General features: G+C 39.2%; 10 protein-coding genes, 6 long non-coding RNA genes, 1 other non-coding gene and 3 pseudogenes across 34 annotated transcripts; 12 read left to right on the forward strand and 8 right to left on the reverse strand.

Annotated features, from left to right (window-relative positions):
• Positions 1-6114: 6114 nt before the first annotated feature.
• On the forward strand, positions 6115-45159 carry LOC144377829 (uncharacterized). Its single transcript, XR_013439009.1, has 2 exons — positions 6115-25244; positions 25540-45159. It is a non-coding gene; the product is annotated as an uncharacterized LOC144377829 (long non-coding RNA).
• An 8425-nt stretch (positions 45160-53584) lies between these two features.
• Positions 53585-60290, forward strand: LOC144377830 (uncharacterized). Its single transcript, XR_013439010.1, has 2 exons — positions 53585-55696; positions 57407-60290. It is a non-coding gene; the product is annotated as an uncharacterized LOC144377830 (long non-coding RNA).
• A 7291-nt stretch (positions 60291-67581) lies between these two features.
• LOC144377831 (uncharacterized) lies at positions 67582-107612 on the reverse strand. The gene is made up of 2 exons (XR_013439011.1): positions 107323-107612; positions 67582-73776 (listed from the first exon to the last, which is right to left on the reverse strand). It is a non-coding gene; the product is annotated as an uncharacterized LOC144377831 (long non-coding RNA).
• Positions 104733-110394, forward strand: LOC120886861 (uncharacterized). Its single transcript, XR_005729990.2, has 3 exons — positions 104733-104881; positions 107353-107443; positions 108960-110394. It is a non-coding gene; the product is annotated as an uncharacterized LOC120886861 (long non-coding RNA).
• A 29155-nt stretch (positions 110395-139549) lies between these two features.
• Positions 139550-139622, forward strand: Trnaa-agc (transfer RNA alanine (anticodon AGC)). The gene has a single exon. It is a non-coding gene; the product is annotated as a tRNA-Ala (tRNA).
• A 33725-nt stretch (positions 139623-173347) lies between these two features.
• Positions 173348-177348, reverse strand: Arf6 (ARF GTPase 6). The gene is made up of 2 exons (XM_005331731.5): positions 177190-177348; positions 173348-177089 (listed from the first exon to the last, which is right to left on the reverse strand). The coding sequence occupies exon 2, from the start codon at positions 176602-176604 to the stop codon at positions 176077-176079; it is 528 nt and encodes a 175-aa protein (XP_005331788.1). The 5' UTR covers positions 176605-177089; positions 177190-177348; the 3' UTR covers positions 173348-176076.
• Positions 177349-193416: 16068 nt separating this feature from the next.
• LOC120886773 (uncharacterized) lies at positions 193417-195999 on the reverse strand. 2 transcript variants are annotated; one of them, XR_013439013.1, is made up of 3 exons: positions 195367-195524; positions 193866-194145; positions 193417-193674 (listed from the first exon to the last, which is right to left on the reverse strand). It is a non-coding gene; the product is annotated as an uncharacterized LOC120886773 (long non-coding RNA). The 2 variants fall into 2 exon arrangements; XR_005729874.2 differs by lacking the exon at positions 193417-193674 and having other exon boundaries at positions 193824-194145; positions 195367-195999.
• Positions 196000-201572: 5573 nt separating this feature from the next.
• On the forward strand, positions 201573-254265 carry Nemf (nuclear export mediator factor). Its single transcript, XM_005331734.4, has 33 exons — positions 201573-201732; positions 202511-202579; positions 202716-202818; positions 206262-206387; positions 210948-211096; positions 211988-212055; positions 212921-213007; positions 214616-214689; positions 215308-215378; positions 215459-215534; positions 216012-216074; positions 218500-218577; positions 218670-218878; positions 219103-219294; positions 219631-219694; positions 222508-222596; positions 227896-227999; positions 228958-229020; positions 233434-233546; positions 234876-234933; positions 235313-235371; positions 235454-235574; positions 237265-237547; positions 238172-238214; positions 238345-238394; positions 240785-240932; positions 242200-242277; positions 242636-242833; positions 244586-244618; positions 246206-246306; positions 246405-246448; positions 246522-246601; positions 246837-254265. The coding sequence occupies exons 1-33, from the start codon at positions 201674-201676 to the stop codon at positions 246912-246914; spliced, it is 3231 nt and encodes a 1076-aa protein (XP_005331791.1). The 5' UTR covers positions 201573-201673; the 3' UTR covers positions 246915-254265.
• On the reverse strand, positions 248177-260759 carry Klhdc2 (kelch domain containing 2). 4 transcript variants are annotated; one of them, XM_005331733.5, is made up of 14 exons: positions 260604-260745; positions 259931-260120; positions 256697-256776; positions 254267-254384; positions 252539-252654; positions 251788-251869; positions 251540-251623; positions 251001-251081; positions 250868-250926; positions 250381-250490; positions 249935-250007; positions 248832-248919; positions 248692-248744; positions 248177-248485 (listed from the first exon to the last, which is right to left on the reverse strand). In XM_005331733.5, the coding sequence occupies exons 2-14, from the start codon at positions 260081-260083 to the stop codon at positions 248362-248364; spliced, it is 1221 nt and encodes a 406-aa protein (XP_005331790.1). In that variant the 5' UTR covers positions 260084-260120; positions 260604-260745; the 3' UTR covers positions 248177-248361. The 4 variants fall into 4 exon arrangements, with proteins under 4 accessions (XP_005331790.1, XP_013216787.1, XP_077906298.1 ...); XM_013361333.4 differs by lacking the exon at positions 260604-260745 and adding an exon at positions 258489-258579 and having other exon boundaries at positions 259931-260070; XM_078050172.1 differs by lacking the exon at positions 259931-260120 and having other exon boundaries at positions 260604-260759.
• Positions 260760-260913: 154 nt separating this feature from the next.
• On the forward strand, positions 260914-263505 carry LOC120886707 (uncharacterized). The gene is made up of 2 exons (XR_005729789.2): positions 260914-262767; positions 263239-263505. It is a non-coding gene; the product is annotated as an uncharacterized LOC120886707 (long non-coding RNA).
• Positions 263506-274425: 10920 nt separating this feature from the next.
• Klhdc1 (kelch domain containing 1) lies at positions 274426-324266 on the reverse strand. 4 transcript variants are annotated; one of them, XM_078050168.1, is made up of 14 exons: positions 323776-324254; positions 313139-313166; positions 312453-312523; positions 311881-311998; positions 308978-309096; positions 300010-300088; positions 297487-297570; positions 294378-294461; positions 293658-293716; positions 291203-291315; positions 289398-289470; positions 284716-284800; positions 283043-283095; positions 274426-278824 (listed from the first exon to the last, which is right to left on the reverse strand). In XM_078050168.1, the coding sequence occupies exons 1-14, from the start codon at positions 324168-324170 to the stop codon at positions 278638-278640; spliced, it is 1548 nt and encodes a 515-aa protein (XP_077906294.1). In that variant the 5' UTR covers positions 324171-324254; the 3' UTR covers positions 274426-278637. The 4 variants fall into 4 exon arrangements, with proteins under 4 accessions (XP_077906294.1, XP_077906295.1, XP_077906296.1 ...); XM_078050169.1 differs by lacking the exon at positions 294378-294461 and having other exon boundaries at positions 323776-324266; XM_078050170.1 differs by lacking the exon at positions 313139-313166 and having other exon boundaries at positions 323776-323910.
• Positions 323209-367848, forward strand: Pole2 (DNA polymerase epsilon 2, accessory subunit). 8 transcript variants are annotated; one of them, XM_040276249.2, is made up of 20 exons: positions 323867-324001; positions 331654-331730; positions 338978-339078; positions 340821-340896; positions 342638-342715; positions 342846-342939; positions 345733-345807; positions 348753-348836; positions 349474-349530; positions 350615-350663; positions 351601-351673; positions 353872-354044; positions 355083-355172; positions 355565-355619; positions 356191-356250; positions 356341-356418; positions 358390-358498; positions 359377-359553; positions 362066-362133; positions 366781-367848. In XM_040276249.2, the coding sequence occupies exons 4-20, from the start codon at positions 340832-340834 to the stop codon at positions 366797-366799; spliced, it is 1404 nt and encodes a 467-aa protein (XP_040132183.1). In that variant the 5' UTR covers positions 323867-324001; positions 331654-331730; positions 338978-339078; positions 340821-340831; the 3' UTR covers positions 366800-367848. The 8 variants fall into 8 exon arrangements, with proteins under 8 accessions (XP_021586356.1, XP_077906291.1, XP_077906293.1 ...); XM_021730681.3 differs by lacking the exons at positions 323867-324001; positions 331654-331730 and adding an exon at positions 323209-323468; XM_078050165.1 differs by lacking the exon at positions 331654-331730 and having other exon boundaries at positions 323864-324001; positions 342627-342715.
• A 2106-nt stretch (positions 367849-369954) lies between these two features.
• Positions 369955-377593, forward strand: Dnaaf2 (dynein axonemal assembly factor 2). The gene is made up of 3 exons (XM_005331736.5): positions 369955-371924; positions 375194-375337; positions 376744-377593. The coding sequence occupies exons 1-3, from the start codon at positions 370074-370076 to the stop codon at positions 377236-377238; spliced, it is 2490 nt and encodes an 829-aa protein (XP_005331793.3). The 5' UTR covers positions 369955-370073; the 3' UTR covers positions 377239-377593.
• A 2050-nt stretch (positions 377594-379643) lies between these two features.
• On the reverse strand, positions 379644-382879 carry Mgat2 (alpha-1,6-mannosyl-glycoprotein 2-beta-N-acetylglucosaminyltransferase). The gene has a single exon (XM_005331738.5). It carries the CDS (start codon positions 382356-382358, stop codon positions 381015-381017), a length of 1344 nt encoding a protein of 447 aa, XP_005331795.2. The 5' UTR covers positions 382359-382879; the 3' UTR covers positions 379644-381014.
• Positions 382880-382881: 2 nt separating this feature from the next.
• On the forward strand, positions 382882-384309 carry Rpl36al (ribosomal protein L36a like). Of its 2 annotated transcripts, none has more exons than XM_005331739.5 (2): positions 382882-383040; positions 383856-384309. In XM_005331739.5, the coding sequence occupies exon 2, from the start codon at positions 383887-383889 to the stop codon at positions 384205-384207; it is 321 nt and encodes a 106-aa protein (XP_005331796.1). In that variant the 5' UTR covers positions 382882-383040; positions 383856-383886; the 3' UTR covers positions 384208-384309. The 2 variants fall into 2 exon arrangements, with proteins under 2 accessions (XP_005331796.1, XP_005331797.1); XM_005331740.5 differs by having other exon boundaries at positions 382991-383148.
• A 3379-nt stretch (positions 384310-387688) lies between these two features.
• Positions 387689-398964, reverse strand: Lrr1 (leucine rich repeat protein 1). 3 transcript variants are annotated; one of them, XM_040275191.2, is made up of 4 exons: positions 398509-398964; positions 395354-395455; positions 392747-393468; positions 387689-390270 (listed from the first exon to the last, which is right to left on the reverse strand). In XM_040275191.2, exons 1-4 carry the CDS (start codon positions 398719-398721, stop codon positions 390030-390032), a joined length of 1278 nt encoding a protein of 425 aa, XP_040131125.1. In that variant the 5' UTR covers positions 398722-398964; the 3' UTR covers positions 387689-390029. The 3 variants fall into 3 exon arrangements, with proteins under 3 accessions (XP_040131125.1, XP_005331798.1, XP_005331799.1); XM_005331741.4 differs by having other exon boundaries at positions 395354-395452; positions 398509-398962; XM_005331742.4 differs by lacking the exon at positions 392747-393468 and having other exon boundaries at positions 395354-395452.
• Positions 398965-408977: 10013 nt separating this feature from the next.
• Rps29 (ribosomal protein S29) lies at positions 408978-410536 on the forward strand. Its single transcript, XM_005331743.5, has 3 exons — positions 408978-409125; positions 409361-409460; positions 410428-410536. Exons 1-3 carry the CDS (start codon positions 409064-409066, stop codon positions 410434-410436), a joined length of 171 nt encoding a protein of 56 aa, XP_005331800.1. The 5' UTR covers positions 408978-409063; the 3' UTR covers positions 410437-410536.
• A 4060-nt stretch (positions 410537-414596) lies between these two features.
• On the forward strand, positions 414597-414992 carry LOC101977759 (small ribosomal subunit protein eS27-like pseudogene; annotated as a pseudogene).
• A 29876-nt stretch (positions 414993-444868) lies between these two features.
• On the reverse strand, positions 444869-445604 carry LOC101959541 (transcription initiation factor IIB pseudogene; annotated as a pseudogene).
• Positions 445605-452894: 7290 nt separating this feature from the next.
• On the forward strand, positions 452895-455190 carry LOC101959836 (cytochrome c oxidase subunit 7C, mitochondrial pseudogene; annotated as a pseudogene).
• The last annotated feature ends 121526 nt before the right edge of the window (positions 455191-576716 follow it).

A 576716-nucleotide genomic window follows, 5' to 3' on the forward strand; every position in this document is an offset into this window, starting at 1 on the left:
GATAAATTGAAACTCATGGAACAACCTGTGAAATGTTATAGACAAGTAGTGCAAGCATATCAAACTTGGTTTCTGTGTGGTTAGATCATTGTGGAGGAAGTAACTCATAGGTAGGCATGAGGGCAGGGGAAGAATATGGAACACCTATATGTCATATGTAGAAGTGTAAATTGAATTCTGTAAGCAATAAGAAAGTATTTAAATACTTCAGCAGAGAAGTCACCTGGTCAAATTATTGTAGAAAAATCATTCTGACAATAGTAGGAAGGGTGGACTAGATAGGATTAGATATGTCATAAAAAGATCAGGAAGGAAGCATTAACCATGGCCAGACAAGAGATAGGGAAAGTGGAGTCTGCACTCAGGCAGTAGCAGTAGGAATTGAGGGGAAGGGATGGTTTCAGGAACTATCATAGAGCTAGACTAAGATGTTGCAAGTCAGATAGGTGTCCATAGAGCATCCTGATGGAGTCAAGGCTCTTCAGTCCACATAGCACCTTGGTACACATCACAAAGAGACCCTTTTCCTTAAAACTTCATGTTGTAATGTGGTAAGTTTATGAGAACTACAGATTTTATTGCCTTCTGCCAGAAAATTGTTATGTACACAATCATACAACTTTGGAGTCAACAGTTATAACTTGAATTTTTTTGCTTTAACTTCAAAACAATAACAATGTCTCCTGTGTGAATGATATCCCCTCTCAATGGTGCTCTTTGCAGTACCCAGCCTGAGCAACCACACACTGCTAACCTGATTAGATATGTGTAATAGTCATATAATAACTAGGTTTGAGGGAGTAATGGGTAGATATTGAAAGATGAAGTCTTATAAATCACCCCAAATGTACAGATGGATTGAACATCCATGATAAGGCCCAGGGAAATACCAGAATTTCAGGAATAATTGAAAAAAAACAGAGAATGAATAAAGGTGAAATATTGAAATGTTTTCTGCTTTGGCCTTAGAAACAGCAATTCTTAATATGTGGATGGTCATACAGCTTCATTTGTATTTCATACATTGATATTTCCAACCTGCCTTTCATATGCCAAGTTCATATTTGGTATGTCTGTCTCCAAGTGGGTTATATGCAGTAGTGCCATCTTTGTGCAACTGAATACCTGTCCCTTATTCTATAAAAATGAGAGAAGACCTCCTCCCAAATGTGTTGTTACTAATGATAAGAAGCTCTGGTCTCAAATTAATACAACCTAGATCAGGATGGAAGTCCCTGGTTTTCAGAAAGCAGTAAATCTTTAACATTAATGATGGTACATTAGACTTAGTTTCTAAATTCACTTGTAAGAAGGAATGCGGAGAGTATGAGGAATACAGAATCAACACTCACTGGAAATATTAGTGTTGAACATGGGGACTCTCGTTCTTTATTTCCTTTTGGGGGCTGGAATGCCCCTCCTGGTGACTTAAGGAGATTTGGGTTTTCCCCTCTGCCCAGCCATCTGTTTTTCCTTTCTCAGTTGTCATCATCTTTAATTCATCTTTTTTTCTCTGTTGCCATATCTCACAATCCCTGTCCTATGACCACTCACCTCTACACACTCTCCTTCATAGATCTTCAGTTTTCTTGATTTTAACTACAAGCTTATTATAGACACACCCTGTGTAGACCTCTGACTCAGACTCCTTTCTCAAGCTCTGGCCTCTTCTCCTCAGCTCCCTGTCTGGCACCTTCTTCAGTTTAGTCAACCAGTAGTACGTCCATTTCTGAGCACGATTTCTCCAAAATTTAACTCTTCTGCTTCACATCCTTATTTTAATAATGGCATCACCATCCTCTATCTTTAGTCCTTTTGCTTTTACAGGAAATCGGTGTATCAGACAGACCCCTGGCAGGCTCTCTCACAGTCTTCCTGCTAATTCCATGTTTACTACCATTGCCTCCAATTTATGCTCCTTTAAGAATCTCACCATTTTCCTTATCTCCCCACCCTCACCTGTGCAAACTGTGGTGGTGCAATGCTCTCTTCACCTGGAGTTTTAGACTTTACATCAGCCAACTTGAAAGTCTCTCCACGCCCAGTATTCAGTGTATCTCTTTTTGTGTCCCTCTTGCTCTGGTCTCAAACAGGACTCCTCTCAACATCCAGCATGCTTTGCTGCCTCTCTCTTTTCTTTGGATCTTTTCATGTAGTATAAAACTGTAACTCTGATTTCTGCCCTGTGTCAGGTCCTCTCCCATGCTCTGATAAAGTCCTCTCTTCCTCTTGAAGAACCCACTTCACTGACACCTCTGCCTGCCCCACAACTAAGCCCAGCCAAACAGAACATCTCTTCAATTAGAGTGGATGTTGCAGGTCCCAAGCTAACCCCATAGAGCCTTCCTAGATAAGAGATAACTCCTCTTTGGACTCGGACACTGAGTTGAAAGTACACTTTGAGCTACCCAAGAATGAATGTGAAAGTCTGTTCCAGAAGCACAGAGAAATTAGGACACTGTCCTAATTTTTGGCCTCTGAAGCTGGCTCCTCTTCTTACTCTTCAGACCCACTCAAGATCCTTTCTAAGCTGGATGCGGTGGTACACACCTGTAATCCTAGCAGCTCAGGAGGCTGGATAGGAGGACTGTGAGTTCAAGGCCAGCCTAAGCAACTTAGCAAAGTCCTAAGCAACTTAGAGAAACTGTCTTTAAATAAAATATTAAAAGAGCATTCCACTGCTGTCATGTATTTTTAAAAAATAGAATATAAAGAGGGTTGGGGATGTGGCTTAGTGGCTGAATGCCCCTGGGTTTAATCCGTGACACACATACCCTCCCCCACCCCCCCTCCCAAAAAAAAAAAAAAATCCGTCGCAAACACTACTTTTCCCAGGAAATAATCTGCTTTTTAAAAACTTTTTATTTTTTATGTATTTATTTTGGTATTAGGGATTTAACCCAGGGGGAAATTTGCCATTGGATCCCATCCCCAGCCCTTTTTATTTTTTTTATTTTGAGACAGGTTCTCACTAAGTTGCTTAGGGCCTTGTGAAGTTACTGAGGCTGGCCTTGAACTTACATTCCTCCTACCTCAGCCTCCCAAGTTGCTGGGATTACAGGTGTGTGCCATGCCACTGCACCTGGCAGTAATAAGCTTTTTCAAGTTTACATTTTCCTCATAATACCAACCAAATCATCTTAGTTGATTAGAAACATCCTAGAACACTTGTCTGTTGTTCATTATACTGTGAAATCTTACCCTATTCAAACTACTAAAGTAAACATTGTAGAACTAGTCAGCAAACGTGAAAAAAATAAAAATTGTTGTTGGAATGGTTTTTATAAGTGTTAACAAAAGAGCAAATCTACCTGCTTCCTCCCAGAAAATGTACAGACTCCACCTCTCCATCCCTGCCATAGGATCATTGTTTGAAGAGAATAACTGATGAGCCTATAGAGAAGTGTTGTTTAGGAGAGGAGTAAACTCCAGGGCTGAATAACTCCAGTGGCAGGTGGGTAGCTGAAGAGTGGAGGGAGAGGTAAATGCATATTAGCATAGGTTGCTTGGCAGTGAGGTCTGAGAAAAGAGAGAGTAAGCTCAGAAATTGAAGGTGCTTCCTTGCTGCTTTTCTCTTACATTATGGGGGAAAGCCCCATTCAGTATGGAGTTTTAGTTTTTTTCCTCTTCTATCATAATTGCAGCTTTCAGGAAAATCTGACACTCTGGGCACAGCCTACAGGTGGTGGCAGAAAATGAAGGGAGAAGATAGTAGGAAATATACTGGCTCCCTGTTCACCCTTTGTGGAGCCCAAGAGAAGGAAGCAGCATCCTCTAGGTAGGGATGGTCTGGAAGCAGAGCACATGGTGGACAGGATAGAGCTGGAAGAGGCAGGGAGGGAATCCACACTAGGTAGGCCACTGAGGAGAGAATAGAGCTGAAACCTCCTCTCCCCCAGTACATACCAGGAGGGGGACACTGGAATGAAGGCAGAGCTGCCCCTGCTGGTACAGATGTTACAGATACACATTTTATTGGACTTCAAATGTAATACTCCAAAGCAGTAGGAGTTTGAAAAGATGAAGTGAGCTTAGTTTTTTCTAATATTGCCCAATTTAAAACTGTAAATACAATCAATTTATATCATATTGTGTTATTTCAAATACTTTGGTATGGTAGTTTTAAAAATTCATTGTCATTATATTGTATGGGATGCTTGAGGTCTTTATGCCATGACTATACACATTCTGAAACCAAATTAAGGAAAGAAAAAAAACTAAAACAAGACTATGAATTTCGAAACTTTCTCTTTTTTAAAAATATTTTTAGTTGTTGATAGACCTGTTATTATTTATTTATTTATAAGTGGTACTGAGAATCGAACCCTGCGCCTAACACATGCTAGGCAAGTGTTCTACCACTGAGCTACAACCCCAGCCCTGAAACTTCCCATAATGACCCTTGACTCTCATAGGAGCTAACTTTTCAAAGACATAAAGATAACCATTCACTTATTTTTCCTGTATTAGAGTCCTAAGTTGATCTTAAATGCAGCATTAATGATTGACAGATGTTTCACTGCAATTGTAGGAGAATTAAATTATGAAACAATAGGAAACCAGATTATATGAATGGACTTGATACTGTCAATGCTGATATAAATGCTGTTTAATGTCATCAGAGCTAACCTAAGACACACAACTAATATTTCCACTTAGCATTTCAGAGCTTTGCCTTGCATATGGATAAAAAAAGGCCTCTGTTCAGACTTAAAAATGTGAGCAAAGTAGGGTATGTGAGTGAATGAGTGAAAGAGAGAAAGGGAAAGGAAGAGAAGGCTATAGGAGAATGTTCATAATTAATTACTAAAAAGACTATAGAGGAATCTGTGGCTTTCTTAGCAGTGTTTTCAAAGCATTGTCATAGTTTTCCAGATAGACTTGAAAAATGCCAACATTTTGTGGCTGGGGGTTGAGGAACACTCATACTTCCATGAGATTTCTGGCAAGGACAGTAGGATTCTGTTCACCCTGCCCTCCACAGGGGCTTGAGAATCCTCCTTGCCCCTAAAACTCTTCTCCAACTATAGGAGACTTCCCTCAACTCTGATTACCTTTGAGTCCCTGGGGTACTTTCTAAACCAAGTATTAACTATGATTGGGAGAGTGGCTATGCAGACACCTTCAAGACATCCTGACACTGTCCTCTTTTTTAACAATTTGCCTTAGCTCCATTCAGTAGAAACTTCTGGATGAGATAGAAGCCAAAGCATGAAGGCTGAGTTCCTCCCTCTGCTGGCAATTAGCTGTGAGCTCTTAGGCTAGTCACTTGCTTGATCTGAGTTTCTTCATCTATAAGATGGGGATGGGGTGGTGGGGATAGAAATGGTGACATTTGTTCTGTCCATCCACAGAGTCTGGAGGTTGCTCAAGCAGGAAAATGGGTATGAGTCAAGGGTTAACTTGAAAGCTGGATAGAAATGTGAGTTCCTATGGTTGGTGCTCATGGTTGAGAGAAGTTTTGATTTCTTCCTATTTCTGAGCCAACAAGCTCAATTTGATAATAAACTGCCACCTGTGTGAGTATCCATCTCTCTGAGTATGAAGGCTTCTCAGCTGAAGCTCCACAGAAGGCAGTGGAAATATATTATGAATTGGCTCTCCCTGGCTTCTCAGCCTTTCTTCCTTTTAGACTCTTGTTGATCCTGGACAAAATCTGATTGATCTTGCCCCCCTCGCCCTCTTGTCACAGAAGGTGACCAGAGACAATAAGTCACCATCTTTCTTCATTTGCACTCAGTGGGACAGGACTGTGCTTTGAGACACTGGGCAGGTTGCTCGCTGGCAGGTAAAGATGCCGATTCCTGAAAGGATTCTTTCAGGACAGAGCTTGGGACATGACAGGTATTTCATAAATACTTTAGAGCATCAAGAAATGACCTGGGCCAGGCATGATGACAACACACTTGTAATCCCAGCAGATTAGGAGGCTAAAACAGAAGGATCACAATTTCAAAGCCAGCCACAGCAATTTAGTGAAGCCCCAAGCAACTCAGTGAGACCCTATCTCAAAATAAAATTCAAAAAAGTACTGGGAATGTGGTTCTGTGGTTAATTGCTCCTGAGTTCAATCCCCAGTGCCAAAAAAAAAAAAAAAAAGAGAGAGAGAGAGAGAGAGAGAGAGAAGAAAATAAAAGAAATGACCTGGTTTTCCAAATACATTTCCTTTGATTCCTCAGCTCAATACCATATCTTATTTTACTGTTCCCCAAAGAAGTTAGTGTTGCAGGTCTTTGCAGGCAGGCTGTAAATGCTGCTTTGGTTTGTGGGAGCTCTGGGCCCTAATTAACTATCCCAGCTCATGGGAAGCCTTACTGTGGAGCCTTAAACAGGCATTGGACCCTGGACTTCCAGGGTGCCAAGGCTCCCCAGCACGTGGCCTATGGGACAGGCTCCTCTCCAGGCCTGAATCTCAGGAGAGGGCTTAGCTGCAGAAATGCACAGGTGTTCCTTCTCAGATGCTAAGGTTGCTGAGAGACAGGAAGTTCTGTGGCTGCCTGGAAGGGCTCAATCTTGAAGGTTATGAAAGACAAGGGGCGGTGAATGTGGAAAATCACCCTGAAATTGTTATACATATTCATGTCTTTAGAGCATCACCCCTCAGTTGACAGCTGAAGAACCTGGAGTTGATAGCCAGGGAGAGCCAAGACCATGTTCCAACTGTAGTCATACACACACTCAGAAGTCTCATGTGTCTCACAACAATTCTGTTATTTTACATGGTGCACTGTAGCAATCTCGGTGATTTTTTATACTCACTGCCCTTATCTTCTGTAACCTTCAAGACTGAGCCCTTCCAGATACGAGGATTCTGAGAGCCCCCTGCCCCCAGAGGAGTACTACATTACTGGCCTTCCCCAGGTTCTGGCTCCCTTCAGAATGTCATTGCTGGCTGACCTCAAGCTAGTGGCTATTGCTGTTGGTGTCTGAGCAGGTTTTTGGGGTGCCTTTCTCTTTCAGACTGTGATATTCTTGGAGTGGGAGAGCAGCTGTTAGATTTTGGTTCACATAGGTTTTTCAATAGCTTCTGGATCAATTTGTTTTATTGTGAATGCTCAGAGAGATAATTCAGCAAAGTATCAATTCACTGATTTGCCAAGTTTACCAAAACAAGCAGTTTTCAAAGGCTTGTTTCAAAGAGTACACTCTGTGTGGACATCCTCATGCACATATTTTTCTCAGTCATATTCAGTATATAAATACATTTTTCATGTATAGTCAGTGATTCTAAAGATGTTCAATATTCAGGAATATGTTTTTATTATGAATGTAGTTGACAAGTATGTATTTATAAAGTATACATATATATTTATTCTAGGCTTATATCTATCCCCTACCTCAGAATGTGACTGTATTAGGATGTAGGGCCTTTAACAGGGTAATTAAGGTTAAACTAGGTCATTAGGGTGGGCCCTAGTCCAATACTACTGGTATCCTTACACGAAGGGATAGGACACCAATATCTGCAGGGGAAGATCATGTGAAGACACAGGTTAAGATGCCACTTACAAGCATAGGAGAGAGTCCACTCTGCCCACACCTTAATCTTGGACCTATAGTCTCTAGGACAGTGTGGAAGTAAATTTCTTTAATTAAGCTTTTGGTCTGTGATACTTTGTTATAGCAGCCCTAGCAAATATATCATAGTTTTATAGCTAGGTTTCTTAGGTACATTTTATCAGCATATTGAGGAATCTTTGATTTATCAAAAATCAAGTTATAGAATAGCTTAGATTTTTCATTATATATTCTTTGTTTTTTGTCTGGTTCTAGGGATTGAACCAAAGAGTTGTATCCTTAGTTCTTTATTATTTTTAGACAGAGTCCCTCTAAATTGCTGAGGGGCTCACTAAATTACCGAGGCTTGCCTCGAACTTGCAATCCTCTTGCCTCAGCATCCCAAGTCACTGAAAGTATGCCACCAGTCTGGCTAAGTATAAAATTTCTTAAGATTTTGATAAATATGGCAGATTAGCCATTGATTTCCAGCAAATAAGGTGGCTTCCCCTGTTAGCATATAATTGATTGGATTGTGCAAAGGGTCTGGTGATTTGGGACATGAGCTATTGTCTTAGCCTGAACTACTGTAACAAATATACCCAGACTAGGTAATTTATGCACTAGACATTTGTATCTCACAGTTTGGAGGCTGGGACATCCAAGGTCAAGGTGCCAGCAGATCTGGTGGCTGGTGAGGGCCCTCTTCCAATATGCAGATGATTCTCTTCTTGTTGTGTCCTCATATGGCAAAGAGCAAAGAAAGAAAGCTCTTGTGCATTTTGACAAGGGCACTAATCCCATTCATGAGGGCTCTACCCTCATGACCTAATCACCTCCCCAAGGCTCACCTCATAATGCCATCACATTGGAGGGTATTATTTCAACATATAGATTTTGGGAGGAGGCAATCCATACAGGTGCCTGTAATAGAAATTCTTATCACATTCAGAGCACACACCAGTCACTGTGCTAGATTCTGCCCCAAATGTCATTCCTGAATTCTCACGATAGGCCTAGGAGGTAGATGGGTATCCCATGGTACATACAAGAATATCAGCATTTAAAGCAGTTACATAACTCCCCATGGTCACAGAGCTAATCATTTCTTTGTTCTGATAGACTCAGGTGTAGAGCCTGGCTCTGCTACATCCTAGCCACATGACCTAAGCCAATGGTTAACTTTTCTATGCTCCAGTTCCTTCATTTGTATAATAAGGACATACTACTCACCTAATGGGGGTAGTTGAATAGATGTTAGCTCTTATTTCGTATGTGTGTGGTACTTAGTATTGAACCCAGGGGCAATCTATTACTGAACTATATCCTCAGCCATTTTTTATTATTTTTTAATTTTGAGACAAGACCTTCCTAAATTGCTGAGGCTGGCCTTGAACTTGTGATCCTCCTGCCTCAGGCTCCCAAGTCCCTGGAATTACAGGGAGATGCCACCACACCCACTTTAGCTATTACTGTTAACTTAGGAAATACAGTAAGTAAAATAATACCAAACATTACACAGTAGTATTTTTAAAGTGCTTTCAGTTTTTCAGATGAGAAAAGTTCAGTGGCTCATTCCACATCTCCCAGCCTGTACTTGGTAGGAAGGGAACTCAGCCCAGCCTTTTGGCTCCTGGTAGGGCAGAACCGCAAACTTCTCCTTACAGCCACTTCACCAGCCAGTGTACTTAAAATAATTAAGGATCCTGTCTGAGCCTAAAAGTTGTATGTCTATATGAGTTTACATCCTCCCAGAAACATCCAAAATAATGTTTGACATATATGTAGGCACTTGGGTTCAACACCACCATGTTTTTTGCTCAGCTTCATCAAGAATTTGTTGCAAGATCTTATGCAAGGTGCTGACCCTACCCACTAATCCCTAAGTGCCCTGGAAAGATGAAAAGAGCTGTGGGATGAAGCTGAATCTTTGAACACAGCTCTTTCATCCTTTCTTCTTCAGAAGGAAAATGCTGGTATCCAAACAATTTGTTTCATTTTCAGTCTATTCACTTGTTGATATCAGACTACTAAGGTTGTAGGTGAACATTTTTGTCTTTTGTCGTTTCTTTTGACATGGTTTTAATGTTTTAGTTATATATTAATTGCAAGTTGCATTCAACTTAGCAAATCAGGAAAAATGTGTTTATAATCTTCTCTTTAATTGTACTTGTCTAAGGTTAGGTTAAGTACTACTAATTTTTTTAAAAAATCAATGTTATTGAGGTGAAACTGCTGATTTCAAAAACAGATTTTAGAAACACATCAAACCTAGCAATGATATATCTAGAAATGATATAAAATCAAAAAGTAAGTTCTCTATAAGAGGAAATATTACCACCTTTAATGTTCGGGAAAGGCACACCTTAGAATCTAGTCTGTGACACATCACCACCAATTAAGAACTAGGGCAAAAATCAACCTCTTAGGTGTTGAAACTACAAAACAGAGAGTGTGAGGCAACAGCATGTGTAAGTATTGATATTATTATAATTATTGGATAAGTTTTCTAAGATCAATGAGTAGAAATTCTCATCTAGTAACCAATGCAAATAAAAAATACTTTAAGTGCTCAGCTGGCCAGATATCTGAAGCACATCAAAGGTAGGATTCTAATAAACTAACCACCTCATATTTATATAGCATGCTAAGATTTTAAAAGGTCTTTTATTTATATTAATCCTATCTGATTTGATCTTTAAAACCACCACCCCTATGCCATAGGATAGCCAGATAACATTCTCCCTATTGAGACACAAAGAGGTCCAGAATCACTTATCTGTGCAGGGAACAGAAGAGACAGAGCCAGCTCATCATTCCTTTGCATCACAATCAGTCGTGTGTCTTTGAAGGGTGCCTCAGACTCACAGCCAGGGCAGAGGGGTGAATGGAGGAGGCAGAAGGACCAAAGCAGATTACAGCCCTTCTTGATAATTGACCTACCTCAAAGAAAAGCAGTCAGTTCAAAACAATATTGTCTGTTTTGAATATGACTTTGGGTTTATATAACTGGGCAGGCTTGACCAGAATTGGTAAAGCTGGAAGAAAAAAGAAAGAGGGGATGAACACTTTTAACAATTTATAGATCACTGCCTTTTTTACCCAACAGAATGCCTCCTAAACATTGAAGAATGGGAGTGGAAGAGAGTTAGGGAAGGAGCACTGCTAGGGAGGTTCAGTTCTTTCTGATAGAGGAGAGAGTCATACCATCAGAACTGTGAAAAATGAATCATGTCTTTCTCATCAGAACTTTGCACAGATTTCCTGTAAAACTTGTCACCGAGGATACAATAAAGATGATTGTCCTTTTCGGGGAGCTGAGCATTTTCTAGGGAACAACGTAGATCCCGTTTGGGGTTGCAAATTAAAATGAACATTAAGGGGCTAGGATGTATCTCAGTGGTAAGGTGCTTGCTTAGCAATAACAAGTTACTTCCCCAATATGAGCCTACATGTGTGTGCATGGGTGCATGCGCGTGCACACACACACACACACACAAACAGATTAGAATAAAGCTGAAAATTGTTGCAACTGTTGTCACATTGTAGCATAATATATTATTCAAGTGTTTGTGGTATTGCTAATGTAAACAAACTGCCTATCACAAAAAAGAGGCCTAGGTTCAATCCCCCACACCACCACAACAAAAAAATAAGTGAAGGAAAGAAGATGAGGGGGGACACAAGGAAAGAAGGAAGGAAATTAGATATGTGTCATATGGCTTCTGTGGGCTATGTTCACTTTTCCAGGAAGTCATCGGAATCTGCCTACTTAAAACATTGAAAGAGCAAATGTCAGACTTGGTTGTGAAAGTACAAAGCCAGTGATGTTTTTGGTTCCACCTTTCATTCCAGGAGTGACACTTCTTGGTTTATAAGGCATTTCCATATGCATCATTACATTTAAGTTTCACTACAGCAGATTTATGGTCCCTATTTTCTAAATGAGATGATAGCTAAAGTCACATATTGGTTAGATTCCAGCTCAAAGCTCATGCCCTCTTCACTGCATCACAAAGTGGATCCACTCAGTTTCCAGGTAGGAGCATAATAGCTAATGTTATCTCTTTTATTCTTTTCTTTTCTTTTATTTATTAATTTTTTGCAGCAGCAGCAGTGTTGATTGAAGCTAGGGTCTCATGCACACTAAGCAGATGTTTTACCCTGACATGATCTCTTCTTGACTCCTTCTTATGAAGATGACCAAACACCTAATTGGTCACCCTACTTATATATTTCTAATATTTCATGGAAGATTCTCCAAAGACCACGTTGAATAATTAGATATTTTTAGGAGAACAGAGCTATATATGCATGGGATTTGCATATAATTTTCTTATATTCAAACAATATATGTGAACATTTTTAACATTTAGCTATTCTACTAAGATTGTCATTTTGAGTTGTTTTTCTTCTTTATTTCTTTTTAGTTTCCATTTTTATTGCTTCAGATCACCAAAAGGGTAGATCAGGAGGAGGGATGAAAGCAGGAAAAAATAAGTGAAGAAAGACTTTTAAGTCTAATTTTCAAAATGTGGTCTTGGTTGCGATGTGTTGAGGACTGATCTGTAATAATAATTCTCAAAAGAAAGTGAAGAGGTAGGCAGTCTCTACAATGGCCTTTTATGAGTTTTGTCTCTCTGTATTATTCTTACTTTTATAATTCTCTTCCCTCCTTTCTTGGGTGGATTTGTGTTGATGGTTCACTTTTATGAACTTGGTCCTACTTCCCCACCCTATTCCCCCTCATTCCTAACTCTGGGAAAGCCAGATGCCATCCCTATAGAGAGGCTCCTGTGGCAAGAAACAGATGTTTCCAGCCATAACTAGCAAGTACCTGGGGCCTGTCAGGGTCCATAGGAGTGAGCTTGGAAGCAAATTCTCTAGCTCCAGTGAAGTCTTGAGATGACTGCGGCCTAAACTAACACCTTGATTGCAGCATCATGGAAGTGCATGAGTCAGAATCATAAAGCTAAATCAGTAAATTTCTCACCCATGGTGGTTTTTAGCTTCAATTTTTAGGGTAATTTGTCCAGAAGCATAGATAATTAATAGAAATATGTATTTAAATCACTTATATGACAACTTGAGAAAATGCGTACTGGGGCCCCACCCCAGAGGCATTATTCAGCAGATATAGCCTAAGGTCTTTGCCTTTTCACCAAAAACCACAGGAGAATCAGAACTAAGCAAATTTCTGCTTAAGAGTGAGTAGCTTGAATAAACTTTCACCTGGGACCAGGCTTAGCCAGAGGGAAGGCTACAGGGGGGACAGAACTGCTGATGAAATAAAAGATGCCCAAATATATTTAAATTTAGGATAAATCCAAATGTTTTAATACAAGTGTGCTCTCCAGTATTTAGGTCAAATGTATACTGAAACAGTACCATTTGCTTATCCAAAGTTCAAATTTAAGTGGATGTTTCATATTCCTATTTGCCAAGTACTATCCAGAGAACCCACCAGAAGTGAAAGTCTGACCAGAAGTAAGATGACTTCCATTTCCAGGTGACAAGAAATAGTACCTCCTTACTGGCCCACAGGCCAAGGTTCATGCTTCCTGTTGGGAGGCCTTATTGTCCTTCTGCCTCAGGGGCAGGGGAGCCCACTCCTTGTTGTCCAGGTCAGATCCTGCCCCTGCCCACCTGAAGACGGGCCAGCAGACCCACCTGCCCCAGATGCCCGTGAAGTCCCCACACTCTCCTGCCTGACAGGGGCACGAGGTCACCAGTTGCCTGATGGGGTAAGAGGGCCTGTAGCCCAGAGCCAGGGGAGGTGGGAGGGGTGGATGCTACTGCCTGGCTAGCTCCTTTTGGCACTGACCGCATAGCCTTTTCCATAACAGTGAATGAAGCCAGTGCTCTCCTATATCCCTCCAGGAGCTCAGACACATGCAGCTGCTCCTAATAAATGTTTGTGTTTCTCATTCTGAGAATGTCTGAGTCTCTGATGAGTTCTATTTATTGCAGCCCTCAGTCCTTAGAGTAGCATGGTTTCATAGACGCCTCTCAGTTCTTGGCTGAAGACTCAAAAATCAGGCTTTTACTTCTTTTGTATGTACTTTCTTGTCTCATGCCTTCGTTTTGACGTGTTTATTCTGAACTGTGAAATGTCTTTGAAGAATGACAGAATATGAGTGAGTGTGTGTGAGAGAGAAACAAAGAGAGATGGATTGGCTCTGTAGACTGAAATGCTTATGGCAGGGAAGGAAGATGGACTCAGAAAATATGTACCTGTGGTAGAATCATAAGCATGCTTTGAAACCAGACCCAAAAAGTGAAGTCACATCACGGCACTGATGCAAACTGAAAACCCACAGGAGGGGAACTCCATTCAGTCCTCTCCCTAGAGGAACTGTGGAGGAATCTGGATTCTTGAGAAGGAGGTCTGGAATCAAGTGTTTGCCCTGGAGGATCTCAAGGACTCTAGAACTTCTTGGATTCTGTTTCATAAAATCAGTATGGCTGATACAAAACAAAGTAAAAAAAGAAACCAGGAATGATCCTGTTTTCACACCTTCTCCAGGAATCCCACAGTTCTGGACCCCAACCTCGGACTGGCTGACTGAATACAATGGATCTTCACTTATAGAATGGCTTTAGTAATTTAGTCCATTTTCCCCTTTTACAAAGAAGAAGCCAGGCTTTCAGGGTGTAATCCCAGAGGCTAGGGAAGCTAAGGCAGGAGAATTGGGAGTTCAAAGCCAGCCTCAGCAATTGCGAGGCACTCAGCAACTCAGTGAGACCCTGTCTCCAAATAAAATACAAAATGGTGTTGGAGATGTGGCTCAGTGGCCAAGTGCCCCTGAGTTCAATCCCTGGTACCAAAACAAAACAAAAAAAGAAGCCAGGTTCTATTTTGTCCTCCAACTTGAACTCTCTGGGCATCTGAAAAGTTAATAGCTACTTCACAGATTTATTTTGAGGATTAAGTGCAATGATGTATATAAAACATTCAGCACTTAGCACTCAGTAAATGGGAGCTGTTATTTCACCCCCTTTGTGTGCTTCAGTGGGTGGTAGTAAGACTGGGTTGAGGAAACTGTCTCAGTTTCAAAAACCCTAGCTTCTTGAGTCAGAGTTCACATCCATTAAGATTTTTTTTTGATAGAAAAGAACAAAAAAGAGCCTTCAATTTAATCTCTTTGTTTTAGAGCTAATGAAACAGGTCCAGACAAGTGAAGGCTTGCTCAGGATCCCACAGCAACCTCTTTTCTGGAATCCCACATCCTCCTTACACAGTAGGAAACTGCCACACTTTTAATAGAGGCTTCACTGAGATAGTGTCTCATTCTGCAGATTGGAGTTCCTAATACACCAGAACCAATGGTCAGTTGTATCTTCCTGGATACCACTGTCATCTCTGTCACCATCATCATGGTGGATACTTAAACTTTTCATAAATTAATAAAAGCTCTACATTCTCAACTCTTGAGAAAACTAATAATTAACTACAAAGACAAGTCTGAGTTTGAAATTAATGACTGTGGGATTCAGAAATGATTTCATGATAAAATAAGGAGTTTATTTGCATTGCAGTAGACAGCATTGCTTAGGAAAAAATGTTCTATAGAACTTTAAGAGACAAAGATCTTGTCTGTTATTTTAATTAATGGCCTGGGGCAGGGGGACTTGGCTAGAGGAAGAACAGTGAGGGGTTGGAAGCTTTTAATGCTTGCTCAGCAGAAATATGACTGTTTCTCTTTCTGAAATAGATTTAAGTGTGTAGCAATGTCCTGCATGGATTAAGTACTTGTTATATATTTTACTTATATTTATTTGTTTAATCTTTATGACAACCTTAGGAAACAGGTGCTAGAGTTAACTCCATTTTATAGATGAGAAAAACAAGGCCAGAGAGTAGCTTATTCAAGGTCAAATAGCTAGTGAATAGCAGCCTGAGAATCTCATCCTGGTTCTGGCTTCAGAGCTATCTTCTTCTTCTTTTTTTTTTTTAAAGAGAGAGTGAAAGAGGAGAGAGAGAGAGAGAGAGAGAGAGAGAGAGAGAGAGAATTTTTTAATATTTATTATTTTTTAGTTCTCGGCGGACACAACATTTTTGTTGGTATGTGGTGCTGAGGATCGAACCCGGGCCGCACGCATGCCAGGCGAGCGCGCTACCGCTTGAGCCATATCCCCAGCCCAGAGCTATCTTCTTAACCTGCTGTGTTCTTCTACCTTGGGAGAGTCAAGGGATCAAACCAATTATACCAGGAAATATTGAGACATTCCTCATAAATGTATGCTTTCCATCCTAACAATCACTGTCCCAAGATTAGGTACTTGGAGCTGAAACATCATGGTCCCCACTATTCTAGTCTGCCTATCAGTGTTGGATTAGAAATTCCCTGGAAACATGAGTGAGATCTTGTATTTTATAATCATCCCTTACTTTATGTAGCTGAAAGAAAATGAGGACCCAGTTCTGCTCTTCAGACCAGAAATGGCATAAGAGCCAGCATTATTCAACATTATAGATTTTTTTTAAAAAGACACCTACCTCCAACAACATACCAGTACAACCCTAATGAAAGCAGTATATTTCAGTGAGAAGAATCATAAAGGGATGCCATGGTAGCAACTCTATTTCTATGTTTTTCTTACATTATGACATCTATTTTTTAATCCCTTTCTCTTTCTCATTTTAATTCAGAAGTGATATCACTCTTGCTTCTTAGAATAACTTAAATTATATAATGAGAATGAGTCTTCTGAGATCTATAATAAACTCAATAGTAAATAAATGTGTGGAGAAGGGGCACTTATCTGTACTTTGATTTTAATAAATAAATGCTTCTGTATCCCTTTTACACCCAAGAAAGAATACTGCACAATACGTATTCTTACACTCTTAAACCCACTCCTCTGGGCTTTTATGTTTTGTAGAACATACCATATTCAGTATTATCACATAAAGAATTACCTCATTTAGGGCTGGGGTTATGGCTCAGTGGTAGAGCGCTCACCTAAGCACGTGCAAGGCCTCCTCAGCACCACATAAAAATAAATAAAAGTGTTGTGTCCAACTATAACTAAAAAATAAAGTATCAAAAAGAACCTAACTTAAAAAAAGTAATTACCTCTTTTTTCTCATGATTTCATCATGAATTTAATTGGATATATCATAATTTAATTATTATCATTAAAGAATACTTTAATTGGATCTAGCCTTATGCTCTTAAAAATAATGCTGAAATAAATATTTATCTACACATGTAAGTATATTTGTTCTGTCTTTATTATTGTTGTTGCTATTTATTTAAAAAAAACCTAGAAGTGGAACTGTTAGGTCTAAGAATATTTGTATTTTAAATTTTAATCACTTGCAAATGACTCTACAAAGACATTACACCAATTTGTTCTCAATGAGAAGGAACTTTAAATGCTGAGTCTAGCTATCCTTCTTATCTGACTAGATTTTCATATACAGCTTTGCTGTATATTGTGATTGAGAAATCAGCTATGTAACAAATATATTGAACAAATGGGCATATTGATCAAAATATTTTAAACTGCATAGTGGGAGGGAGTGTGGGAGCTGGTGGACCCCTGGCAGTGATACTGTCTTGTCAGAAGAGAAGAATCAGGTGTGATTTTCATATCTGTTGCTTAGAAAATGGTCAGTTGTTCAAGATATTTACCATATTTTATTGGGAACCTGCTAACACTATATTCTTTTGATCTAAACGCAGGTTGGTAAAGGAAATATCTGTGATATGAACTTGTACACTTCCCTATATGATAAGATAAGCATATAGAACTCCACTCTATAAAATCCACCTTCCCCCTAAAAGCTACATCTTGAGGTTTCGTTCCACCATCAGGCTAAGCTAAAGATATTTACTTTTCTTCATCCAAGCCTCCTGAGAATGCAGTAATTCCTTTACTTGTGGCTTTTACAAACTCCCATCTAGGCTAAAGGATTTAGTGTGTAAGGTAATTAGTGCCTGGGACTTATTTATCTATCTCCATCTGAAGCTGTACAGAGGTAGAGAAAAACAGTTGGCTGCAGACTTATCAGGGGAGAAGATTAATGTTATCATCTATGATAAGCTTTGTAGATTAGCTATGATCTCCCCATGTTAAGTCCTGTCCTCATTCTCCATTAGCAAGGTTAATAACAAAGCCAGCTATGTTATTAGCCTAGTCTATATCTATTATGATTTTGCTACTTCTCATCCTTTCAAGGCACAGACCAGCAGGTAAGACCTAGTCTAATCAAAAATCATATTTAGATGCTTGAAAAATAAATTTCCTATTGAGTCTGGCCCAGATCACTCTATTGACTAAATATCCTGAATCCCTGCCCAAGCCTGGCACTGGACCAGATCAACGGGGGACATAAAGTAAATAGAAAGCAGTCAGACATGGGCAAATTAGAGCAGAAAAGAGTAGACAGGGAATAGCTGGCAAGCAATTGTAGCCATTGAGGGAGAAGGTGGTGAAGGCCTGACCTGGGGTGGTGGTAGAAAAAAAGAAGTAGCAAAGTTGGAAGCCATGAAAGAACATTTAGCCATGAAAGGTTAAATGGTCTAGTGTAGTGCACAGAGCACAGGCTGGATTCCCACCTCATATCTGCGTGACCTGAAGGCCCTGAATTGTTGTGAGCCTCCATCTTGCACCTATAGTTAGAAGAGTGACACTGAGCCTACCTCGCAGGATTACTGAGATCAATGAGTTAACATGCAGCACATGTCTGACTCTTTAGGATGAGCACTAAAAAATGTGTATTCCCTTCCTGGTCTCTCCATCTCTGTTCCTGCCTCCTGTCTCTTGGTAAGAAATTGAACATAAAGAACAGAGGAGAGAAGAGGGAACAAGGATGTTTGTTTTGGGGATGGAACCATTAAGCAGATGGAAAAATGTTAGAAAGGGGAACAATTCAGAAGAGGAAAATAGGATTGTCTTTGAAATTTGGAGTCTGAGATGATGGTGGGTTAGTCATGCTGATGGCTGTAAAACCAAGGGCCAGAGTTTCTGAGAGAGAGCAATAGAGGACAGAGAGGCAGGAGTTTTCAGCTGGTTGTGTCTGAATTCCTAGGGCACATAGTGTCATGAAGAGAGTAAACAGGAGACCTGGGCTATTGCTCTTTGTTGGGGGTTGTATGATGTCAAATTCACTTGTCCCTAAGTGACAGGTGTTTTCATGGGTGCTGCACAAACACATTTGCAGTTGCCTTCAAGCGCTAGTTTTCCCTCCAAAGATGCTTGAAATTCACACTCATCTTCCTTGTGTATAGAGAAGAGGTAGCTACCAGGAAGATCTCAAACCCAGAAAGCTCAGGCAAGAAAGACCCAGAATGAAGGCAGCCGCAGTCACGTCAGAAATGAACAAGCAAAGCTGGGGCCTTTGGGCTCAGCGATGAAGACCTAGAAATGAAGCATGCATCACATCACTAAACAGACCACACAGAACCCACAGAGAGTCAGGCACCCACCTGCAGTAACCGTAGAAATGCCAGTCTTTTTAAGTTGACAAGAACACAGACACTCTGAGGACCTACTATCATGACTCCTAACAGCAGCTGACCCAAAAGAAGGGGTAAGAAATTAGAGTGGGAGGGCTGAGTTCAGTCCAAGTTTTACCCCCTTGCTTCTGTGAGCTTGAGTTCCTGAGCCTCAGTCCCCCCCTTTATGCAACAGCACAGAAACCTCCCAACACTTTGGCTGGACTTAAATGATCACAAAAAGCACTTTATATAACACGGATTTCTGTGAAGACAGTCATTATACTATACTCCAAGCCCATCCACGTTTGCCCTGAAAGAATCAAAGTTACTTTCAGTAATTCCGTTGCTCAGAATTAACATTAAGACAGGCAGTTGAAGAAAATGAAATTTATTCCCCATCTGAAGTAAAAAAGGTAACATCCAAGTTTTAACCCCCAGTTAGGACCTGTGAATGTGATCTTATTTGGAAATAGGATCTTGGCAGATGTTATTACAATCTCAAAATAACACCATCCTGAATTTAGGCTGGACACTAAACCCAATGATTACTGTCCTTCTAAAAGAAAAGACAAGGAACTTTTTTTTCCTTATTTTTTTTCCATTGGTGCATTATAGTTGTACAAAATGGTGGGATCTCTTATTACATATTCACACATGCACACAATATAAGAATAGAATTTGGCCAGTATCATTCCCCAGGACTTCCCCTTTCTCTCCCCTCTTTCCTCCCTCTGGTCCTTTTGCTCTACTCTACTGACTCCATGAAGAAGGCCATGTGAAGATGGAGGCAGAGATTGGAGTGATATCCCTATAAGCCCAGGGAAGCTGGGAGAGAGGTGGGGAGCTCAGACCCTTCAGAAGAAGCAGCCCTGCATCTACCTTGATTTCAGACTTTGATCTTCTAAGCCGTGAGAGAATGGATGGCCGGATGGCAGAGAGTCCAAAGAGACCAATACACCATCCAAGGTGAGAAACCTTGACTAAAGAGATTGCTGAGTCCCCTCAGCTGTTCACTCTGCCTTCCTGTCCTCAAGGACCATGTTCTCCCTTGGCCAGCAAGACTTTCTGAAGCAGCTCCTGGCACACAGCCGCTGAGTTGTATCATCATAGTTTTATAAGGCCGCTCCCCTTCTCAGGTGCTGCAGTGAATTCCATTTGATCCCAAATTATAATTAAACACTTTCTCATGGGCCTAAATATTTAATTCTTAGGGGACACACTTGGACAGTCTCATCCCCTGGGTCCATCAAATTTACCTTTGTAATCAACATCACAGTATATGACCGTTGACAAATCAAACCATGACAGATGATAATCTCTTTAGTTTTTTGTTTAGAGCAGAGATTCTCAAACTGTAGGATGCAGCAGAATCACGTAAGAAATGCTGGCTCCCTTCTCTTCACCCCCACCTCCAAGTTGCTGATTCAGTAGGTCTTGGGTGGGGCAAGAGATTCCTCATTTCCAACAATGTGATGTCATTGGTACCACCCAACAACACTCAGAAACAGCAAGAATGGTGATTCTCAAACTCTGCTGTGCGTTAGGGTCACTCCCATGCCAAGGCTGCACCACATACTAGTTAAAGGAGAATTTCTGAGAAAGAGAAGACCTGGAATCAAATGAAAATCCAGTGGCTTATAGGCACTCTCTCTCTTTTCTCCTCTCTCTCCAGCTGGCTGTATAAACTGGCAGGCAAGAAGAGTCCCTGGCTTGGGGCCCATCTCTTAGACCCAGGCCTGAGGGCTTCATCTAAAAGTGGTGTAAAGACACAAAAACTAGGATCCTATGGAGGCACTTGAACCTCCCACTGCCTAAGAGGTCAATCTGGGAGCCCAGCAAGACAATGATATAGAGCTGGGGTCCTGTGATGCTAGGCCAGGGTGCAAAGCCCTGTCTGGCACTTAACAACAGTCTTTCCTTATCTTTGATGTCACACTCCATGGTCTCAGTTACCTATAGTCAAATTGTAGTTTGAAAATAATAAATGGGAAATTCCATAAATAAACAATGCATAAGTTTTAAATTGTGTGCCTCTGAGTGACATGATGAAATATTATGTGGTTCCACTCAGGTCATGAATCTTCCCTTTGTCCAGTGATATATATGTTATATATTCTTCCCTCTTGTCCTTGTATCAAGGTGCTTATGTTCAAGTAAACTTGTCTTGCTTAATAAGGACCCCAAAGCCATGAATGCTTCCTTTAAGTGAAAAGGTAAAAGATCTCCATTTAATAATGAAATTACAGGATGATATGCCAAACTTGCTAAAATCTACAGGAAGAAAGAACCATCCATTTGTGAAAAAAATGTAAAAAAAATTCATGCATTTTGCTGCTATGCCTCAAAATGCAAGTGTGCAAAAAATATGCTTATTTAAGATGGCAAGTCATTAAACCACAAGGTTTGATACAACCTGAGTTTTCAGGCATCCAATGGGGGACTTGGAACATAACCCCCATAGATAAATGTCCCCTGCTGTACTAGCTTTATGAATTTGATCAAGTTTGCTTACCTTCTTCTTGTTTTTGTTTATCTATAAAATAGAGATCATAAAAATACCTACCTCAAGGCAAAGCTATAAAAGATTAAAGGAGAAAAAAATGCATCTAAAGTACCTAGCTGCATGATTTAAATGGCAGGTGCTCAGTAAATCTTAATGCCCCTTCCCCATCTTCCCCAACCATCTGTCTTCTCCTTTTTTCCTTTCTGCACTGGGCAGGAGAAAGTGGGCTGGAGAAGTAGAGTCAGTCCCTTTGTTTCTAGTTTCACTGCCAGAGTTTGGGACCTGACATCTTAGTCACTCTACTTTTACCAAAAAGAGATGTCATAGGAGCACCTCTTTTTGGTTTGTTTATTCTTCAAGATTTCTTTTAAACCAACGGTAGTGGCACATGCCTATAATCCCAGTGAATTAGAAGGCAGAAGCAGGAGGATCATAAGTTCAAGGCCAGCCTCACCAACTTAGTGAAGCCCTAAGCAACTTAGCAAGGCCCTGTCTCAAAAAATAAAAATGGCTAGGGATGTGGCTCGGTGGTTAAGCACCCCTGGGTTGAATCCCTGATACCAAAAAAAAAAAAAAAAAAAGATAATTTTCTTTTAAATATACATACATATCCCGCTTCTTAAACAGCAAGGTGCTTTGTGTCTTTGCCTCTACTTTGCTTTTTGCCCCTAATTAAATGTCTGGAGATCACCTCATAGCAGCACAAGAAAATAGTCTTCTATTCTTTTAGAGAGCTCTCGGGCAGTCCACTGTGTGTGTGGACATACCACAGTGTGTTTAACCAGTTCACCATTGATGGACAGTTAGATTGTTGTGGTTTTTTGCTGTGAGAGCAGTGTATAGTGAACATGCCTGCATGTATTTTTTTGTATTTTTGCTGGCCTACATATATTTTGTGGGGAGGATTCCTGGGAACTCCACTGATGATGCTCCCTTCACTATAACTGCTCTTCAAGACCCTCATCCTGCTTGTGAGACCAGAATGCTAACTCCAGCCTCCACAGCCTCCTCCCCACACTACTGACCAGCCTTGGCAGCAGACATAGCAACAGGAAGACGGCGTCTGCTTCATGCTTGTCCTCCAAGTTTCATGCCAGTGTGTCTTATTAGGGGATTTAATTCATAACAAGAATTCTAGCTGCAAATGGATCTAGAAAACATAGTTTTTAAGCTTTCTTCCTCTATCATACAGGGAAGCTCACAGGAGGCTGGAGTGCCAATTAGGAAATTAAACTCACCAACTAAATTCCTTTGGTTTACAAATGAGAAAAGTGAGGCTTGGGAGGGTTATGTCATTTCTTCAAGATCACAGTAACTGACTCATAGTTGGCAGCCCTGCCTTTGCCACCTTACAGTCCAGGTGGTTGGTCATCAGGAGATTTTGTGAGTTGGACTTTCAACTACTCAGAAAAGCCCTAGCACTTCATACACTTTGAAATTTTAATTTTCTCTGTACAATGAAATAACCCCACCCCCCACAAACATTCCTTTCAGATGTATTATGCTCATTCAGTGCGCATTAAGGGTTGAACTCTGTCCCACCTCTCCAAATACATATGCTGAAGTCATAGCGCCCAATACTTCAGAATGTGACTGTATTTGGAGACAGGTTCTTCATAGAGCTCGGAGTGGGCTCTAATCCATTCTGTCTGGTGTCCTTATAAGGAGAGGAAATAAGGACACAGACATGTACAGAGAGAAAACCATGTGAAAACACGGGGGTAAGATGACCATTTATAGGCCAAAGAGAGATGCCTGGGACACATTCTTCACAGCCCTCAGAAGAAACTAACCCTGCGACACCTGGTCTCACACTATAGGCCTCCAAAACTAAGAAATAAATCTCCACTGTTTAAGCCAGCCAGTCTGCAGCCCCTTGTTATGGCAGTCCTGACCATGCATAAAGTAGCGAAGAACTGTGAAGAAAGAAGCAGCACATATTCAGAAGGGGAGTCGTTTAGCCTCTTTAAGTTTCTTTCCATATACTTTTCTCCAGTTGCCTTACCTCTTGCTGTTTCTGGCAAGCCAGACTCCTTCTGGAATCTTCCCCTGTGAGGGGCATTTCTCTCAGAAAATACTTTCTGCCTCTCCCACAGTTCAGAAGTCTCCAAAGTGGTGGATTGGCTGCAGGTTTGAACCGTGATAGTGCCACCAGCCCTCACACAGGCAATCTGACCACCTTGGAGCTTTTGCCTCACTGGGTACCCAATGAGGAGTGTCGCTCCCTTTTCCTAACCCATCCTCTTGGGGGGCTGTGGCAGTCTTGCCCTAAATGCACTTTTCTTCATTTTCAGAGTAGGCAAATGTGGCGTACTAAATGCATTTTTAATGACTGAGATCTGCATTGAAACGTACTTTCCATCTTTGCTGGGTCATTAAGTCTTCAAACCCTTCAATATTTTAATGAATTTTATAGTCTGGTGATATGTAGGCTTGTTCATTTTATTATTCCCTTGGTGTTGCCCATGAGATGCTCCAGCAAGCGCTCACCAAAGGGGCATTTAACACATGGCAACTGTTCTGAATGGGTCCTTTCCTGGCAGCACAAGCCAGACTAATCCAGTCTAAAACAAGAGGAAGGAAGGTTTCCTTATGGAAAAGCTAAATGAATGACTAGAAAGTAAAGAGAGTGGAAGCAAAATCCATGAGATTTGATTTTTATGGTTTTGTTAAAATTTTTATAGTTGTCTAACCCTAATGCTAACCCTGACCCTGACCCTGACCCTAACCCTAGCAACCCTTGTCTTGTTAAAATTCTTTGTGCTTTTAGGAATTCAGGAGAGCTGAACATCTTCGTGGAATTAATTGAGGCAAAAGTTGCTGGTCCTAGTACATTCAAGTTACTATAACAAGACACCATAGACTGGGTAGTTTAAAACAACAGAATTTTATTTCTCACAGTTTTGGGGAAGATTGGATGTCTGGTGAGGACCTGCTTCCAGTCATGGTGGCACCTTCTTACTGCATCCTCATGTAGTAGACAGGGCGAGGCCTCTCTCAAGGGCCTTTTTTTAAAAAGGGCACCAACCCCATTCAGGAGTTCTCTACCTTGTGACCCCATCACCTCCCACTGGCCTCCTTTTTAACACCATCACTCTGCAGGGTTGGGATTTCAACATGTGAATTTGGGGGGTGGGCTACCGACACAAACATTCATTCTCTAGCATTGCTGAATACTCAGAAAAAGGCCTGTTCGGCCAGAATGGACTCTCTCTTTTTGTCTCAGCTCAAGTCTGTCTCCTTCAGCTCTTCTGGCTATTGGAACTCATGTGCACATTAGCTAATGAGCTAGTTTCCTGCGGGGAGAAAGAGAAGCCTTGGAGTCTTGTGCACAGATCACAGGGAGGTGTTGTTGCTTCTGACTTTCAGGGGCATCTTCAAAAAGTCAAACCAGTAGAACATTAAGTACTGTTCTCTCCATGGTCTGTTTTAGGTAGTTCTTTCTAAGTCAAACTGGGATCCAAGGCACATATTTTGGTATGTGCCTTAGGTATACTAGCTACAAAGATAGCAACATAGCAGACTATCCCAACAAAACCTTAACTGATGGTTTAACCCATAGAGAACCTGTGGGGTTTTTTTTGTGTGTGTATGTTTGTGTGTGTGTGTGTGTGTGTGTGTGTCACTGGGGATTGAATTCAGGGGCTCATGCATGCTAGACAAGTGCTCTACCACTGAGCTACATCCCAGACCCTTTTATTTTTTACTTTTAGACGGGGTCTTGCTAAATTGCCCAGGCTGACCTTAAACTTGCAATCCCCCTGCTTCAGACTGCTGAGTAGCTGAGATTACAGGTGAGCACTACTGCATCTGGCTAGAATTTGTTTATTGAATACTCTCTTTATGTATAGATAGGTGCTGCCTAGGAGCACTTTGATCAATGTCATACCAATATATGACAGCAATTACATAAGATAATTAATAAGAGCTGAAAAATTCATTAGTTTGGAGTGTAGTCTTTGTACTTATATTTTTTAAAATTACTGTAAAATAAAGTGCCCTGTTACACCAACAGTACCCTCATAAACTTGGTATTTACTGTGTTTGGTTTTGTTTTTCTTTTAAAATGGTGCTGGGAATTAAACCCAGGGTCCTGTGCATGCTAGGGAAGTGCTTTACTGCTGAGCTGCATCCCCACTTTTACTGTGTTTCTGGATTGGAGTGTATCAAGAGGCCACATCAAGCGATGGACCCTTACCAATCAGGTTTGTGTAAGTACACTCCATGTGTTCATACAATGGCAAAGCTGCCTAAGGATGCATTTATCAGAAGACATCCCTGCCATTAAGTGACACATGCTTGAATATACACAGTTCACGGCTGGGTTGCTGAGCCTTCTGTTCTGTCCCACTGGTCTATTAGACTGTAACTAAGCCAGTGCCACACTGTTGCTATTGTGGTTTTGTAATATATTTGACTGGGGAATTCATTCCTTTACTCTTCTTTTTAAAAGTTTATTTATTTATTTAGTCCCTCAAAAAGAAATCCAACTGGAATTTTGATTGGCATTGTAATGAGTTTAAAGGTTAATTGTTAATATAATTAGGTCTTTATAAAGCTATCCAATATGTCATCTTCTAAGAGGTTGCCCAATCCAAAAGCATGGAATGTGCTCTATTTATTCAGATCATTTTCTGTTTCCTTATTAGAGCTTAAAAAAAAAATGTGTTCAGAAGTTTTGTGTATTCTGGGTTAACGCCTACATATTTTGTAATTCTTGTTGCTATTGTGAATGATATCTTTGTAGTAATAATTTCTAGCACTACTGTGGGTGGAGAGAGATGCTGTTGATTTTTGCAGGTCGGTCTTGTGTCTGGAAAGCTTGCAGAATCTAACTGGCTCTAATATGCTTGAATCTTTGTTATCTCTGAGTTGGTGGACATTTTGTTTTTCTGCTGCTACAGTAAGAAGCAACCCCTGCCTCTTTAGTCTCTGCAACCGGTGGGTGGTGGGGATGAGGGAAGTGATTCCCTGGGAAGGAGTGGAAATGCCTGGGCCCCTGAGATGCTAATGTCTGGGCTCCCATAGCTTCAGGGATTTGCTCTCTGGCCACTAGATGGAGAAAAGGTAGCCTAAAGTTCTGTTAAGGGGGAGGGGGTACAAAAAGAGGGGAAGGGATATAGAAAGGAAGAAGAAGACAGAGAAAAGAAAAAGGAATAGGAGCTGAAGGGGCTTTTGCCCAAGTCAGTGGTCAGTATGGGACCAAGAAGAATCAGGGACAGGGCTGGGGATGTGGCTCATGTGGTAGTGCACTCGCCTGTCATGCGTGCGGCCCAGGTTCCATCCTCAGCACCACATACAAACAAAGATGTTGTATCTGCCGAAAACTAAAAAATAAATATTAAAAATTCTCTCTCTCTCTCTCTCTCTCAAAAAAAAAAAACTCTCAAAAAAACCTGATTTGCTTGTTTCCCATTTAAAAAAAAAAAAGAAGAAGAAGAAGAAGAATCAGGGACAGAAAAAGGGCCTTAGGTTCCAGAAGAGTGGCTGGACTGAAAGACCCATAGAAGACCTGGACCTTTGGCCTCCTAATATGGGACAGGAGGGAGGAGCTGTAGCCCTGGAGACAGACTTGAGCACTGAGGATCCCCTGCCCATGCTGACCAGTTAATGGACTCTCAGCCCATCAGGAGTCATGGATGGCACTGCTATGACCATGACACCCAAAGCTGCGAGAGCCCAAGAACTTCTCAGGGTCCCAACCTCCCACATTCCAGAGCTCCTGGAAGTCAAAGCTGAACTCACAGGGCACACAGAGCTGGGTCCCTGAGCATGGTCCCAAAGAAGTTTGTTGAGGCATGTCAGTAGCACTGGGAATGTATTACTCAGCAGCCAGATTGTTTAATGAAAAGCTATAGCTAAGTAGTTTGGAAACTTCCCTGCACTGCTGAGAGATGAACTGGGCTGCCCTCTGCCCGGCACACTCTGGGGGCACTGGAGGCAGGATGTGGTTTAACAGCCCTGATTGGTGAACCTGATTTCAGTGGCTGGCTGAGTGGCTGTAAAATCAGGAAGTGAGGAGGGTTTTGTGTTGCCTCCCAGTCCCTCCTTCAAGAGCTTGCTCTGGATAAAATGCCAAACACACCGGTTGTGGTTGTGCTTTGCTGCCTTCTGCTCCCCTTTTGCCCCTTAACTGCCTGTAATACTGTCCCAGAATTTCCAGGAGAATTTGCTTTTTTGTGGAGACTGGGATGAGCAGAGACATCCAGACAGATCTGTTTTTGCAAGGAAACAGATGCCCTTCATCCCACTAGGTGCCTGGCCCCCTAGGTCTCCCACAGAGACAGGCCTGTCACCGCCTGCATGAAGAGGCCAGACTCTCCTTGTCAATGTACAGGAGGGAGAAAGAGAGGGGGGTGGGAGAGAAGGGGAGAGAATGAGAGTGAGGGATAGGGGAGAAGGAGAGAGGGAGACAGAGAAACTATTTTGGAAGCAAAGAAGACAGAAAAAGGACCAATGAGGGATGAAATAAATTAACCTGGTCCAGTAACCCAACCCAAGGGCTTGTCGAGGGCTTCCAGGGGCCTTGCAGCCATGCCCAGGCCAGACCCAGGCATTCCCCAAAGCCTGTGGGTTAGACTGTGTCTCTGTGTGCACTCCTCATTTCCTGCTAGGGCCTGTCTCCATGCACCAAACAACAGTGACTCAGCTTTATAAATAGGACATTTACAGTGAAAATTACAGGAAATTCCCAGAGTCTCCTGCCTGGGCTTATTTTAGGTGTGCAACTTCTCCTGTGAAGCCCCAGCTCCCTCCCCCAGCCTCTGCTTCTTGCAGCATCCTTGGATATCAGTGGAGGCAGCTCTGCTCTGTGCCTGGAAACTGCCCCAGGAGGTTTGAGAGGTACAGCACTGGAAGCATCAACCTCAGCTCTGCTCAGACACCCCTGGGTAACAGCAGGTCCCATGTGGCTGGCACTTCCATGTGCCCAGCCCTGCACTCTGTTACTTTACTGACTCTCAGGAAGAAGGAACATTTATGTTGAACACTTTGTGGATGAGGAAATTAGAATTCAAACTCACGTCTGACTTACTCCAGATCTCCAGTAGCCCAGTTATCTTCCCGTTCCTTCTTTCCCCTATGACACACTTCTTGGCAGGAGGTCTTTTCAGGAAAGCCAGAGTTGACAGCTGACAGCTGCCTACACAGGGTTGACGGCTCTGCAGCTGAGGGGCTCAGTTCATGGCAGTCTTTTAGGAACTCAATGCTCTTCAAATATTTGCTCAACAACTCCCAGTGTGCTCTGGAATGAGCAGTAGGAGCTGCCCTTGCTGAGTCACTGAAGGCTGAGGCATCCACCCAAAAATGTCTTCCTTGGGACTCCTAGCTTCTACTCCCTCATAGTTAGCCAGGGTCTTTCTTGCCAACGGGCCTGGGTGACAAGGGAGGGCTCTGCTGCCAGGCCACAGGACCTGGTGGCATCCTACCACATTCTGCGGAGGAAGCTAGTACTCTCACATCTTGGTCCACCAGTTGGTACTACCAATACTTCTGAGCTACAGAATTGTATTTCCAACAATCTGTGTCATTTCTCTCCCTTGATGCCCCTAAGTTTCTAAGTTAATCAAGTTCAAAACAGCATCCAAACTGTTTTGTCTTCTTATGTTCTCTTTCAGTTAATGGCTTCACCATGTACATTATAGTCACTCTAGTTGGAAACCTTGGAATCACCCTTAAATCCTCTACTTCTCTCCTCCTCGTATTCCTGTGTGTGATTCTCCCTCCTTGTATCTTTTCTTTCTTTTTTGATACCAGGGTTTCTTAACCACTAAGCTACATCCTCAACCTTTTTTAATGTTTTATGTTGAGACCAGGTCTCACTAAGTCCTTAGGGCCTCTCTAAGTTGCTGAAGCTGGCTTTGAACTTGCAATAGACTTGCCTCAGCCTCCTGAGTCACTGGGATTACAGGTATGCACCACCACACCTGGCCCCTCCTTGTATCTTTAGTTTCATGCGATCAAATCACTCCTTACCTCCTGAGGCCCATGCTGTTTCTTTTTGTTTGTTTATTTCAATGCTGTGCGTAAGCACACCTCTTCTCTCTCTGCCCTTTTCTTACTCAAGAGTGGACACATGATCCCAGCTGAGCTATTTGGAGCCATTATTTTTCAAAAGGAAGCAGAGGTTAGACACCTCTTTCCTTCCCCACCCTCTTTTCTTACAGGAGATTGAACCCAAGGGTGCTTTGCCACTGAGCCATATCCCTAGCCCTTTTTATTTATTTTTCATTTTGAGACAGGGTCTCTCCAAGTTGCTGAAGGCCTCACTAAGTGGCTGAGGCTGGCCTCAGACATGCAATTCTCCTGCCTCAGCTTTCCCCAGTCACTTGAATTGCAAGCCAATGCCAACAGCTGGGTTGACACATCTTTCCTCTCTAGATGCCAGCTGGAATGCTGGGGGTCCCAAGAAGCTAGTCCCTGTGCCAGGCTGCCCGGGGAAGCCCAACTACAGTGGGGACAGAGGAGGTGCTGTTGCAGGGAGTAACTGTGGTGAGTGATGCAGAAGGTGATCAGGAGACAGAGACCCTAACCCAGTGGTCCAAAGCAGGCTCCATCTTCTCTCCAATCCATCCTCCACAGGGTCCCAGAATTTCCTTCCATTTTCCCTAATTTTTTGTTTTTAAAAAGGTGAAATTATAGAGAAGTGCTAACTTTGATCACTTTGTTAAGGTGGATATCTGCCAGCTCTCTCCATTCTAAGGGTCCCATTTTTCCCTGGTCATCTGAGAATATTTAAATAAACATATATTCCCATGCCCTCTTCTTTAGCAACAATCCCCACAGGTCACTGCAAAGAAGGCCAGGTGACACTTGCCCACACAGGGGTCACACTGGAGAGAGCCCTGAGCTTGGGAAATTAGATTCCTAATGGGCGGTAAGTCTCCTGAGCTGTTCTGCGGGAGACACCATCTTTATGACACTGGACACTAAGCTGCCTGCACTTTGCTCCAGAGGGAGACATTACCTCTGTTTTCTAAGACTATTTGCTATACAAACATTCTTAGAAAGATAGTCCAGGCAGCAAGTACCTCAGTTTGCAAGACATCCACAAATGTGAGAGGCAAAAGAGAGCTGTATTCTGACAGATCCTGAAAAATTATCTTTCTTTCCACCTCACAATCCAATCACAGATCATGTCTGTTGCTCTGCAGTAGTTCTCTCCATCCCCAGTGGTAGATTCTTCCCAATGTAACTGTGTTTCCCATCTTCTCTCTAGCAAGAGGCTTTCAGTGTAAGCGGTATGTGCATCTTCTGGCAAGTGCCCCTTGAGGATGGGCACCATGCCTTTCTCTTTCTTTCTTCCTGCAACATAAATTTTCAGCTTCCCTAGGACACTTTCTAATCCTGTAATCTACTTTATTCTTTTCCATACCAGAAAACAGCTCTCGACACATTCTTTATTTTATTTTGTATGTTATCTGTCTCTTATTAAAATGTGAACTCCATGAACAGTGTTGATACATCACAGTAGATTAGTGTCAATGGTTAAAATATTGAAATATTTCTGTACCAGTTTTGGTGACTAGCCACTGCCCCAAAGCCCCATATACCTCCCACGGCACTTTCCAGGTTCTAACTGCCTTAGTCTGTTTGTGATGCCATAAAAAATTACCATAGTCCAGGTGGTTCTGGAGGTTGGGAAGTGTTCCAATTCCCTAAGCTTTCCATCCAGTTCTGGAAGCTAGGGAGTCTAAGGTCAAGATGCCAACTGATTTTGTCCTGGTAAAATTTCTCTTTCTGGCTGTTTTTCTCCAAGTCCTCTCATGATAGATGAAAGAGAAACAGAGAGAGTGCCCACAAGTGCACACTGGTGTCTCTTCTTATAAAAGCACTAATGTCATCAGATCAGATCCCACCCTCATAACCTCATCTAAACCTAAACACCTCCCAAAGCCTTCATTGGAAGTTAGGGATTCAACATTCAAATTTTGAGAGAACGTGATTTAGTCCATTGCACCAACTACATAGTCATGGATTTTCACAGCAGGGAGCTCCCAGGACCCCACCTCTCTATTAAGACCAGTGATGTTCTGATTAATCCGAGTTCTGATTAACCTGACATGCCTGGAACATGCTCCTTAAATACTTATTGAGTTAGTGCATGATAGACTCTAGGGTGGCTCCAAGCCTTCCCGTTGTCCATTTCAACAACAGGAGCTAGAATCAGATTTTTCAGTAAATAAAGATCAAAGCTGGAAGTGATGCATGGGTGCCTATAGTCCTAGCTATTCAGGAGACTGAGGCAGAAGGATCATAACTTTCGAGGCCAATCTGGGAAACTTTGCAAGACTCTGTCTCAAAATAAAAAATTTAAAGGACTAGGGGCATAGCTTAGGGGTATATCACCCCTGAGTTCAATCCCCAGAAAATAATAATAATAATAATAAATAAATAAATAAAAATCAAAGATGGTGGAATGAGATGGACATCATTATCCTAGATACATATATAATTGCATGAATGGTGTAACTCTACTTCATACACACCAGAGAAGTGAAAAACTCTTTATATTGTACGATGAATCAAAGAGCTTTCTACTATCATGTATAACTGATTAGAATAAATAAATAAATATAAAGAAAACTCCAAGCAGTAGTTCTTTGCTATTTTTTTATTCTTAGTTGTTCAAAACATTACAAAGCTCTTGACATATCATATTTCATACATTTGATTCAAGTGGGTTATGAACTCCCATTTTTACCCCATATACAGATTGCAGAATCATATCGGTTACACATCCACGTTTTTATATACTGCCGTACTAGGGTCTGTTGTATTCTGCTGCCCTTCCTATCTTCTACTATCTCCCCTCCCCTCCCATCTTCTCTTTCTACCCCATCTACTGTAATTCATTTCTCTCTCTTGTTTTTTTTCCCTTTCCCCTCACAACCTCTTATATGTAATTTTGTATAACAATGAGGATCTCCTTCCATTTCCATGCAATTTCCCTTCTCTCTCCCTTTCCCTCCCACCTCTTGTGCCTGTTTAATGGTGATCTTCTTCTCATGCTCTTCCTCCCTGCTCTGTTCTTAGTTGCCCTCCTTATATCAAAGAAGACATTTGGCATTTGTTTTTTAGGGATTGGCTAGCTTCACTCAGCATAATCTGCTCTAATGCCATCCATTTCCCTGCAAATGCCATGATTTTGTCATTTTTTAGTGCTGAGTAATACTTCATCGTGTATAAATGCCACATTTTTTTTTATCCATTCATCTATTGAAGGGCATCTAGGTTGGTTCCACAGTCTAGCTATTGTGAATTGTGCTGCTATGAACATCGATGTAGCTGTATCCCTATAGTACGCTCTTTTTAGGTCTTTAGGGAATAGTCCGAGAAGGGGAATAGCTGGGTCAAATGGTGGTTCCATTCCCAGCTTTCTGAGGAATCTCCATACTGTTTTCCAAATTGGCTGCACCAATTAGCAGTCCCACCAGCAATGTATAAGTGTACCCTTTTCCCCACATCCTCGCCAGCACTTATTGTTGTTTGACTTCATAATGGCTGCCAATCTTACTGGAGTGAGATGGTATCTTAGGGTGGTTTTGATTTGCATTTCTCTGACTGCTAGAGATGGTGAGCATTTTTTCATGTACTTGTTGATTGATTGTATGTCCTCCTCTGAGAAGTGTCTGTTCAGGTCCTTGGCCCATTTGTTGATTGGGTTGTTTTCTTGTTGTTTAATTTTTTGAGTTCTTTGTATACTCTGGATATTTTTTTTAGATATATTTATTTTTTTAGTTGTAGTTGGACACAATACCTTTGTTTCACTTATTTATTTATTCTTTTTAATGTGGTGCTGAGGATCGAACCCAGGATCCTGCACATTCGAGGTGAGCGCTCTACCGCTAAGCCACAACCCAAGCCCCTTTGCTATTTTTTTTTAAAGAGAGAGAGAGAGAGAATTTTAATATTTATTTTTTAATTTTCAGCAGACACAACATCTTTGTTTGTATGTGGTGCTGAAGATCGAACCCTGGCCACATGCATGCCAGGCGAGTGCTCTACCGCTTGAGCCACATCCCCAGCCCCCTTTGCTATTTTTAAACAAATAATTTCTTATACTTGTGTGTGTGTGTGTGTGTGTGTGTGTGTGTGTGTGTGTGTATGTGTGTATGCCAGGAGTGCTTAACCACTGAACAACATTCCCAGCCCATTTAATTTTTATTTTGAGACAGGGTCTCGCTAAGTTGCTCAAGGCCTTCATTAAGTTGGTGGGGCTGGCCTCAAACTTGTGATCCTCCTGCCTCAACCTTCCAGGTAGCTGGAATTATAAGTGTACACCACCACTCTCAGCTCTTACACCTTTTTCAAGTCCTTCCTGATCCAATTCCATCCTACTCCCATGAAGAAGAGAAAGTTACTGAGTAGAAACATAGAAGGGAAAAACATTTGAGATGAGTCATTGCTAGAACCTTCAATATATTAACCAAGGGAAATGAGAAGGCCAAAGAAGCAACACAGCAACAGTGACATCCATCAACTCAGATCCACACACACCTTGCTGACCTTGCCTTTCAGGGGTTCCAAGGAGATGCAATGGTTCAAAAGCATATATCTATTCTATTTTTTAAAATGTGCAAACCCAGCCAGTCATGGCGTCACACACTTGTAATCCCAGCGGCTTGGGGGGCTGAAGCAGGAGGATTACGAGTTCAAAGCCAGTCTCAGCAACTTAGTGAGTCCCTGAGCAACTTAGTGAGAACCTGTCTCTAAATAAGATATTTTAAAAAGAGCTGGGATGTGGCTCAGTGGTTAAGCACCCCTGGGTTCCATTACCAGTACCCCTCCCACCCACATCCACTCCCCAAAAAACACTATGCAAACTGTGCAAACCAAGCAATTATTTGTTCTGGAATCTACCTTTGAGAAATTCTTACACTTATGCATGGGGAGGCATTGCTTGCAGCAGCAAAAGATTAAATAACGTAGTTGTTCAACAGTAGGAAACAACTCAAATGTGTTGCTACAGCACACTGTGGAAAACCATTTAACAATTAAAAATGATGAATTGATCTATTAGACCAATATGAAAAGATCCTTGCAGATTTGTTTTGGAGAGAAAAAGAGCAACTTAAAAAATAATATTTGCAGAATTTTTTTTTTCTAGTACTGGAGTTGAACCCAGTGGTGCTTTACTACTGAGCTACATCCATAGCCCTTTTTTGTATTTTTTTTTTTTTGAGATAGGGTCTTGCTAAGTTGTCAGACTGGCTTTGAACTTGTGATTCTCCTGCCTCAGCCTCTTAAATTACTGAGATTATAGGCATGTGCCATTGTATCCGGCTAGAGGATTTGTATTATTATTTGTGTATAATTGTCCCCAATATTTTCTTTTAAAAAATCTTCCATAAAATGTTATTAATTTAAGCATACAGGATGTGTTTGTTATTTATTCTCCATTCAGTATTTGAAATAAATTTATTTATTAATTCAACAAATATTTGTTGAGCATATACTACATGAAAAACACTGTACTGAAGACTGATAAGTGACATGGGTCTAACTGAACAAGACAGATAGCAACCTGCCCTCCTGGAGCTTAATATTTGTGGAGAATACAATACAAGCAACAAAACAAATGCATTATTACAAATTATGATGCACAATATGAAGAAAACAAACAGAAACAGGTTGGGGCTGCCTTGGATAGGAGCAGGAGGGTAGGACCATCTGAGGAGGCGGGCTGTGCATGGCCCTAAAGATGGGAAAGACAGCCAGGGGAAGAGCATCTGGACGGAGGCCCCAAAACTGTTAGCACAAGGACTGGCTGTAAATTTTGATAAGTCCATTTAATAAACAAATGAAAATGTGACCCTGGCTGGGGTGGGAGAATCAGTTTCCACCCCAGGGGCTCATTATCCCTACCCACGGCAGATGGGAAACCCCACAAGATTATGACCTCTGTCCTGGGACGTGCTTAATATCTGCATTGGGCCAGACAGGATGAGAGACCCTGCCAAAGGCACCATGGGCTCCCTAGTAGGCAGAGAAGACTCTGCTGTGCCTATACAGAGATGCCACCCCAACACGCCTGACTCCAGCCCTCCTTATCACCCAACCTAAGCCCCTTTCAGGGGTAAAGGACAATGGCAGAATGTGGGCTTCCCTCTGCCACTGTACCTGGCCAGGGAGGAAGGGGATGGCAGGAGGTGGGAATACAGATTTGGTGAGGCTCCCAGTCCAGTACAGATGGCATGTCCCATTATCCCATCTAACTTCACTTAAAGAACACAGATTCAAGACGGTGACAACAGTGCATTACACCCAGGCACATGGCTCCTTCTGGGAGCTGGGTCCCAGGTGACTGCACTGTCTCAGGCTCCTTGGGCCAGCCCTGCTCAGAACTGACAGGAAGCAAGCCTCTTACAGTGAGCAGAGACAGGGTCTGAGATGGGGCAGGGGCCAGAAAATAGGTCACTGAAAAGACTTTGGGTGTTGCTTTTAGTTCAGGGAAACCACCAAAGAGAAGGAGAGACATGACTACTGATGGCAGGGGGAAAAATAGTGACTCAAACTCTGGCAGAGGCAACAGAAGAGAGACAGATAGATGTGAGACATTGTTTTGGAAATAAGGAGGAAGAAGTGGGAGGTGAGGAGGTCAGGAGGTATGAATCCTGAGAGAGGGAGGGTTGAACTAGGCAGGTGTTGAAGTCACAGGGAAGGAAGACACACACTGTGGGCTGGAGGAAGTGAGGGAAGCTCCAGAAGCCCATCTCAGAGCTGCCTCTCAGCTGGTGTCCTGCCATCCATTCTGCAAACTGTCCTTCTTGGTCACATTGTTTTTGTGTCCGGTGAAGCAGGCAGAGGGAGCTGAGCGTCTCTCTGTTGCCCTAGCAAGTCATATCTCACAAGCCCAATCTTACCCAGCAGATAGTAGCCCAGAGGTCAAGTTGCAGCCTGCGAAGGTTGCACAAATCCACCAGCCCTTCCTCCCATGGCCCTATAGAGATAAAACTGCGTCAGAGTGGGACAGAGGTGAGCCCACAGAAGAGAGTGAGGACCAAGGACGGACAGGAGGGGGAGCAAGTGGGTATGGATGAGAAATCAACCTGCACCTTGGTTACCTTGAGGGCTAAGCCTGTCCTTCCTGTTGCCCCAACCCCTCCCCCTTCTTAGTTCTGAGGACTAAAGGAAGAGAGCACACAGGCTGTTCTAAGTAAAGAGCTACAGGGTGTTTCCATCTGCATTCAAATACCAATTGAGCAGAACTTCAAGGCCTTCTTTCTGTAAACCATTAAACCAATAAGAAATTTCTAACCAGGGTAGAGTCACAGAGAAGTAAGAGGGTAGGGAGACGGGAGGATGAAGGACGAGGGGGCGGTTGGTGGTAGAGTTCTGGTAAGAGCTGCTGCCAGCTGTCCAGGCTCCTGGCAGGCTCCTGGCTGGGATCAGTGGCCATGGAGAAGCATTCTTACAGGCTTCGCTAATGCACACACAGAAGGGGAGGAAGTGAAGTCCTGATTTGACCTAACCATGGGGCCCTCTCTAATCACTATTAAAAGCAGTCATTTCCACCCTCCCTGGTGGCACTGGAGTGCTGGAAAAGATTAACGGGAAGAAATTCAACTAAAACCAATTCTTCAACCTATTCATTTAGAATAGCCAAAGAGAAAAAAGCCTGCAAAAGAACAAAAACTCTTGCCTTCATTTTTCTTCAAATCATCAAATCATTCTCTTTGTTCCCAGTGTTTTCTAAGAGTAATGTCTGACTCTGGGCCTACGATAAAAAATTCTCTAGACATTTGATGGAGGACAATCAGCCTGATGGGACCCAGCTTTTCTCACAGTGCCTGTGGGAAGTTGATAAGAACTCCAAGAAAAAATAAGTGTGGGAAGCACTGGGTTAGAAGGAATAAAACAGGTTTCTTTACTATAAAGCTTTAAACATTTTCATGTGCAATGGGACTCTTCAGAAGGGTGTGGAAGCTTGGGTTGGTTTCCTACTTGACAACATTCTTCAGTGCACTTCTTTGCCCAAAGAAGAAACAAACTCAGAAGAGCTGTTCCTTCTGTGATTTCCTCTTATGGCATCCTGAAACAAAGAAGGGTATGATTCATTGGACGGTCCCCAATTCACTGGGCCATAGCAGATCCTCTGGAATAAGTTTCCATGGTATGCTTCTGGAAGGCCTACAGGGGAAGGGGTGTGGAGGTGGCAATCAGAAGTGCCAGGTTCTACTTCAGGTTCTAAAAGCTGCATGAGCTTCTGGGTCTCATTTTCAAACTCTGAAAAAGACATGTTCACCAGGACAACATAAGTCAAGTTTCTAGGGGCTGGAATATAGCTCAGTAGTAGAGCAGTCACCCAGCAAGCAGGAGGCCCTGAGTTTAATCTTTAGAAATGCTTTAAAAAAAAAAAGTCAATCATCTAATACTATTGCATAGCACATGTGATACATGGCCCCTATATGTCATAAATAGTCATATTTTTTAAATGAGGGAGGGAAATATTCCACTATCAAAATCTAGATTATGACAAAGAGTTCTCACCTCATACCCAATAATAGAACCCTCTTGCCTCCATTCAGCCTGAAAAAAAGATAAATATACCATAAATGTCCTAGGTGAGCACAGTCACGCCAGGGCCCACAGCCTCGGTTCCTCACTCTTCTGCTAAAGCAACCCAGGACTCAGCTGGGAGCTCCTTGGATGGTCAGTGTCCCCCTGAAGGAGTTAATGGCTCCAGGGAACACTTCAATGAGAACTTCCACATGTGCCAGACACCCAGCCTGCCCCAGACTGGTGATCTCCAGTCTCCATGCTTAGGTAGATGCCAAGAGCATTGAGCTCCTTCTTGCCGAGAGCCCTGGCTGAGACTCAGAGCAGCTGGTAGACAGCTGACCTAGGGCTTCTCTCTCTTATCCACTGAGGCATTTTTTTTTTTATGCCCTACATCTTAGAAAAGGAATCCAGAACTTTCCCTGGAAGTATTTCTACCAAGACAGGGAGGGGCTCAGAACCCACTGAGACTATCAGGTGCTGCTGATCTCACTCCTCCTGTCAGCAGAAAGAGACTAGGCCATTCTGGCTGTTTTCTCAGAAGAAAGGCTGAGAGGGCTGAAAGAGAACCAGAGTAGGCAGGGGGACCCAGCTAGATGACACACCTCCTGTGGGCTGAGCACCAGGAGAGAGTGGGTAGGAGACAGGCATGGGACCACAGGAAGGAGAGAGGATATTTTGTTGACTTAGGAGCTGCCTAGGGATAAAATATCCCTTGGGCCACACTTTAAACCTGACGGTTCTCTGGAACTGAACTATGAAAGTCCTAACTTTTGAGATGTTACAACTACAGTGGTCACAATTCCTGGTGTTGGTTGGGAAGAATGATTACTTGATGAGTGTGTCTGGGACGGCTTCCTGGAGGAGTGGCTCTTGAACCACGTTGTAGGTCTGTGCTTCTTATTTGCTGATGTGCACAGGAAGCACTGAGGGCCTGCTTCAGCGGCGCTGGGGAAGGGCCTGTGATTCTGCATTTGAAACAAGCTCCCAGGTAATGCTGATACCTTGTATTAGCTATAAAGGATATAACTAAGAGAGGCCCCATGGACAGGGGGTCAATCAGGAGGACATTCCTGACACCAGGGGAAAAAAGAGCAAAGGGGGAAAATGAGATGTACCTTAGAGAGCAAGGTGTGTGGGGAAAGAGTAGGGGAAGCAGGGAAGATGGGGAGGACCTTGCCTGAGAGGGGACAAGGGACACATGAGAAGGGCAGGGAGAGTGAACCACCACGTTTAACTTTATCCTGTGGATCACAGCTATTCTCCGGGTGCATGTCCAGGCTCTATCAGAATCCTTGGGCACCGATTAAAGGCATGCTTCTGTTGGCCCCACCCAGCAGAATATCAGATTTATTGGGTACGGAAAGGGGTTCAGAAATCTGCATTTTTTAAAACTTAATATTTTTCTTTTTAAAAGACAGGTTCTTACTGTGTTACTCAGGCTGGCCTCAAACTCCTGGGCTCAAGCAATCCTCCTGCCTCAGCCTTCCGAGTAGCTGGGACTAGAGGCATGTGATACCAAAACCAGCAGAATCTGCATTTAAAAAACAATAATCTCTATTGATTTTATTTTTTTTTATTCTAGAATTGGGCAACACTTTTCATTTATTCCATGAAAAAGAATAAAGTACAAGAAATCTGAACTTTTAAGAAGCTCTCTACGTGATTCGCATGCAGTTTGGTAACCAGTGGTGGGAATTAACATATTTCAGACAGGGGAAAGGCCAAGGTTAGATTAGCATATTGACAGATCCCCTGGAAAGCAGAGGAGGGTAGAAGGTTGGTGGAGGGGAGCAGTGTGGCTATGTAGACCAGAGAAACCAAGGACTTGGACCAGAAATCTGGCAATAGGAATGAAGAGGAGAGTGACCCAAAAAATATCCACCAATGATGGATATTTGCTCACTGGTGGACTGCCAGTCAGGGGTATGTGAGGGCAAGAGAGGTGATGAGTGCAATTTTAGATCTGCCAAGTTTGGTGGACATCCAGGTAGGGAAGACCATTGGGCAAATGGCTATGAGAGTCTGAAGATCAGAGGCAATGACCAGCTCTGGCTCTGGATTTTAGAGCCTGTGACCTGAAGTATCACATTAAACTTTGTGTTGGCAGCAGTAAGCATTTCAGATTTTCCCAGAGACCATTCCTAGGGGAAAATGGCGATTAGAGTCCTCCTTCTGCCAGGAGTCAATACTGTTACCAGCAGTGATGTTGATTGTCCCAAGTACAGAGGGCAGATGCTTCCTGGAGAAGCTTGAGCAATGGGGAACTTACGTAAGTTCTCCCCTGGAGACTTGCAGGCCTCTAAGGTGGTGAGGGTAGCCTCCCAGTATCAGCTGAAAAGATCAGAGGACCTCATAACAGCATCCACAAATATCTCTTTCTGCTATGATTTGATCTTGTAATGTACATTTTCAGGGCTTTTGTTTGTTTTAATTCCTGATACTGGGGATTGAACACAAGAACCTTCTACCTTTGAGGCATATCTCTAGTCCTTTTTATGTTTATTTATTTGTTTGTTTTTGGCACTGGAGATCAAACCCAGAGGCACTTAACCACTGAGCCACATCCCCAGCCCTTCTTTGTATTCTATTTAGAGACAGAGTCTCACTGAGTTGCTAAGTGTCTCACTAAGTTGCTGGGGCTGGCTTTGAACTCATGATCCTCTTGCCTCAACCACCTGAGTAGCTAGGATTATAGGCATGCACCACTGTGTCAGGCCTCCAACCCTTTTTATTTCTGAGACAGGGCCTCACTAAGTTTCTGAAGGTCTTACTAAATGGTCCAGGTTACCCTTGAATTTTCAACCACCCTGCCTCAGCATCCTGAGTCTCTGAAATTATAGGTATGTGCCATTGTACCTGGCCTGTAATGTACATTTTCAGACTCCAAGAGCAAACTATGGCAAACATGCTAGTGTCAGCTTATGGAACACTCCACCAGGTTGCAGTGACTGTCCCTACCCTTAAGGAACCCAGTTAACTGGAAAAGACAGACAAGGACCTGGACATCTATGCTGCCGTGTTGCATAACCATCTAAATAAACAAGGCTTAGTGGAAGAGCTGACACTGTTATATTTTAAAGGAGTAATAGAAGTTGGGTATGTGAAATAATGGAATGAGGGAGAAGAAGGATTCTAGGTGGAAGAAACAGCCCACGCCAGGCACAGGCTGATGTGATCAGGGAACAGAAGAATTAGGCATGGCTGGAGCAAAGGGCAGATGGGGGACAAGGACAGGAAATGGATCTAACACAGGGGAAAGCAGAGCCTGTCATGAAGGGCTCCCTGATATGCAAAGACAATGAATTTAAAATTATCTTGAAAACTCTAAAATGCCAGTTTAAAGAGGGGCACTAGCTCTGAGGTCTCAGTTTGGGTGAGGAATGTGCAGGAGTTTTGATCATCCAGGCATGAAGGAGACTGAACCAAGACAAAACAGGCTCAATCCTCAGTACTGCCTGCTGGTCCATTTCTCAAATTTATCTCTGTTTTTCCTCCTCCTGGCAGCCAGCACCCAGAGCAAGCCACCATGTCCTCTGTCCTGGGCTCCCGCTGCCGCCCCCTGACAGGTCTTGCTATTTCCATACTTTTCTTCACAGCCTGTTGTCTATGAGGCAGCCAGAGGGACCTTTTAATAATGTAAGTTGTACTGTGTCCCTTGTCTGCTTGAAACCCTTCAGTGGCTTTCATGAGCTGGGCTGGGAGTACGGTCCAATCTTCTTCCCCTAGTTCACTTGATATGGCCCCTCCTGCCTGTCTACCCTCTTCCTAACCCTCCTGCTCTGTCTTTGCCTAAACCCCTAACACACACTCCTTTCTAGTTCTTAAACATGCTCAGCTCATCCCCCTTTTAGAACTTTTACTAGATCTTCCTCCTGCCTAGACCTTACACAGCTGGACATTTCTTGCCTTTTAGGATATTTAAATATCATTTTCTCAGAGAGATTTTCCCTGACAACTCCCTCAATCTATAGGTCATTTTCTGTCAAGTCATCCTGTTTCAATTCTCCGAGCAGCTCTTTATTACCTAGTATTTTCCTGTTTTTGTATATTTAATGTCTCTCTCCTCTGTAGGAGATAATCTTCAAAATGGCCACCATTACTTTCTCCTCTCACTGTACATTTACGTTACTCCACTTGTCAAGAAGTGAGGCTTATTTCTTCTTCCACTGAATCTGGACTGGACTTACTATTTCTTATTACTTGCTCTGAATGACAGAATGAGGCAGAAAAGATGCTGGGTCTAACTTTTACCTGGCCTGTTCACTTTCGATGTTACTCTTGGAAACTAGCTACCATGTAACGAGTCTGACTACCTTAAGATCGCCATGTTGTAAGGAATTGCAGACTTTCCATGGAGTCAGAGAGGACATGTTTAGGAGCATATAAAAGAGACATGAGTGATGGACCCATCAGCCCACACCAGCTATCCACTGCCTGTAGATGAGTGAATGACCCCAGATGATGCCAATGACACAGTTCAGCAGAAGAGTTGCCTAACCTGGTCCTGACCCAATTCTGGAAGAGAATTTTGAGGCTTAATAAATCCTTATTATTTAAAGACACTAAGTTTTGGAGAGGTTCGTTACACAGCAATAGGTCGCTGCAACCTCCTCCCAATACAGTGAAGGTTTATGTGCGGTGCCAGGCACTGCCGGGCACATGTGTGGAGTCAATAGATATTTGCTGAATATGGTTTTGTTGTTGTTGTTTTTGTTTTTTTGGTTTGTCTTGGGAATGAAATCCAGGGCCTCACACATGCTAGGCAAGTGCTCTGTCACTAAGCTACACTCCCGGCTCTGAATGTGTGAATTCAGGGAAAATGGATTTGTCCATTGTCCATGAGTCTTTATAAACAAAAATGCTAAATGTCTTACAGTATTAATGCTGGAAACCAAGGAACTGAAGGGAACTGAAGTTAGGAAATGGGATTTGAGGCCAGGCACAATGGCACACACCTACAATCCCAGAGACTCAGGAGACTGAGGCAGGATGATCACGAGTTCAAGGGTAGTCTCAGAAATTTAGCAAAACCCTGCCTAGAAAAAATAAATAAATAAAAGGAGCTAGGGATATAACTCAGTGGTATAAATGCCCTGGGTTGAATTCCCTATACTAAAAAAAAAAAAAAGAAGGAAAGAAAAGAAAAGGAGAGGGTGGGGTTTGGAGCTTAACATTTCAGTTCTGAGTTTTGAGAACGCATATGACATCGTCACAGCTGAAGTGGTGGAGAGACGGAGGTCACTAAAGTTGAGGAGGTAAACAAATTTGAGGTTAGGATACTGGCTGAGACAAATAAATATTCAGCTTATCCAGGAAGATGGCAGGACTGGTGCTGGGGAGAGGTACTGGAAGGTTCTACCTGAGAGCCATGAGAGGGCATAGGACAGGTGGAATCCATGGAATTATCAAGCTTCAAAAAGGCAAAAAGGATTCAGTGAAGGATCTGTGGGAGCAGACAGAACAGGAGACTCAGGGGGAAAGAGGACAACCCAGCACCACCCTCAGCAATGGCTATCAGGTCACCTTCAGGGGCAGATGAATGAGGTAGGGCTTTCATAGCACTGCAGCCCAGCACAGATTAGGCTTCATTCTGGGCAGATGAGAAGCATACTCAGATGAGATCACCAGGAAGATTAACTGGCCTCTGATTTTGGCTGGCCCCGAAGGTTAAAACAATACAAAACAAAAAACAATGGTTTCCTTGCCAGCATACCCAGAAGATAGATAATGTTTGCTGTTGGCAGTGGAATCAGCAAACTGAGACCTTGGCTCAAAAGTCCAAATGAAACTATGGTGAAAGGATGCAGGCAGGGCTGTGGGTAGGCCCAACTCAGTAAGCCCCCAACTGGCCTGCAGACGGTAGACGCTGAGCAGAGAGGGAGGAGCAGCAGGCTGAGTCCTGGGGTGAGAAAGAATGGGGCTCACTTGGACTGCTGTGTACCCCCAAACTTGTCCTCACAGGAAGGGTTGGCATGGCTGGTCAGAGTTAGCTATATGGAACCAGTGCTCGGTCTGGAAAGGCAAGATGGTCTGAGTTGATTCTCTTCAAATCCTATGAAAAAATAAACTTAATAATGATCCTTCCATATTATAAAAAGTAGACACATTTAATGTTAAAAACTCTGTTTTCAAATCCCCAAAGCAGAAAGGCCTTCCACTTCTGTCTCCCTCTACACACATAAAAAATGAGCATGGATAAGAAATAATCCTTAACATACTATTAAATTCTCATTTTAATAACCCAGTCACAGCCTTTGGGCTATTCTGTTTCCTGCCTTGATATTCCAGTCCAAAGAAACCAAGCAGAGAACGGTGACAGAACTAGAACTAAACAATGGACTCCTTCAAGTCCTTGCAGTATATCATTCAAACTGAAAGGCATTTATTAAGCTCCAACCCATTAGTCAGGTCTCTCTCAATTTCAAGTGAGTGAAACCAACATAAGCTGGTTTAGGCCAAGTAGGAAATTTATTGGTTCGTATTTTAAAAGAACAAGAAGAGGAATGAAAGAAAGAACAGAAACAAATAGAAGATCAGCTCAATCAGATGTTGGCAGGAATCTCATCTCATCATTTCAGCCCTGCTTTTTCAATATCAGTTTTTTCTCAGGCAGGGTTTCCCATCTGGTGACCAAGTTAACAGCACAATGAAAAATCACCTCCTTTCTGAAGCAAAATTCTGAGGCATGTTCTCATTGGTTATATTTGAGTCACATGCCCATCCTTGAACCAATCATGGCCAGGAGGATGCAGTTCTCTCATTGGCCAGGCCAGATCACACAACCACACCTGGAATAGTGTAGTGATGTTAGTCCCATTCAAGCTACATACATAGTTGGGTCCTCAAATAAAAGTTGCAGTTACCAGATGGAAGGGCATGGCATGCAGGGTAATTGCAAATAGGTGGCTAGACAGAGCAGACTTCATGGACCTGCAACCAAGGACCATGGGCCAGACTCATGGCCTGGCTCTTAGAAAGGATTAATGCAGCTCTGTTTTGAAATTCTTAATACTTCTTAATAATTTAAAAAATTAAAAAAAATTTTTTTAGTTGTAGGTGGACACAATACCTTTATTTTTTATTTTTATATGTAGTGCTAAGGATCAAATCCAGTGCCTCACACACACTAGGTGTGTGCTGTACCGCTGAGCCACAACCCCAGTCCCAATAATTTAATAATTAATAAAGTTTGTGAATTTTAAAGAATTTTTAAGCTTCAAAATTATTAGAATAATAATTAGAAGTAGGAGCCTTGTGTTTTCATTTTTCAGTGGGCCCTATAAATTAGGTAGCTGATCTTGTGGTTACACTACTGTGTGCCTGGGAAGGATTCAAGAAACCCATAAAACAGTCCCCTCAGGGAGAAGAAACAAAGGACACTTTTGGGGAAAAGAACAAGTGATCTGTGCTGATTTAGGCCTGTAAGGAAAGAAAATGTACTCATTCATTCATTCTTTCTTTCATTTATTCATTTAAAACTTTGTTAAGGGGCTGGGAACTACTATTGCCAGGGTATAGAGGAAAAAAATGACTGTCACAATCCTAAGGAAGCCCCTGCTCTGCTGGAGTGGGGGAAGGATCACAAGCACAGCAGAGTAAGGGTTGGGATGTAAAGAAACACCCAAAGCTGTGGAGTGCAGGGCAGATACTGCGAGCAATCCAGCCTGGAGATGGGATCCAGCCTGGAGGTGGGTATATGCTGTTGTCCTAAGAGTCAGGCATGTGATTGATTGGTCAATAGAAGCCAATAGTTGCAAAGCCTGGTAAGCTTCTCCACCAGTAGAGATAGTTTCACAGTGCAGAAAAAATCATGCCAGGTACTTCAGGCAGAAGCTTGTGTCTGAGCCATGATATGGACTGAATGAAACTTCTCAGGGTGTCAGCCCTAGCCACAAACTTAACCACTTAGACATGAATATTCCTGCAATACAGTGCCCTATCTAAGTGTCAAGAAAGGTGAAGTATCCCAGTGGCTCAGGAGGCTGAGGCAGAAGGATCACAAGTTCAAAACCAGTCTCAGCAACTTAGCGAGGCCCTAATCATCTTAGTAAGACCCTATCTCTAAATAGAATATAAAAAAAATAACATGAAGAGAGAGTCTACAGAATGGGAGAAAATCTTTACTACATGCACCCAAGATAGAGCATTAATCTCCAGGATATGTAAAGAACTCAAAAAACTTAATACCAATAATAATAATAATAATAATACAAATAACCCAATCAATAAATGGGCTAAGAACTGAACAGACACTTCACAGAAGAAGAAATACAATTGATCAACAAATACATGGAAAAATGTTCAACCTCTTTAGCAGTTAGAGAAATGAAAATCAAAACGGAAAGCAGTATGGAGATTCCTCAAAAAACTTGGAATGGAATCACCATTTGACCCAGCTATCCCACCTCTCAGTTTATACTCAAAGGACTTAAAATCAGCATATTACAGTGATGCAGCATATTACAGTGATGTTTATCGAAGTTCAAGTCACAATAGCTAAACTATGGAACCAACCTAGGTGCTCTTCAACAGATGAATGGACAAAAAAAAAAAAAGTGGTATATACAATGGAATATTACTCAGCCTTAAAGAAGAATGAAATTCTGGTATTTTCTGGTAAATGGATGGAGCTGGAGAATATCATGCTCAGTGAAATAAGCCAATCCCAAAAAAACAAAGGCTGAATGTTTTCTCTGATATACGGATGCTAATTCACAATGGGGCAGGGAGCTAGGGAAGAATAGAATTACTTTATATTAGGTAGAGAGGAATGAAGGGAGGGGAGGGGGTATAGGGGTAGGAAAGATAACAGAATGAATCAGTAAACATTATTACTCTCTCTATATAACTATATAACCAGTGGGATTCTACAAATAAAAAAAATATTAGTAAAAAAAAAAAAAAGAGGCCAAGGATGTGGCACAGTGGTTAACTCCTGGGTTCAATCCTTGTAACAAAAAAAAAAAAAAAAACAAAACAAAAACAAGAAAGGGGAAGTAGTATCAAATCAATTGGGAGAAATTTACTTCTGATCCCTGGACTTTTCATTTATATGAACCATTTTCATGTTGTTTTCACAGTAGAATCATTTGTCCCCACACACTTTGTTTGTTTATAATGGGAGTTTGGGCAACAATTAACTCACACCCAGCGGTGTGGTTTTTTCCCCTAGCATAATTGCAATTATTTTTTCCTTCATAGTTTCATCATGGGCTTAGCTTTTCATAAACTCAAATGGTTGCAATTAACTATAATCACTGCTTTCTTTCTTTTTTAGTTGTACATGGACACAGTACAATTATTTATTTATTTTTATGTGGTGCTGAAGATGGAACCCAGGGCCTCACCCGTGCCAGGTGAGCGCTCTACCACTGAGCCCCAACCCCAACTCTCTGCTTTCTTTTTGATACTCAAAAAAGCTAAGATAGGTCACTGCCCTCAAGAAACTTAAATTCTTTTTGGATAAACAAGATCTAACATACATGAGAAACACAGTGAGCAGAGCGATGCAGAACGTGTAACAGGCTGTTCTGATCCCTGTAGCCATGGATGACAGGTAGTGCTCTCTTCCTCCCACATGATTCTTTGTATGCACTGATTTTCATGGGAGATAGGAAATCTCTGGAGTGAAAGCTTGAATCCAATCTACAGTTGGACTCGGATACTACAAGCATGTCTGAAGCGGAAGGGCACAATTCACTGTGCAAAGCTGGGGAGGAAGAGTCAGCACGGATAGTCTCCAGTTGCTAGAGTTGAACAGTAAGTAAAGACGGGGATCCTTCAAAACCAAAAGGGGCTGGGGATGTGGTCCAGTGGCCACATGAGACCCCCTACAACAATTACATAAAGATTCCAGATATCCGTTACTGAATAACAAACTACTAGAGAACCTATTCAGGGTTAGTTGGCACAAAACTCTCATCATTTTATTCTTATGGCTCTGGTTCTGGGGTTGACTGGGACCATCTGGGTGGTTGTGAATCAAGGCTTCCAATGTCTAATTTCTGTGTTTACAGTCTGGTGGTGGCTGCAAAAAGAGTCATGTCAAAAGCTCCTGGCTTTTGTGCTGTTTTCTTGAACTTCAGGTGGACTTCTAGCTAAAATATGTCTCTTCATGAGCCTGGTTTTCTCACTGTGGTGCCTGGGTTCCAAGAGGCGGGGCAGGACATGGAAACTGCATTTAGTGATTATAGTTAATTGGGTTGTGTAGTAAGCCACTGATGTGGGTCTCCTATCTAAATTCTACTGGCCAAGCAGATTCAGAGACCAGACCCAAGGAGAGGGGACATAGAATACCACTTCTACATGGGGCTGGGAATGGGGGAGCCAAATTTGGGAACTCCTTTTAAGTTTTTTGAGTGTGAAGTGTATTGCATGAATTTTCTTATTCAGTTCTCACTTTGACTATTAAAACCATTTTACAAATAAGGAACCAGGTTCAGAGGAACTGAAACAGAGAACGCAAGAGACTTGCTGAAGACCACGTGGACTTCATTTCCTATTCGTTTTAGCTATTATTCTCTGTTGCGTTCCAAATACCTGAGGGAAGAGGAATCTTCAAAGGGATGACATCCTGAGGAGGCAGGGACGCTAAGCAATCCTAGCTGAGCTCTAACATGAATCTGGAATGTGTTCACTCACGGGGGCCCACAGCGCTTGGGTTATGTAGCAAGCCACGCCCTTTTCTGAGGTTTCAGTTTCAGTGGTTTCAGCTACTGAGGTCAACCACAATCCAAAAATATTAAATGGAAAATTCCAGAAGGAAATAATTCATAAGTTTTTAATTGCATACCACTGTTCTGCATAGTGTGATGAAATCTCCTGCCATTCCACTTCATCTAGCCTGGGACACGAATTACCCATTTGTCCAGTGTATTCATGCTGCATACATTGCCCACCTGTTAGTCACTTAGCAGCCATCTTGGTTAAAGACTATTGTGGCAGCATCTATATGTTGTTATAATTATTCCATTTTAGTATTAGTTAATATTACTACTCTTATTGTATCTAATTCATAAATCAAACTTTATCATAGGTGTATATTTATAGAAAAAGACATAGTATATATTGGGTTTGGTATATCCTCAGTTTCAGGCATCCAATGGGAGTCTTGGAATGTATCCCCTGCGTATAAGGGGGGACTACAGTGTATTTAAATGATAAATCATGATACATACTCTTCACTAAAAAGTAACTTAGAGATTGGACAGACAAGGTGTGGGTAGACTGGTCCCCAGAAAACTTTATGTGTATTTTTTTTGGCTGGGTCTGAAGGGCAGGTAGGACCTGAGTCATGGAGAGGAATGGAGAAAGAATAACAAAGTTTTTCTTGTAGGCTCTCTCCAGAGTCCTGGGGCAAGGCCAGGCTTGGTTTTTCATTTGTTCCAGAGAAGCCTCTTGGCAAAAGAGGTCGACCACATGCAGGACCTTGTGTTAAAAACAAGTTCTTCCTTCCCTGCATTTCTGCATTTTTATTTGCTGAAAAGACAGCAAGTTAAATTAAAATGGCACCATCACACTATACACAAAATTTATACGTGACCGGGCACAGTGGCGCATGCCTTTAATCCCTCTGGAGGCTGAGGCAGGAGGATAACAGTTTTGAAGCCAAGCCTCAGCAATTTAGCTAGACTGTCTCAAAATAAAAAGAGCTGGGGATGTAGTTCAGTAGTAGAGCACTCCTGGGTCCAATCCCAGTACTACAACAACAACAACAACAACAACAACACACACACACACACACACACAAACTTATACATAGTTGGTGTTAATATATGGTCTTCTCACAGAACACAAAAGAACTTTCCTCAAAATGTAACCTCAGTGGCTTGTTTCCCCCACACACACATGAGGGTGTGCTGAGGAGAGCAGGGAGTGGATTTGGCAGGGAAAAAATGGAGTTTCAACTTAATTTTGGCATGACCATGTATTTGGAAGGTCAAAATAACTGGCAACGCTACATTTGTTAAAAGTCCACTTGGAGAGATGCCACGCGAAGCTTTGATCTTGTGGGTCAGAGCACTGAGGTTCCAGGGCTCTCGAGTTTGTGGTGAGGTTGCTGGATTTCTGAATAAAAACCTACAGTTAGAATGTAATTTCCTGCCCTGACTCTGCGGTACAGCCGTGGTCTGCGTCACTCAGCTGTTGCAGAGTGGGAGGGGTCTTGTGGCACAGTTTTCCAAAATCATCCAAATTAAGACCCCAAGAGAAGAGACTCGTTAAGCCCAGCAACTCTCTGAGAAAATTCTGAAAAACACTACAGTGAAAAGCACTTCCTTTCTTAAAGCCAGAGCGCTTGTCCCTGGTGCTGAGTTTTCGGCTGTGTGAAGGGCTGGAGAGCTACTCTTAGTGGTGAGAATTTAACCTTATGGTGGTGGAATTGGAGCCCAGAAGACCAGCAAGGGACCTGGGATTCCACTTAACACTCAGGAAGAGAAAGTCCAGCCTTCAAGTTCAAAGAAGACCCATCCCTTTGCAGCAGGCTACTTAAAAAACCATTTTTAACTGAAGAAATACATGCTCATTATAGAAAACATGTAAAACTGACAGACAGATGGGGTACATGTCTTTAATCCCAGCTACTCAGGAGGCTGAGGCAGGAGGATCACAAGTTTGAGACCAGTCTGAACAATTTAGCCAGACATTGTCAAGGAAGGAAGAAAGGGAGGGAGGGAGGGAGGGAGGGAAGGAAGGACAGACTCATCAGAATGTAGCTCAGTTGGAGAGTACTTGCCTAGCATGTGCAAGGTTCCTGGGTTCAATCCCCATCAATGCAAAAAGAAAGAAAGAAAAAGCATAAAACTGCAGAATAGAAATACTTTTTTACAAAGCCACCTGTAATCCTATTAATAGAAATAATCCCTGTTTCTGGTGTAGATTGAGACTTTTTCTATTCATACATTGAAATACATAAATAAATATAGGTTCATACTCTCTAAGCTGTTTTGATACTTGCCCTTTTTCAAGTAATATTATAGTTATGACATGTCAATAAATACATTTCAGTGATATTAAGTGTCTGAATAATATTCCTGTACAGGGCTGTATTATTTATTTAATTAATCTTCTATGATTGGAAATTCATGTTGTTGGATATTTATTTATTTATTTATTTTACTGTTATAATCAATACAGTAGTGAGTACCCTTAATTATTTTCTTAGAGTATGTTTCAAAGAATGTTTATTGTGGGCTGGGGATGTGGCTCAAGCGGTAGCACGCTCGCCTGGCATGCACGTGGCCCGGATTCAATCCTCAGCACCACATACAAACGAAGATGTTGTGTCCACCGAATACTAAAAAATAAATATCAAAAATTCTCTCTGTCTCTCTCTCTCTTTAAAAAAAATGTTTATTGCTAGGGCAAAACTTATGACATTTTTAAGAATTGTGATACTACACCATTCAGGATAGTCTAAATGTTATAATAAAAACCTCCAGACCTCAGTGGTTTAACATAATAAAGGCTTATTTCTCTATTATAGCTCAAATGAAGGTCACCTGGTTGGGATGGGAGAGTGCTCTGCACATCTGTCTGGAACCAGGGATTGGTCATAGAATGGCTTCCCATTTGCCAAAGCCCTGGAATGCTCCCCTGGATCGTCTGATTTCAGCTGTTATGTAAAGGGAGAAAGAGTGTGAAGATTCTAAGCTGGTTTTAAGGCCAGGCCTGGAAGTGACTCACATCACTTCTCTGCCCACCTTCCAACTGTCTGGAACTCAGTAACCTGACCACTGCTAACCTCAAGGGAGGCTGGGAAATGTAGTCTTTTGGGGGTATGCACAAGAAGGGTTTGGTGAACACAGAGCCAGCATTGTCCATTGTCTGCTTCAAACATAAGCAAGTCCCAACCAGCAAAGTGTTTCCAATTTACATTCCTACCAGCAGGGTATGAGAACTCCTATTTCCCTACACTCTCAATAGTTAAGAGGATAAGACAAGTGTGTGTGTGTGTGTGTGTGTGTGTGTGTGTGCGTGCTTTCCACAGATTTGCACACGACATTGTTACTTCAAGTAGACTCAGCATCTGCTTCTGTCTGTAGGTAATCTTACTGGAAAGTCGGGTTCTAATTCCTGATTGGTTTTAGTACAGCCACACCTTTCAACTGTCTCCCAGCCTAGCCTGAGTTTCTACACCTTTCTCTGCCTATTCTTTCTTCTCTCTTCCTTTCTCACTTATCCCCCAACCCCACCAAAAAAAAAAAAAAAAAAAAAAAGTGTTTTATATAGGTGTCTGCAAAATGGGCCAGGGTTACAGGGATCTTACCCAATCCCACTGCCCCAAACCCATCCCTGAATGCAAGGCTTACTTAGAGGCCCAAGGAGATTAGAGCTCTGCATTTTTTTATGCCATCTCAGGTATGTCCTGACATTTACGTAAAACAAAAGTTCAAGAACAGAATTTGGAGGCAAGAATTGCTGCCAGATGCTGCCTTGGCATATCAGCTTTGACCAAATCATCCAGTGGCTTTGTCTTTACTACTCGGTGTTCCACCAGAATAACCTTTCCCTCCCTGGGTGGTAGAGTCAGGAAGAGTAAACTGCTTAGAAATCAAAAGGGGAAGACCATAGAATTGTGTAAAGTCTCTTCTTGCTTGTCTTCATGGGAACTCAGGTTGCTGAACACTGGCTCACATTTGAGCTGTGGTTTCCTCCTTGTTTTGAAATGCAATTACTAGAAGATAATGCTTTCGAATGGCTTCTTGTCTTTATCTTCCGTGGGATAGCTAGTTGTTGTCTGATGATTAGCTAGAAGGCCTGGCTCCTTGGCAAAGCAAGGTTTCCAGTGAGATCTGCAAAAAAGTCTTCAAAAAGTAGACTTGTCCCAGGCCTCCTGGGACCCGAGGGCTTGGCATAAGCAGAGCAGAGAAATGCAAATCAGGTGAGTCAAGATTTCCTAGGCAGGCATTGGTGCCTAGCATGCAACAGTCCTAAAAGCCTAGGACTGTTTTCTTAGGACTGAACCACTGCCTTGGCCTTCCAAGTCCCATCCTCCAACCTTGTTCTCTGGGCCTCCTGAGTGAGTGACTCACACCAAGTGAGACTTATGACCTAGAAAAGGAAACAGGAAGTGGCTTAGAGATGTAAAGAGCACAGCCCAGGGAAGGGCTGTGGTTGAATTTGAACACGGTAGACTTACCGTGTACAGTGAGCAAAGGTGTGACGTGGCATCCTCCCACTCCCTCCATCACTAGGATGCTCTCTGGCAGGGCTGGACCATCTCAATAGGAGTGGGATGACTTTCTGGGGCGGTGTAAAGGGGTGGCAGAAGCAGCTCTGTGGCTGGTTCAATGGCCTCTCTCCAGAGTGAGCCCCTGGGTGAGGTGACAGGCTGCTCTTCACCCATCTTTGCAAATGGGCTTGGGTTTGAGGGGAGGAATTTTTACAGGCTTTATAAATGGGAGACCTCAAAAAGTGCTTCCATTGCCTTTTCCAACAAGAAATACTGACCTCTGACACCTGCCAGATATTCCAGGAGAATGTCCAAAGCCCATTGGGGAAGAGTTCCCTTCATTTGTACAGAGAAACACAAGTCCACTGTCATCCCTATAATCCCAGAGGGAGGCTGCCCCTGCCCTCACATGGCCCCAGAGTGATTTGGCTGCAGGAAGGGTGGCTGATCCAGGGGGAAAGCAGAGCAGAGGGCTGGCCTCCCTGTGGATGGAGGCCACTACCCAGGGTTTCCCTGCTTCCTTTCCTAGCTCTCCCAGGGATGGGCAGATGTTAGCCCCCGGCTGGTGGAGGCTGAGCCCTGGGGCTGGTCCTGCAATGGCATCCCATCTGTTCTTCTTGGAGCCTCTGCCTACTCTTCCAGACACCACCCCTGCACCTCCTCAGTCATGGAGAGGAACATATCATGCTTTTGTGTTTTCAGGCTGTTCCATAATATCTGGCCCAATGCTGGGCCTATGGACCCCAAAGACCCACCTCTGTGGCAGGTCAGGGCCTGAGCACTGGAGGACCCCACTCAGTGCTCAATTCCACCATCTATAAATTAGCTCTTTAGTTTTTTTAGAGTTTAATCCTCAAGCTGGCACCGGAAGAATTATGAGGTGGGAGTGTAAGCTATTACAAAGACTTGTTCTTGGTTACAAAGACTTAGACCTCCAGAATCTAATTTTCTTAGGGAAGATCCTGGCAATCTGTACATCTAGAAGTACTTCTTTCCCAGATTGGCCGCTGCAGTCAAATTTAAGAACCTTTCTCCATACAAATCCTGGTCTCGTTTATTCTCCTTCCTATGAAAATAACTTTCTTCCTTTTCAAACTTTTGTGGCTACTGAATATGATATCTGAAGCAGAGGGATCCACTCACAGGAGTGGCCAGAGGGATTGTCATTTTTAACAGGGAGGGATTTGAAGACGCCAACCCTGGATTACCAGGCTGCCTGTCTCTACTGTTTTCACTGGCCTGCAATCATTACCAGCACCTCTACAGCTTTTTCTTCTCTTTTACTCGGGGAGTCAAGCCTGATGCTTTAGGAGGTTGTGCTCTTGGAGTCTTTCAGCACAGGGGCCAGGAAATTCAACTTCACATTCACTGAAGGAACAGGAGTGGGATCCGTTGGTGTTTCTCTCCAATGAGAGAAAACATAACCCCAGGGAAACATGAAGAGCTGAGGAAGATGATGCCATGAAGATATCAGGAAAGTACCAAACACCCTTTGCTCTGCTCACCCTGTGATCTTTTCCAGCCCCCTCAGACCTCCCCCTGGTAACCCAGCATGTCCTGGTAAAGCAGCTGACTGGAAAAAATCATCCAACCCGATATGTAGCCCTGGCCAGTTCCCACAGTGAAAATACTCCCATCATGGCAGATTTTAAGTTTCTAGTGGTTCAACAACTGGTCTACAAAAGTCTTGGGTCCTTAGCAATAGTCTCTTGCAAACCAGGAAGAGACAATATCAACACGAATTATTGCAGCCCTGCCCTTCAGAATCCCCACATCTCTCCCAGAGTGAATATCATGTTTGATCTCTCTGTTAGGAGAAGTGTGCCCAGACTGTAATGACTAAATTTTATCATAACAGAATAAAGAGGGTATTTTTTTTTTTTTGTCTACTAAATTGAGTTCTTATTTCTCAGTCTTGATGTGGAGACACCAAGACTTTCCAGGGCTGGGGAAATTAGGGGGAGCCCTGTGGAGCTTCTCGTGAGCAGAGGTGGCAGTGCTGACACACAAGGCCTCACAGATCCCTAACTGGACCAGTTTAAAGTGGTGGGTTGGTCAGCCGTCTGGATTCTGGGTCCTACCTGTTGTCTTAAATGGTGCTAAAAATGGATTCTTTCTTTAAAAGCTGTGCTTGGGAAGAGTCTATCCAAAAACAAAAGGCTGAACAGCCCAGACTGATCTTTTCTGATTTTGAGAGAGTTTTGTGAACAAGGGAAGTGGAGAATGGGGCAGGTAGTTCTCATAATGTTGAGCATGACCACATTTACCCACAAGGGTGACAGTAAAGATCACACAACTCTTCCTTCCCCTTCAGGGCCTGGGGATGACGCTGGACTGACCTACTTTTCCTCCCCAAACGCTGGGCAGTCATTGCCCTTTCAGATCTAAACCACCCACGTGGCTGCAGTTTCTGTTCTGCTGCCCTCCTGGGCGTGCTTTTGGCTACAGCCTGTTCTCTAAAGCGAAGCTTAGGAAGCTTACGGTGGGTGTGGGAGTCCTCCCCAGCGGCTCATCTGACAGCTCCTACCCGTGTCTCTCCCATGGGCTTTTGGACTGCTCAAATCCTGGCAGGTATGCAGCACAGGAGAATCTGGGTTTTACACTGGTCTCAGCTGGGGAAGTCAATTAAAGACAGGAAAATTCTCATTGGAAATGGTATTGAATCTAGGATCTTTCTAGTATTCTAGTCACTGAAAGTCAGACACTTAACAAATATTTATTGAAAACTCAACTAGGAGTCACACAATGGGAGGCAAGGGTGTGCAGAGTCCCTGCCCACATGGAGCTTACAGTTTTGTTTTCAGATAAGTTTTCAGATAAGTTTCAGATAAGTTGATAACCAGGATGAAATATGCTTTGAGGGAGAAGCAGAAGGTGCAATTAAAGCACCAAACAGAGAAACCTAGTGCAGACTGAGAGATCCAGGGAGGTTTCCTTAAGGAAAGGAGGTTGAAGCTGAGACAGGAGGGGTGAATCACAGGCACTGGAAGAGAAGATTCTCCAGTTCGCAAAGAATGCTTCAGAAACATTCTCTTCTTGAGGATAGGTTTGAGAATTTAGATAGCGACTATTTTCTCTTCATGCATATGTGGTGGGGACCACTGTAGGCCTGCCCCACAACATTCCCTCTTTTCTTAATAACAAATCCTCAGTTTTTGCAGGATACATAGCTACTCAGAGAAAAGATTATTTGGTGACCTTACTAAATTCTGACCAGTAAGATAAAAGAAGTAATATGTGGGTTTCCTGAGAAGCCAATCTTCTGCTACCTTCTCTGGATGTGGTGGCTGGAGGCTGAGCATCCATCAGGGACCCTGAGGAGAGTTGCTAAGTTTGGAGGAACAGTATTTTAGGTACAATCTGTTTCCCCTGATGACCCCAAGGCTGCCACACCAGCCCTGGATCACCTATCTACAGACTTAAATAAGGGAGAAATAGAGGCTTTTAAAAGCCTCTATTGTTTTGACTATTTTCTGTAATACACAGCCAAATGTAATTCTCACTATTATACACAAACCCTGCACTGAATCATTTTTCCCCACTACACGCAAATTACTTAGAAAAGCTTGTGATACCAATAGTACCTATTTTCTCAGGGCCCTTCTTGCCCTCCCTGGTCCCTTCTTTCCCCTTAGCGTTCGTGCTTCTCCTCCAGGAGTAACCTAAGCTCTCAGCTCAGCAACCTCTGAACTCCTGTTGGCTTTCCTCAGTGGTTACCCTGGCAAGAGTCCTGCATTGGGTGTTTTCAGCTGTGCTGGCTTGAATGGTCCTGTTTTCCCAGCCTTTGACCACTGGAGTTCCCAAGGTCAAGATTCAAGGGTAGAAGGTCATCAGGTCTCACCCTTTGAGGGACAAAATATATTATATTTTGTGCATGTACAAATTTTAAACAGCGGGTCCAACCATTCACCATTATACATAGCTATAAAGCATCAATTTTAAAAAAAAATATGGAAAAAATGTTGAAGTCTTAAGCCCTGGTACTTCAGAACATAAACTTATTGGGAAATAGGATCTTTATATCGATAATAAAGTTAAAATGTGTCATTAGGATCAGCCCTAATCTGACATGACTCATGTTCTTATGGAAAGGGGAAAGTTAGAGACAGACACTCATCCAGGGAGAGGACCATGTGGTGATGGAGGGAGAGGCCGAGCAGTGCTTCCACACGCCGGAGAACACCAAAGATAGCCTTGATCTTGGACTTCAAGCCTCTAGGACTGCGAGACAATGCATTTCTCTTCTTTAAGTGACCCCATCTGTGATATTTTGTTATGCAGCCCTAGCAAACTAATACAAGGTCCCTGAAGTACCAGCCAACAGAGGGATGTGGTAACAGCCACTGTTTACAGTTTTCCCTGCTGTCTCGCATGGTGGTGTGAAGGTGTGGAGAACAGCTGGCCTCCCCTGTTTTCTCTGGCTGATGGAAAATCCAGGAGGAGCACAAAGCACCTCATGAAGGCTACATTGCTCTGAGAATCAGGTGTGTGTCTCCCAGGGAGGTACCAGTAACCACTATGTAGATGGTACTCACTCTGTGTCGGAAGTTGTGCCCAAAGCTTTAATATTCTAACTCCTTTTGTGAATATAACAGATGAGTAAATTGAGGTGCAGAGAGGTTAACTTACTCAAGGTTAGCAGCTCAATGTACAGAAGGTAGGATTTGCATTCAGGCAGGCTAGCCCTAGAGTCCATGGGCACTTTCAAGTTCATGAGTTGGAAGTTGAGCTCAGTCCAACCATATGATAGTTCCTAGTTGATGCTTCCTGGTGTGCTGAGTGAAACTTTGTTCCCGCACCATGTTGATTGCCACAGAGTGGAGTGTGTGTGTGTGTGTGTGTGTGTGTGTGTGTGTGTGTACCTCTTTGTGTTTATCACTAGTGGCTATCCCAGACAGGGTTATATTAAAACACAGCCAAAACTCCAAAGTAGCAGACTCCCATCTCTTCCTCTGTTCATCCTGGAACTTTTATCCATCCATGCCAGGCCGGGAATCTTCACAAAGGACCTAGAGTCCTCTCTTCATCTATTGGCAACCAGTGGATCCTAAGAGAGATCAAATCCTTCAGAAGGGTTTTCCTTCTGCCTACCTCCTGGGAGTCACATTTTAAACAGGGTTCTTCTGGAGAAGCAAGGTGATGTTGATGGACAAAGCCTATCTGTGACCATCTGTTATCATTTCAATATCATCTTTTTGTCCTTTTCATATCAGAAAATTGATATCCAGGTGGGTAGGAATCCTTCAAATTGTACAGCCTTGAAGATCCTTTCTAAAGCTTTTTTCTGTTGAACAATTCTTGTATGTGCACACACACACACTCACGAAAAAACTCCATGTGAGATCTCTCCTGCTTGGACCCCTACCTTTCCAAACAACTTTGGTTTGGCTTGGGGGATTGGAAGGCAGCTGGAATAGGAGGAAGAAAGCCAAAGGACACTCAAAGGCTCTGCAGAAGCAGGCCACCGAGCCAAGCTACCACCAGCTGGCTGCTCCCATCTGCTCACTTTGCCCATCTCACACCATGACAGTCTAAGCTGAGGCTGCCTTGGGCACATAGGCATTTGTTAAGCAGAAGTGAGGTCACAGTTGCTGCAAGCATCATGCTACAGAACACTTTCTGTTCTGCAAATAGTTTTTCATTTTTACTATTTTCTCCTCACCATAACCAGATGTTAACTTGTTTTAAGAGGTTGAATCCAAAGCCCAGCAATTTACTCTGGGGAACCCGAATAAGAGGCTTGGAGCCCAGGCTATAGCAATTCTGAAAGTTCACTCGGTGCCCATGATTGACACCATAGCAATTAAGAAGGTCCTAGAAGTTTGTGCCAAGTGGGCATAGGGACTATTTCCTGTGTAAGGATATTGGTATTTTCTCTCTCATTTGTTCAATAATAATGCTTCAGGTTGATTTTCTAGACTTGACTACAAAGAGGAGGAGGAAGATGATAATGAAACAAACCTATGTGAATTTGGCAGTAAGCCATCTGCAGGTTGTTTATTGTGGCTCCCACCATGCTAGGTTCATGGAGAAGACAAACAGGAGCTTTGCGTTCTAGGAGACTAAAGTCTAAATGGAAAGGTCAAACTAAACTCAAGAAGCAGGTAGGCAACTGATTTGCCTCTAAACAGAGTGGTTTTATTCAGGATTTGCTGATTATATAGACAGAGAGATCTCTCAAATTATCTAGGAAAGAATGGATTTATTCTAAGAGTCCACGTGGCTGGTCCTGGAATTGAGACTGCTCTGGAGCCTGGTGAGTCCTCTCCATCTCTCTTCTGGAAGTCCTAGCTCCTCCCTCATGGTGTCTCTGCCCTCTCTCTCTTTGTGCACCTGTTTCCTGCTCTTCTTACTAATGATGCTTCCTCTGCTCACTCAACTTCTGTTCTTTCCTAACCCCAACTTGCATGTGACTTCCACCTGCTAAGATTCTGAGTCCACATTTAGGCATCCTCTCAACCTCAACTACCACCCCAAGATGTAAGTTCTTTCTGTATTTGGTAGTTGTTACTTCCAGGAGAGCTTCTGATTGACCCAGCTCCTATGCCTCTGTGAACCTATATTGGCTGACCTTAGGTCACTTGCCCATCCCAGTAGTCTAGTCGGGTGTGGCCAAGAGTAGTTGATCACAAGTCACGTAAAGGACTACAAGCCAGTAGACCCCTTTACGATTCCTGTGTAAGGTTATTTAATTATAGTCAACCAACGGTCACAAGAAAAGAGAAATCCCTCTGAACTGGAGAAAGTGGACTTCATAATCATAAGATGATTGGGGTTTTATCATATGGTGTTTAAGTCACAGCAGAGAAGAGGAAGCTGAAATCCTGGAATCAGTATGATGGTAGATTGTTTTAGTGTTCACAATGATTTGCTTCCCTTTCCTGTGGACAGATTCTAGACATCGATGCCCAGACGACATCAGAGGATGAAGCTTTTGTCAATGAAATGTAAGAGGAACATATGTCAATTTTAGGCAAACACTTTGATAACCTTTGCATAGTTCAACAAGTACTCATTTCTCTCTGCCATGAGAACATCAGTGTCCCAAATAGGGACCATTTCATCAGCTTGGGTCCCAGAATGAAAACAACCTGGAGCAGAGCCAGAGCCTGTCCATGAAGGATATGTCATGAAAATAAGTAAACTTTCCCTGTGCATTAAGCCACTAAGGTTTAGGGGTCATTTGTTACTGTTGCATAACTTACCTTATCCTAACTGATAAAAAGATCAAGTTATATTTTTTTGAGAATATCAGATAAATTGGAGACAAGGATGGAAGTTAAGAAGTAATGAACAAATAGTAATGAATATAGATGTCAGGGAGGAAGGACTGGAAGCAGGGCAGCAAGACAAGATATGGAAAGAATGAGACTTCAAGAGTCATTTTGAAGAAAGCTATACCAGGTTTTGGTAACAGGTTGTGATTTTTTTTTTTTTAGACTGTTTCAACAGAATACTATAGACTGAGTCCCTTAAACATGATGACACTTATTTCCTGACAGTTCTAGAGACTAAAAGTCCAAAATCAAGGTACCAGCAGAGCTGGTTTCTTTTGAGTCTTCTCTTCTGGCTTGTATATAGTCACCTTCTCTGTGTCTCATCAGGGTCAGTTCTCTGATGTTGCTTCCTCTTTTTATAAGGTTACCAGTATTACATATTAGGGCTCCACCCATATGACCTCACTTAGCCTAATTACTCATTTAAGGCCCTATCTCCAAATACAACTGTCAAAGGGGGCATTAGGATTTCAACATAAGAATTCTAGGGCAGAGGATACAATTTAGTCCATAGCAAACTGGAATAAGAAATGAAAGATAAAGCATAACAAATGTTCCTTATTTAATAGCTTGTCATCATTGGGAGTTGGAATCATTTTGAGGGAAAGATTTACTTCTCCACAAATTGAACCTAAGGTGCCGCAGCTAGTGATTTCCTAAAGGCCCTTGGAACTGGGCGCACGCAGGGCCAGGGAAGGAGATGTGAGAGTCATCAGCAGGGGGCCAGGGGTTGGGTCAGTGACTTTATGAAAACTGTCTTTTGGTTTGTTTTAAAACACAAACAAATTGGTTGTGACAAATGGAATACAGAAACTACATTTGAGGAGAGGAGGCCAGGGAGAGGACCAGCAGGCAGCACTGATGGATGAAAAGAAGAGGAAGGAATAAAACAAAGAGCTCCCGGTAGCATTGCTTCACTGTGTGGGACAAGTTTGTCTGCCCACCTGAGCTTTGGGCTTCTCTGATGGAGCAGGCACAGCAGGCAGCCACCCTGGGTTTCCCAAGGTATGAGACTCATGGCAAGTCCCCTTCAGCTGATCTTGGATGTTTGGGTTATTAAAGTAGCAGATCAGGCATTATAAAATGCAATTGAGAGGTTATTTTTCAGGATTCAAACCTTATTCACACACATCCTTCCATTAAAATTTGACAAAAACAAAACAACCCTCCCCCCATGAGATAGGTGTTATCTCCCTTGTAAAGGGGTTGAAACAACTGCTCAGAGATCCTAAGGAAGTTTCTGGAGGTGGACAGCTGGTAAGCCTCTGAGGCAGGACTCAGCCCTCATTAACATACCTTGTCACTCTGTAGTTCCACCTGCACCCTCCCTTTGAAGACTCAGCAGGGTATGGCTCCAGCACACTTCAGGGCAAGAGCAAGAAGACACGTTAGTGACCATTTCCTGGCTCTGTGAGTCTCTTTCTTTCCTGTGACTTTGGTAACAGTTTAGCCTCTGTCCTTGGAAACCTTCCAGAAACAAGACCAGGACTATCTTTAATTAATATTAAGGGAAAAGCATGGCTTTTGCATTAAGAAAGATTTGCATTGGTTTTGAGAAAGCTCTGAAATCACCTACAGTATTTGCTTTTTCTCTTGCTTGGAGAGGTCCCCTGACACTCCCTGACATTTCCATAAAAATCTCTCTTTTTCTGAAACGGTCTTCCCAGAACCCTCAGATTCCGAAAGAACACATTCGGAAGTTCCCATGGTGAGGTCCTCATGGTAGTAAGAGCGTGTGCATAATTTTATTGAATGCTCCTTAAGAGCAGTTGCTGCTGTGTGAGAAACACAATTGCACCCATTGTTACTGTTGGTGGAAATTGACTTCTGGCTCCATTTTCTTCTGCAGCTTAGTCTCCTTTAGGAGACAAAAAAAAAAAACAGCTGGAGAGATGAGGTGGTTGGCTCACACACAATAGGCCCTGAAAGTGCCTCTAGTCCTTCTCCAGCTGTACCAAATTAACTTGGCATCCATCCGTACAGTGGGACTCTGTGGCATTACAGAGCATCCTCAACCCGCTGTTGGTCTCAGCTTGACCTGAGACACCCCATCAGTCCCACCTCTCTGTTTGTCTGTCCCCAGTGTGTTCAACTGAAATCCTTCTGGAAAGGAAGGCTGTATTCTTGTTGGATCTTTAACATAAGAAGCCAGGAAGTTTCCCAGAAGCTCTGAATCTATACTTCAAGTCAAGAGGGGAGAAAAAAAAAGTATTAACGTAATTTAGCTGTATTTTAGGACACAAATACTGGGACCCTAAAAGCCCAAATTATGCTTCTGGCTATGGGTTTTCTGGAGAAAACAAAACAGCTCAACCTGGGCACATGTGCAAGAAGGGCACAGGCTGTTCCTTACGAACCCTGTAGCTCTAGACCCTTCAATGAGCAAGTCTGTCAGAAAAAGCACACGTGACCATATTCTGTGAGACGTATACATTTGTAGGATGCTTTTGGCTCAGGAACTTTGCAAAGAGTTTTCTGTCTTGGAGGTATTGGGATGGAAGACAGGGCAGGACCAAAGGTGTGGGGAGAGGGGACCATTGAGTGCAGACCCTGCCTTTCTCCAGTCTCCAAAACACCTCATGTGGAAACACCATCCCCTACTTCAAAGCCAGAGTTATGGAAAGCCACTCCACAGTCACTCACAATGGACTCCATTTCTAAAGCATTATAAGGCTTATATATTATGCATTTCATTTGATTAACATTGGTACTGGACACAGGCTCACAACTTCTGTAAAGGAAGCTGGAATATTTTACCAGTATACCAACTGGAATTCTTTCCCACAGGCCCAGGAAAATATCTTAGTCCTCTGCAAATGAGCATCTCTCCAGGCCTAGAGAAAGCCTGCTCTGTTCTTATTGGCCACAGTTTTATCCCTTATAGTGGGGTACAGGACAAAGTCTTTCTGGCTGGCTATGGTGGAAACAGGGACTTTCTTTCTTTTTCTATAAAAAATAAAAAGCCAAGGGGGAAAAACACTATTTTTTTTTCTCTGTTGCTATATAACAAATTACTCTTTTTTAAAAAAATTTTTCTCTTTTTTAGGTAACATAGATTGAACCCAGGGGCACTTAACCACTGAGCCACATCCCCAGTCCTTCCCAAGTGTCTCTGCTGTCTTCAGAACATGGCAGTGAGATTCCTCCAGAGTGATCTGGGAGCAAGAAGAGACAGCCCAAGACAGAAGACACACATAGTCTTCTGAATCCTAATCTCAGGATTGCATTCTATCACTCTGCTGTGTGCTATTGGTCACACAAACAAACCCTAGTGAAATGAGGGAGGGGACTATGCAAAGGTGTGAATACAGAGAGGCAGGAATTTGGGGGGGCCACCTTGGAGGCTGGCTACCATACCCCATTTTGAAAAGGATAGAAGAGAGAGAAGGTCATGTGCTCAAGAGAATAATGCTTTTAAAAGCTGGTTCATGAATAGCTCTTTTGTTGTCCTTCAGAAATCATTTCCGGGCTTCATCTCTGAGCGTGGCCTGTACCATCAGGTATTCAGACTAGCATGGTCTCAAAGTTCTTGATGGTCCACAGTATTGCCATTAGAAGTTGGTGAGGAAAGGAGAGTAGAAAGCATGGAGTAGGGAGAGGAAAGAACCTGGGCCTCATGAAGCAGCCCCAAAGCCTGAGCCTGTAACCCCGAGTTTGCTCTCGAGGCCCCAGACACAGTACGTTGTATAGCCCTGGGATCAGGCTGGATATAAATCCTGCCATTTGCTGAAATCGGAAATGGGAATGGGAAGCTTTGATTTAATAGCTATTGCCCTATTTTCCTGAGCCTGAGACAGGGCTTCCTTGTGTATGGAGCTGGTACCAGTCTGTGTATAAATTGATGATGGTTCCTTACTATCTAAATGTTTTCAGAGTGCAGTACAGCTGAGACCAGAGATGATACTCGTGTTGACAATAAGGACCTGGGTCCCTGTTCCCGTGGTGTGAAAGACCGAACACCTGAGAAACTCCAAGGCAAAACCAAAAACTTTGATTTAAATGATAGAATATGGCAGGATGGGGGTGGGGTGGCGGGAGGGTGTGGGGTGTTGGGGGGGTGTCGGGGGTGGGGGGTGTCAGGGATGGGGGGGACAGGACTCCTCTCAGAAGAAGGGGTCCAAAACTGGTGCCTAAGGGAGTGGAGATGTCCTGCCTCTTTTATAGATTTCAGATTTCCTTTGTTCTCATGACCCCTCTCCCATCCTGCCCACAAGTCCAAAAGATGGAGAGATTCAAGGACTGAACAAGTCATCCAGGGGTTCAGGCAGGAAGAGAGCCACTCAGGGGATACTCATTAACAACTCCTCTTTGGGAGGAAAAATTCCTTGGAGGCAGGTGACCTTGGCCACAGGTTGGAGGAGGGGGAAGTGCTCTGGAGGTATTAGCATTTTATTTCCTTTTGAACCAGCCCCCCTTCCTGACCCAATCATTCATCACCTACACTGACTATCCTTTTGCCCCATCCCCTCACAACTATGCACCTGCCTCCAGGGAGCAGTCTTGAGACTGTCATTGCTTCTTATCTCACACTCTCTCCAGACCATTCAGACCCTCTACCCACCTGTGGCCTGTGGCCCAGATCCACTGGACCCCATGGATCACATTTTTCAATGGGCCCAGAGAAATCCCAGTGTTAAAGTGCCTTTGGAAAACCTTTGATGGGGCTCTCTTGGTCCATTTTCTAATGCTATAACAGAATTCTGTGGAATCAGTTATTTATAAAGAAAAGAAATTTATTTCTCGCAGTTCTGGAGGCTATTAAACCCAAGAGCCTGATGCCAGCATCTGTGAGGGCCTCTATGCCCTCATAATGAGGAGGGAGGGTCAGCATGTGAGCTTGGCTCTCTTCTTCTTTTTATAAAGCCACTAATCCTATTTTGGGGCCCCACCTGCATGACCTTCCCAAAGCCCTACCTCCAAATTCCAAATGTATGAGTATGGGGGATTAAGTTTTCAATGCATGAACTTTTGGGGACCATATTTAAACCACAGCAGGCTGATCCCAATGCCATAGAAAAGCAGGGAGCGGAAACTCCAAACCTCGGTTCTTGTGTTCTGGAAAAGAAAATTTAAAGTCAAACACCAAAAGCCATGCAAGAGAACTTTATTATTACAGGTGAAAGTAAAATGAAAGCAAAGTGAGGCTTCAGCAGAGGGTACTCTTAAGAAAGAGAGTGGGCCATCTCCGAGCAGAGAATGACAAAGGAGACAATGCTGTCGCCAAGTTTATTGCTGTTTGATGTTTACCAGGAAAACTGGGACCACCTTCTGTACTCTTCACTAATCAGGTGTTCGATTCCTCCTTCACATCAGGCGGTGGAGTTTTTGACCTTAGTTGATCCTCTCTGGAACTGTCACGGTGGCCATCCTATTCAGGGGGGGCTTCATCTACAAGTCAATCTCATGTCAATGTGGGCACTGGGGTCAATAGCTGGTCAGAAGTTACCTTAGTGTACCTGTGCTAATAAAGGAATCTTCCTTCCCAGACAATTGGAGACACTTACAGCCATAATTCCTAGCTTTACATCAACATCAATAGAGCCTGTCAAGAGTTAGTCCCTTCATCCTTTTGTCTTGACATGATTTCTAACTAGCTCCCTTGCTGCTGCTGCTGCTGCTTATTATTATTATTATTATTATTACACAAATTAACTACTACTCTTTGCTTTCTCATCTACTTTGGGAGTAGTTTAAAGACCCTAAAGTAATGTAAAGAACACTTGTGACCTCACCTGCATCTTGCTGCCCATTGCTAGCTACTACTAACACCAGTTGTGAAAGCTGACTGATGAAATTACAGAACCAAGCTTCCAGGAACCAACCTGACTGCCCTCAGAACCTGAGAAAATGCCAGATCCTTAGAATTAAAGGTGCATGGGCTTCCACAATTTTCGAGGTGAACAACTTTATTCTGAGTTATCTACTTCAGTGACCATTCTGAGCATTTCCTAAAGGCTCCAAGACCCTCTGATTCCTCCCTATAAATCTTTGGCTGGGCCAGGGGGCCTGAGCCATTCCAGGAAACATCCTGGTGTTGATTCCCAAAAGTTTTGAGATGCTCCTTCAGGAAAGCTTCCAGTTTTGTGGTTCTCATTATAAAACAATAACCTTCAACTGCTTCAGGATGCCTCCAAGGATTGGGGGAATGTGTCCAAGATCTGCGTCAAGCAGATCACTGAATACCACTGCAGAGCTGCAGAGACACAGTCAGCAAGAGAGAGAGGAGAATTGGATTCTGGTTGAGCCAAAGAGACTACATGCTAAACCCCTAGCAAATTTGCCTTCGGGGAAAAATAAAAGAAGCCCACTTGGAAAGAAAGAGGATTGTCTAAAAGCCAGCTAAGATCAATGGTTGCATTCTGCTACACTGAGAACATCTAAACATTTCAGACACTAGAGCTGGAGTCATCTGCTGTCATTTGAACTGACTTGGGATAAAATAAAAGTTGTCCTTTCATATCAAATATTCTGGTTGTGTGATTGGACTCATCTGACCAAGCTCAGACCAGAATTTAACACTCACCCTTCCTTCTTACTCTCCTTTCTCTTTCCCCTTGCCTGCTTTGATTTCAAAAGGACGTTAAATGATTCCAGATTTGGGAGTTCAGAACATTCTTACAACCAGAATTTAAGAGATAATTGGGACCTTACAGGCTGTCTAGTTCAATCTCTCCCCCAGTTCAGAAATCTGCAAAGGCTTGGCCTCTGACAGACACTTTTATGATTAAAAAGAACACTGGCACCAAGCAATATATTCTCTTTGGATGACTCTATTATCATAGAACCTATTTCCATACTAAATTTCTTATGGTGAAATCTGCGTCTCTGAAACTTGCATTGACTCTTATTTTGCATTTTAGGGTAACCTACAATACAGCTACTCCTTCTGTAGACCACCCTTTCAGGGATTTGAGGAAAATTGCTATGAGGTAGGGTGATACTATAGCCAAAGCATGCACTTTGGGTCTTGGCTGAGTCCCAGATCTGCCACTATTGGTCATGTGTGGTTTTGAGAAAGGCCCATGATCTCATCTGCAAGTAGAGAGATAATACCCACTGGATACAGTGCTGTGCTGGGGCCAGGTGTTGACTGCATCTCCTCCACCTCTGCACCCAGTGACCTCATGATGATGGCTTGATGTGGACTACAGGACCATTTACACCATGGAAATTGGCAAATGCAACAAATCAGGAGCTGTTTTTATTTTACCAGCACAGCATGAACCACAACTCAGTTTAGTTGGAAGGATCAAATAAGTTAGTGCAAGTCCTTTGTGAATTTGCACAGTGTCCTTTGTGAACTTGCACAATGTCTTTTGTGAACTGTAAAGGCTATAAATATCGATTATAAAATAATATACATTGGTTATTTTGATAGACTGCAACAAACCAGTCCTCCATCAATCGTCCTCCTGAATTCACACATGTGGACAATCACTTTCCATATTGTAATTGAATTGGCCTTACGACTTGCATGATCCCATTGAAGGTGCCAGGAATTCTGTCCCAGGGCACTAGAAAGGAGTCCTATAGCAGCACCTTTCACTGTCCTGCTTTCCTAAAATCATGAAGCCTGGGCTACCCTCTTACTGAAGAAGCAGCCATGTGGAAGAAGATGACAGAACATGAGGAAAGTGGTACAGGTGGTCCCCAGGCATTTTGGCCACCCCAGCTAAAGCAGCAGACTTGAAGGAAGCCACCGCAGATCCTCTAGCCATAGTCAACCTACCAGTTAGTCCTACATGGATCAGTGAGTCCAGCCCACACCACTCTATCACATGGAACAGAGAAAAGTCCCCAGGCCAGATTGCAGAATTGTGAGCAAATGAAGGATTATTGTTAGTTTAAGACACTAAGTTTAAGGTGTGGTTTTTATACAATAGTAGATGACTATTATAGTTATTATCAAGCCTATCCAAGTCTTCTCTTGTCCAAGTGAAACTTTCCCAGATCTCTGACTGGCAACCCATCTTCTTGAGGATGCATCCTGTTCACCATCTGGGGATGGACATGGCATGGCTGCTAGTGCTTGGACTGTGCAGAGCTGAGGGATGCCTGTCCAGGTTTAGATCCTGGCTGATCATTGCCATCATAGGCCAAGTGAGAGCTTGGTAGCCCCTGACCCGAACACATTCCTGGCACTCAGGGCTCCCTCTCTGAGCTCATCCTTAGCCCTTATAGTCAACTCAAACCCCCAGGCTGTGAAACTCAGCACTCCTGTTCTCACATCTTTTTAAAAATCTAACTACAAGGTTTTTAGTCAACACCATTGTCTTTTCACCTTCAGCTTATTATTTCAGTCTTTCAAAATCTGTATTCCAGTTTGATTTAAGATTTTGTTAACAACTGTCGCATTTCTGCTATGATTTGAATGTGTCCCCCAAAGTCTATGTGTTAGAAATTAACCCCCAACCCAACAGTATGAAGAATTGGGATCTTTAAGAGGTGATCAGGTTATGAGGACTGTGTCCCCATGAATGGAGTAACGTCATTAAAACAAGAGTGGGTTTGTATAAAACCAGGGTTTGGCACCTCTCCCTCTCTTTCTTTCTCTTTCTTTCTTCTTTCTTCCCTTCATCCCCTCCCTCTCTCCCATGTGGTACCTCCCATCATGTTATGACACAGCAAGGATGCCCTCATGTTCTTGGACTCTTTAGCTTCCAAAACCATAAGCCATATAAATATCTGCCCATTATAAGTTAGCTGATCTGTGGTACTCTATAGCAGCACAAAATGAACTAAGACAATATGCTTTTGTATACACAGTAGCCCCTGACCCAAACACATTCATCCATGCTGGTGCATAACCAGATACACATGAGCACAAATGCATATAACACAATATAAAAGCTCATTTAAGTCTGCCTGACAGCTATGGTGTCTTCCTCAGAGTCCTGGCCCTTTTGTGTTCAGACTTCTGCCTTCTTTCTCAACCTTATCTCTTCAGCAATCCCTGTTTTGGTAGCAGAAACCACAGCTCTGTGACTTAACCAATCAAGGTTAATTTTTCTCAGGCTTTGAAAAGCCCAGACTAGAACAGAGTCCCCATGATGCCATCAGAGATCAAACTTCCTCTGTCTGAACACTCCTTGGCCATTTTTCATATCATCCTCATGATTTCAAGATGGCTGCTCCACCCTAAGAGTGGCATAGTGACTCAAGCAGGAATGAGACGGGAAGGAAAGGGGAAGACAGAGGCAAGTCTGATCCACTGAGACTGATCCCTTTTATTCAGAAAACAGAAATTTTCCTGAAGGCCCTGTTGTGGATACTTCCAGTTACATTTATTGGCCAGAAATGGGTCACCTGGTGACCCCAGGGGTCAGGGAATCTGAGGAAGTGAATACTTATAGTTGGGCACCTTGCCATCCTGAAAAAGATAAGGGTGGTTCTATTAATCAAAAAGAAATAGAGAATGAATTATGAGTAGGGAACTAGCAGTGTTTGCCACATTTTCCCACACCTACTACACTTTGTCATATCTATATGCCCCAACACATGCCAAATTTATTGAAAAAGGGTTATAGAAAATGAGGAGAGGGGGCTGGGGTTGTAGCTCAGTGGTAGAGAGCTCGCCTGGCACATGTGAGGCCCTGGGTTCCATCCTAAGCACCACATTAAAAAAACAACAACAACAACAACAAATAAAATAAAGGTGCTATATCCAACTATAACTAAAAAATAAGAAAGAAAGAAAGAAAGAAAGAAAGAAAGAAAGAAAGAAAGAAAAGAAAAGAAAATGAGGAGAAATGGTAGGTTGCAAAAAAACAGCCATACATTTCTCTCATTCATGTATGAACAACTCTTTTCCATGTGACTTTGATATTCCACCAAGGGTCTATTTATTCACCCCTTAAATCTGAGTTGCTTTGGCCAGGAGAATGTGGAAAAAGTGATGTTGGGTGGCTTCCCACCTCACACCTGAAGAGGACTTTCACCTTCCAGTCCTGTCCTCGTAGAATTCAGTGCCACCTGTGAAGAATTCCAGAATAGCCAACTTGAGGAAAGGGACCAAGTATATAGAGAGACATCAGCACAAACTACCAGATGTGAGAGTGGAGCCAGTTTAGCTAATCCAGCCCCATTCCTGTCTCTAGCAACCCCGGGGAAAACCACCCTTCTGAGCCCAGCCCACAGAATCATAAACAAATAAAATGGCTATTGTTTTAAAACACTTCATTTTGAGGTGGACAATGCAATAGATCATTCATTTGAGGAGTGCAGCAGAGTGTGCTATAGTCATGGAGCCTGGATTGACCCAGATCTAGTTTTCAAACTTTGTTCTTAGGAGCCCTATGTGGAGGGCAACAGGAAAGCCAAACTAACAGCTTCCCAGCCCCTGACCTTGCTCTGTGCCTTTATTTATTTGTAGTATTTTGTTTCTACCTATGATTTCATTTTTTTAAAAAAAGGCTGATCTCTAGGCTTTAATGACCAGTCAGAACTTTACCAAGTTTGTTTCTCCCCATCTCTCTTTTTCTTCCCTTTCCTCTCTGCATTTCATCTCATTCACCACCATTGCAACTTGTCATGAGCACTTGGTATTCTTCAAACGACTTGCACCTCCAACAACCTACCCACCTACATACTCAGCACCTAGCCCTGTCTCCTCCCTTTGCAACCTTCCTTAATGGGGCAGGGGTCTTAGGTTTTACCCTGAAAAACCAAAGCAAAGCTAGGAGAGCAGGTGGGGGGTGGGATGCTGTGTAACTCTCAGAAGGATAGACTAGACCAGATACAGTCCGAAGCGAGAGCAGGGGGCTGTGAGTGACCCTTGCCCAATGAGAGCCAGGGTGAATGTTAAGTCTTAAATGGCTGACATATTCTAGAGCTCTCCATCTGTCATAAGCCATGCTAGCTGGTTACTGATCTCACTAAATCCTGAAAACCTCAGGAGATAAGCCTTGTCCTCTTGCTTCACAGAATAGAAAGATTCAGAAAAGAGACTCTGAGCCAGAACATCCTTCCCAGAGGCCCTTTCAGATCTCAGAGGTCTATGAGGGGACATAAAGATGGGCAGATGCTATAAGCCATGGCTGATGCTTCTGAGATGGTCAGACATTATTGCTGTCTGCTTGGGTTTCTTTCTCTGGGAATTCACTCTTTTTCAAGTAGATGCATACAGGTGGGGCTGTCAGTCATGGTTCCCACTCCCCCCCCACCACAAATGCTACCAAAAATAATCCATCATCAGCATCACCTCTCATTCACCCTAACAATGATTTGCCTAAGGGGTAAGCACCTGAGGGTTCTTCTCTGTGGAAGTCCTGTAGTTGCTTCCCTAGAGTTTTCAGTACAACCCTTACAACCATACCATAGGGATACAAGCATGGGCTCTGGAGACAGACTCTCTGGGTTCAATTTCCAACTCCATCAGTTAATAGCTATATGGCCTTGAGAAATCCTCTTAACTTCTTTAATAACTTAAATAAGTTAGTATTTGTGACCTGCTTAAATAGTGATCAGCTATACAAGTTTGTGGTTTGAAAAGAAAATAGCCTGCAGCTGTAAGGTTTAGGACCCAAGCAGGGTCAGCATCCTTTCCTGAGATTGATTTTCAGAAGTAGAGAAAGCGAATGCCTTTATCCTACTGGGATTTCTAAATTAGGGTTTGGGTTGGCCATGATCCTTAGCATGTGGCAAAGGCGTCTCTGCTGAGAGAATGAGGCCAGCATGCAAAGATAGGCAGAGATGAGCAGCAAGGAGAACTGGAGGGAAACCTGGCAGGGTTGAGTGGCCATTTTCTGTGATTCCTGAAGTCCTTCCTCCAATCCTGTCACCCCCACCCCAGGGGTTCCTCCCAGCTGCATGAGCCAGTCAGCCACTCTTTTTATTTTTGTTGACATTAGGTGGGGTTTTCAGTCCTGTGCAGCGGAACCAATCCTGGCTAGTCCAGGTGCTTTGAAAGGGGTTATAAATTCTAAAGTCCATAGGAGTCATGGGGGCCAAGTGTGGAAAATCACTTTTGATGGCAATGATATGGAAAAATCTTTCTCTGCTATAAGAAAAACAGCTGTGCAAGTGGAAGGTCTGTAGCACCTAACCCTCAGTGTAAGAGCTGTCACAGGGAATGGCAGAGAGAATGGAGAACCATCAGATGCACACGCTCTGTCTAAATGGCACATCCATTTGGCCATGAAAGCCCAATTTAGCACTATCTTCTAATTTTGTTCCACTCAAAGAAGCCATAAATCTGGAATTCTCCCAACTTATAAATGTTGGATCAAAATTTTCTGTGATATTGTTCAACACATCTACAGATCAAATCTGCCCTCAGGTTGCCAGTCATCACCATAGTCAAGCTAGGTATCTGTGTTAGTCAGTTTTCTGTCACTGTGATAAACACCTGAGACAAACAACATAATGAGAAGCTGAGCACTGTGGGGCATGCCTATAATCCTGACTGCTAGGGAGGCTGAGGCAGGAGAATTGCAAGTTCAAAGCCAGCCTAGGCAACTTGACAAGACCCTGTCTCAAAATTTTAAAAATAAAGTAAAATAAAAAGGACTAGGGAGGTAGCTCGGTGGTAGAGTGTCCCTGGGTTCAAAAAAAATCAGGAAATGTTTATTTTGGTTCATGGTTTCAGTCCATGGTTAGTTGACTCTATTGCTCTGGGCCTGTGCTGAAGCAGTACATCAGAGCAGGAGCCCATGGCCAAGAAAGCTACCCATCTCGTGGCAGCCAGGAAGCAAAAACAGAGAGAGGAAGGAGTTGGGGTTCCTATTCCCCTTCAAGGGCACACCCCCAGACCTAACTTCCTCCCACTAGGCCTCACCTCTTAAAGGTTCCACCACTTACCAATAGAACCACAGGCTGATGACCAAGCTGTCAACACAGGGGTCTCTCCAGAGGACTCTCCAGATCTAAACTATATCAGGGTTTCAAGAAAATTATAGTCCTGCTCTCTGGTTCTTAGATTCAGGTTCTGGAGAGGACTTGTGGTTTCCTAGCTTGACCTCCCACATCAAAGCTGGTCCCTATGTAAAGAGATTTCCCCACTGCATGGTGGACCAGTACCCTCCTCACCAGTGCTCTAAGTTCCTATTTGACTTTTTAATCCACAAGATGTATTTTTCCATATGTGTGTTGTGTGCGTGTATGCACACGTGTGCGATTATGATAGATGAGGCCTGCCAGCCAAAATTGAACCCACAGCAATTTGATGTTCCAGTTCTGCTTGGGTTTTTATAGCTCATATAGCAGCAACCTGGGCACCCAGGCCCCACAGCAGAAATGTTAATGGCCATTCAGGCAAGGAAAGAGAGAGAGAGGCTCTCCAGGAAGTCTCTGAGGGCAGATCCAGGTGGCAGCCATCCAAGACCTTTCCTTCTGTCTTGCTGAATCTTCAGTCCTGCTCTACTGAAGCATCACAGCCTGAAACAGAACAAAGGAAGGAGGATCATCAACTTTCATAGGAGAGCAGCAAGGAGGGATGTGAGGCTCACTTTGTCGGCTCTTTTCCTGCCTCTTTTGGAAATTAGAAGGAACACTTGTGCTGCTCTAGCGCTTGTTAAAGTAGAAAGAGTCAAGACATAATTTTCTGAGAAACACACCTCAGGTTTTGGAGGCAGCAGTTGTTTCCATGTGAAAATGAAAAGAGATCCTCAGATTCCCTTCAGAACAAAATGAAATGGGAGATGGAATGCAGGGAGGAGCAGCAGATGAGGCTCCCCCTCCACTGGAGAACAGGAGAGAAAACCAGAGGGTCTGCCCTGGAGGACCCAGAAGCAGCTCTATCTACTAAGGATTGTGCATTTCCACTTTGCTCACCTGGTAACTTGATGGTGGGTGGGGAAATCAGTGCCTTAGAGAGGCCACCAAAATTGTTGTACTCTCATTTATCAAGCTAAAGAGTTTCTAGAATTCCAAAGGAGATTTGCAAATGCTGAGCCCAGAAGAGAGAGCTTAAGGCTACATCTGGAACTCTCCACTGCCTTCTGACCTGCTAACTGCCTTTGATTTTTGAGACAATCCTCATCCTCATCCCTGGCCACTTTATTTTGGCCCTATAGCTTCATGCGCCCTTTAGACAACTCCACCAATACCGGTATGAGAACAGTTGGATCGTTGGAACTGACCCTAAATCTTACCCTCATCATAGTCTGTGCTGCTATAACAAAATACCACATAATTTAACAAGAACAGAAATTTATTGTCTCTCATTTCTGGAAGCTGGGAAGTCCTAGAATAAGGCACTGGCAGATATGGCATCTGGTGAGGTCCTGTTCCTCCTGTGGGGACTTGCGTCTTCACAGGGAGGTGAAGAAAAAGGGAGACACTTGGCAGAAGTGATGAGAGGGCAAAAGGGAGGAACAGCTCCCTAAACGCCTGTTTTATGAGGTCATTTATGAAGTCTCTTCCCGAAATCACCTCCCAAAGGCAGGGGATATATTAAGATATTACATTAGGGGTTAAGCTTCAACATATGAGTGTGGGTGGGATCTATTCAGACAGTTGCACCCCTACAACACACCAAGGAACCCCCGCCCCGGATCCTTGATTTCCAACTCCAGCTGAGTCCTCAGATATTTTTAAATGGCTACTGATTTTTGAAGTGGGACTTGGGATGGGAGAGAGGTAAACTGGCAGGCTCAGCCAGTTGCAGGAAGGTGTCAATGCCAATGTCACAGATGCGTCTGTGGAGTGAGCACTGAGGAAGGGATATTGGGATTGGGATTAACTATTAGGACCCCATTGAACCTCTGTTTCTGCAGAGTCAGCAGAAAGCAGACTGCAGCTGTCTGGATGAATGAGTGAGAGGAGGTAAACCTGTGCAAGGAGTCACCATCCGAGACATTGGCTGCTAAATAGAAGGGAGTGTTTAACAGGCTGAAGAGAGGCTAGGGTTCTAGAGGCAGATGGACCTGAAATTGAGTCCTAGTTCTACCACCTGGCAGCTGTGTGGGCTGGGAAATGTCATCAAACTCCTTTGAGCTTCATTTGGGAATGGAGAAGACATGATCTACTTTATTGGATTGATGTGAGGATTAATCAAGATAAAACCTATTAGTCACTATGCACCTGGCATGTAAAAAGTGCCCAAACTTAATTGTGTCAAAATGGATTCTACTGTTATGTATAACTCAAAAGAATAAATAAATAAATAAATAAATAAATAAATAAACAAACAAGCAAGATATATTTGCTCTGAAAAATAATGCCCAAATTATCATCTCTCTCATATTTGCAGCTTATGGGAAGGACAAATGAAATATCCTAAAGGAGGTGGTAATTATCACTGGTATGTGCTACAGAAGGGAGAAGATGAGGTTCACCTCTGGAAGGAGGAGAAACAATTCTTCCTCTGAGTCAGGCAGTCATGAAGGGATAAAAGAAGACACAGGTCAAATTTTGAGGGGAAGAGGCCAGAAGTTGTGGAAGTTCACAATCTGAGAACAATGAAACCATTCTCCAGGCTCCCTTTTCCATCTGACCAATTTGAAGAAGGTTGTCTTGTCTATAAATTATTTTTATAGGCTGGAAATCAAAAGTTTCTCACGTGGTGTGGTCTCCTGAGGATCCTTCTCTATGTTAAAGTGTCTCTTAACGTGGAAGTACATACTTCAGGTATGGCTTGGTCTGTGACAAAATCAAGGACCATCCTTCTCCCTAGACAGCTGTGACGCCATCAACATCGTCAAGGGTTGTCTAGGTTTCCATCTGCCACATCAGTCTTTTGTGCACCCTGAGCTTGCAGTCAACCAAAATCTCTGAACAGCTTCGCTTACGCCACCATCAAATGGGATTCCTTCTGCCTTCCTCGTTTTCTTCCCTCATTTAATCACTAGGTACAGAATTCTACTTCTATTCCTTTTAAATCTTATCTTTGTTTTTAACCCATCCTTCTAGCCTTTCAGGTTCCTTTTCCTGCGCCCCAGGGGAGGAAGCTACATTTCAAGCCTGTCGGTAACTCAGCCCTACCGACACAAAGAGTCTTTGTTTGCTATATCCAGGCATCTCTGATTTCCCTGGAGACAACTGGGGACTGCACAAAGTTGCTATGGTCCTTTGGAATGCCCCCGTGAGGATGTGCAGGAAGATGGATGTTAACCTGGGCCAAGGACGCTCGCTGGAGGCTTCTTTGGAGAAGTAGGTGTCTCCCTAAGGAATTGAGACACTGCTTTTAGGAAAGCTTCTGAGTAACATCTCCTTTCAAGTCTAAAACCACTTGGGGAATGAAACAAATTGTACAGAAAAGGAGATGCAAATACAAACCCTTCCTGATGGCAAACAGAGATAAGATTTCCAGGCGGTGCCTATAAACATTGAATGAATATAGAATGAGTAAATGAATGAATGAATGAAATGTGGATGGTTTTGAGGGCTCCGTATGGCTGTGGAGTGTGGAGGAGTGTGACCCTGGAGCAGGGGCAGTGGCTGCTGAAGACACCGATTGGAGGACAAGGACACCCAGAGATGAAAGAGCTGCCTTAGCGTCTGGTGGCAGAAGACAGGGCTCTGGAAATCAGCCATCTTCTCCCAGGGGATTCTGGTATCTTGTTTTACTCTCCCATGGGCATTTTATCTGCTCTCTGACCCTCACTCATCACTTCTCCTGAGAAAAGTTTATTTGAAGATGAATTCAAAACAAAATAGCCATTTTGAAAAGCCAGCTGTTTCACTCCCACATTCCCAAGAAAGATGTAAAATCGGTTCTCAGAAAGCTCCATGTGATTCACAGACATTATCACTTCTGTGGGCACAGAGTGCAAGACGGGGAGGGAGCCAGGAAGAAATGAACACAGTTGTCTCACCTTGGAGAGGGGATAACCTGAGGCAGGCTCAGCCAGGAGGCAGGAGGTGATAGGAATCAATGGGAGGCTCTGCTGCTGCTTCTGAGGACCCATTCAGCCTTGGCCCACGTGACCCGCATCACATCCTCCCCATCTCTTCCCAGAGACAGATACAGGGATTTAGAAACCACCCTCTTCAAAACACTTAGCATTGTAAACGTAAGAAGCTGGACACCCAGCTTCTTCCCTTGTTTGTGTTTTACTTTGTTTTTGGAAACAGACATTTAAAAAATGGTCTTTCAAAATAACTCGTTTTTTTTTTTTTTTTCTGTTAGATTATAAACTCCCTGTGGCAGGGACAGTGCCTTTTTCATCTCTGTGATCTTTCCACAGTACTTATAGCAGTGCTTGATACATAGTGAATATATAATATAATAAGCACTTGATGATGATGGTGGTGGTGGTGGTGGTGATAATAACGATTTTTCTCATCCAGAATGCTCAGGCCCATATCCTGAGCTGACCAACATTTTAAGCACTTTCGAAGTGTTGATCAGTGAAGCAGGAGGTTAGGTTTCTTTCCTCAGTTGTTTGTCACATGGTTGTTAATGACCTGCCAAGGTGGTGTTTGGAGAATCCAGTTACAGTTCTCCTGAGCTTCAGAAGAAGCTAAAGGGTCTTGTGTGGAAGTCCACAGTTCACTTCCTCACAAGCAGACCCTGGGTCTCAGTGAAGCATATCAAGAAACACTTCCCACTTCACTTCTCCTTGAAGAAAGCTGCTATTGTTTAATCTCAGCTGAGACAGGGTCAAGTAGGGACGTGGTTCCTTTGCCTGGCCTCTGGCTCCCTGGAAGTTTTCTGGACGGTTTCTTCAGGCCAAATACTATTGTAGGTCCAGCTGTTCTTAGAGAATCGAAATGGGATTGGAGGCCTTACCCCCGAAGGGTTCTGATCTCTGAATGGTCGGGATAGATGATGAAGTAGGTTTTCCCTGGTGGGCTCAAGCCATTCTCTTGGCATTTGTAGGATGAGGATATATTTCCTAATGTTTCTGCAAATAACTATCCCTTTCCCCGGGGGCCTTCATTGGCTACCATGCACTGGATTTGTGTGTGGCATTCAGGAACCTTTTTTGGCAGAGACTCCTAGTGTTCCCCAGTATCCATCCTACCTATTTTCCTTAACAATGGGCCCCCAACATTTATTTGGTAACAGAAGAGCTGCCTTTCCCTTGCTATTGTGTCTCTGTGCTGTGTCCAATGATGTCAGTGAAAGTGATGTGCAGGTGGGAGGAGGGGGTAGGGCAGGGAATGCCGGGATGTGTATCCCCCCCACCCCCTGAGGACGGTGGGAAAGGGCGGTAGAAAGACACTGGGTTCTTGATAACGCCAAGAAACCTAAGACCAGGCTCATTTACTTGAGAAAAAGTAGATTTCTATCTTGTTTAAACCATTTGGGGGTGGAGGGTGGGGTGATTAAAAGATTAATCTAATTTTCACTGGCACCTGGGTAGGGCATGAAGTTGCTTGTCCCATGGACGTCAACACGTACTCCATGGATGTTTCCCAAGCTGTGGGCTGGAGGTCAAGATGGTCAAACCCGGTGGCCACTGCAGGAGCAGGCAGGGCTTGGGGGAGGAGCCAGAACATGCCAGGCTGGGGGAGGTTTCAAACAAGGAGGGATCCTTGGGAGAAAACCTCACTGAAAGCTCTGCCTAGCCAGAGCAAGTCTCTTGGAGTCTCTTTTTCAAGGGAGGGTAGCTAAAAGCACAGTGGTGACAGATTATGCGGTTTGGATGGAGGGAGGGGAATGGTTTTAATAAAGAATAAGCAAATTTAGGTAGCATTTTGCAGACTCTGGATTTTTCTGCCCTTCTTGCCCCCTGACTCCTCACTCTTCCTTCCCCCCATTCTCTCTATCTTTCTCCCCCCCCCGTGCCCCTTCTTCTCTCCTTCACCTAAAAAACGCACTGCTTTTGATTGCTGAAAATGAGTTTATACTTCAGCCAGCCTGTGATCAGCTCTCTTTCAAATACAAGTGATATAAAATCCTATTCAAATAGACCTAAAGATCATCTGTCGGCTCATGTAACCAGGACTTCAGGAGCTTCAGCAGTGTCATCAGGTGGCAATCTCTCACGGTTGTTTTCCACTATATGCCTCTCCAGCCCCAAACAGCCTCCAGCAGCCTCAGGGTTCACCCGGCCAGATTAGCAAGCCCTGTGGAAAGCTAGACCCTCTTTTCCAATAATTATAGCAAAAATATGGGGACTATTATCTGTACCCTGCCTTGACCACATTGTGGATTGGCTAGGCTGAGCCAGTGTCAGTCCTGAGGCTGGGTGGCGTCAGCCTCACTAGAACCACCACGCACTGGGGAAGTGAGTAGGGGAAGAAGGGTGAAGATGCCAAGAAAAAACAGGACAATGCTGAGCAGCTGAGACAAAGGGCCTTTCCCCTAATGCAGCCAAGGGCACCTGGATTTCATAAATGCTGTGCAGGAGGCAAACCTGGTTTACTAATTCTAATGGAAGAGACAACCAGGGGGAGCGTGGATGGAGTCTTTAGGGTAGAAATTCATGTGTTTCCAAGCTGAGTGCTAGAAGGGTCTGGGTCAAGCAGTAGAGGAGGGCATGAGCCTTAGAAATCTATAGAAGAATGTCTTCTGAATCACAATATCTTATTTGAAATCATGAAGAATCTTCCTGGTCACAGGGAGATGTAAAGAGCAATTAGACCAAGCACAGGGGTACACACTTGTAATCCCAGTGACTCTGGAGGCTAAGGCTAGAAGATCACAAATTCAAAGTCAGGCTGGGCAATTTAGCAAGACCCTGTCTCAAAATAAAATAAAAAGGTCTGTAGGTATAGCTCAGTGGTAGAGTGTTTGCCTAACATGTGCAAGACCCTGGGTTCAATCCCTACCACAGGGAAGGGGAAAAAAAAGCAGTTAAGGCAGGGGAGGACGGTCCTGTACTGGATGAGTCTAAGAAGCTTAGATCCCTGCAAATCTGGTGCAGTGGATTCTCCGGCACTCAGCTGGGTGAGTAGCACGGCAGTCAGCATGAACCCCACACAACCCTGCCTTGGAGAAATGCCTGGATGCCCTGCCTGGAGGAAAACATTGGGGTCACACAGCCAGGAAGTCTTTGTGTTTGAAAGTGGCCCCAGCCTAAATGTACATTTATGAGGATCAGAAGGGTAAGTCTCTGCTCCATCCCCAAGGGAAATGATCCCTCATCCCTTAGGAAGCAGGCACTGTCCTTGTGCACACTGCAGAGAAAGGAGCTAAGACAGACCTGCAGTTCAGGGGACTTGCCCAAGGTCATAGGGACTCCCCATCACTATAACCTTCCCTCCCGCTAACCTGCCATGACATTCCACCATTGGTGCTGATCTTTGTGAGAGAAGGGAAATGGGTCAGGGCTGCTGCAGCAGGGTGTCTGTAAAGCTCTGCAACCTAGGGAACACAATTCAGTTCGCTTGCATAGTACAGTTGCCAGCCAACGATGTATACCTCAGTACAGCACTAGGTGTGGCCCCTGGGAGGAGGAAAAACTGAGCCAAACCTCAAATTCCTGTCCCTTTTCCTGCCATCCTGCGTGCCTGGACACTTAGGATTAGAAATTGGACTGGAAATTAGAAGTTTATCTGGAGTTTGGAATGACAACTGAGAATTGAGACTTTATTGCACATCCTTTTTTTTTTTTTTTTTACACCATTTCCTAAAATCAGTTAAGATGACTGTCATCACTGAGAAAAATCAAGACTGGACTCTCATTGGCCCAAACTTAGAAGAGAGAAGATACATTCTCATGAAATAAACCAAAAACAATCCTTATGTTTAAAAATCAAGTCCAGAAGTCTCTCAACATTTAGACTTTACAGACCAATAGAACCCAAGCTACAGGGTTAACTATAACAAATATCTCACAGTAACGAATATTGAAGGCATTGCAACACAAAAGCATCAGAAGGAGAACCATAAATTTTGCTGAGGCCACTGTTTAATTAATCCAAGTTGAACATATGGCTTTGGTTATGTGTGGTTCCAGGCCAGAAGCATGAAAGCCAATGTTTATGGGAAAGCTAGGAAGAAAAGCTGCCAAGACAGGCCATGGAGCCAGGGAGTGCCCTTCCCATCCCACCCTGAGCACCAGGTTCTGGCGCCCCCACCTCCAGAGGCACCTAGGTCCACCCTCCTACTTCCCTCCTGCACCAGCCCCCTTTTGCAACACTGCATTGGCAAGATTGTGAGCTTCTTCAATGTGTGATGTTGCCTCACTCATTTAGAAGAGTGTGTGTGTGCTTCTGGGGAGAATAAATGATCCATAGAAATGAATGGAGAGAGATGAAGGGAAGACAGGTCTAACCAAGGAAACATTTTCCTTAGAAAATTATTGACAACCTGGAGACAGTAGACTGAACAAAAGGAAATAATACTTTTTAAATGTCTAAAAGTTTTTTACATTGACACATAATAATTGTACTATTATGGGGGATGGTGTGATTATTTCAATATATGTATATAATGTGTGATGATTATATCAGAGTGATGGGCATATCCGTCACCTCAAACATTGATCATTTCTTTGTGTCAGGAGCATTCAAAATCCCCTCTACTAACTATTTTGAAGTATTTAATTGTTGTCAACCATAATTATCCATCTGTGATATAGAACACATTAGAAGTTTTTGCTCCTAACTGCACCCCTGTATCCATTAAGATCCTCTCTTCTTCTCTCCTCCACACCCTTCTTAGCCTCTGGTCACTACTATTCTATTCTCTACATCTATGAAATCAGCTTTTTTTTTTAGCCTCCAGATATAAGTGAGAATATGTGATATTTGTCTTTCTGGGCCTGGTTTATTGAACTTATCGTAATATCCTCCAATTCTAACCATGTTGGGGAAAATGTCAGGATTTTCTTCTTTTTATGGTTAAATAATATTCCATTGTGCATACATAATGTATTTTCCTCATCCATTCATCCATTGATGGTGAGCAGGTTGATTGTATATCTTGTGTATGGTGGTAATGCTGCAATGGGCATGACAGAGTAGATGTCTCTTCAATATACTGATTTCATTTTGTTTGGATAAATACCCAGGAATGGGATTGCTGGATCCTATGGTCATTCTATTTGCAGATTTTTGAAGAACTTCCATGCTGGATAGATTTTATTATTCTTATAATACATTGATTGTTACTTAACCTACTGAGTTATAAGAAAATGTGAGAGAACAAGTCAGGGTCTTTTGAGAGAAAGAAGCAGAGACCTATAAATTTCCCTCGAGTATTGTGGGGTTTCTTTGATGGACACACATAGATAAGACAGTAAGAGCTGTAGACCAAATAATGAGTCGGATGGCAACCCAGGATACACCACACCACTTGGCTTTGGAGAGGAATAGGAGCAGCAGAATAGTCATAGAGCCTGACAGAATCCAGGACATAGCTGGGGAACCCAGAGTCTTTCAAGATCAAACACAGCTCTAAAAAGCAAACTCGGACCTTGCCAGCTCAGCAGTAGAGTCCATGCCTCTGTGTTTCCATGCTCAGCCACCGGAGCAACTTGGGCATTCCACACCTGCTGCAGCTCTTCCTGCTAATGATTGACCTGTTGATTTGTGACTTCAAATCCCTGCTTGATTTTGGCTCTTGCACTACCAAATATTAACTCCAAGTTTCCTTGTCAAATTTGCCCAGTCAGGTATCTCATTGGGCCTGGCCTTCCTTCCCTGATTGTCCAACCAGTAGGTAGGCAGCTACATGGATCAGGTGCGTGGCCACGGTTTATTCAACTTAGCTGGGCCCTGGAGTTACGTGTATGACTGTGTGTGGGCAGAGGCTCTTAGCAGGACTGAGAGGATAGCAGGTATACTGAGGACCAGAGCCCAAGCCCCAGATCATGGATATAGATTGAACAAAATGTGAACAAAGAAGGGCAGATTACTTGGAGTAACATGTTGAGTTTGTACATTTGTTTTTAAACCTTTTTTGTTTTTTAGAGAGAGAGAGAATTTATTTATTTTTTTAGTTTTCGGCGGACACAACATCTTTGTGTGAGGATCAAACCCGGGCCGCATGCATGCCAGGCGAGCGGATACTGCTTGAGCCACAACCCCAGCCTGAGTTTGTACATTTCGACAATTCTAGCTTTGTTCTGGTGATTTATTTTACTTGCAAAGGTGGGGAGTGTATATATCTCTAGAGGTGTTTATTTTCTTGATGTCATGAGAATGCTCCAGAGAAACACTTGGGTCAGAAAATCAACGATAGTTGTTAAGTGCATTTCAAGGTGATATTAAATTGGTGGGGACTACAGAAGCAGAGGTATATGAGGCCTTGAAAAGAAGCGGTGAATATGTGTTAATCACTTTTCATTAAGGAGGGAATCTGCAGGGTGACAAACCTGGTTCAAAGAGAAAAGGAAAAAAAGGTGCATTCAGAGAATAAAAATGAATGCTAAAGATTGCAAAGTTAGATACAAAATCAGTTGATGTCCTGCAGGGCAACAAAACTAAAACCTTTGGAGTTATTTTCCTAGCTCATAGAAATAATTTGCATCTCTATTGAACAGAAAAGTCCATTTACATTTTAACAGTTTCCACACAGTATAATCTAATTTTACAGAGTTATAAATGCCTAGACTCTAATTAATAATAAATAGTAGAGTCAGTGGTGCATGCCTGTAATCCTAGCTACTTGGGAGGCTGAGATGGGAGGATCAAAAGTGCAAGGCCTGCCTGGGCAATTTAATGAGACCCTCTCTCAAAAAATAAAAAGGACTGTGGATATAGCTTCTTGGTAAAGCATTCCTGGGTTCGATCCCCAGTACTACTATGACTACTACTGATGATGATAATAATAATAATAAATAGCAAGTCAAGATCTGGGGTTGTAGCTCGGTGGTAGAGTGATCGCCTAGCATGTGTGAGGAACTGGGTTTGATCCTCAGTTTTTTAAATAAATAAATAAATAAATATATTTCTAAAAACATAGCAAGTCAAAGTTGCATTCTCCAAGAAAGCCAGATGACCCTCAGGTGGGCTTTACGGACAGTAATCTGAGAAGAGCTTTGCATTTTCCTCTAGTTGTTACAATTCTTTTAAAAAAATATATTTATTTTTTAGTTGTAGTTGAACACAATACCTTTATTTATTTTTATTTTTTTTAATGTGGTGCTGAGGATCAAACCCAGGGCCTCCTACGTGCTAGGTGAGTGCGCTACCGCAGAGCGCACTGAAATCAAATTTCTGTTGATTTTTCTTAACAGAGAAAAATCAACAGAAATTTGCTTCCACTGGCAACAAGGGAAAACAAGGGCCAATGTGGGAGGCATCTGCCCAAGGAGTGAAGACACCACTCCAGTTCTGACACCTTACCTACAGTGTGACCTGAAAACTGATATCCATGGTCAGAACCCGGGCTATTGAGCACCCTGGCCAGGACTTTGCCTTAAAGGTCATTTTCAAGAATAAAAAATAAAAAAAAAAAATCCTGCGTTCCTTTCCCCCATACAATTCCTGAGAGACAAAGAGGAAGGAGGAAACTAGCACCAAAGTAATTTATATTCAAACGTTTTGGGCTGGGAGGGGATCTTTTTTTTTTTTTTTTTTGAGGCCCCGCAGACCAACACCCAACCCGAGCCAGGGGAAGGGAACGGGCTCGGCCTGCTCGCAGCTCTGTGGTATTCGCCGGCCGCGCTCTCTTAGCTGAATGCAGGACAAGAGTCACCAAAAGGCTGATGAGTCTCTTCACCAACGTCACCCTTCTGTGTCTAAAGCCAGATTACTCATTTCTCGGCCGGCGCAGCAGCGGAGCCGATGTGGGGCGGATGGGCGTCTCCGTACCGAGTCGGTACCCGCCGAGCCGCTCCACCCTGCAGCGCGGTCCCCCACCAAAGTGCGCAGCGCGGGAAGCAGAGCCAGCCCCGCCTAGGACCCGCGCCCAGTGGGCTCCCGGCCAGGCGTGGGGCCAGACGCGAGGCCAGGATCTCCCCGGGGTGGCTGCCGCCAGGAGCCACCCACCCACCACTTGTTTTGTCAAGCACACGCGCGGCTGCTTCAGGCCTTACTCGCCAGTTGCCATGGGCGTTTTCTGTTTTGAGAGAAGCAGGGACACACGGAAACAAGTGACTTTGAGTTGCATACTGTGGTTTGTGGCTCTGCTGCTGCGTTACCTCCCTCCCTCCCTCCCAAGAAGGCGGAAAGCTTTCACTCTGCTCATTTTTCTTTCCAAAGTCACTGGGCCTCCTCTAGGCACCAGGTGTTGTCTCTTAGGTTTGAATTCTTTCTTCTGAGAGGTGGAAAGAGGTGGTCAACTTCCTCTTCATCCTCCAGGGACCACCTGAACCGCGCCCTTTCTTCATCTCCAGAATTGATGGAAACATGAATCTCTGCCCTCTTGTTGCTTTGTGAACTCCAAAGGCGACCCCACTCTCTCTCTCTCTCTCTCTCTCTCTCTCTCTCTCTCTCACACACACACACACACACACACACACCAAAAAAAAAAAAAAAAAAAACCAAAACTAAAAACAAAACAAAACCCTAAGAATGAACTTTCTCAAGTAAGGAGTTTGGGGGGTGGGGAGCAGGGGATGTTCATGCAAACAACCTAACAAGAGGCAACAAGGAGCCACAAAACTCAGAGGACAGTAAGAAGTGAGTGCTGAGCACATGTCCCACCACTGCTTCTCAGTCGGGGTGTGGAACCCAGTAGAAAATGCTATGGGCACCTGGCTCAGAACCAGGCTGCACTACAGGAAGATTATTAGCATCTTCCCTTCCCCATGCATTAAATGCCAATGGCAACCTTCCCTTCTTTATGACAACAAATGTCACCATCTATGTCCATTCACCCTCTGAAGAGTAAGATACCTCCTTAGATTGGAAACTATGTTAGATCATTTCCTAATGTATATACCAAAAGACATTTATTATGGTCAGTATCATGCTGGGTTTGAGAAATGGTGGGATCAAAGGGAGAATAAGATTTACTTACAGAACTTCTCAGACCTTTAATATATATGTGAATCACCAAGAGGGGGAATCAGGTATGCAAAATTCAATTGACTATGATTTTTTTTTCCCCCTTGGGACTTCCATTAGATGGAACACATCCACCTTGCATGACTCTTAATTACACTGTAGCCTCCGGAGCACTCCCCAGAGACTTCAGTATTCTCCACAGTGCAAAGTGTGAAAGTGAGCAGTCAAAAGTCCCTTTCGGTTTTTTTTACTGAACTGAAACACGTCCAGAATGTGTGAAGATACCAGGAAGGAGGCCAGAGCTCAGGCAACTTCTGAAAAGATGACCTCACACAGAAACCAGTATGGTGGGCTCTTGGCTTGCTGGAGGCAATCCCACGCAATGGGTCCTACTCCACAGAGGGAGCAGCCCTGCCGACGCCTTTGGCTTGCATGGTTCTGGGAAATAAAAATAGTGCAGGTGGTTGGAAGAGATGTGTGTGGATGAAATTATTCAAACGTTGACAGATTTGGAGGTTTCCTCTCCTGCTGGCCTGGCAGCCTTCATGTGGAAAGTCTTGCCTAGGAGATGGGTCACAGCAGTGAGATGCTAGAAATATAAGTCCAAACAGATATAATGGCAGTGAGTCATAATAAACCAACAGCCATCAGGTGCTCAGGAGGGAAGCTGAAGCCAGGAGACAGAGCTGAGCTGAGTGACTGAACAGGACTTTCCTGTTGTGCAAAGCACAAAGAGCAGAGTGTTCAAGTCAAAGGATCAGCTTTCTCAAGATGGAAGCCAGAACTCTGCACTCTGAACACAGCCTTGCTTCAAGGTCAGGAGTACAAAAACCTGTATATTCCCATCCAGGTAGTAACACCTCAGCACACCCATTCTCCCAGGGTCCAGGGTCCAGAGTCCACGGGTGACAGGGTTCTGATGCTTCCCAGGTAAACTGGGTGAGCCATCTCATAACTTCATGTTCCAGCACTCACACAAACCGCCTCAGGCCTGTACTCTGGACTTGGCCTACAGGCACTCTGTACTAGTGAAACTTCTCTCTGAGCAGTTTATAAACTGTTGGCGCTTAAATTTTTCCAGTTTAACCTGACTGGCCACTGCCTGAGGCTCTAGCTTCAGGATTACAGTTCCAAAAAGGAAAGAGAAAAGAAAAAAGTGGGTAATCCCCAATTTTCCAGGGCTAATGGGCTCTGGGATTCTGCCTCAGACTGCTGTACGGTCCAGAGAGGCAATAAACAGAAAAATTTGGACACTATTTTTCCTCCTCATAGGTCGCAGTCAAGCTTATTAAACTTGGGTGACAGTAAAATAGTGACTTAACAGGATAATTAAAACCACAACTCTGAAGGCCTGGGCAGTTCCCTCTTTTGGACTTTCCAGTGGCCTGTTCTATAGGCAAATGCCCCTCATTGTCCCCACTCAAGAATGCTTTGTGAATTCGAAACCCTCTGTGGTGACCTCCACCTCCCCTCAAGGTCTGTTCTCCACTTGTCCTTGGCATCATTCCCTCTCCCCACCATCCCTGTCCACTGCAAGGATGGAGGAAATCTAACCACTGGCCACAGCACAGCCCACACTCACCAGCCTGTCCTGACAGGAACAGGACAGAAGGTTTCCAAGGAAAACCAAAGCTACTCAGCAGAGCTTCCTGCCAGGCAGCCCTGGAGGGCACAGCGTGGGGCCCTCGGCTCTTTCTGTTCTATGAAATTTCTCTGCTTCAATTACTTGGAGCCTCCCAATTTCCTTGGGAGAATGAGCTGAGAACTTCAAAGTGACAAGGCTGCAGCTGAAAAACCCCTGGGTTGTTACAAAGACTGTCTCCTCCTAGCTTGAATCTTCTGGGGAATGTTTCTTCCCCCTTTCTGAAACAACATAAGCAATTGCTGAGTTTACAAAGGCCCTCAAGGCATTATGTGTTTCCACCTTTAATCTAAAGCCTCTGGGCCTCCACAGGAATGCCCCTGGCCCTACAGGCCTTGGCGATGCTCTCTGCAGTTCATACATCACAGAGATGCCTCCCCAGTCTCTCCAGCCTGATACTCTGGCTGCCCCTGCTTCCTCCCTCCTCATCAGCTGCCTTTGTTCCTCATTCAAACTGTAGCCCCTTTCCAACTGAGGGTGGAGGACAAGCTGCAATTGGGGTGGGCGTGGTGCTACAGTTTGAATGTGTCTCCCAACATTCATGTGTTGCAAACTTAATCCCCAATGCCACACACACTGTTGAAAAATGGGACCGTTAAAAGGTGATTCTATAATGAATCAGCCTGTGACTCCATGAATGGATTAATGATGTTATCCTGCGAGCTGACTTGTTATAAATTGGGTTTGCCTCCTCTCCCTTCTCTAACATGTATTCTCTCACCAGGTGATTCTTTCAGCCCATACAGTGATGCAGCAAATAGGCCCTCACTAGATGCAGCCCTTTGATCTTGGACTTCCTGGCCTCCAGAATCATGAGCCAAATAAACCTCTGTTCTTCATAAACTACCCAGTCTGTGGTATTGTGTTATAGCAGCACAAAATGGACTAAAACTGGTGGGCTATGTGATTTTTGTACACTGTTCCAGAATGTTTGCCATTATTTTAATTTTAAACAATAAAGTTCCCTCCAAATCTTTGAAGACCTTGGATTTCAAGAGATTGTGAGCTATGTTTAGGCAATGGTTCAGCGTGCCCTTGGACATGCTGCTGCTTACTCCTGGATAGAAGTTCCCTAACATGAGAAGCAAGAGTGATTTGGATTTGAACTTCAAGCAAAAATCTCTTTCCTCTTTTTGGAGTGTGGGAGTTCTCTGGTATTGAACCTTATTGTCTTACAACAATGCCTAGAAAACAGTCGGTATTCTCAGGAGATGGCATTTATTGAATTACAATCATTCCCTAGAAGAAGAAAAAAAATTGAAGTCACTTTCTGTGCTTAAGATGGTGTACGTGAAAGAGTTTCAGCCAAACGCATGCTGAGAAATAGCATACAGATGGTGTACATCTCATGTCACCAGAATCTGAGGTTAATCAGATCTCATGCTCATCTATCATCTTAAAATTTATGTTGAACAGAGAGACATAGGAGCTCAGATGAACCTTCAGGAAAACTACAGACTGATACAGGCATTTGAGACAAAGAAGTCCTGCAGAGTTCTAAACCAAAATGAAAAGTCTAAAGATGGTTGTCCTGTGATGTGGCCAAAAGCCTCAGACCTGCTTGAACTGTCAGTCTCCATGTCTAGTGCCATTGAAGATGCTTGGTGCAGAGTCTCTGTCATGGCTGTGACTTCCTGACCAGCCAGGCCCCAGGGGTGGACAAAGGTGAAAGGATGCACTGTCTGCACGTGGGGAGACTGAAGGGAGGTGGCCTAGGACAGACAAAACCGCAGGGGGGCCACCTCCTCTGCAGAAGTGGTTTTCTTGTCTCCTCTCATCCAAATGCACACGACTACTTTAAAAAAGAATCATTATGCATAATTTTGAAGGCAGACCCATACTGTATGCATGTGCCCTGCCAAAATTCTCTGCTCTTGGGGGGAAGGATAAGCTATAAACACCACATTCCTTTTCAGTGTTGAATTGCCACTGCTTGAAAGTCAAAGAGAAAAAGTTGCAGTCAAACCATCTATTAACAGATAAATTTAAGCGAGAACAGCACGAGTTCCTGCCAGTAGTTGATGACGGGTTTTCCTAAAGAAAATGACGTGCCTACCAGGCAGTTATTAAGTATGATGACAACCATTCATTTAGTGAAGGGTCAGTGGTTTGTTGGCTTACTTATTTTAAGATTGAAACCCCCCTGATCACGTACTTGAAATAATACCAAACAGTCGTATTATGGTCACAGAAAGAATTCAGCCACTTCCTGGCAAGTGATGGGTATTTCATTTGACATTTTTATTTTATTTTACTTTATTCTAGAATTTAGACATCACTTAGAATAAATCTGTAAGTTGGGTCTACCCAGAACTAAGGATGTCCCTTGAGCATGCTAATCCTAAGAATGTCTCTAGGATACCTTCTGAGCAATGAGGCTAAGCCACTGTGACCAAGTCACCTGCTGCCACTAGGACCAGATGTCATAATGAGCCATTGGGCCAATGAAGGAGCCCATGAGGGCAGGAATCTGGGATGTTCTGACATTTCCACTGACCTTTGCCAAGAAGCAGCTTTGGAATAGCCTAGTCGGGTGGTGAGAATGCACCTTCTGGGCCCAGGACACTTTCAAGAACTAGATTCACAATTCTCAACCTGAAAATTGAATTTTTTTTTTTTCATGGAGCACCATGGTGCATGCCTGTAATCCCAGCAATTTGGGAGGCTGAGGCAGGAGGACCACAAGTTCAAAGCCAGCCTCGGCAACTTAGGGAGACCCTCAGCAAAATAAAATATAAAAAGTGCTGGGGATATAGCTCAGTGATTAAGCCCCTCTGCGTTCCATCCTCAGTACCAAAACATAATAATAATAATTAAATATTTTCTTGGAGCAGAGGGGCCTACTTTGCCCCTGGGTTATTCTGAGACTTCCTTCTGCCTATTTCCCTTCTCATCTAAAACAAAGAGGTCTCGGCAGATCTTACTGCTCTTTCATGTGTCTTGACCAATCACAATGGTAGAACCAAGGCTTGGCTCCTGGAGGGTTTTTTTGTGTGTACTAGGGCTCTCCAAAGAAACAAAATCAGCAGGAGAGATAGATGGATAGATGATAGATAGACAGATAGGTATATAGATAAAATCGATCGACAGATGGACACACAATCAGACAAATGGAGATACATTCTGAGGAAAATGCTCAGGCAGCAATAAAGGTAGAAGTCCCCTAGTCTACTATCTGCAAGCTGAAGACCCAGCAAAGCTGCTGGTAGTTCATGCAATTGAGAACCAGGGGAGCTGATGATGCAGATCTCAGTCAAGGGCAAGAGAAGAGAGATGACCCAGCTCCAGCTGTGAAAGGGAAAAAGAGGACAAATCCCTCCTTTCTCTCCTTTGCCTTGTACTATCCAGGCCTTTGATGGGCTGCGCGGCACCTCACCCCCACTTACCAGAGCACATGCGCTTCTGCTTGTTGCCCGCCCCACAACGCACACGCACGCAGCCCTTGCCCTACTTCCTGCTCAGAGTGTCCTGCAGGCCTTGAGGGGCCACTGCATGGTTCCACCATGAGCCCAGCTCCCCTGTTTTCTCTGCTTCTCGCAGGGAGTCTAAACATACATTTCCTGGATCAAAGTCAGCCCAGAGGGCCTGAGTTTATTCCTGCCTCTGTCCCCTCTTCTCCACTTACTAAGGCAAAGAAATGTCGTGAATAACCCCTAATTGAGACTTTTGAAAGGCGAGTGAAAGGCAGCTTTCACCTCAGCATTCCACAGCTTCTCATTACCGCAGGAACTTTTTGTAACTCGGGAGCAGCTGGAAACATGTGACCGTGAACTCAAGAGCCCATGTGAAGGATGCTGTCCCCCAGGATGTGAGGGAAACTGGTCAGGATTTGTGTAATCTGCTCTTTGAATTTAGGATAAGTGGATCTGTTGTTCCAGACCACAGCACCACGGCCAGAAGATTCCAGACCCTCAAGACGAGTCAGGGGATAGACATGGTCCAGCCAAGTCATTCTTGGTTTCCATGCAAGTTTAAGACACAGGCTCTAAAGATAAATTGACCCAAAACTGAATGGGGCACACACAGGCAGCCTCTCACCCCAAACTAGGTGGGTGCCCTGGGATCTTTATGTATCCCCAGGATCACATGTTTCTCTCATAGAGCTTGACTATGAGGGCTGCCATCTCCTGAGGACTGAGTTGTGTGGAATGGGCTTAAAGGGGCTTTGGAGTCAGAATACATGAGAGCCCCACGAGGCACCCTTAAATAGCATTTGCTCCAGAGCTCCCAATGGCATCTGCTCTTCAGAATCATGTATAACACTTCAAAATACAGATTCCCAAGCTCCAGAGAACCCCATCAGCACACAGCATTCTCAAGAGCAGTCAAGGGTGGGAATGCCTGACATTGCCAAACTCTGGGGTTTCTCAAGAGCAGTCTTAGGTTAAATGATTTTTCCAAGGCCACAGAGCAGGTTTGGCAGGACTGGGATTACAGTGTAGGTCTCCTGACTATACTCCAGGGCTTTATCTACAACACACAACCTCCTGGCTGGGTTCAGTAAGGGGGCTATTGAATTGTCTCAAAGATTTTGGGGCATGGAGGAGCATAAGAAACATAGTCATTATGTATATCAAGTGACCCCAGATAATGGTCTCCATGTTGGCTTCTCTTGAGGTTTGTGATTGAGATGCCTCAAGTCTTCTTCAGTCTCTCTGGGCAAGTGATTCTGCCTCTAGTCCTATAATGACTGTAGCTCCCACTTGGGAGGTGAGGGAGAGTACGTGTGTGGACACTTCTTGGTGCCTCAGTCAACCTCTTTTTGAAGTGGCATTCAGTGTCTTCATGGGGTTCTGCATATCAATCGAATGACCAGATAAAGAAATCCTATGATCCACTATGGCAGGGAGAGGCAACTTCTGTACTCACACAGAGGTACACAGAGCCCTGACGTTAAGGTACACTTAAAGTCAGGGCTGATCTTGCCACACATTAATAATCCTGATGCCAAAATATCACTGTATATCTTCAGGTTACATGCTAAGTCATCCAGGATGGGCTGCCTGTCTTCTGGTTTCCAGAGGTTTGGTAAAATATTGCCCTAGAGTAATATCAAGAGGAATTCCAATTTTGCAGGACTGAATAAGATTAAAAATGTTAAATGAACAAATATAAATGAAACATTGTATGCTTCACAGATGGGGAAAAGGAGGCTCAGAAAAGTTGAAGCATTTGCCCAAGATCACTCGGCTGCTAAATAACAGAGCCAAGATTCAAACTGCACCTGGGGAGCCTCCAGGGACCACGCTCTGATGAAGGGGTGATGACGGCTCTCTGTGGTCACGAGTTTGACCTTTCATGTAGCACTTCCGTACATCCCAGTGCCCAGCTCAAGGGCAGCATGGGTGTGACAATGTGACATGCCTGCTGGGAGGTTCACTGCTCTGTGAGTTCAGGGACTACCTGACCCAGCCTGGCCAAATTAGAGCGAGTGTGACATAATTTGACATGTACATTGTTAATTGAGCCCCATGAGAAATGATTTTAAATAGAGACAAATACCATGCTGTGAACTATTTGGGTTATGAAGCTCTTACTCTCTGACTCTTGAAGGAAAAAAAATTGTGTCATGAAAAGCTGACAACCCCGGAGAAGCTGTTTTAGGGAAGGGAGAACAGAAGCTTGTTGGGTTGGGGAAAATTCTTCCTGGGACTTTCAGAGATTTCACTCTCACTTCCAAGTATCTTACCTGCCCCCACCTCCCCCAAAACCCAAAGCTCAAATTTAGGAACCACTAACTCTCCCCATCCTAGCCCAAGGGACTTTGTAACCAGAGAGGCCCTGGAAAGACTGCAAAATAGGCATTGTTTCAATCCCCCAAACCCAACCCTCATCCATTCTCCCTTCTCAAGTTAACAGAACCAATAACATACCCATGGTCCTTTCTGGGGGACAACACTGACTGCTTTCTGACCTTCATAAAGAGTGTGTCCAACATGTAAATGCTACTGAGCCTAACGGCTCACTGATGATGTGTTCATCCTCTCAGGTTAAGACCCGCAGAGTGCATGACTCACAACTAACACTCAAGAAATGTCTCCTGGTGAATTAATGAATGAAGGTTAGAGTAGCAAAGATGTTCTGGAAATCCTGTGCCTCACCCCGAACCAATGAGTCTAATGGCAGATTTCAGACTAGTGAAAGTGAAATTTGGAAGCAAAAGAACTTTACCTTTGAGAAAAAGAGAAAACATCTAAAGCCTTTGGATACCACTACCTGGTTAGGAGGGCAAGGGTGATGTAGAGCACCTAGTGCCCTCCCCGCAAGCATTCTCTTCTTTCTCCTGCATATCAGGGTCCAGTACTTCCCATCTGTGTGTTGGGGGGGGATGTTAACTGGTTACTGTTCACCAGGAGGACCTTGGTGGGTTTTTGCCAGCCAGTGGCCCCGTCATCCCAGCCTCAGAGATTGGTTTAGGGATGGCCACTCAGTTCATGACCATGCAAGGAGACTTTGCCAAGGACTTTTGGGAAAGAAGTTTTCTCTCCCTGACTGCGCGTGAATGAGCACGCCTGTGAATCAGGTTGCAGCCCTCCTGGGACCATCAGGCAAAATAGTCTAAGAATAAAGCCAGGACCTGGTAGACCAAGAAGAGACAGAAAGATACTAGATATTGTCTTGTCCAACTGCTATGTCAAGCCTTACCCAAAGCTCACCCAACTTCTAGACATCTCAATTATATGCAAGAACAAAACCACTTTATGTGTAAGCTAAATAAATATATAATACAGTAATACATAAACCCTTGATTCCTTTTTATAACTGATCTCACAGACTGTATTTTTTTAAAACATATTTTTTAGCTGTAGGTGGACACAATACTATGTGGTGCTGAGGATCTAACCCAGTGCCTCATACATTCGAGGCAAGCGCTGTGCCACTGAGCCACAATCCCAGTCCTCACAGACTGTATTTTGACATTTAAAATCACCTTTATCAGCTGGGCACAATGGTGCACACCTGTAATCTCAGCGGTTCCGGAGGCTGAGACAGGAGGATCACGGGTTCAAAGCCAGCCTCAGCAACAGCAAGGTGCTAAGCAATTCAGTGAGACCCTGGTCTCTAAATAAAATACAAAATAGGGCTGGGGATGTGGCTCAGTGATTGAGTATCCCCGAGTTCAATCCCCAGTACCCATCCCCCCACTAAGAAAAGAACTAAAATCACCTTTATCTTATAGTTTATTTAACTTAAGCAAATAAGCCCCCACCCTCCAAAAAAAAAAAAAAAAAAACAGTTTTTCACTCCTCAAATCCTCCCTAAGATCCCTAGGCTTGTGATTCCCTTGGTGAATGAGGAAGTAGCAGTGGTTTCAAAAAATTGGAAGTTTATTACTAATACAAAGGAAGGCTGGAGTCTGGCTGGTAGGGAACCTATGGTGTCCTCCATGATCCAGGCTTCTTTTCTTTTTGTTCTGCCATCCACAGCAATGGCTTTCATCTTTAAGATAACTTCATAGCCGATATGTCAGCTAGAGTTCCAGCCACCACATTGATCTTCCTGCTCCAGGAGGCCAGGGGAGGAGGGTGAAGGGGAAAGGAGTGTGTCACTAGTATATCCCCTCTTATGGAGTCTTCTCCCAACAACTTCTGCTGAATACCTCATTGGTTTAATAACTCAGGCTGCCAATGTGGCTGCCAGAGGTAGGCTTTCAGCTGGGTTCATTGCCACCCAGATTGAAATCTGGGTTGTGTTCCTAAGGGAAAAGGTGAGAGTTGGATACTGGATGGGCAACTGTCAGTTTCTGCCCCACCCTACTTAATAAACCAGTCCTTCCATGTTCAGATCTGCTGCTCAGTGTCTGTTCTGCAAGGAGACCAGGGTTCTGGAGGCAATTACTCTCTCCACAGGCACTTAGCATTAAAAGCTGGGATCTCAGCTGGGTATAGTGGTGCACGCCTGTAATCCCAGTGACTCAGAGGCTGAGGCAAGAGAAGTGCAAATTCAAAGCCAGACTCAGCAATTTAGCAAGGGCCTAAGTACCTTAGTGAGACCCTGTCTCAAAATAAAAATATAAAAAGGGCTAGGGACATGCTGCAGTGGTTAAGTACTCCTGGGTTCAATCTCTGGTACCCAAAAAAAAACGACCACAACAAAAAGCTGGGATCCTGCGCCCCTCTCCAAGGATCTTCTGTCTATCATCTTCTGACCTTTCCAGTAAGGACATTCATTGAGCACCTACTATCTTCAATTAGAACCCATTAGTCCTTCATTAGAATCTTCACTCTGAGTTAACTTAGCACACTTGAATTTCTTCTCTGACATGCTCCGTCAGGCCCCGTTCACACCTATCTTTGTTCATGAGTCTTTCCCTAGAAACGCACTCTTTCCAACACAGGCCTTCTCTTCAACGCTGGTTTCTAGCTTCCTTCTGGCGCTACTCTGGTGGATAAAGGCAGCCTGAGCAACAGAAGGGCTGTGATCCACAAGAGCTGAGTGGAATCTGGTCTTCAAACATCAGGGATGAGAGTATAATTCTGCCTTGGGACAGAGTGAGGTAAGGACAATGATTCCTTCTTCACTTCTTCCAAGGCCTCTGGCTCCTACTTGGCACATTTCAGTCTTCTTGCATAGCCTCGTGAGCCTCTGTTAGCCACGAACAGCACAGATACGGCGATGAAGAGAATTATTGTCTCACTAGAGACAAAACATCTGCTCCCCATTCACCTGCACAAAAGCCAGAAAAAAGAAAAAAAAAAATCTGTGCTATTGGCAACAAAGCATGTTACCTTGAGTCCTCACAAAAAAGACTACCTTCCCTAAGTATGTACTTCTCATTTGCTTCAATCTTCCCATTTTGATTTTAATTACAAACTGAAAGCTATTGTAACTCATAATTTTACATTCTGTTATGTCTTTTCAAAGAGAAACACCATCAGGCAGATGTGAACAATTATCCCCAAATGTGATTCCTTTCTGCTTTTTTTTTTTTGGTTCTTGAAGTTCAAGTCTTCCAAGGAACAACTAAACTGTGTTTTGAAACACTGGTTGACACTAAACCTACAAGAGAATTTTCTGACTTTTGAGTTTTTAAAGTCTTGATAAATCGATGTAGTCGCCTTTTATTAGAGGTGCCCAGAGATTTTTAAACTGAAAACCGATTGTCATAATGCATATTTTTAGGGTCAGAGGCTTTCTGATGACCAAATACTGACTGGTGAGAAGGTTGGAGGCACGATAGGTTCTGTGCTATGCGGAGAGGGCAGGTAAGGAAATTCCAGAAGATGCTGGCCTGGCTCCTCTCTGCTGTTTAATTTCCACCAATAGATGGTCACATCACCGTTCCAAACATTTCCCACGTATTGTTTGGATTAAAAGGAGCTTTATTCTCCAGGGAAAGCAGACAGCCTAAACTAGGACGAAGTGCCTTTTGCTGATAAGCCGTTATGTCCTCAAACATCACAACACTTTCAATGTGACAGGATCCTTGCAGAGAAGCAAGACTGGGACTGACTCCATTCCCCGGAAGCCCAGTCCCAGCGTCCAAGGGTGTTGCGAGGACTGGATGAACATCAGAGGAGGTGTCATCTTGGAATCCGAGAGGATATACTGAGTAGGGCAGATACCAAAACAGGATTTACACCAGAAGGGTCATTTGAAGGAGAATTTTCCCAGAAATGACATCCTCCCCTGCCTTTGGGTAGAAGACTAGGTCCCTGGCAGCCCTACAGTCTGGGCTTCTTTCCAGGACTGCAGCACCCCTGTGGGCAGTTGAATAGTGTGACCCTGGCAGTGAAGAAACCTTCCCCAAGCATGGCTCTGTGGCCAGAGGAGCCTGACCAACACCTACTGAGGAGAAATTGCACTGCCCTTGAAGACCATAGTCTTTGCCCCAAGAGCTTACATGCTTCCCCCCACCCCACTGTACCATAGGCTGATTTTTTTCTCCCTTCCCTGTTGTAGCAATTTGCTCAGAGAATCCTGAGCTACAAAACTCCTGGGACCATGTACAGAATTTTACACACGACCGTGATCCTCAAATAGCTCTGTGGTATTGGGCAAATTTATTTCAAACTGATGCTCAATTTCTTTGGGCCTCAATTGCCACAACTGGAAAATAGAGATTATAATGGTGTTTACCTCATGGGTGTCCAGTGAAATATGATTTGCAAAGCAGCAGAGAACTAATAATGTCTGGATGGTTATTGGTCAGAGCTCCATAAAGATTAGCTATGGCTACAAGTGACAGGTGAGTAATTTCTCCTGTTCTACTTTCTCCCTGAATTTCTGTCTCATTAAAACAAACTCACCCTTCCAAACAAAGAACAAAAGATGATAAAATAATCTTGGAATCCCTTAATTCTGTCAATAGTTCTTGAGATACCAAAAGATTGGCATGTGCATGACTCCTTTTAATTATACAAAGTCTATGCTGATCTAGTTAAGTTTTAATCTAATGATAAAAAAGCTAAATCACATTTGTTAACTATCAGCACTCAGGCTTCAGGAACCTGTGGATAAAATGTAACTAATGTTATCTTGGTCCAAATTCCTTTTTTGTGACCCATGGTTGTCTCAATGAACTTTTGCTGGGTTTTTGTTTGTTTGTTTTTCTTGGTTACAGCAGAGAGTAAAATAAGAGCATCCAGACTTTCTCACGTGGAGATAGACTAATGCCAAATGAGGTCTGCAGAGGCCTCATCTTGGCTTCTCTGGTCACTGTGTTGAATGTAATTTCACGCACACTGAAGATAGTCCATTAGTTCTTGGCAAGGAAAATTAAGTTTTCAAAGTTGTTCTCTCTAACAAGCCTCCCCTTTCTCATACACAAAACCTTATTGAAAGCAAGACTCTCTCCCCAGTTCATGGAGAGGAGGAGCACCTGAAATTGCCCTGCTGTAGCTCTGAGGATCATCGCCACCAGGATGCCCCTGGACTCTGATTTGATTTGGATCATTCATTAAGTTCCAGTTCACAACCCAAAGTAAAGTCTCTCTCCCTTCCAGGAGGGAAGCATTTTTATTTCAAAATCATATAGTAAGGGTTTTGAAAAGTAATTTGCAAATTTCTTTGCCTCTGGGGTAGACATGCCCATTCATGCTTCCCTAAGGCCTTACATGTTTACATTTACCAATCTTCTGAGCTCTCACCATGCAGTTAAAAAGGAAACAGAGAGATTTTGCTCCTATTCCCTACATAATAATGTGAGTTGAATCAGATTCTCCCTGAATTATATAGTCCATTGGGCGTGGTCTCTTTGACCTAAATGTTACTCTTCAAGCAAAGCTTTGTTCACGAAGAGAAGTGAACTCTGTACTGAAAGGTGTTAAGGTGCAAAGGATCAATATTTACCAGCAACCAGCATTTTGGAACTTGGTTACCATGGAAACATTGTCAGCTCCAAATGACTGTCATGAGGTGAAAAATATTCTTAAAATAAATGAAACCAGAAAAGGTATATTTATAAACCTCTTGCCAAACACCTATCTGTTCACAAAGTAGAACATGTTTTTCAAGCTCTAAATATTCAAAAGATTGGGACAAGTTTCATGACATAGGATTTTTCTTGAATTAAAAGATTTGCTATGTACCTCCCACCATAATGCCAGTCACCATGTTGTAATGACCTTCATCAAAGTTCAGTCACAGGGGGCTGCCACTTCTTGGACTCTGAGCTAAATAAACCTCAACTCTTTATAAAGACTAAAAAAAAAATATATATTGCTATTCTCCCCACCACCCCCCAAAATGGTCTGTACAAATAACTAATAAAAAATTTTTTTAAAGGGAGGGAATTCTGTGATGTTAAAATTCTGCACTAAATTATCAATCGCTTATTTGAAATTAGTAAAATGTTACTTGACCAGAACTATTAGCCTGAATTTTATTACTTCTTAGTTGCACAGATTATTTATAGAAGGATCAAATAAATAAGTGCTATGAAATATTTTTTTGCACTATGGGGAAAAGATGTTTGCCATACATTAGATTGAAAAAAAAAAACTTGAAACAGTATTTGCTTTGCTTTGTGAAGCTCTATTCTCTCTTACCATCTTACTAATAGAATCACAAATTAATTTAGGGCGCAGCAATTTACCTAAAAATACTCGACTTCATAACTTCCCTTGCAGCTAGAGGTGGCCATATAATATAGAACCTGCCAATAATACATAGAAGTCCCTGGGAAGGATAGTGTTGGGAGACAATTCTCCATGCTCATTTACATTTCTGTACAAATAGAGGCACTTTTATCTGACTGTCTTTGTAAGGATATTTATACAGGATACAGCCTTGGAAGAGAGAGACATTCTCCCTTCAGAACAAAGGGAAGCTTGCTTTGAACCTTGGAACTCAGAAATAACAATTATCCTCCAGAGTACAGGGAAGGTCTGTCTGCTGCCTGCTATATAAGAATTGGAGTCCAGAAGCTTGGGGTTCCTCTCCTATGAAGGAGCCCCTGCAGACGCAGGCATTTCTGAGGGCCTATCTATATTGCCCCTGCAGGACTTCAGGGCAAGGATAACTATCTCACTTAAGTTGCTTACTGTGTTGTGACTGATAAAGTCCAAAGTCTGTGACTCAGAAGCTCATGCCTTTGGCCAGCACCCATGAAGCTGTGGCGGGCTAACAAGAAAAAAAAAGTCTCAGCCCCTTCACAGTTCTTTATAGGACGTTCCTTCTAGAATAATTATACATACACCCTTTTGCCCTTTTCCCTTCTTTCTACCTTCATGTACAGCAACCACATTGGGACCCTGAAGGACAGAATGAGGACAAAAGCCTAGATACTTAGGATTCGGGCAGATAAAGAAACTGCTCTCGCCCAGATTGCATCATTTCCGGCCTCTTGTCATGTGAGATAAATGAGCTCCAACTTATTCAAATTGATGTTAGTTTTTTTCCAATGAGATTCATCCCTAGAGTTTGTCAAATGTAGTAACATAGTTACTATGTAATGGTAATCGTGTCAAACCTACCCAACTTAAGGCTAATATGTTGCTACCTTCTTTAGTTCTTGGTCTTGATTTTATCTTTCTGTGTGTTCACTTTGTTGAATGTATCCCTTGTAAACTAATTCAAATCCTTTTGGGGAAGATAGAGGATAAAAATCAATTCTGTAAGCACAATTTAGCCTTTGGCCAAATTTGTCCATGAACTCTTAAAAGTTATCCCTTAAACATTAGTCAAAGGGCTGGGGGAGTAGCTCAGTGGTAGAGCTCTTGCCTGCATTTGTGTGAGGCCCTGGGTGTGATCCCAGTATGGAAAATATATATATATATATGTTAGACAAACCAACAATCAGAATGGTACCCTCCCATCTCTGCAAACTTCTACCCCAGATCGTGGAATTTCTTTTAGTTACCTATATGTATCCAGCACCCAGAGCAAGGGCTGGCTCACGGAAGGCGCTCAAATATTTAGTGACCAAGTTTCCTGAAAGATACTGGTTATGCCCTAAAAAAGTTAAGATTTAACAGAGAAGATTTTAGTATACTTGGTCTGTCATTTGACTATGATAAGTATCTTGAAAAAAGACCACAGTTCAATAACTTCTTATCTTTGCTCCTAATGAGTACAAAATGCTGCATGACTTAAAAAATGAAATCAAAAGAACCATTTCAATCTCATAAGTTGGTTCAATAGGATAACAGAAGTAATGACAATTATAATTTTAAAAATCTTAAAATGCTAAAACAAAAATTATTTTTAGAACAATTGATAAACTTTGAAACTTATAACTGGAAGAAAAATTAACTAATACATAAATCGAGGATATGAGAGGGTAATTTATATCTGTATGCCAAAAATAAGAGAAAAAAATATAAGAAGACTTCCCTAAGTAAAGTTGTCTTTTGAAATTAAAACAGAAGAGGAGGGCTGGGGATGTGGCTCAAGCGGTAGCGCGCTCGCCTGGCATGCGTGCAGCCTGGGTTCGATCCTAAGCACCACATACAAACAAAGATGTTGTGAACAAACATGTTGTGTCCGCCGAAAACTAAAAAATAAATATTAAAAAATTTAAAAAATAAATAAAAATAAAACAGAAGAGGAAAAAGCTGATGAAGAAGACAAGTACACAACAAGAATTAGAAGCATCTTAGTAAATTTTCAGTACATGTTATGATTTCTAATTATGTTGCAAAATCTAACCCACATGAAATCACTTGTAAAAAATATATGTCTTTATATGATTTCTGGTTACAAATCTATCAAACCACGATGAGACAGCTTTTCACATCCATTAGGATATTTTGTTTCCTTAATGAAAAATAACAAGTATTGGCAGGAATATGAAGATACTGGGAATCCTCAGGTTTTGATGGTGGCAAGGTAAAGTAGTACAGTCATTGTCAAAAACATTTTGTGGTATAGTATATATAGTTTCAATGGAATATTATTCAGCTTTAAAGAAGAAGGAAATTATGGCATTTGGATGGAATTGGAGAATATCATGCTAAACAACAACAACAACAACAACAAAAAGCTAATCCCCCAAACCAAAGGCCAAATGTTTTCTCTAATATGCAGATGCTAATTCACAATAAGAGGGGAGTGGCACTAATGAAGAAAAGAGTTATCTTAGATTAGGTTAGGGAAATGAAGGGAGGGGAGAGGAGGGGATATGGTTTTAGGAAGTATAGTAGAACAAAACAGACATTATTGCTTTATGTATATATGTGACTGCATGACCAATGTGATTCTACAACATGTACACTCAGAAAAATGAGAAATTGTATCCCATCTATATATGATATGTCAAAGTGCATAAATGCAGTCTATTGTCATGTATAACTAATTAAAATAAATTTAAAAATTTAAAAAAAAAAACCAGTTTGTCATTCTGGAAAGTTAAACAGAATCATCGTATAAATGCACCCATTCACTCCAAGGTATATAGTGAAAAGAATTGTAAAGAAGGACTCAAAAAAAAAGTTAGTGTTCACCATGTTCATAGCAGCATTATCTTCAACAGTCATAGATAGAAACAATCCAACTGTCCATCAAAGGTTGAATGGATAAATAAAATGTGGCACATACAGACAACGGAATGACTCAGCCATTAGAATGAATGGTATTCTGATACTTGCTACTACATAGATGAACCTTGAAATCATGATGGTAAGTGAAGTGAGCCAGGTACACAAGGACAAATAGCAAGTAGTATATGATTCTATTGAGATATGTGGAATAGGCAAATTCGTGCAAACAGAAAAGTGGCATGGCAGTAACAGAGGCTATATGATGAATGAGAAGAGAGTCACTGTTTGTGTTTGAGATAATAAAAAATCCTAGAGAGAGTGATGACTGCACACATGGTCAGTGTACTTAATGCCATTGAACTTCACAATTCAAATGGTTAGAATGGCTGAGTGTGGTGGTGCCTATAATCTCAGTGGCTCAGGAGCCTGAGGCAAGAGGATCACAAGTTCAAAGGCAGCTTTAGCAACTTAGCAAGGCCCTGAACAACTTAGTGGGAACTTGTCTTAAATAAAAATTTTTTAAATAAAAAAAGGTGGGGGAGGGGCATCTGGGATGTGTCTCTGTAGTTAAGTGCCCCTAGGTTCATCCCTGATACAAAAAAAAAAAAAAAAAAAAAAGCCATTTTTATGTTATGGATATTTTTTCACATTAAGAAAATTCATGAAGCAAATATAAAAAAATCCCCCAAAGTGGGTTTTTGTTTGTTTGTGCTGGAAAGAGAAAATAGAACAGATTTTAAAATTTTGTTTGTTTCTTTCTGTCCTTGCTTTCTTGAAACCCTGCCTGCCCATGCTGTGAGGCAGAGTGACAAGGACACCCCCACGACATTCATTGCTGCGGCTTTTCCGGCTGTGAATTTGAGTGGTCATGTGCCTCAGGAGATTCTGCATCATCTGGAAAGATTTCTAGCTTGGCAATTTTATTCTAATTCTTCAGCTTTCAAGAGTATGTATCAATGGAGCTTTCCCCAGCGCCCTAAGTATATGTTAGGCCAGAATTCGCTTATGAAAATATTATTTTAGAATTCCTTCCACTTCTATCATCTGTTTGTTTTCCTTTCTGCATATTTCATAATGAAGCACAGAGATTTCTGAATCAGCAGTTACAGTAGTGTGTGCATTAGCTATCACTTCTTTATGACCTACTTTATACACAATTACAAACTCTGGTGAAAGTTCAGGTTTCAATTTGTTTTTGTTTTTTTTTTTAATTTTTTTTTTCCTGAGACTAACATACATGTCTAAGGAAAAAAAAAGGAAAAGAAAAGACGGACCAAATTTCTCCTGGTAACCAGGGTGGGCATCCTGGATCAGCCCTGAGGCTCCCCACCTCCTTTGTCTCCTGAAAAGGCTCAAGGCTCTCAAATTATACCCTCTTAGTTACTTCAATCCCACGTTTTTCCCCATCCTTCTGTCATTCATTTCCTAAGAAATACCTCTGTGCATTCAACAAACACTTCTGGCGGTTGCTCACCACCCCCGTGCCACGCTGCAGGAACACAAAGCTCAGGGAGACGAGGTCCCTGTTCTTAGGAGACACACACACCAGGGAAGTTCCCCTCCCACTTTTGTGTGCAGCAAGAGAATCTGGACCTAGGAATCCAGTTCAGTCAGTCTGCATTCCTAATGTCCCCTCTGAGGGGGACCCCCAGACCACACTGGAGAAACAGTGTGACTTGAGGACAGGCAGGGGTCTATTCCCCAGAAGGAGCCTCAGAGCACTGGGAGAGCACAGGGAAGGGGAGACAAGAATGCCTGAGAGATGAGGGAAGGCTTCATGGAAGAGGACAATGGGCAGTGGAAAGGCACAGCTGGCAATGTCGCCTCAGAATGTGATGGCAAGAATTTGGGTTCATGGGCTGGGGAGGTGGCTCAAGCGATAGCGCGCTCGCCTGGCATGTGTGCGGCCCGGGTTTGATCCTCAGCACCACATACAAACAAAGATGTTGTGTCTGCCGAGAACTAAAAAATAAATATTAAAAAATTCTCTCTCTCTCTCTCTCTCTCTCTCTCTCTTTCTCTCTTAAAAAAAAAAAAATAAGAATTTGGGTTCATGTTCCTCCCAGCCACAGCCTCTGAAGCATTTATGGGACAGGAGACTCTGGTGCAAGGGGGAAGGAACGCTCATCTCCAAGAGGATCCAGATGGATGAAGCAGACTCACCGCTAGCCTTAACCTCTGGCCTTGGGTGATGGATGGTGTTACCTGCTTTTCAGGGTTGGGGTAAGAATTAGAGTTGGAGTAAGAATAAAGTGAGCCAATGTGTGGAAAACCCTTGGTGCACAATTAACATAATGTCTACTGCTATTTTTATTATTCTAGATTTCTCTCTGGATAGATTCCTAGAAGTGGGGTTACAAGGAATCTTACATGTGTTATTAAGTGGTACAAAAAGAAGTGTGTGTGTGACCGGCTGAGGCAGGAGGATGGAAAGTTCGAAGCTAACCTGGGCAAACTTAAAAACACCCTATCTCCAAATAAAATTAAAAGGAGCTGGGGATGTTGTCGATCAGAGACAGAGTGCTTGCCTAGCATGTGTGAGGCTTAGGGTTCAGTCCCCAGTACCACAAAGAAGAAAGAAGGAGGAGGAGGGAGAGAAGGAGGGGAGGAGGTGGTGGTGGGTGTCCTGTTTATGCAATTTTCTTTTAAGTTTCACAAAAGTGGCTCAGTTTGACTACTGGAGATAAAGCTATTCATTTTTATCTATGTGCTGGGTACCTGGACATATGACAAAGTACTGGCAGTGGTCATGTCTGGATGGGAGGGACAATGGGTGTTTTCTGTGTTCTTTTTGCTGAATTGATAAATAGTAGCTATTATCTTCCTACTACTACTATTATTCTTCTCTTCCTCTTCCTCCTCTTCCTCTTCCTTTTTCTCTGCCTTATCTTTTCTTCTTCTCCCATTGGAGAGAGAGGCAGAGAGAGGGGGGAGAGAGAGAGAGAGAGAGAGAGAGAGAGAAAGTGAGCTTATTCCAAATCCTGGAAATTCCTTTAACATTTCTCCCATAGAAGACCCTGTTACAATGCAAATGTTTCCTGAGAAATGCAACTCCTGGACCTTGCTACACAACCCCCTCCCCAGTTATTGATCCAACTGTCGGGCTCTTGACACCTGGCCCACAGTAAAGACAGATGGAAGGTCTGGGGCGGAGATATCATCCCAGAAAGGCAAGCCCAGAGTCAGAGCGGTGGCAGTGGGGGCCCTGAGAGCTAGAAGGCCCATCAAGAGACACAGGAGGCTCACAAAACCCAAAGCAGTGGGCAGATTGCCAGAGGAGCCCGTGAAAGGCAACAGCTGCCCTGCTATCTGACCTGGCTTGTGTTCAATGGCAAGAGAAAGAGGAATGAGCCAGTGGCCTTCTGAGGTTTCTGTGAAAGCCCAGTTATTGGGTGGAAAGAAAGATCCTAAGGCTGCAGATTGCCTACCAGTGTATGCCAATTCTCCTTGGCATGCACTTTATACCAGAAGGTTACAGTTTATGCTGAAGAGTTCCAAAGTGCTGGTAAGTGAGTCACTCTGGAAGCAACTCTAAGATCTCGGAGTAGATGCTACAACAGTTTGGAATGTTTCATTAAAATATTTTCTATATGAAAACTTTCCTTTCTTGACTATCTTATTACATAGCTATATTACTACAGGCTTCTTTTTAGACAAAACGAAATACTCTAACATTTTCCTACCATAATTGAAATTTTTTGGAGAAATATTTTGAGAGATTTATATTTCTGAAATACAACGGTGTTGCTTTTGATTCCCCCAATTCCCTTAATTCTATTATGGGGCAGAAAAACTTTTTTTCCCAAGGGTTCAAAGAAGCCTCTGAATAACAGAGAATCTAAAAACCACATTAGAATTGTGCTCCTTTTGTGTACAAGGAATTGAAAAGCTTTCTGCTATCATTTATAACTGATTAGAACTAATAAAAATTTTTTAAAAATCCAAATTTCAAGAAACTGAGAGGTTTATGGCTCAAAGAGACAGAGTCTGGATAGAAGGGAGGATGCTCGGGTTGTCAATATGGACAAAGGCTGACAGTCTTACATTTATTATAACAAAGAAAGGGAGGTGAGGGACCAAAGAGAAGTCTACAAACCCTCCTAGATACTTCTTCTATCCTCACTGTCAACCAGAACTACTCCTGTGGGCTTCTACATGTTCCTATTATAGCAAACAAATCCAACCATGCTGGAAATAATGTTATATCCCTTCTTCAAAAGAGGAAGGGAGTAGGGCTGGGGTTGTAGCTCAGTGGTGGAGCGCTTGCCTAGTATGTGTGAGGCAATTGAACTGGATTCGATTCTCAGCATCACATATAAATAAATTTTTTAAAAATAAAGTTCTATCAATAATATATATATAGAGAGAGAGATATATAGATATAGATATATTTTTTTAAAGAGGAAGGGAGTATTGGGAGAAAGATATGAACAGAGTGCAAGCTACTCAGAGCTGCAAGGTTTCCAAAGAGCCCAGTGTTCAGAAGCCCCCATGCAAGGCACTGTGGAGATGCTACCAGAATGTGCAGGGGAAAGATAATGGGCTCAGGAAGGCCTGGGGCAAACAGAAGCATGAGTGCCCAGCAGCAGAGGAAGCATATTGAAACCCCCTTGGAGGGCTGCACCTTACCCTCATCCCTCTCCTTGTCTTTTTCCACAGAGCTTCAGAGCAGAAAGTTGTCCTCTGATCCAGGAAAGAAACCCAGCCAACACTTCAGAGCAGAGTTCCAGATCTGGCTCTGACCTTGAGGGTAAAGGCCCTGGGAGTTGATGAACATCTGTTTCCTGAGCCAGGACCTCAATCTAGATCTGGTTAGGGTGATGGAGCCTTCCTCTCTGCCCCCTTCATATTTCTGGAGAAGAAGGAAAGCAAGTCTGCAAGAAACAATTCTGAACAGCAAACAGAGCCAAATGGAAAGAGCAGGGAGACACCAAATAGGGAATGAAAGGTTTCCCTGTATCAGTTGGGGTTGCTTTCAGTTGGCTACAATAGAAACCCAACTTCACTGGTTAATAAAACGAAGGTTACTTTTTTCACATAACAAATCTGAAGTAAGGGCTTCCAAGGAGGTACAGTGGCTTTACAATGTCTGCAATATCTTAGTTTCCCTCTGTGTGGGGGGCCACCTCTGAGCTATTTGCATAGACTCTACTCCGCCTTGAAGCCAAGGAGATTTTGTTCTGGCATTGCAAGTCATTTTGTGGCTTATTACGCAAAGCACATGACCTCAGCTATAGAAGCTTCACTCAACTATAGAGAGGCTGCTCTGTAGCTCTGCAGTTGGTTATTACCCCTTGGGCTTGGACAGTCCACTTCTTGCCTAATTTGATAAAGAATATTCTATGGAAAAGCCTTTGTGTATCCCCATATAAAAATAAAAAACACAGGCTTACTCTCTTTTTCCAATGTGGAAGAAGAACCCTTAAGGTCGCAGACTTTTCCACCCTCGCATTTCAAAATTATCTCTGGGTCCTGTGATTTTTCATCGTATTTCACAACCAGCTCACTACATGCTGGGGATCACAGTTTATCTTGCCTGAGCTGGACGCAGGCGAGACCTCTGTCTTCCTACTCTATCACACTCAGAATGTGGCTTTCCTTTTTGTGGTGGCCTCAAGGCCACAGCATGGCTACTTTGCCCCTGGCCTTATACCCACATTCCTTCCAGGCAGGAAGAAGGAACAAGGAGAGATGGCATCTGTATTTGGAAAGCAACAGTTTTCCAGAAATCCCCAAAAGACTTTCAAGTCTCATTAGCCAGAACCATATCACAAGGACATTCACAGCAGAAGCAGATCCTGGGCTTTGAACTAGAGGCTGTAACTCCCTGGGGATGTCACCCCATAGGGAACAAGGAAAGAATAGATAGTAACTGGTAGTATCTGCCTCATTCTCCACCTATAAAATGGGGTTATAAACTACCTTGAAGAGTTGACAAAATTAAGAGAGAATATAGCTGGTCTTGGTGACACACTGCTATAATCCCAGTGAATTAGGAGGCGGAGGCAGGAGGATTATAAATGTGAGGTCAGCCTCAGTAGTTTATCAAGGCCCTAAATCCTAAACAATTTAGAGAGACTCTGACTCAGAATAAAAAATAAGAAGGGCTGGAGATGTGGTTCAGTGTCAAAACACCCCTGGGTTAAATCTCTAGTATGAGAGAGAGAGAGAGAGAGAGAGAGAGAGAAAATGTAAGCAAATATTGTACTCAGTACCAAAGACATGGTAAGTATTCAGTAAAAGTAATTATATTCTTGCATTTCCAGATGTGGCATTTAATTCAAACATCCAAGAGTTTTTCCTGAAGGGGCAGAAAATTCATTGGTAAAGACACTTGACCCACTCTGTCTGCAATTCTTCTGCAATGAATTGACTCCTGGATTAATGGCTCTTTTCTCAAAAGTCTATTCAATGTTAATAAATCCTAACTGGATTATCATTATGACTCTTCACTTATAATGTGTGACACAGAAAAACAAATCTTGGAGAGACACAAAAGGCAAATGAGCTGTTTTCATTGCTTCGTGGCTACAGCCCTGCATATTTCATTTCTGATTCATGGAAAAAAGTATTCAGCACATAGCAGTCAGCAAAATCATGAAACACCTCAGACCAGGGAGTGAAGTCCCAGTGTCTTAGTCACTTGGGCCTAGAAGGCTGACTTGGAAAGTGCTAAGAGCAGGAAAACTTTGACTTGCTTTGAGGATCTGCAGCCCCTCTAACCCACTACAGCCTTGTTTATTTTCACAGCATATTTTTGAAGCTTTTTGTAATGATTAGGTTTCCCCCACCCCCACCCCACCCCTCCCCTTGCAAAGGAAAAGCACAAACATAGCACAAAATGACTTATTTAAAAAGTTTTTATAGGGCTGGTGTTGTGGCTCAGTGGTAGAGCGCTTGCCTAGCATGTATGAGGCACTGGGTTGGATTCTCAGCACCACATATAAATAAATAAAGGTCCATTGACAACTAAAAATATATGTGTACTATAAAATAAAGTAATTTATTGGCTTGAGTGACTAAAATGTCCAAGAGTAGAGTTTTAGGCATGACTGGATCCAGGTGCTCAAATGAAGAATTAAGGAATCTTTCTATCCCTCTGGTTCTCCCTCTGTGGTGACAAAACAGGCCCCTCGAAATTTTGAAAAACCAGCCTCTACCTCAGAGCAAAGCCTGTCCAAGGAAGGGACATCACCTTTGTCCTTGGAAAGACCCACAGAGCACTCCTAGGCACATTCCCACCTTGCTAAGTGGTTTATCTACAAATACCAGGAGAGATCTGCTGTGCCAGGTGTCCCTGACTCAGTCAGGCTAGGTGGGGACCCATAGCAGCCCCCTAGCAGCCACCAATCAGCATGAGACAGGGAAATACCTGGGATGCCAGATGACCCTCCCAGGAGTTTATGGTGTTGGGAAACCATGTAGTTCAGCACGTACACCCCTCTTGGCTTAAACCAATCAGTTCAAATAAATCCCCCTCTTGTAGTAACCAATCACCCCCACCCAACTTGTTCCCACCAGTGAATGTGCTAATCATATTTTAGAGTTGTTATTTGATTTTCCCGCGGTGTGTGATGATTTGCTAAGAGATGCTATGATGTACGTGAAGTCCCTGCCTTCCCCAAAGAGTGTATAAAGCTGCTGCAAACCCTGGGCTCCGGGCCTCTCAGCATCACCAGTTGCTGTGTGTGCGTGCGCAATAAACACCTCTTTGCTGTTTACATCGATCTTGGTCTCTGGTGGTCTTTTGGGGGTCCCGAATTCGAGCATAACAATTTCTGAATGACAACCTACCAGCATGGGAACCCCAACAGAAAGAGAAGGACTTTTTCCCCAATAGTTTCAGCAAAAGCTCCAGGACAAGCCCAACTTGGATCACATGCCCTCTCCTGGACCCATCACTGTGCTAAAGGGAATGTGGTTCTGGGTCTCGTGTCTCCTGTGGAGCCAGGGGTGAGACCAGACTCTCTCAAACCACTTAGGTTGGGTGTGAGAGAAAGGGGGGTCCTCCAAAGGACATCTGGTTCTCCTGCCAGCTGAAGATTTGTGCCTCCAGATTACAAACGCTCCAGGACCTTATTAGATATAGATGTTATTGAACATTAGTACCATAGTAAGACTAGTGACACCCATTTCCATCTGTCAGTATAATACTCGTTTTTCAGACTCATTTCAAATGTCACCACAAACAAATCTCCCTAATGAGATTAGTTTTCCATCAGCACTTTGTCTATTTTTCTCTTGGGGCATTTATTATAACTTGTGATGCTGTAGGATGAGACACCCCCACTCCACCCCACCCCACCCCACCCCCACTCCCACCATTGGCCACCCCCACTCCCACCATTGGTCTCACTCTGATTTGGAGGGAACTTCTGGCAGAGCCAAAGCTGAGAATGCCTCCTATTTATCACCAACAGCCTGAGGATGAAGGCTGCTGGCTGCTTGTCCTGATGTGACCAAGCCTCAGAATGAAAAGAATGCAGAATGGCGAGGAGGGCAATAACATGGCTCCCTCCAGGAAGTGAACCCATCCATGGTGCAAAACTGGGCTTTAGAAGGCAGGCTGGCAGCCGGGCCCAGTGGTGCACGCCTGTAATCCTAGCAGCTTGGACGCTGAGACTGGAGGATCGCCAGGTCAAAGCCAGCCTTAGTAATAGCAAGGTGCTAAGCAACTCAGTGAGACCCCATCTCTAGTAAAATACAAAATCGGTCTGGGGATGTGGCTCAGTGGTTGAGTGCCCCTGAGTTCAATTCCTGGTACCCACCCATCCCGCCCCCCTCCGAAAAAGAAGGCAGGCTGGCTTTCTTTCTTAAATCATATCAGAACTGTTTTTAATATGTGTAGTAAACCCTGTCCTGGAGCTTAGAACAGACTCAAACCCTAAGACGGCATTGTCTTAGAAAGTTCATGTACTAAACGAATTTAAGAACATGGAAAGCTGTGAGATGCCTGTCTCCCTTCAGTAAATAAGATGCACCCCAGATGCCTTTTACACTCTCCCCGGGGCTGGTACCTTATTAATAAGTTCTGAACCTTCCTGTGCTGTTCATACTTTTTTCAAGTCATCTTTTTCCTCTCCTGACATTGGTGGCTTCATTCCAGGGCCACTCCCCTTGGGGAGAGGAAGCCAGCATACCCAGATCCTCCTAGCTTCACCCTTGCCTGCAGGCACCTTCAGATTTCGCCGGTTTCCTGTTCAACTCATCAGGTTTTAATTATGTGAACTAATATTTGCTCACTATTAAACCAAGTTTACCCTTGTAAAAGGCAAACACCTAAAGACCAGAAAAATCTAACCGTTTATTATGCAATCATGCTCATGTTTCCTGCTACCTCGAATTTCCCTCCTGCTCTATCATTCTGGGTATTCTGCTTTGCAGACACCTCCCTCCTGGTCTTCTCATCATGGAGGCCACAGTTCTTTCTTTTCCATGTCCACCTATGCCTGGCAGAGTCAGGACTAACTCTCCGCCTGCTGATCCCACCCCTCACCTTCTGTGCAGAAATGGCCTCCACTAGCTCCCTAGTAAGGACTAACGTAACAACTTTCTGGAGCTGTGGTGGTGCTTCCCTTTCTGCGGCTTCTGAGTCATATTTCTGGATCAGAAATTGAGGGCTGTCTGAGCAGAATCTGAGCTGTATTGTTTCTCAATTCTTGTCAAGCAGATCACAGTTTCTTCCTCTGCCAAGTTTCTCCCTCATGATTCTGACATGTTTGTCCCAAAACACACTCTTATCTCATAACCAAAAGAGCCTGAGGGGGAAAAACACTAGAACTCAAGTTATACAAAGATAGAAGCTTGCAGGGTGCAGTGGTGAACGCATGTAATCCCAGCAGCTTGGAAGCCTGAGGCAGGAGGATGGCAAGTTCAAAGCCAGCCTCAGCAACTCAGCGAGACGCTGTTTCTAAATAAAATATGAAAAAGGGCTGGGGATGTGGTTCAGTGGTTAAGCACCTCTGGGTTCAATCCCTGATAATAACAACAACAACAAAAACAACGGAAGCTCATTGCAGACTTTGTTCATTTGATAGTGACCCAGAAGTTCCTAGTCCATTACTTTCAGTGGTTGTTAGAGTACAATGTACTCAATTTGAAATTGAAGCCTCCCCCCCCACCCCCACCCCCACCCCCACCCCAGCAGGCTGCTCAGATTGGGAGGTACCTTAGGAAAGGCAGAAAAAAATCAAGCCACAGTCTGTCAACCAACAGGAAGTGAGCCATTTTATCCACAGGCCAGACAGAAGGAGGAGCCCAGAAGCACCCTTTCTTCTATGATAGGGTACAATTACCAGAAATCTGAACCACACCAGAAGTTCTTAGTGCAGTGGATACTTTAAGAAAAAACATACATGCTTCCTCTGCTGGAAACTCAGTCCGTGTCTGTGGCAGAATGAAAGGCTTTGGCTTTGAGTTCACATCACGCAGATATAAATAACTGCCTCTGATGACTTCAGACTTGACTTCCTCAAAGCTTTGGTCTTCACTTCCTCCAGTGCATGCATATACACCTGTTCCTCCAAAAAATGGCACCCTGGCTTCTAAGTAAATTATCCTCAGTTATTTCAGGACTCTGAGGTAGAGTCCTAAAGGAAGGCAAAATCACTCAACAGATCAGCTGCACTTTTACATAAAATTCTCCATTACACTTCTCCAAAAATAGTAAACCACAAATTCAAATATGTAATTCTTGAAATGAAAGAAAATCTGCCATACACTGTGATCTTTAATCACAGCCTCCCTGCAGGTATAAACAGTTCAGCTATACAACATGTCTATGCAGACATGCCTGTGTGCTGCGCATGCGCACATGTGGGGACATGCCACACACACACACACACACACACACACACACACACACACAAGCATGGACACTCTCAGTGTCATGTATAACAAACAGTAGAGAATATCATGCTTTCAGAACAAGTATCAGCACCCAAATTCTTAAAATGTGAAGCTAAGCATGCAAGAAACAAAATTTGTGATTTCAGGCCACTTTGATTCTATTTCTGGAGCTCAGCCAACAGAGAAATCTCCAAGAAAAGCAGTCAGACAGTTGTACAAGCTGTTTGTCAAGCTAAGGGGGACGTTTCTTCTCATCTGAGGCGCTCAAACTCTCGTCCCACAACTGGGTAACTAAAATAACAAGAAATCAGCCTTTGTCAAAAGTGTACACAGAAGGGGAGGTGTGGGAGGGATAAAACCACCCCCCACTGTGAGCAACCAGAGGGGAGCACAACCAAACAATGACAGGCTGAGCACTGCCAGTCAACAGGCGACAAGGCGTGTCCGTTTCTGACAAAGGGGGAGAATGGACTGGGTTCAAACACACTTCTTCCTTTTGTGACCCAGACACCAGTCACCCAGGCTGCCAAGAAAATCACTCTCCTCGAGTGGGCAGCCTTGCCTGAAGAAGCTGTGTCTGTAAGCAATGTGGACCCAGAAGATTTGTAAAAGTTCATACTGGACTTTTGTCTGTCCTGGAAATGGGATCAGAGCTCATAGTCCATTTCAGGGCCTTCTGCTCAGATTGGGAGCAGCTGGAGCCTTGGGAAGGAAAAAACCACTGTGGTCCACTGCAGCAAGATCCTTGTGAGTCATGCTACCCTGAGGCTCCCAGAACGGAGTCTCTTACTTGGACACATAAGTCCATGAGAACTGCAATTTAAATTCTATAAGTACAGAGTAAATAATAAGTACCATTTAGCATTTAAATGTGTAGCATTAGAGGTGGCAACTACCAACATAGAGCATTGCCTCACTTAGAATCTAGCTCAAGCTTCACTCAGGGGATAATATTCTGAAGTGAAAATAAATAAATAAACTTAAAATGTTTTGACAGTTTCTTTACTCTTTGATGTTATTGTCTATTTTAAGATATTTTTAAAATAAATATTAAAAGATCTAGGCAGTGCTGGATGCAATAGCATATGTAATTCCAGCAACTCAGGAGGCTAAAGCAAAAGATTGCAAGTTCAAGTCCAGCCTCAGCAATTTAGTGAGGCCCTAAGCAATTTGGGAAGACCCTGTCTAAAAAAAATAAAATAAAAATAAAGGCTGTGGATGTAGCTTAGTGGTAAAATGCCCTTGAGTTCAATCAGCAGTACCAAAAAAAAAAGAATCTTCCAGCAAATGGCTGAATTTTATTCATCGCCTGGCTATTAGATAATTAGCCTCTACCTTACACCCTCACAAATGAAGTCCAGACTGATTAGAATGTGAAAATCAAAATAAAATGCAACTTATAAGAAAACATAAGAGAATATTTTATAATTTGAGATAGGGAAAGACTGTCTAAGCAAGATATGAAACCCAGAAACTGTAAATAAAAAGAATTGCAGATTTAATTACATAAAAGTTTTAAGCTGCAAAATAAAAGGTACTATAAATAAAAACTAGGAGCAAATATTATAACTGATATAACACAAAATTAACATCCAGAATAAATGGAACACATGCAAATCAATAGTAAAACACAAACAACCTAATAATAAACATGCAAAGAATACTCATAGGAAATTCAGAAATACAGTTGGTCGGGCTGGGAATGTGGCTCAGGTGGTAGCGCGCTCGTCTGGCATGCGTGCAGCCCAGGTTCGATCCTCAGCACCACATACCAACAAAGATGTTGTGTCCGCCGAGAACTGAAATATTTTTTAAAAATTTTTAAAAAAAATTCTAAAAAAAAGAAATACAGTTGGTCTATTTAGGGGCTGTAGAGCACTTGCCTAGTATGCAAAAAGGCTCCTGGGTTTCATCCCCAACACCAAAACAAACAAACAAATTTGGTTAAGTTAAGCAGAGCATTGCTTCTGACCCTGAAGTTTCATTTCTAGATATGTACCCAATAGAAATGTATGTATGTGTGTGCTTAAAAAAAATGCACAAGAATGCTCATAGCAACATTATCTGTCAATTTCTAAAAGTTGTAAACAACCCAGATGTTCATCAATCAATAAATAATGGTATATTCACATAACAGGATATAATAAGTAATGTAAATGAATATATTACAGCTACACACAAGTACGTGAATGACTCATAAATATAATACCAAATGAAGGAAACCAGATGCAAAAAACTGTATGTTTATATGATTCCACTTGTATGAAGGTCAAAACCAGACATGACTAATCTATAAGAGTTAGATGTCAGAATAGTAATTACTTTAGGGGAGGTGGGAGGAGATCTGACAATATTCTATTTCTTCACTTGGCTTGTGTTTTTAAGGAGAATTTATCTAGTGTTAATTCATTGAGCAGTACCCTTAATAACTTGTATACTTTTTCTATGTTTTCTTCAAGAAAAATGCTCCAAAAGACCCAAACAATCAATATGCATATACAGTCCCACTGGTTGGCCAGAACAATACAATTTAAAATGACAGTTTTTTTCCTGTGCATGATGCTGAGCTATCTCTCTATGTATCTATCTATTCATATATCTATTTATATACATTTTATGTATATTTTAGTACCAGGGATTGAAATCAAGAGCACTTAAACACTGAGCCATATCCCTAGCCCTTTTTTAAATATTTTATTTAGAGACAGGGTCTTTCTGAGTTGCTTGGGGCCTTGCTAAGTTTCTGAGGCTGGCTTTGAACTTGCCATCCTCCTGCCTCAGGCTCCCAAGTCACTGGAATCACAGGCGTGCATTAATGCACCTGGCAAATATATATATTTTTTAAATGATAATGTCCAGTATTGGTAAGTGTAATGGTGACTATATAAATTAGGACAGAATTTTCAAAGAGAAACTAGATATTGTTATCTATTAAAAATTTAAATGTGAGCAAGGCACAGTGGTACACACCTGTAATCCCAGCTACTGTGGAGGCTGAGGTAGGAGAATCACAAATTGGAAGATAGCCTGGGTAACTTAGAGAGACTCTTTCTTAGATAGATAGATAGATAAGGATGAAACTCAGTGGTAGAGTGCCCTTGGGTTCAAGCCCCAGTACCAAAGAATTAATTAGTTAATTTAAATGTGCATGCCTTTTGATGCATAAGTTCCCCTTCTTGAAACACATACCTCAGAAACACTCAGACGTATGCACACAAATTTGTGTACAAACATGATTGCTACAGCATTGTTTGTAATGGTAAAAAATGGGAAAATACCTGTGTCCTTTGCTAGAATAGCTGGTAAAGAAACCAGGATTCATCCACACTAACTGGAAGCCTAGCTCTACAGACAAAGAGGGAGCTCCTGGGAAGTTAAGAAAATGTCAGTCTGAGAACAGAACATGTTATGTGATCTTGTTTATGTATAAATGACCTAAATGACCTGAACATGAAAACCTACCAAAAAAATTAACACAGGAAAACAAAAATAAAATCTGTCGCCGCTCATTTACCTAAAGACCTTACAAATCTGACCACAAAATAAAATTTCCTTGTCTCTTGAGACGTTACATGCACTATAGAGGAATCTCTAAAACTGACTACCAACCCTACAGGACTGCACCACATCAGGAGGGTGCTGTTTCTTGTCCTGCAGCTTCTTTTTCTGTGTCTCCTTGGAAATGCCAGCTCCCACACAGGCCAGAGAGAGAGCATCCAGAGTCTCTTCAGACCTTTGTGCTTCTGAAGCACTTTTCAATAATTAACTAATCTGCCTCAGGGTGGGACGGGCTGTGGCTCCCACAGACTGTGCACTCCCTTCTGCCAGCTGCTCTCTGGAATGTAAAGGCATCCTCTGGAGATGGCTGCTGGTCAGCTCCTGCTTTCTCTTGCAGGCCCCAAGCTCAGAGGCTGAACAGACCCAGGGCAAGAGAGCAGCTTCCCCTCTCAGGATGTTCTCCAGGAAGTTATCCTAGTCTCCACCCTTGACTGGCTTCCACCTGTCTCTTTCTCATCTCCCTCCCCCAGTCTGAGCAAGAACTGTGCAGCAGGCAGAGGGAAAACCAGATCTCCATGTCAGCTTCAATGCGCCCACTTCTTGCTTCAGGATTGTAAGAACCATAGCAAAATGGATAGGTCCTTTCCATTGTTTGTGGTACCAACAAGATAAAAAGTAGGAACAGCTTCTTTTTCAATATTTTAAAATGGCTGGTGTCTGGCACAGTGCTTCATGAACTTTTGAATTTAACAAGCCATTAAAATTTCAAGAACTTTTTGAGACCACCATAGGATTGCTTATTTTCTTTGCCAAGCACAGACATTGAAAATGCCACCTGAACTGTGATTGCCATCATAAATTGCCATTTATGATGATTTGGGTAGTATTTTCATTGTAGCCACATTTTTAAAAATACACCAAAACAATGTAATACTAACAATCTCCAATTTTGAGACAGCAATTCAAGTTTAAATACACTTAGATCTGTAAACAGTGCACATGTATTTCATGTGGCCTAGTGAACATTTCCTCACAAACAGGCACCGTCACTATGGAATGATTACCGGAGACTAAATCATAAATTTCCAAACCTGGCTAGGCCTGAGAAAAATAGGAATTTTTTTTTTTTTTAATTACAGATTCCAGGTTCCCACCCCATATTTATTGAATTAGCTTCTCAGCTTTCCTAAGGGTGGGGCCCCAGAATGAATATTTTTCTTTGAAGAATTTTACCGTAGTACAATATACATCTTAAAATTTATCACTGTAACTAGTCTTAAGTGTGTAATTCAGCAGCAGTACATATATTCCCAGTGTTTTGCATTTATTACCATTATTCCATTTCTAGAACTTTACCATCACCCCTCACAAAAACACTGTACCTATTATTCTATAACTCCCCATTCCACCTCCCCCCAGGCCTTGGTAACTTCTATTCTACTTTCTGTTTCCATGAATTAATTTGATGTACCTCATAGAAGTGAAATCATGCCCCGTTTGTCCTTTCGTATCTGACTTATTTCACCAATGGTAAGGTGAAAACACTTAGCATAGTATTTTCAACATTTATCGGATTGTGGAATACATTGGAATTTCATTTCCTCTTATGGCTGAGTAATATTCCATTGTATGTATATGCTACATTTTAAAAAACCATCTGCCCGATGGCAGGCAAGTGGGTTGCTTCTACTTTTTGACTATTGTGAAGATTGCTGCTACGAACAAGTATCTGTTTAAGTCCCTATTTTCAATTTTTTTTTCTTTTTTTATATGTACCTAGGAGTAGAATGGCTGGATTATATGGTAATTCTATGTTTAACTTTTTGAAAACATACCAGACTCTTTTTCACGGCAGCTGCATTTTTTCATTCCTACCAGCAACATACAACTTCTCAACATCCTTGCCAACCCTATTATTTTCTGTTTTTGTTTTTATAATAGCTGTTCGACTGGCTTTGTAGAGAGTTTTGAAATCATAAGTGTGAGACCTCCAACTTTATTCTTTTTCAAGATTATTTTTGCTTTATAGGGCCCGCTGAGATTCTGTCTGAATTTTGGAATGTGTTTTTCTGCTTCTGTGAAAAAAAAAAAAAAAGCCAATGGGAGTTTCATAGGGATTGTATTGAATATATAAGTTTATTTGGGTAGTATTTTCATTGTAGCAGTGTTGAATTTTCCAATCCACAAATAGAGAATGACTTCCATCTATTCCTATCTTCTTTAATTTCTTTTGGCAATATTTTGTAGTTTTCAGAATAGAAGTCTTTAGACGTCTTGGTTAAATTTATTCCCAGATATTTTATACCTTATGATGCCATTGTAAGTGGAACTATTTTCTTTATTCTCCTTTCAGATTTTTTTCATTGCAAAATGCATTTTGTGTGTCTATTTTATAACTTGCAAGTTGGCTGAATTTATTTAGCTCCAGCTATTTTTTGTGCAGAATTTTCTAGAGTTTTCTACATATAAGATCGTGTCATCTGCAAACAGAAATAATTACTTCTTATTTTTGCAATTCGAATGTCCTTTATTTCTTTTCATTGCCTATTTGTGCTACTTCAAATACTTAGGTTGAATAATAATAATGAAAGGCCCCCCCCCCTTTGCCTTATTCCTGATCATAGGAGAAAAGTCTTCCAGTTTTTTACCACTGAGTAATATTGGCTGTATTTTTTACTTTTTTATCATACTGAGAAAGCCTCTTTTTATTCCTAATTTACTGAGTGGTTTGTATCATGAAAGGGTATTGAATTTTGTAGCATGCCTTTTCTGTATCAATTAAGATGGTCACATGATTTTTTTCCTTCATCTGATTAATGTGGTATTTTACATTAATTCATCTTCATATGTTGAATCAACATGCCTTTCAGGCAACAAATCCCACTTGGTCATGGTTTATAATCCTTTTAACATGCTGCTGAGTTTGATTTGCTAGTATCATGTTGAAAAGTTTTACATCTCTATTCCCAACAGATATTGGTCTGTAGTTTGCTTTTCTTGTAGTGTCTTTTCATGGCTCCAGTAACAGGGGAAGGTTGACCTCACAGAATGTGTTAGGAAATATCCCTCTTCTTGGATTGCCGGGTTTCTGTTGGAGACTAAAAGGCTTAGGGGTCACTCCAGGTAAACTGGGCTAACTGGGCTGCACAAAATAACCACACAAAAGACACAAATACCTTTTTCTTTGGGGTCACTGTGACAGCTCCTCTGACCTTAAGGGTCCCCAGGAAGAGAGAGAGAGAGCACATGCTGACCCCTTTTATTGAGGAGAAGCTATTCAAGGCAAGGGGTCAGGTTCCAGGGGGCTGAGTATCTTCATGATGTCCACTGTCAGCAGGTTGACTGACACCTGGGTAGGCCACACCCAAGGGCACGGTAAGAGAAGGGGACACACACAAGGCACTTCCATGGAACATTCTATCCTAAACAGGGCAAGGGGTAATATTACAAAGGAACAAATGAGTGTAGCTCCACCCATGGGGCTGTAGCAAGGCACACACCCATGCACGAAGACACAGTCACTTGAACCCTAAAAGAGCGGGGCAGTCTAGCAGCATGGGTGCCTATGCCACATTGCCCAGCAGGGGAGTTAACTCAGTCACATGCAAGGTTGGTCTCCCACATTGGATTTTTTGGAAAAAGTGAAGAAGGATTGATGTTAAGTCTTCCTTAAATGTTTGTTAGAATATACTAGTGAAGCCATCTGGTCCTACTATGTGTATTTTTTTAAGCAATTCCCTACTACCTCTGTGGTTCTGATTTACAGCTGACTTTGGAAGCAACTATCCAAAATGCCTGATTTAAACACCCTTAGGTATAACTTTTGATAGTCTAGTTATATTAAGTTACTTTTTTTTTTTTTTTAAATAAGATCCGGTGAATAAATGAGAGAATCAGCAGCCTCAGGAGCAAAAGTGTTTCTCTTGTCTGTGGCCTCCACCTGTCACCTGGCTGTAGCCGCCTATTCAGCCAGCTCCCCTCACCCCCTCAGTACTTGATCTGTAGCACCTGAGTGCTGGGCGGGTCCTTAGTCTGTAGGAGGGAGAGAGCAGGAGATGTTCTGTGCAGAACATGATTCACAGGAGTTGGACAGCCTGGGTCAAAAGCTCTCTGCATTTTAATAGGCCAAGCAGACCCAACCACAGCAGGAAAGAAACTTCTTCTTGGCAGAAATAGATTAATTCAAGGTTATTCTCATTAAAATATTTTCTTGTTCTATTCATGCACAAAGGCACAAAGATCATGGAAAATGTAAATATATCAGGAAACTCATAATTGGACAGAAAAGCTCTTTCCCACAGTTTTCTCTCGAACTCTCTCTCTTCTCTCCACCCCAACTTTTCCTCAGGCACCAACGTATGTTTCTAGTAAAAACTTGTTTGGTTGCTTATGCAGAAAGAGGAATTAATTTAATATTTGAATACTCAACAGACTGGTTCTCCTTGGTAACAAGTAGCCAAGTAAATATCCAAGAGAGAACAGGAAAGGAAGAAAATGGCACCAAGCCCGAATGAAGAAGTCCTCAGTCATCCTGCAACACCCTGGATGTGCACACAGGATAATATCCTCTCTCTGGGTGAGTCACCACTGCCCACACCCAGCGGGGTGTAGAAACATTTGACTGAAACCTGAATAAAATAGTAAGAACTAGTCAAGCAGGTAAAACATTCCCCTGCTGTGGACTTGATAAAATGTTCAATCCTGCACCAAGATGGAAGGAAGACAGAAAGAGAGTTTTCAGCAATATACATAGCACTATATATAACCTGTGGAAACTAGGGATCTGCAATTAGGTCTCAAGATTCTTAGTCCCACAGATTATTTCCACCCGAGGACGTGAAATCCCATGAAACTCTGCAGTCAAGAGTTTTTATTTTGTCTTGAGAGGATGGGCATTCCTCCAGAGCTCCAGACATCGGGTAGGTGACAGTTTGGAAAAGCTGTTTCCTCTTCAAAATCAAAGATACAGATAAATACATATTTATACTATTTCAATTTTACTTCTCCCCCTTCCACCCCACACCCACAGAATGGAATAGAGGAAGTGATAGCATCCTTGCAAGTCAGAACTGGCTCATAGACCGAAGGCCTAAAAGAGATCTCACCATCAGCAAGAAAGTCTATGACTAAAAATCCCAAATTTAAAGCAACTATACATAGACCCAATGCTCAAATATTCTAAGACACTGTTACATCAGAAACATCTTTTATCAAGACTGAGAGGAGCCAGTAAAACACCTTTTGGGATTGCAGAGGTACAATAACTCTAGCTCTGATTCTGATGAACACTGGGGTTTCTCTGCCTGTTTATATAAATAGAAAATGTCTCAGGTAAACTTGCCCTAGGTCATTATTGTTGCCAATAAACACTTACTAGGCACCCGCTTGGCCTGCACTGACCTGACCAGACCTATTTCAGTTTCTCTGAAACAACATCTGGACAGTAAAGCACATTTAAAAGTATTGCTTCATCACCATTTAGAAATTATATCCTTTTACATTTTTCTATAGGTATGTGCTACTTTTGACACAAGCATTCATTGTAAGTAGGCACTAAAATAGAGGCTTATAATTAGCTCTCTGGGGAGGCAAGTGTGTGGTACAGCAGAGCTCAGCAAGACAAAAGTTGAGGCTGGTACTACGGGAACACTCTATGACGGCTGTGTGATTTGAAGGTATTTTGAAGTATGGGCCCCATCACTAAAGTAGGGAGAGAAAAGGGAGTCACTATAGACCTCCCCAGTTAAAACACCTGTAAATATTAGCATGTCATTCTGGAAATGTACTTTCAATTTATCCAACCCCATTCCATCTGTAGTGGCCTTGATACCTGATCTCAAACAGATCACCACTCCCTGAGAACAGCACTGTGTCTGCTCAGGTCCGTCCATATCTCCAGATCCCAGGTCAGCACCTGGCCTCATGGTGGGCTCTCTATTTGTGCTTTGAATCACATTTCTTTGGTTGTTACTGTCTTAATCTTTTGACATCTAAGTCTAAGACTTGAAGTCAATTTTAACCCCTCATGTCTGTAACTTTCAAAGTCCCTACTGTTGTGCTTAGATCTATCGTGGACCTAGAAAGGGCGATTATTGACTGCTGGCTGCATTCTCCTGAGTGGCTTACCTGTGTGAAGTTCTAGTGGCTTTATTTTCAAAATATCACTGTCTGCCTTGAAAACTTGGTCACACAGCACCAGCGCTCAAGTACTAGGGGCCTGCACCTGTCCACTCTTCACAATGTCTTTTCTCACTTTGTACCAATTCTTCTTGCTGTCTTCCCTCACACATTTGGAAACTTTTTTTTTTTTTGCCATTTTACTCTAATCCCAGATGACCTACTGAACTATCTTCTTTTCCCAGGTTATTAAAATTAGAAATTACAATGAACTTGAGTCTTTGTTAAATGTTAAGGTTTTTGGCCCCTCCTGCAGTCTGCTGTGGCCTGAGGGACACATGTAGGTGTGCCCCTAGAGTACTTAATGGCTGCACTAAGAAAATAATACACTCTCCAGAAGTATTCTTCTTCCTCCCAAATGCTCAAGGTTGTGTTTGTGCAAATCTAGAGTGGGGTTTTCAGGGTACAGATCTAATGGAAGAATGATGCTCAGCAAAATTATTTTCAGAGTGAAGTAAAAATTTCTAGGCAGTTCTCTTTACACCCCATTGAGAAAAATCTCAGGCAAACTTTTTTAAATTTATTTTTTAAATTTTAATTCATTGCATATGACAGCAGAATGCATTACAATTCATATTACACCTATAGAGCACAGTTTTTCACATCTCTGGTTGTACACTCAGGCAAATTTAATAGCTGCAGGTTTTCAGCAATTACACAATGTTTCATATTGCAATGTGTGTCATGTTATGATTTCTGAATTAAACTAAAAAGTGGTTTATTCCCTGGAGAACCTGGAAACATCCACAGCACTCCCAAATTTCAAGCAGGCTCTACTCTGAAAAGGTTGTTTTGTTTTGTTTTGTTTGTTTTGTTGTTGTTTTTGTAAAATGCATAAATAAACTACTAGGTATAGAATAGTCAGAAATAAAATACAAAAGAAGTTAAGCCTGTTCTGAGGATTTTAACATACAGCACACCTTTTTAAAGTGACATCCATTTTTCAATCCAGCCCAATTGTGAATTGTCCAGGGCCTAAACCAAAGGTGGTGCTAAGTAGGAGGAACCTCCCTGAAGTCACCTGAGGATTTGAGGGCTTTTGCTCAGTGGGAGAGCACTTCCTATCATACCAGAGGCCCTCACTTCAATCCTCAGCACTGAAGAAAAACAAAAACAACAAAAATGTCATCTGATACAAAAAGAAAAAAAGAAGAAGCAGAAGCAGCTTCCTAGTGCTAGGCATTTTCTTTATTTTGACTTCAAGATCCCCACCCTGAGAAGAGCTCTCAAAGGGTTTTATATAATGCACCCTGAAGCGATTCATCATTAATCCTATCTCAAAAAAAAAAAAAATGTTTCCGGTAGTTCAGTGGCAGGAAAGAAAATACTCATCCTCCCCTGTCATTCCCGGAAGGAGTGCTAGAGAAAACATAACCAGTCAGGCGTGAAGTTACTACACTGGGTACACTTACAGGTGAAGAGGATTTTGCAGCAGGGCGTGGGAGGTGACAGCACAGCTCCAGGTTTGCAGGGCACCATAAATCAGGAACTGCTGTACTTCAGAACCACCATACTGCTACCAAAGAGCTTGTCATTATGTCAACAAACATGCTGCCTTCTTTCGACAACAATGAGCTGTTCACTTACAAAACTGAAACTTCTGAGTTTTCTCCCCAAAGGCCACCTATTTCTGAAAAGTTTCAATGAAAAGAAAACACCAGGTTGAAGAAAGCATTTAATTTTCATGATTTTTAAGTTAATAGATGTTCATTCATCATATTTTTATGAGACAGATTATTCGGTTAATTATTTTTTATAAAATTAAGATAAAATATTTGAGGGATGGGCTGGGGATGTGGCTCAAGCGGTAGCACGCTCGCCTGGCATGCGTGCGACCCGGGTTCGATCCCCAGCACCACATACCAACAAAGATGTTGTGTCCGCCGAGAACTAAAAAATAAATATTAAAAATTCTCTCTCTCTCTCTCTCTCTCTCTCTCTCTCTCACACACACACACACACACTCTCGAGGGAAATCGTCATAAAGCAAAAAACTACAGATTGTGGGGAAAGTAGCTGGTTGTGATGGTAAATTTTTGCACACTAGAAAAATCTCAGTTGAGTTCATTTCAGCCAATTTTTATGGAACAAACTTATGTGGAGGTTTTGAAGAATCCAAAGGCAGTGTGATAGTGTTTGCCCTCAAGGCATTTGTACTTTAATTGGAAAGGGCAGTGATAAGTAGATACACACACACACACACACACACACACACATATATATATGTCTATATCATAGGTGTGTGTGTGTGTATATATATATATATATATATATATATAAAATAGGCATATATATTCATATATATAGATATGTCTATATCATAGGTGTGTGTATATATATATAATAGGCATATATATATATATTCATATATATAGATATGAAAATCCAACATTAGATCATGAGTATTGTAATAGGCAGGGCCTGGTGGCATACTCCTGCAGTCCATGGGGCTTGGGAAGTTGAGGCAGGAGGATCACAAATTTGAGACCAGCCTAAGAAATTTAGGAAGAGCTTTTCTCTCCAAATAAAAGGGCTGGGGATGTAGCTTAGTATTAGAGCACCCTAGGTTCAATCTCTAATACCACAAAAAAAGAAAAACAATCTGGAGCCAGATTGCCTGGGTTTGAACCTGGCTCCACCATTCAAAACCAGGATTAGAATGAAGCATCCATCTCAGACACAAAATTTAAAGAGGTAACAACAACAAAAGATTGAGTAATCAAGATAACTAATATTTTAATGCAATATTTTAAAAAAATAGATTAAATCCAAGCCAGGTATGGGATAGTGCACACCTGCCCCAGAGACTCAAGAGGCTGAGGCAGCAGGATGTCAAGTTTGAGGCCAGCCTAGGCAAGTTAGCAACACCCTGTCTCAGAATTAAAAAAAAAAAAAAAAAATAGGGCTGTAGATGTAACTCAGTGGTACAGCACCCCTGGGTTCAATCTGGAATATCTTAAAAGGAAAAAAAAAAAAAGGATGAAATCCATCATGCACAAAACAGCAAAAGTTTAAATAGACATGATGCCATGCCAAATCATATGTGAACCAGAGGGAAAGGAAAAATGTGTGTCCTGTATATGTTTTAGTGCCATTTTAATTTGTAATTATTTTATTTATTTATTTGTTTTGTGGTACTGGGAATTGAAGGGCTTTCTACCTCTGAGCTATATTTCCAGCCCTTTTGTTTTTTGAAACAGGGTCAAGTCGCTCAGGCTGACCTTAAATTTGTGATCCTCCTGCCTCAGCCTCCCAACAAGCCTAGTAGCTCAGATTATAGGCCTGTTTTTGTGTATTTTTTTAATCATTCATATTTTTCTGGATTATTATTGTTGTTGAGAAAATTTCAACACTGAAAAGTAGATCTAAAACTCATAGCACTATTTTAAACATAATTTATTTTTACACCATACAGAATTTTGTTTTGTTTTATTTGTTTTGTTTTGCTTTGGTATTGGGGGTTGAACCCAGCAGGTACTGAGCCCTATCCCTGACATTTCTTTTTATGTTTTATTTTGAGACTTGCTAAGTTGCTTAGGACCTCCCTAAATTGCTGAGACTCTCCTCGAATTTGTGATCCTCTGATGCCTGGGATAACAGGTGTGCAGCACTGTGTCTGGCTCACGATTTGTAATGATTTTACATTTCTGGCTTTAATGAAAATAAACTTACCGATTTCTAGCTATGTAACCTGAGGCGAATTTTTGATTTGGTTTGGTTTGGTTTGGTTTGGTTTTTGAGATAGAGTCTGAACTCTGAATCCTCCTGCCTCAGCCTCAGAGTAGCTGTGATTACAGACATAGGCCAGGTGCCTGGTCAAATTCTTTAACTCCTGTGGGTCTTGGTTTCCTCTTCTTTAAAAAGGTGGGGCGGGGAGTGCTACCTCACAGGGTGGTCCTAAAGATGGAGCTATTATGTTAAGCACTCAGAATATCAGCAGCCCTAGCAAATTCTCTTCAAGATAAGCTACTGTCACTGTGAATCTTTATTATATAGGCAATTAAGTTCCAGAATACCAGAGATGCAAGGAGTTGGATTCAATCCATCTGAGTTCCTCCCTAGCACTTGTTACTCACCACCTGGCATTTCACCCCTCAGGAATGTATGGTTAGTGGGAGAGAGAGAGGATGAGGCTTCTTTCTGGCCTTGTACTCTGACCTGCAATAGGTCCAGTCTCATAACAGGCATTCGGTAAATATTTGTTGGGTGAAAGGTAATCCGAAAGTGCTTCAAAGGGAAGATGGGATTTGAAGGGGCCTTGAATAAATATTAGGAACAAAGTGGGAAGGAAGAAAGGGGACTATGAGGGAGGATTTGAAGAGAGATTGAGTTATTAGCATTATATCCAGTTAGAAATAGTCATCTATCATATGGAAATGTAAGATTAGCACTTGGAGTCAGGAGAAATTATAAATTTGGACATAATTTGCATGGTTGTGATAGAAACATCACATAAACTGAGGCCCTCATGGAGAGAGCAGGTGTGTACAGAGTAGTAAAGATCAAAGGTCAAGAGATGGAGATGTATGAAGGGAGCTAAGGAAGACATTTTTGGAATCCAGGTATCTCCAAGTGATCTGACAGCTCCTGACTCCTACAACAGCTCTAAAATAAATGACAGTGATTTTTAAAAAAAATTTTTTAGTTCTAGATGGGCACAATCCCTTTACTTTTATGTGATACTGAGGATGGAACCCCTTGCCTCATGCAAGGCAAGCACTCTACCACTGAGCTACAACCCCAGCCCCAGTGATGGTGATCTTGAGGAAAAGAGACCCAACTCATTGGGGAGTTCTTCCTAAAATATTTTGTTTCTTTTGGAACTTGATGAAAGTTCAACTGAAACATTCAGCAGTTTCAATATGTTTACTTCTAATTCAATCCCAGAAAGGAGATGTTTCTAATAATACCAAAGTATTTGCTAATACTTTGGAAAGCAAAAGAAACTAGACCCCACCTACATGCCTTCCTTTTAATAAGGAACACTTTATTACTCCCAACTCACAAATTGATTATGCTTCAAAAATTTATTTTTTGAGCCAGCAGTTTGGAAACATCAGCAATGTGTCTTGGGTCTGGTGTGGTGACCCATGCCTATAATTCTAGCTACTGGAGAGGCTGAGACAGGAAGATTTCAAGTTTGAGTCTGTGCAATTTAGTAAGACTCTGTCTTAAAATAAAATTTAAAAATGGCGCTGGGGATGTAGCTCAGTGGTAGAGCACTTGCTTAGCATGTGTTAGCTCCTGAGTTCAATCCCTTCATTCAACAATGAAGTGGGTGGGGGAGTAAAGGAAATGTGGTTTTAGTTCCCAATCTTGCAAAAGCTTGTTTTCCCCAGTGTCCCTGGTCTGAATCATCCACAGTTCTCTAATCCTATACTTATATAACAGCTATCACACTGGTTTCCTCTCAGAGCTCCTTGAGGAGAGAAGCTGTGCCTTCATTTCTTTTTTTTTTTTATTGGTTGTTCAAAACATTACAAAGCTCATGATCTATCATCTTTCATACATTTGACTCAATTGGGTTATGAACTCCCATTTTTACCACAAATACAAATTACAGAATCACATCGGTTACACACTAACATTTTTACATAATGGCATATTAGTGACTGTTGTATTCTGCTACCTTTCCTATTCTCTACTATCCCCCCTCCACTCCCCACCCATCATCCCTCTCTACCTCATCTTCTGTTGTTCAATTCTCTCCCTTGTTTCCCCCCCCACCCCGTTCCCCTCACATCCTCTTCTATGTAATTTTGTGTAACATTGAGGGTCTCCTACCCCTTCATTTCTTTTGTACCCGCAGCACCCTGCCAGGTTGGCAAAGGGCAGATACTGAATGAATATCTATTGGGTGAATGAATGAATGGAATTCTAAGCTCTCTTCCAGTCTTGTCAGGAGAAGGAGTCTCTCCGCTTCTTTCCACAGCAGGCCACTGGGACATTCAGTGGGAGGTGGTGGGGATCTAATGAGGTATGGGTTGGAGAGAGAAGACAACTTGAGGCTGAGTTAGAGTGGGGATGGTGGTTGTTCAGGAACATCTAGCGTCCAAGGAATGCAGAGAAGGGCTCAAGAAGTAGGAATAGAAATGTTTAAAATACATTTACTGGCTATTTATAAACTCATGGAGGAGATAAGCTGGTACAATATACATTGCTGGTTGTCTGCCTTAATCCATCCCCTTCTTCTTTGGGAAAGCCTGGATTTGGTCTTCATCAGGCCATGCGCTCTAAGGCCACCCAAGCAAGGTCAAGCACTGAGGGAGTGGTCTCAATTCAATTCTGGTCAATGAGACATGAGAAGAAATCTGCTAGAGTGGAAGCCCAGCTCTGGGAGAAATTTCTTGCTATTCAGAGACAGCAAGAAGAAACTTCCTCTCTTCCGACTTGCAGAAATCTGCTATGATTTGATGCCTACAAATGCCTCAGCCATAAGGAATCACCTAGATGGTGGCAGAGAGGAAAGTTGAACAGGATCTGGGTCTTCTGTGATGTCACTAAGCCCCTGAGCACACAGTCTCAGAATCAGCCCTGTCAATGGGACCATGAGTCCCTCTCTTCTCCAAGCCCATTTGAATCAGGGTCTCAGAGTTAAGGGTGGTTGTGGAGTTGTGAAGACCTGACTGGCTCTCTCTTGCCCCTGCCTTATCTAGTGACATACCAACAGAACTAGGATCTATCCTTCACATGTATGAAATGAACAAGAGTTGTAAATTCCCAAAATGTGGATTCTTTGCTCTTGAGAATCAGCATTTATGATAAATTTTAAAATGTTAGCATGTGCTTATTTTAAATATGACCGCAAATTAATTATTAGGCTCCACCATCCAGCAGAGACATCTCACTTAAATGTGGCTCTGCTTTCCACAACCACAGAGAGTGCATTCTGTTCAAAGAAGCAGCTGGACCATGGGACTCATATAAGAAGCTGGATTGTGGATTATATGCTATTTCATTTATCAACACAAATATTTGTTTTCAGTTAGACTAGAAGTTCCATATTAATTAGAGAGAGAACTGCTGACAGGACTCACAGAATGTAGACAAGAAACACTCCTCATTCCTGACTCTAAAAAGTTAGGGAGAGAAAGGAGGAAGTGACATTCATACCAGAGTAGTTTAAAGATCAGATGGCATCTCTGATGAAACTTCAAGAAATCACAGAAAATGGTGACATCAAATACAAATCCAATTAACCCTTCTATTTGGCAGCCGGTAGCATTTCAGAACTTCTATTTTATTTTTCATTAATTTTAGATGTTGTTGACAAGACTTTAAAGATTTATTAATTTCAAAATTTCCCCCTCCCACCCCACATAATGACCCACCTCCCTCCTCCCATGGAGCAAGGAGCAGGCTCTGCGCTTCCTCAAAGGAGGTTGTGGCAAGTTGCCGGTGGGACATCTTCCTCCAAAGCTTAAGCCAAAGCCAGGCATGGTGGTGCACACCTGTAATCTCAGCAACTCGGGAGACTGAGGCAGGAGGATCACAAGTTCGAGGTCAGTCTCAGCAACTTAGTGAGACCCTGTCTCAAAATAAAAAGGGCTGGGGACATGGCTCAGTGGTAAAGTGCCTCTGGGTTCAATCCCCTGTACCCCAGTACCAAAAAAACCTTAAGCCATTGATTAATTTATTAGGTGGGGGTAGGGAGCACTTTAAGGGAAATATGGAGAAAGTGGAATATTTATCAGGCTAAAGGATTCCTGGAGATGGGAAGGAGGGTCAGAGGCCTATGGGTTCCTCAAGCATCAGGGGCTAGTACTCTCCCCATAGTAGGTGATCAAATCTTCAGGTCTTAGCTTTGTGGTATACACCTGGACATCTAGGACATCTAGGCAGCAGCCTTGCTAAAGCTCCCATGCTTCAGATGCTGCAGGGAGAAAACAGAGCCAGCAGATCTGAAGGGACTGCAGAGGCCACGACATTGGGTGTCTCAGCAGTCACTAAGCGCAGCTCAGTGTATGTCCCCTTGTCTTGACATCATAAGACCCTGGGCTTCCAAATGACCCTTGGGAGATGGGGCTCTGCCTGGGATACATTTCCTTCCTGCTAGGTAGGAACAGATAAAATTGAAGTTCAGTTGATTTAAATACATGAAAAACTCAACATTTCTTGCCACCTAAGCTGAAGGCTCTGGATTCATACCTACAAATGTTGACTAATTCAGAGCCTGTTCCCAATGGAATTCCTCTCTATGTTAGTTGTGTCCGCTTGAGAGCTTGTTTGGAAGTTCTAGAAGTGAATGCAGTTACTCACATGCCCTTGACCAAAGAATGATCCTCTTCAATTGGAAAAGGTCATCCTCTTCAATGCTCAGCTTCAGTTAGGACATACACGGAACAGTGTGGGAGGAACAGGACAACCCACCTAGCCAGCCAGATCAGCTGAATCAACCCTGGCAATCAATGGGGTGACAGATGCTGTAGCCAGATTGTCCTTACATCCAGTCATGTCCACTTGAAACAAGCCAGAACTCCTTGACCCTAGACTGGCCTTAAAATCTCTCAGTACAACTGCTCTCCCATGAAGAGTACACTCTGCCCGCTGCAGTCTGTGCTAAAATAGCACTCAACTAGCAGCACTAGAAACACCTCTTTAGATTTGAGGAGAGCAACATCAGGACCCCCCCAATATAATTCTTGGTTGCAAGCAACAGAAGCCAGCCCTGGCTAATTTTATCTAAGCTGAAATGTAGGATATTGAATAGTTCACAGGAAGGATGGGAGGGCTAGAGAATGAGGCTTGGGAAATGGGCAGCAAGGCCTAGGACATTCCACAGGACTTTTTCCTGCTGCCACAGGAATGACATCAATATGGCTAGTGGTCTCTGAACCATCCTTGAACCTCCTGCCTCTCTGTTATTCAACATCACAGAGAAGGGACTGATTGAGACTGGCTCCTGCCCATACTCTGGATTTCTGGGGTAGGGAGAGGAGGATCACCCTGAATATAGTGTAGAACACTGTATCACCCCAATACTATGTCCACTGAGGAATCCCCTCCAGAATGGAAGATGGCATGCTGAGCGGAGAATAACTCGAGGGCTGGGATGTAGCTCAGTGCAAGGGCACTTGCCTAGCATGTGCGAGGCCCTGGGTGCAATCCCCCAACACAAAGAAGAGTCAGGGAAGAAGAAAAGAAAAACTTAAACAAATGTCCACCACATCCTCAACCACCGAGGAAGAACAGAAGAGTGTCACAGCTTTGAAATTTACAGCTTTTATTTCACTACCTTGGAAATGTACACACCCTCTTTCCTGTAACCAAGGCCCTGTAAAAAGCTTTATGCAAGCTCATAATTTCACTCTCAGATCAATTTTGTAACCTATGACCCTGATTCCTGCCATATGCTTGGCCTTGCACATTGGCCCTGCACATTGGCCCTGCCTTGCTTCCTGTTGAGTTTACACTGCTGCAGGGATTCCCTGGCCCAGGGACTGAAAGGCTTGCCAGGCACCTAAGTTCAAACAACCTTTTGTACTTCATCCCTCACCTCCCACCTCCACCCTGATGCACATGTGTCCCGTTGGCTTCCTGGTGAAGTTAAGAGGGAGGATAAACTTAAGGACCCCAGATATAGAAAGACCTATTTTCATTTCTCTACTTATAGACGGAACTCTATTCTCAGAAAAACAGGAATATGGCCTATTTTTAAGCTCTTCAAAAGCAAGAAATACTATTCTTGATACATCCAACAGTAAATAAGATATAAACTGTTTGGAGCTGGGGTTGTAGCTCAGTGGTAGAGTGTTTGCCTAGCATGTGTGAGGCAATGGGTTCGATTCTCAGCACCACATATAAATAAATAAAATAAGGGTCCATCAACAACTAAAAAAAATTTTTTTAAGACATAAGCTGGGGCTGGGGATGTGGCTCAAGCGGTAGCGCACTCGCCTGGCATGCGTGCGGCCCGGGTTCGATCCTCAGCACCACATACCAACAAAGATGTTGTGTCTGCCGAGAACTAAAAAATAAATATTAAAAATTCTCTCTATCTCTCTCTCTCCTCTCTCACTCTCTCTTTAAAAAAAAAAAGAATTTAAAAAAAAAAAAAAAAAGACATAAGCTGTTTTGGCAATTCAATAGAAAACAAAGAACACTTGATTAAAATTAAAAAAAAAAAATGGGCCCCCGGGAAAATGTCCATAGACTTATCTTCAAATCTGTTCAACCACATAGGAGGAAGAGGTCACAGGGTCACAGTAGTGGCTGGGGATCTGTCTTCCCCTCCACTGTGCTTCTTGCTGTTTCTCCAGCATAGTGAGCAGATAGAACCTATGGCATGGGTTCAGGCAGGAAAGAGGTCCTCTGTTAGATCTGGAAGCTCCAGAGAGAAACAGCCTCAGGATCTATAATTAACAAAGAATCTCCCTTTTATAGAGGTTTATCAGGATCTGGGACATGACAGAGGAGAGGAACCCTCTGGAAAGGGTAAAACCAGAGGATGCCTAAGAGTACATCCAAACCTATCACTTGAGTGACAGTGAGTCACATGTCTTAGAAAGGACTTTGAAGTTATAAGCAGCTAATAAAAGCTTAATAAGTTCTTATTAGTTAATTTTCTTTAAAAGGAAAAAGTTGGGAAATTTCACGTAAAACCAAAATCTCTTCAGTTTTAATGTTCCCTAATTTTTTTGCTCAGTTCATTCTGTATTCAGGGTCTCATATTGTCAGTTTGGCCAAAGGAAGGGCCAAGTCCCCCTGACTGTTCTGCCCTCTACCATCCGCAACCCATGTATGTGTGACGGAGCATGCCAATTAGCAGGATTTTGAAGTCACAGCACCAGTGGCCTCAAAGTTGGCCATTGGCCGATAATAAACAAGTTCTAGCTAGTCACACCTGAGGTTTGGAAATCTGCTTTGTGCCCAACCCTGAGGTGGGATGAGGAGCCTGGACATGAACGGGCAAGCTTCCGCTGAGCTCTGTGGATGTGTGAATGAGCCTACTCTGGGCTCCCTCCAATTTATGCTCTGAAATGGAAACCTCAACAAGATATGAAGTCTCAAGGGGGAAAATAGAGCAAATTTTAAAATTCTGAGAGCTCTATGGAGAGAGAGAAGATTATATCTCACCCTTTGTCCCTCCCCCCATCACTGTTCACTCTGCCAAAGAAGTTTCTGTCTTACGTAGCAGCAGGTATGTCAAAACAGAGGAGGAAACTGAAACTACACCTGTGTCAGATTTTTCAGAGGCAAACCCAAAGTACACAGTATTTGTAAATGTTACATAAAATATAAATAAAGTACATTGTACTTAAGTTCCTCACAAAATTTGCCTGAATAGGATTGACAATGGATGAAGGACATGAGGATATTGGGTGAGTCATTTTTCTTTCTTTCCATTTCCTCGCCGTCACACTCACCCCATAATAAAAGGCTTTCTAACGTATTATTACATCAGGAACACTAACATTTCTCAAGGGAACTCCCTGCCCCAAGGAGCTTTTACTTTCTCTCGGAAGAAGACATAGCATTCTTGAAGAGCGACTTGATTTATCAGGTTAGTTAAGGCATAAATTACTCAGCCATCACTCTTTACAAGAATTAGTTCTGCATAGGTTTACTGTATCAGACCAAATTTCACATTAGAAGTTAAGCCCTCAACTGATCAGAAACTCCCAGGGTGAGGTTTTGTTCTGTTTGAATTAGCTCTCGCTAAATCACTGAGATTGGACTTGAATTTGTGATCCTCCTGCCTCAGCCTCCCAAATCCCTGGGATTATAGTTGCGCATTAGTGCGCCAGGCTCCCAGGATGAGTTCTATAAGCAGGGTTGAGACCTTAGCTCTCCCATGGCTCTCAATATTAGCTTTTGGCTCTTAAATGGATGTTTTTTGGGTTCAGAAGAAGACGAAAAATGAAATGTAATATATGAAGTCCACAAAAGAGAAAGGCACCATATATTTTAATTGATAATTCCTCCCATTCTCAGCAGATGACCCATTTCTCCTGTTTCAACAAGAAGGGAAAGAACATCAGTTCTGATAAATCCCTTTCTTCTCTCCTTTCTACTCCCTCAATTACATATTCATTTTCTTCCTTCTACCTGAAGGACTAAGAACCTTCCTCCAAGACTCACCACTGTGCTCCTGAGACTGCCCCACCCCCCTGAAATCTCAAGACAGCAGGGAGGTGGCTTGAGGCTCCACTATCTTCTTTTCTGTACTCTCTCCCTTGCTACTATGTTCCCCTCTTACTGTTCTCCCAAAGAAACATGGTCCACACTTCACCCTGGAAAACCTGTCAGTTCGACTCGCCTTCTCCCTGTCCACCCCTGTGAATAGACAGACCAGCCTCTCTTCTCACCAGTCATTCATGCCTGAACCCAGGAGTTTCTTTCTTTCAGCTGCTCCACTCCACAAACATGCTATTTGAGACCAGTGACTGTCCAGTGGCCATACTCCTATCTTGGCCTTGACTTCCAAAAACAGGACTCTTTCCCAAACCCCAGTACTAAACTTTTTAAAATCCGTGAATATTCCTTTGAATGTTTACCTCTACGCCAATGGTTTCACTTATTACTTAGAAGCTGATAATTTCTACGACCCATCTCTAGCCTTGAGCTATCTTCTGAGTTTCCAAGTGCATTTTGGCGATATATACCTGGGGGATCCCATAGGCCCTTAAATAAAAAGTCTAAAGCCAATTTATAATTAGCATTATAAAGCATAAATTGGCTTTATAATGATGCTCATTACAAAGTGTCTCATCTCTTCTCTAATCCTCCCCACTCCAAGAAAAATGCCTAGATTTTTATCAACTCAAGTGTTATCTTTGAATATCAGAAATTTCATTATCAAGAAACTACTCCAAGGGCCGGGACTGTAGCTCAGTGGCAGAGCGCTCGCCTAGTCTGCGTGAGACACTGGGTTCGATCCTCAGCACCACATAAAAATAAACAAATAAAACAAAGGTCATTCTGTCCATCTACAACTACAAAAAAAAATTTAAAAAAAAGAAAGACACGACTACAAACTGTATATAGTAGTATACATTCACAATCTCAGTGAATTGAGTGGCTGAGGCAGGAGGATTGCAAATTCAAAGCCATCCTCAGCAAGATAACAAGACCCTGTCTCAAAATAAGAAATAAAAAGGGTTGGAGATGTAACTCAGTGGTAAAGCATGTTCAGTCTTCAACACTGGAGAAAAAAGGCTGAAGGAGGAGGAGGAAGAGGAAGAGGATAAAAAAGAAAAGACTATAGTTAAAGTAAATAATCCCAAAGATTCAGAGTAATACAAGGGACATCTGTAATAGCCTTAAAAATGATAAAAAAAAAAACAACAACAACAACAACAAAAAAAAAAAAAACACTGAAGAATGGCATGAAAGATTATTGAATAGAGAAAGTCCAAAACAGTATAGAAAAGCATGTTAAAATAGTAAATTTAAATGGTGTCTTAGAGTCAATTGGTGAAGACCAGACATGTCTGGCAATTAAGAAATAAGTAACTGATGGTACTTGCTCGGACTTAATTTGCTCAGCCTACTATTTCCCATTGAAAAGATCAAAGGACATCGTTACATGGAATATGGTATTTATCACTGACTAAGTGGAATTACCTGTTGAATCTGCCCAACATGGTCAGAAAAGGTGCTTCCAGTAGAGTGTTCCTGATCCAGTTTTCCATGTTTGCTTTAGTAAGGGCCCTAGCAAGAGCAGATACCATCGTGAACCAAGAGGGAAAGCCAGGAGAAGAGGGATTTAAGAAGCATCACTTTTCTCCATGTGCTAAACAAATTACATCACAAATAATAGTCATTTTCTTCAAGTGACTCGAAGATATAAAAGAATTGGATTCTAATCAATATTCACAGCCATGTGCATATTATTCACTGGCCTTTGGCAAAAGACTGATATTTTCTGAGACCATTTCCAGATCTAAAAATGAACTGTCTCACGGTTAAAAATCACTTGACAAAATCAAGCTCAAGCTCCAGAGAGATGGCTAAGCGTTCAAAATCCCCAGCCCTGCCAACTGACTTGTGGAATGTTCCGATCTGATTTTCCAGTTGCCAAAAAAAAAAAAAAAAAAATGGAATCAAGTTAACTTACATTTCTAGGAAATGTCAGATGAAGCAATTTGGAAAATCCACCTGCTGTGCCTAAGCCGGAATCTAAAACAAGAAATGATCCATTTTTCTCTGGAATTTGAGTTCTCCTGAATTAATCTTTTTATAAGACAAAAGCTTGAAAGTAAACATGATGAGTCACGGCTCCTGGCACACCTGCTCATCCTGGTGCGAGTAGTGGCCCCTGCTTTCTCTCCAACACTGCTCTAGTAAAGAGCTGAGCCGCTGAAGCAGTGTGATCCACAGATGCTCATTCTATTCTTGGCACTTCTCTAGTTGCCGACCCCAAATTTAATTATTCACTTATCTGAAGCAGAAAAGGATTTCTGAAGCATTCTAGTAATCTGTGCTACCATGCCCCCCTGCCCCATGGGCCTGCTTACTCAGAAGTCTTTGAAGGTTGTATGTTCTAGCACAGGCTGTGTGTCTCTTCTTACTGTAGTAAACAAACCATTCTCTAAAAATGCTCATGAGAATTTTCTACTAGGGATAAAGTCCAGTTCAGTGGAGACTGGAGATTACCCATGATTCGGGGGAAGAATACTGGAAATAAAGCTACATATGTAAGTGGGTACTATCAGGTCAGCCTTTGGGCTGGGGCAACTCTCAACTCTTCTACCATCACCTCCCCCAGTTTGAGGTGATCTTGAACCAGCAGCTGGATCTAAGGAGGTCCCAGGGTTCCCCATTCATTTAGTACTGTCCATGCAATACTTTTTCCCAGTCTTCATTCTGCTGACCCTATATTCAGTGAATTCTGCCTCAGCTTCAAACCCCTTGGAACAAAGGGACTGCCTGGGCTTTATTCCTCTGGACTGCTCTACAATGGGGTTTCTAGGAACTGGTCTGATCACATGACCCTGCAGCCGCCCCAGAGGTCCTGTTGGCTCAGAGGCTGGTGTCAGGCTGAAGCAGAAGGTATGTTTACCCATGGGGGTAGGAGAGTGTTGGCAGATGGTGTGTGGGGGGCGGTCAGCAGGGCGCTCACTACCTGCTGTGGGTCTGTTCCTTGCATCAGCTGGCATCCTTCACTCTGTCTTCAGGAGCAGAACTCCTCTCTTATAGAGGGTGATGAGCCACTTCCATGTGGTTCAGTTGGCAAGCTTTTCCCAGCGCACTCCACTCCCAGCAAGGCCACCGTGACTGGGAGAAGGTCATACTTGTGACTCGGGCCAGACCCTGAAACTGACAGGGTCTTTAGAAACTCAGGTCCCTCTCTGGTCACTGGGCTGAAAGACGTGTGTCTTGCTCACAACTTGAAGATAGCCCATCTATCAGGTTGGGGGTGGGAGGGGTTCCCTTTCCACCATCTGAGCCCTGCACTCAGCCCTGCCTGGAGCCAAATTTAGTATGGATTTCATTTATCGACTGTTAGAACAGCCTTGTGTGCTGGGTATTTTTTTTTTTTTTTTTGAGAGAGAGAGAGAGAGAGAGAGAGAGGAGAGAGAATTTTAATATTTATTTTTCAGTTTTTGACGGACACAACATCGTTGTTTGTATGTGGTGCTGAGGATCCAACCCAGGCCGAACGAATGCCAGGCGAGTGCGCTACAGCTTGAGCCACATCCCCAGCCCTGTGCTGGGTATTATCTCCTATCTTATATTAGATTATTTATTTTGGAACCAGGAATCAAACCTAAAATTACTTTAGCATCAAGTATCATCCCAGGCCTTTTTTTTTTTTTTTTTTTTTTAAGACAAGTCTTGCAAAGTTTCTAAGGCCACCTTCAAACTTGCAATCCTCCTGACTCAGCCTCTTGAGTCACTGGGATTCCAGGCATGTACCACCATGCCTAACATATCTCTTGTTTTACAGATGATATATCAAGACTTTGAAAGATGAGCTAATTCACTCAAGGTCACACAGCTGGTGAAACACAGGAGCTGCACTTTCTGAGTCCTTGGGCCACTCTTATCACCTCCAGTCCTGCCCACGCGCTGGGAGCAGGCAGCTGCCTTCTTGGAATGGCCGGTGCAGCTTCCCTTACAGTTACTCTGCGCATGTAACTCAGTACTAGCAGGTCAGTGTTTTAACAAGTGAACTCACAGCTCTTCTATCATTTCTTACCCATCATGGGACTCCCTCCAGCTGGATCCCAGATGGCCTCAGTGGCTGTGTCTTATTAATACTTCTACGGCAACATTATTCACTCTATCAATTCATCAGCATCTATTTTAGACATATATAAATATGCTCCTTTATTTTGTTTCCTGGTTCAGAGCTATAATAAACAAATAAAACTTAGGAGGGAGAGCTGGGGATATCGCTCAGTGGTAGAGCACTTGCCTAGCAAGCATGAGGTCCTGGGTTCAACTCCCAGCTACCGCCAAAAAAATTTAAAATAAAAATAACTTAGGAGGGACTGGGAGGTGAGGACTAACCTTAGAAAACAGTCACAAGTGACAAATAGAACTAAAAGGAGCTTGAAAATCTGTTAAAGGAAGACATGGGAACTCGAGAGACAGCCAGAGTCTACCCATCCCAGGCCTCTTCACTGCCAGATTTACAGACAGCCCTCAGAGCAAGGAGGCCCTCCTTGGTCCCAAGGATAGCATTATCACATGAGGTATGACCTCCAAGGCATAGGGTAGGGCAGAGGGGCAGCATACAGCTCTGTATGTAGGGTTGGCAAACATGTCACCAGCAGGTTTACATAAAGATTAAGTAGGTGTTGAGAGCCACAGCTGAAGGGGCCCCAGCAAACTTACAGCTGCCAGCTAGTGATTGGCTCACAGCGGCCCCAGCAATCTTCTAGCTGCCAACTGATTGGTTCCTCTTAGGTGATGCTCATTGGGCTGTTTCCCCGCCCTTTCAGACCACAGAGCTGCTCATTGGGGGACTTTTTTTGGCTCTGCCCACATGACCCAGCCAATCTGCCTCAAGAGCAGGAGGAGTGGGGGAGGTTGAGAGGCTTGTGGGAAGCCCATCATGGCAGTTGGGCTCTGAGGGAATTCCTGAAGAGCTGTGTGGTGTGGTGTGTGTGTGTTCTAAAAATAAAGTTTGTTTCTGCTTGACAAGTGGCTTGTGAATTGTGCCCAGCCAGACTGTGGCAAGTAGGTGTTCTTTTTATGACTATTCAATCATCAAACTGTCTTTACAAATGTCTACGTTCACTTTAGCTCTTCTGTAGGCCAATAAATTTGACTAATAAATCCTATCTAATAAATCTGACTTCACAGTGTTTCACATAGTATTTGAGGCCCAAATGTCTGTATTACATAGATAATAAATTCTAGTTGTTTCTGTGATAAACCAATTGGACATTATTACTTTGAACACTGTCTAGTTTGTAAATGTTTTGTTTTGAATATCATCACAGAGGAATCTGTTTCTGAAACTAAAGTGTTCCATTCACAGAAGAGCGTCAATGAACACACAAATTCAATAAATCCTCACATATTAGAATGTGAATAAGAAGAATAGGGGAAGAATTTTTAGAAAGAGGCCCATTAGGACAACAGGTGAGAAAAATTGAAGGAGGAAGAAAAAGCTTTATCAAAAGTTGGCTTACCAAGCCTGGAGTGGTGGCACATGCTTGTAATCACAAGCTTGGGAGGCTCAAGCAGGAGGATTGTGAGTTCAAAGCCAACCTCAGCAACTTAGTGAGGCCCTAAGCAATTCAGTGAGACCTCCATCCCTAAATTAAAAAAAAGTTTATCTGGGTGGTTCTGGGGTCTTTAAAAAAAAAAATGGCTGGGGATGTGGCTCAGTGGTTGAGTGCCCCTGGGTTCAATCCTTGGTACCAAAAAAAAAAAAAAAAAGTATGCATATCAAAAGAATCAGCTAAAAGTTAAAATGATGATCTCAGAAGAGAAGAGAATCTCCCCCAAGTGTCCTTCCACACACACATATATACCTACTCTACAGGTTTGAAAGAGTGATGATTTTGCATCAAATTTTGGAGAACTGCAGCAGTCTCCAAAGTGGCCCCTTAGATGATTCTTGCCTAGTGGTTCACACTGTTGGTAGGTCACTCTCACAATGAGTAGGCCTGACTTGTGTGACCAATCAGATGCTGTGTAAATGATGGAGTGTGACTTCTGAAGCTGGGTCATAAAGCACATTGCAGCTCTACCCTTGGATGGGAAGGAAGCCAGTTGCCATGTTGTAAGGACCCAATGGAGAGGCCCACCGATGAGGAACTGGACCTCCTGCCAACATCTGACCCCAATTTGCTAGCCATGAGAGAGGGAAGTGGATACTGCAGCCCTGCCAAGCCTTCAGGTATTAGCAGTTCTGGCCAATATTTTAACTACAACCTCATGAAAGACATTGAGAGACTCCAGAACCACCCAGATAAACTTGTTCCAAACTTTGACCCACAGACTATGAGATAATAAATGCTTATCATTTTCTGAAGCCACTGAATTTTTAGGGTAACTTGTTATGCATCAATAGAAAATCAATACAAAACCATTTGACTCTATACTTATATGCTTATGTACCTTTGATTTTAAAAAACCCCCAATCTGTTTCATACTAATATTTTCACATAGTTTCTGGGATCTTTAATATCAAAGTTAAAGACTATGGAGACAGTGGGTTCCATGGTCAGTTTGTATATCTATAGCATACAAGAACCATACCTCTTCAGACCTTTTTCTGACATATAACTACTCAAGTCTCAAGAGGACTAAAATATGAGGACCTTCTCATTGAGTCCATATGCTCCATGTTCAATGATTTTAGTTTTACCTCAGCCAAGTCTTGTAAAGAGTGTGTGTGTCTGTGTGTGTGTGTGTGTGTGTGTGTGTGTGTGTGTGTGTGTACATGTGGGCATGTTCATACATTACAGATATTAGGGAAGAAATTAGGGTTTAAAATATAATAGTAATATGTTTTTAAGGAAAATTAGGATATAAGTAGGAAAAAATAAAAACATAAAAAAACAAATCATATATTGAGGAAAAAACAACAGAAGCACAGTTCATATTGTTTTTTATTTCCTTCCCATCTTTGTGCCTACCCAGGCATTCTTATTTTGCAAGCATAATGAAGAATGAAGCAATGTTCAAACCTAGCCTTGACAGTTCGAGCAAAAGCTTGGCTTCACTATATTGTTGTTGTTTTTTTAAGATTCGTTCTCGAAGATACAGAAATGACAATCGTAAAAATGTGCAACTGTATAAATATGCACTAGGAGAGCTTTAGTAAAACACTTAACAAGCATTTTCAGCACTTCCTGTGCACACCAGACCAGAGCAACTGTTTCCGGGAATCCTAAAGAAAAGAGTTTCCACCATTAGATTATACTTTATACTTCTATTCAGATAACATCAAAATGCATTTGTTTTGTCATGCGCAAGTAGCCATATTCTTCTAATCATTTGATATAATTTATTTGATATAATTGATGATTTCCTAAAAATTTAGATCCTCTAGTGTTTTATGATCCATGGAATACACATATGTGTGAATATGCATTGCTATATGCATATATGTATGTATATATGTATATACACATATGCACACATATATTCTTAATAATTTTAATTTTTACCTCACTGGAGACAGGAAATACCAACTGGATAAAATAGAACCAGGTTAGATGTATATGTTTCCGGGTAATAATGACAAAAGCTATTGTGAGTTGAAGGTCTACTTTGTACTTAGCATTTTACATAGACCACATTTGATCCTCACAACAGTCCCAAAAGGTAATGATAGCCCATTTTACAAAGGAGGAAAATGAGATATAAAGAGAATGAGCCACTTGCCTAATATCACCTAGCTCTTAAGTCCTGGAACCTGGGTTGGAAGCTTAGTCTGTAACTCCAGAGCACTTTTTCTTCTCGCAGAACCATCTTACCTATTAGATAGGGCTCTTTTTTTCCACCTGATCCCTAGACCTCCTGTTACATAAAAAAATGGCTTTACATGTTAGAGTCTGTAAACAAGTCAAGATGGCGCCTGACATTTTGCCAGAGGGAGTGGTTTGTGAAGTAACGCCAGCCAGCCATTAAGTGTGGAGATTCCTTATTGGTTGACTGCTGTATCTAGTTTATGTTAATTAAGATAAGCTGTGTGGAATGTATATATACCCCTCCTGTCCTACAATAAACGGCTCCCACTCCTGCTGTATCAAGGTACACAAGTTGTTCGTCACCCCCTGGTTATTTTGCTGCAGCCAGACTGTGGCATTTACAGGTCTCTTTCCTTCCACAAGAAGACTGCAGTATCTCCTCAGATGACAAGTTGAGGTCCATGGGAGGGGGTTGGGGGATACAGAGGGATGATCAAACATGGCCACTGACCCTCAGCATCCACAATACAGAGGTGGAAGTCAGACACCTGTTAAAAATTCACTTGCAATTTCTTCCTAGGGAAAAGTCTGATTTGCTCAAAGAGTTAAAATATTTGTAGAACACAACAGATGCAGTAACTTCATCCTATTATTTAACCTTGTTCATTTTTCTCTGAAAATTTATTTTCTAGTCCATCAATTTTTATTTGCTTACAGAGACAAGTCAATTTCTTTCTGTCAGAAACTATCCACTCTTTTGTGTGCAGTACCTCACTCTTGCTTCTCCATAGTTGGAATGAGAGTTTAAACGTGCCCACTCTGAAATGGTGTCATCAGCTATTCAGGTTCAACTGCCAGCCACATAGCACCCATGTGTCAGACTCAGAACTTAAAGATCTGGATGCACTGTCTCTTGAATGAAATTTCCCATCTGATAAATGCTAAAGCTCAATTTTGAACTCCCTTCTTCACCTGAGTTCTCCAGGCATTGACTTATTTCAACAGCACTTTCTAAACACCAACTAATGACTAGGTTAGTAATTCTCAGTGTGGTTAGTCAACAGCCACACTGCTGGTTTTGCTGTAGATCCAGGAAGTAAATGAAGAGAATAAAGCTTGTTGTGATGGTTAGTGCTCCCACAATGCTTACTTCGGAACAGGCACAGGTCAAAGTGCTCTACATATAGTAATCCATTTAATCTAGCACCAGACTCTTCCTCCTCCTTTTTTTTTTTTTTCCTTGAAATACTGGGAATTGAATCCAAGGCCTCATGCATACCAGGCAAAAGCATTTATTCTAAGATATATCTCCAGCTTTTTTTACTTTATTTTGAGGCAGGTCTTACTAAACAGTTTAGGTTTGCCTCAAACTTGCGATTCTCCTATCTCTACCTCCCAAGCTGCTGGGATTATAGATGTGCACCATTGCACTCAGCTATCTACCTTCATTTTACAGATGAAGGAACTGGATCACAGAGAGGTTAAGGAATTACCTAAAGGTCTGGGGATGTAGCTCAGTTGGTAGAGTGCCTGCCTCACATGCACAAGCCCCTGGGCTCAATCCCCAGCACCACAAAAAACAAAATAACAACAAGAAAAAATTTACCTAAGCTCACATAGCTTTCAGAGCCAACACCCAGGCAGCTGGACTCCAAAGTCCACATTCTAAAACACTGCTAAATTGCCTCTCACATGTTGAGGTTAATGGTAGCCCAGGGATGTTCAAAAAGTAGACAACTGTTTTTTCCCAAATGCCAGCCCTAGCAAAAATCATTTATGTAGTTTCATTTACCTCTTGTAATCCTGAACAAAGATATAGTTAAAATGAGCTGTTCCAAGTGTCCTCTAAGTCTGAGCATTCTGTATGTGAAGTGCATTCATTAATCAGCAGAATGTAACCACTGATTCTACAGTTTGGAAGAAACTCACTAAGGCTGAAGTGGTAGTAATTCAAAAGTGACAAATTTGGAGACTTAAAAAGTCAAACTTCTTACTAGCATTTAATGGAATCAAATATTTAGTAGACTATAGTAGAAAGAATTACAAGAATAAGTCTCAATAAATCAGCAGATTCCAGGAACTTTTGGGGGTTAAGAATTTTTAAAGTATTCTATATCAGTGATGGCTATTCTTGGAAATGAGTCCCTTAAGTTGATGGAATAGATTTAGTTTTTTTTTTTAAATGTCTATTTTTAGAAATGTCTAACTAGAGTTATTAAGTGATCTAAGCAAAAAAAAAAAAGCTCAACTATCAAAAACTTTTTTTATACTACACAGTGGTAAAGAAAGATACAACAAGATATAACACAGATTGTTATATATGGAAAAAAATAAATATCAGCTTTTTAATTAGCATAAGTTACAACATTGTGATAATAATTATAATCTGAAAATGAAGGACATACCTCACACCCATTGAGATGACATTTATCAAATAAAATGGTACAGTTGTTATGGGAAACAGTATGGAAGTTCCTCAAAAACTAAGCAGAATTACTATATGATCAGTCAATTTGAATTTGGATATACATCCAAAAAAATGAAAGTAGGTTCTCAAGAGATATTTGTACACCTATCAGGATGCATAATTTTACATGTTAAATGATGAGACTAAAGACAAATTCTAATCAGATCAACTATAGAGAAGAAACTGAGAAAGTTCTCCACTAGAAAATATGGGACGTAGACGATTTCACAGGACAGGTCTGCTAAACCAGTGGCTCTCAGTTTTGGCTGCACATCACAATTACCCTGGAACCTCTTTAAAATTCTAAGAGAACAGTTTGTGCCTCATACCAATTAAATCATCATCTCTTGGAGTTATCAGTAGTTTTAAAACTTTCCAGATGATTTCAGTATGAAACCAAGCCTGAGAACTGCAATTCCAAATTGCTAGACATTTACAATGCTGATTAAAATTCTCCCTGGCATGGATAAGTAAAGACAAATTTCCAAATTATTAATGATTTGCAAAGTAAGTTCTTACTTTGTGCTATCATCTGAATGTTTGTGATCCCTGAAAACTCATATGTTGAAAACAAATCCCCAAAGCAATAATATTAAGAGTTAAGGCCTTTAGGCATTGATTAAGTCATGAGGTGGAGCTCTCCTGAATGGGAGAAGGGTCCTTATAAAAAAAATACCTGAGATGGGGATGGGGTGGTAGCTTAATGGTAGAGCACTTGCCTAGCATGTGTGAGGCACTGGGTTTGATTCTCAGCACTGCATATAAATAAATAAAATAAAGGTCCATTGACAATTTAAAAATATCATTAAAAAAATAAAAATAAAAAAGACCTGAGATACTGACCAGTTCTTTTCACCATGCTAAAACATATAGACATCTAAGAAGAACAAAGGCTCACCAAACATCAAATGTGCCTTGATTTTGGACTTTCCAGACTTCAGAACTGTGGGTAATAGATTTTTGTTGTTTAAAAATTACCCTGCCTATACTGGGCATGGTAGTGTTACCGCTGTTGACCGGTAATGAATCCTTGCTTCCACAATGTTGAAGAATAACACCAGAGAAGCACGCCGAGGCAAGGTCAGAGTGGAAAATTAGAAGTTTATTAAAGGACAGCAGAAAAGACTTCTCCCAGAGGAAGAAGGGGACCCAAGAGGTGGAATCCGTGGAAGTGCAGTTGTCTCTCCATTTTATAGTTTTCAGTGATAGAATGTAGGTGGGAAGGCCCGAGGGGTGGGACACTGGTGGCCAAAGAAGTAATCTGGGCACTTCCAGTCAAGTTTGCTGTTCATTAATATTTCTTTGGGATGGGCTATCTTCAAATCTGTTGGGGGCTGTTTCCTGGACTTCATTAACATTTCAAGAGTTGCTCAACTTTTCCGGGAATTCATCCTCATGGCCTCCATTTTAGATTTCACTCAATATTAGACCCGATTTACCTAACTACACTGACTACCTAACTTTAAATCTGGCTTCAGTAGCCCACACCTGTAATCCCAAAGACCCAGGAGGCTGAGGTGGGAGGATTGTAAGTTCAAAGCCAACCTCAGCAATTTAGCAAGGCCCTAGTAATTTAGCAAGACTCTGTCAAAATAAAAAAGCGTCAAGGATGTGGTTGAACAGTTAAGAGACCTTGGGGTTCAATCCCCAGTACCCCCCCCCACAAAAAAAAAGAAAAAGAAAAAAATAAATTATCATCCAGGCTAGGACTGGGGAAGTAGCTCAGTGATACAGAACTTGCCTGGCATGCACAAGGCCCTGGGTTCCATCCTCGGCACTGCAAATCATCATCATCATCATCATCATCATCATCATCATCATCATCACCACCACCACTACCATCAGCACCACCACCATCCAATCTAAGCAGTAAGAATCGGGTAAGATACTTTGTAATATTACTATTAATAGTATTACTTTGTATTAATTTATAATGTTATTATTAATAGTATTACTTTGTAATATCACTGAATGTAACACTGACCCCAAAAATAACAAATAGCACAGGCACTAAAATCAAAACTGCACCTGGGTACAGTAGTGCTCCTGTATAAATCCAGCAAGCTGAAAGGCAAGAGGATTGCAAGTTCAAGTCCAGCTTCAGAAATTTAGTGAGGCCCTCAGTAACTTAATGAGACCTTGTTTCAAAATAAAAAAAAAAAAAAACTAAAAAGATTGTGGATATAGCTCAGAGCTTGTAAAGCATCCTTGGGTTCAATCCCTAGTACCAAAAAAAAAAAAAAAAAGGAAAAGGAAACTATAGACCAATATCCCTAATGGTTATCAATTCAAAAAAAGCCTAAAATAAAAGTCATCAGAATTTAACAGTACTTTAAAATAATAATATACCAGTGTGTTTCATTCTAGGATGAAAATATTAGAAAAACAAATATTAGAAAAACTTACTAGTATAAAACACCATAGTAATAGATTTAATAAGAAAAATCATGGTATGTCTATAATTACTAGAGAAGATTTGATAAAAATTTTATCAAATTGGTGATATGCACAAGTAGTCTCAGCTACTCAGGAGGTTGAAGTGAGAGGATCACTTGAGTCTATGAGATTGAGACTAGCCAGGCAACATAGCAAGACTCCTCTTAAAATAAAGAAGTAAGCAGTATCACTTTTTGATTAAAAACTCTTGTTAAAATAGTAATAGATAAGCAAAGATGGATACTTCCTTAATGTCATAGAAATGGACTCTCTCCCAATTCCAAACCTGAAATACTGCATGAGGACACATTATCCCTTCAGAGTCCTTGTATGTGAGGCCTCATTAAGCTCTTTGTTCCTAGATGTCCTCTAAACTGATTACTCAATGTTTGGTCTCAGATTACATGTCACCTTCTCTGAGAGCCTCCTGTGACCATTCAATGGAAATATCTGTCTCCAGATTCTCTGGTTTGTTCATTTCCTAGTCACTGCCTTCCCATGTCAATTCCACATAAGCATGATCTGGTCTGTTTTGGCACCACTACATTCCCAACACCTGGATCAGCACCTGGATTTATAGTAGATAATCAATAAATTGTGTGTGTGTGCACGTGTGTGTGTGTGTGTGTGTGTGTGTGTGTGTGTGTGTGTGCATGAGAGGCGGGGGAGGAAGGACAGTTTCTTACTAAATTGCCCAGGCTGAATTTGTCATCCTCCTGCCTCAGCCTCCCCAAGTAGTTGGCATTACAGGTGTGTGCCAACAGTCCCAACTGCCTGGTTTTTTATAATTTAAAATCAAACAATGCAGTGCCTGAAACTTTAATATCCCTTTATAAGCTGTATTATATCTCCACTTGAGAGTGTGCATGTGTATATGTGTGTGTGCATTTCTCTTGGCCAAGTCCACCTGCATATAATTTTCATCAGCTACTTTTCTTCTTGGAAGTAGCAATAACAATAGTTCAAATTTGATCTAGGAAAGCGTCTGTTTTACACAGTCCTCAGCTGGTTTCCCTTCCCCACCCTCCACTTCCTTCCAGACCTAGTCAGTAGGCACCTCAGCAACCCCAACTGATGCGTCTTTCTCTGTATGCAACCCCTGGTGGAAAGAGTTTATGTGCAAGACCAACCCAAAGCCTTGGACAAGGAAAAGAACAGATTGGTCCTAGATTAACTTAGCTGTTTCTGGGGGAAAAAAAGATGTCTCATAAACCACACTCTTGGTCTGTTAGGCCAAGTAGTTTGAATATCAAACTACTTGAGTGCAAAAAGAGCAAACTGAACTAGGAAATATGCATCAATGTCAGTGTTATTGACACACCAGATCTTCTGCAGCATAACCAGAACTTTCCTCAATCCTTTTACTTTGTGTGTGGGTTAGGGACTGAACACAGCTCACATGTGCTACACAAGCATTCTGCCTCTCAGCTGCATCCTCAGTCCCTGAACTATATTTTTAAAAGTAAGTTGGATTTTACTCTAGATTGACAGTGAGAGCCATCAATTTATTACATGGGAAATAGCCTAAGTTAGACATCATATAAATTCTAAAAGTGTAACACAAATTCCCCCTGAAAGGAAAAGATTGAACATATATGTGAGATATTACCAGAAAAAGGTAATTAGCCAGAACAGATGAAAAAATGTCTGACTGGAGTGGTGGCACACACCTATAATCCCATCAGCTCCCAAGGCTAAGGTAAGAAGATCTCAAGTTCAAAGCAAGCCTAAGCAATTTAGTAAGGCCCTAAGCAACTTAGCAAGACCCTGTTTCAAAATTAAAAATAAAATGGGCTGGGGACATGGCTCAATGGTTAAGTGCCCCTAGGTTCAATCCCTGGAAATGATGGATGGATGGATAGATGAAAGGGTAAAGTTTCTAAGCTGGAAAGCTTGAATGTAAAAGATTAGGTATTATTAAATTCCTCTGTTACACCCAGAACCTGAAATTCCTGAGATAGTTAAAACAACGCCCTACTGGCCATTTAGCCTAGGGCCCTGTGCAGTTTGTCACAGGGCCTGAACCAATCAGTTTGAATGTGTAACCCGCTTAGGAATGACCAATCACCCCCGCCCGACCTGTTCCCACCAATGAATGTGCTAATCTTGTCTCAGAGTTGTTGTTCAATTTTCCCACACCTCATGATGATTTGTTCTGATGTATGCAAAGCCCACCTCCCTCTCCAGAAAGTGTACTTAAGCTCTGCTTGACCTCTGCTCTGGGCTCTGGGCTGCTCTCCCTTCTTGAGTGAGCACGGAGCCCCAACGCGCTGGAATGGATCCCCAATAAATCCCCTTTTGCCAATTGCATGGAGTAAGTCTCTTGTGTGGTCTCTCTCTCCACACTCTGCTGGACCCCTTTTACATAGATAGATAGATAGATAGATAGATAGATAGATAGATAGATAATAGATAGATAGATAGATGATATGGGGATGAAGCTGAGTGGCAGAGAACCACTGGTTTAATCACCAGAAAAAAATGGATGAAAAAAAGGAAGGAAGAAAGGAAGAAAGAGAAAAAAGGAGAAGAAATATAAGGGAATTTCCCCCTTAATATCATACCGTGAAATTTTTGAAACAGGATTTGAAAGAATTTTAACACCTATGTATCCACCACCTACATTCAACCATCACCATTTCACTTTGTTTGCTATACCACTCTATCCATCCCTCTATTTTAGTTCTTGATGCAGTTCCAAGAAAATTACAGACTTCAGTATATTTTCCCCTAAATACTTTAGGGTGCATATTACTGACTAGAATTCAATATTTGCCTACCATGTTTTGTCAAATTTACATACAATGAAATACACTTTGAGTGTATATTTGCTGAGTCTTGACAAATGTACACACAGGTAACTCAAGCCCCTCTCAAAATACAGAACACAGCCATTACCCCAAAAGTTTCCTCATGCCCCTTTCCCAGTTTGTCCCCACTTCCATGCCTTTCAGTTAATACTATTGCTCTGATATTTTCGCCATAGTTTTGCTTCTTCTGAAATTTTATATAAATGAGACTGTAAACTTTACACTCTGTGTAAGGTTTCTTTCGTTCAGCATGCTTTTTGAGATTCATCCATATCATCATGTGTCAGTAGTTGTTCATTTTTATTAGTGAGTATGGTCTGCTGTGTAAAATACACCACAGTGTATTTATCTGCTCTCATATTGATAGACACAGGCTATTTCTAGTTTCAGGCTTATTATAAATAAAGCTGTTATGAACATATTGTATAAGTGTTTTTATTAACATATATTCATTTTTCAGATAAGTAACTATGTTTAATTTTACAAGAAACTGCCAGACTTTACCCAACAGAGGGACCATTTTATGGTCCTACCTACAATATTTAAAGGTTTCTATTGTTCCACATCACCACCATGGTATTTTCAGTCTATTTAGTTTTAGCCATTTTGGTGAACATGTAAGCAGTTTTATTTTTGAATTAAAATATTTTTCCTGGCTCTCTCCCCCTCTGGAGATGGCCTATATTCTCCCTTAAATGGACATTCCTTGCTTTATTCCCCACAAAGCTTCTCACTTTCAAGATGGCTGGCATTCTCCTTGAATGTGTATTTCTTACTTTACCCTTCAGACGAAATCTTTTCCCTGAGATAGCCCACATTCTCCCTTGAATATATATCTGCTTTCCAAAATAAATGTCTCAAAAAAAAAAAAAAGACTTCTTTCTTCTTGAAAAAAGTGTTTGCAGAAGACTACAAAAATTCATGTGGCATGAAAACCAAACACAAAAATCAGAGTGAAGAAAAAACAAGGAGTTTCTAAGTATGATGAACCCAGGAAGCTTTTATGGAGCAGAATAAATGCATGAGGTGTTACATAATGATTAAAGTTAATTCATTTAACTGAACTCTGAGCTTCTGAGTGGCCCAAACAAAGAGGGAAATTTGAACGACACAAGACATATGCTGTCCTTAAGGTAAAAATAGCTGTTATCATGCACTGGGACTTGAGAGATCTCCCTTGCTGGTTCTCAGGTAGCCCATTCTCTGAACAGTTCTGTGGTATTAGAACACTAAAGATCAAATTCCCTCTTCAATATAACATCCCTCAATGCAATCTAGAGCTGTGTGAGGGTTTGCCATTCCAGAATAAAAGCATGGGATAAAGTACAACAGAAAATACAAAGCTCCCCTTTCATAACGGAGGTAATCAGAATCACCTTTTTTTAGTTCTTCTGTGCCTTATAACCTCTGCCTTATCTAACTCGATCCCTTTAATTCAAACTGATTTGCATTGTTAATTTCAAATTGTTCACATTTCTGTATTGAAATTTACTATTCTCTACTTTGTTCCAAAAAAAATTATGTGTGACATTTCCTTTGCCTATGCATTTTAACAAGTGACCTTAAACTTTCTGTGTATCTAAATATTACCTCTTCGACTAGATTATAAATTCCTCCAGGGCAATGATGACTTCCATGTTTCAGCCAATAGTAAATGTTGACTAAGAAATTGCTGGTAGAAACCATGTGTGTAGACACAGGCCTATAATCCCAGCAACATGAGAGGCTGAGGCAGGAAGATTGCAATTAGTGAGACTCCCATCTCAAAATAAAAACAAACAGGACTGGGGTAAAGTGCCCCTGGATTCAATCTCCAGTTTAAAAAAGAAAAAACAAACAAACAAAGAAGAAGAAGAGAAAGAAAGAAAAAGAGAAGAAAACAAGTCATAAATTTAAGTATTTATAATGCTTATTTACATTTAACTAGGGATGGTAGAATGGCAAGATTGGAGAGAGTCCAGGTTCATGATAAAATATACCTGAGTCTCCATGCCAGCTGTGGATTCCCTATGATTGTGGCCAGCAACTAAGTTGGTCCCCAGGGATCCTCAACTGCTTTGAGTAGTCCCCTACCATAGTGAATCAGGGCTGTCCTGTGTGATTAGCAGAACAGAGCAGGAGTGAGATGTGTGTGTCTTCTGATGCTAGATTATCAAAGTCATGGCAGCTGCTGCTTTGCTCTCTTGACTGCTCCCTCTGGGGAAAGCTAGCTGCCATCCCCAGAGGACAATGTGGAAAGAGATTGAGGCTTCCTGCCAAAACCTGGTGCCTCCTTGCCAATCATGAAAGTGAGCCATCCTGGAAGTGTTGCTTCCAGTCCCTTTCAATCCTTCAAATCGACTATAACCCAGCTGACAGCAACCTTGCCAGAGATCCTAAGACAGAATCACCTAGCTGAACCGTTGTTGAATTCTTGAACTATGCAAAACACGAGAAAGAATGAATTATTATTGTTGTTTAATCCATTCCATTTTGGGGGTGATTTGTTATTCAACATTCGTTAATATATGAATTCTTATTATATAAAATAAGCTGATGCCAGTGTTACTTGGGCAATATTTTTATTTGTGGCCAGACATTTCTAACTGATAAACTACTCTTGGAAAAAAGTTTTAAAGTATAAAAATTCATGTGTCTAGCAATTTATCCTAAAAACTACCTAAACTGGTCGTATATTGTGTGTGCAGCACACACAAGACTCCAGATTCAATCCCAGCATGATCAGAGCAAAAACAACAACAACGGGGCTGGGGATGTGGCTCAAGTGGTAGCCCGCTCAACTGGCATGCATGAGGCCCAGATTCGATCCTCAGCACCACATACAAAGATGTTGTGTCTGCTGAAAACTAAAAAATATTAAAATTCCCTCTAAAAAAAAAACAACAACAACAACGAAAAAAAACAGTAGTTAATATACAAAATGAGGTTTAATATCAATACTATCTTCAGGAAAAAAAAAATGAAAAAAACGAATCACATCTCATGCAACCTAAACTCCAGCCCCACCTCTAACACTTTCTTCTTATACGGGGCAGATCAATTTGTGGGCAATCTTTTTTTTCTTTTTTTCATTTGAATGGAGAGAGAACTAGACTAGACAAATTTTATAGCTTCCTTTAACTCTGTAATTCTGACCCTATGTGCTGTAAGAGTTGTTTGGTATGTTTTTTAGGGATCTTGAAAGTCTTTAATGAGGAAACATTACCTATACAATTTAGCATAGCACTGGATTTTTTTTTTTTTAAAGAGAGAGTGAGAGAGGAGAGAGAGAGAGAGAGAGAGAGAGAGAGAGAGAGAGAGAGAGAGAGAATTTTTAATATTTATTTTTTAGTTCTCGGCGGACATCTTTGTTGGTATATGGTGCTGAGGATCGAACCGGGCTGCGTGCATGCCAGGCGAGCGCGCTACCGCTTGAGCCACATCCCCAGCCCCGCACTGGATTTTCAATACTGGAAAAATGCCAGAAGATTGGCACTCGCCACTGCAGTTGGCCACATAAATTCGTTTCATCCTCTTAGAAAGCAAATTGGTATTATATCGATTATGTCAATAGTCTTTATTTTTAAAAGCCAATATTCTAATAGAAAATAATAGCATTATAATCTTAAAGGTAAAACATATAGTAGCATTACAAATTATGTTTATGAAGCATTTATAGGGAAATAAATTTTCATGCTAAGATAAAATTGAAAAACAGTAACATCTATGACAATCATCTTTGGGTGGCAGATCTAGAGATTATTTTTCTCCCCTGTCCCATTTGTTTTTGTATCTTCCTAATTTTTCATAAAAATCTTGATTCTCGGGCTGGGGATGTGGCTCAAGCGGTAGCGTGCTCGCCTGGCATGCACGCAGCCCGGGTTCGATCCTCAGCACCATATACCAACAAAGATGTCCGCCGAGAACTAAAAAATAAATATTAAAAATTCTCTCTCTCTCTCTTAAAAAATCTTGATGCTCTTTTATAATTTTGAAGCGCTAACACAAAGTTAGAGTAGGTAAAAGTCAAAGAGGGAAATTCAAGAGAATGGAAAAAATTAAGAAAAAATATTTAAGAGGGTGACTTTGGGTAGGCTAATTAAGCCCAAGGATCTATTGTATCTTGGGGGCTGGTCAAAAGAAGATGCTGGCAGTATGATCAGTGAAAGAAGAGGCAGTTGGTGAAGCTATGACTCGGAAAATTGGATTAGGAAATCACAAATGTATATGGCACAAATCCAAGTGGGATAGAGTTTATAGAGTCCGAGGAGTCAAGGCCAATGGGAAGTTTAAAAAAATGAAATATTCAACAGAATATAGGAACAAAGTGATCACCTAAGTAATAGGTAGAATGAGAAGACTAATTGCTATTGTGTTGTGTAGCATGCATACTGAGTCAAAGTCACAAAATCACACACAGAAAGTCAATTTATATTTTCACTTGGAGTATAAGCACTAGGTTATATACAATTGGATAGTGTTATTTAGAGCATTATATTGTTAGCTTTTAGCTTTTAATTAAAATTACTATGATAATGTCACTTCTGTGGTTGGGAAGTATAAGAAGTGACTGAACACCATGTCTAGTACTTGCTTTCCCTCTCTAGAAGCTATTTATAGGCAGGAGACCAACAGTGAGCATGGAACATGAACACCCCCCACCAGGAAGTGTCCATAATTTCCACACACAATGAAGGGACCAGGTCAAATAGTAAGTGTCTAAGAGGAAATGCTCCCGGGTATTCTAGATTCAGTCATTTTTTTTCTTCTACATAGCTCATCAAATTAAAATTATTATATACTTCACTAAAAAAAAACCTATAAGAAATGTGACAGAGCCAGGCATGGAGGTGCACATCTGTAATCCCAGTGACTTGGGGAGGCTGAGACAGAAAGATTGCAAGTTTGAAGCCATCCTAGGCCACTCATGAGACCCCATGTCTCTAAATAAATACATAAATGGCTCAGTGGTAAAGCACCCCTGGGTTTAATCCCCTCACTAAAAAAGAAGAAAAGAAATGTGACAGTACTTAGAAAAATAGTTTTGAAACCACAAATGAAGGTTAACAGAGACAAGTTCTGTTTTAGATATCTGTACTGGTTATAAGTTGGAGATAAGCTAAACCAAAACAAACATATGGGGCTGGGAATGTAGCTCAGTGGTAGAGTGGTAGAGCAGCGCTTGCCTAGCATGTGTGAGGCACTGGGTTCAATCCTCAGTACCACATATAAAAATGTAAAATAAAGGCCCATGAATAAATTTTAAAAAAATTTTAAAAAACGTTTGCGTACTACCTTACACCCAGCAGAGTGTTCCATGACATGAAATGATTCTAAACTCACTGATGATCTTCTAGTTGTTGTTTCTTTGCTCCATCTAATAATAAGCATTCTTTGCCCCCACCACTTGTCCTGTCATTCTTTGGGAACAATTTACAACTTATCACTTTAATGGCAATACACCAAAAAAAAAAAAAAAAAAAACTAACATATTGAGCATGACTATGTTCTTTTTTAGTTTTGTAGTATTGTGGTACTGGAGATTGAACCCAGGGATGCTCTACCACATCCCTGGCCTCTACTCTCTGTCCCCCACTTTTTTTTAATGAGGGTTCTCACTAAGTTGTCCAGGCTAGCCTTGTACTTGTTATCCACCTACCTCAGTCTCCCAAGTAGCTGGGATTACAGGCATATGCCACCACACCCAGCCAAGTGCCAGCTATGAGCCAGGCACTGTACTAAACATAAGGGCACACCAAGAACACTCTGTCCACAATTCAAAGGAAAATACTTGAGTTACAACAATACATCATGTCAAATCCTCTACAAAAGGTTAACGTGGATTACTATGGGAACAGAAGAAAGGGAATGACCAATTGAAGAAGGCTTCACAAAAGGGGATATGGCTAAAGGAGGACCAAAATATTCAAAAGCAAAAATGATCATTTCAGACAAAAGGAATGATAGGTGCAAAGGCCTGAAATTATGACACAGCATAACCTGTCTGGAAGTTTGGGATGGAGGAAATGAGGGGATTCATATTTGAACTCTTAAATAATTCCTCTGGAGCAGTTTGGATGTTTCCCTGTTAAAAATTAAGCAGGTAAGGGCTGGTGATGTGGCTCAGTGGTCTAGTGTCCCTGAGTTCAATCCCCAGTACCCAAAAATAAATAAATAAACAAAAATTAAGCAGGTAAATGAAATTTCAATAAAATCAGTGAAACTAGTTCCTGGAGACCATTTGTCAAGTCAAGTGGGTGATAAAAGAAAGAAAAAGCCAGAGAAGAGAATTGGGAGTTCACCTCAAGACCATGAGAAGAACTGAATGGAATAGAGACAAAGAAAGGGGTAAAGACAATCAAGATCATGAGGGCAACAACATGGACCCTGCAAGAGAAAGGGACAGAGAGAGAGATGAAGACTGTGAGGATTGCTTCAGATGACCTAGGGATGTAGATGGCTGGAGAAGAGAACCAGCCACGGAATCTTTTAGTGGGAGATATCCAAGTTGCTATGATGACAGGGACGCGGTAATCAAAGTGAGCTAAGAGAAAAGTGAGATCTGAGAGATGACTGAGACTGGAGAAGATGTCCTCTCAGATCAGAATGTTCTGGGAGACATGATGATAGGAAAGATGACCAGGCAGAAGAGCAGGACTCTCCTCATGTTCCGCCCCCCAGCTCTTTCAAGAGATGGAGAAAGAGACAGATCAAGCAATGGAAGGTGAAAAAGAGAAGCCCTCATGGAGAGCTGAGCTAAGAAAGGCAGGGAATCTCTCCATGGTATTAAAATGAGACTGATGAAGATGGTGAACCACAGAATGATGATAAGTCCCTGGATAATGGATTCAAATTTGTGTTTTATTTAGATTTTTTCACATGCAAATATTTTTATACTTGTGCTTCAACCATTCTAAGTCAGATTCCTTACTGTTTCACCATAACACAAAAAAAAACTTGCATTAATCCTGTGTGATAGAGATAAATTGGTCTTGTACCATATCCACAGAAGATTGGAAAAAAACATGTGCTTTCTGGAATTTAAGGTATTGCATTATCTTATCAATTATTTGTTTACTAAAAAAGAAAAACTAAAAAATAAATATAAAAAGTGAGCCCTTCACATACTAAATAACACATGTATCTTGATATAAAACTGATTTTTTTCCTTTCAACTTTGAAATATCTGATATTAATTTGGAATGAGTTATAGTTCTGTAAAAGGAAATGCATTGGAGGACCTCTTAAACCAGTGGATTTGAATCAATTTTTACACCATTAGTAGTTGAAACATACTTCTTTAGGTATTTTATTTACTGGTAACTAAATTTAGGAAGGTTTTAGATTTACTAAAAGCACAGTAAACATTACAAATGTAGGGTACAGTGGGATTTTGTATAGTTTTGACTTAAGAAAAAGTGAATTTAAAGCAATTTGCAGTCATTATTGTAATGACAATAGTGCTCAAGTGTGAATCCAAAACAGTACAGCTTTTAAATCTTAAAGCATTTGGTAAACTATTGCTGAGCCTTTTTTCCAACATATAGCAAACTGTTTTTCCATTAAATGGAGAATTTGTGCCTCTCATGAATTTTAAATATGACAATGTTTATAAATGTGTGGTTTAGAGAAATTGTTTAAATTCTTTTTTTCTAACTTCCTTTCTCTTCAGAGTAGATTCTTTCAACAGATAATTTATAGTAATGACTGTGTTGAGTTCAGTTTTGGAGTAGTAGCTATGTTAAAGATTAACTCTTTGGAGTTGGGTGCAGTGGCACACACTTAACAATCCCAGTGACTCGGAAGGCTGAGGCAGGAGGATCACACATTTGAGGACAGCCTCAGCAACTTAGTGAGGATCTAAACAACTTAATAAGACCCTGTCTCAAAATAAAAATTTAAAAGAAGAACTGGGGGTATGGCTCAGTGGCAAAGAGTCTCTGGGTTCAATGCACAAAAAAATTAAATTAAATTAACTTGTTGAAGCCAATAGAGAACTTGCTATGTTTTTTCTTCAGGGATAAATAAAATATTTATAGAAAAAAAAAATCTAGGTGAGAAGTGTTGGGAGCCTAAACTAAGAGAGTGGCAGTGGGAGTTGGAGGATGGATTCTAGAAGCAGAATTGATCAAATCTATGAGCAAAGGAATGTAGGGGATAAGGAAATGGACTCATATAAGGCAAGAAAAAGCAAGGTACAAGGCAAGGAAAAGCAAGAAAATGCTATCTATTTTAGATATGTGGAATTAAAAGAATGCTTTGGACTGTCCGTGGGCAGATGCCCCATGAACACTTGAATACAAAACTGCAGAACTTAGAAACAAATATGGGGGCTAAAACCATCACCCAGACAGTTTGAGTACAGAAAGGAAATGCAGTCATCCAACAAATATAGGATAGAAAGCATATAATTTTATCCATAAATTCAAAATCTCTCAATATTCAATGCTCAAAAACTCTTGTTTTCTATTGTGCTCTATTTGTGTACAATGAATTGAAATGCATTCTGCTGTCATGTGTAACTAAGTAGAACAAATTTTTAAAAATGGGAAAAAAAAAAGCCAGTGGAACAACAACAACAAAAACTCTTTGTTTTCTCTTTCTTCATCTACTCACCAGTCTTCCATTTGGACATCCTACCATAAACTCAGATATGAATGAATCTAATGATATTGTAGGTCAAAATGGCTGAATGTTGGAATTATCTGTTTTAACCTTAATAATTAACATTTCAGGGCTAGGTTGTGGCTCAGTGGTAGAGTGTTCACCTAGCAGGTGTGGGGCCCTGGGTTTGATACTCAGCACCTTATAAAAATAAATAAAACAAAGGTATTATGTCCAACTTCAACTGAAAAATAAATATTAAAAAAATAATTGCTGCTGGGGACATAGCTCAGCTGGTAGAGTGATTGTCACCTATGCACAAGACCCTGGGTTCAATCCCTACCACCACCACCAAAAAAAAAAAAAAACTATCAATTTTGGGGCTGGGGATGTGGCTCAAGCGGTAGCATGCTCGCCTGGCATGCGTGCGGCCCGGGTTCGATCCTCAGCACCACATACAAAGATGTTGTGTCCGCCGAAAACTAAAAAAATAAATATTAAAATTCTCTCAATCTTTCTCTCTCTAAAAAAAAAAAATAACAATTGGCATTTCACAACTGCATTATCAAAGCCATATCCTTGTTTCCTTGCCTCCCAGTCCATCTCCTTATAACTTATATTGCCAAGTGTAATATTTCTCAAACACTTCTTATTATATTACTTTATTAAAAGCCCTTTTGAAGTGCCCTGTTAATTACTGCAACCAAGCTATGCCCCACCCCCACTTTCCTACACTTCTGAACATTATTCTGTACCTAATAGAGCTGGGCCCCTCAATGTCCAGTAAACCAAATTCCAGGGTTCATTCCTTCCTTGTTGTTCATGTTGCATCCCTTACCTAGAACTCCTCTTGGCTTGTTCAAATTCCTGTTCAAAAAAAAAAGGACAAACATTTAAAGCCATATTTCTCATGATTCTATTTGATAAAGCAAAATCAAAACCTGTCCTCAGGGGCTGGGGATGTGGCTCAAGCGGTAGCGCACTCGCCTGGCGTGCGTGCGGTCCGGGGGTTGATCCTCAGCACCACATACAAAGATGTTGTGTCCGCTGAAAACTAAAAAATAAATATTAAAAGTTCTCTCTCTCTCTCTTTGAAAAAAAAACCTGTCCTCAGCTGGTTGTGTTGGCACATGACTACAGCTACTCAGGACGCTGAGCCAGGTGGATTGCTCCAGCTCATAAGTTTGAGACCAGTCTGGGCAACATGGTGAAGCCCCATCTCAAAACAAAACAAAGTAGATCTTTAATTTTCTGCAATAATCAATTGTGCCTTCAAACAATCACTAAAACGCAGGAAAGTCATACAATATTTTCTTTAACATCTCAATGCTGTATAAATAGCTACATCCCTATGAGTAAGTGGCCCACATTTGTTTACTTCCTGGAGTTTTTCCAATTGTTTGTAACTCAATATACATTCTTAGGAAACCAATATGGTTCAGAAGAGGAAACACTGGTACCTGTCCATTATCATTCCTGAGATAATGGAAGCTGGTTCCAGTGTCAGAGTAGTTGTTTGGTTACTGTGTTTCTTCACCCAACTGCTCTCTTTCTCTGGTTGAAAATTATGTTAGCAGAAGCCATGCCACAGAAACTCCACTCTGAGTTCAAATACAAAAGTATTTGAATCTCTTCAGGATTTTTTTCAGGCTTATCTCTAGGCACTTCTTTTTCTTTGTCAAATAATCAGTAATAAAAAGCACTAACACCATTCTTGAATCAATAATGCCTGTTCTCAACTATGATCTTTTTGATTTTTTTTTATTATCATTATTTTATTTCTTTGTGGTACCAGAGATTGAATCTGGAAGCACTCCACCACTGAGCTACTTTTTTTTTTTTTTTTTTTTTGATAATGGGAGTTGAACCCAGGGGCACTTAGGATCCACATTGCCAATCCTTTTTTGTATTTTATTTAGAGATGGGTCTCAATAAATTGCTTAGGGCCTCACTAAGTTGCTGAGGCTGTCCTCAATCAAACTTGAGACCCTCCTGCCTCAGCCTCATGAGTCACTGGAATGATAGACTTGTACTACCATACCCAACTATCATCTTTTTTTAAATAAATAAGTTATAAGTCTATTGATAGTTGTATTTTATCTGCATATTCCCTTTATATCAATGTATAGATTTTTAAGTACAACAAATAGTTGATTTCTAATCATTTTGACATCTTTGTTCACTAATTTTTTTTATATATAACCTAATTTTTAAAACTTTATACAATTTTAAACATACAAATAATGAACACCCATTTACCCTTCTGCTCAGATTTAATAATAACCATCGTGGTCAATACTGTTTTATCTATAATCCACTTGCCAGCCCAATATTATTTTATTACAAATCCTATACATAAAATTTTACTCTTTAGGGCCAGGGCTGTGGCTCAGTGGTAGAGCATTTGCTTAGCATGCATAAGGCACTTGGTTCCATCCCCGGCACCACATAAAAATAAAACAAATAAAATGAAGGTATTGTGTCCATCAGAAATTTTTTTCTCTTTTTATATTTTAGTAATAACTAGCATAAACATTGAATTTTATTTCTTCTTTAACATTTTAGTATTAAACTAGAAGATAGAAAATAGAATTTTAGTTTCTATGGAATACTTAACCATGCCAAATGCTAAGCTACAAACTTTCTCATAAATTACGTCTTTTAGTGATAAACCCTGCTGAATGAACATTATCATTCCCCCCCCCTTTTTTTTTTCTTTTGGTGCTGAAGCTCACACTCAGAGCCTCACTCATCCTAAATATGTGTTCTAATACTGAGCTACACCATTAGCCCCTTACTATTCACACTTTTAGATGAGGAAACTGAAACAAAGATAACTTTCCAATGTCGTTTGGCCATTGAATGGCAGGGTTGGGATTCAAACCTAGAACTAACTCAAAATTCTGCTTTTTCCCTAATTCAGCTCAGGCAGGAAATGAAAAATTTCTGAGAAAGGGTACGAAATGTCTTATTATATGAACTATTTGAGGAAAAGAAGCCTTTTTCAATCATCATCTTCCTGTCCAGAGTGCTCTTCATAGCATCATACATAAATGTTTCCAAATCCTAATTTCTCTAGTATTTGATTCATAATCCAGTAGTAATACAGTTTAAGTCACTTTTTTTTTTTTTTTTTTTTTTTTTTTTGGTACCAGAGATTGAAGCCAGGGGCACTTAACCAATCATTGAACCACATCCCCAGCCCATTTTTTAATTTTTTGAGATGGCGTCTTGCTAAATTACTTAGGGCCTTGCTAAATTGCTGAAGCTGGCTTTGTAATCCTATAGCTTCAGCACCCCTACCCACCCCCAGACAGCCACTGGGATTACAGGCCTGTGCCACCATGATCAGCCTTAAGTCAAATTTTTGATGCTTAACAAAGTAACATGGATTCTTGAGTTTATCGATAGGAAACATACTTTAGGTTTTTAAGATAGGACATGCTGTCAGAAAAACAATATAGAAAAACAAGAGGTTTGAAAGAAGAAAAGTTAAACTGTGTGTGTGTGTATGTGAAAACAACAGCTCTGCCAACCATACTAATATGAAGATTAATTACCCAGGAGGCAATTTAAAAATCTTGTCATGCTAGTTTAAAATCCATACTCTATTCAACAAGATGCTCAACAAATAAGAGTATCTATTAGCATTTTTAAAGCATTATCTGTAAGACACCATTATCATATTGCTACACTAAGTAAAAAAAGAATAAAAAATTAATATTTCATTCTATAATTCAAATTTTTTAGGCACTGGTAACAGGAAACATTTAAGATTTTTTTCTTTTTTTTTTTTTTCCTCATTGTAATACTTGGGATTGAACCCAGGGGCATTCTACCACTGAGCTATATCACCATCCCCTTTTACTTTATTTAAATTTATTTTTTTTTAATTTATTTTGTAGCACTGGAGATTGAACTCAGGGGCTCATGCCATGCTAGGCAAGCACTGTACCACTGAACTACATCCCCAGCCCTATGTCACATTTTGAGACAGTCTAAGTTGCTGAGGTAGTCTCAAACATCCTGCTCAGGCTCCCAAGTAACTGGAATTGGAGACTGGTGTCACCACACCTGGGTCTCAAGTGTTCTTGATAAGAAAAGTAGGATTTAAGACATTTCAAGCCAGGTGTGGTAGTGCATGCCTCTAATCCCAACAACTCCAGAGACTGAGGCAAGAGGCCAATTTCTATTGTTATACTGTGTGCATGTATGAATATGTAACAAATCCCATCAATATATACAACCGTAATATACCAATAAAAAATGTGGAAAAGGGACTGGGGCTATAGCTTAATGACAGAGTACTTGTTTAACATGTGTAAGACCTTAGTTTCCATCTTTAGTATCACATAAAAATAAATAAAATAAAGGCATGCTATCCATCTACAATGACCAAAAAAAATTTGTAATGTGGAAAAATAAATTTAAAAGGATAACAAACAAACAAACAAGCAAAAACCTCAAGTAGGTTTCTAAAGGCCAGGTTCTAAAAATGAAGCATTTAGAACAGGAGAGAAACAAAAACACAAAAGCTAATCTTATAAAGAGTCAAAATAATAAAGATAAGGAATCAACCACAAAAGACTGAGAATTTTTCATATATTACCAATGTCACTTGAGATACCTATCTACCCACAGACCTGATCATTAGTTGCATTTCAAATTTTTAAAATTTAAAAATTAAGCATAATGCAATGTGCTCTTTTAGTTATGAGCTCAAGGTTCCTAAGAAATAATTCATGTCTCATGAAAAAATTCCAGTGTACCAAATAGAAATATGATGTGTCAATAGCTACCCGTGTTCCAGGTTTATCCTGTTAAGTTTATAAGTGAGTCATCATTTACTAACCTCAAAAAACTTGTTTTCAAAGCAGATTAAGAATCACTATTAGTTACCCAAAGCTAAATATATACACAAAGGTACTGATGTTATTCCTATATATTAATTATTAATACTTTTTAGTTTGAAGAATATATCTACTACTCTTGGTACCCTTGCATTTCTACTAAATATTTATTGAAAAAAATGAATGAATCCAAATACAAAAGATTTCTAAAAACAAAACAAAAATAAACTCTACTTTTATATCCCTGATAGCAAGCAAGATTTTTTTCAGTCACTCAAGGTTAAGCTCTCAAAGTCAATGTCTCAGAAAAAGGAAAGTTATGGTTCCTAGTCAATGACTCATTTCCTTATATGATTCAACCTTGTGTCCTTAACATTGACTTGTCTTCCCCTCCCCCTTCTGATTTTAATTCAGAAAGGGGGGCATTTAATATTTTAGAACTGGTTTTCCTGTACTACCATATTATAATCTTTTAAATTAATCAAGTCTTTCTACCAGTCTTTGTACACTTTTGAAACTGATTACCAACTTTCTGACCCATTGAAAGGAAACATCGCCTTTATTTCCTTCAGATAAGCCCCTGCCCCTCCAAAATGGCCATTTGTCTTCAGGAGTCCTATTACACAATTCAATTAACAGTGGATCAAACTCAGAACATGCCACACAGATCTCTCTAAAAGTGATTTTTTAAATTCAGGGACTTTTTTCCCCACCTCTTAAAAATGAATAGTCAAATTGTCACTGGCACAAACATAATTTAATGTGTATTTTTCTGCCAGCCTGCATAAACCTTTGAAAGTAAATATGTTTTTTTCATGTATCCCTTAAATATTTATATGTTTTAAATGTTGAGTTCCTTATGAAGAAGTTCATGATTTTACCTAACATAAAATCCAGTCCACTAAGAAAAATGAAGAGAATGAAATACCAACACACCGGAGGCATGTCTAGACATGCCTATGACTTCTGGCCAAATGCACAACAGAAACAATACATCTGGCTCCTCTCTAAGTAAGGCAACACAAGTTATACACAAATTGTGTACAGTGATGCTGCTGTTGAAAAAGGTACCTTGCAGAGTATTCCTCACTGAGGACATATGGAGGAATAGCTCAAAGGAGTTTGTTGCCTTATCTAACCAGGATAGAAGAAAGCAACAAAGTTTGCTCACCACCTGTGCCCCATCCCCTGACCCAAAGCCATTTTCTATAACCATGCCACCAGTGCTAATGGGTAGATATAGAAGGATGTTTGGGAGTTACTTAAAATTGCCAACTCTCTCACACCTTGGAAGGAAATACCTCCTTTATTTACTTCAAATAAGTCCCTGCCCCTCTAAAATGTCCCTTTGTCTTCAGGAGCACACATAAACCACGGTGATAAACTGGATTGACGACAGAACTATTGGATTAAATCCACCACATCATACTGGGTTCCATGTTTAAACACACACAAACACATGCACACACAGTATTTTGTTAGAATTCTGTCTCCCTTCCTTAAGTTCATTTGCTTTGAAGTCAACAGGACTTAGGTTTGAATATAGGCCTTGCCACTTCAGAGCTTCGGTGTCATGAACAAATTTACTTAATGTTTTTGTATTAAGTCTCTTATTTGTAAAATGGGAGATAATATCCCCTAGTTTGCTGGTATATTGTAAAGATTACATTTAAAACCCATAGCATACTGACAGTTAAACAATTATTATTCAGTAGCATGTATTATTTAAGTCTATATTCCATTTTTTCATCCTGCATACTTTTTCCTCTAATTCCTCAATCATTATGGAAGAAAATATTCTACAATTCGGAATTAATGCTAACAATGAAGTATTAAATCCCAGTTTGTCAGATGCACATATGCTTGTAATCCTAGCAGCTAGGGAGGCTGGAATAAGAGGATCTGGAGTTCAAAGTCAGTCTCAGCAATTCAGCAAGGCCCTAAGCAACTTAACAAGACCCTGTCTTAAAATAAAAAACAATTAAAAAAAAAAAGGGCTGGGGATGTGGCACAGTGTTTAAGGGCCCCTGGATTCAAGCCCTGTGATTAAAAAATAAAATTAAAAAATAAGAATAAATAAAGAACAGTTTACAAATCTTAAATTTCACAGTAATTTTGGTAACTTTATTTTAAGAAATTAAGTTAATCATCATGATGCCCACAAATTAGAAATTTTTTTTAAGAAATTCTTCTAAATTTCACTCCATAACTTTTTAGTGATGGATACAAGGAGATTTCAAGTTCAGTTTCTAGCATATCACTAACTGCTAGAATTAACTGGACTAGTCTCCAAGTCACCACTCCAGTAGCTTTCTACTCTGAAATGAGTATACCAGCATCTGCATTTTTAATTACAGTGGGACTAGAATCAATTAGGCATAATCATCACAAGCATTTCTAGAAGAACTTTATGCAAAATAAATAAATAAAGCTTAAGAAATTAAGCTACTTTTTTTTTTTCAAGGAGAGAATCTTTTCTTTCTTTCTTTTTTTTTTTTTTTTTTGTAGATGGACACAATACAATTCCTGTTTTTTTTTGGTTTTTTTTTTTTTTTTTTTGGTGCTGAGAATAGAACCTGGGTCCCACCCGTGCTAAGCGAGCGCTCTACCGCTGAGCCATAATCCCAGCCCAAAGATACTATTTTTTGAATGGATTCATCCTGGTGGTAGGGAGTACATGTTCTCCCACTCCACCTTGGGCCACCAAAACCTACAATACTTTTAAGAAAAATATTTTGATAAATAAATGGCCCTGTATCACACACATCTCACACACATCTCCCTCTATCACACCCTTAACTTCTATCATTGTCCCTTCACTACCAGCCTTTAGCTTCAACAGCTTCTCTGCTGCCTTCTATCTCTTTCACTGAAAACTAGTTTCAAACTTATCAAAGGAAGCTCCCAGTGACTCTAATGTCAATTGTAAAGAACTCTTTTTGAACTTCAACCTTGTCTTCATAGAAATGATATCACTGATGTTCTTCCCTTTAAATTTTCCCATTTTTTCTCAGATTTTTCTGTTAACACTCTCGTCTTCTACCCACCCTATCCCCCCTTATTTTTATTGGTACATTATAGTTTTGTATAATGATGGGATTTGTTGTTATATATTTTACATGTACACACTATAACAATATAATTTGACCAACATCATTCTGCAGTATCTTCCCTTTTCCTCCCACCCTCCCTCTCCTGTTCCATTTCCTCTTCTTTATTGATCTCCTTTAGACTTTCATGAGACCCTCACCATCCCTTCCTTTCTTTTCCTCTCTAGCTTCCACATGAGAGAAAACATATGACCCTTGACCTGACTTGGTGTATTTAGCTCAACATAATGGTCTCAACTTTCATCCATTTTCCTGCAAACAACATTTCATTTTACTTTATGGCTAAGTAAAACACTATTGTGTATATATACCACCTTTTCTTTATCCATTCATTTGTTGATGGACATCTAGAATAGTTCCATAATTTATTGTGAACTGTGCTACTATAAACTACTCACCCTTTTAACATCAGTATTCCCTCAGGCTTCCAGCTTCTGCCCTTTTGCTCTTCTCACTCCTAGGAAATCTCACTATTAACTAGTATTTCAAATTAACTCCATTTTCAAGTTAATGCCTCACCTATGTCTAGAGCCTAGATGTCTTTGGAACTCTTGACCTATGTATCAGATTACCTCCATCTAGATATCTATGCCATAGACACTTAAAATATGCTTTATTAAACACTGGCAGGTAAACCAGTCATGGTGGCACATATCCATAATCCCAGCAACTCAAGAGGCTGAGGCAAAAGGATGGCAAGTTCAATGACTGCCCAGGTTTCAAAATTAAAAGGGCTGGGGATGTAGTTCCATAGCAGAGTACTTACCTAACATGTGTGAAGCCCTGGGTTCAATCCCGAGTGCTTGTGGGGGAAAAGTTCAATGGCTCCATTACACATAAAATAATATCCAAATTACTTGGGCTGCTCTCCAAGCTTTCTAAAAATCTTATTTTTTATTTAATTATTTATTTTTTGGTGGTATTGATCACGGAACCCAGGGCTTCGTGCAATACATACCAAGAGATATGAAATAAATGATAATACTGTAATTCTCTGAGTCCAATTAAATTCCCACTGGCATTCTGTAGCCCGCTCCAGCCCACAATATAACCTCTGGTCTGTCTAGTATTTTTTCCTAACTTTTTTAGTTGTAGATGGACACAATATCTATTTTATTTATTTTTATGTGGTGCTGAGAATCAAACCCAGTTCTTCACACTTGCTAGGCAAGTGCTCTACCACTGAGCTACAACTACAGCCTCTGTTTAGTATAGCACTTAACTATTTTGAACATTTCATGTGTGTCTTACATAGACTTAAATGTCTACTTCAGATAGAAATGACTGACAAATAGGGGCTGAGGGCACAGCTCAATAGTAGAGAGCATGGAACACTGGGTTCAATGCCCCACACCACACACACACACAAATAATTTTTTTTTAATATTTATGTTTTAGTTGTAGTTGGACTCAATATCTTTATTGATTTATTTTATGTAGTGCTGGGGATCAAACCCAGAGCCTCACAGGTGCTAGGCAAGCGCTCTACTGCTGAGCCACAACCCCAGCCCACAAAGAATTCTTAAATAAGACTTTTTTAACAACAAAATTAACAATGTTTACTGTTCATGCTCCCAAGTATATGATTAAGGCAGTCTTGCTGACCCTAGACTCTGTTATAGAAGGCATGAAGACACAGTGGGTTGTTTTCTTACATAGTATTCAAGTAAATCTCAAAAAAGTGAACAGTAATGGCATCTGTAAAAAGAAATATACTTATTAAACAATATCTGAAACATTAGTCATTATTAATTTTTTGGCTACAAATGATAAAAATTGTGTACTATAAATTTTATTACAATTTTTCTTAAATGGGAGTTTATGTAAACATGCAAATAATAAGTGAAAATCAATTTTTCCTGTTTTACAATAATCTGTAAAATTTAAAATCAAGAAGTCATATTTAGCTGAGTGCAGTGGTAAACACTTGTAATCCTAGCAACTCGAGAGGCTGAGCCAGGAATATCACAAGTTCAAAGCCAATCTGGGCAACTTAATAAGACCCTGTCTGAAAAAAATTTTTTTAAAAAGGATGAGGGTATAGCTCAGTATCAGAGAGCCCCTGAGTTCAATCCCCAGTTCCTCACAAAGTAGTAATATTTGATTTTCACATCATTTTACAGAAGCCTCATATTATACAGACTCAAAATCTGCTGATGGTCTGAGGCGATAGCCCAGTGTGGTAGAGCCCTTGCTTGCATGCAGGAGGCACTGGGTTCAATCCCCAGTACTGCAAAAACAAAGCAAATAAAAACCTACTAATAAGTAAGAAAAAGATAATAAATTACTATTTGTAAGAAAACACACTATGGGCTGGGGTTGTGGCTCAGTGGTAGAGCACTTGCCTAGCATGTGTGAGGCCCTGGGTTTCATCCTCAGCACCACATAAAAATAAATAAAATAAAGGTATTTTGTCTATCTATAATTAAAAAAAAAAAAAAAAAAACTAGAACAAGGCACTGCATGCCTCTAATCCCAGTGATGGAGGAGCCTGAGGCAAGTTTGAGGTCAGTCTTACAATTTAGCATGATCCTCAGCATGTGAGATCCTGTGTCAAAATAAAAACATATAAAAAGAACTTGGGCCAAGTGTGTGGTAGCAAACACCAGTAATCCCAGTGGCTCGGGAGGCTGAGATAGGAGGATTACGAGTTCAAAGCCAGCTTCAGGAACAGTGAAGTGCTAAGCAATGCAGTGAGACCCTGTTTCTAAACAAAATATTTAAATTTAGGACTCATAGATTCAATTCCCAGTACCAAAAACAAATAAAAAACCACATACCAAAAAGAAAAAAAAAAACTTAAGTTCACCTCAATCACATTCATAATACAAATTGCTTGAATTCATATTCTGGCTTTACTAATTATGAACATGAAACTCCCTGTGCCTCAGTTTCCCCAACTACAATACTGAAGTCCCAAGGTGATTGTGAGGATTTAGAGAATTAAGCTTAGAACTATGCCTGACACATCAAACATTCAGCAAATATTATGTTATTATTATATTTCTCAATTTGATCTCTTTAGGCCCAACTGCAATGTAGGACTTTTTCATAAAACCTTTTAAAATAAAGATATGAGGAAAAAAACACTTTATAACAAACTTAAAAGATACAAATCCCCACTTCTATAACTAACAATTTTTTGTTTGTTTTTCTCTCTCTATGACCTCTCAGGCCAGACAACTCAGCTGTAATAGAAACAATTTTTATGGTCATGAATAACCAGTTTCACATAGATCTCTCTATGAATGACAAGTGTTTTCATTTCTTCCAAAGCTCATTTTGTAAATGTCCTTCATATACTACTTTCCTACTAACTTGGTTTCTCTTTTTAAATGGTTAAAATGTCCTATTAGTATAGAACACTCCAGTCAAAAAAAATTCACGTTTAGCAAATTATTTTTCCTTAGCTTATACTGGTTACAGAAATGACTCTGAAAGAACCATATATCCTGCAACATGTTAGTTTCTAAGTCAATGGAACACTTCCTCTTGCAAAGTTTCACAATATGAAATACCAGACTCTGGACTTCATTACAATAATACCAAGTAAATAAAAGCCACAATTGAATGATGTTATCTGACCTTATTCCCAACTAATCTAGGTTATCTGGAGGAAAGAGCATTAAAAAATTTTTTTTTGTAGTTATAGATGGACAGAATGCCTTTATTTTATTTGTATATGAAGCTAAGGATCGAACCCAATGCCTCATGCATGCTAGGCAAGCGCTCTGCCACTGAGCTACAGCCCTAGCCCAGAAAGATCATTTTAACAGAGTACATTTAACTTAAATCCAAATACCAGTAAAACCACTATAAAAAGGGAAACATTTTAAATGGAATTGTTTACAAAATTTTAAAGAATTACATTAAAAATTAAACTACTGATTTCACACAAACTTGTTAAGAAAAAATATTCCGGCTATTTACTAACAAGTCTAGGAGATCACTAAAGGTGAAATTGTAGTAAATTATATAAGCCACCATTTCCTAAAATATTGATTCAACTTATTTAACAATGATTTTTTCTTTTTTTTTTTTTTAGTTGAAGTTGGACACAACATCTTTATTTTAATGTGGTGCTAAGGATCCAATCCAGGGCCTCGCACGTGCTAGGTGAACACTCTACCACTGAGCCACACCCCAGCCCTAACAATGGTCTTTTGCTCTAAATTATTGGATTAATATATTTTGATGTTTTAAAAGTTTGACCTTAGTCAACAAATATTTTCCATAAAGGGCCAGATAGTAAATATCTTGCTTTTCCAGTCCACATACTACTATTGTCACATATGCAGTGTTCTTTTTCTTACAATCTTTAAAACCCTAAAAATATAAAAAACATTCTACAACTCTTATAAATAAAACAAGCCACATCCAGATTTGTCCTTGGTCAAACTGTTTTCCCAGCCTGCCTTTACACTCTATGTTATCTTTTTGTTACTATGTCAATTACACCAATCTTATTTTCTTCCTTCAAATATTTGTTCAAATGTGACCTTTTCAATGAAGGTTTCTGAGAGCATGTTCTTAACCTGTTCCCCTATATGTAACATCCTATATACAGTGTTAGCTAATACACTTTCACTTATTTTCTTTGTTCTCCCCTATCCACCATCTAAGTTCCATAAAAGCAAATATTTTTATCTGTTTTTTCCCACCTAAACAGTTTTTGCACCTAAACAGTTCCAGGCACATTAGCAGATTCTCAGTAAATCTATCCTCACACTTAAAACAAATACTATGGAGGAAATATTTAATCTATGTGAAATAATTTAACAAGTGAGATGTTCAAGAACAATTAAAGTTCAAGTAATCATAAAACATTTTAAATAAAAGGGGAAAAGAAGGCATTTTCTTACTCCTACAAAGTGAGGTTAATTCTCATAGTCTAATTCTCTTGAAGCTGACCATTACTTTAGCCAACTTAATAACAAATTTCAATTATAATTCCTAAAACCCTCTACAGACCAATTCTGCCTTCTTTGATCTCATCTAGTCCAACTAGTCCGGCAACTTAAAAGTATGCAGAGCAGGGAGAAATTTCTTTTGAGTTTTCTACGGCTCCATTTCCCAATATTCCATTTTTATAAATTTCTGAATACTGTAATTTTTCCTACTTAGTCTCTGCCATTTGATTAAATAGGCAAAATGCTAGACTCTACTGAATATTATATTCCAAATACATAATGCTTAGTGATTAGTCAGATTTGAAAGTTGTAATTGCTATTGTGGTTTTATAAATACATTTTTTACCTGAAGTAAGACTTGCCTTATTATAGAGTACTTTTGTATAAAGTATATTTAAAACTTTGGAATGTAGTATGCTCCATTACCATTCAGATTATGGCTGTTTCCAAGCCTATTAAAGCACAACAAACCATTAAAGAGGAAAATATTTTTCTATTTCTATCAATGACAAATTGATCCTAGATATCTCAAAAAAAAAAAAGTCACAGTACTGGATACATTAACAAATATTAATGTGGGGTTTAAATCAAACAAGGTATCACATTAACACCTATAAAATCAAACTACAAAAAGTTGCTTATAGAGGGGAATGCTTACTAAATGTGCATTAAAAACCCTTTTATCCAAACAAGTTATTCATCTACAATTTTACTAAGCAGTTATATTTCTGTGCCCTTATCAGACAAGCAACTTTGATCCCTTAGAGAAACTTTAAAATACAAATCTTTTGTCAAAGGTTAAGACAATTCTGAAGTCCAAGTCTTTATAAACACAATTCTATACTTTAAAAATGATTATAAATTGAAAAAACAGTAAAATAAAGACTGCTGTAGAATGTTGATTTAAAAAAAAATTATTCTCAACTGTTCTTGTGCCCTAAGTTGTCATAAAATTAGGTTAGGTGAAACTAGAACAGGGCAAACCTCCTTAAACAACCAGCATTTACAAGGACCAAACTGATGCTCTTGTTGTTATTGACTCCCAAATTAAACCACTTTTTACCACATATCCCTGGAGAACAACAATGACCCAACACACCAACACATCCCACTTATCTAGTTCCGAGTAACATAACGTGAGAAACTGCACTGTGTAATTCCTTTATTTTCTGCATATTAGTGCTTTATCAACACTACAACCATGAAGAACACAATTCCAGTACTGTACTTTTTAGTTTGGGGAGATCACAGTCTACAGACTCATTTACTTATATTAGACAAGATTAACCTCATTCAAAACTTACTGCAATTTATAAATTCACATAAATACAGAAATTGATGCAATTAAACAAAAACTTGAGGATTTTTTTTAAATCTTAAAATTCTTAGATTATAGCTTTTCTGCGGGCTATAATTACCTGCTCCATTAATAACCAATGGTTACGGTTCAATTTAACTTCATCAATTATAAACTTTTTAAATCCTCAAAGAAAATGTTAAGATTACAGTTTTTCCAAGAGGTTTATTTAGGGTTTCCCAAATTTCAAATATTTGCTTCCCCCACCCCACCTTTTTCAGACATTTCAAATAAACTAAAAATAACCACATCTCACCTGCAACATTCAATAATAGCAATCACTTGATGTATAAAATTTTAACTATGCCCCCCAGTTATTTTAAGACACAAAAAAATGGCTGTCTACCAATCTGTCACAAGTTAGAAATACTACATTTAAGAATTAACATGAGGGTTTCAAGTTTCCTCCAGTTTAGGCATTTATACTTTTGTGCTTGTTTTGTTTCAGGATGTTACTATAGCATTGATGTTTGTATAACCCATGTTAATGTACCTTAAAATGTAATCATTTAAAACACTAAGATTTACATTTATGGTGGAGCTTTGGGAATTTTAAGAAGCAACCAAATGTTCTTAGATGTGTTTTTCAGTCTCATTTTGTAGATACTTCTACTAAAGTGAAACTGAAAACCTTATACTTTAGTTGCATCTTGAATTCAAAAATCCCTCTGCACCAGCAGGAGCCTATAACATAGCACCTTTTCTCATCTGCTTTAAGTAGAATGTTTTGAGATTTACTTGATAGTTGATTTTTTAATAGCCTTATCCTTCTCATACATCTTTGGTAAAAGCTCCATTATATAATATGGCCAAAACATGAAGGACCAATACTGTCCAACTATACCATGATATCCCGCTCAATTTTTGTTTTCAGACACCCTCATAAACAAAACCCACTCCACCTTTTCCTGTATACTGCCTTTGCAGTCTACATTTCTGAAATTCCCTAAGTTTAATTCCTTGAGGATCACTAAAAATTAATCCTTAAGGCTATGTAAGAACCAGATGCTGCTTCACAATTCTGAATCAAGCATTAACACTGGTTCAAAATATCACCATAGTGGTCTCAATCTAGTTACTGGTCCTAACCAGCTAATCTTTTTATGCTCTGGATATCACCAGATAGCACACTGCTTACCCTTGAAGAAAAATAAGTTTACATTCATTGTCATCTGTAGGTTCTTTCTCTTATCCTACTTCCCCTTTAATTGTCCTCTGGCCTATACATCATTCATTCATCCATCACATTTCCTTCCTTAAAGGAGATGATGTACTACTGAACCAACAGGGTATCTATTTGCATGAGTTAATCCTACAATCAAGCAAAATTAAATACCTTTTTTAATAAATTTTTTTCCAGTGTTCTAATTAATGGAGATGTGGATCACTCATCTACAAAAAATGACTTATATTTTCAGCTTAATCAGTTGCTGTAATATGAAAACAGGAAGATGTATTTTCCCAGCTAGGTAAAAGGTGCATGTACTTTGAATTGTTAAATGATTTATTATTTAACAAAGTTAACTTTTTAGTAATTTTAAAACTACTGGTCTTAAAGAAGTTTGAAAGGTAAAAGCATATATTCCAGTTTTGCCCAAAAGTCACTTAAAATATCTACAAATATCTCATCTGTGTGTGGCATACACCATTATTGCTCCACTTTCTGGAAAGAGTCTATTTTTTAAATAAAGAGGGAAAACAGCAAAATTGCTGACTTTGCAGTGAAAAAAATTTGCATCCTTGACAGGTTACACTTTCATACTTTTTGTAGCATAAGTTAGTTATATTAAGAAGAACTTGGGTTTTATTCCTACTCATGCATGATGTATGTTTCAGAACTTAATAGCTGACATTTCAAAGAACTTCTTACATTACCTGTTTAACATACTGATGTGCAACTGGAACATATTACAATGATATTACTCATTATTTGCCACTGTGGGCTGTTTACCATACTGGTCTCAGATAAAAGGTCACATTTGAAATTACTAAGTTAAAGTTAGAACTAATGGGGGGGCTTAAATATAAAAGACAAAACGGCAGTTTGATTAAGCAATAATTTTCAGTTTACTAGATGAAAACAGACTTGCAACATAGTCTGCATGAATGCAAAATAAGCCATCTACAGCAAGTGATGAGGAATTGGGCAAAAAGGAAAAAAGCATACATTGGGGAAAAAAAAGATTCTCTAGAAATAAAAAAATCAAACCATTATTATGAAGGACTTTACCAAGAACTGCTATATTTCCCCCACCCCATTTGCTGGAAGTCAACAAGAGCATCTAGCACTGTGTTCATGTCAAATGTCGGATCAGAGCATCCTAACGCAAAGCAAAAAGAGGGGAAAAAAAAGGAAAAAAGAAAATCCCCAAACCGCCCCCCCCAACCGTAGAACAGTAACTCCAGAGTTCAAATTCAAAAGAAAAAGTGGCAATTGAAGGAGGTGAAGATGGTGGCAATAATCCTATGAATGGGTTTTTGATTTCTCTCCTTCAGGGGATGGGTGAAGAATGCTCATTAGGATTTGTAGTTAGAGGTTAACCATGTGAGCCCCTCATAGAGTCCGTCCCCTGAGGTGGCACAGGAGGGCTGCACATACCAGTTCCTGTCCCGAATCCGGGTCAGGCCCAGTTTCTCCTGGATCTCGTGGGGTTTCATGGCATCAGGCAGGTCCTGCTTGTTGGCGAAGATGAGGATTATGGCGTCCCTCATCTCCCGGTCATTGATAATGCGGTGCAGCTCCTGGCGAGCCTCGTCGATGCGGTCGCGGTCGGCGCAGTCCACTACGAAGATCAGACCCTGGGTCCCGGTGTAGTAATGCCGCCAGAGCGGCCGGATCTTGTCCTGGCCGCCCACATCCCACACGTTGAACTTGACGTTTTTGTAAGTCACGGTCTCCACGTTGAAACCCACGGTGGGAATGGTGGTCACCGACTGGCCCAGCTTCAACTTGTACAGGATTGTTGTCTTGCCCGCCGCGTCCAGGCCCAACATGAGGATCCGCATTTCCTTGTTCCCGAAGATTTTGGATAGCACCTTCCCCATCGCGTCGGAGGAGCCGGGGCCGGGGGCATTCAGGTGTCCCGGGTCCCCTCTGCCAACAACGCCGCCGCCGCCGCCGCGAAACTGAAACGAAGGCTCCCCGCCGCGAGGGCGCTCGAGCGGCCTGCGTGGAAGTAGCCTCCTAGGGGCAGGGGCCGGGCCTGCGGCTCACTCGGGCATCGCCGGCCGCACAACTTGAAACCTCCAGTCGCTGCCGCCGGGGCCCAGAGTCTGCGTTGGGAGAGCCGCCGCCCTGCTGAGGCGCGGCCCGGCCCGGAACTGCCCTTCCCCCCGCAGGCGCCGCGCGAGCGCCGCCGCGGTTCCCGCTTCTCCGCCTTCTTCTCACCCAACCGCGGGAGACTGCGGCCCCCTGGCCCGCCCGCTGGTCCGCGAGCACCGGGCTCACCACCGACCCAAGCCACCCGTGAGGGAGCGCGGTTCCGGCGCTCCGTCAGGTCATTGATCCTCACAGGAACTCGGTGCAGAGCCTGCAGAGACACAGAGAGGGAGAAATGAGTTACCGCCGGAGTTTAAGAGGGGAACAGAAGCCAAGGCGAGTCGCCTTTCCAGCTTGGCCCGGGAGGTTACCTCCAGCCGCCGCCCCAAGCGCGGGCTCCCTCCGGCCTCCACCTCCTCCTCCCAGCTCTGCCGCCGCCGCTGCCGGAAAAGGCGCCGAGAAAACCGCCTCACTTCCCCTCCCGACCACGCAGGCGCAGCAGAGGCCGACCGTTCGGACAAGAGCGACCTCTGTAAAGGGGAGTAGCCTGCGCGCCTAGCGTCAGGGGCGCCACGCGCCGGAGGGGGCGGAGCTACGGTGGCTCGAAAGGCTCGCTGGTGCGGCCCTCGTGGAACAGCGCGTGTAGGACTCAACGGCCCGGCCCGCGCCCACCTGTCGCTCGTCTAGAGTGTCCTTTCCTGACTGATTTTTCTCCGGGCTCCCCGATTCGACCCGGACCACAGTTGTAAATCCATTAGGTTGGGGGTCTACAGTGTGAGCGCGCAGCCGAGCTACTTCCAGACCTGATCCCAGACCTCTGTGCCTGCCAGAAGCTGCGCCTGTTCCCTCCTAGTCGCCCCAGACTTCGCGCGCAGTCTCCCCAGCGAAGCCCTGTTCGCTGTTTTTTCCTTTTCCCCTAACCCCTTCTTGGTTTCCTTCCCTGAGTTCTGTGTGTTTCCTGTAAGACACGTGGGAGACCAGTGTTCCGTGTGGAATCTGCGAAAGCAGCAGCGCTTTTACTGGGCTGGGGTTTGCCTTGAAGCTTCACTTCAGTGATCTTACGTAGTGTCTCGTTAGAACGAACTCACGTTTCTTAAAAATTAGGGTATTTTCAAGAGTTCCCTTGATACAGTACCTTACTGTTTTCAAATTCGAAAAAACGCGAGTACTCTTCATAAATATCACCTTCCCTTGGTGTGGTCAGTAGTAGCTTCTCACACACCGGCTCATTCTTAAGCCTTAACAGTATTGTTACAAGATTTAGAATCAGAATGACTACTTCTACAGCCTGGATCGCCTGTGTAAACTGACTTTGGTTGCTCCACTTGAGGATTAACTAATAAAATGTATGTGGAAGACTTTAGGAAAACTTTTTATATCAAGTGGTAGTGATAAAGTTAAAATAAGGTGAAAGTTAAATATCAAGAGGAGAAAAAACAGGAAATAAGGTGGTTTTTTTTAAGGAAGATTTTTTTTTAACAGCATATGATAGTGTTCTTATTTCACAATTTAAGAAAATTCAATAATAGTAGATAATGTTAAATGGTAGATAGGTTAGCCTTGTAAACTTCACCTTGAAATAAACTTATTAAATTTATTATTAATACTCTAATTACGACCTAATTTCCTTTCCATCGGCGCTTAAATGCACTGTTATCAAACTGAAAAAAAAAATGGTTGGGATTTAGAAGATTAAAATTTAGGTGTTACTCCTTTATTTTCTAAATGTGAATCCATATTTTTTCATCTTTGTACACTTCCTTTTCTTGACTGTAAAATCAGATGAAGAATATTATCACCATGAAAGTAGTCACCATTTATTTTAAGTCTTATGGCAAATACTGAACTAAATTGTTTGAAGTATTTTTAATCTTTACAGCAACCATATGAAGTAGCTTCAAGTATTAACATTTACAACATGAGAAAACTGAGGGTTAGCCAGTAATCTGAAGGTCATGGAACTGGGATTAAATCTATGACCTGTCCTCTTAACCTCAAAATTATGCTGCCTCCCATTTGCCTCACAGTTGTTTTGAGGCTCATTACCAGTATTTCCTAAAATGCTTTATAACTATAAAGTATCATTAGCAATTATTATTATATTTGGGGGAAGTTTTTTGGATAAATGACGATAATAGATAAAAGGTTAATCAACAAGTTTTTCATATGTGGCATATCTTAGTGGCTATCTAAAATGGCTCTTCACATAATATATTAACATGCTATTTTAAATACTAATCATAACACAAAACCAATTATAATGAACAGAAAATGGAGTGAAAATTTTAAAATTTGTGTATAAAATCATACCAGTAAAAGAAAAGTAAATTTTAATAAAATCAAAACATCTAAAAAAGGAACACTTAATTACTAAATAATACCACAAATGAAGCATTTTTTTTATTCCTTCTTGAAACAATGATTTTTTTTTTTTTAAAGTAAGTTTCATGACTGGAAATATAGCTTAGTTGGTAGAGTGCTTGCCTCTCATGCACAGGCCCTGGGTTCAATCCCTGGCCCCACACATATGCAAAAAAAGTAAGGGCTATGGATATGGTTCAGTGGTAGAGCAATTGCCTAACATGCAATTACCTAGCATGCCCTGGGTTTGATCCCTAGTACCATAGAAGAAAATTAAAATAAATTTCAAATTTAAAAATATTTCCATTCAATGAAATATCTTACTGATAAACTAGAATTGTGAAACAAAACTTACATTTCTCAGTTGGCACTCTATTTCACTGATTTTTTTTTAACAGGAAAGTTCTAAAAACCAACTATAGAAAAATTAGTCTTTGCTTTTTAACTAAAGCCTATAAATGAAGAAATTTCTCCAACTTGAAAACCAAGATTCCAGGCTGGGGTTGTGGCTCAGTGGTAGAGCGCTTGCCTCACACATGTGAGGCACTGGGTTCAAACCTCAGCACCACATAAAAATAAATTAAGATATAAAAAAAAAAAGAAAAGAAAACCAAGATTCCCAAGAAAACATCATTTCATAATTTCTGCTTTGTTCAGTAACCACGTATAGTATGGTTATGATATATATAGCTAAAAATAATGTAAGACAAATATTTACTTTAAAAATCATAGATTTTGTTTTTAAAATAAAATGAATGTCTTCCTTAACAGCAGTACCTACACTATTTTCCCCTACTTCTGAATTCTTATTACTATTAGCATCAATTCATTCGGTATGACCCTGTCATATATTTCTATTTATCCCACCCAGTGACAAGAACAAGCCTCACTACATGGCAAGGTGATCTGCCCACATACTTGTTGATGACGATTTTATTCCATTTATTATTTTGAGACCTGAGGCCAGACTTACCCAGAATTGAACTCTTATCTAATTCAAAAAAGGCATATCACCCCAGGAAATCTATTAGTAGTTGAAGTAAAGAATAAGTAAGAAACAAAATATAAAGCATACCTTTACAAAATGTCCTGAAACTACTACTTGAGACAGTTAGCCCTGTCTTGGAGTTTAACCTATGTGTTTATAAGGTAAGGGAAGTTTCATGTCCTTTATATTTTGAATCCTTAGTGCCTACCATAATTCCTGGTATGTATTATAATAAAGTTTCAAAAAAATTTTTAATGAGAACACATTAAAGATTGAGAGATAAAATAAAACAATGAATTATAACATATTTGTAAGCATTCTTTTTTTTTTTTTGTAAGCATTCTTGATAGCTTTAATGAATGTGATTTTTTTTTTTCTCTTTAATACTGGAGTTTCAGGGCCTTGCACATGCTAGTCAAGTCCTCTACATTCCCAGTCCTTTTTATTTTGAGTCAAGGCCTCACTAAGTTGCTCAGGCTGGCCTTGGAACTTGCAATCCTCTGCCTCAACCTCTCACATAGCTGGGATTAGAGGTATACGCCATCATGCCCAATGGACATAGATATTTTAAAATTTTGAAAGGGATATCCTATGAGGACCAAAATGTTAGCTCACTAACATCCTGACCCTGTGTCACCTTAGGAGACACTTTTTGTTCTCTTCAGCCATTAAAAAGGAGGTAGCCTCCATAATCATAAATGTGGTTTATCCAGGCTGAGGCTTATCCATTCTTTTCACTCCATATGTGTTGACCCTTGTGATTTTCCCAAATGTGGAAAACTCAACTGCATAATTTGCTATAGTAGGGGGGCTCCTCTCACTCTCAAAAAAAAAAAAAAGTTATCCTATTGAAAACCCTGATACCTTGATAATTACTTTCCTTCTGCCTGAGTATGAAGACTTTGATTTTTAGCAATTAAAATTGATGACAGAACTAAAAAAAAAAAGTTTGAATTAGAGTTGATATTTCACAAATTGTTTAATAGTTACAGCTTTAGACAGTAAACTTTGAAGGACATGGTCAAGTGAATAGAAAAAGCTAAGTTTTATCTTTCAATTAACCACCAACACTTTTTGGCTTACCAGAGTCTAACTTGGGTAAGCTATTCATGCTCATCTATTCCTACAAGGGTAAAATCTCTCTTCATTGAATTAAGGCAGTACATATTATTATATCCCTTTATATTTGAAAGAGTTGAGGCACTGAAAGGGAATCAACTTTCTTTTAAGATCAATAAATAGTACTGAGCAGATTCAAGTTTTTGATCCAAGTCTAGTGTTCTTTTCTCTACCATAATGAATTATTGTGTTTATGTGTGAACACAGAAAGCTGTATTGAATCAATAATTTTCATCCCTGGCTGCACATCAGAATTACCTGGGGAGATTTTAAGGCACAAAAAAATGTTTGGGCCACATCCTAAATCAATTAAGTCCAAAAATCTGGGGTGGAGGGCCTATCCACCAGTTTTGTTTAAATTATCTGAGTCATCCTCATGTGTAGCTAAGATTGAGAACCACTGAACTAATTGCCAAACTCCTTTCATGTTCAAAATTGTATGTATTCTGAATGCTTATTTATCCCTTATCTCCAAGATATATATCCCCCCAAAATATTGTTTTCATAGTGTGGTGCAGTAATACTTTAATCACTAGTATAAACTACCAAGACATTAGATTTTTCAGACAAAAGCATATTCTTGCAAAAAGATATTTTTAAAACAAACCATATTATAGTTAAAATTATTAAATTATTAGTAGAACTAGTTTCAAGTAGTCAGTGGCATTAAATGAAGAGAAAGTAAAAAAGAATTCTTGGCAACCATGGAATGATGGAGCTCATAAGTGCTAAATTAAAACTTGCCCATGGAGACATGTCCATTTTGGCTACCCAGAATGCAAACACTGAGCTTAATCAGACTTAATTGCAAATTAAGGAGCAGGAAAAATGAAGGCAGGGCAGTTTAGAAAACATATTCCCTTTCTTACTCCTTGATAGCTAGGATTTGGGCAAGTGAACTGTGCTTAACCAATTAAGTACCAATGTCCTCTCCAGGTTTTGAATTTTGAGTCTCAAAATTCCAGAATTGCTGGGTCAAGAATCCTGAGTGGAGCCCAGCATCATAATGGCAGATATCCAGTGACAAAAAATTCAATATCAACAAGTGTTTTAGAAGTTAGGCATATCCAAAGCAAACTTCCTGTGGCATAGTCCTAGTAGGGCCTTTTCTCTCCTGTCTATATAACCTTCCTGACAATTCTAGAGTACTCCTGATACACTTCTAATAAAATTATTTTCAGTTAAAAGTAACCAGAGTCAGTTTTATTGATTGTAACTGAGACACCTGAACAGTATACATTTTAAAGACTGCAAAAATAAAATCATTTACCACATTATACAAGTTGGATACGTGATTGTATTAATTTTCTCATTAAACAGTCATTGGAAAATAGACAAGTAGAATTCGAGAATCATCATTCCCAATTTGTTAAAATTATGTTTTCAATCCTGGTGCAGTGATGCACTCCAGTAATCCCAGCAAGTTAGGAGGCTGAGGTAGGAGGATTGGAAGATCCAGCCAACTTATCCTGGGCAATTTAGCAATGCTGCCTCAAAATATAAAGGATTGGGGATGTAACTCAGTGATAGAGCACTCCTGGATTTGGTTCCCAGTACCATTATTTTCTTCTCCTTTTAGTTTGTGAATGTATTTTTCAATAGCAACTATTTAAGTGACTAAAATTGTTAAGAGGAAAAAACATAATTTCCCACCCTAGAGTTGTCTATAACATCCCCAGTGAAGAAGCATGTAAACTCAGTAATTTGACTTATATAATATCAGAAGAGTATTTTAAGACAAATCAAGAAATATTCTGTTCCCTTAGGTCTGGAGTCCACCATTTTTTCAATCTTTTTGTAGGCTTCTGTCCTGGATCCGGAGCTCAGGTTTCTGTGCTATGCAGAATCTGAAAACAAACCACAGGGAGAATGCTGAGAACCCTGAAAGCCAGGAAATGGCCAGGGTAATGACTCCTGCGCGGGTTGGGCTCTGGCTGACACCTTGAAGATCCAGGAGGTGGAGAGCACCATGAAGATTCTACGCATAGCCTCACACAGCTGCGGGCTGGGGCTCAAGGAGAGCACACTGGCCAAGCAGGCAGCCGCAGTCAGATCTACTTTTGTTAAGTGGCAACTGTACCAAGTCCCAGCACTTACAGCATGTGACCTCATAGAAGAGTTAGTCAAAAGCAAGAAGATGGCAGTAAGAGCCATGCTATGGGCGGGACCCCTGGGAACTGGAAAGGTCCTTGTGTTCTGGTTGATTTTTGCTGCCCAAGAGGATGATCCTCACATGGAAGCCAAATAGAATTCACATCTTAAATAGTCTTTGTTTAGCGACGTGGGTCACATGTGTGTTTAAGAAAGTAATCTGACCTCAAACTCATAATTCTAGAATGAAAATCATCCTGACCAGAGGGAGGGGAAAGTCCTGAGAAGGGTCTGGTCGTTGGGATGGTCCTTGAACTCTTTCAAGTCTCCTTTGCTTGGGAAATGCATCTCTTTTTCTTTTCTTTTCTTTTCTTTTTAAACCAGTGATTGAACTTTGGGGCACTCAACCACTGAGCCACATCCCTTTCTTGTATTTTATTTAGAGCCAAGGTTTTGCTAAAGTTGCTAAGGGCCTTGCTAAATTGCTGAGGTTGGCCTCCAACTCGTGATCCTCCTGCCTCAGCCTCCTGAGTGGTAGGATTATAGGTGTGTACCACCATGCGCAGCTGAAAATCCATTTCTGTTGGTCCAGGGCCTCCTAAAAATTTGTGACAAGCCGTGGCTTGGCTCAGTGGTAGAGCACTCACCTCGAACTTATGGGACCCGGGGTTCAATCCTCAGCACCACATAAAAATAAATAAGTGAAATAAATGTATTTTGTCAACTACAACTAAAAAATAAATATTAAAAAATTAAAACAAAGATATTATGTCCATGCACAATTAAAAAGAATATTTTTTAAAAATCAAGAATGTTGTTTTATTGTTTCAGGCTAAACTGACAAGAATTTACAATACCATTGCTTTGAATTTTTTTTTAACTGAACCCAGGGGTACTTTACCCCTGAATTACATACATCCCCACCCATATTTATTTTTCACCTTGAGACATGGTCTTGCTAAGTTGCTTAGGGCCTCCCTAAATTGCTGAGGTTGGCCTTGAACTTGTAATTCTCCTGTCTCAACCTCCTGAGTTGCTGATATTACATTCCTGTGCCACCTCACCCCACTGTATTCATTTTTAAAATTTTTATTTACTCAGAGATAGTGTCTCCTTTGGCTATGTTGACCAGGTTGACTTTGAACTCTTGATCCTCCTGCCTCAGACTCAGAGTAGCTGGGATGACTCTGAGTTTTGTCTTTTGAGAACAGAGAGGCTAAATCATTTAGACTGCTTAATTGACTGAATACTCCAAACCTTGTAATTAAGTAATAAAACAGTGTGCATGTGGTGTTTGCAGTTGCAGTTGTTGGGTCTGTGCTATCTATTAGTTACTCGGTTGTGCTGTTTGTAAATAACATACTGTCTAGCTGTCTTTTGGTTCAGATGATATGCTGTTCAAAAATAATCTCAAGGGACACCAAAAATCTGAGGACTAAAATCCTTGTTCTGACTTTATAGAGATTTCAGCTTAAAATTTTCTGACTTATATGCTTTGTCTTTCTGTTTTTACTTGTTTTCCTCCGTAGATAGTCAATGAATGAAATGGCATATGAGCAAAACACTGATTTATAGTTGGTGATGGGGTCACAATGACCCTAAACAAAGAAAGTTAGTAACTTAAGTAATATTAGCTCTCTATATTACCTTTGTGTGTGTGTGTGTGTGTGTGTGTGTGTGTGTGTGCGCGCGCGCGCGCGTGCTAGCCTAGTATTTTACACTTATCTAACTTTTTGGTTAGGGTCAGCTTCTCAAAAAAAAAAAAAAATGCTTCTAATGTCTAACTTTGTGATAAAAGCAAGGAGGAAGAATTTTCCAGATTACAGAACTCAGGGAAAAGAATAATCTTCCAAATTTCAAGAAAAAGTTAGTAAACCAATAAATTCACTGTTCACAGATTAGAAACTATATAATAAAATAAATGCTATATAGTGCTCTTTCAAAAATAATAGGTAAACAAACAGAAAACAAGTAGGAAAGAGGAAGAAAAGAAGCTAAACAGCACTGAAAAGCAGAACTGGACAATGTTGTATATTGATTCATTAACTTAAACTGAAACCCAACTTTGAGTTGGAGAGGAAAAATCAAAGGTATACTCATATCAGATTTCCTGTTCTATAACCTTTTAAAACTTTGTTTTATAAATACACATAGTGTATGTATCAAGAACAAACAATGGAGCAGCTTTTATGTTGTGCAGAAACTTTGAACCATCAGTAAATAATTATACGTAGTAGCTCCTACTCTAAGATACAATTTTGAGCACAGTGACCAAGATTTATGAGTGTGGAAATGGTTGTAAAAGCCTAGTTAAATGTTACACTGTAACCAATTTAACTACAGCTTAGCTGGGCACAATTTATGGGTTTGGGTTTGTTTCCATTTCAAGTAAGAAAGATTTATATTCTAATAGGCTTAGAAAGACCTACTGGATTATGTGTCCACAAATAATAGTCAAATCACATAAACCTGCTAAGCTAAAGACTAGCTTCCAGGATATCATTATAATTTCCTAAACCAGGGTCAATACTGTTGTGACCCTCTCTGGTGAATTAGGTACGAGTTTCTGGGCTCTCTTCACTATAGGAAATAAGTTAGCTACCCTGTGTGTTGACTTTCCAAATCAACTAGATTAATGCTAGAAAAGGAAAGTCCGAGAGTCTTTGAAGTGGTTTCTAAGGTTTTACTTTATTTCCAAATGTATAAAAGTGGTCTTTTTCTGTGGATTATCTTTTTAACATTACAGGGGAAAAAATCTCATGAATTCAATATGCTTACACAGTAGTGACCTTGGTTATATGAGATTGACCTGGAACTTTATAATAATTTTGATATAAATAAATCCTTAACAGTATATCAAAGATTCTAGGAGAACAAGTTCCCCAATGTATTTGACACCTTTGGAAGTTTAGGTAACTGCCATCCCCCCATCCACAGAATACAGAAATATATTTCTGATTTTCCATGCAATCCCTCATACACATATTCATGGCCACACAAAATTGGTTGCTCAGATTCTTACTCCTGAGAATTTAGAATCAGATCTGAAGACTATGTCAGACTGTCTATTCTCAGTGTATCTACATCTCTCTAGTGTCTATGTCCCAGACTATTCTTTGAATACAGGCAGGCAATAGAAGCTAATTTTCTGAGAAAAAGAAAGAAGATGTGTGGAAAAGAGAAGAGACTATTCCCCATAATTCTAGGTCCCCCTTTGGGTCTGTCTGCATGCCAACCCTTGAGTTCATGAGACACACTTTATAGTATTAGCTTTTTTTGGCTAAAGGAAACTCTAGTAAGTTTCTGTTACATAAAAACAGAAGTTATAGCTTTACAAAATGAGTCCAGGGAAAGTAGTATGCAGACAAAACATAAATTTTAACAACCAAATAAAGTAAATGCATCAAAGTCACAGACTGATGCCTCAAGAGAATTATAATATATATGCTATAATAAGATCTAATATATATGACATAAATTACCATTACTATTTATCATAAAATCACTACTAGAAGGAATAGGAGTGGACTGACAAGTTTAATTTGGTATATAAAGAAATTAAACAAATCTGTGATCTAGCTTCCCTGAATTGCTTTGTAGCACCCTTGGAATAATTTAATAAATTTAATAAATTCCTTCATGATACAGAAGTGGGTTCTCCCCAACACCCCTGGAATTGAACCCAGGAGTGCTTTACCACTGAGATACATCCCTAGTCCTTTGTTTTATTTTTAAAACAGGGTTTTGCTAAATTGCTGATGATCTCAATAAATTGCTGGCCTCTAACTTGTATTCCCCTTACCTCAGCCTCCAGTGTCACTGAGGTTATAGGAATGTACCACTACACCCACCTCAAGCAGTTTTCTTTCTTTCTTTCTTCATCTCTTTCTTTTATCAGGGGTTAAACCAAGGGGTGCTTAAAAACTGAGCCACGTCTCCAGCCTTTTTGAATATTTTATTTTGAGACAGGGTCTCCCTAAATTATTTAGGACCTCACTAAATTGCGGAGGCTGGCTTTGAACTAGGGATCCTTCTGCCTCAGCCTCCTGAGTCACTGGGATTACGGCATGCACCACTGTGCCCAACAAGTAGTTTTCTTAATGGAGAAGAAAAAGGGACATCACAGACCCACGTGTGTGTGTGTGTGTGTGTGTGTGTGTTGCTGAAGATTGAACCCAGGGGCTGGGAATGTGGCTCAGGCGGTAGCGTGCTCGCCTGGCATGCGTGCAGCCCGGGTTCGATCCTCAGCACCACATACCAACAAAGATGTTGTGTCCGCCGAGAACTAAAAATAAATATTAAAAATTCTCTCTCTCTCCCCTCTCTCACTCTCTCTTAAAAAAAAAAGATTGAACCCAGGACAATGCAATGTACCACTGATCCATGCCCTCAGTCCTTTTTGAAATAGAGCCTCGGTAAATTGCCCAGGCAGGCCTCCAGTTTGCTATCCTCCTGCCTCAGCCTCCCCAGTTACTGGGATCACAAGTATGTGCCACCATGCCTAGCTGGAGTTTTTTTTTTTTTTTCAGTTGTAGATGGACACAATATCACTATTTTTATTTATTTAATGTGGTGCTGAGACTCAAACCCAGGGCCTCACACGTGTGAGGCAAGAGCTCTACCACTGAGCTACAACCCTAGCCCCAGCTGGAGTTTTTCATAAAAATGAATACAGTAGATATCTGCTTCCAGGAGGATGGAGTAGATATATCTATACTATAGATATAGATGTATAATGTATTTTATATATATACATATATATATATTTATATATATAAATATATATATATATTTTTTTTTTCTTCCTTCTAGAGACAACTGAAAATTAGGCATTACACACAAGACTCTGAAAGGTAAAGAGAAGGAGGTTTAACTGCTGAGGGACCTATAGATTTAAGGAATGGCAAAGTGGTAAATTCTCTGGGTTTCACTTTTTCCTTATATCTCTAAGACTTAGAGTTTAAGAAGCTGACAACCTGGAAATGCCCAAAATCAAAACCAAAACCAAAAAAAAAAAAAAAAAGAAAAGGAAAAAAGAAATGCCCCAAGAGAAGTCTGCTCTTTTGAGCCAAAGGACCAGGATAGGGACAACCTAGGAAGACAGAAAACTTCTAGAAACTAAACCACTTTACTCCAGCTAACTACTAATAAAAATCTGTGGCCACGCTCTATCCATGGCAGCAAAGGCCAGATGGGAGACTAGGCTTTCACACTTGCTGGACTCTTAATGATGTGTCCAACCTGCTGCACCCCCATCAGATGAAGCAGGGAACAGAGGCCTTCATCACTGCTAGGTGGTGATGAGCCCCACCCAAATTCTGGGTGTCAACAGAGACTAAGTGGGAACCTGGACTTGTACCACCCACTGGCAGAAAGGGCACCCCTCCCGCTCCCTGCTGGGGTGGTGTCAGATGAGGCCTAGTGAGGAGTCAGGACTTTTCCCATAAGGAGGCCAGCCACCACTTTACCTCCTGTGATATTATAAAATAATAAGAAATATATATATGAATAGATAGATATTTGTCCCTAGTTCCTGGCACAAAGCTTCCAAAACCCTTGAAATTTGCTAAGTGATAGGGGTGAGAGGAATATCTTTTGTTATTCATAAAAAGCCCCTTCTGATCACACTAGAGTTTATGCTAATGAAATGATTCTTGAAGGAGGGGGCTGGTTGCCAGAGGACTCCACCTTGTGATTAAGTTTGAAATTGTCAGCCTCATCTTCAGACCTCACAGAAAAGGGAGGGTCTGGCAATTGAGATGACCAATAATTTAATCAATCATACCTTCATAATGGAAAGCACATAAAAACCACATGGGGAACAGTAATAAGGCATAACTACCCTTTCCAGGGAGGGAGGTATCACTGGAGACTTTGGGGAGCAAGTACTTTCACTCCTTCCTAGCACTAAGGAGTCACCATCCTAAAGTGTCAGTAGAGGCCAATTGGGTAAACTGTACTTTTGTCCCCATCTAGCAGTAACAAGGTGGTATTCCCCTTTTCCTGTTGGAGAGGTGTCAGGGGAAGCCAGCTAAAATCGGGTTAAATAAGATGCAGAGGAGCTGGGATTGTGGCTCATCCATAGAGTGCTCACCTAGCATGTGCGAGGCCCTGGGTTCAAATCCTCATAAAAATAAATAAATAAAGGTATTACATCCAATTACAATTTAAAAATAAATATTAAAAAAATAAGATGCAGAGTTTCATAATGTTGGAAACAGTCAGATCTCAACAAAAATCACTCATAACAGCAAGATCTCAAACTGAATAAAAACAACAACAACAAAAAAAAACAATTAAGAAATGCCAGCCCTGGGGCTGGGATTGTGGCTCAGTGTGCAGGAGCCCTGGGTTCAATCCTCAGCACCACATAAAAATAAATAAACGAAATAGAGAGATTGTGTCCAACTACAACTAAAAAAAATGTATAAATATTTTAAAAAGGTATTAAAAATTAAAAAAAGAAATGCCAGCACCAAGATGAAAAAGATGTTAGACTGATAAAGATCTTACGGTAGCCAGCATAAAGATGCTTTAATGAGCAATTACTAACACAATTGAAATGAGTGAAAATACAAAGTCTCAGCAAATAAGTAGGAAGTCTTTAGCAGAGATATAGAAGATGTAATGAGCAGGGTACAGTGGGGCATGTCTGTAATCCTGTCATTTTGGGAGGCTGAGGCAGGAGGATCACAAGTTCTAAGTCAGCCTCAGTAATTTAACAAGACCCTAAACAACTTAATGAGACCCTGTCTCAAAATAAAAATTTAAAAGGGCTAGGGATGTGGCTCAGTTGTTAAGCACATCTGGGTTCAATCCCCAATACAACAACAACAACAACAACAACAACAACAATTTAAAAAGAAGGTATAAAGTGAAGAACCAAATGGAAACATTAAATCACTAAGTCAAAAGATATCTAAATATATAGTGAGATAACCATGCTCATGGATTAGAAGATTCAACATGGTAAAGATGCCCATTTTCTCCAGGCTTAATGCAATTTCTATCAAAAATCCCAGAAAGAGTCTTTATAGATGTTGATAAGATTACATAATTTATATGGAAAGACAAAAGAAACAGAAAAACTAAAATGATTTTCAAAAATAAAAGTAGAAGGGATCAGTCTGTCCAACTTCAAGACTATTGTAATAAAGACTGTTCGATGTTGATGAAGGGATAGATGCATAAATCAGAGGAACACAATGGATAACCGAGAAATAGACCCACAAATATTATATGTACACATATATTGAAAGTGCACAAGTGTACAAGTCAGGAACATTCATTACATTTATAATGTTATGCATCCATTATTACTATTTCTAAAACTTTTATCACCCCAAATAGAAATTCTATACAAGATAAGCAATAACTTCCCATTCCCCACTTTCCCCAACTTCTACTTCCTATCTCTATGTATTTGCATATTCTAAATATTTCACATAAATGGAATTATACAATGGCTTTTTTCTTATTTCTGGCTTTATGTTTTCAAGATTCTTCCATGTTGTAGCATGTGTCAGAACTTCATTTCCTAATATGACTGGATAATATTCTATAATACCAAATTTTGTTTACTCATTCATCTATTGGTGGACACTTGGGTTGCTTTCACCTTTTAACTTTATGAATGACTCCCCAAACATTGGTACAAATATCTGTTTGTCCCTCTCTTTTAAAAAAATTTGGGGGTCTATATCTAGTTTTGGATTTTTGTTATTGTTGTTGCTGTGGTGATTCTAGTAGGCATGAAGTTGCATCTCATTGTTGGTTTTTGTTTATTTGTTGTTGGGTTTGTTTGTTTTGATACTGGGGATTGAACTCAACAGTACTTTACCAATGAACTACATCCTTAACCTTTTTTATTTTATTTTGATACAAGGTCTCACTAAATTGCTAAGGCTGGCCTTCAACTTTCCATCCTCCTGCCTCAGCCTCCCAAGTATCTGGGATTATAGGTAGGTGCCACATGCCTGACTCATTGTGGTTTTGATTGTATTTCCCTTATAACTAATGGTATAGAGCCAATGGATGAATGAATGAATGCACAAAGGGACTCACTATTTTAATAAAATCTTAAAATCAAGATTTTCTAGTTTGTATTATTATTTTAATATGCAAGATCATTAATATTAACTTTGAAAATGAGAATAAATCAGGATTTATATTTATTTTTCTTGATTATACAAATACTCTTCTGTACTATGTAACATTGTTTATCAATATATCATGGTGACTATAGACGGTCTCCTTTAACAGTGGTTTTTCCTTTATTTCTTTTTGTACCCCAGGCTATGCTCCCCCTTGGGAAATGAGCTGTGCCACAAAATGTATTAGAGCTTTGTCATCAGGAGGGGGGTTGTCAGTTAAGTAGATACAGCAGCATGTGCTTTCAGTATTCTCTGTATAAATAGAGCTACTTTCAAGATGCATTAGCTCCCAAAGCAATCCCTGAGGAAAGTGTGAATCCCTTCAGTCATAAAATGTGATACACAGAAACCACAGTGTAACACAATACATTCTTAATTATTAACAATGCGAATTATGAAAACATAATTTATAAAGCATCCCCTAGCAAGCACCAAGCATGACATTGGATAAGTAACTTTGTCCAATATCAGGATTTATTCTGAGTTAAAAAACCTGTCACAAAAAATCAGTTTATGAATCGATTTGTGTATTAACCACATTAAAGATCCTTCCTCAGAGCAGAGTGTGGTCGGAAAACGTGTGTCAAAGTGAAGTTCTAATTAATTCATACCTCATTAAGTATAATGGAATCTGGGTCAGCCCACAAGGGCATAGCCCTGAAATGCAAATAACTTGCCCTAATGAAAATCCTGTTGGTACTAAGGTGATCCCACTGTGATAAACGGCAGAGAACAGACACTCTGTCCAGGGTGGGGAAAGGGTGGCTGTCGTAGGAGGGCGCAGACAAGAGTGTAATCGCTAAACCTAGGAACTCAGGGTAATTTTCAGCACGGATCTCGGGTTGGCCTCCGGCCCCGCCCCGCCGCCTCCGGCCCCGCCCCGCCGCCTCCGGCCCCGCCCCACCGCCTCCGGCCCCGCCCCACCGCCTCCGGCCCCGCCCCGCCGCCTCCGGCCCCGCCCCACCGCCTCCGGCCCCGCCCCGCCTAGCCCCGCCCCTTCCTGCGGCCGCGGTCCCGCCCTGCTTTTTCAGGCAGTTCCACCTTCTCTGCGCCACTCTCCGCCTCTTCACCTGGGGCTCCGCGAGTCCTGGTCCCAGGTCTTGGCTTCTGTTCTCTGCTTGGGCTCGGATGCGGCTGGCACTGGTCCCCGAGTTGCGCCTCTTTCACTTGTTTTTCTGGGACCGCTGCCCGGTCCTCTTTAGCTGCATCGGGTCGCCTCCTTGGGTGCTCTCAGGGCCCAGCAATTGGGGCCTTTGTCCAACTTCTGCCTTGCCCTGTGCTCCTCCCTTGGTAGCTGCTGAGGTTTCGAGTCCCAGGCCCTATGTGGCCACACACCATCTTTCCCGACCAGGACAGAAAGCCTTTTCTTTTCATCTGACCTCTTGCTCTTCTTCATTTAACACCCCCAAAGAGGTGATGTTTGGAGCCACAGAATTGACGGTTTACATTTTGAAAGCGCATACCCCACCTAAAGATCGACATTGCCTTGTTTTCTGCAGTGTTAAAAAGTTACAACAACTGTTGCCCCCGCTGGCGCTGTGACACCGATTTGTAGCCTCAGCCTCACGGAAGGCTACAGTAGGAGGGCGGCTTCAGTCCAGAAGTTTGGGGTTAGTCTGGGCAACATATCAAGACACTTGTCTCTTTTAAAATAAAACAACCATACAAAATAAAAATCTAAAACTCAAATTTAAAAATGTAAACAACTGATTGGAGCTCAGGCATAATTGACTTAGCACTGAATATGTCTGTCACTAATTCATAAAGCAATGGTGAAGTGGGGGTTAATGTAATTGATGGTGGTTCAACCTAAACTATCATAAAACAAAAGATTTATCGATTCATAAGACGAGATTTACTGCCACTGAAAATACAGGGACAACTGAGAAAGGAAGAAAATTTTCATTTACAAAATAATAAAATGGGTACAAATATAGAGAATGTAGGAAAATACAGGGCTTTTTTTTTTTTTTTTTAATCTTGCAGACGGTTAAAGATGATCCAGCCATTAGGATGCCCTGTAGATGCTGCAGCTCTTTTGGTTCTTGTCCTTTAGAAGTTCTAGCTATGAAGAATTTTCTTGGCTGGGGTTGTAGCTCAGTGGTATAGCACTCGCCTAGCACATGCGAGACCCTAGGTTTGATCTTCAAAACCACATAAAAATAAATTAATAAAATAAAAGGCATTATGTCTATCTACAACTAAGAATATATTTTTTAAAGTTTTCTTCTGTGAATTTATCTGAAAAAGTTATGAGTATGCTGTGAAAATAAAGAGGCCCCACCAATATATATTGATTTAAAGGAAATAGAGACTTTTTACTCTTGTAACAGACCAGAGATAGGAATGGTTCTGACTAGCAGGGTTGTTAAGCTCCATTTCATTCACGCATCCTGGTTTCTTTCCTCTGTAAGTTTTCGCATCCTCTGGGTGAGATATTTTTCCTCGTTTGCGTGGTTAAAGCTGGAGCGCTACAGCGGGTGTGCACTGGCGCCACCTAGCGCTGGAGCAGGGACAACGAATATGAAAAGGCGAAAGCAGGCAACAGCCCCAGGTTTCCCTCCTTCCAATAATTCAGATTGAGCTGGCCTCCGACACTTTTGCGGACCTCCAACCTCAAAAGAGCAGAAACGGAGGGCAACGATTTATTTTTAAGCAAGAGTTACAGATCACCTGTAACACTTCATTCTTGTTCCACTGGTGAGAACTTAACCACACTAGGTTGTAAGGTCAACTGGGAAATGTGGTCTCTAACTTCCTGTGTCCAACTATAAATTTATCAGGGTAATAAAAGGTTGAAACAGACTTTGGGGAAAACTATCATTCTGCAACATTCCCACTTAATTTCTCAAGGGAGGCTCATTAACTTCAGTTTATTTACATTGTGGTGTCCTTTTGCTTTCAATCAATGTACTTTAATATATGCCTGTAATGTACTTTAATGAATGCCTCATTACTTTGGCCCCTCCCGCTTTATTCCATTTTGAAAGAGGCAGAGTCAAAGGGGGAAATGGGAGGGTTGTTTTTTAAGGTGAAAGGACTCAGAATCTCTGAGAGAGACACACAGAGAGCTAGAGATAAGAATTCTGAACTAACTGGGTTTGAGTTAAGAAGGTACAACAGGGGGTTGTTATTCCCTGACTCGGTAAAGATAAATTTAGAGAAGGGGAGTAGCAAGGAGTTGAAAGAAGAGTTGAAAGTTTTTATCTGATGGTCTTTAAGTTACCTACCTCAAGGACGGAGGTGGAGAGGAAAGTTCAGACTCATTTTTAGGGGGAAAAAAAAAGGGGGAAAGGAAAGACTGCCCACGAGGACAAATGAAAGTTCTGCTGCAGCAGAACTACTCCGGTTGTATTTTTTTCTTTTTTCTTTCTTCCCCTCCATCCCTTAACCTAAGCTTGTTCCAAAATGCCTCCAAGCCGTCAAATCGAAATTCTTCGCCCAAATCTTACCCAGTTACTAGTTTTTTAATTCAACAACAGGGACAACGAACATGAGAAGGCGAAAGCAGGTAACAACCCCAGGTTTCCCTCCTTCCAATAATACAGATTGAGCTGGCCTCCGACCCTTTTGCGGACCTCCAACTTCAGTTACTATAGCTTATTCTCCTTTGTACAGCGCAAACATCTCCTAAATTTGCTTATTGTGGAAAATGGAAGATTTAGGTAGATGGTTTCCCTCTTAAAATAAAATTTTTTTAAAAATAAATAAAATGACATCTTCCAAAAGATGCCACACGTATTCAAGATAATGCCGGGGGACCAGGCGTTAAGCACTTCCTTTACTTTCTCACTGCGTTTCTGGATACAATTAGGATCACTTAAGGGTTTACTGACCTGACCGATTCCGGGTAAATACAAACAGTGTTTGGAACAAAACTTAGTGAGATCACGCCACAGAGGTCCGCTTTGGATTCCTCGCAGAGTGTATTATAAAGCAGAACTGTAACCCCGCCGGGGTGACGAAATATGGCCCCAGCCTCCGGACCGCCTCGCGCGAGGCGTGTTCAAGCTCTGAACCGCCCAGTTTTGCCCCTCCTCCGATGACGTCACCACACCTCAGCCTTTAGTGTCTTTCTGCCGCCGTTCCGATCGCCGGGCGCGGTGGCGCGCGCCTGTAGTCCCAGCTACTCGGGAGGCTGAGGTGGGAGGATCGCTTGAGTCCAGGAGTTCTGGGCTGTAGTGCGCTATGCCGATCGGGTGTCCGCACTAAGTTCGGCATCAATATGGTGACCTCCCGGGAGCGGGGGGCCACCAGGTTGCCTAAGGAGGGGTGAACCGGCCCAGGTCGGAAACGGAGCAGGTCAAAACTCCCGTGCTGATCAGTAGTGGGATCGCGCCTGTGAATAGCCACTGCACTCCAGCCTGGGCAACATAGCGAGACCCCGTCTCTTTTGGACCCTCCTACTACTATTATTTGGGGAACTTCACCGATGCAATGTCTTCAAAGTCAATAAAAGTTTTGCCTCGTCGAAGTTCACAAATATTCGGAAATTTACTAATATATACAGTTTGAACATATATTCCTGGACTCTTTTAAAATTAGTATTACCTCCCTCTTCCTGTTGTTCTATGTTTATCTCCAGTTTTATGTGCCTTTAGGCTTAAAAGCTCACAGGCTAATTAGGCATTCTTAGAGCCCTGGAGTTACCTCATCGCTGACCCCTACTGGAGCACCGTCAGAACTTCTCAGCAAAAATCTGTTATTATCCTCGGAGCCACCAGGGGCTGCTCGTTTACACACAGTCTGACGCAGAAAATGGCCACCTACCAAGATAGAAGAAATTCATTTAAGAATTCTTAGGAGTTGTGGGAGTTGTGGGTATGATAGTAATGAAGGGCCTTCCTAATTATGCCCGGGTTCAGGGTTCAGGCCCCAGCAACGGAAGAAAGAGAAAAACTCTTCCTTAAATGAAGAATCTTCTCCTCAGTCCCTCCTGGGTCTGCTTGCACAGCCACATAAAGTCTTGTTATGGATGTTTTGGACAATCTTTTAAGAGCTTGCAAGCCGGAGATGTAGCCCAGTAGTAGAGTGTGCCTACTTATATGTAAGGCCCTGGATTAGGTCCCTAGCACTGAAAAAAAAAAAAAAAAAGAAAAGAAAGAAAGAAAGAAAAGAAACCACACAACAAGAAACTAAACTTTAAAAATTGCTTCCAAGTGAATGTGCTTTCACTAAGTAGAAACAGTGGAGAAACTATTTAAAAATATCTTTATCCTCTCTCCATCCTCAAAATAGGAGGCAAAATAATTTTGGCGTATGTCATTGGTTTTTCATTAAATCAACTCCTGAATTCCGCCCAGACTGACAGTTATGGATATAAGGACTGCATTTAAATAGCTACCACTGTGAACCTTGAGCTTTTTACCCACCTCAACCTGTTTCAAGACCCATGGGGGAATTTCTCAGCTTTGTGTGATAGGCAGCATAATGACCACCCTCCCAAAGATGTCTGTGTACCAACACTGGAACTTGTGATGTACTAACCTTACATAATAAAAGGACTTTACAGATTTGGTTAAATTAAAGAATTTGAGATGAAAAGATTATACATATGGGACCCATTTAACCCAAGGGTTGTTATGAGAGCAAGGCTGGTGAGTCACTCAGAGAAAGGGATGTGGCCTATAAGCAGAGGTTGGAGTCAGACAGAGACACCAATTAAGGAATCAACAGCCCTTAGAAGCTGGGAAAGACCAACAGAAGGAATATAGCTCTGTTGACCCATTTGGTACTCTGTCCTCCAGAACTCTTCCTTAATCGATTTGTGTTGCTTAAGCCTCTACAGTTATTATAGCAGCAATAGGAAAGTAATTCACAGAGGGAGTCTAACTTAACCTGTACCAGACAAAACTCTGCAAGATAGGAAAGGAATCATTTTAGTAACTGTCTTCTCTAACATGCTTGTACTTAAAAAAAAATCTTTTAAAAACACATTTTTACATCAATTCCTTTATGTGTGTATATGTATATGTTGATCATGATTTTATTTTGAACTTAAAATTGTGTTTACATTGGAATATTTTTGATGGTTTTTTTGTTGGTGGTGGTGGTGATGGTGGATTTTATTTTATTTTTGTTACTAGGATTGGAACCCAGGGGCACTTAACCACTGATCCACATTCCCAGCCCATTTTATTTTTTTATTTTGAGATAGTGTCTCACTAACTTGCTCAGGGCCTCTCTAAATTGCTGAGGCTGACTTCAAACTTGCAATCCTCCTGCCTTAGTCTTCCAAGCTGCTGGGATTACAGGAGTGCATCACTATACCCAGCATTATCTTTCTTTTTAAAATTTCTTCTCTTTTCTTTCATTCTTCCTTTTCTTTTCTTTCTTTCTTTCTTTCTTTCTTTTTTTTTTTTTTGTGTGTTGCTAGGGATCAACAAATGCAGGTTGTTGTGCATACTAGTCAAGTACTCTACAATGAAACTGTATTAGGATAGAATGTTTTGGACACATACTGCAGAATGCTGCGGTTTGGGTATGCTTTGAGTGTGCTCCCCAAATGGTCATCAGCTGGAAGTTTGGTGCCTCCAGTGTGGCAATGTTGAAGTAGTAGTACTTTTAACAGGTGGTGCCTAGTAGAAGTGTTGAGGTCATTGGTCTTGGAAGGGACTAATATAGTTATTGCAGGACCCAGTTAGTTTAGTGAAAGAAAATTGTTATGAAAAGAACAAGACCTGAATCTCTGTTGTTTCCTTGCCATATGACTGCCCTCTCCCTTTCCAATGTGCTCCTGCTGAGTCTATCTACTAGGTTATGATATAGACAGAAGGCTCTCATCAACAGTCAAACAGATCTTGGACTTTCGACCTCCAAAACTTTAAGCTAAATAAACTTGCTTTCTTTATACATTATCTACCCTCAGATATTTTTTTTATAGCAATGGAAAACAAGCTAAGATATTCACCTCCTTCAAAATTTTATGTATTCAGATCTGTTAATTGATCCTTTTCCTTTTTTTTTTTTTTTTTTTGGTGTTTTGTTTTTAAAGGGTCTCACCCATGCCAAGAGCATATAAATACTCATAGGAATGTTTACGACTCATTTATCTTTTTGAGTACAGATTTCACTGATTTTTTTAAAAAAACACTGTTCAAAACCTTACTTTTTGTTTTTGTTCTTTAGTCTAAATTTGTTTACTGTTAATACTAGAATTATTAAAAGAAAACATTAGACTAATTAAATTTATCAGGGAGTAATTTAGCAAAGAATGATTCGTGAATTATGCAGCACTCGGAACTAGAAGAGGTTCAGAGAACTCTGGGATGGGGGCAGGAAGTATTCATCAGAAAAGGAAAGTGAGGTGCAGATACAGCTGTGTTTTCCTTATTTGAACATAGTCTGATGAGTTAGCAGCTGGTAACTGACTGGAGCTCAGCTACTAGGACTGGCTGAGACAGCTATTTGTTATAAAAATATATTCTTAGACTTTCAGTTTGTTCACATACTAAGTTAGGTTGCAGTTGGCTACATAGGGACTCAAAGCTCTAGGCAGCTTTCATGATGCTAATATCTGCAGTCCTTTCTGTAATGAATTGTTGCTTTTGGTTAATTCCAATATGTGTTCTCTGTTTTTTTCCCAGGGGAAAAAAATCCACCTCAATTTTATGGATCTAGATAATGGAGGCAGTTTAACAACACTGTGAATATTTCAATAGTTTCTGAATTGTACATTTTAAAATGGGTAAGATGGTGAATTATATGTTATGGAACTCACCTCAATTATGAAAACATCTGAGAATAGGCAGTGAACATTTCCCTAAGTTGAGTGAGACTAATAAATGTCTTGTTTTTTGTGAAAAAACCCCAGTGGTCTCTGTTTGATTGTCTAGAGGTTAGTGAATCTCCAAGAGCATATAAATACTCATAGTATTTATACCTGTAGGTCACAAGTTCCTTTCATCTTCACAGTTGAAAATGTACATACTCTGAGCCAAAGTTAAGGAATCAGAAACTCTGGGTATGATACCAGGAATTTTTGAATGAACACTTAAGTGTGAGAATCACAGCTCTAGGTGCCTATAACTGGTCTATTAAAAATTTCCTACAAACTTTTTGTTGGGTCAAGTAACTATTCACTTTGACAATTTGAAGATGACATGCGTATCTCCTGTTAGCTTTTCATTTACCCACAAATCCTCAAGCATCCTTGCTTCATAATTTTCTGAGAAATGAATAAAAAATAGAAACGATGCAATTCAGTACTAAATAATGAAGTTTTCTTGTGATCTTTACATTTATCTTGATCTACTCTTATAGACAGTCTTGCACATACCTTCTAATGCCAATTTTTCTTGACAGACATGGAAGCAATAAGCAATGTCCTGTGTAAATTGTCAATTGTCAATTTTCCCATGTAAAACTTAGATATCTTACATCTGTCTTACTGTCTTGGGTCCTAAGGTGAGAGTTTTGTAATAAGGTGCTTCATTTTGGGAGGGTGGGCAGCGGGGTACTGAGCTACATCCCAATCCCAGTTTTTATTTTTAAAGAAGCACATGAGTGTTGTCTCTTTTAACATGGAGTCTTTCAAGGGCGCTTTTTTTTTTTTCCCCAAAGAAAAAAGCTTTTTGTTTGGGAAGGACTTCAGGCCAACAAACTTGGTAAACTTAGTATCTTTTATGTACATTTAGTCCTCTCAATTTGGCACTTTGAACTGGGATCATCTCGGCTTCATCTTTCTTAAACCTTCCAAAGGTTTATTACAAATTGTGAGTATTCTGTTTGGTTTACTGTGCCATATGACAAAGTTATATTGTGCCATATGACAAAGTTATGTTGTGCCATATGTACTGTAGCCCCTTTTGCATCTATAATTCTTGGGTTATTCTGAATCTATACCACGCCCTTTCTTCTTAAGTGTCGCTTTCTACGGGTAGGGAGTCTAGTTGCGCAGATGTGTGGCCCTCAAACTCAGCCCAGGAGCTTTCTGCTCTATGCCTGGAGGCTAAGGCAGAGGTATCTTTTGACCCCAGGAGTTGTGCGCTATGCATGGTGACAGCCCAGAAGCTGGGGGCCCTCAGGTTGCCTAAGGAGGTGAACCATCGCAAGTCAGAAACACCTGTAACCCAGCGACTCTGGAGCAGGAGGATTGCAAGTTCAAAGCCAGCCTCAGCAACTTAGTGAGGCCCTGAACAATTTAGGAAAACCCTGTGTGGGGGGGGAGGGGAATCAAATGGGCTGGGGATGTGGTTCAGTGGTTAAGTTCAATCACCAGGAACAAAATAAACAAATAAAAACTCCCGTGCTGATCAACTGTGGGATTGCAGTGGTCAATAGCTACTGCGGCTCAACTTAGGCAACATAGTGAGACCCAGGTCTTTGGAGTTCTCAATTAAAGTGGTCTTTCTTCCCATGAATTTACCCTAAGACAACCAAAACTTGCCTATTTATATATATATATTTTTTGCATGACTATTGATTTCACACATTGTTTCATCCTCCATCCCCCACTAAGTGAGAAATCTTATTTTTAGGTTTATCTTACTTCATCATTATTCAGGGTAACGAGAATTCATGAAGCCCCAGTTGGATACCAGATTCTACACCGAGTCTCGGGGATACCGAGACCAGGGTTGGATGAGGCAAAATGCTCTTTCGGAGAGCAGTACCCATGAAAATAGTAACTTCTCTTTCAGGCTTCTCCTCGATCGTGGAAGACAATCTTAGGACGAATGAGACAGTTCGGCTTCCTTACATTTACAAATTCGACATAGTTTAGGTAATCCAGGGTCATTGCTCTTCTATACTGAGCCCTATCGTCTACCGGGGGGAATTCTCCCGATATTCCCCTTAAAAATTGTTATGACCAGCAGGAGTCACTATGGAGGCTGGATTGAGTTCCCAAACGAGGGGACAGGGTAACCAGAGTGGCCCGTAAATGTTCGAGGAAGGGATGCAGATTTATGAGAACAGTTTGTATCTATTTATTTAGAATTGTTTTGGTGTAACAAAAAGCGAGTCGATTGTAATTTAATAGTTGAATTCTTCAGACAAATACGCAAACGGGTTCCCTTCAATGAATATTGGGTCTTCAGGGCGACCGTAGGTCTCCTTCAAGTGCGCCTGCGCGGAAGAGTAGCGGCGTCGAGTCAGGCTGGCAGCGGAGAAAACTGCGGTAGCGACACTCAACGCCTCGCCATGAAGACGCGCTTTAGCACGATTGACCTCCGTGCCGTATTGGCGGAGCTGAATGCTAGGTACGGTCCTGTAGGTGGCTAGGCTCCTGCTAGAACTGCAGGAAGCAGATCAGGGGCCCCACGTTGAAAACAAGACCAGCCTGATGTGTCCCCTTATTGCCTTCCAGTCTGTTCTGTGGACCTGGTTAGGCCTGGGTGGGCTTGCGCGTGGCGTCTTTGCTGCTGCCCTCAGGACACCCGGGAGGCCCCGGGGACCGCGGACCCCTTCTCCAGCCCTCTGCGCCCTGTTTTTGTCCCGCAATTGCGGCGCTCTCGCCATGTCGACCCTGGTCTGGCAGCAAATGTTTGGAATAACCGAGACGCCAGTTGGTCCTCTGTTTTTGGTTTCCAGACTGGAGGCCTGGTTTCCTCAACAGCCCTCACGCCAGAGAAAGCTAACCTTGCTGTTTCAGCTGGCATTGGCAGATGTGGACTGAGACCTGGATTCCAGTCTTGTTTCATATTATTCATCTGAGTGACCTTTGTCATACTTCCAGGGGCCTCGTTTGTCTTTTTTCTCTTTTTGTCATAAATTAGTTACATTTTACTATACCCCCCGCCCCAAAGGAGTGAGTTATTTCAAAGACGCGAGGCATTTTATGGCGTTCCCAGGGCTGACAGACCACTTCTGTGCTTAAGTGGTTACGCTTTAAGTTTCGGACAGAATGCCTTAATGGTTTCTGGACTCCCACTTTGATAAAGCTGAAGCGTTCCTATTTTGCAGCTTTAATTAAACTGTGTGTAGTTTTATGTTTCAAACAATAGTGTGTTTTGTTACATGTTTCTTTTGTCTTTTCAGCTTGCTAGGAATGAGAGTAAACAATGTTTATGATGTGGATAATAAGACATATCTTATTCGTCTTCAAAAGTAAGAAAATTTTATAGGTTTGTTTTCTCTTTGGTAATTATGAGATATTTGATTTTCTTATCCACATTTTAAATCTGTTTTGTAGAGTAAACTTTGGCAAATTCCCTTAAAAATTTGACTTTTTTTTCTTCTATAGACCAGACTTTAAAGCAACACTTTTACTTGAATCTGGCATACGGATTCACACAACAGAATTTGAATGGCCAAAGAATATGATGCCATCTAGTTTTGCCATGAAGGTAAATTTTAAGTTATGTTGGGAGCTAAATTTTAAGGACTTGATAACTAACAATTGAGTTTTTAAACTGTTTGGGTTTTCTATGCTGTTATGAATAAAACACAGATAAAGGTAGAGGGAATAGTTAATAGGTAATGGGATGAACAAAGTAGGTGTTTATTGACTTCTCCCTGTTATCTTTTTTCTGTTTCCACAATCAAGTTCCAGTTCAGTCTTTATCCCAACCAATTGTATAGCCCCTTAACTGTACTCCTCTTCTCTCCTTCAAAACAATTCTCTTAGACAACAGTAATTTTCTTATTTTAGGAGGGTACTAAGATTGAAGTCAGGGGCACTCAACTACTGAGCCACATCCCCAGCCCTATTTTGTATTTTATTTAGAGACAGGATCTCATTCAGTTGCTTAGTGCCTTGCCTTGCTGAGGCTGGCTCTGAACTTGCCATTCTCCCGTTTCAGCCTCCTAAACTGCTGGGATTACAGGTGTGTACCGCTGTAGCATGCTACACATTTTCATTAGTTATTTCACCTGATACTATGCTCTAATTTCTGAATTCATACTCAGTATCCTGACATTGTTGGCTTTCTGTGATCAGCACCTCCCCATTTTTTTCCCCCTAGTCTTATCACCTAGAGCTCACCTTTGTGGACTGTATCCCTCTTCCTGATCTGTATTTTGCTAGAATACTTAATGATATTAATATGTTATCAAGGTGCTGAGGTTGTGGCTTAGTGGTAGAGCACTCACCTAGCACTCGCTTAGCATGTGTGAGGCACTGGGTTTGATCCCTAGCACCACATAAAAATAAATAAACAAAGGTGTCATGTCCATCTACAACTAAAAATTAAAAAAAAAGTTACCAAGTCATTAAATCTTGTTATTTTTCACTTCTCTCTTTGTTTTTGTTTTTAGTATTAAAATTGAGATTTTTACGTTTGTGGGCACGTGACCCTTTTTGTGTATGTGGGGGGAACATGCGGAGCATTATGGATTGAACCGTTACACATGCTATGCAAGCACTAAGTTACACCCTTACTCTTTATTTTATTTTGGAACAAGGTCTTGCCAAATTGCCCAGACTGACCTGAAACTTGTGATTCTCCTGCCTAAGCTTACCAAGTAGATAGGATTGATTACAGGCATACACAACCATGCCTGACGTATTACCCATGATACAACTATATATTAAAAATTCATGTGATATATAGAAGACTGACTTTTTAGTTAGATATACCTAAACTTGAATTAATTTGCCACTAAATAGTTTTTTAACCTGTAAAACTTATTTAACCTTTCAGAACTTAGTTTATTTAAGTGTAAAATGTGGTTAGTAACTCCCTCAGAGTTATTGATGAGAATTAATTGAAGTAACAGGTAAAGTATCTAACACAATGCTTGACACGTATTAGAGTTGCATATGTGTTAATTTCATTCTTCTCCCCTGTTCTTTAGAAATTTGTTATGGCATTATATTATTTCAGTAGAGACTATAGAGAAGAACTTTACCCCCAGCAACTTAGAATTTGTTTTTGATTAAAGATTAGGTGTTTCCCATTTTATAAGAGCTTTCACAAAGTTATTAAATTATTAAAGTTTATTTTATGTATTTATTTATTTATGGGGGTTACTGGGGATGGAACCCCAGTGCCAGCTACATCCTCAGTCCTTTTTTATCTTATTTTTGAGAAAGGGTTTCACTGAGTTGCTGGCCTATAACTTTTAATTTTCCTGACGCAGTCTCCCAAGTCTCTGGAATTAAAGACACGCACCAGCAGGCCCAGCTATTGACATTTAGTTTACTTAATATTAACCCAAAATGGGTGTTTGGAGCGTCCTTCTGAGCTACATCCCCAACCCTTTTTATTTCATTTTGAAATATCATCTCCCTACATTCTCAGGCTGGCCTCAAACTTGAGATCCTTCTGCCTCAGCCTTCCAAGTCCAAGGTGCTTGGATACTGGGATTATAGGCATGTGCCACCTTTGGCTGACTCTTTGAATTTATATAGTACTTTTTAACATAGATAAATATGTATTTTATTTAAGTTACTTAGCAACACAGTGGAATATAAGGAACGAATATTATCAGTATTACTGATGAGTTAACAGGACGGTTAAAGAGATGACAGTAGATCATGGGAACATTTCCAAATCAGGCCACATTCATAAGGGCCAGGCACTCTTAAAACGACCAGGAAAAAAAAACTTCCTTAGAATTCTGATTCTGGTGTGTTTGTCAATTTAAATGTGTTGAAAGATTTTCTCCAATGGAGCAGACAGTGTTTAACACTTTATAAATAAAGAGCTGTTAACTGTTTGGCATAGGCAGGGTCAGGCCTAGTATGTGGTAAATCACAATGATTGTTCCTGGTTCTTATATTTGTGGTTGCCAACTATACTTCTTTGGCAGTGAGGAGAAGATTGTTTTCACTATGCTGTTGTAGGGAAAGAAAACAAGCTTTGGAGCTGGGCATAATTGTGCCCACCTATAATTCCAGCAATTTGGGAGACTGAGACAATTTAGCAAGATCCTGTCTCGAAGAATAAAAAGGACAAGGATGTGACTCAATGGTAAATTGACTACCAAAAAAAAAAAAACCAACCAAAAAACAAGCTTTATGAATGTAATATATAACTATTTGTATTTACCATGATCAAGAATCTCTATTTCACCTTTCCATGGTGTAAACTGCTATCCTTTCTAGGATGACTTTTCATTTTAACCTTGTCTGTCTTTTTCTTCCTTTCTTTTCTTTTGACTGGATCTTGCTAATTTTATTTTAATTGTCAATAAGAAAAAGAACCTTATGGCTAGGGATAGAAGAAATGGCATTTGATAAAGAATAGGAATTAGTATGTTTGGATATGAAATAGATTAATCAAAAGGTTGAATAGAAGGTAAATGGATATAAGTAGGGGGATTAAATTTCCAGTGTACCATAAATTCATGATCCATATTTCATATTTAAAGTAGATCAGTGGGAAAAAATTGGAAAACAGTGAAGCACACAAAAAGAAATTTGGATACTTAACAGATTGGCATAGGAAAAGACTTTAAAAAGATGAAGAGGTTGGGAATCTAGCTCAGTGGTAGAGTATCTTCAGAGTGTTAGAGGCCCTGAGTTTGATATGCAGCACCAAAAAAAAAAAAGTTATGTCTTTGAGTGAAGTCATATCAAAGTATTTATTTGCCAGTGCTATAAATGAGCAAAGCATATTTTGCTATAGGTCTGTTATTTTAAAATTTTGAATATAAAATGCAATTTCAGAATTAGCAGTTAGTTGTCTTGAATTTTTTCCTTTTTCATCAACAAACTTTTGTTTTATTATGACTACACTGTTTTACTACCATTTAAATATTATTCCTGATGGTAATGAAAAGAACCAGTACCAAACAGAAATTTACTTTTACCTCATAAATGCCTTTTTTTCCTGTTTTTTGCTAGTGCCGAAAACATTTGAAGAGTCGGAGGTTAGTCAGTGCAAAACAGCTTGGTGTGGATAGAATTGTAGATTTTCAATTTGGAAGTGATGAAGCTGCTTATCATTTAATCATTGAACTCTATGATAGGGTAAGTAAAATTTGAGGGATGGGGTAAAGGAATAGAATCTATATTCATTTTGGGATCTGCCTTTTATTCGATATTTGAGGTATTCATTATGTTCTACACAATGTTATTTTCACTGATATGTTGAGTTTTGTTAGCTCCATATCTTTGCTAATACTTGGCATTCTCTTTCTCTTAATTCAACAAAACTCTTTAAATGAGCATTTTATGATGGTTATATGATGAAAAAATTAAATTATCCTTCAAAAAAATACCTATTATATAATCATCATAAATGCCCATAATAATTATATGTAAACATTTTTTCCATAGTATGCATTTGTGTAGTCATTGGTAGTGGTAGTAGTAGTAGTAGTACTAATAATAGTAATCTAAGGTAGGTTGATTAATTGATTGATTGATTGATTTTGTAGTTGTAGATGGACAGAATGCCTTTATTTTGTTTATTTTCATGTTATGCTAAGGATTAAACCCAATGCCTCACACATACTAGGCAAGTGCTCTGCCACTGCCCTAAAAGAATCTATTTATTTAAATAATTTTACTTATAGAAAAGTTGTAAACACAAAAAGTTCCTGTAGCCTTTCACCTAGCTTCTGTGAATGTTAATATCTTATAGAATATTTGTCACAACTAAGAAATTAACATTGGTACATAATATTGTTTCTTCATTCTCATAGTTTTTCTGTTCCAGGATATCCAGTTGTATTTAGGGCCTTTCCATTTGAAGGCTCTGAGCAGTAGGATGCATACTGTCTGGGTTGCAAAGGTCCAATTAGTGATGATTTTGGAATAGATATTAAGGGTTTATATATGAGAGAATGTGCTTGGGATTTTTCCATAGTCATTGTGGTATCTGTGAGAGGTATGTTGGTTGATGCTCAAGAATTGATCCTGAGAGCTGGGGTTGTAGCTCAGTGGTGGAGTGCTTTCTTGTTAACGTGTGAAGCACTTGGTTTAATCCTCAGCACCAAGTAAAATAAATAAAAGTATTGTATCCATCTACAACTTTAAAAAAAAAAAAAGGAATAGTATTTGATCTTTGAGATTGTGTGCCTGGAATTTTTCTTTTCTTTTCTTTTTTTTGGTACCAAGGATGGAACCCAGGGACACTTAACTATTGAGCTACATTCCCATCCCTTTTTATTTTCTATTTATTTATTTATTTATTTTTACCTTTTGCTTGCAGGAATCAGGGATGGCTCTCCAACTTAAGGGTCTATTAGAAAGAGAGAGAGCACGCCTGAAACCATCCTATTTATTGAGGGGAAGACACTTGAGAAAGTTCCACCCAATGGGTTTCAGGGTGGTGAGGCTCACTCCCAGAGCTGTATAATTCCTTGCCAAGTGAAGATGAGGTCCATCTGCTTTTGCGCTGTGAGCAGAAGCCAGTTCTACACCTCCATCGCTCAAGGCTAAGAGTTGTGCTCAGCTCCTGTTCATGGAGGCCCCCGACACACAATTAAAGGACTGAAGATGTAGTGTGGTGAGGGACATCACAGCCATCCCTTTTATTTTGAAACAAGGTCTTCTTAAATTGTTTAGGGCCTTGCTAAATTGCTGAAGCCAGCCTTGAACTTGTAGTCCTCCTGCCTCAGCCTCATGAGTTGCTGGTATTAGAGGTGTGTGCCACCATGCCTGGCATGCCTGAAGTTTTGATATGTGGTGCTTCTAGAGTTGGTCAGACTTTGAGGAAAGCTTATTGCTACTCACATATTTAAGAAAGTAGATTTAGGCCAGATGCAGAGGCACATGCCTTTAATCCCAGCAATTTGGGAGGCTGAAGCAGAAAGATTGCCAAGTTTAAAGCTAGCCTCAGCAACTTAGTGACAGCCTGTCTCAAAATAAAAAATAAAAAGGGCTAGAGGTGACTCAGTGGTTAAGCACCCCTGGTTCAATTCACAGTACCAAAAAGAAAAAGTAGGTTTATTAAGTTAGCAATAGGAAAGACTCTGGGAAACATAAGATTAGAAAGTGGCTTATTAAGTATTATCACAATCAAGCGCAGTATTTCCCAAACTATATTCCTTGGATACTGTATCCTGTAAGATAATAGGTGTGTCTAGAAAAATGGGTTCAATAGGCATGAAAGTTTGAGGAACCCTGAGAATAAAGTAAGATTAAATTTTTTTCACTTTAGTACTTATTAGTCCTTTTAATATGATAATGTGATGGGTACATTTCTTACAGAAGGAAGTGTTAAGTAGAATTTCCCAAACTTACTTGATCACAGAATTGTTTTTAATAGAAGATAAGGAAACCCATGTTATGAAGTACTTTTAGGAAACTTTGCATTAAGGAAAACCCTTTCAGGGACATAATCTTCCTTATTGGAATCCTTTAGATGTTCCTGATAACTGTATAATTTGATCAAAGAAATCAAATTTTGAATACCTTTTATGTTGCAGGCTCTATGCCCTTTTATTCTTTATATCATATCTTAACCAGACACTATCAGAACTTCTTTATAAGCCCTTTCCTTTTCCAGTTAACTTTTTTTTTTTTTTTTTTTTTTGGTACTGAGGATTGAACCCAGGGTGCTTAACCACTGAGCAACATCCTTATCCTTTTTTTTTTTTTTTTTTAATACCAGGGATTGAACCTAGGGATGCTTTACTACCAAGCCATATCTGCAGCCCTTTTTATTTTTATATTTTATTAGAGATAGGGTCTTGCTGAGTTGCTGAGGCTGGCTTTGAACTCGTGATCCTCCTATCTCAGCCTCCCAAATCGCTGTGATTCCAGGCATGTGCCACTATTACCAGCCCCAGCCATTTAAAAAAAATTTTTTTTTTTTTTTAGTTGTTGATGGACCTTTATTTTATTCATTTACTTATATGTGGTGCTGAGAATTGAACCCAGTGCCTCACACATGTGACGCAAGCGCTCTACCAGTGAACCACAACCCCAGCCCCCCATTTTTTATACTTTATTTAGAAACAGAGTCTTGCTGAGTTGCTTAGGGCCTTGCTGAGTTGCTGAGGCTGGCTTTGAACTTGCAATCCTCCTACCTCAGCCTCCCTAGCCACTTGGATTACAAGCATGTGCCATTACCCCCAGGCTCCAGTTAATTTTATATTCTTTAAGTTAAAATTAATGTTTAAAATTTAAATTTATTTTCACTCTAATAAGTTTGTAAGGTTGTATTTTGGGAGCAGTTTTATCTTCATTAAGTCCTCCCTTTTTTACCAAAAAGGTTATATAGTAACATTAAATTTTAATTCTAAACTTCATTAGTTTGTTTGGTTTTGTTTTTGACTGTGCTAGGTATTGAACTCAGATCCTCATGCATGCTAGGATACTAGTAGGCAAGTGCTCTACCACTGTCCCTAGCCCTAATAATTTCATGGATTTTTCAAAGGTATAGGGACTGAGGGTTGTATCCAAGGGTGCTCTACTACTGAGCCACATCTCTAGTCCTTTTTCATTTTTTATTTTGAGACAGGATCTCACTAAGTTGCTGAGGCTGGCTTTGAATTTGCCATCCTCCTGCCTTAGCTTCCCAAGCTGCTGGGATTATGCCACCATGCCCAGCTATAATTTCATTTTTTGAAATTAAGTCTTTAATTGTAAATCTTTAGTAAATAATTTCATTTTGTCTACATATACCTTCTCCTTCCACAGAATTTTTTGTGTGTTTTGCTGACTTTTTTTTTTTTCCCCCTTTCTGTGGTGCTGGGGACTGAATTCCGAACCTTGTACATATTAGGCAAGTGTCACTGTGTCACTGAACTACATATCCAGCCCATCCAGCTCATGTCTCACTACTACTTCTTTTTTTTTTTCACATTCAAATATACATTTAAATATTAAAATGTTTTTTTTTAAACATAGTCTTCATAAGGTAATAACATTTTACTATTGTTAAATTGATCTATCATAATTAGCAATTTCTGAGGCTGGGGATATAGCTCAGTTGGTACAGTGCTTGCCTTGCATGCACAAGGCCCCAAGTTTAAACCTCAGCACCAACAAAACAACACAACACAATAATTTCCCAGATTTTTACACGTAGACTATTTCTTCTTTTTTTTCCCCCTCTATTATAAATAAATTTCAGTGAACATCGTTAAGCATGTAGCTTTGGGTTTATTGAGTTAATTCATTAGGCTACATTAGACCACATAACTATTGTTATTAAAAGACGAATTGTAGATGAAAGTATAATAGCTCTTTGCTTGGCTTCTAAAATATATATTTTTCTTAATAAGTCAGTTCTTATGTCCTGGCTCATGCAAATATAAACATGAGGTCCCCTAGTAGTTGTCAAGGTGTTAATAAATGATTGTGCTTCTGCTAGTACTTCTGTAGTAGTGTCAGACAGTGAATTTGATGTTGCTCTAGATATCTTTACTGTTTCAAACTTGGGTCTTTAGAATTTGTTTATCTTGTTTCAGTCTGCTGGGCAGGTTCAAGGAGGATTGTTTAGATGTGACTTTGGTGTATTTTGTTTTATAACTTCATTTTTGTAACCTCAATAAGATTGTTAAGAGACTACATCCTTTTTAAGAAGTTTCATGACTATTTTGAAAAAGCATTAAATTATATTTTACTCTATTGCAGGGGAACATTGTTCTTACAGATTATGAGTACCTGATTTTAAATATTCTAAGGTTTCGAACTGATGAGGCAGATGATGTTAAATTTGCTGTTCGTGAACGCTATCCAGTTGATCATGCTAGAGCTGCTGAACCTTTGCTTACTTTGGAAAGGTAACATCTTTTGTTTTAAACTCATTTCATATTGTATTAAAAGATAAAAATAGTTATATTTCAGCATATGAAAAACTGTCAGATAAAAAATACTTTGTTTACTTGGATAACAACTAAATTTGGACTACTTGAACTACAAATACATGTCTTTTTAAACTAAGTTTTGGGTTACTTCAGATATTTATGATTTGTTGGTAAAGAGTGGGGACAACTCTTGTTTTGTGAGAAGGCAGATGGACATCCTGGGCAGAGTGCAAAGAGAGAGAAATTTGTTTTACTTAGGAAAAAGGGAACTAAGGTAGTATAAGGTGATTATAGTTGTACTTTTCTGGCTCGAAGGCTTTTGCTGACAAATAGTCTATGGTAGTGGTCCTCAAAGTGTAGCAAGCATCAGAATCTCCTGAAAGACTTGTTATAACATAGATTGCTCCATTTTGCTATTCCTCATGTAAAGCTCAGGAATCTGCATTTCTAACAAGTTCTCAGATAATGCTAATCTGGTGATCACACTGATCCCCAGGATCCTTAAGAGTTTTTATTAAATTAATTAGGTAAAGCCATTTTAGATATTAAGATACAGTATGATGATTTACAAAGGACATTTGACATATAAAAATGTCTCTTTCATGACACATGTGGGCAAATTGATGATAAGGAGTGTGTCTTAGTTGATTTCTCTTAGAAAAACCTCGATTCAACTCCCAGGCTGCTGATTGGGATAAACTACTTTTATGAACTCATTTCCTCACTTACAAGAGAACTAATTTCTATTAATTGCAGAGTATTATAAAGATTAGGTCAATTGATGAGGTGAAAGCAGTGTGAATGTGAACAAGGCTATAATTTTTTTTAATATAAGACAGTAAGAGTTGTGTCAATTTTGTTTCACAGATTGACTGAAGTAATAGCCAGTGCACCTAAAGGAGAACTACTGAAGAGAATTCTTAACCCATTACTTCGTGAGTAATCCTATAATAGCAATGAAATATTTGTAAGATAATGTGATTTTCAGGACTATATCTAAATTTTTTATGGTTCTGGCTTAAAATATGAACAAGGAGTTTAAAATGATATTTTTTAAAATTATCTTTTAATAATGATCTGTTTTATTTTTAAAGATTTTTTTTTTCTTTCCAATACTGGGAATTGAACCCAGGGGTGCTTTGCCACTGAGATACATTCCCAGTCTTTTCTTTTTTTTGAGACAGGGTATTGCTTAGTTGCTGAGGGTCTCACTAAGTTGCTGAGGCTGGCCTTGAACTTGCTACCTTCCTGCCCCGGCTTCCCAAGTCACTGGAATTACAGTTGTCTGCCACCAAGCCCAGCTATTGCCTGATTTTTAATTTTTTTTTAATATTTATTTTTTAGTTTTAGGTGGACACAATATCTCTATTTTACATTTATGTCGTGCTGAGGATCGAACCCAGTGCTCCATGCATCACAGGCAAGTGCTCTAGCACTGAGCCACAGTCCCAGCCCCTGTTGCCTGATTTTTAATGTGGACATTAAATCAGTTTTTAGATGCTAAACCAACCTTGCATTCCAGTGATAATCCCCCTGGTCATAGTTTGTAATCTTTTCATATGTGGCTAAATACTATTATAGTCCTATAACTTAACCTGATTTCTCTAAGTTTTTTATATTTTAAATTTTTGTGATACTTCATTGTTATTTTGGATCATACTTCAAAATAAGTACATTTACTATTATTTTCATTGGCTTCTTTTATTGAGTAGATCATTCTTATTTGAATGTAAATTTGTACTACATTTTTTATTTAATTTTATAGGAATATAGTAAAAATAGTTCTCTCTGCTTTTATAGCCTATGGGCCAGCTCTCATTGAGCACTGTCTTATAGAAAATGGATTCTCTGGCAACGTCAAAGTGGATGAAAAACTTGAAAGTAAAGGTATGTGCATGGTACAGGTTTTGAAGTTTTGTCCATTTTCATCTGTCCCCTCTTCCCCCCAGTACTGGGAATTGAATCCAGGGTCTTGCACATGCTAGGCAAGCACCTTACCACTTAGCCACACCCTCATCCCCCATTTATATCCTTTTTTAAAAACTGAAAATTGGAATTGAGAATATAGCTCAGTGGTAGAGCACTTGCATAGCATGTCAGTCCTCATCACTGCAAAAGAACAAAACAAAACAAAACAAAAAACCCCAAAAAAACCCTGAAGATTATTTCTGATAAAGTAATAAATTAAAAGGTAATTCTAGACTTAAAAAACTTTGACTTATGAGTGTCATATGCATGTGGGTATTCCTGTCCTTCTCCACTGTGTAGCTTTATCCTTGGTAATTTGTAGTTCAATCTTGCACTTTTTTGTCTTTTCTCTGGTACTGGGGATTGAGGCCAGAGGTACTTTACCAATGAGCTACTTCCCCAGCCCTTTATTTTTTATTTTGAGATGTTTCTGCTAAGTTGCCTGGGCTGCTTAAACATGATGTCCTCTTGTCTCAGTTTCCTGAGTAGCTTAGATTATAAGTTTGCACCTTACCTACTAGCCAGTTCAATCTTGAAAACTTTTCACTTTAGAATATTTTCTTTCTATCCCCTAAGATTTTGGACTGGCTCAGCTTGGGACAATTAGAGTCTCAAAGAGATGAATTCAGTAGCCTTAAAACCTAGAACATGCAATGCTTCTAGAAACAGCATTATTCATATATTTGGATTTCTGTAATTCTATGATGTGGCCATATGATTGAAGTAGGCTTTTGTAAATACCTAGGGAACCTAATTTAACTGCCAGATTAGGAAGTAAAATAGAGGAAACATTAGGAAAATATAAGATTTGGTATTTAACAAAATTCAACTTATACTTGTGTAATTTTTTTTCTTGTGCAATATTTGAAAAATCATTCTTGTTGTTTATATTATAGGTATATCATTTCTTAAGGTTTAGGAATAATTTGTGTTTAAAAATGTAAATTGAGTGTTTAAGTTTCTGAAATACACTAAATCAGTATATTCTCCCCTCCAAAATGATAATAAAGGTATTTTTATTCATTATAGAAATGCTAATAAAGAGGTATTTTTATTTTGTTTTAATAAAATGAATCTGATATTCATCTGGAACAAAAGCATGTGAAAACATGTAAGAAAGCTCTAAAATAGTGATTTGTTACTATTATTACTGTATGTATAACTATTATTACTGTATGTATAACCTTTTCACAGATTAAAATATAATAGTAAGTTACAGTGACTTAAACAGTAACTTTTTAGAGAAGGAATAGTCAGAGTCAGAATAAAGAATCTAGAAATATGCTCAAATATATATAGGAAATTAGTTTGAATAAAGTGCCTTTCAGATCATGGAGGGAAAGATGACTTATTCAGTAATAGGCTGACCAAGGTATAACCTTATTTATATAAACTGATTAAACAACAATACCTAATTTTCTTGAACACTTTACATTATTTTTTAAATACTTTTCTACATAGTTGTTAATGGTTAATTGGTTAATTGACACTTGATTGGCACTCCTTTTTCTTTTTTTATTCCATTAGATATTGAAAAAGTACTCATTTGTCTGCAGAAGGCAGAAGAATATATGAAAACAACATCCAACTTCAGTGGAAAGGTAACACCATGTACACCATGTTTCATTTATTTTGATTTTCTAGAAATTAAGTGTTCATTTAAGGATTAATATACGTATATTTTATTGTTCTAATATTTTAAAAATGATATTTGTGATATACTTATTCCAGGGTTAGATTTTTCTTCTCTTGGTTGTGGTTTATTTTGGGTGCTAAGGATTGAACAACCCAGAACCTCAAACCATGCTAAGTACATGCTATACAACTGAGCTATACTTCCAGTCCCAGGGTAGTTTTTATAATTGGTATGGATTTATAATATTTGTTCTCCTTTTATAGAAAGTACTATGTCAAGTACTCCAGAAAAGTTGAATTTGTAAATTATTGTTTTTGTTTTGTGGTGCTGAGAATTGAATCCAGGGCCTCACTCATACGAGGCAAGCACTCTACTCTTAAGTCACATCTCCAACTCCCGTAATTTGGTGATTTACATATCTGTAATATTTAAACAGTTTTAAAATTACCTCATACCTTATAAGTATTTTTCTTCTCTAATCATAGTACATATTTACTTATAAAAATTAATAAAAATGTTAGACGTGGAAAGAAAGTCTGTACTAATGATGAATAGAAATAATTTTATTATTGGATTTTTGTAGGGATATATCATTCAGAAAAGAGAAATCAAACCAAGCCTGGAAGTAGATAAACCAGTTGAAGATATACTCACGTAAGCATGTAGGCATGGATCAATTTGCTTTGGATCTTTATTAATGTTCTTGAATGTGATATAATAAATATGTTTTACAGGTATGAGGAATTTCATCCTTTCTTGTTTTCTCAACATTCACAATGTCCATATATAGAATTTGAATCATTTGACAAGGTGGGTTTTCTAGTTCTGTTTTTTGATCAGAAAAAAAAATTGAGCACTTTATATTATTTCACAAATACTTTTCTGAAAAAGTCCATATATTCCTCAGAAATACTGAAATGATATGAGGTGTTAATATCAGCTTGCTTTGATTAAGAATTTAACATATTCTTGTCACTTTGAAATACTGAAATGATATGAGGTCTTAATACCAGCCTGCTTTGATTGAGAATTGAATATATTCTTTTTGCTATGAATCTGGGCATTAAAAATCAATGCAGTCATAGATAAAGTTCCTGGAAACAATTGTTGCCACTTTATTTGAAGGGGAAGGACCAAAGAACTTGAACTTAATTTGATTCTTGATACAATTTAGCTCTTTAATACATGGAGTAGAAATGTTGTCAAGTTCTTTGAGAAATTCTGTGTACATTTAAAGTAGAGACCATACTGTTTTTATAGCTAGTGTGTATTTGTTTCTTTAATAAGGCCGTGGATGAATTTTATTCGAAGATAGAAGGTCAAAAAATTGATTTAAAAGCTTTACAACAGGTATGGTATTATTAAATTAATGACTTATTTATCTTTTTTTTTTTTTTTTTTGGTTTAGTTTGATTTGGTGTTTTGGTGCTAGGGATTGTACCCAGGGCTTCCTGCACGCTGAGCAGTCTACCACTAAGCTACAACTGTTCCCTATTTGTCATAAACTCTTTTTTTTTTTTTTTAGGACTTTAATAAAACTAGGTCTTGTGTTTTCTTCAGAATTTTTTCCTTTCGAACCAAGGTGTGCTCTATCACTAAGCTATATCCACATCCCTTTTTATTTTTTATTTCTTTTAAATTTTGAGACAGAGTCTCCATAAGTTGCCAAGGCTGCCCACAAAGTTAGGATCCTTTTGCCTTAGCTTCTGAAATAGCTGGAATTACAGGGGTGTGCCACCAAGCCCAGCTAAAGTTAGACCTTTAATTTTCGGTGTATTGAGACTCCATGAGGAGGATTTAATATGCAATATTTTTCCAACACATTTGACCATGGTTTTTTGTTTGTTTGTTTGTTTGGTTTTGGTTTTTAGTTGTAGATGGACACAATACCTTTATTTTACTTATTTATTTTTATGTGGTGCTGAATATTGAATCCAGTGCCTCACATGTGCCAGGCAAGCATTCTACCACTGAGCTATAACCCTAGCCCCATTTGACCATATTTTTAAAGTATGTGCTGGCAGAACTTTTCAAGAATTGATAATAGTCATTCTTGATTTAGAAAAGACTTGATTTTTTTAAAGAGACTTCATTTTTTAAAAATTCAAGTCTTAAAATATATGTGCAAAAATTTCAGGTTATGTACCCCCTCCTGTTTAGTTTAAAAAAAATAGTTAATAGTAAGTACAATATCAAAGCAGGTAATTAAATGGATTACATGATTGCTACATAGTACTTTGGCTAACGAACAAATGCTTAGCAGTAACATTGATACCCATGTTTTTATGTGCATCAAAAATACAGATTGAAAGAATAAAAAATTTTTTTGTTGTTGTTCTGGGAACTGAACCCAAGAGTGCTTCACCACTGAGCTACATCCACAGCCCTTTTTACTGAGTTGCTTAAGGGCTTGCTAAATTGCTGAGGTTGACCTTGAACTTGTGATCTTCCTGCCTCAGCCTCTGAGTTGCTGGATTACAGACAGGTACCACTGTGCTTGGCTTCAGATTGAAAATTAAAAATAAGGGGCTGGGATTGTGGCTCAGTGGTAGAGTGCTCGCTGGTATGAGGCACTGGGTTATATCCTCAGCACCACATAAATGTAAAATAAAGATATTGTGTCCACCTAAAACTAAAAAATAAATATTAAAAAAATTTTTTAAATAAAAACTGCAGATTGAGCATCCCTAATCTGAAAACTCGAAATGCTCTAAAATCTGAAAAATATTTTATTCGCTTATTGATTTTTATGTGGTGCTGAGGATCAAACCCAGTGCCTCACCTGTACAAGGCAAGTGCTCTGCCACTTAATACAACCCCAGCCCAAAAATCTGAAACTTTTTGATTGTCATTGGTGCTCAGGAAGATTTAGATTTGAGATTTTCGTGTTAGGGCTATACAGCTGGTAAAGTCCATGCAAATATTAAAAAATTCAGGAAACTTAAAATCTGAACTACTTCTGGTCCCAAACATTAATTTATTTTGGTAATCTTCATGGGTTCTTTTAATAGCATTCTTGTAAATCTTTTTTGGTATTTCATCTCACATTTTAATATTCACTAATTTTTGGTGTTGTTAATATTATTAGAAAATTTGTCCCCAAATCAACCTTGAAATGTAAATTCTTTTTTTTTATGTTTCATTTTTTTTTTTTTTAGTTGTAGTTGGACACACTACTTTTATTTCATTTATTTATATGTGGTGCTGAGGATCGAACCCAGAGCCTCGCACATGCTAGGCGAGTACTCTACCACCAAGTCAAAACCCCAGCCCCTTGAAATGTAAATTTGATATGATAAAATGCTATATAGAAGGTCAGATAACCACCATAAAACTTTGTATTTCTAATTTAGGAGGAAAGTGCTCTGTAAAATATTGGCAATAATATTGAGAAAATGAAATGTATCAATAAAATAAAAAGGTGTTTGGTAATTTCTGCTCTTTAAGAATTTATTCTACCAAACTTTTATGTCATAGGAAAAGAATGTTTTGAATTCTGTTTGAATAATGACAAAGGGCATATCTTACAATTTAATGTAACCTTTAATCAGAACACCTTCCTGTTTAGGGCACAGGAGGTATATGAGGAGAGGGAGAGAAGTAATTTTGGAGCATGGAACATTTTCTGGTGGAAAAATGGACTAGGGGGAACTTGAGCTAGCTAAATGACATTAAGGCAGCAGAGGTGGGACCAGAATAGTGAATTTTAGGAGTTAAGAGAAAGTGCCATAAAGTAGGAGAAATCTAATTTTTAAGTGTGTTTTGTCACCAAAAGGAAAAACAAGCACTGAAGAAATTAGATAATGTCCGAAAGGATCACGAAAACAGATTAGAAGCTCTTCAACAGGCTCAGGTATTGTGTTTAGCTTTTTCATGTTTTTTTTTTTTTTTAAATGATAACCTCAACTGTCATTATAGTATATGTATTTGGTTTATTTTTTTAAGGAAATAGACAAACTGAAAGGAGAACTCATAGAAATGAACCTACAGATAGTTGACAGAGCCATTCAGGTAGTTCGAAGTGCTTTAGCCAACCAGATAGATTGGACAGAAATTGGGGTAATCGTGAAAGAAGCCCAAGCTCAAGGAGACCCTGTTGCAAGTGCAATCAAAGAATTAAAACTACAAACAAATCATGTTACAATGCTGCTAAGGTAAGTTTGGTTCTTAGTTAAGTAGTCAGTGCTTATCTTTATTTTGTTATTTAATTGTTCACTGTATTTTAATTTTTTTCTTTCGAAATTTATTCTTAGAAAAAATTAATTTACACTAGAATAAATAATGAAACAAGCCATTTATAATTTCATTGAGGAAAAAAATGAAAATAAAAAAGTGATGTCATTGACATTAGTGAAATACTATTGAATATTTTTAATAGAAATCCATACTTATTATCAGAGGAGGAAGATGACGATGTTGATGGTGATGTCAGTGTTGAGAAAAATGAAACTGAACCACCAAAAGGAAAAAAGAAAAAGCAAAAGAACAAACAGCTGCAGAAGCCTCAGAAAAATAAGCCATTGCTCGTTGATGTTGATCTCAGCTTATCAGCATATGCCAATGCCAAGAAGTAAGTCATTTGAACACAAATTTTAGGTAACATTATCTGCAATAAGTATTAAGAATGTTAAGAGCATTGTTTTGGTGAAAATACTCCCTTTGCCCCAGTATTAATACTTTATTTTAGTGTACAGATGGAAAGCTGGAAAATATATTGTTATTGAAATTTTCTTGGTTCCCCCTCACATTATGGAAACCCTATCCCCCTCTGGAAATGCCTTTTTAAAAATTTAATTTGGTGCATTATTCAGCTTTGTTCTGTGATTAAATAATCTGTAAAATTAGAAATAAGTAGAAAACTAAAGAATAAAGATTTTACTTAAAGTTAAGAGATATATTTTTCTAGGTATTATGATCACAAGAGAAATGCTGCCAAGAAAACACAAAAGACTGTTGAAGCTGCTGAGAAGGTATTTAATATTAGAGTGAATGTTAACTGTTTTCGCCTGCTTTAATAGCCTTAACTATTTTTTCTGTTTAAATGAAATTTAAAAAAATTTTTTTGAGACTGGGGGTGGAACCCAAGTACTTAAACACTGAGCCATATACCTGTAAAATATTGGCAATAATGTTGAGAAAATGTAATGTATTAATAAGATAAAAAAGTGTTTAGTAATTTCTGCTCTTTAAGAATTTATTCTACCAAACTTTACTTTTATGCCATGGGGGGGGAAAAATGTTTTGAATTCTGTTTGAATAATGAAAAGGGATATAGGGGCATATCTTTTTTATATTTTTATTTATAGAGACAAGGTGTCTCACTGAGTTGCCTAGGGCCTTGCTAATTGCTGAGCCTGGGTTTGAACTCACAATCCTCCTGCCTCAGCCTCCTAAGCCATTGGGATTATAGGTGTGTGCCACCACACCTGCCTAAATGAGATTTTTTAATTCAGAAAGGTCTTTTGAATTTAATGGTGCTTTAAATGTATTTCCAGTATTTATTTTCTTTTTCAAACCTTTTCCTCTCCATTCTTCTGTGCTCAGATGTTGGAGAGGTTCTGAACTTTTTTGCTCATAAATCATATCCAACGTATTAGTGGATCTTTTTGGTTTTTACTTTAAAGTATTAACCAGAACCTCACACATCTCTTTTTTCATGGGTCGGCCCTTTATTTTCTGTGTTCATATGGACTATAATAGCAGTCTCTTAATTGGATTTGTGTCCTACCTTTTTCCCAAAACAGCCTGTTCTCCAATAGCAATCCTGGTGATGCTTTTAAATCACAAGGAAGTCCATTCTCTCCTCTATTTAAAATTTTTTAATTCCTTTCCATTTTTATATAACTCAAAACCCTTCTCTTGGCCTTAAGGGCCTGTGTGATCTGCTTTCCTCTGACCTCTTCACTTGAATTCTTCCTTTTAAACATTCTTTCTGGCTACATTGTGATTTTAGCTATTCCTAAAGCCATGGTAAATTGTCCTCTCAGGGCCTTTGCATTTCCTTTTCTCTACCTGGAATGCTCTTTCCTGAAATTTTCATGGTTTGATCATTCTATTCATTCACTTATCTCCTTAAATTGAGACTTTACCAGAGAAGACTTTGTTGACCACTTAATAAAATTAGTACCACCCTGCATCTCTACTTTGTTGATTTCTTCTTTAAAAAAATCTTCCCAATAGGGCTGGGGAGATAGCTCAGTTGGTAGAGTACTTGCCTTGCATGTACAAGGCCTTGGGTTCAATTCCCAGCACCACAAAAAAAAAAAAAAAAAAAAAAGAAAAATCTTGCCAACAGACATATCTGTTGGAATACTTATGTTTTTCCTCTGAAATGTAGATTGCGTAAAAGTAGGATTTTTCCTTTCAGTACTGGTATTGAATCCAGGAGTACTCTGCATTGGGTTATATATACCCCCTACCCCCTTTAAAAAAAAAAAAGGGTCTCACTAAGTTGCCCAGGTTGTCCTTGAACTTAACAGTCCTGCCTAAGCCTCCACAGTAGCTGGATTTGCAAGCCTGTGCCACCATACCCAGCAAAATGTAGGATCTTTGTCTGTTTTATTGATTGCTGCATCCTAATCCCTGGAATAGTGCCTGGAATAGAACAGTAACTTTAATGTATGTTAAATGAGTAACCTTCATGAAGTCTGCCTCTATCTACTGCTCTCTGATCTCATTTCATGATATTTTATCCTATGATCACTACTAGCTGGTCTTTTCTTTCTGTTGATAGGTCTCTTCTTCCTATTCTCAGTCTGATAACTTCATAAATCCTTTAGATTTCAGCTTCAATGCCATTTCCTCAGAGATACCTTCTTTGATCAAAATCTAGTATAAATTGGGTTCCTTTGTTATGCTTTGATAACATTCTTAGAAGCACTTACCATATGTTTATTTGAATGAGTACTTGTTTAATAGTGCCTCTTTTCATAGACTCCAGTGGGGTGTGGGAGGGGGCTTTGTTCCCATCTTGTTCACTATTGTATCCACTTAAAACCAGCAACATGATAGCACTTGGAATCTGATAAGTGAACAAGGTAGTTCTTTATTTGTATGCCTTGAGCTAATATTTGCATATGTTCAAGTTTTGACTTTTAAGTTATTTTAATATTTAAGGCAAAATCTTTTGTTCTTCATTACTTTCAAATATATATATGTTAGTGGGTAGAAAATGCTAGTTTTAAAAACTACTGTAAAAATTTTCCAATCATTGGTAAGTAAAATGTTTGAGTTACTATAATCTTATGTGCATTTTTTTGCATACTTAATAAAAATGGATGTGTTTATGAAAGACAAAACAAAAACAAAAACCCTATTTCTTACCTGGTATGGAGGCATGTCTGTAACCACAGAAACTCAGGATGCTGAGGCAGGAGGATTCTAAGTTCAAGGCTAGCCTGGGCAACTTAGGGAGACCCTGTCTCAAAAAAACAAAACAAGGGCTGGGCTATGGCTCAGTGGCAAAGTACTTGCCTAGCATGTGTGAGGCACTGGGTTCAATTCTCAGCACTACATATAAATAAAGAAAATAAAGACTTGTTGACAATTAAAATAATACTTTAAAAAATATATAAATAAATAAATAAAATAATATTAAAAAAAATAAAAACAAAACATAAAAGGGCTGGGGATATAGCTCAGTGGTAGAATACCCTTGGGCTTGGGTTCAGTCCCCAGTATCATAAAACACAAAACTATTTCTTGTCCCATTGTTTACCTGGGTGTATTTAAATACATTCTGAACAAATTATTTTAAAAGTTTATTATTTTTTCCTATAAATAGGCATTCAAATCAGCAGAAAAGAAAACAAAGCAAACATTAAAAGAAGTTCAAACAGTCACCTCTATTCAGAAAGCAAGAAAAGTATATTGGTAAGTGTTCTCCCTTTTTAAAACTTAGTTTGTTTTACCAGAAGTGTACAAGTACAGTATTTAGAAGGTCCAGTAGTTCTATAAATGTTATTACAAAACCAGTAGCCCTGTAATTCTTCACCTCATTCCCATTGCCTTCTCTTTTCTTTGCCTTTTTTTTTATAATATGCTTATATTGCTGCCTACTTTTTCCTTTTTACAGTCTTACTATTGACTTCTAACTATGGAAGATGAGAATTTCATTTCTTTCTTATTTGTGCTCTGTTGCACTCACACACTTACAGAATAATTTTGTCAAGAATGATAGTTATCAATGACAGTTTGAATATTTAAATTGCAGTTCTGGGGAATGAATCCAGAGACACTTGTATTTTTATTTTGAGACAGGATCTTACTAAGTTGCCCAGGCTGGCCTCAAACTTGTGATCCTCCTGCCTCAGACTCCCACGTCACTGGGATTATAGGTGTGTGCCACTGTGCTTGGCTTCTTGCTCAGTTTTTTATCTTGCTTAGTCAATAATTTTCTTGTTTCATTTGCTTTCTATTTCTTTTATTTTTTTTGTGATACTGGGGATTCAACCCAGGGGTGCTCTACTACTGAGCTATATCTCTAGCTGTTTTTATTTCCTGTTTTTTATTTTGAGATAGAATTTTCTTAAGTTGCCCAGGCTGGCTCAAACTTTGGATCTTCTTGCCTAGCTGGGATTACAGGCAGGGTTTGCTTTATTTTTATTTTTTAAAAATATTCGTTCGGTTGTAGATAGACACGATACCTTTATTTACTTTATTTATTTTTATGTGGTGCTGGGGATTGAACCCAGAGCTTCACACACATGTGAGGCGAGCACTCTACCACTGAGCCTCAAACCCAGCCCTTATTTTTATCGCTAATTCATCTTCAGATTCTCTTTCAAGTGAAATTCCTTTATTATTATTGCCTTGTAGAGGTCAGAGGTCTCTCTTGGAGCTTTTGACCTGCATCTTAGCATATTAAAATCTCCTTTTATTATTATCTTAGAAGATCTCTTTCCCCCTCTTTGTGTTGGATTTTCTGTCCTGGATCTCATACTTCTGTTTATTGGTTGGTATGGAGTGTGTACAGAACTTCATGAGAAAGGTTTGTACAGGAGGTAAAGTTTAGTTTAAAGTTCTCTAATGTATAAAAAATTATTTTATTCATATTTAATAGGGTTTTTGGTGTAGAAATCTAGTTTGAAATAAACATGTATATATATACATATATATATGTAATTTTTTTACATGCACACAATATTGAAACTATATTTTCCCAGCACTTAGACTTTGGAAGGCATTGCTTTGTTGTAGTAACTTTCAGAATTGATTTTGAGAAGAATACCTTCCTGATGGTATGATTTCATAAGGATTTGTGTGTGTGTGTGTGTGTGTGTGTGGAGGATGGCATCCCATTGTGTTGCTAGCTGGCTTGAACTTCTGGGCTTAGCCTCCTGAATAGCTGAAACCACATGCCATGCCCAGCTCAAGGGTTTTTTTGTTTGTGTTTGTGGTTTTTTTTTGTTTTTTGTTTTTTTTTTAGTTCTGGGGATCCACCTAGGGCCTTGTGCCTGCTAAGTAAGCACTCTGTCACTGAGCTATATCCTCAGCCCAGATGTTATTTTGACATTGATATTTTATATGCAACTTGTTTTTGCCTTCCATAAACTTGTAATTTTTCATTTTCTTTTTTTTCTCTCCTCATTTTTTCCTAAAAAATTTATAGAATTTCATGATAGTATGTTTGCTTTGTTTTAATTTATTTTTATTTTATTTGTTCTTTTTAGATATACATGACAGAGAATATATTTTGGCATACTATACATACATGGAGTATAACTTATTCTAATTGAGATCTTATTCTTGTGGTTGTACATAATGGGGAATAATCCTGATTGTGTATTCAAATATAAGACTAGGAAAGTTATGTTCAATTAATCCTGCTGCCCTTCCTGATGATTTCATAAGGATGTTTTAATCCATTATGCTGGATATTTTCTGAGCCCTATTAACCTTCGGGTTTTGTTTGTTTTGTTGTTGTTGTTTTAATTTTTTTTTAAATAGCTATAGATGGACAGCATGCCTTTGTTTAGTTTTATGTAGCACTAAGGGTCGAACCCAGTGCCTCACACTTGATAGGCAAGCACTCTGCCACTGAGCTATAGCCCCAGCCCTAACCTTCAGTTTTGAGACATTTTCTTGACATGATTCTTTCTGTTTTTGCAATGCTGGGGATCAAACCCTTGGCCTTGGGCATGCTAGGCAAGAGCTCTACCACTGAGCCATACCCCAGCATTGCAGTTCTTGAAAAACTGCCTGTTGTCTACTATGTCTTTTTTTTTTTTCTGGAAATCCAGTTTTAGTTATGGAACATCCTAGGTGGGTCCTCCAATTTTCTTTGTTTTTTAACTCTTATTTTCTTATAATACATTCTGAGAGATTTCTTCAACTTTCAGTTCTTCCATTGAATTTATTTATTCCTATCATGATTTATTTTTTTTTTAAAGAGAGAGTGAGAGAGAGAGTTTTTTGATATTTATTTTTTAGTTTTTGGCGTACACAACATCTTTGTTTGTATGTGGTGCTGAGGATCGAACCCGGGCCGCACGCATGCCAGGCAAGCGTGCTACCATTTGAGCCACATCCCCAGCCCCTCCTATCATGATTTAAAAAAAAAAAAAAATTTCCCCTGGTACTGGGGGTTGAACCTAGGAACTCAATCAAGTATGCTGGGCAGGCATTCTGTCACTGAGCTACATCCCTAACCTTATGCTTTTAATTCTAGGAACTCTCTTTTGGTTCTTCATGCCTGTTTTATGTCCTGCTCTAGTTTTATTTAGCTGAGAAGTGTTTTTGTTTTGGTGGTGGCGGTGGTGTACTGAGGATTGCAACTAGGGGCACTTTATCACTGAGCTATATCCTCAGTCCTTTTTTACTTTTTGTTTTGAGACAGGATCTCACTAACTTACTAAGGTAGGCCTCAAACTTTTGATTTGCCTACCAGAGATTGAACTCAGAGCCTCACACAAGCTCTTTACCACTGAACTTACACAATTCCAGCACACTATTCACATTTTTTTTTTTTGAGAGAGAGACAGAGAGAGAATTTTTTATTAGTTTTCGGGGGACACAACATTTTTATTTTATTTTTATGTGGTGCTGAGGATCTAACCCAGTGCCCCGCACATGCGAGTGTGCTACCCCTTGAGCCACATCCCCAGCCCCCCAACTATTCACATTTTATAGTAGAGTATTAAAATGCTGATTAGGGGACTGGGGTTTTGGCTCAGTGATAGAGTTCTTGCGTACCATGTGTGAGGCACTAGGTTTAATTCTCAGCACTGAATATAAATAAATAAAATAAAGGTTCATCAATATCTTAAAAAAAAAAACTAAAAAATGCTGATTGGAAGTGGTTGGACTTGTATGACGATCCATGTAGGCCATTTTGGATAAAATTCTTGTGGTCTTTAGCTCTTTTCTTCTTGATGTTCCAAAATGATTCTTTTATTCCCTTGCTTAAGGTGAAGACCTGGCTGTCAACATGTGGGTAGCCCAGTGGGAATAATAGTCTGGGGGGGGCTTACTATCCAGTATTTTTGACATTTACTCTTTGTTTTGTTTTATATGTATCACATATATTATATATGTTATTCCTATATCTGTTAGGATGTGGAAAGGGAGTTACAAACATATTTACAGCTAGAAAGAAAATACAGGGAACTAACTGAATAGACTTCAGCCAGTCCTCCTGTTTCTGAAGTCCCATCTTAACCCCTATCTTCCTTTACTACTTGTAATTCTGTTTTTGAGCTTTATATGAATTAGACAGTGTAAATTGAGTTGTTTCTTGGGTTTTTCCATTGTTGGCATAAGCATAAGATTCAGCTTCTTGAGTCTGATCACTTGTCTGTTTTGCATCCAACAGATTTTTTTTATTTGTCTCCTCTTTTTTTAGTATGAATTAATTTGACATCTCTTTTGATCAATAGGATAGCCTATGATTTTCATTTCTTATAATATTCTTATTAGGAATTAGTATCAAGGTCATATGGCCTCACAAAACAAGCTAAGAAGGTTCCTTTTTCATTTGCCCTTAAATGTTTGATGAAGTTCACTTGTGAAGCTCAGTATTTCTAGAGTTCTCTTTATGGAAAAGTTTTTCATTATGGACTCAAATTCTTAGTAGATATAAGGACTATTCAGATTTTCTAGTTTTGCTAAGCAGAATTTTTCTAAGACTTTGAAAAAGATTGGCAAAAAGCTTGTTCTGCTTAAGAACTTTCAAATATTGTAGATTTGTCAATGTCTTCTTTTACTTTACATACACAAGGCTATGTAATTAAGAGATACCTATCTTGAAGTATTATATCATCCTGATGAATACAGCCTGTTATCAACTTTAATGAAATGTCCTTCTAATTTTAACTTTTTTCATTCTTTGTCAGGGGTTATAACTAAATCAGCTTTCTTTTTGGTTAGTTCTTGAATGATATATCTTTTTCTGTCATCATATATAGCCTTATATTTTTAAGAAATGTGAATTTATGTGTACACACACATATATATACATGGATGTATATGTGATTAGGATGTATATATAGATATATATCCACGCTGTTGTCATTATTTTCCATTCTGATAGTCTTTGCCTTTTTTTCTGAGGCCTTTAACACATTTAGATTTTATATATTCTCTAGTATCTTTAGATTTAAATCTGCCTATTTGCTGTTTGTCCGTCTTGTCTCCCTATCCCATGCTAGTGAATGAATCCAGGGCCTCACACATGCTAGGCAATCACTCAGGCACTGAGCTGTATTCCTAGTCCCACTTGTTCTATATTCTTTTCTGTCCCTTTATTACCCTCTTCAGATAGACTATTTTTTATTGGCTTGTAACATATTTTTTATGAGGATGATTATCCCCCATTCTTTGTCCTTGTGTTCATCATTTTACAAACCCCTTACTATTGGCTTGATTTTTTTTTTTCTTAAAGAGAGAGAGAGAGAATTTTTTTTTAAAATATATTTATTTTTCAGTTTCCGTGGACACATCTTTATTGTATGTGGTGCTGAGGATCGAACCCAGCGCCCCATGCATGCCGAGCGAGTGCATTACCACTTGAGCCACATCCCCAGCCCAGCTTGATATTTTAAAAATAATTAAATCATCAAGATGTCTTAACCTACATAATCAGGATTGTTTCCTGATTTTTTTTTTTAAATGGTGTGAATATAGGCAGCCAAGAAGAAAAAAATATTAACTTTGTTTTCTTTCCATTTGGTAGGTTTGAGAAGTTTCTGTGGTTCATAAGCTCAGAAAACTATCTAATAATAGGTGGACGAGATCAGCAACAGAATGAAATAATTGTGAAAAGATACTTAACACCAGGTAGGTAAGATTAAAATTCTAAAAAATTCTCTTAATGTTTGTACCAGTTATCTCAATGTTAGGGACTGATTTTCATCTGTATTCTTGTTTGATACTTTACAGTTCATGTGTTGAAGATGTGCTTTGCCAGCTAATTCTCATTTTAAGTGGATATTCCTAAAGTAGTACTGCTGAGCTAACCTGTGGTGTTGGACTTTTTATATATATATTTATTTTTTAGTTGTAGTTGGCCACAGTATCTTTATTTCAACCCTGTGGTGTTGGACTTTTGATCTCCTACAACAATTATAAAATAGTTTTTAATCCTCCAATGGCAGTGTAGTAGTATTTTAAAATAATTTTTCAGCTGGACATGGTGGTGCACACCTGTAATCCCAGTATTTTAGGAGGCTGAGGTAGGAGGCTCACAAGTTCAAAGCTATCCTCGGTAAAAACGAGGCACTAAGCAACTCAGTGAGACAGGGGTCTCTAAATAAAATAGATAAAAAGGGCTGGGGATATGGCTCAGTGGTTGAGTGCCCCTGAGTTAAATCCCTGGTACCCATTCACCCTGAAAAAAAATTTAATTTTTTATTGTTGAAGTTTGTAACAATTTTTTACCTTTAGAAATAGGAGTTAAGGGTTAGGGTTGTGGCTTAGTGGTAGAGTGCTTGCCTCAAATGTATGAAGCACTGGGTTTGATCCTCAGCACCACATAAAAAAATAATAACAATAAATAAATAAAATAAAGTTATTAAGAAAAAAGAAGAAATAGGAGTTAAAACCAGGTGCAGTATCATATACCTATCGTTATAAGTACTTGGGAGGCTGAGGCAGGAAGATTGCTTGAGCCCAGTTATTTGAGATCAGGATTGGCAACATCGTGAGACCCTGTTTCACACACAAAAAAAAAAAAGAAGAAGAAGAAGAAAAAGAAATAGGACTTAAAGTATCATTTCTTATTTTTCTTTTTTTTAAGGTGACATCTATGTACATGCTGATCTTCATGGAGCTACTAGCTGTGTAATTAAGAATCCAACAGGTAATAATAATATATTATTCAAAATTTAATTTTTTTCCTTAATTTTTTTTTTTTTTAACTGTAAGATTTAATAAAGGATATAGTAGGGGCTGGGGCTATACCTCAGTTAGTAGAGTGCTTGCTTTTCATGCGTAAGTCCCTGGGTTCAAGCCCCAGCACCATACACACACATATACACACACACACACACACACAAGAATGTAGTGATAAAAGGTATCCTGTGAAGACAGTAAAACAATTATGAACATATATGCATCTACTAGAATTATATGAAGCAAAGCCAGACAGTATTAAAGGAAGAAATAGATCTGTAATCATATTTGGAGACTTCAAAATCCAGCTTTTAGTCAATTATTAGAATACTTAGACAATAGATTAACAAGGAACTAGGAGTCTTGAACAGCACTATCAACTAATTAAACTCAACTGACAGCTCTAGAACATTCAATCTAATAATAGAATATTTATTTTTCTATAATGAACATTCTTTGGGATAAGCCATTTTGATAGTTTTTAAAATAAATCTTAATAAATTTAAGACAGTTAAAATCATGCACAATAATTTTTCTGACTTTAATGGGATGAAATTAGAAACCAGTTGTATAAAATTTGGAAAATTCACAAATATGTGGAAATTAAACAATATAACTCATTCATAATATATCAAAATTAATGAGATTATTTAGAAGAAAATTTATAGCTATAAATTCCTATGCTTAAAAAGAGGAAAAACTCAGATCAATGACTTTATACTTTGTCAGAAAAATAACTCAGAGCTAGACAAGGAAGGAAATAATAAAGATTAAAGTAGGAATAATTGAAACAAATAAGAAAACAATAAAGAAACTCAATAAAACAATTTGGTTTTTTAAACATTGACATTTTGGAACATATATCCCCAACCCTTGTAAAGGAGGACTGTTGGTAAATGGAAGACTCCCACATGTATGGATTGGAAATCCTGACAGCATTACTACCCATAGTAATTCTTAGGCTCAGTATAATCTGTCTCAAAATTCCAGCTGCCTTTTTCTTTTTTAACAGAACTGCTCCTAAAATTCATATGGAAATGCAAGAAACCCAGTTTAGCGAAAGCATTGTTGAAAATTTGGAGGCCTTACACTTCAATAATCAGGGCAATATGATGTTGGCATAAGGGCACACACATAGATCACCAAGTAGAATTGAGTTTCCAGACATAAACCCTGTAGTTTATAATTAGTTGATTTTCATCAAGGGTGCCATGACCATTCTTTGGAAACAAAATATCGTTTGTCTCTCCTTCTAAAATTTTAATAGAATTGATTTTTAGATGAGTTTTAGGTTCCCAGCAAAATTGAGCAGCAGATACAGAGCTTTACTGTGTAACCTCTTCCCACACATGCATAGCCTGTTATTATCAGTATCCCCCACCGGAGTGGTAGTTGTTAAAATTGACAAGCCTGTATTGACACATCATTCTGACCTAGAGTCCATAGTTTATAGTAAGATTCACTTTAGTTGTACATTTTATGGGTTGGAATAAGTATAAATACATGTATCTACCATTATAATATCATATAGTCTTTTTATTGTTGTAAGTCCTCTGTGCTTCACCTGTTCATCCCTAACCCATGGCAACCACTGATTTTTTTTTTTTTTTTTTTTGGTACTGGAGATTGAACCCAGGGATGCTTTACCAATGAGCTACATCCCCAGACCTTTTTTTTTTTTCTTCCATTTTTTTAATTTTGAGAGAAGGTCTTGGTTAAGTTGCAGATGTTAGCCTTGAACTTGTGATCCTCCTCCTCAGTAGCCCCCAAATTGCTGGGATTTGATAGCTCATTTCTTTTTAGCATTGAATGATATTCCATTGCTAGAATTTATCAAAATCTATTTATTCATTTCACCTACCGAAGGGCAAGTTTTGGCAGTTATGAATAATGCTGCTATAAACATCCAGATGCAGTTTTTCATATAGATAAACATTTTCATTTGGGAAAATACCAAGAAGCAAAAGTTGCTAACTCATATGGTAAGAGTATATTTAATTTTGTGAGAAACCACCAAACTGTCTTTTCAAGTGGCTGTACCCTTTTCGATTTCCAGTGACAATGAATGAGAGTTCTTGCATTCCACATCCCTGATAGCCTTTGGTATTGTCAGTGTTCTGGATTGGGCCATTCAAATAGGTATATGGTGGTATCTCATTTTAATTCACATTTTCCTGATGACATATAATGTGAAGCATCTTTTAATATGCGTATCTGTATATTTTCTTTTGTTAAGGTCTTTGGACTTTATTTTTTTGTAGTACTGCAGAATGAACCCATGGGTGCTTTAATCACTGAGCTACATCCTCAGGTTTTCTTTTTCTTTTGAGACAGTCTAATTTGCCAGCATTGGGCTTGAGCTTGATCCTCCTACCTCAGCTAACTCAATAATGTTGGGATTACAGACATGTGTATACCACCATGCCTGACTTTTGAACTGTGTTCTTATTGTTAAGGTCTAAGAATTGTTTGTGTAACAAACTTTGGGTAACCATTTTTCATCTGATATATATCTTTTGCAAATATTTTCTCCCAGTCTGTGGTCTGTATTTTCATGTAATAATCTTTTTATCAGTGGTACTGGGTAAATTAGATATCCTCATATAAAAGAATGAAGTTGGACCCTTTCTTTACACCATTTACAAAAATTAGCTCAAAGACTATAAGACTGTTAAAAGTCAAATCTTCATAATCTTGGATCATGCAATCATTTCTTAGATGTGACACCAATATCATAAGCAATCAAAGAAAAACAGGTAAGTTGGACTTTATCAAAACTAAAAACCTTAATTCAAAGGATGCTATTAAGAAAGTCAAAGACACCCACAGAACAGCAGAAATATTTATAGATCATTTAATAAGAGACCAATATTCAAAAACACATAAAACTCAACAGTAAAAAAGGAAAATTACCCAATTAAAAAATGAGCAAAGGATGGACACAGTGGCATATGCTTGTGATCACAACAGTTTGGGAGGCCAAGAAAGGAGCATCACAAATTCATAGTTAGTCTCAGCAACTTAGCAGGGCCCTGTCTCAACATAAAAATAAAAAATGACTGGAGATGTGCCTCAGTGATTAAGCACTATTGTGTTCAATCCCTGGTACCAAAAAAAAAAAAAAAGCAAAGGATTTGAACAGACATTTGTTCAAAGATAGACAAATGACCAAGAAACACATTAAAAGATGGGGGAAATGCAAATCAAATCCACAGTGAAGTGCCAATTCATACTCACCAGATGGTTACCAGGAAAAAAATGGACAAATATTGGTTAGAATGTGGAGAAATTAGAATCCTTATACCCTGTTGGGAGGACTAGAAAATGATGCACAGTTGCTATGGAAAATGATATGGCATTTCTTCAAAAAGTTAAATATAGTTGTGACCCAGTAATTCCTAGTTTTGAATACCCAAGATAATTGAAGACATGTATCCATTCAAAACTTGTTTACAAATATTCACAGTGGCATTATTTATAATAACCAAGAAATGGAAACAAGTATGTTCATTTATTAATGAATTGATAGACCAAATGTGGTGTTATCCATATAGTGGAATAATTGGAAGTATCTGTGCGCTAACATGGATGAACTATTTTTTTGTTTTTGCTACTGGGGAATGAACCTGCATCCCCAGCCCTTTTATTTTGAGATAGATTCTTGCGATCTCCCTAAGTTGCACAGGCTGGCCTAGAAATTGTGATTCCCCTGCCTCAGCCTCCCAAGTTGCAAGGATTACAAGTGTGAGCCACTGCGCTGGGCTAGCATGGATGAACCTTGAAAACGTGCTAAATGAAAGAATACAAAAGACTATATATAATTCAGTTTATATGAAATGCTCAAAATAGGCAAATCTATAGGGGCAGAAAGTTAGTGATTGTCAGGAGCTTCATATAGGAAGGAAAATGGAAAATGGCTGCTAAAAGATGCAGATTTCTTTTTGGGAAGGATGAAAGTTTTCTGAAGTTAGATAATGATAATGGTTCCACTACTTTGTAAATATACTAAAAACCTTTGGATTGTACACTATAAAAGGTGAATTTTATGATCTATGAATTACATCCCAATTAAAGAATATTTGAAATCTAAGGGATAGTACTTCTAAAAGTCTTCAAACTTGAGATTTTTCTAAATTATACTTTATGGAATGAAGTTAAAATGATTGATATAATTGAAAGGATATTTCTTCTGTGATATTTCTTATGTACATAGGTCTTTTAAAAGCCTTTCATGTAAATATATTTCAATTAAAACAATCATTTTTTTAAATCTTGAAATAAAGCATGGTGTTAGTATTTAAGATAATTGAACTGGTTATACTATATCTTGCTTTGTAGAAAGTATGTACTTGAGTATTGAAATGTAATATTATTTTTATAGGAGAACCCATCCCTCCACGGACACTGACTGAGGCTGGCACAATGGCACTTTGCTACAGTGCTGCTTGGGATGCACGAGTTATCACTAGTGCTTGGTGGGTGTACCATCATCAGGTAATAAGGGCCGTAGTCCTTTTTTCTTTATTAAGAGCTGTACTGTGTATCAAATTTTGAGGATATAAAAGTAAATAAGGAGGGCAAACTACTTGATTTGCTACTTCCTTGATAGATCTTTCATGTAGGTGGAGAAAAATACATATCAGGTAAAAAGTACTATTAAAAAAACTTAAGGCACTTATAATGAAATAGAGAGTATTAATGGCTATCTATCACTATAAAGTATCAGGGATCTCTTTCTGGGAAGGTAAAAACAAAGATATAAGTGAAGAGTGATCCATTGCAGTTATATAGGGTATATATAATCCCATATGTAACATATAATGGGATATCAGTTATGACTATTATACTGGCCTAGAAGGTCTTTTTCCTCTTTATCTTTCTTGAAATTTTTCTTTTGCCCTTTGTAAAAAGCAGATATATCCTGTTGTGGGTTTTTTGTTGTTGTTGTTGTTTGTTTTTTGTTTTTTTAAGTTCACTTGGTTTTAGTAATTGACCTTTTTTATTGTTAATGCTGTTATTTGATGATAAACTTTGCATTACTATTGATTTCATTTTCAAGAATTATGATTGATAATGATATACTTTTACAAGGTCCTAAAGTTGTATGATAGGATAGAATTTATTTGTATTATCTTCCTATAGAATTAGTTTAATTATATTATCTATTTATATTTATTATTCTGCTATGTTGTAATATTATGTTTTTAGGAAATTAATAATACTTGAGGGATTATATCTTCTGCCATAATACTGTTATAAAAGTAGTTTGAATTCTTTTATAAGGAGATATGTTTAAGCTTTTGTTTGTTTGTTTTCCTGCTAAGAATTGAACCCATGATCCCTCTACCACTGAGCTACACACCAGCCCTTTCTACTTTTTATTTTGAGACAAGGTCTTATTAAGTTGCCCAGGCTGATCTTAAACTTGGAGATCCTCCTGCCTCAGCTTCCTGTGTAGCTAGGATTATATGTGTATGGTACCATGTCCAGCCTCAGGAAAGGATTTTACTTAATAAATATAGCTTTATTTTAATATTTTGTAATAAACTTATTAAACTATCCTTTTCTCATTATATCTCATGCTAGAAGAAAGGAGTGGATCTTTTCCAGAGCATTTGGAAACATTGATATAATAGATCCTTCTTTCTTTGTTGTTGCCATAGATGTATATCTATCGTTGAAGGGAAGTCGATATCTTTAGTGTTGAGAATTTTTGTTATTATGAATTTTATAGTGTTACTTATTTGAATATGACAACTTTCACTTCTTGAATAGAAAAAAAAACAATATTTCTTAAGAATGTAACATTATTGTGTTTGTTAGGTGTCTAAAACAGCACCAACTGGAGAATATTTGACAACTGGAAGTTTTATGATAAGAGGTAATGGCTTGACATGAAAAATGTCCCTAACTTCCCAGTGGATTATGGAGTCAGGTTTGAGTATCATCTGTGAATATTCTCAGAACAGAAATTCATAACTTTGTGTCATATATGAAGTCTTTTATGAAATAAGCAAATTTTTTCCTTGTCATCTTTTTTATAGATTATTCAGGGTCTGACCCAAAACATAAGAATAAGCATGCATATTTTTTCTTAATTATTGTTACTATACCTAATGCTAGATTCTATAAATGGGAAATGTTCCCCATGTCAGAGTAAGAGACAAAATGGGTATGATCACTGGTGTCATGTATTTTGCAGACAAAAAAAAGGAGAAAACTAATTTTTTTAAAACATCAATGTATATTATCTTTTGTAGGAAAAAAGAATTTCCTTCCTCCCTCATATCTAATGATGGGGTTTAGCTTCCTCTTTAAGGTACTCTTCAATTTCTTCCTTTTTTTTCTCCCTCATTATTCTTACCTAAAATTCTATAAATGAAAAAGAACTGTTTCTGTAGGTAGATGAGTCATGTGTTTGGAGACATCGGGGTGAACGTAAAGTCCGAGTGCAAGATGAAGACATGGAGACACTGGCAAGTTGCACAAGTGAACTCATCTCAGAAGAAATGGAACAACTAGGTAGTTCACACATTTTAGTAAATTTGCTTGTGATATTTTTTATTTTCTAGTTTTACTTCTAAATCCTTAAGTAAATGATATTTTGGGATAATTAAAATTTCAAAGAATATTCATAAAAATACCATCTATCAGTTTGGTTTTGGATATGTTAAATATAGTTATTATTTTAGTGTGTTGAAAAGTATTTAATTGTATCCATAACTTACATAATTTAGTGTATATATATATAATAAAACTTCAATGTTTAATGGGTAATGTATAAATTTGTTTGACAAAAAAGGACTCAGGTATTTATGAATTATCATTTATATTGGGGGTTTAGGAATTAGAAATGATAGTAAAGTTGGGCTGGGGTTGTGGTTCAGTGGCAGAGTGCTTCCCTTACACATGTGAGGCACTGGGTTTGATCCTCAGCACCACATAAAATAAATAAACAAAATAAAGATATTGTGTCCATGTATAACTAAAAAATATTTTAAAAAGAGAGAAAGAAATGATAACAAAGTATCTTGGCATGGTGGCAACATGTCTATAATCCTAAGTACTGGAGAGGCTGAGGCAGGAGGATCACAAATTTAAGGCCAGCCTTGGCAACTTAGCAAGATGCTGTCTCAAAATAAAAAATTACAAAGGCCAAGAGTGTAGCTTGGTGGTAGAGCACCCCCGGGTTCAATCTTTAGTACTGCAGAAAAAAGACAAGAAATAATAGAGATGAATTTATAACAAGTACAATTTCTCATGAGAATTTGAGTTGATTTTATAATATGTTTCAAGTAGAAAGCAACTATAGTTGCTAGAATACATTTATCTTAAGAGAGCTAGGGAAAGTTGTTCTCTAAACTACTTTTGCAGTTATACTTTTTCCTAGAGTTGTTCATTTATAGGAGTAATATTGTATTGTTTCATTTGTAACTTCTACTGATTGATGGTTACTATTTCTCTGGCACTGAATAAAGTGCTTTATATTTATTTAATCTTGGGGGAGGGGGGACCTGGGATTGAACCCTGGGGTGCTTAACCATTGAGCCACATCCCCAGCCTTTTTTTGTATTTTATTTAGAGGTAGGGTCTCGCTGAGTTGCCTTTTTTTTTTTTTTCCTTTTTTAAAAAATCATAATTATTAAGTTACCCAGGACCTCACTAAGTTGCTGAGGCTGGCTTTGGACTCTTCATTCTCCTGCCTCAGCCTCCTAAACTGCTGGGATTACAAGCATGTGCCACAATTCTCCGCTTATTTATTTAATTTTTATGTAATTTTCATGACCATCTATGACAGATGGGTGGTGGCATTTCATTTTACAGGTGAGGCAGATGGACCCTACTATTAGACAGCACACCTGCTATGTGCCAGTTATATAACATGCATTATTAATTCAGTTTTCATTTGCAAATAATAAAAGCTACAGAATTTATACAACTGATTTTATTGTCTTACTTCTGGGAAATACCCAAAAAGGCAGGTTACAGTTTTCATGTAGAAATGGTAGCAATGTCCATAAAATCTACTTAGTTCAACCTGTTGATTGTACAGATTATCCTTTTGTCTAAGAGTGGTCCCCTATGAGAATGATCAGTGATCATTCTGGTGATTTTCGGGTGATCTTTTGAGACAACAGGGAGTAGAATTGTTCATATGAAGTTTTCAAGAAAATCACATAGACTTGTCAGTTTCTTTACGGTTATTTTATAGATGGGGGTGACACTAGCAGTGAAGAAGATAAAGAGGAATTACATGAACCTCCTCCTGTAGAAGTAGAACTTGTGACTCAGGTTGACCAAGAGAATCTTCCTGTTCAGAGTGGTGGTGATGAACTAAATGAGGAACTAATTCAGGAAGAAAGCTCTGAAGATGAAAGAGAATCTGAAGTGCTTATAAAAGATCAGGAGCCTATCAGTGATATGAAGGATGAAAGAGAAGAGACATTAGAGTATCCTGATACTACTATTGACTTGTCCCACCTTCAGTCCCAAAGGTAATTAAAAAGAGAACATTTTAAGTTTTATTTTGTAAGTTGTGAATCATGACAAGTTAATCCTTACAAAGACAATGCCAAGATTGACTTCAATACTTTCACCCTTCATTTTTCTGTTATTCAGTGCTATTGTTCTTTTTTTTTTTTCCACATTTAATTTCTCTAAAGAAATTCCCAGGACAAGGGTAGAAAAATACATTGATATTAAAAATGACCAAAGTAGTTCAGAATAGAAACAAATGATTCTAAAGGCTAGTAATCCATCTAAAAAAGAGGGGTTCTAGTTATTAATGTCTTAATGATCACCAAGTAACAATATATAGTTTTAAAAAAGTGTTTTTATTGGGATTATAAATAATGGCTTGGGAGTCAGACAATCAAAATTGAGTCTTAGGATGTGCCTTTGGGCAAGTTACTTATGTGTAAGCTTGTTTCCTTCTTGGTGAAAAAATGTGGAGATATGAATGATTTGATTGTACTTGTAGGATTATAAGTAATTAAGAGCACAATGAATTCAACTTATGTATAGTTATAGTACTCTAGAAAATAAAATACAAAAATAAAAATCATTTAGAGTATGATATAAGAATGTTTTCAGGCTTTATACTCTTCTTGTTTTTATAGGTCTCTTCAGAAATTGGCTTCAAAAGAAGAATCTTCTAATTCAGTAAGCTATTTTAAGGTTTAATAAAAAAAAATTACATTTTTCTCAATATTTTCTTTTTAATTTTACTTTTTGAAAAATTCAATGATATTGTTGAGGAATTTTATTTTTCTTTTTGTTCTCATTTTAATAGAATGACAGTAAATTACAGGGCCGGAGACATTTATCAGCCAAGGAAAGAAGGTAAATATATTTGTATTATTTAACTGAAAGGCATTATTTATTTAGTGAGTAAGTGCAAGAGTTCAAACAAGGGCTTTGCACACACCAGGCAAGTGATGTGACCTATAGCTATAGCCTTTTTAAAATTTTTTTTCATTTTGAGACAGGGTCTTGCTAAGTTGCCCAGGCTGCCCTAAATTTTGTGATCCTGTTTCCTTAGTCTCCTTAGTAGTGGAGATTGTAGGGGTGCCCTCACTCTGCATAACTTTTTGTATTTTTTTTAAACGATAGCTCAGCTATCACAGAATACTTGACTATTTATTCTAAAGACTTACTATATTAAAATTACCAAGACAAGCACAAAACTTTATTTTTAGATATTCAACTCTTTTAATGTTTTTCAGGTTTAGGTCCCTAATTTATTATCAAGTAATAAGACTGGCCTTTTGGGCTCAGTATGTAACTCAGTGGTAGAGCACTTGCTTAGCATGTGCTAACCCTGGGTTCAATCTCCAGTACTGAGAAAGAAAAACTAAAGGACCTTTTATTATATAAACATGTATAATGATGATTATTGTGTATTAAGTAGACACGTTAGTTCTAGGATAATACTGACAGGAATAAATAAGAATACTTGAAATTAGGAAAAAATTTAAGTCTTTTTTTTTTTTTTTTTTTTTTTAATAGCAGGTCTCTGGAGGCACATAGACAGGCAGAGGAAGGGAACAACTCCTACAGGATGGGAAAAACATAAAGTACTCTAGGAGGAATGAAATAGATAATAAAGTCCTTTTGGTTTAGAAAGACAGTCATTAAAAACAATTACAGAGAACCCTCAGTACATCTCAATACATGGTGCTTTACTTATACTGAGTATACAAAGAGGTTTACATATCAAATTCATGCCTTCAAGAAATTTTTGAGTCATGTTTTCAGGAAATACTTATCAATACATCGTATTGTCAAAGTGATACAGTAGGAGTGAGAGATTGCTTTTAAGTTTAGATATTTTGGGAAATGCCATCAGAAATATACCTTGAAGATATAGTAGCCATTAAGTATATGAAGGAAGATAAAAGACTCCAAGGAAAATTAGCATTAATGAAGGGGAGAGAGATTTGGAAGTAATATATATGTTGCTTTGGGAAAATGATAGACTAAGGCAAAAGGAAGACAAAGTTCACATTAGTGAACAGATTATGGGAAGACTGAAGAGGTGAATTTGGACCAAAAGTGGAGAACTTGGAATGATAAGCTAAGTATTTGGCACTTTATCCTGAAAGTTATGAAAATAACCTTTTTAGGATTTTGAATGAGAATGTAACATAGGTAAACAATTAAAGAATATTAATATAGAAGTTTAGGTAGATTACTGGGAATTCATTAAAGAAAGTTTGGCAGTTGGTAAGGTCCTAAACTGGGAATATGAAGAAAAATATAGCAATGGAATGTTTGCTTCTTCCTATTTATTTTTTGTATCCGTTTATTTATTCAATAACTAATCAACAGATGTTCTATTGAAAATGCTTAAGATCTGCCACGGCCATTTTTGATACAAAGACTACAAATCCCAGTACCTGGCCAGCAAGGTTTTCTTTTCTTTCTTTCTTTTTTCTTTTTCTTTTTTTGGTCAATGGACATTTATTTCATTTATTTACTTATATGTGATGCTGAGAATTGAACCCAGTGCCTCACACATGATTGACAAGTACTCTACCACTGAGCCACAATCCCAGCCTCACCAACCCTGTATCTTTATGTCAGAGGACATATGGGATATTGTATTTTAATCCCTAAATTTGGAGTGTAGGATGTTTTTGGACATAAGTATTATGAAATCAGTAAGTTCTTAAGGCACATACCTATGAAATCTGGACAGAGGACTCCTTAATTTCTCATCTAAGAACAACTTCAAAATTCATTTGGAAAATTGGTATAGAAGTAAATATAATAAGCCATATTTTCCCTTCTCTCAATCCCTCTGTCCCATTTAAATATATATATTTAGTTACAATACTTTTATTTTATTTATTTATTTTTATGTGGTGCTGAGGATCAAACCCAGTGCCTCACACAGCTGCTAGGCAAGTGTTCTACCACTGAGTCACAACTGCAACCCCAAGGTTTTCAATTGAGTGAGTGTGGGTAGATGGAGGATAAGTCAAGGGTGACAGAATGTTGAGCCTGGATAACACAAAGAATGATTAATCTATTACAGCTGAAAATTTTTCAGCTCTTTTCCATGTGATTCTTTGAGCCTTTTTGTATGTATACTATTCTATAGTGATTATCAGGGTAAATAGAAATCATGATCTTTTATATATTGTGCATGTTCTCTGAATTTTTTTTAGGGCACTAAGAATTTGGAAATTCTAAGAATTTGCTTTTTTTTTTCACTTCATTTGTTTTAGGGAAATGAAGAAGAAAAAACTTCTAAGTGACTCAGGGGATTTAGAAGCAATAGAGGGAAAGGACAAAGAAAGTTCTGTACACATGGAAACTCAACAGAACACAAACAGAAATGTTGCAGTTGCACAACCAATGAAACGAGGACAAAAGGTAATAAACTTTGTAGTGATCTGTTTGGTACAGTATGGTTCGCAAATGAAGTTGTGAAATTGTGAGTTTTTTTAAAGTTTAAATGAATAGAAGATGTAGGCAAAAAAAAAAAGAGTCCTGTATGACTTCCTTTGATGACTAGCTAGGAAGACAGTCTTTAGGCAACACAGAGAACTCCAACATCTCCTCAGAAGCTCTCAGTTTATGTAGGAGTAGTACTAGGGATTCGATCCAAGGTCTCATGCATGATGGGGCAAGTGCTCAACCACTGAGTTACCTGCAGCCCCAGAGCTGATCTTTATTGAGAGAACTTAGTTTCTTTTTCAATTATCAATGTGATTTTGGGTAGAATTTTTATGTATTTTATTAAATGGAAATGATGAATAAAAAAATAATCTATATAGAATATACTTTTTAAAATGCTGTAGCAGTATTAAGAAGATTATGTGCTAATATGTTACTGTATCTTTTGAAAAATTAACTCAGGGCTTTGGGGTTTTGTAGCTCAGTGGTAGAGCATGTGCTTACCATGCTCAAAGCCCTGGGTTCAGTCCCCATTGCCTAAAAAAGTTAGTCACTGGTAAATGCCTAGGCCTGCATTAGCTGATTTCCTGTTTTTCCTTTATGTGTACCATGATTCTAACTAAATGTAATGACTGCAGTTACTACTCCTTGGTCTTTTCTTTTTTATTCTTGGTTTTCCCTTATTCCCAGATGCTATAAAATTTACTTCTTTTTTTAAAAAAAAAAAACTTTCAGATTTTGCTTCATTTACTCCCCACAGTTTTTGCTGAGACTGAAAATGCCTCCTTTTTAAAAATTATCTCAGAAAAAATTGTTTATACTTTTTCTACATTTTTAAATTTAATTTTAGTGTTTTGGCAGTGCTGGGGATTGAACCCTGGACTTTGTGCAGATGAGGGAAGCACTCCATGAACTGAGCTATATCCCCAGCCCACCTTCCTACAATGTTTTAAATGTTAATTTATTCTTATTTCTATATGTATCTTCTCTTTACCATATGGCAAATTCTTTGAGTATGACTATGGCTTTATCCTTCTTTGTATCTGTCATATTGTTTATAATGGTGCTTTGTTCAATAAGTTCTTTGTTGTGTGTGTGTTTGGTGGTACTAGAGCCTCACATGCTAGGCAGGTACCCTACCACTTAGCTACATCCTCAGCTCAATAAGCATTTTGACAGAGATTAAAGAGTCACCTTTTCCCTACAAATATTTGTTGACCATTTTACTGTTGAATTTTTGTAGAGTAAAATGAAAAAAATGAAGGAAAAATACAAAGACCAGGATGAAGAAGATCGTGAACTTATTATGAAATTGCTGGGGGTAAGTAACATTAAGAACATTCCTTTTGCTTTTCAGTGGACACCCAGCCCATGCTTAACTTGTGATAAACATTCAGTACATCTTTATTAAAAATCTTTTTTTTTTTCCCTTTTGTTGTACTGGGGTTTGAACTCAGGGGCATTCTACCACTAAGCTACATCACCAACCCTTTGAAAATTTTTATTTTGAGACAGGCTTTTGCTAAGTTGCCCAGGCTGGCCTTAAACTTGTGACCCTCCTTCCTCAGGCTCCCAAATCACTGGAATTACAGGCGTGTGCCACCACATCCTGCTGTCTTTGGGAAGATCTTGACAATAATATTGATAACATTAACTGAATTTTCCTCTATGAATTGAAGTCTGCAGGTTCAAACAAAGAAGAAAAAGGGAAAAAGGCAAAGAAAGGAAAAACAAAAGATGAACCTGTGAAGAAACAGCCCCAGAAACCTAGAGGTGGACCCAGGATTTCAGAGAGCATTAAGAAAGAAACTCCAGCCCTTGAGGTTTTAACTCATGAGTTACAAGACTTAGCTGTAGATGACTCACATGATGACAAGGTAAGGCTTCCACACATGTGGCAAGTGGCAGCCGTCTTACTAATGAAAAGGCATCTTAGAAATGCAACCTGAAAGCCTAAAATTACAGTGTCTAAGCACAAAAATGGTAAGTGTTCACTGCTAATAAAAATTTGTCATAAACCATTAGAGAATAATCAGTTTTATGAAGAGGATTTGATTCTGATAGGAACTTAATTAAAGTAAGACAAAGAATTAGGCTTCTCTTAAAGATGAATGAAAAATAAATTTTTAAAGCATTTTTTTGTATACTATATATTATCTTAATATATGTTGAAAGTGGTTACATAATTCAAGGGCCAAATCCTAAGGTGCAAAAGCTCTGAGAAGTAAACTTTTCCAGGGTTGGAGGTGTAGCTCAGTGGTAAAATGCTTGTCTGGCATGTACAAGGTCTGATGTTCCATCCCTATCATCACCCAATTCCTCCCAGAAAAAAACATTTTCCCGATAAGATAGTTGTCAATTGTTTTATCAACTGGATACAGTAAATCCAAACTTATATATCATCTTGCATGAATATATACATCTTGACATTCTGAGCATTTATTTTTATAAATTTGTGTAAAATACAGGATGAATCAAAATTTTTTACTTTCCTGATCAGGATTGTTTTTATTTAAAGCTTGAGTATAATTTGTGTTTAGGGGGCTGGAGTTGTGACTCAGTAGCAGAGCACTTGCCTAGCATGTGTGAGGCACTGGGTTTGATCCTCAGCAGCACATATAAATAAATAAATAATAAAGGTACACCAACAACTAAAAAATATTTTAAAAATTGTGTGCTTAGTATAGGTGATATAGGGATTTTATATTACAATATTTTCTTTTTTTTTCCTCTCCTAAACAATGTTGTTTAGTAATTCTAAAAACTCATTTGGGCGGTCTCATTTTTTTTACCATATTCTGCAGTTTATTCTGTAAATCCTAAATGCACATATATTCATAAGATAATAATTATTAATGTTCTTTCATGGGTAGGTGCTATGGTCTGAATGTCGGTAACCCCCCCAAATTCCTATGTTGTAAACGAAGTACCCAATTTAATAGTACTAAGAGGTGAGGACTAGAGGAATGGGATTAGTACCTTAAAAAAAAGGTTGAAGGGAACGCCCCTTCTGCCATGTGAGCCAGCAGCAATGTGCCTTTTTTGAGGCATGCCCTTACCAGACACTGAATCTGTTGGTATCCTGATCTGGGATTTCCTAAAACTGTGAAAAGTATTCTATTAAGTTTTTCAGTTTAAGGTATTTCATTCTAGCAACCTGGACAGACTCAAGTTATTTCCAAATAGATTTTTCATATCAAAGTAATAAAATTATGTATATATCTTAGTATTTGAAAAATTGTCTAAAACTATTAAACAGAAATTTAAAAATAAAAGTTCTTTTCACCAGAATTTTCCATTTTCTTTTCCCTTGACAAACATATCAAGCTTAATTGTCATTTTAAATTGTTCCTACAATTTTCATAGCTATAAGATGTACTGTATGTGAAGGATTTTTTTCTTTCCACTTCACGGAACTGTCCTTTTTCTCTTTGAATGGTATTGCTTTTTGAAATATAAGCACACACACCAATCCACTTCAGAGTATTGGTACACTAAATAATACATCCTTGGTGCCCCTACCCTGTGGGTTGGATATGACAGTCTTATTATTTCACTATTTTTTTCTCCGCATGGTTTAATGGTTTCAAATTTCATTGCTGACTTTTAATTTTCGTATATTTGAACAGGAAGAGCAGGATCTGGATCAACAGGGAACTGAGGTATGATTTTTATATTAAGATTAATATTACAACAGTTTTCTTATAGTCCTATCCCAGAATATTTGATACAAAACTTCTACCTAATTAAAACTTAAGACTACATGATCTTGAGTCAAACTTTCAGGATTTGAATTCCAAGCCTGCTGGATATAACTATGTAAACTTGGAAGTAGACTTTGTGCCTCAGCTTCCTCATTCTTTGTGCCTTATTGTTATGTTTAGTAACTGTACCTACTAGGAGACTTGTTTTGAGAATATATGTGATACATTTAGAAAGGCATATGACACAAAGCCAACACTCAGGTCACCATTTTGTCCTAAATCTAATTACTGACTCTAATACATAAGGTCAGTCTTATAGGCAGCCTACCCACCAAATGAGAATTCTAAGAAGCCCTGGGATTTCTCCTGAAGAACAGGTGAAAAGGCTATTCTAGCCTGGGTTTCTCAACTTTGGTACTGTTTACAGTTTGGAATGGATAAAACATCCCTGGCTTCTGAGGTATCACATGCCAGTAAGCACTTCCCCTTCTTTTTTCCCTCCCCTCGTTGTAAAAATCAAAACTGTGTCCTCTGGGGCACAGAAATTATTGGTCAAGAATCACTAGTCTCTGGGCTGGGGATGTAGCTTAAGCGGTAGTACGCTTGCCTAGCATGCATGCGGCCCAGGTTTGATCCTCAACACCATATACAAACAAAGATGTTGTGTCCGCCGAAAAACTAAAAAATAAATATTAAAATTTCTCTCTTGGGCTGGGGATGTGGCTCAAGTGGTAGTGCGCTTGCCTGGCATGCGTGCGACCCGGGTTCGATCCTTAGCACCACATACAAACAAAGATGTTGGGTCTGCTGAAAACTGAAAAATAAATATTTAAAAAATTCTCCTCTCTCTCTCTCTCTCTCTCTCTCTCTCTCTCTCTCTCTCTCTCTCTCTCTCTCTCTCTCTCTCTCTCTGTCTCTAAAAATAAATAAATAAATAAAATTTCTCTCTCCTCTATCTCTCTCTGATCTAGCTGAAGTCCCATTTCCCTGCAACAGATTTAAATCTATTTGTGGCCAGATGTGATGGCACACACCTGCAATCACAGCTGCTTGAGAGTCTGAAGCAGGACCTCCCAAAGCAGCTGTGATTACAGGTGTGTGCCACCACATCTGGCCACAAATAGATTTAGAGGCTAGACTGCACAAATTAGCAAGACCCTGCTTCAAAGGGACAGCGGGGTGTTGCTCAGTGGTCAGGCATCCCTGAATTCCATCCCCAGTACCAGAGAAGGGAAAAAAAAAAATCTAACTGTGGTCATTACCGTGTATCATCATAATCCACAGGATTGTTCTCCATCTCAAGTAATTTTTAGGTATTGCTGTCATTATTTAGGCTATATCAGAAAAAGTTAAATATATGTTGAAATTTCAATTGACTTAGAATTTTCCTCATTCTTTGTTTTTGTGGTGCTAGGGATGGAACCCAGGGTCTCACAAGTACTAAGCAAGTGTTCTCTACCCCTGGGCTATATCCCAGCCCCTAGTTTTCTTTTTTTAAGGCTGTTGTAAATTACTTTTATAATTGTTTTTATTTTCCCCTTTTAGGAAAATCTGTTTGATTCTTTGACAGGCCAGCCACATCCTGAAGATATCATACTATTTGCCATTCCAATATGTGCCCCTTATACCACCATGACAAACTATAAGTAAGTTACCATTAGTTTACTCAAAATAGTTGACACAGTGACTTTTATGAGCTGTTTTATAATCTCTATTTAGTAACTCATGCAATTTCTTTTTAAAGGTATAAAGTGAAACTTACTCCTGGAGTTCAGAAAAAGGGAAAAGGTAATTTTTTAAAATTATGATTTTAAGCAGTTCAGTGACTGAACAGAGCCAGATTCTTGTTTTCTGTTTACAGCTGCCAAAACAGCCTTGAATAGTTTTATGCATTCCAAAGAAGCAACAGCAAGAGAAAAAGACTTATTCCGCAGTGTGAAGGTAAAGTTTTCCTTCAAAACTCTGGAGATTGGTGGTATAGTTAAATATTTTCTCAGTTATTTTCTATTGCTTTATAGAAAATGCTGTCTTAACTTGAAACTTGAAGCAGTAAAATCATTTCCATTAAAAATTTTGGATATGCCTTTCTTTTCACAGCAGAGGATTCATAGTTGTTTAAAAGAAACATGATTTGCCATATAGAATGTGAAAATATTCAGCAATTTTCTTTTTTTAGGACACAGATTTATCAAGAAACATTCCTGGCAAAGTGAAAGTATCTGCACCCAATCTTCTGAATGTGAAAAGGAAATAGCTGAAATGAAATCCTAAAATATTTGAGAAGACTCAATTTTATAGCCTTTTGGAAGTTCAGAGATGAAAACACCATGTAACAGGACTTCCACATTTAAAAATGAACTAAACATTGCCTTGCTGTATTCGCCAAAACGACTTAATTCTTGGTTTTTTCCAGTTTTATATAGAGGAAACACTATCTGATAGGATTTCCTAAAATATCTGTGAAAAGTTAAATGCTAATAATATTCATCTGTAGTTATTCTCCAACATTATCTTGAAGTTTGGGAGGTTAATATTAAGTATTCATTTCATGATGTAAAGAAATTGAACAGTGAAGTGTGGCTCAGTTGCTTAAACTACTGACTTGGTAATCTACTGTATATAACATCTAACATATATATATATATACACCTGTATATATATATACATATGTATTTGTGTGTATATATAGAGAAACAGGCCAATCATAAGGGGTTTTTGTTGTGGGAATGGGGGCGATTAAACATTTAGTATTGTGTCTTGAAAACCTTGTCAAAAAATATAGTAGAGCAGATGTAAAAAATACTAATTCTTATGACTCAGAGCTTGAGAAATAACACCTAAAAGAAACTGGTATTGATCATTTCGATGCATTTATACATCTTCATTTTTCATCTTAATTTCTTCCTTGTAATCTCATTCAGTTCTGTACCATTTTCTTTTCCATGTCTAGTAGTTATCAATAGCATGTAATAGAATATCAACCTATAATATCAGAAGTGCACTTTAGGCTTACCACTAAAGATTCCTGACCCAGCTTTCTTCTTCTGTCTCCTATCAGAATGGAGAGTAAAGTCATACATTATTTCCATTCATTTATGAGCTATAAAATATACTTTTTTAATTGATTGGACAACATCTGTCTATCTTCAACCACTTTCTTGCCCCAGCCCCTGCACCAAAGTGTTAAGGTCAAGTATTGAATAGCTGTTGGTCCCTCTAACAATTTTTAGTCTCTATTGAGAATAGTTTTCCATTTGAAATTAATGTTTAAAAAAACCATTTTATTGTATTTATGATGCTAGTCTATAAAATTATGGACTGTTCTTGCTATTTAAAGAAAAACTAAAATTCCAATGTTTTCTTAAAAAAAACACTACCATTTTGATAATGGTAAGATTATTTAGTATGTTTCTATAGATATATATCCTGAAGTTAACAAAAGGAAATGTAATAACCATTCTTTGGGGTAAAAAGCCTAAGTGTTACTTTTTTTTTGCTTTAATAGAGGAAAGTTACTGGTGTTAAATACATTTATTGTAAACTTTGACACAAAAATAGGTTCTCTAGGCCATTCACATGCACATTAAAATCAAAAAGCTGCAAACTACAACAATGCATATAATTATACAAATGATGCCACTCTGTGATGATTACAGGATTGTTGTCCATGCAAGGAGATCTGAGGCATTATCTATGACGCCTTAAGATCCAGAAGTGTTGTTACTACCAAACCTCTGATTAACACTGTGAAGTAAGTGTTTTGGAAGGCAGTTCCACGAGTTGGCTAACATTTCTTTAAAGCAAATGACTGCTTCTAAGCTTAGCCTGAAAAGTGGACAAAAGAAAAATAATTTCACTTTGCTGTTTAAAGTACATTAACTTGAATTTAAAGTTAAATAAATAAGTAATAAACCTCTTTCTTTAGGAACTGATTACATCAATGAAGATTCATTGCTCTTAAATAATCCGTAAACCTGTGTGTTTTTTTTAAGAACACTAAAGTGTCAAGTGCCAAGGAAAAATTTACTTACCGTACAAGAGATTTTGGTTGAACTGAAAATATAAGTATTTCATTACTGTGTGCCTGAAAAATAGAGGTGAACACATTAAAAACAAAAAGGCAAGTGCATCACAGATAAGTTTCAGTAGTAATATGAAGTGGTATACTTACAGCTCTGTGATGAACCAGCAGATTGTTGGCACACCCACCAAAAACAATCACTTCTCCTTCATCACTAGCACAAGCTGTATGCCATAGCCTGAATTTTAAAAAAAACTTGGAAGTCACCCAGAAGACCAAATTGATCATTCACACTCATAACTAGTGAAATAAAGATTAGAGATCTTAAGATAGTTTTTGTGCCTAAACATGACCATGAGAAATAAAACCTTACGGAAAAGTAGTAGAACTAGAAAAATCAGTGTTGATTTTATATGGATATTATTTGTCTCTGTTTCATTTATGGAGTGAAGAGTTTGAATTCAATGATGTGTTTTGTAGGTCTTTGATAGCAATAAGTTAGCCTTACACAGAACATCTGAGGGGTGCTGAAGTTCTGCCCCAATAAGCTGAAAGTCTTAAAGCCTGATAATTCTATAGAAAAGTCATTTGAACCAAATGAAATCTTAGTGGCATGCCTGTGCTTGCATTAGAGGATTAGGGGAAAAATGCAGGTGATATATCTAAATGTGCTTTGAACTCCATTGCTGAGTAAATCATTGTCCTTAACAATTCATTTGACAATGATAATTTGATTTATCCTGTTGTACATTGCTGTTGTAAATCTAATCAGCAGTTGTTTTACCTTCACATACATTAAGATTTTTAAATTCTCCCCTTACAAATTCCTTTTGTTTTTGTTTTAATTACAAACTTAGGTGCCGTTCAACTCAGGTAAACAACTTGCTTTTAAGTTTTAACTGTGTCAATAATTTTTTGATAGCAGAAGGAAAGGGTAGCCCTATTCTTCCTACACAGATAATAACAGAAAGGCATTTGATACTCAAATTAATATTGGTTTTCCTTGGCTGGGAATATAACTCCATGGTAGAGTACTTGCCTAGCATGTGCATGGCCCCTGGGTCCAATCTCCAGTATCACAAAAGAAAAATATTGGTTCTCTTTGAGAAGTATGATGTTAAACCCTAATAGATACCAAGATTTTTAAAAATAAGAATATGGGTAAAATATAGCTAAAATATCCTCAGTTTTATTAGTCTTGCACATTTCTAGGCCTAATTCAGTATAAGAATTATCTTTTAAATAGTTCATACCTTGGTTTTTCAGTATAGGGATGATTAAACTGTATCCATTCATTTTTACTGATGCAGTAAGTCCAGGCATCACCTGATTGAAGCAAAATTTAAAAAGCTGTGATGTATGTTTATCTTTCATTATGACATTGATGTTTAAAGGGCACAACTTGTGCAAAAAAAGTAATGAAGTTTTTCCTTTTTTCCCCTCCTTTTTTTCTCTGCAGTTAACCACCTTTGCATGTTACAGCCTTTCAAGGCTTTTACATACTGCAGGTTATTTCTCTACTGGAGGAATGGATTTATGACATAATATGTACAATGTAGCATAATTTCAGTATGTATGGGATCAAAATTAATAAATCTCCAAGCCAACCCTATACTCTCTTGATACATCTAAAATAAAATGATTTTCAGCAAATCATATGTAAGTGATATATAAATATTTAAGTTTTTTAAAGACTCACTTAGTGGCTGTTTTTCAGTGGTAAATCCTCCAAAGAGAAAAAGATGATCTGAAGAAACTGGTGTTAGTGAGTGCCAGGATCGGCCGACAGGGCATACACCTTGTGGAATTCTGAAAATAAGTTACAACATCCGTTTCAAAGTAGCTACTATATTTAATGCAGAGAAATATTTAAGTTTTCTTTTAAAATTTAGATGGGATTATTAGGAAAGGAGACTTAAGGGTCTTGGTATTAACTACATGCTTTATACTGGCCACCCCCCCCCCCAAATAAGGCAAACATTAAAGCCCATGCTTGCTATGCCAGGCACATAGTTTTTGAAACTGGAAATAAGATTCCATCCTTAAGAACCCTGGTAATCATGTTTATTAAATTCATAGTTAAAGAAGATTAAAGCAAGTTTATTACATACTAATAATAAGGTATAGGGAGAAAGGGTTTTTTTAAAAAAAAACTTTTCTGAATAATTATCTAAAGTGATACTTGCAATTCATTCCACTCCCATGTATCCAGATTAAGATAGTGAAGATCATTCATTCTAGCATCCTAAAAAAGGATAATTAAGTAGTTACATTTTGAAGAATTCAAAAGTAAGCTATTGAAACTGTTTATATACTCACTCGGTATCTGCCTCCAAAAACAAAACCTTTGTTTCCAACAGTTGCACAGGCATGGGCAGCACGAGGTGAAGGTGCTTTACCCTATTAAAAAGTAATAAAAGCAATTTAATAAATAAGTGAACTATTTAGAAATGGGGAAAATCCAGTCTTGATGTAGAATAAGAATATGCAGAATACTTGAGTTTTTAAAAGCTGAAGCATAGACTTCTAGACAACAGCAATACTGAAGACTGATGCATTATTTAATATGTATCAGAGGGAAAGGAAATCTAATGTAAGTTCCCATTAGAACTAGATTATATATTACCAGTATCAGCTGCTATTATATACCATCTATTAGGTAATAAATGTTGGGTTAGTCTCTTTATACATTCATTAAACTACTCTGAGTTCTAAGTTCCTTGGAAAATAATGAAAACTATGGATTGTCTCTCCAGAAAACAAGAAACAGTAGTTTCACATCATCTCCCAACTCTGGCATATTCCCCTCTCCTCTAAATAGCCTTGCTTTAATGGTATATTATTGCTTATTAACTCACAGTAGTTAGAGGCTGGCTCCAGGTAAATGTTTCAGTGTCTAAAATATGTACATGATCATTCCATCCTCTTGGATGACTTGAATTCTACAGAAAAAAAAAGACCCTCTTTGAGTTAGTTTACAGATAATGTTTATAAAATTACACAGCCACGTTCAATTTATTAATAAGTGAACAAAACTAATAGTGTATATAAAATGTATTATGTCAGCATACTAAGTAGGCCATATGCAGACATGAAATATACTTACCCAAAAAGATGTTTCATCAAATTCAAAAGTTCCCAATACTTTATCTTCAGGTAAATAGCCATACCCTCCAAAAAATATTAGCCTGTTTGATTAAAAAAAAAAAAAAAGACACTAAAAATTCAAACATCCACAGGATAGGACCCAAGGAATTTTTCTCACTATTTTTTTGCAATATTATGGATTGAACCCAAGGCCTTGTGCATGCTATGCAAGTGCTTTATCATTGAGCTGCATACCCAGCCCTTTTTTTATCTTATTTTTAAAATTTTGAGACAGAGTCTCACTAAGTTGCCCAGGCTGGCCTCGAACTTTCAGTCCTCTTCCTCAGGCTCCTAAGTGATTTTTTTTCTTAATTTGACATATAGTACAAGTTGAAAAGTTACACTTATATATATGAATATACTTATTCAAATAATAATAGCTAACAATTATATCTTAAGTACTGTGTTAAGTGCTTTTATGTGTTAATATATTTAATATTCATATTGGTCCTATGAGTTATATTCTATACTGTTTATTGCGTAGGATATTTGAATGGTAAATTACTTTCTGCATAAAAATCCAAACCTACATTACTTTCTTTTTTTTTTTTAAAGAGAGAATTTTAATATTTATTTTTTAGTTATTGGCAGACACAACATCTTTGTTTGTATGTGGTGCTGAGGATTGAACCCGGGCCGCACGCATGTCAGGCGAGTGCGCTACCGCTTGAGCCACATCCCCAGCCTCCCTACATTACTTTCTAACTCACTTGTTTTTATATACCCAGACACCAAGTTTGTCCTTTGATGATGGAGGAATTCCTTGGCAATCAATTCTTTCCCACTGTAACACTCTATCTGTAGACCTTGAATCCAGCATGTAGAACTGTCAGAAGCAACAAATTCAGTTAGATTTCGTTATGTGGAAGAAATTCAACTTTATTTAGCAGTTAATTTTACTGTGGCTTATAATAATGAAGGTGCCATCTAATTCAGTGTTACTGAAATTGTGACTATAGACTGACTGCCAGGTGGGTCGGAGTCAAGATTACTAAGAACTTGTGACAGAATGTAAATTTCTAAATCACTAATAACAGTTATTTCAACTAATTTTTCATAGCCACCCTTTTATGATGAAGGAATCAACAATGTGTTTATTTACCATCTGGCATAAGCTCCTTATTTTGCTGTAGACAGGCACTTTGAGTCAAACTGATTTGATTTATACATATTAGGACAGTATTACCAAAAACCAAAATCAAGTTTGTCAATTTTACCTTTAAGTTCAATTTAACAAACACATCTTCAGTGCCTACCTGGGAGCTCCTAATTCTGGGAGCTAAAGATCCATCAGTACTTAAAAGGTTAAATGTTGTCTACCCATCCAGGTAACTGGATATATTGACATATCAGTCACTTCTCAAACATTCAAGCTTCCTTTTGGTCAAACTTAGAACACTGAATCCTAGCCATCTGTGACCACCCTCTAAAACTCACAGCTCTCCTTTCCAAGCTTTTTCAGATTGTGTCAAAGTTATTTTTCTCCCCCAGGGCTCTGAAAAATATATGGCCAAACTACAGCTCAAACCTCTTAGGCATAGAACCATTTCTTTAAACAAAAATCTTGAAAGCCCAATATGTAAAAACAAAAGTGGAGTTAATACTTGTTTAAATGGGGGAGGGAGGGGCAGTGTGGAGCCCACCTAACACTATACATTCATTCTTCTCATGGATACCTCAAAGAAATCCCTGGTTTCTAGAAGCACAGTTTGAAACCATCTAAACCATATATCACACCTACAAAAAAATCCCTGGCATTTCCTTGAGTAAAATATACTTGATTATGTCTCTGGCACCATTGACTACCCCTATTATTCAGTTTAAACATTACCTCTTGGTTGACCAACTCTTTGGTTTTCTACCAAACCCAATGTCAAGGACTCTTTTAGAATTAATAATATTTACTATATTATTACTTGTGTCAGGCTGTGTGCATATAATCATTTACTTATGTGTGTCCCTTCCAGATTGAACTCCTTGAGGTAGAGACTGTTATCATTCATCTTTCTCTGCAGTGTCCAACTCGGCATATAAGGTGCTTACTAAGTTGCCAAATAAATGAATTGATAGGAGTCTGCCTATATCATGTGTCCTTCTGAATCTTAGAAAATCTGTCTCTTAATGGTCTGAAGAGAACAAATGACAATTTGGAGAAAAAATATGTGAGCAAAATCTGAGCAGCAGTGTCTTAGGGTATCATATTATAGAAATGTTACTATCTGGGTTTTTTTCAGTGTCAATTTATCCTTATGACTTTCTGAGTGTTCTGTTCATCTTTACCCTTCCCTCCATGATTACATCTTGTTTCCAATTTGTATCCTAATCAAAGTACATAATATTTTTAAACTGGAACAGATATAAACATAACCTGACTTGAGTAATGTGAGGTCGTCTAAAAGAATAAACTTGCCTTGAGCCATAATTCTTAGAACACTAACCTTATTTGTATTGCCTCTTGAATGGTGTCCTCCAAACAAGTACAGGACCCTGTCTACACACACAGCACAGCTTCCTGACATAGAAGGAGGAACATCACCTTCAGTATTAATTTTTTTCCTGAGGGAAGGAAATTGAATATATATAAGTTTACCAAAAATTAAGAAAGGCAAAACTTCATTTTCTTCTCTTTATAGTTCCTCAATAAAGGGAGTAAAATAACAGGGCCAGTATATCTAGGGTCTCTTAGACCTGAAATCAATCCAAGGGATGAACCTTTCTCCTCTTTTTCTATTCTATGGACAATGAATAGAGCCCAGCTGGTCCTACATGCAGGCAAAATGAGATTCTGAAACCCTAAATGTTGTGTTACCTTTTTTTTTTTTTATTTTAAAGAGTTTTTTAGATGTTGACAGACCTTTATTTTATTCATTTATTTATATGCAGTGCTGAGAATTGAACCCAGTGCCTCATGCATGCTAGGCAAGCATTATACCACTAAGGCACAATTGCAGCCCCTTATGTTGCACTTTTTAAAAAATATTTTTAGTGTAGATGGACATTTTATGATATTTTTATGTGGTGCTGAGGATCAAATCCAGTGCCTCATACATGCTATGCAAGTGCTCTACAACTGAGCCACAATCCCAACCCCTTGTGTTATACTTTATTATTCTGGGAACCATTTTATATTTCTCAAATTGAACTATGCTATTTATTCACATGGCCATAAGCAGCTGTTTTATTTTCAAATCAAGACCACAGGAGGAAAACTTCAACATTCCCAGTCTTGATAGACTAATTCAGTGTTCTTTATTCAGTCACCTTTTAGCCATTTGAATGAATCTGATTCAGATTCTTATGTAATACTCAAACACCTAAGTGGTGGTGTTTATTTACTTTGTGCCAGGTACTTGTGAGTGCTTTGGTATGTATTGACTCATTCTGAATCTAAAAATGAATCTGAATCAAAAAATTCTAGGATTCATAATATTAATAGCACATTCAAGGTCCTCTGTTCACACAGATACATTTATCAGTTCATCTTTGCTAACCCTGAAATTTGACTTGTCTTTTTTTAAATTTATTTTTACTTATTTATTCATTTTGGTAGGCTTATTTTTAAAAAACGTTTTGAGTATATGTGTGTGCTATTGGGATGGAACCCAGGATAGATGAGCCACATTCCTAGCTTTTAATATTTTGAGTCAGGGTCTCACTGTTGCTCAGGCTGGCCTTGAATTTGTAATCCTCCTGCCCTAGCCTCCTAAACTGCAAATTAAAGGTGTATGCCACCATGTCTAGTCTTTAAAACTCTTAATTTAAAAATATGTAGAAGTCCTCTATTAGGGAATACTGTACTAGTAAAAGTTTCCAGTTCTCTAGAAAAAGATGTGCAAATAGCTCATAGTAACACTGATTTGCTATAATCCAGAAATAATCCTGACTTTTAGTTTAACTCTTAAGTGGGACTTCCCCTCCATTTTTGTCAGTGCTAGGACTTGACCCAGGGCCACATGCTTACTAAGCAAGTATTCGCATCATTGAGCTATAGCCCCAGTCCTCAAGTGGGCCTACTATTCTAATATTCCTGTTCTTAGATTTATAATAGGTAAAATATCAAAGTGCAAAGTTCTCACAAACCAAACCATTGGAAACCCTTTTATAAATCCCCAAACATGGTTCACCCAGCATTTTGAGCAACATTTTAATTTGAGCGACATGTTCTTTATTTATCACTGTTGTGCAATTGGCAAAAGAGATATTCTAGTTTTATATAAAAGAAAAGATTCATTTTGGTTTTTAAAGAGAACATTCTCTTTTTTTTCTTTTCTTTTTTTTAAGGGTGATCCAGGGTGATATAACCACTGAGCTATATCACCAGGTCAGAATATACTCTTTTTTAAGAGATTTGTGTAGAACTTATTTTTAGCAGATAAAATTCTAAGCCATCTAAAACCTAACAATTCAAACAAACTAAATCTTAAGATACCATGTAACAGAAGACATATATCTTAAGATATCATATATTTAAAAAGGGTATATGGAACTTTTATCATCTTTTCATTCCAAGGTCTGAAGCTGCTGCCTCCTGGTACTTTACAGAGCCCTGAATAGTATTTACAGTGCCCTGAATAAAAATTTATTCTAAGGTCATAAAAGTACCTAGTAATTACTGAACTGTTTCTGAAAAGATATTTTAAACAGAAACGAAACAGTTAAACTAGAACATTGTTTTCAGAGTAGCATCTTTTTTTTTTTTTTTTTGGTGGTGGTTCTGGGGATTGAACCTAGGGCCTTGGGTATTCTAGGCAAGCACTGTACCAACTGAACTATATCTCTAGCTCCTTAAAATATTTTTTTGCTTTGCAATGTAATTTGGTTTTTTTTTTTCAGTCTCCCCCCCCTCCCCCCGCATAATACCCAGTTACCATCTTCCAGTCTCCATGTTGTAGATCCATAGTTCTTCTCTAGGCAGATAAAAGTCATATAATCCTCTGACTTGATTACTCTAAGAAGAATCAAAACAATTGCAAATAACAGTAGTTGATATTTTAAGGAGGCATATTATGAAATTAAGGATGCAATTATGAAATTAGAATGAAAAAATAAATAAACCTTACACTTAGATTAAATGCACAATTCTCCTAGACTCTTACCACATACTCAGGGTAAAGCTTAATGTAAATAGTCCTTAATGCACATTTTTTTATATAGCATTGTAATGGTGCAAAGAGTTGAAAGGCCTCTGGGAACTTGCTAAGGCTGTTCTATCCTAAAGAGACCATGCATCAAATTTCAGTTGCATGACTTCAGGTGAGATTGGTTATCTGTGCTGTGACCAGCAGACTATACAAAGTGGCCAACTCATACCAACATATGTGTGGTGTTCTAACCAGGTTCTCCTTTCACTCATTTTATGACAAGAAATAGAGGGCATAACTGCAAATATGTGAATATTGAGTCTTTATGCAAAACTGTAAGTTCCTTATTTTATTCTGATTCCCTTCAGGTATTAACTCCTAAAGATAGCTTGCCATATGCCAGAACCAAATGCTGTCCACAAATCTCTTTATTTAATACTTACAACAAAAAAGTAGTTGATATTACAACAGGTTTTTTTTTGGAGAGGTTAAGTAATTTGCCCAACTTAGCAAGTTATGGTGGAAGAAGAAATTCTTCTTTCCTGAACTTTGATGACTGCCTCACATTTTCAGTCTTTGATCCTCCCTGTACACTTTGTCTTTGTTCTTTTTCTTTTTTTTTTTTTTTGCATTTCTTAAATTATTATTATTTTTTACTTTGAGATATTTATAGATTCACATGAATTTGTAAGAAATAATTCAATTCTTTTGTACTTTTTACCCACTTTTTCCCACTAGTAACATCTTACAAAGCTGGAATACTGCAATATTAATAAAATTCACCAATCTTATTTAGATTTCCCACTTAAAGTGGGAAAAATGTAGAACTAGGTACTCCTTGGCCACTTAAACAGTGTCAACACAAACCGTAAACTGAAAATGCAGTTCACTTAAAATTAGTGTAAACGTCCAATAAATTTGGATAGTAAACTACAGCAATAGATCAGTTAACCATGTAAACATTTCTTTTTCTACTCTCTTAAGTGGTAGGAAAAAAAGAATGAGAAAGCATTGAAAGTTAACCTGCTAACCTCAAGGAGACCAGCCTGGCCTGGGGAGGAAAACCCACTACTATAAAGGAAGCCAAAGTTTACTACCCTTGAAACAATTCTCAAGGGTTTCCTGTGCCTGCTGTCAAGAGTACCAGTTTAAAAAAAAAAAAAAATATATATATATATATATATATATATATATATATATATGAATGAAGGAGGGAGGGCAGGCATTTGGTAATCACGCACTTCAGTGACTGCCTCTCATGAGTTCCCCCAACCTCATAAATTACCCCCAGGACCTCATAAATTAATCAGAAATCTGCTGTGATGGTCCTCTTCCTCCCAACAACCTGAAAATCCTTTTCCTTCAATGCTGATTTTTACTGATAAGAATTATAAAGTAGTAATAGACTGAAGTGTAATTGAATGCTGTTTCCCCCTCAAAAGTATTTACATTTTAATAATGATCACTACATACTTAATCCCTCCCTCTTCACAATTCCATACCCCCAATCCTGATCTCAATGAGACCAGCCTGACATGGGGAGAAAAACACTACTATGAAGGAAGCCAAAGATTACTACCTTTCAAACAATCTCCAAGGGTTTCCTGTGCCTACTGTCTCCCTCTTCACAGTTCCATTCCCCAACCTTCTACACACCTATTCATGGGAAGCTGGGGAAAACATGGCAGGTTAATTAGGATTGGAAAAGAAAAGTACTTTTGCAGTTGAACCAAATGACAGTGTCAGGACAGCTGTCTTTGGGAGCTACCTCAAAATTGGTCAACTGTGATCAGATCAATTGTACCATGAGCTAAACTGTTACCAGAGTCACAACTCATTTAAGGCATAGGTGCAAGAAACTAGATTTCGAGTCTAGAGGGAGATCCTCCCCACCCAACCAAGGCCTCCGGAGTGCGAGGCCAGTCTACAGGTCTACCCCTGAAGCAATTCCCCCAGCCCCCGGCAAATGAAACCTCCGCGGGACATGTGATTGAACTTGGGGTCTCAGACATATTAGACAATGCTCCCTTGACCACTTACAAAACCAAAAGGAATAAAGGATTTCGTGGTCGAAATGGATCACAGTCACCCCAGCTAATAAGAGAATTCTAGAATGTAGAGTGTCACTGGAAAACGAAAACCAATAAAAGAGAGAACGAATGAGCACAGTTTTACACAGAAGACATCTGGGTAGGACTCCTCGGTGGGCGGGGCGGGGCGGGAGAAGCGGTGCAACTGGCTCTAAACTGAACTAAGCACGTTTTATGATTAGGGTAAAGAGCTGCGATCTAATAACATGTTCCTAGGGGTTACTGGTTGGTTAGTGGTGGAAATACTCCATTAATTTTCTAAATGGAGGTTTCTTCTTAAAAACTTCAACCCTTTCACGGCTGAAACCAGAGGGAAAATGGTTGTGTTCAAACAATAGTCTGGTGTAGCTGGTACTGCTTACGGCACAGGCGGGGAGGTTGAAGAAGGCGATTCCGTGGCCTTGCAGAATTCCAGGGTATTCCTACATCTGGGCCACCCCGTAAGTGGGCAAGGCTACCTATGGCCCAGCTGGCCTCAGCTTCATAGGTAAAGTTCTCCTGAGTAGTCTGGACAAAGGGTCCGGGTGACCTCAAAACGCCATCTCCTTACACACCCCCAACCCTTTTAAATAAAACCTGTTCCGTAGTCAGCCACCACCAACCCACATTAACAGTGCCCTCTCCAGAATAACGCTCCAATAGCAACAATGCGGGGGGGGGGGGCGGGCGCGGCAAGCGGGCTTTGTAAGCTAAGGTTGACGTGACAACCGCCGTGGAGCCTTGAGACGGGTTGGGGGACTCACGAGAAGACACCCCCCCACACACACACACCCAAGTAAAAGAACCAACGGGTAGAGTCGCGTGGCGAGAGATTTGGGAAGCGCCCTGGACAGCCCGCTCCTGCTGCCCGCCTGGCCACTGACCAGCTGCTCGCCTCGCCACTGACCGGCTCGCGCACCAGCCAAGCGAAGCCCGCCGGCCCCCCACTGACCTTGTAGCCGCCCCAGACGAACATGTGGCGCCCGTCGCTGACGGCTACGTGGCCGCTGCGCTCGGCTGGGCAGGCGAGCTCCATGGACTCATAGCTCTCAAAAGCTGGCCCTGGCAAGTCATCCGCCCGCAGATCCTCGTTGCCATCAGCCATCTTGAGGCTGCACTTTCGTGCACCAAGAATGTCCACACTTGTGAGCCGGGAAGAGACAAAGAAAAGGAAAGAAATGCAAAGCGGCGCGTAGCCAGGAGAAGGCAGAGGCGATGACAGGCGCGGCGTGCAGGCCTGCTGGCCGCCAGTGCGGTCTCCCGCCCTGCTCTTCCGAGCTCAGATCTCCACCGCCCCGGCGCCCTGCGTGCAGTGGGTCGGGGGCGAGGGACAGCAGTGGGGCCCAGGGCAGGAGCAGCGAGGGGAGGGCAGCCCACTCGACTGGCTAGCTCTAGCAGCCTTGCGCCCCGCCTCCAGCAGTCCAGGGCCCTTGTTTACGCCGCGGCCGGAAGCCGCCGGTTCCGCTGACGCGGCTCGTCGGGCTCCAGAATTGCGGCCGCGCTCAGCGCCCCCAGCGCCGGGTCCTCCCGCCGCCGCGGTCGCCGCAGCCCGCCCCGCCGCCCCGAGCCTGGGCCTGGACGCCTACGTGGCCCCGCGAAGTCCAGGCACGCTCCAAGTCCCCTACCTTGAGGAGCTACAAGGATATGCTAGGGTTTAGCCAGATTCGCGCATTCCATTTTCTTTTGGAGAGTTTTCCTTTCTAATTGAAGGGTGTTTTCAAAGGGATCCCAGTCTGGACAAGGCATCAAAATTTCCCAACAGGAAGTTTCCAATCTTGGCTTCTCAGATACGGAGTAAATGCCCGCTCTCCTGCGAATAGGAGGGTGGCGCCTGGGCCCGGTGACCCCAGCTCCAGTGACTCGCAGCTTCGCTGAGCGGTGCCAACTGGGCTCCCTGCAGGTTCTGCTCAGGCTCCGCGGGCGTTCTGATTTTTACTGCTGCAAACTGCCTTCCAGTTTGGAGAATCGTATTAAAAGGCGTATCATAAACTGTAACCGCTCAGCTCTCCAGAAGGAAAGTGAATCCTACTCACAGGTTTTGGGGGTTTTGTTTTTTCTTATATGATACATTTAAGTTAGGCCAAAAGGAAATCACAAATTATCTAAACTACATAACTCACGTGTAACTTATTAGGGGTTGGACTAGAATACATCTTAAATTCCTAATTTAATGGTGCCTCTAGAATTTGCGGTGGGAGCGGCGTGCTTCATTGTCCTCTCTTTCCCCCTTCTTCACCCTGGAACAGTACACAGAACAGCAATACACTGAACAACAAAAAGCATTTTTTTTTCCACTTAAATTTTTGTTGTCTGAAACTTTCTCTGCTGACATTATGCTCACTTGAATTCAGAGAAGAGAGTTACTTAATAGGACTAATTTAAGCCTCCAAAAAGAAACAAATCTGGTAGCTGTTGAGACTTTCTTTGCTACTCACCTTGGTTTATACTAGGCTCACCAATGTGGCTCACCAGGATTTCTTGGAGTAGTGTCCCTTCCCGATGTGATGGATTTGTGCTTACTACAATTTTGGGGGAAGTGGGGGTGCCGAGGATTGAACTCAGAGGCACTTGACCACTGAGTCACATCCCCAGCCCTATTTTGTATTTTATTTGGAAATAATGTCTTAACTGAGTTGCTTAGTGCTTTGCTTTGCTGAGGCTGGCTTTGAACTCCTGCCTCAGCCTCCGATCCTCTGGGATTACAGGCGCGCGCCATCGGCGCTTAGTATAATTTGGGGTTAGAAAAGTTTTATTGTGAAGCAGCTTTGCAAATCTTTATCAGGTCATTTTGACACGAGAGAAAAAGCGTCCGAAGCGGAGTCCGAAGAAGAGTTCCCGGGAAGAAGGGGGGGACTCGACTCAGTACCAGCGGGGTTCTTGGCATAGAAGGGAAAATAATTTCAATACGTGCCAGCTGGGGACATCGACGGGTCATTTAGAAACGTAGGTACACCTTCAAGGGAGAATGCAGGTCCTTATTCAGAGTGAGAGACAGGTTTGAACAGTTCCCCTGCAGTTATTTTAAGGGAAACTTGGTGCGTGGCGACGGTGGCGCACGGAATTCCAGCAACTCCGGAGGCTGAGGCGGGAAGATCACAGGTTTGAAGCCAGCCTCGACAAGTTAGCTAGGCCCTAACCAACTTAATGAGACTTTCTCAAGATAAAAAAAAGCTGAGGATGTAGTACAGTAGTTCCCTTGGGGTCAGTCCCCAGTGAGTACGCACATACATACCTATGTAAAGGGGTGTCTATGTAGGAAGATCCCAGTCTGGCAATCTCAAGACGGTTTATGGTGGTCTGGACAGTCAAGATCTTCAGGCTGACATGGTTTTCCTTATCTGATCATTCAGTCGTGCTGGAAAAGTCCCTTAAATTATCGTTTCCTTGAAACATCATATTTGCTCTTGCTTAGTCTATTTATTGGGGGTTTAATGATTCACAGATAAAATTACAGATTTCCCAGGAATTGGGGAGTAACAAGCTGGCAAGGGAGGACAGCTCAGGGAGCAAAGGGCCTGGAAAAGTTTGAAGTATTTTTGAATTAAAATCCTTAAAATCTTTTTTCCTTTTCCTTCCTTTGTGTTTTTTTTTGTTTTTGTTTTTGTTTTACTTTGCTTTATTTTGATTTTTGGTATTGGAGATTGAACCCAGGGGTATCTAACCATTGGGAAAGATCCTCAGCCCTTTTTATTTTTTTTTTACTTTGAGACAGGGTCTCACTAAGTTGCTGAAATTGGCTTTGAATTTGGGATCCTCCTCCTGCAGCCTCCTGAACTTCTGGGATTACAGGTGTGCACCACCCCACCCTTTATGTCTCCTTTCTATTTATTTCTCACGCCTTCTATCCTACCTCAACTTTACTAACAACTTTTGAGTTGGCTCTCACAGTTCTTGGGATAGAGTTCAAAATTCTTATCTTGGTGAGTACAGGACCCAGCATGGCCTGGCCCCAGCTTATCTTCCAGCTCCATTTGGGGGCTGTCCTTTGCTCCTTCCAGTTTACATTAGCATTCTCTTGGCTCTTGAAACACATTTGGCTCTTTGTAACTTAAGGCCTTCACATCTTGTGGTTCCCTATTCCTAGAAATCTAAATCATCTGTCACCTCTCAACTTAATTCAAATTTTCTCAAGGAAACCCAGATTCCCCCAGGCAACTTTTAGTTTCCCTGTTAGAAACTGTTAGCTGCTTCTGCTTCTCCATAGCTCTGAATCAACTAAAACCAATATAATTATTTGTCATTCTTGGTTCCCCTTACTAGATTGTAAACTTGAAGTAGGACCCTATTCAAGTGATGATCCAAGTTATAAAACGACCTCCTGTCACAAAAACATGAGAAGTTTGTTTTTCCTTTGGATGAAGCTGACTAGCTAACAGTTACCTTAATTACCAGGTGACTCTAGGATGAACTATGTGCGACAAATGGAGCTGTTAAGTCTTATTTTAGAACTAGCTATTGTTTACCTTGAGAACATGTATGTATTGGACTGTTTCTGCATCACTGTATAAAAAGATGATATTTCTTTGATTTTGTGATCTCTTAGTAGCTTGCCTATGATAGACATCACATTTTGGTTTAATGTTTATTCAACAACCAAAACTGTTTGCATTATCTGTGTTTGTGGAGAGATGTTCTGGGTTGAGAGATTTTGTTTTAAATTTTATTTCACCAACAGGAGCATTCAGAAAATATTTGTCACAGATCTGAGTTGCCATAGTAATTAGAGATATGAAATTGGGAATAGACTGAAGAATGCTTTCTAATAGCATACTTACAAAATTCTTATGAAAGACTCCTTCTTTGAACTAGGTCATTGCTTGATTCCTATGGAATTATAAATTTCTACATTACATTCTATCCTCAGAATCCTAAGGGATCACAGAATCAAGGGGACTGAATCTAGAACCATAAACAACATCTCTGGATGCGTGAATTAATATATATTTTACCTAGAGTCAAATATGTACAGATGCTCCTTAATTTTGGATAGGGTTATATCCCAGTAAGCACACTGCAAGTCGAAATTATCACAAATTAAAAATGCATTTAATACACCTAAATTACTATCATAGCTTTAGCACATAGCACACTATAGAATACCAGTTGTTTACACTGCTGGTCACATGACTGACTAGGAGCAGCTGCTCACTGCCACAGCTCAGCATTGCAAGAAAGTATGAGTCACATAATCCACATCCTAGGAAAATATAAAATTAAAAATTTGAAGTATGATTTCTATTGAATACAAATCACTTCTGTACCCACTATAAAATAAAAATATCACTAGGTGGAACCATTGTAAGTTGGGGACTGACTGTGTGTGTTTGTGTATATGTGTTTACCATTTAATACAACACTATAATGATCGCTTTTAATTTCTTTATATGTATCAAGCCATACTCTTATTATACTTATGAGAATGAAAACAAAAAGTCTTAAAACACATTAACTAGTTGTACTCTAAGCAGAATTTCTCAAAGAGGAAGCATGGCCCCAGGCTCTCTGGATACCTGGAGATCTTTTCAGGAGTTCCTCAAGTAACTCATGCAGGGGATGGGGTTGTAGCTCAGTGGTAGAGCACTTGCCTGGCATGTGTGAGACACTGGGTTTGATCCCCAGCACCACATAAAATAAATAAAATAAAGATAATGTGCCCATCTATAACTAAAAATATTTTGTCTACCACGCGGCCTGCGCAATGGTTTCATTAATGAGGTTCTAGGCATAAAGTTAGTTAGAAGAGATCGAAATAAAACACAAAGACTCAGTTACCTTATATCTATTGCTAGGTCCGAGACGGCTCCCCTCTCTGGTTCGCTCCTGTAGCCGCCCAGCAGGGCAGCAGGGATTACTCAGGGCTAGCAGGAGAGAGAGAGTGAACACACCAGGGACTAGCCTTTTATTGGGGAACAAGAGATTCAGGGGAGAATTCCATCCAATGAAGGTTGAGGGGGGGCTGCACTCCAAGGTCAGGGTCAGTGATTGGGTCCCCGGGGTCAGTGGTCAGGCACACCCTCACATGGATGGGCTCTCATCAGGAAAGGGTCGGGAAAGCTTCGACATAGCCAAAGCGCCTCAGGCCCTTAATGAGAGTCACCCAATCACGTGTTAGAATGGCTTCCCACATATCGCCCCTTTGTTTTCTTAACAATGAGGGGGCGGTTCACTCTCTGGAATTTCTGGATTCTTGATTGGAAGACTTGCCATCCTATAGTTACAATACAAAAGAGAATTAACAGCAAAGAGAATAATCCAATAATGTACCAAGTGGAGTGTTTAAGAATATTTCCAGGGTTGAATCCATTTAACTCCTTCAATATTTGGTTAGCCAAAGAAGAAGGATCTGAAAAATTAGCTCTATTATTTTGAATGTCTTGGATATGGTGATGAAGTTCCAGAATATCCAAGCTATTATTACTCTTTTGCCAAATACCTAATAAATGGTTTTTAACCTTCTCCCAATCCCAGAGAGAAGCATTGTACTTGGCAGCTGTAACACACACATACTTATAATTAGCATGGCATTTAAGCCTTTCTTTAAATTTTAAGGCTGAAAGTTCATTACCTATGTCTATAACAGTCGCCTCTAAGGCGTTTAATTTAGTCTCAATCCTTTCATCAATATTTACTTGATTATGCAGAGCCTCAGAAGTATTTTGAGCTAAATTATTAAGAAATTTTGCATGTTGAATATTCTGAGACAATGACAGAGACGCAGAGACAGTTGAGGCAATAAATGAGACCAGTGCTAAAACACCAACAATTATGACTCCAATAGCACGTTTAGGTCTTGTTAGCTGGGCATGAATTTGCTGCAAGACTTGTAAACCAGCATCAGCATACCATGGCTCTGAAATATTAGCAGGTAATAAAACGAAAGAGGGCTGATGAAGTATCAGCACTCCTTTTCCTCCATTATACCTAGTAATACAATTGGTTTAGATTGCACTTATTACAAGTAACAATATATCTGTCATCTATCCATTTAACTTTTACATTTCCAATAATTAAAACATAAGGAGATTGGACACAAGCTCTTAAGCCATAGCAAGATCCCTCTTTACAGTTCTTGCCGACAAATTTTGGTAAAGGTTTATCTGTAAAATGTAAATATTCTGAGGCAGCGATTAAACGCCAAATATCTTTTGAATACCTCCTTTACTATAAGTCAAAATATTACTAACAAATCCTGCAGGTGTCATAGCAGAATTTCTTCGTAATTGTCTCTTGTCAATTTTTGGAGACCAGTCTAAAATATACCCACTATCTTTAGACACCTTATGTTGTACAGGAAAGGCATTTACACAATCCATCCATTTAGGAAAGGTGCCGATCTCAATTATAGAACTATTTGGACAGTGGGGTATCGGTGGAGGTTTTGCAGAAATGACTGGCTTGTTATGGGAAAGTCCCATCTTAATTACTGATCTAGTATTAGGTTTTAAGTCCCCATAAATAGAATTATTTGTCAGTCTAGGTTTACCAATCGCTCTCTTTTCTTCAAATGATACTTTCAGACAGCCAGCATGTTTATCATGTGACCAACACAAAGGTAATTGGGCACTTTAGCCAGAATAATTAAATCTAGTCACATGATTGGGAGTAATATGAGTATCTGTAAATCCTCCCATCATGAATGAGTCATTAGTAAACACTGGAATAGATTCTCCAGTCCACACAGCTGGGTGTACCAGGGGTGGATCTGGGAAATATGTCCAATAAGTATCAACTTGATTCCCTTTTACCTGACAGCCCAGTAGGGCAATTACTGTCGCTACCATCAAGACTGGGGTCCTGTTCTTTCCTAGGCATCGAAGTATTCGGGAAGCCTGGGTTGTTAGCTTCTTCACGTCTTTCCACGAAATCAGCTTTTCGGCTGGTTCAATCTGGTCTTTCTTCATCTTTCTCCGAAATCTCCTTCTGGGTAGTGGCTCCTCTGGGTCGATCCTCAGTCGCTTGAATCTGGGTTCCATCTCCTCCATGTCTGATAGCACGTTCAGGCACCCAAATAGGATGGAAAGCACCTTCTGGGAAGATACAAGCATGGCCTTTTCCCCACATTATTACCGGGTCCGGTCCCTTCCACTGACCAGTCTGTAAATCTTTCCACAGAACTCTGCCTAAAGGATCTGTTACTGAGGGAGACATCTGCCTCTCAGCAGCAGTGTGACCTTCTGAGTCACAGTTTAAAAAATTTAAAACAAACAAGGCATGATTAAGGCTATTTTGGGGAGTCACAACCCTATTCCCCCCTTTTAATTTTTGTAATTGAAGTTTAATAGATAAATGAGCTCGTTACACAATGGCTTGACCTTGGGGGTTATAAGGAATTCCTGTTTTATGATTAATTTTAAACTCTTGGCAAAATTGTTGAAAAGAAGAGCTTACATAAGCTGGAGCATTATCTGTTTTAATCTGCATAGGGCACCCTAAAACGGAAAAAGCTACTAAGCAATGAGAAATTACATGTTGAGTATTTTCCTTAGTACGTGCTGTGGCAAAAATAAATCTAGAATAAGTGTCCACTATGACATGCACATAACATTGCTTACCAAATTGAGGAATATGAGTTACATCCATCTGCCATATCTGATTTGGTTTTAATCCACAGGGATTTACCCCTGATGGCAGAGATGGAATGTGAATAACACACTTAGGGCATTGGCTTACAATCTGACGAGCTTGTTCTCTGGTAATACTAAATTTTTTACGTAAGCTAGAAGCATTTTGATGATGCAAGGAATGGGAAGCTAGTGCACAGTCATATGAAGACATTTGTTGACAAAAAGCTACTAACATCAATTTTGTCATTACCTGAAACTAGAGGTCCAGGAAGATTAGTATGGGCATGTATGTGTCCTATGAAACATGGGTACTTTCGCATTAGCACTGTCTTTTGCAAATTATGAAATAATTCAAATAACTCCTGTGATGAAGTAAACCCAATCATTGAGGTTTCAATATTTTTGGTAACTCTGACTACATATAAGCTGTCAGAATAAATATTAATAGGCTCATTTGAAAAGTAATCTAAGGCACAAATCAGAGCTTGAAGCTCTGCTCTTTGGGCAGAAGTATAAGAAGTTTGTATCACCTCTGTGTGAACACGACTGAAAAATCCTGCCTTACCTGAGTTGGAACCATCCGTGAACACCGATAAAGCTTCCTCTATTGGATGAGAACATATAATTTTTGGAAAAATGAGTGACGTTAATGATGCAAATTGTACAATCTTATCACGAGGATAATGGCAATCTATCTGGCCGGGAAAATCAGCAAAAGCTATCTGCCATGAGCTAGAAGTTTGAAAAAGCCAATTAGTCTGTTGAACAGAAAATGGAATAATTATGATATCAGGTTCAGATCCAATTAATTGTAAAATCCTAGTTCTACCTTTAATTACTAATTGAGCTATGGAATCATGAAAAGGAATTAATGTTTTTTGTGGGGAGTGGGATAAATAAATCCACTCAATAACTCCTAATCTTTGCCATATGGCTCCTGTTGGGGTATGTTCAGTTGGAAATATTAATAAATACACTATTTCTTTAGGATCTATTCTAATAAGTTGTGCATTTTTTATTGCATTTTCAACTTTTCTTAAGGCTGATTTAGCCTCCAAAATTAGCTGACGTGGAGAGGTTGGAGAAGGATTTCCTTGTAATATCTGAAATAAAGGACTTAACTCAGAAGTAGTTAGTTTTAAGGATGGCCTCAGCCAGTTAATATCTCCTAATAGTTTTTGAAAATCATTAAGGGTACGTAACTCTTTAACTCTTATCTGAAGATTTTGAGGACAGATTTACGTCCTTGAATTATCTGACCTAGATATTGAAAAGGAGATACCTTTTGAATTTTTTGAGGAGCTATACATAAACCCATCGCTGTAAGCGAAGTCTCTGAGTAAAAATTTCTGAAAGTACCTGTGGATTAGCATGAGCCAATAATATATCATCCATAAAATGAATAATATATGCATCAGGAAAGCTATTTCTTATGGGATCTATCGCCTGATCAACGGATTTTTGACACAGTGTAGGACTATGACGCATTCCTTGAGGGAGTACCTTCCAGCAATATCTTTTAACAGGTTCCTTAAAATTAATTGCTGGGACAGTGAAAGCAAATCTTTCACAATCTTCAGGATGTAACCTTATAGAGAAAAAGCAGTCTTTTAAATTTATTACCATCAAGCTATAATCTAAAGGAATGGCTGTGGGGGAGGGAAGTCCTGGCTGTAATGATCCCATAGACTGAATTGCATGATTTATCACCCTTAAATCCTGTAGCAATCTCCAATTTCCTGACTTTTTCTTAATAACAAAAATAGGTGTGTTCCAAGGACTAAGCTTTGGTTCAATATGACCAGCCTGAAGTTGTTCCTCAACTAATCTATGAATTACTTTAAGTTTTTCCCCTGAGATGGGCCACTGAGGAATCTATATAGGCTCCTTTGTGAGCCACGTGATTTTTTCAGCTGTCTTAGGGATGGGGAAGTACTCAGGGCCCCTAGTTAAAATTTTGGTTTGGAGCATTTAATAATCTTTGTCATGGAGACTGGCTTGTAAACAGATACTCTTCCTGAAAGGTCTCCTTATCATCTCCAGGAAAATACCTCTGATTAACTTCCTCAACTGACCTTATAGAATTTGGAGTAACTAATAATAATCCCATTTTGGCTAAAATATCTCTTCCCCATAGGTTAGCTGGTAAAGACTCTAACACATAAGGCTTAAATACTCCACTGTTCCCATCAGAATATTCCCAACGGAGATAGTTGACACTTTGAGCAGGCTGTGAAACCTGTCCTATTCCCTCTAGGTTAGCTGGTGCTACATGCAAAGGCCAGTTCCTAAGGACAAAACCTACTAGACAATACCAAGATGTAAGCCCCTGTGTCTATTATTCCTAGAAAATTTTTATTATTAATTCTAAGTTTTAATAAAGGGCGTTCTTGCCGTACTAACTGTGACCAGTATACTCTGTCCGGTTGTTTAGAAACTGAACCTACCGGCAGGTGCCTTTCTGAGACACAAGGCAATAATATTAATTGGGCAAAGGTATCCTTTGGGGTGAGCCTTAGGGCATAATTTGATTTTACAGTAACATATAACTGTCCTTTAAATTCTGAATCTATCACACCAGGTATCACTTCGATGGCTCCCTTTAAATTATTACATCCCAAAATTAAACCTACAGTATTATCAGGAAGCGGCCCGAAAATCCCAGTAGGAATTTGTTCTGGCCCCGTTTCAGGATTTAACTCAACTGTCTTTGAAGGTCCTAAGAAAACTGTCTGTGATCTCTGTCCCTGTCTGGGTAAAAATTGAGGACTGTCCTCGTTGGCGCCAGTGACGTCACACTCTGCGACCTCCCTTGGAATTCCCCATATTGTTGTTCGGCTCCCGCTTGGAGGAAATGATGGCGGCGAGAAGGCGGGCTCATCCGTGCCATCTGAATCCACCTCGTGGGGCTGCGAGTTTAAGTTCACATTTCTAACCTTTGGCTTGGCTTTTAGTGCCTTTGTTTTTAAAGGGCTTAAGGGAAAGGGAATTAACTTAGCCTCAGGCTGATTCTCCACTTGAATAGACCTAATAGCTCCTTGAATGCCTTTTAAAAAGTCCTCAGGGGGCCACGAACTCTGGCCCATATATTCAAAAAGACAAACTTCTAGAGCAGTCCATGTTTTCTGTATATTTTCTATGCCTCCAGGTAGTTCATTAGAAAGACAAACTTTCTGTAACTTCCTTCCTAATTTCTCCCAAGTAAGTAAATTTGGAGATTCCTGTTCACAAAACCAAGGACAATATTCACCTACAATCTTTAAAAAATGTAATAACTGAGTTTTCTTTATCTGTTTTACTTTCTGATTAATTATACTGTCTAAAATAGTCAGGTACATTTTCTTATCCGTAGAAGTGGAATTTCCCATTTTAATTAATTTAACGTCTCTTTCCTTCAATAACTCCAGGTACTTTTGTGACCCAAATGTTACCTCTTCCTTTATCTTTATTCTTTTCCTTATCTTTATAGCGCGCTCCCACTCAATCAAACTATAGAATGCCCCCCTCGTGGGCGCCAATTCTACCACGCGGCCTGCGCAATGGTTTCATTAATGAGGTTCTAGGCATAAAGTTAGTTAGAAGAGATCGAAATAAAACACAAAGACTCAGTTACTTTATATCTATTACTAGGTCCGAGACGGCTTCCCTCTCTGGTTCGCTCCTGTAGCCGCCCAGCAGGGCAGCAGGGATTACTCAGGGCTAGCAGGAGAGAGAGAGTGAACACACCAGGGACTAGCCTTTTATTGGGGAACAAGAGATTCAGGGGAGAATTCCATCCAATGAAGGTTGAGGGGGGGCTGCACTCCAAGGTCAGGGTCAGTGATTGGGTCCCCGGGGTCAGTGGTCAGGCACACCCCCACACGGATAGGCTCTCTCATCAGGAAAGGGTTGGGAAAGCTTTGACATAGCCAAAGCGCCTCAGGCCCTCAATGGGAGTCACCCAATCACGTGTTAGAATGGCTTCCCACAGTTTTGAAACAATCAGTAAGGTGAATACAGAGCCTACAGCTTGGTAGTAAATTTTTACTACTTAACATCAGATAGAACACTAATCTCTAGGGTCTATCAAAAACATCAAAATAACAAATAGCTCAATCAATAAATGGGCCAAGGAACTAAAGAGACACTTCTCAAAAGGTGATATACAATCAACCAATAAATATATGAAAAAATGTTCAACATCTCTAGCAATTAGAGAAATGCAAACCAAAACTACTCTAAGATTTCATCTCATTCCACTCAGAATGGCAGCTATTAAGAATGCAAACAACAATAAGTGTTGATGAGGATGTGGGGGAAAAGGCACTCTCCTACATTGCTGGTGGGACTGAAAATTTGTACAGCCAATATGGAAGCAGTATGGAGATTCCTTGGAAAACTTGGAATGGAACCACCATTTGACCCAGCTATCCGACTCCTCAGTCTATACCCAAAGGACTTAAAAACAGCATACTACAGGAACACAGCCACATCAATGTTTATTGCAGCACAATTCACAATACCTAAACTGTGGAACCAACCTAGATGCCCTTCAGTAGATGAATGGATAAAGAAAATGTGGCATATATACACAATGAAATATTACTCAGCAATAAAAGAGAATAAAAATCATGACATTTGCAGGTAAATGGATGGAGTTGGAGAAGATAATGCTAAGTGAAGTTAACCAATCCAAAAAAAATCAAATGGTGAATGTTTTCTCTGATATAAGGAGGCTGATTCATAGTGGGGTTGAGAGGGAGAGCATGGGAAGACTAGAAGAACTCTAGATAAGGGAAAAGGGAGGGAAGGAAAGGGAGGGGGCCAAGGGAGTAAAAAATATTGTGGAATAAGATGGACATCATTACCCTAAGTACATGTATGAAGACATGAATAGTGTGAATATACTGTGTAAACAACCAGAGATATGACAATGTGTGTTCTATATGTGTGATATGAATTGTAATGCATTCTGCTGTCATATATAGCAAATTAGAATAAAAAAATTTAAAAAATAAAATATAAAAAAGAGCTGGGGATGTGGCTCAGTGGTTAAGCCCCCCCCCCCGGGGTTCAATCCCCAGTAGCAAGAGAAAGTCACCAGAGGCTGACCATAGAGAGGGAAAGCACGGTAGGAAGTGGGCTTTTATTTGGGGGGATTCCAAGGAATAACTCCAAGAAGATGTAACAATCCTTAATGCATATGTGTTAAACTGTTAAAGTATATGAGACAAAAAGTTCTATCCATAAAAGGCAGAAGGGGTAGGATTACAAGGGAGCAGGTGAGTGTAACTCAACCCCAGCAGGTACACCTACACCTGAAGCCACACCTTGCTATCCGAACTGGGACAATACCCAAGTCACTACAAAATGTAGTAATTGGTCAGAGCCTCCTGTATCAGAACTTGAAGGTGTGTTCATTCAGAGCAGCTTCCCACAATAAATCAATCATTTTCCTACACATAAGCAATAAGCAAGTATAATTTGACATTAAAACCATTACTATTTACATTAGCACTCTCCAAAACGAAATACTTAAGTGTAAGTCTAACAAAATATGTACAAGATCTATATGAGGAAAACTACAACCCTCAGATCAAAGATTTCCAAAAACTAAATAAATGGAGAGATTTCCATATTTAGAAATAGCAAGACTCCTAGATGACAGTTCTTCCCAATTTGATCTATAGATACAATATAACACCAATCAAAATTCCCTAAAGTTATTTTGTGAATGCTGACAAATTGATTCTAAAGTATATATGGAGAAGCAAAAGATCCAGGGTAGCCAAGTCAATATTGAAAAAGAAAAAAGTTTGGAACTGATACTACCCAACTTCCAAGATTTGCTATAATGTATGATATTGGTGAAAGAATAAAGAAATAGATCAATGGAACATAATGGAACCTAGAAATAGACTTTCATGAATACTGTCAACTGATCTTTGATAAAGAAGCAAAGATAATACTAACAGAGCATGGGCTAATGAGCTTTTCAAAAAATGATGCTGAAACAACTGGACATCTATATGCAAAAGTATGAATCTAAATAAAGTAAGATCTTAAATGATTCACAAAAATTAAATCAAAATGGAAAAGAGACCTGAAAGTAGAATGCAAAACTATAACATTCCTAGTAGGAAAATATTTCCAGGGAAATATCTGGACAACATTGAGTATGGTGATCTCCTTTAGATACAACACAAAGCAGAGACTATGAAAGAAATAGTTGAGGGCTGGGGTGGTAGTTCCTCAGTGGTGGAGTGCTTGCCCGGCATGTATGAGGCACTGAGTTCAATCCTCAGCACCACATAAATAAATAAATAAAATAAAGATATTGTGTCCATCTACAACTAAAACTGTTTTTTTTTTTTTAAAAAAAGAAATAGTTGACAAGATAGATGGACTTCATTAAAGTTAAAAACTTCTCTGTACAGGACAATGTCAAGAGAACGAAAAGACGCACTACAGATTGGAAGAAAATATTTGTAAGTCATTTATGGTAAAGGACTAAAGGACTATTATCCACAGTATACAAAGAACTCCTAAAACTCAACAATAGTAAAATGAACAATCTGATTGACAATTAGTAAAAGACCTGAACAGCACCTCATCAAAGAAGATATTCAGATGGCAAGTTAAATAAATGAAAAGATGTTCCACATCCATGTATCATTAGTGCATTTTAAATTTAATCAACAATAATATACTATCACACACATATTAGAATTGCCAAAATCCCAAACACTGGTAACATCAAATACTGACAAGGATATGGAATAAAGAAGAAACTTGAATTCATTGCTGGTGGGAATGCAAACTACCAACACCTAATTTGGAAGAGTCTGGTAGTTTTCTACAACACTAACTATACTCTTAACCATATGATCTAACAATCTTGCTCTTTGGTATTTACCCAACTGAACTTAAAGTTTATGTCCACATAAAAACCTTTGTGTGTGTGTGTGTGCGCGTGTGTGTGTATGTGTATGTGTGTGTGCATCCAGACGATGAAACACTCTTCAGTGTTAAAAATGAACAGGCTGGGGCTGGGGATGTGGCTCAAGCGGTAGCGTGCTCGCCTGACATGCATGTGGCCCAGGTTCGATCCTCAGCATCACATACAAACAAAGATGTTTTGTCCACCGAGAACTGAAAAATAAATATTAAAAAATTCTCTCTCTCCCCCTCGCTCTCTCTTTCACTCAATCTCTCTCTTTAAAAAAAATGAATAGGCTGTCAAGCCATGAAGAAACAGAGAAAACTTAAAATACATATTACTAACTAAAGAAGCCAATCTTCACCGTAAGATTTCTACTATATGATATTCTGGAGAAGCAAAATTATGGAAATGGTTAAGAGATCAGTGATTACCAGGGGTAGGGTGAAGAGAAGGAAGAGTAAGCAGAACACAAAAGATATTTTGGGGTAATAAAACTATTTGTATAATACTACAGTAGTGGACAAATGTCATACTCATCCAAACCCATGGAATGTATAACACCAAGATTAAACCCTAACGTAAACTATGGGCTTTGAGTGATTTTAAAAATGTTTTTTTTTTGTGTGTGTGTGTGTGTGTGTGCCCACATATAGAATTGCATTAATATAGTAGTCATCATTTAACCATGGGGGATATGTTCTAAGATCCCCCTCCCCAGTGGATGCCTGAAATCACAGACAATACCAAACCATATATATATATTTTTTTCTTATATGTACATATCTATGATAAAGTTTAATCTATAAATCAGGCACAATAAGAGATTAATAATAATAATTATAAAAATAGAATAATTATAAAAATATACTGTTATAAATGCTATGTGAATGTGGTCTCTCAAAAATATACATATGTGCATATATACATATAAATACATATATATAAATACATATATATATAAATACACATATATATATAAATACATATATATATATACACATACATATATATATATATATATTCCCCCTAAGGCTGGGGATCCAATCCAGGGCCTTGTGCATATTAGGTAAACACTCTACCACTGAGCCACATCCCTAGCCCTCACTTCCTTCAAAATATCTTAATTATTCAATGAACTCTAATAATATTTTTAGACTATGGTTGGCCACAGGTAACTGAAACTGCAGAAAACAAAACTTCAGATGATGGGACTACTATATAGTTGAAATAAAGTCACCAAAAAAAAAGTGCTTAAAGAGGAATTATGTTTCTTAAAATTGGTTACCCCCACCAATGTTCCAAAAGTTTGTTGACAGCATGAACTACCCTGAAAATTCTTAGTAATTTTAGATTACTTATCTCTCAGACACTAATACACAAACATAAATAATGTATTAATGAAAATGTCACTACAAACTGACAGTACAAAGTCTTAAAGAATATTTTTCAGCTTCTAGATGTGAGAGGCTAATAATTTTTAAAGGTGTTTGTGCAAATATACTATTTGTAAAAATGTATACCATTTGATGTGCTATCTATTGTATCATTAAAATGATAACACCTTAGGGCTGGGGATGTGGCTCAAGCGGTAGCGCACTCGCCTGGCATGCGTGCGGCCCGGGTTCGATCCTCAGCACCACATACCAACAAAGATATTGTGTCCGCTGAGAACTAAAAAATAAGTAAATATTTTAAAAAATAAATAAATAAATATTTAAAAAAAAATGATAACACCTTAAAAGAATCCTTCCTAACAGGTGAAGAACATCCTAGGATTCTTATTCCTTGAGAACCCATTTTGTGATCCATCTGAGAAAAACCATTAAACCTGCTAGAATAATCTTCCAGAGAGACAGTAATAAGTATTTAGAAGTAAAGTTGTGAGGCTGTTGTTATCTTCTATATACCCTGGCTTCTATATACTGTGGAAATCAGTGGCACAAAAGTTGATAGTAAAACATCAGCTGGTAAGAAGTGATGAATGAAATGCCATTTAGTCTATGGAAATTAAAACTTTCTAATAGCAGGGAAGCCCTGGTTTAAGCCAAAATTCAGAATATGAAGGTAAAGATCAGAATTTCAGTCACTCCTACCCTAGACTACCTTAAGACACATAACTTTTTGAAGCAGCACAGAATATCAATTCAAATAAAAGTAGTACTAGGGCTGGGGATAGGTTATTTATAGGTTTCATTCCCAAAGTCGAAACAAGAATATGCATTTTGAGGGGGCTAATCCAACTTTTAATGTTTTGAAAAAAACATTTAAAAACAGAAGTGCTCTTTTAATGGGCTGGAGAAAGCATCCACATAATCCAGAAATCATTTTAAAAGGTGTTTGTTCCATTCAATGTCATCCATCACTAACCAATTAGGTTTTGGTGTGTGTGTGTGTGTGTGTGTGTGAGTGTGTGTGTGTGTGTGTATTTTTTGTGGGGGGGTCGGGTGGGGTACCAGGGATTAAAATTAGGGGGTCGGGTGGGGTACCAGGGATTAAAATTAGGGCCACTCAACCACTGAGCTACATTCCCAGCCCTGTTTTGTATTTTATTTAGAGACAGGGCCTCACTGAGTTGCTTAGCATTTCGCTTTTGCTGAAGCTGACTTTGAACTCTCCTCCTCCTGCCTCAGCCTCCTGAACTCCTGGGATTATAGGTGGCCCCCGTGCCCGGCAGATTTTGGTATATTTTTACCTCAACTATAAAATGCTGACTGAAGGTCATCGTAACAAGATCATTTCTCTTAGGATGTGTGTAACTTGTGAGATTCATTTTCTAAATCTGATATGCAGATTAAAAACAGTAAGAAAAAATCAAAACACACTTTTTTTGTACAATGAACTCTAATAACTGGTTCACATTGACAAAACTATGAAACAGTAACTCCATATTCTTTGTACAATAAATAAAAATGTAAACACAAATATTACAATACATAAATAGAAGCTTTATACATCCAAAATACAATACATATATAAAATATATATCTAAATTTAATGACACTACAAACTATAATTTTCACTATAAATTACATATTTCAATGTAGAAATATATTTTTCTGACATTTTAAACTTCAAAAACAACTTGTAAGGTGATAGTGTGGAGAATAGTTTTATATACAAAGCTTTGAAGTAGTTAATTATACCTAATAATGGAAGGGCATGACTGTGTATGATAATATGAAGAAAAATATCTCAATTATGGTAAAAGTACTATTTGAGTAATTCAAAGATACAGGGTTCCATTTCTCGATAGATGGTAAATACTTTTATTTTAAAAGGATTCAAAGGATTTTGAACATCCTGATGTTTTAAGCATCAACTCTATGGAGCAGACTGAGTCAAACTGTGGGCTTTTCATAGTCAAATTGCTATATTACTACCCCATTTTATTGCTTACAAAAATTATTTTTCCAAGGCAAAATGTATTTTAACATGAAATAAATTACCACATCTCAATATTCCAAAGCCTGTATGATAAAATAAACCTTCACTTTATATACATTAAAAATTGGCCTCATATGTGTGTGTGTGTGTGTGTGTATAACTGGACAAACTAAATAACTTAATTGGAGTCAGAATTGAGGACATGTATTTCTCCATCCAAAGGGTGAAGAAAAGTTACAATGTTGCCTAAGAACACTTTACTAAGTAAGTGCCAGAAGGGCTGGAGTTAATACAGTACTGGTATCTGCCTATTTTATGCTTTTTGACCAGCTGTATTAGTTATTTAAGGAGAAGTTTTTAAATAACTATTATAGGAGACAGGTAATTTTAAAGCAACTTGAGAGAATTTATCTTTCTGAAAGTTAGTATGTAATGTTTATACACATATCTACAATTATGTTAGGGAATTTCTGAAGTCCTTAGGGTAACTTTTCTTCTCAAATTTGCATAATCTTTCCAGTAAAGAGTACACATTGATTTAATACCTGTTATAACTCTACTTACTTTCAGAAAGCATATTTGTTCTGTAGATTATAAGGACACTGGTTTACAAATATAATCTGTATTTATATCTCATTTCTGTATATTCCATGCTATATAATAACTTTAACACAGCATTTTGTTTCATATTTTATCCTTTAAATAAAGCCTGCTATGGGGGGGTAAATGTATACTCTGATTGAAATGTTATGTTTAAGTGTATTAGATATATAGAGAGTATATAACAATTCAATTGCTACTGATCCACTGATACTTATTTTCTGTTTCATCTTTTTGGGCTCTTTGTTCTTCTCGGTGATTGGCAGCAGTCCAAAATGTGATTTTTTTGAGTACTTGTTGGAGAAGTTTAGGAGGTAATAGAGATATTTGGCTTTTTAAAATAATAGCATTTTTACCAATACAGTCTAGGCATGACCTGTAAATAAAACATAATAGAATTATTAGTTGATTTTTATATCAGTTTTTTAGTTGTAGATGGACATAATACTTTTTAATTAATTAATTAATTATTTTAAGAGAGAGAGGAGAGAGACACAGAGAGAGAGAATTTTTAAATATCTATCTATTTATTTATTTTTAGTTTTCGGCAGACACAACATCTTTGTTTTTGTATGTGGTGCTGAGGATCGGACCCAGGCTGCACGTATGCCAGGAGAGCGCGCTACCGCTTGAGCCACATCCCCAGCCCCTAATTTATTTATTTTTATGTGGTGCTGAGGATCGAACCCAGGGTATCACATGTGCCAGACAAGTGCTCTACCACTGAGCTATGACCCCAGCCCAAATTATTAGTTTTATAACCTGAAGATATAATATAAAATATTTACAGTTTTTTTTGTGTGTGTGTTGGGGGGCAAGCAATCTATCATTGAACTAAACCCCTAATAAAAATCATTATAAAAATTTTACCTGACATTGTACTTCCTTTATATTGTCTGGAACATAAGAGGATTTTTTTCCCCTAAACACTATAATAGTCATGTATTTTTATTGCAGAGAGATTGTATCTGACCCACATCCAATGGAAACCAAAAATATGTGTGTGTATACATAAATTTGATTCACACACACATATTGGGGATTAAACCCATGGGTGCTCTACCACTGAGCTACACTCCCAGCCCTGTTTTAAATATGAATATATATTTTTTATATTTATATAAACGTATAAATATAAACAATGGGATGATCCCACAGTTCGTTAGATCACGTGATGTGAGAAGAGTAATTGTGTCCTATTGTATCGCAATTACAGTAAGTATTAAATGTCTCCTGACTTAAAATAAAAAGAATATGTTGATGCACTGTGGACAAGCAATTATGTCAAGATAACAGACTTCACATAATAAACACAACTAAATTTGTGCTATATTTGAGTTCTGATATATTAAACTATGCTTAGCAACAAAAAGGAATATACCCAAGCATAGAGAGGCACTGCACTCAGTATCATGGATGACACAAAGAAGCCAAAAGACTGGTGGTCACCTTTGTTTAGCCTGAAAGGCAAGCCCATCCAGTTGTCTACTGTTTTACTTTATCTCATTTCTATATTGATTCATTTCTGTTGCACCACCCTGGCCAAATTCAAACTGTGGATAAAATGAGTCAATCATCTCTCTGCACCTGTGATCTGGCTGCTGAAGAAAACTGTTTCTGCAGATGTGTTACCTCTACATATCAGTTATAGTCTATCTGAGCTGAGCATTACTCTGTTAAAAAATATCCTTGTTCAGCATCTTCTTGTAGTCATCTCAGTACCTTTTCAAATCTCCACCATCTTTAAGTTCATATCTTCACCTCTCTTTTCTCTTACCAGATGACCTCACTTTCAACTAAAACTTTCTCAATACCCTCTTTCCAACCAATAAATATTTGTCTTTATACCCATACTTTCTTCCTTCTCCTCCATTTTAAAAAATATTTTGTTTTAGTTATAATTGGACACAATACCTTTATTTTATTTTTATGAGCTGCTGAGGATCAAACCCAGCACCCTGCATGAGCTAGGTGAGCGCTCTTCCCGTGAGCCACAATCCCAACCCCTTCCTTCTCCTCTATTTTAAAAGAAAAGTATCATTCCTCCAGTCAAGGCTAATTTGACTGTTTGCTAAAATTTACTTCCTTAAGACTATGCCAATTTTTCCTTCAATGTTTTGTGCTTCCAATAACTTAATCCCTAATGGCTTCTTCTCATCACTATATAAACAAATACTCTCCCTTTCTTATCCATGCCATTTAATTTCATTTCATGCCTTTCCATGTGGGCACTCAAATACTTCTTAATCCTTATATATGAAGAACTTGCAAACTAGTTAGGGAAAGTAATAGAGTAAAAGTTGAGTATTAGTATAAACCATCATATTTATAGCAGTCATTTCCAAACTTCTGCATATCAGAATTACCTTGAGATCTTTAAAATTAATCTCCAAAGTACAGGCCACACCCTACACCAATTAAATCAAAATGACTGGGGGTAGAACACTGGTATCAATAGTTTTTGAAGCTCCCCATGAGATTCTAATATGCAGACAAGTTTCAGAACTATCACACTAAGCCAAGGAGCAGTCAAGAAAGACCAAGAAATCTCAGTTTGAGCTAGTCTAATGTTTTTTCAGTGATTCAAGTTGAAGAACATTTGGAAGTTATAGTATACTCCTTGAAATACTGCATGTCATCTCTTTCTCTTTCTCAACCCCTCATATGCCTTCACCCATATTATTCTCACTGCATAAAATCCACATCTATTTGCTGGGCAACTTTGACTTCTTTTAAGTCCTTCTTCCCAACTGTCAATAGGCAGGAAAAAATAGGGGCTTTTCCTACAATCCTCCCAGAAAACTCTGTACATACATTTTGTGTGTGTGTGTGTGTGTGTGTGCGCGTGTGTGTGTGTTATTGAGGATTGAACTCAGGGCTTTGCACATGCTAGGCAAGTGCTTCACCACTGAGCTATATCCCCATCCCAGTTTTGAAACTTGATTTTGAGACAGAGTTTCACTAAATTTTCCAGGTTGACCTTGAATTTGCAGTCCTCCTGCTTCAGTATTCCAGGTAGTTGGGATTATAGTCTACTGCATCAGCCTTGTATATTGTTATGGTTTAGATATTAGGTGTCTCCCAAAAGCTCATGTGTGAGAAAGTTTAGAGGTGAAATGACTGGGATATGAAAACCTTAACTTTTTCAGTGCATTAACCCCCAATAGGAATTAACTGGGTAGTAACTGTAGGCAGGTAGGGTATGGCTGGAGGTGATGGGTCATTGGGGGACATGCCTTCCTGTACACATTTTGTCCCTGGAAAGCAGAGCTGTCTGTCTCTGCTTCCTGGTGGCCATGTCCTGAGCTGCTTTCCTCTACCACATTTTTCATACCATGCTATGATGTTCTGCCTGTTGTTGGGCCCAGAGCAGTGGAGCAAGCCATCTGTGAACTGAGACCTCTGAAACTGTGAGCCCCAAATAAAGTATTCCTCCTCTAAAATTATTCTTGTCAGGTTTTTTTGGTCACAGCAGCAAAAATGCTGACCAAAACATACATTATCTATTTATATTTTTCTTTTTGTGCTATTAGTGCTCTACCCCTGAGCTATATCCCCAGACCTATTAACTAATTGATTAATTTTGATACAAGGTTTCAAGCTGTCTAGGCTGGCTTTGAACTTGTGATGCTCCTGCCTCAGCCTCCCAAGCAGCTGGAATTATAGGCATGTGTTACCTTGACCAGCTACATACTCCTTTTTAGATTAAGAACATATGAGACAAGAAAGTATAAGTCATACCACCAATTTAATAATGGCTTTGAGGTTTAAAAAAATTCTGCTATATTAAATGTGTGAATGTATGTATGTGTGTGTGGTATATGGAGATAGATCAATATGACATATTCTGATTTTCAGAAGTTAAAATTTTTAAGAAGGATTAGAATTAAGGAACTACAGTATGCTTAATATTACCAAATGAACTAAGAGCAATTTTATAAACAAAATAAAAAATGTGATTATACTATATATTTTAATTTCTCCTTCCTTCCTTCCTTCCTCCCTCCCTCCCCCTCCCCTCCCCCTCTTTCTTTCTTTTCTTTCTCTCCTTCCTTCCTTCCTTCCTTCCTTCCTTCCTTCCTTCCTTCCTTCCTTCCTTCCTTCCTTCCTTCCTTCCTTCCTTCCTTCCTTCCTTCCTTCCTTCCTTCCTTCCTTCCTTCCTTCCTTCCTTCCTTCCTTCCTTCCTTCCTTCCTTCCTTTCCTTCTTCTAGAGATTTAATCCCAGGAGCTTTACTACTGAGCTATATCCCTAAATCCTTTTTGTTTTTTATTTTGAGACAGGGTCTCACTAAGTTGTTAGAGCCTTGCTAAATTGCTAAGGCTGTCCTTGAACTTATGATTCTTGTGACTCAAGCTCTTGAGCTTCTGGGATTACAGGTATGAACCACGATGCCTCGCTGTTTATTATAATTAAAAATAATAACACTGGTATATGATTTACCAACATAAATTTGATTTTACTATTAAAAAGACACATATTTTCTTAGGTTCAAGTCATACAAACTACCTGAAAAATATATCTCTTCCCAAAAAGGAGGAAAAAGGAAATGATACATTCCTAGCATGTATATATAAAAATACTGGATTTGCTTACCTGAGTAGTGAATAAGGCTGTGTTTGAAAGATCAATAAATCATTACAGTGACCCTAAAACATAAGAAAGGTCTTATCAGGGATTTTTATAAAAATAACATTGAGTTAATAATATAATGCTTTATTGTATTTTACACATGTAAAAACATAGCATAAAGCAGCAAATAAATCTCTGACTGATAACACATATACATATGCATGCACGCAAACAAGGATACCCACAAATATACACATATGTACACATACACCTGCTATGCACAAACTTTGGGTATGTGGTTACCAAACTTCAGTGGCCAAAATTCTACCTAATCAATAGCTTATAATTGCAAACTTAAAAATCAGAAATATGTTCTTTTCTGAGAATAGTGAGTTAAAAAGTTTCAGAAGTAGTGGTTTATAAACACTTTTTTTTAACAAAAGCATTTTCTTCAAATTTCTCTTATTTTAAAAATCTCTGCTTTAGGGTTGAGGATGTGGCTCGGGGTAGAGTGTTTGCCTAGCATGCCCAAGGGCCTAGGTTCAATTCCCAGACCACACACACATAAAAAACAAACAAACAAAAAAGCAAAACTCTTCTTTATTCTATCTCTCTTTTCAAGATAGTTACTTTGTGGTGCTAGGGATCAAACCCAGGGCCTTGCATATGCTAGATAAGTGCTGTACCACTGAACTAAACCCTTTAGGTCCCTTCCTGAGAATTATTAATTTAAAAATTAAGCAGCTGGGGTTGTAGCTCAGAGCTTGCCTAGCATGTGTGAGGCAGTGGGTTCAATTCTCAGCACCACATATAAAAAAAAAATAATAAAGATCCATTGACAACTAAAAAAAATTTTAAAAAAATTAAGATCCTGAAGATTTTTTGAATAATGAGTCTTTCATCTAAAAGTTAATATGGTAGAAGGGTCAACAGAAAATTTCTATAAATCCTTTCAAATAGATCTTTAGAATTTCATAATTTGTGATCCAGATTTTAGTTATAATTTAAACTTTGTCATCTAAAAGAAAAGAAGATTTCTAGTGACAAAAAAGAAAAGACAAAATATAAATTTGCCCCTCCCCTTTCTTTTGTGGTCTTGAGTATCGAACCCAAGGCTTTGTACAAGCTAGGCAAAAATTTTGCTATATAAGTACAAAATTGTGGTTTTAATATTTTAAGTAATTAATTTCATTTCTGGTGGTAAAATCTAAGGGTGTCCTACTACTGATCTACATCCCCAGCAGTCCTTTCGTTAGTTTTCATTTTGAGACAGGGTCTTGCTCAAAGAAAAAAAGAAAAGACTCAAAGAAAAAAGCTCTTTGTAATAACTAATGAAATTAATAGACCTATTTGGATTTCTTTTTTTTATATTTTATTTTTTAGTTGCAGTTGGACACAATACCTTTATTTTATTTATTTATTTTTATGTGGTACTGAGGATTGAACCAGGGCCTCGCACATGCTAGGTGAGCACTCTACCACTGAGCCACAACCCCATAACACAGACCCCCTATTTGGATTTCTAAATCCAAAAACTCCTGAAATGTTTTACAAAAGCCACTCATTCTTAGGATTAATAACCCCACAGAGTAACATTTTATATTTTGCAGTATTAGAATAACAATATTCTTGTTGGGTAGTTATTTATTTTGAATAACATAATTCCAGAGGAAATATTTAGATGTAAGATTTCTTACTGTATCCAAGGAAAGTAGATCATCTTTGCTCCCACCAAACACCATTATTTCGTTTTCTTTTCCCAAACAGGCTGTGTGCCATAACCTAAAATTGAAAATTATAAACAGGGTGAAATACTGTCAAGGAAGAAACTGTACGTTACATAAAGTCAATTATAAACTGTATACTCTAAAATTAATCCATTTTAAAACAGGCATGACTGAACTTGAACCTTTGGCATATCTTCAAAGGGGTTAGATTTTAAAGATTTTTCTAGAGTTCTTTAAATTGCATCATTTTGATTAAGGAGGTGATTCCCAATAACTCTTTCTATTATATCCCCCAACCTTTTTTTTTAACCCTTTTCTCTCATACATATTATCCTTAAAATACAATAAATTAAGAAGGAACTGACCCCCTTAATGCTGACAGAGGCACCTTTCCCAATTCTCTTATTAACATCTGCCATGTTACTGTTCTCATTACTTTTGCCTCTTTCTTTTCTGCTTATTCACATCACCTGACAAATCCAATGCGCTACTCTCTTCACATTTCTATTGTCAAAATCATTCATCACTCTGGGTACAGAATACCATGTGTTCCTTATTTTTTTATCTCTAATCTCCCTAGCTACATATATCTAATAAATAATACTTTTCAAATACTTTTTTACTATCTGACCATTAAGAATTTTATTGACTCATATTTGTACATATTTATGAGATATAGTACAATAATTCAATATATGTACACAATGTGTAGTGATCAAATAAGGATAATTAACATTTCTATCTCCTCAAACATTTATAATTTCTATGTGTTAGGAAACTTCAGACTCTTCTAGTTATTTTGAAATGTCTTGTAAATTGTGTAAAATACAGTTAGTATGGGAATTTCCTGATTAGGAAGCATCTGTGCTGCCAACTCTTTTTTCTAGCCTAATATTTTATGATCAGTCATTATTTCTTTTTCCCCCAAATGTTAATTCTTGCCTCTCCCCAGTGAGTCCTCTATTTCAACCAACTCTGCTTCCTTGCTTACCCTAAGGAAAAAACTTATATTCACTTCCAGGCTTTTGTTTGCCGCCCGCCCCCATCCCCCCCCCTTTTTTTTTCTTTTGTGGTGCTGGGGATTGAACCCAGGGACTTTGTACACAAGCCCTCTACCAACTGAGCTATATCCCCAGCTGTTGTTTGCCCTTTTTCTTAGGCCTAGAATAAGTCATTTTCTCTGGGCCTTAAAAAAACAGGCTCAACATGAAGGAAGTGTTTTAAATAATCCATCTAACTGGTTTTGCTGCCATTTCTGATCAGCATCTTTCAACATTTACATGTTTATTTTGTGCTCTACTAACTCACATTTGAAGATTAATTGCTCTATATACTACTTTAATTGTCTTCCAGCTCCCTAAAAAGACCATGAGGTCTGTGAGGTCAGAAATTGCCACAGTGGTATATTGAAACAGGCTCACTGGCTAGGTGAACCAATTGTGCATATCTTCATCCAGCTTAGAATAATTTTAATATCTTGAAATCAGCTATAAAGGGAGTATTTACACCTGTAGTAATCAGCAAAGGCTATACATTAGGTGCCTCAACTTTGAGAGTAGTTGTAACTGTATGCCAGCAAACCACTGAAACTTGGGTATGCTAATTTTATGCTTCTTTAAAAAAATATGGTATTCTGTACCCAGTTGGTGCTAAAAAAAATCTTAATTAGCAAAAGCAAACATAAAATACTGATATAATTTATTCAATGATTAAATATGCAAATTATTTCATAAAGGAGTAGAGCAATTAATGTTCTTTTGTAAATGTTCTGATAGCTCATGTCCATCTCCAATTTTACATTATTTACCAAGAAAAATTTTATAGTTTATTTATAAAGTTCATAATTTCCAAAAGCTCTACCTCTCAAAAATCTCAAAGTACATGCAGATTCTCAATTTCACATGAGAAACTAAGGATTTTACAAAATCATTGCTTTGACTCATTATTTTTTTTTTTTTTCTTTTTTTTGGTGGTGGTGCTGGGGATTGAACACATGGCCTTGTGCATGCAAGGCAAGTACTCTACTGAGCTATATCCCCAGTCCTTATTACTTTTCTTAATAGACCAAATTGCTAGAGTAATAGATACCAAAAACAATTATATATTGTCATTTCTTTTATTACCACATCACTTATTTTTTAGCACATTAGTCCCTTTTACTTAAATTCTGCACGTGCAAACAGTAGGAGTATGTACAATTTGTTAAGCCACTTATTTTCCTCAATCATGCCACAGTCAATGACAAATGCACTTGGGACCCAGGACAAATCAAGTTATTAGATATGTTCTTTTGGAAATACTTGCTCAGTTCTCCAAATTATATGTTAGAATGCAAATTGGCATAAATTCTCAACAAGAACCCAAATTATGTTGTGGGTTTGGGGAGGATTAGAAGAGGGATTAGGTGAAAGAAATGGAATATAATGAATGCCCCGTATAAGGAAAGGAATAGATTAATTTCCTAAAGAGACAGCTATGTATATAATGGCCTTGGCAATATCATGGGATCCAGCGGAGCTTTTGGCTCTCTACATCAACACTTTATCTCGTATCTTTTACAGACACATAAAAAAGGTTCCTTGCTGACAACCACTTATATGGGTTATTAGGTATGGATTAACAGATGGTCTTTGAACCAGGCATAGTTTTATCTAAGGTAAGGCCTGAAAATAGTGTTATACTGTAGAACAGTGGTTCTCAACCAGGGGTAATCTGTCCCCCAAGGAGACTTTTGACAACACCTGTAGATATTTTTGGTTGTCACCACTTGGGGAGAAAGAAGGCAGTGCTACTCACATCTAGTGGGTAAAAGCTAAGGATGCTGTTAATCATCTTGCAATGTACAGGACACCCCTAACAACAATTTCTGAACCAATTATTTGGTTCAAAATGTCAATAATGCTAAGATGAAGAAGCCCTGTCTCAGAGTTCTAAGAGGATAATTGGGCAGCTTACATTTCAAATTATATCTTGGAAAAGTTTGCACAAAATGCATTTAGATGTTAATTGTCACTTTCATAAAAATTAGTAAACACACACACACACAAATATATATATATGTTCTCCTTACACTCAACTGTATCCCACCTGTTCTCCTCCTCACCTCATACCTGAAGATAGATCTGCCTCTGTCTTATCTGCCTTATGGAAACTCTGGCCTGGATTTCATCATCGAAGAACACTGGAAAGCCTTTCCTGCCTTGATTTTGGTGACATCTAGCTTGGAACCTGATGTTTTTTCTATAGACTGATAGTTTATGTCCTCTCACAGCTGCTCTAAACTTATCACCTAAACATTCTAATAAAGCATATTATTTACATGACACATCAACTGAATCAAAAGAAATCTCTTTACATAGCTCTAGTTCTAACTAGTATATTATTGATAATAGTTGTGTTGCTCTAATTATTAAAAATTGAAATATAAAATAGGAGCAATTTAAAAATTAAACATTTTTACTACCACTTTGGTCTATAATTAACATATTTATAAAATCAAAAATTAGGAGAAACTTAGAGATTATCTAGTCCAACTCCTTTATTTCACAGATGAAGAAATTGATGCTCAGCTTCTTTAAGTGACTTTTTAAAGCCAAAAAACTAAGCAGTAACTGAGCAAGGACTAGAAATCTGGGTCCCCATATCTTAATATAAAACTCTTTAAATTAAACAAATATATTTTTAAAAAGCCACAATTGTTAAAATAATAAATTCCAATGAATTTTATACATAAAAATAAAATAATCAAATATGTAAATATAAGTTATAGATTACAAGTATATTAATAGATTATAAATATATAGTAAATATTAACATAGATATACACACCAAAATATATATAAATATTTTAAGTCTTTATCTCAAAAAAGTTACTTAAAATTATCATTTATTAAATAACAAAATACATATCATTAATTTGACTGCACACTAATATAAATCATCTATAGTTAAAAAATCTGAAATACATGGCATGGAAAGGCATAAAATTTGTTACTGACTACAGAGATGATTATGTGCTGAATCTGAATTTCCTATGAAGATATTTTTTATTATACTATTCAACCAAATTTGAAAAAACAAGAAATACAATACTACTGTTATTTCTTTAATATAATAATAGTATACTGTTCCTATAATTTTTATTATAATATACTATAAATATCTAACATTTTCTTTTTCAAAAAAATTCACATTAATGAATACATTAGACCAGTAATCAAAATAATAATTTGCCATCTACTAGATCAATATGAAATCAAATTTCCTCATTAAATTTCTTTAAACTTTTAAAAACAAATTACTACTATTAAAGCCAACCCTATTCCTATCTACTGATTAAAAATATTAACATTAAAATATTAAAATTATGAGATATTTTAAATTATCTTTTTCATATTTATCAGGCAAGATTACACATTTACCTAAAAGAATAACATTTTAAAATATGCAAATATGGATAAAAACTAGACAGATTATTTCTAACAGTCAGATATAATTAAAATGATATTTGAATTATATAACATAAAGCTCATGTGAAAGATATCTTTCCTAATGTTTTATGATTTCAGTGGCAAACAGTATAAATTCAGTGCTTTATCTTAATACTTTAAAAATTCTTAATTATTTTACTACTTGTCAACTACTAGACTTACCTGGGTCTTGTGTTAGGTAAATGTATAAGTTGTTTCCAACAATTTGTTATTGTATTATGAATCCAACCATCACCTGAAATATTATGACAGCTTAATTAGTCCTTTGGATACAATTTTAATTTTTTCCATATTTATCATGTTACATTTATATGATTATCTTTCCTATGTGTGCATATCTTTTTCATAAATATTTCAAACATACACAAAAGTAGAGTGATCTACCTCCTAGATGCAACAACTATCAAGGTTCTGAGCTGGTGGTGTAGCTCAGAAGTAGTGTTTGCACCTATTATCACCTGCAAAACCCTGGGTTCAATCCCCAGCATTAATCCATCAAAAAAACTGTTTTGCCAGATGGGTTCCATTTATCTCTGTTATTCTTATTGTTGAATTCATAATAAATCAAATCCCATATCTCCTATCATTTTCCCCAAACACACTTCAGTATGATTGCTTAAAAAATGAACACTCTACATAAGCACAATGCCATTATCAGTCAACAGAAGATAATTCTTCGGTATCCATATGATCAGATCTTAAACTTAATTGATGAGAGAGGAAACTGACTAGACTAAAAGTTAAGATATTTAATTTCCCATAGTCAATGACCAATAATAGCAAATAGGAATTAAAAACTTTAGATCTCGTGAAGTTAACGATGTTAAACAACCTCTTGCAAAATGTACATCTTAATTTTTATTATATTCCAAATTTCTTTTAATTAAAAAGCTCGTAAATTGGAGAAAAAATAAACTGCAAGAATATTACCATCTCCTATCAGGAACTGTTATTTCTCCAACCAGCTCTAAAATTAGGTGGCCCACACTCCTCGATAAATGCATCACTGATATGAAAAACTCCTGTTGAAAAATAGTTGTTTCCAGATTCCATATAAAATTATACAAATTATTTTAGTGTTACATAAGTTTCTTTTTTTAGCATTTTTGTAGTTGTAGATGGACAAAATGCCCTTATTTAATTTATTTTTATGTAATGGTAAGGATCGAATCCAATACCTCACATGTGCTAGGTACTTAAGTGCTCTGTCACTGAGCCCCAGCCCCAGCCTATATAGGTTTCTTGATAAAACCATTTTTAGCCATCGAAAACTTCTGAGTTAAGAAAATACAATACATCCAACACGTCAAACCAAGAGGTGAATATTCTTGGTCACTCATCTACCCTGATGCCACAATTTTACTGCTTAAAGAAAAACACAATTACAAAACCCATAGCTATTAGGATCAGCAGTGAAAGGAGTTAACAAAATTCTGTTAATACTTTCCTTTATAAGAGAAAAAACTGGCTTTCCACTTTGTATTCCCAGAGCCTTCTAGGAAGGCTGGTCTTCTAATTTCCATTCCAGCCTACAGTATAAGCATCTGGATCAAAACCCAGAAGGACACAGAATCACAGAATACTACAGTGGTAAGGGGCTTTAATTCAGCTAGATTCACCCTTTTCTTCTTTTCTTAAGAAAAGAAGAAGTAGTACATGAAGATCCAAGGATATTGAAGCAGAGAGCTTCTCTTTCCAATTAAAAAAAATTTTTTTCAGCTGTAGATGGATAGCATGACTTTATTTTATTTGTGTTAAAGATTGAACCCAGTGCCTCACACATGCTAGGCAAATGCTCCACCACTGAGCTATCTCACCTGGCCTCTTTTTTTTCAATTCTTAATGCAATGCAAGCATGAAGTTAGGGATAAAGAAAAAAAGGAAAACTTACTTCACTTTAAGCATGAAATAAAATTAAGAAAAAGGAATGAGAGGATAGTTTATATGCTTAACTTTAACTGACTTACTTAATGGAATATTATCTGCACTTAGTCCTCCAAATAGAAAAAGTTTGTCATCAGCTATTGGTGTTAAAGTATGCCAGGACCGATGTTTTGGACTTTCTCCATTAATAGAAATCCTATGGCAAGAGAAAATAATTAAATTTTAATTATTTTAATTAAATTTATTTTATTTCAACTGCATTAGTCAAAATAAAGTTTTATTTATTTGTTTATTATTATTTTGGGGGTAACTGGGATTGAACTCAAGGACACTCAACCACTGAGCCACATCCTATTTTGTATTTTATTTAGAGACAGGGTCTCACGGAGTTGTTTAGTGCCTTGCTGTTGCTGAGGCTGGTTTTGAATTCTCAATCCTCCTGTCTCAGCCTCCTGAGCTGCTGGGACTGCAAGCATGTGCCACAGCACCCGGCAAAATAAAAGGCTTTTAATCATCTCAGAGTGTTTATAAAACATTCTTAAATTCTTAGATAAACTTGAACAATTTATTTCCACTTATTGTCCATTTCACTTGTTCATAGAACACAGAGTGAAATTAAATTTCAATTTCCATTTAATTCACAATGCATATTTAACATCACTTTTGTTGATTAATAAACACCCTTTCCCATTTTTTGACACAATTATTTTCACGTCTCTTATTTATTTTTACTGTTGTTTCATGTTTAATTTTGTGCTTTTAGCTGGTTTCCACATGCTATTGTTTTTACTCTGGTCTACTTGTTGTATAAGTTCCGAAAGCATTATCTTCCCCTGAAAATGCTAGCTACTTTACCTTCAAAATAAAAGTATGCATGCCATTGCAGATGCAGGATAAACCTCTAAAGTTTTCAAACCAATAAACTCTTCTTTAAAAAAACATAAACATAAATAAAAAACATAAACAAAAGCTGGAAGCAAAAAGTTTTAAAACCAGGAGAAAAGAAAACACTATTCTTCAGCATTCTGGAATGCCCCATAGCAATATGGGCCAGTTTTAGAGAATTTAATTTATTTTTTCCAAAAAGAAATATTTTTATTGTTTTTAAAAATTATTATTAGAAACACTTTGGTTATAAAGCATTTAACAACCACTAAAATATTTTTTAAAAAGGAGAATTCTCTTATAATCTTGTATCCCACCAATAAGAAATAATATTAATTTGGTATATCTCTTTAAGACTTTAATGCATATATTTATTAAAAGTACACACATGGGAGCATATAATCTGTTCTGTAACTTTTTTATCTCAAATAATATGATGTATAATATTTCTGTAAAACATGGTTTCCTTTGGTATTGGAAGCAAAACAGCCCACTGGGCAAAGGTATCATGATTTAAACAATCTCTACTTGCAGACACGAAAATTAATTTCAATTTTGGCTTTTATTAATAATGTTGAAACATCTTTTAGCTATGTTCACACGTTCACACACATACACATACCCTTGTCATTGTTTTTGGAAATATCTGAATCAAAGAAATTATACACACACACACGCACGTACACATGTATGTCTTTAAATATGTGCAATTATATGTGTATGTGTATTTTTTTTCTGGTAGTGGAGATTGAACCTAGCACCTTGTACATGCTATGGAAGCAATCTCTGAGATATATCCCCAGCCCTTTTCATTTTGAGACAGTTTCACTAAATTGTCCTGGTAGCCTCAAACTTGTGATCCTCCTGCCTTAGCCTCCCAAGCAGTTGAGATTTCCATTTTATATTTTAAACATATTTTCAGGCTACCTTCCAAAAAAAAGTGCCCCAATTTGTACTACTAACTATGTTGTTACATTCTACCACACACTGTCATTATAATTATTTTTATCTGATAAGTGAAAACTTACTTTTATTCCCTTTTCTTTGATAATCTATGTAAAACCAGTACTTTTACATAATCTATTTTCTTTTTAAAAATATTTTTATTTCATTTATTTATTTTTATGTGGTGCTGAGGATCAAACCCAGAGTCCCGCACTTGCGAGGCAAGTGCTCTACTGCTGAGCCATAACCCCAGCCCACATAATTTATTTTCAACTGTTAGTTTTTTCTTTCTTTTTATGGTACCAGAGATTAAACCCAGAGACACTTAACCAATGAGCCACATCTCTAGGCCTTTTAATTTTTTCCTTTGAGCCAGGGTCCTTGTTATGTTGCTTAGGGCCTGATTAAGTTTCTGAGGCTGTCTTTGAACTTGTGATCCTCCTGCCTCTTGAGCTGCTGGGATTATAGGCATGTGCTACTGTGCCTGGCTCAACTGTTAGTATTTTCATGTTTTATATAGTTCAGTTAAAGAACAAGTTCTGTTTACATCTGTATATTCCTTGTTTAGACATATAACCTGAAAAAAAAATACCAGTTCAATTTTAGGAACACAAATTTGGATTATGGCTGGACACACACACACACACACACACACACACACACACACACACCCCTACAGATTATAACATACTAAAATTTCAAACTTACCTTCCAGACCAAGTCCAGGTGTCTAAGTTTAGAGAGTGCAAGTCATTCATCCTAGTTTGCTAAAATAAAAGTGTTAAATTGGACAGTGTTTTATATCTTTTATGGTCTAAAATATTAATTGTTGCTTTTTGTATGAGGGATAGAACTCAGGGGTGCTTAACCACTGAGACACAGCCCCATCCCTTTTTTATTTGTTCCTTTGAGACAAGGTCTTGATAAGTTGCTGAGGATGACTTTGAACTTGTGAATCCCTCCTGCCTCAGCCTCCCGAGCCACTGGGATTACAGGCGTGCACCACCACGACCGGCTTAAAATGTTAGTTTTAGATTAAAAATAGACTATGTCTGTCCTACTCAACATCAAAAATTTAAATATTGGGAAATAATGCAAAGCATTAATAAAATTAATATTGAGCTCCCAAATTAATGTGTCAAAGGGCAAAGGAAGAAATGGGTTTAAACTAACAGGGTTTAAATTATAAAAAATTAAACTTTTCTGAAACTGGACTGAAGTGAAGGATTTTCCTCATTAAAATATGATTTATAATCATCTGTGATTGCTTGTATATGGCCTGTTTTGAAAATAAAAGATAAATAAAAGTTATTAAATGTTATTTTAGTCTCTAGATTATCTGAATATTCCATTGTTCCACAAAATCAGTGGCTAATTTTTATAACAAGCACCACACATAAAAATACCATTTCCATTAAAAACACTAACCAAAACACGTCCGCCAAAGATATAACCCTTATTTCCAAGAACTGCACACGTATGCGCGGCTCGTGGCTGTGGTGGAACTCCACCCTGTAAGCAGAGATTAGAAGAGTACAAAGACTTAATTCATCTGTAATATAGTCACATTCCAATGCTTAGTATGAGACACACCTGATCAGTAAGCTATCCATACCTATGTAATTCAATTAAAAACCCTATACAGAAGTTCATTCTAAACAATAATATAGGCAAATACAATTCTTTAAGAATAAAATTTACTCTTCCTGATTTTAATGTGCTCTTCTAAAATGTCAGATATTATTAAACAAAATAAAATTCACATAAATTTTGGATCAAAACATAAGACCATAAAAAAATCAAATTAAAAATTCTGTCACATATTCTCTCTCTCTCTCTCTCTCTCTCTCTCTCTCTCTCTCTCTCTCTCACACACACACACACACACACACACACACACACACACACACACAGTTAAAATTTGAAGTGAGCACTGTATAGTAGGTGATCTCAGAGCCTAAAAAATTAAATATGATCTCCAAACTCCTCAAATTCACAAGAATTTCACTATTGCCTTGTCAAACAGTACTTTATTGCTTCCTAAAACTCTTAACACTAAATAACTCTTCTCTACATTTTACTTTGAAAAAATAATAGATCTTTTCTTTAGAAAAGTTCTTAATTGATGGTAAAGGAGAGAATGGGTAGATAAATGATTAAGATTTTAAGGAAAAGGAGCTGGGGATGTAGTTTGGGGTAGAGCCTGTTCTTAGCATGTGTAAGGCTTTGGGCTCAATTTTCAGTATGAAAGACAGAAAGGTAGGGCTCAGGTGTGGCTCAGTGGCAGAGCGCTTGCCTAGCATGTGTGAGGCACTGGGTTTGAACCTCAGCACCACATATAAATAAATAAAAAATAAAGGTACATCAACAACTAAAAAATGTATATTTTTAAAAAAGTAAGAAAGGTAGTCATACAGAAGGAAGAAAGGGAGGGAGAGAAATCTGAAGGAAGAATCATTTGAATAATTCTATGTGTTTATGAATTTCCCCAAGTTGTGCTAAGCTTCTAGTTATTTAAAAGAATCAAGTATCAGTTATTAATGATGTAAGAAAAGAAATTATCCTGCAACTCATGAAAGCAATTACCACTAGATGAGAGACCCTCCTCCAACTGAATCCAAATCTATTGAGTGAAAACACATTTTTTTCATAGTGTCAGTTTTGGCAAATTGGTAGGTCCTAAAATGAGAAAGATTAGGTTCATTATTTCTAAGCCTTACAGGCTATACTAAACTAAAGGCAAATGTAAGGAGTGATTATATTTTTACCCAAGATGCATTATGAACATTTTCAGCTCACTGGCTACTAAATGCGGACATGGAAAATTTAAGCTCTACATCCAACATCATAACTTACTATTCATTTTAAGATTACCTGAATACCTGTTTCAACTTGATAAGAAATAATTCAGATTTCACTTATATAACACTTATGTAAATGAAAGAGAACCATTTGAGAGTTTTGGTTTCTAGCCCTTCTAGCAAAACAAAGCTTTTATTATTATCCCATCACAGAAGCTCCAGGTTCTGACTTATTTTCTAAGGCAATAGAGGGTTAAGAGGCCTCAAAGAGATCTAGGATTAGTTTCAGTAAACTTAGACCCACTAATATTTGTCTCCACCCACCTGCTGACAGGAAATCTTAACAGAGGTAAAACTCTCTTACTCCATTAATAAAAAACCCAAATCTTAAAATTCAAATGCTGAGTGAAGCAAAATTCAATCTTTAACTATAAATAACTGACAGCTGATTAGTTCTACAATTAGAAAGGTAATGAAGAAAACAGAAAAGCACTGGAAACCTGAAATTTACTGCCTGGAAAGAGATTGCAGAGAAGGTCAAATTCTATAACACTTAATATTTTACGTAGCACTTTCCATGATTTTCACCAACAGAAGTTGGACTGTAAAACTTTTAGTCACTTGTGCATACTCAATGTTAGTTTTGCCTGCTTAGCAGTCCTTTCTGTTCACCCTAGGATGTGTAAAGCCTTGGCCTCAATTACACCTTAGTATGTTTAAGGCTTTGGATATTGAGCTTTTCAATCATAATACCCTGCTCTCCCTGGGGTGGACACAGCAAGTTATCTCCTTGGTAATAGGGGTCCTATAAAGAGTAGGGACAATACCAGGTAGAACCAGAGTCTTCTTCTATGACTAATATACAAGCAATGAGAGAGCATTATACCAAGAACTACTGGCATAGCCAGGGCCCAGTTCTCACCTAAATGGCCCCAGCTGGTCTGCAGTAGCTGTAGTGAAACAAGTACACAAAAAGGGAAAAGCAGACAAAGAGAGATGAAAAGTATTATGATGGTGTTGAGAAATGTGCTCCACTTCCTGGTGTGCTGGTCTGTGTAGGATGTGTGAGACACTCCAAATTGCTTAAACTAATGTAAATTTGTGCTTGGTTACTAGCAAATGAAAAAACAAGGATAATGTATTTTTGTCATGCTGTAATTGTATGTTGCTCTGATTTTAAGGGTTTATAAAAATGGTGTTTAAAATCATGGGCTTTGTAATACAATGACTTTTTAAAATAATTTTTATCAAATTAGAGCATGTTACCTGTGGGTAAAGAATGATGACAGAAACAAAAAGAATCACAATGGCATCTCTTTAAAATATTTTTTTTCTAGAAAATCTTATCTGATCTGGAGAAATTTTTTTTTTCTCTTTCTTTTTGGTGACATTAGGGATTGAACATATGATCCTTCAGCCTCTGAGTTACATCCTCAGTTCCACATTTTTTTTTTAAATTATAAATTTTCAGACAAGGCCTCACTGAGTTGCCCAAGCTGACCTGGAACTTGAGATCCTCCTGCCTCAGCCTCTTGAGTTCCCAGGATTACAGATGTATGCCACCACACCTGGCTATATATGATTTTCTTTTAAATGGTGTTGGTGACAGATTCAAGATAACTACTTTGTATGTGATTATAAACCAAATTGATAAATCCAAATGACTGAGTTTTTAAAAGATTTAAAATGTATCAATGAATATATGGAATATGAAGGATACTTTTTGCAACACTTACTTTAATTTCTGGTTGAAACCAAGTCTGTGTTTTTGTATCAAATACATGGACATCATTATGCCATCCCCAGAATATTTGTTCTTCCTAAAACAGAAATTTTAAAAATATCTGAAAGCTTTTATAATTTTTACATTATTGTTACAGCTTGGAACATATTTACTAGTAAAATAAAAATAAGAAACATTTACAACAATAGAGTTAAGTGATATCAGAGTCATCAAGTTAATGCACACACCAGTGTCCCAAAAAGTATGATGTTCAGACAAGTAGTAGTATCACTGGACAACTTTTCTTCTCATATAATTGCGTGCTTGCAATGAATCATAATTTTATTTGTGGACAATTTTTACATTTTCTCAAAGAACTGTCTTTTTTAAAATTTTGAGGACAAGCTGGCAGTAGCACATATTTGTGATCTCAACCTTTGGGAGGTTGAGGCAGGAGGATTACTTCAGTTCATGGGTTCAAAACCAGCCTGGGTAACATTGTAAGATCCCATCTCAAAAAAACAACAATAACAAAAGCCAACCAAAAAAATAATTGGACAGAATGGATTTATACAGGACAGAATGATTTTATACATCTTGGAACCTATTTTCCTTAAAACACATACTCAAAGCCTAATTAATCCTTGCCATAATAAATTGTATAGATTATACAGGTTATACAGGGCTATACTTTTTCCAAAAAGTTCCAATCACTTCTAATCCACCAAGCAATTTATTCTTGTGAGTCAAACTTATGCTTTTTGCTTATTGTCCTTGTTATCTTCTTCTTTTTCCTTCTTATTGATGGTCCTGGGGACTGAATCTAGGAGTACTTTACCACTGAGCTACATCCTCACCCCTTTTTATTGAAACAGGGTCTTTCTAAATGGACCAGGCTGGCCTTGAACTTGCAAGCCTCCTACCTGTCTCCCAAATAGCTGAGATTACAGGGGTAAGGTACTACACCTGTATTATTTATCTTTTTGTTGTTGTTATTTTGTTACCAGGGATTGAACCCAATGGTGCTTAACTACTGAGCAACATCCTCCAGCTCTTTTAAATTAATTTTTTTTAGTTGTTGATGGACCTTTATTTATTAATTTATATGCGGTTTTGAGAATCGAACCTAGTGCCTCACCCATGCTAGGCAAGTGCTCTACCACTGAGCCACAACCTCAGCCCGTCTTTTAAATTTAAATTTTTTTTTTTTTTTAATATTGAGACAGTGTATCACTAAATTGCTTAGGGCCTTGATAAATTGCTGAGGCTGGCTTTGAATTTGCAATCCTCCTGTCTCAGTCTCCCAAACTGCTAGGATTACAGGTGGGCACCACCAAACCCAGCTTCATGTATCTTTGATAGGACTTATTAAAGTCAAATAAACCAAACAATTTACTTAGATTAGAATCCAAATTTAAAGATCTAGTTGTTCTCCAGAAACTTCAGGACATGTTCATTAAATTAACTGTACTAGGGGAGAAAAAACAACTGAGTTCACCAATGAGTAAAGATAACTAGGTGTAAAAAATAGTAAATTATATTCTTGAAAATTATTAATAATATTTTGAATAGCAAAGTTTTAAAAATATTTCATTTTAAAAATTCAAATATGCAGAAACATGGAGAATTAAAGATACCTATATACATTTACATTGAAAATGTACAATGATAATAAAATTCAAAAGAAGGTAAACTGAAAAGAGTTATTGTGTATTTTTTGGTGGTGAGATCAATTTTTATTTCTTTTGCAATACTGGGGATTGAACCCAGGGGTACTTTATCATTGGGCTACATACTCAGCCCTCTTTATTTTTTCTTTTGAGACAGGATTTTGCTAAGTTGTTTAAGTCCTTGCTAAATTGCTGAGGCTGGCTTTGAACTTGTGATCTTCCTTCCTCATCCTCCCAAGGTGCTAGGATTACAGATGTACCTCCCCCAGTTCATTCTTATGCAGAAACCAGTCTGAGCTATGAAAAATTCTGGTATGTGTCCAATAGGAGGCTTGTCAATAATAGCCATTTTGGTTAAACATAAACAAAAAACAAAATTCCCCCAAGTTGGGTTAAAGCATCTATTTATTTAACAGAAACAGGTACAAGTGATTAATGATATTAGAAAAAAAATTATTCTGCTGTACATGGTGACACACATCTGATGTTCTCAGCAATTTGGGAAGCTGAGGCAGGAGTATAGCAAGTTTGAGGCCAGCTTGGGATACTTAGTGAAACTCTGTCTCAAAATAATAAATAAAAAGGGCTGGGGGTGTAGCTCAGTAGTAAAGCATCCCTAGGTTCAATCTCTAGTACTGAAAAAAAAAAGAAGAAAAAAGAAAAATTAGTGAGAGGAACAATGAAAGTTATTATCACTATATGAGAGATCTTCCTTGACTGAATCCAAATCTATAAGAGTAAAAACACATTTTTTCACATAGTGTCAACTGGTAGCTCCTAAAATGAGAAAGATTAGGTTCATTATTTCTAAGACTTACAGGCTATGCTAAATTAAAAGCAAATGTAAAGAGTGATTACTTTCTTACCCAAGATGCATCATGAACATCAAAACAGTCTTGAAGTTCATTGTGTCTCCTGCACCCATAACCACCAAAATATATTAATCTGAAAAACAATACAGAGGGACACACTTTTAGTTTGCTTCTCATTTGTTCATTGAAATAGATCTTTTCTCTCACCCTAAGAACCTAAATAAGCCAAATAAATTACAAAATCATTGTATTAAAAATAAAAAACTAAATCAAAGAGCTGAGAGAACAGAGATCTAAATGAACCAATTTCAGAAAGTGATGAGCTCTCAAACAGCAGAGACCCACAGCTGCATTCATCCAATGTGTAACAGGAGGAAATAGAAACAAATACACACAGAGATTATAAAGAGAAACCACTCATTGTATTAACAGGTACATGTAGGCTGGCATGGCAAATTAGAATCTTAAAAAATCCAGCTGCAGAAGGAGTTGGAATGCTTTTTCTTTTTCTTTCTTTTCTTTTTTCTTTCTTTTTTTTTTTTTTTTTAGTTTTTAATTTCCATACCTCTTTTGCAAACTTTTAAGGATGGCCCAGGATCAATTATCAAAAGCTGAAAGCAGGAGGTGGGGGTGTAGCTCAGTGGTAGAATGCTTGCCTTGCATTCAAAATGCTCTGGGTTCAATCACCAGAGGTGGGGGTGTGTGGGGGAGCCAGAAGAAGAGGAGGACTGCTGAGCAAACCTGCTTGAGGCAATTTGAGCTTTCAACTATTAAAGTTTGGGATCTGGACAGGAGATCTGAAAGAAACACCTGAGAGGCATGCCAAGACTATACCACATTGGGTGGCTTCACTCCAAAGGTCAGGGGAGGAGATGAAAAGCTGATCTCTTTCAAACTGCAGAAAGCCTGAGTGGGATACCAGAGCAAAGAGAATCTCTTAGGGACCCAAGGACCTACCAATTGGTTTTAAAACATAGGTTTCTCATAGTTCTGAGAGGTAGGGATGCAGCTGAATGCAGCATAGCTGAAATCTTCAGTTCTTAAATATGGGTCACTAATGAAAGACCTGCCCTGCCTCAAAACATTTGAAGCCACTGGTGAGAATGGATAAAACTAAGGCTACAACACAGCCCAAACACAGATCAACTACAGATTAGCCTGACTTATGTCCCATTCTAGCAGTCTTTAAAAAGAAGAACTGGCATATCCCTCTCTGGAGATAAAGAAAATATATTCCAATCTTTACTCTTCTTTCATATAAAATGTCTGGTATATAATAAAAAATAACAAGATACATAAAAAGGAAAAAAAAGTGATTCATGATCAAGAGAGAAAAGAGTCAACGTAAGTAGACACAGAGTAGTCAGACAACCTGAATTATCAGAAAGGGTCATTTAAAATAACTGTTAATTTTAAGAAAAGCTCATTCTCCAAGAAAGGTCCTAGGTAGCTAAATGTGTGCCTAAATTGCAGAATCTGGTAGCCATTTGCTGACTGGAGATCATATTCAAACTTTGTGTTCCTGGAAGAACCACAAACTGAACTTTGGGCCTTTGTCCAGGCGTGTTCCTGTTCAGCTGCCAAGATAAACAGTCTGAAAAGTCCTATTTCATCCCGGAGACCTGAGCAATGAACTATTATTTGCAGTCAAAATTAAATATCAACCAATTAGGAATGAGCATGCTTGTATCCTTCATTTGCATAACAGTCTTTAGAGGGTACCTGGTCTGGAACTTTATGTATATTAGCCAGTCCCTCTCTTTGCTCCTTTGGGACAGTTTCCTTTTGTAAGGAAGGCTGTGTCTCCCTGGTGAGGAATCTGCTTATTGAAATAAAGCTTCCATTTTTGTCTGAAATTCTTTCCTATTGAATTTTTGTTGACAAAACCATGATTAAAATGCTAATAGACCTGAGATAGAAATTTGGGGATACAGAGAGAAGACTAAATCTCTAAAGGAAAAATATCCCTGTTAAACTGTAGAACAAATAATTTGTAATCAACTCTTGAGTCAGACAAAGGAGTCTAAGAGACAGAAAAAAAGAATATAATGATTCAATGAACAGCCCATAAATTATTTTGTAACTTTCCAGTTTCCTTAAGTTTTCTGGAATTTGACAAAACAGAAAAAAGACCTCAATAGAAAGAAATCAGGAGCTAGCATTTGATTGGACCATGACACTCTATCACAGTCACCTGACTACCTAACTTCCCAGAATCATTAATATAGGCTGAAACTTACCAGACCAGATCCCCTAAGTGGAAACATGATTTTCCTCAATTCCATCCATGAAAGAAGACCAGTCTTTCTGTTTTGTTTTGGTACTGGGGATTGAACTCAGGGGTACTCCACCACTGGGTCCCATCCCCAGCCCTATTTTGAATTTTATTTAAAGACAGGGTCTCACTGAGTAACTTAGTGCATTGCTTTTGCTGAGGCTGGCTTTAAACTTGTGATCCTCCTACCTCAGCTTCCTGACTGCTGGGATTACAGGTGTGTGCCACTATGCCTGGCAGACCAGTCCTTTCGAATAATATAGTCTATCTAATTATGTATCCTAATAAAAGCTTGACCTTAAGTCCTGGTTTCTTGTTTATGAGATTACTGACATTCTGCCCTGAAAATACAAACTTTGACTTTCTATAATAAACTTCCTTCTTTGCTATGAAGACCTGACTTGTCCTTAAATTCTTTTCTGTCAGGAGCTGCCACATAAGAGCAGGGCACCCTCAGGCTTGAGCAATGGGGATGTGGGACTTGCTTCTGTTGTACACAAAAGCAGGTGGACTTCACCTACACCCGGCAGGGGAGTGAAGCTCTGGGAGTGGGCGTTACCCAATGGGAGTGGGCTGCCTTCTTGTTCTTTTTTATCTTTGTTGGATGGAATGCTCTATCCAATGGCTGTCTTCAATAAAAACCAGGATTCAGGACATGCTCCCTCTTTCTCGACTACCTCCCATATTTTTCTCTTGCCCCCCTTGTGAGAGCTTAAAGCTGAGGCGGAGGAGCTGTCCTGAAAACACCCCAAAAAAGGTATTTTCTGTGTCTGTGTGATTCCTTCATGCCACCCAATTCACCCGAATGACCCTGGATATGTAGCCCACATAGGATGTGGGCTACACTATTCTGTGATGGAGTCAAAACCTGAAAGTTTCCAATAGATGTCTCCTGGGTCTCTGAAGACTTCCCTGGATCCCTACATGGTGACAGACCTAATGGAAAAAGATGGACAATACACACACACACACACACACACACACACACAAGGGTAATATCAGTAGAGACATGGCACCATAAAAAAGAACTAAATAGAAATGCCAAAAATGAAATATAAGATGTCAGAATTTAAAAATTCATTAGCTGGGTTTAATGGCAACTGGACACAACAATGGAAAAGGTCACTGAATGTGAAGTCAAGTACATCAATAAAAAATATCCAAATTAAAACATAAAGAAGGGGTGGAGAAAGAAACTGGAAGTTCAAGCTCTGTGGGCCATTATCAAATGATTTAAAATGCATGTAAAAGGAGTTCCAGAAGACAAAGAAATGTGTAAAACAAATATTTGATAATTACTAGAAACTTCTTAAAACTCATATAAGATACCAATCTGTCAACCCAAGTAGTTCAGCACATTCCAGGTAGGATAAATATAAAGGAAACTATACTTGAGCTTTTACTTTCTTCTTTTTGGGGTAGGAACCAGAGGTTGAACCCAGGTGCACTTAACCTCTGAGTCACACCTCCAGCCCCTTTTTACATTTTATTTAGAGACAGGGTCTCACTAAGTTGCTTAGAACCTCACTAAGTTGCTGAGCTGGCTTTGAACTTGCAATCCTCCTGTCTCAGCCTCCTGATATACTGGGATCACAAGCATGCACCACTGTGCCTAGCATACTTGAGCCTATTTAATCAAATAACTAAAGAGCAAAAATAAAGAGCAGATAAAGAGGAAAAAAAAGACATTCACAGAAGAGGAAAATCACAAATAAGAGTCCATTTTTTCCTGAGAAAAATTAAGGCCAAAAAGCAGTGTAATCAAATCTTTAAAGTGCTTAAAGAAAACAAGACAAAACAACAACAAATCCTGTCAACTTAATTGGTCAAAGAAAAAATTACCAGAGAAATTAGAAATTATTGTGAAATGAATAAAAATGAAAACAAATAGCAAAAATTATGGGACATAGCAAAGTCAGGGCTCAGGGGAAAATTAATAGCTGTAAATACTTACATTTAAAAAAAAATCTCAAATAAATAACAAAACTGTACCCAATAAGGCTCTAGAAAGAGAAAGGTTAAAGAAGGAAATGACTGAGATTGAAGGGGAGGGCTAGGGATGTAATTCAGTGAAAGAGCACCTGCCTAGTGTGTATAAGGTCCTGGATTTAACCCTAAGCAAGACACACACACACACACACACACACACACACACACACACACGGAGAGAAGATGAATAGGAAAAAAAGGTCAAGAAAAATAATAAAACAAAAAAGTTGGTTCTTTGGAAAGAAAAAAATGGACAAATGTTGATTTAAATTGACTAAGAAATAAAAAAAAAAGCTGATGATATAACTCAGTGGTAGAGTGCTTGCCTAGCATATTAGATATAGAAAATGACAAACCCCAAAAGTAGTGAGACCTGGAAAAAGGGAAGTGAGAAGAAAAGCCATCCATTGAGAGCATTGATCCTTTCCCAATACATTCTTTCCTGGTGATAAAACAAATCCTGAGGAAGATGTGTTCATCAGACCTGGAAAAGCGGTCTCTGGGAAGAGGCTGAAGCATTCATCCTTCTGTCAACAAATCCTTCAGATACCAACCACTGACCCCAGGCCCTCCATTAGGTCCAGTAAGATAAATCCCAGAAACTGAACACTGACCCTAGACTCCCTCCCATTTTGCCCCATAAAAGGCACCCCAAATTCCTAAGCACTAAAACTGACTCCTTTACTGATTCATAGAACAAATTCCTGGGTGCCCAAAGAAAATTGATATCCTCACTAGACCACCTCTCATAATAATCTATATAAGCCCAGGTCCTTTCTTTGTTCAGGGGTTCATTTTCCACTAGGAAAGTGGGTCCCACCACAGCATCATTTCATCCCTATATCCTCTGCTCCTGTGTGAAACTTTGTTCTTGAATAAAGTGCTGAGCTGATTTATGAGGTTTGTGTTGCTCCTGGTCTTTTTGCGCTAACATAGCATGCATTGGGTCTTGGGAATTTGAGGCTAGCCTGACAGAGTGAGCCCATGTCAAAAAAAAGGGGGAAATGAAAGAGAATATATTATTATTATTATTACTGACATTACAGAAATAAGAAAGATTATATAAGAATTCTATAAAAAACTATACATCAACAAATTGGATAACCTAGATGAAAAATTCCTGGAAAGATATATACTACAAAAAATGGCTCTAGAAGAAATAGAAAATGTGAATAAATATAGCACATATGAAGACTTATCAGTAATCAAAAACCTCCTCATAAAGAAAGGTCCAGGACTAGATGGCCTCCCTGGTGAATTCTACCAAACATTTAAAGAAGGATTAATACCAATCCTTTTCAAGCTGTTCCAAAAAACTGAAGAGGAGGCAAACTTCCCCATTCATTCTATGAGGCAGCATTGCCCCCAAATCAGACAAAGACACTACAAGAAAACTATGTCTGAAAAGGGATTAATATGCAACTGTAACTCAACAACAAAAGAGCTAATAACCCAATTTTAAAACTGAACAGAGGACTTGAATAGTCACACTCCTCCAAACAAAAAATTTTTTTAATATTTCTTTTTAGTTGTTGATGGACTATTTATTTATGTATTTATTTACATGCAGGGCTGAGAATTGAACAAAGTGCCTCACACATGCTAGGCAAGCTCTTTACCACTGAGCCACCACCTTAGCCCCCTCCAAAGAAGATTTTTTTTAAATATTTTTTTTAGTTGTAGTTGGACACAATACCTTTATTTGATTTATTTATTTTTATGTGGTGCTGAGGATCGAACCCAGCATCTTGCACGTGCTAGGTGAGCGTTCTACCGCTGAGCCAAAAATGCCAATAAGCACGTGAAATGACAGTCCACATCATTAGTTGCCGTTAGGGAAATATGAATCAAAATCATGAGATACCATTTCATACCCCCTAGAATGACTATTATAAAAAAACAAAAACAAGCCAGGCTCGGTGGTGCATGCCTGTAATCCCAGAGACTTGAGAGGCTGAGACAGAATAGAAAGTTCAGAGCCAGCCTCAGCAACAGCAAGAGATGTGGCTCAGTGGTGGAGTGCCCTGAGTTCAATCCCTGGTAACCAAAAAAAACAAAACAAAACAACAACAACAACAACAACAAAACCTGAGAAGGTTTAGTGAGGATGTAGAGAAATTGGAAACTTTGTTCATTACCAGTGAAAAACAGTTTGATAATTCCTTGAAACATTAAACACAGAATTACCATATGACCCAGCAATTCTATTGTTAGGTATATACTCCAAAGAACTGAAAACAAGGACCAAAACAACACTTGCATGCCAATGTTCATTGTAGTTTTATTGACCACAGTCAGAGGTGAAAACCCAAGTGTTCATCAACATATGAATGGATAAACAAAAAACAAGTGTGTGTGTGTGTGTGTGTGTGTGCACACATGTGCACGAGTGCATGTAATGATATATTACTCAGTCATAAAAGTAAAGAAGTTCTGAAACATGCTACAACATGGTGACCCTTGAAAACATTATGTTACATAAGACAGATTCAAAAGAATAAGCATTATGTGATTCTATTTATATGAAATACCTACAATAGGAAAATTCATAAATATAGAAAGGACAACAGAGGTTACCAGGGGTTGAGAAGAAAGGAGAATGGGGAGATATTGTTTCAAGAGTACTTTAGAGTTTTTCCTTGAAGTAATGAAAAAGTCTGAACCCCATAATGGTGAAGGTAGCACAAAAATGTGAATAATTAATGCCATTGATTTATATAATTAAATGATTAAAATGAAAAATCTTATGTTTAATATCTTTTAAAATAGGTATAGCAAAACCAGAGATCCAATGGCACAATTGGTTAGTGCACGGTACTTATAAAAAAGATTTAGTAATAAGTATCTTTCCTGCTCTCACTTCTCCTGCCTAGGGAAACCAATGTTTCAAGTTTCCTTTATATACATTACTAGAAAAACTTTAAAGGACCAAACATACTTTGTGGGGCAGATTAAGTTCTGCAGAAACAAAATTAGAAAACCCTAGGGGCTTAGAAAACGAATTTTTTGTCATTGCTACAGATATTCACAAAGATATTCTCTTTTGCAAGCTTAGGCAAAGCTCAGAGATAAGGTTCAACGACTAGTTTACCCCTAGCCCTCATAACATTTTTTCCAAACTGAAAAGACAAATGAGGAAGACCTAATCAAAGAGTAAATTGACAAAGTTGTCAATCACTCTTCTATAGTCAATTTTTTTTTTTTTTGGTACTGGGATTGAACCCAAGGGTTACGACTAAGCTATATCCCCCATTCCTTTTTATTTTGAGCTAGGGTTTCACTAAATTGCTTAGAGCCTTGCTAAGTTTCTATGACTGACCTGAAACTTGTGATCCTCCTGCCTCAGCTTCCTGAGTCACTGGGGTTATAGGTGTGCACCACTGCACGGGGGCTCTGTAGTCATTTCTTATAATTTTATGTTGCCTCAACATCCATTTTTTTAAATATAAGTTGAATTTTCTCATATCAAGAGCAGAACTCAGCTACCTGTGCCAGTTTCCAGTTTTATATCTTCTCCCAGTTCCTCAATGTGGTTGACACAGACATCTGTCTTAGATAACTGCCTTCTGATGACCACTTACCTATGCAACAGCTAGATATAACCTACTTGACTGGCTGACTCCTTGAACCCACCACTATCACCCTGCATGGACTGCATAGATATTCTACAATGACCACCTTTCAGTCACAGTGTGACCTCCTGGAACTTGTAACCTCCAAAAACTTGTTTTTTGTTTTTATATGGGGGATTGAACCTAAGGGTACTTTACCACTGAGCTACAACTCTAGGCCCCCCCCCCTTTTTGAGACAGGTCTTACTAAATTGTTTAAGCCTCACTAAACTGTTGAGGCTGGCACAAATTTGTAGGATGCTGGGATTACAGATGCATGCCACCATGCCTGGCATGTGCTTGCATGCTTTAAACCTACCATTTAAAATTCCCCCTTGGGAAATGTTTGGATAAGGCCTTGTACTCACATAGGAGAATACTATGCAGCTATAAGAAAACAAGTTTTCTAACTATGAATATGGAGAGTTGAACAATTTTCATGGTATACTGTTAACTAAAAGAAGCAGTGGAGTTCTGAAGAGTAGAGAGAATACACTGATATTTGCATGAGGAGGAGTGGAGAAACAGGCATACATACATACATATGTATTTGTTTCTAACTGCATAAAGTAACACTGATGCCAGTGGTTTCCAAATTTGTTCGTACTTTGGAATTACTTCAGGAACTTGAAAAAACCCTACCCTAAGAGACTAGAATTTAATATGTATCACATTGGTTTGGGAATTATATAAATATCCCCAGATGATTCCAAAGGCAGAAAAGTTTGAAAACCATTGCCATAAGAACACAAAAAATCTTAATAAAATCAGTTTTTATGTAAGTGGTGGGTGAAAATAGGGTGGCAGGGTATATATATATATATATATATATATATATATATATATATATAAAACAGATTCATTTTATGCTTTTTAATATGATTTTGATTTTTGTCATATTAACTATTCAGAAAATTTAGGAATAAATTCTTTAATGTAAAACACTCAAATAATTGCTTCCACCATTATTGTTTTCATGATATGGTCTTTACTCAGGGTTTAGAACTCCTAATGCCATCAACACCAAAGCAAGGGTGCAATTATATCTTGGGGAAAAAAAATCATACTTTCAAATTTTCTCTATTTTGGCCAAAAGCTTACTTAAGTAAGGATTACAGTAATGCACTACGTGTAGTTATTACATTACCTGTCTTTATACACCCAACAGGAAAGTTTATCACGAGGTGTGGGTGGCTGTCCTTCAAAGTTGGTGATTTTTTTCCAAACATAGGTGCCATCTCTTGTTCGCAAATTGACAAAATAAAGCTTTTAAAAAATGAGAACATTATTAGCATATAAGACATTTAAAAATTAAATCTATACTAAGGAGAACTGTCATCCAAAAATTCATATTATTCTTTATATTTTAATAGATAAAAATTTTAACTACTAAGAATTATAGAATGAATAAAAATCACACAGTGTTTTAGAAGGAAATTATATATAAGAAATACTGAAAAGGACCTTTCTCCATCTGTTCTTGCCCTATAGATATCAATTAAGAGTGTAGTTAATTCTGAAGCAGAAAGACATGGAAGAGAAAAGTAAGTATGCTGCATTTCCCATTTGTTTTTAAATTTTTCTTTAGTTATCTTCTTTTAAAATATTTGCAAACTTGGAAGATGAAATGATGTATTAATGATTATATTTTGCTGCACTCCTGCCTGAATTAAAATAAAATATTACTCAAGATTTTTTCAAGATGGTAAAATAGAGAAGGTCTTTTTCCTGGGCTGCTCAGTGGTGTGAAACTAAGAAAACAGGCAGCTTCTCAGCAAGGTTGAAGAAAAGAGAAAAAAAAAAGGCAGAGGGACTCAAATGAATTCAGCAAAGCAGAAAGATATAAAATTAACATTTATAAATTCATTGCATTCCTAGACACCAATGATGAATCAAAAGAAAGAGAAATTAGAAAAATTATTTCATTCACAGTGGCCTCAACACACAAACAAACTTGGGAATCTATCTAACAAAAGAGGTAAAAGATCTCTACAATGAAAACTACAGAACACTGAAGAAAGAAATTGAAGAAGACCTTAGAAGATGGAAAGATTTCCCATGTTCTTGGATAGGCAGAATTAATATTGTCAAAATGGCCATACTACCAAAAGTGCTATACAGATTTAATGCAATTCCTATTAAAATCCCAATGATGTTCCTCATAAAAATAGAAAAAATAGTCATGAAATTCATTTGGAAAAATAGAGACCCAGAATAGCCAAAGCAATCCTTAGCAAGAAAAAGGAATCAGGAGGCATCACAATACAAGACCTTAAATTATATCATACAGAGCTATAATAATAAAAATAGCATGGTATTGGCACCAAAACAGACATGAAGACCAATGAAACAGAGTAGAAGATACCAAGACAAACCCACATAAACATAGTTATCTCATACTAGACAAAAGCACCAAAAACATACACTGGAGAAAAGATAGCCTCTTCAACAAGTGTTACTGGGAAAACTGGAATCCACATTTAGTACAATGAAATTGAACCCCTATGTCTCATCCTGCACAAAACTCAACTCAAAGTGAATTAAGGACCTAGGCATTAGACCAGAGACCCTATCCCTGGTCTAATATAGGCCCAACTCTCCATCATGGTTGCTTAGGAATTGACTTCCTTAATAAGACTCCTAAAGTAGAAGAAGAAAAATCAAGAATAAATAAAAGGCATGGTATCAAACTAAAAAGCTTCTTCCATGGCAAAGGAAACAATCAAGAATGTGAAGAGAGAACCTATAGAATGGGAAAAAAATCTTTGCCATCTGTACCTCAGAAAGCATTAATCTCCAGGATACATAAAGAACTCAAAAAACTTAACACCAAGGAAATAAATAACCCAATCAATAAATGGCCAAAGGAACTGAACAAACACTTCACAGAAGAAGAAATACAAATGATCAAAAAAATATGAAAAAATGTTCAACAATTCTAGCAATTAGAGAAATGCAAATGAGATTCCATCTCACTCCAGTCAGAATGGCTATTATCAAAAATACAAGTAACAATAAATGTTGGCGAGGATGTAGAGGGAAAAGGTACACTCATACATTGCTAGAGGGACTGCAAATTGTTGCAACCACTCTGGAAAGCAGTAAGGAGATTCCTCAGAAAACTTGGGATGGAACCACCATTTGACCCAGCTATCCCACTCTTGGGTATATACCCAAAGGACTTAAAATCAGCATACTACAGTGTTACAGCCATCAATATTTATAGCAGCTCAATTCACAATAGCTAAGCTATGGAACCAACTTAGGTGTCCTCAATAGATGAGTAAGACAATGTGGTATATATACACAATGGAATATACTCAGCCATAAAGAAGAATGAAATTATTTCATTAGCTAGTAAATGGACAGAACTGGAGTCTATCATGCTAAGTGAAATAAGCCAATTCCATGTCCCAGGGTTGTGGCTCAGTGGTAGAGCGTTTGCCTAGCATGTGTGCCTAGCTTGGTTCGATCCCCGGGAGCCACATAAAAATAAACAAATAAAATAAAGGTATTGTGTCCATCTACAACTACAAAAAAAAAATTAAAAAAAGAAAAGAATAAGCCGATTCCAAAAAAACAAAGGCTTTATGTTCTCTTTGATATGCAGATGCTAACATACAATAAGGGGAAGGAGAGAAAAGAATAAAAATTCATTGGATTAGACAAAGGGGAATAAAGGGAAGGGAGGACGACGGGAATGGGAAAGACAGTAGAATGAATTGGACATAACTTTTCTTTTTTTTTTTTTTAGTTTTAGATGGACACAATACCTTTATTTTATTTATTTTTATGTGGTGCTGAGAATCAAACCCAGTGTCTCACTCAAGCTCCATGAGTGTTCTACCACTGTGCCATACCCCAGCCCCTGGACATAACTTTTCTGTTTATATATGAATACATGACCGTATAACTCCACATCATGTTCAACCACAAATAGGATCCTAATTAGAATAAGTTATTCTCCATGTATGTATAATATGTCAAAATACATTCTACTGTCATGTACAACTAAAATGAACAAATAAAAAATAAATTAAAAAATATTACTCGATTGCTGTATCCTTTGTCATCATATCCTCCAAAAACGTACAGCTTCCCATTAATGCAAGCACCACAGCTTCCTGACATGGAGGTAGGAAGTTCTCCTTCCATTAGATGCATTCTCCTGCAGTAAAAATGACATGGAAAACATTAACTTTTTCCAAAGGCAAATAAAAATTCCCCTTAAACTTCCTGAGAATCTTTTCAGTGAAAATTCCTATTGTCAGTTAAAATTAAAATGTAATGGTAGTCAATACTGTAAAAACTTTAAAAAAGATCCAACACGGAGATTGATCTTTCAACCTGCTTGGAGGAAAAAAATCACAAAATATTCATACATATCACTAGAAATGGGAACAAGAGCATTGGTCTTGAGGAACAGTAATGGACAAAGAATGGAGAAGGAAATAGAGTAGGGAAAGACAGTCACAGAGAATAAAATATTGAAAGAAAAGGAGAAAGAGACTTATAATATAAATGTTGCAGTATGTCCTATGTATGGTCTCAGATCCCTGTAGTCTATGAAAACATTTATAACAGATAATAAGACTAGACACTCTGCAATTTAAATTACTTACCATAACCCACTATCAATATCATAGGTCCAAATTTCATCATTAGGCAAATATACTTCATTGTCTTCAATTGACTAAAATACAGAATACATAAAATTATGTTTATTGATCAGATAGTAACAATTCAAAAGTTCCTCAGGATAAGAAAAACTGGTTAAAATACAACAAAACATAATATCAGACTCAAAGACTTTTAAATATAAGATCAAAAGGAAAGATTTTCTAAGAGAAAATAGGGAAAATAAATGTTTTAAAATCCAAAAAGCAAATATATGAGTCTCAAGAAAACGTTTTGAGGCTGTTACACTTTCCAAAGGGATTTTGAATAAGGGAAAATACCAAAACAACAAAATTTATGCAGAAGAGCAAAGATTATAAAGCCAGGAAAAAAGGATTTAGAAAAAGGGCAATACATTTTGAGAAAAAAGAAGGAATTAAGGAAGAATTTTTTTTTTTCAAGACAAAATTGTAAGAGCACTGCCTCAGATATCTTAACTCATATGAACATATCTGTTGAGTGCCTACTATATGCAAAGTATAGTGTTAGGTGTTTTAAATCTAGAATCTAAGGATCAAGATAAATGTAACTAGTCAAAATGATATGAGCCACAATCCCAGCCCCAAAACTAGGTCTAATTTAAAATAGCAGTTTGATGGGCTGGGGATGTGGCTCAAGGGGTAGCGCGTACCTGGTATGCATGTGGCCCGGGTTCGATCCTCAGCACCACATACAAATAAAGATACAAAAATAAATAAATAAATTCTCTCTCTTTAATAAATAAATAAAATAGCAGTTTAAGAACTTCTAAAACTATGATGCAAAAATTATTAACATGCTCAGTAGATTCAGCTGTTTCTCATTGCTATGTTAGTTAAATTTTAAAACTATAATCTTTGACTAATAATTCTATGTTGGTCTCTGCTTCTTACTCTCCTCATTCTCTTTCTGCCTCCCTTCTTTTTCTTTCCCTCCCCCACCCCACACAATAGAAAACCTTTTTATTAATTCCAAGGAAACTTCCATTCATGTCTAGCCAAGGAATCCATATTAAATGTATAAGTAAACAAATAATTGTCAAAAGGTAAATTAATGATTCTAAGGTTTAATGACATCAGGCTCCAGTAGCCTCATGTGTACCTGCTCACTCAAGAAATATTAGAGAAATGAATTTCTTTTCATGGTTTGACTAATTCCCTTTAATGGTTCCCTACTGTTCTTAGTATAGCCTAAGATTCTTATGATTCTGTAGTACATTGGTACCTACCTCCAAATCTCAATTTGCCTTTTACTCATTATGCTTTATTTAGTCTTCTTTCAGTTCCTATACCTTTCAGAGTTCCTTGCTGTTAATCTATGCTTTTTCTCTCTCTCTCTCTCTTTTTTTTTTTTCTGTTTGTTTAAACTTTTGGTGGTTTTAAAGATCAAATCAAGGGCTTCATGCATTCAAGGCAAGCACTTTACCAATGAGCTACATTCCCAACTCCTGTCTTCTTGAAATGTTTCTTCAAAATTTGTTTAACTACTCATTATTTGGGAATCAGTTTAAATGTTACTTCTCTAATCACCCATCATAGTTTAAGAAATTAAGGTCCCTATTCAAATGCTCTCATACAGTCCTGCACTTCTTTGAAGTTCTTTCTTTGTGTCACACTAACCCACCACTATCAATACCACTAAACTTCAAGCTTTACAAGTGCACAGATCATGGCTATCTTGTTACAGTTAATTTCCCAGAGGCACAAATTTCACACATAAAAGGCAAAGAGAATATTTGTTGATTGAGTGAATGGGTCAGTCATTAACCAAGTCAATAACTATTAAATTGACCTATTAACTTTAGTTTGATAATTTAGATAATTTTCACTAATTTGTATGATGAAAAATACAAATGAAACACAGAATTGAACAGTCTGGAACCAGTTCCTTTATACTTTATCAGAGGCTTCACTTCTACACTATTCTTTCTTTTCTACATCATCAACAATTCTCTACTGGATCATTCCTACAAATATCAAAACATGCCTTAATATGTACTCATCCTCAAAACACAAAAACAAAAACTTTCCCTTAATTCTTCTTTTTATCTCCTCTCTTTACAAAAAAAAAAAAAAAAAACACCTTTCATGATGAGTTTCTTTCATACATAGTATATGTCTCCATTGCATCACCTTTCATTCTCTTACCAACTCCATTCTAATCTGGCTTCTGAATCGTCATTCCACTAATACTGTTCTCCCCTAGGTCATTCTATAAAGAAAATTAGTGAACTTCTTTATCAGAAATATAGCCCAGAAAGAGGAACTATATTTTAAAAAGAAAAGAGACATGGAGTAAGAGGAAAACTAAGTCTAACAAGAAAACATTACAACAAAATAAAATGGGGGAAGAGGCAACATTTGAAGAGACAAAAGCCAAGAGTTTTGTAAAGTTGTTGAAAGTCATCAATTCTGAGATCTAGGAAGTCCTAACAAGTTCTAAACAGAATAAACAAAAAATCCATACCTCGACACATCAGGACTGAAGAAAAAGGCATATTCCTAAAAACAACTCAAGAAAAGACAGATCACCTTCAAATGAACATGAACTACTATAATTTGAATCTTAAATGTCCCCCACAGGCTTGGTCCCCAACTTGGTGCTCTTGGGAAATGGTGGAAAGAGGTGGGACCTAGTGGGAGGACTTAGATCATTGAGAGGATAACTTTTAAAGGTACTGTGCAACTTCTGTCTGTCTGTCTGTCTCTCTCTTAGCTCTGAGGATTGAACCCAATGATATATAGCCCCAGCCTTTTTTATTTTTATTTTTTTTACTCTGGGATAGGTTTTACTGGCTTTGAATATGTGATCCAGGAATTGTGGATAATGTGATGAACAAAGCTGAAAAAATTTACATATATAAAACACTTCACCTAATAATTAGAATGTATGTTTCTTATAATAAATAGAATGTTTCTGAATACTGACCACAAACTAGTCTTTAAAGGAAGCCTAAATATATTCAAGAGAATACACTTTCTGAGTACAACACAATTAACAAAACAAAGCTGATTATAAAAACACCATGTTTAAAAATCTAGAATTTTTTCCCCTAAGCAAATTATAGATGAAATAAGAAATAATGGGAAACAATAAAATATGTAGAACTGAAAAATGACAAAATACTGCTTGCCAAAATTTGGGAGATGCAGATAAAGAGATACTTACAGAAAAATAGACAGCCTTAAATATTTGTACTAATAAATTTAAAAATAAGAAAAAAGATTTGAACATTCAATTTCAGAATTTCACACTATAGCAAGATTATGGAATCAGCCTAGATGCCCTTCAATAGATGAATGGATAAAAAAAATGTGGCATTTATACACAATGGAGTATTACTCTGCATTAAGGAACGACAAAATCATAGAATTTGGAGGGAAATGGATGGCATTAGAGCAGATTATGCTAAGTGAAGCTAGTCAATCGTTAAAAAACAAATACCAAATGACCCCTTTGATATAAGGAGAGTAAACAAGGACAGGGTAAGGACAAAGAGCTTGAGAAGAAGATTTACATTAAACAGGGATGAGAAAAGGGGAGGGGAGGGGAGGGGAGGGGAGGGGGGATAGTAGAGAATAGGACAGACAGCAGAATACATCAGACACTAGAAAGGCAATATGTCAATCAATGGAAGGGTAGCTGATGTGAAACAGCAATCTGTATACGGGGTAAAGTTGGGAGTTCATAACCCGCTTGAATCAAACTGTGAAAGATGATGTATTAAGAACTGTGTAATGTTTTGAACGACCAACAATAAAAAAAAAAAAAAAAAAAAGAAAGAATTTCAAGAAATAACAGCATAATAAATCTTGAATCTTAAATAGAAATCAGAAAGAAAGAAAAAGGAGCAGATATTAATAATATAGAAAAAATGTGAGAGGAGTAAGTAAACCAAAAGTTGGTTTTTCACAAGTCTAACAAACGTTTTGCATGAATATTCAAGGTGGGGAGGAAAGGTACCAATAAGCAATGTTAGGAATGGGAAAAGGGGACATGCCCTCTCTCAAAATAAAAAAATATATAAAAGAGGTGGGAATGTGGTACAATGGTAGAGTACCTCTAGGTTCAATCTCTGGTACCATATCAATCAATAAATAAAGTAAAATGAAAAATAAAATAAAAAGGATTGGGGATATAGCTCAGTGACAAAGTACCCCTGGGTGTTTATTTCCTAGTACGGCAAAAACTAAAACAAAACAAAACAAAACCCTAATTAAACAGAATGAAAAGTCTAGAAACAGATCACACATCCATGAAAATTTGATGTATGACAGAACAGTCTTGGAGGTTAGCAAGGAATGGGGGATATTTTAATATATGACATGAGGTCAAGTGGTGACCCATAGGAAAACATTATGAAACTAGATTTCTACTTTAAACCAAAAAAAACAAGCAAACAAAATTCCAGGTTAAAAAAAGTTCTAAACAGAATGCAAAACTAAAAAAAAGTTTAGAAGACAATGTTGGACACTTTATGACTTTTACATGGGGAAAGATTTCTTAAACAAGATGCAGAAAATACAAAGCATTAAGAAAAAGTTTGAAATTACATTTTTTTTTTTTTTTTTTTGGTACTGGAGATCGAACCCAAGGCCTTGTGCATGCCAGGCAAACACTCTACTCTAAGCTACACCGCCAGCCTGAAATTACATTAAAACTAGGGATGATGGTACACACTTGTAATCCCAGAAATTTGGGAGGCTGAGGTAGAAGAACTGCAAGTTTGAGGCCAACCTCAGTGACTCAGTAAGACCTTCAACAACTAAGTGAGACTCTGTCTCAAATTAGGATTAAAAAGGGCTGGGGCTGAAGCTCAGTGGTAAAGTGCCCTTGGGTTCATTCCCCAGTACAAAACACAGCAAAACAAAACCAAAAAACAAAAAAAGAAAAAACCCAATTAGATTAAAATATATAATTTATGTTCAACAAAAGAATTATCAAGACATATAAACTGGGCTGGGGATGTAGCTCAAGAGGTAGTGCGCTCGCCTGGCATACACGGACCCCGCTGGGTTCGATCCTCAGCACCACATAAAAATAAAGATGTCGTGTCCACCGAAAACTAAAAAATAAATATAAAAAAAAACATATAAACTATAAACTGAAAAGACATATTCAACTCATTGAACCATATAATTAAAGTATTTGTATAGTCAGACATAGTGGTGCACACCAGTAATCCCAGTGGCTTGGGAGGCTTAGGCAAGAGGATCACAAGTTCAAAGCCAGCCTCAGCAATTTATCGAGGCCCTAAGTAACTTACCAAGAGCCTGCCTCAAAAATAAAAAAGGGTGGGGGATGTGGTTCAGGGGTTAAATGTCCCTAGGTTCAATCCCAGGTGCAAAAAAAAAAAAAGTATTTGTACAAATCAGGTAACAAAAAAAGAAAGAAAGAAAGAAATAGACCAATAGACAAATAAGCAAAAGACCACACACCAGCATTTTCATAGAAAACACAAATAGTCCATAAAGTTAGAAAAACCAATTTATCAGTACCATGATAGAAGGAACAAAACACAAAATGCAATACTGTATTATATGCACTGGATTCACAATGATTTAAGGGCAGATGGTACCAAATGTAGTCAAGGATGTGGAACAAGAGGAGAAATGGTGGTAGTATAAATTGATACAATTATTTTGGCAATGGTCTAAAATCTCCAAGTAAATTTGCAAACTCAGTGACCCAGCTTTCCATTTCTTAGTATATGCCCTAGAGAATGTTCATGCCTGTATGCATGTGCAATAGGAGACTTGCTATAAGATTACTCATTGTAGCATTGCTCATAATAGCAAAACAAAACAAAATACAGAAACATTCAAATTAAAATACTCACCAACATGGATAAATAAATTGCTATAAATTTACACAGCATAATGTTATACAGGATATACATCAAATGAATGGATCTAGGGATGATTTCAGTGTATTTAACAACTGGGTAGAATGGGCATTGATATTTAGAATAGACAACAAATACCAATAGGTACAACCATACAAGAGCTTATCCACTGATTAAGCAATATATAAATCTAAAAACTAAAGTCAAGAAAGAAAATATGCTATGATTCCAAAACCATATAATATTTTGTTTAGAGATACATGTGTGGTAAAATTGTAAATAAAAGAGTGATTAACACAAAATTCAAGATAGTGGTAAACTATGGGAATAGAGTGGAGAGAGAAGTGTGATCAGTGGAGGATAAACATCAAGCTTCCAAGGCACTGGTGGTAGTCTACATCTTAAAGATAATTAGATGTTTATCTTTAAATGATATTTATTTTATGCATTCATTTGTACATCTACTTCAAATTTTAAGAAACAAGTATTTTTGTTTCTTAAGCAGTTTTGTATGCAGTCACATTACAGAGGCACACACCTGTAATTCCAGTGGCTTGGGTGCTGAAACAGGAGGATTGCAAATTCAAGACCAGCCTTGGCAATTTAGCAAGGCCCTAAGCAATGCAGTGAGACTTTGTTTCAAAGCAAAAAAGCAGACAGTTGTGGTGGTACAAAGCTTTAATCCCAGAAATTTGGGCTGAGGAGGAAGATTATAAATTCAAAGCCAGCCTCAGCAATTCAGTGGGGCCCTAAGCAATATAGTGAGATCCTGTCTCACAATAAAAAATAAAAAAGGGCTGGGGATGTGGCTTAGTGGTAAAGTGTCCCTGAGTTAAATCTCCAGTACAAAAAAAAAAAAAAATCAAGCAACTCACAAAATTATCAGAGAGGCTAAAGGACTAGTGTCTGATTTATATAAAAAAAAGAACAAGGTCTGAAACTACTATGCCATAGGGACAGGTATGCAGTCACTGGAAAGCACCATACTGCAAGTGTAACACTGCCTTTTAAGCCAGGGATCTTGTACTTCTGAAATTGTATTGCCAGGCTAAGAATCCTACATGGGTCCTGGATTTTTACTTCTTTATTTTAAAATCCAAATCTAGCACAGGTTAACCAACAGGGTTCAACACACTTGCCTACAATTATGCTGCAATTGAGGGTGGAAAAGCGGGCATTTGAGTACTTTTTATTGGATACCTACTGTTGGCTATAATCAGTTCTAGACATGTGATATCATAGGTAAAAACTGTCTTTGTAGAACTTACATTCTAAGTCCAGAGATGGGATAGTCAGACAATGAATACCACAAATAGAGAAAGGAAGTTCAGATTCGGGGCATTTAAAAAAAAAAAAATGTCTTCTGCATTTACATAGACAGCCTATGTGACCAGTTACGAATAAAGTGAAACTATTCTGTTAAGGAGAATTATACACTTATGGCTTTTAATACACATTGTTAAACTTTCCCTCAAAAAGATTACACCAATTTGTACTCCCATTAATAATGTATTAGTAATTTCCTTCCACATGCTTTTCCCCAAAATTATTTTCCTCCTTCTCCTCCCATTCCCCCTCTTCTTCTTTTTCCTTAGGTATCAGAGATTAAACTCAGGGATGCTTTACCACTGGGTTACATCCCCAGACATTTTTAGTTTTTATTTTGAAATAAAATAGGGCCTAAATTACTGAGAGTGACCTGAACTTGCCATTCTCCTGCCTTTGCCTCTCATGTTGCTGGGATTACAGGCATAATGCCACCACACCCAGCTCCCCAAATTTCTTCTTAATCTCTGCAAATCAGATAAGAAAAAAAAAATAACAACTTCTTATTTTTCATTTGGGTTTCACTGGTTCGTTTTTGTTTTTTCTTGAGTACCAGGGATTGAACTCAGGGGCACTCAACCACTGAGCCACATCCCCAGCCCTATTTTATTTAGAGACAGGGTCTAATTGGGTTGCTTAGCACCTCAATTTTACAGAAGCTGGCTTTGAATTTGCAATCCTCCTGTCTCAGTCTCCTGAGCTGCTGAGATTACAGAGTGTGCCACTGTGCCCAGCTCACTGGTTCATTTTCTTCAGCATTGGTTCATAGTATACATGTATTTCTTCTTTGTTGAATTGTGCTTATCCGTTGCTCATTCTTCAATGGGGATACTGCTTTTTATTTTTTATAGGACCTATCTATCATACAGGTTGCAAATATTTTCCCATTTGTCATTTGCCTTATTTTGTGGAGTTTATAAATCAATTTTTAAGCTGGGTCCTGTGTTGGTGCACACCTATAATCTTAGGGGCTCAGAAGGTTGAGGCAGGAGGACTGCCAAATTCAAAGTCAGCTGCAGCAACTTAGTGAATCCCTGAGCAACTCATTGAGACTCTCTCAAAATAAATAATAAAAAGGGGGGCTGGGGTTGTGGCTCGTGGTAGAACGCTTGCCTAGGCACTGGGTTCGATCCTCAGCACCACATAAATGTAAAATGAAAATTGTGTCCACCTAAAACTTTAGAATAAATATTTAAAATAAACAAATAAATAATAAAAAGGACTGGGGATGTGACTCAGTAGTAACATGCTCCTGTGTTCAGTCTTCTGTTCTAGAAAGAAAAAATCAATTTTAAATTTTTTCAAGCTGATCTGCCAATATCTCTTTATAGTTTTTTTTTTTCCCCAAACTCAGATTTTCTTTTTCCAACTCAGGATTTTGCAATAGTCATATATTCCTCTTTTTGTGGTTTAATTTTTCTTTATTTAACTGATCAATCCTAAGACTCAAATATCATTCTTCTCCAGTTATCCTAGGACCATTTATTACACAAGTGAATGTTTTTCCATATTTGAAATACTTCCTTTTAAGTACAAAATAAGTTTTATATGCTTGGCTATTTATGTAATTTGTTTCCCATCCTATAGTGATTTTTCTTTTGTATCAGGGCCACTAACTTAATTACTATAGTATTTCCTACCTTCATTCTTATCAAACATTTTCTAAATTGATTCTCCTTCTAAATCGATTTACAAAACAGAAATCTGTAACCCTATTTAGGCAGATTTTTCTGTAAGTTCAGAGCAAAATGTATTAATATCAATTGTTAGGGAAAAGAACTATTTAAATTATTAAGGTTGTAAGAAGAACACAGCTTACATAGACGTACCTTTTTTTCCCAAAATTTGGGGAAATTACAACTTTAAATGTTCCTAGTAGTAGCATTCTATTTTGTATGAATTTCAGTACTGTGGAAGATCTAGAACTAAGCAAGAGAGTGTACTGGCACCAATTAGGATTTAACATTTACTTTTTTTTGGTACTACTCTTACCTCCAGAGGTGTTTTCAGATACATTGTTTTTTAAAACCTGTTCATAGTAGAACAATAAGTAGTTTAGATGTATATCTGTGACTTCTAGGACATATGTTTGTTGATTTTAACATTGTTTGTGTTAATGAGGAGAAAAAATATGATTGTTACACACAAATGTAGACTCATTTGATCAAAAAACAACTTACTACTAAAATACTTCCAGATGCAGGGACTTTTAGCTCTTTGTGCGAAGGCTACTCTCAAACTATTGTTGAAGGATAAATACTTTTTCTCATGATATACTATCTTCTTTTTTGCTTCCTACCCTCTTTTCCTTTCACTTACAACTAGAAATGGTTTAACTGTTAATGATATCTGGAATTTAAAAAGTAGTACACTGTGGATCTAAATTTGTATTATATTATCCAGGGTGGTTCTAATAGCATCTCTGCTTATTGGATAAGAGCATGAAAGGAAGTATTTCAATTCAGGAACAAAAACTGAATTATTATATGAATGGAATTAATATTATCAATTACACAATTTTCAAGATTAAACTAAGATGTAAAAATTTACGCATGTCATTATGGGCCTCAAAGCATTCTACATTGATATGAGACATTTCATTCATGAGTTTAAAGCAAATCTATATAAGATTAAGTGAAATTTTTTTACTTATTACAAATAGCAGATGAAATTTGACACCTCTACAAGTGTCTCAAGTGGCAGAACTCAACCAAAACACTTCTTGTGCAACAGCCATCATTACATCTTGACTATTTTTTCATCAAGAACAAATAGTGGAGGCCTGCAATCCCAGTGGCTCAGGAGGCTGAGGCATGAGGATCACGGGTTGAAAGCCAGCCTCAGCAACTTAGCAAGACCTTGTCTTAAAATAAAATAAAATAAAATAAAATAAAATGGGCTGGGAATGTGGTTCAGTGGTTAAGTGACCCGGGTTCTATTCCTAGTACCAAAAACAAAAAAAGATGAAAATATTAAACAGTATGGCATAATCAATTAATATTAGCGTATTAAATATAGTCTGGGTATTTTCATAATCTGCCGTCCTTGAGGTCAAAAGGCCATTAAAGTGACTTATTCCCATTATCTCTCTATCCTTATTTATAAAATGAAGATATTAATTACTTTACAGGGTTGTAGTGAGGATCATGTAAGATTAGGGACATAAAAGTTCCTAGCACCATGCCAGATATAGTAGACACTCAAAGATTAATTCTAATTTTTCTGATACTACACTAAAGTAAGAATAAACACACAAACAATAAAAACCCACTTGGATGTGAGAATTATTAACATGCATAGCATGTACTTTATTTCAGTGCTCCTCAGTCATGTTACAGGTCTGTCACATAATAGTATTCAGTCAGTCAGAAAATGTAGATTCTATTTTCAGCAGAGCTTCCAGATGGCTTTATTTTTGATCTGTAATCTAACAGGATGGCATATATTCCTGAATTGTTTTCCACTTTTACAATTCTTGCTATAATCCTAGATTATAGAAACAAAACACACACACACACACACACACACACACACACACACACACACACATTCCAACCTCCATGGTAATAAGAATTTTCAACCATAATACTTTAGCATATTGTTGCTAATAAAGTCTATTTTGAAAATCCAGAAAAAATATAAATATTTGTAATTACCCCTTGGCAAAGAAACGCCGCCAAAATAACCTAGAAATATTTAGCTGCTTCAGCGATTTCTATATTTTATTTCGAAACGCATCGTGGAAATTGGAAACATAAAACAATACAGAACGGCGCCCACGGTCTTTTCAATTCTGCGCGGGTATTTAAAGGTAACTAATCTCGCTGTAACTGTATTGGACAAACCGGGGGTTACTGGACAGCTGGGGGAGGGGAGGGAGGGCGTGGACCGGGGTTTGAAGGTTTTAGCAGTGGAGGCGACGGCGGGCCGGCGTCGCGCCTGGCGCGGCTGGGAGGGCGGCGGGAGGCGGAGTGGGGCGGGCGCGGGGGCGCCTGGCCCAGGCCCGGGACGCACCCGACCTAGGGAGCGGGTGTGGGCGGGCGCTCAGCGCCCCTTCGGCCCGAGAGGCCGTGGGGGCTCCCTGCGCGAGTCCGCCCCGTCCCGCCTCTTCCCCTTACCACGTAGCCCCCCCACACGTAGAGGAAGTTTCCGTCCACCACCGCGCAGTGGCCGCTGCGCTCCTCGGCCACGCAGAACAGCTGCGAGTCCGCCATCCACGCCGTCGCTGGCCCACTACTCGGCGTGCCGCAGCCCCTGCCCACCGCGCTGCCTCTCCTCGGGTCCGGATTGCTGCACGCACGAACGGAACGCGTCGAGGGTCGAGATTGGTGGGAAGGCGAACCAGTGCGTCTGCGCCGTCCCGCAGCGGAGTCGCTCCCGAGGCCGCGCCAAGGGTGGAGTGGCCAGTGAGGGATGCCTTGGTTCTTAGCAGTGAGGAAGAGGCCTTAGCTTCCCCGGAGAAGGAACAGGCAGATTTCTTTCCACTTGAGGTGTTTTGGCAATTCAGTCTCATCCAGCTTCCATTCCATAATCAGATTCCTTGATTTTTCTCAAAATGTCTTTGTGCAGTTGGTTGGAGCAGGTTATATTTGGTCGTTGTGTCTCAAGATTTTTTCCGATATCTTTGTTAATCTTGAACAGTTACTATCTCTTCTCTCTTGTGGCACTTATTTGTGAAATGGGTTAGTTTTCCTATACCTAAGTGTGGTTTCTCATTAACGTGTGCTTTCGTCCTGCTTATTTTTCTTAGACTGGAAAGTTGATCTAAAAGCTTTAGCGTCTGGGTCTGTTTTTTTTTTTTTTTCCAAGAACACTTCATGCTGCATCACAGTAGAAGGCTTAGTGATATTTTCCATTATTTCATTTAGCAATAGAAGTAAACATGCGCAGAGACGCAAATATTTCCCCTTTTTCTTACACTATATACACAACTCGGTAACCTGTTCTCCATTAAACGTTATATAGTTCCATATCCGTGTATTGTGATCTTCCCCAATCCTTTTGATTGTTTCATAGCACTATTTTGAGTGGCTGTGTCATGATTTTTTCAATCAAGTCCTTATTGATGGACGTCATTTATTCCCAGTTTTTTGTTATCACAAATAATTTTGCCTGAAGAACATTATGCACATGTTTTTTTTTTGTAGTTTTACAAATATGTTTTTGGAATAGAGTTCTGGAAGTGGAATTGCTGGGTCAGAGGATAAAAGCATATATGATTTTGCTAGATGTTGCTGAAGTTGCCTCATAGGAATTATACTTTCACCAGCAATATATGAGAGTGACTGTTTCTCATAACCTTTCCAACAGAGTATATTGCTAAAATTGTGGCGCTTTGCTAAAATGATATGCTAGAAGTAGTAGCTCAGTGAAGCCCTTGGATTTTCAGCTTTATGCGAGGACTTTTCTGTTAGATTTCATACCTTGAATAACTCTTCAATTTGTTTCCTATTGTCTGTTCTCCTTGAGGGAGTATAATATAAATGAATGCAGTTTCAGCATTTGTGTCTGTGATATTAAGGGAAACTGTCAGTTTTTATACGTTGCTTACCTTCTGAAGATTTCCCTTTTTTTTTTAATTAAAAAAAAAATTTCTAGTTGTAGATGGACAGCATGCCATTATTTTGTTTATTTTTATGTGGTGCTGAGGATGGAACCCAGTGCCTCACACATGCAAGGCAAGTGCTCTGCCACTGAGCTACAGTACGAGCCCCTCCCATTTTTAATAAGATTTTTGTTCCTTTTCTTTTTCAGGGTGATCTTTTGTTAGCCTATTGATTGTGTGTGTGTGTGTGTGTGTGTGTGTGTGTGTGTGTGTGTGTTTTATTGGTGATTGAATCCAAAGGTCCTGAACTACTGAGCCACACTTCTAGCACCCCTCTTTTTTTAGGAACTAGGGATTGCGCCCAGGGCGGGTAACCATTGAGCCATGTCACCATCCATTTTTATTTTTATTTTTTTGAGACAGGGTCTTACTAAGGTAATTGATGAAACCACAATGAGATACCTGTATACTTTTATTAGAATGACTAAAAAGATTGACAACACCAAATACGGGTGAGGATACAGAACAACTAGAACTCTCATACACTGCTAATGGAGTAAAAATGAGAAAATATTTGTAGTTCCTTAAAGTATATAACTAAATATTATAAGGTAAAAATATATGTATAATTTGTCATATGTACTCCATGACCCAGATATTTTACTACTACAATTTTCTCAAGAAAATTCAGGGCTGTGGTTGTGACTCAGTGGTTGATGCTTGTCTAGCATGTGTCAGGCACTGGGTTTGATTCTCAGGACCACATAAAAAAATAAACAAAGATATTGTGTCTATCCCAAGCAATCCTCCTGTGTCAGCCTCCTAAGTAACTAGGACTATTATGAGAAGCCACTTCAGAATATACTCTATGTCCGAATTCAAATCAAACAGAGCTTTATTTACCTGGCCAGGGACTGTCGCCCACCCATCAAGACTGAAGCTGTATGGGAGAACAGCCATTTCCTGGCTTGTGTCTTGGGAATTTAAGGACAAAAACCACAGCTCAGGGACTTTCCTTAGCATCATTCAAGCAACTCAATCATAGAATTTTTAAGACAGCAATTAGCACAGCAACTCACAGTTGCATCTTGGGTTTGAGCAGGTGTTAAACAATTGTATCCTGAGTTTGAGCAGGTGGTTAGTGGGGGCAAGAATCAACTTCAAAGTCTTGAGTCACCAAGACCACCATATCCTGGATTGAGTACACTTTGTGGGGTACAAAGTACAGAAATCAATCTATTATAAGAAAACAGCTTTCATTTCAGTTTCTCAGAAACAGCTCTTGTAACAGTTTTTTTTTATAGAAGGCAGCAGAATGGAGTCCTAGGCCTGTCTATGACAGTTCTTGCTTTATAATTATCTTAACTCACTTATCAAATTCTATATCTATAATCTATATTTTTTACTAACCTATAACCTATAACTTACACTCTTATTGATTGTATTTGTCATTTCACACCACAGCAGGACTACATGCACATACCACTGCCCCTAGCCTAAGTATTGCATTTTTGAAATGGAGCACTTGTCCTCCTGGACCTTAAAGTTTGTAGTGAAGGATGTAAATTATAAACAGACAGTTACCAAACTGTGCAGTAAGTACACCCACCCCAAAAGTCCAGGGTGGCTTGGGGCTACAGTAGAGGACTCTTAACTCATATTTTGGGAGTTCCTGAGAGGAAATAAAATCTAAGCTAAGAAGTAAAGAATGAATGGATGTTGTTCAGGATAGTGGAAGAAAGAGGGAGAGAAGTGCTCCTAGAAAAGGAATAGGAGAGGAAGAGAGAGATGACTTGTTCACCTTATTCCAATATAGTGAGACTTTAAAGCATTTTAAGTTGGGAAATGACATGGTTAAAAAATACATTTTAGAAATTTATTCTAATGGCAATATTGGAGGCAAAGAGGCAAGTTAGTGGGTCAGTTGTGTCTGGCTAGAGAGGGTGATGTCTCAAGTGAAGGCCCTGACCCTGGAAATTCTGAGAAAGACATGGATGGGTTTGAGAGATACTTAAAAGGTAGAACTGCAGGGACTCGGTCACTTATTGGTTTATGAAGGAGGAAGAACAGAAAGGAGTGAAAGGTGGTACCTTATATACTAGATTGGTCACTGGGTAGAAGCTGGGTGGAACACTTCATTAGGCTACTGAACACGGAAGAGGAACAGGTTTGGGAGTGATGACAGCCAGTGAGTTCATGGGGGCATAAAGAGTTAGTTTTGAAGTCAAGGGATGAGGATTAGATATGGGAATTTTGAAATCATCAGCATATGGTTGTTTATTGAAGTATTGGGACTTTGTGAACTTGTATGTGAAGGAACCATAGGAAGAAGCTGAAAATTTTTGGGACAAATGGAATCACTGTCAGATTGTGATAAGACATTGGGCAATTGTGATAATTTTTTTTCCTCTTCAATTTTTTATATGAAATCTATCAGCCAGGCATGGTAGCACATGTATGTAATTCCAACTACTAAGAGGGCTGAGGCAAAAGGATGTCCAGTTCAAGGTTAGTCTGAGCAATACAGGAAGATGTCCATCTAAACAAATAAAACCCATGAAATCTATCAAACATACAGAAAAGTTGAAAAAACTGTTCAAGGAATACCTATGTATCCTCCACTGAAATGATTGCTAATATTGCCATACTAGCTTTAGGTGTGTCCATATTTTTCATTTTGTTGAATTATTTGAGAGTGGTAGGTATGATATTACACTTCAATATGCATTTTATAAAAACAGGGATCTTCACTTACATATCATAGCTAGCAAAATTAAGCTATTCCTTAATATAATCTGATATCCAGTTTATAGACAATGTTTCTGAATTGCACTATAAAACAACTTTTAGAGCTGTTTTTTTTTTTTAAATTTCAAACTGGGTTCCAGTCATAGTTTATATAGTGCATTTGATTATTAAGTATTTTTAAAATCATGTATTATCTATTGCTGTGTTACACATTAGCCTAAAATTTAGAGACTTAAACAATAGAACTTTATTATCTCACACAATTTCTGTGGGTCAGGAATTTGGAAACAGTGTGGCTGGTTTTAATCTCTCCTCTCCCACAAAGTTTGTAGTCACAATTTTGGCAAGGGTTGTTGTAGTCTATCACAACCGGTGCAATGTTTACTCAGTTTCCCTGAACTAGGGTGGTGAGTTGGATTAGAAATATTAAAGGAATGAGAAATTTAAGAAATAAAGACAAATACATGGAAACAAGTGAAAAGCAAGGGGTGAGGGTCTGGGGCTGGTAGGATAATCCAGCTCTGATTGAGACTGGATCTAACCAGGGGAATGAAAACCCACAAGTTTAATTCATAGGTATGGGCATTAAAGGGTTTCAGTGTGAAAAACTTCTTGAGGTAAACAGGATGAAGTTAAGAAAAACAACACAGTTGGGGCTCAGCAGGTTACACCCACACCCATCTCTTCTATCTACTGGCAGCTGGGATTTGAGATCAAGGCTTTTGAACTAGAGAATTGCATGACAAGCACAGAACTTTTCTATCAACAGGAGTCAAGCTGCAAATGGGCGTTCCCCTGGCATCCTTGTACCACGGTGTTCCCCAAAGCAGGCTCACTGTCCAGGTTTCACTTAGTTCAAAGCAATGATTGATTGATTTTTAAAATTAATTAATTTATTTATTCTAATTAGGTATACACGACAGCAGAATGCATTTTGATTCTTTGTACACAATTGATGCACAACTTTTCATTTCTCTGGTTGTACACGGTGTAGCATCCCACCATATGTGCAGTCATACATGCACCTGGGGTAATGATGTCCATCTCATTCCACCATCTTTCCTGCCCCCATGCTCCCTCCCCTCCCCGGCTTTGCCCAATCAAAGTTTCTCCATTTTTTCCCATACACCGCCCCCCCCACCCCCATTATGGATCAGCATCCATTTGGCAGAGAGAACATTCAGCTCAAAGCAATGATTTATTAACTGCTCAAGACAGTGGTCATCTGAAAACTTCACTCAGGCTGGAAGATAAGCTTCCAAAATTGCTCATGCACACTGGCATACAGATGACAATTTGGTGCTGGCTGTTGGCCATGGAGAGTAAGAGAGACATAGACTGGTTTAGAGATACTTAAGAGGTATCTCTTGATTTCTTAACATGGATCTTTTCACCGACTTGCTTAAAGGCAACTGCTTCCCCAAGATAGTGACCTAAGAGGTAGCAAAGCTGAAGTAGTTGCATCTTCTGTGACTTGACTTTGGAAGTTTTATCTATCTTGTCCACAAAATCCTATTGGTTGCATAGGTCAGGCCCCTGTGGGAGGGAGTGTACAAGATCTGAATATCAGAAAGCGAAAAATCACTGGGGGCTGTCTTAAGAGGGTGGCTAGCATAGTCTGGGTCAGTTCTTCTGCCTGGTTCCTCCCATGACACTAACTTAGAGGAGAACAAACCAGTTGGCTTTTAGATTATTCTACTTTTTGGATGTGTCTGATTGTTTCCTCTTGGTGTAATTTGGCTTGTTCCATTCTCCTCTGTATTTCCTTAAACTAGAAGTTAGATCTGGTCTTGATTCCATTGAGTTAACAATTTTGGCAAGAATATTTTACAGGTGATTCTGTATGTGTCATATTGCATTATAATGTCAAATTATTCCACTGTGTGTGATGCCAAGTTTCACACTTGGTTAAGGTGGTAACACCTTGATTAACATTCCATTGTGATAGTACTGTTTCCCCATTGTGACTATCAAGTAATCTATAGGGTGATGCCTTGGGACTGTACAAATGTCCTGTTCCTGAAACATTTAACCTAATGGTTTTATCTTTTATATCTCTGTTTCCTCCACCTTCCTGCCTTCTGGTAACCATTTGATTCTTGTTTATCCTTCTAGTGGTTAAGCAAATAAAGCCAATTTTCCTTATTTGTGCACTCAACGTTTGCAAATTCACCGATTCACTGAAATTTATTTGTAGCTCTTAAATTATTTTTAAAATTTATTTTAATTAGGTATATATGACAGCAAAATGCATTTTGATTCTGGTACACAATTGCAGCATAACTTTTCATTTCTCTGGTTGTACATGATATAGCTTCACACCCTATGTGCAGTCTTACTTGTACCCATCTCATTCCACTATTTTCCCTGCCCCCATGACCCCTCCTCTTTGCCCAATAAAGTTCCTCCATTTTCCCCATCCCTCCCACCTCCCTGTTTTGCATCAGCATCCACTTATCAGAGAGAACATTCGGCCTTTGGCTTTTAAGGATTGGCTTACTTCACTCAGCATGATATTCTCCATCCATTTAACTGCAAATGCCATGATTTTATTCTCTTTTAATGCTGAGTAATATTCCATTGTGAATATATACCACAGTTTCTTTATCCATTCATCTACTGAGGGCATCTAGGTTGCTTCCACAGTTTTAGTTTCCAATTGTGAATTGAGGTGTTATGAACATTGATGGTGGCTGCATTACTATAGTAAGCTGATTTTAAATCTTTTGGGTATAGACCAAGGAGTGGGTCAAATGGTGGTTGCACTTCCAGGTTTTTAAAGGAATCTCCACACTGCTTTCCAGATTGGTTGCACCAATTTGCAATCGCACCAACAATGTATGAGTGTGCCTTTTCCCCCACCTCCACACCAACATTTATTATTGTCTGTATTCTTGATAACTGCCATTCTGACTGGTGTGAGATGAAACCTTAGAGTACTTTTGGTTTGCATTTCTCTAGTTACTAGAGATGTTGAACATTTTTTCATATATTTGTTGATCGAATATATATCTTCTTCTGAGAAGTGTCTAATAGACACTTAATAACTATTTATTAATTGGGTTGCTTGTTTTGAGGGTTTTAAGTTTTTTGAGTTCTTTATATATCCTGTATCTGACTGATGTATGTGTGGCAAAAATTTGCTCCCAAAATGTAGGCTCTCTGTTCACCTCCTTGATTGTTTCTTTAGCTTTTTAGTTTGAGTCCATACCATTTATTAATTGCCGAAGTCTGGCTTGGCACAAATCAGGAGCCACTTGTCAAAAGAAACTAACTTTATTTTTATAACTACAAACGCCAAACAAAACAGCTCCTCAGGGAAAAAACCCTCAGAGCCCAACTGCCACCACGGGCTTCCACAAGCCTCTCCTCCCCACACCAGCCTCTCCACCTCCCACAATCCTCCTGCTGTTGAGGCCGATTGGCTGGGTTGTGTGGGCGGAGCCAAAGAAGTCCCCCAGTGAGCAGCTCCGTGGAGGAGCCAATCAGCTAGATGTTGCTGGGGCCGCTGTGAGCCAATCATCAGCTGGCAGTCTGAAGGGCAGGGAAACAGCCCAATGAACATCACCGCAGAGGAGCCAATCAGCTAGATGTTGCCGGGGCCACTGTGAGCCAATCATCAGCCGGCAGCTGGAAGTTTGCTGGGGCCCCTTTGGCTGTGGCTCTCAACAATTAATTCTTGATTTTATTTCTTGTGCTTTAGGAGTCTTGTTATGGAAGTCGGGGCCTAATCTGATGTGATGAAGATTTGGGCCTACTTTTTCCTTTCTTAGGCACAGGGTGAGATATAGGGGTTTATTTTCATTTTATTGCATATGGATTTGCAGTTCTCCCAGCACCATTTGTTGAAGAGGCTATCTTTTCTCTAATGTATGTTTTTGGCACCTTTGTCTAGTATGAGATAACTATATTTATGTTGGTTTCAGATAATTTATTTTGATAAATACTATTTCATGGTCATTTGAGAACATTCTCAGAGCAGAAAAAAAAATTTTTTTGAGTTGTCTATCATGCACGTTCCTAACTGGAGGCTGAACAAGGCAGCATGACTTTCTTTTTCTTTCTTCTGTTTGTATCTGTAGATAGACAGAATGCCTTTATTTTATTTGTTTTGTGGTTCTAAGGATTGAACTCAGTGCCTCATACATGCTAGGCAAGTACTTTGCCATTGAGCCAGGCCCCAGCTCTGGCTTTCTTTTTTCATTTCTTTTACCATAAGCAACTGAGCCTTTTGAAGTGTATTTAGTGCCAGAGTTTCTGCATTTTTGTGACTTCTATAGGTGATATTGCTGCTAAAATGGCTTCCCAGTGTAGTGCTGAAATACTGTCTAGTATTACAAGTTACAAGAAGACTGTGATATGCCTTATGGAAACAATGTATGAGATAGATAAGCATCCTTAGGTATGAGTTATAGTGTTGTTGGCACTTAGCTCAATGTTAATGAATCAATAATATATATTAAAGATGTCTTTAAACCAAACTCACATAAAATAAGGCTCTGTATGGATCAATGGATGAAATGTCTCCAGAGGCTCAAAGAATCCTGTTTTTTCTCTAGCAGCAATGAATCAGCATTCCCTAATTTGTTATTGATGGCTACTTTATAAAACATAATCTAATTATGGCAAATAATAAGAATTAACATTGTTTTTATTAAATATCCTTTATTAAATGGTGAAGGCGATCCCCCACTCACTATCTTGACAGGGTCACAGTGAGGATGAATGCTGGCAAAGCTATGCTGGTTGGTGGGAAATCGAAACCATGAGACCCTTTTTTATGTAATTGGGACTTTTCATTTTCATGCTTATGTTTCTGACAGGAGGCATGAGTATGATAAATGCCAAACAAATTAAATTTCAGATGGCTAGAACATAACAGGTAGTTCATGCCTTGAAGGCTGTTCTACTACCCCTCAGCATATCAAGGACAAAGTAGAAGGCTGTTCTTCTATCTCAGTACATTGAGGACAAATCTGATAATGGACAACAATCATTCTCTGAAAGGTCATGAGAATTTTAGGCACCACATTGATCATACCAACTCGAACCCAAGCCCATATTTCCGGCCTCTTAGAAAATCTAATCATTATGCTTATTTTACAAAGTTCACCACGTGCAGTCTCATTTTTGATTAAGGAAAGTTATATTATACACTTAGGAAAGTTAAAACATATAAAGATATATTCTTCTCTTTTTATAAACCCTTTTTTACTTTACATAGGGATATATGATGAGAATAGTTAATATTGGTGGAAAGTGGATTGATGTTTAGTACTTACTTTCTATTGAGAAAGATTATAAAGATATCAGAACTAGTGCATCTTGACTGAGAAACAAAGAAACTCTTTGAGAAAGCAGCTCAACCAGTTTTATGAGAATGAATTTAGGAATTAATTAAAATAGCTTTATAAGACACAGTTTTAGAATAATGTTAGAAATATTAGTTTATTTAGATTCTTAAGTTTAGAAATTCTTAAGTTTTTAGTTGTATGGGTTTCTGATATGTTTTAAGAATGATTTATAAACTTTAGGATGTTTTAAGTATAAGATTTAAGGGGACATTTTTAGATGAGAATTTTAGATTAGAAATAAAGTATAAGTATACTTTAAACTTAAAGGTTAATGATTGGTTAGGAGACTTAGTGTCTGGTTACGTAGTTTAGCATTAGTTAATAAGAAAATAGCATATCTTGGGGAAAATAGTAAATCTTGGGAAAATCTGAAAAATGTAAATTAGTGACGTATTTTATTAATGATTCTGTACTTTTAATAATTAAATAACTAAAAGTCATATCCTGGAAAAATGTAAATTAATGTTACTTTTTTTGTACCCCCAATCATGGTTAAGGAAATGTCATGTCTTGGCAAAGTTTTAAATTATATAATCAATGACGTATTCTGAATCTATAATGACGAGAAAAATTGTAATAAAAGATGACCCGGAGAAAGCTGCATTAGCTCTCTCTCTGGAGATTGCTCCAATGGAACGACTCCTGTCTCATCTTTTCGTCAAAGCCACTCATCCTTCAGGACTCCCTGGACCCCGCTAGGGCAGGACTCCGCTAGGGCAGGACCCTGCTAGGGCAGGACCCCGTCAATTAAATATTAAATATTCTTTTTTACATAAAAGTTCCAGTTGTTTTGCATTTTTTTGAAACTTTTTTGTATTATTTATGTTATTATTATTTGTTACAAATACATAGATGGGGTGCAGTGGAGCACACCTGTAATCCTAGTGACTAGGAAAACTGAGGTCCGAGGATCACAAGTTGGAGACCAGACCACGTAACTTGCTAAGAACTTGTCTCAAAATAAAAAAGGGCTGGTGAGATAGCTCAGTAGTGGAGCACTTGTCTAGCATAAGTGAGACCCAGTGTTTTATCCCTAGTAGCATACTCACACACAAAAGATGCAGAGAATTCTGTGTATAAAAATAACTTTTTCCAGGGTTTAAGGTTTAGCTCAGTCGTGCAACACTTGTCTACCATGGTTGAGGCCCTGGGTTCAATCCCCAATACACATATAAGAACTTTTGGGCATATTTTTAGGTTTTAGTATGTTTTCGATTTTAAGTTTACTTTTTTTATTTTTATTTTTTTGACTATATAAAACACATACATAAATCAAAAGTCTCACTATAAAGAAAGGTTTCACTTTCATCCGTTTTCAGTTAATCTTTTATTTTCAGAGTCTAGTTTAACTTTTCAGAGGTTTTGAAATGCAAAACATGTGTATGTGTGTGTGTGTATAAATAAACACACATACACATTTCTTTTCATATATGCGTGTACATATATTTATATATTGATTTTTAACCACATGCCCTGGAAATCACTGTATACAGCTATTTAGAAACCATCATGTTTTATTAGGCTGCGTGTTCACTTATAAGCACTGCGGTTTATTCAGCTCATTAAAGCAAGCATTTTGAAGTGTGGCAGACAGGCAGCCCACTTGCAGGAATCAGATTTAACAATGCAATCATGGCTCCACAACTTGTTGGATGTTGCATCTTGAGCCAGCCATTTATAATCTTTGTGTCTCAGTTATTTCGTGCGTAAAATGAGGCTGTTGCGGGATAAATAACCCACAGCTCATTTGCTGTTGTGAGCAGCACATCAATTAATACACTTAAAGTGCTTATGAGAGCTCAAGGCATAGCATAGAGGAAGTCCTTGACTAAAAAGCTGGGTGGGTGGGAGTGATGGAGACTTGTACAGTTTGCTGGGAAAAACTGCGGACGTCACAGAATATTTCTAGGGCCTGTGTGACGTAGGGAAAAGGACACAGGCCTGCCCTGAAGTTCTCACAGCCTTGGATCCGGGAAGCTTCGCCATTAGGGACGGTGGAGGACTCCAGCGAGTGTGCTGAGCAGCTCAATGCTGCAGTACTGCCAACAGGGAAGCACGTTCCCAAACAGACGCTCAAGCCCTTCAGTCTCCCGGTAGTTGAGAGCAGAGTGGTCTCCATTGACAGTCCACAGATCTGAAGCTGCAGCGCGCCAGGAACCACAAATCAGCCGGCAGTGGTTGCAAAAATTTACTCCAAGTGCGCCGGGGGCGGGGCGCGCCGGGGAAGGGGCGGAGCCACGTCCGTGGCGCCAAATCCTAATCATGGCGCCTGAACGGGTGCGGAGCCGGGTGCTCTCAGCCTTTAAGCTGCGTGGCTTGCTGCTCCGAGGGTGAGTCTGCCAGGGCAACTGACCTGGTGAGAAGGTAGATCCAGGGCTCGGCTGCGGCGCCGGGGGGCGGGACACGCCGCGGCGCCCCCAGCGCTCAAAGAGGAGGTTTGACCTTAAAATGACAGACCCTTAAAAAAGCTAGATCAATCTGGCATGATCTTGAGGCTGCAGTGCTTTCCTAGGTTTCCCCGACGTTCGTGGGCAGTCAAATGTTTCTTCTTGGCGGGGCCAGGAGTTCCTGCACACTTGAGCCTAAGAAACAGACTTCTCTGTCTCCGAGAAGTCCTTTAGCACTGGGACTGGGGCACCTCTCAGTCTGCGGAAGTATCCGCCTCTGCCAGAGGCGAATCATAACAAAGCAACTTCACGTAGTTACTGAGGCATCAAATTTTGAGACCTGGGAGGTAGGAATGATGGTGGAATGAGATAGACATCATGTACATGTATAAGACACGAATGGTGTGAAAATACTTTGTGAACAACCATTGTCTTGAAAAATTGTACTCTATATGTGTAATATGAAATGAATTGCATTATGCCATAATGTATAACAAATCAGAAAAAAAAAAAAGAGACCTGGGAGGTCTCTACCATGCATGTCAGGAGTTGCTAATTTATATTGTTGCAGAAACTGTGGGCCTCTCAACCCTCCCGGGATGGGAGTTTTGGATTATTTATTATTTACAGTATAATGAAATGGATTTTTTAGGTGTCCACTTGGATTCTTTGTAAGATTCCCTTTATAACGTCTCAGAAAGTCAGGTTTCCTGACCATATGTGTTTTTTAGAACATATCGAATGACTATATCCAAGATCGCGCTCATTAGATCTGTGTTGTGTTTTTATAATACAATTTTATACATATTTAAATGCTTGCTGAATCAGGTTTTTGATTGCTGTTATGTATGTAGAGTTTTTTTGTTCTGTTTTGGATTTTTGTTTGTATGTTTATTTATTTTTAGTGGTTTCAGGTATGGACTCCAGGGTCTCATGCATGCTAGCAAGCACTCTGCCCCTGAGCAACATCCCAGCCCAGTTTTGTGGAACTTATAACATTGTTTTGTGTTAGTGGTGAACAAAAGCCAGTGTGAATATACCCTCCAAGAAAATAATGAATTCTGTTCCGTTGATTTACAACATTTTCTGACAATTGATCAATATGAGCAATTGGTCAATTAACTTTTCTTTTACTTGGAATTTGACCTAAAATTAAGCTGTTTTTCATTCATTAAGTTAGAAATACACTTAAATCTTTTAGCTGCAAAGCACTGTGCTGGAGCAACTGGGGTAATACATTGTGGAGCTTTAGGGTGGAGGAAGAGAGTATATTACCTATTGCTGCATAACAAGTTACCTTAAAACTTAGAGGCCAAAACAAATAAGTGCTCTACATTTCCTGGGGGCCAGGAACACAGGTATGGCTTAGTATTTAGTTTCATTAAATTAATTTTAATTTTAATTTCATTAAATTTATTTAATTTCCTTTGTGAAAGGATTCCAGGAAAGAAGTGCTATGTGAATGTATGACAAGGTGTTTAAATTGCTCTAGAATCAAGGAAGGGCTTCATTGAAGAAATGGTTTGGGTTGAGTGTTAAAGAATGGGCAGGATTTGACTAGATGGAGAGAGAGGATGAGGAAATGGCTGTATAAAAACCCTGAAGCAGGAGGGCACCAGGAAGGCCAAAGATAACTACAGAGAGCTTGATGAGCTATGGCAGGGGCCAGATCCTCTATGACTTTACAGGTTTTGGTTTACCTTAAGAGCTGTCACCTTAAAATGTTTGTGATTTTAGGGATTCAGTCAGCAAATATTTATGGGCCACCTTCAAGTGTGCTTAGTACTGGTAAAGGATGACAGTTTCAGTTCTCAAGTTATCTATAACTCAATTATCAGTTATCTGTAATTGGAGAGATGTGATATCCACATTTGAAACAGTAAGCAACCCAGCATAGAATAATTAATGTTATGATTATAACAATAATATTGATGTAAAGTATTAAGTCGTGTGATACAAATACAGAATAGTATTTAATTAGCTAATTGTTTAAGCAGGTAGTGCTGAGCATGATTAGTATTTAAATCAGGAATTCAATGATTTTAATATGGGAGTTGCTTCTGTGATTATATTCAAATAGAATTTTTGTATATAATATAAATTTTTTATATAATATAAATTTAAATATAAATTTGCTTATTTTTGCAGTGCTAGGGATCGACTCAGGGCCTGGCACATGCTAGGCAAGTGCTTTACCACTCAGTACGAGTCATAAAGTTTTACCCAAAGTTTTTGGAGCCTATTTTTTTAAATAATTTTACAATTAAAAACAATGATGAAATTATTGGAATTTACTTTGAAAAAATGCATTATCAATTACATATATAAATGTTCATTATGTTCCAGATATGGTGTCTGATATTTGAATTGAGGCAAACAAATTCCTGCCTTAAAAGTAAGGCTGGGGTTGTGGCTCAGTGGTAGAGCGCTCACCTAGCACGTGTGGCCCTAGGTTAGAACCTCAGTACCACATAAAAATAAATAAATAAAATAAAGGTATTGTATCTAACTACAACTAAAAAAAAAAAAAAAGGTAAGGTAATAAATAATATGAGGCTATTGTGATATATCAAACTTAAAGGATATATACATGTGGTTTTTAACAATTTCAAAAGGAAGGGGAGATTGCAGTAGGGTGGACTGATCTAGAAAGGCTTTAGAGGAAGGATGTGATTTGGGGTTTTAAGAACTGTTATGTTGCCAGATATGGTGGCACATATCTATGTCAGTGGCTTGGGAGGCTGATGCAGGAGGATCACAAGTTCAAAGTCAGCTTCAGCAACTTAGTGAGGCCCTAAGCAACTTAGTGAGACCCTATCTCAAAAGAAAAATTAAAAAGGACTGGGGATGTTGCTCAGTGGTTAAGCATCTCTGGGTTCAATTCCTGATTCCCGCCCCCCCCCCAAAAAAAACACAAAAAACTAGGCTGAGTGGTAGAGTGCTTGCCTAGCCTGTGTTAGGTACTGGGTTAGATCTTTAGCACCATATAAAATTAAAAAATGAAATTAAAAAAAATAAATAAAATAAAAATAAGTAAAATAATAAATAAATAAATAAAAGTATTGTGTTCATGTACAACTAAAAAAATTTTCTTAAAAAAGAACTGTTGTTAGCAAGGGATAGAAGGATAGTTTTGTTCAGAAAGTGCAGGAAAGGTAAGTACTGCTTGAAGGGAGGAGTGAATGAATCTTAATTTAATGCCAGATTGATGAATGTGTGCCGCTTTTTGGTATAGCATTTTTACCCTTTCATTACCAGTGACCTGCCTCTTCTTTCCTTCTCTTAGTGAAGCTATTAAGTACCTCACAGAAGCTCTTCAATCAACCAATGAATTGGAACTTGAAGATGTCTTGGAAAAGATCATCGATGCAGTTGAAAAGCAGCCCTGTAAGTAACATTTTCTTATAACTCCTAAATTGTTAATATAGCTATATATTATCAATTAGATTTTTAGATTTAAATAGTTGAGGATTCTGTAGTAAGACTCTCCAGTGTTATGAGATATGCATGGTGGTATTTCTTCCCAAATTAGTTCAGTTGTAACCTCAGGATATTCCCTAGGATCCTTTACAGACACCCTACCACCACCACCCGCCACCCCCATGGTGGAGTTATCATGGCCATCTTTTCTTTTTAGGTTAAGTACTCCTAAATGGGGAAAAAGAAAAGTAAAGCAGGGCTAACTCTCCCTTGCTTTTTTCAGAGATCTTTCGGTTGAATTCTTTATCTGATACCATTAGCCTGGGCCTATAAAGGAAAAATTAATGCCCTTCTCTTTGGGAAAACAAATTGTTCAGTTTTATTGCCCTAAAGGATAGAAGTAAGTGTGACTCATTTTCATGTTGTTAAGAAGTGAGACTTTTTAATTATGTAGCAAGTTACATATTCTATAATGATGTTATATTCTATAAAAATAATCCTATAATGTTAATTTCTGCTTTTTTACTTCTAAAAGCAGGATTTTAAATATACCTTTGCTTTAAAAAATTCTTTATAGCCAGCGTGGTGGTGCACGCCTGTAATCCCTGTGGGAGGCTGAGACAGGAGGATTGCAAGTTCTATACCAGCCTCAGCAACTTAGTGAGGTCCAAGCAACTTAGCACAACCCTGTCTCAAAATAAGAAATAAAAAAGGGCATGCATTAATTCATTAACCTAAGATAACACATGGCATGTTGTCTGAAGACATACCGTAATAGTTAAGGCTGCCCACTTTGGAATTAGGCCTGAGTTTGCATTGTTCTCTATCCCTCTAGTTATATTCTTGGGTGGTTACTCAACTTTTCAAAGTTGTACTTTCTTCATCTATAAGATACAGGCATATTAACATTAGTGCTACAGAACATCTGTCTAATAGAATAATGCTTGTAAAGTTCTAAGTATAATACTATATATTAACTAGTTGCTTAAGTAATAGCAGCCATTATTATTACTATTATACTTACTGAAATAGAAATTGTGATAAAGTTATACTAATGTAACCTTTTCAAAATTGGGGGCTTACATAAATGGTTTTTATAAGTAAGCTTATATTACTAATCCAAGTCAGAAATGCTCCAAAATCCAAGACTATTTGAGTTCAACAGTATACCCTAAGAGGAAAATTTCATGCCTGCATGTGACAGGTCATAATCACAAGCTATGTGTATAAGGTGTATAAGAATTTCATGTTTAGACTTAGATCCCATCCCCAGTATGGCTCATTATGTATATGCAGATATACTAAAACCCCCCAAATTAGAAATCTGAAACACTTCTGGTCCCAAGTATTTTGGATAAGGGATACTAAAGCTATGATGAGAATTCCTGTATTAGTATTTGATGTTATTTTTAGCTAAACAGCTATCTAGGAAGAAATACTTCTTTGTTTCTTAAAGTTTGACATTGAAGCCTGGCATGGTAGCATATGCCTCTAATCCAGCAACTTGGTAGGCTGAGGTAGGAGCATTGCAACTTCCAGGTCTTGGCAACTTATGAGACCCTATCTCAAAATTAAAAAGAAAAAAAAAAAAGTTGTGTTCTGGGGTTTTAGTACAGTGGTAGAGCACCCCAGGGTTCAGTACTTAGTACCACAAATTAAAAAAAAAAAAAAGTGAAAAATATAAATTGATTTTGAACTTCTCTTTTCAGTGTCATCCAACATGATTGAACGATCTGTAGTGGAAACCGCAGTCCAGGAATGCAGTCAATCTGTTGATGAAACTATGTATGTGGGTACAATGAACTTTGCTCCCTAATGGAAGTGTTTTTGAGTGCTTATTTTTTTTTTTAATTTGTTCAACAGGTATTTATTTATTGTTGAGTTTATCACTTTCTTGGGGAAATAATTAGTGGCCAACATTTTTACAGTGGTAGCTGCTGCTAATTCTATTTTTTTTAAGAGATAAGGCTGGGCTGGGATTGTGGCTCAGTGGTAGAGTGCTTGCCTAGGCAATTTAGCATGACCTTATTTCAAACAAAATAATAAAGGCTGAGGATGTGGCTCAGTGGTAGAGCGCTTGCCTACCGTGCTTGAGGCCCTGGGTTTATCACCTAGTACCACAGTGAGAAAGAAAGAAAAAAGAAATTAAAAATGATTACACTGAAGTTCAAGGATTACAATCTAAAATGGGTATTACCCATTGTTTACCATAAGTTATCTGTTGTTTCTGTCAGGCTTTTTATGTACTGTCACCAACCAGTTTAGAAGTCCAGTGGAAACTGAAGAGTGAAAGGTCTTTGTAGCTGCAATTGTCAGAAAGTCATCATATCAAAGCATGAGAGAGGCTCTCAGTTTCATAGATTAAGAAACTAATATGCCAAGAGTGATAGAAAATAGTGGAGAAAATAGTGGAGCTGTTTTTGGAATTTAGATTTTCTTCAATTCTACTGATTTTTTGCTACTCTCGTTAATACCAGGGTGGTGTGAACCTTGTTTGACCATTTTCAATTTGGGAGATAAACAAAATGTTTTAGATGGGAACACTTACGAAATGGTGGTATAAATTTTTTAACCTCATTTAAACATCATTGTATTATTAACAGAGTCTGAAATTAAGTTATTTCATTGGTTTTCTATCTAACACTATATAAATTTCAAGATATGGCCAGTGTGGGGGGGTTATTTTTCTATTATAAAACTTCCTTAGACAGTTTCCACATAATCTTCTAAATTTAAAAAATTGTTGGAAGTGAATCATATGCTTCTTTTATGCTTCATATATTGTGGCTTATAAAAGAAGTAGATACAGGGAGAGATTTTAAATGTGTCTATTATGTACAAATGTTCTTTCAATGGATGACATTCTTTTTTTTTTTTAAATATTTTGTAGTTGTGTATGGACAGCATGCCTTTATTTTATTTGTTAATTTTTATGTGGTGCTAAGGATCGAACCTAGTGCCTCACATGTGCTAGGCAAGTGCTCTACCACTGAGCTACAACCTCAGCCCAGATGACATTCTTAATTAGAAATTAACTTGATAATTTTTTTTTCTTGAGAGAATTGAGAATGTTTCCTTGTCTCTTCCAAGGAGAATGTAATGTACAAGTTAAAAACTTTACCCTTGTTAACTTTTTCTTTTTTCTAAATATTTTTATTTGTTCATTATAATTATACATAATAGTGGGATTCATTCTGACATATTTGTACATGTCTATCCTCCATGTTATTTAAAAAAATTTTTTTTTTATCTGTAGATGGATATAAACCTTTATTTAATTAATTTATTTTTATGCGGTGCTAAAGCTTAAACCCAGTGCTTCACATGTACTGGGCAAGTGCTCTACCACTGAGCTACAACCCCAGCCCTAGCAAGTTATTTGTGACACTATAAGAAATTGTGTATATGGACTGAGAAAATGTGAAAGATCTGCTATATATGATACAGGATTATAATGCAAGTTATGTTTACCTAGAATATTTATGTTTTAGTAAATGAGCTCTGTGTTTTGTGAGATGTTTTTCAGAGAGCATATTTTCAATATCATAGGAGCTTTTGATGTTCCACGTTTTCTGTACAATTCGGAAAGAAAAAAATTTCTTCCGTAAGTATATCATCTATTGATTTTAAGTTAATTTAGGATGTGCATTTTTTTTCAAAAGGTATGTGATCTCATGTTTCACTTTTGGCCTATCTTTGTGACAGTAAAAGAAGTCATTCTTTTTTTTTCCTAGTCTATTAATGACCAACCACCCTACGCCAAATTTATTTGGAACTGCAAGAGATAAAGCAGAGCTATATCGTGAACGATATACCATTTTGCACCAGGTAAGTTGGAGGGTGGAAGCATTGGTAATGTGAGGAGAAAAAAGACCAATTTTGCTTTCAGAAAAATCTCAGGAATTTTTTAAGGATGGAATTTTGTAGTGCAAAGTTAGTCTTTTAATAAAATATTATTGGGCTTACTGAGATTGAGACTATATTCCTCTTAGCAATGATGATAAAAGTAGTAGCTAACTTTTAATAAATGATTTTGATAGGCCAGGCACTGTGTTTAGTACTTTACCATACATAATCCTCTCACGCTACTAGGTATGTATAAATGTTATCACTATCCCTTTTTACAGATGTAGAAAATGAGGCCTAGAGAAGTTTAGTAACTTGTCCCCTTGTCTAGTAAGTAAGTAGAGATAGGATTTTAATACAGTCTGCCTGACTCTGGAGCCCAGTCTTTGCCTACTGTACTATATACTACCTTCAAACAAAGTAGAATTTTGTATGTGTTTTAAAAGAAGATGCATTCAGTGGAAAAGTCAGGGAAAGCTTCAAGGAGTGATAGCATTTTACAAGGGTTGTGTGTAAATGGAGAAAAGGTAGTCATAGCCCAGTGTGGTGGTATACACCTGTAATCCCAGGAGCTTGGAAGACTGAGGCAGGAGGATCGAGAGTTCAAAGCCAGCCTCAGCAAAAGTAAGGCACTAAGCAACTCAGTGAGACCCTGTCTCTAAATAAAATAAAAATAGGGCTGGGGATGTTGCTCTGCAGTCAAGTATCCCTGAGTTCAATCCCCAGTACCAAAACAAAAATGTGGCCGTAACAGTGAACAAAGACCGGCAAAGCAAAAAATGGATTCTGTAGAGTAGATGTTGAACAGTCAGGAGTAGCATAAGGTGTTTGGAAAGGCAAGTGGGAACCGAATCATGGGAGCACTTTGGATGCCACTCTTGGAAGTTGGGACTCTGTTCTTTTGGTACAGAGAGCCTTGGAATACCAGACAAAATCAGTCACAGCTGAGTCTTGTGAGTGCTTCCTCTATCAGCAGATTTGAGAATGAATTAGAGTGTGAGAGAAGACAAGGGAATCTGTGGAATTACTCCTGGCATAAATTATTGTCTGGATAAAAGAAAGTAGCAAGTGGGGTAGAAAGAAGTAACAGCTCTAGAGCTGCAGAAAACATCATTCATGGTGACTGACTGAATGTGAAGGAGAAGGGAGAGGTGAAGAATCAAAGATAAATACAGGCTGGGTGCATATGCCTATAATCCCAGCGCCTATAGTCCCAGCAGTTTGGGAGGCTGAAGGAGGAGGATCCCAAGTTCAAAGCCAACCTCAGCAACTTAGAAAGGCCCTGAGCAACTCAAGTGAGACCCTGTCTCTAAAAAAAATATAACAAAAGGCTGGAGATATGACTTAGTGGTTAAGTGCCCCTGGGTTCAATCCCTGATACCAACAACAAACAAACAAACAAAGAAGTCTAGAGGTTTGCTGGTTTCAAGCATGGCTAGATCCAGGTGCTCACACAATGTCATGAGGCATCTGTCTTTTCCTGTGTTCTCTTTCTATAAATTGATTATACTTTCAAACAAGTTCTCTCTTTGAAGTGACAAAGATGGCCACTAGTAGCCTTAGCAACTCTCTCTTTCCAATAGTCTTAACAAAAGTCTCAACTCTCTCTTTTCTAATAGTTGTAACAGAAATCATGAATATTTCTCCTGTTGGCTTAGCTTGAGGCACTAGATCATCCCTGGATCAGTCACTAGTCAAGAAGACAGAGTACTTTGATTTTCTAAGCCTTGGTAGCTCGTCCATAAAAGGGGAGGAGGGAGAGCAGCCCTACCTATGCTGCATGAATGAGGGGGGAAGGAGGGGAGTACTGATTCATCAAATAGTTGCTCTTACTAATCTCTTGCCTTGTCTGACATTCTGCCTTGTGCACCCTGAGACAGGCTGTACCAAACTCTACATAGCTTCCCACACTCTCGTTTACTCTTATGCTTCTTTCTTTGGACATGCCTATCTCTCTCCCTATAGTGTTGCAGCCTGCTTTTATTCCTTTTTTTAAATTTATTTAGCATCTTGTTAAATGACACCTTTGACCCATTGCATAGTCAATTCCCACAGTACTTTGTTGTACAGTGGCATAGCTTTTTCACTGACTTCAGTGCTTAGCTTTTTAATATTTTTCTTGTTTTAAAAGCTACTAGAGGAGCTGGTATTGTAGCTCAGTGGTAGAGTGCTTGCCTAGCATATGTGAGACACTAGGTTTGATTCTCAGCATATAAATAAATGAATAAAATAAAGGTCCATCAATGTCTAAAAAATTTTTTTTTAAAAGTTAGTAGATATTTGTATATTGATAAATTATATGGGTTTTCAATTTTGTTGAGAGTAGGTAACAGGCTGGGTTCATGGTGCATACCTGTAATTCCAGCAACTTGGGAGGTTGAGGCAGGAGGATTGCAAGTTTGAGGCTAGTTGTGGATGTCGCTCCTGGGTTAAATCCCCAGTGCCAAAAAAAAAAAAAAAAATAGGTAACAGTTAAGTGACAGTGTTTCATCATCACACTACTCAAATGCATCTTAGATCCCTGCCTCCCAGTACTGGAGGCTGAACCTAGGGGTGCTTTATCACTGAGCTATACCCCTAGCCCTTCTTAGATTTTATTTTGAGACAGGGTCTCACTAACTTGCTGAGGCTGGTTTCAACTTTGGAATCCTCCTGCCTCAACCTCCTCAAGGGCTGGGATTACAGTTGTGTCTACTATACCTGATTTGAATCTTAGTTTTGAATGTCTGCTTCTATAACTCAAGGGAATCTTTTTTTTTTTTTTTTTTTTCCTAGAGGACCCACAGGCATGAATTGTTCACTCCTCCAGTGATAGGTTCTCAACCTGATGAAAGCGGAAGCAAATTCCAGGTTAGAATATTATTCTAATTATTTAGGGGGGTATAAGCATAAGAGTTTAATTTTGATTGCTTATTTTTAATTCACTGTATTTTACATGAAAGTGAACTACTGTAAATGTTTAACTAGCTGGCCTGGCTGTGTGCCTGCTGTTGATAAAGTCCACACCTACTATCCTGGGTCCTGTAGATGTCCATTGGAAGTTGTACTTCTTCTTTGGAGCAAGACTGAATACCAGGATAGACCCTGGGTACTTTCTGGCCTCAAAGACAGTTCTTAGACCTCCCAGTCCAGTGCTGGATACTGTACTGGCTTTCTGACCAACTTTTCAACATTACCCTTCCTGCTCTTACTCATCTGTGAAATTCTGGCCCCTGCCCATCCCTGTCATGATCACCACAAACTTGGTCAACTAAATCTGATACGCTATGTCATTGGAGTGAATACTTAAGGAAACACTGGCTTCAATCACCAACACACACACACATACACACACACACACACACAGATTCAAAGGAAGCAACACTTACAGAACGAATGAGAATACAGACTGGCTCTAGAGTTGGTGAAACTTGAAGAAAGAGAAGATGTTTTCTGTTGAGTTTGAGCTCCTTCCATTTCTATACTCTTGTATTTTGGAAAGCAGGTACCAAACAGCACTGTCACTTCATTTCAGCAATTTACCCGGCCACTGTCAGTCCATCTGTGGCTCTGTCTCATTTCTCTAGCATGCAGGACCCTGCTAGGGACTAGTTCTTATCTTCTACTTCCATGTAGGTTTCATTGCCATGAGGCTTTGAAGAGATTTTAATGTTCATATTAGATCAGAACTCATGAGTATTCTGTTAGAAGTGAAAATAGTGATACTGGATAACATTCAAAGAAATGTTCAATGGCAGCACTGCAAAGAGATAACACAGTGTTTGACAGTTTCTGCTTTTAACTTTTATTAAGTATACATCCTGTTATGTTTTGGAAGTTGACATGATTTATATTTCGTTACTGAAGACTGTTCTGTCTCTATGTTTTCCTTCTACATATTAAGTTTTCTGTGATAAGTCAGATGCCCACAGCCCAGAAGCATTTTTAATCTTTTCTTAGCTTAGCTAAATGATTCATTGCTCTTTTCAATCTTTCTGTTTAATTCTATATCTGTGCAGGTACATTTCCTATTTAAACTACATTTATAATACCTGAACAGTAAAACTGCCTTTATAGACTACAGAAACTGTATTCAGAAATATATTGTCATATCTTTGTATTCTTATGTTGTTTTAGTCTCTCTCCCTCTTTCTTTTTTTGATAGCACTGGGAATTGAACCTAGGGCTTTAAGCATGGAAGGCAAGTGCCCTACCACTGAGCTACATTCCAGCCCTAAGCTCATGTTTTTAAGTGAACTCCAGTAGTAAATGTTAATGATGGGGTTATGCATGTCTATGTGCCTTCCTTATCTATATTCAAAAATTTTAAAATAGTAAACATGGATTATTTACAATAAAAATATGGCAAAGATAAAAGAATGGTATAGGAATGAGAAATTATATATCTTTTTATCCAGTGATTCCATTTGGAATTTGTAGAAATCCTTCAAGAGTTATCCATACAGCAGGCCAAGGAAGGAACTTAGAAATATTAAGCATTGTTTTCACTGCAGAAAACTGGGAACAACCGAACTGTTCTTTAATAAGCTTTTCATAAAATGTTGGATGTGCAGTAGGCTGTTGGTATCTGAGAGGGGTTGTTTATGGGACTGCTCCCCTGAGGACACTGAAGTCTGAGGATGCTCAAGTTCTTTATGTAGTAAGATGTCATAGTATCTGCATATAGCCTAGACAGCTCCTCCTTTATACTTCATATCATCTCTAGATTACTTATAACACCTAATACAATGTAAATGCTATATAAATAATTATTATAATGTATTGCATAGGTACATGTTCAGTGGAGGCACAATTTTTTTTCCAAATATTTTTGATCCAGAGTTGGTTGAATCCACAGAAGTGGGATTCATAGACATGAAGGACTATATGTGTATTTATGCATATGTAAGAATATGTGTAGGGGGCTGGGTTGTAGCTCAGTGGTAGGACACTTGCCTAACACACGTGATGCACTGGGTTTGATCTTCAGCACCACATAAAAATAAATAAAGATGTTGTACCAATCTAAAATAATAATAATAATAATAAAGAGTATGTATAGGGGTTAGGGTTGTAAAGCTCCATGGTGGTAGCATACTTACCTAGCACACGTGAGGCACTGGTTTCAATCCTCAGCACCACATAAAAACAAATAAATAAAATAAAGGTTAAATTCTTAAAAAAAAAAAAAAAAGATTATGCACAGGAAAAAAACATAAAAGAATGATTTAAAAATAATGCCTGAATAAACTTTCTGATTAAAATTATAATGGTCAGATTGAGCATATAAATCATAACCTTTCAAAATACTAAATTGAATCAGAATATAACTTTAAAAAGCTAATTTTTGATAAGTACCAATCAAATAAATAAAATCAATATTCTTTTCTATATTAAAAAAAATAAATGTTCTTAGTTTTTAGAGTAAGTAGTCATGCAGCTTCAATCATTGATCAAGACCTGAACTGATATATTTCCTTAAGCATAGTTTTTCTGATCCATCATATACTTGATAGTATACCTTTGTAAGATAAAATTTAACTTTCTAAGTTTCATTTTATTTTTTTAATATTTTTTAGTTGTCAATGGACCTTTATTTTACTTATGTTATGTGGTGCTGAGAATTGAACACAGTGCCTCACACATGGTAGGCAAGCGCTCTTCTACTTAGCCACAACCACAGCCCCTAAGTTTTTTTTTAAATTTTATACTGTGATGTAGCTGTAAATAATAAAATGTGAACTTATTTATAAAATGATTGGTTTTTAAAAGAATATATTTTCAATCTTTAAGAATTTGTATTGTTTTTATTTTAGCTTAAAACAATAGAAACCTTATTGGGTAGTACAACCAAAATTGGAGATGTGATTGTTCTTGGAATGATAACCCAATTAAAAGAGGTAAGTTAAACTTAGTAGGCATCAGACTTATTTTCAAACTGATATTGAAATGTTGGTGCCATAGAGCATTTCTGAAGAGTACAAGATCATCTTCTTCACTGAAAACTCTTACTTCATTCACCAAGTTAGCATTTTTATCTGTGCTTGGTTTCCTGAGCAGACATCAGGAAGGAGTATCTATCTATTCCAGGTGCTCAATTTGCATAGCCTGAAATTAGGCCCCAGTGTCCTCTAGTTGAACTGAAATTCTGGGTTTCTGTACAAGCAAACTGCACACCACATCCTGGTCCCCTCAAGATGCTAGTGGCTCCCATAGATGAAGGCACCCAGTGAGGCTGGAGTCCCTCTTGTGACCTTTCAGTCTGTAGCAGTCATTCCTCAGGGTACCTGTGAGGAATCTGAATCTCAATTTAGTGATTAATCTGAGGTGGCCAAACTAGTATAGTAAATGTTAAAGCCTCAACTTGGAATTGCCAATATGTAAGAATCCATGTTCTCTCTACTACATTCAATTGTCAAACTTGTCAGTATTTTAATTATTTGGCTATAGTATTGATTTTTGCATATGTATGAATATATTTCATTTCATTTCATTTTTGCATAATTGTGAATATGTTTCCATTTCATTCTGTTTTAGGGAAAATTTTTTCTTGAAGATCCTACTGGAACAGTACAATTGGATCTTAGTAAAGCTATATCCTTCAATTTTAAAAATCAAGTTAAAAAATTGTAGCTCAGTGGTAGAGAACTTGCCTACCATGTGTGAGGCACTGGGTTTAATCCTCAGCACCACATAAAAATAAATAAGTAAAATATGGGTATTATGTCCATCTATTAAAAAAATAATAATCTGCATTACAGGACTGGAGGTATAGCTCAGTGGTAAAATGTTCTCCTAGCATACATGAGGCCTTGTGTTCAATTCTTAGCACTGCAGGAAAAAAAAAAGAAACAAAGAAAGAAAGAAATTAATGGTGAAATGTAACTAATTGTAACTTATTTTTATATACTAGTAGCATAGGAATATAGACAGAATTCTAAACACAGACAAAACTACTTTAATTCCTTTTTATTTGGAGTCTAGACAATCACTGAAGAAGTTTATAACACATTAAGAATGATTTCAATTGTCAGTATACTAAGCTTCTTCATCTTAAATTATTAAAAATTATTTAAATCAAATTATTATTTAATTTAAATTAAATTATTTAAATTAGTTATTTAAATTATTTAAATTAAAATTATTTATATTATTTTTTAGGGCATTTAAATCTAAAAAACCTAAGCTGTGATCTAAGCTGTAGACTATATTCATAGTTTAAAATGTTTTTTGTTTCTTCTTTTTTTTTTTGCTTGATAAACAGAAATTTATTTCTCACAGTTCTGACTTCTGGGAAGTGCACAGGCTGATTTGGTTCCTGGTCAGGACCTTCTTCCTGGCTTCTAGACAGTTGTCTCATTGCTGTGTCTACACATGGCAGAAGGAGAGAGCTCTTCTGTTCTCGTCCCCCCGTTTTAAATCAACTTTTTATTTATTTTTTCTCCTTCCACATTTTTTATTGGTGCATTATAGTTATACATAATGATGGGATTTGTTGTTACATACTCACACATGCATACAATATAACTATAATTTGGCCAATATCACTTTCCCCCTTCCCTGTCAAGTGCAAAATTTTTGAATTTATTATTTAGAAGTCTGTCTGGGCTCAAAATGTATGTTGACTTTATTACCACCGTAAGGGGAGAAACAATTGTTTTCCTCAATGGTCGTGTACCAGTTCCACAGTGGTTTATACACAGAGGCATGCTTCGTTTTAGCAGAGGGTAAGTCAGTATACTCTTTTTCTTGTCTTCCTCTTTGTTCTATAGTAAAAACCATTTCTACATTGGGTAAGTTACGTTGAAGTTGACATGATATAGTTTGGGAAAACATTGATGATGCGAATGAACTTCTTTCTCTGTTATTAAATTTCCTGAGATTATCTTTTTTTTTTTTTTTGAGAGTATATTCTTTGTTTTTTTTTTTTGTTTTGTTTTGTTTTTTTTTTTTTGGTACTGGAGATTGAACCCAGGGGCAGATCTCCAGCTCTTTTTTTTTTTTTTCCTTATTTTGAGATATAGTGTCTCACTAAGTTGCTTAGATCCTTGTTAAATTGCTGAGGCTGGCCTTGAATTTACAATCCTCCTGCCTCAACCTCCTGAGTTGCTTGGATTATAGGCATGTGCTACCATGCCTGCTCTGGAGAGTATATTCTTGAGACCATAAAGTAAATCTTAAGACTGATAACAGGCTAATAGAAACCTTTTGCTAATAAAAATATTTAAAATTAGTAGAGATAGTAGTGTGATATTCAAGTATACTAGAAATTGCTGGATTGTGTACTTATAAAGGGTGTATGGTATGTGAATTTTATCTCAATAAAGTTAAAAAAACTCAGATTATACATAGGGGTCATAAAATGAAATATTTCCTAATCTATGTATCTAATCTCCATATTTCAGCATGACTGAAAATTTAAAAAAAATAGGATCCCCAGCACAATGAGAAGTCTATTTTTATTTAAGGTGCTCTTATTTATTCAATTTAGACTTTCTGTGACTCTGAAATTGTTGTGCAGCTCAGTTGGATTGGTGGTACCTTTTGTAGTTAGTTAATAGCCGTGAGGTTATAGCCTAGGATTACTATCTTGTGTAATAGTTTTGTCCTTTCGCACAGGGAAAATTGACAAATAGAAGTGATTTGTTGCCTATCTTTTTTCAGGTTGGTTTGAAGATCAAGTATTTCATGTCAACGCCTTTGGATTTCCACCCACTGAACCTTCTAGTACTACAAGGTATAAAAATGTTTGACTTCAACTCTACAGGGATTTTATTATACTGGCAGTAGTAAATATAAGGTATATATCATACCGCAGTTATTACAGGTCTGAGGCTTTGTGTCAAGATGGAAAGAGCAATGGAAATATGAGAAAATTAGGTTTTATAATAACATAACTGTGGAATTAGCATTTTGGCTGGATATTAGTTGCTGTAGCATATCTGATTGTTGGCTTTAACTGGAAAAGATTTCCAGTCTGCTTTTCTTACCTGTCCATAAAGATTGATGAGAAGTTTTCAAGTGAGGTCAGAGAGATAGGAAAATACTTAGAATATGATTCCCATATTAATATAAAGGTTTATTTATTTATTTGTATTCTATAAATGAATGAAAGTTCCAAGATGCAGTTCATAGCACCTTAATATAAACAAAAGCATCCTAACATTGGAGCTACTCCAAAAGGGCCTCTCTGAGGAGGGTCAGTTCCCTTTCACTCATGATATTTGAGCAGAGGCTGAATGATGGTAGAAGTTTAGCTGGGACCTAAGAGTTGAATGTGATTTGTAGACCTCCTCTCCCGGCCCTACAGTGTTAAAAAGTTTTTTTAAAGCTAGTTTCCAAGGTATATTAATTTGATTTCTCATAAAAAGTCTTGGTTTCTGAATTCTCTTGAACTTTCAGATCTGACGATTATGGCATCTGAATTCTCACGGGGCAAAACTTAAACCATAGTGACTGCCTACCATGGGCAAGGCTATGTGTGTGCTAGTTGGCCTTAGCTGACTAATGCTTTGATATTTAGTGTTATGTTCATGGAGCCTATAAACATTTGAATATTCCTCTTGCTCCCATTTTTACACCTTATATTTCATGAACCAAGGAAGGAAGATATTTGTAAGGCTTTTTTTCACCTTTAATTTCTCAAAAATCATCTTAATCAGTGTCTTTTTGTGATGCTCTGGTTTATGTTTGGTGTAAAATTAATTTAAATAATCATACAATTATATCTACTTACCACATTCCTCTAATCACTGCAAGATTTTCATTAACATCAGACCTCTGAAAATGCCATGGTCAGTTGGTGGTGGTAGTAACAGTTATTATGTCTGAATACTCACATTATAGTAAGCACTGTGCGCTAAGGGCTTTCTGCAAATTATATCTTTTATTCCCTCTAGTAACCATGAGCAATAGGTATGAGTTTAGCCATATTGCATTTGAGGAATAGGGGTTTTAAAGGACTGATTAATTTGTCACATGTCACACTTGTTAGTAACAGAGATGTGCTTTGATCCCCAAATTTCTGACTCCAAACATTATGCTACATTAGATAAGTAATTGAATTATTAAAACAGTTTCAGGGCATGGGGGGCTAAGGGTTTGCTCAGTGGTGAGTATGTGTCAGGCCGTGAGTTCAATCCCCTGCACACAAGGTTTTCTTCAGATTACAAATGAAGTACATGATTGCAGAAATTAATTAGAAAATATATAAAGGCATAAAAAAGAAAAGTATTATCTGGAATTCTATTAAAACAGACTATTAAGATTACTTAATATATATATTACATGTTAAGGATATTATACATTAAGTATAATATGTATTATACTTAATAAATTATGTATATTACTTATATATAATATAGGTATTATGTATATATATAATACTTAGAATATTGTTTATATTTATACATAATGTACATATTATTTGTGTTCATAAATTTACAATACTACATATAATATATGCATATATAGCATACATCAAATAAATTCTCATTATTCATGGTTCTAGCTTTCTCAATAAAATCTGACTATAAACTAATACTGCTGTAGCCATGGTGGTTCCAAGAACATGAACCAAGAAAGGAAGATATTTGTAAGGTTAGAACAGTGGAAAATTTGAGTTGGCCAGGCATTTATGATCCCAGCAGAGGTGGAACAAGGTGACATTAGAAGATGACCTGAGGAAAGAGACTGAAATGGCAGTGCAGGGCAGTGCAAGCAGCTCCAGCTCCTCTATGGTATGTCTGGTGGAAGTAGGAGTCTGTATCTGGTCCCTTTTTTGGCACTATAAAAGGATGCATACTGGGCATTCCTTTGTAACCTGTTTTTTAAAATTTAATACTATGTAGTCAACTTTTTCTGTTAACTGTGAATTATTGTATTATTGCATGATTTGTAACATTTAGCATATTTTCAATTGTTATAATTACATAGGGCATACTATGGAAATATTAATTTTTTTGGAGGGCCTTCTAATACATCTGTGAAGACTTCTACAAAGCTGAAACAACTGGAAGATGAGAACAAAGATGCCATGTTTGTATTTGTATCTGATGTTTGGTTGGACCAAATGGAAGTATTGGAAAAACTTCACACAATGTTTTCTGGTAGGGGGTTATTTTTTTCTATTCTTTTTTGAACTGCTATGAGAGTTCATATATTAAAACTAAATTCTTGCCAAGTTCTAGCTACCCAAGAGGCTGGAGTAGGAAGATTGCTTGAGACTATCAGTTCAAGAACACCCTAGGCAACATACTGAGATCTGGTCTCAAAAAGCAGAAAAACAAAAACAAAATGATAAATTCTTTTTTAAAATTGTACATTTTTGAGTACTTTGTTTAAAAAAAAAAAACCTGTATCAGGAATGAGATATTTTAAATAAAATTTTATTTTAAAGATTTATATTTTTACGTTTGAAAAATAACTATATGCCAGGCATGTGCATGACTGTAATCCGAGCTACTTGGGAGACTCAGACCAAAGGATTGCAAATTTGAAGCCAGCCTTGGCAACTTAGCCAGACCCTATCTTAAAATAAAAAGGGATAGGGATATAGTTCAGTGGTGGAGTGCCCTTGTGTTCAATTAAAAAAAAAAAAAAGAATGAAAATAAAGTTATATGTGTGTATGTTCATAATAAATTAGAATTAGTCATTAGTATAACTAAAGAAAATGGATAAAATCTAGGGCTTTGAAATCTAACATAACTGAGTATAAATGCCAGCCTAATACCTTGGGCAGATTATGTAATCTCACCATAAGTCTCAGTTTGGAGGAAATTTCTGAGGATTAAATAAGCCATAGCAGGGCTGGCACATACTAAGTTCTCAGTAAATTGTTATTATTATTATTATTGTTTGAATAAAATAAGGTATTATTAAAATAGATTTTTCTTAATTAAAAACTTATGGTAAGGGGCTGGGTGTATAGCTCAGTGATAAAGTACTTATCTAGCACATGTGAGGCCTTGGGTTTGTTCCCCAACATTGTTAAATAAAAAAAAGGAGTCTTGAAAAGCCAGGTGCAGTGGCATGCCTGTAGGCCCAGCTACTTGGGAGGATAAGGCAGGCGAATTGCTTGCCCATGAGCTAAAAGGCTTTAAATTTGATTTCCAGAGTAGAAAAGTGATGTTCTTTTATTCTTCAGGCTATTCACCAGCACCCCCAACCTGCTTTATTTTGTGTGGTAACTTTTCATCAGCACCATATGGAAAAAATCAAGTTCAAGCTTTGAAAGGTATTGATTATTAATAAGTGTTTATATATAGTATAAACTAAATTGATGAAAAAATTATCCATATTTTAATTTCACTCAAAAGATGTAGGGTTACATTTAATCAGATATAATTTGAGGTGGTTATAGCGGTGCATGCCTATTCCAGTGACTTGGGAAGCTGAGGCAGGAGGATTGATAAGACCAACCTCAGCAATTTAGCGAGGCCCTAAGGACTTAGCAAGACCCTGTCTTAAAATAAAACATATAAAAAGGGCTGAGGAATGTGGTTCAGTGGTTAAGTGACTCTTGGTTCAATGTGGGCACACATACCCCAAATATATATGTAATATATATAATTTGATTTTTATTTGTATTATATATAACTTAAATTTAACATCCTTTTAAAATTTTAGATTCTCTAAAAACTTTGGCAGACATAATATGTGAATACCCAAATATTCACCAAAGGTAATGATTTCTACTGCTGTATTTTTTATTGAAAAAATTTTATTTAAAAAAAAAGAGTCTTAAGGTTTATACCAGTAATTATTAAGAAACCAAGAAAAAGTTGAGGAAATTGAAAGAATTAAGAGACAAAATTATCCTTACATCATAATATGTTATACTTCTATAGATTCATAGTGAAAAGTATTGAAAAGGAGAATTATAATTTCAGTCATATTTTTTGATGACATTACTGGTCCAGAACTCTGCCTTTCAATATGATAATCACTGGTCACATGTGTCTCTTTAAATATAAAGTTAAATTAAAGTTGAATAAGATCTGAAATTCATTCTACCAGCCATACTATCTACAGTGCCAGTACTCTATAATTGGGCAGTTTAAATACAGGACATTCTATCATCACGCTTCTAGACAGTGTTGGGCTAGAGACATTTAGCAGTTTATTACAATGCATAAAATTTTAAAGATTAAAAACCCCAGGAGTGAATTAAAGGCAGTGACTGTTTTTAGACTGCTGGATGGTGATGCCATATTATTATGCTTTAAAATGAATTATGTTGAATTTCACTGCAGTAGTCGTTTTGTGTTTGTACCTGGTCCGGAGGATCCTGGGTTTGGTTCCATCTTACCCAGGTAACTTTTATTTATATTTTTACAACAGTCAAGAAAATTCTGCAAAACTTAAAAATATATACTTTATCAGATCAATTGTTTTTTTTGTAGGCCACCACTTGCTGAAAGCATCACTAATGAATTTAGACAAAGGGTACCATTTTCAGTTTTTACTACGAATCCTTGCAGGTAAATAATAGTTATTACTCTTATACATTTTTCCTTTCATTAGAAATTAACTTCTGGGGGCTGGGGTTGTGGCTCAGTAGTAGAGCACTCTCCTAGTACTTGTGAGGCCCTGGATTCGATCCTCAGCACCACAAATGAATGAATGAATGAATGAATGAATGAATGAATGAATGAATGAATGTATTGTGTCAACTACAACTAAAAATATATACATTTTTTAAAAAAAGCTCAGTTGTTGGAGTGCTACCCTCGGATGCACAAGAGCTTGGGGTCAATCCCTAGCACCACCAAAAAAAAAAAAATCTTCAAATTTGTTTATGTATTTTGACTGTTAAGGAATAATATGAAAAGAAATTTTGCTTTTATTTTGGATTACTCAAAACATTGAAAATATTTTAAGTACATTTAAAATTTTTTCCAATAGTAAATTTAGGAACTTAAATAATAGATGGATTTTTAAAAATAGATAAATATCATTTCTGTATTGGCAACTCTCATATTTTGTCTCTAGCTCACATCTTTCTCCCAGACTCATGGATCCAGTTTCCTACTTATTCTCTCTCCTTGGTTATCCAGGAGACAAGTGAACTCTGATCTTCCTCCCTGCCACCACCCCCTTATCTCTTCTGCAGCCTTCCCCTATCCTCGTTGATGGCACACTTAACCTTCTAGTTGTTCCGGCCAAATCACACAGTTTTCAGCTAGTCCTGTAAACTTCAGAATACATCCAGAATTTTATCACCTCTCTATCCCTCCTGTATGACTCTCTACTAATCTTCTCTAGCCTGGGATACTATGATTGCCTCTTAATTGGTCTCTGGTTTCTACCATTTCCACTCTATGGTCTATTTTTTTTTTTTTTTTTAGTTGCTCAAGACAATACAATCATCTTTTGACATATCATACATTTGAATCCAATAGGGTATGAATTCTCATTTTTCCACGTGTACACCCTGCAGGATCACATTGGTTATACATTCATGTGTATACATACAGCAATCCTAGTGTCAGTTGTATTCTGCTGCCCTCCCTATCCCCCCTCCTCTCCCCTCCCTCCCATCACTTCTCTCTACCCATTCTACTGTGACACTTATCTCTCTTTTTTTTTTCTTCCCTTCCCTCTCACACCATCGTATATATATTTTGTGAGACCTTGAGGGTCTCCTTCCATCTTCCGTGAAATTCCCCTTCTCCCTCCCATTCCCTCCCACCTCTTTTCCTTGTTTCATGGTAATCTTCTTCTTATGCTCTTCCTCCCTACTCTGTTTTGAGTCACCTCTCTTATATAGAGAAGACATTTGGCATTTGTTTTTTATGGATTGGCTAACTTCACTTAGCATAATCTGCTCTAATGCCATTCATTTCCCTGCAAATGCCATGATTTTGTTATTTTTTAATGCTGAGTAATATTCCATCTATTCTTAACACTATCTCAAAGTGAGTAAGGCATATCATGTCCACCTTCCTGATCATGACAAATGGGGCCCCTCATATATCCTTACAGTGGTAATCAAGGTCCTACAGGCATAATCTGACTCCCTATTATTTCTCTGACTTTCTCTTTCCCCTTTTACTCCCTTCATACCAGCCTTACTCTATTCTTCAAGCATGCCAGGCATGCTCCAATCTTAGGGTCTGTGCTGTACCCCCATTTCCCTTTCTTTTTCTTTTTCTATTAAATTTTTTTGTAGTTGTAGATGGACAGAATGTCTTTATTTGTTTATTTTTAGGTGGTGCTGAGGATCAAACCCATTGCCTCATGCATGCTAGGCAAGCGCTCTTCCACTGAGCTACAGCCCCAGCCCATATTCCCCCTTTCTTTTTTTATCATATATTTTTTTCTGAGGAAGTCAAATTCAACTTTTCATTCTTAAATGTTTTTATTATTGCGTTATACATACTATTGGGAATCATTTTGATATTCATAAATGTATATGACATCATTTGTTCCGTTTCAACTTATTTTCTTAGAATTCAGTATTGTACACAAGAAATTATCATCTTTCGTGAAGACTTAGTGAATAAAATGTGTAGAAACTGTGTCCGTTTTCCTAGTAGCAATTTGGATATTCCTAATCATGTAAGTAAAGAGTACTTTTCTTTATTAAACTATCTTATGTTATATTATACAAAATGTTGGTAAGCCACTTAATAATTTGCCTTTATATGTTGAAGTTTACTTGTGGTTCAAAATAATTTGAATAAACTTTTGTCAGTAAGTTAATTTTTGTTAGTCATTATTTCTCAGCTTTCTACTGAAAAATTCCCTAATGAGTCAGAGGAGAGCCCAGAATAAGCAGATTTCTTTGAAGCTTTCTGCTTTGCCTTTAAAATTATTAAATTGTGCTACAAAATATATGTACATATTTATCATACTTATTACATATTTCCTATGGTGTGTGCACACCAGAAGGATGAGTAAATTTTAGTCTTGTAGCTTCCAGGTTCCCTGACATGGAGTTGTCAAGGGTTACATGGTTACATGTACCCTCATTTGAGAAGTATGGCAGTAGATTCTACTGAACAGTTTTAAATTTTATTTTATAATATTTAATGTTATGCAAGCTAAATACTGGATCTTGGCTTTATTCAAGCTATGAGATATTTTGGGGTGAAAAGAATTAGTTTATTATATGGTTATAAGTACACATAAGTGAATTAAATGTGTAGAAACTGTGTCTGTTTTCCTAGTAGCAATTTGGATTAAAATAATCCAGTGTGACTATTTGTGAGAATTGCCATTATGGTATGTGATATCAGATGAAAACTTATATATTTTCCTAAGATTCAGAATAATTATTTAGATTTTATGTTAGTATTTCCCTAAGTTTTTCCCTAATTGTTTCTCAAATTTTCTAGGTCCTTTTGATAATTAGTATTTAATTTATAATTATTTGTGTAGCTATTTTCAGTTTTACAAATGAAATGAATGTTATGTTCTGTTATGTTCTGTTGTAGTTTATAAAGACTATCCTGTCTCAAGGACATCTGACTCCTCTACCTCTTTACATCTGCCCAGTGTATTGGGCATATGATTATACTTTAAGAGTGTATCCTGTGCCCGATCTGCTTGTCATTGCAGACAAATACGATCCTTTCACCGTGACCAATACTGAATGCCTCTGCATTAACCCTGTAAGCATGGAGTTAACATTATATAGTCATGGGGCTGGGGATGTGGCTCAAGCGGTAGCGCGCTCGCCTGGCATGCGTGCGGCCCGGGTTCGATCCCCAGCACCACATACCAACAAAGATGTTGTGTCCGCCGAGAACTAAAAAACTAAAAAATAAATATTAAAAAAATTCTCTCTCTCTCTCTCTCTCTCTCTCTCTCTCCTCTCTCACTCTCTTTAAAAAAAAAAAACATTATATAGTCATTATTTAACAAGATTAGAGCACATTTCTATAAATTTAGTATATTTAATTATTACTGGAGTAAAAATATACTATTAATGAAGCATTGAATTAATTTGATATACACAAAGTTCTTTAACTTTCAGTATAGGATGTGAGTATAAAGTGATGATATTTAAAAAAATATCATACCCAAACGTTAAGTCCAAATGAATATTTTTGCCTTCAAAGTAACTTACTTCTTTTCTGGGAATTGTTTTTAGAACCTATATCTTTTTTTTTTTTTTTTTTAATATCTTTATTTATTTATTTTTATGTGGTGCTGAGGATCGAACCCAGGGCCTCACACATGCTAGGCGAGCACTCTACCACTGAGCCACAACCCCAGCCCTAGAGCCTGTATCTTATTCCCTTTAGCCATATTATATTAATGGTTCTTTTTTTTTGGTACCGGGGATTGAACCCAGGTGCACTTAACCACTGAGCCACATCCCCAGCCTTTATTATTATTTTTTTGTAATTTTAAATTTTTTTGTTTTTTTAGTTGCAGTTAGACACAATACTTTTATTTTATTTATTTATTTTTATTTGGTGCTGAGGATAGAACTCAGCGCCTCGCATGCACTAGGTGAGTGCTCTACTGCTGAGCCATAACCCCAGCACCCCTAGCCCTTTTTTGTATTTTATTGAGGCAGGGTCTCACTTAGTTGTTAAAAGCCTCGCTAAGTTGTGAGGCTGGCTTTGAATTCATAATCTTCCTATCTCAGCCTCCCAAGCCGCTGGAATTACAGAATATTAATGGTTCTTGTCCTTTGAGGAGAATTGTGATTTTTAGGAAATTGTCCAAGTGTCAAAAGCCCAAGCCTGATAAATGAAATTTAATTGAGATATATTCTGTTTAATTTTTATGTAGAACTTTTCAAATTAGTTCACAATGTTGAAGTTGTTTGTTAAGCAAATAATTATCTTCATTAGTGATTTTTCAGTCTGCATGCTTCCTTGATTCTTATGACTTTTAGATTTTAATACTTTTGTTTAATAATCAATTCTAGAAATATTTTGCCTTACTACTGGATACTACTTTCGTCAGATACACATTTTTATTTACAACAAAAAAGGCACACATTTTATATAGTTTCCTCCACGAGAGAGCTTCTAAATTTGATACTTTTGATGTGTTGGTCCAAATAATGCTTTGTCATGAGGGCTGTTCTGTGCATTGTAGGATGTTTAGCAGCATCTTTACCTCTAGCCACTAGATGCCAGTAGCATCCCCCACTTGTGACAATCATAAATGTCTCTAGACATTTTCCAAAATGTTTCCTGAGGTTCAGAATCATCCCTGGTTGAAAATTGCTGTTCTAAGGATGAACACAGTTAACTAATTTGTCAGCCTTGCTTAAAATTTGTAACCTAATTTTTGTATAATTTTATTCACAGATATCTTTCATAACAAGGCTATTTCCTTATTTAAAGTTAACTTTTCCAGTGGCTGGGGGGGCTAAGGAAGGAGGATTGCATGTTCAAAGCTAGCCTTAGCAGCAAGGTCCTAAGCAATTTAACAATATGCTGTCTCAAAATAAAATAAAGTAAAAAGAAAAAAAAATAGGCTGAGAATATGGCTCAGTGGTTGAGCCCCTCTGGGTTCAATTCCTGGTACCAAAAAAAAAAAAAAAAAGGCAGGGAGGTGAATAGTGAATTCTTATAGTTGATGTACCTTGTATCTGTGAGTGAGTGTATGACTATCTCCCACACCATCATCACAACTTGCTTTTGACACTGATTCATCTCCTCTTGATACTTATTCACATTAATGAATCCTTGCCATGGGCCACACATTGATTTAGGGGTGGGGATACAGACACTGAAAAGGCAGAGCTGCTGCTGAGTAACCTTAAGGGTTTCATAGTAGGGAGTTATATTTGTGATTGCTGCTCAGTTGCCTTGGGGGCACACCAGATTTTCATTGTGGAGAGAGGCAGGGAAGACTTCTTGAATATATGAGTGTCCCAGATACATATTTAACATCACACAGTATCATTTATTTCTTAAACCAAGTAGTCACTCCTAAGCACTCCCAGTCTTGTTTTAGCATAAGACTGCCTAGTCAACTTGAAAGACTTGCTTTAAGTAGAGATATAGTAACAACCTTCTCTCCACAAAGATGCTAAAATCTGTCTCATTGTTTTATAATCACATCTTGTAACTTTCATGAAAAAGAATTTGCTTAAAAAAATAGGGATTATTTTATAAAATTTGATTAGTTACTTACAGGCATTTTTCTCCCCCTAAGGGCTCTTTTCCAAGAAGTGGATTTTCATTCAAAGTTTTTTACCCTTCCAACAAAACAGTAGAAGACAGGTAAGTGTACTCAAAAAAAAAAAAAAAAAACAAAAAAAAAAACCAAAACCACACACACACACACACCCCCCAAGGTGCTTTCTGTGTTACATTGCTAGCAACCACATGTTCTATAAGTGTGCTGAGATTTTTAAGTGCTGACATTTAGCCCACTGGAAATGTTCTAGGCTGAATTTACTGTGGTCACGCTGGTGGCACTCACTGAAGTCAGTGTACCTGGGTAGGATGTTTGTATTGAGATAGATCAAGAACTGTTTGCTAAGTGCAACCTTAAGCCAACTGTGGAAGTGAGCTAGTTCTTGTAGGCCAACTTCCAAGGATGCTGTTCTTGTAGAGGTCAGCCCTGACCTCTGCATGGTTGATTCTTAAAGCCTTATCAGCTTAAATTGAAAGCAAATAAATAGTGAGGAGCTGGGTGTGAGTGTTGTGATGGTGAGGGCTGAAGTTGAAAGAAGGTCTTGGGAAAGAAGAAAGAATCATCATCATCTAGTGAGTAGTGATTTAATCACCCATATCAGAATCCTCTTGGGTCCTTGTTGAAAATGTTAAATTCTAGCCAGCTACAGTGGCACATGCATGTCATCCCAGCTACTTGGGAGGCTGAGGCAGGAGGATCACAAGTTCAAGGCCAGCCCAGCCTCAGCAATTTAGAGAGACTCTGTTCCCAAATAAAAATTAAGGACTGGGGGTAGTTCAGTAGTAGAGTGCCCTGAATTCAGTGGTGGTGGTGGTGGGGTAGTTGAAAAATCTTTCTCCAAACTTATCAAATGGCTCTCTAGTTATAGGTCCTAAGAATATGCATTTCTAACAGTTTCTCTTGGATTCAGGCATCCTAATGTGTGATTTCTCAGGTAACTATTTTGGTAAAGTTTGCTTTAAAGTTCACATATACATCTTCTGTTTAAGAACAAGTGACTAAATTGTCCCCTAGGTTCTTTTCACAAAGTATAACCTTGAACATACAGCCCAACTGTGGCTTTTTTTTTTTTGTAATTAACAAATTATTAAAATAAAAATGAATACAATACCTTTACTTTGTTTATTTTTATGTGGTGCTGAGAATCGAACCCAGGGCCTTGCACGTGCTAGATGAGCGCTCTACTGCTGAGCACAACCCCAGACCTTTATGTAGTTCTTAAAAATAATTTATGCAGGGCTGGGGGTTGTGACTCAGCAGTAGAGTGCTCGCCTAGCATGTGCAATGGTGCTGGGTTTGAGCCTCAGCACCACATAATAAAATTTTAAAAAAAATAATAATTTATGCATATATTCTTACTGCTTAGTATTCATGAAGGATATTCATTCTATGAAATATTCTCAATTTTGTTCTTGGATTCACCTATTTGACATGTTTTGTTTTTACTATATTCCTGATAGTGCTTAGTTCTTGGAATACAGGCAGACAAATTCTCAGAAGAGCACAGATATTCTAGCCTCTAATTCCATAAGTCTAATATGTGTTTGACTTTACCTAGTCCACATTGTATATGGAAAAAAAGTGATGAAATGCCTTTAGGTTAAGGACATGTGTTCTTCTCCAGTTCTTGTCTATCTATATCTGGCTACCCCTGAGGGCATCTGACTTCCTCACATCAAGATTAAGTCATCACAGAGGGCTGTCAGTCTGGAGCATGTAGTCTGTATTTGTGTGTTTCTGGGAATTGAACCCAGAGCTTTGTGCATGCAAGGGAATCACTAAACCAACTGAGCTACATCCCCAGCCCGCATATTGTCTTACAACAGTTTTTTAGATTGACTTTCACTAAAACTGAGATTTGGTATAAAAATTTTACATGTAAAAAATTTAGTCTGTTATGAAAACCAATATTGGGATCTCAACAGTTCTCAAGACAAATCTGTCTGTCCCAAGCACAATTCTTATTTTAGAATTGTGCTTTATTTTAACTGTTAGAGAAGCACTAGCCAAATATGCAGCCCATCTCTTTATTTGTAGACGAGTCAGCCCTGGCTTCATATCTTCTTTATATTTTCCCTTTACCTGAAATTCCTCAATTGCTTACTTTTATCTTTATGTCTATCTCTGCAAATCATTTTATATATTTCTTAAAAATGAATTGGGATATAAACAATTACAGCTGGAAATTGATTTATTATGATAGCATAAGACGTTTCAGCTACATTTAATTGCCATGAAGAATTGTTTTCTTTTCTGTTTGGTTCTTAATACTTTTAAATACCTGTAATTATTTATTTATTAATTTTAAATCGCTTTTTAAAAAATAAATGACAGTGGAATGCATTACAATTCTTATTACATATATACAGCAGTTTTTCATATCTGATTGTATAAAGTATATTGACACCAATTCGTGTCTTCATACATGTACTTTGGATAATGATGTCCATTGCATTCCACCATCCTTGCTAACCTCCTGCCCACCTCCCTTCCCTTCCCACCTCTTTGCCCTATCTAGAGTTCAGCTATTCCTCCCATGCTCCCCCTCCCTACCCCACTATGAATCAGCCTCCTTATATCAGAGAAAATATTTTTCGGCTTTTTTTTTTTTGGTTTGGCTAACTTCTCAGTGCCATCCATTTAACTGCAAATGCCATGATTTTTTTCTCATTGTTTTTTTTTTTTCATAGAGAGAAAGAGAGAATTTTTAATACTTTTATTTTTTGGCGGGCACAACATCATTGTTTTGTATGTGGTGCTGAGGATCGAACCCCGGTCGCACGCATGCCAGGCAAGTGCGCTACCGCTTGAGCCACATCCCCAGCCCCATGATTTTATTCTCTTTTATTGCTTAGTAAAATTTCATTGTGTATATATGCCACATTTTTTTTTTATCCATTCATCTACTGAAGGGCATCTAGGTTGGTTCCACAGTTTAGCTATTATGAATTGTGCTGCTGTAAACATTGATGTGGCTGTGTCCCTTTAGTATGCTGTTTTTAAGTCCTTTGGGTATAGACTGAGGAGTGGAATAGCTGGGTCAAATGGTGGTTCCATTCCAAGTTTTCCAAGGAATCTCCAGACTGCTTAGGTACAGTCATTCTTTTTTTTTTTTTTTTTTTTTTTAGTTGTAGTTGGACACAATATCTTTATTTTGTTTATGAGGTGCTGAGGATTGAACTCAGGACCTTGCACATGCTAGGCGAGCGCTCTACCGCTGAGTCACATCCCCAGCCTGGTACAGTCATTCTTAAGTTTCTAGTAAAAGCTGGGCACTGAAGTGCACATCAGTGTTTTGGGAGACTGAGGCAGAAGGATCTCAAGTTCAGAGCCAGTCAGGGCAACTTAGTGAGACCCTGTCTTAAAATTAAATTTTAGGTCTGGGGTTGTGGCTCAGTGGTAGAGCACTTGGCCTAGCATGTGTGAGGCACTGGGTTCAATTCTCAGCACCACATATAAATAAAATAAAGGTTCATCAACAACTAAAAAAATTTTTTTTTAATTAATTAAATTTTTAAAAAATTTAAAAAGAGAAAGGGCTAGGGATATAGTCGGTGTCAGTGTTTGCCTAGTTAGTACAAATCCCAGTGGGGTGAGAGGGTGGGAATTTCTAGCATAATACTTGATTTATTTGTTGTTGAATTGAAACAGTTGGTTCCTGTATCTTGTCTGGCTTCAGATAATGAAAAGCCTTCACATAAAATTTCCAAACTATAATTTGGTATTGGTAACTTGAAAACTCTTTTGAGTGCTGCATCAAACAAATTGATGTACATTAATTTTTTTAGAGAACTGGAAAAAAAATATCAAGACAGACTGAAATTCTCTGGTGTGTCTGCTTAGTTTCTCCTAAGAGGTCATTTGTTGGAATATTTGTGAATTCACATTGTGGAGTTAATCACAGAATGTAGGCAAAGTATATAAGGTTAGCTCTGTTTCACCAGTATTGGTGATACAGTGGGGGAAATGCACATTCTCACACAGTTGGTCTGAATGAAAACATTTATCAAAATGTGTACTTACTCAGAATTTATTTAAATTTCAAAACCATAGAGGAATTACAGATGTGTATACCAACTGAAAAAGGCCTAGAAGGGCTGGGGTTATAACTCTGTTGGTAGAGTGCTTGCCTTACATGCACAAGGTCCTGGGTTCGATCTTCAACACCACACACAAAAAAGAAAAAGGCCTAGAATAGTATACATTATTATATGTATCACTATGCAGTTATGTACCACCATGTACATATTTTTAAAGCACAAACCCATACATACATGCCTGTATATTACTAGACTTTATTTTCCTTTTTATTAGAATACCTTTATAAGGTATACATTTCCCTTTTTTTTTTTTTGGTACTGGGGATTGAACTCAGGAGCACTTGAACACTGAGCTACATTCCCAGCCCTATTTTGTATTTTATTTAGAGTCAGGGTCTCACTGAGTTGCTTAGTGCCTTGCTTTTGCTTAGGCTGGCTTTGAACTTGTGATCCTCCTGCTCTAGCCTCTCCAGCTGCTGGGATTACTGGCAAGCACCATCACACCCAGCTGTACATTTGCTTCTGAGGAACACAGATAGGGTTTAAAACAGAAATTTTTTTAGTGTTGCCTTCTGAATTTGGAACAATGCTGATCTATTTTGAAAACTAATTAGCTATAACTAAAAATTAAGAAATGTACAAGAACAGATTTCTAAAATGTTTAATTTCATTTTTTTTTTCTCTTTTCAGCAAACTTCAAGGCTTTTGAGAGTCTTAAAGACCATATGAAAAAAAAAGCATCAGTTTTCTGCTTGGTTTTATGTCTTAAGTGATTTTGATATTATTATTAAATTATGGTAAACTTTAAAAATATTCTTGAATTTGTATTTTATGAAATTTTGATATTGTTATACCAAATACAGTGGTACATTTGAAAACTTTTATAGGAAAAACACTTCCAGCATTCTTTAAAAAAAATATGCTGATTTAAGAGGCCCTGGGTTTGATCCCCTGCACTGCAAAACAACAAAATGTAGATATGTATAAAGATATATTCTAGCTGGTTGAGCTGGTGCATACCTGTAATCCCAGCAACTTTGAGAGCTTGAGGCAAGTTCAAAGCCAGGAACTCAAATTTAAAGCCAGCCCCAGCAACTTAGGGAGGCCCTAAGCAATTAGCCAGAAGACCCTGTCTCAAAAAAAAAAAGAGCAGGTGAGGATGTGGTTCCATGGTAAAGCATCCCTGGGTTCAATCCCTGGTACAAAGGAAAAAAGGCCCTTCTAATTAAGCATGCATTTAAAAACTAAAACTAACGTTAGCTTATCAACGGAATAAAGGCACTTTTAATTTACCAAAACAAAAAACATCTGAAGTTAATTTTGGTATTAGTCACTATTTTTTTCCCCCACTCTTTTCTGTTATTACCTTGATACCAGTGAGCATACCCAAGAATTACTTGTTAGTGTATTTTAAATCACCTTTGGAACATCAAAATTCTGGACAAGTCTGACCTTAGTAAAGATATTTTAAAACATAAATACAGCATACTATTTAAATGCATCAAATTACAAACTGGTTGTTGGATATAACAGCCTTGAGTTTCTGGCTCCTTCAAAGTTTTATGTGAAATTATGTGTGGGGACAGGCTTGTGTGTATGTGTTGGGTCCATAATTCTCATCGGAGTCTCATTTTGCTGGCCCTCTTCCTTGTCAAATTCCTTAATGTGGTAAGTTTTTTTTTTCTTCTGTGCATTTTTTTTTCCTGCAGAGATATTTTGGGAATCACTGTCTATATAATAAATTTGCTTTTTTCTTCACTGTGCTGTATTTATTCATTAAATGAGTACCTAACATGTTCTAGGTCCTAGAGAATCCAGTGGAATACCAGAAAGGCAAAGTCCTAGATTTCATCTTGCTTACTTTCAAATAAATAGAGCCAGACCCTAGAAGAAAACACCAACTACAAAACCATGGTGAAGATTAAAAAAATGTGGGCAACTGTAACTGAATGGCAGTACAGGATGAGGTTAAGGAAGAATCAAGGATTACTTAGGTTTTGGTGTTAAATAGCTAGGATAATATTAGTTGCTGAAACTGGGAGAATAACAGGCTTGAGAGGAGAAAATCAAGTTTTGTTCTGATCATGTTAATTTGAGATGCCTACTGAACATCCAGGTAGAAAAATCTCTTAGGGATCAGTGGTCAGATAGGAATGAAGATGTGTTGGTGTCACTGAAGTTCCATGAGGGCAAATATTTTTGTTTTTATAAACAATTTGTTAAACTTTTAAATTAATATATGAGATACACAAAGTCCCCTGCTGAGAGATCAAGGCCTAGGTTTGGGAAAGGAAAGGAGTTAGGAATTCTATTTTTGGTCATTTCAAACCTGAGAGACCTAAGGATTACTTGTTCAAATGGAGAACTCAAATTTGAGCAGCTGGATAAAAGGAGACTATAGAGTTAGAACCGGAAATATAAGTTTGGTATTTGTAAGCATACATATATTTGTGGAGCAAGTATAGGTGGAGAAAAAATAGGGTCCCAGCCTGGGGCATCTCTACTTAGAAACTGAACAGAATAAACTTGCAAAACAGACTATGAAAGCATATAAGGTAGGAGAAAAATCTAGAAAGGGTCTTATCACTGGGGTAATACCAACATTTGTTGTGTTAAATGTTGCTGAGAATAGAAAAATGATAGGCCAGCTACCAATGAATAATTAACTAACCGTCAATAAATATACTTTGAGGCTGGAAGTGTAGCTCAGTGGTAAATCCTATCCTATAGGGATGAGACCCTTGGTTCAATCTCTAGCACCTAAGGGGGAGGAGGGATTTCTACAAGATACTTTACAATGGCCACATAAACTCCCTTGTATGTCTCTGCCAAAATCTGTTTCATCAGTTCTTTGTTGAACTATTAGATTCTTCCCAAACTTTTAGAATCATACTATTTTAATAAGTATTGGGTCAATTATTCCATGGGTATATGGGCTAAAAAAAAAAAAAAAAAAAAGCACACTTAAAATTCTACTCCCACCCTGAGGAGAACAATAATCATGAAAGCTTTGCCATTTTGATAGGTGACACATGGCATCTTACATTTTGCATTATTTTAAACATTTTCTTTAGTTGTAGCCGGTTGCGATGACACGCACGCCTGTAATCTAAGCGGCTTGGAAGGCTGAGGCAGGAGGATCAAAGAGTTCAAAGCCAGCCCTAGCAATTAAGCAAGACCCTGTCTCAAAGAACAAATAACAAAGGGCTAGGGCTGGGGATGTGACTCAGTGATCAAGTGCCCCTGAGTTCAATTCCTGTTACCAAAAAAAAAAATTGTAAATGGGCATAATATCTTTATTTTATTTACTTTTAAATAAAAGTGGGTGAGAACATAGTCTCACACATACTAGGCAAATGCTCTACCACTGAACTACAGCTTTACATTTTACATTCATTGGCATATTTGTTTATGAATACCCTGCCCTTTTGCTCCAAATGAGCTTTTACTGGGTAAACTGTATGGCAGATTATCCAGAAGATAAAAAGGAGGAAAATTAAGTTTGAAATGTTTTAGTAAAGTGAAAAAACACATGTAAGTCAGGTTAAAAATCACAGCTTGTGAACACACTGTGCAACCTTGATCAGGTAACTTCTCATGTCTCTCTTGTTTGTGAAAATTTTAACTTAAAAGTCAACAATGAATGAGATCTTGTACACAATACTGGCAATTATGACAATTTTACCATAGACAGCAGAAGTAAGTGCATCATGGCACAAGCATCTAAAAAACGGCAAGTAGTTGCTTGTTTTGAAGAAATAATGAGGCCCTTTCTGGCACCTCCAGCTGATTGCTGCTGCTCCTTCCGGGTGTCAGTGGGGGTTACCGTGGCAACCAGCACGCGTTGCTCAAGGCTCAATCCTGCGGCCGTTACCGACCTCAGCCCTTTTGCTCTCCGCGTACCAGAGACTCTGCGGGGCACCCTGCCCAACCAGTCTTGGACTCATCACCCCTGGGGTGAGGGCGAGGAGCTGCGGGGCAGCATGGCCAAAGCGGCAGCCTCCTCGGCGCTGGAGGATTTGGACCTGAGCGGAGAGGAGGTCCAGCGGCTCACCTCCGCCTTCCAGGATCCGGAGTTCCGGCGAATGTTCTCCGCGTACGCCGAGGAGCTCAATGACCCAGAAAACCGGAGGCGCTACGAGGAAGAGATCACCGCACTGGAGCGTGAGCGCGGAGTGGAGGTGCGGTTCGTGCACCCGGAGCCAGGCCACGTGCTGCGTACCAGCCTGGACGGGGCTCTGCGCTGCTTCGTGAATGTATGCAGCAATGAGCTGGTGGGCGCGCCCAGCAGCCGGCCAGGCCCGGGGGACGGCGGTGGTGCGGCGATGGGTAGCCACTGGTCCCTGCCGTACAGCTTGGCGCCTGGCCGAGAGTACGCGGGGCGCAGCGGGACCCGCTATAAGGTTTACGATGTGGTGTTCCACCCAGAAACGCTGGCGCTGGCCCGGCGCAACAAGCGCTTCTGTCAGATGCTGGACGCCACGGCCCTGGAGGCAGTCGAGAAGCAGTTCGGCGTTAAGCTGGACCGCAGGAACGCCAAGACCCTGAAGACTAAATATAAGGGGACCCCAGAGGCTGCCGTGCTGCGCACGCCCCTTCCGGGGAGCGTCCGGGCCCCACCCAACAGGAAGGAGGATCCTCTCTCAGATTTTCCCTATCCCTACCGGTACCCAGCGACAGCCCAGAGCTCAGTCGGCCCGGGGCCCCAGGTTCCCAAACCTGCGCTGGAGACTCAGCAGCCCGCCCCCACCGAGCCCCGCTGCAGCGTGGTGCAGCGCCACCACGTGGACCTTCAGGATTACCGGTGCTCCCGGGACTCGGCCCCGAGCTCGGTGCCGCACGAGCTGGTGGTCACCATCGAGCTGCCGCTGCTGCGCTCGGCTGAACAGGCGGCGCTGGAAGTGACGGGAAAGCTGTTGTGTCTTGACTCGAGGAACCCCGACTACCGGCTGCGGTTCTCGCTCCCCTACCCGGTGGACGACAGCCGTGGCAAGGCGCAGTTCAACAAGGCCCGGCGTCAGCTGGTGGTCACGCTACCAGTGGCGCCATTCGCGCGCCGCGGGCCCCCTGCGGCGCCGGAAGAGTCGGTGGGCCAGTCCGGAACTGATGGCGTGGCCTGCGCTTCCGCTAGCGTGGGGAAAGCGGACCCCATGGGATCCAGCCCGGATCCCAACGGGATCCAGGTGGTAGACGCTGGGATCGCCACTCCAGGTGCCCTTGAGGTGGCGTCTCTGTCAACGCGCGCTGGGGAGGAGAGAGAACTCCAACCGGAAGAGCGAGGTTTGGGTAGGCACTCGGTGTCGCCGCCAGGCCTAGAGGAGAAGTCGTCCCCAGGAGCTGGGAGCTCACCTGGGGATGGTGGCGTATGCTCCCCTAGTACTTCATCCCTGGCCCTTGACCAGGAGTCTCCTGTAGGAAGAGGGAGTGCGTGCGGAGATATCAGTGTAGAGACACATGAGGACCTGGAGGGCCCGGGTGGCGAGCCTTCTGACCCAGCAATGGGTGGCCCCGACACCGACAGCAGGGAACCTTTGTGTCCTCCTATGCAGTGTAATCAGGATGAAGAATCCTTGACTCTGCTAATTCAAGTGCCGCGGATTCAGCCTCAAAGTCTTCAGTGGAATCTGAACCCCCTCTGGTACAAACTGTGCTTCTCCACACAAGACTCGGTTTATTCCTTCTTCTTGCAGTTTGCTCCAGAAAATAAATTAAGTACCAAGGAACCCGAGATTAGCGTTTCTTCAAACAATGCAGTGATAGTACTGGCCAAATCTCCAGAGAGCCATGGACGTTGGCGAGAGTGGTACTATGGTTTGAACAAAGATTCTTTGGAGGTAACAGTTCTTTCTAGAGTCTTAATGTTTGAAATATTCCATCTCTTCTAAAATTTACTGTTACAGGCTCCCTCTCAATTTATCCTAAACAAAGCATTTTCCATAACTTTTCACGTTATGCTGGTACTTGTTAAACGTATTTTCAGGAAGGTTTACACGTATCCTCCCTGATGGATGGGTTTCAAATCCTCAAAGTTGTTGGTATTAAAGTTGTTTTCTTGGGCTCCATTGACTCCGAAAGAGACCGAAAGGATTTTCAGTGATTCCTGGACCTCTAAAATTAAATACAAAAAGTTGAGAGTAATGTCTCTTGGAGAAAAGTCTCAAAGGGTTTGTGACCCAAATAAGTTTAAGAAGCACTCCAAAGTGGCAAGTAGGAAAATCACTTTTTCCAAGCTTAGAAAGTGAGTAATAATAAATCTGTTTCTGAGAAGAAAAGTAACTTGGCAAGTGCCACATAGTTCTTAGGTGAGAAAGCAAACTCAGATGTTGGATTAATCTAAATCCCAGACAATTTTCTCTATAGGGTGCTCTTAGTAATTTTAGTCACTGATTTTGGTGAGGTGGACCTCTGGTGGGTGCTATATTGTGTTCAAAGTTTCTCTTTGCGTTTGTTTTAATCATCTTTAGGACCCTATTAGTATTTGGCACAATGGCTGGCATTTAATGAAGTGTAAATAGTATTTGTTGAGCTGAATAGCACAGAACACTAGAACTGTTTACTGAGGATAAATTTTGATGAGTAACTTATGTCCTGTTGTAGTTCTGCTATGCTTTTTAGGTTATTAAGTTCTTGAATTTCACATTTAATACTCCACTGTTATGAAAAATATTGAAAAGAATACTTAAAATTCTAAAGATTCTTTGACCTCAAATGAGCAATTGGCGATTTTGATTAAGGTTTGTATCAAGAGTCAAGTTTTCAGAAACACTATTGCACAGCTTGTATATTAAATATTAAGCTTTTGACCTTGGCCTTTAACCTGTCAGAAATTTTCACTTCTTCCTATTGTTTTTCTATAAATCTGCTAATAAGTTAGCTCTGTATTTTATGAGTTGGGTATCTGAGCAGTGGTTTGTTGAGAGCCACAGCCAAAGGGGCCCCAGCAAACTTCCAGCTGCCAGCAAGCTTCAGACTGCCCCAATGAGTATCTGAGCAGTGGTTAACTTGAAGCCCTCCAAAAATGGTAAAATAAATAGTTGAGGAAGATATTTTGTAAGAATATAAAATATGAAATTCAGTATCTGTTTATGTCAGCAGAAGGGAGAAATTTAGGAAAGGGCAGTGGTTTTCCTGTAATTGTTTTAGCAAATAAAAATAACTCGATGTGGGAAGAAATTTATGGACAAGCAGTTAAAAGAATATTCAAGAATATGTTTTAATCTGATTTTCTAGCATGCTAACATTTTAGCAAGGAAACTGAATCAAAATGGAATTATTTCTTTGAAGCTTGAAATAGATTTATTATAATTACTTCCATTAGTCATCATATTTGTTATGATGCTGATGTCCAGTTCAAGACCAGTATTGTTATTTTACACATATACAAATAACTAAATATGTTTATTTAAATCTTAAATATTCACTGAGAATTTTCCTAGAACTTCAGGGCCAGTAAAATCATCTTTTTAATAAAGTCAATCATTAGAAGTCAAACTTGTGTAGGTATTCTGCATTTTAATTATAACCAGTTCTATTATAAATATCTTCCTTGGGTTATCTAAAAATATTTGGTGCATTTTTTGCAGTGAAGCAAAGACGAATCCCCTTTTCAGAAGCATGAACCTTAGAAGGTGCTGGAGATATAGGTCATTGGTAGAGTACTCGCCCACCATGTAGAAGGTCCTGGTTTGGATCCCTAATACTGCAAAAAACAACAACAACAAAAATGAACCTTAGAAATGCTTTTGATGAGGGTACTTCTGTAATCAGTATTATTCTGGATCTTCAAATTATAGCAAGGCAAATTACTCTCACTGTAAAATTTTCTTTCTTTTTTTTTTTTGATACTAGGGATTGAACTCAGGGGCACTTGACCACTGAGCCATATCCCCAGACCTGTTTTGTATTTTATTTAGAGACAGGGACTCACTGAGTTGCTTAGTGCCTCCCTTTTGCTGAGGCTGGCTTTGAACTTTTTGAGCCTCCTATCTCAGCCTCCTGAGCCACTGGGACTACAGGGAAGTGCAACTGCACCCAACCGAGCTCAATGTAAAATTTTGTTTTCAAGGTTCACTTTTTTTTTTTTTTTTTTATTACCACTGATTAAACCTAGGGCACTGAGCTACAGTGCCCTAACCCTTTTAAATTTTTTATTTAGAGACAGGGTATTGTTAAATTGCTTAGGGCCTTGCTAAATTGCTGAGAATGGCTTTGAACTTTCAATCTTTATGCCTCAGCCTCCCACGCTGCTGGGATTACAGATGTGTGCCACTGTGCCCAGTCCAAGGTTCACTTTTGTATAGTATGTGTTCACAGATTTAAATATTGTCTAATATAACCTGGCACGATGGCATACTCCTCTTGTCCCATTGACTCTGAAGACTGAAGTAGGCCTCAGCAACTTGGCAAGACACTGTCTCAAAATAAAAAACAAAAAGGGCTGGAGATGAAGCTCAGTGTTTGTAAAGTGCCCCTGGGTTTAATTGCCAGTAAACACATACACACACACATAATATATAAAAAAAAGAACTTAAAATGAACTGTGTTTATTTTGTAATTATAAAATTTGTTTATAAAAAAAAGGTCAGGAAAATTAATTTTATTTGGAGCAGCAGTGAACTGATTTTATGAGTTAAATAATTTTAAGTATGGTTAATATGGTTATTCCTCCCACACCTTAACTATAACATTTAACATGAATGTGAACAGATTGCAAACCTAATTGTAATTTGTAGTGGAATTTGCACTTATAACTCTAGAAGTGAGGTTATTCTTAAGAAATATTAGGAGGAAAAAAGCATAATTTGTAAGTAGTATTATCTAGTAGGGAAATATTCTTCAGATTTAATAAACCTAGAAAAACTACCAAGGCTTTATTCCCCCCTTTTCAGGTTTTTTAAAAAATAAATTATACATACACTTTTGGTACAGTTTGTATTGTTTTGTACAGTAGTAAATTTTCTTTTTCAGTATATCCCTTAGAAGTAATGTTAAGATAAACATTTTCAAAAGTGTAACCCTGATATGTGTGAGAATTTTTGTGAGCTGCCTTCCTAAGTATAACTGTCCACTGTGACTTATAAGATGGAATATTTTTTTCCTTTAGGAAAAGTTGTTTATTAATGAAGAAAATGTTAATGAGTTTCTTGAAGAGGTCCTGTGCTGTACATTCATACCGAAAATGCCCCTGTCCCCACCATTAATTGAAGTTCTTCAGGTTACTGATGAGAAGATTCAAATTCACGCACAGGTAAGATTATAATGGGCTTTCTAAGAGAAGTGACTACTGGAAAGGTGGAAGCCTAATAGATGAAATTATTATTCCTTAATCTCATAACTATGAATAAAATGTAGATAATAACTGGGCAGAATGATTGTGCTAAACCTTATTTAATCCCAAAATAATCCTCCAATTAGAATCAAATATTTAGGATGTGTGAGTTTGCCCAGGGATGAATATAAGTCTGTTTTTCTCCCAAGTTGTGGAGATTATGTCATAGAATTTGTTCCTTCTTTCCAGTTGAATCCAGTCTTTTAATATAGGATGCAAAAGTAACTGACACCACTGAGTGATGTGTGAATTGGGGGAAGGGTAACTGATGAATATAGAAATTAAAGAAAACTCAAGAAATTCAACAATTCCCTTATAAGAATGTCTGTTAAAAGGTTTTGTAGGCAATGTTAAAAAAGCTTGGATCATTTTGTTCTGAAGGAGAAGACAGTGATTGAAAAGATTTAATCAGAAAGTTAAAGCCAGTTAAAAAAAACTGGCAGTATTTGGAGGATGATGTCAAGGGAGAAGCCTGGAAGCATACGTGCAGGTTTGCAAGGGTTATCACAATGAGAATAGGGATTTAGGATAAAGAGAAGAGGTATTGAATCTTAAGGGAAACACCCAGAAGCCATTGAGATGTAGAGAAAACAGCTGTAAATCTTAGCCCAGGCCCTTGTAATATGAGGGAAATATGCAAGTGTAGGGCAAACTGGCACAAAAATGTGCAGCTCCACCCTGGCCTCCAGTCCAGCCCCTGATATAGCCTTTCTATAAATATTGGACCTCCAACCCAGGACAGGTCTTCTCACTCTTGAGATAGCCCACATTCTCCCTTTAATGTGTATCTATCTTCCTAAATAAACCTGTCTGTACCTTTGGCTTGTGCTGAATTATTTTCTGTCACAAAATTCTTTGCTGCATTGTGTGCCAAGAACCCTGCTGATCCTGAGTTGAGTTCCCCCTTTCCTCTTGGAACTCCTTGTACCCTTCTCCAGGGACATTTCTTCTCCTTTGGCAGCTACACTATTTTTTTAAAAATCTGATTTTCAGAGCTGGGGATGTAGTTCAGTGGTGGAGTGCTTGCCTAGCACATGTGAAGCCCTGAGTTCAATTCCCCTACACACAAAAAGTTTTATTTTCTCCATTGTGGTAGCACACACCTATAATCTCAACTACTTGGAAGGCTGAAGCAATAGGATTGCAAGTTCAAGGCCAGCCTCAGCTATTTAGTGAGACGCTGTCTCAAAATACAAAATAAAAAGGGCTGAGGGTGGCAAAGTGACATTGGTTCAATCCAATGTAACAGCAACAAATTTCAGGTTACTGCAATTTAATTGCTGTTATTTCAAATAATTATTAATTTTTTGTTTCTCTTGACACAGTTACAAGAATGTGGTAATCCTGATCAGCTTCAAGGAAATGAAAAAATCAATGAAGAATGTCATCTAACTGAAAAAGAAAATGTAGAACATTTTACCACCTCTACAACTGACTCTGATTCATCTATAGCAGTCAAAGCACTAGAAATAAATACTTGTGGTTCAGTAGCAGGATTTCAACAAGAGTCTCTTGATGTTTCTCAAATGCTATCTGGAAAATCAAAGCAACTTGAAGCAAAAATGGAACCTACTTTTATTAAAGAGAAAGGTTCTACTTATTCAAATGAGGACAAAGATAATTTAAAAGAACCGGTAATAACCAAAGAAAAAGAATTGGATGGACATCACAATTTGAACAAAACTATAGTTCACAATATACCTGATTTTGATAGCATAAAAGAAACCAATATGCAAGATGGTACTGTGCAGATTATTAAAGATCATGTGACTCATTGTGCATTCACTTTTCAGAATTCTTTGCTATATGATTTGGATTAATTCTATATTATTCAGAGTTTAAATGTTGAGTAAGAAAATTTTGGACCTAAAATAATTTCTTTCTGTTAAACATTAAAAAAGGTAGTCAATAAAGAATACAATTAAAATTTGGAATTTTAATTCCAATGGGTAAACTGTAGTTTTGTTTTTGTTTGCCTTTAAATAGTTTTAATTTTGGAGATGTTTTAGAATTCCTCTAGTAGATGTATATTTTTTGAAGTAGAGATGTAAAACAGTTTTAATACAATCTGTGTATGTGTGTGTATATATATATAGACTTCTGTGTGATTTTTGCTGCTTCTGCTTCCCTTTAAAATTTCAAAATAAATATTCACCAAGTTGTTTGTCACACAAAGTAATTCTCAAGAATGCAATTAACTAGAAATATGAATCCAAGTATGGGAGTAGAATCCTAAACCTGTTTGTTTTATAAGTCTCACTATAGGGTGTAGTTGCTGAAACAAGAGCTTGCAGGAGGAAAGAACTTACCCATATTGATAATCTAAATAATTACAATACAAATATCTAAATCGAATTTTTAGCATTTTTGTATGAAAACTATATTTTGCTAATATATGTTGCACAAACTACATGAGGTTAGTTTTTAATTTTCAAAATTCAGTTTTTAAAAACAATTTCTTGCAAGTTAAGTATTAAAATATCTTTTGGTTTTATAGAATACATTTGAGAATTTAGAACAGTTTAATTTTAATTTTTAAAAATCTGACAATTTGTTTTGAAAAGAAAAATTATTTTACTTATATTATCACATCAAAACAAAATCTACTCTTTTATAATCAATTTTTTTTTAAAGAGAGTGAGAGAGAGAGAATTTTTTTAATATTTATTTATTTATTTTTAGTTCTCAGCGGACACAACATCTTTGTTTGTATGTGGTTCTGAGGATCGAACCCGGGCCGCACGCATGCCAGGAGAGCGCGCTACCGCTTGAGCCACTTCCCCAGCCCTATAATCAATTTTTTAATAACCCAACTAAAATATGAGGCAAAGGGGAAATCCTAATGTGTTTCTCACAAAAAATTTTAGGAGGGCTGGGGTTGTATCTCAAGTGGTAGCGCGCTCGCCTGGCATGCGTGAGGCCCAGGTTCGATCCTCAGCACCACATACAAAGGTGTTGTGTCCGCCAAAAACTAAAAAATAAATATTAAAAAAAAATTCTCTCTTTAAAAAAAAAAATTTTAGGACAGTGGCTCTGAGGTTGTAGCTCAGTGGTAGAATGCCTAGCATGCATGAAGCCCTGAGTTCGATCCTCAGCAACACATAAAGATAAATAAATAAAGGTATCCATTAAAAAAAAAAAATTAGGATACCATAAAAACAGGAAAATACTTGATCTAATCACTAAACACAAGGCCACTGGCTGATGTGTCCTGTTCTAGACATGGCTACTAATTCAGACTCTGGTCTTAGCTCAATTCTGGAAATGGCCTAATTTCTTTAGTCATTTAACCTGGAGATGTCAGGTCAGGGATCAAAAACTGGTATAAAGCCTGGTAATTATAATCTCCAGACAAAACCTGGCACTAATGGTGCACACCTGTAATCCCAGAGGTTCCGGAGGCTGAGGCAGGAAGATGGAGAGTTCAAAGCCAGCCTCAGCAAAATTGAGGCACTAAAGAGCTCAGACCCATCTCTAAATAAAATACAAAATTGGGCTGGGGATGTGGCTTAGTGGTTTATGCTCCTGAGTTCAATCCCCGGTACCTCCCTTACGCACCCCCCACCAAAAAAAGAAAAATACTGGCACTAGATTGGGATGTGAAGGTAGTAAAAAGGCAGCTCACAAAGGAAGAGAACTGTCTCACCTTAGATGAGCACATATATTTTTCTTTTTTTTAAAGAGAATGTGTGTGTGTGTGTGTGAGAAAGAGAGAAAATTTTTTTTTTTAAAGAGAGAGTGAGCGAGGAGAGAGAGAATTTTTAATATTTTTTAGTTCTCGGCGGACACAACATCTTTGTTGGTATGTGGTGCTGAGGATCCAACCCGGGCCACACGCATGCCAGGCGAGCGCGCTACCGCTTGAGCCACATCCCCAGCCCCGAGAGAGAGAAATTTTAATATTTACTTTTTAGTATTTGGCGGACACAACATCTTTGTATGTGGTGCTGAGGATCGAACCAGGGCTGCACGCATGCCAGGTGAGCGCGCTACCACTTGAGCAACCCAGCCCCAGCACATATATTTTTCAACCACATTCTTAAGTTGATGCAATAGAAATTTGAGACTGTTTTCTTAGGTTGAGGGCTGAGGATATAGCTCAGTTATAGAGCACTTGCTTAGCATACATGAGGTACTTGGGTTCAACCCCCAGTACTGATAACAAAAAAAAAAAAAAAAAGTTTTCTTAGGTTGAAACAACCAATAGTATTTTCTACACAGAATATAGCTTTTGATGAGTAATTTTTTTATTGAATGTAGTAATAAGGGAAACGTACACAAAATATGGAGTAAATTTTAAGCCTGTTACCTATTATTTACTGTATCCATCTTTTTTTTAAAAGTACATTACCAGGCATAGTGGTACATGCCTGTGACCTTACCTACTCTGAAGGCTGACACATGAGAATCACAAGTTCAATCACAAGGGTAGCATAGGCAACTTAGGGAGACCCTGTCTAAAAATACAAAAATAAAAAGGATTGGAAATGTGTGTAACTCAGTGGTAGAGTACTCCTGAGTTCAATCCCTAATACTGGCGACAGGTAAGTTAAAGCTGGCACTAGAATGTGTTGCACTTTGGCACAACTGAACTTTGTATCATCTCTGGCCTTAAAAAACAATTTAGGCTGTATTTCTCTTACACAGCAGCTTTTTTGTTTATTATCTATGCCTGCCTAATTTGAAAGCTAAATAGTTTCTTCCACAGCAAATGCACTGTCATGAGCAGGGTTTTATTTCAAACTTATTATACAATGTATAGATAGTAAATATTAAGATGTAATGCTTTTAAAAGTTCAAAACTTTTAAAATATCTTTATTAAATTTGGTGTAAGGAGTAAACAAAACTTGTTCTGCAAAATGATTAGGAATCTTTTTATGCAAAATGAGTATTTTATTTTGGTACACTAAAAGGAAAAGAAAATCAAATCCATTGTATTTCTACACTGAGGTGAAAACAATGTTTAAACTTGCTTATCAATCAAATACATTCCAAAAGAAAGTGTGTTCTATGAAGGTTCCAAAGGACAGGCAAATCTTAACACAATATACAGGAATCGGTAATACTGAAAATTTCTGTTCTGACAGGGTGTTTAGCAAATATAACTTTTGAATTATTCAACCAGTGAAGCAATCCCTTCCTAATAACTGTGTCAAAAGTGAAACTGGGTTGTTCCATTAATACTCTTGTGATTTCATTGTAACACTTTTTTACTGCTATCAATTTTAAATTTGCTGTACTTAAAATAAGTTTTTGAAAGTGGAAAAGTATACAAAGTTTCAGATAAAAAGATTAACAGATGCAATTTAAATAAAACTTTCCCTCTTCCCTCATATCAATTAACAATAATCATTACTTTTAACAGAGACAGACTGAGCTTTAAAATTCAACTCCTAAAATGAAAACTTGTTTTACATCTTCATCAGATATAACTGGAAAAGATTATTATATATTTGGACACCTTTTACAAGAAAAAAATTTTTTTTGTATTAAAGCAGAAACCAGTTCCTAAATCTTTTATTCAGTTGTATATCCTGTTGAGACAAATATCAAAAATAGAAGACTGTCATTTTTGCTTTTGTATTGACTTTTTTTTCACTGCAGCCTTCTATAACTTTTACAGAGTTCATGGTCCCTAATATCTCCCCACCCTCCATTTTTCCTAGGTGGGGAAATAGCTACCACAGTAAACTTTTCACTGATAGTTAAAGTTTCTGGAAACATGTACTGTTTGTTATTATTTAAGAGTAACTCAATTTGGGCACTCTGGGTGGAAGGCCTACATGTTTTCTTGTGATGCATTCCACAGTCTCCAGCATGAAAAATCCTAGGAGCTTGAGGAACCAGTACTTTCCAGAATTTTGGAAGACAAGATACAGTCAAATATTGAAGAGTCCAGTCCCAGTTATAATCATCATAGGTACAGAAAGTGTCTGTGCACTCAATCAGCTTCTGATATGCATCCCGGGTCAAGGCTAAACCCATATTGTGCTCTGTGGATTTCCAAGTTTTCACATCTACCTTGTCAGCAATGCCATGGAAATTACGACTGGCAGTATAGGTCCCCAGTGAGATAACATCACATTCAGGGCACTCTTGCTCCTTCAATTTCCACATTTTTTTGAAGACATGGTAAAAGTCTGGAGCTAAGTAGTGGTCCTCTTCTAGGAAGAGTATAAGGCCAGTATAATCTCGAAGAACTTTGACCCTTTCCCATACGAAATGCAGCTTCCACCACCAATGATGTTTGGTTTGGGAGAATTTGGCCTCTCTGTAATGGCCGAAGGAGTCAGGATACTCAGCATTAATACACCCCAATTTCAAAGCTGCATTCTTCTGCAGGTCTCTAGGGCAATCTCTAGGATCACTCCCCGGAAACTCGTGGGGGTACAACTGAATGCTGAAAGGAAAGAACACCTGAAGAACAGGGCAGAAATCCACCCCAGCTATTAAGTGATTGATCTCTGTCGACCAGAAGTCATGGCTAAAAATGACGAGGACGTTGTCAATGCCCTGGGTTTTCCGAAGTGAGTCCAGTAGCAGTCTGAGGTATTCCGGCCGGTTATGCACCTGGACCACCAGCACCAGCTCCCGGGGGGTCCAGGTGCCAGCCTTATCTACATTCCTCAGCGTCTGATCAAAGTTCAGTTGGTACACGAGGGACCGGTATCGCAGCGTAAGGTTGTCCGCCTCCGGCTGCGGGACCGCGGGGACCAGTGGAGCCGCCGACTCGTTGGAAACCCTGCGGATGCCCACCGACACCGCGGGATGGTCCCCACCCCGGCCTCCCGCGCCCCGCGCGGGCTCGACGTCCAGCAACGGCGGGGCAAGGGCTTCGTTCTTCCTTTGTCGCCCATTACTGCTCCAGAGGACGAAGCCGCAGGCTGCCACTACGAGCATCAGAATTAGCACCTTCCGTTTGTAGATGCGGAACCTCATGGTCTCCAGAGCCGAGGGCACGGGCGGGAGGGCGCGGAAAGGAGCTGTCGGCCTCTGCAAGGAAGGGGCGGGAGGGCGATCGCCCTGGCCTGTGGTGGTAGGAACTGGCCCCCGCGGCTGCCCCGCTAACTCATCTCGGGCCTCGGGGGTCCTGGGGCTCGAAGGCTTTCAGCTGCCCCAAGCCACCCGGGATCCGCACATCTTCGCCCGGCAGCTGCAGCGGCCCCGCCGCTAGGAGCCGCGGCTCGGCGTCTTCTCGGTCCTCTCCATTCAGCACCACTGGTCCCGGAAGAAGCCCAGCCGCAAGCCCACCGCACCCCAGCTTCGTTACCTGCGCCTCCAGCGGCCCTGTGTCCTCTGCGCTCTCATGCTCACTGGGGTCCCGGACGACCAAGACTGAGCGACGACGCAGCCTCGCCCCACTACCGCGGCGATCGTTCTGACAACCCGGTACTGGCCCGCGGAGCGCCACGGCCCTTTGGCCCACACCCCTTGGGCCCTCCCCATAGGCCGTTGGTTGGCGCTTCCCAGACGCGTCTGGAGGCGACTGGCCGTAGTAGCCAGCTGCCTATTGGCTCGCAGTCCTGTCGCTCAAGTTTAGTTCCTACTTCCGCTCCATTCCTCTCTTTCCTGTAAGGCGCAGAGCGTGGCGAGGCGAGTGCTGCGGCCTCGAGATCTCCGGGTAAGTTAGCATCTGAACTGTAGCGGTTTAAACACAAGTCTCCATTGCTCAGAACCCGGGGAAGGACCTTGTAAGAAAGGGAAGGCGAGACCCGCTGCTTTGGCTTGGGTGAGTTTAAGAATTGGTTTCTCTGGTCAGGAAAGGAGTGTGTAGGCATGGCGGCTACTGGGCCGCGAGGCACGCCGCCTGGCTAAGGACACGTCAGCCCTGAGGGATGCTGACGGGTGACGGTGCTTCGGAGGGAAATCGTGAAACCAGACCGGTGTGATTCTTGGAGAAGGAACAGGGCGGATCGTAGCAGAAGCTACTAAATCCCGCATTGCATCAGTCACCCAGGAGCTAGAAAATGGAGGAAGTGGGGGGGGGGGCGGAGAAAGGAGTCATAAGAAAATTCTTGTCTTTACCCTCTTTGGAAGAAAATTGGGTAAACACTGCATTTTTCTTTCTGGGCAGCACACTTTCTATAGACAACTATGTGTACTGATTACTCCCAGTGCTGATGCTCGTGTGTTTAGTGAGTAGCTCTATAAATAATCCAGAAATTTAATTATGCATAAGGTATTGGGCATTGAATCCAGGGGCTCGCACGTTTGGCAAGCGCTGTTCCACCAGGCTGCATTCCCAACCTTGTCCAATAATTTTAAACATTCTAAAAGTGTGCACTTGTATGTACAGTTATCCATGGAGAAGATGAGTATTTGTTAAATTTATACATTACTGATTTATGAATGCTGTTTTTTTTCTGTAAATATTTGTATAAAACGTCTCACTTTTCAAAATGTTTAATGTGTGGTACATTAAATACTTTATTACAGTTTTCATCGCGTAGACACCTCTGCTGTAAAGATGGTCAATGTACCTAAAACTCGAAGGACTTTCTGTAAAAAGTGTGGCAAGCACCAGCCTCACAAAGTGACCCAGTATAAGAAGGGCAAGGATTCCCTTTACGCCCAAGGAAAGAGGCGCTATGATCGGAAGCAGAGTGGCTATGGTGGGCAGACAAAGCCAATTTTCCGCAAGAAGGCTAAAACCACGAAGAAGATTGTGCTAAGACTTGAATGCGTTGAACCAAACTGCAGATCCAAGAGGATGCTGGCCATCAAGAGATGCAAGCATTTCGAACTGGGAGGAGACAAGAAGAGAAAGGGCCAAGTGATCCAGTTTTAAACTTTTTGATTTTTTTTTCCCATTTAATTTTGATTCGAAAATACTGAAACTAGAAAAATTACCTATAGGGAAATAAATGACAATTATATAATCATACCTAAACCTTTTGTGTGAGTGTGTGTGTGTTTACTCAGAATTGCATGTTTAATGTAGTTATCCGCTTTAGAATGTGGTTCTTAATTTAAATTCTTTGAAAGTGAATTAAGGTTTATCCTCTTCTGAAATTCTATTTAAAATTAGTTCTACGAATTGGAATTTTGTGTTTATAAGAAAATCCTGCCTTGGGGCTGGGGATGTGGCTCAAGCAGTAGCGCGCTCGCCTGGCATGCGTGCGGCCCGGGTTCGATCCTCAGCACCACATACCAACAAAGATGTTGTGTCCGCCGAGAACTAAAAAATAAATATTAAAAATTCTCTCTCTCCTCTCTCACTCTGTCTTTAAAAAAAAAAAAAATCCTGCCTTGAATTTTACAACCAGGTTATAGACATAAGTCATGTCTTAGGGGAAAATGCAGGGTACTATTTCCTTCTTTGTTTCTGGTCAATTCACATATACAGTAGCCATCCATTATCAATTGGGGTTACTTACAAGATCTCTGGTACTCTTATAGTACTGAAACCAAAGTTTTTTTCATTCATATATAGAGGATGAAGCTTAATTCATAAGTTTGGCATAATAGTAAGAATAAAAATTATGATTGTGTTTACAGGGTTGGGGCCTACCAGGAAACTGAGGCAGCAAGAACTCCCTTAGAACCCTGATGCTCATGACAAAGTCAGATTTCAGATGTATTGCTCAGAGTAACAGGAAGAATTTATTAGAAGGGATACACTCAAGGGAGAAAGTGGGATTTCAGAGGAAAGGGACAGTGTGCTTCTATACTACAGTTCTAAGTTTAAAACAAACACAATACCTTTGTTTTTATGTGGTGCTGAGGATTAAACCCAGTACCTCACACATGCAAGACATGCTATACCAACTGAGCTACAACACCAGCCCTCCTATACTCCAGTTTTATTGGGGACCCCAGAGAAATTTCCATAAGAGTCCTAACCAGGTCCACCTCATCACTTTTGACAGGCATTAGGATGATATCAGACTTTCAAGTCCCCCTCCCCCCCATTGCCATGAAACTACACTTTGGCCCATGCTGACTTATATAAATTCTTAATTATAGATCATTACAGATAGAGGAATTCTTCCTGAGTTTCAGGATCTGGCCTATGAAAAGGGTCACATAATCTCCCCCTTCAGGGTAGCTTGAATTACTCTTACGGACATTATTTTGGGCCCGCATTTCTGCAGTATATGACATACTGCAGGTAACAGGTAACTTTGCTAACGAATATGATATATCCTGACCACTTAAAGCCAGGTAGGGCTGCAGGTAAATCATTCCTTGGAAAAGAAAGCATGTGGGAGTCAGCACAGTGGGCCCATTTTATAGAATTATTCCCTTAACCTCCTGTCCTCTTATCAATTAACACTGTAATAAAATTGCCAAGATTTTCTCTGGCACTTAGGGACCATTGAGAAAATAAGGGTTATTTGGACATAAGCATTGTGACAGTTGTATGATATAACAGATGACTAAGAATAATAGGAATTATACACTGGATACACTGGACAAAGCATGAGTCCAGTCTTGGGTATAAAATTTCACCATTGCTAATCAGAGTTGCTTGCAATTTAAAACTTAATGAAAATTATTTCTGATATTTTCCATTTAATGTTTTCAGAATGCAGTTTGACATGGTAACACAATGTAAAAGAGGATGTTGTATATGTTGGGTGAATTCATAATAAAAAGTAAAGTTTTTCTGCTAGAATTCAAATTGCCACTAGCAATACAAACTTACTTTTATTTATTTATTTAGTACTGGTGATTGAACTCCAGGGCACTCGACCACTGAGCCACATCCCCAGCCCTATTTTGAATTTTATTTAGAGAGAGGGTCTCACCGAGTTGCTTGGTGCCTCACAGTTGCTGAGGCCGGCTTTGAACTTGTGATTCTGGCTCTGCCTCCCAAGAGGCTGAGATTACAGTTGTGTGCCACTGCACCTGGCACAAACTTACATTTTCATTCAATTATTCCTCAACCAGTATCTGGTCTCAGAGTCAGCTCTGAGAAGAAACTGTTTTAATGGTGACATCTGAATAAAGTTTTTAATAAGAAAGTGTCCTAACAGCCAGGTGCAGTAGTGCATGTCTGTACTCCAAGTGACTTGGGAAGCTGGGGCAGGAGTATTGCAAGTTCAAGACCAGCCTCAGAAACAGTGAGACTCTTGTCTCAAAAAATAAAAAGGACTGGGGATGTAGCTCAGAGGTGTAGTGCCCCTTGTACCTAAAAAAAAATTAAATAAATTAACATTTGAAATAGAATCATTCATGAATATTGGATTTTAAAGGGGGGAAAAAACCCCAAAGTGAGAAACATTTTAGGAAAATGAAGGAGTAATTCTCAAAGAGTCTTCTAGATATAAGTGTGGTACTACATGCCTGTAAATCCACTGACTAAAGCAGGAGGATGGCAAGTTTGAGGCCAGCCTGAACAATTATGCAAGACCCTGCTTCAAAATAAAAGTAAAAAAGGTGGGGGTAGAGCTCAGTGACATCCCTGGGTTAAATCCCCATGTGAGTATGGCCTTAGGCCTGAGCCTAAGCAACTCCATTTTAAAAACTCCAGTTTGAAACCTGCAGTCTCACCAGGGACACACACCCACAGAGCCCTCCAGTAAGGCCTCAAACAAGTTACTTCCCCTCACACTGATAAACCCCTGGCAGGCTGTCATCACCTGGTAAGAGGGAAAGGCAAAAAGATCAGGGTGGAGATCACCAGACCTAATGTTTCTGACCCCAGTGTAAATGATGTCATGGAGAAATCTGGTGGTAGTTGGTAAGGACTGAAATGGAGGTCAAAAGCCCCAAAATTTAGTATAAATAATAGAGCTAATGAACAGGGATTCAGCCAGCTGAAACAAGGATGCGCTTGAGCTGGAAAGCCTGATGAGGACCTGACATTCCATCACTTGTCATTGTTTCCTGAGCCTCTGCTTGATCCTCACCATTCTCAAAACCTCCTCTGGACCCTGGTGAGAGCTGAAACTCCTCCCTATGACCCGTCCCCGCCACAACCTGTCGTCCACTCCACGCCAGGAAAAGCCTGCCTTGGTTCTGGAGCTGATCTCCCGGGTCTAAGTGAGTGTGCATCTGCTGGACATAAAGCCTAAGGTTTAAGACCTTTGAAATTAGCATGCAGAGGGAATGTCTGTCATTAGCCTGTCATGATTAAGTGTGTTTTGCAGTGCTTAGAATTAATCTAGAATTGTTTGCTGTGAATTAATCTAGCATTGTTTGCTATGAATTGATTATGTCTATTGCAGCGCCTTAGCACTAAGGATTGTCGTTTTCTTGATTAAGAATCTATAGAATGAAATTGTATTAACTTGAGTGAATAAAGCATTGAAAGGCACAGAAGCTCATAGACATTCTTTATTTCTCCCCTTGACTGCATATGTCGAAATTTTGCCCCCTCGAAACACCCCATTCACCACACACGGACACACACAAGACAAAAAGAACAATAAAAATGTTGCAATAAGAACAATAATAGAGGGAACCTACCTACAAGCCCAAATAATATGTGAATACTAGAAGGTTTTTTTCCAGTAATTTAAAAACAGTTATGAGGTTATTGCAATGGTCTAGCGGAAAGTATGATTTGAAGTAGGACAGTGGGAATGAACAGGATGGGAATTAGTACTGATTCTGTTTCCCAGGATTAAGTCAATTCCTTTTCCATTCTCTGTCCTAGATCAAATTGTTCTTTAGCTGGTGTATTGCCACCACTTTTTAAATTAAATACTTACACAAACTTAATAGCAAAAAAAAAAAAAACCCTATACAGTCAAAAGACAAAAAAATTCTAAGTACAGAATGTAATCAGTAAAAATGGCAAATTTCTGCTACCTCACTCAACCCTAAAGGTAAAAAAACTACAAATTAAACAAAGATTATGTGAAGGACATTCTAAAACTTGTAAAAGCTTTATTCTATTCCTACTTAATGCTTGGTGAATATAATTCAGTATATAGAATAATATATGTAAAAAACACCAAAAATGAAGTGCTTAACAACTTTAAACTGAGTATCTCTTATCTAAAATGCTTGGGACCAGAAGAGCTTTGGATTTTGATTTTTTTTCCCCAGGATTTAAAAATATTTGTGTATACAAAATTAGATATTTTGGGGATAGGCCCAAGACTAAACACAATTCATTTGTTTTCTACATAAGGAGACATTACATATATATGCTTACACTTTATACACAGCCTGGAGGTAATTTCATACATTATTTTAGCATACTTTCATTTTTATTAGAACATTATAGTTAAACATAGTAGTTGGGTTCATAATACATGGAATTCCATTTCAGTTCACATTCCCCACCTTTGCCCTACTCTTCTCCTTACCCCCATTCTCCTTCCTTTACTCTAATGATCTTCCTTTTGCTCATCTATTCAGTTTTTATTGGTTCTTTCTGATAAATGTGAAATTCCTAGTATACATTTATATATGCACATAGCATGATTTTTAAAAATTCACTCCCCATTTCCTCCCCTTTCCTATCACTCCCCTCCCCCTTTTCCTATTCTACTGATCTCTGTATGATTTCTGATACTCCCCTCCTTCTTCCTTTACTTTGCTCAAGCTTCTACATGACAAGAAAACATTTGACCCTTGATTTCCCGAGGCTGAATAATTTCTGCCCATTTACCAAATGCCATTTCATTCTCCTTTATGGCTAGGTAAAACCATTGTGTGTATTTATATCTATTGATGGGCTTCTCAATTGATTACATAATTTGGCTACTGTGAATTGTGCTGCTTTATACAATTGGGGGGGGCTGTATTGCTACAGTATGCTTCTAGTTCTTTTGGAATAATACTAAGGAGTGGGGTAGCCAGGTCATATGGTGGTTCCATTTGCAGTTTTTTGAGGAATCTCCATACTGCTTTCCACAGTGGTTGTACTAGTCTGTAGTCTCACCAACAATGGGGTGACCTGCATTTTGACTGCAACCTGTTTTGAGGTCAGGTGTGATTTTCCACTTGTGGAATGTCAGTGCTCAAAAACTTTTAGATTTTGGAGCACTCTTGGGATTAGGGACACTTAATATGTGCAAAGTTTAATAATAAGTTTTGGAATTAGTCCTCCAAAGTGTATTTTATGTATAATAATACTCCCTTAATTGATATTCAAGAAGAAAGGTGACATGAACATTCTTATAATTAGAATGATTGGGATTAGTATCTATTTAACATTAAAACCCAACTGTACAAATCTGGAAACTTTATGGTGAAATCAATACTGCAATAAATGAATAAAAAGTTAACCCCACAATAATATTAAGATCAGTTTTAATGAAATTAAAGTTTTAAGGTCAAGTGACTAGAAATGTTGGCATAACACACATTCTTTTCCCCGAGTAAGTATATATAAAAGGCTTCCCTTGAACCTAGCACGGTGCTACACCCTGTAATCCCAGCAGCTTGGGAGGCTGAGGCAGGACCATGAGTTAAAAGCTAGCCTTAGCAAACTAGCAAGGCTTTAAGCAACCCTGTCTCTAAATAAAATATAAAAAAAGGCTGGGGATGTGGCTCAGTGATTAAGTGCCCTCGGGTTCAATCCCCAGTGGGGGAAAAAATAAATAAATAAAGGCTTCCCTTTTTCCAATTTGGCACTGCAAAATCATAAGTCACAAAGGAATCCCAAGCTTATTTATAACTAAATAAAGTTTCTTTTTGTGGCATCACCTATTACTTTAACACATCAGAGGAATTTACATAGCAGGTTAGAGAACAAAAGTAAGAGGTAACAGGTGCTTCTGTACCACCCATATTATCTACTAAGACCACAGTGTGAGCAACAGAGTGGAGATTCATGGTAGTAGTTCCTTGAATGTAACAGTTCAGACAATATCTTCCACAAACACAGGTTTTTGCAGCATCCAAATCTTGGCAAAGATGGTAAGGAATGATATGAGAGCCATATGGAATCCTATTGGAAAAAACAATGTTAAAGACATATTTTATGATAACTAGATTTCAGACTTTCATATTAGAAAAAAATTATTTGTACACTGAATTATAATGATGGAAAAATAAAATTACAATCAGTATATTGTAATTTCCTGAAAAGTGTGGACAAATATACTAATTAACTATGAAAGTATCTTTGAGCATGACCACTTAATAGCACTATCACACACACCTATGTATAATTTACTTATATATGTAAATACATATATGTGTGTATATATACATATACCTCTCTCTCTCTCTCTCTCTCTCTCAAGGGCCTTGCTAGGCAAGCACTCTACCAGTTAGCTACATCCTCAGTCCTTTTTATTTTTATTTGGAGACATGATCATGCTGTTGCCCAGCCTCAATTTGCAATTCCTCCTGTCTCAGCCTGAATGTTTGAATGTAGGACCCAGGAGATTCCAATGTATAGCTAGCTATAATTAAGAATTTCTTGCCAGATGCAGTGGTGCACACCTGTGATCCCAGATACTTGAGAGACTGAGGCAAGAGGATGGCAAGTTTGAGGTAAGCCTGAGCAACTTAGCAAAACCCTGTTTCAAAATAAAAAATAAAGGGTTGGGGATATAGCTCAGTGATCAAGCACCCCTGGGTTCAATCCCCAGCATAAAAGAAAAATTCAGATATCTGATTTAATTCATCTATAGAGTGGCGACTGATTATCTGAAGTTTTAAAAGATCCTCAGTGCAAAGTAAAGTTTGAAAACCACTGCTTTGTAATAATAGTTCTTCTTCCTTTTTTTTTTTTTTTAATATTTTTTAGTTGTTGATACTTATTTGTATGTGGTGCTGAGAATCGAACCCAGTGCCTCACACATGCCAGGTAAGTTACCTCTGAGCCACAACCCCAGTCCGGAAATAATAGTTCTTAATGATGGAGACGGCAATGGAAGGGTAGTGAAATGGATTTTAGTGGAGTCTGTAAGAATAATAAAGTATGCAAAAATTCTGTTTACTCATTTGTGTATTTTTCTCAATTCTTAACTTTGGTCAATTTTTAAAAGATTCCCTGAACCGTTAATAAGGAGAAATATGATCATCCTACCATTTTACAGGCATTCAAAAATATTTTGATTATCATCTTAATTTCCATACCTATATGAAAGAAGTATGAGGGTTGGGGCTGTGGTTCAGAGGTAGAGCGTTCGCCTACCATGCATGAGGCACTGGGTTTGATCCCCAGTACCACATACAAATATGTGTCCACCTATAACTAAAAAATAAATATTAAAAAAAAAAGCATGAGCAAAATGAACAACTGGAGTTTAGAGTCTCATGAAACGAGCTGCAGTTAGTGTTCAAAGACAAGAGGAAGAGAACCAACAGCTACCGATTTGTTCTATTATGCCAAATGCTTTGGCATTGCATTTGCTCATTTATTTTCACAACTCTGTAAAGTTGATATTATTATTTCTATTTCACAGATGGGAAAATTTAATCAAGAGGTTTAACTTGCTAAAGTCAAACAAAAGGGTAAAGCCAGGAATCAAACCCAAATCTAACTCTAAAGACTACATACTTTACCATTATGCCAGATTGGAGTTTTCAAATTTAAGGGTGCATCAAAATCACCTGGAGGACTCAATAAAACACAGGCAGATCCTAGTATGTCTGGGGCATAGTCTAAGAACTTGCCTAATTAACAAGTTGGTAGGTGATGCTGCTGCTGCTGCTTTTGCTCAGGGGACCACACTTTGAGTAACAATGACATTCATTCTATTTATGAAGGGCCTACTATGTGCCAGAAGCAGAGCATCCCATGTTTTAGACCCTAAAGAAATAATGGAGAATAAAACAAAATTCAGATGGTATACACCTGTAATTCCAGTGGTTTGGGAGGCTAAGACAGGAGGATCGCAAGTTCAAGCCAGCCTCAGCAATTTAGTGAGGCCCTACACAACTCAGGGAGACCCTGTCTTTAAATAAAATACAAAAAAGGGCTGGGGATGTGGCTCAGTGGTTAAGTGCTCCTGGGTTCAATCTCTGATACAAAAAAAAAAAAAGAAAGAAAAATTCATGCCCTCATAGATCTTACATGCTTATTAGAAAATCTGACAACAAAGAAACAAATGTTAAAAAAAATATATAGTGTCAGGTAATAAATATTATGACACCCTCGAAACAACAACAACCAAAAAACCAAGCCATGTAGGGAGGAAGGAAGTGAAGAATACAACTTTTGATAAGGTGGACAGATAAGAACTTTCTGGAATGGTACTTAGACAGAAAACTCAATGAAGTGAGGGAGAGAGTAGGAGAATTTCCTAAAAACCATTCCAAGCAGAGGTAAGGAACAACAAAAAGGCCATCATAGCAAGGGGTCAGGTTGTACACAGCACTTGAAGCTATGCTAGACTTTGACTATTATTCTGAATGATAAGAATATTAGAATGTTACCAAAGATCCAAATTTAATTATTATGAAAGTCTTACCTATTATATAGTATGGCTCGTGCAGAAGATTCCAATAAACTTAATGGCACTTGCAGTTTTATAACTGGAAAGACCTTTGGCTGTTCAAAAGTATTTCCAAAAAGATCCAAATACTCAAGGGATAGGTTTTTAAATTCACATGGCAAAAATGAAAGCTTATTTCTAGCTGCTGACAAAAAACGAAGGTTTGCTAGTTGTCCTATCTTGAAAGGAAACTGAATCAATTCATTATCATCAAGTTTTAAATCTGTAAGTTCTCGCAGCTGGCAAAACTGCACAGGGAGTGCCTTGATTTTGTTTTTGCTGAGATCCAAATTCCGAAGTGACTTTTGGAGTGTAGACTGACACAAGGCCACACTAAATGACTCCAAGTGATTGTCATTCAGGTTAAGTTCTTGAAGGTGCATGAGGTCTCCAATTGTCGCTGGAAGCTTTTTTATGTGGTTGTGACTCAAGTCCAACTTCCTAAGGTTTTTTAAACAAAGCATACGCATGTCAACTCGAACAAGCCCACAATAAGAAACCTGAAGGTGTTCCAGAGAATATGGAAAGTTCTTGCTTAGAGGATAGTCCTTTTTGGAAGTGATAACCATTTTTGTTTTAAATTTTTCAAATTCTGATGTTTTCACTGGTGTGAGTGTGGAAAGTGATGCGTTGATATCACAGCCTTTATGAACCAGTCTCACAGCTGAAAGGAAACTCTTCAAACTGCCAGAATTGGCCTGAATAAATAAAAAGTTATAATATCATAAATTCATTTTTAGATAAAACATATGCTAGTTCTTCCCATAACAAATCCTGCATTTATATATGAAAGTCACAAATTATTTTATTGAAATTGGCTGTATAAAATATTTTTTTTTAGTATTTTATTTGGTCTAAATTTCAATTTTAAAAGTTTCTGAAAAAATTTGAGAATTATATTTAACATAAACAGTCTAAATAAAACTATTCAAAGGGAAAATTGTTAAGAGTATAAAAATGAGATAGGCCATGCTTATTTATGTATGTAATGCAAAATGCTCAGGATGCCATTCACAAATACTAGGAGTTGAACAAAGTGATGGCTCTTCTCAAAAACAACAAAGTAGCTGGGCACAGTGGTGCATACCTATAATCCCAGAGGTTCCAGAGGCTGAGGCAGGAGGATCACAAGTTCAAATTTAGTTCAACCATTTAGCGATGCCTTAAGCAACTTAGCGAAAGCCTGTCTCTAAATAAAATACAAAAACAAGGCTGGGGATGTGGCTAAGAGTTAAGTGCCCCTGGTTCAAGCCCAGGTATCAAAAAAAAAAAAAAAAAGGCAACAAAGTGCTAGAAAATACAAAAGGTAGAGATCCAGCTGGAGAGAATGAGAAATCACTTATAAAGTGGCATTTGAATTCAATCATCAATAAAAATAGCTAATACTTATAGGATAGGATATTTTAGAAGTTTCCTAAAATTTATAAGTGAGGGACAAGTGAACTTTGAAAAACTATGTATTCCTATTTTGTGGGAATGTGGGAGTTGTGTAGAATATTGGAAATATAATACAATATTAGGATACATTGTGAATGAGCTTGGATATCAAGACAAGGAGGGAATGATCAAGCTGTGGGAAATTGCTGAAGAATTTTGAGCAGGAGCCAGGCATGGGGGTGTACATCTGTAATCCCAGCTAATTGGAAGACTGAGGCAGGAGGATCATAAGTTTGAGAAGCCTAAGCAACTTGGCAAGACCTTGTCTCAAAAAACAAAAAGGGCTGGGGCTAAAGTTCAGGGTAAAGCGTCTCTGGGTTCAATCTACAGAATCAATCAATCTATGCATCAATCTATCCATTCATCAATCAGGCTAGGAATGTAGCTCAGTGGCAGAGTGTTTAGTTTGCAGAGGGCCCTGGGTTTGATCTCTAGCTCTGTGGGGGAAAAAAAAAAAAAGGTTGAGTAAGATATTGTTCTTACTCTCTGGGAAGGAGAAAGAAGGGGTGAGAGATGGCAAAGAAAATAGGTTTTATAAGATTTTTAATGGTTTAGTTACTTTAAAAATGATTATAGTAAATAAAACACAAAAGAGATGGTTCTGATTGCATTTTACCCCCCTTTTAAAATCAAATTTGTTTGGTGGTACTGGGGATTGAACACAGGGGCATGCTTCCACTGAGCTACACCCTCATCCCTTTTAAATTTTTATTTTTTAATTTTTCAGACAGGGTTGTGATGGCCTCAAACTTGCAATCTTTCTGTCTCAGCTCCCAAGTCATGAGCCACTGGGATTATAGGCATGTGCCACAGTACTCAGCTTAAAATGAAATTTGTAACATGAGGTTTAGGTAGCAAAAATGCAGACCTGTGCTACTTGCCATTACAGTTCCAATTTAAGAACATTATCTATACTGGGCACAGAAGCAAACCTACTTTTCCTCCTTGTCTTTGGAGCCTCCCTAAGGCAGCCTCTGCTCTCTCCTAAGGCAAAAAATACACACAAGCATATCTGGGAAGCTGCCTCTTCAACACACCTGCAAGAATCCTCCCTTACTTAGCTAAGTGAGATATCAGAATGCTGGAATAGCTTTCTTCTTTAAAGAAAACAGAGTCAAGCAACCTAACCTGTTTTCAATACCATACCTTACTTAGACAGATATCAACAGGAGGCTCCTTTAACCGGATAGTAGCTTTTCCTTCATCTGCAAATTTGGTGAAGAACTGCTCAATGTTTTCCTTTAGCTGCTTAAAATCAATGGGGGAAAAAGGACAAAAATAGTATTGTTATTCAATAATTCTTACTACAAGTAGAATGTACCAGTTACTTTACCATGCTTTGATTGGGCTTTTAGTCCTTAAGTCTGGGTGTTTTACAGTTGCCTCCCACTAGGTTATAAAAGAATTCCATGACAGGTGAAATTGAGTCTTTTTTATTTCTGTATTCCCAGAGCTAGAACAGTAACTGACACATTATGAGTACTCAACAAATTTTCACGACTGATGTCACATTTGCTTTAGACTTCAACAACTATTTATTGAGAAGCCACTATGTACCTCATACTATGTTACAGACTGAGACATAGTAGTGAATAAGACTGACATGGCAACTACACTTAGAGTTGACAGTATGATATGACAGTTTTTAAAAGTAATTATAAGCATGACAAATATATCGTGTAGGCTGCTATAATCTTGGCAAGGAAATCTTACATAGTCTATAGGAAGGTGACGTTAAAGGTGAGATTAGAAGTATTTGGGTGATGTTGAGCAACAGATGCAAGGAAAATGGATGGAACAGCATTCCTAGGAGGAAAAAGGTAAAGCCTGAGGAAAAGGAAAGCTTGACAACTATGAGGAACTCAAAGAAGGTAATTCAAGATGGTGGAGAGGTCTGGAGAAAAGGCAGAAGAGTATGGAAGGATAAGAAGAAATCAGACAATGAAAGACTTTGTAATGTATATTAAGAATTTTAGACTTTACCATAAGAACAATGAAATCCACTGTAGTTTTTTTTTCTTCTTCTTCTTTTGGCAGGCGGGGATGCAGGGGAGTATACAGGATTGAACTCAGAAGTGCTTAACCGCTGAGCCACATCTCCAGACTTTTTTTGTATTTTATTTAGAGTCAGGGTCTTGCTAAATTGCTGAGGCTGGCTTTGAACTGGTGATCTTCCTGCCTTAGCTTCCCCAGCTGCTGGAATTACAGGTGTGCACCACCATGCCCAGCCTACTGAAGGCTTTTAAAATAAGAAACATGATCAAATCTCTTATTTTTAAAAATTCCCTTAACTGCAGGGTAAAGCCTGAACTATGAGGAACAAGAGAATGGGACAGAGGAGGGACAATGGAAGAAGGAAGGAGAGCCTTTTAAGAGACTAGCCAGGAAAGTGATAGTTCAGAGCTGGGATGAAAAATGCTTAGGAAGTAGAATTCAAAGGATTCAATGATATAATGGATATAGGGAGGCAAAAACTTTAAGATTTCTGGATGGTAGTGCTATTTAATGAGTTGTAGAACACTGACAAAGGCAGGTTTGGGGTGACAAGAAAAATTAATTTCTAGATATTTTGAATTGAAAATTTGAAACATATTCAAGTAAGATCTCCAGTAGGTAGTAGATTTGAACCCACAGTTAAGGAAAGAACTAGCCAAGACACAGGTTTAGTCAGATGGATGGTAGCCTGTCACAACGCAGGAAAGTAAAATATCCCAAGGTATTTCCCACAGTTAGTACTAATGTCTATTCTTCATGGCCCCGGTCTGGCATTACCTTAATTCATCCAGCCAATGTTTATTGAAGACCTACTAGGCTCTGAGTACTGTTGTACCATATCTGCCAAACCTTCTCAAGCTCCTGTAATCAGAATTCATCTCTCTCTTTTTTAATAGTCTAGTAATAGCACTTATTATAGCCTATCTTGTATTATAAGTAGTGGCTCCTATGATTAAGTCAAGTTTCTTATCTCACAGTTTCTAGCATTGCACCCTGCACACAATAAGTCTTCAACTAAAGATTTACAACAAAATTTGGTTAGGATTCTGACCAGTTTGTCTATTAATGCAGCAAAAATTTAAGAAGGGAGAATACAGGGGCTAGGATTGTGGCTCAGTGGTAGAGTGTTTGGCACGAATGGGGCATTGGATTCAATTCTCAGCACCACAAACAAATAAATTAAATAAAAGTCTATTGACAACTTTAAAAAAAGTACATTATGAGTTTTTTAAAGAGACAATACCTACACTGGGCATGAAAAAGGTCAGTTCTGGGGAACATAATTGTAGAGAAAAGAGAGGCCCAATTCTAGTTACAAGTTTCCTTCTTACATTTAATGGTTCTCTGAACTATAACATGTTGAGTAATTTCTAAATTCTTTCAATTTTCAAAAAAAAAAATTGCATGAAGTGATTCCATTAAAATTTAGACTTTCAGCTACTTACAGCAAACATTAGGTGGTTATGATAGTAACACTATTTTTCCTCAACTAAGTATTCACTGTGGAATATAATATGTAAGGAAAAATAATCCTAGAAATTGTATAATACCCAAAGTTAGAAGCAAGGTGGATGATGAATTGTTTGCTTGGTTTTATTTGTAATAGCTATGAAGATATTCTGTTTTCACAAAATAACATAGTGCCTGGTAATAGAAGAAAACGGAATTTTTATAAAGAAATCTATATTTGAAAGTTTTGAAACTTCAACTTCTAACAGCTTCTAGAGTTTGTCACAGCTCTACAGAAAAGATCTGGGCCTAAGAAATCAGGTCAAACATTAAAAAAGAGGGAGCGGGGACACTATAACCAATAACTTACATAAAAACATGAAAATGCAACCCAAAGCACTACTGTACAGTTTTACTATTGTACTAATTGGGCCTACTGACTTTGGATGCTATTCATTATCTCTTAAAGGCGGCTGTTTAAAAAGAAGTTGGGAAAAGCAGAATTTACCATATAAAAGTGCAGTTACTTCACTGTTCCCTCAAATTAGCTGCTTCACTTGCAGTTGTTTCACGCAGTCACATTTTAGAGGATTTAAAAGGGCGGGGTTGCTTTCTACTACTGAATAACGACGACGTAAATTCAGCCACAGAAATGGGCAAGAAAAACAACGAAAAGGTGCATTCTCAGAAGTTTTCGGGCGGGTAAGTAGCCCCACAAGACTGTAGGCCCGAGGTGGTGGCCGGGCCGAACTCCCCAAAGCGGACGCGGGTTCCGGAACCGCCGGTGCAGCGGTTGATCTGAGACTCAGCGCGCGCCTGACTCCCCTGGCAAGCCTGCCCGCTCCATCTGCACTCACCTCATAGCGGGTCCCGCGCTTGTCCTTCATGGTAGAGATCAGCAGGCAGGCGGGGCGCAGGCTGCCCGGCTCGCCCCTCGCGCGGGGCCGCAGCTGACTCCCGGGCGTCTGCTGACAAAGGCTCAGTATGGCTCGGACACCCTTGCCTCGGTTCCTGAGCCCCAAGGCCGGCAAGTGCCGGCTGATCACCTCCACCTCGCAGTGCAGCTTCATCTCGCCCCGGCTGCGGCATCAATCAAGTCACTCCGCTTTAAAACTTCCTCCTTCCCGCCACGCCGCGCCCGCCGGGGTCCTAGAGCAGGAAGGCTGCCCGCGGATCCGCCTGTCGTTGGACGAGCCGACAGCACCGGGTTTAAGCGTCCAGAGCTAGCCGCGTCCACTCTCTTTGTCTAGCAGAGCCCTTCCTGTGGTCGCCGGTCAGGGGAGCGCCGTCATCGGCCTTCTCAGGACCTGGCTCGCGCCTTTCGAAACCGGCGGCAGGCGAGGGCGCAACGTCCTCTCTCACGAGCCGTGCAGTTGGCTGCCGAGCCTGTTATTGTTTGGTACCGATTCCTACTGTCTCTACCGTTGACCGCTGAGTTTCCCAAAGCTAGGCAGGCATCCCTCTGTTTATGGGGAATTTACGAGCTGCCCCAGAAGCCAGCGAGGACGCGGCATTTCCTGGGGAGGACGGGCTGGCGTTTTGGTGGCCCACCTTAGTTAGACTCCGACACCTGTCAATTCACAGCGAAGCTTTAAATGACAGTATTTGACTTGGCAATTCCTGTTAAACAAATCTTGCTTTGCCACGGAGGGTGGGTTGAATGCAGTGATTGACTTGACTAGGAAAGATCGTCCAGACCCCAGGTTTCCTTCCCACTCCTTATTCCTTTATTGAGCCCCTGGAAGGGCTCGGACTGAGATATGGAAGGCGCGTGGGCCACAGACTTTAAGAGGCCATAGTCTGGGGTCATAGTCTGGCTACCTTAAGGTTTGCGCTCCGGGAGCCTCCCTTCCCTTCTCTCACTTCTGGCCTGGTATTAAACATTCTATTTTTGTGTAAGTTGTAGTTTGGTAATTGTGAATTCGCGTTCTTAAATATCAGTTTTTCAGTTAAACTGTGACGATTTCATGATTCGTCCTTAAATGAGCGTTTCTGTTTACATACAATAATTGAGCCTAAAGTGTTACCTGTGGATTCTGCATTCTGAAAATAGTACTTGGTTCAGGGAAAATAATGATTAAGGCAATAAATTACCACCACCCTCCATTTAGTACATGTACACCTAGTAGAGCATTGAAACTATTCATTGTTTAGCAACATTAATCTCATATAACAACGGAGAAAACTAAAATGATACCATAGAATTTTCAGACAGCTTTTGTGGGAGTTGTCTTATTTTTGTTCTTTGAATGGATAATAACAAAAGAAAATAATAAAACACCAGCCTTAAGGGAATATTACATTAAATATACTCTGAACCTGTAGGTGCAGTTGGGAGCCAGGAACATCTTAAAACTTGTAAAAGCCATAGTAATTTTAATTAAATAGATTAGAAATGCATAAAAATTGATAGACCCAGCCTAATTCCCTCTTAAGATTGGGAGCCATCCCATCACAAAGGCATGGAAAGTTAATTTTGGCTTTACTATAAATTACTGCGATTTCTAAACTTGCTTGGAATGCCTGCCTGTGCCTTGAACTCACCCATGCCTGGCTTTCCCTGACCAGATAACAACCCTCTCTGAAACTCTAGTGGAGCCTCATTAATTCTGATGTTGGGATCTGATTTACTCCCTAAGTGCTGGACCATTAACCTACTACCTGCCTTTGTGTTATGCATGTCAAAATTCTGTTATCTGTAAGTTCTCAAGACACCCTCCCTTTTTGCAACTTTCTGTGCTATAAAGCTGTGCTCCTAGAAAGATGCTATGGGGTCTTAAATTCCCACCGGTTTTGGGAAAGACAGCCCTGGCCAGTCTTTGCATCATGGTTTAACAAAAATAAAGAATTTTTTTTTAAAAGCCTCAATGTTTTATTTGGTGTCACTTATGTTCCTAAAGCATGAATTCAGTAAATAAATATTAAATAGTTTAAATATATGCAAATCACATAACAGTTCAATGGTGATGTTAGAAAGGAACAGTGGCATAGAGCTACCAATTATCTTCTTGTCAGATTTTCAAAAGAAATGTGGGATTGCAAAATTTTAAAAAATAAGATTATTTTATTAAGTAAATTTAAATAAGATAATATTTGGAAATAAAGTAAACATCAGTTTTTGAGACCTCATTCTTCTTTTCTACATCTTTCCCTTAGTCCACTTAGTTTTTAATAGTTGAAATACTTGGATCTGACATTCTAGAGTATCCCCAAAGTTTTTTTTTTTCCTTAGTGGGCTATTGGTGAAGCAGAGGATCCTATTGATACTGCGGGTTATCGGTGATGAGTCTTGCTTCCCCATATGTTGAAGTTTGAGCATTAGAGAAGCACCCTGAGGCAAGCATATAAAGCAGGGTTTATTTAAAAAGGGGTAACATGGACTTGTCCCAAGAGGGAGAAGGGGACCATAGCTGGTGTCCTGAGAAGCGAGGTGTTCTGCCCTTCTTATATGTCCTAGGCTTCCTTTGTTCTCCTGCCTTTTCCCCCTTACAAGACTAAGCCCAGGAATGCTGGTGGGAGGGCCAAAAGGTGGGAAACAGGTGGGCTGAAGGGGTAAAGGCAGGGTGGAGTAGCCTAGGGACACATGAACAACCTTATAGCTCCCTGTAGGGAGGAGGAATTCCTGGGACAGGTTACCTTGGCTACTGGTTGGAGCAGGGGCAGGTTCTTGATAAGATCCCTCAGGATCAGTCTCTAACTTCCCAGACTCACTCAAAATTGGCCTCCTTGATGAGACCTGACTTGATTTACTATCTACACTGACTGCCTGTCTAATTCTGGCTTCACTATGAACACCTATTCACACTTTTTTCTCTTTACCATCATACTTATGAAAACTGCCCTTTGATCTTTTCTAACCTCAATTAGCTCAAGCTAGATTCCATTGTAGGCTGTCTGAAATGGAAATGCAGAGTTAAAATTAGACTTCAAGTTTTATTTTTATTTTTGCAAAAGGAATAAAATAACTTATAGATTTGTTTTCCTTCTGTAAAATTAGTTGTTCTTTCTGGCCTGAATACCACATTCATTCCCTCCCTTGTTACTGGCGGAAAACCCAAATAAACAACTAGCTTCATTCGTGCTTAGTTGAATTTAAAATAACTAATTTTGGAAGTCACACAGCTGGATCCTCACTATTAACTTTGCTGTAAATAACACCTCTGATATGTGGCTTATAATTAGAATGGTTGGCCAGTTTTGCTAATAACACTGACTCTTGGGCCTGCAGATGTCAGATGGGTAACTGGAATGGGATGTCTTCATCTTGTGTCTGTCTCTTTTATTGCCTCAACCTTAAAGTCAAGAGTCTACTCAGCTCTGTATGCAGACTTGTTAACAAATAGACACCTGAACATTAAACCTCTAGTGTTCCCTTGCTCTGATGATACTCTTTGATCATATCTTGTAGGTTGTATTTCTGTAATAATTTCCTAATGAATACATTTCCATTTTCAGAGCCCTTCAATTCAGAGCTGTATTCTCTGAAGAACTATTGCTAAACTTACCTTTTTTTTTTTTTTTTGTATCAGGAATTGAACTTGGGGGTATTTAACCACCAAGCCACATCTCCAGCCCTTTTTTATATTTTATTAGAGATAGGGTCTCACTGAATTGCTTAGGGCCTTGCTCAGTTACTGAGGCTGACTTTGAACTCGAGATCCTCCTGCCTCAGTTTCCCAAGTCACTGGGATTATAGGCATGTGCAGCCATACCTGGCTTATCTGATCTTATTTCTTCAATATATTTATTCAAACATTTAATATTTATGTGTTCTTGCTTATATCAGCCCCTATACTAGATGTTTAGGAGGTAAAAATGAATTTATAGTATGTATGGAAAGACAAATAAGCCAACAATCAAACTATAATGGAACATATTTTAGGTGAGGTCTTAGAGGAGTATAAAAGTAGCCAGATGAGGAAAACTTGAATAGCTTGAAAGTTTTGGAGTACTATTGAATATTTTACAATGGGTGATAAAATTCAGATTTGTAGCCTGACATTAGTGGCACACCATGCTTGACTGACCATCTTTTTATAAAAACATTTTTTTAGTTGTAGATGGACAATACCTTTATTTACTTATTTTTTAATGTAGTGCTGAGGATCAAACCCAGTGCCCTCCACATGTGAGGCAAGCACTCAACCACAGAGCTATCTCCCCAGTCCCTTGACTGATCATCCTAACAACTTTGTTGTCCTATAGAATTTGGGGAGGATGTCTGGGTTACTTGGGCAAAATTATGATTAAGATCACTGTCCTCTTGTCAAACTGGATTCCTACAGGTGAGAAAAGCCAAACAGGAGGCATTAGAGATGCTTCTACCTGGGAAAATAGTAAATTAAAAACACACTGCATCCCTGGAGGGACTGCAGAAACTAGTGCAATCAAGGACTTGAAAAATACAGAGGTGGTGATTCATGGAGACTGAAAGTGGTTTAATCAGGTGGTAACTCCAAAGGCAGCTGCTTTCAAAGGCAGGTCGAGACTCCAAAAGCAGATGTGATTTCATTGTTTGAACAAATGATACTTCTTATGCTTGTAAGTAAATTACAACAAAAAACTTGGTATGCAGCTATTGATCTGGTGAATTCTTTTTTCTCCATATCTGCCCATAAAGCCCATTAGAAGCACTTGTTTTCATCTAGAAAGTCCAGCAATACATCTTTACTGTCCTCCCTCAGAGTATGTTAACTCTCCAGTCTTGTCAGAATTTAGTTCACAGGGATCTTGATCACTTTTCTCTTCAGTAAGATATCACACTGGTCCATTGCATTGGTGACATTATATTGATTAGACTTAGTGAATGTGAAGGAGTAAAATACTCTGGACTTACTGGGCAAGACATTTTTGTCTCAAAGAGTAGGAAAGAAATGCAACTAAAATTCAAAAGTCTTTTATATCACTGAAATTTCTAGACGTCCAGTGGTATGGGGTAGATTGAGATATTCTTTCTAAAATAAAACATATATTATTGCATATAGATCCTTCTATAATCAGGAAATACCTACTAGGGGCTGAGGATATAGCTCAGTTGGTAGAGTGCTTGCCTCACATGCTCAAAGACCTAGCACCACACACACACACACACACACACACACACGAATACATACACACAAACAAAACAAAAACAAAACAAAACAAAACCCAGAAACCTACTAGGATTTTAAGGCGACACATTCTTCATTTGACTGTGTTATTCTGGTTTATCTACTGAGTGACCTGAAGAGCTTGAGAACCTATACATTTCTTCCCTGGAAAATCACGTACAGGGCTGGGGATATAGCTCAGTTGGTAAAGTGCTTGCCTTGCATGCACAAGGTCCTGGGTTCATCCCCCAGTAACACACACACACAAAATCACATATATTAACAGAAATCTCAACCCTAAGTTTATCACTTGTCTTTTCTTCTGAGAGGCAAGTGTTGCCCATACCTTTTCTTTGAGGTTCACTCCTTTGTGTCCTGAAATAAATATTTGCTTGTGCCTCACCTTCTGTTGCATGCTGAAATTCTTTTCCAAAGTGACCATCAAAAACCTGCCTGGGCTAAGTTGAGGTCTCTTTCTCCTTTGGAGGGAACTCCTCAGAACCTGTCCAGTGATGGGAAATTATAACAACCTGATCTAGGCAGGATAACCCAGACCCTTCAGAAATAAAGTTTTGGATCATCCTCCAAGTTAAAGAACCATGACCCACTGATGAAGGCAAAGGGACTACAGAATGGGTGATAGACAAAAATACTAGTTACGATCATGTGACTCATTACAGAACAAAGTACTATAATTATTAAGAACTCCTTTGTCTGTATATATACATATATTAAGCAAATATCTTTGTTTTTATTCCTCTCATCACTTTACCATGTATCATAAGTTATACTGACTTTATACCAGTATTTAAGTATTGTTAATTTATATCATAGTATTTAAGTTATGGGATCCTCGGAGAAGATTAACATAACTCAAGGACTTTACTTCCTCTTCTGGAAAGGGGATTAATGCATTTTAAGTTGTATTAAGGATAATTATGTTAGGTAGAGCTACTATCTTGGTATTTTCCTTATTTGAGACTAAGTATGGTTTTAGGAGATGCATGTGAGTGTCAGGTCAACAAAGGGTGAACTTGTGATGTTTAGTTTTAGATGTCAGTTTGACTGGATTAAGGACTAACTAGAGCACTGTTAAGGCATTATTTCTGGACATTTCTGTGAAGGTATTTCTGAAAGAGATTGGCATGTGAGTTGTTGGGCTGAGTGGGGAAGATCTGGTCTTAATAATGGTAGGCATCATCTAATTAGCTGGGAGCCTGAACAGAACAAAAAAGGAGAGGAAGAGATTTTCTTTTTTTCCCTCCTGGGGCTGGAACACTTTTTTCTTCTTCCCATGGACATCTGAACTCCAGGATTTCCAGCAGTTGGACTTCAGGACTTACATCAGTGACTCCTTGGGTTCTCAGGCCTTCTTCCTCAGACTGAGAGTTGCACCATTAGCTTCCCTGGTTCTGAGGTCTTTGGACTTGACTGATATGTTACCAGAATCTTGATAATTGCGTAGGGCCTATTTAAGTCTCCAACTTAAATAGGCATAAGTCACAAGTTTCTTAGCCTCCATAATTATGTGAACCAATTCTCCTAATAAATTCCCTCTCATAAACCCATCTATATAATTTCTATATATCCTCCTGTTTTTGTCCCTCTGGAGAACCCTAATAAATTATGTGCATGTGTGTGTATGTACACGCATATATGTATATGTACACACATATATTTTTATTTATACATAAAGAAATAAGAATCTAGGATAGTGGTGAACAAAATAGCTTTGAAACAAATATGAAGGTCAAAGTTTTTTTTCTTTTCTTGCATATAAACTACAGAATTAGCAAGCTATTAAGAGAGTGGGCTTTGGACTCAAAGAAGTTCCCAGATAAAGATATAAGGCTGGCTTATAAACATAGGAAAACATTTTCTGCCTTATCAAAAATCAAATTGAAATAGTGCTTCACATTTCTAGGCTATGAGAAAGACAAATATGAGAAGTTTGTTAGTTCACACTACTGGGAGACTACAGGAAAACAGGCAGTGTATAGGTAGGAGTTTGATTTATTATAATTTCTATGGGGCAAGCTGCATATATATATGCATGCCTGTGTTCTTTGGCATCACTTCCAGAATTTTTACGTATAGACATAGTTTTTTCTATATATTTATATCTAGATATCTAGATAGTTACTTTATAAGACATGATTTTACATACATTCTTTGTAAGTCTTATTTATAGACACACTTTGTTATATATGTATCTGTATGTATATATCTTTCTTTGTGTATATGGACCTAAGTTAGAGTATGCAAAGAAATGTTCACCCAAGGAGGTTTGAATTCACCTTCATTCCTTCATTTTACTTATATTTCTCCATAATTTTTATGTCTTTCTGATGCTTTGTCTATTTGTTTGTGAGAAGCATTAGATATACCATGTAAATGAAAAGAAATACAATATATGCATGTAATTACAAGTAACACACACACACACACACACACACACACACACACACCTGGGGTCTTATACATGCTAGGTAACACTCTACCACTGAGGCACACCCCCAGTCATTCAGTGGAATATTTAAAACACATGGTTTCTTAGTTTGAAGGTAGAAATAGAGGCCCAGGGTTAAAAATATATCTAATGTATGTATGTTTTACTTAAAATAAATAGTTGATTAAAATATTAACATTTGCTGAAATGGATATAGATACAGAAATACTATTAAACATAAGACTTTTTCTTTCTTTTCCTTTTTTTTTTTGTTGAATTTAAATCAGGTGTGCTTTTACTTTACCACTGAGCCACATCCCCAGCCCTTTTTATTTTGAGGCAGGGTCTTGCTAATTACGTAGGGCCTATTTAAGTTACTGAGGCTGCACTCAGACTTAGGATTCTCCTGCTTCAGCCTCCTGAGTCACTAGGATTACAAGTCTGTGCCACTGTACCAGCCTGAAATTTAATTTTCATTGATATTTCATTTAACATAATTTCAAAGTAGGTATATGCTCTAAGATGAGCAAAAGAATGTATACCCCAACTTTTATCAAGAGATTTCTTTCACACTGTTCTGAGCAGGCATGGGGTTTCAGGTTCTCAGTGTTAACATCTAACACTTTCTTCCTTGATATCTTACAGACAGAAAGAAGAGAACATCATTATATAAGCATTGAAGTGTTGGAAGGTATCATTTAGCTCTTGTGTCACATTCTTGTTATCTGTATAGAGTTATAATGGTAATGACTAGTTTTTTCTCTATCAAGTTCAATGTCATTTTTGTTTTGGTTTGCTTTTTAGATAATGTCAGACTATATAAAAATGCTGCACTTCTTTCCCTTAATATACTGAAAATATGGAAATTTGGAAGTTTTTAATTCTTCATGAATCCAAATGACATGATTACTTAGTGATAGTAATTATTGGTGACATGACTACTTAGTGATAGTAATTATTCAACATATTGCTTCCAAGTTGGTGACCATCAGCAAACTGGCATTTGTAATTAAACTGATAGGCATAAATTTTCCAGAGTGGTAATTCCCATAATGCCACCCAAGGTTGTAGATCTATGGACAAAGACCAAGGTCTTCAAAGAGGAAGTTCCTTGGATCCTTAGACAGCTGATAAACACCCAGGCCTACTAAACCCTCCACCAGGACCTTAGTGGCCATGGATAGTATGCTACCTGCTTTCGTCATACTCAGGGATCCCACTAGCGGCAACCAGTGCTGTGTAGACAAAGCCAAAGTAAGACACCAGGGTCCTGGTGTCTCTCTGAATCCTTCTTTTCTCACTCTGTGCCTGTACCTTCTCCTGAGAGGTCGGTGCTTGGTGAATGAGGGTATGCAAGTCTGGAGGGTGAGCAATCAAAGTCTTACTGGAGATGTCTTGAATGCAGATTTATTCTACTTGTGTAACTGTATATCTGACATTGAGGCACAAAAATTGAAATTGGAAGAAGGGCTCTTCGAGGAAAATTGTTTTCAACACTAACTTTTCACAGAAATCATGCCATATCTTGTTTTTAATTCTGACACCTCTCTTTCTTTCATTATATAACATTGCTTAATGTAATAATTGGGTAGGGTTTGACTACCAAAATCTTAAAATAATGTACTTTAAAATTTTGTTTAAGTTCAAATAAAATAGTTCTTTGGTTAAAAGATATTTTGAATTGTTGCACCCCTGCTGCATGTTTTAGATCTAGTTAAGGTTTTTATTTCAGAGCCATGTAGAGGAGCCATGTAGAGTTTTAGGTTTATTTAGAGACATTATAAATGATCATGTGGAACCTAAGACATTTTTTGTCAGATTTGTCCTTATATTTTAAAATTTGGTTTTCACTACTGTTTTATTACAAAATTACCTTGTAAAAGCAACATATGCTGCATTTAACCTTTCACTTTAAATTCAGTCAAGTGCATTTAGAGATCAGATACATTATGGGCCATAAACTTGAATAATTTTTTCTGGAATGGTGTGGGTGTATTTCTTGGAGAAAGGTGTCAACGCCTCCTCCCCCACCAAAAAAAAAAAACCCCAAACCAAACACCAACCCAAAATTCAATAACTACCATCAAAATAACTAAAAATGTATTCAGTTTAGAACTGAAAGAAGCTCCTATCTTTGAATCCTAGTTAGTCGAGTTTAAGCTGTTTTAAAATTTCACGCCAGTAGGTGTCAGTGCTGAGTCGAGGTAAAAATTTTTATTTTAAATGGAAAATGGTAATAAAAGAAATGGAAAAGTTTCAATCAATAAAGTCAATAAAGACACTGTAACATAACTAGTTTCTTAGGGAAAATTTAAAAGAGACGGGGTCTCGCTATGTTGCCCAGGCTGGAGTGCAGTGGCTATTCACAGGCGCGATCCCACTACTGATCAGCACGGGAGTTTTGACCTGCTCCGTTTCCGACCTGGGCCGGTTCACCCCTCCTTAGGCAACCTGGTGGCCCCCCGCTCCCGGGAGGCCACCATATTGATGCCGAACTTAGTGCGGACACCCGATCGGCATAGCGCACTACAGCCCAGAACTCCTGGGCTCAAGCGATCCTCCTGCCTCAGCCTCCCGAGTAGCTGGGACTACAGGCACGCGCCACCGCGCCCGGCGATCAGAGGCGGCTCAAAAGGAGATTATAGAGTTTGAGCGGTGGTGACGTCATCAACCGCGCCCGCCGAGAATGTTTTAAGAGAAACTTTCGGCCAAACAGCATTGCCACACTGCGCACGCGTCACTTTCAACAATGCATTCTGGGTAAGCTGTGTCCTGCAAAAAAAAAAAAAAAAAAAAAAAAAAAAAAAAAAACCCTGAAGAGCGCATGCGTGGCTGAGCTCGCTCCTTTTGCCTCGTCGCACCCTTGAAAGCAAGATGGGTCACCAACAGCTCTATTGGAGCCACCCGCGAAAATTTGGCCAGGGTTCTCGCTCTTGGTAAGAAATAGGTTGTGGTTTGAGGGACGGGTTGCTTTGGATCAGCAGGCTGCTGATAAACCCCAGGTAGAGGAATCCGCGAGCAGCGCTTGGGATAGACCGACTCCGAGTTTCTGCCGACGCCATTATGTGCTGGCGATGCGGCCGCGCTGGTGGCGGGGCGGGTGGTGGCCCTCAGAGTGCGGAATCGTAACTTTTTTTTGACCTACAAAAAATGCTCTTTTTTCTTTTATAGCCGCGTGTGTTCAAACCGGCACGGTCTGATCCGGAAATACGGCCTCAACATGTGCCGGCAGTGTTTCCGTCAGTACGCGAAGGATATAGGCTTCATTAAGGTACGCGTCCCCGGACGCCGACTCCATGTTTCTGAGCCGAGAATGTGGTGGTAGTTCCTTAGTGAGATGAGCCCTAGGCTCTGTTCCTGCTTTAGGTAGGAGGGTTCCTGGTGGAGTTTGGTGCTTATCGGCCATATAAAGTACCCAGACGTTTTTTAATCGAATATGTGTGTTAATCCCCCCCAATGTTTTATATCTTTCTACGCTGGACTGACTGACCCGTAAGGTTGGAGGCCAGACAGACTTTGTAAGAGTGAGCAACTACTGAAGGTCTCTCATCTAATAGTTGTATGGCCTTGATCAAGTTAAACATAGATTCTGTGTTAGTATGTTTAGCGGATATAAGTTGTTAGTGTGAGATCTGTGGTGCAGCAGAGAAAAAAAATTATTTCTAAACTCAAGACTTACAGTGTTGACCAAATAGGTTATCACTCTATGCTTAGTGTTACAGTGTAGAAGTTCAGATAACTCAGTAGGACCACGTATGTCACCTGTGAAAATGAAGGGGGGGTTGGGGATGTAGCCCTGTGTTGAAAGTTACCCAGCATGCTCAAGGCACTGGGTTCCATACTGTAAAAAAAAAAAAAAAAGCGTGCTGAGTGAGAGAATGAACTAGCTCACCTACTTGCTCTGTGACCAAGTTTATCACCAAAATGAGCTGTATATTTACAGTAATAATCGTTCGGATCACTTTTTTTTGGTAGTGTTTTGTGTTGGAAAATATTTCTTTGAGGGAAGGAATGAGAATACTAGTACTAAAAACCACAGTCTTAAAATAGAGGCAAAGTGTATGGAATAGCTTGTAAATATTTGGTAAAGTGATTGCTTAGATTAAACAAGGTAGATCTTGGTAATTCATTCAGGTAGGCTGTATTTCCAGTTAAGTATTCTGTGATGAGCCATTTTTTTTGTATCAGGTTAAGATTTAAAGCATTTTAAAATAATTTTCTGTGTGCTTTCTTTTCAGTTGGACTAAGTGATCTTCCTTGAATGGATTACCCAAGACAGCCATCCAGTGAAGGAGAACATGCTCACTCTTTGTACATAAAATAAAAGTTCTAAAAAACTTCCAAAAATGTGTTTTAATGTGATTAGTATTGTTAATTGGGTGTAGAAATCTCTTCCAAAAATTTTTAAGGTGTATTATTTTTCATGAGTTGTGTGAAAGCATACTGAACTTGGTAAAAGTTTTTATTTATTTTTTTTATAAAGAGAGAGTGAGAGAGAGGGGGGGACAGAGAGAGAGAGAGAATTTTAACATTTATTTATTTTTTCTTAGTTCTCGGCGGACACAACATCTTTGTTGGTATGTGGTGCTGCTGAGGATCGAACCCGGGCCGCACGCATGCTAGGCGAGCGCGCTACCGCTTGAGCCACATCCCCAGCCCTTATTTTTATTTCTTGAAAAACATGTTTCATTGAGACAAATAGTCTCAAATAATTGACTTACTGCAGGGAGCTGGAAAGGAAAAACTGAAAAGTGATTTTTGGGAACGAAGGTCATAAAACCTGCATTTGCCACAGGTTTTAGTACTATTTTTAAGGTCATTTCATAGATGAAAGCTTGTTAAGTTATATATTTGTATGTTGAAAGGAGCAGTGAGTAATTTGTTAATGTGTGCAGATGCATGGTTGAAGAAAGGAGTAATCTTGGAGAATTTTAATGGGTGAGGTTGCCTGTTGTAATGATGTTGAAAGGCATTTACTGAGGACTAAAAGATGAAGGGTAGAGATTGTGAAGGTGAGGATTCTGGTAATGAAAGTAGGCTCTTACTGAAAGTTGTCTTTGGACTTAGCAAAAGTAATTGTGGGTACCTGGGATCAGATTTTTTAGAAATGGAAAGTCTTATCTACTTAATCTATACTTGAACAGGAGCCTATATATGGTCCCAGATGGCTTGCCTGCATCAGGGCTAGGCTAATAGCTTGTTAGGCATAAATTCACTGCATAGATCCTGTTGTGAAGAGAGTTCCCAGATGGGACCTTGTAAGAACAGTAAAGTGAGTTGGAGGTAAAACTTTGTCCTTGGGTATCAATGGTATCTTATATTTTAGGGCCTAAACCTCAAAAAGTCTAGGGAGCAAATATACATGAAAGAAATCTGCCTTGATCACTTGGAGGCTTCACAAGTGGGATGAAGAGGATTTAGCAAGGCTCTGAGGAAGCCAAGCAAGGAATCAACTTGGAGCAGTTACAAAAAGATGTTAGAAGGCACAATTGAGGGTGTAGGGAAGTTTTCTAATAATGCAATGAGCTGGGTGTATTGTGAGAGTAGATGAGAAGCTGTCAGCTGAACAAATGTAGGACAACTTGGGAGACACAACATTTAGTGGTGATTTAGGATGTGAGATGTGTTTTGTCGTCTCAGATCTGTTCTCTGATCCAGTGTGAAGGCCTTAAGTTGAGTAAATGTCAGGGTTATGCAGTGCCTTAGGAAACAAGTGGGAGGGAAACTAAAGTTTCCACTCTAGCCCTTTTGTGTATGTGTTTGTAGTAGGAGGGAAGCTGATGTGGATCGGTGGTCTGGCTTCTCTACTAGGGGTTGAATAATACCTGATAAAGATTCTCTTAATATTTGTCACGTTGGGAGGTTGAGGCAGGGAGATCCAGAGTTCAAAGCCAGCCTCGGCAACAGTGAGGCACTAATCAACTCTGAGACCTTTTTCTCTAAATACAAAATAGGCCTAGGGATGTGGCTCAGTGGTCCGTGGTACCCCTGAGTTCAATCTCCAGTATCAAAAAATATATGTCGTGCCAGATCTTACACTATGCTTTATATGTATTTCCTAGAGTATTTTTCAGTAGATATCATCCTTGTCACATATCTGAGGAAACTAGAGCTTAGAGATTTAGTAATTTCCCCAAGGTTTTCCAAAGACAAAACTGGACTAGAACTTTGGTCTGTCTGACAATAATGCTCATGCTTTTAACACCCACAGTATTATAAGGACTGTCTACCTTTTATAGCCAAACATTAGTTATTTGAGGACTGGAGCTTTGTTTTCATATTTATCACAAAAGTTTAATAAGTGTTGGTGGCAAAATACAATAGATGCTATTAAAAGAAGCCCAAATAACTATCAGAGCGGGAGCATAGACTATATACTCTTAGGTTTGGGACTTGACACTAGGTGGCTTCAGCAGTAGATGTGCATTAAAGCTCTATAGAGGCTGGGAAATCCAAGATCAAGCTGATGATTCTGTGGAGAGGGATATTTCTGAAAATGGTGCTTTCTTGCTATATCCTCACATGATAGGTGAATGCAAATGAGTTTTGGGGGGGCTTATAAAGCCATTAACTTTATAGGGGTGGGTGCTAATCACATCCCAAAGGCCTCATCTAAATCCATCCTTATGTAGGATTTCAACATGAATTGGGAAGGGCAGGGGGTCCAAGCATTTATGCTGTAGCAGCTCTTTTAATAAATTGTGAGATATAGTTCCTATTACAAATGAGGTGACTATGGCAGAAAAAATAAGTAATTTTACCAGGATTGCATTGTCAGGTTCATAGAGAAGCTGGGTGCTGTGGGACATGCCTGTAATCCCAGCAACAGAAGTCCAAAGCAGCAGGATCACAAGTTCAAGGCCAATCTTTAGTGAGCCGACTATCTTAAAAAAAAAAAAAGAAAAGAAAGAAAAAATGCTGGGGCTGGGGATGTGGCTCAAGCGGTAGCTCGCTCGCCTGGCATGCGTGCGGCCCGGGTTCGATCCTCAGCACCACATACCAACAAAGATGTGTCCGCCGAGAACTAAAAAAAATAAATATTAAAAATTCTCTCTCTCTCTCTCTCTAACTCTCTCTTTAAAAAAAAAAAAAAAAGAAAAAATGCTGGGGATGCAGCTCAGAGGTAAGGTGTCCCTGGATTAAATCCCGAGTGCCCCCTCCCCGCCCCCCCAAAAAAAACCCACACACATTAGGAGGTAGTATCTTGAAAACTTGTTACTAAACTACAAAATGTCTAGCAATAAGGGAAAGCATTAGTAAGTATTGGTAGTGTGCAAAATAGCATAGGGAAATAATTTTCGATAAAAAGAAAATTGTATATGTGGTATGATTTTACTATGATAAAAGTGCACAGAAAAAAGTGAAGAAAACACGAGTATGTTAGTAGCGATTGCCTTTGGGTGATAAAATTATAGGTGATGAGCTTTGAAGCACTGTCAGATTCTTGAGTGACTGCAGTAGAGAGTACCTGGAACAAATATTGCTAGTCAGGCTTTTTTTTCTCCCAGACCAGCTGATTGTGTTTTAGATTGCTCTGATAGTTCTTACTGTCACCATGATTTCCTTCTGCTGATTTCAGTTGCTACCCAATAATATTAATTCTATGTGATCCTGTACAAAACAAATTTGACCTCTTCTCTGCAAGAAAAAAGGTTACATATTTGGGCTGAGGACTCTTATGTTTTCCTAGAATCTTCAAGTTTCAGGATAATCATTCGTGATTATTTCACCTGTCTCTAAGACAGAAGAGATTAGTGTTCTCTTAATTTCATTCCGTCTAGCTCCTGATAGTACCTGATACAGCACCTTTTACAGGACAGCTAAGCAGTAAAGAATTGAATGAATGAATGAATGAATGACCCACCAGATTTGGTAATTCTTTGAATTTGTTTGGATATCATTGCTTCACTTTTTGTGAATCCTCTTTTACCATTACAGAAAGACCAGTGACATTGGCCTTCAGACAACAGCTGACAGGATGGCTGATATCCCAACAGTTTTGAAGCAGTCAGCTTTGTGTAACTGCTGCTAAAACATAGTTCTTGCTGAAAACTATTTTTAATAGTAATTGGTGCCTTAGGGATATGACTTTGGAGTAGGCAGAACAAAGTTGTTCTAGTATGATTAAGAAGGGTACAGCAATGTTTGATTTTCTTCAATATACAAAAATTGAAAAAAAAAAAGGAAGACTGAATTTTTTTCTTAGAGTTAACCCAGGGTTAATCTAGAATATAAAAGGTTTAGTTTGCTGGTAAACTCTGTGTGTGTGTGTGTGTGTGTGTGTGTAGGAATCAAAGCTATTTTGAGGCCAAAAGATTATTGTTTGTGCTAGTTCCAGGTGTCCTGTGTTTTAGAGTTTTAAAAGTAAATCAGAAGTGACAAACTTAATCTAGATGCGTAAATTATCATTCACTGTCTTGAACTTAAAAGTCATTTGGTTAGAAAATATATTTAAAAAGCTAGAGCCTTTCCAGCGGTGACAACCTCCCCATGAGAACATGCCTCTCGCAAAGGATCTCCTTCATTCCTCTCTGGAAGAGGAGAAGCGGAAACACAAGAAGAAGCGCTTGATGCAGAGCCCCCAACTCCTATTTCATGGATGTGAAATGCCCAAGATGCTATAAAATCACCACAGTTTTTAGCCATGCACAAACAGTAGTTTTGTGTGTTGGCTGCTCCACTGTCCTCTGCCAGCCTTCGGGAGGAAAAGGAAGGCTTATAGAAAGATGTTCCTTCAGGAGGAAACAGCAGTAAAAGCAGCCTAAATCAAGATGAGTGGGAAAACATCCCAATAAACACATTTTGGATATAAATAAATAAATACAAAGCTATAACTGGTTTTGTTTATTGAAAATCCTTTTGTTAAATTCAGCCTATTATGTATGTCAGTAGTGACCAGTCCTTTGATTCCAGACTGTACCTTTTGACTGCCTTAAACCAGTGTTGGATTCCCTGACAGATGTGTTGAAGGCCTGAGAACCATAATGCTCACCTACACTATTGTTTCTGTTAGGCTCCTTAGCTCCTGGACAGCCCCCTAACTGCTTACAAAGGCATCCCTGCTTGCCTATATAGTTTGAAAACTACTGATCTTAGGACATGGACTCAAAGTCTCTGGCTCTGGAAGCGGAGTGAGTGGATCTTAAGTGGACCCTATCCCAGGAGTCTAAAGGACACATTTCAGGAAGCTGTGCTCTTGGCTAAAATGATGAACATTTACTTCACCTTTGTACATACACCATCTGGTTATGTACCTTCCAGGATTCCTATTCTTTCTGCAGAACCTCCTATTTCTGTATGGGTAACTTCTCCTGACCTAGTTTTTTTCTCTTTTTTTTTTGGTCCTGGGGATTGAACTTAGGGACACTCAATCACTGAGGCATATCCCCAGCCCTATTTTGTATTTTATTTAGAGACAGGGTTTCCACTAGTTGCCTAGCACCTCGCCATTGCTGAGGCTGGCTTTGAACTCAAAGATTCTCCTGCTTCAGTTTCCCAACTGACCAGTGTTTTTGATGTTCTTGGTCAACTTAGACCTAGTATGCTGCAACTAAGGCTTATTGAAAAACATTTACTAATTTAGATAAGTCTGAAATACATAACATTAATAAACAGGAAAAGGAGTAAATTTCCATTGAAAGAGACTGTATGGAGTTGCTGAGGTCTGGAAGAAAGGGAGGAGTGTATAGAAGAATCTGGGAAAATGGGGGTCGAATGAGAATGGTGTTCCAAGAAAAATTGTACCTTCTTTTTGTTTTATATATACTTTTTAGTTGTAGATGGACACAATACCTTTATTTAAAAAAATATTTTGTTTAGTTGAAATGGATACAATACCTTTATTTTGTTTATTTATTTGTATGTGGTGCTGAGGATTGAACCCATTGCCTCACACGTGAGAGGCAGGCACTCTACCACTGAGCCACAGCCCCAGCTCCTACCTTTATTTTTATGTGATGCTGATGATTGAACCCAATTCAGTGCCTTGTATGTGCCAGGCAAGTGCTCTACCACTAAGCCACACCCCAGCCCCAAATTGAACCATCTTTCTGCTTGTAAATTATAATGGTTCTGTCGCCAGGAATGCAGGATCCCAATGATCTCTGAACATGTCTTAACGCAGGCCCGTAGTCAGGAACTAACTTTGTAACTTCTTATTTTATATAATCTGGATTCAGAAGGAGAGCACCAAAAGTACATACGTGATTTTAGCTGTTGCAGCAGTGAGAGAAAAGAAGAGGAAGACTTAGTTTAATAACATTGTAAGAATGGAAGTACAAGTAACGTGATGCATACTGTGTTACCCAATAGTAATTATGGAGATTATGTAAACAGCTCCCCTGAGTAGACGAGCTAAGACCCCACTGCCAGACATGAAGCTTTAACAGCAAGCACTAGAAAAATCAATAAGCTTTAACCCAGGGAACCAAAGATATGTGGGTTACTAAAATCCTTAAAGTTGACCATAAAAAATAGTATCTCATTATATTAATGGTAAAGAAGCTTTGTATTTTGTTTCCTAAATAATAACAAGATGGCAAATTAAAGGAGTAGTTGACAGACTGATAAACATTCATGGCAGCACAGACAAAAGAATAGAATAAAAGAAATGGAATCCATTTCTTGGCAATCTAGTTAGCTGAATTTCATAGACCGAGTCTGGTTCATCTTGTGTTCACGTTTCACATACCCACAAATCCCAGTGCATGGTGACACTTGTGCTTCTGTTCTTCCTTTGATGGTAATTAACTCTTATTAACATTCATGAAGATTAAGTGTGGATATCTAGTGTTGGTGATGTATTCAGTCAACCACAAAAGGATAAGGTTTGGAAAAACAGATTCATTTTTAGAACTGCAGCCAAAAGGTAGAGCTGGTGCACTCCAGCAGGCTGACAGGCTTGAGATATGCATGGAGTGTTTCACCCAGGGCACAAGGGATACAGAACCCATTTTGGATTTTACCCTAATAGGACTTTGTCTTAGGCCAGTTCTGTCAAATATCTTAGTTTCTGAAATTCTGAATGGTCCTTGCCTAGGGTGGTTCCGTTAGTGTTCAGTCAGGACTCCGGGAGAAAACATCTTTTATATCATGGACTGAAAGTGAAGCATCCTTCTTTTTTAGGCATTGCTGTTTTTCAGCTTTCACATTCCTCTGTCTTCTTGCCTTCTGTTGTCAGGGCAGAGGCATGCAGAGGCATTCACAGCCCTTGGAAAAACCACTGCTATTGTATATCTGAATTGTTATCTTTTGGATACTGCATTTGAAAGATGTCTTCAGATCTGAAATTTTATAACCCTAGGATTTTATATTTAGTTTTTATAGAATAGTTTGATATACATCATCTCCATTGATCTTCACAACAGCTTTGCCAGACAATCAGATCAATGATTGTTGTACATGTTTTATGGATCATAAAACTGAGAATTGTAGGGATTAAGAGTGACTTAGTCAAAGACACACAAACACAACTGATAAGTTGTGGAGCCATAATTTGATTGACTTCAAGGCTAAGGATTTCTCTTGCATACTGGGTTGTTGATGCTACTTACCCTATTTTGGGGGGAGGGTATTTTTTGTGTTTTCTTTTGGTAATCTCTTTAAACACAGTTTCCCTTAAAGTTTTCTATGTGGTCTGGAGCCCTCATCATCTTATTCCTGAGTCTTACAGCTTCTTTATTACCAAGGGAGCAAAATGTGGTAAAAGTGACTGCTTCTCAATTGGACCTTCATTATCAGTTTTCTAAATATACTTGGTCCTTGTTAATGATTTTAATTTATTCCTAAAAACACTACCAATAAGTTAAAAGATGTTAAATGAAAAAAGTTTTATTAATTCTATTAGAAAAAATGATGTGCTCCAACTCATCACAAAGTACTGAAGTAATTTTCAGAAACCGGAAACTATATCAATTAAACAGTGGAAAAAAAGCTTCTAAAAATAATGTGCAATAATTTGAAAGTATTCTGAAACCAACCGGCGTACTGAAATTCATGTCTTGCACTTCTAGAGTTAGCACAGACCCCACAGGTTAAGTTAAAGGGCAAGGTCTACAGGGAGGCTACCATCCTTGAGTAGTTTGGGAACCTCCAGTCCACCTGCAGTGTTCAACAACTAGCTACAAAACCCTAATGGTTTCCACAAATCCTCTCAGGTTTCACAATTTGTCAGAACAACTCAGTTTTTCCTGGGAAAACACTCTATTTATAGTTATAGTTTTATTATAAAGGATACAAATTAGCTGGGCACAGTGGTGCATGCCTATAATCCCAGTGGTTTGGGAGGCTGAGGCAGGAGGATTGTGAGTTCAAACACAGCTTCAGCAACTTAGCAAGACCCTAAGCAACTCAAGTGAGACCCTGTCTCTAATAAAATATAAAGAGGGCTGGAGATGTGTCTCAGTGGTTAAGTGCCCCTAGGTTCATTCCCTGGTACCAAAATAAATAAATAAATAAATAAATAAATAAATAAATATTTTTTAAAAAGATATAAATCAGGACAGCCAAAAGAAGAGACATACAAGGTGAGGTCTGACAGGGTCCCACACACAAAGCTTCCATATCCTCTCTTCATGGGTTCAGAGTGTATCATTCTTCCAACACATTGATATGTTTGTCCACCCAGAAGCTCCAACCTTCTTCAGTGTCTATAGAGTTTTTATCGGGGCCTCACTATGCAGGTATGATTGAATCATTGATCAAGTAATGGAACTGAAACCCACCTGTGTACCAATTTCCCCACTCTGGAGGTCAGTTTGCCTCAAAGGTCCAACCCTCTAATTATATGGTTGGTATTTCTGGTTAATGACACTCATCCTGAATCATCATGTTCGCATAAACTCAGATATGATCCAAGGGGCTCCTGAATAACAAAGACACTTCTATAATTCAGAAAAATCCAAGAATTTTGTCTTTCTCCTAGGAACCAATAACAAAGACCAGTCAAATTCTTTTTTTCCCTAATATTTTTTAGTTGTAGATGGACACAATATTTATTTAATTTATTATTTTTTTAATGTGGTGCTGAGGATTGAATCCAGTGCCTCACACAAGCTAGGCAAGAGCTCTATCACTGAGTTATAACCCCAGTCCCTCAAATTCTTTATTAGATAACAAAGCATATGAAAACATTGTAAAATTATATTCTTATAATTTATGCATGTGTGAATATGTAACAACAAATCCCACAACTATGTACAACTATAATGCATCAATAAAAACATGGAAAAAAGCAAACATTGTATGCACTATGTAACACAATAAACACAAGTTTATTGGAGTGTCCCTTGGTAGAAGAGAGGTCTGAGGGGTTTTCTTTGGAAGGTATTTTTTTTCTGCATCATTTTTTTTTCAGCTTTTTCAAGGCTTATTATTGTTTTGCACTTAAAGTTCTCTTAAAAATAAACTTGTGCCGGGCATGGTGGTGCGTGACTCTCAGTGGCTCAAGAGGTTGAGGCAGGAGGATCACTAGTTCAAAGCCAGCCTCAGCAATTTAGTGAGGCCCTAAGCAATTCAGCAAGACCCTGTCTCTAAATAAAATATAAAAGGACTGGTGATATGGCTCAGTGGTTAAGCATCCCTGGGTTCAATCCTTGGTACCTATCTACCTAACTAATTAAGTAAATAAAATAAAGTTGCAGTTCAGAAAAATATCTTTAGGGCATAATAAATGCTAAATTAGTGGAAATAGCACTCACACCCTGACTCAGGTGTCTCAAGATGTTTCTCTCTACTCACTTGGGGTATATATACTCAAACCAAGATGTTTTGGGTTCATCCAAACTTTGATCAAAATACATGTTTGTTCCATAAGAAAGTCTTGCTTTGCTATATTTGTTGGTATGTCTTTGCCTGAAGTTATATTGTTGAAAGATCAGTGCTCACAGTGTATTTATTTAGAGTGTTTAGAATAAAAGAAAAAGTTATTGTGTTTTTTTGTTGGGGGTTCCTAAGACTATCACCCTCAGGCTCAGTGATTCACTTACAAGGTTTCACAGGTCTCAGAAAAGCTGTTATTATCATGGTTTAGTTTAGTACAGTGTAGAGGTAAACAGAAAACTTCCCAATCTCAAGTTTCACTGGAATTAACTGACAACAGATTAAATAAGAGACAAGACACACAAATTTATTAATGTGCACAGGAGAGAATCACATAAGTGTTATTGCTCAATAACCCAATGAAATCCAGTTGCTAATGATAAAAGAAACATTCTGAGATGTCTTAAATTTAATTATAAAGGCCAGAGGGTGAAGGGAAGAAGAGATAAGGGAATTTCATCAGTTAACAGTTGCAGATGGAACCAACAAAAAGACTCCTTGTTTTGATGTGAGATTTTGCTATGTTGCCCAGGCTGGCCTTGAACTCCTGAGCTGAAGTGATCCTCCTGTCTCAGGCTCCCGAGTAGCTGGGGCTATGGATGTGTGCCACCATGTTCAGCTTCAAAAAGACACTCACATTCCTGAATGTATGTTGAAACCTTGACTTCAATCAAACTCTTATGGCTCACCACCAGGCCCACCTACCCTCTTATTCATAAGCTTTCTGATCGTTAACCCCAACCAATCCCGAAGCAACAGTCACTTCTCCGTATGAACTACCCTTCTATTCCAAAGCTTTCCCTGCTTATCTATAGCAAGTGTAGGTTCAGGGTAAACAATTTATACTTTCCTTCCCTAAACTTCATAAGAATACTCTCAGCTCTAGGTCTGGAAGTCACTTTCCAACTGTTACCTAGCCCTGCTGCTAGCATTTCTGGAATCCTGTCTTAGGACCTGGTCTCTTTTAATTTTTTTTTTTTTTTTTGCTAGCATCTGCAATGGCTCAATAAACTCCTTTATTTCAGTGCTTCCTTAGTGAAAGGACACTCTCAGAGTCCATGCAAAATCCAAAGACCATGCCACACACCAGAATCTCACACAAGAGATTTATTGTTAGTAGTAACACCAGGCAAACCAACAAGGCTGACCATCAGTGGACAGTAGCAGTGTGTGGGCACTCAGAGCAGCTTTACAGCCCACAAGAGGAATTTCATAAGCTGTTTAGGAGTTGTGTCATAAACTGGGATGGGGTTGATTGTAAGCTGCTTAGGAGTTTAAGCTGGGGTGGGGTTGATTGTTTAGCAGGCACACGTTCTTACAGGAAGTTAAGCAGCATTGCTTCAGAATCAAAATTTTGGAGCCTCTAGATAAAATGGCTCCCAACCTAATATGGCGAATCTGACGTCAGTATTGATCTGATGCTAATATTCATCTGATGCCAATACTTAGTCTCAAAAATTTTGGTTTAACATTTATATGTCCTTTTTCATAGGGGAGAGGGAAATGGAGAATGTGACTTTTTTTTTTTTTTTTTTCCTGGTACTGGGGATTGAACTCAGAGGCATTCTATCACTGAGCTACATTCCCAGCCCTTTTTATTTTTGATTTTGAGTCAGGATCTTACTAAGGTGCTCAGGCTGGCCTTGAACTTGTGATCCTTTTGCTCCATTCTCCGAAGTTGCTGGGATTATGACCACTGTACCTGGCTGCATGTGACCATTTTGAATGATCATAATTTCATTTATAGGAGAATGAATGGACCTATAGACAGAAATTATCTTGTGAAATGATTCTCCTCAGATATGAATGAATCCAAGGGATACATGTTATAACAGTTATCCAAGTGTGATCACATTCTTCCGGTATTTCTTTCTTGATAGATAATGAGACTTCAGGGAGGAGACCAAAAATTTCTATTGGCAAAGATTCTTTACTTGACTGAAATTTAGTCAGTCTCCTGAACCTTCTCCTAGGCCTATCTGTGTACTTCCTTATAAAAGTGCTTTTAGGAAGCACTCTGTTAAGTCAATTTAGCAAGAGCCCATTCTCATTATCTGATCACCTTCAATGTCTAATCCTCCACTGTCCCCCTGATCACCCTGGCCTGTCTTCAGCAAGAAGTTACCCAGACTCCCTCTTGCCCTTAATATTTTCTCTTAGTGATTTTCTACCCCGAACCCCACCCTGCTCCTTGGCTATAAATTCCCATTTGCACTTGCTGTGTTTGAGGTTGAGCCCCATCTCTCTCCTTCATGCAAAATCCCATTGTAGTGGCCCTTTATGCTTATCTCAGTGGTCCTGAATGAAGTATGCCTTACCTAGGCTCTAACAGTATCTTTGGGTGGAGGCTCTGCCAATTACTGCTGTGGGACATACACAGACGATTAGAAAAAGTTTTCTCTTTTCAACTCGATTCATAAGATTGCATCAAATGACAGAGGTGGTTGCACAGTATTTTTTCTGTTGGCCTTTCATATTAACCTCACTCAAAATCTGCACTCCAGATTCTTGAAAAGAAAGAATGCTATATAGTTAACCTTTATTTAATAAGAAGACACCTCAACTGGTGCAGAGAGGTCTCTTACAACATTATAGATTGACCTTTCAAATAAGGACTGCTTCCTGTTATGGAGGAGCCACTGTGTTTCCTGTTGTTCAAGTGTGTGTGTGTGTGTGTGTGTGTGTTTAGCATTACTGAACATTTGTTAAATGTCCAAAAAAAAAGATCCATTTTAAATCAAAGCAGTGCTTCATCCTAATATGCCCCAGGAGAATCTCCAAACAGCTATATAGGCTTACGAAGCTAGATGGCAGAGTAATCACATACTTAAAAGGCATCATATGCAGTTGTAGAGAAGCTTTTCTTCAGTTTTTAAAAATGAAATTCCTTATTTGTAAAAAATAAAAAAATGGATTTGATTTCTGAATTTAAAATAAATGGTAAGATATTTGTTAAAAAATGAAATCCCTTGGGGCTGGGTTGTAGCTCAGTGGCAAAGCACTTGCCTAGCATATGTGAGGCACTGGGTTTGATTCTCAGCACCACGTATAAAGAAATAAAATAAAGGTCCATCAACAACTTAAAAAAAAAAAAGAAAGAAAAAGAAATTACTGCCTGAGTGGTAGAAATGAGGTAATTTAATGTAATGATTTAAGAGAAACAATTTTTAAGGTTTAAAAAAATCAGGAACATTTCCCTTATGTTAGAGTTTTGTTAATTATAACCAACTTCATGCATTAGGCTTCTTAGAGTGGTGAGCTGTACTAGGAATGTGGACTTGGCAGCAGCCTTGGTAAAGAGTCTCTTTTAAGCCCTGTACTGACCAGCCTGGTACCTGAGTATCTATTCATAATATTTCTTTCTCTTCCTCATGCTTTCATCTGTTAAGTGTGCATCAACTCCTTTACATTACATGATAAGTGACAAATGCAGATGACTTGAAAGCAACTAAGATATTTGATTAAAAAGTTCCACAACTGTGAGAATATGAAATAGGATAATAGGTATCTAAAAATTTGGAGTCAGACTATCAAGCTTCAAAATCTCCGTCCTGTGATCTTGGCCAACTTTTATAACTTCTTTGAGCCTTGCTTTTCTTATGGATAAAAATGAGCGTTAGAATAGTACCATGTCATAGGGTTGCTATTGTTACTGTGAGAATGGACCACTGTGGTACTGTGATATTATAAGAAATATAAATAGTTTATGCCCCCAGTTCTTAAGACTCTTGGAATCTCTTAAGTGATGTGTTTTATAAGCTAATGAGATGACTGGTGACTGGGAGCTCCTGAATAGTCTCAGGATGGAAAGCCAGTTACTGCAATGAGAGAGTTGGGACATTCCACCCCATTTCTCATCCTCCAGGAGAGGAGGGAAACTGAAGTCCATCGATGATCAATGGCCAATGAGTTATTCAACCATACTTACGTAAGGAAGCCTCTATTTAGAACCTCAAAGGACTGGGTTCCAAGAGCTTCCAGACAGCTGAACACATGGAGGTGCCCAGATGTCGGTTGTGCTAAGAGAGGACATGAAATCTCCCCTTTTCTTACCCTATATGTTGCCCCATGAATCTCCTACATCTGGCTGTTCATCACACATCTGGTGTCAGAAGTATTGTGCTGAGTAAAGTGTTTAGTCAAGTGTATAGTAAAGTGTTTCCCTGAGTTCTGTGAGCTACTCTAGCACATTTATTGAACTTGAAAAGGGGGTTGTGGACACACCAATTTTCAGCCTGTCAGAAGTACAGAGCACAACCTGGGGCTTGCCACTAGCATCTCAAGTGAGGGGAGTCTTGTGGGGTTTGGGGTTGAGTCCTGCCCTTACCCTATGGGACCTGACACCCTCTCTTAGTAGATAGAGTCAGAATTGAATTAAGTTCTAGGATGCTCAGTTGGTATCTGCTTGGTGTGTGAAATCCTCACACATCTGGTGTCAGAAGTATTGTGCTGAGTGTGTGAGATTAAGAAAAACACTTTATCTCTATGAACCTGTATCTCTATGAACCAGTTTCTGTGCATAGCCGTTTGTACCTGTTAGTCACTATCACTAACATCTTTTATGTTTGTAGTTTTGCACTTAAATATACACACAAATTCTCCACACATTCTGATGGGTAGACGTTATTGTCTACTTATGATGGAGACTGGGCTAGAAGGATCATCCATTTGAAGTGGAGAGCTGGGAATAGAGTCAGACCCAACTCTATGTTTAGGGCTTTTCCCAGTTACCATGCTACTTCCCCCAAATAAAAGCAACTTCAAATGAGGCGGTTTAGGATCTTTTTGAAATGCCAGTAATTCTAAACACTCCTTATTATGGTTTGGTTAGTGTCCCCCAAAGGCCCAGGTGTTGAAGGCTTAGACCCCAGTCTATAGAATTATTAAGATATAGTGAAATTTTTAAGAGTTAGACTCTCTGGGAGGTTTTAGGTCAGTAAGGATATTTCCTCGAAGAGGACTGCGGGATACTGATCTCTTTTTCTCTTTGCTCCCTGGCTGCCATGAGGTGAGCAGCTTCCTCTACCTCTTACTCCCCATCATGATAGGCTGCCTTACCATAGGTCCAAAAGCAATAGGTTCACCTGCCCATGCACTGAAACCTACAAAATTATGAGCAAAAGTAAACCTTTTCTATATTTTAGCTTGATTATCTCAGTTTTTTTGTTATAGTCATAGAAAGCTAACATACTCCTAGGTCAAATATCTTAAAAGCTAGGCAGGATAGGAAAAATTGTCCACTGTGAAGCCACACAGAGAGCTGGGGATCTGGAGGCATATCTAGAGTTTAGGAACACCGTCTGCATTCCCCTGAGAGGCTGCACAGAGGATGACTAGGAAGAAAGAGGCATTTGCCTGCAGTCCCAGGGCATGGTGAGCCTGCAGTGAGGTCCTTGAAGCTAGATGTCTTTTTTGTATTCCATGTCTTAGTGCTCTGCATGATGTGTTCCTAATAAGTATTTACTGACATGTATGTATTAACACCCTAGGAAGGAATTTCTTTCTTTTATAACTGTGTTGAGGTAAAAAAAAAATTACTAATGTGAGAATATGTATGGACATTCCACTCTCCATGCTGGAGCTCATCAAAAGAATTCTGCAAGGGACAGCTCAGGCCCTCCATCCCCCTCTCCAGTAGGAGGTGTCCCTGTGTGTGAGAGTATCACAGTCATAAATTAGGACCCTGCATTAGACTGCTCAGGCTGTTATTATAGAATACCCTAAAAGGTGGCCTAACCAACAGGAATTTATCTTCTCACTGTTCTGGAAGCTACAAGTCCAAGATCAATGTGCCAGCTGGGTTGGTTTCTGATGAGGCCTCCCTTCCTGACTTGTAGCTGGCCGACTTCTCTCTGTGTCCTCATGTGGCTGTTCCTCTGGGTACCTTCTTCTTCTTATAGACACCAGTCCTATTGGATCACCTATCTACCCTTGTGGCCATATTGCACCTTATTTACTTCTTTAAAGGTCTTGTCTCTAAATACAGTCAGGCTGGCTGCTGGGGATTTAATATACAGATTTGAGGGCAAGTGGAAGGGGATAAAGGATGTTTGGTGGTGCACTATTCAGTGTAACAATCCCCTTCATTATTAGCTGAGAAGCATGGAGGAAGTCTCTTAAAATGATCTTTATGGGCTGGGATTGTGGCTCAGCGGTAGAGCGCCTGCTTAGCATGGCTCGGACCCGGGTTAGATCCTCAGCACCACATAAAAATAAAGGCATTGTGTTGTGTCCATCTACACCTAAAAAATAAATATTAAAAAAGAAAAAAAAAGATCTTTACTATTAACCACTGTACTCTGTGGCACAGCTCCAGGGCTGGATCACGTGGGTATATAATCTTTGTAGAATCCCAGGGATTCATAGAGGCAGAGCTGCCTATAAACACACCAGGATAGCCGGAAGAAGCTATCCTGGAATGCAAATTCTCTTTGGCTTTGAAATGGAAAGCTGGTTGATTCATATTGCCTCATTCCTCACTGGACTTTTTGATTTCTTCCCATCCAAATAAAACTCAAGCAGGATTACTTAGCACGGTTTGTCAGCTGTTCAATCTATGAATTCCATTCCATGTTAAGCTTCAATCTCTATTTGCAGAGGAAAAGCCTTTTCAGAAATCAGCTAACTGGTGAGGGAAGATTTCTTTGGGTAGGCACCCTCAAAATCATCCTAGGCCTCCTTTTAATATTGACCTTGGCCTTGAGAATAGCCTTGATTTAGTGTCTTTGGAGGGGGCCAAGAAGTGAGGCTGAGGGATGTCTCTTCTTTGGTGGGCACTCACGTTTGTGAGGTATGTTGGAAGTCCATTTCTGTATGCTAGGAATCCTGTTCATGCGCAGATTACATGGTGGATTCTCTCTCCTGGCTCTCCCTCTTTGATGCTTAATGTTGGCCCTCTTTTTCAACTTGACGGTCTTAGTTTATTTTCTGTGCTATAATGGAATAATCTAGGCTGGTAATTTATTAAAAATAAAGATTTTTAAATTGTTATCATCATCATCATCATCATCATCATCATCACCATCATCATTTATGGCACTAGAGATGGGATCCAGGGATGCTCTACCACTAAACTATATTACCAGCCCTTTTATTTTTTATTTTGAGATAGGTCTCTGGCCTTGAATTGGTGATCCTCCTGTTTCAGCCTTCCAAGTAGCTGGGATTACAGGTGTGTACCACCATACCTGGCAAAAATCCAGGTTTATTCAGCTCTCAATTCTGTAGGCTGGGAAGTTCAAGGTTGAGGACCTGCATCCAGTGAGGAACTTCTTACTGGTAAGAAGTCTGTAGAGGACCAAGATGGCTTAGGGCATCACATGGAGAGAGGCCACATTCCAGAGACAGAGAAAATATGGCTTTTATAACAGACCTACTTGTGAGAGAACCCATAATCTATCTAACCATTAATACACAATTAAGTTCTCATGACCCAATTACTTCCTAAAAGTCCCACTTCCAAATACCATTAAAAAATGACTTTTTGGATTAAGTTTCTAACACACGAATTGTGGGAGACAAACCTTCAAACTATAGCACTAACCTTACTCTACCTTTCTGTATTTTAAAGATCAAGACTCTCAGGTGCTCATTTGGCAATTTCCAACCAGTTGATCTTACCTTAATTGGAATTTAGTGATATTCATCTAGAATCATCTCCTCACAAAGCCTATATCTCTTATGTTATTTCCATTTCTGATAGATTTATTGACAAAGCAGTGTTGGAATTATATCCTCCACATTAATGGGAACATCTGGAAAATACAAAGAAAGCTACAAGGAAAGCCTGGCTTTCTGTTGGACCCCCAAAATGGCATATTTCTCTTTTCACTGTTGTTCATACATACTAACATTGTTTTAAAATTCAATACTCAAACTTTACTGCACCTAGAGGTAGGTTTGTTTGGTAAAATACTTATACAAATAGTAATGAAAAACAAACCACCCCAGGAAAGGAAGCTAGCTTGGACTGAATCACACTACATATAGAAAGGTAATGAACAGAGGCCCAGCGGAGTAGTGCACACCTGTAATCCCAGCAGCTTGGGAGGCTGGGACAGGAGGATCATGGGTTCAAAGCCAGCCTTTGCAAAATCGAGGCACTGAGCAACTCGGTGAGACCCTGTCTCTAAAATAATAATAATAATAAAAAAGTAAATAAAAAATAGGACTGGTGGTGTGGCTCAGTGTTTGAGTGTCCCTGAGTTCCATTCCCAGTACCACCCCCACCTCCCAAAAAAAGAAAGGTAATGAACAGAGGAAGAAAAATGTACTATCTTCTAAATGAGTGGCAGAGGCAAAGGCTTTGAGGGTTACAATGAGGCAGGAAGACCTTCCTGTAGGCTGTGGTAGCATGAATGATTTTGGGGAGGAGACAGGCCCTGATGGGGCCTATCAGCAAAAGGAGGTGAGGAAGGGGTCCAAGCAATTCTAGAAGAAGAAGGGGATGTGGGGGCAGGAGCCTAGGATAGCTTGAGAGAGGGACGGAAACCCTGTGAACAGTACTGATGGCTTACTAGTTGACAATTTTGGAGTCCTTTTCTGTGCCTGGTACATTTTGACACACTTTACTTATGTTATTCTTTCTAATGCTTATCCGTGACCTTGGGAAGTAGTTGACATTATATTCATGGCACAACTGAAGCTCAGAAAGGCCAGGTCACTTTCCTAGGGTATCCCAATCAGTTTTGAAACCCATGTACTCAATCACCAACTATTTCCTGTGGATGAGGTATGTAGGCCAGGCTGGCAGGAGGTAAGATTCTCTTGGCACTTAGAACACTGGGCAACTTGGGGGCCTTAGGAGAGTGAGAAGGTGTTGGTCATCATTTAAGTTTCCCTGGCTTTCAGGCAGTCCAGGACTGCACTGACCCTGATAATTGAGGGCTGACATTTAGGCTTGTGACACGATGAAGAATGAGTGCTCACTTGCCAAGTATCTTTTTCTCTGGAAAATAAAACCAGAGTAACTCCACTGTGGTTTCCTCAAGGAGAGGGTAGAAGGATTTTTAACCACCGGGAAATGTTTCCCAGGTAAAGGAAAGCAGGGAGGGGGTGGAAGGGTAGTCTGAGAGTAGCCTCAGAGAAGGCAGAAATAATAAAGTGCACCATAGGAGAGGAAGGGAGGAGGACGTGGTTAGAAGTGAAACCGGAGTTTCTCTGCTTCTACTGTGTGTGGGGTGTGTGTAAGCTGCAGGCCTCTGCAGCCTAGAAAGCCTGTGGTAGTGTTTGCAGCTAATGAAGGCAGGGATGCCTGCCAGCAGCATCTCTGAGGGTTGCAGCTAGCAAAGCCCAATTCTTCTATGCTACCATTGAGTGGTTTGCTGCTGCTCTTAATGACAGGCTATGCCTGCCAGTGTTGCGGCAGACCCCAGAAGCTCTCTGCCAACTTCTTTCCAGGTTCTTGTCTCACGGATTCAAAGAATGAAATCCACAGAGGATGAAGAATGAGTGCAAAGAGTAGGAAGAAAAGACAGAACCTCTCACAGGGCGAGAGGGACCTGATAGGGGTTGCTGCTTGAGTGTGCTCTATAGCACTTGGGTCATGCTATTTATGCTAATTAGGGTTTGGAAAAATACTAATGCTGTTGGTTAATCCTTAAGTCTGAACTTCCGTTCAGGTCTACCCTCCTTCCATTTTCTTGCCGCTTGTCTGCAATTAAAGCTTCCCAAGAAGTTGAGGTTGAAGGATCATAGATGATTGGGGATTCAGAGCTACTGCTGTGTGTGGAGCAGGCATCTGCAGTGGGCTCAGCCAGGCTGCTGCAGTGTGACAGGTCAGTGCACCCTGGCTTGCCTCAGCCCGGGATTGCTGAGACTCAGGCAACTAGATGTAAGCCAGGTTTTAAAATGAACAGTGTATAAAAGACAGCACCTATTGTTTCTGTTGCCTATATTAGACCTATGTAAGCTCTCATTTTACAAACTTATAGTTAGACAAAGCTAAACCATTTAGTTCTCAGGCATATACACATCTCTAGCCACAAACATTTATGGTGTCTACCTAAAACAATAGTTGTATATTTAACCAGTTACAGAGTAATTGTTTAAAAGACCTTAAAACAGGTACAAACCTTAATTTTTTAAAAAAACATTTTTAGTTGTCAATGGACCTTTATTTTTATTTTTTTTAATATTTAGTTTTTAATTATAGGTGGACACAATATCTTTATTTTATTTTATGTGGTGCTTAAGATGGAACCCAGTGCCTCACACATGCTAGGCGAGCGCTCTACCTCTGAGCCACCCTCCCAGCCCCCAAACCTTAATTTTTTTAAGACTTAGTTTTCTTAAGTAATAAAACCTAACAGACACAGGGATTACCTTGATAGGTGAGCATGGAATATCTCTTTTAACAAACATTGGTGAAGAAAAGTTTAGCTAAAAACTTCATGTTAGGGCTGGGGTTGTGGCTCAGGGGAAGAGCACTTGCCTCGCATGCGTGGGGCACTGAGTTCATTCCTCAGCACCACTTAAATAAATAAAATAAAGGTATTAAAAAAAACAACAACTTCACGTTACCCATGAAAACCAAGATTTCAGACAAGCCTAGTTAATATTTTAAGCCAGTTATTTCTGGGCCTGCATAGATTCTGTGGTACACAAGTGAGAAAGGTGTTTTTAGCAAAGGAGTAGATAAAGAAATGCTTGGCTCATGTTTTGGGGGTAAATGGGATTGTCTCTTTCCCAAAGACCTTGGATCAGACTGAGACTTCATCTCAGGATCCAACATACATCAGGTGAGGCACCCTCCACCATCGGACCCGGACAGTCTGAAAGTGAAAGAAAGTAGACGCTTCAAAAAGTTGGGTCAAACTGTTCTCATGAGAGAAGCGGAAGCAGAACTGGACCTGCATCTCTCTGTCAGAGAGGAGACTGATCAAGCTTCCTTCAGCAAGACTGTGTCTTAAGACACTTCACCTTAGACCGGTGGCTGTGCTAGCTGCTTTTAACTGGCCTACAGGTGCCTGGTATTTCTTTTTTGTACAGAGGTAGATTTTTCTGGAAGGAGTATAGAACTCCAGGAAAAACAATGAGAGTTCCATTGGTCTGGTTTCACTCACCCTTCCAAAGGGCCCCATGTGGGGCACCAAAAGATGAAACCAAAGTTTCTCTGCTTCTACTGACATGTGGGGTCTGTGTAAGCTGCAGGCCCCTGCAGCCAGGAGAGCCTGCTGTGGTGGTAGCAGCTAATCCAGGCAAGGGAGACCTGCCAGCCTCCTATCTGAGGGTTGCAGCTGGCAAAGCCCAATCCCTCTCCACTACCACAGGGACATTGTGATTGCTACCCCCAAAGGAGGACAGAGGCTGGAGAGAAACAGTTCCTGCTATTAAAGATCTAAAATGACAGAGGGGTTGACAGTAGCCGAGAGCAGCCTTCTTTGAAAAATGTGGCTGCCAAAAGGAATTCCTCTGTTTGCTTTGCACTTTACAGTTTGCCGAATGCTTTTCTGTCTTTTTTTTTTTTGTTGTTGTTGACATCAACCCTTTTGACAAATCATTTTTATTTAACAGGTTAAGAGAAACTCTAATAAACAGGCCTTGGGATGTGGTGGTAAGGTGTAGGAGAGTTGGGATCACTCTACAGTCCTATGGCCAGGTCTGTCTCTTGGTTGAGCCTGAGTCCTGGGGCTGTGAACTTCACCAGTGCCTTCCATACCCTGTAGGTGGGACAGGGTGGCTGGGGGTGCTGGGATCGGGCATTTCCCTTCCCTGGTTTGGCCTGGCTCTGGAACACCCTAGTAGGCTAGGCTCTGGCAAGAAGTTTCTCCAAGGCTGGCTTGTTAACAAGAACAGAATGCTCTGGTAGGTTTCAGAATGGTTTCTTTCTCCTCCCCTGCCTGGAGACTGGAGGAGATTTTTCTATGATCTTTCCCATGAGAATCTGGAGGAAAAACTTAGGGCTACCTAAAGGGCTGCCCTATGACTGGGCATCAGAGGCCTTGACTCAGCCTCGTTCACACTGAGCCTTCAGCGATTCAGCAGTTTTCCGACCCCAGAACTGGCTCCCCCAGAGGGTTTGGCTGTGGCAAATTGTGATTCTCTTCTCTGCCTGTCTGTCTCCAATTTTGGAGGCAACTGTTTGCCCTGTTGCTTTGCCTCTTTGACAGATCTAAGAAGAGTTGTTGATTTTTCAATTTGTTCAGCTTTTTACTTGTGAGGTGTTAGAGTCTGTAAACAAGTCAGGATGGCTCCTGGCAAAATGCCAGAGGGAGTGGTTTGTGAAGTAACGCCAGCGAGCCATTAAGTGTGGAGATTCCTTATTGGTTGACTGCTGTATCTATTTTATGTTAATTAGATAAGCTTTGTGGAATGTATAAATACCTCTGTTGTCCTACAATAAAAGGCTCCCACTCCTGCTGTATCAATCTACACAAGTTGCTCGTCACCCCCAGGTTATATTGCTGCAGCCGGCCTGCGGCAGTGAGGATGGAGTGGCAGCTCCCAAGCGCCTTTTCACAAGCGAGGGGCTTTATAACATCGATTGCAATGATCATATTCCGTTCTTTCTGGTCCATTTTCTGCTCAGACTAACTGAGCCACTAACATGTGTCAGAAGCTGTTCTCAGCTCTCCACCTGCATTATTAATAACCCCACAAGGGTAATTTAGACTTAGATTTGGTTGCCTAGAAGCAGAGTATACATAAGTGTTTTGTGTACATGAAACTTCTAAAAAAGACCACTTTTAGGAAACTCTAATAAGGGGAGGAGGAAAACAGAATATAAAAGTTCTACACAGGATGGGAATTCAGCTGTAGTCTTAGACTGATGCACGGGAGCTCTGGAGTGTGAATTGCACTGTTTCTTGTTGAGAAAGGGACTAGGGCTTTTGTACCCCAGCTACATTATTTATAAACCATAGTGAGGTCCTTACTACTTGTTCCATTTTACAGATGGAAAAAATTGAGGCACAGAGAAAGCTCTTCGAGGTAGTTGAGGTACGAGTGATCATTCTTATTTTTCAGATGTGGAAATTGAAGGTCAGATACAGTACTCATCCCCTGCCACCCCAAGCCGGGTCTTGCTCTTCTTTTTCCTACAATGTCTTTCTCTGTTAAATTAACCAGAAGTTTTTTTCACTGACTGTATGATATATAGCCAGGGTTGGGGGCAATCACCTGATTTAGGAACATATCACTTGAAATGCATAGGGTACTTACCTGAATTCTTTATTTTATTTTTAGTTATACATGACAGTAGAATGCATTTTGGCAAATTATACAAATATGGAGTATAATTTATTCTATTTAGGTTCCCACTTTCATAGTTGTACATGTGGAGTTACCCTGATTGTGTATACAAATACAAGGCTAGAAAAGTTATCACCACCTAATTCTACTGTCTTTCCCATTCCCCTCTATCCCCTTTGTTTCCCTTTGTCTAATCCAATGGATTTCTATTACTCACCTCCCTAACCTCCCTTGTTTTGGGTTAGTATCCACAAATCAAAGAGAACATTCAGCCTTTGGTTTTTTGGGATTGGCTCATTTCACTCATCATGATATTCTCCAATTCCACCATTTTACTGGCAAATGCCACAACTGCATTCTTCTTCATGACTGAGTAATATTCTACTAGGTATATATATCACATTTTTTTAATCCATTCATCTATTGAAGGACACCTGGGTTGCTTCCATAGCTTGGCTACTGTGAGTTGAGCTGCTATAAACATTGATGTGGAGGCAACTGTTGCATGTAGTGTTTTTAAGTCCTTTGGGTATAGACTGAGGAGTGGGATAGCTGGGTCAAATGGTGGTTCCATTCCAAGATCTCTAAGAAATATTCATACTGCTTTTCATAATGGTTGCATCAATTTTCAGCCCCACTAACAATGTATGATAGTACCTGTCTCCCCACATCCTCGCCAACATTTATTGTTACTTGTATTCTTCATAACTGCCATTTTGACTGGAGTGGGATGGCATCTCAGTATAGTTTTAATTTGCATTTCTCTAATTGCTAAAGATGTTGAACATTTTTTTCATATAGTTTTTGACTATTCATATTTCTTCTTCTGTGAAGTGTTGATTCAGTTCCTTTGCTCATTTATTGATTGGGTTATTTATTTTTCTGGTGTTAAGATTTTTGTGTTCTTTATATATCCTAGAAATTAATGCTTTATCTGAGGTACTGGTGATGAAGATTTTCTCCCAATCTGTAGGATCTCTGTACACATTCATGAGTGTTTCCTTTGCTGTGAAGAAGCTTTTCAGTTTGATACCGTCTCATTTATTGATTCTTGATTTTACTTCTTGGGCTTTAGGAGTCTGTTGAGGAATTCTGTTCCCAAGCTGACATGTTGGAGAGTTAGGCTTACTTTTTCTTCTAGTAAGTACAGGGTCTCTGGTCTAATACCTAGGTCTTTGATCCACTTAGAAATGAGTTTCATGCATGGTGAGATATAGGGGCTCAATTTCAATTCTGCTACATATGGATTTCCAGTTTTCCCAGCACCATTTGTTGAAGAGGCTATCTTTTCTCCAATGTACATTTATGGTGTTTTGTCTAGGATGAGATAACTGTAGTTATGTGGGTGAGTCTTGAACTGTCTTATATTCTGTTCCATTGGTCTTCATGACTGTTTTGGTGCCAATATCATGCTGTTTTTGTTACTGTAACTCTGTAGTATAATTTAAAGTCTGGTATTATGATGCCTCCTGCATCACTTTTCATGCTAAGAATTGCTTTGGCTATTCTGGGACTCTTATTTTTCCACAAGAATTTCATGATAGTTTTTTTTTCTATTTCTGTGAAGAATGTCATTGGGATTTTTATATGAATTGCATTAAATCTGTATAGCACTTTTGGTAGTATGGCCATTTTGATAATATTGATTCTGCCTATCCAGGAACATGGGAGATCTTTTCATTTGCTGAGGTCTTCTTCAATTTATTTCCTTAGTTTTCTGTGGTTTTCATTATAGAGGACTTTAACCTCTTTTTTTAGGTTGATTTTTAAAATATTTTATTTTTTTGAAGCTATTTTAAAGGAGATAGTTTCCCTGATTTCTTTTTCAGCTGATATATCCTTGGTGTATAAAAATGCAATTGATTTGTTGATACTGATTTTAAACCCTCCTACTTTGCTGAATTTGTTTATGAGTTCTAGAAGCTTTCTAGTAGACTTTTTTTTTTTTTTGGTCTTGTAAATATAGAGCCAGGTCTTCAGCAAATAGGGATAGTTTGAGCTCTTCTTTTCCTATTCATATCCCTTTAATTTCTTAATTTTTTTTAAAGAGAGAGTGAGAGAGAGAGAGAGAGAGAGAGAGAGAGAGAGAGAGAGAGAGAATTTTTTTTTAATATTTATTTTTTAGTTCTCAGCAGACACAACATCTTCGCTGGTATGTGGCGCTGAGGATCGAACCTGGGCCGCACGCATGCCAGGCGAGCGTGCTACGGCTTGAGCCACATCCCCAGCCCCTAATTTCTTAATTTTGTCTGATTGTTTTGGCTAGGGTTGCAAGGACTGTGTTGAATAGGAGTGGTGAAAGAGGGCCTCCTTGTCTTGTTCCATTTTTAGAGGGAATGCTTTCAGTTTTTCTCCATTTGGATTGATGCTGGCCTTGGGTTTAGCATATATAGCTTTTAAAATGTTGAGGTATATTCCTACTATCCCTAGTTTTTTTGTAGTGTTTTGATGTTTGAGCATGAATGGATGCTGATTTTTTTTTTTTTGTACTGAGAATTGAACCCAAAGACACTTAGCCACTGAGCTACATCCCCAGCCTTTTTAATATTTTATTTAGAGACATGGACTTGCTGAGTTGCTTAGGGCCTTGCTAAATTGTTGAGGCTGGCTTTGAACTCATGATCCTCCTGCCTCAGCCTCCTGGGCTGCTGGGATTATACTATTATACTATTCCCCACTTGGATGCTGAATTTTTTCCAATGCTTTTTCTGTGTCTATTGAGATAATCATGTGATTATTGTCTTTAAACCTATTGATGTGGTGAATTATGATTATTAATTTCTGTATGTTAAACCAACCTTGCATTCCTGGGTTGAACCCCACTTGATCATGGTGCTCTGTCTTTTAAATATATTTTTGTATGTGATTTGCCAGTATTTTATTGAGAATTTTTGTATCAATTTTCATCAGGAATATTGGTCTGAAGTTTTCTTTATTTGAGGAGTCTTTGTCTGGTTTTGGTGTCAGGGTAATACTAGTCTCACTTATCTGAATTCTTAAAAAAATATCATATGATCAAAATGTGAAAACTTATCTTGTTAATAGGGGAGTGGTCCTAGCTTTTACTTAGATATACTTTAAATTATTGGCTGCATTTTTCTCAAGTGAATGGATTTACTGTTTTTTTCTTTAATTGCAAAGTTGTGATAATAACCTCCTGCCACTGAATTCCTACTTACAGAACAGTTAAGAATTCTATAGGAAGAGCTTGTACATGGAAAGAATTCAGGTCGTTATTACGAAAAATCAGATAGGCAATTATTTATTACCTTTATTAACACTCTGGAAGAAGTTATGTAGGAGGCTGAGGCAGGAGGATCACAAGTTTGAGGCCAGGTAGGACAGCTTAGGAAGATCCTGTCTCAAAATAAAAAATGAAATAGCTGGGGGTATAGTTTGATGGTAGGACTGCTGCAGTCTAGCTGGGCACAATTCAGGAGCCACTTGTCAAAAGAAGCGAACTTTATTTTTAGAACACACACAACAAACCACACAGCTCCTCAGGAAAAACCTTGAGAGCCCAACTGCCACCACAGGCTTCCCACAAGCCTCTCAACCTCCCCCACCCCTTCTGCTCTTGAGGCGGATTGGCTGGGTCGCGTGGGCAGAGCCAAAAAAAGTCCCCCAATGAGCAGCTTCGTGGTCTGAAAGGGCGGGGAAACAGCCCAATGAGCATCATCACAGAGGAGCCAATCAGTTGGCAGCTAGAAGTTTGCTGGGGCCGCTGTGAGCCAATCATCAGCTGGCAGCTGGAAGTTTGCTGGCAGCTGGAAGTTTGCTGGGGCCCCTTAGGCTGTGGCTCTCAACAGGGGTATAGTTTGATGGTAGGACACTGGCCTAACATGTGAAGGCAATGGGTTTAATCCTTAGTTCCATTAAAAAGAAAAAGTTCTGGAAGAAAAGGAATTACAAGTTAATGAAGAGGTTATAAACTTCAGCAGGAAAAGAAGGAGAAATGTGGGAAAAGTTATAGTTTTTTTGGGGAAAAATATCTTGAAATGGAGTTTTATTTATTTATTTAGTTTTCCAGAGTGGGCTTTTTGGAATTAGTTTCTTGAAAACTTTGGGAATATACGATGAACGCAAACAAAAAAAGTTTGCATCGAATCAGAAAATAGCACAGACTACTAAAACGTGTATCTACATTTGATAATTTTGTTTCTTATTCCCCAATTTCTACTAAATCCTCCTAAACCTCATCTCTGCCTAGTCGTTTGCTGGTTGCTTTCAGATTCATTCTCTATTCTTCCCATGCTCTGTCTGCATCGAACCTGGATTTCTGTTTTGTTTTTGGTTTTCCTTTTTCAGTGCAGAGGATGGAACCAGGCCCCGTGTACACAAGGCAACTGCTCTACCATGGAGCCAAACCCCAGCCCTCAAACCAGGATTTTTGAGTAGGCTTAGCCTGTGGGAAGAGTGGGTGGAAATGCCAGGTGGTTTTTCGTGGTGGCTCCATCTATAATCCTAGGTCCTATAGACTATGCTCTCTTCCTGAAGGTCCCCACCTCTGCCTTTGGGTCCTAGACTCTGCACTTGTCCAAGTTCCCACTGGCAGTCTTGGTATGGGCTTTGGCATTGCCTCACCTTTTTGTGTCTCATTATTCCTAGCAGAGGCAGAACCTCTGGTATTGCTAATCTCAAATCATTGTTCATTTGGTTTTTTAGTTCTTCCATTGCATGGGTAACCATTTCCCTGTATTAAATTCCTCCTGCTTAAATTGCCTCCCCTCAAATTTTAATTATTTGTTCTGTTTATTATTACAGCTCTGTTCTCACCCTGTTTTTTCCCCAGACTCTTTTAATTAGATGAATTAATCTACTCCCTTTTCTTTAGCCTTCATCTTTGCCTCACATATCCTTGTGTTTAGTACCACCTTTCTGCTTTTCTAACGGATGTTCCCACCTGCAATGTTGCAAAACTTTTGAGATTTTGTTGCCCTAAATTATTTAGAGAACTGAGAGGACAAAGCAGATAGTGGGGATCTCCTTTGCTCAGAGAAATATGAAGATTTAAATCAGTGGCAGGAAACAGCAGTAAGTATAATCAATACTGCAGGTAAGTCACAGAAAATTTAGATGATTTTTCTGCTTTCCCCCTGTGTGGTCCAGAATCTCAAGCTGAAATGCTATAGACATCCAGGCAGGTAACATAATTGAGTGAAGTGAGCTGGGTAAAAGAAAAATGGTCTCTTAATTTATGTTCTTTTGACATAGAAATGCTTTGTGTGACTATAAAAACACAGGATTTTCTTTCTTTTTTCTTGAGGAAAAAAATGCTCTCTTTCATTTTTTTTTTCAGGAAAAGTTCTACCCCTTTGACCACTTTTTGTTTTCCCACTTAGTAAAGACATAAATATAGACAAGTACATTTCTCTTATGAGAAAACACTCCTGCAAGCCTAATGGTGATGGACAATTCAAAAGTGAAAACATGCCCTTGACCTCAGTGTTAGACATGTGTGGGAGGTGGGAGGGCCTGGAGGGGGTGAGCCCTATTCAAAGGGGTGCAGGTTCTCAGCTCCAGATGAGTGTTGTCCTATGGAAATGGATCTGGTGTTGCTACATTTTTCAGTTTTTAAAAGAAGCCAGAGGGGCTGGGGATGTGGCTCAAGCGGTAGCGCGCTCGCCTGGCATGCATGCGGCCCGGGTTCGATCCTCAGCACCACATACCAACAAAGATGTTGTGTCTGACGAGAACTAAAAAATAAACATTAAAAATTCTCTCTCTCTCTCACTCTCTCTTTAAAAAGAAATACACATTTTTATGTGGTGTTTTCTGATTTGAAAATACTTGGGAATATTCCAATATCTGATATGAAAACATATATTTACACCTGTGTTGTATGGGCCAAACAAAACATGTCTACCTGCTGAATTTGTCTTGTGGGCTTACAATTTGCTTTGTGACTTCTGTTCTTGTTCTAGCCTGCGTGGTAAGCCTCAATTCTGTTTCTTTGAATCAGCGCCTCTGAGCTGAAGGCTCGCTGGGGTATTACTTGCTATGGCCTAAGTGTGTCACCCTTGAAATTCATAGGTTTAAACCTAATCGCCAGTGAGATAGCCTTACGAAGTAGGATTGTTGTTATAGGTTATAAGGGCTTCACCCTCTTGAAAGCCATCAGTGCCCTTTTCAAAGAGGTCCCAGAGATCACCTTGCTGCAACCAAGGTGTGGCCAAGCTAGCAGGTTCCAGTGAGTGGTGAAGGAGATCTCCCGTCACCTTTTCTCTCACCACATCAGGACACAGGGAGAAGCCATCCATAAACCAGGAAGAAGTTTCTCATCTGATATCAAATCTCTGACGCCATGAACTTGGACTTCCCAGTCTCCAGTAGGAAATACATTTCTGTTGTTTATAAGCTGCACAGTCTAAGTCATTTTGTTACAGAAGCCCAAATGCACCAAGACACTGCCAGGGATTTCCCTTAATCCTCCTGAACTCTGTAGGATATTTGTTGTTTCTTCTGCCACATCCACTCTTCAGCCTTCCTCCTAATCTCTGTCCTGGGAGTCTGATGGAGATTCACTGCACCAAGAGCCTTTCTATCTGGCTTCATATAGGGTTCAGTCAGCCAGAGGCACAGGTAGGACACAGGGGGAGAGCGACATCTTGAAGTCCTCTGTTCTCATGGCTGAACAGTGAAGATCATTGCTCTTGGTCCAGGGCTGTGGCTGTCACTGACAAAATTACAAATGGACAAAATTACACACTCCTGTTTCAACCTGCCTCCTAAAAAAGCTAAATCTACATTTCTTCAGCCACTTTTTTTTCCCCCTTTGGTACTGGGGATTGAACCTAGGGGCACTTTTACCCAGCCCTTTTTATTTTTCATTTTGAGACAGGGTCTTGCTAAGTTGATGAAGCTTGACTTGAGCTTGCAATACTTCTGCCTCAGCCTTCCCAGTCTCTGGGATTATTTGTGTGCACTAGAATACTTGGTAGTGAGAAACTGATGTGACTCCGTTTTTGAGAAACGAGCCTCTACCTCAGAGCAAAGCCTATCCAAGGAAGGCGGCTTGACCTTTGTCCTTGGAAAAACCCACAGAGCACTCCTAAGCACATACCCCCCTTGCTGAGTTGTTTGTGGGAGGCCATCCTCGCACTTGATTTGAGTTACCTCCCTGGCTGGGTGAGAGGCGCTCAAACACAGTTGTGTCAGAGCCATTTCCCACCCTTTCCCAGGTCCGAGGGCTTGTCTGTGCAGAGGTGTGCCTGGCCACTGACCTGAAGACCCAATCGTTGTCCTTGACCTTGGGATGCTGCCCCCCTTAACCTTCATTGGATGGGATTTTTCCCTAGATTTTTTTGTTCCCAATAAAACTCACTCCCTGGCGTGCTCTCCCTCTCTCCCTAGTCTCTTCTGTAAAGCTCACTATGGCATTAGGTGGCTGGAGGCGGGAGCTAAGAGAAGCCTTCTTGGAGCTGGTGTGAAAGGTAATGCGAGTCTGTTTCTTTAATTTAAAACTCACTAGCAATTTCTTATGAACCAAACCTTCTTTCATGAAGCTCGCACTGGTCGTGTGGCAGATTTGTCTGCAAATAACAGGAGAGATCTGCAGGCCAAGTGTCCCTGACTCAGTTAGGCGAGGTGAGGACCCATAGCAACCCCCTAGCAACCACCAATCAGCATGAGACAGGGAAAATACCTGGGATGCTAGATGACCCCCCAGTAGTTTATGGTGGTTGATAACATGTTGGGAAACATGTAGTTTAGCATATACACCCCTCGTGGCCTAAACCAATCAGTTCAAAGGAATCCCCCTCTTGTACTAAGCAATCACCCCTACCCAACTTGTTCCTGCCAGTGAATGTGCTAATCAATGTTAAGAGTTGTTGTTTGATTTTCCCACGGTATGAAATAATTTGCTGTGTGATATTGTGACACATAGAGTATCCCCCCAAACCTGTAAAATCTCACTGGACAAAGGACTGAGGCTCACTCCCTAGGACCACTGCGCTGGGAACAGTTGTGAGTCCAGGCTCAAGCTTGCAATAAAGACTCTTGTGTGCTTGCATCGGATTCGGCTCCTGAAGGTCTATTGGGGTCCCACGAATCTGGCATTACAGTAGCAGCCACATTCTCAACCAATCTTGGTATAGAGTCTTCTGGTTGCAATTATTGTCAAAAGTACAATTTTTTCTTTTCATTGATCTCTCTTGCCTAGGATTGTCACATCAGAAGAAAGGACCTTATGTCTCATTGTCTTCACTTCCTCTAGCTTTTTAAAAATGTAACAATGCTAAAAACTGGCATATTTTTTGCAGTTAGAAGTTCTAGATGAGTAGAAGGTTACTTTTACGTCTTTAAAGTAGTGTCTGCATTTCATAAACACACTTGGTCTTTGCCCCTATTCCTTCATTTCCCAAGGCAGGATAATCACAATCACAACATTTTGATTATGCTATTATGAAGCATAAGATCTGCCTCTTAATTCCTGTCTGCTTTCTCTCTTTGTGGTCATCTCCACTCTCTCATCCCTTATTCTTCTACCATCCGTCAGCCTGTTCCTGGTATTTTTCTTTATCATTCTAGATGAAATGTCACTGTGTATTCATCCTTAAGTCTCTTGCTAACATCTTTACTTCCTCTGTCTCCTCATCTTGTGTAGTAACACCTGCCCTACAACCTTAATCTCATATCTTTTTCTTCTTTCTTTCTTTCTTTTTTTTTTTGTACCAGGGATTGAACCCAGTGGTGCTTAACCAGTGAGCCACATCCCCAGCCCTTTTTAATATTTTATCTAGAGACAGGGTCTCACTGAGTTGCTTTAGGACCTCACTAAGTTGCTGAGGCTGGCTTTGAACTTGAGACCCTCCTGCCTAAGCCTCCTGCACCACTGGGATTACAGGCGTGTGCCACCGTGCCTGGCATAGTTCATATCTTCTAAGGTACTCCATCTCCAAAATCTGAGATTTTGAGAGGCGCTGGAGGTAGTCACACATGGGGGTACTGTGTAGATGTAGGTTAATGGAGTGCACATTTTCTTCAATCCTCTCCTGTTTTTCCCAGGTTCCCATCTGCATTCCAGCCCCGTCACTGTCTACAGGCAATCTTTCCAGGGAAGAGACAGACAGCCATTGTTCCATATACACATCAGCCTGCGTTGGTACCAGGCTGCCGTTCCATCCTTATGCTTTGATGGTGAGTCTCGAGGCACAGCTCATCTTTGAGCTAAAGTGCTACCTCTCCAGTCTCCTCCTCACCTGTCTCCCTGGAATTTGTACCACTCCTTATTTCAGTGAAGCGCATTGTCAAAGCCCAAGTTCTGTGGGTAAAAAATCTGGGCATCATTCTAAATCCCTCCTTTAACTTTTCTGAGACTCTTCCAATTAGTCTTTTCTATTCTATTTTTTTTTTTTTTAAATATCTCTGGTACTGATCACCTCCTCTCCACAACTATTGCTTCTTCTCTCTGAATTGAGATCCTCCTGCTTTTTCCATTAGAAGATTTCTAAAGCTGTGTGACTTGCCTCCCTGAGACTGCCAGGCCTGCTCAAAGCTTCAGGATTCCCTGCTGGGCGGACACACCCGCCAAAGCACAGTGTTCAAGGCTCCCAAGAAACCAGCCATGGAAAGCTTTCAAGAAAAAAAAAAAAATCCCTTCCTTGACTTATTCAGAGATCAAAGAGGCCAATACAACCACAGACTGGAGAAAAAAAAACCTGGCTCCATTGCTATTAAAATCCATTCAAAGGCTTAGTCTCCTTAAGCTCCCTGCAGGGTGATATTAGAATTTCCCCAGAGGTGGATCCGACTAGAGTCTTTCTGATAGTCCAGACTTTTACATTTCACTATTTTCCTTTTAGAGGGGAAACAGCTCATGAACATCACTTCTTTACTGTTTTGTCCTCTCCCCCATCCCCGCAGGTGTGTTAAATATTTTTCTGTTTCCCTCCCTCTTTCAGCTGTCAGTGAGATCATTCCTGTATTTAATTGGATTCTTTCCCTCTCAACTCCCATAGGCAGCACTTGGCCAAGAACATAAAGAGGAAGTATGGGCACTGGGTCCAGGCAAAGTGTTATGTGTAGTTTCTCCTGTTCAGACTTGAGGGCTCTGTCTTACCCATCCTCGTGCCATTAGGCAAAGCTCTAAGCTTCAGGTTTTGGCTCATGTGTCTCTTCTGTGACCCCTAGGTAGGTGTGCCCTCCAGTGTCCCCAGACATTGTACAAATCTCCTCTGCCCTCCAGCAATCACGGAATTCTCTTTTCTTCATTGCCTGTGTTCCCCCAAGGCAGTGTAAGCTCCATGAGGGCAGGGATATGTCTCTTTGTCTCTGTTCTCAGGGTCAGGCATATCCTAGGCACTTTATTAGTTGTCAAATGAACGAGTCAAACTTCACATCCCTATTCATTTGCAATGCAAAGAATAATCCAACCAAAAAACTGTTTTTCTCATTTAGATGTATCACTATCTGACTCATCACCTGTTTAGAAATGTTCAAACTTTCTTTTTCTTCATTTCCCAAGACTGAAAACTCAAAAGTCTTTATGTCCCCCACCTCTTTCTTAAATAGCCTGAGAGCTACTCCCTATTGTCTATTACAACACTACTACGCTTGTCCAGGTTCCTGTTTTCTCTTTCCAGGAATGAATGAATAAATGAATTATTGGTTATGCCCTCCTGTCTTAATCAATTAAGATTGCCACAGGTTGGATGGCTTAAATAATAGACATTTATTCTCACAGATCTAGAGTCTGGGAAGTCTAAGATCATTCTTGGATCACCTCCCCAAGTCCCTCCTTCTTAATACCATCCTATTAGGGGATGTACTAGTCCTTAGGCTATTAGAACTTCAGCATATGAATATTGGGGGGACACATACATTCAGTTCCTAACAACTATTTTAGTGACCATTTTATACCACGTGCTGATTGGTTTTAAAATTCCTCTTTAGGAATTTTTAACCTGGAGTTCAGGAATGCTCAGAGAGTCTTATGGATGGTTTAAAGTCCTGAAATATTACTGAAATATTATGAAAATTACTTAATATTTTCTTCTGGACAAAAGGTCTACCTTTTCTTTTGCTTTTTTTTGCTATTTCAATGACTTTATTAAAAAATTTAAAACCTATATATATATATGTATAAGATATATTAATATATATATGAAAATAATGGAAAAAAGGGACCCCTATCAGGTGTATTATTTGCAATGATGTATGTTAAAATTGTGTATTATAAATTAGATATAACATGAAATTATAACAAAAACTTTGATTTGGAAAAATGTTTTATTCAAGAATCACATCAGGGGCTGGGATTGTATGTCAGAGGTAGAGCGCTCACCTAGCACATGCAGGGCACTGGGTTCAATCCCCAGCACCACCTAAAAATAAAATAAAGGTATTGTGTCCAAATACAACTAAAACAAAACATTAAAAAAAAAAGAATCACATCATTTCAAATACCTCCAAAATAGTTTTCTAGATCACTTCAAAAGAAAGCAAATCAGGAAGACATTTAAATCATTATAAATGTTTCACTAGTGTATGCACATAGAATGCCAAGCAATAATATTTAGCTTTGGAATGGGCACCATGTCTTTTTTCCTCAGTACAGGCTCAGCCCAGCATTTTGTATAAGCTATGTCAATAGGCAAAGTTCTATGTACATGGGTTAGACATTAGCTGCTTAAATTTATAGACGTGGTAGTTAATCCACTGGGCTGTCTAATTGAAGTCTGGGGTTTGAGGATAGCTGTAAGATGGTCTGATTGTGACATCAGCAACACCGGCAACATCTTCAGTTTCATTTTGGGTCCTCTTCTTGGCTGACACCTGTGAGGTCATGTAAATAGCTGTTGCAGCTGCAGAGGTCAGGTTCCTCCAAGAACCAAGACCAAATTCCACAGCCTTATTATAGCTGCCATCTGTACTTGCTTCGAAAGTTCTAGGAACCCTTTTTGTCTTCTGCAGTATAAGGGCAAGCAGAAGCTATGGTGTTATTAATTCTTCAGGATTTCTTTTGTTCATAACTTGCTTGAATAAATAATTTGTTTGATCAAATGTGTTTTGAAGGAGGTTGATTGTTTCTGCAATAGTAGTGATTTCCTTGAATGAATTCATTGCTGCTTTCTCAGAACTACTCATTGTACCTGGATTCTGGTACTTAAAATTGCCAAACTCATCCAGACATGCAGCTCTTGTACCTTTGCCAATCATGGTAGACAAATCTATCACTCAAAAGAGGATTCTGAGAATCTCCAACTTGAGATGGATCTTTTGTTACTTTGTCATTACTGAAAGGTCTCCATTCAGATTCCACAAAAGTAACATAATCACCAACAACCAGGTCACCTTCAGGACAGATCATTTTGCCAGCTCAGCCGTCCTCTACTAAAAATGCAACTGAATGGCTTGGACATACAAATCTTGGAGGAAAATCAGAAAGACTGGTAGACACCATCATCACAAAACTGTTGTGTTGAAAACAGGAAGAAATTATGATCTCTGTTGACTTTCAGAGGGATCTGGGCTGCCCTTCATTGGTCTTATCACCTCTGACTTCTTCTCATCCCCAAACAAGTGTACCTGGGCTGGGGTCCCCTCCTGAAGGACACTGCCTTTATCATGCCAGTCTCTAGTCCAGACGTGCCTGTCTCCTTCAACCCTCCTTTATCAGCTCCCATCCTAATTTTTCAGCCTTATGTTACACTCCCCTCTAGTTCTGAACTCTTTGGTCTAGGAAGCCCTGATCCCTTCTGTCATAGTCCCAACTGTTTTGCACTCAGCCAGCACTCTGGGTACTAGGGCAGAGTGAGAGAATTCTCTTTTGAACACTGATGGAGAGCTATAGAGGGCTGGGCAGAAAGTGGGAGGAAGCTAGGTACATGTTAAGAAGTGTACCCAACCCAGGATCCTTGTCTGACCCTGCAGAGGCAGAGTTTTATAGCAGGGGAATTATGGAATGTGTTTTCTGGAGAAGAATTCCTAGAGATCTTGTTTAATCAGCTGAGAGGATGGAAGCAAGTAGTGTTTTGGCTGATGTTTTGGACCTCTCTGTTCATGGAGGATGACAGGAGCACTCAGATGTGGGCAGTGAAAAAGCTGACACTGAGTCCAGGTGAAGAAGGCACAGATGAGGATGCACAGGGAGCACCATTCCAGGGCAGCATCAAGAGGACCAGTAGAAGGTAACTGGTCAGCCAATCAAATAGCATTTTTGAATAGCTACTTTAGACCTGGCAGAACTTCCATTCATTTTAGGAGCTGGACTTTAATCACAAGAAGGAGACCAAAGGGATGGAGTTGATAGTAGAATAATTGGACAATGGGTGGATTATTAAGGTAGGGTTAGTTACCAGAGTCCAGCTAGGAATCTCATTTATGCAGAATAAGGCAGGAGTACAATTGGACTTGGAATATGCAAGGCCAGTTCTCCCACCTTAATCCCAAGGAATAGTGCTAGAATTTCAGGCATCATAGAAGATGGATAATACATTCTATTTATTGAGTGCTAAGTATTATTCAAAGCACTTATATGTTTTATTTCCTTTAATCCTCACAATGACCCTATGTACTATCATCCTTTAAATTTTTTTTAAAAAGATGTTTTTTCTTTCACATTTTGTTTTTATTGGGTATTATAGTCCCAGTCCTTTTTATATTTATTTATTTATTTACATACATACATGACAATAGTGGAATGTATTACACTCATTATTATCCATTTACAGCACAAGTTTTCTTAACTCTTTTATTTTGAGACAGGGTCTCACTAAATTGCTGAAGGTCTTGCTAAGTTGCCGAGACTGGCCCTGAACCTGCAATTTTCTTGCCTCAGTCTCCCAAATTGATAGGATTACAAGAATTAGCCATCACACCTGGCTTCATTCTCACTTTTTAGAGGAAGAGACCGAGGAATGAAATGATTTAGGGAATAACATACTCAAGGTCTCACACACATATTTAGTTAGTGATGGAGCTGGCCTTTGAACCCCAGCTAGCTATTTTGAGCAGGTGACCTTACTTCAGGCCCCCAATTCAACTCACAGGCAGTTTCCACCTCTGCGCATCTGACTCCAGGGTGTGCTGCAGCCTATGGGACACAGTGAATGTTGCTGCCTTACTAAATGTTATTTGTTTCTATTGCCCTGACTCCTCCATTGCTGCAGTCCTCGGCCCCCCACCTCTTACCCTGTGGATGGCCCTGACATTAAGCATTGGTAAGGCAGAGACAAAGTGGGGAAGGTTCAGAGAAAAACAACAAAAATGATTCAGGAAAGAAAGGGGTTGATGTATGTGGAAAGATAAAAAGAGATATATTCATCTGACTGGGCTGGGTGATGGCTAAGAAAGGATGTGAACACCCGAGAGGGCAAAGAATGGGCTGAATCTGTCTTTGTTTAGGTACTTTACAGCTCCACCATCAATACTTCTCTTTCTGTGGTCTCATGCTCAAATCCAACAAAGATTTATGGGGTGTAGGGGACTTTGCTTTTAGATTCAATGTGTTTCCAGAGGCTGCGTCTTAAGTGGATCAATCTAGAGGTAAAAACCTGGGGGCACTGTTGCTAGTGTCTTCATCTGAGCTGACACATTTTGGCATCCTTGTTGAAAACCATCAAATGAGTGGGATAAGATAGCAGGGTATGATTTTTATGCCCGAAAGAGAAATTAAAGATCATAAAAAGGGGCTGGGATTGTGGCTCAGCGGTAGCGTGCTCGCCTAGCACGGGCGGGACCCGGGTTCGATCCTCAGCACCACATAAAAATAAAGGCATTGTGTTGTGTCCATCCACACCTAAAAAATAAATATAAAAAAATCATAAAAAGCTTCATTTTATAGGTGTGAAAACTAAAGCTCTAAGTAATAAAGTGATCTGTGCAAAGTCTTACACAGAAGTTGGTGACAGGGAGGCAGGAAGGCATCCTGATTGGAAAGAATAGCTGGAACCAAAGCTGTGGAAAAGAGCCAGGTTCAACCAGAACACAGATATATCAAGGGACCCCTTTATAGGGGACCCAGCTCTAATCTCCAAGATTCAGCCACCAATCAGACTGACAAGGGTCCTGCCCTCTTAGTGCTTACCTCCTCATAGAGGCCAGAGGAAGGGATGAATCCATGGTAAATTGGCTGTCATCCCTCCTGGATGTGGACTCAGGCAGCCCCAAATCAATGGACAAAAACAGAACTCTGCCAACTGGTCTCTCTAATGCATGACCATTTATCCCCAGTGAACCCCCAATGGAGCCTTATGCTTTATTTATTTATCAATCTCTCTGTAAATTCTCTAACATTTCTCAGTTAAGTGATAGGGTCTACATTCCCTTCCCTTGAACCTGGATGGAACCTTCTAGTCTTCTATGGGTAGAACACAAATAGAATGGACACCACATGAATTCTGAGGCCAGTTTAGAAAAGGCCATGAAGATTCTACTGGTTTCTCTTGGGATGCTGGGAACCTTCAGCTGCTATGTGATTACACACACACACACACACACACACACACTGCTATACAAACAAAAGTTATTTATCTGTATGCATGTATACACACATACACTACATGCGTGCATATTTGTATAAGCTAAATACGAACCTTGAGGTTATGAGGTGTGTCAGAGAGTTAAGGCTATGTGAGTATATATATACATATAGCTTATACAAATATGCATGCATGTGTGCATGTGTGTATACATGCATACAGATAAATTTTTTTGTGTATATATATACACACACACACACACATTTATTTATTTATTTATTTATTTATTTAATTTTAATATTTATATTTCAGTTTTTGGCGGACACAACATCTATGTTTGTATGTGGTGCTAAAGATTGAACCCCGGGTCGCACGCATGCCAGGTGAGCACGCTACTGCTTGAGCCACGTCCCCAGCCCACACACAAAAATTTAAATAAATAAAAATAAACAGAAATCAAGATATCTCTAAGGATTATCTTCTCATCCCAGGAACCAGACTTGTGTGTGAATAACCTTGCAGGATGACCCCAGCCCCATCTACCATCCGAGTGCAGTCTTATGAGGGACCCTGAGTGGGGCAAAAGAAGTTATTGTTACTTTTCCAAGTTACTATTTTGGGGTGATTTATTATATAGCAGTAGATAACGGAAATACCACCCTTCAGAAGTACTATTTCATACTTTGTCTTTTCTCAAATCTCTAATATTGTTTCTAACTTGTCCCTCAGCTGATAATTGTTTGTCATAATCCATTGAGAAAAGAGAAGCAAGTGATTAGAGATTCCTTTACCACACCACCATCCAAACCCACATCCCTGCCAGCATCTGTACCCAAACTATCTACCCTTCTGTTGCAGGGAGTAAAGAGTGAGGTGTCCGTTATCCTACCCAAGGCCAAAACCTCTGCTTGGGCAGGTGTCCTCATCTGGGTTGACTGACTGCTCCTGTCCTGAACCTTTTTTTTTTTTTTTTAATATTTTTTTTTCAGTTATAGAAGGACACAATATCTTTATTTTTATGTGTCATTGAGGACCAAACCCAGCTCCTCACTTGCCAGGCAAACACTCCACTGCTGAGCTACAGCCCCAGTCCCCTGTCCTGAACTTTGAACCTTGAGGTTATGAGGTGTGTCAGAGAGTTAAGGCTATGTGACTAAGTAGCAATGTCTATGGCAATGTCTGGGTGGTGTGGTCACCATGCTAATTTCCTAGGGCACCATGCTGCTAGTGTTCAGGGCTGCCTTGCACCCTGCCCAGTTTTTGATGGCTCCCAGCCTCCCCATCTACTTTGTGAGCTGTTTGATGCCTTCAGATGAATTCCTCTTCTGTTCAAAGAAGCTAGAATTTTTTTTTTCTTTTGACCAGGAACCTTGACTTATGAGTGATTACTCATTCTACAAAAAGACTTAAAGGACTTGCCATAGGTCTTCCTGCCTACCTTTTCTTTCTTTCTTTTTTTCCCTACCTTTTCTTTCTTTTTTTTTTAAATTTTTTTTAATATTTATTTTTTAGTTATTGGCGGACACAACATCGTTGTTTGTATGTGGTGCTGAGGGTCGAACCCGGGCCGCACGCATGCCAGACGGGCGCGCTACCGCTTGAGCCACATCCCCAGCCCCCCTACCTTTTCTTTCTAATGAGGATTTCTCTTAAAATGTTTATACAGAAAGTATAAAGGAAAACACAAAACTGTTTATGCTTCCTGGTTGATAACTTTATATAGCTAGTCTCTAACTATTGAATAACTAACACTATTAATATGGTTAGAAATCCAAATTGTTCTTGTAGGTTCACATTGAAAAGGCCACCTTCTGTTCTACTCTCTTTCTCTAAAGGAAATCACATTAATGTCACCACACACAGACACATTATGTATGATTTATATGACACTATTTGCATGATTCATTTATTCAATTTGGGAGCTTAGGGTCCATTCTGGGGATACACTGGTGAGCAAGTCAGACATAATTCTTATCTTCAAGGAATTTATGTTTGTGGGGCATATGGTCGCCTTCATGAGGCCCCTCAAAAGCATCCCTTTCCTTGTCCAAGTTCTGATCAAATTGAAATATAAAAGGAATGATAGGCAGATGGAGACCATTATTACCTTTATCGTTGCTAAAGGCTATGTTCAAACACACAGCCATATTCAAACCAGATGGACTTAATGCCCATGTCCAGAGCTGGGCAGCTGTACCCACTCAGCCACAGGCAAGGTTGATCATAGTGGACTTCCCCACTGTGAAGATGGGGAACAGCCTGGTGAAGATATTGCAAGGAGGAAAGAGCTCCTGAATCCTGTAGGCTGCTTTCTCCCAAGAGGTAAAAAGAGCTTGCTGAGCTAAGTATATCCAGTTATTCTTCTTCAATTTACAGATCACACGTAAGTCCTATACTTCCTTGGCTTGTATGCATCAGGGGCTGAGAGGGGCCTGTGGTGTGTTACTATCCAGGCTCCCTCCATCCACAAGGGCATTTTTAGGAAGGGGACAAGTATTCTTTCCTCATAAAGAAAAACTATGATAATAATCCAGTAACCAAACAAATAAGGGTAAAATTCCTATTGTGACAAGTTCCATAAATGGAAGTGTATGGTAATTTACTTAAGCATTTATTGATGAACATTTAAGTTGTCCTTTTCTTTTCTTTTTCTTCTTCTTTTTTTCTTTCTTTTCTTTTTATTTTGGGGGGTACTGGGGGTTGAACTCAGGGACACTTGACCACTGAGCCACATCCCCAGCCCTATTTTGTATTTTATTTAGAGACAGGGTCTCACTGAGTTGCTTAGTGCCTCGCAGTTGCTGAGGCTGGCTTTGAACTCATAATTCTTCTGTCTCAGCCTCTGAAGCCGCTGGGATTATAGGCATATGCCACCGTGCCTGGCTTGTCCTTTTATTTTCTATTACAAAAATGCAGGAGTGAACATCCTGGGACACTGATCTAGGAACATGCTTGTCAACTAGCTAGTGATAGGTAAATCCCCAGGAGCACAGTTGCTGGATCAAAGGAAATGTGTATTTCCAATTTCAATAGCTGTAGCCAAATTATTCTCAAGAATAGGAATCCAATATAAATCCCCATGACAAGGTGTGAAAGTAGTTACAGGCTAAAACAATGGATGCCCAAGTCTAATTTAAATGATTCAGATGGCATGTTCATTTTATTCGAAATCATGTAAAGTGATAACAACAGATATGTTGTAGAAAGTTTTCTGAGAACTTTATTCATGTCATCTTATTTAACCCTCATTCTTGTTGGGAGAGTATTATGGTTGTCATTTCGCAGATGATGATGTTGAGGCTAAAGAAGATTATATTGGCCCTGGGAACAGGTTGTAAATGGTGGAGTGTCTGAGCCCTGGAAGTTCTAGATCCTTGGGCACCATAATGTCACACTGTAAAAGGCTGTAAAGAAGGAAAAATTGTAATAAAACGGTGGTGCTGTATAGAGATGAATTCTCTTAAGAAAAGGTGCTGTTTTCATGCAAATGCTGCTTATAATAAGGAGCATGAAAGAATCATCAACAATGTGTAGTGTACATAAGAACTGCTAAATAAAATGTTTTCCAAAGATTTGCATGAAACATCAGCTGGGTTTTGATGCTTGCTGGTTGTTTAAAATGTTTATTCATGTTGAACAATGTTTATTTATTGAATGTACCATCTATTTAAATCAAATTATCTCCATAACTGAATATTTATATGAATGCTTTATTGAATATTCCTAAACATTTGCCCAAACCACAAACGATTTATTCACAGTTATAAATGTTCACTTCTTTAGAGTAAAAAATTGCTTAAAAGGAACTTAAAAGCAAATTGACACTTCTGTAGTTTGTGAACATCTGCAATGCTTTCTGCACACTAGCTGTTAGATATTTCTGCCTTAGAAAATGGCTGGATATTCTAATTATTTATGTTCAATAAAATATTTAAAATTTACATAGCATCTCTTTTATTGTGTCATATAACAGCAGCAGTTCTTGGCTCTAGGACAGGCCAGTGGATGGATTTTGCGATTTTTTCAGATACCTCAGCTTTGCGCCAGCATTTAATTAGCTGAGACCCCATTTATTTTGCTGTACACTCCAGGGCGATGAACATTAGGTCTTAAATAACCCTGGGCTGAACAGATGCCAGTATGAGCTGTGAAAAAAAGCAATAAACAAAGTGATGTAGTGCCTCGCAGTTTTATTCACTGTACTGATGGTTCCTAGGAACCAGATTTGGAAACTTTACTGAGGTGTGTAAGGGATCATTGACCCCTAGATAATGGATATAACTGTGGACTTGCTCAGAGGAAGTCAAGCAGTTCAGAAGTCTGAAGGCCAAGGTGAGGAGCCTCGATGTTCTCATCTGTGGGATGGGTTCCAGGGAAGAGTGAGACCTGAGCGGTGGTCTTCTGGATATTGATCTCTAGGATCCCTTTGGCTGTCTATGATTCAGTGATTCGAATGGTTAAGTCCTAATGCTGAGAGAGACTTCTGTGCTCCTTCTCTTTTGAGTGTGCCAGTGACTTGTCCCAATGAGCACTGTTTTATGATTTTTGAACAGGGGTGGGCCCCAGTTTTCCAGGATTACCCCCTGTATCCTTTCTCCCTGAGCACATGCATCCAGTCAGTGTCAGCCTTGACAGTGCCCTGACTTGGTTTCTACTGGTAAAGTCATAAACATATTGGGAAGGCTGGGAGTGAGTCGTTTGGGGGCAAAATGTGTACATACCTGCTCGCAAGGTGGTTGGGAAGCCTGACTAGATAACCTAACTAGCCATCCTCTCCTCCCCACTCCATTGGAGGGGATGAAAATTCTTGAGGTAAGGGGAAAGTTACCCCAAGGTGAGGTCTGTTGCAATGAGAAAATAAATCAGAAAACAGGGCTGGGGTTGTGTCTCAGTGGTAGAGCGCTTGCCTAGCATGTGCAAGGCCCTGGGTTTGATCCTCAACACCACATAAAAATAAATAAATTTCTCAACTCTTAATTCTTTCCAACATATCTTCCTCAAGGCCCTCTTTCTTGTCTCAATACTTCTCCCAGTGCAAGAACAATAAATGAAAAAAAAAAAAAAAAGAATGTGGAATAGTTAATGACGGGGGGGGGGGGGAGAAGTAAATTAGACGATATGAATTATCCCCAGGCAGGAATGCAATAGGGGTAGACGGATGAGCGTGGACCTGGGTGGGGCTGTCCCTTACTCCCAGCATTCACCCACCATCCTAATAGCGTCATATTTTAGGGAAGTAGGAAGAGAAGTACAGATTCTATCCAATGTTTCCCTTCAATTTGGCTTTAAACTGCTCATATTGCTTCTCCTCTACTGTAAGGAAAAAGAAGTCATCAAATGTCCCCACATTCGTTGGTGATGGTGGAGGTGGCAGGAGTGTCCTGTGTGAATGGAAGCCAGGATCTGTAGTCTTTGCCTTTCTTGGCCAGGCTTTTATTTGTTCCTATCCATGTTCATGATTGCTCTAGACTCAAGGACCTGGGCCCTCTGCTCCTCTTTGCTCTTGCCTGTCCCTGCATCCTGTTAAGGTGGCTGGCAACAGAGGTCAAGCTCACCTTGCTGGGATGCATGACTTGGCTTGACCCCCACTTCTCTTTCTGGGATTGAGAAGGTCAAGTTCAGAAGGCTGATTGACTGGCTTTCCTAAGAGGGAACTTTAGCCAAATTGTGCCTTAGTCATTTGTTTTTCTTAGCTATAAGGGGGTTGTTAACTGTGTGCCCAGAGAGATATTTCTAGTCTGGGTTGAGGTTTGGGGAATTAGATTAGTTAGGAAAAGTCACCTAATTGGATATATCCTCATGATTTTAGCTCATGTTTTCCTTTGCTGTTGTCTTATTTAATTAAATGTTCACAAAAGTTATAATATACAAAAGTATGTCTAGGGGGCTGGGATTGTAGCTCAGTGGTAGAGCACTTGCCTCACACTTATGTTCTTCAGCACCACATAAAAATAAATAAAATAGCAGTTATTGTACCCATCTGTAACTAAAAAATAAAATATTTTTTAAAAAAGTATGTGTATTAACAATTAAGATTCCCCCTCCTCAATTGCCTCTCCACAGTTTGTCTTGTATCATGCCTTGCTTTTTCAGCATATCAATAATTAAAAGTGATTTTAAGAAAATGATGGTGTTTAATTTACTACTACCTGCCCAGTGAGCTTGAAACTGATGGTGGATCAAAAATAATGAATGACATTTGGGACAGAGTTAATAAATCAAAACACAAAGCTGTTTTTTTTTTTGACTGAGGAGTGAACAAGTATTTTAATTTTATTTTGCAGCTTTATACAAGACATGATTATTAACTATAATTACCATGCTGTACATTAGGTCTCCAGAGCTTATTCATTGAGTAACTACAAGACTGTACCTTCTGTTGGGGCAGAGCATCTGGGGGTTCACGACCTCTATAGTCCTTCAGAGTCACTGTTAGGAGGGCCTCAGGAAGAATTGCCATTTTCAGTGTAAAACAAGTGGTGCTTACTGATTGTGATAACCTTACACATTGGATCAGGATTTGCTGCACCTATCTTTATAGTCAGATACCAACTGCTTAAGAAATAATTATGTTTTAATCGATCCATTTAACAGATATAAAGACTGCTTTATCAGGTACAATCTCTTTGAAAATTGCATCAAACTCTTGGATTCATAGCAAAACTGGATATGTTTGTAAATAAACTAATGACATGAAAAAAATAAAAAGATTGTACCTCCTGATCAACATCTCCCCATTTCCTGCCAACCTCCACCAGCCCTGCCTACTCTTTTATTCTCTGTTTATTACTGAAGATTTTTAAAAATTTTTCTTAGTTATACATGGACACAATATCTTTATTTTGTTTATTTATTTTTATGTGGTGCTGAGGACGAAACTGGTGCCTCACAGGTGCAAGGTAAGCGCTCTGCTACTAAGCCACAATCCCAGCCCCTACTGAAGAAATTTTGAAACATTTTTCATGTCAGACATTCTTATTCTTAAACACTTGCTTAGACTTCCCAGCTTATGGGTGTGTCTATATATGTGTGTGTGTCTGATACATAAATAAATAGATATGGTCATTTTCAACTTTTAACTTTCCCAAACAGTGCTGCATTGAAGATCCTTGTATATATACCCTCATGTACAATTTTAAATGTTTCTTTCTGTAGGATGGGATTCTTATCTAAGGAATATTTATTGCTGATCAAGTTTGTTAATGTTCTTTGCTAAGAAGGTCTTATTTCCAGTCTAAGCAATATGGAGATTCCTTGGAAACCTGGGAATGGAAGCACCATTTGACCCGCTATCCTCAGTCTATACCCAAAGGACTTAAAAACAGCACACTACAGGGACATAGCCACATCAATGTTTATAGCAGCATAATTCACAATAGCTAAACTGTGGAAGCAAACAAGATGCTCTTCAGTAGATGAATGGATAAAGAAAATGTGGTATATATACATAATGGAATATTATTCAGCATTAAAAAAGAATAAAATCATGGCATTTGCAGGAAAATGGATGGAGTTAGAGAGTATAATGCCAAGTGAAGTTAGCCAATCCCCCAAAACCAGATGCCAAATGTTTTCTCTGATATAAGGATGCTGATTCATAGTAGCGTTGGGAGAGAAGCATGGGAGGATTAGATGAACTCTAGATAGAGCAAAGGGTGGGAGGGGAAGGGAGGGATATGGGGGTAGAAAAGACAGTGGAATGAGATAGACATCATTACCCTAAGTACACTAAATACCCTAAGACACAAATGATGTGACTATACTTTGCGCACAACCAGAGATATGAAAAATTGTGTTCTATATGTGTAATATGAATTGTAATGCATTCTGCTGTCATATATAACAAATTAGAATGAAAAAATAAATTAATTAAAAAACAACAACAAGAAGAAAACACACACACACACACACACACACACACACACACACACAAAAGAAGTTCTTATTTCCAGTCTAGAACTCTTTTAATAATTTAAACACATTTTTTTCCCCCAGCAGGTTGGGTGGTTTTACCTTCCGTCATAAAATTAAATGATGGTATGTACATCTTCAATTATATCCTAAGACTAGGAGAGTTTTCATAATTTAAGAAAGACTTTTTGTTGTTCTTGTTGTTGTATTCTTTTTTTTTTTTTTGTACCAGGGAATGAACCCAGGTGCCTTTAACCACTGAGCCATACCCCAGGCCCCCTGCCACCATTTTTTATCTTTACTTTTTATTTTGAGACAGGGTCTTGTTATGTCCCTGAGGCTGGCTTTGAACTCACAATCCTCTTGCCTTAGCCTCCTTTGCCACTGGGATTATAGGCGTGTGCTATGGCGCCCAGCAAGAAAGAATATTTCTGGTTTTCCTATTTTATCCCTTTTGGCAGATATTACTAAGAACCTCCTCCCTGGCCGCCTGGTATTACCCTTTTCCATATTTCTTACTAACAACCCAGAACTTGCCAGGACAAGTTTAGAGCAGGGTAAATCTGGGTCTCCCAATTTCCTATGTATAGCATGTACGACTTAAGTCCAGGAAAGCTATTTCTTCCCCGACAGGAGGGGCAGATTCAGTAGGCACACATCTTACTGCTAGCTTTTTGCCTTTCCTCTCTCTTGGTAGAAAGACTCAGTGATTCAGAATAAACAGCTGTCTTGTGACTTTGAGGACAAAAACCACATGTTAAGGATGGAGGAGCAGGAAGTTAGGGAGAGGAAGCCTGGATCCTTGGAGCTTTCCTTGAAAAAGCTGCTTGGGCCACAGTCTTTCTGCTTCTGGATTTTTGGTTTTTGGTTCTTATGCAGCCAAATGGTCTTAACAGAGTCCTATCCTAGTTCCTGAATGGACATTACTCTGCTAAAAGCTGGGGATGTAACTCAGTGGTAGAGTGCATGCTTAGCACTTAGATTGATTGGGTTCAATCACCAGCACCACAAACAAAACAACCCAACTCAAATTACTCTTACAACTTTTTTTTGTTTTAATTCTAATTTGTTATATATAACAGCAGAATGCATATCAATTCATAGTACACATATAGAACACATTTTTTTCATATCTCTGGTTGTATACAAAGTATAGTCACATCATTTGGTCTTCATACATGTACTGAGGTAATGATGTCCATCTCATTCCATTATCTTTCCTACTCCCCTGTCCCCTACTTTCCTCTCCCTCCCCTTTTCCCAATCCAAATTTCCTTCATTTTTCCCATGCTCTCCCCCCATCCCTTTTATGGATCAGCATCCTCATATCAGAGAAAAAATTTGGTATTTGGTTTTTTGGGATTGGCTTACTTCACTTAGCATAATATTCTTCAACTCCATCCATTTACCTGCAAATGCCATGATTTTATTATCTTTTAATATTGAGTAATAGTCCATTGTGTATATATACCACAGTTTCTTTATCCATTCATCTATTGGAGGTTGGTTCCACAATTTAGCTATTGTGAATTGTGCTGCTATAAACATTGATGAGGCTGTGTCCCTGTAGTATGCTATTTTTAAGTCCTTTGGGTATGAATCAAGGAGTGGGATAGCTGGGTCAAATGGTGGTTCCATTCCAAGCTTTCCAAGGAATCTCCATACTGCTTTCCATATCGGCTGTACAAATTTGTAGTCCCACCAGCAATGTATGAGTGTGCCTTTTTCCCCACATCCTTACTGACACTTATTGTTATTTGTATTCTTGATAATTGACATTCTGGCTAGAGTGAGATGAAATCATAGAGTAGTTTGATTTGCAATTCTTTAATTGCATTTCTTTAATTTGCATTTTTTTAAAGATGTTGAATTTTTTCATATATTTGTTGATTGATTATATGTCCTCTTCTGCAAAGTGTCTGTTCAGTTCCTTGGCCCATTTATTGATTGTTTTTTTTTCTGTTAAGATTTTTGAGTTCTTTATATATCCTGGAGATTAGTGCTATATCTGATATGCGTGTAGTAAAAGTTTGCTCCCATCCTGTAAGCTCTCTGTTCACCTCACTGATTGTTTCTTTTGCTGAGAAAAAACTTTTTAGTTTGAATCCATACCATTTATTGATTATTGATTTTACTTCTTGTGCTATAGGAGTCTTATTAAGAAAGTCAGGGCCTAATCCAACATGATGGAGATTTGGGCCTACTCTTTTTTCTGTTAGGTGCAGGGTCTCTGGTTTAATTCCTAGGTCCTTGATCCACCTTGAGTTGAGTTTTGTGCATGGTGAGAGATAGGGGCTTAATTTCAATTTGTTGCACATCTGACAACTTCCTATTCCCAACTTTCAAAATAGTATGTCCTATGTAGAATACTAACATTTTTTCCTAATAAAGTACTCTTATTGCTCATTTTATTTGTCTTTTTAAAATACCTTTATTTTATTGTTTATTTTTACGTGATGCCGGGGATCGAACCCAGTGCCTCACACATGCTAGGCAAGCACTCTACCACTGAGACACAACCCTGGCCCCTTATTTGTCTTTTTTTTTTTTTTTAACTAGTGTTTTTTAAAACATTTTTTTTAGTTGTCAATGGAACTTTATTTTACTTATTTATTTTTGTGTGGTGTTGAGAATTTGAACCCAGTGCCTCACACAAGCGAGGCGAGTGCTCTACTACGGAGCTACAAACCCAGCCCTATTTATTAGTTTTTGATGTAATTAGTTTTTTAATCATTTTACAAAAATAAAAATATCCCAAGGATTGAAACAAGAATTTGTACTTGTTTAATTTTTTTTTGCCTTTCTTTGTCTTTAACATTGGTCTTCTGTCTCATGAGAAACTGCATATAAAACTTCTAACATGTGGGACATCTTTTTATGAGGAGCCCAGGAGGAAGACTGTGTCAAATCAAGATTTGTTGTCAGTTTATTGTCTTTAGAGAATATAGACTTGATTCTTTCCTCTTGGTGCCAGGTTTGAAAGGGGGCTGTCAAACAGCAATAATGTAATGGTGTAAATATTTTGTCAAAGTAAAAGCTTATGGGAAAAACGTCTTTCATTTTGTTGATGAGTCAAGTTTACTTTTTTTTAAGTTTGAATTTTTTTTGTTTAAGTACTTATTTTTTAGTTGTAGTTGGACACAATATGCTTATTTTATTTATTTATATGTGGTGCTGAGGATCAAACCCAGGGCCTCACACGTGCTAGGTGAGTGCTTTATGGCTGAGCCACAACCCCAGCCCTAAGTTTGAAAGTTATTGATGCTATACTTCGAAAGAATGAATCCACAGGAGCCATTTCATTCCAAGTCATGGAGAGAGGGGCGAGAGTGTGCCTGGTGGGGTAGGCATTGCTGGACGATGCGGTGGGAGCTAAAATGAGTATGTCTGGTAAAGTTTGGCATTTTCATACATTTGGAAAACAGGGTGTATTGAGTTCCTAGGGCTGCCGTAACAACAGACAATTGTTGTCTTTTAGATTTGGAAGCAAGAAGTCCAAAATCAGAGTGTCAAGATGTCCCTGTTCCCTCTGAAACCTGCAGGGGAGAATCTTCCATTGCCTCTTTCTAGCTGGTGGTGGTTGTCGGTTAATCTTGGGCATTCCTGGTTTACAGATGTATCACTGCAGTGCTCAGTCTTCACACAGCATTCTCCCTGTCTGCACGTCATCCTCTCTCTGTGTATATCTCTTTATGTTTTCAGATTTCTCCTTTTTTACTTCTACAAAGACCCTATTTCCAAAATGGGTCACAATGTACTGGACAATTAGGGCTGCCGTGTATCTTTTTTGGGGTGGGGGCACAATTAAATTCATAAAACAAATGTGTTAGTTAATTTTATGGGTTAACTTGACTGTGCGATGGATGCCTCAATAGTTGGTAAAACAATATTTCTGGGTGTGTCTGTGAGGGTATTTCTGGAAGAGATAGCATTTGAATAGTCAGACTGGGTAAAGAAGACACCCTCACTGATGTGCATGGGCATCACACAGTTGATTGAGTGCCATACAGAAGAAGAAGGTGGAGAAAGGGTGAATTCGTTCTCTTTGTGCAGGGACCTCTCTCGTCTCCTGCCTTGGATGTTGATGTCCCAGGTTCTCAGGCCTTTGGGTTTAAACTGGAGCTACACCACCAGCTTTCCTGGGCCTGCTTGCAGACACTAGGTTGTAGGACTCCTCAGCTTCCACAATTGCATGAATCAGTACCTTATAATAAATCTGTTTCTACATGTCTATATTCTATTGGTTCTGTTTTTCTGGATAACTCTGATTAATACACAGATTTTCCAAATATAACATAAAATAATCAGGAAAGAATTCCTCTTACGTATATTCCCTTACAAGAATTTTGGAGTAGAGGGGCAAAATGGTGTGTAAGAGTTTGTTTTGAGAGTGGTTAAGACTCTTTGAGCATCTTTTAGGATTCCTTTCTTTGCCGTCATGTTCCATTAGGACCATTGTCTGGTCCCAGTTAAGTTCCATTCAGGCTTCTGTGTCTATTGATGCCTCTGTGTTCTTAGCCTCTCTGACTCCCCCCTTCCCATCAAGAGTGCTACATATAAAAAGGCTCCACCTCTCTCCCCTTGGGTTGGAGTTCCAAGGGACTAAAGACCCTTCCAGTCACTATCGTCCATTCTCATACGGGATCTTGACATCAATGGAGAGTTACCTCAAACCGCCATCTGCAACTTCTGGTTTTTTCTCTTAAGGCAACAACTCTTTTTATTTGGGTCTTTTTTTTTTTTTTTTTTTTTTTACATACGGTTACTGTAGTGAACTATTACAAACTTGGTGGCTTAAAACAATACCAGTTTATTCTCTTTCAGTTCCAGAGGTCAGAAGTCCAAAATTAGTGTCCAAAATTTGGGGGCCCAAGTCAAGGTGTTAGCAGGGCTGTATTCCCTTTGGAAGCTCTTTCTCCCAGCTTCTGGCACTCCCTGGCTTGTGGCCTTATTGCTTCAGCCTGTTTCTTTGGTTACATTACATTCTCCTCTAAGCATCAAACCTTTATCTGCCTCTCCTTCTTTGTGGGTTGCTGGGAATTGAACCCAGGGCCTCATGCATGCTAGACAAGCAATTTATTGCTGAGCTATTCCCCAAATCTCCCTTTGCCTCTTTACAATGGTACTTATGATTGTATTTAAGTCCATCCATAATTGAGGATAATTTTCCCATCTCAGGATTCTTAATCACACCAGCCGAGTCTTTGTCATGTAAGATTATAGATTTCAGGGATTCTGGCCTTATATCTTTGAGCATCATCCTTCAGCCCACCATAGGTAGTACATGTGACAGCTATGAAGCTCCTTCAGACATCAGGGATCCTCTCTACACTTGGCTGCAGGTCTTGGATAGGACTTTGTCCCAGTGGGCGAATCCTCTCCTTGTTACCAAGGACCCTAGCACTCTCCCTGGCCATGGGTGAGTCAGTAGACTATGGAGACTGATCTTCATGCTGCCAGAAGCCTCTGATCTTTAAGAGAACCACAGTTAACAATAAATGGAGGACCAGAAGATCTTAGTTAATTGTTTTGGCCACAAAGGTGTGTGTGTGTGTGTGTGTGTGTGTGTGTGTGTGTGTGTGTGTGTGACGTGGGTGTCACTGTGCCTCTGTTAAAGAGCAACATACTATATTCTGCACTCTTGGCTGTTGCTCTGGACTCAGGTATAGTAGAGTACTGACTGTTTGCAGAGGTGCATATAGAAACCTCATCCTGTGAAGTCCTTCTTACTTCTCAACAATGGAGGGAAGCATCCTTTTCTTAAGTTTCTGGTATCCTTGGGAACCCACTGCTTGGAAGCCACGAAAAGGAGACTGGAGCCACAGACAGGGCTCAAGGTTCTTGCTCTTCTCAGTGAGGGACCGTTAGTTCAGTGCTATTCTATGTAGGGCTTTGAGGGAGGTGTGGCTTGGCTCTGAAGTTTTCCTTCAGGCCTGTGATGTCTTGTAGAAAGCCCCAGTGAACATGTTTTCCCCCATCTTTATCCCTGGGATTTGGCAATGCTGTTTGCTATTGATAAGGTTTTGGGAGAATGGTATAATTTAATAAAGGTTATTGGTTTTACTCCCCTGGTGCTTCTTTAATTAGGCTGCTGACACCTAGCAAGGCAGAGTTTTGACATTGAGAACAAGGGTTAAAGCTGTAGTTAGATCCAAACTTCAAGTCGCTAAGGACCTAGGAGGTAACTTTGCTGTATCCAATTAGCATTTAAATTTGAATTAATCAATTTGGCTCTTGGTATGCAGAATTTCCCTTCATTTTACTGTTTCCAATCAGTAACCACAGTGGCACTGAGAGTTATCTATATAGGAACAAACATAGGTAGTAAAATGTATCTTCCTCCTTGTCTTGTGTTAGTTTTTTTTAAAAAAATATTTATTTTTAGTTGTACGTGGACACAATACCTTTATTTTATTTTTATGTGGTGCTGATGATGGAACCCAGTGCCTAATGCATGCTAGGTGAGCACTCTACCCCAGCCTCTTGTGCTAGTTCTTAATATCCACATATATTCTTCTGTCCCAACTGGTTTTTCTGTCTCTCCTCTATCCCAGGAGGCTATTCCTAGTCTATGCTTAGGGTGTAGCTAATGCCTCTTGATTCACTATGGAGAGAACAGATGTAGCTAGCATCTTCATCTCCTTAGGTATATCCCATTTAGGTTAATTATGGTGGATCATCGTCTTACTGCATTCCGGACATGGTCCCTACATGGGAAATGTAACAAATAACACTGAGGATGGTATATAATATCAGCTACTCTCAGGCTGTGACCCTATGAGACCCTGGCACTTTACCTCTGACAAAAGCCAATGAGCACAATAAATAACTGAACAAATAGAGCTATCTGTGTTTTATCTCTGTTTAAAGTTCTCACCCAATAGCTTTTAAATCATTGGCACCTATTATTACAAGAAAACTCTAGTACACAGCAAATGACAGACCAAGGAGCAGGTGAATGTTGGTGGGAAACTCTGACCCTGTGGATCTGACTTGAGGTTGAGAGTTGATTTTCCTGTGGACCACGGTAACTCAACAGCAGTAATGTTGCTGGATCACAAACACCTGGTATTTCAGGTGATCTTTTTTTCCCCCTGTTGATAATGATATTCCAAGTTGTATGATGGAGTAAATACATCATGGTGTCAAAAGGATTTGAGTGACTGGAAGAGAGATAGTAATGAAAGACTTTACTCAGCTGATGTGCATCAGAGAGCACTTAAGGAACAGGTGACCACCCCACCCCACCTCCCAATCTGGCCCTAGTTGGAGCAGAGTCAGAATTCTGACTGGGTAGGGGACAGTTTATCAGGAAAAATAGAGTTGTTAAAACTGCAGGTTGTCTGGCAGTGGTTTTAACAGAAACTTGCAGTTGGGGGCCATTCTTATTTTCATGTCCCTTGTTTCAGCACATAACTATTTCAATAGTATTTAAGTATTCTCTGAGGCCCCTTTTGGGTGAGCTTATAGTTTATTGGCTAGTTGAAGTTCATGGGGGGTGAAAGAGGTAGTTGGAAAGGAGAAAAGAGAGCCGAGGTGGAGGACCCCATACTGTATTTGGCATTGGTTTGCCTTGGTCCCTTCCCTTCGTGGTCTTTGAAGGGCATGGAAGCTTCTAGTACCCTGCCACTTTAGTGTTTTTTGAGAATAAGGAGGATGCATGATTGGCTTCAAGTGAATCCGTTTGTAGAAAGCTATAAAGAAACTTGTTAGATCCAACTGTTAGAATTTAATTACTGGTTTTTGTTTTGCAGAACTGAGAGCCTCACATATGCTATGCATAGAGCTTTATCATTGAACTTTATCCCTAGCCCAATAATTTCATAATCTTAGACATACTCAGTCTTCTTGTAGTACTGGGGATTGAACACAGGGATGCTCTATCATTAAGCTCCGTCCCAAACCATTTTGAGATGAAGATCTTGTCATGTTGTCTAGGCTGGCTGTGAACTTGTGATCCTTCTGCCTCAGCCTCCTGAATTGCTGGAATTACAGGTGTGCACCACCGTGCCGGGCCGACTACTCAGGCTTTCTTACAGAGAAAGACTATTCTTAAGAAGAGTCAAGTGTGAGTGATAAGAACTTTAACAATATTTATTGAACACCTTTTTTATTCCTGGTACTTTACATATGTCTTAAAGATGACTTACATCTACAAAGTGAAAAGCCTGATTTTAAAAATTTTAGGCAAATAGTCTACTCAGGTGTAAATGGAACAGATTGTTTTGAGTGATTGTAAATGGTAGTTTTGCCTCAAGATGGCGCTCATGGTTCTCATGACCCTTGTTTAAATTTTCTGTATTGTACAATAATTTCTGTTACTCTATAAATCATTTCACAATTTATAGGCTTATTTAAATGTATTTTTGACAATTCTATTGTATGTCTTATGGTTTTAAAAGTTATAATTCTCTTCTGTGTTTGGCAGGACACTATTTGTTGGTGGTCTGGGGATATAAATTTGGGGCCCTGATTCCCTCTTTTTATAACCTATACTCCTGATGTTATGCATTTTCTGGAAATTATCTATCTATCAAAGTGATTGTTGTCTTCTAAAGAGAGCCCCATGGGAGAGATAGTGCACATTTATTCTACTGCTATTGTTGCCTAAGGCATAATGGGAATTCTTTTCAGAACTAGTATTATGGGCTACACATATTTAAAAATTCAGTCTCATTGCTTTATGGTCATTTTGGATGAAAAAGTGGTTTTAATAAGTGCTATTGTTCACATTATTTACCTACTTTAACTGTGAATCCTACTTAGCTGTTCTCAGTTATAGAATTCTTACTTTAAAGGAAAAAAAAAAGATTCCAGTACTTAGGATAGACAAAAGGACATGCTACAAACCTTGAAGGTAATTGTAAGAAAGAATTTCCCATACGTTTTGTGCATCAGCATGTACTATTGTTTCAATAAGCAGACAGGCACATAAGGAGGTTACTTGGAAGGTCATGTGTTTGTTAAAAATGTGTAACTGGGGCTGGGGATGTGGCTCAAGTGGTAGCGCGCTCGCCTAGCATGCGTGAGGCACTGGGTTCGAGTCTCAGCACCACATACAAATAAAATAAAGATATTGTGTCCACCTAAGACTAAAAAAATAAATATTTTTTTAAAAAATGCATAACTCTGCTAATCAGAGCTGTTGGGTCCTAGAACAGAATCTTAAGTCTAGGAAGAAAGTCAATGGGTGGAATTACTGTCTGGTTATAGTAAAACTCTTGCTTTAGGAGAGGAGACATAGTGGAGAGGGGACATAGAGAAAATGGGATGAAGAAGCACAGTCACCTCTTAGGATTAAGACCATCTGGGCCTAACTATCATGGTTCAACACTGTATCTGCAAATTTGTGCATATATGCAGTGCCCCTATTTGCAGTTAAGAATGAAAGGGGCTATTCTGCCTGTTAAAGTTTAGATATTAGGTGTTTCCCCAAAAGCTCATGTGTGAGACAATACAAGAAAATTGAGAGGTGAAATGATTAGGTTATGAAAGCCTTAACCTAATCAGTGCATTAACCCACTGATTGGGATTACCTGAGTGGTAACTGTAATTAGATAGGGTGTGGCTGGAGGAGGTGGGTCCTTGGGGGGGGTGTGTCTCTTTGGGGTATATATTTTGTCTGTGGGGAAGAGGAAGTTCTCTTTTTGCTTCTTGGATGTCACATTCTCAGCTGCTCTCCTCAGCCACACTCTTCTGCCATGACGTTCTGCCTCACCGTCGGCCCCAAAGAATGAAGTTGGCCATCTGTGGACTAAGACCTCTGAAACTGTGAGCCACCGAACTTTTCCTCCTGTAATTGTTCTTATCAGGTGTATTGGGCACAGCAGTGAAAAAGCTGACTAAAACCCTCCCTCACAGCAAAATGGATAGAACTACTTTTATAAAGCCTTTGTTTTTATTTCTAGAGCTCCAAAAGAAGTGAATCTCAGGCATAAAACCTGAATTGAAAAAAGAAATGTAGTTCAACCTTCTCGGGATAGGTCGCTTCTCAGAAACTTCTAGTTACATAGATCATAAAGAATGCTGACCTCCTGGGATAACATGAAGTATCTGAACCTGAGGAAAAACTTCACATTTAGGAACTATTTCTGACTAATTAAAAGCATTTCTTTTCCCCCACTGTTTTCAGACACTATTAGAAAATTGTACAAAAACCCAGTCTTCTTGAAAATCGACAGCTGTTTAAAAAAATTGAACTGTGTACGGAAATAATTGAATTCATTCGGGAAATAATAAAGAGAGAAAGAGCACACGCACACCTAGAGTGCAGTTTGTCTAGCTTCTATCAATCAAGGGTAACATTTTGCAAAACCATGGCACGCTATCACAATCCAGTTATTGACACTGCTTCAATCTACCTGGTCTTATTCTGATTTCTCCAGCTCGGCTTTTGCTGCACTAATTTGTGTCTATGTGTATGTCTAGAACTAAGCATTCCCCCCCCCCAACTTTCACCATTTTAAAGCTTACAATTTAGTGATTTTTTTCACATATTTATATTATTTTGCAACCATCCCACTCTAGTTCTATGACATTTTAGTAAATATGTACGTTAGTGTGTCAACAACTGTGGTCAAGATGCTGAACCTGTGCCTGTTAACCACATGTATCTTCCTTTCCTTCCTAACTCCTGGCCCCACCAAGGGTCATTAGAACATTTTCATTGTTAAGAAGTGAAATCTGAATGACTAATACTATTTAAGAAAAAAAAAATTGTTTAAACACTGGCTTTGTGGTTCTTGGGCACACACCTATCTGGGAACTGAAAGCATTGGGTCTGGGGAAGGCAATTTTAAAAGGAGCATTTGTTTTTCCTTGGGGTCTAATTATTCACACCTCTTGGCTCTCATTGTTTTCTAACCACCTGCTGAGTACCAATGAAGCTTTGTGCGGGCTGGAGGTTGGGGGAGTAAATTGCAAATCAATCTAAAGTCCACTACCAGGGAAAGCAGCTTGTTGGATCAGGTTTGGTATCCCTCCCAGGTAGATGAGTAACACCATAAACAATTACTACAATGTGGTTGGCCCCCCCCTTTTTTTTTTTTAAAAAAAAAAATGATATAATGCCTCGTTAAATTCACTTAGAACATAAAGTTAATAATAATTAGAGCAACACTATGCAACCTTTATTGAGTTCCTATCATATATCAGACAGTGGGCTAACTATCATTTACTCATTCCATCACTGAGGCCTCCCCCTTATTCTGTAAGCTCTGATTCGCATTTGCTGATTTTATATATTAGTAAGAAAACCAGGACTCGGAGACTGTCACTTGACCAAATTTACTTGGCAAATCATTAAATGAACTAGAGTTCTGATTTTATTATTATTCACATGAATTCTATATGAAATACTTTTCTTTGGGCGGGGAGGAGAGGAATTCACAAATATTTCTCTGGGGAACTAAAATTGTTCTTTAGCAATTACTACTGTTTTGGACAGTTAAAGCATAGCATGATTAAGTAACAGTTAAAAAAATTCTGTCAGTATTTTGTTAGAAATCATTTTCCTATTTAATATGCAATTTGCTGATTTTTTTTTTTGGTGGGGTGGGAACGGGGGGATTGAACCCACGGCCTCACACAGGCAACTGCTCTACCACTGCACTACCCTCTTTGGTAGTGATCCTCCTACCCAAGTGGCTGGGATCACAAGTGTGTGCCACTGTGCTGTGTAGGATTGCTGACTTTTAAAGTGAGAGGTTTATTTCTCAGAACATTTCAGTGTAAAAATACGTTTAAAATACTATTGTAAATCAATGGTAATATGATTTTACTTGAAAAAACATATCCACATTCGTACAATAACCTTTCATAGAATAAGGCTCTTCTGTGCCTCAATGTGTCCTTATTTTCATGGAAGAAAAATTACATGCAGTTCCACAAATAGACACTAGGCGATGCTCTTGTAAGGCAAACTCGGGCTTTCCTACTAAAAATAAATTTTGGGTTTTGCTGGTAAAGTGTAGGCACTAAGTTGATTCTCTCATTTAGTAGTGAGATGTTCAACCTGCTAGGCTTGAGAAATAGAGAAGAAATGATTTATTCAGATACTCTAAAAGAGACATTACAAGAAGCAATCTTGAGACCGTTAGGAATGTAGGACTTAATGGGGTACCATATTATGTAGAGTGGGCCCAGAACCCACGAAATCATCAAGTGCTTTGGAAGTGGGTAGTATTCAATCCTATTTTGAACATTTTAAGCTCAATGCATATATCTATATCTTTAAAATAATATTTTCTTGTTTCCAGAATATTCTACTGATGCTATTTGGAGCAAATAAAGGGTGTAAGAAGCAGTGGGAAAGGGAACATTTAGCAGTACATTCTGAGAAGCTTCATTTTCACCTATACACAATGCATGCCACAATCCCTGTTTTTTTTAATATTTATTTTTTGGTTAGACACAATACCTTTATTTTGTTTATTTTTATGTGGTGTTGAGGATTGAACCCAGGGCCTCCTGCATGCTAGGTGAGTGCTCTACCTCTGAGCCACAACCCCAGCACCCCGTTTTTTTTTTTTTTTTTTTTTTAAGATTTATTATTATTTTTTTAGTTATAGGTAGACACATACCTTTATTTTATTTTTATGTGGTGCTGAGGATCGAACCCAGTGCCTCACTCATGCTAGGCTAGTGTTCTAGCTCTGAGACACTACCCCAGCCCCACAATCCCTGTTTTTGCAAAACTTTAGTGCCGTATGTTGCAGAGTGCTGCATAGATTCAGGGGATCTGGATCCTTGCCCAGATGTCCTCTGAGTTGTGGGTTATCTCAGGGCAGATGAAGGAGCTGTTCATTTCTCCTTCCCTTCTCCTTCCCACTGGTCATGGCTATTCTTCCCTCTCATTCTCTGCTACCTCTCACATGTGCCTTAGGAGCTGTCTTCTATAGTTAAAGGGATTTGACTTTGATTTTTGTTAATGGTCATGGGAAAATTGTCAAATATTCTAATGATGTGAAAGGAGAAGAGGGAACTCATCCTACAGTAATTAAACTAATTCTCAAGTTTCTTTAACAATGTTGCTCTTAGGATTTAATTTAGTATATGAGAGACTTTGGGGAGTCATTTCTGATAGGTAAATTTGATATTCAAAAAGAATTTCTCTTGATGGTAGGGGGACATATTCTTTTTTCTCTCCTCACCCTTCCTTCACATCTTATGTAGTCTGCTGAGGATGCTAGATCTGTTTTTACTTTCATTGCTATTTATCATCTCTCTATTCATCCTACCATCTCCCTTATTCTATCTGCTTTATTTCAATGGATAGACATGCCTCAGCATACCTTATGCCCCACTGTTTCAGTGACAGTTTATTGAATCAATAAACTGTCCTCTGATTCTTGTTAACTTTGTACTCTAGTTTCTGCCTGAGTACAAGAAGAATGTGTCCCTTCCTCACCAAGTTAGACACTAAGAGACAGGATACTCATCTTTCCAGAATAAAAAAAAAATAGAAAATATAGATGTGTATGTATTATAAAGAATAATTTCAGGGCTGGGGTTGTGGCTCAGTGGTACAGTGCTTGCCTAGCATCTGTGAGGCACTGGGTTTGATCCCTGGCACCACATAAAAATAAAAATAAAATGTATTGTATCCATCTACAACTAAAAAAATAATTTCAGCCTGGGAATGGTGGTGCACCTGGTAATCTGGGTGACTTGGGAGGCTGAGGCAGGAGGATCACAATTGAGGCCAGCTGCAGCAATTGAGTCAGGCCCTAAGCAACTTAGTGAGACCCTGTCTCAAAAAATAAAAAAGGGTTGGGGATAAAGGTCAGTGGTAAAGTGCTCCTGGGTTCAATCCCCATACACAAATTAAAAGAAACAAAAAGAATAATTTTAGAATGTGGAATATTAGCTTTGGAACCCACTGGCCAAATTCCTGCTCTTTTTTAGCTTGGGACGATTGAAGTGGCCATGTGGACCTTGCTGTGTTTGCCTTCTCCCCACTTCTGAGCTAGATTTGAGTCTGTGGGGAGTTCCCGTGCTTCCCAAATAGACACGCCACTTGGAAGACAGGACTTGGATTGGAGTGACCAAGTAGCTTTACCACTTTGCTGGTCATGGCTTCTGAACTGTTCCTACCTACGTCGAACTCATGAATCTTTCATTTTTACATTCCACAAGGTTTTGATATTATTTAGCTGCCACAAGGAAATGGGACGCAGTGATGTTCAGGGAACAGAAAGAACTGTGAGCCGGGTTTACATTGAATCTACGATTTTGGTGACTGTGGGCACTAGTGCCAGTTTTCTCACTGCTTAGTCCTAATAGGTAATTGCAATGCCAAGCATTTGAGCCACAGGTTTTGGTTGAGGCATTAAATCTGGAAGTCTCTGTTAATATGCAAATCTCTGAATTGAGGAAGTTATCTTCAGTACCCTCAATATCACTGTTAATAGAGGTTAGTTGATCAGAAAAGTTCATTGTCTGTGAGAAATACTGCTCTAGGTGTAAATTTGAACAGAAAAGGGGAAAATCTCTGGAGTTGGGGTTTTAGAAGAAGATGGGCTCAGAAGTGAACCTACATAAAGATACTGAGGGTCTGGGGTATGGAGAAGGCCAAGAGAATCTGACGGGGAGAATAGACTGGGATCAAGGCAAATCATATCTCCCCCACAGGGTGCTATGGCTCAGTCCCAGGTTTGTCTAAGTTCTGGGCTAGGACTGGGCAAGTGCTTAGTTTGTCCACAACATAGGCTTCTGGATTCTTTTCCAGGTCCACAAGCCCTGTAAAATTCATACTTATTTCTCTGGGTGTGGTGGTGCACATTTGTAATCCAGGATACTTGGGAGGCTGGGGCAGGAGGATCACAAGTTTGAGGCCAGCCCCAGCAACTCGGTGAGACACTGTCACAAAATAAAAAGGGCTTAGAATATAGCTCTGTGGTAAAGCATCCTGGGTTCAATCCCCAGTTCTGAAAACAAAAATCAAACAAAACTCAGCACTTCCCAACACTTTTGTGTACATCATCTCATGATTGAGACACTGTGGCAAAACTGAGGCAGGGATGTCCTGGCTGAGCCTGGCCATCGTGGATCCTCCAGAAATGCCTTTGGGTGCACGTACCTGTCTCCATCTCGGGCCTTCCAACTGGAGTCGTTTCACATGTGATTTCTTCCAAGGAGGAGTAACCTCCCATTCTCGAGGTTATTTTTCTTTTGCAACACTCTCTCAAAGCTCTGTGACTGATTTGGTCCTGGGGTTCTTGGCTGGGCGAGACTTCTCCTGGGAGGTAAGGGAGAGTTTGATTAGAAAAAGATCTCTTGCCTACGGTGGCGATTATCATGCTTTATCAAGGGACACAGTCTTCACCTTAGACGGCTCCCCAGTTTTAGTGCTTTGCCAGAGAAGCCAGTCGTCAAATCCCCATTGCTGGCAAAGCTTCCTTACCGCTGCTCTGTGGTTTGAAATGGAAAATCACCTCTCTCTCCACCTCTAACCCTTCAGCTAAACTAAATGGTTCTGAGGGAGGCTTTGCACAGGGCTTTGAAACGACTCTAGAGTGCTTCAGGTCAGGTCAGGGAGAGAGTTTTTAGTGAGGATTTTATTAGCACAAATTTGGAGGCTTTGGTTGCATTTACTGGGAAATAGGGCCCTTAGGAGCACATCCTCTGTGGGTACCTCTTAAGATTGTGGATGCTGAAGTGCATGGAGCCAGGGGCCCGGAATTCTTTCTTCTGATTAAATGGAGTTAGCTGAGGGCTAAACAATTTCAAGAGATGCAGCTTGCGTGCTTTAAGAGTGAGGTCGGTCTGAACAGGATAGAGGTAAGGTCTGGGGGCCCGAGGGAACAGGAAGTTATAGGTTCCCACCTCAATATTACTTCAGTGACTTGGATGTCAAGCACTTTGGCTTCTTAAAAAAAACTCTGAGGCCATGTACAGGATTGTTGCCAAGGAAACTCCCTGGCTGCTCATTGGCTCAAGTGAACTCCTCAAAGGCGGCTTAACTTCTGCATACACCTTCTCCCTGCTCCAGAGACTGGATTACTGGGCCAGGGCTCCCTGGGGAAGGCTCCCCTGCTGGGCCAGAGGGAGGCTGCTGAGGAAAGATCTCTCCCTGTCCCTCTGTATCTCTCCCTAACCTGTATAATCCACTTCTGTAGCAAATCTCTCCATAGCGTTGTCCTGTGTTGCCCACATAGTTCTCTTCCAAACGAAAGAATTGAAGGTGGGATGTCTGTGCAGGATTCAGTTTGTTCAAAAGTTCCTGATGTTCTAGATATCAGGACCAGAACTTCAATTAAAGAAAGAAGTTAAATCTCTCTCATCCCGTGCTATAGCTAGGGTCTTCCTTTGCAAGGAAAGCACTGGCAGCCGTCATTGTTTTTAGAAGGGAGCTCTTTGACTAAAAGCCTCTGTTTATCCTCCTCCCCATAGAGGATCTTTTATTTGGGCAAAGTGATGGTTCACCCCAGAGATCCTTTTTAAAAAATTCTTAAACCCTCTAAGAGGTAAAAGACATACAGCTATTGTATTCCTTAACACTTTAGTCTGAAATAGTTTGGCTAATAACTTCCTAATGTAGCTAGCTAGCTGAGGGATAACGGGATGAGGGGGATGTAGGTGTATGTGTTGGGGGCATGGCAGTAGATGAAGAGCGTCCTGGCATCTGAGCTGGTGAATGGGATGCTCCAAAAAGAATTTCTTCCTTTGCTGCAGTTTCCCTCAAAGCACTGTTTCAATGACCTCCTCCCTTCCCATCTTTCTCTCTCTGCTGGTAAGGCCAATCCAATTATTGAGCAATGTAGGCAAGTGGGCAAGTAATTAGAGAGAGGCCCAATGGGAAGCATTTCACTGTGCCTACTCTCTTTGTACTTTAAAGTGACTTTTATCGTTACTAATTATATTGTCTTCTCATAGCTTTTAATCTTTTTTTTTTTTTCCCCTTGCTTATAAATGAATCAGCTATTTTTTGGTTTGGAGTTTTTTGGTTTTTTTGTTTTTGTTTTTGTTTTTGTTTTTTGGGTGGGAGGAAGAAGATAGGAAAAAAACCCTCATATCTAGGAAAGACTTGAATATTTCTCTTCCTTGGGATGGTGCCTTAATTCTGGAATCCAGGTTGTAGATAGGCTGCTAACTGGTAACCACCAGCCTGGCTTTACCAGTTGTTAAAATACTGATGAACTCTTCATCCTGGTTGGAGCTCCTGGCTGACCACCAGCACCTTCTCTGAAGGCCCCACCTCTCCACAGTATAGAAATCAAAAAGACAGTCATCACTGGAAGCCTCCCACTTGCTTTAGTTTCTTGGTCAGTAGAAGGCTTCTGGGGGCAGTGTGTGTGACCCTACTTTTCTTTGCCAAGCTCTATTTAAAGCCACCCATATCATAACCCAGGAGACTGTGGGACCCATCTGGCACCTTTCCCATTTTTATAAAAAAAGTTTTATTTGAACTTAGCCACACTCGCATGGTATGACGTGGTGTTATGGCTGTATTCATATGAAGAAAGGTGGAGGTGAGTATTTGCAACAGGGACCTGGTTGCTCCAAAGGCTTGAAAGATGTATTATCTGGCCCTTTGCAGAAGAGTTGACTGACCTCTGTTAATCCACTGTCCACACTGACACTGAGGAGATGTCTTGCTGAATATTCTGTAAACATGGCACCTGTAACTTTGGCTTTTCCCTTGACCCTCCTAGCATCTTGCATCCTCCCTACTGCTGATAATAAATGAAAAAGGCAACAAAGAAAGCCAAAAAAACCTATGAGTATTTCTGACATTTCAAAAAAAAAAATATTGTTCGTTCCTTATTTGCATGGAGCTTTATGTGGTTCAGAAAGCCCATCTGTAATCCATTTGAGTTAAAGTCCCATTTGTCACTGCTGTCATGATGGTAAAATATATTTGAAACCTTTTTGCTTCAAGGAAAATAGAAGGCTTCACTGCACTTGACATTGAGCTGAGACTTTGCCACTCTCAGAAAGGTCAATTCTGAGAAAGACTTGTGCAAAATGAGAGTCGGACAAAATAATTATCCTTGAGAAAGGGTTTTGCTTTTTGCTTAAACAGGATTCATTTTCATGAAAGCCTATAGGTTCCTAAAACAACAAGAAGCTGTGAGAGGGTTAGTGTTGGGGTCACCTCTACAGGCGGCCTGGACTTCACTTACGCGCTTAATGGCAGGATCAGTAGCACGGACAATGAGAGATGTCAGAGAAGTTCAGCTGCAGGTCCATATTTGTAGTCACTTTTAGAATAAAGACTTTATTTAGGTAAAAGACGGTGAGTGTTTTCTGGGGGCAGGGGACATCAGTAAAGCAAAATACAATGAAGAAACTTTTTTAAAAGAGCATTTAAAATCCCTGTTTCACTTTTGAGAAAGTGTTTAGTGTTTTTGTGTTCTCTTAAATTGAAGCCCTTTTGAAGGTCTATGTTAGGAGGGTCAGGAAACCTGGCCACTTTACCCAAGATCTCCTTGGCCACCTTCTGTGACTGTCACAGAAGTGGATTGAACAGAAAAGGTGTCTCTCTTTACACTCTGGCTTTCCCTGAACCAGAAGAATGGTGTTTTCAACCTTTCTGTTTTATCAATTAAGAAAAGTTCCCATTTAGGTCTGTTCAGAGGTTTAGTTACCCCAATCAGAAGACAATTAAAAGTAACCAGTGTCTTAGCAGTCATTTCCCACAGGGTTTACACTAGTGGCCAGCTTAGGCTGTCCCGGTGAAAGTGCAAAGTTGACAAGGCCTTATGTGAGCTTGCTTTCAATTTATAGATAATCTGCATGTGCCTAAAACCCCCAGAGAGTATCACATTATCATGTTATTGCTTCTCTAATGCTCCATGTCAGTCTCTTTCCCTCTTGCTCCCATCCACCCACTCTTCTCCACTCACATTTTTCTACACATACGTTAGAAAGAGAAGAAAATCAAGGAAAGGTGGGTAGGAAAAAGTAGGATACAAAAGAGAAGAAAGGAACAGTGACCGTAGAAACCTGAGTAGAAAAAGAACAAAGACGACACAACCACTGTCATTTCAAGAGGCAAAGGGAACATTAGAAATGCGTGTAACAGGACGTAATAGGCTTATGTCCTATTCTGAGAGAGTTCCACAGGGGCTGTCTCAAAGGGGATTGTTGAAGGCCTGAAGAGTCTTCAGGGAAATGTAAGAAATAGGCAATTTTTACAGGTCATTTTGTTTCCCTGAATGGGTTTTTACATAGAGAAGAGTTGGCTTTTCTTTTTTTCTTTTTTAGGTCGAGAGTATGAAAAGAAAATAAGGAATAGGTGTGTGTGTACGTGGTGTGCATGTGGGGTGTGTGTGTGTGTGTGTGTGTGTGTGTGAGGTGTGTTGGGGAGCAGAGGATGGAGGCAGAGGAAAGGAAATAGAAATCACACTGCTATATAAGAGCAAGGCCTCAGGAAGAACAGGTCTGGATTCACATCCTGGCTTTCCTTTTTTTTTTTTTTTTTAAACTGTATCATCGTTGAGTCTTAATTCTTTCACCTATGATATGGGACTAATAATAAACATCCCCTTAGCACAGGACATTGTAAAGCTGTAATGAAATAAGACACTTAAAGTGCTTTAAAGTATCAGATCTGACAAATAATGTGTGTTCCCTCCCTTTTCTGTTTCCACCTAGGAATTCGACTTGTTTTCCTTTCTTGTTCTCTCTCTCTCTCTCTCTCTCTCTCTCTCTCTCTCTCTCTCGGCACAGAGCAGACTAGCTCAGACCTCATTCATATCGCAGATCAAGTAAAACTTTCTCCGACACAGAGAGAGCAAATATTCTGTCTTTAGAAGAGGTACCCAAAAAAAGGAACTGGTGCTCTCCTTTTGATGAGAAGCCAGGAATACGCCTGGGGCACACAACCAGAACTGTGGAAGAGATGATTAGTTATCTGAGTGTGCGAAGAAAGCAGAAGTCGGGCTACCAGCTTTGAGCTGAGTTTAGTTGTGTGTTTAGTACTCCTGTGAGCTGGTTAGTTTTGCTTATCAACTCCCCTGAGGCTCTACTCTCTGGAAGTACAAACTAGTGAATAGGCCAGGCCAGTCTCTGCCCAGGTAGGCCCTGGAGAGTGGGAGGCAATGGGGGATGAGCCCACTAGGACCACTCCCATTTGCTGTCCTTGACCCAGGGACCTCCTCTGGGCTTTGAAATTATGGGAAAGGGCACACTTGGAAAAGGCACTCTCCTTAGCTGATAATTCACCAGCTCTGGTGTTTGGAGGGGAAGGTGAATGCTTGTGGCAGCATAGTAGTTGTTCTCACCCCTCCCCCATGGAGGCAACACCAGTTTGTTAGAGACCGTTAAAAAAGCATCGTTGAGCCTGCTCTATGATCTTTTGAAAAGTGTGCTCTTTGCAGTGTTGATTTTAGGCTGAGTGGAAACAACTTGCCTTTTTGATTGAAGATTTGGAAATTTATGAAATTGGGAGCGTAGAGGAGGCTAAAGAAATTATATCAGTTGAAAATGTATTTGGTTGAAGGCAAGAAAACCCCAGCTCACAAGTGGCTTGAACAAATGGATGTTTGTTTGTTTACCAGGAATTGCATTTAGAGTCACTCAACCACTGAGCCACATCCCCAGACCTATTTTGTATTTTATTTAGTGACAGGGTCTCACTGAGTTGCTTAGCACCTCACCCTTGTTGGGGTTGGCTTTGAACTCACAATCCTCCTGCCTCAGCCTCTCAAGCTGTTGGAATTAGAGGCGTGCACCACTGTGGAAAGGATGAGTAGTTATCTGAGTATGGGAAGAAAGCAGAAGTCGGGTTACCAGCTTTGAGCTGAGTTTAGTTGTGTGTTTAGTACTCCTGTGAGCTGATTAGTTTTGCTGGGTGTTTATTTTTTTCACATAGGAGGTTTACAAGTTGATGACTATCATTCTTTTTTTTTTTTTAACATTTTTTTAAACTTTATTTTATTTATTTATTTACTTTTATGTGGTGCTGAGGATCGAACTCAGGGCCTTGCACATGTGAGGCGAGTGCTCTACTGCTGAGCCATAACCCCAGCCCCATGACTGCCACTCTTATTTCATGAACTCAGCAATGTCAGGTATCTCTGAGGGTCTCATAGCCCTTTCTTTTGTTCTTTCTTTCTTTCTTTTTTTTGGAGCAAGATTGACCACCTCAACTCCAGAAATCTTATCAACAATCAAGCAGAAAACAGAGTAAAGGGATAACGCCAGCTAGGCCTGTTGTCTTTACCAGGGAAGCAGAACCCTTCCTACTAACTCCCTGCAGATGTCTACTTGTATTTGATTGACTGGGCTGTGTTACACGGTTATCTCTAACACCCGAAGAGGCTAGGAAGGAAAGTAGAGGCAGGTGTCAAAGCACAATTTTTGAAGAAATTAAAACATGACACTCATACAAAGATAATTGTGCCAACATTTATATTCATCTATTAATGGGGCACTAGCAGGCTAGGTTGAGGTAGTTCAAAGGAGAGTTTGAGGAATAATTTGATGAAATAACTTTGCTAGATGGAGACAAAGGTGTTTGTGTCCAAGAGGAGAGTAAAATCATAACCGTTAGGGTCAACTTCTCAAATAGACGAAATCATTGGCATCTGGACTGGATGCAAATACCTAAGTTAATGTGTAACATCACAGAACAGGGTCCTAATCAGCAATATAGCAAATCAGACAAAGATGTATTCTCCTAGAGAATTAAATAATCTAAGCAGTGCCCATTAGGCAACACTTCACTGTGACATTACAAGAACAGGTAACCATCTTCCTATTTCAAGTTTTGGAAAAGTTTTCTTGAGACTAGTAAGGGTGTTGGTAATGGGTCTATTGACTCACTGTAGGAGTAGCTATGCAGGGGGCATGGCAAAGACTAAAATTTGCCATTTGGATTTTTATGGTTAATTTTGGGTCATGAAACACTTTTGATAAGGTAGGACAGATACTTTAAATTCTATATATCCTTAAATTCCACAGATACTTTAAATTCCTCAGTACTTTAAATTCCACATATGCATGTTGCGCTTTCGGAAAACTGAGCACCCAAATCCAAACTTAAAACCATTAAATTGAAAGGTATATATTTTCATTAGAAATGGATCCTGTGCTTCACAGGAGGATTTGCCACCAGTATTACATCTATTAGTAACCACTTCTCTGAATTTATTTAAAATGTTTGATTTAAAAAATTTTTGATTTACAGCAGCTTTGCAGAAATACATTGCTCGCATGAAGTATGCTTGAGATCCGAATTTTATTGTTGTCCAAAGATGCTTTTCTTTCTGTTGTAATTATAGAAAGCTTTCTTTAAATTGCATTTGGAAAGCTTGTTTTGAAACCTCTGCAAATCTCTCAACCACAAAGGTCTTATGGAAAGAATTTCCCAGTGAAAGAAAGTGTCTTCATCTGATGTCTGCTGGTCTTTTTTACATTGTTAAAATTTCAGTGAGAAATGGAAAGGCCTCCTCCCATCTAGGGGGAATAAAATAAATTGATTTATGATTTTAACAAGCATGACTGAGTAAGGAATCATGCCTATATAATTTCAAAGTCATGAAAAGATATTAATCATAATTAAATTTCCTCTAAGCAGACATTTGAAACAGAGATCAGATGCCCGGCTAATTGATTACACAACTATAGGATAGTCAGCCAACAGAGGCAGGGTAGGACAGTTTAGACTCAGTGTCTAAAGATTTAATACCTGGTGGGAAGCAGGGAATTGGAACAAAGGTGTAATGAGGGATAATAGAAATCAGCTAGAAAGGGCAATGGACATGTCCCTATTGATTATGTAGTATGTAAAGAGAAAAAGTGATTAATAGAAAGGAGAGAATGAGAAAAAGGAATGGCATCTTTTTTTTTTTTTTTTCTTTTAGCTGTAGGTAGAAGCCACACTCTTGTAAAGGAAAGTCCATCCAGTTAGAAATAATACATAATCAAGAAAAAAAAAAAAGGCACAGTTGCTTTACAATGGAAATGCAAAAGTCTTAATGTTCTGCCAGATTTCTAAATTCTTGTGTTCCTTTTAGTTATAAGTAAAATAACTTAAAATTCAGGCAGCTAAACTTTTCAGGATTAATACCAGTTTTTTTTTAGTATATCTAGCTTAGAATTGCTTAAAGGGAATAGTGGTTTTGATTTTTCTAGGTTATGTTTTAAGGCTCTTTCTTATGTGGAAATTCAATGCCCACAGACTGGAGAGGAAATAGACAAAAGAAAGTGTTTTTTCAGTTGGTGAGATGTCTGGATGGTCTGTAATGGGTGTCGAGGCAACTGAGAATTAACTCTAATTTACTTGAAGCTGGCTGAAGGACTTTTTTTTTTTTTTTTTTTTTTTTGAGTGGTCTTCGTGTGCTGCCCACGTGGTTGGCATTTCCTTCTTTGATCTTTGTCCCACGATATTGCACACAGCATTATAAATGTGGGCAGGAAGGACCGGGGAGAGACTGCCCCGGCAGAGCCATCTGTTCCTGTTACACAAACCATCCATTTCTGCTGGTCGATGAATACCGCATTCATCTTTGGCAGTGACCTCTCTTGCACTCCATTACTGGATGGTGTGTTTAAAAGCTCTGGTACCTCGGACGGATGTTTCTGGAGAGATACACTTCTCAAACGAGCTCTCAGGGAGAGACTTTTGTTCCTGCCCAGTGTCCTTTTTTTTTAAACTTTCTCATTTCCTTTTTCTCTTTCCCATTCCTCTCTGGAAAGCTCGGAGCACATTTTTTTTTTTTTTCTCCTAAGGGCTTAATTATTCTGTCTTGTACTCCATGGCTGCTCTGTAGGTGGCTGTTGATTGTAGGATACCCCATTTGTCTTTTGTAGGCACCAGGCTGCCATTATTTGCTCTATTACAGCTTAGGACTCTGAAATGCCCAAAGTCATGAGGCCAGACCAGAGCCTGAGGCCCCACAGAACTCATGTCCTTAGACTGAATTGACTGCATTTATGTTTATATCGCTTCTGCAGAGAACACATACACACGTTGGATAATGCCACTTTGCTACCAACTCCCATGCCTGTCCTAAAAGAGAAGTTCTGAAAATAAATGAGGTGCTTACTGTGGATGCACGAAGGGCTCACTGTTGGGTGGGAAGACATCACAGAGAAAGCCAAGTATGTAGAGGCTGCTAGTCAGTTCCTTAACACACAGTAGACAGAACTGTGGTTTATAATCTGTTTTAAAATGTGGACTTTTTCTGCGATGTCTTCCAAACAAAAGGGTACACTACACACACATCACACATTGAGACCACTTAAACACATATTGCTCCTTCAGGTGATGGCTTTAAATACTTAGGAATCTTAGCAGAGCAAGGATTCACTATTCACTATTCACAAGACTATCACTCTAGTCTAAGCCACTGTCATCTCTTGCTAGTGCTAATGTATAAACTCTACCTGGCCTTTTGGCTTCTACTCTTATTCCTTTCCTCTCCTGTTCTAGGTTAAGTACTTTCCTTCTGCGAGGAAGAAAAAGGACATAGACAAAGAACTAGCAATTTCAGTCATGGGTCAAAAATAAATACAAAGTCCAATTTGCCAGGTCTCAGCAACAACTCCCCAGTCAGCTGCACATGCCCCTGGTGGAAGGAAGGGGCTCAGTGCATGTCAAGGTGTCCTCCTGGGGCTGCTCCCTGCTCCAGACCTGACTCTCTGTTTAGAAGGCACAGGAGTGCTTTTTTTTTTTTTTTTTTTAAATATTTTGAGTGATTTGAGCTCAAATAGTATGGGGATTTTACTGATAGAAATAATAATGGGTAAGCAGTGGTTAAGCTTGTGACTTGGATGAGTTTTCAACACTGCCATTGAGACTGGACAATGATCTTACCAAACGATAGTTTGGTGACTTGGATGTAAAGAGACCTTATTCAAATGCCAGGATGTGTCAGAAGGAGAAATGATCAATAACAGGGAGAAATATAAGGAAGCAGTCGGATTTCCTGGTATCTAATGCCCAATGAAAATCTGGTGGTCAGAGCATATAACTGAGGGGGTTTAGCTCAGTTGGTAGAGTGAAACCTGTCTAGACTGAAACCTGTCTCCTGATTGTCACTGCTACCTACAGAGGGGGTGAAATAGCAGTTATGTGTAAAACAGAATCAGACCTGGCCAAGAACCAGCCTTAATCTGGAAACCCAAAGACAAACAGAAATCCAAATTGAGTTACCCATGGTAAAAGCTACAGATTTTATTCCAGGAGCTGAGAAAGGCAAATGAGGTTGGAAGAGATCTGAGTGGGTATTTCTCAGATAACTAACTTATTTAGCTCCAGTGGGTGAAAGGAAAACAGATAAAAGTAGTAAGAAACAAAAGAATTTTATTTTGCAAGGGGAGAACAGCATGCAGAATTGGCTCTCCCAGTTAAAAGCATGTGTTTAACAAAAAACAAAATCCCAATTCCTCCAGGGTTACCACTAATTAGCTCTTCGTGATGGAGAACAACAGCAGTTTTCTGTGTAATTATTCCATTTGTAGGGTCATCACATATCTGTAGATGTTGGTGTTGCAAAAGTCAAAGGTAAACACATCCTCGAGTTAGCCCTTTCTGGCAAAGAGCTGGAGGTCTTGTTTATTTTTGAGGATTAATGCTGAATAGGACATTCCTGTTTTTAAAGTTTATCTCAAGTTATAAAGTGTTTTCTTTTTTCTCCTGACTTGTGTTATGTGGTGTATTGATAACAATGGTGGCAAGGCAAAGTGTTGGTTTTGCTTATTTATTATATTTATTAGTTTTTTGTTTAATGTTTATCTTCTGCCTTTAGAACGAAAACTCTATGACTTAAAAACATTTTCTTTGGTATGTTTTTGTTCTCTGTTGTGTCTTAGTATTTAGAACAATGTCCTGGCACATAGTAGGTAATTATGTAATAAATATTGTTTGCGGTAGATCATCTTCATTTCACCTTTGGGTCATCCATAAATTTGAGAAACCTACTTTCTGAGTCTTTATTCCAGTTGTCGATAATGCCATTGAACTTCAAGAGCAAAGTCTTTGAACAGATCCTCATTAATCCAATAATTGACAGCTCTTGGGGACAGTTAATGGAGCGATTTCTTTTACACCAATGTCCCCACATTCTTTGAATATTGAAAGCTTCAAGGTAGATGAATTGGTCGAAGAGACATCACTTAGGGCTGTGAGACAATACGGAATGGTAATATCTGTTCAAGAAAAATCCCTACAAGGCAAGAGTTGATTCCCTCTCCTCCCACACATGGCAGTCTAGACTGCACTGTTCATTGTAGTGACAGTTACCAATATCTTATTAGAAAGTCAGATTAATGGAATTAATTTATTTTTAGAAATACTTTCTAGAACATTTCTTTAATCACTGAAATTGGTGTATTCAATAATGAATCACCTATTATTCATAAACTATTGGGCTGGACATTAGGGATTATGGTTCTTGCCATGAAAGAACTATAGAGCACTATGGAAATAGTCGTGATGATATGTTGAAGGTGTCTACCATGTGCTGTGAGAGTACATGACAAGACTAGTTGAGAAACAAGGAAGGCGTCTGCTTAAATTACCCACATCCCTTGCAATAGGGGCTCTTATGAAGTCAGAGGTGGTAGGTAATGGAAGAGACAGAGATGCCAAATATTCAATATTTCCTGTCATTATTGAGCAGGTAAATAATCTTCTATATACTGGATTATAGAGATGAATGAAGTATAATCTTAAACTTTGAGGGACTTCAGTCTTTGTGGTAGATGGACATCAAAATAAGTGCTAAAATGGAGGTATATATACACATATATGCTATGAGATCAAAGGGGAGAGTGAGGCAGAAAGTGGTTAAGTCTTGAGTTAAATCTTTTTTTTTGTGCTAGGGATCAAACCCAAGCACACTTAACCACTGATCCACATCCCCAGCACTTTTTTTTTTTGTATTTTATTTAGAGACAGGGTTGCTTAGGGTCTCCCTAAATTGCTGATGATGGCTTTGAACTCTCCATCCTCCTGTCTCAGTGTCCTCGAGTCTCTGGGATTATAGGCATGGGCCACCACACCCAACCTGAGCTAAATCTTAATGTGTTTCCTACGTAGACCACGTGGGGAAGGCATCTCAGCAAGAGAATGTGCTTAGAGAAGGGAGTCTTTGTAATAGCTAAAACGTGACTACGTGAGATGAGAATGAAGGCAATAAGCACAGGGAAAGATTTAGATGGGTCGATCATTTACTATTTCCACTGTAACATCCCAACACAGAACTTAGTGACTTTAAAACAACTATTTATTTCTCATGATTCTGTAGACCAGCATTTTAGATTGGGCTCAGATGGATGGTTCTTTGGGTCTTAGCTGGGCTCCTTTATGTATATGCCATTGCTCATGGAGGGATGGGGTGCTGGCTAAGGGCTGAGCTAAGGTAGTCTTAGCTGGGATGACTTCTGCTCTATGTGGTATCCATTCATCCAGGGGGGCTACAGCTGGCTTGTTCATGTAGCAACCAAGCAGGATGCTGGAAAAGTGGATAGTATGTGCTTAATTCACCTTCTGAGCTTAGGATCTGAACTGGGATAGTATCAATTTCTGCTGTATTTTGATAGATAAAGGAAGTCACAAGATTAGCCCAGGTTTATGGAGTGGGGAAATAGAATTCTTAATGGGAGAACCTCAAAAATTCATATTGCAAAGAATGTGGATTCAGGGAGCTTTGAACTGCTGTGAATTTTTTTTTTCCTATTTACTACATTTGAAAATGGAGGAAAATCTGACAATTTCACTTCTTTGAAAATGAGGAATGGGGTAGAAAACTTAAGGAAAGCAATATGTTTGAAATATCAAGTATTAAATGTTAGAATAGGGGCATGATCAGGCAAAAATGAATGAGGGTCCAGGTGAGAATAAAAAACATTCATTGAGTTATAACTACACATTCTAAACCAATCCTGTTTAGGTTGATTTCCCCCCCCCCCCCCAGTCTGTTGACTGTGAATAATAGAAAAGATTTGCCTACAATGCCATGTCTAATAGTTTTTCTCATGACACACACAATACTGGCAAAGACTAGAGTTGTCTTTTGTAGCATTATTTATTGATTCATAAAAGACTTGACAGGAGATTTTGAATTTAAGTAATTTTATATCCAAGTATTATAGCAATGATTTTCACTTTTATTCATTCATTCACTCATTCAATAAATATTTATAGCATACCTACTCTATATCAGGTACTATTTTAATTATAGGAAACACTAGTGATCTGTTCTGTGGATGTGAGGTGTGCCCCAAAAGCTCCCGTGTGAGACAATGCAAAAAAGTTCAGAGAAGAAATGATTGGGTTGTGAGAGCCTTAACCCACTCAGTGATTTAATGCTTTGATGGAATGAACTGAGTGGTGATTGGAGGAGGTGGGGCATAGGGGGCGTGGCTTTGGGGTATATATTTGTATCTGGTGAGTGGAGTCTCTCTCTCTGCTTTCTGATCACCTTGTGAGCTGCTTCCATCTGCCACACTTTTCTGCCATGTTGTTTAGCCTCACCTCAGCCCCAGGAATGGAGCCTGCTATCCATGGGCTGAGACCTCTGAAACCGTGAGCCCCTCAAATTTTCCTCCCTTACAATTGTTCTGGTTGGGTTCTTTAGTCACAGCAGTGAAAAAAGTTGCCTAATACATGATCCAAATGGAAGATGGCTTTTGTGGAGATTACATTTTAGTGAGAGGGGGACATAGACTAAGCAAGATAAATGAGAAAAACATGGTATGCTCATGAGAAGCATGAAAGAGACAAAGCAAGAAGTGGGAATATTAAAAAAAAAATTCAAATTGTTAGTCTTAGAGGGAATGTCAAGGATGCCTTATTGTGAATGTGCCATTTGAGTGAAGATCAGAAGGGATTTGTGGAGTGGTGGGGGCAGATCATAGGCGCCAGTGGTCGAGTAAGGGCTTGGTCTTTTCTCCGAGTAGAAGTAAAAGAGTGAAGTGAACTGACAGAATATTTGAAGTCTTATGTGGTCGCTATCTTGAGAATAACTTCACCCTTGAGATGTGGGTTAAGGGTTAAGAACATGGAGGACTGTTAGGAGCTGTGGCAGTAGTGCAGGAGAGAGATGTTGGAGGTGGCAATTGAATAGTGAGAAACGGTCAGATTCTGGACACACATTGATCACAAAGTCTGCGGTTCCTTTCTTCTCCGAGGGCTTTTTATTTTTGGTGGTGATGGGGATCAAACCCTGGGCCTCAAACACAATAGGCATGTGTGCTACATCCTTACCTTCCTGTCTCTGTGACAAAATACCTCAGATAAACAAAAAGGAGGAAACGTTTATTTTGGCTCATAGTTTCAGAGGTTTCAGTTCATGGTCACTTGGCTCCATGGCTTTGGCCTGTGATGAGGCAGAACTTCATGTAAGAAAGCATGTGGTGGAGCAAAGCTGCTGACCTCAGGGCAGCCAGGAGGCAGAGGGAGAGGAAGAGGAGCCTAACTTCCTTCTGCTAGACTCTACCTCTTAAAGGCTGCTTCACTTTCACTAGAGCCATAAGCTGGCTGGTGATGCCTTTGGCATGGGGCCTTTGGAGGGACACTTCAGATCCAAACCATAGCACCAGTCCTTCCAATGAGCTATAAATACTTTGACCAAATTATTTTCAGGGCTTATCCACAAATGGTACCACCTTTTCCTTGATTTTTCTCTACAAACTTTTTTTTGGCAAGTACTTTAGGAGAGTATATGAAACAGGTAAACGAATGATCCCTGAAGTTTTCATGGGATAAACAAGTGCATGAGGAAGGGAGTGAGGTGAGGATGAAGTGAAAAGGCAAGAGGCACATTCTTGAGCTGCTGACTTTGGGCCAGACCTTTGTCGTTAGTCAAGGAAAATGGAAACTTCTTGCCAAAAATATTGCTTTAGCAGTATGGAGATTCCTTAGATAAACTTGGAATGGAACCACCATTTGACCCAGCTATCCCACTCCTCAGTCTATATCCATAGGTCAGCATGGTATACTAATGCAGCCACATCAATGTTTACAGCAGCTCAATTCACAAAAGCTAAACTGTGGAAGCAACCTAGATGCCCTTCAACAAATGAACGGATAAAGAAACTGTGGTATATATACACAATGGAATATTACTCAGCATTAAATGAGAATAAAATTATGGCATTTGCAGGTAAATAAATGGATGGATTTGGAGAATATTATGCTAAGTGAAGTAAGCAATCCCATAAAACCAAAGGCCAAATGTTCTCTCTGATAAGTGAATGATGATCCATAATGGGGGAGCATGGGAAAAATGGAGGAATTTTGATTGTGTACAGGGGAGGGGCTTAGAGAGGGGAGGGGAGATGGGGGCAGGAAAGATGGTGGAATGAGATGGACATCATTACCCTAGGCACATGTATGACTGCACATAGGGTGCGATGCTTCATTGTGTACAAGCAGAGAAATGAAATTTGTGCAGCAATTGTGTACAATGAATCAAAATGCATTCTGCTGCCATATATACCTAATTAAAATAAATAAATTAGCCTAAAAAGCAAAGCAATATATATATTTTTTTATTATTTGGTTTTATCTTAGAGAAAGAAATAGGCAGTTTGGGAGACCACATCCTAAGATTGTCATGATTAGATTTTCATGAGAAGGGGCTGCTACTATTCATTGGCTAAGAGTAACTGAGTGTCACGTGGCCTGGTACATTGTAGGTGCTGGGAATATAAGACACAGCAACAACCCTCGATGCCTTCATGCAGGTCATGCAGATGAGCATAGAGACGATTTTAATTACAGGGTTATGGGTGCATGTGGAATGAGCATTTAACTTGGCACCAAAATGCCAGAGAGGGCTGCCTGGAAAAAGAAAGTCGGAAAGATGAGTAGGAATTAAACATCCATCTCAGAAAAAAAATAGTATTTTAGGCTGAGAACAGAACATGCAAAGGTTGGGAGAAGAGAAGGAAATGAATTCAGAGTGCCTCAGTGGAGGATGCTGGGAAGTGGTGCAAAATGAGGCCAGATTAGATAAATAGATCTTCATCAGGCACAGGACACACAATACAGCACTTCCATCAAGTTCCTATCCGTTGGCCTGTTTTATTTAGTTTGAGCTGCTTGGTTTTTCCTGTTTTCTATTAATAAGGGTTTTAGAGATGAATTGAGAGTGAACCCGAGTGAATCCAGGTTTGCTAACAGTCACTGCAGATTTATTATTGATCTTAACAACCTCTCCTCTTTTTTTATTTATTAATTTTTAATTTATATATAACAATGGAATGCATTACAATTCATATTACACATACAGAGCACAATTTTTCATATCTCTGGTTGTAAACAAAGTATATTCACACCAATTCCTGTCTTTGTACTTGGATAATAAGGTCCATCACATTCCACCATCATTTCTAACCCCATGCCCCCTCCCTTCCCCTCCCACCCCTCTATCATATGTAGAATTCATCTATTCCTCCCATGTTCCCTCTCTCTACCTCACTATGAATCAGCCTCCTTATATCAGGGAAAACATTTAGCATTTGTTTTTTTGGGATTGGCTAACTTTACTTAGCATTATTTTCTCCAATTCCACCCATTTACCTGCAAATTCCATGATTTTATTCTCTTTTATTGCTGAGTAGTATTCCATTGTGTATATATGCCAATTTTTTTTTATCCATCTATTGAAGGGCATCTAGTTTGGTTTCACAGTTTAGCTCTTGTGTATTGTGCTGCTATAAACATTGACAATCTCCCCTCTTGCCTACTTTCGTGTTTGCTTCTGTTGTCTATTCTCTGAGCATGTAAAAATCTCCCTGAAACAAGGTCCTGCCACGAAGCTTCCACCTCGTAGTAGATAACAGGAAAACAAGACACATTTACACGTTATTGGGGAGTCTATTTTCTTTCTGGCCTTTTTTTCTCTATTGTCTTATTCTTATTTTATCGGACTCCCTCTCTGATGATCAGGGAAGAAATTATGCCTCCTGTCAGCCCCAGAAGCAAGAAAAGCCTGCTTCTAAAGACTTGGAAAAGGAGGAAATGCAAGTATCAGTCAGAGAAACTTCTGCTGGAAGAGGTTTACTTTAATAACAGCACACTGTCTCCTCTCTGCAGGAAGCCTGAAGCCTGTCCATCCTTTTGCTACCCTGTAGTGAGAATAGAGGTTTTAAATTACTTGTTTATTCCTAGAATTTTTGCATCTGAAAGCCATTTTAAAGATCATCTAAATCATTATTCCTGGGGCTGGGGATGTGGCTCAAGCGGTAGCGCGCTCGCCTAGCATGCGTGCGGCCCGGGTTCGATCCTTAGCAGCACCACATACCAACAAAGATGTTGTGTCCGCCGAGAACTAAGAAAAAATAAATAAATGTTAAAATTCTCTCTCTCTCTCTCTCTCTCTCTCTCTCTCTCTCTCTCTCTCTCTCTCTCTCTGTGTGTGCTCCCCTCTCTCTCACTCTCTTTAAAAAAAAAAAAATCATTATTCCTCATCTCCAATTGTTCCTCATTCCCCAACTTCTATAAGGTAACAGCCCCAGGGAGGTTAAAGAACTTGCCTGAGAATAGAAGCCCGGTCCAGCATGGAGTCCAGGTGAACCCTCAGGTGAACCCCAGGCTGACTTGGAGTTGAGAGTCCTTTTCTTTCATGTGTTGACACTCATCAGAAGCAGAAATCAAATGATAAAAAACAGCAGCCTCAAGATCCTGTGGGTTCTCACTTGGCACAACCACTGGATTACTTGTTCATAGCACTTAGGCAGTTATGTGCCTTTGTTAAGGCAATTGTCTCTAGACACTTATGCAAGTTTACCAAATGGGGCAGTGGTATAAATCCTGACATTTACACAGGGATATTGGAAAATGATTAGTTACTGGGTGAAGTATTTTGCTATAAAAACTTGCTACTAAAAACAACAAATTCTCTATATAAGAAATATATATTAGAAAACATGATCTATAATATTTAAAATATCATTACATTATGAGTATAAATATTAGAAAGTATATAAATAAATCTATCTATGGATATCTATCATCTAACCATCCATCAATCATCTGTCTAGATTTACCTGCAATTTTTCTAGGAGCCTATTGCATCAAGCGAAGCCTGTTCATAGACTGGGATTTTATAACTCACTCTAGCTGTGTTAAAAGGCTCAATGAAAGTTTTTGATTTTCATGCTGAACTCCACAGCAATTTATGGCAGGTCAATTATGGCTTATCCCATAGAGTTCCAGCTGAGCGTTATGACTGAGCCAGCAAACATGGGACTTGGGTAGGAAATAGGAGATGCTCTGTTTTGTGGGGGTGAGAGTAGATATGACTTATTCCGTCATTATTGCACTCTGGCGAGCCTTTCTTATGAAAGGTTGCTTTGAATCTTTAGGCCAGGACCTATTCTGTGATCATTATAGCTTTTCAAGTCCTGATATCTACTTATCTCTTCAGTAGGCTCCTATGTGTTTTAGAATTTTTAACTCTTTATGATGCTGTGCTAAGTAGATGAGCAGAGGGAGCTGCCATAACTATTTTTTTCTTGTAGAGTCAAAAAGATAAAGGCTTTTAGTTTATCCAGATAACCTAGACCCATTGCTAACAGGTAGGGATGATCTTAATGGTCAGATAACATCAAGTGTTCATACTGAAAGGTTATTAAGCACGTCCAGCAGATTTTCAAGCCTGTAAAAATAAATTGATGTTTCCAAAATAGGTTTTAATATTATTTACTATCAAAGAAATAGGAAGCCCTTAAAATTTGAATAAATAGATTCAGAGGCAGCTACTTACTGAAGAGTAGACTAGTGTTAAAAGTCAATCATATTTGTTATTTCTGACATTTAGCAGTTAAGTTGTTGAATTTCCATTCTGTGGGATTGGTGAGTGGAGTCAGTCTATAGCATTAACTCATTTTCTCTATAACTTATCCGATTATTCTGTTAGGATAGGCCAAGTGAAGTAATAGTAACAAATAACCCTTACATTTTAGTAGCTAGAATAACTATTTTTTTGCTCATGCCACAAGACCAGTGAGAATCGGCAGGAAGGCTCTGCTTTTTGTCCTTCAGAAATTTGGACTCATGGGGATTCCAACTCAATGTGAGCTTCCATGATCCCCAGGAAGGGGGACTGGAGTTGGGCAAGAGTCTCCCACTGGAAACTAAATGCTTCTGCGTGGAAGAGACACACAACACTTCTGCTTGTTCTTTTGGCCAAAGCAAGCTGCAGGTCCATACTAGCAAGGGATCAGAGAAACACAATCCGTCAGGGCCTAAAAGAAGAAAACTACCAATGATACAAGTACACTACAGAACATATCAAGTTGGTAGGATGTAGTCTGTAACACTTTGTGTACTCTTCTGCGTTTTCAATAAATAAGAGAATAATGTTTTTCTAGTGATGAAAGATTTTTATAAAAAAGGCCAAGTAGTTATTTAAAAGCATGCTCAGTTATTGCTTCTATGAAGTTAAAATGCATGCTCCTTGGAACCCATGACCACTTAATTTATGTCATGCTCAGAAAACTGACTTAAATATTGAATTGTTTTATAATTTCTGCAGTTTGAATTACTCTTTGTGCATTAGGTTTCTCTAGAATTTTTGTAGATTTAATACTTGAGTCTCCTACAGAAAAAAAAATACCCCCCCCTTTTTAATGGGGATTGAACAAAGGGGCTCTTTACTATTGAGGTGTATTCCAGTGTTTATTTTTTTGAGACAGGGTCTTGCTAAATGGCTGAGGGTCTCACTAACTTGCTGAGACTGGACTGGAACTTGGAAATCTCTTGCCTCCATCTCCCAAATTATTGGGATTATAGGTGTGCGCCACCACCCAGCCAAGAAAAATACCTGGGTACAAAAAAACAAAAACAAACAAAAACAAAAACAAACAGTTACAGCCTTAAATCATGAAGGCTATGTTTGAATACTTACTATGTGAGAGACACATTACTAGGTACTTTACCTAAATTATCTCATTTAATCTCACCAGTAATTCTATGAAATAGGTCTCATGATTCCTCTTTTACAGATGTGGAAACAGAGACTCGTATTTAATCAACTAACCGAGGGACATAAAATTTATGGAGCTGAGATTTGATACAAGTCAGTTTTATTCTACATCCCAGCATCTATCTGCTCAGTGTACTTTGAAGCTTCTATGTTCCTATATCAATTCTATAGCAGAGCAACTTTTTTTTTCATCTATATGGGTCTATAAATTTGCTGATATGGTTGTTTTAATAACATACACAGAAACACCTTCTAGAACATCATAACTCTAATTAGGGCTCTTGAGTGATAAGGGAAGGCAGCATGACTTGGCAGTTAAGAAAACAGGCTAGGGAACCAGCGGGCTTGACAATTAACCTCTCCCAGCCTCACTTTCCTTTTCTGTTAAATGGGGATCATAAAAGTGCCTTACTTACCTAATCACTTATGAGGATCATAAATTAACTGCTTAGAACAGTGCCTAGAACAGAGTAGATGAACTATTATTTTACATAAGTAAAATCGGTGGCTGTTGTCAAGGGACACAAAAATGTAAAATGCTTAGTTTCTTCCTCTGTAAAATAGATATTACAATAGTACCTTATCAATCACTTACGAGGGTTAAATGAACTGTTATTTGTAAATATGCTTAGAACGGTGCTTAGAACAGAGCAGGTGCTGTACAGTTTTATGTAAGTGAAATCTGATGCTCTTTGTCTTGGGGCACACAGAGATGCTGGGGTTCTTTTGGTTAAGGGTGCAGCCACAGAGGTTTGTGAATATGCTTGTCCTAGACTGGAGAAATGTTTTTTTTTTTTTTCCTGAGGAATCATATGGGTTCTTTGGGAGCGTGGAAAGGGGCAGTGGCATGTGGTAGAGGCCATCTCTTTTGAAGAGGTTGAGTTTTGATTTGGGGGCTTCATTATTTCTTTTAGCTGAGGGAAAATTAAACAGCATTTCAGGGAGTGGGCAGGTGGCTCTCTGTTGCTGGTTGTCCTATGGTACAGGTGCTCGTTGGGCAAAAGGCCTCATCAAGATAGATAGCATCTTTTCCAGTAAGCTCCTGGCCTCTGTTCTTTATGTCTTTGCCTTTAAGGGCTGCTACATGGATAAGTAATAAAAATGTGAACTTCTATACAAGGGAGGGTATGAACTTTTCTTATGCCAACTGGTAATTTTTTTTTTATAATTTATTTTTTAAAATTTATTTTACAGTAGAGTGCATTTTGACACATTGTACACAAATGGAGCACAACTTCTCATTCCTCTGGCTGTACATGGTGCAGAGTCACTCCAGTAGTGTCCTCATATCTGTCTCTTTTTACCGTCCTCCCCATCCCACAGCTTCACCCCTTGCTCCCCACTATACAAACCAAAGTTCCTTTATTCTCATTCCTTTAAACAGTGAATGCCGGGCTGGTTTTGATTCGAGTACATGAGGATGATGGACATTTTGGAAATTGGGTTATGGTTTAGGCCAAGCTGCTAACAGCTTGGTATCCTCAGGGAAGGGAACTGGCGTTAAGTGATGACTTTGAGCAGACATGGTGCTGTTTACATACATTAGCTCTTGTATGAATCATTCTGTGGAATGTATCGATTTCCTCCATTTTTAGTGTGAAGAGTCTGAGATTGGGTGGTCAATGACTTGCTCTGGGTCACCTAGCTAGCAAGGAGAGCACAAGAGATGGTTTGAGCTCCTGTTCACCCTTTCCACAGGAGAATGTGCAATTAAGCCTGCTTCACTTTTTTTTTTTGTATGTAGATAGTTTTTAAATCAAAATTTAGGAAAGTCAAAAACTTCCCTAAATTTAGAGTATGAGTCTCAGTAATGTGGAGGTGGTGGGATAGTTGCTACTTATTATTTTTTAAGCCAAAGAGTTAGAATAGGTTAATGTTATTTAATCAATGAATAGGTTCTATGATTATACAACATTAAGATCCCGAATGAAGAATTCACAAGAGAATATGGGCAGAAAATCAGGAATATATCTTTTAGGCACATGAAAGTGATGCAGGTTTTGACAAGATGAGGGCAAAATCTCCAACCTCCAGTTATACTTTGTAGAAGAGGTGATCTGTGGAAGGCCCCATGTATTTTTAGGTGTTTGGTTGACCTTTCTCTTACTCATTTTCTTAAACTGTTCTTTGGAAAAGGTGCTATCGAGTTCAAGATCGATACCTAATCTAGACACTCATGGCTTGGAAGAAGGCTGGGCATGAACTCCTTGATCCAGAACTCCTCCGGTCTCGTCCATCTAGTACAGACCTCTTATGTAGTTGGGTCTTAGTGAACAGATGGAACTGAAGGGGTGTCAAGCAATTCTTGATGGTCTGTGTTGAGTATTTCTCTAGATAAAACAGGATGTACCCTCTTGTTTAAATTTGTAAGTTTTCTGTCTTTTTTAAAAAAAACATGGACAGGACAGATGTTAGGTAAAACTCATAGCTAAGCATATTCAGCAATGCAGTTTGAATAATTTTTATTTAGTAGGGATGTTTTTATGTTTTCATCTTCATATAGTGGAGTCAATCTCTATGTACAAAAATAAATATAAACAAATATATGTACATACAAAATTAGCATATGTATACACACATGTATATATAATTTTTATATATACTATTTTATTTATTTTGATGCTGGGGATCAGACCGAGGATGTGGAGCATGAACATGCAAATACTCTACCACTGAACCATACCCCCAGCCCCTAAGTTTCTATATTTGATTGATCTGTATTTGAATCTTTTCTTGCACTTTGTTTATATGATCACCCAGATTTTTGCTATTTTATTACAGTGGTTTAAACTGAAACAAAACAGCCATTGTGAAGCTAAATCAATAACAATGATAACACATAAGCTTTTTTATCTTTATTGTTTTATTTTTGTGCTAATGGAAACAATATCTGTTAAACTTTTTCTTTCAAGTTGGGAATGACATTTCAGTATAATTGGTGAAATTTAATGTCCATTGCTAATAATTGCCATTTTGTCTGTTAAATTTTTTTTATTTTTAAAAATTTTAAAAAGTTGTGGCAAAATACACACAACCTAAATTTTGCCATCTTTTTTTTAACTACACCTACTCCTGCTAAGTACATTCACATTGTTGTGCAATTAATCTGCAAACCTCTTTTCAGCTGGCAAATAGTAACTCTGTACCCATTAAACAACTTCTAAACTACTCCCCATTGCTCCCACCCTTGGCAAGCACCATTCTACTTTCTGTTTCCATTAATTTGATTACTCCAAGTCCCTTGTATAGGTGGTATAATACAATATTTTCCCATTGTGACTGGCTTATTTCCTTTAAGCATAACATCCTCAGGTTGGTCCATATTTTGGCCCATGTCAGAATTTCCTTCCTTTTTAAGACTGAGTAATATGCAATTATATGGATATACCACATTTTATTTATCCATTCATGAGTGAACAGGTGAGTTGTTTCTACCCTTTGGCTGTTGCAAATAAAGCTGTTATAAACATGGGGGTACACATCTTTCTAAAGCTGTCCTTTCATTTATTTTTGGTAGTGTTGGGAATTGAACCCAGGGCCTTGTGCATGCTATGCAAATACTTTACCACTGAGCTTCAGCCTCAGCACTGCTCTCAGTTCTGTTGGATGCATACCCAGAAGTACGATTGTTGGCTTATATAATGATTCCATTTTTAATTGTTTTTAGGAAGCACCATTCTATTTTCTATACCTCTCATTTGCTTTTAAGCTATCTTTTACTTTTATCAAAATAGCATGCACACATAAACAATCCCGAAAGGATTTAGTTACCCTGCCCATTTGTCTAAAATAGTTATATCACAAATTTGAGTTAAATGATTAGCATTTACATTATTATGACTATGGTAAAATGTTTTACACTGCTGAACCAATATGAACCAAACCTAGTATGATAGATTTCCTTTCTTCCACTAATTTTTGTTTTCAAACTGGCTATATCATTTCAGGATAATCAATGAAATTTAAAGTCAATCATTAAATGTTGGAGATTTTTGAATGGTTCTTTTAATTATTCCTAGAATTGTTCATATTTCACTTTTTATTTGTCTAAAGTCCCTAGAGCCATATTTCCCAAATGCTTCAATAGAGCTGTTCAATGCCTATTACTAATTTTTCTCCCTATGCTGAAACACTTCATCATTCTTGGTTCTCTTTTTCTCACTAGATCTCCTTTTTCAACTCCGTCGTCTTATTTCTTTCTGGCCTGGTTGGTTTCCAGGTTATAAGTACAGCTGATATCCTGGGCTTGCTCCTACCTGTCTTGTGAAGCAGATTCTGTGTGTCTGAGGTTTCCTGTCCTATGTAGACTTCTCCTGCCCTGCTTTTTCTTCCTGTAAACTTCCATAATTTTTATTCTAGGAGTGAGTCTTTCTTCATTATGCTTTAGACTCAGTGGGTTTTTAAAAATTTTCCATTGATAGTTCCCTCCCTGTTTATCTTTGTTCTTTCTTTTGGTGAAAGAGAAAAACTTATTAAATTTAATATTATTTAAAAAAATTTTAATTGACACATTTGCATACGTGAGTATGATAATTTGATACATGTGTGCAAGGTATGAGATCTCTGTTCTGTCATCTCTATTCTGTTGTAATGGAACTTAAATCATTTTTTAAAAAAATTTTTGTTTTAATTCTGATGAACTTTTCTTTTATTCATTTATTTATGTGGTGCTTAGAATCGAACCCAGTACCTCACACATGTGAGGCAAGCGCAAACCACTGAGCCACAACCCCAGCCCCTTAAATCATTTTAATGTTATAACTCTAGAATGAATTCTATTTTCTTATTTGCCTCCTATTTTCCATTTCTTTGTCTTTTTGTTTTACTTGGAGAGATTCCTTAGCTGAGATCATATTCCAAACTTCACTGTTTTTCTTTTTGCTTCCATGTATATTTAAAAAATTCCAATAATACCTCTTAACTCTAATTGCTATTAAAAAAAACCAGCCCTCATTTTTTTTTTTTTAAAGAATAGGATGCCATTTGGGAAATAAAATAATGGTTTTAGAACAAGACTGGCCTTTCTTTGTTTTTTTTTTTTTTAATATTTATTTTTTAGTTTTCGGCAGACACAACATCTTTGTATGTGGTGCTGAGGATCGAACCCGGGTTGCACGCGTGCCAGGCGAGCCCGCTACTGCTTGAGCCACGTCTCCAGCCCCAGCCCTCATTTTTGTTTCATGGATGTACTATTTTCTTTTTACTCTCGGAGGACTTTAATGTGGATTTAAAAGTTTCTTTTTTCCTTTCCTTGCAGTTTATTTCCTCCAAGTTCTTTATTTGCTTTTATAATCTCACTCTTTGGGGCTGACGTTTTCCCTAGATTTCTAGTGATTTGTGGTGGTCAGTTCACATTTAAATGTGAGGCACAAAAAGGATGATAAAAAGCTCTCTGTGAACCCAAGGTGGGCTTCTGGCAGGTGGTCAGATTGTTAGCAGACCTTCTTATCAGGGAGATCTTAAAGATTAGGTTCTGTTTTAGTCAGTTTTTTTTTATTAACTAAAGAGTAGTTTTAGAGGAGGGAAAGTTTATTTGGCACTAATGGTTTCAGAGGTCCTGGTCCTTAGACAGCCCATGACATTGGCCCAAGATGAGGCAGAACATCATGGCAGAAGAAAGCTCAGGACGTGGTGGCAATCAGGGAGCAGAGAGGGAGCTCCAGTCACCAAGGACAAAATACAAACCCCAAAGTCACACTCCCAGTGACCCACCTCCTCTAGCTACACCCCTCCTGCCTACAGTTACCACTGAGTTAATCCATATCAGGGGGTTAATGTACTAATTAGGTTAAAAGCCTCATAACCCAATCATTTCATCTCTAAACTTTCTTGAATTGTCTTACACATGAGTTTTTGGGGGATACCTCATATCTAAACCAAAAGAGCATCTCCAGGTCTTTTCTTTGGGCCATTGTCTTCTCCCCAGAGAATCCCCCAGCCTCTTGCTTGAGAGGTATGTGGTGGACTGTCAGCATCCTGGATGCCGGGTGGAGTATCTCTGTGGAAGCAGATTTGCACTTGATGCCTGGTTTTAGTTTGGCATCTCACCCTTGCCTGCTATTTTCAATGACTGAGTCTTGTGATTGTAATGCTGAATAAAGTGTCTTTCTAGAGCATATCACAATGAATCCCACTTTTACGTATAATGCACCAAATAAAGAAATAGAAGGGAGGCCAATAGAGTAGAGGAAGGGGATTGGGGGAGGAAAGTAGGGAAAGGGGAGGTACTGCGGAATGGAACAAATTGTATCTCATGTATATATGAATATGTTAAAAATACAACCTTTCTAAATCTTATATGTGGATGTCCTCACAGGTGATATTTGAGGTCCTGTAACTGATAAGGTTAAAGAATTAGAACAAATAAACACTTTTAATGTTTTGGGAAGGCAAAAAATTATTTTACAAAGTTAGATGCAAGGAGAAAAACTAATTATAGAGAGAGGAAGGAGCCTTTTCTCAAGACAATGATGCTTCCGAGAGATGTATTTTTGGATCTGACAAATACAGCTGATGAAATAAGGAAAGATAAGTTGCCAAGCTGCTGTTACCTGTACTCTATCGGTGATCTGGGCATAGGACAGCCCACATATGGGCAGCCATGGTGAAGACAGAGTTTGTAGTTTGAAATCAGAGCAGAGATGTGTTACAGGGCAAAGGACTGCTGCAAAACTGAGGCAGCATGGAGACTCCCTCTCCAGGCCCTGATTCTTGCAATCATGCCGGAAACATTTCAGACATGTTGCTAAGAGTAATAAGCATAAGTTTATTAGAAGGGTGGGAAAGGGTAAAGGGGACATTTTCAAGGGAAAAAGTGGGTCCTTCCTCTCAGAAGGACTGCTGCTATAAACATGGGTATGCATGAATGTGCCTTTCCTGTCTTCCAGTTTTACTGGGGGTCCCAGGGAAATTTCCAGAGAGACCTACCCAGGTTTACATCTTGGTTTTTGACTGACAGCAGAATGACATCAAACTTCCAAGTTCCTATTGCATGTGATATCTTTAGAACACTTTGATCCACGTTGACCAGTTCTAATTGGAACCTGTTCTTACAGATTTTATGGTTAGGGAGAAGTATTCTTACCTCTCTGAGACCTTGTTTGTGAAAGGGTCACAAAGTCTACTCCCACTACCCTTGGCATGGTAACCTATGTTGTTCTTATTGGCGTTTTGGACCTGCATTTCTCCTGTATAGATAACAGGTTGTTTGCTGAGGAATGTAGCATATCCTGTGGGACTTTAATCATTCAGTGCTGCAGGCAAATTGCTTCCCCCCCACACATTTTTTTTTTATTGGTGCATTATGGTTGTACATAATGATGGGATTTACTGTCACATTCATACATGTGCACACTATGACAATATAATTTGGCCAATATCACTCCCCAGTATCTTTCTTTCCCACCTCCCACCCCTAGTTCCCTTTTCTCAACTGATCTCCTTTTGACCTTTGGTTTTTCATGAGATCCTCACATACCTTTCTTCTATATATGGGAGAAAACATGACCCTTTACCTCATGAGTTTGACTTGTTGTCTTAACCTAATGTGCCGCAGTCTGGCTGGGCACAAATCACCAGCCACTCAAGAGGAACAAATTTTATTTCTGAACTCCACCAGCACACTCCATACACACTCCCCAGGAACTCTCCCGAACACCACGTGGCTCCTCCAGGAACCACCAACCGGAAATCCCTCTCTCTGGCACTTCCCCAACCAATGGGAACTCTCCTGGAATCCCCGAGAAGACTCCAAAGTAGCAGGCTGAGGGGGACAGCAGGGGTCTAATATTACAATTGAATACACAGCTTAACATAACCATTATCATCTCAATGGCTTGCTGGCATCACCTCTCAACCACTCCTTCTGGCAAAAATGCCATGCACTAGGCTATGGCTCTCGGCACTAATGGTCTCTAGTTCCATTCATTTTCTTGTAAATAACATAATTTCATTTTTCTTTGTCTGAATGAAACTCCATTTTGTATACACTTCCACATTTTATTTATCCATTCATCTGCTGATGGACACCTAGGCTGCTTCCACAGTTTGCCTATTGTGAATTGTGCTGCTATAAACATGGGTATACATGTATCACTATAGTATGCTGACTTTAATTCTTTAGGATAAATACTGTGGAGTGGTATAGCTGAGTCATACGGTGTTCCATGCCTAGTCTTTTGAGGAACCTCCACACTGATTTCCATAGTAGTTGTACTAATTTAGAATCCCACCAACAGTGTAAAGTGTTCTTTTTTTCTCCACATCCTCTCCAGTAGGTAAATTGCTTTTTAAAAGACAAAATATGTGGGGGTTAGCCCCCAGTGGGCTCCATTTATAGAATTATCCCCTAGCCTTGTGTGCCCACCATTCACTGCTATCTGTTCCCTATCAGATGAAACCTAGAACTCATGATGCAGACCCTGAAACCTAGAGGTCAGGAAGGGCCCACAAGAAAAAAAGCAGAAGTCCTTCCTAAGAGCAGGGAGAAATTATGAGGAAGAGGGAGGTTAGAGCATGGAGCATGGTCATGAACACCACCAAGGGAAGAGGCTAGGCTCTTTTGCTTGCTGCTCCACAAATATTTGGAGTCAAATTGGTAGTGTTATTGTTGGGGTGTTTAGTTGGGGTCCAGGTCCTTGGTGTCCTGCACAAAGAACTGAGCACAACACCAAAGTAACAGGCAAAGTACAGATTTACTGAGCACTCTGTAAGGTAGAGAGTAGTGGGCTGAGCCAGAGAGAGCGGCTCAAGGCCCCAATGTCTGGGAATTAGTGTCTAAATGCTGAGCCATGAGGTATTCGCTTCCTTATAGGGACCCCATTTGCACCCATTGGTTACTTAGAAAACCTAATTAGAATACTGTCCAATTTGCCCCCTGTTGGTCATTTAAAAATACTGAAGCTGTGGCAGGAGTTGTCCTGGTGATGGGACTCATCTCCGTGACATGACTCATTCCCTGTCTTGTCTTCCAGCAGCATCGGTCTTATACCCTGTTTCCACCATCTCTGAGTCCCCAGACCTCTACTAAACCTTTCCTACTGTTAAGGAAAATAGGTTATACTTAAAGCCAGCTTTAAAGAAGATAGGATTTTTGAAACAAAAAGTTTCTTCTATCTTTGGAACCACTGAGGGTGAGGAAAGCTTTTAAAAGAGAAGAAGGGACAAAATGGGACAAAAGGCAGGAAGTACACATAGGTGGACTTAGTTAGCCTGTGATAGACAGGTCTGGGTCGGGGGCCATCTCCACTCCCAGCTTTCTAGGCATCTGTCAGGTTAGGAGCAGCCTTTATTCTCAGCATGAGGAGGTTGCTCTCAATTGTAGAGGAGCAAACTTCAGTCTATTTCAATATGTTTAATGTAGAAGTGGGTCTTAGAAGCTGAGAACAAGAGATGCTAAGTGATTATGATAGCATTGACCCATAACCATGAACCATCTCCTTCTTGCTAAGAGATCAATGAAACAAACCAGTGTCAGTGATACTGGTCTTAGAGATCAGGAACGGGTCCTTGTTCCCTGGTATTGGAGATTAAATACCTAAACAACACCAAAGCAAGGGTAGAAAGCAAGTTTTATTTAATAAAGTGATAGCCACAGACTTCTCCAAAGAGAAGGGGCCTTAGAGCTGGGTCTCCAAGGGAGGGGCTGTGTCTTGCTCCTTTATAGACCCCAGAACCCCTCTTTTAATCATTGCCTTCTCCTTCTTCTCTGTGTACATGCCTGGGAACAGGGATGTAGGGGTTAATTGTTAGCAACTCAGAGTGCCCAGGAGTATGATCACAGAGGTTAACAACCCATTGTCCTCTGTTTGATAACTGGTGATAAGCAATCACCAGCCTCTCTTGAGGATCATTGATTACCTACAGGACTGCCTGACCTTTGTCCCTGCCTCAGTTTGCTGAGGAATGTGACATATCCTGTCAACTAGGGCCAGGCAGGGCTCAGGCAGATTGCTTTTTGGTAAAGAAGGCTTGGTGGTGGTGGTGGTGGTGCGGTGTTCAGCACAGTGGGCTCGTTTAATAGAATTGTTTTCTAAACCTCATGTTCCCACCACTCTCATCTGTCCCCTTACAATGGTCCCCGTGTTTGGGACATTGTCTCTTATACTAAATTGCTAAATCACAATTCTGTGAGGCCTTTGGAGGAGGGCTCTTCTGTTCCTTGTGGTTGGCCACATGGCTGAGACTTGGGTCTTCTGCAAGCCCAGTTGTGGTGTGAGCCTTTCTTTGCCATTAAGAGCAAGCACAAAGGATGCTGGGGTTGTGGCTCAGTGGTGTTGCGCTTGCCTAGCATGCATGAGGCACTGGGTTCGATTCTCAGCACCACATACAAATGAATAAAATAAAGGACCATCAACAACTAAAAAAATATAAAAAAAAAATAAAGAGCAAGCCTAAGGCCTTTAGAACTAGAATGCTGGACAATATTCCTCTTCTCAATATTAACACCTCTGACAGGCTGGCTCTTCTTTCTGAAGAATGAGTAGTTGTTTTGTAATTCTCCCAAAGGGTTCCTCTCATACTTCCTCTACTTCTCCCACAATTTAGTCTTGTTTCTTTTCATTCCTCTGGAGAAGGATGAGCCAGTCCCTGGGACTAGACCCGTCTAAAAGTTTCCCTTTCCCACACCTTAGGCTCTGCAGGAGGCTGGGTAAGAAGAGCTTGCTCCAACCTGATAGATATATGTATGGAATGGCACAGTGAAACCTACCAATTTTACCATTAATGTGTTTAAAAGTATGATAATGATAAAGAAAAGCTGGCTTCACTTTCATGGAGGCACTGTTGGTAGGGGCAGGCAGACATGAGCAGTGAGAATATGTGGTTAAGGGAATAATTCTACAAAGTGGGCCCACCAGGCTGATTCCCACATTCTTTCTTTTCTAAAAGGCAATTTTACCTGAAGCTTGGCCTGGCTTAAGTGGACAGGATATGCTACATTCCTCAGAAAACAATCTGTTATCTGCAGGAGAAATGCAGGTCCAGAATGCCAATAAGGAAAACACAGTTACCCCGAAGGGGGGCACTTTTGTGACCCTTAGACAGACCAGATCTCAGAACTTGGGGAAATAAGTATAATTCCTCATAACCACAAAAGCTGTAAGAACAAGTCACAAATAGAATTGGTCAGCATGGGTCAAAGTGACTTAGTCTGATGTTACCTGCTGTCAAAAGTCAAGAGGTAGTCCTGGATGAGACCCTCTGGAAATTTCCCTGACACCCCAATAAAACTAGAGGACAGAGAAACACTACCTCTCCACTGTAAGAGACCCCGTTCTCTTCCTTTTCTCTTTCCTTTGAATAGACTCACACCTGTTATTCTGAGTGACATGTCTGAACTCTTTTAGCCTATTCACAAGAATCCAGGTTTGAAAGGGGGGTCTCTGAGCTGCCTCAGTTTGAATGGGAGACGCATCCCTGTAACAGTGATTTCCTGTAGCAGGTTCTGGTGTCTCCTAGTGGCAGGAGTAGTACATCTCTGGTCCCCTGGGCAATCTGAGGGTGGACCAAGGGGCTTCTCCAAGCCCAGCTTTACTTTGGTTTCCTGGAATTTTTTTTTGAGTAAATTCATACAATTAAAAAATTCAAAATTACTACTATTTTCTAACTGGCCTTATACTTAAATATTAGAATGATATAATGATAACATAAATGATATTATTTCCCCTCTAAGTATGTGATACGCAAGTTTTATCCTATGAATATGAACCCTTCATGGCTCTTTTCCATGAACTTTTTTTGGGGGTTATATGTAAACTAGTTTGACATCCTTTTTTCAAATTCTTCATTTCTCAAACTGTGGCTAAGTTCTTTGGTCTCCACTCATGGGCAATGAAATTTAAAGTCACCAGCCTAGTGTCTGAACTTCTGCTAATTTATAAAATAGGGAAGTTGGAATAAATCTTTTTTTTTCCCTCTCATTATCACTTTTCTCTCCTGAAATACTCAAATTTGCCTCAACATTCTGCTTCATTTATGCAAAATCATAGCCCCCCTGCAATCTCCATGGATCTCCTTTTATTTGCAATAACTATGACCAAATGATACTAGGCCTTCCTGTGGGGTTGTTCGGAGCTATCAAAAATAAAAGTTTCTGCAAAGCTCTCTGCATTAAAGAGAGAATTACATAAAGTCCTATTAATTAATTTTATGCCCATTTGGTTCTGGTTCCAACCTAGCCTTTTCACTTCAACATATAAATGTATTTATGTATGAATGTGAGTGTAATTAGGTTTGTCAAATTATTTCCTTGGCTTAAAGTTTCTTCCAGGCATAATGCTTAAGAAAAATCAAAACAATTAATTAAAAAGCAGCATTATTTTGACTAGTAGGTACCATCAGAAGAGAAATGTGAAGACCTACCGTGGCTGCAGGTATTTTGAAGACGTGTATATGTGGGTCTGAAACACTGCCCTGGGTTTTCTATGTGCTAGGAGTTGATTCGATGTCTCAATGATTGTGCTGGGATTTAGGAATTTATTTTTCTCCTTCCTAGAGACTTATTTTTCAGAGAGGCAGAAGTCCTGAGGTAGAGTAGTTAGTCTTCCTACAAGACATTACTCCATGTTACATGGGGTAATCTATAATGTACTCACAAGATCTGGATGCCAGCTCCATGGGAAAGGAACTTGGAGGACATTGTGGTTTCAAAACTGGACTCTCAGGCAAAGGCCCAGGCCCTGGAGAGAAAGATTTTAGCAAAGATCCCTGTCCAAGGAAACTCGTTCATCCACAGAGACATTTGCATCCTTGTTTTATGAGTGTCCTTATTACCTAATCAGTAGTATGAACAGAAAATACACTTTTCAAAAATTTGATTGTTTTCTGAGTGTTAGGGAAGAGTCCTACTCTGCTGAGCCTCCTACAGCCTACTTCTCCAGTCCCAGCCCCTCCAGTCCCAAGGACTCCCCAGTCTCCTGTCAAGTTGAATGAATTGCTGTTTCCTAACCAAAGCCATTATACACTTTAGCATTCCTTCTTTCTCTCCCCAGCTGTTCAAATTCTATTTATTCACTGTAACTCTATCATCATCCTCTGCAGGAATCCTCCTCTGGTGGCTTTGGGCGCCACAGGGCATGAGATGTTCACCATGTGCTAATACCCTCGCTCATCACTCCTCTCACATGGATTGTGATCTGGGGTTATAGTCTACTTTGTTGATAGGCTGGCATTCCAGGGAGGGAGTGGCTGGACCATATTCATTGCTGTATCCCCAACTTGATCCAGGCTCCCTAAGTGTTTGCTGAAATGACTAGTGTATGTTGTGCTCAGTTAAACCTCTGCTTTTTCTGGACCATTTTGTCTTTAATTTCTCAAAAATTAGTTGGGCTGCATCTGATATTGGTTTGAGTGCATGTACTACGAAGCCAGTGTGTTTAGAGTCACGTGTCTGCTGCTAACTAGCTGAGTGAGTGCTGAGTCTGTTTCCTCATCAGTAAAATGGAGATAATAGAACTTAGCTCAAAGTTGAGAATTAAATGAGTTAATAATTATAATACTCAAGGTATATTTAATTTTAATTTAATTCTGTGATTGAACCCAGGGTTTTGCTCCATGGTAAGCACGTGCTCTTAGGCTATACTCGTGTCCCCTAAAGATTTTTTTTTAAATAAATGATTTTGGGGAATCTGAAGGAACACAATGAAAGGTTCTGTACTCATATTGTATACACAATGAGCTTTTCAATGGACACTATATAAATTTACATCCTATATAATGATGATTAACGAGGATTTTAGAAAAGTTCTTAGAAGGAGTGAAAACTTCTTTATTATCAGTTGAAAGACACCACAGGCCTTCAGCTCAGGAAAATAAAGCATGATTTTAATGAACTCTTTACCTATTTTTTAAAAAATTTGCAGTTCTCATTTGATTATATCACAGTCCAGTTAAAACTTGATTTTCCTAAACCCCTTCCCATGCCTTACAAGGCCCTATGACCTGACCCTGCTCAACCCTGACAGCCTCAGTTCTTGCTCCCACTCCTGCTATCTTGCCTGTGCCAGCATGCAGTTTCAGACATGAACTCTTCTGAGTTGCTAAACCCTCCACTGTGTTTCCTTAGTGCATCCTTCTCATCTGTATAAACCCACCTCCGCACAGTGCTCTGGTTTTCAATTCAATTTAAGTATCACCTCTGGATTACTGTGGGGTCCCTTTGCTGCCCTAGCACGCTGCTCTCTATCAAACCATTGATCACACTTAGTGCCTTTTATTGCTTATCAGCCTTCCCCATTGAATTATAAACTCCAGCCAGGCAGACACCAAGTCACTCTTGCTTACTGTCGTATCTGGAATATCTTGAACTAGGCTTGGCATGAAGTAGGTACTCAATACATACTTATTGAATGAATGTGTACTTTTAGAAATCAAAGACTTTTAACTCTAACCTAACACAGATTTCAACTATATGGGTCCTACCTTGTGGCATTGCAATAGTCTCTTAAGGCAGTGAGAAATTGACTTGATTCCCCCATCCTGTTTATGGTGGGCAATCTAATCTCTAGCTCATTGGAGGGTGGTTTCATTTGGGCATCTCTGCGGACTTCTTTTTGCAATTCACTTCCTCTGCCTGCTGGCCCTTTTCTTTACTGCAACCTTCTTGGATGCCATCCCAATTCCATTGTTACTCAGGTTATTCCAACTCAGGACAGCACAGTGAGCAGTTTGAAATAAAATGACACATCCCAGTGTTCTTAATTTTGGGATTTTTCTTGTTCAGCTTTGGACTTGGACAGCAGGTTCCTATAGTGATTCTGGGCCCTTCTTTGTCTTCTAAATCTTCAAATTCCTGTTAATTTCTTATGCAGATCCAGCCCAGCAGTTTCATTGTGTGGCTTTTACTCATTCAGGCTCTGTTCCTAATTTTTTTTTTTTTTTTAATGACCAAACATGTCCATAATCACAAAGAGAAGGCTGGAGGGTCATGTTGAGAGGATGGGCCTTACCATTCATTCTCAACTGTCTTCATCCTTAAGGCTGTGTGGCCTTTCCCATGTTGCTTCACTACCATCTGCTTCAAACTCCTCATTTGTAATATGGTCATTGTGATGAGGATCAAATGAGTTAACGCAAACAAACACCTAGAAAATTCCATTGCATATAGTGAGTACCTATTAAATCTGAAATTTTTTTCTCATTAAGATATTTTCATAATGGAGAGTTCTCTTCCTGAGAAGAATTCTTCAGAAGGCTATTTAAGGAACAGCTCTTTTTTATTTTCACTTTGTACCAGTTCCGGGTCGCCTGTTCTAGGACACCTTGTGACGATTGTCCCCACGTGGGGCCTAGCTAAAAGGGCCAGGACAGGAGCAGACTGGGCTTAGTGCTTGATTCTACTTGCTTTCCCTTTGTGATCTTTTGAAATTAGTTAACTTTTAAAAAAACTTTGTATGTAAGGAACATAATGTTATGAGACATATATAGATAGTAAGAAGGTTTCCATTGTGAAGCAAATTAACATATTTATCATCTCACATAGTTACCCATTTAAAAAATTTTTTTTAAAAAAGTCTTTATTTAAGGGCTGGAGTTGTGGCTCAGTGGTAGAGTGTTCGCCTAGCATGTTCAAGACCCTGGGTTTGATCCTCAGCACCACATAAAAATAAGTAAAATAAAGGTATTATTTTCAACTAAAAGATTTTTTAAATACTTATTTTTATTTTAAAAAAATGTGCATTATGGAAACAGAAAATCACAAGAAGTAAAGAAGTCAACCAGTCACGAGCAGCTTGGTTGGGTGTGTCTACCTAAGTCCTATATATTCATACACAATAACCCATTTCCTGTGAGTAAGATCTGGTATGCATCATGCTTTCCTATACATCATGAATATTCACCAATATTCATCATGAATATTTACCACCCCCAAAACTACATGAGTATTGTTAATAACCAAGAATATACTACACCAACCCAATCTGTTAGCAAAAATTGTAATCCTGCCTTTATTGGGCACAGAAATTTTACTGACGGCAGAAATGGCAACAGGCCTCTAGACAGATGCATTGGCAGAGTTACAATGAAAATACTGCATTCCCTTAATGCTCAATTGAAACCAAGACACAAAGCAACAGAGTACACCAAGAATAATGCTTCTAAGAGTTCATCATCAGATTTTTACTATTAAAATATTAGAAAGAAAGCATGTTGCTAGTGGAATAAAATATTTCAGAAAGTACAGCCAGAAGATGCACACCCATCAGTGACTCTCATCAAGATGGAAATCTGAATGTTCCTGCTCCCATCCCTCCCTGTGAACCTCCTCCTGCCCTTCTGCTGCCAGCCTAAAGAACAAGTCCTGACCCACACTGCCCAAGGGCATCAAAACTCCATGTCTAAGATGCATCTTTTCTATCAGTTATAGCCAAAAATACATTTCCAAGTTGGGTAATTCAGTAGCTCTACTTTTTACCATATACTGTTGCCTCAGAGCTTCTATGGGACTTAGATGTTGTGAAATAAACTAGGAACTTTGTACACAATAAACACAAGTATTTTAACAAAAATGCACATATAGAGTGATGATGATATAAAATTGTCTACCAGAAATGGAGATACTAGTAAAGAGCACTTCCTCTCGCCACTCCTCTTGTCCCCTTTTATCATTAATTATTCAAATGACTAAGTTCAGGACTGCCCCTTGACTAACATAGGTTACTCCCAGAATATTCCCCCGAATAAAAGGACATTTACAAAGGAGATTATTTTGCTACTTCTAACATACTTTGGACATGACAACTCATCCTTTAATATCCAGCAACATTAAAATGCGCATCTAGAACAATGTCTGGACAATCTGAACTAATCTAGGGGGCACAGGATGCTTTTCTCTGCATGCTTTCTCCTTCCCCTGCCCCTCCACACACACAACTGACAACATGCTCTTTAAGACATTGAGTTCAACAATTCCACTCCCCAAAAGCAACCTTTCCTATGTGGTAACAAAAGACCCTTATTACTTTGGTCCTCTACTTTTACCTTGTGCTGTGCAATTTAACAACAACAAAAAAAATTGTTCTAATTAGTTATACATTACAGTAGAATGCATTTTGACACATTGTACACAAATGGAGCACAGCTTCTTCCTCTGGATGAACATGGTGCATAGTCACACTCATAATGTAATCATACATGTATATGGGGTAAGAGTGTTCGTCTTCCTTCCCATCCCCATGGTCCCTCCCCTCCCCCACTTCCCTTTGCAGAATCCAAAGTTCCTTCAGTCTCCACTTCCCCGTTATGGATTAATATTGACCTATCAGAGAAAACATTTGGCCTTTGTTTTTTTGGGATTGGCTTATTTCGCTTAGCATGATATTCTCCATCTCCATACATTTACTTGCAAATGCCATAATTTCATTCTTTAAGACTGAGTAATATTTCATTGTGTATATATACCACAGTTTCTTTATCCATTTATCTGTTGAAGGGCATCTAGGTTGGTTCCAAAGTTTAGCTATTGTGAATTGAGCTGCTATAGACACTGATGTGGCTGTGTCACTGTATTATGCTTTTTTTTTTTTTTTAAAGTCCTTTGGGTATAAACCAAGGAGTGGGATAGCTGGGTCAAATAGTGGTTCCATTCCCAGTTTTCCGAGGAGTCTCCATACTGCTTTCCATATTGGCTGCACCAATTTGCAGTCCCACCAACAAGGTATGAATGTGCTTTTCTCTCCACATCCTTGCCAACACTTACTGTTTGTATTCTTGATAACTGGCATCCTGACTGGAGTGAGATGAAATCTTTAAAGTTTTGATTTGCATTTATTTCTCTAATTGCTAGAGATGAACATTTTTTCATGTTTGTTGGTTGATTGTATTTCTTCTTCTGTGAAGTGTCTGTCTGATTCCTTAGCTCATTTATTGATTGGGTAAATTTTGTTTTGGTGTTAAGTTTTTTGAGTTCTTTATACATCCTGGAAATTAGTGCTCTATCTGAGGTGCATGTGGTAAAGAATTTCTCCCATTCTGTTGGCTTTCTCTTCATGCTATTGTTTTCTTTGCTGAGAAGCTTTTTAGTTTGAGTCCATCCCATTTATTGATTCTTGATTTTACCTCTTGTGCTTTAAGAGTCTTGTTAAGGAAGTCGGTTCCTAAGCCAGCATGGTGGAGATTTGGTCCTACTTTTCCTTCCATTAGGCACAGCCTTTCTGTTCTAGTGCCTAAGTCTTTGATCTACTTTGAGTTGATTTTTGTGCAGGATGAGAGATAGAAATTTAATTTCATTTTGCTACATATGGATTTCCAGCTTTCTCAGCACCATTTGTTGAAGTGGCAAGACAAAGTTTTCTTGCTATATAAATAATAGTGTTGAGGAAACTGCATATATGTAGCAATGGTTATGTCTGAAAGCATCTTCTAAGTAGAATCACTCTGGCCTAGAATCTTCTATTTCTTCCACTTATTTCTCTTCTACATCACAAATGATATAGGTACATGTGGCACTTAGGTTATGTTACAGTTTCACATCCAAAAGTCCTTTTCAGAAAACTGCCTTTCTCCGAATTTTAACGCAAAGTGTACAAAATATGTTATCTTACTAACTTTTGACATCTTTTGGCAACTTCTTTAATACATAGAGACTAGGTATTATAAAACTAGGACTTCTTTGTCTAGCATGTACACATATATACAGTGCAACAAAGATAAATAAAATGCACATAACATAGAGGGCAGTGGATAAGCTGAAAATTCTATTACAACAAAGCACCTTTTGCTGTTTCTTCCCTTCTACCTCCCTCAGTCCATGGAACAAGTACAGACAGTATACTGTCAGAGATATTTAAATGATTCCATTTCCAAATGCAGCATTTCCTGTCAGTTTTTAAAAGTTATTTACAAGAAATTCTATTACTTCTGTGGCTAGAACAGCTTAAATCTATTTAGCATGAATCCCTCATATAGTAAAATTCTTTAAGACTCAATTTCTTTATCAGTAAAATGAGCACCATGCTGCCCTCTGGTGTGTGTGTGAGTGTGTGTGTGTGTGTGTGTGTGTGTGTGTGTGTAGGCATTAAATGAGCAAATGTTTGTAAAGCACTTAGTACAGTATCTGGCACGTAATAAGTACTTCATAGCTGTGATTAATACGTTAATTTATGTTTTTAAAATAAATGGCTATGGCAGATCAAACAGCTTCTGGAAGAATTAAATAGCTCACAGCACATGACAAAGTGAGGTGCTATCTTTTTGTTTATTTGAGGAGGCTGTTAATCTTGAAGTTCAATGAAGCCCTTACAAAGGAGGTATGGGAAGAGGCATGAAGTCCTTTATGTGAAAGGAATGGCAAAACTATTCCCTACGGTATTTCCACTGAAAGCTGCCCTTTTCTCAAGGGGCCACAACTCCTGTCTAGAGCTTTCCCATCTTCTTTGGTTAGTGCATGGATGTATGTCTCTTGCTATCCAGCAGGGAGGCTGAGTGAGACCCTAATGGAGCCACTGGCAGAAGATAAACCAAGACAGAAACAAAGCTGCATTCCAAATAATGCTCAGTGCCTTTTTTTTGATAGTTTCCATTATAATTCATTCCCATTAGAGGTACTTTGGACTATTTTAAAGCTATCACATTGTAATTTCAGAGCTGACTATAATCTTAAAAGAACACACACAGTTTCTTAACAATTCAAAGAAAATCGGGGAAAAAAAATGGTAAGATTTTTCCATCCAGAATCCAAATTCCAAAGCCAGTGAGGTGTTGAAATACTGCTCTGCATTTCATTTGAACACCAGAGACAACACAGCTCATAAAAACCTCAAACTTCAAACAATCATTCCCATGCTGATTGTATAAACACGTATATCAAAGAGGGTAGAGAATCAAAAATCTAAAGGGGGAAAAGACCTTTTGAGAATCAAATGATCCTGAATTTAGTTCGACTCTTCAGCTAAGATGTGTAAAATTTTGAACAGTTGCCTCCTTGTCCAGGTGGTAGTTAGGTTGTACGACAAAGCATTAGAAGAAGAAGCAGCGTGCAGACTACTAAAGGCAAGAGCCTCACATGCTTTTCACTTCACTGATTATTCCATGTCTGGGCCAAGATAAAAACAATTCCAAGTTTGTCAAATAAAGTCTCTTGCCAAGAGTCTTTGGACACAATTTTTACTAGGTAATAAAGCCTATGTGGCTACACCACATGGGCCACTTTGCAGATGATCTTGTAGTTCAGGCACACTGCAGAATTTATTCTTTTGAATCAGGCTTGTTGATAGTTTTAATTGAAATAGCTTTGGCTTCTAGAGTTTCTTTGTCATAACTACCTTAGGCAGCTCTGGACTAGAGAGGCCACAAGGAATTTGATAGAATGACTTTTTTTTTTTTTTTTCCTTCTGCCTGCCGCATGGTCTTTCTGCACTTCCCTAAGCTAGAGAAAAGGACTGGGTATAGACTGGAGCCTGTTTCTCCAGATGTACGTAGTTTCAGCAGGGCTGGGCTCCATGGTAGGCGTGGCTTGAATTTTTTCATTTACATGCTTCTACAAATGACCCAGTTACATCTACCCAACGAGAGCCCAAAGGTCCTGGTAATCATCTGACATGGACTGACCCTGAAATTCTTCCTCAGACCTCAATACCTCCTCATGTCAATCACAGTTCAAGGATTCCTGGGACATGTAGGTTAGACAGTGAAGCTTTATTACTTTAGTCTATCTTCTTTTAACCTCTCTTGCTTATCTTTCATACATGGAGATTTAGTGGACCATATGTTTATAAAATGCTTTTTAATTTACTGTTTCTATATTCAACCTAATCAACACTTGGATTGGGTTCAAATAGTGGAGATGACTCTAGATCTTCCTAACAAACACATGTTACTATTCTTATATTCAACTTGCTATGCTTATACCTTAGACTTCCACTGAAAACACTCATTTTATCTTCTCCTCATTCTGGGGGGGATCCTTTATCATGTTTGGTGAAGATACTGGAGTTTTTCTCCCAATTCTGTTACCTTGCTTCCTTCATGTAAATCATGTTTCACATGAACTCTACTTTAACTTCCAATATAAACCTGAGGACTTGTATAATGTGTTTATCCTCAACTGTACCATGAGTTAGATTCTATTATCTCCATTTAATTGATGAGGAAACACATTTAAGAGATTAAAATAATGGCTAGGAAGTGGAAGATGTGGGATGTAGAACCTAGGCTCTCAACTCGTATATTATACTAGTCCCACTCACCTTAAACTGCTTTTAGCATTTTGAGTCTTGCTGTTGAAGTTAAGCACCAAAGTTTGACATTTTCCAGTGACTACTGGTGTCAAAGCTAAGCCAGGAATAGCAAGGAAGCTGGAATTATTCCTGGACTTAAATTCTCTTATTTTTAAAAAAAGTCTCATATAATTTTCACCTTGTCTTTGCATTACCATTTTTCCCCAAAGCATCTTTAATATTAAACTATTATTGTTCTTTTTGTTTCTCCATTTCCAGTGTCTATTGGGTATATATGGTTCTTCACATAGGGGGAATCTAGTAGAAGTATAAAGACCTCAATATTTTATTCCACTTATGGCTACTTTTTTTTTAATCCATTAATTTCTTTATTTGTTCTAATTTGTTATACATGCCAGCAGAATACATTTCACTTCATTGTACACACATAGAGCACATTTTTTCATTTCTCTGGTTGTACACAAAATAGTCATACCATTCGTGTCTTCATACATGTACCTAGGGTAACAATGTCCATCTCATTCCACTATCTTTCCTACCCCCATTCCCCCTCCCTCCCTCTTCCCACCCCTCCCTCACCCTGTCCAAAGTTCCTCCATTCCTCTCATGCTCCCCCTGCCCCCATATGGATAAGTATCTATTTATCAGAAAACATTCGGCCTTTGGTTTTTTGGGATTGGCTTACTTCCCTTAGCATTATGTTCTCCAGCTCCATCCATTTACCTGCAAATGCCATGATTTTATTCTCTTTTAATGCTGGGTAATATTCCATTGTGTATATATGCCACAGTTTCTTTATCCATTCATCTATTGAAGGGCATCTAGTTTGGTTCCACAATTTAACTATTGTGAATTGTGCTGCTATAAACATTGATGTGGCTTCGTTACAATAGTACCCTGATTTTAAGTCCTTTGAGTATAAAGTGACAAGTGGGATAACTGGGTCAAGTGGTGGTTCCATTCCCAGTTTTCCAAGGAATCTCCTTACTGCTTTCCATATTGACGGCACCAATTTGCAGTCCACCAGCAATGTAAGAGTGTGCCTTTTCCCCCCGTCCTTGCCAACACTTAGTTTTGTTTGTATTCTTAATGGCTGCCATTCTGACTGAATTGAGATGAAATCTTAGAGTAGTTTTGCTTTGCATTTGTCTAATTGCTAGAGATGTCAAACATTTTTTTATACATTTGTTGATCAATTGTATACCATCTTCTGAGAAGTGTCTGTTCAGTTCCTTAGCTCATTGTTTTTTTTTTGTGTTAAGTTTTTTGAATTTTTTTATATACCATGGTGATCAGTGCTCTATCTGATGTGTATGTGGTACACAATTTCTCTCATTCTGAAGGCTCTCTGTTCACCTCATTGTTTTGTCAAGAAGAAGTTTTCAGTTTGACTCCATCCCATTTATTTATTCTTGATTTCTTTCTTGTGCTATAGGAGTCTTGTTAAGGAAGTTGGGGCCTAATCTGACATGATGAAGATTTGGGCCTACTTTTTCTTCTGTTAGGTGCAGGGTCTCCTGGGTCCTTGATCCACTTTGAGTTTTGTGCATGGTGAGAGATAGGAGCTTAATTTCATTTTGCTGCACATGGATTTTCAGTTTTCTCAGCACCATTTGTTGAAGAGGCTATCTTTTCTCCAAGGTATGTTTTTGGTGCCTTTGTCTACTAGGAGATAACTGTATGTATGTGGGTTTGTCTCTGTGTCCTTTATTCTGTAACATTGGTCTACAAGTCTTTTTTGGTGCCAAGACCATGCTATTTTTGTTATTATTGCTCTGTAGTATAGTTTAAGGTCTGGAATTGTGAGGACTTATGGCTACTTTTTCCTTACCATGAAGAAAGTTACATAGTCAAGTTTCAATGATAATCTGGGAAGAATGGTTGTCTCTTTCCACTTTGTGCCTCTATATAGAATACCCAAAACTGAGTACTGTGGTTGGAATCATTCTCCAAAAGTTCATATATTGAAAACTGACCCTCCACACTTATATGTTAATGGATGTTGGACATAGGACCTTTTGGACTTACTTATGGTTAGATGAGTTCATGAAAGTAGAGCCCTCATAATGGCATTAGTAGCTTTGAAAGAACATGACTGCCTTTCTTGCTTCACCTAACCACACGATGCCCTCTGCCATGGCATGGTGCTCTTGGACTTCCTGGCCTCTAGAACTCCAAGTAAACTTCTGTCATTTATAAATTACCCAGTCTCAGGTATTTTGTTATGGTAACAGAAAGTGGATGAAGACACCAGGTAATTTATAAAGAACAGAAATGTATTCTTTCACATTTCTGGAGGTTGGGAATCCAAGATCAAGGCACTGGTATCAGATCTGGGTTCTCTTACTGTGTCTACACATGGTAGAAGGTGGAAAAGAAAAAGAGGGGTAAACTCTGTTCTCATGTCACAGAAAAGTGCAGACCAACTCTCACAATCCTTTTTTTTATAATAGCATTTAATCCATTAGGGTCTCCCCAAAGGCCTCACCTCCCAACACTCTTGTTTTAGAGATTAATTTACCAACACATGAATTTTGGGGGGGAACACATTCAAACCACAGCAAGGGCTTTCTTTAATATTCTTTTAAAATTCTTCAAGAATAGATTTTCTGTAATTTGAGAGTAATATTTTCTAGAACAGAAGTAGAGAATTTTTTCCATTGACATTTTTTAATCTTAATTTATAGCTCATATCACATATGGCTTGTCTTTGATTTGAAAATCTATTTTGAAGGGGCTTCAAAGACTGAAGGAGTCAAGTTGATGTGGAATATGGTGATACTATTTTATTCATTAGAAAAGATCAGCATCTGCAAATGCCATAATTTTATTCTCTTTTAATGCTGAGTAATATTCCATTGTGTATATATGCCACGGTTTCTTCATCCATTCATCTATTGGAGGCCATTTAGGTTGCTTCCACAGTTTAGCTATTGTGAATTGAGCTGCTATAAATATTGATGTGGTTGTGTCACTATAGAATGCTGATTTTAAGTCCTTTGTGTATAGACTGAGAAGTGGGATAGCTGGTTTGCAGGTAAATGGATGAAGTTGGAGAATATCATGCTAAGTGAAGTAAGCCAATCTAAAAAAAAACAAGGGCTGAATGTTCTCTCTGATAAGTAGATGCTGATCCATAACCAGGAGTGGGGTGGGGGGTGAGGTGGGAAGAATGGAGGAACTTTGATTGGGCAAAGGAGAGAGAGGAAAGGGGGCATGGGGGCAGGAAAGATGGTGGAATGAGATAAACATCATTACCCTAGGTAAATGTATGACTGCAAATATGGTGTGACTCTACATTGTGTGCAACCAGGGAAATGAAAAGTTGTGCTCCATTTGTGTAAAATGATTCGAAATGCATTCTGCTTTCTATAACTAGTTAGAATAAATAAATAATAATAAAAAAACAGCACCTGTAGCAAGATTTTTTGTTGCTTTGGGTGTGTGAAATTGTGTAATAGGTATTTTTAGATACAAAAATACTAGAGTTTGGGAAATATTTTGTTGGCTTTGGGAATAGTAAAACAAAGTTTGGAACTCAGAATAGTTCCTGGGTGTCTGAGCCCTATAGTAGCAATATTCAAACAACTCTCTAATTTTATTTGAGACAAATCAGATGAACTGAGTACAAGTTTTCCCTGACATTTGTGTCTTAATAAAAATTATGGTTACTGAGATAATACACGCACCACCAAACTACTATTTTATCCTAGATAAACAGAGCAAGTGTGCAATCACACAGTACTGACTCTGAAATCCCCAGATGTGCATGTGGTCTGATTTCTCTGGTGCATGTTCTGATTATATTTAGTCAAAATCCCCCAAAATTAGCCTTTCTGTTTTGCCTCTATTTAATGAGAATGCTTGGCTGTACTTGTTGAAGGAAGGCTAAGATTAGATGCACATTAATTTACTTTGAATGGCAATTAGGAAGATCTATCACTATTATCATCCTAGGCTCTGTCATCTGTCAATTTGCCAAATTTGAAAAAATAAAGTGTGACTACTGCATAGTCTCCCATGAAAAAAATTAAATTTGCCTCAAATTTGTAGAATTTAAAAATATGTATCATGAATACTGAATGGGGGTTGCTACATGTAATCCTCTTAGTTCAGATGGTTTTTGAGGAAAACAAATCCAACCAGGAATTTTCACATTTCATAGTCAATTATGCAGAAACTTCACTATATTTAAAATCCAACTGTGACTGCTTCTGTTTATCCCTCTGCCACGCAAGTCCACAATTTTGGAAGTGCATAACATATACTAATAGTTTGAGGGATTTTCTGGAAAGAAGATCTATCACACAGCAATGTTAAAAAGACTAAATCTCAAACTTATATAATTTATGCAACCCTGAGCTTGAGTTTATACCATTTCAAGAAATAAATAAACCCAATGTCTAGGTGCTTTTGTCTAATCAGTGGTGACTGTCTTTGTGAGGCTGGACTTCAGCATCCCATCTTTCCATCCCACTTCAACCTCTCCTCCTTCCATTGGAAGCTGGAGAAGATCTGAGATCAACCACTGGGGGTTCGGTCAGTGTATTTTCACTGTAAGCCTATCTCAACCAGACATATGCACATTAATCCTTTTCTAATCGGGGAATACTCTACACCCTATTCCAACCAAGTTTCTGACAAAGAATTATGCTTAGGAATTCATGCTCTTTAGTAATGGAAGCAAGGTTATTCTACCACAGTAAACCATGACATAACTATCTGGCATCCTTAGCAAAATAAAATCAGTCCCTCTATTGCCTTCGTAGTTATTGTTATAATCTCTCCAAATGAAGAAATAGTGATTCTCATTTTTGAGGAGATTGGTTTGATAGTGGCTTGATATTTCTTAAGGATCATACAACTCATAACCTGTATAGTCCATAACACTGGAAACCTTTTTGAACCTCCAACCATTTTTGAGCATCTGTTCGGAATTTCTAGCCACTAAACATTTATTTGTTCATGATGCTCTGTATCAGCAACTAAGCACTATGTGCATGAACAGCTGCTATTGCAACACAGTACGTAGCTATTGGCTACCCTCTAACTTGCCCCAGAACTCACATTCTGATTGACTTTGAAGTCAGAGTGGTAGTTCTGAGTTTGCGTATTTATTTTCTATTACTGATATAACAAATTATCACAAAACTAAAGGGCTGAATAATGGACATTTATGACTTTACAGTACTTCAGGAGTCCAACCTGAGTTTCACTGGAGTAAGATCAAGAAATCTTCAGGGCTGCCTTCCTTTCTGGGGATTTGAGAGGAGAATCCATTTCTCTGCCTTTTCCAGATTCTACAGGCTGCCTGCACTACCTAGCCCTAGTCCCTTCCTCCAAGGTCAGAGCCCGTAATTGCAGGTGTCTGCACATTGTCTCTCTGTCTGTCATCCGTCTCTCTCTCTTTCTCTAACCACTGTTGGAAAAGATTCTCCCCCTTTAAGGACTCAGATGATTAGATTGAGACCACACTAATAATTTAGCATAATCTCTTTATGGTCCATAATCAGTGTTTTTTTTTTTTCCACGTGAGGTAGCATCTGTACATGTTCTGGGGTGCAGGATGAAGAGATCTGTGGGGTAATTATTTCATCTACCACAGCAGGGTAGAAAACCGTTATTCAATCCTTGTACAGTCTTTTCAAGTACATTTTAAATGAAAAGCACTATGTATGAAAGTGATCTCATTATTTAATAAATAAAAGATAAAGCTACCTTCTTTGCTAATTTACTGATAGGCATATTAATAGATCTATTTGATATAGCATTTGGCTCCTAGAGGGCAAAATACTTTTCCATCATCACAAAAGAAACAAACTGAGAGACTAAAATATTAATAACAGTAGATTCAATAAATGGGAACTAAAGCCAGATCTACAGGCATGCCAAATTCTAGGAAAATGTAGACAGTAATAATGTTCTGTATTGTATTTTGCTTCTTAGAAGGCAAACCCCAAAGGTCTTAACACAAAGAATTTACATGAATAAAAATAAGTGTATGTTTTTTTTTGAGTACACATACACATACTCTTTTTCTAAATAGTTTTACTTTTTGACTGAATCTTGATCAAAATGGAAGATACTGGAATGCTTCAATATCCTAAAACAAACTAGATGAGAACATTTCTTACAGTTTGCTGGTTGTCACATAAGGAAAATGTCTAAAACAACACCCTGTTTTCTGAGCAGTTAAAGTGTTTCTGGGACAGAGATAACAATGATGGAATGTGGGTAAGTAATATTTCAACTATTACTTAGGGGATGAGGCTGCAGTGGGGTATATGTGTTGGGGTGCCAGACTTGACATGGGACATCATTTCCTTTTGTTTTAAATGTAATCACAGGCAAGCCCAGTACTTTCCTGGTTGGCAGAAAGGATAGGAGTGGAGAGAAAGGGGGGAAAAGGGGAAAAAACCCAAGTTGGGTAAGTAGGAAGGGAAGAGAATAAATTCTTGTAAACACTTGCAATTGCCATTTAGGAAAAGAGAAAAAGTGCAGTCTTGGATTTCAGCAATAATAGCTAATGACAAGAATCAGAAAGCATTATGGAGTGACAAGCACTGTGTTTTAACTATGTTGTTTTGCTCACTGGATTCTCCATTTTCAGTGAGATAGGTATTATTGTGAATACCATTTTACAGATGAGGAAACTGTGAGGAAAATTTAAAAACTTGCCTAAGGCCACACAGCTATGGGAGCCAGGATTTTAAATTCCATTTGTTTTATTTATTGTCTCCTGTCATTCCCAAGCTGGCTTGGATGGGAGGTAGGGGGCATCTCAGTGGTAAAGGTCTGCTGCCCACTTGGCCTCTCAAGGTTGTCCTGCAGGATAATGCTGTCCTGAAGTTGCTCCATGGGACCACTTTTGGGAATTCCTGTCCTCAGGGTGGACTGCTACTGTGTGTGTGTTTGGATGGGAGCGCTTGGGGTGAGGAGCTGGAGGAGAGCCTTCCCCATGTGGCTTACATGGGAGGCTGGGCTGTCACTGCAGTTTCTGGAGCACCACAAAAAGAAACGGGAACTGTAGAAGCTCTATGGGTGTGACAATGCTTCTTTCATGCAATGTCCCCAAGCTGGCTCTGCATTTCACCAAGTGCAATGGGCATGTCCTGAGAGAGAGGCTGAAGTTTAAACTCTCCCTGGAGGGGGATGATGGTGTTGGACTGTTCTCTCCATCATGGCTGGGTGCACCGAGTTCAGGGCTTAAAATGATGCCGTCCCTGATCATGTAGAGGTAGCATTCAGTGTGTCAAAAATACACATAGTAGATGTATATGTATTTATTAGGCTTTTCCTTCATGCGCACACACACACACACACACACACACACACACACAAAACCCAACAACTATGGAACCCAAATGAGCCCATTGGGTTCTGAGTTTATTTATTAAGCTAACAATTGTTTAATTCATTTATTCAGTACATGGTTTATGGTAAGCACATTTTTTTTTAAACTTTGAGAGACAGCATGAGTCGCACATGGTTGGCATTAGATGGAATGTGAAACACATCCACCTAAGAGAAGTGAAAGACGTGGTTTCCATAGATTTTATTTATTTATTTATTTATTTATTTATTTATTTATTTTTTAATTTTTAATTTTTTTTTTAATTGGTTGTTCACAACATTACAAAGCCCTTGACATATCATATTTTCCATAGATTTTAAATCCCTGTGGGAACTATATATATTCGAAGCCAAAGAAGTAAATTGTATTTTTAAATGGGGCAAATCCCAGAAAGGACAGAGTATTGAGATTAGCAGTTCTTGGCAAAGATTTGGTTTAAATCCTGAGGTGCACTTGGAAGGAAATGTGGAAATAATTTGGAAGTGAGATTATTCCAGGCAGAGATTTCTGGGATGGTGTGGGGGTTGGGAATGAATGTCACTTGGCATGAACATGTCACTTGGGACAGCCAGAGGAACTGCAGAGCAGTTAGGAAGTTGGTGACCGCCTGATGTGATGAAACTGGAGAGAGACAACCTTCTCACAGGGTGCCTCATACAGAGTGGGAAAGGGTGTGGGTGGGTACAGTCAGAGTGGGGCTGGCTCACAGATAGCCTTGACCCCCTGAGGAAGGGGCTTGTGTTCAATTTAGGGAGAATGAGAAGCTGTAGATTTAGGAAGACACCCAGTCCCTACTTGTTGAACTAAGACAAATCTGGAACAGTTTAATCTGTAGTTCTTATTTGAGAATATGAACTCAGATACTACTGAAAAACCAGAGAAGATTTTTTTCTGGGGCCTTGGGTTGTGGGCAGAGGTACAGCATGAGAACTGGTTCTGTTCTTCCTCTTGTGATGGTGGGAGCAATGTGGCAATGGGGGCACAATTTGCTGTGGGATTCTGGAATTCCCTGGCCCCCCTGCTTGGGCTGATGTGGCTGCCTCCTGTGTGGCTTTCATGAGAAGCATTTTGCTGACTTCCTGGAGTAAGAGGGTAAGCAGACAGGCTGTGGGAACCCACCCAGGACCTGGCAGAAGCCTGCACATCTCCTCTGGTGCAGAGAAGCTTTTGTTCTCCCAAGAGCACTGGGCCGTATGTTTACTTCCTCTGGTTCCCCCTCAGCCCAGATATTACAGACACCCTGCAAGGAAGCCACTCTAAAGACCCGTGTGGGGCCCATTAGAGCCTCAGCAGCAGTTCCTGGCGACTGCTGGAACAGCAAGACATCATTTCAGAGGCTCCAGTCTGTATCCGCAGTGTGAGAGCCGTTTTAATCTCGACTTTGCCTCCCTCATGCTTCATTGTATTTAGAACCGGGTGTTTTTCTGCCATTATTGGGCGATTTTCTTGCAAGGAAGCCATTTTATGAAAAATGCCTGATTATTGCTGCCAGAAAAATAATATCCAACAATTTGCTTTAAAATGACATAGTCTTAAAAGTTAGTGTTATTCAGATAAATGCAAATAATTTCAACAATTACTCTGCATTTAATCACCATAAAATTAGGTCCTCCCCATGTCCCTTCTTTCACTCCATGTGCGATAATGGCGTGTTTTAGCGAAGTAAACACTGAATGGAGTCTTGGAGGTATTTACCCCCTTTCTATCACGTCTCTTAGGAAACCCGATCCATTTCAGCAGAAACCAGTTGACTATTAAAGTGGCCCTGAGCAAATATTTATGCTGTTAGATCCCAAGAGCCAATGGAGGGACATCACACATTCCTTCCAAGGGGTGAGGCTGTGACCAAAATACTTGACAAGAACAATGTTGAAGAAGAAAAGTTTCATTTTGGGCACACAGTCTTAGAGGTTTGGTCCATGGTCCACTGGCTCCATTGCTGTGAGCTGAGATGAGGCAGAACATCATAGAGGAAGGGCATGTGGAGGAAAGCTACTCATCTCATGGCAGTCAGGACACAGAGATGAGAGCTAGGGGCAAAAGTAATTCCCAAGGACATGTCCCCAGCGATCTACCTCTTTCAGCCATGTGCCACCTGCCTATAGTTACCACCTAGTAATCCATTCAAATTTTTTGTCCATCAAACAGATTAATCCACTGATGAGGTTCCAGCTATCACAATCTAATCATATCACCTCGAACATTGCTTCATTAGCACATGAGCTTTTCAGGGGACACCTCATATCTAAACCATAACACCAGGGATCCCAAACCAAGAGAACTGAGCACAGAGGTGAGCTGTAGTAGGGGTCTTTGAGAGCTGAATTCTTCCTTTGCAAAGATGAAAGGTTCAGTTAATGAAACCTTTTTAATTTTAAAAACTGGGTCTCACTTTGTTGCCCAGGCTGCCCCTGAACTCTTGAACTAAAGTGATCCTCCTGCCTCAGCCTTCTGAGTAGGCGGGACCTCAGGTGTGTGCCGTCATGCCTGGCTATGAAACCTTTCCAATGGGAGCAGGTCTCGGAGAACACTTTGCTCACTTAAGGACTTCTTGGTGCCTCTGAAGGTTTAAATGGATCCTGTGCTCATAGGAAATGTGTGACATAAAAGTTTTCAACAGCTCACTGAAAGGGCTCAGTGAATGTTTCTGATCTGCTGGTATCACAAAGAGTAAATCCAAGCCTTTCAGATACTCGGCTCAGACTCTCACTAAAGTTTGTGGGTCATGGAATCACAGCTAAGTATAAAGATCCAGGCAATGTTTTCCCATATTAGCCAGAAGCGGCTAGGAGCTCTGTTATAAGCTCACGAAGATTTTGCCATTGTACACAACTTCTTTCCCAAGAACTTCCCAAACCCTCTTTATATAACAAGGGTTAATATATCTATAGATACCTAGGACTGTTCTTTGATCTTCATTGTCTCTGGAAGAAATGATAATCTTTGATAAAAAAAAAAACACCAGTTGCATGTTATAATCCATGAGCTTTCTGAATTGCTTTTCAGAAAAGAAATCCCATTCACAATATTTATTGAGCACCTACTAAGGTTAGGCATCATGCCTGACACTTTTCATGGGTGATTCCTCCCAGGTGTGGGCCCTGTGTGTGTTGTCTTGGCTGGTGACCCCTATCTCTGGTGTGAGGGCAAAGTTATCTTTGGATGAAACTGTAGCATGCAGGGAATCACTGGGTGTGGCCACACTGACCTCCTTGCAGTGGGTATAAAGTTTCCCTGTTAGCAAATCATTTAATTTGCTAGCATTCATCCCATTACCTTCAGTACCTCTCACCCTCACCCCAATGTAGTCTACACACCTCTTGCATTAGAATAACCTGCTTGTCAAATATGCATCTGTTAGTTCAGAAGCTCTGGGAGCAGGGCCTGGAGATTTGCACTTTCGACAAACACTAAGGTCACTGGTATGTATGTATTCTAAAGTTTGAGAACCAATGGCTTAAAGTGTAATATTTAAATTGCTTGGCCCAATGTAGGTGCCCTTTCACAGTTTGGTCCTAGTTGATCTTTCTGGCTTCCTCTCCAGAATTTCTCACATCTTTTCCCTCCACAATGTGCTATTGTTCCTGTTATTCATTCCACCTCTCATGCCTTTTCTCCTTTCTCTATTGGCCAGTTCCTATTTATCCATCAAGACCCCGACCAAATATAGTATCCTTGTGAAGCCTTCCCAGGCCTGGTGGGATGAGTTTGTTCTTCTATCTGGTCTTCTTCCTTCATGGCTCTTCCAGGCTGTGAGCCCTTCTAGGTAGGGAATGGATTTTTGGCACACTGCATATAAAATCTACTGACTAGCATGAGTGTCCTATAAATACTGACAGATAGGATAATTTTTGTCTCTTGCATTGAAATACCTGTGTTGTCCTTATATGAAGAAGAGTCTTTGGCAGACAGTAATCAGTTCTATTTCCACTTTTCTTTCTTACTCCTAATCAATGACGCCTTGTGTTCTTTGGGGGATGTGCTCTGCATCAATAATAGTTTGCATAATTTTGCATTTTCTGCATAATTCTATTTTGCTGCATAACAATGTGTCAGTTCATTTCCCCCTCTCTGTACCCTGGAAAGAAAGTCATCTGAAATGTCTGGCAATCTCACAAGTGTTTGCTCGTTAACATTACATCTTGGAAAGATTCCCCAGAGGTATGCTAATAGGCGACAAGCAAAACAACAATAAAGAAAATCAAGGGAGGAAAAAAATATACACGCCTGCAAAACAGATTTGTAGCTTTCGGTGCTTACCAGTCACTCTGCTGCTCTGCCTCTGAGCTGTTAATTGTATGTAATTATGAAGTGCTGAACTATGAATGGTCCCGACTTAAAGCTGGGAACACTGAACTGAGGCTGTATTCAAATGATGCATTGATCTGTGAGGAGTGATATGCTGTTTACCATCTCAATGAGTTATTTACACCATAGTTTTATGATTCTTCAGATAAAATTTTTAGTGGTAGAGAAACTTCAAGAAAAATGGTGCAGACTAGAGCATGTTCCACACCAGGAGTTTAGGGAATTGAATAAAAATAATATCTGTTTTCATTAGTGTATGCCTCAGGACAGAGGATTTTCATTGTGATAATTTGGGCCTAAATCTTACCACAAATATTATGCAAATACTCTTAAAGCAAATGAAAAGAGTGTCTGGGAGCTGTAAGAAGAACCAACAGCTCTAAGAGTGAGAGGCTTTGAGGTCCTAGAGGGCAGAGGAGGTTTTGAGTTGCCCTTTAAACCTGTCTTGAGTAGTTTGTGTAGCATGGGAGGTTTTGAAAAATGCCTTGATGGTTTCTTTTGAACTGTAGGTAACCTTGAAAGTAATTTAGGGAAAGCCAAATTCTAGAAAAATGATAAATATTATCAGTTTCATTTTGCTATTTTTTATTATATTTTCTAACCTTTGGAGAAAAGAAATTATTATTATTATTTTTAAATTTTATTTTAGTTGTTGATGAACACAATATCTTTACTCACTTATTTTTATGTGGTGCTGAGGATTGAACCCTGTGCCTCACACGTGTGTGGGCAGGCGCTCTACCACTGAGCTACAGCCCCAGCGCAAGGAATTCTTTAGACTGAATTTATGTTAGAGAACATTGCCCATCATAAGATGACTATAGGAGGTCTCTGGGAGACTGAGTCTTTGTTTACTGGGTTCAAGGACACAAGTTCAAGGTCTACCACCTACTAGCTATGTAACTTTATAGTCTTGGTGAAGCTTCAGTTTTTGTAAATTTGTAAAAGGAGCATGATACCAATACGTTTTCTATCTCAGAGTAATGTTCAGAGGATTAAATAAGATATTGCCTGAGAAAATGGTTTGTAAACTGGGATGTTTTATAATTGTAAGCTGTTACTATGGATCTATTTCTCCTCTTCCTCATACGTTTTCAGCTTACTGATCTAACAATTGCCATTTTTGTTGTTGTTACCCCAAATTGTGTTAGACACTTAAAATATACAGTTGATCCTTTGAATGATTCTTTGAGACAGATACCATGACTTCCCCCCTTTATAAACAGAAAAGGGAGGTGGCAAGTCACTTGTCAAAGTCACATGACTAGAGAAGGGGATGGTGTGGGAGGAGAGGTGGCATGTCTATCTGACTCTGTGTGGATGAAATCCATGCTCAATAGGAAAGATAACACTTCACGTTCAGTAGACACTGGTCATACTTCTCACGAAGGATTTCTACTTTTTGTTTAACCATTCTTTGTAAAACAGATTGCAAACCACATGCTTTGGTAAAGAAGATATACCTTAGCATTGTGATTCTCAGATAATCACTTCAGAAATTTGTGAAATGGGTAGATTCTAGGACCAGCCATTTGAAATTCAAAGGCAGTGTGAGGAGGGCCTCAGAAGCTGCCTTTTGAAGAAGTTCTCCCAGGGAATCAGGAGGTTGGGGAACTGTGGTAAGGACATTGAGAGTCTGCTTTTCAGAAGCGGAATTTTTTCCTTTGCACAGAGTTCTTCACTATTACTTTCTGTTTATTCAGATAAATAAGAGATGATGAGCCTTTCTAGAATAGTGCAGGCTGATTCAGGTGTGGTTACTGTTGGAAGTCATTAAAAAATCAAACCTATGCTAGTTTTTTTTTTCTTTCTGCTGGTCTTGCACAAAAGCAAGTAATAATTGCCTTAAATCAAAAGTAATGAAAAATTAGGACATGTTCAAATTTTTGAGACTCAAAGATGTGTTAAAGAAGTTTCTAGCTGCTCTAAGAATCCTTAACTAGCATAAATCATAAAGAGCATTATTAGGGAGATTTTAAAAAGTTCTCCTTTTCTGAGCAAGTAAATCAATAGAGACTTCAAAAAAGGAGAAATGGAAGTGTCTTCAATCCCAATAATAAATAAATATAAATTAAAGCAATAATTAACAAAAATTAAAGCAATAATATATTATTTTTTAGTTAAAAATTGGTATAAATATTTTGAAAAAAGTGAAAATAAAGATTATAGGTGCTAAGGGTATAGGCACATTTTAAACATTTTATATTGACTAGTTTAATCTCAACAATGACCTTATTAGGAACATACTATTCCAATTTTTCAAATAAGGAAATTAAAGTACATAGGTGACAGTCTTTTATGTACTGCAGGTGGGAGTAAAAATTGATAGTATCTTTTCACTGGAAGTTGGCAATATGTTCAAGAGTTTTGAAAACATTAACCTGATTTGAGTTTGTAATTCTGTGTCTAGAAATTTACTCTACGAAAGTGATTTATCATTTTACAAGGATGTTCTGATAGCTTTATATGTAGAACAAAAAATGGAAACATTCTAATTGTTCAACAAGAGACAAATTGCCAAATAATGGCTTATCTTTGGGGTGGAACATAAGCAACCATTAAAAATCTTGTTTTTGTTGGATGTGGTGATGAACATCTGTAACCCCAGTGACTCAGGATGCTGAGGCAGGAGGATCACAAGCCTTGGCAACTTAGGGTTCAGGTGACAGAACAGTTGTGCTTCAGTGATAGAACACTTGTCTAGCATTATGAGCTGTTGGGTTCAATCCCCAGAAAGCAGGGGAAGAAAAACAATGGTTTTAAAAATCATCTAAAGCCATAGGAGTATGTTTACAGTAGAATAAGTTATAAAAAAGAAGACTCAAAATTCCATGCACAGAATTCTTCCACTATTATAAAATGCTAATGTAAAACATGTATGGCTGTCATTCTAAGACCTTGGTAGGAATCACATAAAATATACATAAAGCTTTCACCTTTGTCATTTTTTAAAGCCATTAATCACTACTTAATCTTTTAAATTAAAGAAACATGGCATCAAGTTAAGGCACTGGGCCAGATCAGTTATTTTAAGCATCTCTCGACTACCCTATAACTCTGGGCTGGTGGGCTGGCCTGGCATGGGGATATATGTCTCTCTTGTTTAGATGACTTGGCTGGGAGGGGCCAGAGGCTCAGGGACAGGAGCTGCCTTTCTATAGATGTGGCAAAAGGCTTCTGTGGCTTTGGGTTGGCTTTCGAGGAGGGCTGGGTGAGATGCACCTTCAAGTAAAAATGGGCTCATGCCTGTCATTACTGTCAGGTTTTGCTGTAACTTTATGGATCCAGAATTGTGGAGTGTGTAGAGCTGGCTTGGTGCAAAGAACAAATGAAAAAACCCAGAACAAAAGCTGTGGCCCAAGACCACAGCTCGGCACACCTGGGGCTGGGATCAGTTTTTTGATTCTCAGAGTAGGATACTTTGAATGACATTAAATGGCCTTCCTTGCCCTAAGATAAGAGGAAGCAGTCCAGTGCTTTTTCATGGGAAAAGCACTGCTGTCTGTCTAGGGAGACTGTCTAAAGCACAATCTCCTGGTGTTTGAAGGAGTGATATATATGCTTTTGGAAATGGAAGTCAGGAGAATATTGTATCCCTGATGGGCATTTAATTGGGTGGTATTGGTTGGAGTTATTCAGAGGTATCTTGTGAGCTTCATGGTATGATGGAGGACACACAGACAGAAAATGACATATTCTGGTGTCTTGAAGACCTGGTCTTCAATCCCAGTTCTGCCTTTACCAATGCTATGCACTTGGGCCACCTATTTTTATGTCTCTCTGAAGACATGTGTCTTCTTTGTTAAAATATACATTATAATACTTACAAACCCTATAAATAACTATTATATGGTTTTATATTTGCTAATAAAACAGTAACCACTTTCATAGTGCTAGGCACTATTTTAAACACTTATGTTAACTAATTTAATTGTCATAAAACTTTATTAAGTAGATACTATAATTGTCCCCATTTTACTGATTGAATTTAATTATCCCAAAATCAATCCTCTAGGAAATGCTATGTTTGGATTTCTTTCTTTTTTATTTTGGTACTTTATGTGTTACCACTTAATTACATCCCAAGTCCTTTTTATTTATTTTGAGACAGGGTCTTGCTAAGTTGCTGAGGTTGGCTTTGAACTTGTAATCCTCTTGCTTCAGCCTCTGCAGTCACTGGGATTATAGGCATGTGCTACAGCACCCAGCTTGTGCTTGGATTTCAGTCCAGAGGTTTGGCTCAGATTTACACTTAAATCATGACGGTGCTGCCTCAAGTCACATTAAATGGATAACGTAGAGTGTTTAGTATATGCATTTTCAATAAGGGTGTGGAAAACTAGTTATTGACAGGCAAAAATATTTTTCATGTATAAAGCACAGATATACTAAACATTTGAGTTTGTACTATATGAATATCTCTGACACTAAAAATTAATGGGTGATGAGGGTAATCAGCAAAAAATGCGTAGAAAGGCTCCTTGGGAGGGTAATAATAACACAGAAATACTGGTGTAGGGCAAGGCTAGGTACACAGCAGGTATTTTATGAACCTTCTTTCCTCTTGTCATGCCATTTGGTTTGAGAAGTGGAAGGTGGCTGCATCCATGCAGTCCAAGCGCTCCTAGGCCTAAGGAAGAAATTTTTGTTTTAAATTTAACACAATGGGCTGAGAGGCAGAGCTGATCCAGCCACAGGATCTACACTGGAGCAGGAAACAAGGCAGAGAGGAATGAACTAGTGCTCTCAGATGCTGTTCCAAGTGCACGTTCAGCTTAGTTATTAAGCAGAATCATTGAAAAAATTATGCAAGATCTCAATGTCACAATCAGTCTGCTATTCAAGAGCAGATGAATATTCAAACCTAACAAATACATGGGATAAATAATTTCTGCAGTAAGCATTACATATATCTTAGGCCCCAGGATAAATGCAAAACAAGTATAGATCTAAAGGGTATGGGGGAAATACCCCAGACAAATTATTTACATACAACATGTGTCTGAGAACATATAAAATATTTAAAGGAAAAAATTGTTACTGAAGTAGCACAATTAAATACCTCCCACTTTTCTCCTCTGTTTGGAGTGGAATTTTTAAATTCTTTTATTCTGGAGGTAGAATTATTCTATTTTTTACCTATTTGAACATTTTCATCCTGTGAATGCTCTATATGATGAGGATAAAATATCTTCTGTTATATTTGAGAAACTTTATAGAGCATACAGCAAACCTCTTCATGGATGTTTTAAATGAAATAAGACCTGCAGAGATGCTCTTGGTAGATGGCAGATCTACCTACTTTACCTTTCTTTCTATTCTGCTAATGCACCTCTTGAGCCAAGCACATCTCTTACCAGGTATCTGTAGAGTCTCACAATGGCTATTAGGGAGCTGAAAATAGTTATTTGTCAATAGATAGCTTTCTTAGCTAACTTTGCCAGAGGGAGCTTGAACCCTTTTTTTTTTTTTTTTTTTTTGTAGAAAATGAGCCTTGATTCAGGGTCAAGAGGACACAAACCCTCTTTAACCACTTGTTTCCTTATGAGTTAGGACCAGGAGAAACTCAAGAGAGTTCTCTTTGGAAAGTGCAGTCGTGATGAGTGCTATCACGAAGGATGCAATTCTCTTCTGCCCCATGTCTAGGTAGATACTTGGAAATGTTGTAAAATAGGAAAGAAAAAATACTTCCAACTTCCCAGCTTATCTCCCGCATCCCAGGCAGCCCACCCTAATCTGGATCTCTCTACAACAGCCTCAGGCACCATGCCTTCTTCCTATCCTGGGCTTAAAGCTGCTCTTGAAGGAGAAGGGAGAAAGGAGAGTGCTACAGTTTGGATCTGTAATGTCTCCCCAGTGCTCTTATGTTGAAACCCTGGTCTTCAGTGCAGCAATGTTCAGAAGTAGGGCTTTTGGGAATTGCTTGGATCATGAGGGCTCTAACCTCATTAGTGGATTAATCCATTGGTACATTCATAGCTGATGGCATTATTGGGAGGTGGGAGAAACTGGAGGAGTTAGGATCTAGTTGAAGGGAGTGGGTCCTTGGGGGTATGCTCTTGGGGGACTATATCTCATTCCCTGGACCCTGCCATGTATGCACACACATTCTTTCTGCCACCCCCACCCCCCGCTTTGCTTCTTGGCTACCATGAAGTGAGCAGCTTTCCCCCACCATGTCATGCTCTTCCGTCATTGTGTTTCTGCCTTGCTGCAGGTCTAAAAGCAATGGAGCCAGCTGACGGAAACCTCTGAGACTGTGAGCCAAAAATAATTCTTTTCTCTTTTTAAGTTGTTTTCTTTTTCAGGCATTTTGTCAGTGAGGAAAAGTAGACTAAAAGACTAGGGACTGCTGTCATGAAATTTTTCCTGCTATAAAATCACTTGATTTGGAGTAGAATTCTGAGTCATCAGCCAAACAAAAAATGACTAAGGATTGAGGAAGGTGGTTTGGCCCAGCGTGTCTTCATGGATTTTTTGTGGAATTATAGCAAGTTCTGATGGCTCTCTGTGAACTGGTGAGGGATGCTACAAACATCTGCCTCATGTTGGTGCTGGCAGGGCTGGTTCTGGTTCAACAGGAGACCAGGCTTTTTTTTTTTTTTTTAAACCAACTCTCAGCTTCCATTTATATGGTAGCTGGGGGATTTGCCTTTTAGATCTGACTGTAGGTAATGTAGTTGGCAGAAGACCCTAGTCCTGTACTCTGAAAAACCAGGAACACATTTTTGCCAAGGCTGTGCTTCTCATAGGTGGTTTCCAGCCAATGGCCGACTGAGGCAGCAACAGGAAGGCAGGCCTGTCTCTGGGAGATGTGGGACTCTCTGACAGGTGACTTTGCCTAAGGGACTTCCTGAAGGCCTTGTTGAGTACGCAGCTGCACTGCAGTGTAAGGTCCTTCTAACCAGTCTTTCCTTCCTTCCTTCTCTTTCACGTGGGGTCAGAACTTCATTGCACTCTGGCAGCTTCTCAGGTCTGCTCTGTCTCCTTCCTCATTTCTGTTCTGGGGAATTTCCCCCGATCAGTTTCTAGAACACTCACTCCGTTTGGCTCTCCTTCTTAGAGAACATACCCTCATGGTGCTCCATTTCCCAGCTGGTCATTTCCCACCTTTTGACTTCTGCCCACTCACCTTTACATCCACTCCTTAAAAACTCTTAGGAAAGATGATTGGAGATCAGCTATTCTGGGGTTACTTCCTCCACTCACATTTGCATAATGAAATATCCATATTTGTGGATTAAAAGTCTTTTCAGACTCTCAAAAGCCTTTTGGGTTCTCCAGAAACTGGGCCCTGTGAATGACTGCTTAATCTGCATATATGGAAGGCTGGCCCTGGAGGAGGTGCTCTCACGGAAATGTCAGTGGTTTTGCAATTTGCTCCTGGAAAAATATTACAGGAACGTGAGATAGTTACTGTTCTGTGTAGCTGAGCCCTGGCCTTCTTTGGTCCAGAGTTTGGGGAGTTCTTTCATTTCCATTCAGGAATCTGGACTTACCGGGAATGGTTTTGGTATGGGATTTGATACCCAGAGCTCTTCTCTAATTGTGGTCTGCCTTTCATTGGACTTCAGAGTGTTGTTCAGTAAAGTGTGATTGCTCTGAGGGACAGTAAGTGGATGACTACAGGGTGCTGAAAAGCAGGGAAGTGTGAAGAACAGGGAAATGTAGCCCTCGTTCACAGGTAGGTGGCTGTTCTAAAAATGGTAATGCCTAACATCAAATACAGGCTGTAGTCCAGGCACTACTTAGTGCTTTACCCATAATGCTTCATTTAAATCTTCTTGTAACCTTGGGGGGTGGGGGTTAGCCTATCATCCCATCTTAGAGCCAGAAACCTGAAGCTTGAAGAGATTAAGTGACTTGCTGAGGGACAAACCTGAGAAATGGCTAAGCCATGATTCAAAGCCAGGCTGTCCAAAGACTCAACTATACTGCTTCTACTTCTTTCCAAATGTTTGAGCGCTGATGTGTGTCACTCCCTTAATGCAATGGCTTGGAACTAAACATTAGCACACAAAGCTGAGTGTTCTTTTGATGCATTTGTTGTTTATTTCCCTTCCCTATCCCTTCTTCCCCTTGCCCCCTTATTTCCTCCTCCTTTTTTTTTTTTTTTAAAAATTTTTAGTTGTAGACAAATATAATGCCTTTGTTTTTTTTTGTGGTTCTGAGGATCAAACCAGTGTCCCTCGTGTGCGAAGTAAGTGCTCTACCACTGAGCTACAACCCCAGCCCTTATTTCCTCCTTTTTATCTTTAAAGTCTGCATTGTGAATGTCCAGGCAAACCCTCAGGGATTGGTATCTAGGTTGGAGCTTAGCCATTAGGTCCTTGACAGTTGGCCCACACTGACTGGTGACCTGGAGAGAGGTACTGGTTGCCTACTAAATGTCAGTCTCCTGGGAAGGGAGGAAGGAGTCTTTTATACCACAAGTGCAAAAGGAGAAGACGCAGGAGGCCAGGAGGCAGGCAGACATTTCTCAGGTCTCCTTCAGAGGGAAGCAGCCTTAAAGGGTAAATCGGAGGAGAGAACCTGTTCGGTCCACAGCCTGAGAGTCAGTACCCAAGATGAGATTCTCTAACCAGCTGCCAGGTCTGGTGTTTGTTCCCTCCCTCTTTGTGAGTCTTGGATCTTGATCTCAATTGTTAATAAGGAGCCAGGGAGACAAAACACTGGGAATAAGCAGTCACCAGGAATATTTATATGTGCCCTCTTAGCTAAAAACTGTGTTGTGCTGCCAATAAAATCGGGTGACAGCTTTCTTCCAAGAATTTGTTTTCTGTTGTTTGAAAACGTTGCCATGTTTCAGTTGTACTTGAAAGGCAACAAATATGGCATAGTGTCAGACTCGGAAGACATCCATGATAATGGCATGACTTGTTTTTAAGTGACAAATAAAAGTCTTCCCAGAATGAATAAAAGAGTGGGTGGGAAAAAACCTGTTTCTCAAAATATGCTTGGCTGATAGTCCGAATGAAAGCTCCTGTTTCAAAACTTTCCTTCAAGATCCATGAATGTCATGTGAAGAAAAAGGATGACACATTCAGAAAGGATGCTGTACACATCTTCATGGGCCAAATGCACGTATCTTGCACAGGGTAGGTGCCCAATAAGTTTTTCTTCATAATGATAACTGTATTCGTTTTCTATTGCTGTGTAACAAATTACTCCCAAACTCTGTGACTTACAACTATTAACATTTATTATCTCACACAGTTTCAGTGGGCCAGAAGTTGAAGAGAGGTTTTGCTGGGTGATTTTGGCTTAGGAGCTGTCCTGAAGTTACTGTTGGCCAGGTCTGCTGTCCTCTGATAGCTTGAATAAAGCTAGAGGATCTACTTCTATGGTGTCTCACCCACATACCTGGCCAATTTGCACAGTTGTAAGAGGTCTTTGTTTCCTTGCCATGGAGAATGTTTTTACAACATAGCAGCTGGTTTCCCCACAGATCGATGGGGGAGGGTGGAAGATGGAAGCCTCACTGTTTCGTGACTGACCTTTGGAGGTCATTCTTCATTTCTGCCATGGTTTGTATATTTAGAAGAGAGTCGCCAAGTACAGTCCACACTCAAGGGAAAGGGAATTGAGTTCCACCAAAGGGAGGCATATCAAATAATTTGTGAACGTATTTGAAAACGATAATGAACTTTAATTGCACAAAAGGGATGGATTTAGAATAAATTCCTCACAAGAGTAGTTGCTTTCATTTGAGGATAAAAATGTTAGCCGAGTGTGGTGGCACACGCCTGTAATCCCAGTGGCTCAGGATGCTGAGGCAGGAGGATTGAGGGTTCAAAGACAGCCTCAGCAACTTGAGTCTTATCTCAAAATATAAAAAGGGCTGGGGAAGGGCTTCAGTGGGTAAGCACCTCTGGGTTCAATACCTAGTACTGAAAAAGAAAAAAAAAACATTTCTGCCATGAACCCAAATAACATAACTCTGTTATTATCACAGAACACGCGAACATGAAGAGTGATGTATAATTATATTTTCATGGAAATGGATGGGAAGAGAATTTTTTAAAAAATCATGTATTTAAAAAATTGATGCATATTAATTGTGTTCATGAGGTACAATGTGGTATTTCAATACATGTCTACAATAGGTAATGATCAGATCTGAGTAATTTTGGCATATTTATCACTTTAGACATCATTTGTATTAATTATTTTGAAATATTCAGTTAAGTTGTTCTCAACCATATTATTCGATTGTACTGTAGAACCTTTGGAGTTATTCCTCCTATCCAACTGTACTCATTAACCTTTCTCTCTCTCTCCTTCCCTCACACCCTTTCCAGGTTCTGATAACCACTATTCTATGGAGAAACTTTCTAATGTTAAAAGTGAGTCGGATTTGCTCTTTAAGTTTTGGATGATGGTAGTCTTAGTTTGTTCAGGCCGATATAACAAAATACCATATACTGGGTGTCTTATAAAATAGACAATTATAGAAATTTATTACCCACAGTTCTGGAATGTGGAAGGTGCAAGATCAGAGCACTAGCAGATGCAGTGTGTGGTGAGGGTTTGCTTGCTGATTCACACATGGTACCTTCTAGCTGAGTCTTCACCTGGTGGAGGTGGTAAGCTAGTTCTCTGGGATCTCTTGTAAAGGCTCTGCCTCATGATCTGATCATCTCCACAGATCCCACCTCCTAATACCAATACATTGAGGGTTAGGATTTTAACATGAATTTTGAGGAGACATAAACATTTGAACTGTAGCATTTCACTATTGGACTCCCCAAATTCATGTGTTTCTCACTGGCAGAAAGACAATTTTCCCTCTGTATCCATGGATTCTACCAACTGCAGATGGAAGATGTTGTGTCTGCACCGAACATGTATAGACCTTCCCCCTGTATACAGTATAATAACTATTTACATAGTATTTGCATCATATTAGGTAGATGTGATTTAAAATATGTGGAGACTGTGTGTAGGTTACATGTGGACATTATGCCATTTTATATAAGGGACTTGAGCACCTGTAGATTTTGTTACCTGTATGGGTACTGGAACCAATCCCCCATGTATACTGGATGGCTCTCAAATTCTTAAATCATTCCAGCATCATGTCTAAAGTTCCATAAAAACATTGTTTAAATCAGATATGGATGAGACTCAAGATATGATTCAATGGTGAATTTTATTTTGAATTGAGTAGTAGAGACAAATTTGAGGCACTTCATTCATATAGATGTTTGGATATGGGCTTTGGCCTCTTTATTTGCTCTCTGCCTTAGTATCAGAGCCCTAATTTGAATTTATTCCTCTTATTTCAAACTTTCTTTTAAAACAATCTCTGCTTTTGCTAGAGCATGAGGCTTAACCTTCTCTAGAATTGATATTGGATACAAATGTGATTGGAAATATGAGATGCCGGCACATTGTCAGAGGTTGGCTGAGAGAGCCTATTTCCTTTGTGATGTGGGTCCTTTTTCAATTTGAATTTTTTTTTGAAATCCCAAAATGCCATATCTGATTTTGATTAAAGGCTAATTCTGACCTTGGGAGCATGAGAGCTTTACTTCATCTATTTAGGACTCTTTTTTTTTTTCAGCCTTAAAGATAGATCTGATAGCTCTTAGGATACTTTAACATCCTTGGCAAAAATAATTAGCACATTTCAAAGTCAAGCAGAAGATGGTAATTATTAGAGTTTTTTTTAAATGAGTGATAAATTAGTTATGGCAATGGATTTCTGGATGAGAGAATATCTTGATGGTAGAATGAAATGAATCAGTGTGTGTGAAAGCATCATGGTAATATAAAGGGCTATTAGTTGCCACTCCCAAATTCCACACAGCTGGCAAATATTTTTCAATAAAATGGCTTTTTTTTTAAAAAAACATTTTTTAGTTTTAGGTGGACACAATATCTTTATTTTATTTTTATGTGGTGTTGAGGATTGAACTCAGAGCAGTTGCCTAGCATGCATGAGGCACTATCTTTGAGCCACAACCCCAGTCCCTAAAACAGCTTTCCTTGATAGAATTTGAAAGAAAAGGTATTTTTCTCCAAATGAAGGAGGTGGTGGTGATCCTGTATCCACCTGGGTCTCATTTTGGGTCTATTTTAATTTCAGTGGAAACCAGGTGTGGCTATATCAGGGTAGCACAAATCCTCTGGTTGGCTGTTTCTCACATCTTTATTTGAGCTTTTGGGCTGAGCATTGGTAATGGCCCTTTAGTTATACCAGGCTGGTAACAACATGTTTACATGTGAGTGTTTCCAGTGATTCCTGGCGTGTTCAGGTCCTGGCCTATTGTTGACCTCCTCAAGGTAGAGAACTTTCTTTTTGATGTTGACTATGGAGCATCCCCATTAGCTAATAAATCATATATATATGCCGTGTATATATATAAACCTAATGAAAAGTCAATTTTAGAATCTCAGGGAAAGCATCCAGTACGAGCAGGCATGAGCTTCATCATGGAGAATCTAATGCCAATCGGAATTGACTCATAGGGTTTCCTTTACTGCATGTCACTAGGGCATCTGAGTAATTATTCCACACATCACATATGCCCTTAGATTTATTTGCCCTCAGACATGTTCCCCGGGCACTTCTGGGACAAGATCCATGAAGCAGAATGAATAATGTCTTGTGTGGGTACTGCTGAGCTAAATCCAAGGTTGGCATTAGATTTAAAGTAGATGCCCCCATTGCATAATTAGACTAATCAAGATGGAGATTTAGGGGGCTTAACCAGAATTTGAAAGAACAGCTGTTCCATGATAAACCAAAATTTAGTGTTTTTTTTTTTTTATGTAAAGGAATCTGTAGTTTACTTTTTTTTTTTTTTTAAAGCAAAGCACCTGTGAACTGGAATGGAGGGAGGATTTCTGAGTGTTTTTTTTTTTTTTAATATGATAATGCTTACCACTCTGATCCACAGGCTGAGCTGAAGTCTTTCTCTTCCTGCCATCCTTTCTGCCTCCCTCTTGTTTTTAATCTGTGCTCAGTGCTCAGTGCATGTTGATTTGCATGTTTGAATAGTAACACCTACTGACGGGCTGGGCTCAGGAGACGCAATTTGGTTGCCGGCTTTTTCCTACTGCGGAGCCGTCAGCATCTCGCATTGATTTGGAGTGTAATCAATGTTTCTCGTTACTGCTGTGCCTGCTCCTCCTGGGCGCTGATTTTCCTCCTCCAGCTCCGTTCTCTGGCATTGGTGTTGCAGCAGATTGCTGGGGAAAAGCTCGATTTCACCCTGGGTAGATACCAGAGGGATCAGCTGGGGGGCTATTAATATGTTCTAGAGGGAAATAGCTCACACTGTCTTTTTAAATCGAATAATTTCTTGCCTGTTTTGTAATTTATCATATCTTTTGTTTGAAATATTACAGCTCTCCAGCTAGGAATGACAGATCTCTGTAACGGTACCCTTTGAACACTGGCTTGGTGTTAGGAAAGCGATGATATGAACTTCTAATCAAAATTCACTGCGTGAGGTTCTGTCTTTTCAATAAGGACATTTCAAAACCTTGGTGAGGGGAAAAGCAATACACATCACCATAACAGGCAAGTCCCTGATAATAGTGCTGAAGTCTACTGGAGGAATATTTTATTTTCATTGAGAAAGCAGCCCATTTTTTTCTGTGCAAGGCCCCCTATGTCTTTAATGACTGAAGCTAAGTTCTGTATTAGCTTTCTATGGAGCAATGCATTTGAGCAGTGCCCAGTGACTGATTGTGAGGCTAATGGCCTCATCTCTTTGAGAGGGCTGAAGCCCTTAGAAATCTGCATCCCAGATGCTTCTTCCTTGGACACTTCTCTTCCAATCCATCTGCTGCCAGTCATAATAGCATAATGGATGATTCTTTGGGAGGTTCTCTGTAGTCTCAGGGCAAACTTCCTATGAACTTTAAATACTTGTCTACCTTTGGACACAGGGGAATATGATTGGGTCATGAAAGCTCCTAGTGAGACTGGAAAAGTGGCATGAATAACACTTTTCCCCATTATCACAGCTTTTCATCTTTTTACTCCTTATTTTGTTTCCCACATAATGTTTTCAAAATAGCTATAGGAGCATTGTTTGAGGTTGCAACAGCTATAGGATAATTCATACAAAGTAACTTTCTTCCCCCCTCAGATATTCTAGGTTGTGTTTGTGTATTTTTAAACCTGTCCATAGTTATTTCACGTGAGTGGCTGTTTCTATTAGCTCCCCACTCCTACACCTTTGGTTGGTTCTGTGTGTATAAGAACCTCTTTAAAGATATAAAAGTGCCCCGTGAGTGCTTTTACCTGTGAAACCTTTTGTACAGGCTTTGGGTCCCTTTGTTGTGTGAACATTACAAGCTGAATATTCCCCATAAAATAGGCCTTGGACTTAAAAAAAAAAAAAAAAAAAAAGGCTAGTTTGTCAATCTATTGATTGCCCCAGGCTAAGAAAGCTAATTCCTCAGCACTACCACTGCATGTATTGAGCAGGTTGATCCTTCTAGGTCAAATAACTCACATCGCTAAAATAATATTAAGGTTTGTTGTGGCATGAGCCAAATAGCTGAGAAAATCCATCATTATCACCTGATGCCTCTGCCTTTTAATTTATATCATAATAGAAAGGCAGAGGAAGGAGCGAAGAAAAGTACAGGGAAATGTATTCAAAGTGATCTACAATGCTCTTAATAAAAATGCTCTTCCTTTATGAGCACCTGAATGGGCATATAAATATAACCAGCAATGGGAATTTTAATCGAAGCTTTACAGCCTTTTCTTTTTCGAGACTTTGACTTCCTAACCAAGTGAACTTCCTGAGTGAGTGTCTGGCTTCCCAACTCATCTTGAGAAGACGACTCATACTCTATTTTCATGTTGGCCCTGTACCAGTTTAGTTGGTCTCCTTTTGTATACCTCCCCAAGTGGTTTTTCTCATGACTATGATGAACGTTTCTTAAAACTTTTGAAAATTACTCAGAAAATGAAAGCAAGAGGTTGGAAATGATATTGCTTATGAATAGATGTACAGGGAATAGTACTCTGCATGTTATGCTCCTGGGCGCCTGTGGACCATGACCTACAGGCAGATTATGTTCTTCTCAGCCTTCCTGGCTGTGTTGAATCATCTTTAGACTTGCTCCTTTTCTATTTAGAATGAACAGTTCAGGATTCGACCAGACAGCATCTGTGCGACATTCACAAGTTTGGTGCTGGGAGGTACCATCTGAAAATGGGGCAAAGTGTTCAAGGATCACAGTGGTGTTTCTCCTTTGAAGTAAAGACGGGCTATGAATAAATGAAGAAACGGGGACCTCCAAGGGAGAAAAAAATGTCTAGAGAGATTTGGAGATGTCATTAATAACTAAGTCCAGCACAAGCACTTTGTAAAGATGTCCAAAAAAAGGGGGGGTTATGAAAAGAACAAAAAAGTATAGGTAGGAAGATAAGATGAATGAAAATAATAAGAAACAGACATGGCCATAAGCTATAGAGGCAAGTAGTTGCAGGTTAATTTTCTGATGAGTTGCTTTCTCATCTTTACTTCCTACAATAGCAGAGACCTCAGTTTGAGAAATTGAGCTGTGTTTATCCCTAGATTTATTTGTTCTATCTGGGCAGGTAATTGGGTGATACTGTCACCATTTCAGAACTGAACCTACTCTCTGACTTCAGAAGCTACCCTGCAGTAAGATGTCACAATGGCAAACACATTTTAAAACATGTTTTAAAGGTATCATGCATTAAAATAGAACAGTGTAAATCCTGTCAGCTACCAGGAACATTCTGATAGGCAAAATTATTGGAATGTGTAGGCACTGGCACCTAGATTTTTCTTCTGGCCTAATGGTTCTCAAAATTACATCTGGGTAAGAATTCTGGCTGTACAACTGAACACAAAATCATCATCACTGTACTTTGCAGGCACTTCTGTATTTGTTTTGTTTATACATGAATGATTTATTAATAACATGTATATATGTAAATATAACATTTTTGTATATATGTATACAATTTTAAGGGTAATGTTTATATTATTTAACTTGACGATTTTAGAACCCAAGTCCCTGTAAACTGACTCCACTGCCGACCCTCACATTATCCAGGAGACATTTTGCAAGAGGACTGAAAAGTGTCCTCAGAGAATGAGTATGGAGAAAGGAGCAATTTGGGACAGCAAAGTGTCCTTGACACAGTTTACTTGTTGTTGGGCCTACTTTACAGAAGCTAAGGGAACAGAATGAGAGGAAGTGAGGACTCTTTTTGCTTGCTTTTTTGAGTGTGTGGGAACTGAGAATTAGGTATTAAGGCCAAGCATTGGGATGTACCCACTAATCTCTGTAAATTAAAAGATGAGCATGTTACGATTGGGTAGAACTGGAAGCTTTGGCAGTATTCTTGGCAACAAGTAGATATGGCATTATAGCAACCCATGATAAGAGGTTGAAAAAATGGTGGTGGTTCTATGGTAGGTGAGAGATCTCTTTGAGCAAACTTCCCAAGCTGTGATAGTAATAGCTATCATATGGCAGGTGCTTCAGAGATAATTTACCAAAGTGGTGAAGAGTTCTGATTCTAGAGACCAACAGACTGGGTTTATATCCCAGTTCTGGCATTTAATAATGTTGAGTTCTTGGAAAAAGGTAGTTACCTATTGGCTTTAAGTCTCAATTCCCCATGAGTAAAATAAGTAATAATTTTACTTACCTTGTGAGGTGGTGTTTAGGATTGAATATAATAAAAGCACCTGCCACCTATGAAAATTGTCAGTATTATTTCTCATATTTAGGGCAGTTCTCAGAAGGTGGCACAGATGATAATTTTGAGGTGTTCATTCATCCACTCATAATTTATTGAGTGAGTTCTTTGAGTTGAGCACCAGGCCAGGCTCTCTGGGGATTTAGGAAGACAGTGAGCTGGAAAGTGGGTATGGCTGAAGAAAAGCTATTTCATGGAAGATGTGGCATCAGAATACTTGAATTGGATTGGGTTGTGACTGTGATTTGGGATAAAAAATGGCCACTATAAAATTGGACCTCAGTGTTCAAGTGGATATTACACTTGAGCAGGATTCAGCAACATTAAACCTTCTGTCATAAAGACAGAGGTAATGGCTTTTTGCAGGCAGAGTGGTAGAAATGCTTCAATTGTTAAGTATTTATATAACCCTTTATATTTGCAATGTATGCACTTTATCATTTTCCAGAAATTAATGTCTAGAAATATTTCCTTGTGGGAAGAGAATGTTTCTTGTAGGTTCTGTGCTGTACCTAACATACTTGGCAAATATTAAAGGGCCCTCCAGAAGGCTATCTGACAGAAAGGGAGCAAATTAGCTTTAAAGTAGAAGAAGAGCTGCAGTGTCTCCCTGATTCTTTGAGTTGTCTTCCTCCAGTCCCCTCTCTGGGTGCCTTGGAGAGTAACAGTCTCTTGCCAAGGCAGTGCCTTTCTCTTTGTGTGTGGCCCCAAGGGCTTGTTCCTGGGGTATGCGTGTCTAGGTTCCACTCCATTTCTTTCCCAATGTGATGACTCTTCCAGGGCTTTCTTCTTTGTTGGGCAAAGGTGTGAGGACACGGAGTGGCTAACAGGGCTCATAATGTGATGTGAGCAAGGTCAAGAGCTTGGTGCTCATGAGACTATGCAAGGAGGAAGAGATTAAGAATATTGAGACTGCTTATATTTTCCCGTGTGAAACTTGTATTTAATGAATACCATTACTCTATTTTTAACTAAGAGCCGGTTATATTTCCTTCGTCCTCCATTCGAATCATGATTTTTTTTTTTTCTGGGAGATTATTTTGTTGTCTAGGTGTTATTTTTCTCCCTTCCTTCATTATATGTGCATAGGATTATTACTGTGGTATCTGTTTTTTTCAGCTTGTGGACACTCCCATGTGACAAGTTTAACCCTCTTAACCAAGTCAAAGTGTAGGACTACTACTAGGTTTCTAGTTGGTGAGATAAAAGAATTAAGAGTTTTATCTGCAGGGGCTGGGGTTGTAGCTCACTGGTGAAGTGCTTGCTTTGCATGGGTCAGGCACTTCATTCTATCTTTAGCATCACATAAAAATAAGGTTTAGCTAGGCACAGTGACGTATGCCTCTGATCCCAGCAGCTCAGGAGGCAGAGGCAGGAAGATGGTGAGTTCAAAGCCAGCCTCGGCAACAGCAAGTGCTAAGCAACTTGGTGAGACCCTATCTCTAAATAAAATACAAAATAGGGCTGGGGATGTGGCTTAGTGGTTGAGTGCCCCTGAGTTTAATCCCTGATACTGGGGAAAAAAAAAGTCTGTTTTTTTTTTTTAAATCTACAGAAAAGGACATGCAGGATTGTGAGATGTGGTTTATAATGAAAAGAAAATATAATTTTATTTACTGTTTGAGTAATTATCACATCGTAGACATGGAGTTATGCATTTTACATATTTTCCCACATTTCAACCTCAAAACAACATTATGGGGAGAGCGTTTGTTATTTTTTTATTTGCAGGAAACTGAGGTGTGGATAGAATAACTAACTTGCTCAAGATCACATGACTAGAAAAGATTGGATATAGAATTTGAACTCACAACTGACTCCCAGGTATGCATTTTGGACCACTATGTAATGGGACCTCCTATAATGTGATGAGATCTCAAATCTGCTAGAGTATGTTCATCAAGTGGGGGCTGTGTCCTTCTGGAAGGCCACACACTTGCTACATTGAAGCAGCTACTGCTGTTCTAAACAGTTTTGAAACTTTTTTGGGAGAAATTCTTTGGAATGTTGACAAATCTTTATCCTTTGAGGGGAGATTTGGCTTTTGTAAATGTCTAAAAGTCACTTGGCGTTTAGTCTGAAAAAGGTAGTTCATTAAGTTGTAGATTCCTAATTTTCTATCTAAATAAGATGTGATTACAAAGAAGTGTGATTTAAGTTTTCCTGTGTGATTTACATGTTGCTCTGAAGGCAGCTCCAGAAATATTTTGGGGAAAGGATGCACAGCCGATGGAACGTGCACCTCATTCTGAGGTGGTTATGCTGAGGGACATTATTGGGAAGTCCACATAGAGTCTAATCTCTTGGTTCTCACACACTGCACATACACAGTTACACGCATGCAGATTGAGTTGGCGAGCTTGTGAAACTATCTTGAAACATACTTTCTGGTTTTTTAAAAAATTGTCTTTTTGATAGTGATGTGTTGTTTCAACAGCTATTTAGGCAGATTCCTTGCAAAATGTCCTATCAAGATGTCCCAAATTGCCATGTATTGAATTCCCTTTTGACTCCTCTATTCACATTACTTACAATTTATTCATTATGTAAATAAAGAAAAATGATCTTGTATATGCTTCCCGCTCTTTCCATTTCATATTTATGAGATAGAGAAAAGGTTCGAAAGGAAGTGCTGAATGAGTGAACATTAATAGACTCACATATCAACCTATGTTAAAAAATGTATTTTTATGAAAATTGAAGCGACATGCTTTGAAGCACAGTACATTGAGGATAATGAAGCTTAAAGCAAAGTTTGAGTTCTGAAATATATGAAATAAGAACACAATAATACACAGTAGTACAAAAGTGAGAGGTACAATATATTGAAGCCCAGAAGAGTTTGAGTTTTTCCTTTTGGCAAAAACTTAATGTTTTTATGCTTTCAGAAAGTACTACAGTTGTCATGTAAGGGTGGCTTGGAGCCTGCTCATACAGGTGCACAAGAGCCTATTAAATTTGTAGGAATTTTGTGAGCCAGTTGAGGTAGTTTGAGAATTTTGAAATGGTATGAGCATCAACACCACAGAAACTGGCAAATGCTGTAGTGATTTTTTTTCCCTCCCTGAGAGTTGGTTGTTACCCATTCCTAGAGCACTAGAAGTATTAAGTATGTCTGCTTATATTTTATTTACCTTCACCTTCTGTTTGGAGAAATTTAAGTTTAATGCCATTAGAACATGCTAATTTGCTGAGCATGATGGTGTACACCAATAATCCCAGCAGTTTGGGAGGCTGAAGCAAGAGGATTCCAAGTTTGAGGCCAGCCTCAGCAACTTAGCCAGACCCTGTCTCAAAATGTAGCTCAGTGGTAAAGTGCTACTAGGTTCAATCCCCAGTTTTTTTTTTTTTAAGAACATGCATAATTTCCAGAACTATGCTTCATCTTTTCTACCAATGATCTTTGGAAACACATATTAGAAACTATGAGGTTGTTTTTTTTTTGTTAATAAAGAAGCAATCGGATTACTTCCCTGAACAACATGCCAGGTGACACATTGTATTCTGTAACATTGTGAGTGTATTCTGTAACATTGTGAGTGTGATTGTGTGCAAGGCCTTAGAATCTCTGGAATTCTTGTACTTGGGAGGGAAGAAATATACTTGCTATCTTCCACTCTAGGAAGTTATGAGGATTCATAAGGATAAAAGAAAAGATGGGCTAAAAAGTAATGATGTTGATTTGCATAAACTGAACAACACCAAGAAGTCTCATAATCTGATCTTTGTATCTCACATGTAGTGTCACTATGTTGCCATAAGAATTATTTAATATACAGAGCAGATCTTCTACCTTTGACTGAATGTCATCTCTTCAACAGCGTTCATTCCTTTGGGAGACAGGGCATTTATTTGAATAATGCTACTGTTGCTGAAAATAGGTTTGGACCTCCTTTTGAAGCTGAGTTCAGAATCACTTTGCAAACCAAACAAGGAGCCTCATCTAATTACTTTTGAGTCACAATTTATCTTGAACTCAGTATGATGTTACCTAACAAGGCCAAGCTTTTATTCATCAGACTTGACTTTAAATGACTTGGGGCGATTTTCAGAAATTAAACCTATTCTCAAAAGACAACTGCTATCACCCATGATCATTTAAACAAGAGGATGGGGAGGAAGAGAGTCTAGACTCTCTCATGCATTGTTTAAGAGTGTCATTTACACAATCTCTTTGGAGATAATTTAGATGTATTTATCAATTATAAATGAGTTTATCCTTTGACCCAGAAATAACACTTTTTGCAATTTATCTCAGACACATTCATAAAAATGCAGAGAGAATCTTGCACAGAATATTTATTGCAAGAGGAAAAGATTAGAGAAAACAAATATCCAATGATAGAAGATAATTAAAGAGCATCCACAAATTAGAACACTATTCCATCATTAGTAAGAGGCAGAGCTATGCATTAAGTAAACTAGGTACAGAACAGTGTACTACTGCTTTGAGAGTATAGGTACATATTAATTTACACATACTTGTGGGTATACTTGTATTCTCTGGAAGGGCTTGAAGGAATGAATAGCACCTTACATCTAGGAAAGAAAACTAGGAAACACAGGCAAAAGCTTGAAGATAAATTTTCATCTTGTAATATTTGAATACATAAATACACATTTTTAAAAAAGATACATATGTGCCAGATGCAAGGTGATCCTCAAACAGTTTCTAAAAGTTTTAAATAGTAGTAGTATCAGTATAGTAAATGTGTGTGACCTGTGATTGCTCCCTGAAGAGGTCCTAAGATGTTGTGTTAGTCCACTTTTTGTCACTATGACAAAATACCTGAGAAAATCAACTCAGAGGAGGAAAGATCTATTTTGGCTCATGGTTTCAGAAGTCTGAGTCCATGGTTGGCTGGCTCCCTTGTTTCTGGGCTGGTGGCTAGGCTGAACATGAGGCAGAAGGGTATGGAGAAAAGTTGCTCAACTTGTGGTAGCCAGGCAGTAAAGGAAAGGGCAGGAAGACAGATAGACAGACATAGGAAAGATCTGGGAACAAGATATAGTCCCCAAGACTATACCCCTAAGGATCTACTACTGTTACTGCCACTTCTCAATTGTCTTTTCAGCTATGAATGCATCAGTGGATTACTCCATTGATGAAATCAGAGCCTTCATGAGCCAATCACTTCCCCAAAACTCACCTCTAAATATTGTTGTGCTGGAGACAAAGTCTTTAACATAAGAGCCATTGGGGGACATTCCAGATCCCAACTATGACACATGTATAAAATGTCCTGACATGTTTACTAAAGAAATGTGTCGTTACTTTAACCTTACCTTATATGGAGCTTCCACATTGGGAGTTAGTTGCTAAACAAAAACAAAAACAAAAAAACCAAAACAAACAAAAAACAACTGTAAACTTGGACTTTGAAGATGTCCCAGGGGCAGGGCCCTTATGTTTATCCACACAGAGCCTAGAATGCTGTCTGAGTCTTAGAGTTTATGTTGCTTGCAACTGAAAACTAAAAAGTTAAGTAGGAATGGAGCTTATAAAAAGACTGTGAGACATTTCACAGAATCCTGGGAAGGAGGAAGAACCAGGCTCATCACTCTGTATACAGGATGACATCCCAATCGCTGCAGAGTGAAAATGCCACTGTCCCCTTCAAGGGGATATTTTGCTGCATTCAAAATGCCAATATGCCCTTCAAGGGCACGCCGTGGATGCCTCATATCCTTCCACTAGGCACCACCTCCCAATAGCACTATCAGCTGGGGACCAAGTCTTCAATGCAGGGGCTTTTGAGAGACATTTAAGATCCAAACTGTAACAGGCTCCAAAGTGTAAACCCTTCAACTGGAGAAGGTTGCCTTTCTTCATTTACAGGAAACTGCCACCTCCTGGAATATGTTCAGTAGCCAGGTGATACTCTGGCTTGGAGGAAACTCAGAGTAGCTGTTGCAAATGTGTATTTTTTTTTTCTGAGTATTTGAATTTCCTTCTTTTTCCTTGAAGAAAATGAGTACGGGATAGTACTCGTTTGGGTTACCCAATAATTTAATAAGATTTTAATCATTTGAGTGTGAGAATGTTTTCACATGTGGAAGCCCATGTACATTGATAAATGGAAGGTGTGGATCCAGGAGGATACTGAAATCCCAGTGGAGACTCTAGTGTTTCGGATGCTCAACAGTGGAATTGTAGCAATCTGTGGGAGGACAGGTATAAAATATCAAGGATGAATCTCGAAGGTGCCTTTAAGTTAGGGAATCCACCATCAGAAGGAATTAAAAATTAAGGTTATAACTTCTCTCAAATTTAGTGGCACTCCTGTTTTGACTGGTTTCAAGAAGCTATTGAACAGTTATGGGGTTTTTTGAGACCTTTCAAGTTTGTATAAGAAAATGATTAAGAAATTAAGCCAATCCTTTAAATGTGCTAGCTCTTCAAGAGGAGCTCTTCAAACATTTGCAACGAGACCTAAACTGTAAATTGCATCTTTAACTTGTAAAAATACATTACATAGGTTGAACAAAATGGTGTATGTACTTGTGAAAAATGTCTTTGATCATTTCCTCTGGAGTCTGAGATTTGAAAGTACTCCTGTCCTATTTCAGATCCCAAAGGGTCTTACTGACACTATCATGTTTGATTTATTTCTTAATTTTTCTCAAAGTACATAGAAAACACTGGTTTTCAATAGCTATTCTTCAGGACAACCCTACCTGCTGGGTTTTTCCTTCTTTTTCCAATTTGTCATACCTCCTTCCTCCCCTTTGCTCATTGGGAATGTGGTCTTTTCACTGAAAAGGACCCCTTTCTTGCCATTGTACTTACTGCTTGCTCCCTGGGGCTGTGGTGCTTACAGAATTTGCCTTTGTATCCTGTCATCCAGTATCTCCTCCAGGGTGTCCTCAAGATGATGATTGTGTTAATTGGTTTGTGCCAATGGATTTTTCTATGTTTGGGGGGAAGACATCACAATTACTCCTTCATTCTCTTTGTCCATGACTATCTTTGTGCAATGCTGAATTGTGATTTAACAACAGAATACGTATCATAATTGAACTTCTCTCTAGGCCAGAGTGACCTTGTACAGCGCCTACAATTAACTAGAGCCAGCGTACAAATGTGGCTGTAAATGACCAGGCTGAAGGTTAATTTAAATACATGAGCAGTTAAAAATGGAACAGTTTGTCTTTTAGCCAAGCTAGGGCATTTTATGATTCATAAATGCTTCTAAAAATAGAGATGTGCAATATATAGATACCAACTGAAAAAACAGCCCTTTCCCTTATGTCACCAGAAGCTTGGCAATACTCAGGGCAAGCTCGTCATCTGTTCCTAGGCTCATGTTCCTTCTCTCAATATTTTTTATTTCTGTAAATGATCTCATCAATATCCAACTGACCTAGGCTCAAGATCTCCGAGTCATTTTGAATTTTCTTGTTTGTCCCCTAATTCTGGTCATATTCCAGATCCTGTCCATTCTTTTGTTCAAAACATGTCACCTTGGCATAGGACCTGTGCTTTCCTCTCACTACTTACTCACTTTCACAGCCCTGGTTCAAGGCCTGTTGCAGTATTGCATTAACCATCTGCCTCATCTATGCTTCAGACTCCGCGTTGCTTCAATACACCTTGTGTTCAACTTTATTAGTGGGTCCCATTCTCCTAGCATATTGTTGTTCTTCAAATTCTGATTCCAGCTTCAAAAACTTCTATTGATTCTGCATAGGTAAATCTCACCCAGGACTTGTGCAGGTGAGACGAACTGAGTTTTAAAGAGCTGGCTGCAACATTAAGCTAAGAAAGCAGTGAAAAATCACGCAACACAGACATAAGTTTTTCAAATCGAGGGCATGATGGCTCTATGACCTTAAGGGTCAGCTTCCATGCTAGAAAGAGAGTGAGCGCCTGTGTTTCCTTTGTTTTATAGTGGAGACATCAGAGGCAGGGATAAGGTTTCAAGGGTGGAGTCTTGCTTCCTGATGTCTTGTGGTCAGCAGATTGGTTGACATCTTGGCAAGTCATACCCATCTCAGGTACTGTGTGGGATCTTAGGTAGAGCTAGAGGGGGAAGCACATCTGCATCATGCAATCACTTCCTGACAGGGAGCCTGCAATGCCAGGCCTATCCCCTCATTTGGCTACTATGCTCAATAGTTCACACACATAGCCCATGGATGGCTCGTGATAGGTAAGTTTCTGCATTAGTCAGTTTTTCATCATTGTGACCAAAATACTTGACAAGAACAACTTAGAAGACAAAAATTTATTTGGCTCACTGTTCCAGAGGTTTTGGCCTTGGTTGGTGGGGTCCATTGCTTTGGGACCAAAGTAAGGTGGATCATCATGGTGGAAGGGCACGGTGGAGGAAAGCTGCTCCATTCGAGGCAGCCGGGCAGCAGAGAAAGGAAGAGGGAGAGCCCTACAGGGAAGATGCACCCTTCCAGGGCATGCATGAAATGACCCACCTCCTCCAGCCATGCCCCATCTGTCTATAGTTACCACCCAGTTAATGCACTCAAACTAGGATGGGCTAATTGGATTACAGCTCTCACAATCCAATAATTTCACCAGTGAACACTTTTGCATTTACACAGGAGTGTTTTGGGGATACTCGTGTCCAAACCACAACAAACTCCAAATGTGTTGATCTAGCTTTTAAGGTTTTCCTTAATTGCACCCACATTTGTCTCTTACACCTCTGCATGAATCCAGTCTCCAGGAAGAGGATAATTTTCTTCTTCTTTGGCTTCTGTTCTTATTGTCCCCTAATTGCCCCCATTCCCATGGCCTGATATTCAAGTCATACCTGTTCCTCAAGGCACACCTCCAGAATCATACCCTGATAAAATCGTTCTTGTCCATTTCTGTCCATATTGGCTGGACCATTCTTTGAGCTCCAAGGCTCTGTAGTATGGGGAAACTGTCAGACGCTGATTTGGGGCAGTTTCACAAGGTACCTGGTGCACAGTGATGAAATAAAAAGAAGCTGAGACATGGTTGTTGGTAGGCCTGGACCAGGACTTCAGGATCTTTTGAGTCCTGACAGTATAATTCTCGTATACAGCACTGGGTAACTTCCCTGTATGGCTATTTAATAATGTATAAGTTCAATTCTTCAATAATCTTATAAGCTCTTCAAGATAAGGACCACTCTGTTCTTTTCATTCTTACTTTCTCAACCACCAAGTTAAAACAATCCAACTGTTGAGAGCTAAATTGATGGACAGTTTTCTGTACCTTGGTAGTATCTCAACAAGAGCACAAGCTTTGGAGGAGGGAGCAAACCTTTTCTGAAGGCTGCTTATAGCTGAGCACTGGCTCAGAGAAACAGGTTTTTTTTCCTTTCAGTTTCCATTTCTGGTGCTCTTTTATCTCAAATTTTACAGTCAAAAGTGATTTTCGAGTGTGTCTGACTTACATTTTTCTAGTGAGGGGGCTAGCGCTCTCTTTTCTCTTTCCTCTTGAAGTGGTTGAATTTCTTCTGCTGTCTCCCTCCTGGTTTGGGTAAGTAGCCACAGTGGCAGTTAGACAAGAATCCCATGTATTCTCACTCTGACGTTTGGACTTTATAGAATTAAAAGTCATCTAAAGATTTAGAAATGAGTCATGTTTCAGCTGGCATAGCTATGGAATACATATTTTGCATATTTTCTTGTAGAAAAAGTATTTCCCCCCATGTTGAATCAGGAGGCAGATCTGTGGGATTCAATTTAAAACTTTTAATAGGCAATCAGTATCATCCTACATTCAATGCATAACCACAGGGTGCTCAGCACTGCCAGGGACGCTGTAAATAATGGGCCCTTAACAATTGCACCTAAAATATCCTTAGCTAATTTACTGGAGTGACAACTGCCATCTGTGTGGTGTTAGAGCACTTTAAAGTGGCCAAAGTTCTGATTTGTTTGACTTGTTTAAAAGCACAGATCATTGTTTTTACTCTGAGCAGGTGAAGGGGGCAAGATTTCAGTCACTCTTAAATTATTTCAGGAGTCCATTTCTGAAGGGAAGGCATTTAAATCCATGTCCCAAATGAACACACAGAGATCGTACATTTCCATCCTCACCCTGGAAACACCTCTGAAGTGCCACTCCCTCTTTGTCCTCCTGCTTTCCTGCTCACAAACCTCCTTACCAAGTGACCACAAAATCCCAATCCCCCCTGGTGGCCTTTTATGATTATACCCTCTGCTCTCCATTCTCTGGAGTGTCTCCCTGCCACATTCATCTCTCATAAACCTCATTCATCCCATAAGTGATGGTGGTTCTTGATAAAAAGTCAGAATTCTAGGCCTGCTAGAATGGGGAGTAGTAGGGTTGGCATCTCTCTGCTCCCGAGTCAGGTCTTGGGAGTGTGGTGGGCCCTGTGCCCTTTCTGACATCTCTTGCAGTCCAGGAGAACTGAGGAACTGAGAAGAGATGGTAAGCGAGATACCTCACAGAACTGAGTTAACAATCTTTCCTTAGAATCTAGGAGACCTCTGCATGGCCTCCACAGGGGAGTTGAGACCTCATCTGCCGCTGAATCTTCCTTCTCACACCTTTCCATTTCATAAATGAGCGAGCTTGACCACCAGAGCCCATGGACACTTGCCCCAGTCATCCAGCTATTAAATGCAAGATGTCCTGACCCCAATCTATCCTCCTTCCTTTTATTACTCTTCTGGGCTATAAAGGCTCTTCATAGCCTGATCTCTCCGCTCAGCTTTAGCTCTCACAACTCTCAGACCCAGTCTGCATTCTGATCAGGGCAGACTTTTTATTGCCATGGGAAAATGAAACTGCTCTCTGAGACTGTATTCCTAGCCTCTTGGGCCTGTGGTGCTATCCTGTCTTCCTGTCAGGTAAGTTCTACTCATTTGTGTTGGAAAGGATGTGGATTTTAGGACTGGGTATTTAATCAGCCACTACCTGAGGAGTTTTTTTTTTTTTTTTTTTTCCTTCTCACAGGATGCTTGGGTTAACTGAGGCAGTAGGTAAAAATAAGTCATTCACTTCCTGGAACATCATCAAATATCATAAACAGTATCAATATCCTTTCTTTATTCCCATCTCAATGTTCACCTAGTTGGCAGTGTTTTTCCGGACCCCTCTCTCACTTCAGATTCCCACCTTCTTGGTTCAACCCATAGTTATATTTTCTGATGTTTAGTCTGGGTGGTAATTATTAGTATTTTCTCTCTCTTCTTGTAAGAGGGCTATCCATCTCCACCTAGTTGATGTTGGGCTTGATCATGTGGCTTGTTTTGGCTGATGGAGTGTGAACAAAAGTGACACATGCTGGATACTTAGAGAAACTTGAGTTTCTGTCCACTCTCTCCCATTCCTTCTGCCACAAGAATGGCTTGTGGCAAACTGGGGCTGCTCTTTCAGCTTGAGTGCTAGGTGAGAAAATATGTGTTGTGGTAGTTGACCTAAACCATGAGCATAAAACCAAAGTTTTATTGTTATGAATCTGTGAGATTGTGGGGATGGTCTCCTGTGAAGATTTACCAAAAAGCTCCTGTTTCCTCTGTTAGTGTTATTTCCCAAAGTAGATTTAAACACCTTTAGATAGTAAATTTATGTATTTGAGGAATTTAACAGGATTTAGTTCTACAAAAATGGCCTCCAAGTCTCTATTCTGCTGGGTTAAGTGGGACAGAGTAGGGTGAACTTTGGCCAGTTTTGAAATTCCTCTCTCCATATAATGCTCTAAGTCTGTGCTACAGTTATTAGGGGTGCTCAGGGCTCTGGTGCAATGGGTTTTGTTCAGATGACCATCATGCCTGTAGACACGACATCTCTAGGTCTGGTGGTTCTCTCTGGCTGTACTAGGGGCACAAGCCTTCAGGGCTGCCATGATGTAGGTGCGATCCATGACTGTTTCTTTCTCTCCTGCTCCTAGGTTGTCAGGAAGCCAAGACTAGATGCCTCTACTTGGGACACACAGACCCTCTCCCTCTATCCATTCTCTTCTTAATCTAGAAGTGTTTCCTTCCAGTCTTGGAGCAATCCTTCCACTTTCCCTTCCAAGTTTCTATAAAAAATTCAGTCTTTGCCACCAAGCCCTTTTCCCACAGAAGTTGAAAAGGCTTATTTTCCTGCTGGACACCTATTTGCCCCAAGGCAAGGGACACAGGGCTGCCAGCACCTGATTGACCTAGGTGGACAGGACAGGGAAGAATCGGGAAACTAAAGCAAGTTGTATTTCAAATTGTTATTTCACTATTTTTTTTTTCCCCCGGTTTAGAGCAGAGTTTCTCAACCTTTGGCACTGTTGACCTTTGGGCTGGATGAATCTTTGTTGTGGGAGGCTGTCCTGTTCAGTGTATATTGCCGGGCAGCATGCCTGGCCTCTACCTGCTGGTGCCAGGAGAATTCTCCTCCTACCTGTGACACGCCCAAATGTCCCCAGACATTGCTAAGTGTGTGTGTGTGCGCGCGCGCGTGCGCGTGTTCACCTATGTGTTGTTTTAGTCAGCTTTTTTGCTTCTGTGACTGTGACTAAAAGACCTGACCAGGACAGTTTTTGAGGAGGAAAATTTATTTGGGAGCTCATGGTTTCAGAGGTCTCAATCCATGGACAGCAGGCTCTATTCCTCAGGGCTCAAGGTGAGGCTTGAACATCATGGCAGAAGGGTGTGGTGGAGGGAAATGACTTACATGATGATCAGAAAGCAGAGAGACTCCACTCACCAGATACAAAATATACACCCCAAAGGCATGTTTCCAATGCCCACCTCCTCCAGCTACATTCTGCAGGCCTTCAGTTACCACTCAGTCAATTCAGTCAGGGGATTGATTCACTGATTGGGTTTTGAGAGTCTTAACCCAATCAGTTCTTCTCTAAACCTTCTTGCATCGTCTCACACATGAGATTTTTGGGGAAATCTCACATCCAAACCATAACAGCAGGGCACCAAATCATATCCAGTTGAGAACTACTAATTTAGTGAATGTACTGAGCTGTCACCTTTACTGTTCTCAAGATTTAGCAGAATATTTAACTCTTAGTTAGGTACCTAATAGATATTTTCCCATTGAAGGAATTTTTTTTTCTTCCCTACCCCTTTGTAGGTAGCCAAGATATATGGGTAAATTCTCAATCTAATTACTGCTACTGAGCAATCCTAATGAAATTCTGAAATCGGGGCTGGGAATGTGGCTCAAGCGGTAGCGCGCTCACCTAGCATGCGTGCGGCCCGGGTTCGATCCTCAGCACCACATACCAACAAAGATGTTGTGTCCTCCGAGAACTAAAAATAAATATTAAAAAAAAAATTCTCTCTCACTCTTTAAAAAAAAAAAAAGAAATTCTGAAATCGGCTGCTCAAACAATGTGGTGATTAACACAAAGTTGGTTGCAGAAGAACATTTATGAAAAGGAGTAACAAATACTTTATATGCCAAAGGCTATAACTCCCAGGAGTGCATAAGTCAATTGCAGAGTTCTGCCTCCAGCCCACTCCCAGAGTTCAATGCTTGAGGGATTTGCCAGGAGGAAGAAGCTGGAAAGGTGAGTTGAAGTTCCCCCATGCTAAGAAAGCTGCATATGCTGTCATGGATCTAGTTCCTTGGAAGACCTTTCTGCAACGAAAGGAGCATTTCCCTTGAAAGATGTGTGCTTCAACTTGAAGTTTTCTTAGCAGGACAGAAGGTTCCACATTGGGCAAGAAAAGAGATTAAACATTCTTCGAGTAGGGGAGGTGACTCTTGTACTTATGCAGGTTACAGTTGAGAAAGGAATAACTGAAAAATTGTTATTTATATCTCACAGGAAATTTATCCTACCTCTCTTCTTGGGCACAATGGCAACCCAATTATGAAGGCAAACAAACTAGCTGGGGATTGGCATTGCTCATGTTCCATGCTGCTCGCTGCCTGGTTAAAATGAATGCAGGTGCTTTTATCTTTAGATACACAACAGATAGTCTGTCATCTCAAGCTTTTAGAAATTTAAATATGTAAGCACTAGACAGAGCAGGTATCTTTGCAAACTTTCTTAATAATAACAGACTGCTGTTCCGTGCCTGGGGTACAATTTAGTGGGTACATCTCATTTTGGCATGTGTGTGAAAAGGAAAGCCCTATGTAGTAGGATTACTTTACCAATCTGATGTTTCAGAAATAGCTGAGATTTAAATTACCATGGGGCTACATTATTAAAGTAAGAGATTTATTCAGTTTACACTACAAATCCCTGGAGAGATAAATGTGCTTATATTATGGGTAAAACCAGAAAGGTAAATGGCCAGTCTGGACGCCATTTTCTTTTAAGTGGTATTTTAGTTGTGAAGATTTCTTAAGGGCAAAAGCAGATAGAGGAATGTTTAATCAGAATGTGAAAAATTAGACTCAGAGGGAGACAAGAATTTTAAAAGAGGCTTATTTTTTAGACAATAAACTATGACTACTGATCCTTGTATAGATTTTTTTTTTTAACCTTTTAGAGGACTCTACCAGGGAGTGGTATGCTGATAATTTGGTGACTTACTGTTTTTTTTTTTTTTCTTCCTGATTGTTATCACTGTCAGCAGGGATCCCACCCTGCCTGGAATATTCTCCTCCCAAAGGGTGCGTGTGGACTCAACTTATCCCATGACCTTCCTCCTTTCCAACCTTTACTGCCAACTTGAAGACATTTCAGTCTTACCTTTCCTGGGTCCTGCCATCCTGATGGTGCTTCTTGTTTTCTTCTCTCCTAGTTATATGAATTGCTTTCTGGAGATCAAGCACCAGACTCCTCTTGTTCACAAATTCTTCTTTCTTCACATAAACTGATCAATATATCGACTCTCTTGCTAGTGTGTTCTCAAATATATTTAATTTCAGAATTTGCTTTCAGAATCCAGTGTATCCATATATTCCAGAGCATGTTGTAGGGAATATAGCTAAATGGGATGTTAATAGAAATCACATGGCAAACGGGCCCTTGTTAAAATATTTAGAAGTCTTGTGTGGACCAAGTTTTGCCATCTCTTAAATCCCTTTCACCAGAACTTCTCAATGATGTGAGTATTAAAGATGGAAAAATAATACATGGTATTTCCACGTATTACTTACAGGTTGTTTTTCTTGTAACATCTATTAACATCCCACAGAATTAATATTTCATAAATTAGAATGGACTTTGGGAATGCTAAGTTAGATTACATGTGTGGATGACGCTGGCTATGCAAATGCTTGGAATGAAGTGAGTAATGGCATTTAGAGGTGGAGAATAAAGGCACTAATGACAAGTTAGTACCTTCTTGGTAATGCTCCCTTACTATCTAGCAAATCTGACCAAGTTCCATGTAGGCACTGAGATCTTAGTAGACAGGGTAATGAATTCAGGGGAGGTGAAATGAGGAAATAGCTTTGACAGTGCTGTGCTAAATTTTTAGAAAACCAGGAAGAAGAGATGGAAATATAATTATTTGAAAATTTAACACATATTTATTGAGTATTCAGTATGAACTGAAGATAGGGTTTATTGGAATGAAATCACCAAATAGAACCTAGCTGAAGTTCAGAGTTCTGTGTGGTATGGCTTGGATCTGGAATGTCCCCCCAAAGGCTCATGTCTTGAAAGCAAAATCTTTGTTGCTTCAAGGTTCAGAGGTGGATCTTTTAGGCAATGATTGGCTGACCAGGGCTCTGACCTCATAGGTGGATTAATCCATTGACAGCTGAATGGATTACTGGGGGGTGAGACCTGGTTGGAGGAAGCAGGTCACTGGGGGTGTGCCCTGGAAGGTTTTATCTTGTCCCTGGCCTCTTTCTTTCTCTTTCTGCTTCCTAGCTACCATGAGCTGAGCAGCTTTTCTCCATCATGCCTTTCTGTGAGCATAGGTAGTTAGCTAGAGATGAGCAGGAATGGGAGAAGGGGAGAATGAGAGAAGGGGGTAGCTGTCAAAGGGCCCCTGACCAGCAACTGACCCAGAAGACTCAAAACCCATCATGTATTGCCACAAGGACAAATTTCCTCTTCCCTGGTGGGCAGACTTTTCACTCTTGAAGATCGTGGACATATATTGTGTTCACAAGGTCACATATGCACCCAGAAGCTGCTCTGTGAGTCAATTATTACATGACCTTCTGCTGGTGACAGTAGGCGGGAGGGCAAAGTGACCCAAGTGCACAGGCACATGCCTTCAGTTTTCACAGTGCAGGCACATGACTTCCCCCCAGATAGGCAGCAGCTGTTGTAAGTGCTGTTCCCAGAAAGGTAGAGTCACATGCTCTTCCAAGGTTTTGTGCTACTGCAAGCTCCCACCCTGAATCCTGACAAAAACCTAAAGCCTAATCATTTCAGCACATTTTGGTTTATAACTGATCTGTGCCCCCCCCCCCCTGCCCACCAGGGTGTATCTCACTTTCACATCTTTCTTTTACTTTGCAATAAACCTGCTCTAAATAACATCCCTTACTTGCTGTATGTCTGTTTTTGTGCTGGGGTAATTGCCCTCATTTCAGGCCTTACACCCAAGGACCAAGATCACTTCATGGTTGACTGTCACTCTCTGATAACATTCTTACCATGATGTTCTGCCTCACCTCAGGTCCAGAGTAATGGAGCTGTCTGACCATGGATTGAGGCCTCTGAAAACATGGGACAAAATGAACTTTTCCTTTTTTTTTTTTTTGTTATTCTTCTCAGGTATTTTGGACACAGTGATGAAAAGCTGATTAGCATATGTGAAGAGAAAGAGAATAGAAAACCAGACACTTAGGATTTGTGCAGATCTGAGAAGAATGGAGAGGGGATGTCTTGCCAGCGTGGGACTGCTCAGGAGTAGCCTAGTGATTTTGCCCTGGGGGCAAAAACAGTCTCTAGAATTTGCAAACCCTGTTGCTCAGCAGGATGTGGCTTTGACAAAATCTTGGCATCTCAGTGAGAGCACAAACAGCTGGAGGCGGCTGAGGGCTGACATTACTGTCCACGCCTTGATGGAAAGGAGCAAACTCCTTATTGCATAGTGACTTCTGGGATTTCAAGAGCAGAGAACCCCATCATAGATGAACTTCCCTTCTTATTTGCTCTTGAGAAACACCTATCACATTTCTACGATCATTTCTGTCCTTTACCTTCTTCTTGAATTAACTCCCACTCACAATATTTTATTTCTAATCACTCTTCAAAGACAGGCATATTGAAGTACTTGGGGGCGGCGGAAAGGCAATTTGAATTCTCTGGAACAGTTCCTTATTCTTCCTGCCAAGTATGTCCTATGTCCACAGCAGGAAGTTAAATTAGCAAATCCATGAATCAGGGTTTTAATTATACATTTATCTGAAAGGAAAATGCTAGCTTCCCTCCAACCTATACCTTATTTGTGGGAATCACAGCATGACTTTGACTGAACTTGGGTCCCTGTGGTGAAATGTGAGATGGTGGAATGAAAACATGTTGGTGGGAATTCATTCAACATTTTTTCATGGATATTTCTGTATTTAGAAAGTAGCAAGAATTCTTGATTGTATGGGAAAAAAATTAGAATCCACTCAAGAAGGTTAAGAAGCATCCAATTAAAAGATTTGCTAATTGTCATCCCCTACTGGGTCTGTAGAGTATATTTGCTTTTAAGTCATGACTAAGCATTGAACAGTATCTTTTACTTGAACACATTCTCTACTATTATCTTGCCTTTCCAGCTAGTCGGTGTGTTTAAGGCTGGGAACATGTCTTGTTTCCTCCTCCTCCTCTCTTCCATATTTTCCACTGTAGCTTTTGGACCTAAAGCCCCCCCAAATTCTCAATGAGTGTTTTCCATAAATATCTTTAGGAGAACTCTTCTTTCAAAGGCTCTGTTATTATATATCCTGAGTGGGAACATTGACAAGAGGACTAAGTATTGGGGTAACCAGGTCCTTCTCCTGTCCAGGCTGTGGCCAACACTGTCTTGGGTGAGTAAAGAGCAATACCTTTTGTCTGACAGGATCTTAGGAGACTTTGTTGACCATATGAGCTCAACCAGTTCTCAGAAGCTTGAGGTGATTGAAAGGGGGGTAGAGGGTGGGAGTTGTTTTGAGAAAAATCTACACTCCAGACTTACAGTAAGTCTTCTGCAGCAATCAACAGGTCCATTCTTACAAAATTGCTAGAATGCAGTCACTGTCAATATCTATGGATGGGTGGATGGCAACCTTGTAGTATAATTCCATTTTTAAAGAATCCAAAGCCATGCCTAGAATAAAATTTTAATTATTGATTTTATTGACTGGCACTTCCAAGAAGGGAATTTATCCCTTATTTCTTGTTTACAGAGAGAGATCACTGGGCTAAATGTTTGTGGACTTATTTGTTTGCCCAAGTAACAGGAGGGACAAAGGAAAGCTAGGAAGAGATACCTTCCTTAAGGTGTTCATTAGTGCTGCGTGGGGAAAGGACCACAGAGTTGTTTGCTTTTCTAGGTTCACTGTTAATTTTATCTTAATATGACAAATAACATTCCTATGACAGAAGGGATTTGTGGGCCACTGAGAAATTAGAACGATCACTTATAAAATGTGAGTCTGAGATGTTTAAGTAGGAATAAAAAGGATAGGAACCACAAAGTAATTCTCCTAGATGCAGCATGGGGATAAGATATTATAAACTTTCAGGATATTTCTACTAAATTTCCTTTAATCTAGGTTATAGGAATAATACTAAGAAGGAAAAAAAAAGAGTTTTGGCATTGGTTCATAGAAACTGTCTTCTATTTTTTTCCTTGTGCATCCCTGAAGAATTTTGAAAAATGAAATATTCCTTTTCACATTTCAATTTAACTTCTGAATTTATATATACAAGTTTAAGCAGATGTAAATGATATATATCTTAGTAGTTTGAGCTGCTATAACAAAACACCAGAGACTGAATGGCTTAAATAAGAAACATTTATTTCTCATAGTGTTGGAGTCTGGGAAGTCCAAGATCAAGGTGCCGGCAGGTTCCATGCCTGGTAATACTCTCTTTCTGGTTTGCAGATACCTACCTTCTTTCTGAATCCTTACATGGTAGAGAGAGGGCTCTGTTCTCTTGTTGTTCTTATAAGGGCACTAATCCTATCATGAGGGCTCCAACCATATAGCCTCATCTAAACCTAATTATTTCCCAGAATCTGTACCTCCAAATAGCATTACATTAGGGATTAGGGTTTCAGCATCTGAATTTTGGGGTGGCCAATATTTAGTACATAGCAGTGTAACTTACCACATATATAAATATGGGAATTTAAAAATAAAACTGTTATGTTTAGTCAGGTGTGGTGGCGCATGCCTGTAATCCCAGAGACTTGGGAAGCTGAGGCAGGAGGATTGTGAGTTCAAACCAAGTCCTAGCAACTTAGGGAGGCCCTAAGCAACTCAGTGAGACCCTGTCTCTAACAAATTATAAAAAGGACTGGAGATGTGGCTGAGTGGTTAAGTGCCCCTGGGTTCAATCCCTGGGGAAAACAAAAAACAAAAACAAAACAAACCCCCCCAAACCTCACAAAACAAAATGAAAACAAAACTATTATGTTCCTCTTTTAAAATTATTTTGTTAAAATTCTTATATCTAGTACATTTATGAGTTTAAATATCATAACAATTTATATTAAGGTTAAATTTTTCTTACCATATTATTATAAGTTTCAAAATGTTAATGTTTTCTATATAGATTATTACTATAAGGTTGTATAATTATAAAATATAAAAAGTAAAATTAATTAGAAATCTATGTCTTAATGAGATAGAAGTTTCATGGTGCTGTGGATTGAACCCAGGGCCTGGTACATACTAAGCAAACTCTTTACCACTGAGCCATTCCTGACCTAGAATAAAGCAGAGTTAGCATCATATCAAATCTATTTTTTATTCTTTATATTTGCAAGCACTGGGAAATCCCATTGATAAGTGAGTAAATGAAATGTTTTATTATTTCAGTGCCAGTCAATTCTTTGGGCTCCTTTCAATCAGATGCCAAAAAATTATATAGTGATCTTTCATTATGACTAGAAAAAAGTTGTTTCTCTCTCTTTTTTAAATCAATGAGTTGACTCAGTTTTTATTTAACTAGATTAAAAGCAATATAGTGGAAACAACTGACTAATAAAATGATATATAACCCAGTATGTAACTCTTTCCCAGCAGGAAGGGCGATAGCAGTGTTTGAATTGTCTGTCTCTTTTCTGCCTCTGGGATTTCTGCTTTGCATCCTGGTGTGGGATCCAGTCTGCCTTTTGTTCATAAAATAGGAACAGGGTTATTGTGAAGGGGAAAGAGGGAACAGAGAACTAGTCTGTTGCCCTGAGTGTATTTGTTCTCAGGAGTATCATTTTAAGAAAGAAAATAAATGGCATCTGAGGATCTGGAAATTGGCTCCCCTAGGTCTGTCAGAGAACCTAAGGGAAAGTTTTACATGTACATACCCTAGCTGGAAGGCCTTTCATTTAGGAAATATGAGTAGATAAACTATTCAAAATGGGCCTTTTGAATAAAACCCCAAGAATTTGAAGGTTTTTTTTTTTTTTTTTTTTTGTACCAGGGAGTAAACCCAAGAGTGTTTAACCACAGAGCCACATCCCCAGCCCTTTTTAAATTTTGAGACAGGGTCTTACTGAGTTGCTTAGGGCCTTGCTAAATTGCTGGGGATGGCTTTAAACTTGCAATCCTCCTGCCTCAGCTTTCTGAGTCTCTGAGATTACTGGTGTGCATTACCATTCCTGGTGATTTGGAGTTATTTAACATGAGAGAAAAGTAAGAGAAGGAAGCTAATAGAAATGGATACAGTCTGCAGGGTAGGTTCTTTTATTGAAAATAAAATAAGAATCAGTGTATTAACTTTAGGCTAGAATTTTAAAAGGCTCAACCCTTTAAAGATTGAACCATCAATCTTTTTGAGGAGTTTTTAGGAAATTCATAACCTGGTTTTATGATAACATTTTTAAGTATTGGGAGAATGCTAGTAACATTGTTTTTTGATCAAAGATAGGCTAGCATAAAAGGCATGAATAGGGTGAAAATTATTATCAATGAATTTTTCTCAGTTTGACTGCATGGAGGAGAAGTTACTGCTGTTAGTAGCATAGTGGGTTCTGTTTTCAAATAAAGTTCTGCCATGGTTGCTTACTGACTGTGTGACCCTAGAAGATTTATTGGTTCCATAACTTCATCTCCTTATCTGTAAAGCAAAATTTATTTCATAGGAGGGTGAGGAGTGAGTAAGATAATATGAATTAAGTGGAAAGTGCTTTGTATGCAAGCAGCGTATACTAATTAATCAGTAAGCAATAACTATTAGCCAAAGACTGGAGGAAGTTTTAGTAAGAGAGTTTCAATCTCCCAGTTTTTACGAGATTGGTTTAATCGTGAATGGGGAGGGAGAGGGCGTTAAATTCTCACTTAATTTATAGTATTAGAGGAAGTAAACTTTTAACTGATGTTACTGTAGTGAAAATATTTCTTTAGGGTCTAACCTTGACAACTTTGGTCTCTGACAGCCTCTACATTTCCCAGTTTTTATTCAACAGTTAACTATCTGGCAATTTCTCTGTGTGTAGGAGTGGATGTCAGGTCCTCCATATGAGAAGCAAAGCTGAAGTGTATAATAACAAATCCATTGAAATTTTAGTCATTTAGATGTGGCTAAGGATCCTGAATAGTGGAGAGAACAGAGGCTTGGTGGTTAAGACTCTATGGTTCTAGTCCTTGGTACTGCCACTAAACAGAAATGGGTCACAGGTAGGTTACTGATCTTTTTTAGACTTCAGTACCATTTGCCAAGAAATGAAGCTGTTGTTCAAACCCACCTGTGTACAAGAGGCATAGGGTTAGCGCAAATAGGTGAGGTTGCAGGGTTATGATATAAGAAGTACAAAACTGCTTGGACTGGGGCCAAAGATGTTACCTATTCTGGGACATAGTCTTTATAAAGCCTGTGCTGGCTTCGCAGAGCAGCCAAACCAAAGTTTCTCTGGAGAATGTGGTCTGAGCAGGACTTCCAATATGTGCTCTTGATGTAGAAGGATCGTAAAGCTCCTTTTCTGCTCTTTAAATCTGATTCTCTGGATACATTTCATCCTTAAAAATAAAGTAATAAAACTGATTTGATGTCCCCTTGAATTTTCAGTTATCAGTACTTGAAAGGAGATTCTTTCATATAATAGACCAAATAATGCAAAAAAGAGGAAGAAAATGCAAATATAAAAACATAAAAAGATGTGTCAGAAAAAGAATTAAAATTATGTTGACAGCTTTCTTTTTTCATTTTAGGAACAGATGAAACTTTCTAAAAGATGAAAATGGCTGGTGATATGAAGGCAGTGTTCAATAAAACGACTATAGGCAGAAGGTATTTGTAGTGCCGTCAGATTCAAATGAGAATATATTTAAGACACAAATTTTCTGCCTGCAAATTTACATTTGTCAGAGAAGCACTTCTGTAAGGATTCCAAAGCACTTTGGTCCTATCGGTCTCCTTTGTCTTTTTATAGCTTACGCTCTCAAACTGAAGTGGGAACTGCTAATTAGCACAGGCTCACATCTTCACAGTCCACCTTGGCTTAAATCTTCAAAGAAAAAACTCAGGTATGGGAAGGCTACAGAGCAAAGGTAATTGTCCATTTTTCTTAAAAAAAAAAAAAAAAAAAGTGAAAAGTGACTTGACCTTAACTTTCTGTTTCCTGGAAATCCCCAAGTAGGAGTCTTGAGACATCTACATACCATTTGAACGCAGAGTGGGATAAGATCGATGCTCGGGCTGCTTTCAGGATGTTCCGTTTCATAATTTAGAACACTGCAAGAGCATCATAGCTCATCTAAATACCACTTTAGAAATCTGCTGTTTTTCCTCATGAGGGCAAGAGAGGTAAAGATGTGCTCATTATCACTACACAAAGCTTCTGACAATTAGCCATATTCCAGAAGCAGGGTAGGTCTTTCCACAGGGCAAATTGGGGGTTCCATACGCCTCATTAGCCAGGATTAAATTATTCAACATCAAATGGGAAACCAGTCAGGACTTCCAATTATAATTCAAAAATGTTTTCTGTTTTACACTGCAATAAAAATAACACTCTGGGGTGAAAGCATCAGATAAGGCACAGTTACAGGAAATGCTGGGGGAACAATTACCATGAAGCCAAATTAGAAAGTTTTAAATGGATGGGTGAAACCTGCCTGGAATAAACACAGCCTTCCTTTCAATAGATTGCTGGTGAAATGGCCTTCATGAAGACAGTGACACTTAGCCTTATAAGTCATGGGCATTCCAGGAATGGCCCAGTTTTTACGAGATTGGTTTAATCATGAATGGGGATTAATCTCACTTAATTTACAGTATTAGAGGAAGTAAACTTTTAACTGATGTTACTGTAGTGAAAATATTTCTTTAGGGTCTAACCTTGTATAATAAAAAATGATGGTTTAGGATTCATGATAGAAATAGAAAATTGCACACAATGGACTTTGTATTGCCCAAAGCTAGTCAGAAAAATTATGAGGATGTCTGAGGTTTTAGCTAGTAGCGTGGAAGAATCCAGCATATTGAATATATTATAAAAGGAGAGTGATTGAAAAAAAAAAAGGTTGTATTACAAATAGCTAAGTTCTATGGAATTTTCACCATGTGTGGCCAGTGGGCTTACAGCTTTAGGTGTGTGTTTAATCCTGTAGACCAGTAGCTAAGGGTGTGGCCTTTGAACTGACCACCAGGTTCAAAACTTACTATGAGTCTGTGAAGTTACATAACCTCTCTGTGTTTGCTTCTCAGGATGGGTTGAGCCTGTTGACAGAAATATAGTGTGAACCATGTATGTAATTTTATATATGCCAAGCTCATATAGCCACATTAAAAAAAATAAGAAACAGGTGAATCTAAGTTTAAAAAGATATCTTTGAAAATCGAATATATCAAAAATATTAGTATGTAGATCAAAATATTATCATTTATATATGAAATAAATGACTGTTATTTCAACATATGATTAATAAACAAATTGTTAATAACCACATTCTTTGTATCATCTTCAGAATCAAGTATGTATATTGTACTTAGAGTGCTCCTTGTGCTCCATAGATCACCCTGGCTGGCGGCTACTACATTGGACGGCACAGTTCTTCATCTAGCTTGCTAAGGTCACCTGCCTCCTCCTGTATGAATTGTTTGCAGCACTTGAAGTTTTGTTTCCCTCGGTACTGGCAACAACAACAACAAACAAAACAAACTTAGTATTTGCTTGCCAGATGGGAGGCTTGCAGGGTTTCTAGGAATTCTTAAATTTTCAGAAATGTTTTAGCCCCTTCTAGAAGATTTACTCAAGAAAAATTAATCCAGTTCTTTTAATTTTGTGAGGTTTTGGTACCTGCAGCTGGTTCTCTTTATGGGCTTGGCCTTTGGTTGGCATCCTGATCTCAGGCTTAATGTCTCTAGTATAAAGCAAACAACTAGAGGGCCTACTTCTCATTTCTCTGCTGCCTCCCGTAGGACTCAGAATTTCCTCTCTTTAGGAAGCTGCTAATTTAAAAAGGGGCATTAGGAATATTTGATTAGTTCAACATACTATTTATTTATTTATTTTTCTATTTATTTTTTTTTGGTACCAGGGACTGAACTCAGGGGTACTTAATCACTGAGCCACATCCCCAGCCCTAGTTTGTATTTTATTTTATTTTGCTTAGCATCTTGCTTTGCTGAGGCTGGCTCTGAACACGCAATCCTCTTGCCTGAGCCTCCTAAGCCTCTGGGAATACAGGTGGGCACTACGTCACCCTGTGTAGTTCAGCATACTTTTATTCCACTGGGCATAAACGTAGTCCCTGTGCTTAAGAAGCATACCGCCTACTGGTGGAGGTCATAGTAATCACAGGAAGTGAGTGGTCCTAAGAAAAGTGCAGGAGCCATCAGCCCTGGTTGCAATGAGAATAGGAAGCACGAATTTCCCTCAGGCAGTGGGGGAGCTTTGCTGTCCTGGGAGCACCTCTAAGAGTTCAAATCTCCCATGCGACTTGGGTAAAACAGGGCATACAGGTGTCCTGGCAAATCACTTTGTGTGTCCATGAATGGCAGTGCTGAATTTATTAAACTAAGGATATTTCAGTATGAGCCTACTAATGACTATAGTTGATAGTGAAAGTGTGCCCTTCCCTAATTAGTGAAAATATAATAGCTCTCTTTGCATTAGTGAAACTATTAACCATTTCTTTGCATTTTCAGTTTTTTTTTTAAATTAATGACAGAGCTGCTCAGCAAAGAATATAAAAATCCCTCCCTTCTAGGGGATAAAAAAAGGAGGTCAGTAATTCCATGATTATTTAGAATAACTGGCATCTGCAGTTATTGAACTCTGGTCTTCAGAGTTAATTCAATTGTTTCCTATCCAGATACAGCAAGTTGGTGAGAGAGAAATGACTTGGGGACTTAGTGGCAATATTATTAAATATTTTCTATCTTAAGCAACAATGTCTAAAATTGCATAGTCTTTCTATTTACATAGCTACATTTGAATATATTTATCATAATTTATGAAGTTATATATTAAAGTGCTGCCTGATCCAAGGATATTGAGCCAGTTAGGCATCCTTCTCCTACATGGATGAAAGAAGACACATGCATGGCCTGGCATGTGTGAAGAACTTCTGATTTACTCCTTCTAGAGCCAAATGGCAATAGTGTATTAGCTTCTTATTGCTGGTATAACATATTATCACACATTCTGTGGCTTAAAAATGGCACGCATTTACTTATCTTCCAGTTCCAGAGGTCAAAATTCCAAAATGGGTCCTACTAAAACTCAAAATGTTGGTGGGTCTGTGTTCCTCTGGAGACCGGGGGGTGGGGGGGGATCAGCATTCTTGCTTTTTCTAGTTTCTAGATTCTGCCTGTCTTCATGGCTCTTGATCTTCTTCTATCTTCAAAGCTAGTAGCTGGTTGAGTCGTTCTCAAGCTATATCACTCTGACATTGACTTTTCTACTCACCTCTTCTGAGTTTAATGACCTTTGTGATTTCATTGAGCCCACCCAGATAATTCAGGATAACTTCCTATTTTTAAATTCATCTGATTATAACCTTAATTGTACCTGCAACCTTAGTGTACCCTTACCATGTAAAATCTGTTTACAGGTTCTAGGGATAGCATGTGGGCCTATGTACTGGGGGAGCTGTTATTCTGTCTACCATAATTTTAGTATTACTATTATTGAATTTTACAGGTTATAAAGCGCAGGTGTTTAGTAACTTGCACAAAGTCACACAGCTAGGAAGGATCAGATGTAGGATTTGAACCTGGCATCAAAGACTATTTTCTTAATCATCACATTCTATCTCTTCTGATGTTTTAGAAGCAGGGGATTGAATGATCCAAGATCAATGATATCAACATTCCTCTTCACCAGAACCTGCACAAGCTCCACATCATGGTACTGAGTCTCCTGCTAGCAGAGTGACCAGGATGACCCCAACTCTTTTCAGCATGGTGACTCCTGCTTTGCTCTTTCACAGTCCCACCTTACCCCTTCAAAGTTAACTGCATCTTTCCTATCTCACCAACAGGTGATTATCAAATACTATTGAGAACTTCTCAGGCACCTGGTTAGCCTCTGAGGAGATATCACTCTTTCATCTAGAAAGGTTACAAGAGATATGGTAACAGCTATGACAGAATTGCATGGAAGGTTGAGTTCTTATTCTGCTTCTGAAGTGTGTCTTGACTGTTTATTCTTCATGACCATCCTGTTTCTCAGGTCACCATTATTTCTGATTACTGGACACTAGTTTCCTAATTTATCTACCTGTTTCTCCTTTTGAATACCCCAAATCCATTCTTAAACATCCACTAGAGTACATTTAAAAAATACAAATCAGATCTTTTACTTTCCTGCTCAACACTCATTAGGAGCTTCCACTATAGAACTTAAAACATACCTAAGCCCTAATATAAATTCTGAAACCTCCTATGTGTTCTGACCCTTAATCATCTCTGCAAATCGACCTCATGCTCCCCTCCCCATCCTCACCGTCCTCTGTGCTAGCTGTGCTAGCCTACCTTCCTAAACTGCAAATACACAAAGTTCTTCCTATTCTGAGGCCTTTGCCTTGTGCCCTCTGTGTGAAGAGCACAGAGCTGGTTCTTTCTCATCTTTCAGGTCTCAGTTGACCTTGTCACTTAAGTAGGTTCTTTCTTCCCTCAATTTTTTTCTACTACACCCCTCTTTATTCCCCCCACCCCAATCTGTACTTTTTGAAGGCAGTGGCCATACCTACAGCTTGACACAGTGCCTGTACAACACATGTACAATAAATATTTTAAGGAAAATTCAAATAACTGTAAAAGGACCAGTTAATTTGGAGATAATACCAGTACTTTCCTCCAGGTTTGTCTTATGGACCACGGGAGAGAATTCACAATGCATTTTCTATGACAACTGGCACAGATGATTGTAAGCTTTTCTTATTTTTATATGGATCAGGTAGTGTTTAACTGTAACATTTCTTAGTAATTTGTCTCTTTCAAATGCTTTTTAATTTTTTTCAAAGGGGGAACGAAACTGAGAATTTGTTTCAAACCAAGGTGTGTTGAATCCCACTTTCGGGTCTTTGCATTGAAAGCCTGACCTGAGGATTCTTTCTTCCTCCTTACTATGAGGCCTTTTCCATCTTTTCCCAGAGGGCCATCCACCCTAATGGGACACAGACTGCTGCTTGCTTGACTTTTATGATACCACTTCTTGTTAATAAACAGAATTAATCTTGATTAAGCCAATTTATTCAAATAATATTCTATTCCATTTCCTTAGGCCTTTTTGCTTCTGTTTTAAATTCACATTTTTTTTTGTCTCTCAAAGGGCATTTTCTTCCTTACTTTACTTCCAAAGAACATGCTGTAAGTATTTAAAGAGGTTATAGAAGGAAATAAATGGGCGGCTCCATTATCTTGAATTTGTTCTCTTGAATCTGGCTGATTATATTTCCTTTTGCTTGCTATCTTAACTAAGAGATGTATTACTGGCAAAGACAGACTTGTTTCATTGTCTGAAAGGTGGTTTGTCAGTTTAGAAAAGGCCTGGTTGGTTTGTTTTTACTACCAGATGGCTCTGGCTCACCAATCTATAGTTAAAGCAGGGTTTGTAAGTCATCGGTTTCCCTGCTGGAGGCAGTGGGGATCAATTTTCCAGGCTCTGGAAACATCATCCACAAATCTCTGAAAGTACTTTGTAGAAAAAACACTCTGGCCCAATTCAATTCAGCACTTCCAAAGTTTATCATCTGTCTTGACACCCGAAAGCACTCTTGTTCATACACTGAGCAGCTCTGGCAGCTGTTGCCTGGAGAACATTCCCTGGAGATGGGCTCCCACCCAGGGGGCTAGACCGTGCTAATCTGTTCACATTCTGTTCCCTGGTCCCCATCCAATTAGATAAGAGGCCTCAACAGGCATACAGTCTGAAGTTGTTAGTTGACTTTTCTTTTGCTACATGGAAACCTAGATGATTTAACTTTTAAGACATTGTTCTTATTAAGATTGATACCTAAAAATGGAGCATTACTTCTGGACAAGGAGCTTTAATTGGCCCAAGGTTATTTCTTTAGAGGATTCCATGATTTGACTGATATTTTGTCCTAATCGTTCAAAGTAAATGAAATGGGAGTTTTGAAATGAAATTTGGTTCTCTGACCAATTTCTTTCTGGGTTCTTGTCTTACAACTATGAAGAATAAAACCCAAATAAAACAATATCAGAAGGGAAGAGTAAATGGAGTAGGATTTATCTAAATGAGAAGAGAAGGAAGGAGATGGAACTCCCACAAAGTGAGAGAGAACCTGAAAGCAGGAAAATCTGTTTGTGCTAGCTAAGGGGCTTATTATGGTGGTAGTGGGGTGTCACGAGCAGTTATTATTGACGCAGTCTGAGGTGCAGTTAGATTCAATCAAATCTATTTTATTGATGCTCATCATACTTCAGATAAACATCCTAATTCTAAGTCCTAACTGAGTCTACCCCAAGGGTTCCAGACTCTCATCTGTGACACGTCTTAAGTCTGGGTCGCTGGAACTCCACCCAGGCTGGAGGAGTCTGGCTCAGGGGGGACAACAGCAACAGAGGCCTCAGTCTCCCTATCCAGGTCCTATTAGTCCCATTGCCCCTGCAAAAATCTAGGTTTTTAAGTCCTAGTTCAGTTGTGCTTGCAGCTGATGACTGGGTGAGGTTGGTGTGTATGCCCTGGGTGCAGACTCTTACATTGCTAACTTAAGTCTATCTAAATTCTGCAGTTTATCTAAGTTTTGCAGTTCACATGACATCATGGGAACATTGCTTATAGTCTTTTACTCAGCATGCACACTAATTAATATGATCAATAGTCAATAATCCTATAATAGTTCTGGTACTCATATCAGTGGAGCAACTGAGAATTGATCAAAATCTATGTTAACAGGCATTGAAAAAGTCCCAAAGTCATTGGCTGTGTCCTTTAACATTTGAGTTTTCATCTTTCTTGTAACTCCCATCTGGGTTCATCTCCACCTTCTACCCTGCCTCCCTCCATAGGAATTAGGAGGAATGTTCCCACAGGTCGGACTCCTGGCCTTTACATTTGAAAAATAACTTGATGAGGACCATTACCCCAATTGCCTAACCATTATCTCTTCTTATTCAGAAATACTTGTTTCAGATAGAGTTGTTCCACACAGTAGATTTTTCCTTTTTGGTACTGGGGATTGAACCTGGGACCCTGTGTATGCTGTGCTCACACACACCCTAAGCTAGGCCCTTCAACCAACTTTCCATAAGAAATGTAAGCCCTGATGTCCTAGGGCATTTGTTGTGTATAATGGATTATCTTATCTTGCTGCCTGTGCAACTAGAATGGTACCACCTTTGTGCCATTCTCAGAAGAATTGAAAAAAATAGCCAAATCTTTTTTCAAGGGCTCAATTCTTTAGCAGGACTCTGATTGAGAAAGACTCTAGGAAATCTAATGTCTACTTTAGAATCAAGGTTTTATGGAATCTTCACTTTGAGAGGCACTCAAAGGCCAGAGTTAGAGATAAACCACCAGTGTTTCTACTCAAGGCTCCTCTTAATTTTTAGGAGACCCATCACTTCAGCTCACCTTCAGTTTGATTCTGTTGAATCAGCATAATCTCGGGCCTTTTCTTCCTCTTTCTTAGTTTCAGTACCCCACATCTATACATAAATTCTTGTTCTAGTCTTAGCTCTGATAGCGACTGCCCTGCTGGCTTTTTTTTTTTTTAATCTCTTCTGGTTCATATTGGGAATAATAACATGAGTTCTATTCATCTCATGGAAGGATCAAATAAGTGTTCTTGAAAGCACTTTAAAAAGTATAAAGCCATATACTGTTATGTAGGCAATTTTAATTGTGAGAATGGGGCACCGTATCTAGATGGATCCACATAAACAAAGGATTCAACACCAGAATAGCAGAGGGTTACAAATTCCACTCAGGTAGCCAGGAATTGGCATGAGGAATCAGTGTCTGGAACACTTGTACTGAAAAATGGAGTTCTGTTGTCCACATCAAGAGGCAGGACACGGAGCAGAGGAAGCATAACCTGAAAGAATGTGGGTGACAGCACCTAGCAGACAGAGTTGGAGAGCTATGGTGAGGGGAGCTCCTTTCAGCCTGGGAAACTGGAGGGGCAACATCTTTGGCTGTCATTTATTATGTTAGTAAAATTCCACAGGTGGGGCAAGTTCAAAAGTAGGGCACTGAAATTATTTAAATTAGCAGATGCCTAAATGTACTATGATCTGAAGAACTGCCCTGTGTGTTTATTCAACTTATATTGATGAGCTGTGTTTGGGAGTCTCCATGAGCCTGAAAGAGATGAATGAGTTATGGATTGACATAAAGGAATTTGCTGTGAAGGACGACAAATAGCAAATATATATACAATCTCCCCCTATATTCTACAAGATGAAGAAAGTAGTAGTAGTAGTAGTTGTTGTTGTTTTTGTTGTAGCTTCAAATTATTTAACATATTATGTGCCAGGAAGCATTTTAGACACTTTTTTTCTATTTAATCCCTGTAATAAGTCCATCAGAAACTCTTATAAGTATGATTATTTCTTTTCTGCATTGTAATAAGGAAATTGAGCCCTCAAAAGTACAAGTGATTTGCCCAAGGTGACACAGGTAGTGATTGGCACAGGCATGGTTTGACTCTGGAGTGAATATTCCTATCCTGTATTCCAGGCTGCTTTACAGCAGATACTGATAAAGTGCTTGTCAGTAGAAGGAATGACCTTAGCTGCTGGATGACAGTGCCAGATAAGGCCATGAGAAATAATAATATATTTATGGGCTATAAGGTTCTATCAGATATGAAGAATATGAAAAAAGGGCAGGATTCTGTCATATTCAAAGATATTTAGAGCTAGACAAAAGGATATTTAAAATCTTAAAAGCCAAAGAAATTCAAATGTGGACAGGTAATATAGCTGCCTGAGTGGTTTAGGAGGAACTCAAGAGCCACTTGTGTTTTACCATGAAGCTCTCATTATGGACTGTTAGTGGGCCCCACAAGGAAATAACTGGGACTAGAAAATAATAAAGCTAAAGATGAAAGAGAAGAAAGGGGGTGGAGGATTAGAGATGACCTGGATAAATATTGAGAAATTAAAAATTTGACATATATGGTGACTATAACATCTTATTTTAGGGAACAGAGTGTGGTGAACTAAATGCTTTGAGAAATATAAATAGTTTGAGCTAATCTTAACCACATTTCTTTCTTTTTTTATTAGTTGTTTCTTGATGTTAAACTATACATTAAAAACTGACATTTAATTCAGCAGATTTAATGTCACATGATATTGGTAGAATCTACTATTTATTGAGCCCATACATACTCAATATTTTGGTGAGATGTTGTGTACTTCTCATTTAATAAAATAGCTCTGTGTCTTCTATACTACAGTACTAGTATTTCCATTTTACAGATAAAAAATGAGGCCTGAGGAGTTAAGTCATTTACTCAAATTTACATGCCAGTTATTAGTAAGTGATGGAATTTGGATTGGACTAAAGTCCATCTGAAGCCATGGGCCTATCTAATGTCATCAGCAGCAACATGCCCAAACTGGGGCTATGAACGTGGCCTACCCCAGCAGGAAGGAGCATTTTATCACTGGTTTTTTCTTTAGAATTCTTGGTAGTAGAAAGCAGACTAACTTTAATTTGGTTTAGTTATTGTTTTAAAATTCTCTATAGCATACCATCTTATTGCCTATATAGAAGACAGTTAAGAAGTGGGGAAAATGAGGAAAGGAGAAGACAGAAACCAGTGAACAGTTAACTGCTATGGGCAACTGGGGTCCTTCCTACTGGGAACCCTATGGGAAAACTGTGGACCAGCTTAGAACTGCCTCAGTGGAGATGCACAAGCAGGAACAGTTTTCCACCAATTACTGTTCCCCATTGACTGGAGACTTGAGGTCTATTCCATACATTTTAGGTTGAACCTGCTTGCTGTCCTCCAGGAAGAGAGGTGGAGATACAGGTACCTGACTTGGGATGCTCTCAGTTTCATGAGAACAGTTAACTTCAAGGGAACTTAAGAGACTTGGCAAGATGCAATGGGGGGATCAATGATATCCATTATTGAGTTCAAGGAACATGCTTCGGATATTTATCCAAGCAAATTATTGTAAGTAACTCAACTGTATTTTAATTAAAGATGTAGACTGCGTGGGTGTACACAAGCATCTTGGTGTGGTCATTTTGAAACTGGCTTAAGGAAGTCAGTCTTTTGTGTTTGGGTTATTGATGAGGAGGGAGAGATTCGTAGTGATTTTCTCGTAGTGACGTAATCAAAAATGTCAGAGGCTGTTTCTCTGTTTTCAATCTTAGACCTCTTTATTTCTGCTCTCATGGTTATCCAGACCTTCTTCTCCTGCCCTTCCTTCCCCTCTGTCCTCTCCTCTCCTGCCATCTTCATTTCCCTTTTCAATCTCTCCCTCCCCTGCCCCTCCTTCCTTCCCTTCCTTCCTTCCCTTCCTCCCTCTCAGCTTTTACTTTGTTTCCAGATCAAGGATGATTAAGTTACAAGACAAGCTTCTGGGTGAAAAAAAAAATCATTGCAGTAATGTGGCTTGAGTTAACATTGCTTTTTGCAGAGTGTGACTGGAGATGCTCATGGGACCAAGATGAAATTTTACCTGCTCCTGTGGATAAGGCTTGTACTAAGTTAAAGATCTTGGTCCCAGAAGCAGTAAGGCCTCACTTGATAGTGGAGAGCAGACAATAGCTAAAGGGAGCAGACTTCCATGGCTACTTTGTAAAATCTCAGGTATGAAGCAGGAATGACTGCATTCAAAGAAGTGGAAGCTGTTACCCAGACATTTAGAAAGGGATTTGACTATCAAATAAGATGCTATAAAAATCTCTTTAGAGGAAATCTGAATTTGTACTAAATCTGATTTTCTAAGAAAAGAAAATGAAAAAGGAAACAAAGTTTACAGTTTGACAGGCTATTTGCTACTCTGAGTTCTGTAGAATTTTATTTGCAACATTGATTTTAACTGATTATTTTTTTTCCTTTTTAACCTTGAGTTTTGATATTAGTTTTTCTGCTCTCTGAAACAGAAAAGTGGGACACCATGACAAAATGTACTTTAAGTTTACATTGTTACCAGATGGGTTGATTGGTAGAAGCCAGAACCTGTACACATATCTGCTGAAGTTACTGATGTACTGAGTCAAAGTTTCAGAAAATTCATTGAGTAGGAGAAAATGTCACCTATTCTGGGCAGTTTTCTTAGAACTCTAAAGACCCAAAGTAAGAGATGGTGATTTGTTAGTCTGGAGTGGCAGCAGTAGAGAAGGAAAGAAAAATAGTTTGAGAGAGAGATTTTGGAGGCAGAATAAGTAGAACTAGATGGAATTGATGTGAAAGTTGAATAAATGAGAAATTATAGATGGATCTTTGGGTTTTGACTGGGGCAAGTGAATTGGGTGTTTTAGTCAGCTTTTACACTGCTGTGACCAAAAAAACCCCGACAAGAACAAGGAGAAAAGAAAAAGTTTGTTAGGGCTCATGTTGTAGAGGTCTCAGTCCATAGAAGGCTGGCTCCATTCTTCAGGGCTCCAGGCCAGGCAGAACATCATGGCGGAAGAGTGTGGTTGAGGAAAGCAGCTGGGGACATGGCACCAGGAAGCAGAGAAGCTCTGCTCACCAAAGACAAAATATATACCCCAAAGGCCTGCCCCTAGTGACCCACCTCTAGGCACACCCTACTTGCCTACAGGTATCACTCAATTATCCGTATCAGGGTATTAATGTACTAATTAGGTTAAGGGCTTTGTAACCCAATCATTTCATCTCTAAACTTTTTTTTTTTCATTGTCCCACACAGGAGCTTTTGGAGGACACCTAATCTAAACCATAATAGTGGGGAAGATTAGGAAAGCAAGAGTTTCCCCACTTCCTACCTGGTCAAGTTTCCATGAGGACAGGGCTTGGTTTTGTTTATCGATATTCTGAAACTTTGAATGTATGCTTGCATGTAACAGATTCTCAATAAATATTTAGTAAATGAATGGAAAATGTGGGTGAACATTGTTGGGGGAACGGAAAATGCTAGGTGAATTTGTGTCAGATCATTTTGAAGAAATGATAGTTATTATGGATCCTCTTCTCAGGAAAAATCCACCCCCACAACACATACAATGTTGCCTACAAGAAGAGATTGATGGATTTCTGTGATTGATCATGGACTCCCAGATTAATAAATTTTGTCATAAAGGTAGACAAAGATTTAAAGCTTATGGTAGTTAAGGAAATAGAGATAGATGATCATTGGAATCATAATCAAACATTTTGTGCAGTTGCTTAGCATTTAACCAACAGTAGTAGTAGTACTTCTTCTTCCTGTTCCCTTCCTCTTCCATTACTTGTAAATCTTCTGAAGTAATATGGCCAGGTCCCACTTTGTTTAGATTCATAATCCGTAAGACAGTATTTCAGATATGTATATTTTTAGAAAGACCCTCAAATGATTTAGATATGTGACTCTGTGTAAGAGACATTAGTCCTTGTGAACACTGAGCTCACTTGGCAAAAATCCTTGAGGGTCATGTTGAAGGAGGCAAAAAATTTATTGAACTTATTTGTATTTGAATGTTATGCCTAATTGAGGGTCATTGTTAGTGCTTTTGGAGTAGTACAGTGACTTTGATAATTTGGATTAATATGTAGATAAGAGATGCTGATGTTCAATAGAGAAAGTAGAGAGGAAGAAAAAGTAGAGAACCACAGTGCAATCTGAATAAAGAGAAACCATAGGAGCAATTGAACAACAAAGGCAATGCCCAACAACTTATTATAACGATTTTATTTTACTCCCATCCCCTTTTTTTGTGGTAAAATGTATGTAACACAAAATTTACCATCTGAACTTTTTTTTGTTGTTGTTACCAGGGATTAAACCTAGGGGTACTTAACCACTGAGCCACATCTTCCACCTTTTTGATATTTTATTTTGAGACAGGGTCTTGCTAAATGGCTTAGGGCCTTGCTAAGTTGCTTAGGCTGGCTTTGAACTTGTGATCCTCCTACCTCAAGCCCGGAGCTCCTGGGATTACAAGTGTGTATCACTGTGCCCAGCCCATCTTAACCATTTTTGATGGACAGTTCAGTAGTATTCATAATATTTTGCAACCATTGCTGCCATCCATCTTCATAAATTTTCATCTTGTAAAACAAACTCCATATCTCTTACAAAGTAATTCTCCCCATACCCTAGCAGCTGCCAATCTGCTGTTTGTCTCTGTAAAACTTATTTGTCTTTTTGTGACTGGCTTATTTTACTTAACACAGTGTCTCAAATCTC

Source organism: Ictidomys tridecemlineatus, chromosome 5 (assembly GCF_052094955.1).
Source record: "Ictidomys tridecemlineatus isolate mIctTri1 chromosome 5, mIctTri1.hap1, whole genome shotgun sequence".
Lineage (NCBI taxonomy): Eukaryota > Metazoa > Chordata > Mammalia > Rodentia > Sciuridae > Ictidomys > Ictidomys tridecemlineatus.

Coding starts and splice junctions, on each gene's coding strand:
- Arf6 (XM_005331731.5), bottom strand. CDS start 176,604: ATGGGGAAGGTGCTATCCAAAATCTTCGGGAACAAGGAAATGCGGATC.
- Nemf (XM_005331734.4), top strand. CDS start 201,674: ATGAAGACGCGCTTTAGCACGATTGACCTCCGTGCCGTATTGGCGGAG. Junction 201,733..202,510: donor TTGGCGGAGCTGAATGCTAG/GTACGGTCCTGT, acceptor TTGTCTTTTCAG/CTTGCTAGGAATGAGAGTAA. Junction 215,379..215,458: donor CCAGTTGAAGATATACTCAC/GTAAGCATGTAG, acceptor TATGTTTTACAG/GTATGAGGAATTTCATCCTT.
- Klhdc2 (XM_005331733.5), bottom strand. CDS start 260,083: ATGGCTGATGGCAACGAGGATCTGCGGGCGGATGACTTGCCAGGGCCA. Junction 248,920..249,934: donor CCCTATACTGAAAAACCAAG/GTATGAACTATT, acceptor TTTAAAATTCAG/GCTATGGCATACAGCTTGTG. Junction 248,486..248,691: donor CAACCAAAATCTCTTGTACG/GTAAGTAAATTT, acceptor TCCACTTTTCAG/GCTAAGCTTAGAAGCAGTCA.
- Klhdc1 (XM_078050168.1), bottom strand. CDS start 324,170: ATGAGACTGAATTGCCAAAACACCTCAAGTGGAAAGAAATCTGCCTGT. Junction 311,999..312,452: donor GATATTGATAGTGGGTTATG/GTAAGTAATTTA, acceptor TTTTTACTGCAG/GAGAATGCATCTAATGGAAG. Junction 291,316..293,657: donor ACCTGGACTTGGTCTGGAAG/GTAAGTTTGAAA, acceptor CTCTTGCCATAG/GATTTCTATTAATGGAGAAA.
- Pole2 (XM_078050162.1), top strand. CDS start 335,567: ATGGCGCCTGAACGGGTGCGGAGCCGGGTGCTCTCAGCCTTTAAGCTG. Junction 349,531..350,614: donor AATTGGATCTTAGTAAAGCT/ATATCCTTCAAT, acceptor ATGGTCGTGTAC/CAGTTCCACAGTGGTTTATA. Junction 358,499..359,376: donor ATTTGGATATTCCTAATCAT/GTAAGTAAAGAG, acceptor GTTCTGTTGTAG/TTTATAAAGACTATCCTGTC.
- Dnaaf2 (XM_005331736.5), top strand. CDS start 370,074: ATGGCCAAAGCGGCAGCCTCCTCGGCGCTGGAGGATTTGGACCTGAGC. Junction 371,925..375,193: donor TGAACAAAGATTCTTTGGAG/GTAACAGTTCTT, acceptor TTTTTCCTTTAG/GAAAAGTTGTTTATTAATGA. Junction 375,338..376,743: donor AGATTCAAATTCACGCACAG/GTAAGATTATAA, acceptor CTCTTGACACAG/TTACAAGAATGTGGTAATCC.
- Mgat2 (XM_005331738.5), bottom strand. CDS start 382,358: ATGAGGTTCCGCATCTACAAACGGAAGGTGCTAATTCTGATGCTCGTA.
- Rpl36al (XM_005331739.5), top strand. CDS start 383,887: ATGGTCAATGTACCTAAAACTCGAAGGACTTTCTGTAAAAAGTGTGGC.
- Lrr1 (XM_040275191.2), bottom strand. CDS start 398,721: ATGAAGCTGCACTGCGAGGTGGAGGTGATCAGCCGGCACTTGCCGGCC. Junction 393,469..395,353: donor TTGATATCTGTCTAAGTAAG/GTATGGTATTGA, acceptor TTATTTATTCAG/GCCAATTCTGGCAGTTTGAA. Junction 390,271..392,746: donor CGAGCCATACTATATAATAG/GTAAGACTTTCA, acceptor TTTTTCCAATAG/GATTCCATATGGCTCTCATA.
- Rps29 (XM_005331743.5), top strand. CDS start 409,064: ATGGGTCACCAACAGCTCTATTGGAGCCACCCGCGAAAATTTGGCCAG. Junction 409,126..409,360: donor GGCCAGGGTTCTCGCTCTTG/GTAAGAAATAGG, acceptor TTTCTTTTATAG/CCGCGTGTGTTCAAACCGGC.